Below are 542605 nucleotides of genomic sequence, written 5' to 3'. Positions count from 1 at the left end.
CGTGGCTTTGCCAGCTAGATCCAGTCCATTCCTTAACTTTCCAGCCTCATGGCCTTTCAAGGTCCCTGCCAGCCAGCGAGCTACAACAGACAACACTCAAGTCCTCTCTTGGTAGCCGGCCCTCCTGTCTCAAACAGTCAGAGTTTGCCATGGCAGGAAAGCCCAGAAAGCCGGCATTTTTAAACGGCACAGCTTTTTTCCTGCTACGGCTGAAAACCGAAAAGCATGTGTTCAGCTTTTCATCAACACTGTTTAAGTGTTTTGTGGCAGGACCTCTTAATGAGCCGCAGGGTTTTGCAGCTAAAGCTGAGTCAGGAAGCCTCTTGGGGCTACCAGGTAGGAGCGGCACTCAGCACTTTAATTCTGAGACTGAGCGTGTAGCACAGAAATTCTTTTCATCCAAGTTACATCCAAATCTGACACGCAGAGCACTGTGCAGTCTGAAAACACGTCTCTGTATGGCGGCAGGAATCCGCCATGCTCTTCCGCCTGCCTAAGCCTGATTCTGCCTTCTTCCCAGGAGCAGGCGGGGAGCTCTGAGTCATCGCAAGGTCTCAGAGCACTCTCCTTCCGATCCCAAGCGGGAACACAAACATAAAGCAAGAGTTTGCACTGGCGGAACAGCCCCAGGAAGCCATGCTTTGAAATGACACAGCGTTTTTTCTGCTGCTGTTGCCGAATCAGGAAATCTCTCTACAGCACGCCACCAACAAACAGCAAAAATCTGTGTTAAACTCTCTCTCCCTTATTTTTAAGCCTTCTCAGGTTTTTTAAGTGGGTTTAGTCCATCACGTGGGCGCCATTTGTAGTAATAAGGAGAGCGGCGGGGCTGCGTCCCCAAACACCCCAGCCGCCTGCCTGGCTCGGCTTATGCCCCGAAATAATTACACGGACACTGTATTCTTTTAAACACTGCTCTGGCCCATTTCTAATAATCTATGTAGCGCCCCTAGGTGCGCTTACCGGGAAGATTCTAGCCTAAGTCCATCCTGGGTCGGAGCTGGGGCATGGTGTGCGTCTTCCCTGGAGCAGGTAGCATGGCGTCTCTCCTGCATCTGCTCTGGAGAGGAGAGCTGCGGAGTCTGACCTCACTTCCTCTTCCTCCCTGCATTCTGTTCTGTTTACTCCACCCACCTAAGGGTGGGCCTATCCAATGGGCCTAGCAGTTTCTTTATTGCTTAGCTAATGAAATCAACAGATTGATATATGACACTCCCACATCAGTATTCTATAAACTGAGTAAAACAATTAATTCTTCATAACTTTAATGGCAAGAGTTACAAGAGATATGGCAGAGATTATTCTAAACCTCTTCTAAAATTAATAAAACAATAGTCTGAGAGAAATGGTGTAGGAAGTCCTTCTGTATTTGTGTTCCTTTCATTGGTTAATAAAGAAACTGCTTTGGACCTGGTGATAAGGCAGAACTTAGGTAGGCAGAGAAGACAGAACTGAATGCTGGAAGGAAAAAAACAGAGAGAGAGAGAGGGCCGCCATGGAGATGCCAGGTCAGACATGCTAAATCTTTCCCGGTAAGCCATGACTTCATGGTGAACACAGATTAATAGAAATGGGTTAAATCAAGATGTGAGAGTTTGCCAATAGGAGGCTAGAGCTAATGGCCAAGCAGTGTTTTAATTAATACAGTTTCTGTGTGGTTATTTTGGGTGTAAGCTAGCCGGGCAGTCTGGATGACAAGCAGCCCGCTTCTCCTGTTACAGAGAAATAAAATAAACAGCAACTAAATGTTTCGCTTTGTGGTATTATGTACTTCTTTGTTTAAAAAGAATTCTGCTTTTTTTTTTATTGATTTTTATTGATCTCTACATTTTTCTCTGCTCTCCTCCCTCCTTATCCCCTCCCCTTCAACCCTCTCCCAAGGTCCCCATGCTCCCAATTTACTCAGGAGATCTTGTCTTTTTCTACTTCCCATATAGATTAGATCCACATATTTCTCTCTTAGAGTCCTCGTTGTTATCTAGGTTCTCTGGGATTGTGATTTGTGGGCTGGTTTTCTTTGCTTTATGTTTAAAAACCACTTATGAGTGAGTACATGTGATAATTGTCTTTCTGGGTCTGGGTTACCTCACTCAAAATGATGTTTTCTAGCTCCATCCATTTGTCTGCAAACTTCAAGATGTCATTTTTTGCCGGGCGATGGTGGCGCACGCCTTTAATCCCAGCACTCGGGAGGCAGAGGCAGGCGGATCTCTGTGAGTTCGAGACCAGCCTGGTCTACAGAGCGAGTTCCAGGACAGGCTCCAAAGCCACAGAGAAACCCTGTCTCGAAAAACCAAAAAAAAAAAAAAGATGTCATTTTTTTCTGCGGTGTAGTACTCCATTGTGTAAATGTACCACATTTTCCTTATCCATTCTCCAGTTGAGGGGCATTTAGGTTGTTTCCAGGTTCTGGCTATGACAAACAAAGCTGCTATGAACATAGTTGAGCACATGTCTTTGTGGTACAATTGAGCATCCTTTGGATATATACCCAAAAGTGGTATTATTGGGTCTTGAGGAAGGTTGTTTCCTAATTTTCTAAGAAATCACCACACTGACATCCAAAGGGGCTGCACCAGCTTGCATTCCCACCAGCAATGCAGCAGTGTTCCCTTTACCCCACAACCTCTCCAGCATAAGTTGTCATCAGTGTTTTTGATTGTTTTTGATCTTGGCCATTCTTACAGGTGTAAGATGGAATCTCAGAGTTGTTTTTATTTGCCTTTCTCTGATGACTAGGATATTGAGCATTTCCTTAAGTGTCTTTCAGAACTCTGCTTCTTAACCTTTGATATAATTAGCTTGTGAAAGGGTCCACCTGAATGCTCAACTTCTGTGTGAGCATAGAGTCATACCATGTGGTCCAGGCTGGCCTTCAGGCCACAGCAGTCCTGCTTCATCTCCCTGAGCTTGGGACTACGGGTATACAAAACCATGCTCAGCGATTTTTTTTTTACAATATACTTATTGTTATTGATTGAAAAGTGAGCGTGTGGAAAAACAAATACTGAACTGGGTGTGGGGGCTCACACAGCTAATCTCACTTAGGAGGCTTAAGTAGGGGAGGGGGATCGCTGAGTCTGTTTGAAACCAGTCTAGGCTATACATTAAGTTCTAGGGCAACTTGGATACAGACTTGAGTGAGACCTTGTCTCAAAAACCAAAATCAGGCCAGGTGGTGGTGGAGCACGCCTTTAATCCCAGCACTTGGAAGGCAGAGAGACAAGTGGATCTCTGTGAGTTCAAGGCCAGTCTGGATCTACAAAGTGAGTTCCAGGACAGGCTCCAAAGCTACAGAGAAACCCTGTCTCAAGAAGCCAAAAAAAAAAAAAAAAAACCAAAAACAAAAAACCCCACCAAAATCAGAAACAAAATAACAAAAAGAAGCTACTGACCCTGCCACCTGGGGATCTATCTATATACCGCCTACCCATATTTTATTGATTAGGCATATCAAATGGTCATGTCTATCTACAAGTGGGCAGGCAATCACACTTCGTGTAAAGTGAGGGGCAGCTATAGCATATGTGACACATCCTAATACTGCTACACCTTCTGCTGTCTTTCTGATTATAGAGAAAAGGTCTTTGTGGAGGAAACGAAAGAAACCCTCTGCTTTTTAACCACAGAAACAGCCAATGTTCCAGATGGTAGCTCTGAAGACCAGGAGCCTGGCCCGAGAAGATTCTGACAGTCGTTGGGGGTGAGAAAAACTTCTTTTCTTAAACTATGCAACTTTTAGCTGCTTGCTTCTTGGGTATCCAAAGTGCTGCCACTGAAGCTCAGCCACAGTGGCCAGCCAGCACTGTGCCTTGTGCCCAAAGTCACTTCACTAACTCATGTGAGTTAACAGTTCTAGTGACTTGGTATAGAGTTCCACAATGCTGGCTTAAGGAATACTGCATAACGCCTTTCTGGATAAAGATTTGCTTTTAATCGTGCTTTTCAGGATAATGAAGTATGCTTGCAAAAATACTGTGTTGGGTCAGTAAGATGGCTGGGTGCATGAGAGTATTTCTGACTCGCTATACAGTGCTGAGCAAATTGATGACCAAGTATGGTACCTGGAATGCACGGCGGAAGTAGACAATTGACCCCTAAAAGTTGTTCTCTGGTTTCTATGCCTTCACTTACAAAAATAACAACATATACTGGGTTAAGGCAGAAAATTTCAAAACATACTAATACATAATTTTCCCTCTACGCTCCTGCTAAATATACTTTGAGAGGCCTCAAGACTACTTACCTTTAACTGTGTGCAAGTTCTAGCAATTCATTTGAATAAAACAGTCTTGCTTTAAGTTTTAATGCCACTTTTAAAATACCTACTCATTTATGTAAAATGCTAAAGTGTCATTACACCATAGCAAATATTAACAAAAATGTTCACAAAGTGGTCATTTTGAGTCTTTATTTCTAGTTCCATTTTGATTTATGCATAATTATCATCAAATAACATGAAATTAAATTAGAATGTTCTGCTTCATAGCCTAGCATCTTTTTGGGGAAAATTCTATGATAAAATAACTTTCTGACATCATATCATATTGCTATAAAAATAGAACATCAAAATATTGTCCATGTCAACTTACTCATTCAGTAGCTAAGAATAAATTTAAAGAAAAAGAGGCTGCATTTCAATGCTCACTTCTCAGGAATCGACTTGGCATCTTTCATTACTGAAATACCTAATCAAATTGGAAATCTGAGATTTTATAACACTCGGAAATGTGTTCACTGAATCTGCTGCCATGTATTTAATGTTCTTGTCAGCAATGTGGCTTGTCTTGTCTTGTCTTGTTTCAGGTTGAATTGCTGAGTCCCTGGTTAACTGATGTGTGAAACCTGACTTTCTAACCAGGTCTCAAATCTAGAATCTGAGGAGCTACAATCTGAGTAGTTAAAAGAAATACAAATCTTTTTTAAGTTTTCTTTTTTAAAATTAATGAACTGATTGACTGATTGATTGATGCATGCTTTCATTGCATGCATGCATACCAGAAAAGGGCATCAGATCCCATTATACATGGCTGTGATCCACCATATGGTTACTGGGAATTGAACTAAGGACCTCTAGAAAAGCAGCCAGGGCTCTTAACTGCTGAGACGGTTCTCCAGCCCAAGTATACAATTCTTAACATTCTTTATTCTTGTATTTAGTCGTTTTCCGAGTTTCATTTTTCCAATGTTTACAGGAACTTTAAAAATGACATTAGATTATTTCTTGTAGTAATAAGAGCGGCGGGGCTGCGTCCCCAGCACCCTGGCCACCTGCTAGCTTATGCCCAAAATAACAACACACAAACTGTATTCATTTAAACACTGCTTGGCCCATTTCTATCTAGCCTCTTCTCTGCTAACTCTCGCATCTGGACTAGCCCATTTCTTATAATCTGTGTAGCCCACAAGGTGGCTTACCAGGGAGATTCTAGTCTACGTCCATCCTGGGTCGGAGCTTCATTGCATACGTCTGGCCGGGCGAGGGGAGCATTGCGTCTCTCTGAGCTCACTTCCTCTTCCTCCCAGCATTCTGTTCTGTTTACTCCTCCCACCTATGTTTTAACCATTCAGGGCCAAGCAGTTTCTTTATTGCTTAACCAATGAAATCAACAGATTGATATATGACACTCCCATATCACTTTCCCTTTTTCTGTTTAAACAAAAAAGAGGAAGGCTTTAACTTTAACATAGCAAAATTACATATAACAAAACAGTTATCAAGTAAAAGTTATAATATTTACATCTATTTTATCTTTTTTCATAACTAAGGAAAACTGTAACTATCTAACCATTCTTCAAGTTTATCAAAGACTCCAGAAGAATATAATATTACCTAAGTAAACAAGAAATCCAAAACTCTAGAAATGACAGAGACATCTTGCTGCCTGGACAGTCACCCAAAGTTCCTCTGTACCGTTGAGGCATCCATCTTCGGCCTACAGGCCCATAGTTTCCAGCGGACATTTCCACAAAGCAGGAAATTTCAAAGGCAGTCACTATCTGCTTGTCCTGAAGAATGTCTTGCAGACTCTTTCATGAATCAGGAACCCCGAAAGATTATCTCACCTTTAGGCCAGTTTAGCAGTCCTCTCTCTGCGGGTTCTCTGTGTCCAGTTTATGCAATAGTCCAGGCAAGAACAGTTTCTTGCCCAAATGGCTATCAAATTCCATAAGGATCCTCTTCAATGCCCATCTTCTTCTTGAAGTAGATTGGTGCTGCCAGGAGCAGAGTGTCTCATTGTCATGAAAAGTCCTAAGTTATTAAAACATTAAATGCCATATTCTGCAGTCTTTGAAAGATATGAAGAATGTCTATCTAACTGAAATGTATCTCTATATATCTAGAAAATCTAATTAACATGACTACAAGCTTGACTATTACTGATGATTATCCATTAACCTATACTTCTTAATTATACATTACATTTTTAATGAACACACAATCATAATATCTTAATCAATAGCAGAAATATGCATATACATATAACAAAATTGACCTTAAATCTCTATCAATAAAGCAAAATCTGTACTAATACAAATTATTCATATCTAGGGGCTGGAGAGATGGCTCAGAGGTTAAGAGCATTGCCTGCTCTTCCAAAGGTCCTGAGTTCAATTCCCAGCAACCACATAGTGGCTCACAACCATCTGTAATGGGGTCTGGTGGCCTCTTCTGGCCTGCAGGCATATACACAGACAGAATATTGTATACATAATAAATAAATAAATAAATAAATAAATAAATAAATAAATAAAATTATTCATATCTATATCATATCCTCCTTTAAATGTTAAAGAACGTTTATAAACCATATTTGGGAACATGGGCGCAGTTTTTTCTCTCCAAACTGCTTCTTGCTGAATGGGGGCGTCGTTAATTAGGTCTTTCACGGTATAACCTGTGTGCTAGTTTCATCACAGTTGGCAGTTGAGCGAAGCAATTTTCTGAAGATATTCACAGCAACCCTTCAGGAGGGCGTGGTCCATCATACCATATCGGAATAGAAGAAATGAACAGGGTCTCATCCTCTGTGAAAACAAAATTTCCTTTCCAAAGCATCATGTCCTTAGATCCAAATTTCAAAGTCAAGGCATTTTCAAAATATCTATGTTGGATTAGTTCAGCAGCATTTATAAACAAATATCTTTTAGCAGCTGTTGCTCTTTCCTCAGCATTCAAATAATTCAAAGAGAGCATAATAGCATACAGTATCAAAATTCTCTGTGTATTTTCCATCTTTGTATGCTTTATTTTTAACCTCTATTTTGTTTATTTTTATTTTTTGCTTTTTGAGACAGGTTCTCTGTATCTTTGACCTGGAATAACTCTGTAGACCAGGCTGTCCTTGAACCCTCAGAGATCCACCTGTCTCTGCCTCACAGGCATTGGGATTAAATGTGTATGCCACTACACCTTGAACTCACAGAGATCTGTTTGTCTCTGCCTTCTAGGCACTGGGATTAAAGGCATGTGCTACCACACCTTGAAGACACAGAGGTCAATCTCCCTCAGCCTCCCAAGTGATGGGATTAAAGGTGTGTACTACCACACCCAACTACTCTCTTCTTTTTTTTTGTTTTTTACTTTAAGAACTTCAACTTTTAGTCTGCATATATTTTTAACACACAGTAAACCATTTAGAAATTTTCTTTGTCTTTGAATCTCTCTTTACTGTATATCTCTCTTTTTCTGACCACATGAGTCTTTAATTTACTAAGCAATCTCAGTAGGACTAAACCTGTGGCTTTGCCAGCTAGATGTAGCCCATTCCTTAGCTTTCCAGCCTCATGGCTGAGGTACTAGCTGTAGCCATGTTTACTGCCACAACTCTATGGCATTTCAAGGTCCCTGCCAGCAAGCGAGCTTCAGCAGCCTGTGCTTGCAAACCGCATGAACCACCTGCGTAAAAGAGTCAGAGTTGCCCTGGCAGGACAGCCCAGAAAGCTGGCATTTTTAAACGGCATAGCTTTTTTCCTGCTACGGCTGAAAACCGGAAAGCATGTGGTCAGCTTTTCGTCAACACCATTTAAGTGTTTTGTGGCAGGACCTCTTAATGAGCTGCAGGGTTTTGCAGCTAAAGCTGAGTCAGGAAAGCCTCTCTTAGATGAGAGCGCTTGCTTGCCTCTAGCAAGCAGAGCAGACCCAAGAAATTGCCACAAGAAACATGCTTTACTCTATTCTTTTCCAAGCTTTCTCGGGCTTTCTGTGGACTCAGTTAGCCACACGTCTGGGCGCCAATTTCTTGGACATGAGATAGCAGATAAAGGTGCTTGCCACCAAGACTAAAAACCTTAGTTCCATCCCCAGAACCCACATGGTAGGAAAATTGGAGAGAAACAATTCCCTCAAGCTTCCCTCTGACCTCCACACATGTACCATGGTACACAAATAAATGAATGAAAAAGTTTTCAAATGAAAGAAAAATTTATGTTTTTGCTGGGCAATGGTGGTGCATGCCTTTAATCCCAGCACTCAGGAGGCAGAGGCAGATGGAACTTTGTAAGTTTAAGGCCAGCCTGGTCTACAGAGCATGTTCCAGGACAGTCAGGGCTACACAAAAGTAACATGTCTCGAAAAAATAAACAAGAAAAAAAAGTGAGGATCAGGGGCCTTTTAGTCACCCATATTCTGTTAAGTGACTCTGATAATTCCTTTGACTCATTAGGCTTGACCTGTGGTGGAATTGTGTCTTTGATCTCTTGCTCGTTTGTTTCCTGGCTGCCCAGACCCAAATAATCACACAGAAAATATATTAATTACAACACTGTTTGGTCAATGGCTCAAGCATATGTCTAGCTAGTATATCTTTTTTATATTTATTTATTTATTATGTATACAATATTCTGTCTGTGTGTATGCCTGCAGGCCAGAAGAGGGCACCAGACCCCATTACAGATGGTTGTGAGCCACCATGTGGTTGCTGGGAATTGAACTCAGGACCTTTGGAAGAGCAGGCAATGCTCTTAACCTCTGAGCCACCTCTCCAGCCCTAGCTAGTATATCTTAAATTAACCCATTTCGATTATTCTGTGTATTGCTATTAGGCTGTGGCTTACCAGGTAAGTGTCTGGGCGTCTTTCTCTTTTGGCAGCTACATGGTGTCTCCCTGACTCTACCTACTCTCTCTATATTTCTGTTTGGATTTTCCACCTAGCTTTACTCTGCTAAGCCACTGGCCAAAATAACTTTCTTATTAACCAATGGTAATAAAACATATTCACAGCATACAGAGGGAAATCCCACATTAATTGGTGCCCTAGTGCCCTGTCTGGGGCGAAGAGGTAGGTGTGTGTGTGTGTGTGTGTGTGTGTGTGTGTGTGTGTGTGTGTATAACTCCCTAGGAAGTCACATACCACCACTCATGAGCTTTTCCTTACTGCCCCTTTAGAATTGCTCACTTTTCTTAGCACCTGGAATAAAATTCAGTAGAATATCATTGCAATAGGGCTGCATTTGGCACCTATCTCTCCCTGGGTATATATAATACATTTCTTCACTAGTGACCTCAGGTGTAACTTTATGACTTGACCAGACACGATATATCAATTCAGGAAAGAACCTTTACCTTCAGCATTCATAGGAGTCACTGCGATGATGACCAAAGTACCAGTCCCAAGGTCACTACAGCCGATGTGGTCCAGCACACTGCTACAGGATGAGCAGAGCAAGAAGCACATTTGTTACCTAGTTTGCATCTCTGCATTGCTCTTCAACATTAGTTCTTGTGTGTTTCTCAAAATGCCAGAGCACACAATCCTGGGTTAACATCTCATTCTCTACTATTAGCTTGTGGTTAATTTTCTCTGGGTTTATGTGAATAGAAAAATGTCATAAAATTTTGACTTAGTGTTTGGAAAACAATGGTAACTTCTGGAATATAGAGTATTTGTATGGATCAACTACCACAATCAAAAGTGGCCTCCCCTAAGTCCCTCAGGCCTGCAGTGCTTGCTTTCTTGATGTGAGCATAAGTCCTATTTTTAAAGGTGTCAGGAAAAAAAACTATACCAAATATATAAGTGAGCACATCTCTGGCACTATTTCTGGTTTTCTTAATTAGATATAACTGTTTTAAAAGTTCTTTTTCCGTTTCTTTATTATACAGTGCCCTAAATCTTAGAAATACGCAAATCACCAAAATGTCATATGACCGACAGAGTTGTCTCGGACTTTGTGTGCTTTCCTGATTAGAATACATATTATGCCACTGTCCTAAAAGATAGCTATCATATATTTTGAGAATTTTTTAAAAATATTCTGTTGTACAATAGAAAAGATAAAGGAAAGCACTGTGACTTTCCTAAAGCTGCTGCGTGTCTTTGAATCTAGACCAGAACACATTCTTGTTTTAATACTACTTCCTTTCCTTTCCTCCTTGTTACTTACAAGTAAACAAAAATTAGACCACACAACAAACACTGCAGTACTGTCATAGATTCGCACTACACTTTCGGTGAAAATCATCAACTATCACATTACTAGAGGTTTCTGTATTGTTCATGAGCAGACACAATGCCCCCCATGAGTGACTGAGACGAGAGCTGACTTTGACAACAGAGGTATAGTGGTGGCAGTAGACACGCCCAGTGAAGGCAATGATGAAGTGGATGGGTACAAATGCTTCATACATTTATCCTTCCAGACTGTCAGCTCCATGAATGCAGAAACTTTGTTTACCGTTTTTGTTTAGTCTGGGCAAGTCTCACTATGTGCGTGCTACTACATATGCCTTTTGTCTACCGTCTATAGTCTCAAATCTGGCCTAGTCGTCAAATGTTAGTTAATAACAGATTGGTTCAATGAATACTACACATAAAATCCAACATCTTCATCTCTTTTTTCCCCCCAGAGAATCCTGTGGATACAAGCAGGTCTCTACGGATGATCACTGCACTCAGCTCAATGCTTATGTTCAGGTGTGTCTTATGTCATTCCACATAGTCCAAGGACTATTATCACTTGCTCTGTGTGGACTAATTTCCTGCTCTGCATTCTGACCCAGTACACAACGATGAACAAACAATAGGAAACAATTATTAATCCTATTTAGAAAAGAATGGGAGATGCTGGTCCTGGTAGCGTTGCTGGCATGTTGCAAAACAGGCTTGTGGAGCTCTTCATCCTCTGATATACCTTCTAGAAGGATATTCTTTGAACTCTGCCTCTTAGTTACCTGTCTTTAAGCTTTATTCCCTTCTGTTTTCTGAGGAAAGACTGTCACAGCCTTTGAAGCAAACTTATTGAAGAAATAAACTTGGCTCTTTCTAATAGTTTTTATGTGCCACTGATTGTTATATTTGGTTCTGTCTTATAATTTTCATATAAATCTCCTGAGATAAACAGGATATTTATAAATATACACATCAATAAATTTTAACAAGTACACACACCATCACCTCAACCAACACATGTCTATTAATCAAAACTTGTTTTCTGAACACTTCTGTTACAGAATCTGCATCATTCAACTTGTAGGTTTGATAGCTAGACTTTGTTTTCAGCAGGACGAACTGAAACTAGGGTGTCACAGATGCGAAGAAGTGACCTGTCCTAGAGCCACAGTCCCCACCTTTTGACTTTTTATTTTCAGAGTCTCACTGGGCTCCTCAGATTGACTTTGAACTGGCAATCCTCATACCTCAGTTACCAGACTCTGGCACCCGCCTAGCTTAACTCTTCAGATTCTGTGTATTTAAAATATCCTTTTTGGGCCAGAGAGATGGCTCAGAAAATAAAAGTAATTGTGGCCAAGGCTGAAAACCTGAGTTCGACCCTCAAGAGCCACACCATGGAGGGAAAGAACGAACCCCCGAAAATTGTTCTCTGCCCTCCACATACCTCAACTTTGGCACACAAATGCCCCCCCCCCACATAATAAATACACTTTTAAAAACTATTTTTCAGTCCTCTACTTTCTGTAGATAGTTGTTTGTAGAGCTTAGCTTTTGTAATTTTTATATAGAAACAACGCTTTATGCATCGTTTGTAGAGTTAAAGTTTACAGGCTTGAACATTATTTTCATTGTTATAAAATTTAAACACTGAAATGTCCTGGCTCACAAAACTGTGAATTCCAGGGCATATTATGTATTTGGGACTCATTACAAGTTCCGTTTTTTAGTATTTCTCCTTGATTCTGACCTGATTTGGGTACTACGTGTCACAGAACCACGGGGATATAAAAAAAAAAACAAAACTTAGTCTTCTGTCACAGTCGAGTTACAGACATGAATTTATTTCACTAAGAATGTTCTAGAAGTTAATCTTTACATAGCATAACCCTTCTTACAAACAGTATTTTCATTTAGAATTTACGTGATTGCAGTATCTTGGGGGCAACCCATTAAAACCGTTCCCTGAAACGGTTTTAGTAAGTCAGTTTTCCAAAACTCTTGTTCAAGAGGCGAATTCTCAAAAGTAAAACATGGAGGCGTTGCTTCGACTCTGGAGGACGAGGACGAAAAGTGTGAGTCCGGGGCGTGGGAAGCTGAAGTCAGGCCCACCGTGAACACTGAGGGGCTGGAGACGCTGCGCGTCAGGAGCGGGCTCGCTCGCGCGTGCTTCTTCACCAGATTCCTTCGCCCGAGCGCTCACGACTTTACAGATGATTTCCCGCTGGGCAGCCGCCCGAGAAACTCAGGGCAACCCAGTTCCACCTGCAGAAAATCCTGCAAACCCGGAGAAAAGCGCAGTCCCACACCACAGGAGCCCGCCCTGCGCCGCCCCGCCCCGCGAGCTCCTTGCTACGTCACGTCCGGTCCACGGTCATCCGCTTCCGGGTCAGACTGAGCCGCCTGCTCTTCCAGACTGCCGGAGGTGCCGCGCTGTCGGCGTTGCCTGCCCCTGGAGCGCCCGAGCCGCGGTACCGCCGGGCGAAGCGCTGCGCTGTGCCGGGCGGGCCCCAAGGAGGAGACCCAGGCCCGGGCCGCCGCGGGGTCGCGCCTCGGGCCTCCGCTGCGGTCCCTGGCAGGCGGGAGCCGGAGCTGCGGCGGAGCGCGACCCCCCTCCCCGGCCGCCCTGTCCACCTTGCCGGGGAAGGCGGAAGATGCCAGTGAAGAAGAAAAGAAAAGCCCCCGGAGTGGCAGCGGCGGTCGCGGAAGACGCGGGCCTCAAAAAGTGTAAAATCTCCAGGTACCGCGTGCCCCACCCCGCAGGATCTCCTTCCTCCGGTGCGGGACGGGCGGCCGGGCGCCTGCTGTGGCGAGGGGGCGAGACCTCTCCTCGGCGGGACGGTGGGTGCGGAGCCCCGAGTCTCCGCTCCGCGCGGGATCAAACCTCGTGTTGGCCTGTGCGTGTGCTCTGGCGTACTTGGATGAGCTCAGGGGTTTGCCCCACATTGTTGTCTGCGTGCCCAGAGGGTAGGAAACAGACAACCACACGTCAACCGTGCTTCCCCCTCCCCCCCCTCCTGCCTTCTACCTTCGTCCTGTCCACCAAACGCGGAGTGCAGATCTGCTGAGATTCACAGTGTCCCTAGGGTTCACTGTATCAAGAAGAATTGGTTTGGCCCACACATTGTTAATGTCAGAGTGTGAAAAAAAGAGCAGAGCATGAAGAATTTTGACAGCTGCCTTGAGTATGGTAGAAAGGAAGCCTGTGCTATAATTGGTCTGCTGACTTAGCATTTCAATTGGCCTAACCTGGACCACCTCAGCAGGAGGAGGCCTTTGAAATCCCTAGAGCCTCAGCTTCTGAAGGCAGCAGGCCTCCACCCCACCCGTACACCCCTTACACAGGGTTGGAAAGGCTTGGCGTGCTTTTTCTTTTTTAGCCTTCAGACGTAGTTAGCTCGTCAGTCGGTTTTAGTCATTTGTAAGCTACTGTGCTCTGTGTTCTCTTAGGGAAAAAGAAAACAAAGCAGAACTGTAATCAGAGCCTTTGCTCCCCTTGTGGCATACACATTATTCAGTCATGGCAGAAGCATTCCTGCTGTGGAAAGTCATTGCAGTTCATCTCCCAACTTATTCTTTGGACTGTCTTTGTGTTAATGGTTGCCACTTAAAATGACAACTTAAAATGCCAACATTAAAACGAGAGCCAGCACTAAATAAAACAAATACCTCTTTAAGGAGAGATGCAGTGAGAAACACACTGCTTAAAATAGGAGAGAGGTGGTTTGTTTAATCCGCATGTTTTGTAATCATTTGTTTTTTGTTTTTTTCTTTGTGTGTTTTAGCGAAAGAACCTAAGTAATAGTTGGGTGATTAATGTGATACAGTTTTCTTTGATAGTTATCATTCTGCTTGACCTTTATTAGCTGCTTTTGGGAATCAAACCTAAGATATTTAAGCCAGTTAAAATAGCTGAAGGGCAATGTCATTAGATTTGAGGTGTTTCAGCCTAAACTATAATGCAGGGTTTCCATACAAATCAGTAGTAGATTCCCAGTAAGAATTTTTGGCATTCAATCAGGTATATAGCTTAGTGGTGAAGAGCAAACCCAGCAATGTGAGTAAAGCCCTCAGTACAGGGACAGAAAGAGAGATATTTATACTTTCTTTCTAGTCTTGGGCTGAGACTTAGCTGCACTTCTTTATAATCTTGAAATAGGGAAATAATTTTAATTACTGCTCTTGGAATTTGGTAGCAAGCAAAGTAGCTTTGGGGTTTTCATTGACCAGCGACTCTTATGCATAGAATACAGGTCCATATTGCTAATGCCTAACTTCTTCCCCCGTCATGTTAACTTAAAAACTACTTTGTTTTGCATGGAAGCAATTGTTGAACTTAGTTTTTTCACAAACATTTCAGTCTTAGTAGGTTCTAGACATCTTTGTGTTTTTTAAGCTATTGCAGATCCCAGCCTCCTGCTAGAATAATCAGTGGAGAGGAAGATTTTTCAAGAAAGAAGTGCCTGGCTTGGTTTTATGAGTATGCAGGTAATGAAATCCATGGATCAAGATACCAGTCATATGCATTTAAAAATCTGTGTTTTATTCTTTAAACATTATTTAGTGCAGGCCTGTTAGATTTTAGTACTGTGTGCTGGGATTAGGGTCAAACCTAAAGGGTTATAAATTGAAGAATTTGATGCCATTCCAAGACTAGTATTTCTTTACATCTGTATTCTGTAAGAACTTATTTGCTGTTTGTGTATAAATAGAAACAATTTATGAATGCATTCATAAAATAATTCAGGGGAAGAAGCAGGCAAAACATTTTAATTTGTTTGATTTTTGAGACAGAGTTTCCTGTAGTCCTGACTATCTGGAACTGACTCAGTTGTCCAGGCTGCCTTCAAACTCAGAGATCCCCTTGCTGTGTTGGGATGAAAGGCATGCACCACCTCACCCAGTTTCCAAAAGCATTTCTATTCGCTTTCTAGGAAACAATATGCAAAATATTTCTCTGTTCACCATTCTCTATTTTTTCTGAACTAGAAACATTTTTCTGAAGCTTTTGGGGTGGTGTGACAAGTAATTTAAACGTCTGAGATAATGTATAACACATTTACTCTTTAATTTTAATTTTACAGCAAATACAATAATAAGAAAACAGAATGATAGTACTACAGTATGTTAAGTAGTAGATTGTGAAGATACATGATAATTGACAAGATACAAAACCCAACCTTGAGAGCATCAGGAGAACCTATTTGGAGGAGCAGACTAACCTGACCTGGGTTTGACAAGTGGTTGATGGGAAGATCTAGGTTGACAGTGAGGCAAACCCATGAACAAGAATACTTGCTTCCCTTGCTGGGTGTGGTAGCACAAGCCTTTTATCTCAGCACTCAAAGGCAGGTGGATCTCTGTGAGTTGGAGGCCAGCCTGGTCTACAAAGAGAGTTCCAGGACAGTCAAGGCTATCACACAGAAAAACCCTGCTTTGAAAACAAAGAAAAACAAAAAAACTTGTTTCCTACTTGTTGTTAATTTCTTCAGAGCATATATGACAGTTTTTCCCTGATATTAATGTTATTTTTTCTCATTCCTGTCTGTTAGCTGCTTTTCTGCTTTTATTTCTTTTTCTGTCATTATTCTCAAAAGTATTTGCTTAAAGTCAAGATGCTTACTAGTTATTGCCTTCTATTTGTACTAGCCATGTTAAAGTATAGCTGCTGATTTACAGAGTTACCGTATGGAAAGCTAGACTAGTCTGAAAAGGGGGCAGCATCTTTGCTATTGAGATCAGCAAAGTGATCCTAATTGTATAATTTAAAATTGTTTGATAGCAGGATAGAATCTTTCTAGATCAGGGGAAATAAATGCTATTACTGATATCCCAAGACAACCACTAACCCAATTTAAATGTAGAGAATTCATTTTTTTTTAACTGACCTCTATTTAAAATGTTGACCCATTATTTAAAATGCCAGTTTCACATATACATTATATAGAATTAAAAGGTTCTCTTCGTCTTACTTCACTTACAAGGTTACTAGATACCATAAAGATTAATTAGTGTGTATGTATCTTTTTTCTTTTTGAATGCCAGCTTTTAGCTCTTATTGAAACTTAACCTCGGTATTCTAAGATTTTAATCAAGTATTTGTTTCCTACTCTGACATATTTATTAGCCAACATATAATTGCTATCATTGTTCTAGGGATTGTGATAAATATATTATTTTCATTATAACCATCTGTCAAGTAAGAAATTTTATCCTTATTTTATAAATGAAAACTGAGGCTTAGATTGACTTACTTGCCAGTGACGATATCAGTCCAAGAGCCAGGATTCAAACTATAGTTGACTGACCCTCAAGACGAAGTTATACAAATGGCAACTAATTTTTACTTCTAGTGAAAAAAAGTGAATAAAGTATACTTGAGGTATCTTCTGTCATTCCACAAGTCATCCGATGAATATTTATTCAACATTTTTTGTGAGTTCAACACTGTGATAGTACTTGTGTTCTTGTGATATAATAATGAAAAAATCAGGACGTGATCTCTGCCATCAAATGTAGCTTCTCATGAGGAAGACCATAGTAAACAGTAAGTTTATAGGCAAGGAAATTACAACTTGTAAAGACTCGTACAAGTATTATGTGGAAGTACTAGAATTTCAGATAGTGTCCACAGAAACTATTTTGGCAGATGCTTCCTTGATAAGGGATCAGTCATTTGCTGGTGAACAGTACCTGTTCTTTCTTACCAAATGGGGATATCCTTCATGGTAGAGACAAAAGCTAGGCCCACTCAAGAGTGGATGACATGCAGAGTCTTAGCACAGTACCTGATACATGTCAGAACTCAGTATGTTAGGTAGTATTACTGCTAACAGCTTTAGAGTATCTTCAGATTCATGTGTTAACTAATTTCTTGTATAGTTCATTGTGAAGGTACTGTCATTAAGCATGTTGTTTGTTTTGGTTTTGGTTTCCTGAGTATTTATTATGGCATTGTATTAAACCCTGAACGTGTAGCTGAGAACATTTATATTTTTACACAAAATGAGACGGTGTTTTCATGTACCCTCCTCTTAGAGACGTGATCATGTGTAGGTTACTTACATTCTCTATTGATGCTATGTAGAATTTGAGTAGTGAGTAGAGGAGAAAAGCCCTGTGTGTGTTCAGTACAGGGGGATTCTTTATCTTCTTACCTTTCAGACAGGGCTCACTGGCCTGGAACCTGCTATGTAGACCACACTGCCTTTTTGTTGCTGGTGGTTTTGCAAGACAGTGATTCTCTGTGCATCCCCGGCTGTAATGAAACTCACTCTGTAGACCAGGCTGGCTTCAGACCCGCAGAGATCTACCTGTCTCTGCCTCCCTAGTGTTGGGACTAATGCCTGACTGTCTCTAGATCTTTTTACTCAGCAATTTGTTGAGTTCATGGATATGCCATTTAGTAAATAGAAAGCTGATTGTGGGGAAAAAAAGAGCATTTTTAATCTGTCACAAAGAATTAAAAAATAAGATAGAATTATATAGTTTAAATGCAATATACAGTGAGCTAAATCATTTGCATTACTGCTTGAATTGAGTGGAAATCAAAGAATCTGAAAGAATTAATTGAATTCACTTACACACATCTTACCCAGTTGTAGTTTTATTAGAAGGCTATAGTTTAAAAGTATTATTGACATTCAGTCAGGCGGTGAACTTTGGTATAGGCTTTGCTTTACACTTAGGTCTGTTATTTCCATTGCTTTGGGAAGTCACATAATACTTAACACATACAGATCTTGTCTACCTAAGATCATATGTATGTTTCATATAGAAACTACTTTGATTTCTAATTGTGTGTTAACATAACCTTTTTTTTTAAGATTTATTTATTTATTATGTATACTTTGTTCTGCCTGCATGTTATGCCTACAAGCCAGAAGAGGGCACCATATCTCTTTATGGATGGTTGTGAGCCACCATGTGGTTGCTGGGAATTGAACTCAGGACCTCTGGAAGAGCAACCAGTGCTCTTACTTGCTGAGCCATCCATCTCTCTAACCCACCATAACCTTATTGATCACATAGTAGAAGGCTATATTTTTTTTATTAAGAAAAATCATAAGGCACTGGCTTTTGTGTTGTATCTGTAACCTAATTATAGTACTATGAAACGTACCTTCTAAAATTCATTCAGTCTTTGGCTTATGTTTGTAGGGTTTTGTTTTGATCCAGGGTCCTATGTAGCCTAGACTAGCCTTGAACACTTAATCTTCATGCTTCTACTTTCTAAGTGCTGTGATTATAAACTCATGTCACCTTGACTAGCTAAAGCTGGAGTATTTTCTGGTTGTTGAAGAAAGGAAAGTTAAAATGTACAAGGAGGACACAGTCTCAAGAAGAAACCTGCATGAGCTCTCTCATTTTCAGAATCTAGAAAATATGTATATTTGTAAACAAATGTACACGAAGAGATAGAGACATGTAGAAAAGAGTGAGAAAGGCTGAACTTAGAGGATAAGGAAGAATGAGTTACTGATAGAGGATATAAACAAAACTAATTGTTTTTCTAGTTCTAACTCATGTCATGGATTTTCATTTTATCCATGCATAAAAATCCATCCACCCAATATTGAAAGTATAAAATCCAGTGTGCGTCTTTCAGTGGCTTTCCAACCAAGTTCATTCAGGTGTGTAGACGTCAGCGGGCTCATGCTAGTGTCGGTGTTTTTATTTACAAGGGTCTTTGTTATGTATATAATAAGGAAAATAAAAGCTTTTGGATAATATAACGTTGATTCAAGACATTTTTGTAGTGAAAATTTATGTCATATTTCAAATCACAACATCTGTTTTAGGTCATTTCTAGGCGCAGAAGAATTAACAGTGGTACAGTTCCTCTTTTGGGAATCTTATAATAAAAAAATTCAAGAATTGTATTGATTTTTTTTTTAGTGCTCTATTTTAAAATGAGAAAGAAACAAAAAAGATAATTCAAACTCCATATGCTTTATAGCCTTACATTGTCAAAAATTTTATTCAGAATAAATTCTTAGATTTTTTTTAAATGAGTGAGATCATGTTGGCTTGGTTTGTTCTTTCTGTGAACTACTGATTTATACTAGTGGAATTTTTCTTTACTACTCCTTTAAATAATGTCCTTAACTCATTGGGCCTGATAGCTCACACCTTTAATCCCATCATTCAGAGGGAGAAGAAGATGAATTTCTGTGAATGTCAGACCAGTCTGGGCTACACAATGAGACCTAAAATAAGAGAAGGAAAAAAGTCCTTAATTCATATTGTACTATATTTAAGGAATAAAATTTCTAAGTATGCTTTTCAGAGCTACAGTATAATTTAAATTCAGTTATTTATATAAAAAGTATTAAGATGTTTTCACAGATGTCTTTAGTGTAATAGTTTAAGTCATGTACATAATAAAGTGTAATAAAGTGTATGAATTATTTTTGTCTTTGAAGGTCCTGATGAAGTTGTAGGGCCAGAAGGAATGGAAAAATTTTGTGAAGACATTGGTGTTGAACCTGAAAATGTATGTTTTATTTCTAAGTAAAATGAAATATAAATGGGTTATAATGTTTTCATAAAATTCTAAAAATTGAAGCTTTAATATATGGAAGATATTTTTTCTTCATGATTACTACTGTAAATTCACACTAGGGTTTTTTTAAATCACGCTAAATTGAAAGAGAGTGAACATTCCTCAACACTGCCTCAATACTGGCACTTTTCAGCTGCTTGGTAGTTGACGATCAGAAGCTGTAGTGTCTTGTAGTGGACGACTGGAAATGTTTGTTTAAGAATGTTCTCCATGAGGAGTGCGGCCATGATCATCTCTGACTTCTCCCTGTCCTTTATGTTCTCTTCTTTACAGATTATTATGTTAGTTTTAGCGTGGAAGTTGGAGGCTGAAAGCATGGGATTTTTTACCAAGGAAGAATGGTTAAAGGGAATGACCTCATTACAGTAAGAATATTTTCTGAAAAGCAAATTTGGTGGCCTATTTAAAGATCTCTTTGATATTTTGTGCTTCATCTTTTTCAGGAATAAGATTTTGCTTTAAAGTAGTCAAATTGGTTTGATTTGTAAAAATCAGGTTGGGGACTAGCAAAATTATATTGTTCTGACCCATGAGTAATTTTCATACACTTTAAGAAAACACTCAGGCTAATTGAGACATGTTGAGTTTATTAGAAACAGTCAGTGAGTTAGGTGCTCATAGGGTTATTTGAGTAACAAAAGTTTTCCCCGCTCTATACACACTCCACTCTAAGAATTTTATCACTGGACAATCCTAAACCCTAGGGCCTCCTCACTACCTTTTGTATAAGTTTAGAAAGTCACACGGTGCTTTGGTGCACTGCTTCCTCCTATTCCCTCCCACAGGATCAAAGTAGAAATGGTTTTTGGCTCCTGTGTAGTCTTGAGACATTTGTAGTTATGTATGTTCGGATGGATATGTGATGCTGAAATAGTTTCATAAATTTCAGAATTACTTCATTATTCAGATAACTCACTCTGCCTTTCCAGAGTAGAGTGTTTAATTTCAATTCATTTAGGGATTTTGTCTTAATTTATATCTTAATCATAATGTTCCATCAGAATGTTATTCAACATTCTAAAATATTTTCATATTTTAAAGTGTTACTTTATTGTTTATTTGTTTTCCATCACTTGGGATTGAACCTCGGACTTTATACATGCTAACCCAGTGCTCTACCACAGAGCCACATCCCTAACCACACTTAAAATTTCCAGGCAGACACTGCGTTATTAGGCCTAGAGTTTTCTTTGTTGTCTATGGTTTTCTTAGTCTATGTAAACTATTCTTAATTCTTATTTAGCTGTCCCTCAGTTCTTTTTTTTTTTCCCCCTCAAGACAGGGTTTCTCTGTAGCTTTGGAGTCTCTCCTGGAACTAGCTCTTAGACCAGGTTGCAGGTTGGCCTCGAACTCACAAAGATCTGCCTGCCTCTGCCTCCCTAGTGCTGGGATTAAAGGCGTGCACCACCTCCACCTGGCTTGTCCCTCAGTTCTTAAGAAAGGATGTCTCTTTGCTTACAAGGCAGTCACAATTATGGATTTGATTTTCAATATCTTGTTATCTTCTGTTTTTAACCATTTTTTAAAATGTCTTTTTCATGTATGTTTTAAACATAACGTTAACGTGTGTGTGTGTCAGTGTGTGTCCATGGACATGTGTACTCAGGAATATGTTCTATCTTTGTGTAACTGTAATAGATTTGTTGGAAAGAGGAGGGTAGGTGGGAGTGTGACTGTTCAGTATGTACTATGTAGGAAGATAGATACATAGAACATAGATGTATATACACACACATATTCATTCCTTGGGTAAAAACCTCTTTTCAGTTGCTAGATGAAGATTCTATGGTGGTATTTAAGATCGAGCTCCCTCTTGTCTGTTGCTTAGGGTCTTAGCTGGGGTCATCCTTGTGGATTTTTGAAAATTTATCTAGAGCCAGGTTTCTTACTAGCCCCATAATGGCTCCCTCAATCAAGATATCTTTCCTTGCTCTCATCTCTGTCCTTCCTCCATCTTGACTATCCCATTCCCTCAAGTTCTCCTCCCTCCTCCCCTTCTCCCCCCTTTTTCCTCTTCTACCCTCCCTTCTCCCTGCACCACCATGATCCCAATTTTGTCAGGTGATCTTGTCTATTTTGACTTCCAGGTGGATCTATGTATGTTTTTCTTAGGGTTCACCTTACTACTTAGCTTTTCTAGGCTCATTATTCTTTGTTTATAGCTAGTATCCACTTATGAGTGAGTACGTACCATATTCATCTTTTTGGATCTTGGTTACCTCACTCAGGATGGTATTGTCTAGTTTCATCCATTTGCATGCAAATTTCAAGATGTCACTGTGTTTTTACTGCTGAGTCTAATGTGTAAATGTACCACATTTTCTTTATCCATTCTTTGGTCAAGGGGCATTTAGGTTGTTTCCAGGTTCTGACTATGACAAACAAAGCTGCTATGAACATAGTTGAGCACATGTCCTTGTGGCACGATTGAACATCCTTTGGATATATACCCAAAAGTGGTATTACTGGGTCTTTTATTTTATTTATTTATTTATTTATTTTTTTGTTTTTCGAGACAGGGTTTCTCTGTGGTTTTGGAGCCTGTCCTGGAACTAGCTCTGTAGACCAGGCTGGTCTTGAACTCACAGAGATCCGCCTGCCTCTGCCTCCCTAGCGCTGGGATTAAAGGCATGCGCCACCACCGCCCGGCTGGTATTACTGGGTCTTGAGGAAGGTTGTTTCCTAATTTTCTGAGAAATCGCCACACTGACATCCAAAGGGGCTGCACCAGCTTGCATTCCCACCAGCATTGCAGAATTGTTTCCTTTTCCCCACAACCTCTCCAGCATAAGTTGTCATCAGTGTTTTTGATTTTGGCCATTCTTACAAGTGTAAGATGGAATCTCAGAGTTGTTTTGATTTGCATTTCTCTGATGACTAATGATGATGAACACTTTTTTAAGTGTCTTTCAGCCATTTTAGATTCCTCTGTTGAGAGTTCTCTGTTTAGGTCTGTACTCATTTTTTTTATTGGATTATGTGATCTTTTGGTGTCCAATTTCTTGAGTTCTTTGTATATTTTGAAGATCAGACCTCGGTCTGATGTGCCACACTTTCTTTATTCATTCTTTGGTTGAGGGGCATTTAGGTTGTTTCCAGGTTCTGGCTATTAACAAATAACGCTGCCATGAATGTTGTAGTATGATTTAGCAGCTTTTGGTTATATGCCCAAGAGTGGTATTGCTGGATCCTGAAGTGGTTTGATTCCCAATTTTCAGAGAAACCACCATACTGATTTCCAAAGTGGTTTTATAAGTTTGCATTCTTCCCAGCAATGGATGAATGTTCACCTTACTCCATATCCTCTCCAGCATAAACTATCACTGTCTTTTGATTTTAGCAATTCTGACAGGTGTAAGACGGTATCTCAGAATTGATTTAATGTGCATTCCCTGATGGCCAAGGATGTTAACATTTTTTAAGTGTCTTTTTGCCATTTGAGATTCTTCTGTTGAGAATTCTCTGTTTAGTTCTGTACCCCATTTATTTATTTATTTATTTATTTATTTATTTTTGGTTTTTCGAGACAGGGTTTCTCTGTGGTTTTGGAGCCTGTCCTGGAACTAGCTCTTGTAGACCAGGCTGGTCTCAAACTCACAGAGATCCGCCTGTCTCTGCCTCCTAAGTGCTGGGATTAAAGGTGTGCGCCACCACCGCCCAGCCTGTACCCCATTTTTTAAATTGGGTTATTTGGAATTTTGATATCTAATTTCTTGAGTTCTTTATATATTTTGGAGATCAGTCCTTTGTCTGATGTGGGATTGGTGTAGATCTTTTCTCATTCAGTAGGCTGCCTTTTTGTCTTACTGTGTGCTTTGCTTTATAGAAGCTTCTCAGTTTTAAGAGTCTCGTTTATTGATTGTTTCTCTCAGTGTCTGTGCTACTGGGGTTATATTTAGGAAGTGGTCTCCTGGGCCCATGCACTGAAGACTGCTTCCCACTTTCTCTTCTATCAGGTTCATTGTGGTCGGGTTTATAGTGGGATCTTTAATCCATCTGGACTTGAGTTTTGTGCATGGTGATAGAAATGGATCTCTTTTCATTCTTCTACATGTCGACATCCAGTTATGCCAGCACCATTTGTTGAAGATGCTTTCTTTTTTCCATTGTATAATTTTGGCTTCTTTGTCAAAATCAGGTGTTCATAGGTGTGTGTGGATTAATATCAGGTTCTTTGATTCAATTCTATTGGTCAACCTGTCTGTTTTTATGCCAATACCCAGCTGTTTCCATTACTGTAGCTCTAATAGAGCTTGATGTCAGAGATGGTGTTGTCTCTGGAAGTTCCTTTATTGTACAGGATTGTTTTCGCTATCCTGGGTTGTGTTTCTATATGAAGTTGATGATTGTGAAGAATTGTGTTGGGATTTTGATGGGGATTGCATTGAATCTATAGATTGCTTTTGGTAGGATTGCCATTTTTATTATGTTGATCCTGCCTATCCAACAACATGGGAGATCTTTCCATTTTCTGGTATCTTCTTCAATTTCTTTCTTCAAAGACTTATGATATATATGTTTATTTAATGTGCATTGGTATGAAGGTATCAGATCCCCTGCAACTGGATCTTCAGACAGTTGTGAGCTGCCATGTGGGTGCTGGGAATTGAACTCATATCCTTTGGAAGAGCAGTCAGTGCTCTTAACCACTGAGCTATCTCTCCAGCCCCATATGTGATTGTCTAATAGGTCTTTCACTTCTTTGGTTAGTGTTACCCCAAGATACTTTATGCTATTTGTGGCTATTGTGAAAGGTGATGTTTCTCTGATTTCTTTCTCAGCTTCTTTATCATTTGTGTAAAGGAAGGCTACTGATTTTTTTTTTAGTTGATCTTGTATCCTGCCACATTACTGAAAGTATTTGTCAACTGTAGGATTTCCCTAGTAGAGTTTTTGGGGTCACTTATATATACTATTATATCATCTGCAAATAGTGAAAGTTTGACTTCTTCCTTTCCAATTTGAAGACCCTTGATCTCCTTTTATTGTCTTATTGCTCTAGTCAGTACTTCAAGAACTATGTTGAATAGATATGGAGAGAGTGGACAGCCTTATCTTGTTACTGATTTTAGTGGAATCGGTGTGAGTTTCTCTCCATTTAATTTTATGTTGGCTGTCAGGTTGTATATTGCTTTTGTTATGTTTAGATATGTTCCTTATATCCCTTGTATGTTGTCAGTTTTAGAGAAGCTCCCATGAGGTGTTGAGAAGAAGGTATATTCTTTTGTGTTTGGGTGGAATGTTCTATAGATGTCTGTTAAATCATTTGAGTCATAACATCTGTTACTTCTCTTATTTCTCTGTTAAGTTTCTGTCTGGTTGACCTGTCCATTGGCGAGAGTGGAGTGTTGAAATCTACTAGTAGTGTGTGGGGTTTGAAGTGAACTTTAAGTCATGCTTCTTTTACATATGTGGGTGCTCTTGTATTAGGGGCATAGATGTTCAGGATTGAGACTTCATCTTGATTGGTTGTTCCTGTTATGAGTATAAAGTGTCCTCCATCTCTTCTGACTTATTTTAAGTTTGAAATTTATTTTGTTAAATATTAGGATAGCTACACCCACTTGTTTCTTAGGTCCGTTTAACTGGAAAACCTTTTCCCAACCCTTTACTCTGAGGTAGTGTCTGTCTTTGAGGTTGAGGTGTGTTTCTTGTATACAGCAGAAGGCTGGACCCTGTTTTGTATCCATTCTCTTAACTTGTGCCTTTTAATTGAGTCCATTGATATTAAGTGATATTAATGACTAGTGGTTGTTAACTCTGGTTATTTTCCTGTGGTAGTGGTTTCGTGGTTCCCTTCTTTGGATTTTGTTGGTCGAGGGTTTTTTTGTTTGGTTTTGTTTTTTTTGTTTTGTTTTTTTGGGGGGGGGGGTTTCGAGACAGGGTTTCTCTGTAGCTTTTGGAGCCTGTCCTGGAACTAGTTCTTGTAGACCAGGCTGGCCTTGAACCCACAGAGATCCGCCTGCCTCTGCCTCCTGAGTGCCTGGGATTAAAAACGTGCACCACCACCGCCCAGCGGTCAAGGTTATCTTTTGCCTATGTTTTTGTGAGTATAGTTAGCTTCCTTGGGTTGGGGTTTCTTTCTAGTACTTCGGTAGGGCTGGGTTTATGGATATGTATTGTTTAAATCTGGTCTTGTCACGTAATATCTTGTTTTCTCCATCGATGGTGATTGAAAGCTTTGCTGGGTATAGTAGTCTGGGTTTGCATTCATGGTCTCTTAGTGTCTGCAGCACATCTGCCCAGGACTTTCTGGCTTTCATGATTTCCATGGAGAAGTCGGATGTAATTCTGATAGGTCTACCTTTATATATTACTTGACCTTTTTCCTTTGCAGCTCTTAATATTCTTTCTTTATTCTGTATGTTTTGTGTTTTGATTGTTATATGGGAAGGGGAAGGGTGTTTTTGTTTTGTTTTGTGGGTTTTTTTTTCCTTTGATCCAGTCTATTTGGTGTTCTGTAAGCTTCTTGTACCTTCAGAGGGATATCCTTCTTTAGGTGGAAAGCTTTCTTCTGTGGTTTTATTGAATATATTTTCTGTGTCTTTGAGCTGGAGTTGTTGTTCTTCTATCCCTATTTTTCTTAGTCTTTTCTTGGTGTCCCAGATTTCCTGGATGTTTTGTGTTAAGAATTTGTTGGATTTAATGTTTTCTTTGACCAGTGAATGGATTTCCTCTATAGTATCTTTAACACCTGAGATTCTCTCTTGCATCTCTTGTGTTTTGTTGGTTATGCTTGCTCTGTAGTTTCCATTTGTTTACCCAGATTTCCCATATCCAGAACTCCCTTTGTGTTTTCTTTATCACCTCTATTTCATTCTTCAAGTCTTGAATTGTTTGCTTCACCTGTTTGATTGTTTTTTTCTTGGTTTTCTTTGAGGGAATTATTAATTTCTTCCAATTTTTTTGTTTGTCTTTTCCTCCACTTTTTAAGGGAATATTTCATTTCCTTTTTAAAGGTCTCCATAATCTTCATGAAGTTATGTTTAAAATAGTTTTCTTTCGGGTTAGATGATCGAGTTTTCCTTTTGCAAGACCTCTGGGTTCTGGTGTTACTGTGTTGCTTTTTACTTTGTTGGATGAATTCTTACATGGAGGCCTACCCATCTCTTCCTTCAATTGAAGCCAATAGTGTCTTTGCAGTGGCTATCTGAGTCTTTGGGAATTGTTCTTGGTCTGCTCTGTACTGTCAGTGTCTGTGTTTCAAGGAGCCACTGAGGTCTGTCTTAGCCTGCTGTCTTGGTTAGCTCTCTTGGTCCACTCTGTAGTCACAGCTTGTGCATTAGAGTTCCTCTGTTGGTCCTCTCTGCCAAAATCTCCCCTGCTAACTGGCTAGATAAGCTGAGGCAGGTGGGGGAGAGACCCTGGGTTCTGCCCCACTGTGGAGGGCCTAGAAAGTGGGATGTCCTGCCCGGTGGCTGGTCACTCACTGCTTGGTCCTTTCTGTATTGTAGCAAGCTGTGTTTCAAAGTTCCCTTGAGTTTGCAAGATAGTTGAGTTTGGGGGTGGGATGGGACTTGTAGCTTGCGGGGTCTAGTGAATCAGGGTGGGTATTGTCGCTTCTTTAATCTTATGATAAACTTTCAGTGAGGAGATAGTTTGTGACTTGACATTTAAGATAGGAGATGCAAACTGACCTGCCTTAGTATAAAAATGGATAGGTATTAATTATTTGATTTAACCTAATAAATATAAAACTCTTTAGTCTCTATTTCTGTTGAAGGAGAGCAGCTTGTTCATCCCTGCTTCCCAGAACCAAAATAACCACACAGAAACTATATTAATTAAAACACTGCTTGGCCCATTAGCTCTAGCTTCTTACTGGCCAACTCTTATATTAATTTAACCTATTTCTGTTAATCTGTATATCACCACATGGCAGTGGCTTACTGGCAAAGATTTGGCATATCTGACTCTGGTGGCTCCATGGCGTCTCTCTGACTCCGCCCTTCTTTCTCCCAGCATTCAGTCCAGTCCTCTCTGCCTACCTAAGTTCTGCCCTATCAACAGGCCAAGGCAATTTCTTTATTCATTAATGGTAATTACAGCACACAGAGGGGACTCCCACATCATATTTCTTGTGAGGAGATGATATTGTCTTAGAATTTTACTTAAGATTTTCGTGGTCGTCAGATCAAGATAATTGTCAATTGAATTGTGTCAACTTACTTTTGAATTCATAGGAATCTTGAGTAGAATGCCACTAAAGAACAATCCGGTAGTTACAACATATATGCAGGTCAAGAATATTGAACTGAAATATCACAATCAATTATCTATATTGTGTAATGATTCTTGGATCATTTTTGTTCTAAACATTTGGCTTGATACTGTCCTTATAGATGTTCTATAGATGACTTTCCATTTAAATGAAATAATTTATCAAGCACAGACATACAAATAGTTGAATGTAGGCTTTAATATTTCGTGGAGTTTGAAAAAAGTAATCTGATTTTTAGAATCATAAGGGTGAGTTTAAAATTTCAGCTATGTGAAATAATAGTATTACATTATTTGATACTTTATCTAACATGAGAGAATCTAAAGATATTGGAAAACAATCAGATTTTGAGCTCAGGAATCACACAAGAGTTTTGCAGTTGTGTTTAAGTGAGTATTCATGGTGTTTTAGGGTCTTGAGAATTGATGGAAGCTGAACCTTGTCCTTTTTAAGATGTACTATACTTTACCCACACAGTTTCTCATATTGTTGGGATGTGGGTGGCCTTTTATTTTTTTCTCAATCTAAAGATCATAGTTCTAAGGATACTTTACAATTTTTCTTTTAGCATGTTAAACTGGGTGGAGAACTTTTCCCACATCTGCTAGCTAAAAGTTTGATGTTGACGTACAGGTTAGATATCACTGGTGGAGAAAACTGATTACAAACTTTCAAAGGGATTGTACTTGATCATTATAATGAAGAGCAGTGGTGGTAACCATAAAGATAACGGTGGTAATGATGGTGACAGTAACAATTGTAGCAGTATGCTGGTAAATTTCCTTCCAGAAAGGGCCACATTACACATTTTTCTGGGCTTCATTTTGAGACTTGGACTTTGAAGATTAAAAGGGAAAGGGCTCATTTGACTTATCTTTTGTTGTTGTTGTTTCTGTTTTTCAAGACAGGGTTTCTCTGTATAAAAGCCCTGGCCATCCTGGAACGTGCTTGGTATACTAGGCTGGCCTTGAGTTCACATAGATCTGCCTGCCTCTGCCTCTCAAATTACTGGTGTGTGTGCCACTGTGCCCGGCTGATTTAAGCTTAAGAAAGGGAGGAATAGGGAACATTTTCTTGTTTTTTGTAGGCTGAGCATGGTGTAGATGCAGTGATGTGTTAAGTGTGGTGTGTGACTCCCATTCATTTGCAGTTGAGGACTACTACTGGCTGGCTGCCTTTAACATTCTTCTTTGCTCTTCCAATGCCTTCCTCTGCATTCCAATACCTTGAGAAGTAGACAGTATTTATCTAGTTGGTAAATGTATTGTAGAGAAGGTCTGTTGTATGTTACATGCCACAACATACTCACTGGGATTTACACATGAGGAAGAGAGCTTCACTTAGATCTGCTGCATGAATGAACATTCCTCTTGTTTAAAAGACTTTCTTGCAGTCTATTTTGCCCAAATCCTTCTGTTGAATTGAAGCCCATTGTGTATTCATTCAAAACATTATGTTCTCTGGGAATCTTACATTGTACTGTGAACTCAAAACTTTATAAGATTTTACTTTGATGTTACTTGAAACATAATCTCTTGCTATTCGTGATGGACTGTTAAACTGAATATAAAGTTCTGAGATGACTGACATTCTGAACTACTGAGTTTATGTGGGAATTGTCATATTGATAATTGCTGGATATAGTTACTGCTTTTGCTAATTCTTTGCATAAGCTTATAATATTGATAACAAATATGGAGCTTTTGGCTTCATCCTCATCTTAATAAAGATAAATAGGGTCTGGAAAAGTGAATCAACAGTTAAGAGCTGGCTGTTCTTTCAGAAGACCTGGATTCAGCTGTCAATACCCACATGGTGGTTCACAACAGTCTGTAACTCTGACCTCTACAAATACTTGGCACACATGTGCACAGGCCTACTGGAACATGAAACACCCAAATACATAAAAATGAATAAGGGGAAACCCATTTGGTGATTTTAATTTCTTCCTCTGCTCAAGATCTTCATTAGACCATTATGGATGCTAGTACTTGTTTGGACATAACTGTGTAGTGTGGGTGAGGTGAGTGAATTGACTTCTGTGTGCCTCAGAACTGTGCACAGTTCAAGAATTTAACATACATATTCTCATGTGATAGTTACTATTCTCTGAAATTGTTCTTGTTTGAAAGTTAAGAAACTGGGGCTTGGGAGATGGTTGGGTATATAAAGGACTTGCAATACAAGCATGACCAGAGCTTGTGTTCCAGTGCCCAGATCAAATGCGTGGGGAGGAATCATAATGTAACCCACAGAACTGGAGTAGCAGAGACAGGGCATCCCTGAAGTAAGCTGCTAGCTAGACTAGCCAAATCAGTGAGCTCTGGGTTAGTGAGAGACAGCCTTGCCTCAGTAAATAAGATGGAGAGTGGTCAGAGAAGACATTGGACATTGCCTTCCACCTATACTCATGTGCACATAACCGGTACCTAAGTGCGCTGCACATACATGCGACATACACATGAAGAAGGAATAAGGAAACCAAGGTGAAAAGTTTATCTTGTGTCTGTCCTGTGAAGCTATTCCTATGTTTTAGGAAGTTTTAATTGTGTGTGTGAGAGTGCAAGTGGATGTGGAAACCAGAGGTAGTCACCCCAAGATGTTGTATAGTTATATAAAGTGGATGTGGAAACCAGAGGTAGAGTCATCCCAAGATGTTGTATAGTTACATAAAGTAGGCATACAAATCAAACATGCTGGCAATAAATTAATGAATTTATTTTAAAACATAGTTTATCACTTATGCAAGACAGAAGGAAATTTACATATTAATAAGAGCTATGTGCTTATTTATCTTGACATAAAAAATTAAGTCAGGAGCTGAAGAAATGACTCAGTGGGTAACATCAGTTGATGCCCTAGCAGAGAACCTGGGATTCCATTCCCAGCACTTATCTCCGCTCCCAACTCCACTCCTCGTGGTGGCTAACAACCCTGTATGACTCCAGCTCCAAAGAATCCAATACCCACCTCTGGCCCACAGGCACTACATGCATGTGGTGCACAGACATACATGTAAGCAGAATACCCATACACAATCTTTTTGAAAATATATAGCTGAGTATTAGTTGCTCATTGCCATTGAAGTCCATCTTTGTGACTTTTCAGAATCAGAATTGAACAATATTTATAGTTGTCAGTGTTGAGAGTAGAAAAGATGCATACCATGGCACAAAATGATTATTTAGGGCTATTTTGGAAAATATTAGAAATTATGTCCTAATTCCAAATCAAAATTTAAGTCAGTAACTCAAACAGCAGTTTTTAAAACAAAACATTATGTAGCGCTATAAAATATAAAGATATCCTAATTTTTTTCATGGTGGCGCATATTCTTATTCCCAGCACTTGAGAGGCAGGCAGATCTCTAAGAATTTGAGTTCCAGGACAGCTAGGGCTACACAGAAAAATTCTGTCTCAAAAAACCAGACCAAATCAAATCAAACAACAACAACAAGAGAACAGGTTTTTGTTTTCTTTTTTTAAAATTTTTTATTACTTAATAAATAATACCAATCAAAATTTTCACTTCTTCCCCTTTTCCCACTTCCCTCCCACACGCTCCCCCCTTCCCCTCCACTCCTGAGAGAGGGCAAGGTATCCTGCCCCGTGGGAAGTCCAAAGCCCTCCCCCCTACTACATTTAGGCTTAGAAAGGTGAGCATCCAAATAGAATAGGATCCCAAAATGCCAGTACATGCAGTAGAGCCAAATCTCAGTGCCATTATCATTGACTTCTCAGTCTGTCCCAATTGTCAGCCACATTCAGAGGGTCCAGTTTGATCCCATGCTCGTTCAGTCCCAGTCCAGCTAGCCTTGGTGAGCTGCCTTTAGATCAGCCCCACCGTCTCAGTGGGTGGACCAACCCCTCTTGGTCCTGACTTCCTTGCTCATATTCTCCCTCCTTCTGCTCTTTAACTGGACCTTGGGAGCTTAGTCCAGTGCTCTGATATGGGTCTCTATCTCTCTCTCCATCTGTCGCCGGATGAAGGTTCTAAGATATCCTAATTTTATACATGCTGAAAAGTGATGGCAGGAAAATATTAAATTGCTTCTCTATAATTTAATTATATAATTAATACAATTCTCTATAATATAATTCAAGTTTCTAGAAGGGAGAAAACTTTGCATGTACAATGAAGAAGCTGTTGTTTGTAACAGAGTATTCTTGGAACCTAAATCAAGGTATTTGAGGCAGCATTTGCTGGCTTTTGTATGACTAATTCATACAGTGCAATGTGTGTGGGTTGTGTATTCACAACCAAGGCTACAGTAAAGTCAACATGAGTTTCAACATGGGCAGACACCACCAGAAAAACCTCATTACCTAATCTTTTAACTAAGTTTTGATGATGGTGTGCTTAGAAAATTTTGACTGTTGCCAAATTTTTATGATTTGCCTCATACAGACGTTATATGCTTGTCCTATATGGAGCTGTGACCCATATAGAATGTTTGAAAGCACTGTAAGTAATGTTGGTGTGTTCCTATGGGTTCTTGCCTCCAAAGTTACTGCTTGGTCATTGTGTGTTCTATGATTGTGTTTGATGTGTTCTTTTGTACTAAATTCCCTTCAGATAGAAACTTTAATAAGTTTTTTATAATTAAATACATCACCTGTCTTGTGATTTAGATTTAGTGGTCATGCTTTACATAACATACTTTTAGAGTCTCCTATGATACTATCCAGGAAAGTAGGACTCCCCTCCTGTCACAGGCCCTATGTTATGCTATTAAATTAAGCTTTGTTAAGGAAATGAATAACTTTGAATATTGGGAATCCTTGTTTAATTTTAATTTTTTGCCGTATTGAATAACAAGTCTTACTTAAGAATTTGCATTTTTGGGTGAGAAAATAGGTTGTATTCTAAAGATGTGGAAAGCATTTTGAAGTTACAAGCCTGTAAAAGATAAGGCCCTGATTTAAGTCATGACAGAGAAGGGAGAAAATATAAGTAACTATGGAGTACCCGGTGAACACTTTAGCTGTTATTGTGGAGATCCTAAAGGCTCCCAAGTTTCCAAACATCATTATAGTAATATGTGATATGAGACATGTTTCTTTTACATGTTCCCATGGTAGAGGTTGAATGTATTTTTAACTTCTACTACTGCTTACTGTTTCACTTAGTAATTTTGTACTGTTTGACATTAGCTACTGAGAGATTAATTTCTAATGAGTAGTCAGAATAGGTTTTTCTTATTTTTACATGAAACATATTTTAAGGAAGTAGACTTGGCCAAGTTAGACTTAAAAAAAAATGATCCCATTTATGGTGGTATGACAGACTAGGTGCAAAGAAGTAATTTCCTCGGAAAATGGTTAAGAACTCTATAAAATTTAAGGGTTTGTTTTGAAAAGGCATATTCATTTATAAATTACAGAAATAACCCAAGGCCAGAAATGATGAGAGGGATCACTGTGTCAGGATTTATACATCTGGCATCTCTTTGGCTTCTGTTGTGAATCACCTGTATCATATTCCTGGTCCCCTGAGAGCTACCTATCATGCATGTTAATAACAAGACCTGCTTTAAGACCTGGGTAGATTAGGTACCACATTAGATAGGAACTGATGACAGACTCAGTGATTGGTTACTCCATTGCCTGGGCCTTTAGGTACTGTACGGCTAACACACACTTCAAAGCCCTGTCATTTGTCTTCGTGTATTTTACAGCTTTGTTTGATGTATATTGGATGTCTTGATGGGTTGATCTTTTGCCATTATACAATTATCCTCTCTGTTCTGATCTTTTTTTTTTTTATTGATAAAAGGAGAATAAAAAAAAACAAATTTCCGGGCTAGAGAGATGGCTCAGTGGTTAAGAGCATTGCCTGCTCTTCCAAAGGTCCTGAGTTCAATTCCCAGCAACCACATGGTGGCTCACAACCATCTGTAAAGAGGTCTGGCGCCCTCTTCTGGCCTTCAGGCATACAGACAGAATATTGTATACATAATAAATAAATAAATATTTAAAAAAAAAATGCCGGGCGGTGGTGGCGCACGCCTTTAATCCCAGCACTCGGGAGGCAGAGGCAGGCGGATCTCTGTGAGTTCGAGACCAGCCTGGTCTACAAGAGCTAGTTCCAGGACAGGCTCCAAAACCACAGAGAAACCCTGTCTCGAAAAACAAAAACAAAAAAAACAAACAAAAAAAAAAAACAAATTTCCACCTCCTCCCAGCCTCCCATTTCCCTCCCCCTCCTCCCACTCTTCTCCCCCTCCTCCCACCCCTCTCCCCTTCCCCCCACTCCTCTCCTCCTCCCTCTCCAGTCCAAAGAGCAGTCAGGGTTCCCTGCCCTGTGGTAAGTCCTAGATCCTCCCCACTCCGTCCATAACTAGGAAGGTGAACATCCAGACTGGCTAGGCTCCCACCAAGACAGCACATTGCGTAGGATCAAAAACCAGTGCCATTGTCCTTGGCTTCTCATCAGCCCTCATTGTTCGCCATGTTCAGAGAGTCCAGTTTTATCCCATGCTTTTTCGGTAACAGTCCAGCTGGCCTTGGTGAGCTCCCAGTAGATCAGCTCCACTGTCTCAGTGGGTGGGTGCACCCCTCGTGGTCCCGACTTCTTTGCTCATGTTCTCCCTCCTTCTGCTCCTCATTGGGACCTTGGGAGCTCAGTCCAGTGCTCCAGTGTGAGTCTCTGTCTCTATCTCCATCCATCACCAGATGAAGGTTCTAGGATGATATGCAAGATATTCGTCAGTATTGCTCAAGGATAGGGTCATTTCAGGTTCCCAATTGTTCTGATCATTTTTTTGCTCTGAGGTCCCATTAGTTGATACAAATACAGTCACTAGTGCCTTCTTTTGACTGTTTCCTATGATAGGTTGTTTTCAAATCTGTTGTCATTCTTAAAATCAAATGTTTAAATTAATCATAAAATAATGAGTCTCATTATATTTTATAATATATATTGTGCTTTGCTCGCATTCATCCTCCCCCACCCCCAGTCTTTTGCTTTAAGCATACTTCTATTTTGAAGTTTCTTTGTTCATAAACAGTGTATCTAGTTGGATTATGGTTTTTGTTACTTTATGATCCCAGACTTTGTTTATCTTGTAATTGGTCTGTTTAGAACACATGTCATTGAAATGTGAGGACATAATTTGTAGTGCAAACATTTCCACTTTGTTCTTCATTGCACCTTTCTTTTGTAGATTTCTTCCCTTTTTTTTTGCAGTTTTCTGTTGCTTGTTTTAATAAGTTCATGATAATCTTTGAAGCATTTTTATGACAGCGGCTTTAAAATGCGAGATATGTCTAAACATTTTGTTTGAAATCTACCTTGTTGTGGTAAGTAATCTTTCTGTTGAAACTTGGACAACCTGGATATTATGCCAGAGACCCTAGATCTTAGTCCTTCTGTTTTTTAATTAGTGTACTGTGCCACCATTCCAGCAGTAAGGGTCTGCTGTTTACTGGTAGGTGCAGGGAGAAATTAAAGCTACCATTCTACACTCAACGGGGGATGTGTTGTATTATTCTTGAGCGGGAGTAAGAGTTTAGGCCCAACCCCGTATCCTGACACTTGGTCAGGAACTGGTAGGCGTGTGTTGTTATTATTCCACGCATTGTCACTGACCCCATTGGAGTTGTGTCCTTGTTACTACTGAGTGATGGTTAAGGCCTTAATTCGTCATCAAGGAAACTTGACAGCACCCCTAGACAGAGGAAGCTTGGCTGCTTGTTACTCCCGAGTGAGCACAAGTTGGCGCTCTTGTGTAGCTTCTGTGACACTGTAGGATTTGAGGGATCTGTCTTAACTGTGTTCTGCTGAACATAAATATGGCAGGACACTAATTCAGTCTCTGCTGCTGTTGTCAGAGTTGGAGCACTATATTTGGTGAGAGTTGATTGGAATAGTGTTCACAGTTAGAGCCTTCTGCCTTCTCAGGTTACTTCTTTCTAGTCTTCTTGAACCTGGGGCATTGCTGGGCAAGTACTGGATCAACTGAGCTATACCTCCAGCTCCCCCCCCCCCCAAGAAAATTGTTTTGCTGTTAACTAAAATAAGATAAAACAAAAACCATCATATTGAAGTTGGACACGCCAACAGGAGAGGGCATGGGGTTAGATCCACCCATTCAGACCTTCAGGAGCCCATGACAGTGCTGAACTGGAAGCTGTAGTGTACACGCAGAGGACCTGGTGCTGACCTGGGCAGGCCCTGCCCGTGCTGCTGCAGTCTCTGAGTTCGCGTGAGCTTTGTCGTTTTAGAGGGCCTCTTCTGTGTCCTCCATCCTTTCCTTGAGCTTGGAGGGGAGAGATCGGATGAAGACATCCCGTTTAGAGCTGTGTGTTCCAAGGTCTCTCTCTCTCTGTGGTACAAAATGTTTGACTGTGGGTCTCTATTCCCGTCTGCAGCAGGAGGAAGCTTATCTGATAATGGTTGAATAAGGCTATCTATGAGTATAGCAGAATGTCATTAGGAGTCATTGTTGGATTTTTTTAGACCAGTAGTATTTGGTTTTCTTCTGCTTTTCTCCTGTCTCTGTGTGTGTGGTATGTGGGCTCATGTGCATGTCAGTGTGGAGTCCAATGTGTCATCCTCAGTTACTCTGTATTCTACAGGCAGGGTCCCTCAGTTGAAAACAGAGCTCAGGCCAGGTGGTGGTGGCACACACTTTTAACCCCAGCACCCGGGAGGCAGAGGCAGGCTGATCTCAAGTTTGAGGACAGCCTGGTCTACGAGAGCTAGTTCCAGGACAGCTAAGGCACGGAGAAACCCTGTCTCAATAAAAAGGAGAGAGAGAGAGAGGGAGAGAGAGAGAGAGAAAGGGAAGAGGAGGGAGGGAGGGAGGGAGAGAGAACAAGAACAGAGCTTGATGTCTGCCTGTCACTCACTCTTTCCTCAAACTTCTATGACAAACACTTCATTCACTCCACTGTCATCTGTCTTCTCTAGCCCCAATGGTTGTATTTTTGCCTCTGCCTTCCCAGAGTTGGAATTAATAGGCATTTGCCACCACATTCAACTTTCTGTCATCTGCGGCAAGGATATCTGAGGCAAAAAGAACCTGAGTGGGCTTGCCACCGTATGTCAGTAAGTTTCAGGACCCACTGCTCTCTTACCTAGTTTTGGTTACTGCCCCTCCTGTAGCCACCGGAAGATTTTATTGGTATTCGTTTTCTCTGGGTCTTTTCCTCATTCTCTCTTAAACCTATTTTAAGAAGTTTATGCTTACTACTCCTGAAACACATCTTGCAAAAGTTATCACTCAGAATTGCACAATAGAAGCAGTAATTCCTTAACAAAATTTGTGGTCACATAGACGTAAATTGCACAAAAAAAGAAAAATATGCGATCTCTCATGCTATATTAAATGACTGAAATTCTGGCTATATTGGAAAAGAAAACAAGAATAAAAAACTAAATGATACTAGGCTAAAAATATCATACTTAATATTAATCAGCATCGGATTGTTTTATTACTTAAAATTATTCTTTGACAATGTCATACATGTATAGAATGCATACTCTCGTCTTCCATCCTTATAATTAATGTCTTCTTAAGTAAGATTTTATGTTAAGTGATAGAATGATCAGAAAAATTTAAATAGTAAAAATAAGTTAAAAAGAAACAGAAAATTTGAATGTTATAGTTACAAGTCTATCTTTTTTTTTGGACAGATGCTAATTGCAGTATTTAATAAGTTTTCGCAAAGTAGTTTTTAAATAATTCTTAGTTCATTTTCTGATGCTATAAGATTGCTATCAAAGCTAGCAAGGAATGTTTTTAAAAATATCTTATCAGGGGGGCTGGAGAGATGGCTCAGAGGTTAAGAGCATTGCCTACTCTTCCAAAGGTCCTGAGTTCAATTCCCAGCAACCACATGGTGGCTCACAACCATCTGTAACGGGGTCTGGTGCCCTCTTCTGGCCTGCAGGCATACACACAGACAGAGTATTGTATACATAATAAATAAATAAATATTTAAAAAAAATATCAGTGTATCAAACAGGTAACATGGCATCTTTATAGATACTGAAGGTTATGCTGGGTAGTGGTGGCACATGTCTTTAATCCCAGCACTCGGGAGGCAGAGTCAGGCAGATCTCTGTGAGTTCTAGGCCAGTCTGGGCTACAGAACTAGTTCCAGGACAGCCTGTACTGTTACACAGAAAAACTTTGTCTCAAAAAACAAACAAACAAACAAAAAGGTACTAAAGGTTTAATTAACAATAGTGATGTACCAGAATCTTTTCTGCTTAATAGAACTATGGCCCATCCCACATAATCCCTCACATTGCTGACTTAAGATACTGAAAATCTTGGTTAAATTTTAGAATACCAAGTGTCTGTGTTGCATCATGAATTCTGAAATTCACTTTGAATGGAATCCTGTAGTTGCACTAGCTATACCCTGTTCAATCAAAGGGAATCTGGTGGTTTCATACAGGTGGCAAGTTTGAGTTAGGCCTTGAGTTCTGCTTCTCATCCTTTCCAATAGAGAAAATAAGGTGTGCTAAAGCATAGCTGTGACTTTTGAGAATGGAAAATGAAAAGGCCTTGAGTGCAGTAAGGATATGGGAGGTGACCAGAGATCCTGGTAATCTTGCTTATCAGCATCAGAAAACCAGCAAGACTTTGGAGTATTTCATTGATTGAGGTGTTCTGCTTACTTCATCTTTAGAAATAATAAAGGCAACTTGTTTGTAGCTTTGTATTTGCACCTTAAGTTGAGTGCTTTGGTAATTGGTCTCAATTTTGTTGACCAAAACTCTGGGAATCTGGTTTTGGGATTAGGTCAGTTAATACATTAATTTCCTTTCTGGTATTCTGAACTTTTTGTTTGTTTGTTTGGTTGGTTGGTTTTTGGTTTAATTTTCGAGACAGGGTTTTTCTCTCTCTAACAACCCTAACTGTCCTGAAACTAGCTGTTGTAGACCAGGCTGGCTTTGAACTCACAGAGGCCTGACTCTGCCTCCCAAGTGCTGGGATTAAAGGCGTGCGCCACCACCGCCCTGCTGGTGTCCTAAACTTTTAACACTATTCGTGGCTTATCTTTTTCACCAAGCTGATGCCTAAAAACCTTCTAAAGAAGTGTGGTAATAACTTGATTATCACTGGCTCATCCCACAGTGGAGAAGAGCCACTGCTTGGATTTAAAATGGGATCTGGAGCCCACTAGGCAGGCATTCTGATCTTCACACCAAGACATGGTTGTGATTTTATTTGGAATTTTTGATTGAGATGATTATTTTTCTTGAAGTTATTACAGTATATTCTGATTGTCAAATTTCCTCTGCTTTACTATTGCATTGGTAATTTAAAATATGTCTGTTATTTTAAATTGTGAAAATGCTAGACTTAAACAATGTTTCTATATGCACTTGGTCTTAGAATACTTTTTCTGGCCTCTGTCTTTAAGGTGTGACTGCACAGAAAAGTTACAGAGCAGGTTTGATTTTCTGCGCTCACAGCTGAATGACATCTCATCATTTAAGAATATCTACCGATACGCCTTTGATTTTGCAAGGGTGAGTACAGCTTCCCCTTCAGATCCTAAGTGCTTTCATTTTATGGGCATACTTACGTTTTTTTGTTTTATTTCGTTTTGTTTTGTTTTTTCACTAATACTGTAGGATAAGGATCAGAGAAGTCTTGATATTGATACTGCTAAGTCTATGTTAGCGCTGCTGCTCGGGAGAACGTGGCCACTCTTTTCAGTATTTTACCAGTACCTGGAGGTATGTATGGATATTTTAAAATGTTTGAAAATTGTATTGAAAATACACTTTTAAGGAACAAATTTTGTGCTTTAAAAGATTCTACATAAGTAATTAAAGAAGTCTGCTAAAATATTTATATACTTATTGTCTGTTTTAGGTAAAAGTTTGTGTTATTTATATATTCTGTACCTGAGCTGTGTGGGACCGGGAGTGTGACTTGGTGACAGAATATATGCTTTTCATTTGTTCTCTTGTACCACATTAAAACAATTTTAAGGGATTTTCATTCTACCTTGGTGGAGTCCCTGTAAAAACATTTTAGCATAGACATTTCTTATAAACTTAATTTCTTGAGGTTTTGGTGAGAAAAAGTTGATGCTAGTACATAAATCTCAACCAATTCCTGTGTTATTCCCACTCTACATCCCCTAGCCTTAGGCAGAAACATATACAGTAGAGCTTACTTTAGTAATAAACTTTTATTCTCTAATCTGACTCTGCAGTGTTAATGTTTTGCACCCTCCAATGCCATGGCTGCAGCGGTCATCCACTACCCTGCGGTAGCGAGCTGTGCTGCCCCTGTGCGCCAGCTCTCAGGCACTTGCTTTCCCACTTGCTGCTTTGCCTTGTTTTGTTTTCTAAATCTTTAAACTTTAGTTTGGGGGCATATTTTAACTATTCCTTCTCTGTTAGAAATACCATCTCACCATGCTGTGTACTTGTCACAGTAACTTTTTCAGAGCAGTTCTGTTGCAAGCCTGGGTAGTGAGTTCTGTACGCTAGTCAGTTTTTGGCACTAGTAAAATTAATATTTTTGATTAATGATACATATCTTCTTCCTGCTGATCAAAAATACATTTAGCTAAATACAAAAAAATATTAACTTCTGTGGGGCTCTGAAAAGAACAAGATATGTTCAAGCAAGTTTTATAATTTAGCAGCTGAGGAGATGGGGAGGGGAGGGTTAGCTTAGTGTTGGGTTTTCATTTTTGTTGTTGTTGTTGTTGGTGGTGGTGGTGCTGGTGGTTGGGTTTTGTTTTACGAGGAGAGGCTGTGTTTTGAGGGGTGACACTGACAGTCTTGATGATCATCCTGCCTCTGCTTCCCAAGTCAGGATCACAGGTGTGTGTCACTGTAACTAGTGTACTGCTGGAGAAAGAACCCAGAGCGCCTGCCCACCAAGTTCTCTGCCACAGACGTAACTTTCCAGAGAGCACTTAGTTGAATGTCCACATTGCAGTATGGATCCAAGCTCTTATTGTTCCCACTACTACTGTAGATGCCCTCTTCAAAATGTATAGTGGAAACCACGCAGTCAGGCCAACCACATATAGGATAGGTTCTAGCTGAGAGCCACATGGGTGTACACATATGTAAGTCTCAGTGTTAGTCATATTGCCTTTCAGAAAAGAAAATACATGATAATATGAATGAATCTAGAACAGCAAGTAATTAAGAAAGGAAGAAATATTTTAGGAAAGGCCAAATAAATGGATAGAGTCACTAAAATCAAGCCCCAATAAGAATGTTGGTTCTGTAGTCCAAATTTTTATATCATATTTTCCACAGCAATCAAAGTATCGTGTTATGAACAAAGATCAGTGGTACAATGTATTAGAATTCAGCAGGACAGTTCATGCCGATCTTAGTAACTACGATGAAGATGGTGCTTGTAAGTATATCATGCATTCCTGTGAAAATAAAATTCCTAAAGATGTTAAACATGTTTATGCATTCTGAGGCATTGACAGACAGTTTGGACAGTGTAACAATAACTCATTATTTAATCAGAATGTGGGGAGGGAGTCTAGATTCAGCAATGTTATAAAATAAAACTATGCTAGAGAATAAAAACGTTGATTTTTCAGTGACTAGACGTTACAGCTAAATGATCATTTCTCAACCAAGAAGCCAAAATCCTACTTGTACCTGCCTTTTCAGCAGAAGAAAAGTTTCACTCATGAATTTAAAAGGACAAAGGCACAACAAATAAGCCAAATTAATTCTGTAGAACTCTTAAACTTTAAGTCTCTACCGTCATTTGGAGTGCTGTAGCGTTTCACTGTTCACAAGGAAAGGTGTCTTGCTTTATAATGAAAATGGAAATAACACACTGTGACACAAAGCAAGGTGCCAAAGGGACAGCCTGCCTCCCATTTGTAATGTTCTTTCCTTACAGGACCACAGAGTTTAATTCTTGTTTGAAGAAATAATCATTTTCTGCAGTAGGCTAATAGCCCAAGAGCTACATAGAGCTGCCAGATGTGGATATCTGTGTGTGTTGAGCCAACATTTAAAACTGAGAGGCTTGACATAAAGAAAAATTGTAAATTTTTTGAGCTATCAGAAAATCTGACACATTGCACCTGTATTCCTTTGTAGGTTTCAGAGGTTGGAACCAAGTAGTGGCTGTGTTGAGCTTGCTTTCCAGTTTGGCAGTCCACACAGTGTTCCAACACTGCCATTTACTGCTTTGCCTGCCCGGCTGTTTCTGTATGGTCTGCTAAAAAGCAAGAGAGAAAAGAACACCCAGAGGTTTTATGTTTTGAGAAAAACAAGACAAGCATATCTCTTCATGGTCATACTTTTCATACATTTTGAAATACTGAATTCCATACATCACAAATACTGAACTCGTTGAAATTGCCCACTTGGCTTTTGTTGGTAAACATTTGAAACCTCTACATTATAAAACTCATTTTTTAGAATAGTAGTCAGTCAGGTATTTGGCATTTGCTTTATGCTGTTCTTTTTACTGTGTCTTATCTTTAGAATAAAATCAGTCTTATGTGGCCACACCCCCTTAACAAGTGCTCTTGCTTCTTGATATAGCAGAAATATGTTTTCTGAGTTTTAAATGCTAGTGCTGTGGGGAAAAGGTTAGTTTTTTGTCTCAATCATAGGGTGTTCATGAAACACTCCTTGAGAAGGAGATAACCCTGGGGGGATAAACGAAACTGAAAGTGGTAAATGAAGGACAGGGTAGAGTAGGTGGGCTCTTGCCACCTCAGAGCTTGTTACAAGGATAACTTTACTGAATTATACAAAACTTATTTCTTTTGTCTAGGGCCTGTTCTTCTTGATGAATTTGTGGAGTGGCAAAAAATCCGTCAAACATCATAGCAAGAACTGTTGTGAAGAACATACAGATCTCGTGAAGAAAATGCAGGAAGAGGGAGGATATACAAGGGGCGTTTTCACTCACGAAAGACTCCTCATAGTACTTTTTCCTTTTTTTAAAGGAAGTTTTCTTGTTACATGTGATGGGCATTGAGCCACACGTCTTCTGAGACTGAATATTGACGTTTTTGTTTCAAGTTATGTTTTTAACATTTATTTCAGAACAATAAAGATTCAGATTTGTGACAAAGGCCTTAAAGTGAAGATGTCCATTGAGTGTCAGTGGTATTTATTTTGGTAAATTTTTATTTCTTTAACTTTTGAAGTTCTAAATCACCATGAGTTTGTAGAACTTTAAAGATTTTAAGCAGTATAAATATTTGGAAGTGTACCTGTCAATGGTGTGGCTACTGATACTCCTCTTGGCATAATTAGAAAGCATGGTAACTTTAGCTTGTGGGATACTGTTTTCTGATTGCAGCTACAAGTATGGGAAGGACTCCAATTTTAGGTTTCTATAAAAACTGTTTATGTACAAACCTATCTAAAGAATATAGGATTGGAAAGATTATGTTCAAGTTGTCTTATTTTCTAACCATAAGTGTTTTCAGGAAGCATTTTTCATGTGAATTGTAAGTTTTCTCTATTTCTATTAAGTTACAAAGCTCTTGTTTGCAAGAGCAAGGTCAGACATCCTTAAGAAAAGTTTTAGAACCATTATTGAAGTCGTGTTCTTTCTTGTGATTATTTAGTAACTAGCATGTTTTTAGCCATGAAGATAGATATATGGGGTTTTGCTGAGAGCACTTTGTCTGCCATAGAATACTTGAGCTTGATTATGATACACACTGGAGGGGAAGATAAACAGTAAGGAAGTACGAGAGATTTGGTGTAACTGTACAGCTCAGGAGGCCATATACTTTGGTCTCTTGTGAGGGCTACAGGACCTTGCTTATGTGAGCCTCTGCCCTGAGCTACACCCTATCCCCAGTGAGGCAGTTTACATTCACAGCCACACATTTGCTATTGCTTATCACAGAGTAGACTACTAGCAGAAAAGTGGGCATCCTTGTATAGTTTATGTGGAAAGCACATTTTAGATCAGCACCAAGCCTAGCTGTCCATTGCTTTTTAAGATTGACCCGTGTTCTAGGTATGTGGAACTGTTGATACTCAAAAGTTCACACACCCCAGCTTGAGTAGTACTTCTGGTTCCTGTATGAGTAGGAAGAAGTAGATACACCCCATAAGACAATTTCAATTGGGATTTACAGTAAAGGTTGATTTTTTTTATGGTGATTATTTTTAATGAATGACATTTAGTACTGATTTCTTAAGGGAGACTATCATTCTGAAAACTTTGTCTTTTGGTTGACGAGTAAGGAGATCACAATTGCTAATTCTCTACTTGCCTTCTTAGTAAGATTAATTTGCCTGGCTGTATAGAACATTGACAGGGCAGTGAGAAATAACAGGTTTGTTCTAAAGTCTTTCAGATTTGGGTCGTTTTCCTGGATTATTCGTTGTAGATCTGAGACGAGTTGAGGTAGTAGAACTTAGCATGCCAACAGTGTTATTTAACATCACAAATGATGTTTTAAAACAAAATTTATTATAAGGAAACATTTACCGTTTTATACTTTTTGTGGGGGCATGGTTACTTGGCATTGAACATGGTCATCTGACATATATACTAGGCAAGTGCTCTACCACTGAACTACTATGTATTTACCCAGTCTAGACCTTTTGATTTATAATATAAAATATTTAGATTAATTTATTTCATTTTATGTGCATGAGTGTTTTGCCTGCATGTATGTCTGCACCACATGCTTCTGGTGCCCGTGGAGTTCAGAAGAGGACATCGAAGCTCATGGAATTAGAATTGAGAATGATTGTGAGCAGCTCTGTAGGTGCTGGGAACAGAATCTGTCCTCTGCAAGAGCAGCCAATGCTTTTAATGCTGAGCCATCTCTCCAGCCTCTGAATTTGTAATTTTATTGTCTTTTCTCCAAGGTACAACTTCTAAATTTGGAGAATATTGTCCTGTTTTCTTTTTTAGCTTCCAAATCTATGTAAGTGAAATGTCACAAGTTTCCAGGCTGTAACCTGGACGAATGCTCTCTCCCGTCTAATTGTTCAAGTGAAAAATACTCAGATCTTGTTGATGGCCTTAGGAAGCAGCACAGCATATGAGAGCATATGTGTTTCATTTGTTATAAAGAATCTGGAAATTAAACTTAAATTCACTGATTTTTTTCCTTAAAATCATCACTCCAGTTATGTCGTCTTTACTCTTGCTCCATGTATATCTCATCCCTCAAATTTTTAACATTCACCTACTTGAAAGGCAAATTTACTCTGCCCAGATTTATTTGTCGGGGTGGGGACAGTGTCCCTTGGCATTCTGTATTTGTGAACAGTGTGTCATTGTGGTGGGGACAGCAGAAAGGAGCCTACAGTTTAAATGTGCCTCCCCCTTTAAGCCTGAAGTGCCTTTCCGGGGTCCTGTCTCAAGTGTTCAGATTTATTGTGTTATGGAGAATGAAATACCTATGGTGCTTTATAATGTGGGGATGGCGTTCTCATAAAATGTGCACACAGAAGTAGAGCCAGCTGTGGCATTTTAGCAGAATGGCTAGAGTTAGTCTCCATAGCCTTTTGGGGCCAGTCATTTTTAATAAAGTGTTGCCAGAGATTCAGGTCCAATGTGTAACACACTTATCTAACTGGTTAGGTACGGCTTGTTTAAGTGTTGACGGTGAAATTCTTTATGTTTTTATGGGTTCTCAAGACACAGCGTCTCATTCTGTATCGCAGGCTGATCTTGAACTCATTGTGTATGTAACTTAGGCCAGCCCTAACCAGAGGGATGGCTCGACAGCAGGTATTAACCACAACGCCTGGCCTGACTTAGTACTTTAATTTATAACGAATGTATAGGTTTTATTGGTGTGTTTTTACTCTGAACTAGTCTAGATTAGTTTTTAATGGAATGGAAAAGTTCCATGAGGGTGTTAGTGCTAGATGACCCTTGGGAGTCTCTTACGTGTAAATGTTTCTCACTTAGCAAACCAAAACTGTTTAAACAGTACCGAGTCCCTTCACTTTGGGTGAGTAGGTTGTGAGATGGGGTGAGATAACTGAACTTAAGGCATTTGACATTGCTCAGATTCAGGACACACAAAATAACTTGCTGATGGTCATTTCACTTTTTTCTGTTTGTTCAATAGAACATGATCTTTCTCATGATTTAGAAAGTGTGAACCGATAATGAAACTTCAGGAGCAAGTGTTAAGACTCCCTGAATAACGTGTTTATTTTCTGATTTTTGCTAATACTATCAGGATAGTAATTTATGACAAAGTAAAATCTTGTTCTGTCTTGTAAGGTCATATAGCCTAAAGTTTTGATGTATAGCTTCTACATTTTTCCCAGGTATCTAAGTAAGTGGAGGCTCTTTAATAACGTATTTTAAGTGTGTCTTAAAAAGCAACAATCCTATTGCTGAAGAAAAGTTTGTTTCTACTGGAGAGGAATTCTCTCAAGGTCTGTCATTTCTTGCAAAAACTGGAAAGCACCACAGGGAGCATCAGAGGCAAGATCCTTTTCGGTAAACCCAGAAGGAAAGGCTAGTCCAAATTCTCAAATACTCTGGATCTTAGAGCTCAATGAATACAGTTTTATTACTTAGTAACAACCACATAGATTATATAAGGTTCATTTTCTGTTCATGGATTTGAAGTGCCAAAAGCAAAGTAACTTTTCTGCCTCCCAGACAGGGTTTCTCTGTGTTGTCCTGGCTGTCCTGGAACTTACTCTGTATACCAGGCTGGCCTCAAACTCGAGAGATCTTGCCTCTGCCTCCCACATTCTGGGATTAAAGGTGTGCGTCACCACCACCTTGCAGCAATGTAATTTTTATGGTTAGCTTTTATAAACTAGAAAAATGAGTTTCTGTCATAAACTTTGTGCACATTGTTGACACTTTTACCTGTTAAGGCTGCACACAGTTCTCCTGGCTCCTGTCTTAAGGACTAGTCGCACGTTTGCTGTACCTGCCTTCAGCTCTCTCTGCTCTGTTAGTACACAACTCTCCCCATTGATTCTAACTGTAGATCTGGCTAGAAGCCTTTCAGTGCACTGGGCCAGCCTGCTGCCAGTCACATTTGAATCATACAAAGAGGGAAGAACAATACTTGTGATAACTTGTCATTTAAAACTTAGAATTACTAATTCACCAGTCTTAGAAATGAAGTTTTTGAGTATTATAAGTGGAGTACCTATACTGTTTTTGTAAGTTCCTAGAAGCAACAGCTAAGCACCTTGGAGTTTTTTTGTTTGTTTGTTTTGTTTTTTTGTCAAATACCATGCAACATTTAGACAAGTTACTTGACTCTGTCATCTTCAGTTTCTTTTGTAAAATACTATTGGTAGTATTTATCAGTACTGTAAAGAAGTTCAAATAGATACCACTTCACAGCATATGACGAATAGTAAGTCAGTATATCTTAGTATACGAACAAAAAATGATTCAATAGTTTATTTTCTTACTGAAGGAGGACATAGCTCAGTGGTAAAGTGCTTGAACAATGTGTGAAGTACTAGATTCAATCCCTGGTATTTGCCATATTTGCTCTTTAGTCCACCATGTGTTTGTTTATATTCTTAGACTAGATCATGAAGTCAATAATCTCAGCTCTCTGCTTTATATCAAGAATAGTCTCCTGAGTATACAGCAAAGCGTAGAACGCATAGTCTGATCTGTATGGTGTTTTTCATCTTAATTGCTATGTGAAATAGATGGATATGTATAATAACAAGACTGTTTTGGGAAATGAGCTGAGGAAAGGTTTGAAGAGTAAGTGTAGGTTGCTGTTTTAATTGTGCGCGCACGCGCGCGCGTGTGTGTGTGTGTGTGTGTGTGTGCTTGTGCACTCATGCCTATGAAACACATGGGAGTAAGAGCACAACTTGTGGGAGTTGGTTCTTCCCTTCCACTCTGGTTCTTAGGGCTCAAACTGGTCCTCAGGCTATCAGCAAGTATCTTTACTTGCTTGCTGAGCTATCCCTCTGGCCCAGGGTTGCTGTTTTAAATAGACCATATTTAGTGTTAAAACCAAATAGACCCGAGGAAGTTAATGAGGACAGTGTTTGGGAGTAGAGTATTCCAGGCAGAAAGAATATCGTGTACTGAGGCCATGAGCTGGTGGTGTAGTTGTCTTCAAGACGGGGATGAATGCAACGGTATTCGCAAACATTAAAAAGTGAGGCGAGAGATTGGGGTTAACAGTTGTGCCTGGTCATAGCTTATCATTACAGTCTTGTCTAAAGATGACTTTCATTGAGTGAGATAGCAGTTAGGGTTATCATCAAAGATAATATATAAGTATAATAAAAAAAAATGTGCTTGAAAGCCAAAGTCAATGGAAGTGGTCAGATTCCAGCCACCTGTAGCTGTGTTGATAGACTGTGGAGTGTGAAGAAAAATTATTGAAGGTTTGGGACTTTAGGAGCCCATAAAGAAAGCAGCCATTTGCCAAGGTGGAAAGACTCAGAAAAGCATTCATGAGAGGTAAAAGCTGTTTGGACATCACGTGTAAACTGTGTGTAGCCAGGTAGTAGAGCTGAAATGATAAGATTTATGGAATTTTAGAGTAGTTTTGTGGGATTTTTTTTTCCCAAGTAATGTAAACAGTCTGCCACAGCATAGACTTTCTCTAGTGTTATGAAGAACTGGGATTTCTAAAGCAAGATTGATAGCGGGGCTGTGATGACACACACCTTAATCCCAGCACTTGGGGGACAGAGGCAGGTGGATCTCTGAGTTCAAGGCCAGCCTGGTCTACAGAGTGAGTTCCAGGACAGCCAGGGATACACAAAGAAACCTTTTCTAGAAAACAAACAAACACAACAAACAAAAAGATTGGCAATAATTACTAAATATATAATCAAATAGTGAACTAAAAAGATATGTGTCATTTTTTTCTTTGAATGAAGCTTTTTGTCTTGAATAATAATACAGTTTTATATTTTAAGAATAGTCTGCTAATTTTCTTCTGGTAGTTGGAAATTGCCCTCTGATTCAATTTGATAGTTTTAGCACTAGAGGGCAGGCTTGCCCGCTTCTGGATTGTGAGAGGCTGATTGTGAATTGAATTAAGCATTTTGTAAACATTCAACCTCAGTGAATGAATGTGTTTGTTTCTTTAGTGTCAAGTTTTCCATCCCGTTTTTCCTGTTCTTCTGAAAGCACAGAATAAGACTGATCTTGTATAAAGTCCAAGGAAATACAAGTATCATTCACTATAGTTATATTCATATCTGATAAAAGATTGACCATAGATACATATGAATGGAACAGAATTGGGGGCTAATTAAACATTTATTCAGAAAACAGATCTAGTTCATAAAACTGTGCTTCGTGTGTAATAAGAGTAGAAGCTGCAGTAACATCCAGTGACTCCCTGTGCATTCACAGCCCTCTGAAGCTTGCACCAATGTACTGGGTATGTTTTCCCTTCAGCAGTAGACAGACATCTTAACCCATTTGTCTTTGGTGCTGGCAAGTAGCCGCCATGGAGTCTGGGATTTAGATTAGTCCACACTGCTTGAGTAACTAGATACAAAGCATCACAGCGGCACAAACCTGCTCTCCCACTTCTCTTATGGGGGTGCTGTCTGTCAGCAGGGCTGCAGATGGAGATAGCCATAGCTGTCTTTTTCTATCATTTCTTCTCATTTCTACTTACTATGACATTTAGTAGAAATAACCCACTGGCAACCGTGAAATGGACACTAGTCTTTTTACAGGATAGGTGAGCTAGAACTGCAGTAGAAGTGCCCTCTCCTTTCTTACAGTTTGTACCAGAAAGTTTTCCCACACTGCGGGCTGATATTCTGGCCCTTTTAGAATCCTTCCATGTGCTAGTTCTCAAATTTGAGCATTAGGATTTCTGTAACATCTTTATTTATCGGGACTATTGAAAGGGGAAACAGCATACAGAGTAGCTATTCTGCTGTCTGAACCAAACATCAGTTATACTTGTTGGACATGTGTTCAGTGAATTCTAGCAGTTTCATAGAATCATATGTGAAAAAGTTGATATACTAAGATATAGATGCAGTTGGTTATATAAAAGAAACCTAGTCTCTAATGCCAAAGATGTGAGCCAATTATTTGCTCTGTTAGGACAGGTGATTCTGGTTCAGTGTTTAAGAGGTGGTTAAATGTGAGTACGTAAGACTTAACAGTCCAGAGCAGTGGCTCTCAACCTGTGGATTGCGACTCCTTGGGGTCAGGTGGCTCTTTCACAGGGGTCACCTAAGACCATCAAAAAACACAGATATTTGTATTACAGTTGAGAATAGTAGCAAAATCACTGTTATAGCAAGAAAAATAACTTTATGGTTGGGGGTCACTACAACATGAGGAACTATATTAAATCTTTAGGAAGGCTGAGAACCACTGACCTAGGATGTGCTTGGAATGAAGTGTACAAGCTTTAACTGCTGTAGTCATTAAAAATGGATCAGTTTCACTGCACAAGGAAGGGTTTTATGGAACAAAGTACTATAATGTTTTATTGAATCTCTAAATAGATTGTGTTTAATAATAAAATCACCAGACTTTTTCAAGAAATTTTACCTAGGTACAGTTTTTTTAAATAGTTAAAAGTGTTCTGACTGGAGCAGGAAGCTCTGTGTCCTCCCTCCCTCCACTTTCAAAGGACTGCTGGCTTTCTAACTGCGCCTTGAACACCTCTGTGTGCTCATTTGTACCTCGGGGTGTCACCTGTGAACAAAGTAACAGAGTAAGGGAATTCTAGATTTCTATTTAGAAATTTCTATTCCATTTCTCTTTTTTTAAAGTCAGCAAGTACCTGGTATTGCTTTGGTCTGACTATGATGAGAAATGCCTCCAATCTCACTGAGGATATTGCAGAATGATAGAGTATGTTACCCCTGTTTTGTAAGAACCACCCAGCAGGTGTGGGACAGACGAAACAATGACTGTCAGCAGTTCAGAGCTAAGACTTTGCTGCATTCCTTCCTATCTAGGACAAAAGTGAACAGCTCCTAAACTCTGCTTTTGTGTTTGTTTTAGACAGAGTCTCCTAAAACTAAGATACCTGGAGCTCACTATGTAGTTCACACTGGCTTCAAACTGAAAACAGTCCTGCTTCTGCCTCTGCCTCTACGGGGCTGGAAGTAAGAAGGGAGCCACCATGCCTTTTCTGAACTCTTGTATAGCTGACAAAGCTCAGAAAGCAGGAACTGTGTTACTCACCTCGTCATGTAGTCCTGGAGTGCATGAGAATGTGCGTGACTGTCTTTCCATGCTGCGAATTCCTTGGAAGATCTGCTCATGCTCGTGGCTGGTAACTTAGAGGTTTGCTTAGTGACACGAGTGAACAAAGAACTCAAGTGTTTACATGTTTCCTGCACATCCCTAAGAATGAGAAGCATGCCTTCAGTTCTTAACATACTGTCTTGTGTCAAGAGTTTGCCAGAATGTTGGCAGAACCAAACAGATGCTAAGTATGCATATAACCAGAGCACAGGGCCTTCTTAATAGGCAATGAAATTATTCCATGACTGAAGGTAGACCACTCAGTATGTTCTGAGATCTTGCCAGTTCAGGGGTTGTGACTTCTGAGAGACTTAGGGAGGGGAAGTTTGGAGTTTTAAGAATATATTTTAGACAACAGGAGAGAAAATAGTCTGGGAAGGCCTGAAGGAAAGTATAACATGGTGAGAACCTTGGGCTTGAACTTCACAGGAGTTCCTGTTTTGCCTGTTCATGATCATAACTGAGGTTATTGGGTTCTCCCGTGATGGGGAGGAGGGGTAAGCCTCATGTACACATTGGTAACATATCTTGTTTGTAAAGGCCCCTCATGATGTCTCTACTGTTGTATTTTAAAGGCAGTAGGTTGGAAGATTTGTTAAATAAAATGAGTGGTGAAAAGAATCGAGCCACCGTACTCCCAGCTCCCGCCTCTTCCAGTAAAGCTCCAGGGAGTGGGAATAGTGACCCCGGAGCCATCGAGTCTCATGACTAGAAGGAAAACTAGGTCACTTGGTAACTCTTGGAACTCTAAAGTTATGTCAGAGCTGATAAGTCATAGTTTTTCATGGAGACATTTTTCTAATGATTCCACTTTGTTGAAAAAGACTAACCACAAAATAACCCAAGCAGAAAATCTGCGGAGGAACTCTTCCTTGGGGTGAATGCTTCATCCTTAATGGTAGACCACTTGACTATTAATGAGTCATTTTCTCTGTTTACTGATCATTTGTCTTAAGAAGTTTGGTCATAAGATAGTTATATTGACTTGTCTATGTTAGGAAATAACTGGGAAAAAGCTAATTGCTACCAGCTGAATGAAGGGAAATCCGATTATTCTTAATCTAGAATGCATAACTCGGGCTCTAACTTTTATGAAGAGTGGATTTATTAGCATTGTTCCAGAAGTCACAACACCATTCTGGGTCTCTGGTATCCTTGGTGTGTCTAATGCCTGTCATAACCACTGGGGTCTCCATCCCTGTTTTACAGTCCAGTTGTTTTTAAAAAACAAAAGCATCCTTTTCTTTTGCCCACCTAGAGCACCATGAGCCCTTTGTAAAATGCTGGCAATGCTGGGCTGGAGTAGCCTATCACACGCCTGTCTACCTTACTGTAGAGTGAGCTCAAGAGCAGGGCTGTGCCTTGTGCTCAGAGCTGTCTTCGGTGTGGAAAGTACCGATCAATGGGACGACTGAGGGGTGAGCATAGAGAAGATAACTGCTCGTGTGTGGCTTCACCACTGCTAGACATTGCAGTCCCATTCTTCATGTTGAACTGCTGGTAAATACAAATAAATACAAGAAATGCTTATTAACCGTTAAATTTTGATCCCTGGATGGCATAGATTTTATTGACTGTGTCCTTTGCCAGTGACACAGGGGTGGTTTTTATACTTTGCTGAGGGAACTTTGAGTTAGCATAGCATTTTCTATAAGGCGTGTAAAATCTATTCAAAAGCCTTAGCAGCTTTCAAACCTAATCATCCTCTGTTGACAAATGTATGCTGAAGAAAAAATATTTTAATTTGTGACAGATTTGTATCACCCACATAGTTTATGGAGAGAAAAAAGGGGCAGTTATCTAAATGTTGAAATGTAATTTCTAATATATCCCATGAAGTGCTACTGTATCATCTTTTAAAAATCCATGTTGTATTATTGAGTGAAAATAACATTTTAAATCAGCATAGACAATGTGATAATGTATTTTAAAGCACTGAGTGTACAAGGAAAAGACTGGAAGGGCTGTGCACCAAGTGTAAGAAATGATAACTTCTAGATAACAGAATTACCAGAAGTTTTCCCCATTTCTGTTTTTTTCTGTAATACAATCAGTCTGTAATACTTTTGTGATATAAAAAATCAATAAAGGTCTTAAAAGAAATATGCACTTTTCTCTTTGCTTGTTTTATATATCCATCCTTTAAATTAAAGAAGTAACCCCAACTGTGAAATGGTAATTGTTATCCAGACCCAGTGCTGGGAGCCTTTCCTTGCTCTATTCTGACACCACTGTCCGTGGTAGCCTCAGGATACAGTAGATGCTGCTGCCGGCCTGGCATTGATCTGATTCAGGAAATGCTTGTTGAGAGCCTATTATGGTCCAAGGACATGGGGTATAGGATACAGTAATAATCAAATTCTTTGCGTTCATTATATTTCGAAGATTTTTAAAAATGTTTATTTAGTGTGTGTCAGAGAGTCTGCGCCACACTGTCTGTGTGGGGGTCAGAGCCTCCCCTCCTGGTGCTACTGGCCCTTAGAGGTTGTCCCTCCTGTCCTCTCTTGTCTGCACTAAAATCTGCTTCCTTCTTTTTCTCCTTTCAGGGTCTAGCTGAAATGTTTTCCTTTTAATAACAGTTTCACTTTCAGTAAGACTGGAGGAAAAGTAATCACATAAAAGCCCTGCTGTGGTGGTTTAAAGAAATATGTTTCCTTAAAGCTATGGTCTAATGCAGTGTCCTGTGTAGATTAAATGGAATTGTATAAATCCTGTAGACTTTGCCCAGTATCACTGGGACTGTTGTTTCCTTCAAGCTATTCCAATACCTTTCTGGTCCTCTTCTACCTCCTGATGGGCAGAAGCACAGACAAAGGGAAAGGACAGCAAGTGTTGCTGTGAGTGCCAGCAGTTCTGTGGCCTGTGGCCTTGGGAAAAGTCACAAAGCTAGGGAGGGTAAGGGACTCCTCAGGTCTGTGTGTGGAGCAGAAAAACAGCCAAACAGGAAGTGCTTCCAAGTATAAGCAAATGCTGACTGTGTTAGCCTGCTGGGAAACTGCATCCTCCACAAGGGAGAGTCATTAAATGGAAAGAAGGACAGCTAGAAAGAGGAAGCCGCCGTCGTGGGCTGGGTTCTGGCCATGACACAGCCTTCCTCTGCTTAACGTTTGAATTTAAAGAACTATCCAGTTGCTTAGAAAGTTCAATACAGGATCATAAAAATGCTCAAGATAAATCCCAGTCATACCATGTAGTAAGTGAAACTTAGTAGAAGCAATATTTCAATCAGTCACTACTCTGTATATACATCAGTGCACACTCCAAGAGAATGTCATACCTAGGTTGTTCTGCTCATAGGAAACCTAAGGAGGGGACTTTGGGTGTCCATTGAGGGTTGGCATGGCTCTTCTGAACTCAAGCTGGCTCACAACAAGGCTCCTTGTGCTGTTTATCATCTCATGTTCCTCAGCAGCAGAAGACAGCTGGTTAGGAATGCCAGTCTGACTCCATGGTCCGTAGGTGGTTGTAGCTCCCAGTGAGGCAGGCAGGGAGAGCTCTGGAATCTAAAGGACTCTCCAGTGTTTTCCAGTGCTGTTGGCAGCATCAACACTAAAATGATGTGTCAAATACAGGTAACATAGGGACTCAGAGTTACATAACGGTCCAGTGAATATGTTAAAGTCTTCTACAGCTATGATTAACACATTATTGGTGGACATAGAATAAAGCCACACAAATTGACACATTTGATAAATGGTATAGATGGGGAAAACAACTTCCCCCAAAGCATCCATGCATAGATCTGAGAAAAACTTGTAGTTACTAAGCAATTGACAGGCTGCAAGGCTCAGCAGTGTGTCACAATCTTAAGTCTGTTCTCATCTGAAATCTGGATCCTTCGGATTTCCCAGGAGTCTCCCTTCCTGCACCACTGTGGGGCCCACTGATGTTGGCTTTCTGCCCATATTATCCATTTATTACTTCCTGAGTATAATGGATTGTATTTATATGTTTTTTGCATTTCTTTCTTGGCTATTTCTGAGTTGAGATTTTTGTTTAGGCTTTTAATATGCTAGAAGGAGAGTACCTGCTTCATACTAGTTAAATTTTAATTATGTAATTCCAGCTCTTTATATATTTTAATCTTATTTTTTAGTTAAAAAATTACTATGAATTGATCTGAAATGTTTCCAAAAGCTAGCATGTTGAAGTCTTTGCCCCACTGTAAAGTGTTCAGAGGCAGCACTTTTGAAAAGTGGCTGGATCCAGAGGGTTCTGGTTCACAATTTGATGGACATTTATGAGGTGGCAACTTAGAAACTAGAGCTTGGTGGTAAGAGGTGGAACCTCTGGGGCTCTATCTCTTGTCCCTAGCCTCTTTCTCTCTTGCCTCTTCTCTCTCTCTCTCTCTCTCTCTCTCTCTCTCTCTCTCTCTCTCTCTCTCTCTCTCTCTCTCTCTCTCTCTCTCCTTCCTGATCACTATGGTGTGAACTGCATAAGCCTCAGTGATGGCTTAAAAGAAATTAGATCAAGCCGCTTGGACTAACACCCCCTAAAACCAGGAACCAAAATAAACCCTCCTTTTAGGTTGATTTTATGTTTTGTGATAGGAACATAAAGTCAACACATATATAATACATTTGTAATTATTTGTGGGATTCAGTATTGTAATTCGATTCATGAATACAGGTGTGACTTGCTTGAATCAATAAGACAATTTTCCTTTTAGAACTGGGACTTCTTCCTGCCTTCCATGTACAAAGGTACACAATCTTCTAGAAGTGTGTGGTTGGAGCTCTGAGAGTCCATCTTTGATTGTATGGTTGTAACATGGTTTCCTCTGTTTAACACACTTTAGCACTACAAACCTGCTTCTTAGGATGTGTGTACATGGCAAACAGTGGTTAGGTACACAACACTGAATATATTGGACTAAGGAATGCACTGTGTATCCTTAGCAACGTAGAAAAATAAGCACAAATTGATCTTTTGTTTCTTTGCCATTTTTACTCTTCTAGGCACACAGATGAATGAATGAAGCTAGTCATAGGTGATTGAATAAAATGATTCCATATTCAGTAGGAATTTATATTTGAAATGAAGTATGAGCAATTATTCTGTTTGAAAGGAAAATAGGAAATAGCACGTCTTTATCAGCCTTATTTCTGGGGGGGGGGGGTGGGCTGAAGCCAGGCGGTGGTGGTGCATGCCTTTAATCCCAACACAGGAGGCAGAGGCAGGTAGATCTCTGTGAGTTCGAGATCAGCCTGGTCTACAAGTGCACCAAAGCTCAAAAAACTAAACTTTTATCTCAAAAAACTAAAACAAACAAACAAAAAAACAAAACAAAAAAAAGCTGAGTAGGATGTTGAGCAACTTTTGTTTACAGAAAGGTATTTTAGGCTCTACAGTTGGTGAGCTTACACACAAACATGCAGTCTTTCATAACCAGCTGAGCCATTGTTTCCTGGTGTTTTCTTGATTCTGATCAGATCACAGAGTTAGCAAATTATCCAAAACATCACATTCCAGATCATTCGGTTATAGCTGAGAAGTTCAACTTTGAAAACAGAAATGTCTGACTGAGTGGCAAGTCCTCCTTTTTGTTCCAGCGACTTATATTTCCTCTAACAGCATGTGCAAGTGGCTGTCTCTGGGCCCTAGGCCTGGGTCCTGTAGCATCTTATTTGTAAAAGACAAATATTCCCTTTTTCCTGTTTTGAGACTAAAAACCTGTATAATTTAAGGATGCTATAGAAATTTCAATGAAAACCAAGCTCACATTGAAAAATACAAACTTAATAAAGTCCCAGACATGCTTCACTAGACTTCTTATGCAATAAAGGGGGATTGTCAACCCTTCTATTTTCTTTATACCTGTGTCCTGTCCTGTTACATTTAATGTATACAAGTTGTTTTCTGGGACTGTTATAGCACCTCTCATATTTAAAAGGAAGAGGTGAGCTAACAATTATCAGGCTCCTGATACACGTTTTAGTACTTTTTTTTTTCGAGACAGAGTTTCTCCGTAGTTTTTTTTTTTTTTTTTTTTTTTTTTTTTTTTTTTTTTTTTTTTTTTTTTTGGTTCCTGTCCTGGAACTAGCTCTTGTAGACCAGGCTGGCCTCGAACTCACAGAGATCCACCTGCCTCTGCCTCCCGAGTGCTGGGATTAAAGGTGTGCGCCACCACCGCCCGGCTTTATGTTTTCTTTAATATAAAGAATCTAGATTTAAGTGTGTATGTGTGCCATGAAGGCATGAAAGGAGACAATTTGAAGATTTGAGGGAATAATGAGGACAGAAAAATGTAGGGAGTGGAGAGGAGGGACAGAGTGGAGTAAGGGGAGCAAGGAGAAGGGAGGAGGGTGAGTGGGGGAGTGGGAGGAGAATAGGAGGAGGGGAGGAAGTATAAATTTTTGAATGGAAAAAAAAAACTTCTCTTTCTGATTAATTCTGGTGTAAATTTGAAATATTCTGTAAAGAAGATAGGTACATTCTTCCCAGGTTTAAAATCACCAAGGTGTCTGTTCCCCTGTGTGCTTACTCTCACACCTACTAGATGATTGTCTGGTTCACATATGAACCTCCATTCACCAACAATTCAACACATTAATTCTCATTTTGGACCTGGATTGTTACTTTGTACAATTTGTGCAGTGACCTTAGTTTTAGCCCTCTAGACATTTGTAAGCCTTATTGAATTGTGGAAATGAACAGCCTGCTCTTTGTGTAGACTAATTCCTTACTGCACATATTCATGATTTTTTCTTATTATTTGACTACTCTGCAAGACAAAATGGTCTATTCAGATAGTACTAATAACTAAAAGTTTTTCATTTGATCTTAGTCTTTATTACTCCAAATCAGAAAGCATCATCTTTAATATATTACACTTCACTTTTTGCAGTATTTGTTATACCATAAGTACAAGTACATTCAAACTTGTAGTCATCTTTTCTTCATGTCCTTTGCTCAAGTTTTCTAACTCCTTTGTATCCTAATTCATTTTGATGGTAACTTATTTAGCTTACAAAATAATTGGTTTCACTATATAATATATATGTATATCATGGTATCTTGAACAGACTTCTTTATCCTTAGTTTCTTCTTTTCTTTCCTACCTGTCTGCTTCCCTTCTCTGAGTAAAATTGAATAAAGTGTAACTATAAATGTGTCTGAAAGCATTTTGTGCTCCAGTGAGTTACCTCTCAAAACTCTGAAAGAGATTGGGCAGTGGTGACATACACCTTTATTCTGAGCACTTGAGAGGCAGAGTGATCTCAGTGAGTTCATGGTGCAGGAGAATTGTCTGTATTCTGTCAATCATGTTTTAAATAAATGCTGACTGGCCAGTAGCCAGGCAGGGAGTATAGGCAGGACAACCAGACAGGAAGTAGAGGTGGGGCAATGAGAACAGGAGTAGTCTGGGAAGAAGGAAGCTCTTTGGGCAGTCCTGCTCAGACCACAGAAGAAGCAAGATATGACCTGCCCCACCGGTAAAGGTACTGGGCCATGTGGCTAACATAGATAAGAATAATGGGTTAATGTAAATTATAAGAGCTAATACGAAGCCCGAGCTAATGGGCCAATCAGTTTGTGTCTAATGTAGACTCTCTGTGTGATTTTCTTTGGGGGCTTACTGGCTGTGAGAACTGGGCAGGACAGAAACCCCAAGTTCAAGACCAGCCTGGTCTACAAAGTGAGTTCCAGGAAGCCTGGTGTGCTAATTCAGGAACCCCTAGGGTGCAGAAAGAGAACTGACTCTCACAAATTATCCTCTGACCCCCCACACATATACTTTGTCATTTATAACCCTTCCCTAACCCCTACATCACATGAAACAAATGTAAAAAGAATCTAAAGTCTAAAGAATTCAACCATAAAGATAAACTCATATATACATGGTCAGTTTTGAGAAATGTGCCAAATGTGTTTAACAGAAAATACTGGCCTCTTCAGCAGATGGCGCTGGGATAACTGGATTTCTTCTTCTTCTTTTAAAAATTTATTTTATTGGAGTGGAAAGATGGCTCAGTGGTTAAGAGCACTGAGTGCTCTTCTAGAGGATCTGGGTTCAATTCCCAGCACCCACATGATAGCTTGCAACTGTCTGTAATTCCAGTTTCAGGGAAGTCAACACCAACGCACATAAAATAAAAATAAATGAAGAAAAATTTTTACAAATTTATTTTATTATTATTTTTTTTACATCCATACCCCAATTTCACCTTTCCCCTCCCTCCCTCCTCTCTTCTCACTCCCTTTCTGCCCCACCCCACCCACTCCTCCTTCCTTTCTATTCAGAAAGGGGCCATCTTTCATGGGTATCAACTAAACATGGCATAGCAAGACTAGGCACCTTTCCTTGTATTAAGGGTAAGTAAGCCAACCCAGTATGAGAAATAGGGTCCCAAAAGTCACCAAAAGAGTCAGAAAAAGATGGTGCTCCCACAGTTAGGAGTCCTACAGAAATACCAAATTATACAACTGTCACATATATGCAGAGTCCATAGGTCAGTCCTATTCAGGCTCCCTGATTGTCAGTTCAGTCTCTGTGAGCCCCTATGAGCCCAGCTTAGGTGAGTCTGTGGGTTTTCTTGTGGTGTCCTTGACCCCTCTGGCTCCTACAATTGTTCTTCCCCCTCTTCTGCAGGATTCCCTGAGCTCCGCCTAAGATTTGGCTGTGAGTCTCTGCATCTGTTTCTATAAGTAGCTGGAGGAAGAAGCCTCTCTGATTATTCTTTGGTTAGGAACTAATCTATGAGTATAGCAAAGTTTCCTTAGGCATCATTACATTGACAGTTGTTTATTTACTTAGCCAGTGGTATGTGGTTCTATCCTAGGTCTCTGGGCTATCCAGCTTCTGTGTCGTTTATGGCCTTCTATTTTCCTTTCCCAGAGAGATCCAAGTCTCTCTCATTAAGCCCTCCTTGTTACTTAGGTTCTCTGGGTCTGTGGATTGTAAAGGATTGTTATCCTTTACAGCTAATATCCCCTTATAAGTGAGTACATGCCATCTTCGTCTTTCTGTGTCTGGGATACCTAAGGATAACATTTTTCTAGTTCCATCTGTTTGTCAGCAAATTTCATGATACCATCATTTTTAACAGCTAAGTAATACTCCATTTTGTAAGTGTACCATATTTTCTTTTCCCATTCTTGGTTGAGGAACATCTAGGTTGTTTCCAGTTTCTGGTTATTACAAACAAAGCTGATATGAACATATTTGAGCAAATGTCCTTGTGGTATTATGGAACAGCCTTTGTGTATATGCCCAAGAGTGATATAGCTGGGTCTAGAGGTAGATCAATTCCCAATTGTCTGAGAGACGGTACAAGTTTGTACTCCTGCCAGCAATGGAGGAGTGTTCCACGCTCCACATCCTCTCCAGCATGAACTGTCACTTGAGTTTTTGATCTTAGTCATTCTGACAGGTATAAGATAGAATCTCAGAGTCATATTGATTTGCATTTCCCTGATGGCTAAGTCTTAGTTAGGGTTTCTTTTCCTATGAAGAGACAGTATAACTATGGCAACTCTTATAAAGGAAAACATTTAAATGGGGTGGCTCACTTACAGTTCAGAGGTTCAGCCTATCATCATAATGGTGGACCACGGCAGCATGCAGGCAGACGTGGTGGTGGAGAAGTAGCAGAGAGTTCTACATCTTACAAGCAACAGGAAGTGGGCTGTCTCACTTGGCATGGCTTAAATGTATATGAGACCTCAAAGCCTGCTTCCACAGTGACACTCTTACTCCAACAAGGTCTCATCTCCTAATAATACCACTCCCTTTGGAGGCCATTTTCTTTCAAACTACTACAACTAAAAATGTTAAACATTTCTTTAAGTGTTTTTGTCATTTGAGATTCCTCTATTGAGAATTCTCTGTATAGATCTGTGTCCCATTTTTGTACCCCATTTTTAATTGAATTATTTTGTTTGTTGATGTTTGGTTTCTTGAGTTCTTTAGAAATCATCAACCCTCTGTCAGAAGTGGGGTTGGTGAAGATGTTTTCCCATTCTGTAGGCTGCTGTTTTGTCCTATTGATGGTGTCCTTTAACTTTGTGCTGGGATTTTGGTGGGGAATGCATTGAATCTATAGATTGTTTTTGGTAAGATTGTCATTTTTACTTTGTTAATTCTACTAATCCATGAGCATGGAAAATATTTTCATCTTCTGATATTTTCTTCAATTTTCTTTTTTAAAGACTTAAAGTTTTTATTATACAGGTCTTTCACTTGATATCACATATTATTTGTGGTGATTGTGAAAGGTGTTGTTTCTTTGATTTCTTTCTCGGCCAGTTTATCATTTGTATATAGGAGGGCTACTGATTCCTTTTGAGTTAACCTTGTATCCAGGCACTTCACTGAAGGTGTTTATTACCTGTAAGACTTCTCTGGTAGAATTTTTGGGACTGGTTATATATACTATCATATCATCTGCAAATAGTGATACTTTGATTTCTTCCTTTCCAATTTATAACTCCCTAATCTCCTTATGTTGTCTTATTGGTCTAACTAAGACTTCAAATACTATATTGAATCGATATTGAGAGAGTGGACAACCTTGTCTTATTCCTGATTGTAGTGAAATTGCTTTGAGTTTCTCTCCATTTAATTTGATGTTGGCTAAAGGCTTGTTGTATATTGCCTTTATTATGTTTAAGTATACTCCTTGTATTCCTGATCTCTACAAGACTTTTATCATGAATGGATGCTGGATTTTGTCGAAGACCTTTTTCAGCATCTAAGAAGATGATCATTCTGGTTTTTTGCTTTCAGTTTGTTTATAGGAAAGGTTACATTGAAAGATTTTCATATGGTGAACAAATCCTGCATCTCTGGAATGAAGCCCACTTGATCATGGTGGATGATCTTTTTGATGCATTCTTGGATTTGGTTTGTGAGTATTTGAGTATTTTTGCATCAATGTTCTTGAGAGATAGTGGTCTGTAATTCTTTTTTTTGTTTGGTCTTTGTGTGGTTTTGTATCAGAATAACTGTGGACTCATAGAATAAATTTGGCAATTCTCCTTCTGTTTCTATTTTATGGACTAAGCTGGGGAGTGTTGGTATTAGGTCTTCTTTTAAAGTCTGGTAGAATTCTGCACCTGGTCCTGGCCTTTTTTGGTTTGGAGGCTTTTAATGAATGCTTCTATTTCTGTGGGGATTGTAGGTCTTTTCAAATTGTTTTTCTGATCTGATTTCACTTTGGTAAGTGGCATCTATCAAGAAATTTGTCCTTTTTTTTTAAGTTTTCCCATTTTGTGGAGTATGGGATTTTGAAGTCTCTCTGTCTCTGTCTCTTTCTCAGTCCATGGTTACCACAACAACAGATGACAAAGCTAGGACACCCTTCCAGCTATTGCCAAGATTCCTTGAAAAGACTCTGCGTAGCTGTTGTCCCTATGTCATGCCTGGGTTCTTTGATAAAGCCACTTGCCTAGGCTGTTGCTGGAGCCACTCCTAGTTTCTAGGTAACTTAGTAAGAAATATCCTTAGTTTCAGTGGCCAATAGCCGCACATTGGCAAATCCACATGTTCACTCTCTGTCCAGGATTTATTGGCCTATGAATTACACTTAACATCATTAATTAGTTCCTATTGGTTTTAAAACTATCTATCCTTTAATAGTTTCAATGATATCCCCCATGATCCTCCTGTCACCTCCATCCCACCAAACCCCTCTTCCCAGCACCCTCCCTTCCTACTCCAGTGTCTTTTCCTTGTGGCGAGGCCCATAGCCTTTCATTTCAGTTCCCTGCAGGAGTGTGGGTGGGGAGTTAGTCCTTGAGTAAGGACAACCTACCAGTGGTCTCAGCGCTGAGGAATGTCACCTCCTGTTGAAATAGGAGCTGCTGGCTGCGTCCCCGGCACCCGGCCGCCCGCACGGCTAGCTTTTCCTGAAATAATTACACGGAAACTGTTTTTAAACATTGCCTGGCCCATTAGTTTTAGCCTCTTAACCCATTTTTAATAATCTATGTAGTACCATGAGGTGCGCTTACCAGGAATGATCTTAACCTGCGTCTGCCTGGAGTGGGAGAATCATGGCGACTCCTTGACTCAGCTTCTTTCTCCCAGCATTCTGTTCTGTTTACTCTGCCTACCTAAGGGTTGGCCTATCAAGTGGGTCTAGGCAGTTTCTTTATTAATAAGAAATCACTCCCACATCAACCTCCCTTCTCCTATGAACAGTTTGTCTTTGAAAGCCTTTTTTGGGAAGTAGAAAAAGACAAGATTTCCTGAATAAATTGGGAGCATGGGGACCATGGGGGAGGATTGAATGGGAGAGGGGAGCAGAGAAAAATGTAGAGCTAAATAAAAATCAATTTAAAAAAACCTTTTTTTTTCAACTTAATTTCCAGAATAGTGTGTGCTCTTGTTTTTTATCCTCCCTGGCTTGCCACTGTCACTCAGACTCCTTGACTGGAGTTCTTCTTTTATTATTATTTAAAATGAAGTTATTTTCCATAGAATATATTCTGATCACATTTCCCCCTCCTTCATCTCCTCATTTCCTTCCCACCTCCCCATCCTTCCAACTCCACACCTTCTTCCCTCTCCCTTAAGAAAACAGGCAAATAAAAAAGACAGATAAGCAAGAATAAAAAAAGAAACAAACAATAAAAGAAGAAAGAAGCAAAGAACACAAGAAATACAAACAGACACATAAACACAAAGCCCATAAAAACACAAAGCCAGAAATAATACATAAGCAAGACCAGTAAACTAAAAAACAAAAATTCAGAAAGCCCAAATGAAACAATATGAGAAAAAAGTTTCCAAAAAAGTCTTTGAGTTTGTTACGTGTTAGCTCTCCTGCCAGGCATGGGGCCTGCCCCTCAGTGTGGTTGGTATCCTCAGCAGACTCTCTTGGGGGAACCAACTTTTCCTTAGAAGTGGTTGTTAATTTGAGATAGATTCGTGATTAGGGATTAGATATCATGTGCACTCTCTTGTCACAGTGCGGGGACCCTGTCTGTCTTCAACCATGCAGGCCCTGTGCTTGCTGCCACAGTCTCTGTGACTTTGTATGTGTTAGCCCTGCTGTATCTGGAAGGCACTGTTTCTTTGGTGTCCTCCATTCCCAGTGGCTCTTGAAATCTTTCTGCCTCCTCTTCCCACATAGTTCCCCAGGAATAGTTCTTTATGTTGCTGAGTGCTGGTTCTAGCCCCAGGACTCTCTTTCATCATAGTGATTGTGCCCAACTCCATGACTTTAAATTCCAGCTCAACACTGAAGACTCCCAGGTTTGTTTCAAGTCCCAGCATCCCCTTTTCTGAGCACCAGGATCTCCAGCTGCTTTTTTCATGTTCCTATTTCTGTGTCTGATATCTCAGACTTGAAACCTTAATCTTCTCCTATATCTTTCTTCTTTCTTTCTCACTTTAATAAATACCAATGCTACCCTCCCAGTTATCCTGCTAATGATCACTAACCTCCTTCTTGGCTCCTCTATTCATCATCATGAGAGGATACCGGACAGAACCAGTTTTAAGAAGAAATGATTTATTTTCTCCTGATATGAGGGTCAGTCCATCATGGAAGACAGAACTTGTGAGAGTCGGAGATACAGCCAGAGGCCCTCATCTCTGATATACCAGTAGATAAGAATCCCGAATTCTGGAACTCTTCTGGCTTCCTATGTCCAGCCCATCAGATGGTGTTACCCATATTCAGGCCTTCTTTCTCAGTTAAGCTTCTCTAGAAATGCCTGGTCTGAAGATGGACGCTTAAAAGAAATCCCACACTAGCTCAGAATTGAGGATAATAGAGGGTTATTTATGTAGGGATAGCCTCACGTAGTCACAATCCTCTGCTAAAACAGAGAACAGCAACCGAATCCCACAGCAGGAAAAGAAAAGAGGCCAGACATGCACTGTACATCAGCATAAATAATATTTGAGGCCACGCCCAAGGGGGCGGGTAACTTAACGGCTACTGGTGGTAGGAATTCCTACAGCATTGGTCAAATTGACAATGAAAGCTGGCCATTACAACATCTACTCCACTGGGTCTAAAGAATTGAGTTTGAGCATCCTCCTATCCCAAACCAATGGCTTCCATCTTGCTTTACTGCGTAGCCTCTTAAGTGAGCTGAGATGTTCTCTTCTCCCTGTGGTCGATCTCAATATTGCACTAGATTATGTTTTCGGAAAGCTTTTTTTTTTTTTTTTTACTGTTCCTTCACTTAAAACTCTCCAGATTTATCTGTTGGCAGTGGTAAAGGCATGAAGACCTGGAAAAGTCAGCAGACGTGTATATATAGTCTTTTCAGGCTCCTGATAACAGCAGAAAAAGAACAGGTTGAGGCAAAGTAAGGAACTGGGAGGAAGTTTTCTTCCCGAGCGAATGTACACAGCCATGGGGTTAATGTGGGTTTCTCAAGAGTCAGACTTAGGAGGCTTTCCTGGGACTCTCTGGTGTGACTGCGGATGTGGTCTATATATGTTGTCTTGATTTGGGTGTCTGACAACTTTTCATTTCTTTGCCGTGTCAGCGTGCTGTTTAGAAGGGTAAACACATTGCCTAGTTGTTTCTCTTGTGACACAAAGCCTAATTTGAAAGTTAATTAGCTCATATCTAGACGCAATGCTATATACAGGTTATAAATCTTTGCTGGTTAAATTCCTTTTTTGATTTTCTTTCACTTCCCTTTGACCCATTCATGCTTACTAGTCCCTTTAGCTATTACTCTGAGTAAATACAAACTCCTGCAAGGGTCTCACAATATGTCCTCTGTCAGACCTTCAATGGCCTTTATTATCTCTGTCTAACCTTGCACAGGCCAAGCCTTATTGGCACTGGCTGTTCCCTTGGTTGGAAGGCTTTCCTTCTGACAGTCCTTTCCTTTGGGTTTTGCAAGCTCCTGCTCCACTTCTACCGCCATCTGGAGCACTCATCACCATAGGACCGGCTTTAGTTGTTCATTTGACACTTTAGGCTCCAAGAAAGCAAGGGTATATTCTTGTTTTTCTTGTTTCTTTCTATTCCCATATCCTTAGCACATAGAATTGTATCTAACACAGCATATCTTGTTTAATAAGTTACACCCAGATGACATTATTCATAGTATGTGTCCACATTTCTTTCTCTCTCTCTCTCTCTCTCTCTCTCTCCCTCTGTGTGTGTTCACTGGGGCATGTGCTATAGTGTGGCTATCGAAGCCAGAGGACAGCTTATAGTAGTCAGTTCTTTCCTGCCATCTGTGTCTGGGGATTGAACTCAAGTCATAAGGATTGGCAGCAAGTAACTTTACCCGCTGAGCCACCTCTCTGGCCCTTTATAGTACTCTTTTAATAAGCATTTCTGTCCCCTGCTCGCCATCTAATTTATAAACAGATTCATCCATTGCTCACCTCATTTGCTGTACAATTGAAAAAAATGTGGCCCTTGCAGGTTCTGGGAACTTCCTAGGGTTATGTGCGCATCCTGGAAAACCCTGGAGGATTGTTCACGCCCATCTTCCGGGGGATCTAGGGAAGCTGTCAGAAAAAACTGATGGAGGGCTGCGGTCTCAGACTGAAAGACCTCCAGAGCGGGGAGACTCTCACTCAAGTCTCATGATAACACGACCCCCCAGACTTTTTTGTGTGTTATCAACTGAGCACGAAAGCACTCAGGCTCTGCTAGTTCCCAGGAACACTTAGGTATCGACAGCAGGACTGTTTACTCCATGGTCACTTGAGATCATAGACTGTGAAACCGAAGGAAGCAAGGAGCTCACCCAAGCCAACGTCAGGTTGGAGCTGTGGGGGCCAGCCATGATAATCTAAGTCTGGGCAGGTCACCCAAGGGAAGGAAGTTCTTTACTTCCAACCATTATGACCTGGGATTCTGGCCATCGATAAATTTAAATAAGAGGCCTGAGTTTTAGTAGTTTCCCCTGAAGCAATACCTGGTAGCAGGAAAACACCACAAGCTGATTACCTGACCCCCACTCAAGAGCAGAATATGCCTGACATTCCAACTGCTGTAGATGGAGGATCACTTGTCAGCGCACCTCACCAGGACACCCCTAGACAAATGTCAGCCAATCAGGGGTCCCGAACCTCAGAGACCCCTCACTCCCACCTTTACTACTATAAAAACCCTATTCCAATTGAGCTCGGGGCTCTCCGGTTATTCCAATATGTTGGACATGTGGAGAGACGGAGTTTGCAAACTTGATTAAAATAAAGGCTCTTTGCTTTTACATATCGGGACTCAGTCTCCTTTGTTTGCTTTTGTGGGGACTCCGCGGATTTGGGCATAACAGAGCCACGGATCTTGAAGTTGGTGGAAGGGCAGGGAGGCAAGGCATTTAGGTTTCTAAACTGTATGGGCAGTTACTGCTGGCCTGACTTCCTGCCCAGAAGCATGTTTTATTCTTTTTTGTTCTTTTGTAATGGTTGTACTTCTTCTCACACTGTAAACATAATTTTGTTACCCAGAACAATAGGTTTTGCTTATGATTAGGTCTTTTTTTTTTCTTTTGGTTATAGGGTTTTCTGTGTAACAGTCCCCGCTGTCCTACAGTCAGGCTTTAATCAACCAGAATGAAAACTCAGGGCTAGGGAGCTTGCTATGCCATTCTCCTTAGGTTCTCATGCAGAAAGGTTGTCTGTGTTGGTTAAGAGAATGCAAATGAGCCCCCTGCCAAGAGAAGTCATTCTAAGACCAATTAACAATTCCAGGACTTAACTCTGTGGCTCACTTGAGAGTTTGCACAACCATCCACAGAAGAAATTATTTTACTGTCTTGGGAGCTGTGAAATAGGCAGGGGTGATATTGTTAATGTTATGGTTTTGGTCCCTTTAAGAGACAAGCCACACCCATTCCCCTCCCCATCCGCTAAGGCAGGCTGATCTTCAGCTTCCGGCCTGAGCTCGTCCTCTTTTCCATCTTCCTCTTGGAGAGGCAGCTTTGCTTCTGCCTCTCTCCCCACTTCTTTGCTTCCCCCCCGCCCCCCCCCCTGCTTCTCTGTCTCTTTCTCCTCTTCTCTTTCTCTCTCCCTCCCTCTCTCTCTGTCCCCCCCTTCATCCCTCCTCCTCCATAACTCCCTGAATAAACATTCAACCTCACCCTGCATGTCGTGTCTATCCATGTTTCTGTCTTCTGCCCGCCCGCCTTGTGTCTCCCTGCCTGGGACCAGCCATTGCTCAGGGACCAGCAGCCGTCTCTGCCTGGGGCCCACTGCCTGCTGCCACATGGCCCACCACCACTGCTCTGAGACCAGCCGCTGTCTGCCGCCACATGGCCCACCACCACCCCTCGGGCTGCCGCTCTGGGACCGGCAGCCATTTCTGCCTGGGACTGGCTGCTCCCAGAGCCCGCTGCCTGCCACCATATGGCCCGCCACCACCATTTGGGACCTACAGCATTTCTGCTGCCTACTGCCACGGGGATCTTGCAGCATTTTTAAAAAAGAACAACAGTTAGTTTTATACAAATGGTAAGAAAACTAAGATTTAGAATGTTACAAATCTTCCGAGGGCGACTTAAATGTTTACTGGAAGGATTTTAACTGCACAGACCATACTTTTCTTTCAAATTTTCATACTCTTTATAGATGTTGGAAAAGACCATAGACCGTCATTAACACCACAGCACCTCAGTTTCCATTTGGCAGACTATAGCAATAACATTCCGCCAGGCCCTGGTTTATAGACTTTTTGTTTCACAGCCAAGGATGTGAAACTGTTGCTGAGAAATGGTAACCAAAAATAATTATTTCAAGACAATAATTTCCAAAGGAATTACTAAAGAAACTATCCAAGCCAACTCTAACTTGGTGAGCCAGCAAATTTACTGTGGCCAGTTACAGGAGCATTGTTGACTCAAACATGGCTTGCTCTTAACCACTGAGCTGACTCTCCAAACTCCTGAACTTTTAAACTTTGTTTCTTGCAATGCTACCATGTGGTACATAGTGCCCCTTGGCTTTGCAGTTCTGTACTTCCTATGTCTGTAAGTACTGATTCCCTGCAATTTTATTATTTGACAGATGAATCTGAACTCAGAGAACACTTAAAATAACTTCCCAAAGCTCAGGATCACACTGGACATGTCTAGTTCGAATCATGAACACCTGGCATCAGGTCTGATCTTCTGTATCAGAGACAGATGAAGCAACTGGTGAACAGTTCACTTGAACCCAGTTCATATTTGTGGGGAGGAAATGACTTAGTCAAGAGAAAAACTACTCACCTCAAATGATTAACTCTCAATATAGCCTGAGGGGACTAGGGCTGTGGCTCAGTGGTAGAGCTTGGGGTTTTTCCAGCACCACACCCACCCCCACACCCCCCACACACCCCACACACGCATTAATATGATGAAGAGGAATGTATAGTATATTTATGCTCTGAATAATTTCATGGAAACATCATGGATTACTTTTGAAATCTTGAAACATACTTTATTGACTTGCCAGATTTCCTTAGTTTCAAGTTTCTCTTCTGAGGGTCATGACAATAAGGTAACTGCTGGAACTGTAAGGTGAACCACTGAGCTCCTGACACCCAGAAAGTTATCCCAAAGGTAAAAAGAAAAAATATTTATTTTTGAGTCTTCAGATACTGCTTTACATTTTTGTTCTTCTTTCTTTTTTTTCTTTTTTCCAAGATAGGTTTTCACTATGTAGCTGTGGCTGCCCTAGTACTCACTCTGTAGACCAGGCTGGCCCTAGAGATCCACCTGCCTCTGCCTCCCAAACTCTGGTATTAAAGGTGTGCATCAGAGCTGTCTGGTTGCTTTAGAAGTTCTTGAGGAAAAAAAGCTAGAAGATAGAGGGACTGGACAGACGGCTGCGCGGGTAGCATGTACTGATACCACAAGGAAGTTTAGCTCCCAGAACCGGAATCAGGCAGCTCACAAAGGCTGCATCTCCAGCTTCAGGAGATCCAATGCTCTCTTCCGGGACTCCTCTGGTACTTTCACACAACATGCACATAAACCCATACACAGGCAAATAATAAAAAAAAAAAGCCAGAAGAGAGATCGTAGAATGTTAACTAGTTTATGTGGAAATTTAGAGGAAATGGATAATAATTTAGGAATGTTCTAATGCTGCCAGAGTTCTCTGGAGAGCTGGGCTATTTCAGGTTCACCAAGAGGAAAACATAAACAGGAACAAGCGCCCAGCTTCTCTTGTGTATGTGTATTCTTGTCATTGTGCTGCAATGACAGAATTCAGACATTACTAGAAAAACAAGCTTTCTCCTGACTGAGCAAAAATGGAAGCCGAAGAAAGCTTCTGAAAGTAAACATATTAGGACTTTTCCCAGCTTTTCCAACCTTGGGACTTAAGGGAAATGCTCTTGTGGTCTCTGGTCTCTGTTTACAAAGTATGGCATATCCACAATGGTCAATGAGTAGGGCTTGGCCTTCCAACACTACAAAATACATAGGTCAGAAACAATAAACAAACCACCCCTGCTCATTACCTTAGAGGGGACTTCCAACTGTCAAGAACACCAGTCCTCCCATTTACAAAGTTCACACCAAAGACCAAATAGGACTTAGTATTCAATCTGGGGGCAACTCAATGTTGATGCTTGAATGGAGTATAAGAAGTGCTCCCAAGTTAATCTAGGGCTAAGGAAAGCTTCTAAGCCCAGGAAGAAACCTCCTGCAGACTTAGAAAATTGTTACAGTAGGAATCTGGAAATGCTGTGGATCTGACCTTAGGTGGCAGAGATCGGTGGAGTGGAGGTGAAAGTCTAGGTTTCTACCTAGAGAGGAGGGTTAGTGGACACAGAGTGAATGGTTCTCTGCAAGCTACAGGGATTGGTAGAGCTGCGGTTGTAAGCAAGATTCTACACCTAGAAAGGATGAGCAAATACCAGGGAAATCTTGGAAGCCACAAAGGACTGCCAAAAATTTTACGGTTTGTATTAAGAAAAGCAGGGACTTCCACAGATGTTAAGTGTGTGTGTTACTATAAGTTGGCATTATAAAAACACTACAGTTGAAGTCTAAATAATAATGTCAATATGTCAAGGGTGGAGACACAGAAACCAGAAATTATAGCAATAGTTCTCAGGACAGATAATGATGGTGAGAGACAGGACCAGAGTGAGAGATACAGACAGATCTTGACAGAATGGATTTAGGAAGTACATAGAAGATTCGGACAGAAATTTGGTGAGATGAAACAGTCAAGGGGACCACTGAGAAAAGCCAAAGGTCAGATCATAAGAGGCCCAACATATCAAACCACTTATGGAACACTTAGATATCTCATAAATATCTGCATTCGTATCTGGAGCCATAGCTGCAACCTTGCAATCTAAACAATCCTAAGCCCCAAAGAAAAAGAAAACGTAAGTGTAACTAATAATTGTTGTTTCTGAGCTCATTTTCTCCCCATCAGCACTCACTACTTTACACCTGCTCAAAGGCCATCTCTTCCTCACCTCAGAAATAAGATTTAGGAGTTTGGCATGAATTGAAGAGAATAAACTGTAATAAGAAAACTGGATGAAGCCAATTTGGGGAGATGTCAGAAAAGCAAACAAGCTATGTTCAAAACTTTATTTTATTTTTTTGTTTTGTTTTGTTTTTCAAGACAGGGTTTCTCTGTAGTTTTGGAGTCTGTCTTGGGACTAGCTCTTGTAGACCAGGCTGGCCTGAACTCACAGAGAGCCACCTGCCTCTGTCTCCTGAGTGTTGGGGTTAAAGGTATGCGCCACCACCACCCTGAGTCAAGAGCAGGCCCTGGAGTCCTTATATGAAGAACCTATACAGAGTTCTTTCTTCTTTGAAATGAACTGGTCTCAGTGAACGCAGAGGCATTGCCTTTGTACCTTCCTGCAGCAATGTGCCACTCCCCCGTCTCTATTGGCTCTGATGATGATGAGCCAGCCATTGCTGCCCTTGCTGTTTATTTCTTCCTTTTTTATGCTATCTGCTCCATCCAAGTCACTTCCTCTATGAAATCCGAAGCATCTGTCAAGACTCCCAACAGATAGCTTCTGGCTGTGCTCTTCCACTTGTCCACAAGAAACTGTCTCCTCCACCACTCCTAAAAGCAGTCATGTCCTTTCCTTTCCTTTATAATTCTTTTTTCATTCATCTGGTGCCAAAACCTTGGGAGTGGCTTAAATGACTCCCCCCAAAACTCTGACACTCTGAACCAAGCTGCCCATCTGACTCTAAGGTATGTACGGATCATTTGATTCTGCTGGCTTTTGCCACCCACCCAATATGATTATAGACTCCACCTCTTCTTCCCTCCACCTTGTCTAACCTTAGATCCCTCGTACCTGCTCAGTAAGTGTCCATCTCCCAGATAGCCCTTTGGGTGCCCACCTCATGGGTGTATAATACTCCCTGCAATGTCCTTCAGGGTCCCATCATTTGGTTGGAATCTCCAGCTTGCCCCTGCACAGTCTCTCCAAACTCTGCCCACTCAGAACTGCCTGAACAAAGGGAAGGAACCAAAAGGCCCAGTTCCACACTTTTGGCAGCTGTAGCAGCTCCTCCCTTGAAGTTGCCAGCAACCCAAGTCCCCGCGTCAAGCATTCGTCTTTTGATCACACTTGGGCATAAACCCAGCTTGTGGGGGGCAGGCCATCACCCCTCACCTACAAGCTTTAGTTTGGGCATGTGGCTTCTTCAACCGTGATCTCTGGCACTGGACAACCCACCCAGGATTTGCTTTGCTCAAATAAACCCATTCTTCTACATTTTCAGCTTTGCTTAATCTGGCTTATTACACTATCAAAGAACCTCATTATTGGGGTACAGAAGACATATTACCCCTCCCCCCCCATGTGGGGTAATATACTAAGATATTGCAGCTCTCCAACTGTTTTCTTCTACCTGCTCCAACCATTGGTTTCTCCCGCACTACTGGTGTCACTTTGGAGCTCTCCGCTTTGTCAAAGCCACATTGACGAGCCAGAAGGCATTCATTCTGTCGCCCTACCACACCCCCGTCACTGGGAAGGGACGTGATTTGGGACATTTCTCTCTGATGACTCTCTTAGTCAACTTGGGAATGCCCCACAATGGAATTCTCTTAACTTAATACTTACCCTCCTCTGCTTCCTCTTGGCTCCTCTCAGGGCTTCCCAGGAACTTCCTCACCTACCCCTAGTAGCCGCCGAGGGCCTCCAGGTTCTGAGACCTTTCCTTTCCCTTCCCCTCTGCCCCTCCTGGGCCCACACCCTGCAAATTTCCTTGCCTGTCACTAGGAGCTGCCTGCTAGGTTTTATAGCTTCTCCACACCCTCCTGGCTTCTGTGATATTGGAGCCCTCCCTTGGGTGGAGTTTCTGCTGGTTCCTTCTTTTTCCCTGTGGCTATACCTTTCTGTCTCTTAGCTGCCTAACCTTCCCTGTGGTGGAGTTTCTTCTGGGTGGTGTGGCCCTTCCTCCTTTTCTCCTTGGACTCAATTCCCTTCTTAGACTCAGATTTTCATAAAGCCTGATGTCTTACTGAAGACGCTTGGTCTCATAATAGCTAGCTCGGAGGCCAAAGACAGCACACTCCAGCTCTGAATTCTTGAAATTCTAATGACTTCTGAACAAATGACCCCAAATCATTCTATCTCTAAAGTTTTACAACCTCCTACTCTTAAATCTTTTATCTTTGATTTCTCACAAGAAATCCTTTAACAGCCGGGCGGTGGTGGCACACGCCTTTAATCCCAGCACTCGGGAGGCAGAGGCAGGCGGATCTCTGTGAGTTCTAAAACTATTGTGTAAACAGTCTTTATCTCAGGATGGATTTGTAAACAGTCTTTCTCTCAGGATAGATTTGTAAACTCATTGGATGTGGCTAAAGAATCTGTAACACAAAATTTGGCTTAAAACTTACAGCAAAAAGGTTATAAGTAAAACCTACACATAGGAGTTTTAATTTTGCTACCACATACTATATATGTTATTCAATTTTTGTTTAGGAAAACATTTTGTAAACACTTCTTTTTTAATATTTATTTATTTATCATGCATACAATATTCTGTCTGTGTGTATGTCTGCAGGACAGAAGAGGGCACCAGACCTCACTACAGATGGCTGTGAGCCACCATGTGGTTGCCAGGAATTGAACTCAGGACCTTTGGAAGGGCAGGCAATGCCCTTAACCACTGAGTCATCTTTCCAGCCCAGGAAAACATGTTTTAAATAGTAACGGATTTAACAGACAGAGAGACAGACAGACAGAAAGCTGCCTCCTCAGAGATAATGAATGGAAGAACTGAAGAGAGAAGGGACAGCAAGAGAAAACAGTGAAGCAGCAAAGTACTGCCGACCCCTTCTGAGGAACAGTGGGAAAAAGAGACTGGGGGTGGGTGGACCTTTGCATCTACCTACAAAGTAGAACTGGCCAGGGTACTGCCTGGGTACATCCTGCCAGTTGACAGGCAGACCAGCATGATGCCTGAATAAGTATACCACAAAGGCAGGCCTGTACAGATGCCTGAATACCAACAAAGGAAGCAGCAAGGCTCAGATATTTTGGATTAATATGCATTTTTGTATGATGATAAAAATGTAGAGATATATTTATTTCAACATAGTGTATATGTGATTCAACTCTGGTTTAGAATATACTGTATATGATGATAAATTTTTAAGATTATAAAGGACTAGCCGGGTGGTGGTGGCGCACGCCTTTAATCCCAGCACTCGGGAGCCAGAGGCAGGCAGATCTCTGTGAGTTCAAGGCCAGCCTGGACTACAAGAGCTAGTTCCAGGACAGGAACCAAAAAAGCTACTGAGAAACCCTGTCTCGAAAAATCAAAAAAAAAAAAAAGATTATAAAGGACTATTCAGATTATCAAAAGCTGATTTAAGAGATATATCTAACTATTTATGTCTTTGTTAAATGTTTTATACCAAGCTGCTAGGAAATTTAGATAAAAAACCACATGTTTGAAACTAGGGTATATTGATAAATACGGAATATTTGATAAGCAAAATTTATACATTTCTAAAGTCTACTCAGGTTGTCTTTGCTCACTTTTTTAAAAATTTTATTATTATTTATTTATTTATTAAAGATTTCTGTCTCCTCCCCGCCACCACTTCCCATTTCCCTCCCCCTCCCCCAATCAAGTCCCCCTCCCTCATCTGCTCGAAGAGCAATCAGGGTTCCCTGACCTGTGGGAAGTCCAAGGACTGCCCACCTCTAACCAGGTCTAGTAAGGTGAGCATCCAAACTGCCTAGGCTCCCCCAAAGCCAGTACGTGCAGTAGGATCAAAAACCCATTGCCATTGTTCTTGAGTTCTCAGTAGTCCTCATTGTCTGCTATGTTCAGCGAGTCCGGTTTTATCCCATGATTTTTCAGACCCAGTCCAGCTGGCCTTGGTGAGTTCCCGATAGGACATCCCCATTGTCTCAGTGTGTGGGTGCACCCCTGGCGGTCCTGAGTTCCTTGCTCGTGCTCTCTCTCCATCTGCTCCTGATTTGGACCTTGGGATTTCAGTCCGGTGCTCCAATGTGGAACTCTGTCTCTGTCTCCTTTCATCGCCTGATGAAGGTTAATATTCAGGAGGATGACTATATGTTTTTCTTTGGGTTCACCTTCTTATTTAGCTTCTCTAAGATCACGAATTATAGGCTTAATGTCCTTTATATATGGCTAGAAACCAATTATGAGTGAGTACATTCAGTGTTCCTCTTTTTGGGTCTGGCTTACCTCACTCATGTCTTTGCTCACTTTAAGTTCTAGCTATTCGGATAAACTAAGCCATACAAAAAACTCTGCAACGTTCTACAATGATGTGTCTGGTCCCCCAAGAAAACCCTTTTCCTAAGGTCAGGTGTTTAGACAAAAGCCTTCATTCCCTCAGGGGCTTGAAGAAAGCTTCTGCTTTCCAAAAAATGGAGTCATTCTCTTTATCTCTAGAGAGAGGAGTGTGTGGCCCTTCGTTACTTCTGGCTGTGGAGCCTAGTAACTTGTCAAGCCAATGCTAGCCCCTAGGCTCCCTCAGTCCCTGCTCACAAGCCTACTATTTCTGGTTCCCAGTTAGCCCTGAAAATCTTTCCTCTGTGGCATATCTAAAACTTTTACCTCTTTTTAGCAATTAAAAATAAAGTTCTTGTAAGCTTCAGGGAGTCAACTTGGACACACCTCTCACTGGAAAATGGACTGAAGATAAGTACCGTCAGTCAACACGTGTTCCTGAGGGAGGGCTCTTCCTCTTTCCCTGGTCTTGGGACTCCACTCCCCTAGTTACCAGTACATGGGCCTAAAAGTTGCACATGTACATCTAAAAACAAAATTTCCCCCTAAACTCCTTAACATTATCTTCTGCTCCAGTACATCCCATCAAATAAAGGCTGCAAACTGCTCCAACTGCCCCGTGCGGGTCCCTAGTTCCTACAGAGCCTGCGCAGCAAGTGAAACAGCCAGACTTGGTCAATTCCAGCCTTATGGGTCCTCAGTGATGGTGCAGCATCAAGAGAAAGGAATCACAGAGCATTGTGTCGCTCTTTGTCATTTATTATCAACAAAGGACTGGGATATTTCAAACCTAGGACACAACAATCTTCTGAAGTACCTATTTAACATATCAAAACTGGACCTGACAGCCAGATTCTCCCAGCATTCCTGAGTCCCTGCCCGGAACTCTCCAGCCCAGGTTCTGGGCTGCCCTTCCCCCCAGATATTTTGGTTACCCACCACTTTTGGACCTTTGGCCTCTTGGCTGCTGCACCTGGTTCCCCTCCTCCTTCTCTCGTCCCATTTCCTTCTCCTCACACAGCGCCAGCTCAGTCTGGCTATGTCCACTCTGGACTCTCCCTAATATCCTTGCCTCTGACTATGGTCTCCCACAAATTCACAATAACCTTTCTCCTCCACCATTTAAAAAAAGTTTTATTAAAACCAGACTGAGTGAGGTAATCCAGGCCCAGAAAGACAAATATAATATGTACACACTCAAAAGTGGCTTTTAGACATAAAGCAAAGAGAAACCAGACATCAAACCACAACCTCAGAGAATCTAAACATCAAACAGGACCTTAGGAGAGACATACATGGATCTACAGAGGAAGGGGAAAATAAGATCTGAGTAAATCGGGAGCATGGGAGTCACAGGAGACGGTAAAGGGGGAGAGGGGAGGAAGGAGGGGAACAGACAAAAATGTATGACTTAATAAAAACAGTAAAAAAAAAAATCCAGCAACTCATTTCTTTGTACCTGTTGAATTCCAGGAATATTAGAACCCCACAGATAGATCTGTCCTTATTGGGAACACCTCTGCACAGTAGGAGCAAGCGTGGGCACAGATAGATCTGTCCTTATTGGGAGCACCTCTGCACAGCAGGAGCAAGCGTGGGGCACAGATAGATCTGTCCTTATTGGGAGCACCTCTGCACAGCAGGAGCAAGCGTGGGGACTAGATCATTCCCTCAAATAATGACTTCTGTAGGGACACCTTGCAGAACCAGAATTGAGAAAAGGAGCAGCCAGATACTGTTGGACTAGAACTGCTTGATTATGAAGATGTCACCTCCTGTCGCTAGTACTTCCTCTGTTTAAACCTAAAATTCGTGCGAGTTCCCTAAATATGGACTTCAATGCTTAGTTTCTGCCTTCTCAAATGACCACTCTGATTAAAATCTTTTCTTTAATTTCCACTTTTCTTTTTCATGGTTCTTTGGGATGAGAAGCAGAAACGGCCATGTCAATGATGTCTCTAGAGTTACGGCCATTTGTAAAGCACCCTGCTGAATCTGGCCTCTGCACCTGGGTCCTCTGTAAGAGCAAGTGATTTTAATCATTGAGCCATCTCTTCACCTCCTTTCCCCCCAGGAACTTATTCATGTTTTAGCTGTTATAGTGTCAAACCTAGAGCTGTCTCTTTCTTTCTCTCCCCACTCCAGGCTTTTCCAGGAGCCCCTGCCACAGCCAGCTGGAACTCTTGCTGCAGCTGCGCTATTGCTGGGATTGCCACTCAAGGTCCAGAAGCTAAAATTCGTGGCACTAAATTTCAGGCATGATAGAGTCTAGCCTCTTCCCTTACGTGGCCAAAGACTTCTCCAGCTCTTGTTTGATGAGCACAGCCAAGTTTTCCACATTGCTGTTTTCTCTTAGCTGTGCCTTGGGCTTTGGCCTCCTTGACATGGATTCATGCAAGTCCTTCTGTAGCTTCTGCTATTTTTCCACTTCTCCCTGCAGTGTCTTTTGGATCAGTTCAGCCATGGATAAGGTGAAGGCCTACCAGGAGGAAACGAACCCTGGGTCTCAAACACTAGAAGGCTCCCGAGCTCTCCTTTCAGGGCTTAAGTTCTCCCTTCTATTTAACCAGAACAAAAATCTTTAAGAGTAAAATAAAAGCAAAACTTGAAAATTGCAACAACAACAACAACAAAAGAGATAGTAAAAAAATAGAAAAATACAGGGTCCAGAATACTGCCTGACACACAGTAACACACATGCCTTTAGTTGCCTTCTCCACCCCTTCCCCATGTAGACTTACACACACACACACACACACACACACACACACACACACACACACACACTGTTACACATATGCCCTTAGTTGCCTTCTCCACCCCTTCCCCATGTAGACACACATACACAGTCTCTCTCTCTCTCTCTCTCTCTCTCTCTCTCTCTCTCTCTCTCTCTCTCTCTCTCACACACACACACACACACACACACACACTGTTACACATATGTCCTTAGTTGCCTTCTCCACCCCTTCCCCATGTAGTCACCCAGCTCTGCTTGTGGATTGCTTTCTCATAAACACAACAGAAATTGAAATACTATGCTTAGCTTTTCTCATTTCTATAATCACATAAATTGCATTTTAGAAAGAAGAGAAAGGAAAGATTTTCTCAATTTTCTTTCCCAGAAAAAAAGTTTGAGTTTGGCGAGAACTGCTTGGTATAAGTTGTTGTCAAAGTTAGTGATTTGATTAAGAATTTTGAACAAAAATGGACCTGATGCGTTCTTTAAAGACCCAGAAGAGTCCAAGGGTCTCACTAAGAATATTCTTTTTAGATAAAGATCTTTTCTTTTAACACTAGAATTTCATAAATAAAGGAACGAAGTGGAAGGGATTTGTGGCACATTGGAAAGCATTTGTATCCTGGGGTGAAAAAGGTTAAGGAACAATTCCAGTCTTAGCTTTAGAAACACAGCCATGTACCCACAGACCTCAGCAATTTCCTCTTCATGCCACACGGAGATGTTTGGTTTCTCAGCAAGCCCAGTGGGAGCAGAGTATTCCCAAGCATTTTAATCTGCTTCTAGTGACTTTAGTATGATACGCCAGAACAACTTCTTGTTTTGTACTTTTTCTTTTCAAAGCTTTCCGCTCAGCCGTTCAACGCACATACACAAGACCCGAGTTGAGTTGCCGGCACGCACAGTGGGCAGCTCACAGCAGTCTGGAACTCTGGCGCCCTCTTGTGGCCGCATTTGCAAATGTGTGCATACACTTTAAAAAAAATCATTTGTTAAGTTGCTGTGAGATACTCTCCCCAGGTAACAGTGAGTGGGAAATTCATCTCTTTGCTGGTCTGCACAAATGAAGAAATATTTGAATAGGGGGTTTGCTCCAGTTACTAATTTTTAGATATCTCTGCACTGCAGGCAACAGTTCCCCAGCTGGTCCTCTATTGACTAGTTGGACTACGTAGCCACTTCCTGTTGCAAAGACACGGCCTGCCATAGCTGGGAGAGCCGACTAATTATCCTGCGTGCATGACTCACCCACCCTTCCTTTTACTCATTCTCCTCATACCCTCTCTTGAATTTCCTCCTCAGGGTTCTTCGTTCTGCTGTTTCCTTCTTGTTCCAAAGACTGCTCACAGACTCCCCAGTCACGCCTGCCTCTAATGTCTCCCATGACCAGTTGGAATGCGCATCGTCTTTAAACACGAGTCCCTCTAGATTCTGACCTAGCCCAGAATTTGAGCCTGGAATACAGCTTAGGAACTGTTTAGGGTGGTTCCTTCATTTTTACCAGAAGAAAACAGATCTAGAGATCCTCCCCCAGATTGAGAACTCCAGTCTCCTAACTCCCCATTCAGTGTCCTTCCCACACGCCCTGATTTCGCTAGGTCTCCTCTGCTGCCCAGGTATTTTAGTGTGGCCGCACCAGCACAGTTCAACCAGCTGTGTGCTGTGACAGTTTCTGTCTTCCGTCATCTAGTCGGTGTTGATACCGGGAAGTTAATTCCTCCTTTTCAGCGCCAGTTTCTCCAGTTTGGGGTATAGTGAGAGTAGCCACCAAGGGCGTCTCTGTACCTGGCCTGGACTGTGGTCATAATATGAATTAATGTTGGTGATGATGAGTGTGGAAGGAGGCATTGTGTTGTCTGTGTGTCTTCTTTGGCAGCCTCCTGCTCTTCTCTTACCTTCCTCACCTTTGGCTCTTCCGATGCCTTTACAAACATCGGTTTGCTTTCTGACTTTGTCTTAAGGTCGGGAGGTCTAAATTTTATAGTATTAGAATTAGTCTCAGAGGAGAAGAGTAACTATGGCCTGCCTAGTTGAGATGGTATTATGAAACAGAAATGGACGATCCTTCCTTTAAGAGACAAAGTCGTTTTATGGTTAGATCTAAACTGTAGGAGTAAAGTTTGATTAAATTCGTAGCTATTAGGTGCCTTGAAGTACAGCTGGTTGGAGAAGGGAGAGCTAAGCTTGGGCTTAATGGCCTGGGAAGATGCTTGGTGACAGACCGAGGGAAGACCTGAGGTCTCATGTGGTGCGGATAGGATATACTTAGACAATAGCTATTTCATGGCTGAAAGTCTAATGTTGTCATTGGCTTTGTGTTTTGTTTGGTTTGAAACAGGGTTTCGTTCTGTAACATGAGTTGAAAAAGGCAGTCCTGAAATTGAATTGGAAACTTAGCTAGAAGGGTTGCTCTCAACCTGTGGGTTGTGACCCCTTTGGAGTTGAACAATCCTTTCATGGGGGTTGCCTAAGACCATCATGCATATCTGATATTTGCATTATGATTTATAACAGTAGCAAGATTACAGTTATGAAGTAGCAACAAAAATACTTTCATGGTTGGGGTCCCCACAACATGAGGAGCTGTGTTAAAGAGTCACAGCACAGGGAAGGTTGAGAACCACTGCTCTAGAGTTATCCAGATATAAACACTACAGGAAGTACATCCAAGGTGGGGAGACCAGCACAGAGAAAGGCAGGAAGGGGAGAAGGTGTGTGTTGGAAGAGATGATTCACCATATAGAGATATGAGTAGAGACTGTGGAATGTATCAGGGCTTGGAGGGCAGTGGTTGCCGTGCTAATGGGCTTGGATAATAGTCTAATGGCGATGAGGACTGTAAAGCATTTGAGCCAGGGAATGGTATGCTTAGATTTGTTATTAAGGTGGAACAGATCTGGTCAGGCCCCTAACGTGGATAAAGAGGTCTGGAGGCTAATGTTCAATCAAAAGTTTCAGCTTGCCTTGCACGATCTGATCCAGACCACCCCGCCCCCGGCCTCTCTCCCACTTAGTGAGTCTCTGAAAAAAGGAAAGGTGCCAAAAACCCAGTTGTGCCTTCTTGGAGACTATTGCAGCTTCCTCCCCGGTTGCTGCCAGGTGCCAAAGTCCCTGCCTGAGTGCTCAGCTTTTGACTGTACTTGGGCACAACACGTCATTACTGCTTGCCTACAACCTATACAGCCTTGCTGCTTTAGTTCCGAGGTGTGGCTTCTCTAGCCTCCATCTCTGGGTCTGGAGAATTCACCTGGGAGCTGCTTTGCTTAATATACCTGTTGTTCCAGCCCTGATGAAAACAGGGTCATGACGTGGGGGACCATCTCAGGAGCATGGTGATGAAGATGATGGCTGTATCTCGAACAAACTGAATATAAGATGCCCTGAAATACTATCGTATTAATATTGCAGGTGGAGAGACAGTAATCTCTTAATTTTGCTTTCCTCATGCCTTTACTGCAGCAGGTTCTCCGTGAGCTTTCTGATCTCACTCACCACAGTACCGCTCCCCTCCTCTGTCTGTGCTTTACTGTGCGGCCTTGATTATCATCTAGCATATTCTTTGTTTTTGTCGTCGACTACTCATATTGCCCTCTTTATTGTTACGGTTTGAATATAAAATGTCCCCCACAGGCCCTGAACATTGAACATTTGGTCCCCAGCTGGTGTAACTGTTTTGAGAAGTTGGGCTTTTGGAGGTAGATGCAGGTGGCTGAAGGTTTAGAGCCCGTTTGCTGTTTTGCTCCCTGGTGTGCTGTGAGGTAAGCAGTAAATATGCCTTTACCTTCTCACTGTGACGGACTTTATCTTTCCAAACTGTAAGCCCAAATAAATCCTTCCTTCCTTCCTTAAGTTGCTTCTTGTCTTGTCTTTGGCAGAGAAAATTGCCTAATAAGCACATTAAAATATAACCTGCATAAGGATAAGACATTTTATGTTTTCTCCTGTGTCTCAGTAAACATTTGAGGAGGGAGAGACAGAAAGAGGAGAGAACATTGAAGAACATAGGTAGCTGATTGTATGGCCCATTGGGAGGGAAGTGAGACGCTAGCTCCCTGCAGATAACCACGTCTAAGCAAGTTCCCAGTCCTGTCCACTCTAGCTCCCTCTGGCACGCCTCATCCCTCTTTCCTTTCCTCTAAGGAAGGCTTCTCTTTTCCTTTCCGGTCTGTTCAGTTTCACAATTTTATAATGACTGTGGTTCTGATTCCTGACAAAACAAACCTTCTGGGAATCTAACCTATAGTTTTAGAGGACACAAACAGACACGCTGGTCAACTCCTGGTTATTTTGTTTATATATGGAACTTTTTAAACAGCTGGGCAAATTGGAGTTAAGTAAACAAAAAAGTACACCTTTTCTTCAGAATCTGAGTAGCTGGTCTTCAGATTTCCCACCATAGTTGGTAGAAGAGAAGAATGTGTAAACTTAGAATATAAAAACGAATTTTAAACAAGTAATTTTGACAGATAATGCTATTTCTTTTATTGTGTTTCTTTCTCTCATGTTTCAGGAAAAAAACGAACTTACTTTTCCAAATGAGTATTTTACATGTACCTTTGATTCCACCCCTGAAGCCCCAACTACTACAATGTTAGCTCATGGTTCCGGGATTCACTATTGGAATGGGGCCCTTGCCATTCTGCTCCTGCCCTAGTCTTTCTACTTTCTGACACACGGCACTGATTATAACTATTCTGTCTTCACTTACACAGAAGTCCTCTGCAGACTGTGATCTGCCAGAAGATGAACCCACAGCATAGCAGTTAGTAGGACTTCATGCCAGTGATTAATATACTACTTATCACATTACACCATTCAAAAATCTCTCTTCTTTCCTTCAGCCCGTGGAATACAACACCAACCCATTTTGATGTTATTTCAAGTACTCTATAATTTCATGCAACATGCTTTTGTCAAACTCACTACCTCATCCTTTATGCTTTTTTAAAATAAAGATTCTGGCATATAAAAGTTTATAAAGAACAGTCATGCCAGGATCTTGTTTACCTGGACAGAGGATATCTCTTCCTATGTGTGGCATTCACATCCCTCATTGAATGAACCCAGGCCATGAACTTCAGCACAACTGAAATTGATCATGTTAAAAAGCCTAAAATCAGGTACCATCTGGCTCAGTCAACAGAGCATGGATCCTTTAAAAAGTTGAAAAGTGCTTATACTTTAAGCCAAGTCACAAATTCTTCAAATCATATTGGTATCCTCATCCATACTGATACTTCTTGTCCTCTGAGCTCACTGTGGACACTTACACTGACATCTTGAGTCATATTTTCTTTGTCTAATATTTCAGGTCCACCTTGCTATTTAATTCTGTTTTAAAAATTATGTATTTAATTTATGTACATCAGTGTTTAACTTTCTTATATGCCTGTGTCAGATTCCCTGGAACTGGAGTTACAGAGAGTTTTAAGCTTCATGTGGGTGCACCAGTTCTCTGGAAGAGCATCCAATGCTTTGAACCACTGGACCATCTCTCCAGCCCACACTATTCCATTTTTAATTTAACCAGTGTAGCTCCTATGCATATTATCAACACAATTAGACAGACCGTCTGTATACATGTTGCTGCTCTGTCCAGTTACTCCTTTGCCTTTTTTGCTTACAAAGGACACTGCCTACACTCTGAGAGCAGGCAACACAGTCACACTTGGGGGCAGAGAACTGTGTGTTTCTGTTGTTGGGGAAGGGAGTTCTCTTTTCCACCCCGCTTTTAACAAGGGAGAATTTCCCCCTTAACTCTACAAGCCCCTTAATATCCAGCTTTCTTTTCTTAAAGCAACGACCTACTTCGTGAGCGACAGCTTTGGGTCCTTGTTTTTTATTTATTTGTTTATTTATTTATTTTTGGTTTTTCGAGACAGGGTTTCTCTGTGTTGCTTTGGAGCCAGTCCTGGAACTAGCTCTTGTTAGATCAGGCTGGCCTGAAATTCACAGAGATCTGCCTGCCTCTGCCTCCCAAGTGCTGGGATTAAAGGTGTGTGACCACAAAAAGGGAGTAGCCCCAAAATATGAAGGGCTGCTTTCCCAGACAAGACCTACACCACTCTGAGAGAACACCAGTATGGTCTGACATTCTTCTGACCTCTGCTCTCCGCTCTACACTAGTCTACTGACAACATGTCACTTTCTTTGGGGGTCACTTTCTTCCAAACCCCCATAGCTAGTCTCTCAGTAGAGATGTGTAAATGTCACACAATTACACCATTTAAAACTGTAAAATTTACTGAATGTGAATTGCATCTCAAGTTTTTTTCTTTTTTTTTTCCTTTTTCTTTTTTCTTTTTTTGGTTTTTCGAGACAGGATTTCACTGTAGTTTAAAGCCTATGTAAGGAAGGAACGTTTGTTTTTTGCTCACAGTTTGGAGGTGCACAGTTCATCATTTCGGGAAGGTATGGTGCAGGATGGAGGGGCAGCTGGCCCCACTGACCCATAGTCGGAAACCAGGGAGATGCTGGTGCTCGGCTGCGTCCCTCCTTTTGTATTCATTCTGGCACCCCAAGCCATGAACAGGGCTGGCTATATTTGCCGTGGGACTTTCCTCATCAATTAAACCTGGAAACATCACCATAACCCAGCCAGAGACATGTTTCCCTGGAAACATCACCATAACCCAGCCAGAGACATGTTTCCCTGGCGACATCACCATAACCCACCCAGAGACATGTTTCCCTGGCGATTGTAAATCCTGTCATGCTGACACCAGGCATCCAGCCTCCTCCTTCTGTTTGGCATAATTCGCTATCACGGGTGCTCCTGGATAGATCCTGTTTGTCGTTTGACGTGGCTGTCTCCAAGGTGCCTGTGTCATGTTTTCTGCTGCTGCTGCCTTACATGGAAATGCATGCACCGTGTTGCAGATACCGACTGCCAGTGTTCTGTCACTAATCCTCAAATTGCCAGAGCAGGGCTTTGTCTTCCAGTGCGTGTTGTCAGTAGACTAGTGTAGAGCGGAGAGCTGAGGTCCAAAGAATGTCAGACCATACTGGTGTTCTCTCAGAGTGGTGTAGGTCTTGTTTGGGAAAGCAGCCCTTCATATTTTGGGGCAACTCCCTTTTTGGGGGTCACTTTCTTTCAAACCCCATAATGAGTCTCTCAGTACAGATGTGTAAATGTCACACAATTATACATTTAAAACTGTAAAATTTACTGTATGTGAATTGCATTTCAATTCTCTCTCTCTCTCTCTTTGGTTTTTCGAGATAGGGTTTCACTGTAGTTTAAAGCCTGTCCTGGAACTAGCTCTTGTAGACCAGGCTGGCCTCGAACTCACAGAGATCTACGTGCCTCTGCCTCCTGAGTGCTGGGATTAATGGCGTGCGCCACTACTGTCCAGCTGTATCTTAATTTTTGAAAGCAGTATAAAATGGTACAGTTCTTAAGCTTGCGAAACCAAATTTGTGTATGTTTCAATAGTGAGCTCCAAAGGGTGTTAGCCATGAACTCTGGCGCCAGCATGGCACATACATTGGGCATTTACCATATGCCAGCAATACTACGGTAGTCTCAGTCACGAATAGTTCTTGGATTATTTCCTTCTTGTTTCTTCTTCTCCCTTCTCTTGGTCTCTGTGTTAAGAAGTCTGTGGTGCTTCTTAGACTCTGCAAAGGGAGAGACCTTATGGAAACAAACCCAGAGGGTGTCATGGGAGGTTAGAATTGAGCTGCCACAAACCTAGGAACCTCAGGATCTAAGTGAGAAACCTAGAAATGCTTCCCAGTTTCAAAGGGGCCACAGTATTGCTGATACTTTAAAATCTTTCAGCCATCAGACATTTGAGACAGGTGTATGGATATGCACCACATACATGCCTGGTACCCACGGAAATGAGAAAGGCCTTCAGATCCCCTGAAATTGGAGTTACAGATGTTAGGGAGCCATTGTGTGGGCGGAGGAAATCAAACCAGTGTTGTTTTTTTCTTTTTTTTTTTTTTTTTTTTTTTTTTGGTTTTTCGAGACAGGGTTTCTCTGTGGTTTTGGAGCCTGTCCTGGAACTAGCTCTTGTAGACCAGGCTGGTCTCGAACTCACAGAGATCCGCCTGCCTCTGCCTCCCGAGTGCTGGGATTAAAGGCGTGCGCCACCACCGCCCGGCTACCAGTGTTGTTTTAAAAACAAATCACAATCTTACGACTTCACAATAAGACTGGGTTAACAGCCTACTAGCTTGGAAAGGCTGAGGAGCAGCCGGATGTCCTTTCTCCTTATTCAGTGCCACAGAAAGAGATCATCTTTTCCACCATCCCAAACCAAAACAGCCCTGCTTCCTGTGTCTTGTGCGTTTCTCTATCTGTTCTGTTGATTCCCCCTTACTCTCTATGGCTACTTCCTGTCAACAAGTTGCTGGCTCTGCCTCCTCACCTAAGGTTGACTTTATTTAATTAACCCAATTTTGGGGTTCATAGTGTGGTCAAACCAGGGTTCTCTGCAATAGCGACAAGTACTCCTAACCACTAAACCATCTCTCCAGGCCCAGGAATACATTTCTTTATGGCATCCAGCTTATGATACTTTGTTACAGTGACTCCACAAAACTAATATTATTATCTATTCGTGTACAAAATATTGCTTATTCTATCCAATAAACTTGCTGTTCTTTATACTATCAAGGCAAAGCACATTACAGGACACACACATTCAACACTCTAAATCTAAACTTGAGGTGAATGATGCTAAGGGAACAAGACAATTACCCCAGCCTGGCTGCAGCTGGGTCCCAGCTCCCACTGTGAATGTGCTCCTGAATGTGCTCACAAGTGTGTGGGTTCCACACACTTCTACCCTGTCTCTACAGCAGAGAATTCATACAATGGTTTTGACATTGCTTAGCTTTTGCTTGGCATAGTTGGTTCTCCTCTATGCTCAGTAATTCTTACACACAGCAGCCAGTGTGGGCCCTGATTCATGACCTAGTTCTTGCTTATAAGGGGAGGATCCAAATGAACGAGAATAAATTGATGCTGGTTGCTTTCAGATACTTATTAATTAAAATGAAACACACACACACACACACACACACACACACACACACACACTTCTCTAGGGAAATTCAGATCCCCGAGAGTACAGGAAAACCCTCCCAAGGATTCTCACGCTTTCCCTGAGAACTATGCTCCTTCCTTTCTGATGAACCCACGGAACAGAGCTGTGCTCCCGTGGTCCCCATCCTGCTTTGCTTTTCTGGGATACGGTTCATTCCTCCAGCCCAATTTCCCTTCTCAGAGAGGCTGCAGGATGCTGGGATTGCTTTCTCCACGGCAGCTGAGTGCTTCTGGGACACTAAAAATATGACTTATGGAAAAGATCTTAATCCGGTGTTCTCATGACCTAGTGCAAAGTCGTTACAAAAACAACTCCCGTTAACGGAGCCTGTGAGTTGAGAACAGGATAGTAAGAGGCCAACAGGAAAGGCTGATTTGCATAAATCGTTACAGGGGAGAAAAATCCAGCAATGTAAATCTAGATGGCTGTGGTCTTACTTCCCAAAATGCTGGAGTAGGAACTGGAAAACCAGAAAACCACTTCTCATGATCTGTAATTTGGGGGAGGGAGAACAGACACACAGTGTTTGGACACCTTTCCTCAATTATGCTATAAGCACATTTTGTTCTCAGATTTCTGGGAAAACTAGCAATTCTCCAAAACAAATTCAAGATGGATTTATGCCCAGAGGTGAGTGGATTATAACAAAGAACCTTTATCTAAAGTTTATCACATAAACAAATATCACAGTTGATGAAGCATAATAAATTTATTCCACCAGAGCTTGGGACAAGCAGACTTGGAACACAGTGACCTACCCCTTACGCTAGGACAGGACGACAGAGGCAATATCTCCTCACTTAGCTGCTTCTCCCAGGCAACTTTAAACAGTTTGTTTGCTTGTTCTGATTTTTTTTTTTTTTTGAGGCAAAGTCTTAGTAGCCTAGGCTGGCCTCAGATTCACTATGTTGCTGAGGATGGTCTTGGATTCCAAGTTCTCCTGCCTTTACTTTGAAAGTGTTGGGAGACGCTAGCACATCTGGCTTATCCCAAAGCAGCCTTTTAGAATGTTCTAGGAAAGTATTGTCTCCCAGTTCTAATGGCAGTGAGCATATGTGTGTGCCGGATTATATCCATGCTATGTTTGTGTACCTCGTGAATCCAGGTGCCTGTGGAGCCAGAAGAGAGGCTTGGATCCTCTGGAACAGGAGCCTCCTGACGTGGGCTCTCAGAACCAAACTTAGGTCCTCTGCAAGAGCAACCATCTCTCTAGGTCCCCAAAGTAACCTCTGAACTCCAGATAATCCACCCACTCTCAGAGTCTGGTTCTCTCTCCTGCACAGACTAAAGAGTTTGTGGTATTGGGGAAGAAAAGAACATTTGAATCTTGGAAGGCCTATGAGAAACAAGCTATTATATTTTCTTCACTCTATTTTTTTTTTTAATGTGAGAAACTTGAAAAACTGTTTTGGTTTCTTGGATACCTAAAACTATTTGAAATTGACAGTATTGATCATATCTGATATACTTACAAATGGTAGTCTCGTACAACAGCATGCACATCACAAAGTACAGGCACACAACAGCTTCTCTCTGCGTTAAAGGAAGCCCACGGGGCTCTTGGAGTACACAGTTCCTTGGTGGAGTTCTCTAGGAATGTGCAATAGGACAGAGAGCAAAAACAGAGCCATGCCGTGGGCGTGGTCCAGGGTGTATTTAGGTCGGGTACTTGTGGCCGTGGGCGTGGTCCAGGGGGTATTTAGGTCGGGTACTTGTGGCCATGGGCCTGGTCCAGGGTGTATTTAGGTCAGGTACTTGTGGCCGTGGGCCTGGTCCAGGGTGTATTTAGGACGGGTACTTGTGGCCTTGGGCCTGGTCCAGGGTGTATTTAGGTTGGGTACTTGTGGCCTTGGGCGTGGTCCAGGGTGTATTTAGGTCGAGTACTTGTGGCCGTGGGCGTGGTCCAGGGTGAATTTAGGACGGGTACTTGTGACCGTGGGCCTGGTCCAGGGGGTATTTAGGACGGGTACTTGTGGCTGTGGGCATGGTCCAGGGTGTATTTAGGACGGGTACTTGTGGCCATGGGCCTGGTCCAGGGGGTATTTAGGACGGGTACTTGTGGCCATGGGCCTGGTCCAGGGGGTATTTAGGACGGGTACTTGTGGCCGTGGGCGTGGTCCAGGGGGTATTTAGGACGGGTACTTGTGGCCGTGGGCCTGGTCCAGGGGGTATTTAGGACGGGTACTTGTGGCCGTGGGCCTGGTCCAGGGCGTGTTTAGGACAGGGTACTCGTGGTAGCTTTAGTGTGCAGATGCTTTGCTAACACTAATTCTGCATAACAAAACTGTGAAAAACTGGAAAGCAATAGGCCCGACTGCCTGAAACAAATTAGAAATATATCTGGGTGTCCTTGACTCTTCTGTTTTCACTCAACCCTGAGGTGTTGTCTACTGTGGATGCACACCGTCGCAGGACGTGGGGACTCTCTTGTTTGCTATCATGATGGAATGCGCTAGCCCAAGACAGCAAGATTACGTTTGTTTCTCAGACTTGTAGTGAGCAGCATCTACCAATATGTTGCTCCTGCATGCAGCCTCCTGTAAACGATCTGTCACTGATAAGGACTCTCTCTAAGTGTGGCTTTTCAAATTGGTGACTTTCCTATCTGGGAGCTGGCTGGATCCCTGTGGCTTTGTCTAGAGAGACCAGCCAATCATTGACAGTAACTGGGTCACGATGCTGCAACTTCAGTTCAGGAGTGGTTTATTTACGACACCAGAGCTGGACTACAATAGAAGCAAATAGATTTAGTAGTTGTACTGGGTTGTTATTCCTTGGCCTTCACATCTAACAGGTCAGGGGCTGAAATAGTTAGGAGAACCAGTACAACTCTTCCAGAGACCCAGAGTTCAGTTCCCATCACCTACAACAAACGGCTCACAACCACCCAAAACCCCAGCCTCCAAGAAACCTGTACTCACGTGCGATGAAAAATAAATCTTAAAAAATAAAATCAAAGAAATCATCTGAGTGTGGTTTCTCATCCCTGCCACTCAGCCCTCAGGAGGCTGAGGAAGGAAGATCAAGGTAAGCTACAGGTCAGCTTGGGTTCAAGAGAGAAAAACACCATCCCAGCCTGGCGGTGGTGGTGCACGCCTTTAATCCCAGCACTTGGGAGGCAGAGGCAGGTGGATCTCTGTGAGTTTGAGACCAGCCTGGTCTACAAGAGCTAGTTCCAGGACAGGCTCCAAAACCACAGAGAAACCCTGTCTCGAAAAACAAAAACAAAAACAAAACAAACAAACAAACAAAAAAGAAAAACACCATCCCAGACACAGCCCAGCTCAACAACAGTAACAGACCTCGGCCTCAGTGGCTGGGGTGAGATATGGGTTCCGGGGAGGAGGGCTCAAGACTGGCTTGTAGCTTTGTATTTTGTGCAGGAGTTTTTCTGCAGAGAATGGAGTTTAGGGAAACTTTTTCAAAGTTTAACAAATAAAGCAAATCTCACCAGACTTTCTACCAAGCAAGTGTAGACCCACTGAATTGCTCAATGTTTATGTGGTAAAAGTACATCCTGGGGCAGATGTCAAAAAGGAAAAGCCACAAAGTGGAGGGCATTTCATCCAGCAGTAACGGCGCTATTCCAGTTGGTAGCCTCACAGTGGCTTCCAGGAACATAAAGAAAAATGTTATTTTAAACTACTTTTCTAATGTGACTCAATACTGGCATTCTTAGGTCTTTCAATGGGATTTTGAGAGAGAATGGAGGGGGAAATGCTTGTATCAGTGGGACAGGGCCCTCATAATTTAAAATTCCCCAAGATCCTACAGTGGAGGTGGAAAGAAGTTGAAGCAGGCTTAGCCCTAAAACCAAAGAAGGGGCTTACTGAAAAGGCTGCGGTCTCCTCAAGTCACTCCCTCACTCACCCCAGTCAATCCATAGGTATATCCTCACCCCATGATCAACCTATAGAAATATCCTCCCCTCCCTCACCCCACGGTTAACACATAACACATAGAAATATCCTCCCCTCCCTCACCCCACGGTTAACACATAGAAATATCCTATCCTCCATCACCCTACGGTTAACACATAGAAATATCCTATCCTCCATCACCCTACGGTTAACACATAGAAATATCCTATCCTCCATCACCCTACGGTTAACACATAGAAATATCCTATCCTCCATCACCCTACGGTTAACACATAGAAATATCCTATCCTCCATCACCCTACGGTTAACACATAGAAATATCCTATCCTCCCTCACCCCACGGTTAACACATAGAAATATCCTATCCTCCATCACCCTACGGTTAACACATAGAAATATCCTATCCTCCATCACCCTACGGTTAACACATAGAAATATCCTATCCTCCATCACCCTACGGTTAACACATAGAAATATCCTATCCTCCGTCACCCCATGGTTAACACATAGAAATATCCTCCCCTCCCTCACCCCACGGTTAGCACATAGAAATATCCTCCCCTCCCTCACCCCACGGTTAGCACATAGAAATATCCTCCCCTCCCTCACCCCACGGTTAACACATAGAAATATCCTCCCCTCCCTCACCCCACGGTTAACACATAGAAATATCCTCCCCTCCCTCACCCCACGGTTAACACATAGAAATATCCTATCCTCCGTCACCCCATGGTTAACCCATAGATAGATCCTCCCCTCCCTCACCCCACAGTTAACCCATAGATATATCCTCCCCTCCCTCACCCTATGGTTAACCCATAGGTATATTCCACCCCCTCAGTGAAACCCCAGATCCCAAGGAGAGACCCTGCCTCAGCAAAACAAACAACAAAAGCCAAGGTTGACTGCTAGCCTCCCCAGAGCACTACCATCACACAAAAATAAAAGGAACAGGAAAAGTCATTTTGCTGTTATCTATAGATTAGGATTTGAATTTCCTTTGTCATTGTGGAAAACCCAGGGGTGAGTCATACACACGAAATCACTTCACATTTTTTTTAAAGGTGTGAAGCACCCTCCTCCCTGCCCACGGCACAGCCCCAGGCTTCTCATGCCTTTTATTTTTATTGTCTGAAGTTGAAGCCAGAGAGAATGATTCACATCCCGACGTGATGCCTTGTGCCTTAGAAACTCACCAATTCATAAAGAATGTAAATAGTTTTAAAAATATCTTCGTATTCTAAAGCAAATTACCAAAATAGAGGATTAAAATGATTTTGGCAAGACAGCTCAATTGGTGAAGGTGACTCCCACTAGACGTGATGACCTGAGTGTGACCCCAGGACCCAGGGATGAGAAAATACGCTCCAGCAAGTTGTCCTCCTGATTCTCTCTGCATGTGCTCCTTTCCGCAGATAAACAAATAGGATTGTAGAATCTTTAAAAAGGGTGTTATTAAAATAAGATATCAAACTATATGATAATGAAGAAAATATAAAATAAATTATGAAAAACTAAAATTAAAATAATATTGGCATTTTTTTTGGCAAGATCAAACCCAGGGATTTGCAAATATCAGCCAAGAACTTAACCATTTATACATGTCTAGCTTTTAGAACATTTTTCGCAGACAGAGTGTTACTCTGTAGCCCTGACTGGCTTAGAACTTGCCTTGTAGACTAGGCTGGATTTGAACTCACAGAGTTCTGTCTGTTCTTCCACCTGAGCACTGGGATTAAAGGTGTGTACCACTATGCTTGGCTAGATCATTTTAAAAGACTCCATTTAAAAACAAATTGTTTTAGGAGCTTCAACCCTGAGCAAAATCAAATTGGTTTTTTGGTGCAGAAGAAGTTAGTGTTCCTGCTATTCCTTCATGCTGCGCTAAAACACCAACATGGACGCAATAAGTTTCAATTAACCTACTCTAACCGAGGCCGTCTGCTTCTCCCTGTAGTTTGTGTTTAGGAGAGAATATTTTATGTTCAAACTTCATAAATTTTAGCTCATGAATAGATGAAGATTTCCTATGCAAGGTTTCTAATTTTGTTTCTAATATCATCACATTCCTAGCCTATACTATTGTAAAAATTATTTGCTTTAACTTCATACATTCCAAAATATATCTCTCTGAGTTATACCTATGTCATAGGTAATATTAATTAAGTGTTGAATCCTTTCCTTTAATATTTTCACTTGCTATTTTCCAATTTCTTATTTTTACACAGAATATTTTAATCATATCTATCCAGCATTATTCTCCCCATCTCCTCCTAATGCCTCCACTGTATCAACTTCACGTCATGCTTTGTTTTTAATTGTCATTAATAACCCTGAGTCCAGTTAGTGCTGTTGATGTGTGTGGATTTGGGATCATCCACTAGGCGTGGACAACCTACCAGCAGTCATGTCTTCACAGGTGAGTGGTCCTCTCTCCCTCAGCAGCCATCAGTTGGCAATAGCTCCCCTGCTAAGGGTGGCCTGGAGCCCCTCCTAACCATGCTGGAATTGTGACAGGTTTGAACTTGTGCAGGCCACCTGTGTGTAGCTGTACTGCCATGAGTTGGTGTGTGCAGTCTCCATGCCCTACCCAGAAGCCAGCATTTCACAATACTCCACTGGTCTACCGACCCCTACATTCTCTCTGGCTCCTCCTCCATCATGTTTCCTGAGCCTTGGATGTGGGGAGGTCAGTATAGGTGATTTGTCCAGACTTAGCTCTCACACATTCTTTTTTTTAAATTGATTTTATTGAGCTCAACATTTTTCTCTGCTTCCCTCCTTGCCTCTCCTCTCCCCTTCAACCCTCTCTCATGGTCCCCATGCTCCCAATTTACTCAGGAGATCTTGTCTTTTTCTACTTCCCAAGTAGCTTAGATCCATGTGCATCTCTCTTAGGGTCCTATTGTTGTCTAGGTTCTCTGGGATTGCTCTCACACATTCTTATGTTGACTGAATTTGCATTTTAATATTTACCATTTCAGATGTCTTGTTAACTGCTATAATGATGTCACTCTTTTTGCTTTCTAGATTATTTCTTAATTTGGTAGAGAGTTAGAATGAGAAGATGTGTCCTGTGAAGCTCCACGATGCTCCCATGAGTGTTTCTCATCACTTAGGGGAACAGGGCACAGATTGAACATGGATGGGCTCAGCGGACTGAGCCAGGGAGTTGTCTTTGGCTTTTGACTACTGATTTTTGAGAATGTCCCTTGACCTCATGCCTAAATTTGAGAAACTTCAATGTCTTTCTTGGCATTGTGACAGCCCCTGCCCCAAATCAACTGACTAGTTCCTCTAAGAAGAAAATGAGTAACACTGGAGCCAACTGGTTCAGAAGAGTTGATTTATTCTGGATGAGACAAAGTACCCTGGGGCCAATGAGACACGCTGATAGATGTCTGAGTTTTTATCCATTATGCAATGTGCTAAAAGCTGAAGTCACAGGCTGTCAGGTGCAGGACTTTCCAAAACTGTGGAGAGCATCCGTGATGGAGGAAGCTTGGTCAAAAGCTACTCCTGGCTTGACCTGTTTCATCAGTCCGGATGCTTGTATGGAAAGGGATGGATATGCCTAATCATTTATGTTTGCCAACATTTGGAAATTTTGGAAAGAATTTTTGGTTTTGGAAAAAATTAACACATTTGCTAAATGATGTTTTTACAAGGCAAATGGCTCATTTCCTACATATGGCTTTTATTATCCCATGTAGGGTTGAACTCATGATTGAAAGCATCCTAGTCTCAAGCTGAGTGGAATCACATTGGTAGAAACCAATAATAAAGCTCCTTTGCTCAAAATTTTCTGGGAGAATCCTTCCCAGATCTGTACCGCTCTGTGTTTTGTACATAGATTTATGAATATCTGGGAGGGACTTGCCCAGATTGTTGGCGGCTCTCGGGAGGACAGTGGCTGGTCCTCCTCTCAATGCAGAAGAAATGATACTCCCTTCTTAACTACCTGGCATCCTCCCATTTTTTCCCTTTTAAAGGTTTTGCTTCTCTTCGGCCTCTTTCTACCATTTGGTTTCTCGGGATAGAACTCTCAGGATGGGTCGTTCTTTCCTATCTTCCATCAGTATGCAAACCAGGAGCTCCCTGCTACCTAGTCAGTCTGAGGGACAAATCCTCAGAAAACCAAAGCTTACATTCCACTGTGAAGGTCAGTGAGCAGGAGATGGGTCTTTGCTTTTTACCCATAAGTACTTACTTGGCACAAATGAACATGTTTTGTCTTTGAACAGAAAATAATGGAAGCAAAGCAGGGGCAAGGAATGACTCATGCGTCAACATGTTGACTCTAAGAACGCGTGAAAGGGAAGTTTCCTCCAGGGATGTGTTGGTGGCAACAGGGTTGGTTCCAGAGGGAGTCAGACAGACGAGTGGGCAGTAGATATGATCAGTAGACACAGTACACATGCATGACATTCTCAACGAATAAATACAAAAATACATATTTCAAAATAAATTATCTACCTCAACCCCCCAACTTCCAATGAAAGTCTGGTAGATGCCACCACCCCCAAGTCAGCAATGGAAACCAAATGTATGTGCCGATGATCTTTCTGTTCTGGAACCTCATTATCTAATGGCTGCTACCTGTCTACTCATGAATGTACAGAGGATAAGAGTCAGTGACTAATACAGAATTGTTTGTTGCAGACAGAATAGGCCTCTTCATTGTCATAGTCCTATTTTAGCATATGACCATTAAACGCTGAAACTTGAGACCCGATGAAACAGCCAAATGCGAGATCCATGCATGGTACCGCAGAGTCTAATAAATTTTCAAGAAAACAAAATAGCTAAGTGACAATTGGACATACAAGGACAAAGTGGGCTGTCATGTGTAATGTTTCTCTAGCCAGCAGGGTCAGCCAAAACAAAGTGTGTCTTGAGGTGTGGAGCAGTTTCAAGTATGCACAGTGTCATGGGCCACCCCAAACAGCAGTCAAAGGGCCGGTTCCAGAGGCAGCTTCACTTCTCATCTTCTTTGTTTGCCAGTGTAGCTTGCAGGGGTTTGGCTAGAAGATTTCTGCAAGTGTGTTATCTAGAGCACATCCTGTATACATCCAACCAGGATACCTTTGTTATGAGCGTTCCGACAGAGTAAATCTTCTCCGAGTGGATCTATCTATCCGCTTATGCATGAATAATCTATGTATGTTATCTTTAAAATTAAAATCTGCTAGTAAGTTAATGATTTATTTTTCTGCACAGTAACTTCTGTGAAAATCAATTTTATTTTGTGTGTATGAGCTTTTTCCTGAACACACACACACACACACACACACACACACACACACACACACACGTATATATTTGTACATCACATGCCTGCTTCACCTGCAGAGACCAGGAGAGAGCATTAGAAGTTCTGGAATTGGAGTCCGAGTTTTATGAGCCATCCGAGGGTTGCTGGAAGCAGACCTGCTTTTTACCAGTGAGCCATCTCTCCAGCCTGGAGAACTGAATTTCAAAGATGGGCTAAAATCAGTTGTGTCTCCATCTGGAAAACAATTTCCTTGCAAATTTAACCTTGCTCGGAAACAGTGAGTACTGAGTTGACAGAGCTGGCACCAGTAGACTTTCCGGTGCCATCCAGAACAATCTCGGCCAGCCTGCCCTTTGCTTATCCACTCATTTAACACTTTCAGTGCTGTGCTTATACGTGACAGGGATGTTCTGTGCTAAGGAGAAAGATGAGAACCTCTTTGCACTTACCCTAAAATGTGTTCCAAAAATTCCTGGCAGAGAGTGAACATGCTTTAAAGAAATGGAAGCAGTTGCTTTATATAGTGCACATGGAATTTATTTACAAAGTGTGGCAGGAGAAATGCTTCAATGACTGTTATGTTCATGTTTCATTTTTTATTAGGCGAATTAAATAGCTAGTATATGAACTCAGTCATTATTTTTAGTAATGAAACTTACAACGCTGTGTTTCAGAACTCTGCAATTTCTAGAAATAATTTTTTACTGTAAGATTTATTTATTTTTTTGGTGTGCGCATGCGCGCACGTGTGTGTGTGTGTGTGTGTGTGTGTGTGTGTGTGTGTGTGGACACTGGTGCACCTTAGCACTCAGGACAAGGTCAGATGACAACTTGGGGAAGTTGGTTCTCTCCTACCATGTAGGTCCCTGAGTTCCAACTCAGGTTGTCAGGCTTCGTCTTACTAAGCCCAGGTCGAATCTTTGAGTTTCTTGTTGGGTTAACATGAAGTATTGGGTAAGCATTAATGTATTAATTATTGTTAATTATATCATGCTTTGAACTTGAGTGTAGATAAAGTGGTATTCTAAAATTTTATGTTAAATTTTAGAATTTACAACCTTATTTAAAATTATTAGTGCTCTATAATTGTTCTTAGTGTTTGCTTGATTAGAGTATAGTTTAGATATCTTTGCATTTATTATTTATGTGTGTGTGTGCATGCATGAACACTCAGTGCCACAGCATGTGAAGTTACAGGACAGCTGTGGATTTGGTGCTCTTCTTCCACTATGTGGATTCCAGTTGACTGAGTTTTCTGTCTTGCCTGGTTCCCACAGTCGTTAAATCCCAAAGAAATCACACAGAGGCATACATTAACTATAAACTGATTGGCCCATTAGTTCAGGCTTCTTATTAACTCTTATAACTTATATTAGCCCATTATTCTTGTCTATGCTAGCCATGTGGCTTGGTACCTTTTTCAGCGAGGCAGTTACATCTTGCTTGCTCTGTGGCCGGATCAGGACTGCAGACCAAATTTTCCTCTTTCCAGAATTCTCTTGTTCTCATTTCCCCACCACTACTTCCTGTCTGGTTGTCCCACCTATACTACCTGCCTGGCTACTGGCCAATCAGCGTTTTACTAAAATAGAATTGACAGGTGACAAACCATTGTCCCACAGCAGATTCCAAGGATTAAACTCACTTCCTCCTGCTTGGTAGTTTTATTTACCCACTGAGACATTTTTCTGGCTCAAGTTCAGATATATTTAAATTAAGAACATTTAGAAAATTACAAAAATGAAGTATCTTCAAAAAATCCTAAGTTGTCATGGTATAGCTTAGATTTCTGATCCTCTGAGTAAATAACAAGAATAACCCAGATGATATATGTTGAAAGTATAACAATATCTTCAATGCTGTGTTTATTGGCTTACCAGAATGCATCTGTGGTGGAGTGTGTGGGACAGAGCAGAGAACTGTGGCCAGATCTCCTGCCTGGCACAGACCCACGCCATGTTAGTCAGACTTGTGGCAAACCCTCCAGACAAACAGTTCAAGGAGGAAATACTTAGGGCCTCATTTCAGGGCTCATAGTCCATGCCGAGCTGGTTTTGTTGTTTCTGAGCCTGTGGTGCCGTAGATCATGATGGCAGAAGGGGGAAGTGAAACACAAGTGTTTGTGGGGACCAGGAAGTAGAGAGCAATACATGAAAGGGTAGAAGTCCTTTGAAAAGCACACTCTTTTTTTTTTAATTTATTTATTTATTAAAGATTTCTGTCTCTTCCCCGCCACCGCCTCCCACTTCCCTCCCCCTCCCCCAATTAAGTCTCCCCCCCAGCCCGAAAAGCAATCAGGGTTCCCTGTCCTGTGGGAAGTCCAAGGAACCCCCACCTCCATCCAGGTCTAGTAGGTTGAGCATCCAAACTGCCTAGGCTCCCACAAAGCCAGTGCGTGCAGTAGGATCAGAAACCCATTGCCATTGTTCTTGAGTTCTCAGTAGTCCTCATTGTCCGCTATGTTCAGAGAGTCCGGTTTTATCCCAGGCTTTTCCAGACCCAGGCCAGCTGGCCTTGGTGAGTTCCCAATAGAACATCCCCATTGTCTCAATGTGTGGGTGCACCCCTCGCGGTCCTGAGTTCCATGCTCGTGCTCTCTCTCTTTCTGCTCCTGATTTGGACCTTGAGATTTCAGTCCTGTGCTCCAATTTAGGTCTCTGTCTCTGTCTCCTTTCATCGCTTGCTGAAGGTTAATATTCAGGAGGATGCCTATATGTTTTTCTTTGGGTTCTCCTTATTTAGCTTCTCTAGGATCACTAATTATAAGCTCAATGTCCTTGGTTTATGGCTAGAAACCAAATATGAGTGAGTACATCCCATGTTCCTCTTTTTGGGTCTGGCTTACCTCACTCAGGATAGTGTTTTCTATTTCCATCCATTTGTATGCAAAATTCATGAAGTCCTTGTTTTTTATTGCTGAGTAGTACTCTAATATGTATAAATTCCATACTTTCTTCATCCATTCTTCCATTGAAGGGCATCTAGGTTGTTTCCAGGTTCTGGCTATCACAAACAATGCTGCTATGAACATTGTAGAGCATATACTTTTGTTGTATGATAAGGCCTCTCTTGGGTATATTCCCAAGAGTGGTATTGCTGGGTCCAGGGGTAAGTTGATCCCGAATTTCCTGAGAAACCGCCATACTGCCTTCCAAAGTGGTTGCACAAGTTTGCATTCCCACCAGCAATGGATGAGTGTACCCCTTTCTCCACAACCTCTCCAACAAAGGCTATCATTGGTGTTTATTATTTTAGCCATTCTGACAGGTGTAAGATGGTATCTTAAAGTTGTCTTGATTTGCATTTCCCTTATCGCTAAGGAAGTTGAGCATGACCTTAAGTGTCTTTTGGCCATTTGAAGTTCTTCTTTTGAGAATTCTCTGTTCAGCTCAATGCCCCATTTTATAATTGGGTTGATTAGCCTTTTACGGTCTAGTTTCCTGAGTTCTTTATATATTTTGGAGATCAGACCTTTGTCAGTTGCGGGGTTGGTGAAGATCTTCTCCCAGTTGGTGGGTTGCCTTTGTGTCTTAGTGACAGTGTCCTTTGCTTTACAGAAGCTTCTCAATCTCAGGAGGTCCCATTTATTCAATGAGGTCCTTAATGTCTGAAAAGCACACTCTTGATGACCCTTTCCTCCTTCCAAGTTAAGGTCCACCTCTCCAACAATAGCAGATCATGACTCTATCAATGGACTGATCCACTGCTGAGGTTAGAACTCTCCAATGATCCAGTCATCTTTCAGTGATTTGATCTACTATCAGGGGACTGAATCTTCAATATATGAGCCTTCAATTTATGAGAAGACATTTCACACCTGTTACAGTTAATCTTCATTGCCAATTTAACTGGGTTAAAAATTTACACAGTGGAAACACACGTGTGGGTGTGTCTAATAGGGTGATTCTAGAAAAGCGTAACTGAGAAGGGAAAATCTGCTCTGAATGTGGATGGCACAATCCCATGGGCTAGGGTCTGACACAAATAAAGAAGAAAGTGACCTGAGCTCCGGAGTCATCACCCCGCTCCCTGGCTGTGCACACAGCGTGGCCATCCACCTTATGCTCCTGCTGCTCCTTCCCCACTGTGAAGGACCCGAGTACACCGCTGCTTTCTCTAGCTGCCTGTGCAAGGTAATTTGTCACAGCAATGAAAAAAGAAGTTAATACTCTCCCCCCCCCTCCAGAACACATTATCCAATTAGAAGTCCAGCTTTGGTGCAACAAGGCTCAAACTGTAAGACTTTAAGACAATCCTGAAGCCATTTTTGACAATTCTGAATCCTCTCAGCCTCTGTGCCATAGTGCTTCCCCTCCTCCCCTGGGAACCAAGGACCTAACAGCTACACTCGCACGTACTCAGTTCCTGAACAATTACCCATATACGTATGCTTTGGTTCGGTCCCCTGGGAAATGGGGTCAAAATGACCTCTTACCTCATCTGATCTGGCAACAGCTCTCCAGTCAATTATTGGTAATAGCCCTTTCAAATAAGCCAATCAGAATAGTCAAAGAACAACCCCCCTTGCTTCTGTGGCCCCTTTAAAAGTAGACTGTACCCGCTATTCGAGGTCCCTCGGCTTCCCGAATGCTGGGGGACCCTGTCATGACAGAATTAATAAAATCCTCATGTTTTTGCATCAGCTGTGGTGTGTGAGATGGTCTCTGGGGGTGACTCCTTCTCGGTGTTTGGACGCTAGAGTCCAACAAAACAACTAGAGTTTTCCATCATGAGTTTTGGAAATAGAAGTGACAATTAAGAAATTTTTTTTTTTGTTTTTTGTTGTTTTTTTTTTTTAACCAATGACTTCCCAACTAGTAATACTCCTACTTCATTGAATAGACTTGGTTATTGTCTGAAAACTTTCTGTTATTTTTTGAGTCGTTTATTTATTATAATGGAACATGGCATTTGATGGGTCCTTTAGATCCTGCCTCATGCCAGTAGGTAAAGATCACTGTTCATTCTGATGTTGATAAAGTCTTGAAAGATAATTCCTACCATAACAGTAAGTCTTCAGTTAAGATTTGTATAAACCATTGAACTGGAAAATGACCAAAGCTACAGAGAAAACTACTTGGTCCGTTTTTCGTTACATAAATCCTTAAAACATTGGACTTCCTACCTTCTGTTTCAAAACAGCAATTAAGGCAACAAAATGGAGCCATCCAGTATGGTTTTGAGGTTTTGGAGGCTTACGCTAATACCCACAGATTGTGTAGTGACACTGTAAATAAGATTTGCCCCGACCCAATTCTTTCCCCATGTCCATGTAGAAAGTGTATCAGTTTACCAACTGATCATTAAGCCACAGTGGGTGCCCATATTTACAGTGGTTCAGAAATAGAACATATAGCCATATATTCACACACATGGTTCATTTCATCTTATAGTCTTATTCTTTGTTAATACTTTCACCAAATATTACCCTAGAAGGCAACAGTGCCAGTGTTAAATATCTATTTATAATCTCTCTATTTTTATTGGAAAAAACGTATCATTATGACTCTGTTCCGGCATAGAAAATCCACTTCTCACAACATTTAAAAAATCTTGCTGTACAACTGGGCAGTGGTGGCACATGCCTTTAATCCCAGCAGGCAGAGGCAGGTGAATCTCTGTGAGTTCAAGGCCAGCCTGGTCCACAAGAGCTAGTACCAGGACAGGCTCCAAAACTATAGAAAAACCAAACCTACCAAGCAAAGAAAAAACAAACAAACAAACAAAAAACTTGCTGTACATTTTTTCCCCTAAGTTGGTAGCACGAAGAACCAGAAAGTGTGTGTGTGAGCATTGCATATGATACTTACGTTTGTCAAGTGCTTTCTTCTAATGACTTTGCTAACTTAGTGATTATAATTGGTCTATCTAGCATTCTTATGTAAAATTACTAAAGGCTGTGAAACAGCTTAAAGCCTTGGATGAGATCTTCCCTCGGTGTCCGTTACTGCTGGGGACTCAGCAGTGGTTCTTTTTTTCTTTTTTTGAGGCAGAGTCCATATACCCTACTGTCTTCACTGCCTGAATCCCAGGGACTTAACCCTTCTGCTTTATTGAGTGCTGGAGATGGGCTCTGGAGCTTTTTGCAAACTCTGTCAATTGCACCGCAGCCCTGCCATCAGCAATTGTTTTCATAGGGCTAAAAAAATAGCACTGTCTTGGCTACTGAATATGAACCAGAAGGCCAGCGTGCACCTGGTCTCTCCCCTCAATCCTCATCTACTTTACATGTTATTTTTCTTATAACGGTTTATCATTCCCTGCTAGTGCATTAGTATCACAAAACCAAGATTAAAATGAGTTTGTTCATTATTGTGCATCCCCTGTGCCTAAAACAATTCCAGCTATATGGTTAGCTCCTGATACTTAGCCATTAGATCAATGAATAAGCAAGAAATTATTCAGGGGTTGGTTAAAATGCCAAGAAGCTTGATTTTTTTAAATTTCTGGGATCCACATGGTAGAATGAGAGAGCTGACTTCCAAAAGTTGTTCTCTGACCTTCATATGTGCTAAGTGGCAGGCACACATCCCAAAAGAAGTGGGATTAAAAATCGCTTAGCCTGCTAAATTACAGAGCCTGAAATTGAACCTGGTCTTCATGCTCCCGCATGTTCATTCACTGAGTTAAAAATAGACATATTGATGCTAATTCAGATTTAGTGCTGTTTGCCTCTTAGACTGCAATAGGCTCTCAGGACTCTTCATGATATAACTTCCGTCATGGCTTTGGGATGAACTCTAGTTCCCAGATGAGTCCTGTAAATACTAGTCTGTTTTTCTGGTATAACGATCATCCACCATGGCTTGACCTTCCCCACCGGACTGCCTCCATTCATGAAGAACTCGGTTCGTAGCTTATCTTCAGTGTAGGGCTTTATGTCAGAAGGAGGAGGGCTCTGGAGCAGATGGTGCAGGTGTCCTCCCTCACACTGCGTTGTTTTCTCTGGTCTCCATTTGCTATCTGCATGGAAGGTCTTCCGCCCAGTGTCCCCAGTACAGCAAAGGTACTTTCAGTTGGATTTAAAATTCCATCATTCAATACTCCATTTGCTTGTTTCAGTTCTGGGAACAGATCCTTTTGGGTCTTGAAGACTGTGATCTTTTTGGTAATCACAAACATTCTCAGGAAGATCAAGGAAAGCTTTGGAATGTCCACAAATGGGCCTCTCTAGCGAGCTTAAGACAATTGAGGTTAAGAAAGGTTCTTAAGGTGAAGGCTGTGGGGAGTGGTTGGTAGATTACGAAAGCCTGGGAACTAGGGTTGGAGGACAGCTTGGGGAATAACAAAGAAAGAACGTTACTCTAGGCTAAGGGCATTGGAGCAAGAACTTTGTCTGCTTCGTTACAGATAGTCCTTCAAAAACAATGTCTGGAACCAAGAACAGAGGATACATAAATAATCATGATTTATCACTCCTGTAGCACTTATTATAACTCAGTGAATAGCATCATTATTAGTAACAACCGTAGCCATAGAGGGAGTTTAGCTCTCTATATGTTTCTATTGTTAGAGCCTTTCTATTCTTCTAGTCCACAGAGAAGTTGTTAAGGATGTTAAATAAGCTGTGAAAAGTTAGAGAACTTATAGATAGCAGAGCTGGGGATTTGAACTGTGTGTTAGGAGTTTATTGCTGTAAATAAATGAACATGGCAGCTCTTATAAAGAAAGTATTTCATCGGGCTGGTTCACTTGCAGTTTCAGAGGTTCCGTCTACTACTATCATGGCGGGGAACATGAGCGGCTGAAAGTCCTACATCTTGCAGGTAGCAGGAAGTTGACTGAGACATTGGGTGGAATCCGGAGCATGGGAAACCTCAAAGTCCACCCCCACAGTGACACACTTCCTCCAGCAAGGCCAAACTCACTCCAACAAAGCCACACTTTCTAATAGTGCCCCTTTTTTTGAGACTGTGAGGGCCAATTACATTCAAACTACCACAAGCTGCTGTACCTAATCACGAAACTTGTGCTTTTATGTTTGTAGTTCCACTGGTTTTTAAGGATTAAGCCACTAGACAAACAAAATAAAGGAATTGCTAACCCTCAGTTTATAGCTGTGAAGGACTTCTTGACAGTCCAGTTGTTAATTGTTATGCTTCTGTTTGTTGTCTTAGATGTGCTCTAGTGCCTCAGTCTTAACTTTTCTGCCAAGACTTCTTGTTTTTGACATGAAGCAAATGGGGAGCTCTGCATGGCTCTGTGTCAACAGATGTCTGAGGGAATGAGTAAGCTTGAGTTCTGAGAAGCTGCCCCTATGTATGGCCCTAGCCCTAGGATGAGCATCTCCTCACAATGGGCAAGAACTGGAGGAGTGACACCATCTTAGGACCAGACTGAGGTAGATATCGTCTTTGGCAGTTCATGGTCACCTCAAAATCTGGACTATAATTTTATGAAATTAACTAACTACAACAATTTATGGAAAAAGCAAATAATAAGCTTTTGAGCACAACATTATTATGTTTTGTAAAGATTTTAAGATCATTCTCAAGTTTCTGGGCTTGAAAAGGAAAAATAAATTATGGATCCTGACAACCAAATCAACTGAAGACATTTGCTGTGGGATAATGCTTTTGTACACTGTAAAGATTTGTCACTCATTTTTGGTTTAATAAAATGCTAATTGGCCAGTAGCCAGGCTGGGCAACCAGACTAAGAGAATTTTGGGAGAGGAAAGAGAGAAAAGCAGTCACCAGTCAGACACAGAGGAAGCAAGATGAGAATGCCCCACTGAGAAAAGGTACCAAGCCACATGGTTAAATATAGACAAGAATTGTGGGTTAATTTAAGTTGTAGTAATTAGTTAATAATAAGCTAAACTAATAGGCCAAACAGTTTATAATTAATATGAGCCTTTGTGTGTTTATTTGGGGCTGAATGGCTGTGGGAAGAGGAGAGAAGAGGCAGGGAGGGAAAGGAAGGCAAGGAAGCAGACGGAAGGGGATGGGAGGGAAGGGAAGAGATGGGAAGGGAAGACAGATGAATGAACTACTTTAAAGGTTTCCAGGGTCGAGATGTTGCTCAGTGGTAGAGAGTTTGTCTAGCCTGCACAGTGCCTTGGCTTCGACCTCAGCACTGCAAGACACACAAACAAAACAAAAACTTCAAGATTCACTATAGATGAAATAATGAACATTAAACATTAAAAACTGTCATTTATGGTATGCATGTGTGCGTGTGTGTGTGCATGTGTGTGTGCGTGTGTATGAATGTGGGCACAAGTGCTATGGCACGTGTATGGAGGTCAGAGGGCAACTCTGTGGAGTTGATTCTCTTCTTTTTCTGTGGGTTCCAGGGATTGAACTCAAGTTATTAGGTCTGCAGTGCGAGTGTTGCTGAGCCAGCTTGCTGGCCTGGCTAACCCTTTACATTAGAATTTGTTTAAAGTTGTAGTGAATTAAGGTTGAATGGTGAGACAAGGTTATTATAAAAGTATAATCTTACTTCATTGCTTAATACTAGGGTTTTTAAAAACTATTCTAACATGACTTGTTGTTAAAACCATTGAGGCACTTTTTTATTTTTCTAATTTTTTAAAAAATTTCCTCTCTCCACTTCCAGAGGACCTAGATTTTATCTTTTCAATGAAACTGAGTGGGTTGAGCAAGAGTGTCTGTCCGGTTCACCCTGCGTTTTCATGGACACTGGCTAAGGTCAGCATTCAGGGAAAAATTCTCTTTAGTGAGACACAGTAGAAATAAAAATGAGTTGTGGGGTGAGTCCAGGAAACCAAGTGTTTTCTTTGAGATGTTTGTCTCAGTAGACGCTAAAAAAGAATTTCCTTTATTTAGTATTGATTCTCCTAATTTTTCGCTGCAGCATCTGTGAGGAACATGGGCGTCAGATGTTACAGAGAATGACCCCTAACCCTGGAAACTGCATCATCTCAGATGAGTCCTGTGTTTTCCTGCATATCCCAAGGATCATCCCATGATTGACTCTGCCCAAGGAGGCTAGGTAGGGTATTCTTACATCTCATTCTATGGCAAGAACACAGTTGTTTCAGTTCAAATTTAGTTTTTCTCTCTTTAGAGCATGTCAAGAGCAGGGGTGTAGCTCAGTTTGTAGAGTGCTTGCCTAGCACACAGGAAGTCCTGAGTTCCATCCCCACCACTGTGGCACAAGCTGCAATTCTAGCATTCAGGAGATGGAAGCAGGACAATCAGAAGTCCATTCTCAGATACACAGTGAGTTTAAGGACAACCTGGACTACATGAGACTAGTCTCAAAAACAAAAAGGCAATCGAACTAGTCAACTATCTGAAAAACTGATCTTATAATCCCATTTTACAGGGTTATATGAAAAAGAAAATAAAGCAAGAGCAAAGAAATTCTCATCGAGTGTTCACAAGGGCCAGGGGAAGTCACACATTTGTAGTCAAGTCACGTGCTTGCCATAGAACTAAAGCTCCTATTGACATTTTCAAAAAAGCCAGCACATAATTCTAAGCACATAAATCCAACCCTTCATATAAAGAATTCTTGGGTTTTTATAATTTTAATCTAACTCAAATGACTCTTTGTCCTAATTGGGAATTCTGCTCTTTGCTAAACTGTCTATCAGCTTGTTTTTCTCTGTTTTGGGCCTAGGATCTGCTGATGACATGATTGAGAAATTCCCATATCGCCTCTGTCTGAATCAGCAGGTGGTACTTGTTCCTAATTTCGTGTACACTCAGTTCTGTTTTCTCATTCTAAGGGTTTTTAAATTTCCCAGTGATTTCAGCAGGCCTTGTCAGAACCATTTTGAATGCCAGCTCAGCTCCCTGTTTTAAAGGGGGTGGTTTGATGAGCAAAGGCCTGGGCTTTCAAGTGTAGAGTTAGCAGCTGGAGATAAGGACTTGTGTTGACAAGAGTGAGCTAACACATCATGGTGATGACATATCCTGTCAGCTGTTTGCAGGCACTACTCCAGAACAGTATCCTGTCGACTGGTGGGTGGTCTCTTAAGGAATGGTTATTTTAATCTTCTGATGAGTTTTTTCTATTTCCATTTAAAATGACAGAATATTTAATAACATTTCGTGTGGTTATGTTTTATGATCTTTATTCCCCTTAAATAAAAGAATAAATCACTAAAACATGAAGCTATTTGAAAACAAGCATTGAAGTTGAGAAATAGTAGCCGGGCGGTGGTGGCACAGGCCTTTAATCCTAGCACTCAGGAGGCAAGAAGCAGGCGGATCTCTGTGAGTTGGAGTCCAGTTTGGACCACAAGAGCTACTTCCAGTACAGGCTTCAAAGCTACACAGAAAACCTATCTCAAAAAACAAAACAAACAAACAAACAAAAAGTGACATTTATTTTTGTTTTTCATTGAAGGATTTCTTCTGGAGAGAGGTTATGTTATAATGATCCAACACAATTCTTCACACCTGTAATTACAGTACTAAGGAAACTGAGGCAGGAGGATTGTCTACACGATCCACTGCAGATTAAATAAACTAATCCAAAAGATATGTGGCACAGTGGGCTGGGGTAAGCTCAAGGAACTCCTGGCATACACAGTGAATTCTAAGCTTGCTAGGCTACTGTGTAAGACCCTGCACATTCTCACAATATCTACTTGGGTTATTATAGGGATTAAATGAGATAATGCCTTCTAAATATGGTTGGGAATAATCCCTCACAGCATAATACTAATTATGCCCATAATTCATAGTCCTAACCATTAGAGCAGCTATGTTCCAACAGAGCCTTGGTACAGGTGCCTGGACATGTACGGAATTCACACAGGTCCCCAGAGCTGCTGAAAGGTTTTGCCAGGATATTAAAACCCTGGCTTAGGAATGGTAACTGGCTACAGTGCCTCAGAGACTCCAGCTTTGTTCTGCTGCATTTCTGAGACCCAAGAATGCAGCAAAGATTCTCATTGTTATTGCTAAAGACAGAATGTAGTTGAGAACTCACTAGCCTATAAACACTTTGCAAACGGGACTTTGTCTCTTTTTACGGGCATAAACGTATCATATGGCATTCTTACTACCTGAAAAACTTAGAGTAACTGTTTTTCCTACAAAAGGAAGAAGACGCTTTTGCCCAGTGAAGTAAAAAATACTAACCTCTGCTCCTCCCCACCAGATCCATAAATATGCTGAGGCTGTTTATTTTGTCAGATGGGTTTTGGTATCCCCCACTGTTCTCATTTTCCATTGCCCTTGAATTCTGCCACAAACCACACTTAGGAAAAAAAAAGACCATGTAAGCATGTTTACCTTAGACTGACTAGGAAGTTAACACACATCCCCAAGTGGTGACTCATGGTTTGGGTCTATAAAATAGAAGGTGCATGCCCTAAGAAGGCATGACTCCAGGCACTGCTGGTCACCATGCATTCAGCTGTCCTGGCCACGCTCTTCTTGTTGAACTGGATTCACTGCTGGTCCCTGCCACTTTTCAATGGCGATGATGATGATGATGATGTGTCTGAGGAAGACCTTGAGTTTGCAGAGGTACAGTATTCTGCCAATCCCAGCACTGCAGTGTTTCTTAAATCTCCTTTCTTTGAAAAACCATGTTGTTTTGGTCTCTTCAGCACTACCTGAAGTCATACTATCATACTGCGCCTCTTGCGGGAATCCTGAAAAAGTCTGCAGCAACCTCCACAGTTGACAGGCTCCGAGAAATGCAATCTTTCTTTGGCCTAGAAGTTACTGGAAAACTTGATGATCCCACCTTAGACATCATGAGGAAACCAAGATGTGGAGTCCCTGATGTGGGTGAATACAGTGTGTTCCCTCGAACGCTCAAATGGTCCCAAACGAACTTAACTTACAGGTAAGCAGAGGCTCCATCTCCCCCACGTGTGTTAGTCTTTTCATCCAAGAGTCTGAAGCAGGCCTTCAGTATTTAATGGGAAGTTAAGTTCAGGATCAGCTTTACTACAAAGCTAAGAAGCATAGAAGTAAGTTATATTTAGTATTCGACCATGTTTTTCTACAAAATTAAAAGTTTGTATTACACTTAGTATTTATAAAAGAGGTCTACAAGTCAATGCTAAACATGAAAAATGAACAAATTCGGTTAATAAACCTTATTGTCTTAACGCTAACCCCAACACTATTCTTCAGTGGATGTCTCTAAATATTTGTTTTAGAAATGAAACCACAATTCAGGAGGGAATCTAGAAAGTTCAAAGTGTACGACATCAGCCACATTTACAATGATTTTCTTAAATACAGTGGCTTCCCCTCTTCTGGTGAACGCAGCAGCACTATCTTGTTTAGCTCTAAATTTTAGCACGTAAACTGAGATATTTGAATATTTTAAGTTTAAGACACCAAGTACTCTGTTATTTGACCATGCTTAAATATTTGATTGGATTCTTGAATTTCATTCTTGTACAGCATCCATTATACCCCAGTAGAACTTTCAAAGCAGCATTTCGTTTTGAGTTGAAAAGGAATAGTCAAAGTAAATATATTTTGAAAAACAGTTCTAATCTTTCAAAGTTTAACTGACACTTTCTATGTTGAATAGAATTGTGAACTATACCCCCGATATGCCCCATTCTGAAGTGGAGAAGGCCTTCAAAAAGGCCCTCAAAGTCTGGTCTGATGTGACACCTCTGAATTTCACCAGAATCCACGATGGCACTGCTGATATTATGATATCGTTTGGAACTAAAGGTAAGGATGTGCAATCATTTGAAACATGTTAATATATTAGTTCTTTCTCAGTTTTATTTTTTTTATTCCTTTCACCAGTCATCCATCCCTTTCAAAGCATTTGACAAAACTCTACCAAGCCCCTGAACAAGGCACTAGCTATATGTATACGTATTTGTATAATGTATATGTATAATGGAATTCTACCTCTTGCTTCTGTACATAGAACATGGTGACTTCTACCCATTTGATGGACCTTCTGGTCTTCTGGCACATGCCTTTCCTCCTGGACCAAATTATGGAGGAGATGCCCATTTTGATGATGATGAAACCTGGACAAGCAGTTCCAAAGGTAATCTTCCTTTTAAGGCTTAGCTCACGTTTTACTGGACATGGATGCACTGCCACACAGTCAGAAAGCTTACAAGCAAATTGTATTTAGCATTGGATTACATTTTCTAAAATAACAAAAGCTATATTTTGCACTAATTAGTTCTCTCATAGATATTTTACAAATCATTAAATATAAAAAATTGAATAAAATCTATGACATTTGTTATTGTGGCTTCAGAGGTACACTTTGTGAAGTGGAGTCAAATATTTTCTTAGTTAGGCATGGATCTGAGGCCCATAACTATGTTGGATGTTAACTGAAACAGATTTTTTCTTGACTGAAGTATTATTGGCACAGGTTCAGTCACATTTCTCTTCCTCATCAGGCACATTAGCTGTTTAGGCCTTTCCTGCAGCAGCATTCACGTGTAAATGCTGCTTCAGGAAAGCAATAGAACGTCTCAATCCAAATAGCTAGGGGGCAGAAGAGCTTGGATTATGAGAGTAAAATGAAACCTAGTGTTAAACAAATTCATTCAAGTATTAAACCTGTACTGTGCTGACTGGGTGGCTGCCACTGTTGGCCACCTCTTGCCTTTAAAAGCTCAAATTAATTGGGATGTTGATTTAGCAAGAAAGAGTCAGATTATTCCAAGTAGGGTTTAACTTCAGAGCAAAAGAGATGCCTAGTTAGGGCAATGAAAATCAATCTTTCCAGAAGTTGATTTTTATTTTCTACTTTAAAATGGAAGCCACGGTGATGTACACCTTTATTACCAGTGCTCAGGAGACTGAAGTTAGATTGTGAATTCTAGCCCAGCCTGAGTTCTATAGGCTCAAAAAATTAAGTGAGTAAATTAATAATGAGTGAATGAATAGGATCCCTGCCCCTGTGAGAGTAAAATCGGCTTGTTTGTAATGAACATGTCCTCTCCAGTGCTTTTAATTTGTCTCTGGAGGGGGAAGGGAGGATTTATACTCTTGCTCTGAGTATCTGCTGCGGAGGGCGGCTTATAAGAAGAGCATCTAGTGCTGTTCAGGAAAGGTCACAGGAAGTCTCAGATGCAGACACATGTAGGTCACAGGATGAAAATGTTCATCTGAAGGTAAAAAACAGGGACAAATACTAGTCACGGCAACAAGTGTTGGTCATTTTGACCATGTGACCTTTGATTTTCCTATGACAGGCGAGTAAGTTCATTTTCTGTATATCTTGGCTCTGATAACAAAATATATTTAAGGAACAACCCCCAAACTGGCTTGCCCTCTCCCATAGTTCTTGAGGTGTCCTTTCTTGTGGTGCTGGAGATTGAGCCCAGGGCCTACCTTGCTCCTCTCTCTCTCTCTCTCTCTCTCTCTCTCTCTCTCTCTCTCTCTCTCTCTCTCTCTCTCTCACACACACACACACACACACACTCTAAAATTACCCTCTAAAAGTTGGTGGAAATAATTATTAGAAGAAAGACGAAAATATACTTGCATGTTCGTTATTCCTCTGAAGGATGTTCTAAGCAAGGGCTAGAGCTATGCGTGACCTTGCATGACCTTCATGTGGCTAATTCTAGGTCATTTTTGTCCACCCTCTTAACCTGGTCAGAGAAGACAGAGAGAAAAGTCAGGATTTCTGTTGTCTTTGTGACTACCTTTACTGACTACCGCTCTGAGTGCAATCTATTGACATTGCTGTAGAATTGCTTCTTCGTGTATGGACTGGATGAATTGTTCTTCATGCAGGGAGCTATAGTCCTTACAGCTGCCAGGATTATTACTTTGAATCAACATGTTGAATCTTCCTTTAAGCTACCGAGGACTAATTTTAAAGACTGGGTAAGATGATGAACTAGGAAAAGATAGATGGATAGATTAGAATTTCCTTCGTTGCCTCCTCATTGTTTCTTGTTTCTCTTACAGGTTACAACTTGTTTATTGTTGCTGCCCATGAGCTTGGCCACTCCTTAGGTCTAGACCACTCCAAGGACCCAGGAGCCCTGATGTTTCCCATCTATACCTACACGGGCAACAGTCACTTCATGCTTCCTGATGACGATGTTCAAGGAATCCAGTCTCTCTACGGTACCTCTTAGTTACTAGTCACAAACCTGACTAATACAGCTACCTTAGCACAATAGATGTGCATTTTATTTTGGAACTAATAACCCATTTATTGTGTTTTCAAACATGAGAAAAATAACCCAGCTTTCTGAATCAAACTACTTGCTCAGGTTTGAACTACAGTTCATTTCTAAATGATTTTCAGGTCATACTTCCTTGTATTTGTACTCTTATTCTTCATGTAACTTATGAAGCCACTAAATTCTGATGAGTTTACAATGTGCACACACAGCAACAGAGGTGATTATGAAGATGAGACATAAGACAGCTCCTAGAAATTTTGACATTCTTCAGCCACTGCAGTTTGCTGCCGTAGGAATCTCTCACAGGGCCTTTGGTGGTTTTCAACCAACATCCGTGAGAAATTTCCTTTTATTTCCTTCCACTTTTCCAATAATAATTATGAAACTTATAAATTTCAACCCAAACATTTATTTCTGGGTTCTATGCCATTAAAAGAAGCACAAGCGCTGCTCACAGTCATCAGCACAAATGCTCTTCGAGAATTAGTTCAGGAAACTTGTTCAAGCCACTACTGCGCCTCTGGATTTAAAGACTTTGGGAGTTTGTGTGGTTGAAGGCATAAACTTGAAGGTGACGAGAGGGGCTTTTCAAATTTATTTTGTGGTTCTTGGTTCTACCATGATGAAGGAATTCTTGACAGAATTATGTAGGGGGAAAAGAAGCGAGACATTACTGCTCAGTACATGTGAGCTATCAAAAGTTATAAACACGTCGCAGATCACAGCAGAACTTCCTGGAGGTTAGTTTGTCCCTGAGATGAGCTGTAGTGAGTGTGGCAAACTGGTGAAGCAAAACCAACCGACATCTACAGTTGTTGAAATAGTTGAAATAAGGAGCCAAGATGAGGGATCCACGTGGGCAAGACACCGGGAGAGCTGGGCAATAGAGCAGTGTGCTTCACTGCGTGGCAGAAATGCTCTCAGGGTTTGGGTCACCTCGCATTTCCATCATCACTTTCAAGAAATGTAAATCAATGGGTCAGAAGAATTTGTAAAGAAGCTCAGAGCAGGGAAAGCAGGCGGGACTTGGCCAGCCTGTGGTACCCGCAGGAAGAGCAGGTAAAGCAGGCTGGACCCTGCCAGCCTGAGGACCCTGCAGGAAGGAAGGAAGGAAGACTGCTGGGTACTGGAGTATGAGTTCCCCGAAGGGGCCCTTTCCTACTCCTCTCAGAAACCAGCCCTCCCTCCCATGATTCAGAACACTTGGAAACCTCTCACATTTGCTTTGCCCCTGCAGGTCCAGGAGATGAAGACCCCAATCCCAAACATCCCAAAACACCAGACAAGTGTGACCCAGCCTTATCCCTTGATGCCATTACCAGTCTCCGAGGAGAAACCATGATCTTTAAAGACAGGTACTATTAAGATTCCCCAATTAAGACCCTTAGCAATAGAGTAGAAGGTGCCTCAACTGGCCTTCCCCTGTAATCATGTTGATGACTACCTTAATTGTCATCATAAAACCTTCATCCAGCAACTGTTGGAAGCATATGCAGAGATCTCCAGCTAAGCACTGGGCCTAGCTCCTGGAGTCCAGTCGAAGAGAGGAAGGCGTGATAATATGAACAAAGGGCTAAAGACCATGGATGGGGATACCCATAAAAACAGCTAACTTGAGCTACTGACTCTGAACTGACATTGGAGGAACCTGCATAGGACCAAACTAGGCCCTCTGAATGTGGGTGGCAGATGTGTGGTTGTTGTTTTCTTTGTGGCCACTGGCAGTGGGACCAGGATTTGTCCCTAGTGCTTGAACTGGCTTTTGGAACCCATTCTTTTTAGAGGAATACCTTGCTCAGTCTAGATATAGGGGACAGGGCCTTGGTTGTGCCTCAAAGTGATCAAAGTGTCAGACTTTGTTGACTTCCCATGGGAAGCCTTACCCTCTCCAAGGAGTGGATGGGGGGTGAAATGGGGGGATGGTGGAGGGAGCACGATGAGGGGGGAAGGAGTGGGACAGCAATAGGTATGTAAAATGATAAAAGATGGTTTTAAAGAATTAATTAATTTAAAATAATAAAAAATATTTCTTATCAAATTTGCATGTGATGAACTCTGGTAAAGTTAAGTCTGTAAATTGCCAAAGCATCCTGTCAGACTTCCTAAAGGCAACACAGAAACAGCAGACCAAGTGTGGTTTACTTACATGCTTTGGATCAAATAAATGGTGGATAAATCTTAATAAGATAAAGGAAAAATAGAAACCCAACTTATTTAAAAAGCACAAAGAATATTGAAAGTAATTGCTACATTAGTAAGTTTACTGATAGCCACACTGCTTTCCTGTAAAATGAAAAGAATGATTCCCAATGCCTTTCAAAGAGGGAGTGATTTACAAATAAAATCTATAGGTAACAAAAATAAGAAATATTCACCTTTAATTTGTAGATGGTTGTATCTTGCTTATGTGCTAATCTCTTCACTGATTCAAGTCGCCATGTGTGGTCACGTAGCATGACCACTATTTCAGTTATGACTTTAATTATATGGTCTCTAGGGTGTTTCCTCTTGTATTGGTTTGCAAGGTCTTGAGATCATGGGAAATACATTCCTAGAGCCCAACAGTGCATGGTAAATGTGTTCGCCACTCTGAATACGCAAAGTTGAATAAAGCATGCTGTCAACCTGTAGGGAACTTTGAGACTTTACTAAGGTCCTGTGACAATCCAGAAGACTAGAACTTGGAAGGCTCCAACTTATAACTTAAAAAGAAATGGCATTTCTTTTACAGTTATGGATACCAGGCATGGTTATAGTACCCAACAGGCATTGATGTGGACAGTGGTCATTAGCAGGGTGGAATTATTGCACTTAATGTGATAATCCATGTTTTCCCTTTTGCATTAGATTCTTCTGGCGTCTGCACCCTCAGCAGGTTGAGGCAGAGCTGTTTTTGACAAAATCATTTTGGCCAGAACTTCCCAACCATGTGGATGCTGCATATGAACATCCATCCCATGACCTTATGTTCATCTTTAGAGGTAAGGCTGCCACTGAGGAGGCTTTCCAAATGGCCAGCATAGATGAGCGATGAACTCAATATTGCCATACACTTAGCAGCATGACCACTACCAAAGCAACAGCTACGTTAAGAACACAGCACATGAGAACTTGAAAGCACCTAGCCTGTTCCACCAAAGGTCCTTAATTTGGTATGTAAAATAACTATGGAATGCAAACATGGCTCGGCGCTTAGCTCGTCTGAGAGCCTGGGCTGGTCCCCAGACATGCAGAGGGAAAGACACGCATGCTCATCATGTCCATTCTTCATTTTGTCCTGCTCACGTCAGGTTTTCCTTCTAGTTTCTCTTAGAAATTACTTGCTAAAGAAACACAGTGTACATTTTAAAATGTGAAAAACAACTTAAGCAGGATTCTCCTTTCTACTAGTAGTTCATTTCCTGATCCATTTTTCTAGTCCTTCACTGTATTGATACCTACTTGAGGCAGAGTATGGACATAATTGTATGTTCTGTTTCCTTTATCCCCCAGCTAAGATCCTCCTGGGAGCCCTTAGCTTCCTTCTGTTTGCACTCCCACCCCAAGTGCTAGAGCGCTAGGTGCCTGGCTTTTTACATGGGTGCTCTGAATCTGAGCCCAGGTCCTCATGTTCCCACAGCAAGCACCCTACACACCAGCCGTCTCTCTGACCCCTGCTTACCCCTAATATATAAGTGTGGGGGTGGGGTGGATATGGGAGATGAAAATGCTACTGCCTTAATGACCGTAATTTATTTCCATAACAGTCTACTAATGTCATTTCTATTGTTTGACTCTTATACTTGATAAAGTTGCTTTCTAGAGAAAAAAGTAACTTTTTTTAGATGATAAATAAACTCGAATTTTGAGTCTAAATCACTGATCCTGGTTGCTCTTTATTTGGAAATTTTAATAAATTTTTCATTTATCTCCAAGCTTAATGTTCAAAGGCAATGAACTGACAAACTGGTTGAGCTGTTGGGCTGGCTGTATTAATAAACAGGAATCCCCAGCCTTGACTCCTGTCTCTTTCGGAAGGGTGCTTCTGTGTCTTTGATTCAGACATGTGGAGATGGCAAACACTGACTTCACGGTGTCTTAGGTAGTTTTCCTTTCCAGTACATGCTCGCGTGCCTAAGCCCTGGCACACGCTTTTTGTAATCAAAACTGTTCTTTCACTTCTAGGTCGAAAATTCTGGGCTCTCAACGGCTATGACATTCTAAGTGGTTATCCCAGAAAAATATCTGACCTGGGATTTCCAAAAGAAGTGAAGAGGCTGAGTGCTGCGGTGCACCTAGAGGACATGGGCAAGACTCTCTTCTTCTCTGGGAGGCAGGTGTGGAGGTGAGGCTGCATGTGTGTGTGCGCGCACACACAGATACACACAGACACACACAGACACACAGACACACACACAGACACACACACAGACACACACACACACACACACAGACACACACACACATACACACAGACACACACAGACACACACACAGACACACACAGACACACACACAGACACACACACAGACACACACACACATACACACAGACATATACACAGACACACACACACAGACACACACACAGAGACACACACAGACACACACACAGACACACACAGACACAAACACACACATAGACACACACAGACACACAGAGACAGACACACAAACACACACACAGACACACAGACACACACAGACACACACACAGACACACACAGACACACACACAGACACACACACACACCCTCAGCCCGCTCCAGTCCTGGGGCAGAGTCCACACCTGCAGCCCCTGCTGTTCTCATACTTGTTTTTAATTACAAGGGTGGTTTTATTGAAATGTCTATATTTTTAAGTTAGCCCTGGGTTTCACTCATTATGTGTGTGACTCTGTACTCTGTTCGTCCACTCCCTCCTGCCCACTTCCCTCTCCCATTCCCTATCACATTTTGACTGTACACCAGTGCAACACTCCTGCTTCATGTCAGCTCCCCCAGCGAGACCCGCAGTGTTGTCCTGCACACATCACACACATGCGCACCTACACCATCCACAGCGTTCATTTCTCCCAACCATCCATTCTTCATCCAGCAAAACCATTTATAAATGTGGGCAACTTTGCTTCTTTTAATCTTTCACCCGGATTCTCTTTCTTTTCATCCTTTCCTATGTTTTTGATAAATACAGCTTTCTTTTTTCTGATTAAGCAGATATGATGATACTAACCAGACTATGGACAAAGACTATCCCCGATTCATAGAAGATGAATTCCCTGGAATTGGTGACAAAGTAGATGCTGTCTATGAGAAAAATGGTAAGTAGTTACATTGCTCTGAAGGGCTTCTCAGCCCCCAGAAAATTTTCACATACAACAGATTTTAATACAGAATTCAGATGAGTTTATATATATGCATGGCCACTGAGGTATTGATTGTTTCCGTGTGACTCTTTAAACAGCAAACAAAATAACCTTCTTAGAGTCAATGATAATTTTACTTAATTACTACTAAGTCTAAGAATAAGAGATGTTGAATCTAAAGATGAACTTAAGTTACTTGTAGAGATGCCAAGAGGCAGGAGGTTATGTCAGAATTCAAATTAGGGCTAGCGTATGGAGTAGTCATAAATATTCATCATTATCATAACTATACAATTATTTTTTGCTTTAACTATTAAAATAGCTATTACCCCTAACTTATAACAGCTGATGAATACCAATATTTCTAAAATCAAAATTAGAATTTGTAGCAAGACAATTCATTCTAGGGCATAATTTGTATACTCTTTGAATACTTATGTGTTTTAATAATACCTTTAATTAAAGTATAATTGCAACACTTTCCCTGATTCCTTTTTCTCCTCCAGCCCCTCCCATGGTCCTTTCTCTCTCTCCTCTCTCTCAAATTGCTGTCCTCATTTCATTTCATAGTTGTTGTCATATATCCTTTAAACTATAAGCAATTCATTGAAGTGGTAGCTTTTTCAGAAATAAACATTATAAAACTTAACGAAGAGACCCTAGCACAGGTGAGGCCCTGGTGGATCTCCAGGACTGCAGTAAGCAACCATACAATTAGAGAAGGACTATCACACATTGGATCTTTAATCTTAACTGTAGAAAATCCTAATATTCTTAAAGTCAGAGTTTTTCTTGTGTTCTCTTTCTTCTAGGCTACCTCTACTTTTTCAACGGGCCAATACAGTTCGAATACAGTATCTGGAGTAATCGCATTGTGCGAGTCATGCCAACAAATTCCTTACTGTGGTGCTAATCATCTTTTCAAAATTGTTATTTAACTCCTGGAGAGCATTTTGAATAATCATTTCAGATGTGGGGGTGGGGGTGGGGGTGGGGGACACTAGAAAGCTTTGTTCTGGAAACGGGCTTCAGGAAGACACCTTGGAGTGTGCAGTATCTGCGTGACTACTCGTGGCTGGAACCACACTGAAGAACTTCAAAGTAATGAAACTGAGAATCCCAAGGCTCGCCTGGTTCTTGTGTGCTGTGAAGAAGCAAGACGGATATTTTCCCGGCAAACACGGGATCCATCTGCTGATGAGAGTGAACATAATTACTAATATATTTTATAAAATATCCTAAAAGGCATAAATAAGTCATATTTATATAACTATAAATTGTTTTTACAAAAAGTATAAACTTACAGAAGCATGGAAATTTTGGGGAAGTGTATGGCAGTTACAGATGAACACAGAAGAGGGAAATACCTGAAAACACATGTTAGCAGGCATTTTTCCAGTGGAGTGATTTGCTCTTTGCAATGTGACTATTCAGACTTAAACCTATTTTCATACAAACACTGAGAAAATATCAAAGTCACTAAAGGAAAGGGATAATGGCCACTATGAGGACAGTATAAGCGGCTTTGCGTTAGGCTTAATTTTCATTTTGTTCATCATTCAAGGGTTGTGCATATTAACGGAAGATAAACAGGGAATCTGTTTTTATTTAAGTATTTCAGGTTTTTAGAAGGCCATAGAGTAAAAAATTAAAATTGTTATAAAATGTCTAAGCAATAGTATAGCTTTCATAAATTATTTGGTTACTTGAGAATGGAACTAATGTTTCAATCCTATTTATCTATGTAATTTTTTACTTAGCCAGTTTTTATACCCAGACTCTTTCTCATGGCTTCCACGACAGCAACTAAAGCAGACCTAGTAAGTAGGAGTAGATGTGCTGAGTCATCCCGCTGGATGGTCATCCTTAGGAGACTCAGTCTGCGCTCTGCCTTTGTTAATTCCTCATTGCTTATCTTAGCGTCTAGCACTTGGCACTTACTGATATGTGATGACCACCAAGAAACCATTGTGCCGAGAGATGGTGTTTATCACCCTGGGCAGCAGGGAAGAAGTGTGTATTTTCACAATGTGCTTATGCCTTTTCTAATAAAAAAGTGTTTTCAGCAGATATTGCTGTCTGGTGTATTTGATCTTTGGCCATAACTTCAAATTTTCTTAAAGCAAAAGATTACCTAAATTTCTTATAAAATATAGTTTCTTCCCTCCTTCTCCACCCCTTCTTCCATCCAGATTTAAATACCAGAATTAATGGCACCTAGCAATGTTGCTACACAGTCTCCCCGCGTGTGATGAGCCTTCCTTTGGCTACCCAGATGGCACCTGTACGCTCCTCAGAATCCTCCCTGCCGAGGATGCTTGCTAGGAAAGAAAAGGCTGGAGACAAGGCAATCAATGTCCACTTCTGCTCTGCCTTGAGTTTTGTGCGCGATGTTGTGACATTAAATCTGTGCGAATCTTACTTTACTCATCTGTAAAGGAAAGATTTGGCAGCTTGAGTAAACTGGGGGAATGTGGAAGAGGCAGGAAACAGGAAGAGGAAGGCAAAGGTGCCTGGGATTGATAGGTTATTGAAATCATCTTAGCGCTGTGTATGCGCACGTGTGCTTGTGTGTGTGTTGTGTGTGAGTGTGTGCATATGTTCACACTCAGGTACCTGTGTGGTAGTCAGGGTATAACTTTTGGAAGCCAATTTTCTCCTTCCACTGTCGGTTTCAGGGACTGAACTCAGGCCATTGAACTGTCACAGAAAGCTCTTTACTCACGAAGACATCCCCCAAATCCAAGAATTCCACAGGTTTGGGAAGTTTAGGCCCCTTTCACTTTCCAAAGTTTTGCCCATGCCTAAGTATTTACTAAGTGTCTGTTAAACACCTAATCAGTAATAAAAGGAACTTGGCCCTTCCTGCTGTAGTGTTCCTCCGACAGGACTGTGAGGTACCATGGAGCTCAGCAGCCGGGTGCTCTCTAGGACAGCAGCAATGACTGGAGTGGAAGGCACTGCTCCTCCCTTGCCCAGGAATTCTGCAGGAATCTTCAGCTTTACTTCTGACAACTCAATTAATGCCCTATCCCTAAGGTTTACCATTAGAATAAGCATAGCCTGTCCACCCTAAATTTAGCTGGGTGTCTGTCATGTTCCGGAAGCTAAGGTAGAGTTGAGGGAAAAGGAAGGGTAAACTCTCATTAGAGTTCCTTCTCTTTGGAGAGGCAGAGCACTCTGCAACAGATTAGCTTCAGGCTAATGGTGCTCAGAGGAGCATTGAGAGATCCAGAAAGATGGATAAAAAAGGCAAACATGGTCAAGGGACCTGAGCCAATGCCTAGATGGGCAGATACCATGGAAGTCCGTGAAGTTAGCAGATTGGAATCATGTGGGGGATGGATCTCTGGGAGCCCAAAAGTGCCTTAAAGAGGTGTTTTTTTTTTTTTTTATGATGATTTGGGCTGAGAGCAAATTGTTTCTCCTATCCTTGAAGTAAGTCACAATGCCAAATGTAGATCTCTCTCTCTCCCTCCAGCCCTCCCTGCACCAAAACAAAAAGAAAGCCAACAATAGGCCATTCAACACAGCAGCATGTGCTGTCTGGCTCTTGATAGCGGAGTGAGTTAATGAACACACTGATTTGGGGGCGGGAGCAGGGGAAGGGGTGGTGAGTAGCCATCAGCCATTCCTTTGAAACGTGGAGCACACCTACGTCAGAACACTGAGGAAGTCCTCAAGTGAAGTTGTTTCTCTAATCTGAAGCTCAAAATATTGTCCTGACATGGCAGGAGGCCACTCCCTGCCTTTGGTTCTGGTCTCAGGAGGATTCTGGAAGGTGGTTTCTGGCTGCCCTCTGAGAAGGAACAGCTACCTCAGAGTCCCACTTCTCAAAGAGTGCTCTGTAGACCTGCACATCCATGCTCCCTGGACCCTTGTCAGCAACACCCATCCCATACTGCCCAAGGCGCTGGGGGAGGAACTTTAGTGAGCCCTGTAAGTCCCTCAGGTCCATGGTTCCTCAGGAAGGGTCATTGTAGCACCACCACCCTCAAGAAGATTGAGTGTGGGTGCGCACACGAGCACCCCTTCCTTTCACCTTTGCTGCCCCCAGGCCTGCAGCTTATCCCATGGTGATACTCCTCTTCAGGACAGATCTTCCCATTCAATTCTCTTGACATTTTTGCCCACTGTTCCAGAAACAACCTCAAAGATATCCTCAGAAGTATGCTTTACTGACTCATTAGTTATCTCTCAGTCCAGTCAAGTTGAAAACCAAGATTAATCTTGGGAAATTTTCATATTAAATTAGAAATACTGTCACTATACCAAGGAGATTGCTCACGGGACAATGCCTGCCATGCCAGTGGAGACCAAAGTCTGGCTCCTCAGGGCCCATGCAGCCTCCTGTGATTCTAACTCGGAAAGCGAAGCTAGGGATCCCTACGGCAAGCTGGCTAACTAGCCTAACTGAAGCAAAGATCTCACATATCTTTGAGAGATCCTGCCTCAGTGGATAATGCGGAAGGTGATAGGGAAGACCCCCACATCAGTCTGGGGCTTCCACACATACAAGGCACCCACCCCCCAACAAACACACATGCACACCAGGCACATACACACACGAGAAAAAAATTATTCTAGATTTCATCATTCTTGTTCCAGAATAAAAACACTAAACAAACAACAGACATTATCAAATATTGTAATCACCAAAGCCCTGGTCACAGGATCCATCACATGGCTGTTCATGCACAGAACACTAGGTGGCACCACATCCATTAAGTGACACCAGCAAGGCCTTTGAGAAATACTGAATTGTTAATTAGAGTAAGTCAAACCAGTGCTTTGTTGTTTGATGTAAAGATGATGAATTTGGCTCAAGGACGACTGTGTTATTCCCAACTTTATGTCATAGACTTTCCATGAGGTTCTTTAGCTCTTATGAGTTGAACAACAGTTTGCTCAGGGTTTCTTAGGACTGAACATGTCTCTGTCACTTATGTAAGACTCAGGATGGTATGTCATAAAAAGCCACTAAAACCCTTAGAGCTGAGGCTTGTGAGTCACCACAGGCTCGTAGTTGACACATTCTGATGTGATCTTAAAACAGGAAAGGCACAAACATAAATCTAGCACAACAAACTGGGAGCAGGCTAGACCACTCCAGAAGCAGGCAGAGGATAAGCAAGGGCCAGGGGCGATGCTAAATCTTGTTTCCAAAGAAAGAAAATGAGTAACTGGTGACAGGAAGAGGAATTCTTGTTTCTTTCTCCTGTGGGTTAGGTTTTCTGATCTGGGATCTGGTGTTCTAAACTGTATACTTCTGATTTAGAAATACTTACTTGGTTAGAAATCACATCTATCAATGACCTCTGAAAAATTAGTTTCCTGAGTTTACAAGTAGCTATTTTGGAAGTTTTCTTATAATATCTTCCTTGACCTGAATCATTAATTTTATTCTTAAAATTAGAATATTTTGCTCACTTGTTTGATTTGGACATGTTTTCATTACGTAGACCAGGCTACTCTCTATGTAGACCAAGCTACTCTCAATGTAGACCAGGTTACTTTGTATGTAGACCAGGCTGGCTCTGCATCTCAAGTGCTGGGATTAAAGGTATGCACAACTATGTCTGGCCAAAATAGATTCTTTAGGAAGTGAAATTTGTTTTCTATATAGGAGCCTGAAAATTCCATTGCTCAAGTGCTATTTTGAGTATACATGTACATGCTCAAAAAGTAATTAATTATAGCCCAGTCTAGATTTAATCATTCAATAATGTTGCCACTGGGCAAGGAGATCTACAGTGCTTTACATATGGAGAGTTAGCATCATTTAACTTTTGCCTGTGATGGAATTACCCTCACAGGACATGAATCTTACAGCTCCTTACACATAAGTGTGTTCATGCTCACTCATAAAGAGGCTGGAGGGAGATGCCGAATGGCCTTTTAATGAGGATGTTATGACGGCAGCCTTTCTCAACAGCTAATTTCCTCTTTGGCAGAATGGACGCTAAAGCATGGCCTGGCACAGGCTGGAACAAAGCCGTTCACCTGACCCATCCAATTACACCTGAAAGATTTGGTTTCTCTTGCAAAAGGTTTGTCAGGTTCATCCCTGACCAAATTCGGGTCAGTAGGTGCCCATTGCTGCAGTTTGTGCTTCTAAGACAAAGCAAAGAAATTGGAACTTGGACAGCTCAGGTTTCGCCATGTGTGTGGGATCGACAGTGCCAGCCGGAGTTGGATCCGTTTCTGGCAAATTTTGGGTTGGATCATTTTGATGGGAGAAAGTGGTTGAGATACAGCACCAATTCTAGCTATAGACAAGTTGGCCTTTACAAACCCATGTACCAGCCTCTGCTCCTTAATAAACAGAATCTCTCCTGAAGAGCTGCATCTCCTGTCTCATGGGAAACAGCTAAATCACTTTGTGGTTTGAATTACAGAAATTGGGACAAATGCTAAGTAATGAGACACAGCAATAAGGAAGTGGAATAGTAGTAAATATTTCCAGTGGGGGTAATGACATCACTGGGAAACCATGTGGGTTAGACTGGTGTTGGAGCAAAGACACAGCTCTCCCCTTACAGGAGTAAGTAATCATTTGCTCTGGACCCCCTTTGAGTAACACTGGCCTGGGTACACAGATATAGGTTACCCTAAAGTCCATGTCCCAACATAGAGGCAGCTTCAGGAAGCTTTGCGGTTTACAGAACAAAGACGGGTTTAAAAGTCGTGGGTGCGAACACCAGCCATATATATTCATATTGTGTGTCCGTGACCTTACTAGTGTGGGGAGAGTGCGGTGGGCAGAGGATGACCTGCAGAAACCCGTTCTCTCCTTCTTCCAAGTGACCACTGAAAATTGGTACTCAGGTTCTCATTCTTGGTGGTGAGTCCCATCACCTGCTGAGTCAACTTGCTGACCCACTCTGAGCTCTTAATTCATATTCCAGTGTGAACAAAATTCCTGGAAAGGAGCTCTCTGCAGAGCCTGAGTGGCTGCCTAGATCTGCAATAATACTTTATATACTATAATATAAAGTATTTACTAGAATTACATTATGCACTTTACATTTAAGTTCAATGTTTTTCTTGATATTTTATTGTTGCTGTTACTGTGAAGACATGACAGCATTGCATGCTCTCTAGGTATGCTATATTTAAAAATGAAGGTGCAAATTGTATCAACTTATTTAAATTACAAATATACAAATAAGAAATATAAGAAATATACAAATAAGAAAAATAAAGCCACAACCGGGGAAGTGGCATAAGCCCATAATTCTGACACTTAGGAGTTGGGGGCCAGCGGCCTGTGATCAAGGCCACCTTGTAAACACTGCGTGATTCAGGCCAGCCTGGACTACATGACAATTGGTCTCCAAAAGCAAGCGAAGGGGTGGGCAGGTAAGCACATACCTTTAATCCTAGCACACTTGGGGAGGGGGCAGATGCAGGTGGATCTCTACGAGCTGGAGGCCAGCCTTGTCTGCATAATGAGTTCTAAGCCAGTCAGGGCTACATACTGAAACCATGTCTCAGAAAAAAAGAAAGAGAGAGAGGAACCAAGGCTAAGAGAGAGGAGGTGTTCTTCCTAAGATTACTCAATAATAACGGGAACTTTATGATTAAAAATCATCTTACTCTTTCTCTTTCCAGATCGCTTATTACCCACTGTTTCCCACAGGATAGGACACTATACTTACATAACTGTTTTTTTTTTTTAGAGGGCATGACGCAATTTTAATTCTACCCATATAAAGTTACCACACATGAGCCAGGGTCAAGAGAACTAAGTTAGTGAGTCTGTGTTATTTGGGATAAAGGTCAGGTCCCCCCAAATGCTCAGCCCTGGCCAAGCATCTCCCATCTGGATTCCCTTGATCAGACAGGCAGGACCCTCCACCTCAAGGCATGGCATTCTCTCCTAGTTACAGACTACTTTTGTCTCTTTCATTCCAGAATCTGACCTAGATTTCCTGACTTTATTCCTTTCTTCTTTTTATTACTCTCCTGCCAGTGTGGGCATGACCCCTAAATGCCATGTACTGGACACTTACTCCCCAGATTCTGTGTAGCTAATGTTTGAGAGGTGAGGCCTTGGGAGGGGACTGTGTCTGCCCTTGAGAAAGGACTAACCCATCAATGGATCAGTCAGTTATACGAGGAATGCTCCCTGTTTTGATTGCTCCGTGGTTCACTTGCTCTACCTGTGATACCTGTCACCTTGTCACGACACAGCAAGCAAGAAGGTCCTCTTCAGAAGCCTAGTAAATGCTGGCTCTACACTCTTGGACCTCCCAGCCTCCAGAACTGTAAGCTGAGCAAACCTCTGCTTTTGTAAACTATCTGGTCTTGGGTGTTTTGTTTGAACAGTGGAAATTTGACCGCAGTACCAGCCTATTGAAGGTTTTCTGTTTTGTTTTTTTTTCTCCAAAGGTGGAGTGTTATGGGGCCATCAGAGGGAAATTCAAAGCCCTTGGCCTTCAGGAAGCTTGGTTTTGCTTGTTTGATTTCATTTGTTTTGAGGGGACTGGGGACTGAGGACAGGGCCTCATGCATGCTGAGCCCTGCCTCGAGAGAGCTGAACTGATGCTGCAGAGGTCCCAGCTGGCTTCAGAGAAGAAGCCCAACCTGAACTATAGCACAGACAAGGAGACAGATATAAAATGTAATCAACTAATGTTTTCGTGCAAGACTGATGTAAAAACACCGAGGTTATAGAAACTTGCTGAACACTGCTGAAAAATACAGGTGACAAAGACTTCCATTTTTCTGCATAGTAGAGCTGCCTGAATTCAGCACACACTGGTTTCCCGCCACAACAGTTCTACATTGGTTGCTATGTTATGTATGAGGAAGGAAATGTAGACAGTTTAAGAAACTTGCCCAAGGCCATGCAGTAGTGTGCTGAGGAACTGGGATTTGAACCTGGCCCTTCTGTCTCTAAAGCTGTGTGAAATAACAGAGGTGACACCCCTTAGTGGAGCCCTAGACAGAGAGTAGCTGTGACTTAATAGTCCTGAGGGTGGCAGTCATCATCTGGGGTGATGACTGTAACTGAGAGACACAATGCTCATCCTCACAAGCAGCTGCACGTCTGTAGCTGCAGCAATTAAATTCTCCATCTGTTCATACAACCAAGGACCACTTCTCTACAACTCAGCCAAGTCCCCATGTTTCTGAGTATGTGGGATTCTATTTTAACACACGTAAGAAGAAACCTTCTGGAATGAAGGATAAAAACATGATCATCTGTGTCTTCATTCTTCTCCAGGTCTTGGTTGTGGAAAAGAAGACTGATCCCTCTATGGGTCTTGGCATCTAAAGACCCTCTGCTCTTTGTGAAGACCATCTGTCCAACCGTGGAGCTCTTGGTACATACCAATAATATTGGTATTGAGCATGACAGTTTATCTAATACATGGAAAAATGAGCAAGGAGGGATATATTGCTGTTTGTCCATGGACACAGATGAAGGTTGGTTTGGGCAAATAGTTTTTCTTTAGGAGATGTCTTATTTAGAATAATTTCAAAGAATGTATTTTCTAATATACACATAGCTAAGGAGAAAGATCCAAGAGCTTTTAAGCTGTAGGGAAGAGTAGCTCTAGGGAAGGGATAGAGGCGCTGTGTGAGGTATGCAAGGCATGGGGAGACTAAATAAAATCTTGCTGATGCACATACGGGCATGACGCAGCCCTTTTCAGAACCCATCTCTCTCCGTGCTTACACAACTTGACTGTTCTTGTAATGTATGCTGAAGAAGCATAAACTCTTCATTTTTTCCAATTCTTTGCCTGACTTCATTTTCACATCAGCAACTGAATCAACTCAATTTTTAGTAAAAAAAAATACTAAACTCTCCAGATTTCCGCCTGTTTTTGTTTAGAAGTCACAGGAAGCTGGCATAGTTATTCCACAGGTGGGGTGTGGCCATAGCTACACCCTTAAGAGCATTACTGTATTACAGGTATGTCTCCTGGTTCCCACAAGACAGTCTAACTTCTGCCCAATTCCAACCTTGTATGTTATGGTGTCTACTCTCAGCTCCCAAGCCCTTACCTTGGGAAAGGAAGAAGATGCTTCAAGATGTTCCCTTTGAAGCCACGGTCATTGATGCTGATTACTTGGTAAAGAATCCAGACATTTGTCCCAGGGGCTAAAAACACACCCTGTGGAAGCAGAGTTTAAACCAGCTGAAATCCTGTTATTGAGCATGAAGTCATAGTCATCAAAGCTGAGTCAAGCTTGAGAAGGCACTGGGTACATGCCCTTGAGGAGTTTTCCAGCATGGGTGCTCTCACGATGCCACCATTGGTAAGACTGCCGTCCAAGTTTCTTAGAACAACATTTAATTGTATTGAGGTTTTCATTCACAGCATTCTCATAGCAGAGTAGGTGTTTACTGAGGTTGTGGGGCCAGACTTCAGAGTGGAATCAAGATTTTGGTTTTGGTTAAAACTGGGTCAATCAAACCACCCAAGCCAGAAATGAAAAATACCAAGTTGGTTTGTTCTAATCACATGATTGATTGCAGGTTAGATTTACAAGATAAAAACATCTTTGGTCTAGGTAATTCTACAAATGAGGACTAAACGATCCACAACAGACAAGGAAAATACAATTACAAATCTCGGGGATATAATTGGTGGCTGAACATAGAGAGGTTTAAAGAGTAGCAGGCTCCTAAGTTGGCAGGACCACTCTTGGCACTCCTAGAGGTTCACAATGTCTTGATGACACCCCATACAGTCTTTCTCTGGGTCGTGTAATTTCAGTGGAACCCTTGTGGGAAAGCAGGACCTCATGTGGCTTTTGTGGCACTGAATAGCTTCAAACTTTGCCTACAGTTTGTAATGAAGACCAATGAGGTCAAGATGCCCTCCAGGGTGCTTATGTCATGAGCTGCAGGCCCTGTGACCCTGGAAATAGAAAGAAAGCAACTGTGATGATCGCTGGCAGGTTAGAGCAAGCTGCATGGCCTTAAATGAATCCAACTCTATCTTCCTGGAGAGCAAATACTGCTGACGTCTTGCGTTTTTAGTCTCTCTGACTCAGAAACACCGCTGCATTTGAGATACCACTGACAGGACTAGAGGAGGCCTACAAAGCAGAGGCTAGGAATTGTATGGGATAAGGAGAAGAAAAGGAAAAGCGGGGGCTGTGGACTGGAGTAAGGTAGCAGAAAGATATGCCCCTGCTACAAAAGACACTTGGTGAAGCATAATTAATAAAAACTCAGAGACAGAAATTGAGGCTCAAACTGAAGATCCAAAAAGCAAAACAGCCAGCCACTGGTTCTCATGTCAACCTTAGTCTAAATGGTGGTACTGCCTCCAGGATCTCAGAATGAGACTGAGACTGAGAGTTGTCTCCTCCTGTTTTAATATCCTCTCCAGTTCTAGGATTAAAAGTGTGCACTGTCTGGTTTCTATGGCAACTGAAATTAAAGTGTGGCTACTGGAATTAAAGGTATGTGTTACCACTGCCTGGTCTGTAAGACTAACCAGTGGGGCTGTTTTACTCTCTGAACTTCAGGCAAGCTTTATTTATTAAAATACAAATGAAACACCACTACATTTCCCCTTTTTGTCTAAAATAAAAAAGAAGGCTATAATTAATATAAGAAAAACTATAGACAATAGGTACAATGACTATATACAATGTATACAAGCAATAAATATATCAATAATATGTAGTCTATTTGCATTTGACAAATTCAGAGAAAATATTCCATATCTATCCTATCTTGGTGAGTCCAACCTAATTTACTTTCTATTGTAACTTGCTTTCTGGGTCAGGTAAACAAGGAAAACTATAATTCTAACTGTCTAGTCTTCTACTCCCTCAGAGATCCAAGAAGGAAATAATATTAACTGAATAAGTAGGAAGTGCAAACAAGTGACTGCCAAAAATATGAATAATGATAGAAACAGCTGACTGCCTGGGCAGTCACCCAAAGTTCCTCTGCAATATTGGGGCAGCCATCTTCAGCCTACAGGTCTAGCATATCCTACAGACTTTTCTGTGAAGTGGGATATTCTGAAGGGCTGTACCTCCTTGTCTTGACAATGTTTGGTCATCACCTTCTTTTGTGTGCCGTTGTCTAACTAGGATAGTACAATGTCAGCAGTCAAGGCAGAGACATTTTCTTGCCCAGTGGCTTACTTTTGCCACAAAGAAGGTAACCTTTATGTAGAGTTTCTTTGATGCCCATTATCTTCTCTGAAGTAGATTGGTGTGGCCAGAAACAGACATGTCTCATTGCCATAAAAAACAGCCTGTATTATTAAAACAACTTAAATGCCATACTCTGGATATCTGTGAAGTGTTTGAAGATGACCTATCTATCTAAAACAAATCTTTGCTTGATGTTGAAAATATACGTAATGTGACTACAAGTTTGATTATAATAGGCGACTAGTTACTAACCTGTATTTCCTTATTATCCTAAATGGTTGGTAATAATAACTTTCAAAGACTAGAAATTTGCATTACACTGTTAAATGAACTTTATAAGTACAATACCTTGAACAAGATTAGAAATGTATATACACTACATTTTAACCAAATTAATCTCAAATTTAAATCAATATACAAAATTTGTATATAATATACAAAAATCCAACCCAATCTAAAACTAGTAGTTGCTTTTTAAAAAGCAGATTCCATAATTTATCTTTTTACCTTACCATACCTATATCCTCCCTTTTTATTTTCAGAGTAGATCAATTATCTAACCTATTATCCTATCATATCTTTATCCCTTTTTTCTTTTCAAAATAAGAACCTTGAATTTAATTTCCTTTGTTTAGCTTTTATCCTGATCATTATCTAATGCAACTTATAACCAACAGTCTAAACAAAGACAGACATCCATAATCCAACTTTTGAGAATGTGAGCATAGTTTTCTAGGCTACTTTCTGCTGACTGGGGGTGGTGTGTAGTGAGGGCTCGCTTGTTTGTCTTAGCTGCCCAGAATGGAAATAATCACACAGAAACTGTACTAATTAAATCACTGCTTGGCCCATTAGCTCTAGCTTCTTATTGGCTAATCTCTTACACATTAATTTAACCCATTTCTGTTAATCTGTATATCATGATGAGGTTGTGGCCTACCAGCAAAGTTTCAGCATGTCTCTCTCTGGTGGCAGGTCCATAGCACATCTCTGACTGCCTTCTTCCTCCCAGCATTCTGTTTAGTTTTTCTCACCTAGCTCTGTTCCTCTATAGCTCTGTGATAGGCCCAAAGCAGTTCCTTTATTCATTAACCAATAAAAGCAACATATAGACAGAAGGACCTCCCACACCAGTGGTGACCCAAAGAAAATTTAAGATTATGGTCAAGTCTTGACTGGAGTATTCTGTGAGACTGGATCATCCCAGTCAGCAGCCTTTTGTTTTCTGTCTCTCATTCTTTCTTTCTTTCTTTTTAAAGTGTTTTGAACTCTGTGTAATAGTTCTGGCTGTTCTGGAACTCGCTCTGCAGACCATGCTGAACTCATAGAGATCCACCTGCCTCTGCTTCCAGAGTGCTGGGATTAAAGGGGCGAGCTACCTTGCCCATCAGCCAGCAATCTTGAAGCTGTTCTGGATGTAGAACTCAGAGGAAACTATAACAGAGATGCTCTAAAATGTTGGATAATCTGAGCTGTTTACTCCTAATTGAGATTTTTCTGGGGGCGGGGGTCCTTCCTTGATCAAACCTTATTTTTCTTAACCCAGAATGAGTCCACAGCTGATCAAACCTTATTTCTCTCTCTCTTCTCTCTCTCTCTCTCTCTCTCTCTCTCTCTCTCTCTCTCTCTCTCTCTCTCTCTTAGTTTTTTGACACAGGGTTTCTCTGTAGCTTTGGAGCCTATCCTGAAACTATTGTAGACCAGGCTGGCCTCGAACTCACAAAGATCTGCCTGCCTCTGCCCTCCCAAATGCTGGGATTAAAGGCGTGCATCACCAATGCCTGGCCAAACCTTTTTCTTAACCAAGAATGAGTCCACAGACTCTCATTTCTTGTGAAAACAAAAACAACACTTCTCCTCCAAAGTAACATATCTTTTGACTTAAATTTTGAAGTCAAGGCATTTTCAAAATATATAGGTTGGATTAATCCAGCAGCATTTATAAACAAATGTCTTTCAGCAGCTGTTGCTCCTTCCTCAGCAGTCAAACAATTCAAAGACAACACAATAACATACAGTATCCAGATCTCTGTGTATTTTCTTTCTTTACAAGGGAGTTAAGCTAAGGCATATGGGAGCTGGAAGCGTTAGTTTTTCTACTGAACCCAGGTGGTAGGTTTGGGTCAGGTCTGGCCTGTGCTGGTGGCTAAAAAGCCCCAGGCAAGTGACTTTTTCATATATTTGTACCCCAAAAGTTGGGTGCCAAATGAAGCATGATTAATAAAAATTCAGAGATAGAAATTGGGGTTCAACCTGGAGATCCAAAAAGCAAAGAAGCAAGCCACTGGCTATTACCTCTACCTCAGTCTGAAATGGCGATCCTGCCTTCAGGAATCTCAGAATGAGATTGTGACCGAGGGCTGTCTCCTCCAGTTTTATAATCCTATCTAGGGCTAAGATTAAAGGTGTGCACCACTGGGATTAAAGGCATGCACTACCTGGTTTCTATGGCAACTAGTGTGGCTACTGGGATTAAAGGTGTGTGTTACCACTGCCTGTAAGGCTGACCAGTGGGGCTGTTTTACTCTCTGATCTTCAAGTAAGTTTTATTTATCAAAATACAAATGAAATGCCACTACAACTTGGAAAACACAGCTATCTAAAAGTGCAGGGTGGGTGAAATATGTTGTCTGGTGTTTGTGTGTGTGCATGTGTCCATAGGTGTACATTTCTATGTGTGCCTATGTGAATCTCTGAGACTCTCTCTGTGTCTGTGTGTGTCCCCACTACAATAGCACAGTGCACATGATTGGCTCTGAAGCAATAATTGAACCAGACCTGAGACGGTAGCAAAGCCTCTGAAGACTCTAAAATATACTTGAAATTCTTCCGTGGAGACATATAGAATCTGTTTGGATATTTTGACCTTGGCAGCTCAACAATAGATTGCAAGGGTATCATCTTTAGAAACCCGAGTTTTTGAGGTCCAGCACTTACAGGATTGACCCTCTACTCTGGTGTGCTTTGTTTACCTTTCTCTGTACTGAGATGAGGAAAGGAATTTCCTTGTTCAGTTCAAGCAGTGTAGTCAATGTTCATAAATGGTAAAGCAATATTGCAAATGAATATTGTTAGGTGTTTGCAGATCTCAGGACACTCTCTTTCTTGCATTACTTCCTTCCTTCTTCTTTCTTGAAAATCACCCTACAATCATCACACACCTCTAAGGGCTTAGCCCTGTGCAAAGATGACTTTGGCTTCCATCATTAAAATGATTATTTAATAGATCATCTCTCTCTCTCTCTCTCTCTCTCTCTCTCTCTCTCTCTCTCTCTCTCTCTCTCTGTGTGTGTGTGTGTGTCTGTATGTATGCATGTACATGTGTGTGCATATGTGCATGTTTGTATGTGTGTGTGTAGATCAGAGATTAATGCAGAACATCTCTTTTTTTGTCAACACTGGGTGTCTGGGTGTCTTTCTCAGTTTCTCTCCACCTTATTTTGTGAGACAGGATCTCTTGCTGAAGTTGGAGTTCACTTAGGCGTCTAGACTGGCTGGCCAGCAGTTCCCAGGGATGTTCCTGTTCTCACCACTTCCTCCTGAGTGCTGGATGCAGGAGTGCATCACCACACCTGGTTTATTTGGTGCTGGGGACTGAACCTAGGTTTAATGCAAGCTAGGCAAGCACACTATGAACTGAGTCGAATCCCAGCTCTGTTGAAATCATCATACAGTGAGGAATTTAGCCTGTGTCCCATCATATTTAACACAAGACACAGCAGTGAAGGGTAGAAGCACAGCACAAACACTGACTGGAGCTAGAGTTGGTCTGCCCACTTCATCGTTCAGGAACGCTTTGAGTCTTCAGAGTGACAGAAGTGTTATCCTTCCCTTTAGTTTTTAGTGAGTTCTTTAAACCCTACGGCTTTAAAATCTGCTCGTTTTGAACTGGGTTGTTTTAATTGTTGTACCAAAAGATCTGGGGAAAGCATTCTGTCTTGATTACGTCACAGAAAAGTCAGCACCAGCTTGTCAGAAAACAACTGGAACTGAGCTGATCTCGTGCTTCTTTTGTGGCTTTTCGGTGACTAATTTGTGAGAAAAGAAAAAGCCTAAATTATAAACACATTACAAAGAACTACAAACAGAGATGTGCTTAATTAATATCCCAGAGTTGCTTCACTCTGACAAGAAATTCATGGAACTCATGGAATTTCTTTTCATATGATGGTCTGTGTAGTTTCTTCACTACCCTGGAAGGTTCCTTTGACCACAAAATCCAGTTACAAGAAATAAAATAATTCAGAAGAAGGTGATAGGAGATTTATGCCCTAAGTCTAATGTCCCTCCTATTTCATTTCATTGAGTGCCCCCCAGTTGATTCTGAAGCATAACTGAATGAAGAAGGGAGGTGGTAGGTCCTCTACCTTGTTAGTGACTGTGAAGTTGAACTCCATTGTGCTTCTTCTTTTCAAGAAGTAGGCTAAGGAGAAAGAGCTTCACTTCACCCTCTGCCCCTCTAAATCCACACCCCCAGTCTCATCCCAGCTCTGCAGCAAACCTTCCTCCACCTTCAGTGTACCCCACAGATCCTTCCCCTTCTAACCTCCTTCCCCCATGCATTGCTTTATCCCAGCCCCCAACTCCAGCAGGCAGTTCCTAGGAACCCACAGGCCACTCTGACCCGGGAAACAGGCAGGCCAGCTGTAGATCTTCACCTATCCTGTGCCTCCAAATCAAGTCCCCAGCCTCATTCCAGCTCTCTACAGAACTGCTGTGATCTCCACACTCTCTGCCCCCACTCAGAGGGGACTAAACAGATTCTGGTAGAATAGCTTCTTTCCTCCATCCTATGGAGTCCCTCAATACCCCCTTTGAGGGATTCCTAAAGTGTTGGTTCCCAAAACCTAGAACCACATTTTACCTGGAACCCTTAGGTAAACCTATCAGGATAAAAGAAAAATTTCCTACTGGGCAACACAGAACCAGAGAGGGCAACAGAAGTCAAGGGACAAAATGCCCACCCACCAAAAACAAGACCAGACATTAGCACCTAGAATTAAAATCTTTCCAAACCCAGGTGCCTAGACACCAGTAACATATAACCAATAACCAATAACCATAACCAACAACAGTCAAAATAATATGTCTCTCCTACAGGCTAGCTTTCACAGCAGGCTCTGAATAACTGCAACATAGCTGAAGCACAAGAAATAAGCCTTAAAATAGCCTTCATAAATAAGTTAGAGATCCTTAAAGAGGAAAAAGAAAACTCAAACTAAGGGAAATCTGGAAATGAAAAATTTAGGAACTCAAAGAAGAGCCTCAGAGGCAAGCTTCACTAACAGAACACAAGAGAAGGGAGAGAGGATCTCAGCCACTGAAAATGTCATAGAAGAAAATGTTAAATCTAAAAACTCCTGGCACAAAACACTCAGGAAATCTAGGAAACTATAAAGACCAAATCCAGAACTAATGAGAGAATAAGAGAAGAAGCACAAATCAAAGATGCAGAAAATATTTTCAACAAAATCATATAAAATTTCCCCAACCTAAGTAAGGGAATGCCTATAAAAAGACAAGAAGCATATAGAACACCAAATAGAGTGGACCAGAAAAGGAAGTATCCTCAGTATATAATAATCAAAACAGTAAATGTACAGAACCAAAAAAGAATATTAAAAGTTGCAAGGGAAAAAGACAAAGTATCATAAAAAGTAGGCTTATTACAATAACACCTGACTTCTCAGTGGAAACTCTAAAACCCAGAAGGGCCTAGAAGATGTGCAACAGACTCTAAGAGACCAAAGATGCCAGCCCAGACTACTATACCCAGCAAAGTTTTCAATCACAATAGTGAAGGAAATAAAATATTACATGATAAATGTCGGGGTCCAGTCCCAACATAAATTATTTTTTGAGCAAGAGTGGAGGTGTGGGAATAAAGACACAACTTATATGACTTTATTGTGAGGGAGTTTTTAGGGAATTTTATGAAGTCTTGAATTTGCATTTTGAAAATTACCCACATTTATTGTTTAAACAGCTTTTATATTAAAAGGCAAACTGAGGGGGAAGTTTATTAGTATTTTAGTTTTTGGGTAGTGAGATTTAGGTTAGTTAGCAACTATGACCGCATGGCCGCTCTGTTACATAGGCTGAATTAACACCTCTTTTTTAGGCAATTTTTAAAATTACAATAGAAGGAGCAGAGCAACATTAGCATATCTTCATCCTTTGTTTAGGATGGGGTCAGTTTGTTTTAAAAAGGTAGGTGATCGTCTTTTGTGTGACAGGTGTAAATTATGTCCTGAAAATCTGGCTGCCATATAATGTAGAAATATGGGCCTGTGTACTATGACCACTATAGTTTACTTTTTTTAAAACTAAATTTTAATAAAACCTGTGCATTTTTAATAGGGCAGATCATTATGTCTGTCTTAGGCCAAGACTTTTTTATATACCCAAATTTATTTGTCTTTGGAAACAGGCATCTTTTATGGGAGCTCCTGTCTTAGGCGTTTGGGGAGAAGAAACTTTAAATCCATCTCTGACCGGTGAGCTTATGAACAAAAGAGATTAAGAGAGAGAAATAACTTTGGACTTTGTGTCTTGGAGCCATAATTTTTAGCTAGGAGAGATTATAGTGTTTTAAGAATAATTATGTTTTTGAAGACTATAGTCTCCTATTTAAAGGAGAGAAGGGATGTTTGAGTTGAAAATGGTTTTTTTAGTTGGTTTAGCGTGTTAGGTTGGGAACTTAGGCTCCAGCCCCTTGCATCTATCCTAGCCCCCTGACCCTGAGAGTTAGCACTCTGGACTCTAAATCCCAGCAGGCCAGATGCTGACCCTTCCCTGTGGGGGAGGTCAGGACCACTCACACAGAATATTTAAGTGAACTCCCAAAAGAGGAACACGTGGTCTCTTTTCCTTCCTCCAGTGGCCGTGTTCGCAGCTCCTCGGGGGCCACCCGAGAGTACAGAACTCCCATTAAACCTGGATATCTCTTAATTTGGCTTGTTTTGATTTGGCTAGATTGGGATTTTGTGTCAGTGGAGAGTTCGCATTAGAAAAATATTCCTAACAGAGTACCTCTTAAATGTTTTATATTTTATTAAAATTAAAAAAATTTAACATATGTATTAAACCCAAATATTTACAGGGCATGTTAAACTTTTTTTTTTAACATTTTATAAGCAGTTACAAACATTATCAGGTCAATATCATAACTTTAGAATGTGAACTAAAAATAATTTATAATTAAATTTAAATAATTATAGGGCACGTTAAACTTCTTTTAATATTTTATAAGTAGTTATAAACATTATTAGATTAATATCACAATTTTAGAATGGGAATTAACAATAAATTTACAAGTTAACATATTATAATTTTTTAACTTTATATTAATCAAAAAACAAGAAGGCTTTTTTGATGGGTGAGAGTCCAATGACATTGTTGCTATTAAATACCAGTTTTAGTCTCTGAGCAGCAGTTAAATTCTTAGGCTGTCTCCACTCTTAAGTAAAGAGAGGCTTTGGTTAGTTTTTATTTTGAGTATTTTTTTCTCTGAGGGGAAAGCTTAGGTCTTACTTTTTAGGTTTAATATTTTAATGAAAATGAGTTTTGTGTCCCAAAGATTAAAACAGTCAAATGCTTAGTCTGTATTTTAGCTCCAAGGCAAACAGGATTTAGACTGCAATTAAGTTGCAATTAAGTTGTAGTTATTACAAGGCCTCTGTGACAGTGTGTGTGTGTGTTTCGAGTGTCTGGAAGCAGCTCAGTGTCTGTCCTTCAGTGTAGCATGGCACTCTGCCGTGCAGAGTACTACATGATAAAACCAAATTTAAGCACTATCTATCTATGTATCAAGCACTATAGAAGGCACTAGGAGGAAAACTCCAATCTAAAGAGGTTGACTACAACCAAGAGAACACAGGAAATAACTAGTCCAGTGACTCATTGCAATGAACATTTGCAAATAAAGCTGTTTGGACAAAAGGGTAGACTGGGTCACACCACAGCTTCCATGGCGAGGTATTCTTTGTTGTTATTTTGTTTTATTGTTGTTATCGTTTTCTTTTTGGGAGCGGGAGGTTGCAAGGACAGAGGGTGAATATGGAGGAACAAGGAGATGAGAGGGATTTGAGTGCGTAATGTAAAATTCACAAAGAATCAATGAAAAGTATAAAAAAAGCCTCCATAAGATTAAGTTATAGGCAAAGCTGTAAGGCATTTTGTTAATTAGTGATTGCTGAGAAAGGGTCCAGTTAACTGTAGGACCATCCCTGAGCTGGTGATCATGGTTTATGTAAGAAAGCAAGCTGAGCAAGCCTTGAGGGGTAGGCCAGTAAGCCTTGCATGGCCTCTGCATCAGCTTCTGCAACCATGTTCCAACCCTGTCTGAATTACTGTCCTGACTTCTTTTGATGATGAACATGTGAGTATAAACCATTTATATACCATTCCCTTCCCAATTTTCTTCTTGGTCATGGTGTTTTACTAATAAAAACTCTAACTAAAACATGTGGATATTAGCTGTTAAATCATTGATAACCAAGCTATAACCCAAAGAACTACAGAGGTTAGATATAGAATAAGACTATGGGGTACAGATAGGTTTCCCTATGAAAGGGAAATAGAATAGATAGTTATGGATGAGGGGGCTAAAATGGGAGGACAAAGTTAGGATGGAGAGGGAGAGGAGAATGAGTCAGGAAATATGGGGAGAAATGCTAAAATTAAGGATCAATTGAGGGGTATCTAAGAACAAATTATTTATTTATTTTTGACTTTAAGACAGGGTTTCTCTATGAAGCCATTCTGTCTGCGCTTGAACTCTGTAGACCAGGCTGGCCTCAAACGCAGAGAGATATGCCTACCTCTGCCTCCCAAGTGCTGGAATTAAAGGCATGTGCCATCACTGCCTGGCATACATGAAGGACTTCTAAATAAAACCACCAAATAATGGGGAAGACAGGCCCAAGTGGTCATCTCTTGTCACCAAATGAAGCTTTCAGTACTAGTACTGGGTTTTATCCAATTGACTTGAGGCTAAAGGATAGGAACCCTCAAAAAACCCAGGCTGTTGCGGTTGTTCTCCACAAACTGATGACAAGGCCCCATTGCTGAAGACAATACCTACACATCTCATTAAACATGAAGAAATCTAGCTAGTGCCTACATGGAGCCTTCACCTTTGTGTTCTAGAGTCTTTTATATAGGAAGGTACTCTGCATGCTACCAAAAAATATATAAACACAAAACCAGCTACAATGGTGTCCTGGATGCAAAAAATTCTAGGTCAATAAGGGCACAAAGCTTATGGGAGTAAGCAATCAATATCTGATTTGACTTAAGGCTCACTTCACCAGATGTAACCCATACTTGACATAGCCCAGGAATCTAGGATAAAACCCAAAGTACTTGTAACAGACCCCAGACCTTAGCACAACTGACTCCATGATGGAAGTGCAATTTAGGCTATAAAACTCAGCATGTAGACTGCACCACCAGTCAAAAATCTATGGTTATGAGAAAGTCTCTAAATGTATTAACCTTGCTTTTTGACTTCTGTAGTTTCACTTCTGGCTAGCTGTTCTTGTTAACTTAAATGTGTCAACCCAGAATAAAATTTTTATTCCTAAAAGCTCATCCTGGAAAGACTTGGTGCTACACGGGGATTCCAAGCACCCAGTGCAATTGAAGACTCTCTATTGGCCTAAATCCATATCTGAGAAGTCTTTGATGAACACCCCACACAATACTGTTAAAACAAAAATGTCTAGAGATGAATGACTCCTAATAACATTTCGCTGTTCTCATAGATCAGGGCTTTCTTGTTTAGACATCATCAGAGAAGCTTCCTTCTGTAGCAGATGGAAACAAATATAAATATCCACAGTCAGACATTACAGAGAGAGAGAGAGAGAGAGAGAGAGAGAGAGAGAGAGAGAGAGAGTCAGTCCTTGGAGCATACAACTGTAAATGGGATGTTTATATCAAATCCCTTTCCTCAGAGTTCAGAGAACCCTGTTAAGAGGAGAGAGAAAGATTGTAAGAGCCGGAGGAGATGGAGGACACCAGGAGAACAAGACCCTCTAAATCAACATGAGCAAAACACAAATGAACTCACAGAAACTGAGGCAGAATTCACTGTGCTTTGCATGGATCTGTACATATGTACTATGGTTTCCAGTTTAGTGTTTTTATGGGACTCTTGAGTATGCCTATGAATGAGTCTCTGATTCTTGTGCCTTCTTTTGGGCTCTTGCCTCTGTTTTTTTTTTCTTCCAGAAAACCTCAACAACAATCAGGACCCTAAAAGAGACATACATGGATCTATTCTACATGGGAAGTAGGAAAAGACTAGATCTCCTGAGTAAATTGGGAGCATGGGTAACATGAGAGAGGATAGAAGGGGAGAGGAGAGAAAGGGAGGGGAGCAAAAAATATATATATATAGCTCAATAAAATCAATTAAAAATATTTTTTTAAAAAAGGTCATAAGTCTTTGAGATCAAAACATGAATCATTTCTATCTTCTATACTCCATGAAGGTAGATCTCACATGTTCACGACACTTACCTAAAGTAGACCAAAACTCTTCCTTCATTTCCACCCAGTCTTTTGACTGGGAATTAATTCCTTCCAGGCAGAAATAACTAGCCAGATAATAAACATTTAAGATTTACTCATCTTTAATCCCAGTACTGAGGAAGGAGAAAGAGGAAAATAGCTTTAAATTCCAGGACATCTTGGTCTACATAGCAAGTTGCAAACAGCCTAGTCTATGGAACAAGACTGTCTCAAAAACTTATGTACATAAAAATGTGTGCTGTTTTCTAGTTTGAAACTAGTAGGTACCCAAATCACACTGGAAATAAAAACAATGTATAATCTTAAAAGACTTGTTTACTTATTTGTTTACTAATCAATTGATTGATCTGGGGTCTTATGTAGCTCAGGCTGATGACCTTGAATTCTTGTTCTTCCTGAGTACTGAGGTTACAGGCATTCACCATCATACTACAAGGCATCATGCATCTGTGCCAAGTACTCTACCAGCTGATCGACCTCCTAGCCCTATGAAAGCCATCTCTAATCACATCGTTTTACTTAGAACATTATGAAATGTTAAAATAATGCTTCATTTTATCTGTATATAAGACAAATCTATGGTTCTCTTATAGTTTACTAAAAAATTCCAATTAGTCATGAGTGCCTACAAACATACAGAGGAGAGTAAAGACAGCCAGCAAGCAGCCTAGGTACTGTTCAGAAGCAGTTGGGAGACTTGAAACTCCCTACTTAGTTAACAGTTATGTCATTGCCTTGCTCAAAACCTCTCAAAAGGTCCAGTTGGCTTGTGGGATGTGATTCATACTCAGTGAGGATTAGAAACTTCCACCCAGCCTGAACCCTAACCCTTGCATACACTTTCAGTGTGGCCAGCTACATCATTTCCCTATAATGCTACCCTAATATTCAGTCACCCCCTTTCAGTGCCCCCAACAGTCAAACTCTGTTGTTTCTGCAGTTTGTGTAGATCATCATGACCACCTCTGACAACTCTTCAAATGTAGTTTCATCTCAGAAGCCTTCCTGAGCTTCCAGGTTTATATGAGATGCATGACTTCCTACTTATATTTTAACTGCTTATGTTCACCAGTACTGTAAATTTAGTGTATAGTAGTGTGTGTGAGAGAAAGAGAGAGAGTTTACATATGCACACATACACATATGTACACACCAAGCACCTTATTCGTGTGTGTGTGAGAGTTTACACATGCACACATACATATATGTACAAACCAAGCACCTTATTCATGTGTGTGTGTGTGTATGAGAGAGAGAGTTTTTATATATACATGCATGCACACTTATACACACCAAGTAAGAGAAGACTGCAAAGACTTGTCTTCCTTTTCGTGTGCTGCTGTCCTGAACTTTGATGCTCTTAAGTATTAGGCCCAGAAAAAAAAAAAAAACCCAGGTTACCAGCAGTGAAACTCACGTTGAGGAATCTTCAGTCACAATGTACAAGAAGCACTTCCAAATTGTCCCTTTCATTCTAGTGAATGGTATGATGAAACCACTGGGCTGTAAAAACTTTTCAATTTCATACATTTTCTGATACACGCTACCTAGCAGAGAGAATGACACTTTTGGAGAAGAATGCACAAGCTCAGTAGGCCCCTCAGCACCACTGAGGCAGAGTACGGCAGTGTCTGTGGGGTTGGTGGGAGGTTAGATGACAAAGGGGTTGCCTTTGGATTAACGTTTCTCCTTAAACACAGTGAGGAAGCTTATGTAGATGTCTCCCCACAGGTCTTTACTCCCTTTCTCTCTTGGGATCATATGATCTGAGAGGGCCCTAGATCTACCTCAGACTATTTGGGTTTTGTTTTGTTATATCTTTTCTGGATTGGTAGTAGATTTCCTGGGGGCCTTGCATATGGAACCTCAGCCACTAGAAATCTTCCATCAGAGATGTGAGACACCTACTGGAGAGGCCTACTTCAAAGTGCTTGAACTTAAAAGTGCCCCTTCAAGGAATGGATACATTTCATCAAGGTGCTTGAACTTAAAAGTGCCCCTTCAAGGAATGGATACATTTCATCATGCCATGTCCTGGCCAGAGCCCAGGCCCCTGGCTGCCCAAACAAATTTGGCAAGTCCACACGAAAACTCAGTGTTACAGCCTCCAGGCCTGATGGGTGGGGCTGAAGGAAGGTGTTACCTCCAGCCCTCTGAGGGCCACATCTAAGCAATAAGCTTCATGTTGTTGGGCAGGACTGGGTGTGTAACTTCTAAAGGCTTAAATATACGCATGTGACCCCTGGGACCCTCATCTCTTACACTGAAGTTTATATTCGTGTAGTTCAGTACCTAGCTTGGCTTCAAAGGCTCTTGTCCTAACTGGCTTGTAATGGGCATCACCAATGTCTACTTTAACTTTTTCTTCAAAGACTGATAACAATTTTTCCATAATCAAGTATATTAAACAAACAAGGATTATTTATATTTAAGATATACAACTTGATTTGACTGATTGATTGCCTGATTGATTGATATAGGAGACTGAGCCCAGAATCATAAGCATGCCATATCCACACTCTACCCCTACATATTCAGCCCCTTGATACTTTGGTATATGTGTATATTGAGAAATGATCAATGCAAATAAGTTAATTAGTGTATTTTTCTTTCTTTTTTCCTCCCTTCCTTCCTTTCTTCCGTCCTTCCTTTCTTCCTTCCTACATATATATTATGAGACAGGGCTTCTCTGTGTAACAGTCCTGGCTGTCCTGGAACTTCCTTTGTAGACCAGGCTGGCCTCAAACTCACAGAGACCTACCAGCCTCTGCCTCCCAAGTACTGGGATTAAAGGCATGTGCCAGTACCTCCCAGCCTTCCTTTCTTTCTTAATGAGAACTTGTAAGACCTCTTAGCAAAATTTAAATGGACTATTAAGTACAGTCACCATGCTCTAATCAGATTTCCAGAACTCATTTCTCTTGCAAACTGATGCTCCTTGCTCCTCGACCAGCAAGTACTCATTTCCCATCTTGTTCCCAGTCCTAGCAGCTACCATTCTTCCCTCTGCTTCTATGAACTCGACACTCCTAGAATCCATATATCATTTCTTTGGAAGGTATATCAAAGCTTTGGCTTCTCAGGCCACTTCTGGTTGTCTGCCTTTATTGGCTTACCTCTGCACATTCCAATCTACTCTGGTAGAGGACACAGCTGCTGAGTCAGCATGGGGCCCCTGTGGTGGGTTTTTTCCACTTCCTTGTTCCAGGGACTGTTTGCTAACCCATAAGTGCCTTGGATGAGGCTTCACTCTCAGAAATGAACATCTATGGTCATGATGGCAAGTCACCTGTCCATATTAGTCTGGTGACTTCTGCTATGGAAGCCACTTTGGGTGCTGAAGACTGAGCAGAAGAGACAACGCCCACTTAGTGGCTCTTTGGCTTCTCTTACTTAACCCTCCAGGCTGCGGATGCTGTCTCTGGGTTGGTTTTTAAGAGACCACTTAAGCAGCTGTTCTCACTCCCACCTGAAATACAACTAAGAAAATCTGTGAGAATGTAAATGAAATCATTCTGAGTCTTCTGCAAAAGAGGAAGAGAAAATAAGAAGTCCAATAACCTCAGAGCATGACTTAGACCTTTTCAGATCATTTGGGAAGGTGTGGGCAGCTTATTCTCTGTAAATTTACTATGGTTTCAGCAATATCTACTATGTCTGGGAATGGTTTCATTTCCTTTTTGATGGTCAGTAATAGTCACATTAAAGACAATACAGTGAAAAAAGTAATCTATCCGCAGATAACAAATCAACTCTTAATTGCACACTAGCATGGGACTAATTTAATGTCTAGCTTTGTTTAACTAACACAAAGATTGTATTTTTCCATTGTCCTCAAAGGTCTCTGTCTCTCTTCTCACAGTGGTAGTATCATACCATTCTATTATCTGCCAATCAGGTGCTTTAGATACAGTCCATTTGTAGGATACTTGCTAAGATTTGTGAGGCCCAAGTTCTATGCACAATTGGCCACCAAAAGCGAAGGAAAGAAAATTGGTAAAGTCGACTCCACTGATTTCTAAGACTGGATGTGGCAGCATTGCATCATGGGCTATCCCATAATCCTTTGAGATATGGGTCCCAATTCCCTGCATTTCATCTGATAAAATGTGACCTGAGTTTCTTCTGGCCTTAAAGAAAAAAGACAGCTGATCTAGAAAGAAGTGTAGAAAACCTCTACTTATTCAATGGCTGGTGCTAAGATGGGGTCAGATGAGATGGGCAAAATTTCTTTCTGATGAAAAATAGGAATTGGGCTCTTTCTTAAGAATACCTCTTTAACTGAGACCCAGAAAGACAGACACAGTATGTACTCACCCATAAGTGGATATTAGATATAAATCAAAGAATAACCAGCCTACTGTCCACAACTCCAGCAAAGCTGGGTAACAAAGAGGACCCTAAGAGAGATATGCATGGATCCCCCTGGGAAGGGGAAATAGACAAGATCTCCCGAGTAAATTGGGAACGGCAGGGGATGGGGGATGGAAGGGAAAGGGGAAGTGGAAAAGAGAAGGGGGAGGAGAACATGAGGGGTCATGATGGCTGCACTTTGGGAAGGACAGAGAGGAAGAGAAAGGAAAGATATATCTTGATGGTGGGAGTCATTATGAGGTTAGTGAGAAACTTGGCACTTGGGAAATTCCCAGGAATTCACAAGGATGACTGATGGAGGAGTTACTTTCATTGGTTAATAAAGAAACTGCCTTGGCCCATTTGATAGGCCAGCCCTTGGGTGGGTGGAGTAGACAGAACAGAATGCTGGGAGAAAGAAGCCAAGTCAAGCAGTCACCATGATTCTTCCACTCCAGACAGACGTAGGCTAAAATCTTTCCGTGGTGTTACACAGAATATTAGAAATGGGTTAGATCAATATGTAAGAGCTAGCCAATAAGAGGTTAAAACTAATGGGCCAAGCAGTGTTTAAAATAATACAGTTTCCGTGTAATTATTTCGGGTATAAAGCTAGCCGGGTGGCAGGAAGCTGCCCCACCACTTCATACTACAGATGACCCCAGCTAAGACCCTAAGCAATAGAGGAGAAGATGCCTGAATTGGCCTTTCCCTGTGATAAGACTGGTGACTACCTTAATTGTGATCATAAAACCAGTAAATGTTGAAAGCAGATGCAGAGATCCACAGCTAAGCGTTGGGTCTAGCTCTTGGAGTCTAGTCGAAGAGAGTGAGGAGTGATAATATGAGCAAAGGGGTCAGGACACTGACAGAAACAGCTGACCTGAGCTAGTGGGAGCTCACTGACCCTGGACTGACAGCTGGGGAACCTGCTTAGGACCAAACAGACCTTCTGAATGTGGGTGACAGTTGTGTGACTTAGGCAATTTGTGGCACCACTGGCAGTGGGACCAGTATTTATCCCTAGTGTGTGAACTGGTCTTTTAGAGTCCATTCCCTATGGGGGAGGGCCTCTGCTTTAATGGTCCTGTCTCAGTGAGATGTGACAGACTTTGTTGACTTCCCATGGGAGACCTCACCTTCTCTGAGAAGAGGATGGGGAGTGAGGTGAGGGGAAGGTGGGGGAGTGGAAGAAAGGGAGGGAGAGTGAACAGGGATTGGTATGTAAAATTAAAAAAAGATTGTTTCAAAGAACAAATAAAGAAACACCTCTTAATTTTAAAATCTCATTAATAACCTATTGGAGGAAACCACTTGTTGGTCCTGGCCACCCAGAATCAAATATAGAAACTGTATTAATTAAATCACTTTTTGGCCCAATTAGTTCTAGCTTCTTGTTGGCTAACTCTTACATCTTAATTTAACCCATTTCTATTAATCTGTATGTCACCATGAGGTTGTGGTCTACCAGCACGTCTATCTCTGACATTGGATCTGTGGTGTCTCTCTGACTCTGCCCGTCTTTCTCCCAGCATTCAGTTCAGTCCTTTCCACCTACCTAAGTTCTGCCCTATCAATAGGCCAAGGTAGTTTCTTTATTCATTAATGGTAATCACAGCACACAGAGGGGACTCCCACATGACCTCCCCTTTTCTGTTTAAATAAAAAGGAAGGTTTTAACTTTAACATAATAAAATTATATATAACAGGTATCAAACAAGAATTACAGTTACAGTATTTATATATACTTTATCTTTTATCATAACTAAGGAAAACTATAACTATAAATTCTTCGACTCCATCAAAGACTCCAGAAGAATCTAATATTACCTAAGTAAACAGGAAGTGCATTGTAAGCAACTTCCAAAACTCTAGAATTGACAGAGCTATCTTGCTGCCTGGATAGTCACCCAAAGTTCTTCTGTACCATTGGGACATCCATCTTCAGCCTACAGGCCCATAGTATCCAGCAGACTTTTCCATAAATCAGGAAATTTCAAAGACAGTTTTGCCTATATTGGCAGTTTGTCAGTCATTTTCTTCTATGTTCCGCAGAATGTCTGACAAGACTCTTTCATGAAACAGGAACCCTGAAGGATGATCTCACCTTTAGCCAAGTTTGGCAATCATTTCTCTGCGGGTCCTCACGTCCAGTTCAGCAGTTCAGGCAGGAGCAGTTTCTTGTCCAAATGGCTAACAAACTCCATAAAGAGCCTCTTTGATGCCCATCTTCCTCTCGAAGAAGATTGGTGCTGCCAAGAGCAGATGTGTCTCATTGTCATGAAAAGTCCTAAGTTATTAAAACATTTAAATTCCATATTCTGAAGGTCTCTGAAATAGTTGAAGAATACTTATCTAACTGAATTATATTTCTGTACATCTAGAAAATCTAACTAACATGACTACAAGCTTGACTATTATAAATGATTATCTATTAACTTATATTTCTTAATTATACAATACATTTTAAAAATAAACTATACAATCACAATACCTTAATCAAGAGCAGAAATATTCATATAACAAAATTGACCTTAAATTTGTATCAATAAACCAAGATTCATACCAATGCAAATCTCTATAGCATACCCCCTTTAAATATAAACAAACAATTATAAACGATATTTAGGAATATGGGTATAGTTCTGTCCATACTACTTCTTGCTATTTGGGGGCACTGTTAATCAGGTCTTTCATGGTGTATCTTGTGTGCTAGGTTCATCTCAGTCAGCAGTTGGGTGAAGTAATTTTTGGGGGGTGTTCTTGGCAACCTTTCAGGAAGTCTTGGTCTATCAAACCACATTGGTCTGGAAGGATCCCACAGGTTCACATCCTCTGTGGAAACAAAAGAGAAACCTCTTTTCCAAAGCAATGTATCCTTAGACCCAAATTCTGAAATCAAGATACCTTTATAATATACATGCTGGTTTAGCTTAGCAGCTCATACAATGAAATATCTCTCTGTACTTAGCTCCTTTACAGTCAAAAAATTCAAAGATAACACAATAATATACATAATCCGGACTCTCTGTGTATAGTCCATCTTTACATGGCTTTTTTTACTCTACTGCTTTTTAATATTTATTTTATTATCTTTACTCCTTTAATCGATGAGTGTCTGTACTCTGTCTCTTTAAAGACTTTACTTTTAGTTTATGACTGTACACTCTTTTTCTTCTCTCTTCCAAGCCTACATGCATTTATCCAGCACTATGATTCACCTGGATTTGTCTTTATTTTATACCTGTAATTATTCTCTGACCAGAAGCATTTCTTAAAATGCTAAGCACTAAGAATCTAAGCTGTGACATTACTAGGTCAAATATGGTACTTCCTACTTGCCCTGCCCAGTCCAGCATGGCAGAGCTGCTTGCCCCTCAGAGCTGTGCACCCCACCCCACTTTTAGGCACATAGCTTGTCCAAGTTGCCACCAAACAAGTTGCAGCAATCTGTACACAAAGCCAATCCAAATACTTGGTCTCCAGAAGGAGCAAGAGGTCATGCTGGCTCAGAAAGCCTGCATTTCAAATTGGCATGGCTTTTTTTCTGCAGCTGCTGCTGAGTCAGGAAAACCTTTCTTAATGAGGCTACAAAACGCTGCCAGCAAACATGAAGAAGCTGTATTAAACTCTGTATTTTTGTGTCTAGAATTCCTTTTCAAACTCTCTCAAGTTTTAAATGGATTTAGTTGGCCATGTGGGCACCAATTTGTTGGAGGAAGCTGTTTGTTCATCCCAGCTGCCCAGAATCAAAATAATCATACAGACACTGTATTAATTAAATCACTGTTTGGCCCATTAGCTCTAGCTTCTTATTGGCTAACTCTTATGTCTTAATTTAATTCATTTCTATTAATCTGTATATCACCATGAGGTTGTAACCTCATGAAACCAGCAAAGTTTCAGTACATCTATCTCTGGCATTGGATCCATGGTGTCTCTCTGACTCTGCCCGTCTTTCTCCCAACATTCAGTCCAGTCTTCTCCATCTACCTAAGTTCCGCCCTCTCAACAGGCCAAGGCAGTTTCTTCATTTATTAATGGTAATCACAGCACATAGAGGGTACTCTCACATCAATAACTAATGGTTAGGAAAGCACAGAAACTTTTAAATGTTTCTCAGTAGAATCACTAATTAAATAAGATGGATTGTTTGTGGTTACATGGGCACATTCACTTTTGAGACTCCATTGAGATGAGTACCGTGATTGGCACGTTTTTCAGTCTGTATATGATATATCATTTTTTTTAACCTAGAAGCAGTTTAGTTCCTTTATCAGCTGGTTGGCTCACAAAGTTCTGAGTATTCTCTGAGCTTCAAGTTCTTCTTGTGAAACAGAGAGATATTCTCAACACTTTAGCGTCATTAAGATGAAACAAAATGTGTCCAGAAGTGTCCATCCCATTGCTTTCCTCTCGGGAGGCTTCTGTGCGGTCACCTCTCTGTCTTTGTTTCACATCTCTATGGCCTTCGCTATGCTTGAGTCTCCCAGAGTCAAGGAATGAAAAGTCATTTGTGCCATCGCAAGGAGCCAAATCCAGTCAGGCCCTGGTGATTTTGGGGAACAGCGAGAATATGAAGAATCCCTGTCATAACTGAAAGCAGCCAAGTATGCACCTGGGGTGCCAATGATAATAAAAGGGCTTGCAGCTGAAGTCACAGACTTTGTTCACCATGGAGGTTCTTCCCATAGGAAAACAGAGCCAAGTCAAACCACCAGTAATATGAAATATCAAACCAGTGGGATTCCCCGTGGATGGTCAGAGCAGGGAATTCCAGCTGCCTTTTCAGTACCAGTCCTTACAGGAATGTTTGCTTGACTCATTAAAACCCAATCAATGATTCTTTTCACTTGTTACATTTCCCAGTTTTGGAAAATGGACATGTTCCGAGGTGAGCAGCAAGAAGCACTGGATTGCCCTTCCCAAATTTCTTTCCCTGGAGTTTCCCTTTCTCTGCTGCTGGGCAGTTAAGGAAATCTGGCCAGAGTTTAGGAAAGAATATTTGCATCATCAATAGGTCTGAAGCTGTACCAAGTTTTCCTCTCTTGATGGTCTTGGTCATCCTTGCTTTTCAGCGCCATCTTCACTCTCAATCGGCCCTGGCAGGAGGCTGCACTTTGTGTTGCTTACTTGACTACCAATCCTTTGGTATTACATACAGTCAGTTCATGGTTCCCCCGAGTACTGAACAACACTGGGAAGAATGTGGTTCCATTGGATTGCACCATCTTAAGCCTCTGAGAACTGTATTCTATTCTTTGGGGGATTTTAAACATGCAAAGTAACAATCCCATCAACCTTTCCCTTGAAGAAGAGAGCATTTATCATTTAAAAGGATGTATTGTTTCACCTCAAAAGATTCTTGTCTCAAATGTGAAACTCTCATATGAGGTTAAGGTCCCAGGATGGTTCAGTAGGGAATCTGCCTTGGGGTCTGGAACCAGCGTCTAGCTTCCAGGGGTAGAGTAGAAAGAGAAGTAGATGCAGAAGAGACTGCCCTCCTGCCTCAGTAGCTTGAGTTTGTTTGTTTAGAGTTGCTACAAAGCAGTGATTGTTTTCAGCTGTCAGAGTGGTGATCTAGTATGTTTATGCTTGTCTGCTTATTTTGAGACAGGATTTCTTGCAGCTTGTTCTTGCCTTGTACTTCTTATCTTCCCACCTTCATTGTCTGAGTGATGGAGTTAGAGGCATATGCTACCAAAATCCTGTAGAATGTTCTTTCTACCCCGTGGAAGTGGGGTCAGGAGCATGGATGCTTCTCTCAGCTGCACTCTGGACTTGATTTCTGCCTTTCCATCTATAATTGGCCTAGCAAACAAGTGTTGCAAGGAGAGAGAGCCCGCTTGTTTTTCCCAGCTGCCCAGCTAGCTTATACCCAAAATAATCACACAGAAACTGTATTCATTTAAATACTGCCTGTCCCATTAGCTCTAACTTCTTATTGGCTAATTTTTACATCTTAATTTAACCCATTTCTATTAATCTGTGTATCACCATGTGACTGTGGCTTACCGGCAAGATTTTAACCAGCGTCTGTCTCAGGCAGGAGATCCATGGCGTCTCTCACTCTGCCCTTCTTTCTCCGAGAATTCATTTCTGTCTCCTCTGCCTACCTAAGTTCCACCCTATCAACTAGGCCAAGGCAGTTTCTTTATTCATTATCCAATGAAAGCAACACACAAACAGAAGGAACTCCTACACCAAACAAGTATAAAATTTGTAGAGAAGAAAACAGAGAAATTTATGTAAAATAATTTTGTTCTACAGAAAAAAGCACAAGATGTATTTGCTTTGCATTATATGTGTGTGTGTGTGTGTGTGTGTGTGTGCGTATAATTGCATGACTATATGTGTAAACACAGGATAAGCAAGAAGGGAAATTCTGAGGAGCCAGAGAGTAGAAGATAATGGATTATTCAATGAAAGGACAGAAGGAGAAAGGGGATGTATACGGAACTGTGCAAACAGAGAAGCACCTACTCCATTGAAAAATGGGTGTTTTTTGTAAGAATCACAAATGATGTGAATTGTGCCCCTGAAAGAACAGCGTGTGCACATGTGCGTAACGGAAGTCATAGGAGACAATGAGCGCAAGGGTGGTGGTCTCGTGCTTCAAGAGCAACTGCGTTTGGTTCTTCTCCTTTATGTAGCACAAGTATTTTACGGCTGGCATATATTATTTAAGTAATCACAGAAAATATTTAAAATCTTATAATGAGAAAAAGACCTATAGTGAGATATAAAAAACATTCATTTTCAATTTCAAATTCTCCATACATAATTCTAATTTCCTCAGAAAAGAGGCATGGGAAACATATCTGCTGAAGCTTTGGTCATCTGTCTTAGATGGACGTGATATCTCCAGGTAGGAGCTGAGAGGAGCGACTCCATGGAGTTGTGTGAACAAAAGTCAGAAAGCCAGCTTGCTGCTTACGTCACAGGTGCTAATGAGACTGCCAGCTGCTCTGATGGGCCTTGAAGACAAGAAGGAGGTCATGAGTCGGGGTCACACAGGATGAGCACTGGAACTGGAGCACAGGCTGGACTTGGGAGGAAGGAAGGAAGATAGAATCACTCTTTCCAGAAGCAGAGAAAAGTGTGACTAGGGTCACATTTCCCGTGAATTTCCTTGAATTATGCATAGGATAATATGTAGGATTTTCTCTAGGATTTTTCTAGAACACCTAGATAAATCTCAGACTTGCCACCCTCCTTAGAGAGTTTACAGTTATAGATTGACTCAGTGCCCTCTGAAGAGCTTGTTAATCACCTCACTGGCTCGCTGTTAAGAAGGAAGTTCCTGACTCTCAGAGTCTTCTAGAGCTGACTTGGATTGGAAAATCCCAAAAGATTTGTTGTTCCTCATGAAACTAAGATACGAAACCTGAGCTCATGAAAAGGCTTGTGCTAAGTAAGGAAGAGCCTTTCTCTTTGTTTTATCTGAAGTGAGTAGGTAACCAATGGGGCAGAGAGAACTCCCTTCTGTGGTAGCTTAGTACCAGAGCTTTCATTATCATTCCCCGCTTGTGTTTCCTTTCTTTATTTCTTCCCTGCTTGTTGAATCCATGCTCCCCCTTCCTCAGCACAGCCTGTGTGTTTCCTCTTCTGTGGGACCTGAATGGTCAGTCTAGTCAGGACAGTAGCAAAGACAGGCAGGCTGAGACAACAGACAGCTTCCAGTGAAGAACACTCATTCAAAAGCTGCTTCCTCCTCAGCTATCCACAGCGTGCCTAGATATTCCACTAGAGTCTGAGAGTCTCCAGTTTTCAGTGGAAGGCGGAAGCTCTGCCTGTGACTGTGCTCACAGCCCACACAACTCAGGGAACCATTGGATAATACCTCGAAGGAAGATGTGTTCAAGGTCAGCTGAGGGCAGCAGAAGTCCCTGAAAGTCCAGGTTTGCTCAAGGTTTGGGCTGAACAGTGAACGTTTTATAGCTTTACGTTAAGTCTCTCATGTACACAGTTTGAATATGTGCATGGAAAAAAAGACTCCATGGTCCAGATGTCTGTGCCACTTCATTGATGTCACATCTATGGGTTTTTTGCTGTTTCTTTTCCAGTTCATTTAAAGTCAAGCATGCATTTATTAGCTATCTAGTGGTACTATTCGTTTGTGTCTTTGAAGGCTACAATCACATACACTGAAGAAAATATACTTTCTAAGAAATATGAGACTCAGTCACTGGGGAGTTTTGCCTCTTCCTGTTGCTCCATCCATCTATATGGCTTTTCTGTTTCCATTATTGCTCCTTCCTGGGCGTGCTCTTCTTTAAGAATGTTGGCCGCAATGGAAGCCAGAACCTCACTGTCTTGCTGCCTCCTGTGCCATGGGGAGGAGCTTCCTCAGTTCTTCAGGTGCCAGAACTCACCGTCTCTCCCACCGCCTTCAGTATTGCTTAGTTTAGGAGGAATCCCTGTCCCTCTCCCTCTTTCTTGTTTTTCCTTCTCTCCCTCCCTTCTTGTGTGTCTGCCTCTCTCCCTTTTGCCTCATTTTCTTCTTTCATAATTTCTTCTTTGCCACACTGGTAGTTGAACACAGGGCCTTGTCCTCTGCCACTGAGTCACATCCCCAGTTCCTAAAAGTCACCTTTTCTCTTATAATGTAGTTTGAACACCATTAAATTTAGACTCCTGGAAAGAAATCAGATTGTGTTTGCAGTCACAATGCTAAAGTAAGACATAAAGAGCCTACTAACTGCTTGTGCTGGGGCTTGAAAGAAAAGAGAAATACTTGGAAAAATGATTTATTAATTTAAACCTACTTTGACTCATTGTTACAGAGAACTGTGCAGACTACTTCTGACTTGCTCTCTTCTCTCTAGTCATTGGCTTGTTATCTTCTGAGGCCAACTGACTGCTGGCTACAGTCAATTAGTCCCTCCTAAGAAGAGTGATATTCTTTATGGCATAATCCAGATCACCCAGCATCATAAATGTTGTCTCAAAACTTTTTATTATCCCCTAGAGATATTCCACTTAAAACACAGTAGTGTAGAATACAGGCATTCTCAAGAGGACAATGTCATCTCCAATGAGGTAAAGCTTGGTTATTGGAGGCAAAACAATTTAGCTCACTCTTCATAAAGGAGAGATATATACAAGCAGCAAACAAAAGCACAGAACATCTCTGGTTCTAAATGATATGAAATAATAACTAAAATGTTTAAAGTGCCACTTATGAGAAGTCTTAATAATGTTGAGAAACACTTGTCCAGGTGTGACGGGAGGAAGAAACAGGTTAGACACAGTGCTGACTAGTGTCTTGTATTCTCTTGTCTAATCCTCACAGTAGTCACGCATAGACAGGGAACCTGACCTTAAATAACCCGAGAGAACCACACAATTTGTAGGTGACATAGCTGGGCTTTGAGGCCAGGTCTGTCTCCATTAACCCTGGCTTCAGAGTCAAAGTCAGGCCACACATTGGAGTCACAACTCATGTCCTCATGTACACACACACACACACACACACACACACACACACACACACAGAGAGAGAGAGAGAGAGAGAGAGAGAGAGAGAGAGAGAGAGAGAGAGAGAGAGAGGCAGTCACACTTATCTTTATGATTCTAGGATTAATGTGGTTCAATGTGGGCATAACGAGCACCCTCCTACCGAGTTACATCCACAGTCCTAGAACAGGAAGAAAGCTCTCCAAAAACAGACACACAAGAACCACATCTCTGTTCTTATGATCACTACGGAAGTCGTATTTTGTCTCTTAGCTTGCATTTGTTTGCAAGGGAGCCTTTGTTAGAGCAAAGACACATGGTGTTCTCTGCGTCTTTCTGCTTCTGTTAACTGCTTCCTTTCTCTGGGCTACAGCATTGTGACAGCCATTCCTCAGCTCCACACGTTCCGGATTTTGCCAGCACTGTCACTGCCTACTTGGGAGGACTGTCTTTGTGTTAGAGAGCTCTCTGGCACAGCCCTGGGAGGAGCTCTGGTGCAGAAGGCAGCTGACTGTGCCTTTGAAGTCCCAGTTGCTCTCATGGTCTCTGACTGACAGAGGCAGATTGAGTAGCAGGTCAATGTTCGGTCCATTTTGTCAGGAGTTGCACCCAGCACCCCCAGCCAGTGTCTCCAGTGCCGTTTCTTGTCACTGGTAATTGTGCTGATAAAACAGAGGCCAACAGAGGAACTCAGCAAAAGTTTAATTTTCTTTCTGTAAAAGATTTTAAGGAATGCTTAGAATCTTATTTAGAATTGTATTTAACTTGTTATTTTGATGAACCTCTCTCCATTGAAGGAAAATAAAAATGGATAAAAAAGGATGGAGTAGCAAGAAGCAGGACACAGTGAGACCTCAGAATGCCTCCAGGAGCAACTCACTTCCTTTCCAAGGCTCCTATCTTCTCATCCATTAAAGCAGGAAATTTTCTTCCTGCATGAACAAGCCATCAGCATGTGAAAGGTCAGGGAAGTCTGTGTGTTTTGGGAGCATAGTTCCTTCCTGCTCCTTTCCGGAAACCACGCTTCAATTTGCCTCTGGATTCCTGGGGAGGGACATTACAAAAGGCTGTCCTGATGCCTGACTAAGGGTGAAGCAATGACTAGAGCCATATACTTCTGGAAACTTTTATGTTATAAAATATGCCTTCTACTTCAGGACGTTCTGTCACACACCCATCATTCTCTGCATAGAGAACTTGGGCAGTAGTTGCTGTCTGCATTTTCATCAACAGGCTCTTCGTGTTTTCTCAATCCCCATCTCTCCCGGGATCCTCAGCTTTGAATCTGGATTTGGGTCAGGATCATATTGTAGCCCCTTCTGGAAAGGGAGGTGAGCATCAGACAGTCTTCCTCTTTGTCCTCATTACCAACTTTAAAAGAAAATCTCGTAATGAGAGTGCAGTAAGAAAGCATGAGGAGACATTGCAGTCACAGAATTGTGTGTGTGTGTGCGTGTGTGTGCACGTGTGCATGTGTGCGCGTACGTGTGTGTGTGTGTGTGGAGAGAGCGAGCAAGTGAGTGAGTGAGTGAGTGAGAGAGAGAGAGAGAGAGAGAGAGAGAGAGAGAGAAATCTTACTGAGTCCATTTAGAATTCAGTTGTGCTTCTATGTGTTTGGTTTTGAGGTTGGTCATCTGGGGTTGGATAACATATCAAGGAGGTTCATCCCCAGAGAAAACTGATTCTTTTTCTCTCAACAACCGTTAGTTGCATGGAGCTTTTCATTTAGAAACCTTGTGATAGTTCCCGCATCCGTACTGACATGTTACTGGTGTTGTAATTATATAGGTCGCAGCTTCACTGTTGTATACAGAAGTCACTAACTCACAGCAGGGTCCTGGGCTTCTCCTCTCAGAATATTTTTACCCCTCTTTTGTGCTGTTCTCTGAGCCTTAGGTATAGGGTTGCATTGTAGGTAATCTTTAAGGTGTGCCAGGCCGTTGGCTCACTACTTTTTTCTATTATTTAATGCAATATTTATAGTCATTCTTGATGTAGAAGCAATCTTTACTCCAACTTCACAAATGGAAAACTCATCCATTTGTTACCAAGTTAAAGTGGTAGCTTGAGGTCATTAAACAACAGACCGAGATGCGTAAGCTGGTCTGTCTGAGTCTAGGAATTAAGTTGGCACCCTCTTCTGGGTCCTGTAGCTGCCCATGTGGCCTTTATCTCCTTACCCTGAACCAATTTGGAGCAGCTGGTGAGTTGAGACAAAGGGGAACCAAAATGTAGGCATTCTTTCACTTCTTAGTATCTTTGTTATCCTCCTGCATCTTGCATTGTAATGCATGAGACATTTCCTGCAAACCTTCCAAGAACTCAATTTTGTCTTGCTGGGGATGAGACCAGTTCTTTCTTTCAGTGAAACAGGAACACCCTCCTGTAGGTGATTGCTCCCACCCCGGGCTTCATTTCCTTTAATGTTCTACATCCAGATACAAGTGATAGGGACTTGCTCAGGGTCTGTTACCCTCAAGGCAGTTTTCATCACCAGGAATACAGAACAAGCAACAGACAAAACCCCTGTGTTTCCTCACTTTCTAGCCCAACACAGTTGTGGTCCGCTTATGATTCTTGAGCTAAATTCAATATTTGAAAGGATTTCTTTACAATGTTCACCACATTATCACTCTCTTAGTGAATTCTTGAACTTCACCTGCTTACAAATTCAATGTCTGATAGTCCCCATGAAGGTCAAAGGGAAGGGACTGGATAATCGCGAGCTGCTGTCCTGCTACCAGAGTGCTTAGCCCCCTGTCACAATAACACAGGAGGTTAAAGAGTATCGTCTCCATTTCAAATGGATCACCTAGAAATCAAGCCACAGAATAGGAGAGAGGCAGGGGTATTTGGCAAGGATACAGGGATAGTGTGGTGTGGCGGGTGGGGCCCCTTCTCTTTCGATCTGAGGAGAGGAGAGTCTAAACCTCTAACGTCTTTAGGAAAGGGAAACAAAGGAGAGCAGACATAGGACATGTGTATACGGAGAAGCCATACTGGATCTGCTGTTTTGCATGATAACCTAAAAGTCAATATTTGTTTATTATATATGTCTCTGTGAGTGCATGCATGCCATAGTAGGCGTGTGAAGTTCAGAGGACAACTTTCACCGTGTGGGTTCCTGAGATCAAACTCAGGTCATCAGGTTTTGGAGCAAGTTTTTTTGCCTGCCAAATCATCTCACAGGCCCCTAAAAATGAACAAAATTTAATATTAGGAAATAGCCATCATGTCCCCGTCCAGCAGATTGGAAGGAGTAGTGTCTACATTACAACCTGTTTGTTCACCCCTGTGCTAGACTCTTCATCTAGAAGCTGCTTGGTGGGATAAAAGGGGATTGAACATCAGAACCCTGTCCACACAACTCACATTCCAAAATTCTACTCCGGGAATTTCACTTCTTGTTTGGCAAATGTTTTCTTTTTTTAAATACTTCATCGACTGAGAGGTGGAACTGAGCAGATGAGATGGTTGGGTCGGGGTTAGGAGAAGGAGACGGCGAGGCTGCAGAGGGAAGTCTTCCCTACACACTCTGCCAGAGCCGCGCTCGGGCTGCCCACTCTTGCCCACCCCAGGCAGCATGGGTGAGGAGGAAGTGAGCTCCAGAATCTTTGCAGACATCCAGCTGGGGTTGGGTTTCTGCTCTAGTGTCTGAAAATCTCAGTCCATATAAGAACCTAAGCGTGCACACAGAGCAAGTATCAAAGCACACTGCTGTCCCAAACTTTCTCTTGTGTTTGAACAAAGGTTTAAAGTTTTAAACAAATAGAGTATTCGTATATTCTAGCAATTTTTTTCTTCACACATTCTTTTAAAATTTCTTTGAAGGCACTTTATCTATAATTGGTATAAGGAAAGCATCAAAAGGGAGAATTGACAACATCAAGCTTTCCAAAACTTTACTAGCGGAGTTGTCGTGTGTGTTTGGTAGATTTGCTGTTCTTGGGTCTTATCTGTGCTTGTGAATGAGTAGCTCAGGCTCACTGGTCCTTTTGAAGAAGTACTAGACACGCTTAGGTGAGTGATTAGTTAGATGACACTCTGACCCCCTGTTCACATGATCCTGGAGGAAAGCGAGGGATGGTAACAGCTGTGAGTCACTCCGAGGATTTCAGGTTCGCAGATCCGGTCTAGAGCGCTATAAAAAGTAAACTTTGAGGGAACTTGCAGCGGGGGAGCAGAGTGAAGACGGCTCTGCTGAAAGGAGCTGGTCATGATGAAGGTCCTCATGCTCTTTGCGCTCTTACAGGTTTCTGCCTCTGCAGCCGCTCCCAGGAATGAACTAGAATTTGCTGAAGTAAGTACTAACAAGATTGCACTGGTCAAATCTTTTCTGATGTTGCAAGTTTTGCAATATTTACTGAATTTGCAAGTTTGTTTTGAAAAGTATGATTTGATTTGAAAAGCAGCATAGATAGCTGTTTTTTTAAGCATTGTTTTTTTTCACAGAGGAATATCAAAACAAATGATTGTTTTGAAAGAATATTATCAAATTTGTGAATAATTGTGCTGTCTACAAAAAGCTTTGGGTAAATAATTTTAGCTCAATATAATAGGATCACATTTCTGACGGAGTGTTGTGTTTTCTCTCCTACCACATTTTGTCTTTCATTTGTAATTTAATGTCCATTACTGATGTGGGATTTGGACATGGCTTAATCTATATAGCCACTTTAAATTCTCATAATAGTTGCAGCAAGCTGCCTCTGTGCTCACGTATCTCACATGTTTATTCATAAGTGTTTTAAAATAAGATTTGAAAAATCTTACTTTTATAATTAAGAATATTGAGCTCTTATTTTCTAAAACTGCATACATTCCTTTTTGAGACAGGGTCTGCTGTGTTGTCCAGTCTGGTCTTGAACTCCTGGCCTCAGGTGCCCTTTTGTATTGGCTCAGCAGTTGGCTCTATTTTCTAACATTATTTTTACTTTGAATTTTCCAAGTCTTCCACTGTGTCAAGATTTTCCCCCATACCAGAGACAAACCCAAACCTTCAAGCATGCAAGACAGTGCTTTGCCACTAAGCTACATCTCCCAGCTAAGTCAACTTTCAATGCCAAACAAAATGGTTTAAGTACTCTAACAACAAAGATTTTGCCACTTACAATGTACCCTTATACACTAGATGTCAAAATGGCTTCTAAAACCCCAGACACAAGTCTGAAGAAGCAGAATAATAAATAGCATTTCCACAGGGCTCTTGGGAATCAGACTAATTATTTGTGACATGCTTAAATATCTTAGGAAGTTAAATTTCTTTCTTATAATTGATTGTCTACATACTAATAATGTAGGTTGTAACTAAAATATGTGGTTCAGGAGCACCAGTGTACTGCTGACCATGTTTGCAGGGTCCCAACAGAAACCTGGCTGTGTACAGTGTACAGTGTAATTGTGTTCATTACTTGTGTTTTGTTCAGAGGTACTTGAAAAAATATTATGATTTTGATGAGGAAAGAATTTCAATGCTAAAATCAAAAGTCAAGAGTAACGTCCTAGAAGAAAAACTCCAGGAAATGCAGAAGTTTTTTGGGCTCGAAGCAACTGGGCAGCTGGACAAGCCTACTCTGAAGATAATGCACACCCCTCGCTGTGGAGTATCTGACGTGCAGCATCGTGGCGCAGTGCCATTGAGGTCAATATGGAGCAAGCATCACCTCACCTACAGGTAATGGCAGCATCTGACCCAGTGAAGTTTTCTTTCCCATGCGTGTGGCTTCGAGAAACCTGAAACATTTAGCTACAGCAAAGTTTTAAGGCTGAGGGTAGCCTCTGTGCGGTGGTAACACGAAGGCATTCATTGTTTCCAGGCCCGTGTGATGACTGGGGGAGAAAGTGCTTGTCATACAACCATGATGATCTGAGTTCAGATCCCTAAAAACTACGGAAAAGCTGTACAGGCGCAGGAGACAGGGATAGGGGAGGCCCAGGACAGGCTAGACTAGTAGAATCAGGGTCTCCAGTTTTGGTTGAGAGACTCTGCCTCAACAAATAAAGTAGAGTGTGATTGAGGAGGACACCTGAGTCAGCTTCTGGCCTCTGCATGCACTTACACACCACACTCACACCTACACACATATGAACATGCATATACACACAGGCTCCCCCACATAATTCATTATCTCTATAAGGAGACTTGCCATCATTTGCTAGTCAATCAGTTCAGAGCAGAGCAGAAAAGCTGCAAACAAAGAATGGATCTGAATTAAATACAAATAAGACAGGAGAAGTAGGTAGAATATTAAAGATGGATAAATATGGAATTTGGGCACAATGGGTATTTGTGTTTATGAAACTAAATCCTTCACGATAGTTACCAGTAATTTATTTGGTAAACTAAAATATATTTGGATTGATATAATAGTTTTCCGGAGAAAAAAAATGTTTTGAACTTCAAAAGAGTATTTTTTACCTGGACTGTCAGTATGTGAAGACATTCTTCCTTCAGGTGTGGGTGCAGAACGGAGAGACTAGAAAAGACAAAATTAGCCACTGGTGTCATGCTTGTCTTTCTTTCTCTAACACAGAATCATTAATTACACTCCTAACATGAAGCGTGAGGATGTTGACTACGCATTTAAGAAAGCTTTTCAAGTCTGGAGTGATGTGAGTCTTCTGAGATTCAGGAGGATTTATGAAGGCGAGGCTGACATCATGATCCTTTTTGCATTTGGAGGTACACAACCTCCAAATTTACCACACCATGTGATGCCCCCAAGTGCAGCTCTCTTGCTTTTTGACCGATGTAGTTAACTATTGACTTTCTTTTGTTTTCAAAAGCGCATGGAGACCGTAATGCTTTCGATGGAAAAGGTGGTGTACTGGCCCATGCTTTCTACCCTGGACCTGGCATTCAAGGAGATGCACATTTTGATGTGGCAGAAACCTGGAGTAAAAGTTCCTCTCAAGGTAGGAGAAAAAAAGGAAAACTAACCATAACTAGATTTAAGAAAGGTCCTGATCTTGAAAGAATGCATTCTTACAAATTTTTATATTCTTAAATAATTATTATAGTCTTAAATAATATAATAGAATTGCTCATCTCTAAATCACATATAAGACTTTATACATTTAGTCCAATTTTTCCTCATTGCAGATCAGAGTTACTGGGTCTGATTATGTTAGAGACCAGCTCTAAGAACCACCGAGATCATATGAGCAAGTTCCGTACTATTAACTCCTGGAAAGACAAAAGCTTCTGGTTGGGCTTTGACCAGTAAAATCTCTAAACTTAATGGCAAACAATTCTGTGATTGACTATATACTAACAATTTCTTAGATTTGTGATGACCTGGAAAGATATTTATAGAAAATTTACAGATCCTGATGGAGAAGTACAGGCTCATTTGTAGTCTTGGAGCCTTGCATCATCATGTGATACCATTTTCAGAATGTCCAGACTGTAACTCACTATCCCGTTCAGATAATGGGGAATGAGGTTAACTTCTTCTTCTTCTTCTTCTTCTTCTTCTTCTTCTTCTTCTTCTTCTTCTTCTTATTATTATTATTATTATTATTATTATTATTATTATTGGCAATCCACAGTATAAGAAAATTTAAGTCATCATCTGAATAGCTTTTCTAATATCTTTTGGAAATTCTCAATTATACAATTTATTCTTGTGGAAAATATAGGGAGAAATTCAAGAATATAGTCACTCTGCCCTGAATACCTTCTCTCACTGAATTTTCATGTGATGTATAGCTATATTTTCATATATACCATATCTACCTGGAAGGTAGACACACAACCTACAGCTTTGACTCTGATACACAGCCTAAAACTTATCAAGTTTTTGATAAGGGCATTTTGGAGACCGCAGAGGTACATGATGCATGATTCAGTACTTGTTGAACTATAAATTCTAAACCAGACAGGTTCCATATGTCTCAGTTTTTTCTGGGGTCATATAGGGGCTGTTTGTAAACTATTCATCAAGTAAGAATGTTTTGGAATCCCAATGGACCCTAGAAACGTAAGTTGCTCTTGCCTGAAGAGACCAAGTAAAAGCAAGTTTGTGCAAAAATGGGGACAAAAACATGTACTATTGGCTCCTGGCCTTATTCTTAAAATTGATTTGAGTCTATAATTTTAAGAAGGTGTTTTTGAAAATTCTATCTTTGTGGCCCAGGCTGGCCTTGAACTCAGAGTCCTCTTACATCATCTTTCTGAGTTGGGATATAGACACGGAGCACCACATCCAGTATTGACATATTGTTTTAAACCAGTGTTGAAGAGTTTGATCAGTGCTTGTTTAGTTTCTGTTACAGTGTTGAGTGATATTTTTGATTAAGAAACAAAAAGGACATACAACCTAACAGAAGCACCAGACCGACAGAAAGTCCTGTTTGAAGACCAAGACTAATGGAGCTAATTGTACAAAACATTATGATCTGAATTCCTAGGCTTAGCCAATCCCACTGTCTCAGCCTCCTGAGTGGTTAGAACAACAGACCAAACTTTAATTAAGATTTAGAAGCAAGGTGAGCTACCAAATATACCTATGATTTGTGTTATGAAGATTCATGCCAGAATATGTTCCATTTGTCTGGCAATAAATTGATCCATACCTGTAGACAATTTTGGCTCCAAAGGAACATTTTCAGACATTTTTAGTTGAATGCAGAAGTTGTGATTCAAACTTCCACAGAGTGGTAAAATATCTGTGACAGAGAACTGCTCTGACAATACTTACCTAGCCTATAATGACATCATTGAGACTGAGAAAGGATATTTAAAAATGCAGGGAAATCAGTAAAGGATTCCTAAATGTGACCTCTACTGTGTTTTATGTATTGTTTCCTTTCAAATGACAAGGCTCAGAAGTTAAGAGAGCACCCTGGGCTCTATTCCCAGGACCCAGGTCAGACATCTCACAGCGGCCTGTGACACTAACCCCAGGCAGATAGCAACATCTGCCCTCTGTAGGTACCTGCACTCACGTGACACAGCACATTCACAATGGGATGACATTCAGCCACTTAAGGCTGGACTCCTCTCGTGGGGATGGGACCTGGCCACGTGTAAAAGGTCAAGCATAGGAAGATGAGTACCCCATTATCTTGTTCATCTTGAGACACGAGAAAAGTTAATCTCATAAATGTTGAGAGCAGAATTGTGGGTACCTGATGAAGAAGAGCAAGGGGAGTTGGGTGGGTAATGGTTGATGCACTAGTAACAAGTCACAGTTAGGAGCATGGAGTCCTAGTCTTGAAACTGCTGCACAGCAATACAACTGTAGACAATAGTAGTGTACTATTTACTTCAAAAGGCTGGAAGAAAGGATTTTGAGTATTTTTACCACAGATACACGGTGCATACCCTATCTTAAACATTATGCAATAAGTGTAGGCATCAAAACATCACATGGCACCTTATAAACATGTACAGTTTCTTGTGTGAGTTAAATGAAAGTGATAAAGCCCACAGCTTTATTCTTTCACCTTCTTGCTTCTTAGGTACCAATCTGTTCCTTGTTGCTGTTCATGAGCTTGGCCATTCCTTGGGGCTGCATCATTCCAACAATCCAAACTCAGTCATGTATCCCAGCTACGGTTTCCTTGACCCCAACACATTCCGCCTCTCTGATGATGACATAAGTAGCATTCAGTCTTTCTATGGTAAGTTGAACCTCATAATTTGCCATACATTGCCATGCATTTTTATGAATAATCTCTCATATCTATATTTGGAAATTTTACTCTTTTGCTGCACACCCTGTGAGATAAGCTACACAGACCCTGTCTTCATTTGCCCTCACATCTGGGACATTTCCTAACAGTGCCACCACTGCTCTGTTGGCAGGGCTTCCAGAGGAAGTAAATTCAAGTATTCTCTTCTGTGATGCTGGAACTAAGAGAGACAAAGTCCTCGGGGCATACTTCTCATGAAGTTCATAGGAAACATGACTGCTTTGTATTTTCCTTTAAGGAACAGAATATTTAAAAAGAATAGCTATTCCTTCCACAGAATTCCCAGAGTTGAACATCAAAATGTCTTTTTAGGAGCCCCAGTAAGAAGCCCACCCACGATGCGTCCTGAGCGTCGCCTGCCAATGATCTGCCGGCAGCGCCCGAGCTTTGATGCGGTCACCACAGTGGGAGATAAAATCTTCTTCTTTAAAGACTGGTATGGTCATTTTCCTATCTAATCAATGCTATAGGCTGTGGGGTTAGATTTGGTAGCTTTTGTTTTTGTTTGTTTGTTGCCGGAAGGTATTTGGAAGAATGCAGATCAAATTTGTGTGGCAGGAACTTGGACTGGTTCTCAAGTTTTGGAAAGATCTTAGATTTTTTGAAGTAGAGAATTATGTGATACTGTTTGTGTGACTAGGAAGCTAATGTGTGAAAAAATTATATTTGTAGTGGGATCTGGCTGGGGAATTAAAAGACAGGAAGTTGAGAAGCCCAGGTTGAAAAGGATGCGGTATCAGGTATTGGGGAGATGGTTCTGCTGGCAAAGTACAAGATGTTCAAACAAGAGGACCTAAGATCAATCCCCACCCCCACATATAGATGCATTCAGGGGCAGCTGCATGGACTGTGAAATCCCAGTGTGCAGCAGAGGAAAGCAGACTCTGTGGGGCTCGTGGAGTCTCAAGCAGTCTAACAGAACCCAAAAGCTCCAGGCTTAATGAAAACAAACAGAAGAAAAAAAAAAGAAAACACACTTAGCAGCCAAAATGAATAATAAGCAGTGTGTTCCTCAGACTGGATTCTGTAATACTGGCTGTAAGTCAAGTTTTCTCACTTGTTTATGTTATCAACTTCTGAACTGGAATGGCATAGGTGTTTTTAGAAATTCATAAGGGAAATATTTTAGTTATCAATTTAAATTCTAACCTTTTTTATACTGTATTTGGACTTTATTTAAATGTATTATTATAGTTCTATAAATTTAAGATCCCCTTAGTCTGTGTTTTATGACAGTTAAGGATTTTATCTAGAGTTTTTCTTTCCTGTACAACGTTTTTATACAAAAGATCTTTAAAACATAGACTTTTTATTTAAAAAAAAAAAGATAAGGGGGAATGGATGAGGAAGACACCTCAAGTGCACACATGTACACAAACATATCCACATACATAAACATCTACACACACACATACATAAACACATACATACACACATATATATCACACAAATATGCACATACATATACACACTTAAATATATACACACAATACACATAAACATAAGCACATATATACACATACATATAAATATACACACATGCATATATACATATGTACATAATACACACATGTATCCACACATACACAGAAATTAAGACCCTAAAAACTTCCTATGTAGACCTCTTTTTGTACATGGAGAACTCCAGAATGGTTCCCACTTTCCGTGTTGGAGCAGAGATGGAGACAGAGGCTGGGTTGGGGGAGGTCAATGGAGAAGCTAATGTGTGGGAGGGAGGATGGATGCTCCTGAGATTGTAAAACAGCAACTTCTTCCATTTACAAAACCAGTTAACCAGTTGGGAGACTATACTAGAATCTTAGATCCCTCGAGTCCAGACTCTGAATTTATTTATTTATTTTGGTTTCCTGTTTAATCAGCGTCACTACCAGAATTGATTAAGGCTCTCTTTCAGGGTGCTCTCATACAGATACTTATGGAATAAAGTGTGAGAATCAATACTGAATCATTTCACAAGTTCCCATTTGTATTTTGAAGGAGTCTACAGCAATTTTCACATATATTAAATGCATTTCATGTCAGGTTCTTCTGGTGGACACGACCTGGGAGTCTAGCCTCCAATATCACTTCAATTTCTTCCATGTGGCCAACTGTCCCGTCTGGTATCCAAGCTGCTTATGAAATTGAAAGCAGAAATCAACTATTTCTTTTTAAAGGTAACGCCAATGCTTGGTTCTGCCACTGAGAACATGGTAGAAAAAGGTACCTCTTTTTATAATTAGATACTAAAAACAGACTGTAGCTTCGGTAATCATGTCTCTAGATGATAAGTTAATATAAAAGCTCAAGTATACAAGAAATATACGCAGCCCTTGGGATAGATGTGTGGAATATAAGATAATGGCACTTAAACGTATCCAAACCACAGAGCCACAGGAGGTAAAAAATGAGTGAGGACAAAAACAGGGTGGGTTGATATTACTCAGTGACAGAGAACCTGCTTACCATGGATGAAGTCTCAGATTCATCCCCACCCCCACCCCAGCCAGCACAAAAATTAGAACACTGCACAAGAGAGATGCTTTACAGTAAGTCAGTGCTTTTAAGTTTTAGTTTTTGGTGCAATTCTGTTGTGCCCTTTGTCTTCGTCTTTGTAGATGACAAGTACTGGTTAATAAGCAACTTAGCACCAGAGCCAAGCTATCCCAGAAGCATATACACTCTGGGATTGCCCACGTCAGTGAAGAGAATAGATGCAGCCACCTTCGACCCATATCGCCAGAAGGTTTTCTTCTTTGCGGATAAGCAGTATTGGAGGTGAGTTACAATGGCATCTTCTCTATGAAAGCCTCAAATGCCTTTGTCTTTCTTGGGAGAGAGAGCAGAGAATATGGGTGTAAAATAGTCACTACCCACCTGGTTCTTTTCTCCAGGTTTCAGATATAATTTAATTTTGGAGTGTGTCTGGGCTCCAGGACTCCTTCTCATAACTGGTGGACCCAGAAGACAAAATGAGGAAGCGGCCCTTTGAGTGGCAGGGTGCCAGCAGGCCAGATGCACTCCACCGCTAGTCTGGTTGTCTCACTCCCCTAACCCTGAAGAAGGGGGATCATCCCTGCCCTCTGCTGAGGAAAACAGTCAGGAGCCACATCGTTTGCATGTTTGACATAAGACATAACAGAATATACTAAGAGAGTAAACCTCTATGTTTTCTTGAATATTTAAAATTCAACATCTAATTTCAACTGAATGCCATACATTTGTGACAACAATTGTTCTGCCAACTTTAGCTTCGTTTGATTTGGTTTTTTTTTTTTTTCGAGACAGGGTTTGAAAAATAGGACTTGTAATTTCACCAAATTAAACTCCCTGGAGGGGTGACAAATAGGACTAATTTGTTGTAATTTGACATTCTTTTTTTTTTTTTTTTTTTTTTTTTGGTTTTTCGAGACAGGGTTTCTCTGTGGTTTTGAAACCTGTCCTGGAACTAGCTCTTGTAGACCAGGCTGGTCTCGAACTCACAGATCCGCCTGCCTCTGCCTCCCAAGTGCTGGGATTAAAGGCGTGTGCCACCACCGCCCAGCATAATTTGACATTCTTAAAAATTTGTCTAACTACTGGCTCCCTTTTACCCTTCCAACTGACCAAAGTATTTCCTTTTCCTAAATACCAGAGGGCCGGGGTGAGCCAGTAACGGCTGGAGAGCTAAACTGAGTGAAAAATAAGACAGAAGCAAGTTCAGTTGTCACATGGAAGTCTAGAGAAAGTTGACTCTTTCTTTTCTCTCAGGAGGAGAGGATACTTTATGGAAATCTAGGACCTCGCTCTCCAGTGTGGATGTGATGTGTTTGACTATTTGTTTATCTTTAACATGGATGTTCAAAACCCGTTGATGCCATGGCCCTTAAGACCCCTTCTTTTCACCATGGGAGAAAATAATTGATATGCATCTTGCTGCAGGCAACTAAGATATTGGGCCAGCGAGGGCTGTTACATTTCAAGCCCTTATCAATGCCGGGTGGCATGGGAAGGGACTGAGGAGCCGGGAGAGCTCTGACTAGAGTCATGGTCCAAGTTTTGAGTCCTGTGATAACCTAGGGAAAATCATCGAACTTTAGGTCTTTGCAGTTTTCATTGGTACATTGAGAACACTTTCAGGAAAGATGAGTGTGTGCTTCGCGTTATGACATTCATCTCCTCACTGTGGTCCTTCCACAGGTATGATGTGGCGCAACAGGCCATGGACCCGACTTATCCCAGACTCATTTCCACACACTTCTCAGGAGTTGGTCCTAAAGTTAGTGCAGTCTTCTATTTCAAACGTAAGTAGACTGGGAAAATATCGGAAATCACATTTTCAAGTACGAAAATGCAGCCTGGGATCCAGCATGGGTACAGCGCGCTCCAGCCTGTGGTGTGAATATGTTCAACTTCAGCCTGAGCAAACTGGCCTGTCGGCGTCACAGAGCAGTGGTCCAGCCCACATGGTGTGGGATGAGCTGTATGACGCATTTAACAAGAATAAAACCCCTCGTTTTGTTCATTATCCTCTCCTACTGAGTGGACGAAGATTTATAAACAAATCCGAGTTCACCCTGGCCTTTTTCTCCTTAAAGATCCATGTGTGCCTGCCCTAGACCCTGTGTCCTCTCCTAAGACCTCCACCCAGAGACTGGCTTGCTGGAGGGGAACATCAGAGCAGGGTGCACTGCCAAGAATCCCCAACACTGACATCACAAACCACACCTTTTGTAGTCTAGATTACCTTTAAAAAACAGCTCTAGGTTTTAAAGGAATACAAGGTAAGAGTTAAAGAATTGAATTTGTTTCCATTTTAGGATACTATTACATCTTCCAAGGAGCCACGCAACTGGAATATGACCCCCGGTGGCATCGAGTCACAAAAAGGATGAAGAGTACCAGCTGGTTTGGGTGTTAGGAAGGATGCAGTCAAGGGTGCTTGTCAGTGCAATAAGTACTTACCACATATTCGCCATGTACTACATGCCAGCAATGTAACAGGAAACGACCACAGATAACTGTTTACACAGAAAAATGCTTTTACAAAAGTTATCCTCTTTTGATTATTTTTCAGTTGATCCTCTTCTTAATTTTGAGCAAATATCTTCAAAGGCCTCCAGGTTCCCCACTCATAGGTTGTTTTTTTTAACAACGATCAAGTGGGAAAATTAGAATGACTTCTCTGTCTTCACTGAAATTTATTTATTAAAAATAATTTTTAAAAAAGTATTTGGATTTTGATTTTTTTCTTTAAAAATATTGTGTGTATGTGTGTGTATTTGACTTCATGTATGTATATGTACCGCATGTGTGCAGTGCTGGTAGAGGCCAGAAGAGGGCATCAGATCCCTAGAAACTGGGGTTACAGATAGTTATGGGGACTCTTGTGGGTGCTGGGATTGAACCCATATCCTTGGGGGAAATTAGCCTGTGCTCTTAACCTCTGTGTCATCTTTTGGTCCTCGTTTTTAATATCTTTCTTGAAAAACAGAACGAATTTTGAAAATAATCCTGGCTTCTGCTGTGAAATAATACTTTTGTACCCTGAAAAGATTTGCCACTTGCATTGGTTTAATAAAACGCAGATTGGCCAGGTAGGAAGTATAGGCAGGGTGACCAGACTAAAAGAATTCTGGGAAAAGAAAAGGCAGAGACACAGTCACCATCCAGACACAGAGGAAGCAGGATGAAAGTACCTCACTGATAAAAGGTACCAAGCCATGTGACTAAACATACACAAGAATTATGGGTTAATTTAAGTTGTAAGAGCTAGCTAATAATAAGCCTGAGTTAATAGACCAAACAGTTTATAATTAATATAAGCGTCTGTATGTTCCTTTGGGACTGAATGGCTGTGGGACTGTGCGGGACAGAAACGTCTATCTACAAATGGTGCCCAAATGTTTGGTAAGAATTTCCACACAAAGTTTGAAGAAATCTTAAAAGAAAGGATTCTAGCTAGACAGGAACAGAGTCAAGCACAGCTTCTTGGTAACCATTTTTTTCCAAGTAGGCTCTGTTTGCTGTCAGTGACTCAGCATTAGGAGCAAAAACTACATGCTGGCTCTTTTAAGAGGCACTGTCACCAAACACTTAAATATTGTCTATGAGCAGTCAGTGACATGCTTCTTGGTGGTGGGATAGACCTAGAAACTCCACAGAGTTGTGGCAGTAAACGTGGCTCACAGCAATGCTTCTACCATGAAGCTAGACCCTCAGGAAGCCAAGGAATGGACCAAGCCAGTCACCAAAGCCCACAGCTTTTTTTCTAGCCTTACTGCTTAGCAGACTAAAGACTCATGTGCTAAGAAAAGAGAGATGTACAGTAAAGATAAAGTCAGATGAAAAAAGCCTCTAAATGGTTTACAGTGTGCTTAAAAATATATGTAGACTTGGGAAAAAAAATAAAAGGACAGAAAAAATCTTTAAAAACAAATAAAAAGAAAGAAATAGAGCAGCTGGGTATGGTGGCACATACCTTTAATTCCAGCACTTTGGAGGCAGAGGCAGGTGGATCTCTGATGTGGGAGTGTCATATATCAATCTGTTGATTTCATTGGTTAAGTAATAAAGAAACTGCTTGGCCCCATAGGTTAAAACATAGGTGGGAGGAGTAAACAGAACAGAAGGCTGGGAGAAAGAAGCTGAGTCAAGTGAGTCGCCATGATTCTCCCACTCCAGGCAGACGCAGGTTAAGATCATTCCTGGTAAGCCAGCTCGTGGGCTACACAGATTATAAGAAATGGCTAGTCCAGATGCGAGAGTTAGCCGAGAAAAGGCTAGATATAATGGGCCACATGGTGTTTAAAAGATTACAGTTTTCTGTGTAATTATTTCTGGGCATAAGCTAGAGCTAGCCATGTGGGCGGCCGGGTGCCAGGAATGTAGCCCCGCTGCTCCTATTTCAACAGATCTCTGTGAGTTTAAGGACAGTCTGATCTACAGAGTGAGTTCCAGGGATACACAGAGAAACCCTGTGTCAAAAATTAAAAAATAAAAGAGTAAAAAGTCAGCCACATAAAGATAGAAAATGCACAGAAAATCTGGATCTTGTATCTTATTGTGTTGTATTTGAATAGTTTGACTTCTAAGAAAGAAACAACAGCTGACAAAAGACATTTGATTATAAATGCTGCTGGATTAATCTAATTTACATATTTTGAAAATACCTTGACTTAAGTCAAAAGATATGTTACCTCAGAGAAGAGGTTTTGCTTTTGTTTCAACAGGAAATGAGAGGCTGTGGATTTATTCTGGGTTAAGAAAAATAAGGATTGATTGAGGAAGACCCCCTGAAAAATCTTCAATAGGAATGGGTGGCCCAGATTATCCAATGTGTCAGAGCACCTCTATTGCAGTTTCCTCTAAGTTCTACATCCAGAAAAACCTTAAGAATGTTGACTGAGATGATTCAAAATCATACAATACAACAGTCAGGACTATACCATAATCCTAAACTTTCTTTGGGTCCCCATAAGATGATCAGTGCCCCCTGTCATCAGGAAGTAGCCTACAAAACTATACCCACATTCTCAAAAAATTGGATTATGGATGTTTGTCTTTGTTTAGAGTGTTGGTAATAAGTTGTTATGGCAAATGGTCAGGGAAAAAGTTTAAAAAAAGGAGAATAGATTCAGGGGTCTTGTTTTGAAAAGAAAAAAGGGGAGCTACATTGGTTTAATAAAATGCTGATTGGCCAGCAGCCAGGCAGGAAGTATAGGCAGGGAGACTAGACTAAAAGAATTCTGGGAAGAGGAAAGGCAAAGACACAGTCACCAGCCAGTTACAGAGAAAGCAAGATGAGAATCCTTCACTGATAAAAGGTACCAAGCCACATGGTTAAACATAGACAAGAATTATTGGTGAATTAAAGTTGTAAGAGCTGATTTGTGTGAGTACACCCGTTTAATCCTAAGATAAGAAAACATCCTCTAGCCTGCACATAACCCCAAGAATAATTGTAGCATATAACCAGAGGACTAAGAGAAGAAAGGATGAAGTGGATTTCCTTTCTTGTTAGATTCTTGCACATCGGAGAATAGGCTGAGCCACTGCTGAGCGATCTTACAGGGTGTTAAATCTAAGCCTTCTTAACAACAGGAGGAAATGTGTGTGACTAGCACACACCTCAAAGTTTGTTGTGGGAAAGAGCCCCTCACGCCTGTGTCCTGGCCTTCTAACAGTTTCCCATATTGCCTTGATATTTAAACTCCCTATCTGATGCACTGTGCATACTGTAGAACTTTCCATTAAAGCTTATGGGTTTGTGAAATATGTTCAATTCTAAAACTGACTGGTGTCACTACCCAGATACAGAAACATCTCCACAGCAATGCTTATCTGATCATATTTGAAGAGTGAAGTTGAAGGGATGTGGGGAAGCCACTCCTAGCCTTCATGTCTCAGACATTGTGAGCAAAGATATTCATCATCAACTTGATGGGGTCTGGGATCATATAAGAGATGTATGAGGTCTGTCCAGAGCAGTATGGTGGGTTGGTGCATTAGAACTCACCCATAATGGGCAGGGCAGCACTTTGCCCTTGTGAGGATAGATGCCTAAACTCTGGTTGCGAGTTTGCTTTTCATGTTCATAATGCCTCTGTCCAAACTATTACCCAGGGACTTTAACAGAATTCCTTAGCCACCATCATGGTACTCTGCACAGTATTGTCCCTGAACAGGGAGCTCATTTCACAGTCGAAGTAGAGTAGCCGTAGGCTTATGCTCACGTTCATGGAATTCGCTGGTCTGATCGTGTTCCACACAGTCCTGACCCAGTTGGCTTGAAGAATACTTTTTCTGTTCAGTGTTAGAGGGCCCTGTGTGTGCTAACAAAGCACTCTCCCTTTAAGCTATATCCTAGCTGTTAAGATTCTGAAAGAGTTGATATTGTCAGTTTGGTGTTAGTGTTTCTTTAAACTCTAAACATCTAAGGGTGTCAGTTGCTGCTTTTTTGAAAAAGGATATTTTGATTGTCCTTATTCTGCCACCCTAGGCAATATGGCTCTTAAGTTACTAATTTTAGTCTTGATAGCAAAAGATATTTAAAACCCTAAATTGGTACTACTATTTGCCCATTAACATTGTCAAAATAGTTATCTCAAAAAACATATTATTTATATTAAAATGTGATTTAACAGGCTCAATAGCTAAAATATTTTCTTAACTCCTTCTAGGACAAACGTTTTCTGAGGTAACCTGACAAATGAAAGCTCTTTAAAGTCTTGATGACTTTAAAGAATAGAACTGGCCATGGACCAATTGTGAGAACTTCCTATTAATAGGTGGATTTTGGTTTTATTAATTTAAAAATTCTAACATGATCTTTATTTAAAGGCACCTTTGCCACTTTCTAAGACCATCTCTGCTGGTAAGCATGACTATCCTTGTTTTGTTTGGTTTGGTTTTGGTTTTTCGAGGCAGAGTTTCTTTTTTTCTATTAAGAATTTTTAAAATAAAATCTTTTCTCATTTTACATAGCTATCCCACCCCTAGTCCCTCCCCTCCTCCTGCTTCCTCCACCTTCTTCCACCCCACTTCATCATCCACTCCTCAGAGAGGGTAAGGCTTCCCATGGGAAGTCAACAAAATCTGACACTTCATTTCGAGGCAAGACCAAGGCCTTCCCTGTGTATCTAGACTGAGCAAGGTGTCCCTCCAAAAAGACTGTGCTCCTACATGCCACTTCAAGCACTAAGGATAAAGCCTGGTGCCACTGCCAGTGGCCCCACAGACTATTCAAGCCTCACAACTGTCCCCCACACTCAGTGGGCCAATTTTGTTCTATGCAGGTTTGCCCAGCTATCAGTCCAGAGTCAGTGAGTTCTCACTAGCTCAGGTCAGCTGTTTCTGTAGGTATCACCATCATGGCCTTGACCCCTTTGCTCATATTATCACCCCCCCTTTGGGCTGGACTCAGGTAGCTCGGCCCAGGGTTCGCTGTAGATCTCTGTTTCTGCTTCCATTAGTTGCTGGTTGAAGGTTCTATGATGACAATTAGTTAATTAATCAGTCTGATTATAGGAGTTGAGACAGGGCTTCTCTGTGTAGCTTTGGAGCCTGTCCTAGAACTAGCTCTGTAGACCAGGTTGGCCTCGAACTCACAGAGATCCTCCTGCCTCTGCCTCCAGAATGCTGGGATTAAAGGCGTGCGCCACCACCGCCCGGCTCAAGCTCTACTTTTTACTTTTACAAAGTCTAAAATGTTTTCAAATGAGCTCTCTTTGTGATGCATTTTTTAATAATTTGATAATCTCCTTCTGAGACTCTAATAAAAAACAATCCTTCTTCATTATAGCCGTTATTCTTTCAAGTGCTCTTCTGGGTCTTGGTTTTATAGTACTCTGGTGTTCCGTGGACCAGTTCTCAGGTCTGTCTTCACCTGCTTGAATTTATGCGACCGTGTATATGTAGTACCTGAAGAGGTCAGAAGAGGGCATCAGATCCCCTGGAACCTGTGAAGTGCTGGGAACCGAACTCCAGCCTTCCCTTAACTTTGAGCCGTCTTTGCAGCTCTGTGATCAACTGTTTAGCCCATTCATTCTGGCTTTACATTTGAGCCAAGAAGTGATAATTCCAAACTTCCCACTTGATTTGTTTTCAAAATGGACTGGTCATGACTTACTTTCTTGTTGCCTGATCATTTTTGTGATTTTTCTCTCTTACCTTTATATATTTTAAATTCCCCATTATCTGGTAAGGATTTGATGATTTTAACATTAAGAGACCTTGTATATTGAAGCTCAATGTTCGCTTTCCAAGGGCTTTTACTGGTAGAGTCTCACCCCATTGTGCCTTAGGGAAGCTGTGTGAGCTCATTTTAAACAGTGTTTTCTGAGACAGGAGTGCTAGGATTACAGCTATGCGCCTTTGTGCCCCGCTGTGCTTTTCTTTATCCTTAACACTGTTTCCCATAAGAATCAGGGTTTTTTTTTTGTTTTGTTTTTTCACTAGAGACTATCTGGCCTCTTTTAAAAATCGGTGGTAAAAAGCTTAACCACAGTATCTTTCCCTAACTTTCAAGTTGTCCAAGTTCAGTATCCCCAAAGTCCTCTGCTACAAGCTTCACCCTGGGGGGATTTCCCTTTCTCCCTGGCTGGCTACTCACTAATGCTTAATCCAACTTCAGTTCACTTGGTGTGCGGATATGTGTGCCTGCAGGTGTAAGCGTGCCTGTGTAGAGGAACCAGAAAAGCCCCCGAGACTTCCACAATCGCCATCAAGCCCAGCATGCGCTGAGGAGGTTTGTCAGGACTGGTTTTCTGTAGCAGGGCCGTTCGTTCAGAGTGCACCATCTGCTATGCTGCACGGAAGTGTGGCTTATCTTTTGATACTGCAAAGAGGTTGAGAGGTAAAGAGAACGCTTTATCTTTACAGCGACTGATGGCACAGAGGCCCACAGCAATAATAAATTAGAAGATCCCTTTCGTGGCTCACCGTGAAGCGGTAGGAAAGTTAGTGGACCTCACGTAATAATTATGGTCTGAGAACTGCCACAATGAAGTCCCTGAAACCTGGTAGGGACTCAACCGGGGTTTGTCTCTCCCCATTTAAACTGCTCCTTGATCCACAGTGTTTTCTTCTCCCCTCCTTCCGTAGTGGCATCAGCTGTCAACTCGACACAGCTTAGAACTAAACTGGGGGTGGAAGGGTCTCTATTGAATAACTTTTTACCAGCTGAGTTCACACACATATCTTCACTGTTAACTTACTGTGGTGGGCAGCACCATTCCCTGGACGACATAAGGATAATATCTGAGTGTGAGCCCAAGCAATCCCAAGAACAAGCTGGCGAGCACTGTCCTTCATGGTCTCTACAGTAGATTCCTGCCTGCGTCCCTCAGGGATGGAATGTAATCTGAAAATGGAAGCCAAAGAGACCCTTCCCTCCCCAAGATGCTTTTAGTTAAAGTGTTTTGTTATAGCAAGAGAACGAAACCAGAACATCTCTGCTGGTACATTTATCACCTTAGAAATGGCTTTCATTTGTGGGGAAGGCAGCCAGGTGTTCCCTCCATCATTTCCCTCATGACAGGCTACTCCAGATCACCCAAAATTTAGGAATTGTTACCATGATTTTTATTTTTCCAGATACTGATTTAAATAATGGTTATTATTTTCTAGGGATGTATATATAACTTCCATTATACACATCAAATTCATAGGATTAGTATTTTATGACCACGTTAAGAATGAAGAAAAAGACAGAAGAAATAAGCAATTCATTTAATTACTTCATTTAATTTACTTAATTCATTTACAGCTACAAAGTCTAAAAACTGGAATTCAGGCTGAAGCCTTTAATCCCTAAACCCATGTTCTTTTTTATTCCTCTTTAGCTGTTTCAACTGACAGTCATTTAGGTAACAAGGAGCACGCTCCATTTGTTAGGCACACAATAAAATAACTCCTGAGCGACCCACCTCCAAAGTCCTGGTCCTTCTCCATCTTTTGGGAGCAGTTACAGTCCCTTAAACATCCTCAGAGTACTGTGTATGCAAGCGAGGGCTGTGAAAACACTCTGAGACGTCTACTTTTGTTTTGTTTTGTTTTGTTTTGGGGTTTCTCTGTGTACCCTGGCAGTCCTGGAACTGGCTTTGTAGACAAGGCTGGCCTCAAACTCACTGATTTCCTTTGGCCTCTGCCCCCCAAGTACTGGGCAAGTAATAGGCATGTTTCACCACCGCCCTGCGAGACTTCTGCAAATCTTAGTGTGGACAGATTTTGCTTTGAGCTGCCAGCTCACAAAAAAATGACACATATACTAATTATTAAATATGAAAGCTTGGCCTTAGCTTAGGTTTGTTCTTAACTAGTTCTTATAACTTAAATTAATCCATAATTTTTAATCTACATTCTTTTATGTGACTCGGTTACCTTGACTCTCTTCCCCATCCTGCTTCCTCCACATCTGGCTGGTGACTCCACCTTTTTTTCCCCAGAGCTCTTTCTCTGTCCCCAGAAGTTCTGCCTAACCTCTTCTTGCCTAGCTAAAGGCCTTCCAACTCTTTATTAAGCCAATCACAATGGCATGTCTTCTTATAGTGTAAAGGAACATTCTACAACATGTATGTGAGGCCGAGGGAAAATTCCACATACATTTTCAGTTTATGACTTTGAACATGTTCCCATATCTGTATTTGAGCAAGCTATGACTTTCAAAAATGTAAAACAAGCAACAACAGCAAAGCAGCAACAACAAAAACCTCCGCCACCCTGTGAAGCATGTGCTAGATTACAAAGGTGTGGAGTTGATTCTGTGTAAGCAAAGCAGCAACAACAAAAACCTCCGCCACCCTGTGAAGCATGTGCTAGATTACAAAGGTGTGGAGTTGATTCTGTGTAAGCAACAACGGCAAAACAGCAACAACAAAAACCTCCGACACCCTGTGAAGCATGTGCTAGATTACAAAGGTGTGGAGCTGATTCTGTGTGCGAGTCCGATGCTCAATGTGAATTTTGTTCAAAAGCATCAGGGAGTTCATGCACAGCAAAACTTTAAAGACTTGTCTCGGATTTGGAACTCCGGCTGATCTTTGAGAGGCCAGAGTCTTGGTGTGCTTGTGAATCTTTGCTAGCATATGTTCTAGCCGGGTCACTCTGGGCACCAAGGGAGGAAGATGCTGGGCAGAACAACTGGGCTTGGAAATGGGATAGGAGACTCTGAAACGCAGAAAGGTCATGGGAGGCACCCCCCAAGTTGAGGACTATCAGGTATCGAGCCTAGAGACAGAGCTGAGGTCAGGCTTTTCTTTTGAATCGCCCCTCTGCATACATGTTCCATGGAACCTGCCGGAGTTTGGCCCTGGCCTTTCACCGTGTTTCTGGCAGGGCCTCTACTCTGCCAACCCAGCTGGACTGCAAGCTCTGGGGGATTCTCTTGTTTCTGCCTCCCACCTCGACACGAGACTTCTGGGATTACAGACATACATATTATCACACTTGCCTTCTGTGTGAGTTCTGCAGATCCACACTTAGGTCCTCACACCCGCTTGACAAGCACTTATCCATGAAACCATCTCACCAATCCCTGCATTCAGTTTCTCAGAATGTGAACATCTAGACAATAAAATGTAGCTTATATCTGGGTTAAACACTATTAACAGAGCGCATGAAGGATTTGGATTAATTTTAAAAAAATGCAGCAATCTCTATTTTTGTTTGTTTTGGGTTTGACTGTAAAATATTGTGATAATAGATTAGAATAAACACTTTAATACTTTCTGATCTTCGGTGTCTCGATCTGTAAAATGGGCATACTAGTGTTACCTTGCAATGTAGGTTACAAGATTGCACATAATCTGTGCAGTGTGTCAGACACATACTAAGTGATTGGAACCTGCCTTCGTTTCTTCCATTCTTTCCTTCCTTTATATTTTGAAACAGGGTCTCATGTATATCCAAAACTGACTTTAAGCCAGCTTTGTATCTTAAATGTGTGATTCTTCTGCTTCCATCTACCAAGTGGTGGGATTATAAGCATACATCCATCACCATGCCTGACCTATGCAGTGCTGGAGATCAAAACCAGGGATTCACGGAGCTGGGCAGGCACCCCACCAGCTGAGCAGTACCTGGGCATTCCCGGAGCCAGGCAGGCACCCCACCAGCTGAGCAGTACCTGGGCATTCCCGGAGCCAGGCAGGCACCCCACCAGCTGAGCAGCACCTGGGCATCATGTAGCTAGGCAGGCACCCCACCAGCTGAGCAGCACCTGGGCATCATGTAGCTAGGCAGGCACCCCGCCAGCTGAGCAGCACCTGGGCATCATGTAGCTAGGCAGGCACCCCGCCAGCTGAGCAGCACCTGGGCATCATGTAGCTAGGCAGGCACCCATCAGCTGAGCAGCAGCTGCAGCACTTTTTTCTTTTTTCTCAAAGACTAATTGTCCTGTCTGTATTTTATGAACATATTACATTCTTAGAAAAGACCTCGAGTCTTCTGTCACTGGAAACGTTACTGAATGACGAATGTTCTGGCCCTGGTCTCCTCCTTTCCACAGTGTGGTTTAATGAGGAACATGCTGACACACATCAGCACACTGGCATTTTGAGAGCAAGCTTTGCCTCGGGAAACATCCAAGCCTAATTTTGGACGATCCCACAACTCAAACTTCCATCTGTCATTCTTACATAACGTGATCTATCCAAAGGATGTGTCACTATTAACAAAGTCATGACTCAAAAGAAGACAAGATTTTCTCAGAACAGTGACAAGGAACATAACTCACAGTCACAGATTTTTCATGCAATGAACAGTACTAATAAAGGTGTTTGAGAAAGAAAATAAAAACGTAAAAACTAATCCCTATACTAAGACAATTATGAATTACATTTAAAGTTTTAATGTGGTCACTCAGTCAAGGGAGTGTCCTGGGCTTCTATGGAGGTCGGGGGAGAAAACTGTGGAGTTGGTAGACAGTGTTTCCAGGGAGAGACTGGTGCACGTAGACAATGTCAAGGGTGTAGTAGAAGTTTGATCTCCAGTCTATAGCAACATTCCAAGTAAACCAATCTCTTTATGTAGAATAAAAGCTACCACATATGGCCAGGCTCTCCAGAAGGCGGACTGTTAACGACACAGCACTTTGGGATTGGTAAATGATAATCACTTCCATCAGTTGCCTCCAGGTGGTCAGGACTTTTTGTTCCACCTTCCGACTTAGGAACAACAAATAAAAGCACTAAATATGAACACCAAGCCACTAATAAAGGGTTCTACATGTCCAAGTGACCTGCCTACAACTCTTCCTGCTACCCCCTAGTCAGGACGGTCTGATGCCCCCTTTTCTCTCTGTCAGGAGGGTCTGAAGCCCCCATTTTCCTACTATGAAGTTCCTGTCTGGAGCATTTATCATGAGCTACTGTGGACCATGATGCAATAACAGCTTATAGCAATGGATAATTCTGAGGAAAACCCCTCTGAGAAATTATTCTCAGATGGAGGAGCCCTGCCTGGCAGAGCTGGCAGGCCACTGACTCTGAAAACTGCAGCTTTCATCTGGAATTCGCTTGTGCAGTAACAGCTGTGATAGCTCCTATCACCACGCAGGCTCACGTAATGCGTACATGTAGTCTCATGATTACCTCTCAGTCTTATGGGCACACACATTGGTGGGTGGTCAAAAGGATAACTTCTCTCTACACTGTGTTCTCCACGTTACAGTGAGAAACTAAGAAGCCTGGTCTCTATCATTAGCCTTACTGACAGTGCAAGCTGGCCAGACGTGCGTCCTTCTGGACAGAACAATGAACGTAACTTATGTAACTTTCACAGATTTTATTTATGAAATTGCAGGTGTCCAGCCTTGTAGGATCTAAGCCCTTCAGAGGATTTATGATGAATTAGGGCAGTATTGCAGGTTGTTCTGTCTTAGTCCTTTAAGAGACTAAGCACCTACCTGACTAACCACATCTAAATATTATTAATCACACTTTAGAAATGTAAGATAATGCATGTATTATTTGCCTTTTCCTTAGGACTTTCAATGGTTTAGTTTTCTCCCTTTGACACCTTTAGTGGCCCCTTTAAAAGACAGCTGGGCCCTCCTCACAGCTGCAGCTGTGGTTAGGTGGTTAAGCCTCTGAAGGGCTTAGATCCTACAAGGCTGTACACCTGCAATTTTATAACTAGCTGATAAATTTTCTGCTTATCTTCAAAGAATGCCTGTGTCCTAAGGATTTTCCATATAGCTTTTAAAAATCGCTATCTAGTTACAAATGAATGGGGAGATACGCACACACACACACACACACACACACACACACACTTTATATCACTCCTTTTCTCTATTAATTCTTTTAATTTATATTTCCATTCTCCAGATTGTGTGTATATGTATAATGTATATGTCTATACCTGCAAATTGTACACACACAAGAAATACATACTTTTTGAAAAGACATCTTGTTATGTAGCCTGGATCGGTCTTGAACTCACAATCTTCCCTCCCCAGCCGCCTGCTGCACGACCATCACTACCTGAGGTTATCTGTGCTGCATACCAGTTCAACAACCCCTAAACGAGTCACCTTGACTGTCTTTTCATTTCGAGTCACTTCAATCCCCACGTCCAGATAGTTCTCACACAGGCACAGCTGGGATGCCACCTATCTGACCAGGAAACTGGAAACAGGAAACGTTAGTCTGAAAGGTAACTGATTAGCAATCAGAATTGGAAACAAGGCTGCTTGCTTTTGGAATGAACTCCCCCATTAGCTAAAGGAACAATGAAGTTGTATCAGCTAGAAGACCAGGGGCCTGCTCCTGATTGTCTTAGACAAAAGCTCAGCAACCGTTAGTTTCAGAAGCAGACGGACACCTCAATCCTTATAGGAGGTGAGAGCCACTGTTCACCATCAACTAGAAAGCAACAAATCGGTGTCTCCCCTGAGTGACTATCACTTGAGAAAAGAAATATGGTGGCTCTTGATTTTCTTGCTCAGGATATCTGTCTCACATAGGAGTGGCCCACAAAATCCAAGATAAAACGCAACATGTGAGTGCCAACTAAAGCCAACTGAGATAGATCACATCGGTCAGGATACAGGAAGTTTCCTAGAGTCTCCTTTGCTCTGTTTGTTTGACAGAGTCAATTTTCTGCCTGGAAGACCCCTGGTCTCTCTCATGGTCATTCCCGCCCCTTCCATACAGATCCAAGAAGAAAAAAAAGATGTTTCTTAAGCAGCATTCTCTCACTGCACAGTCAGATGAGATACACCACTTCTTGAAAGTACCAATATGCTGATTGGAATATTTGTACTAAGAATGTTACCAAATGTCCTTCTTTCTCTCATAGAGTCAGTCAGCTGTCTGAAACCATGCATTAGTCATTCTGGTGCCAAGGACATTGAAAGACTGGCTTCAACACCATTTACCAGTCTCAGGAGTGATCAGAATCATTACACATTTTTAAATTAATTTTTTAAAAATTTATTTTTATTTAACGTGCATTGGTGTTTTGTCTGCATATATGTCTGTGTGAGGGTGTCAGATCCCCTGGAACTTGAGCCACAGACAGTTGTGAGCTGCCCTGTGAGTGCTGGGAATTGAGCCCAGGTCCTCTGGGAGAGCAGCCAATGCTCCAAACCTCTGAGCCATCTCTCCGATTTTGTTATACATTTTTAAATCAGGATAATGACATGCTTTAATCTTGCTTTGCCCTGAAAAAAATTACTAAAACATAACTCAGGATTCTGTTTCTGTAGCTCCCCTTCACACTTCCTCATGAAGTGTGGCAGCAGAGAGAGCTATCATTCTACCCACCCTGCTCCATTCCTCAGGCTCGATATGTCTATACCCTCCATGTTTTCCCGTGATCTCAAGCGAATACTGAAATTACCTGGCGCAAGTGAGGAGACACAGAACACGCAACAAACGCGCTTAGGAGTTTATTAAAGGGGGTGCATACAGGCCTGGGAATCGGTGTGGAGAGAGAGAGAGAGAGAGGGAGATAGCCGTCCAGCTTTTAAAAGCTGCCTAGCGCATGCGCACAGGGTTGGCGTGACTACATTATACATTGATGACGCAGGTGGGCGACTCACACATGCGTGCAAGGGTTTTAGCTGAGTCATACGTGGATGTAACCACGTATGCACGCACTTGGGTCACGTAGAGCCCTTTGCACCCGAGGGCCTGTCCGCACAAGCCTGCCTTTAGGACCCGGAAGTACAGCCTTATCTGTGGCTGAATAATTACAAATACTATCCCCCACATATATAGTGCAATACCAAAAGGAAAAGGATGGATCCCACCTCCTTCTCTTAAGTCATTTCAGAAACTAAAAGATGACTTGCCTTTCCATCACAGACATCAGCAAATACAGCTGATTTATGCAATGCTTGTGGGTTTGTGTCCACTGTCATGATGAGAACCTCCTCCTGGGCTGAACTGCAGTGTCCACTGTCATGGATGTCAACCTCCTCCTGGGCTGCAGTGTCCACTGTCATGGATGAGAACCTCCTCCTGGGCTGAACTGCAGTGTCCACTGTCATGATGAGAACCTCCTCCTGGGCTGCAGTGTCCACTGTCATGGATGAGAACCTCCTCCTGGGCTGAACTGCAGTGTCCACTGTCATGGATGTCAACCTCTTCCTGGGCTGGGCTGCAGTGTCCACTGTCATGATGAGAACCTCCTCCTGGGTTGCAGTGTCCACTGTCATGATGAGAACCTCCTCCTGGGCTGCAGTGTTCACTGTCATGGATGAGAACCTCCTCCTTGGTTGCAGTGTCCACTGTCAGGATGAGAACCTCCTCCTGGGCTGCAGTGTCCACTGTCATGATGAGAACCTCCTCCTGGGCTGGGCTGCAGTGTCCACTGTCATGATGAGAACCTCCTCCTGGGCTGAACTGCAGTGTCCACTGTCATGATGAGAACCTCCTCCTGGGCTGGGCTGCAGTGTCCACTGTCATGATGAGAACCTCCTCCTGGGCTGCAGTGTCCACTATCATGATGAGAACCTCCTCCTGAACTGCAGTGTTCACTGTCATGATGAGAACCTCCTCCTGGGCTGAACTGCAGTGTCCACTGTCATGATGAGAAGCTCCTCCTGGGCTGGGCTGCAGTGTCCACTGTCATGATGAGAACCTCCTCCTGGGCTGGGCTGCAGTGTCCACTGTCATGGTGAGAACCTCCTCCTGGGCTGGGCTGCAGTGTCCACTGTCAGGATGAGAACCTCCTCCTGGGCTGCAGTGTCCACTGTCATGATGAGAACCTCCTCCTGGGCTGGGCTGCAGTGTCCACTGTCATGATGAGAACCTCCTCCTGGGCTGGGCTGCAGTGTCCACTGTCATGATGAGAACCTCCTCCTGGGCTGGGCTGCAGTGTCCACTGTCATGATGAGAACCTCCTCCTGAACTGCAGTGTCCACTGTCATGATGAGAAGCTCCTCCTGGGCTGGGCTGCAGTGTCCACTGTCATGATGAGAACCTCCTCCTGGGCTGAGCTGCAGTGTCCACTGTCATGATGAGAACCTCCTCCTGGGCTGGGCTGCAGTGTCCACTGTCATGATGAGAACCTCCTCCTGAACTGCAGTGTCCACTGTCATGGATGAGAACCTCCTCCTGGGCTGGGCTGCAGTGTCCACTGTCATGGATGAGAACCTCCTCCTGGGCTGCAGTGTCCACTGTCATGATGAGAACCTCCTCCTGGGCTGCAGTGTCCACTATCATGATGAGAACCTCCTCCTGGGCTGCAGTGTCCACTGTCATGGATGAGAACCTCCTCCTGGGCTGCAGTGTCCACTATCATGATGAGAACCTCCTCCTGGGCTGCAGTGTCCACTATCATGATGAGAACCTCCTCCTGGGCTGCAGTGTCCACTATCATGATGAGAACCTCCTCCTGGGCTGCAGTGTCCACTGTCATGATGAGAACCTCTTCCTGGGCTGGGCTGCAGTGTCCACTGTCATGATGAGAACCTCCTCCTGGGTTGCAGTGTCCACTGTCATGATGAGAACCTCCTCCTGGGCTGCAGTGTCCACTGTCATGATGAGAACCTCCTCCTGGGCTGCAGTGTCCACTGTCATGATGAGAACCTCCTCCTGGGCTGCAGTGTCCACTGTCATGGATGAGAACCTCCTCCTGGGCTGGGCTGCAGTGTCCACTGTCATGATGAGAACCTCCTCCTGGGCTGCAGTGTTCACTGTCATGATGAGAACCTCCTCCTAGGTTGCAGTGTCCACTGTCATGATGAGAACCTCCTCCTGGGCTGGGCTGCAGTGTCCACTGTCATGGATGAGAACCTCCTCCTGGGCTGGGCTGCAGTGTCCACTGTCATGATGAGAACCTCCTCCTGGGCTGCAGTGTCCACTGTCATGATGAGAACCTCCTCCTGGGCTGGGCTGCAGTGTTCACTGTCATGATGAGAACGGCCTCCTGGGCTGGGCTGTAGTATTCCAGTTTTCTTCTTCCCACTTTGGTAGTCCATTGCCAACAGAAAGTAGCCAGACTTGAACCAGTGTCCATATATACCCAAAAAGGTAGGGATTTGGGGTATCTCCCCTGGAGCTGCCCTCTGCATTCCCCACCCACAGCACACCAAGTGGCGGCCCCTCTCCTGGAGCTACCCTTTTCAGACCCTGCCCAAAGAAAGTCCTCCAAACAGGGGCTCCACCCACCTCTAGGGTATTTAAGGTCTGGTCCACAGACTTCCCCTCGTGGTTCCCCCTCTTCCCCTGGGACCCCCCAGTAATGCTTTGCTCAGATTAAAACCCGGACTTAAATTCAGTCTGACCTGATTTATTGCACTGGAGAAGGGACAATAGAGGGGCACTAAAATCTGTCTGACGGGGCACTATGGATGGCTCACCTGGGACAAAGGTCCACTTGAGGACACCTGCATGGAAAATGGCATCACAGGGGGAGAGGAGACGAGAGGGGAAGATCATGTGACAAAACACGAAGCCCGAGAGCTGCCTGTGTGAGTGTGTGCTCACATATGTGTTTAGGTACACATGCATGTGTGTGTATTCCCACATGGAGCTAGAAGCAAGTGTCAGGTATCTTTCACAACTGATCCCCATTTTATTTCCTGAGACAGGGTCTCTCCTGAACATTCTGCTCACTGACTCGATGGGACTAGACTGGCTGGCCAGAGGGTGAACATGATCAAAATACACTGAATGAAATTGCCAAAAAACTATGATATTTAAACTTCCATATGACTTGCAGAACCAAGGCCTTCTATCTACCACAGAATAAACTTCAAACACCTTAGCTGGAGACTTAAAATGATGAAACTCAAGCTTTCCTTCACATATTTTTATTTTCAGATTTCAGTATTGCTCTTTAAATTCCAAAGAAAAGTAGCTGGTCTGCGGTTTTCCAAGGAGGACTAGCTTCTCTTCTCTGGTGTTGGGAATCACCCCCAAAGCCTTCACATGCTCAACAAGTTCTCTGCCACTATTATTTCTCTAGGTAATGTTTGGACTCCTGAATTTTCTCCATGTCTACATCACTGTATAAACTTACTTTGATAACAGTTTTGCTGTTTTATCTACTTTTAAGCCCTTTCTGTTGAGCCCCTATTTCTTGCTACGGTGTAAGGAACACCTCTTCTGGGCTGTAGCCTTTCCCATCATTCTCCCACTTCTTTCTTCCTCCGTTCTTTATTTCCCATATTTAAAAATTAATCTAAATTAGTATCTTTAATTAATTTTGTTACTGCCCATCCCCTAAATTTCTTTTAGATTTTTATCAAGCAATGTGAACTCTTAGTCTGCGTATTTTGAAGCACTTCAGACCCAGATACTTGATAATTAGTGTAGAGCTAAGCGATTTTATCTGCTCACCGGAGCAAGGACTGCACACTGTTATGACCTGTTAGTCAGGAAGGAGTGTGACCAACAGGAAGAGGAAGTAAAGGTTTATCAGATGTCACTTGAACCAGCTGCAACCTGTGAAGTTTGGATCAGACTGACTTTAGCTTCAGGTTTCTAGTCACTCAGAGGCCAGGTTCATAAAACTAGCTGCTATTAGATCCTTGCATCTATTAGACCATGCAATAAATGATTGTTCTGTGGGACTGTCTTTCCCATTTCTGTGTTGGAAATACACATTTTCCCAGTGTTCACATATTTTTCTTCATTCAAAATAAATATTGTTTCCCTCCTCCTTTCTCCTTCCTGTCTCCCTTTGTTCCTCCCTTTATTTTTCCTCTCCCCTCCCTTTCACTGCCTTTTGTTCCCCTTCTTTTCTTCCTTACATCCCTCTCTCCCTCCTTCTTTACCTCCTTCCTTCCCTCCCTTCTTCCTTCCATCCCTCATTCTTTCCCTCCCTTTTCTTTCCTTCTTCCCTCCCTCCCGCCTTCCCTTCTTTCCTTTTTTCCTTCCTTCCTCCTTCCCTCCCTCCTTTCCTTCCTTCCTTCCTTCCTTCCTTCCTTCCTTCCTTCCTTCCTTCCTTCTCTCCTTCCTTCCTTCCTTCCTTCCTTCCTTCTTTCCTTCCTTCCTTCCTTCCCTCCTTTCTTCTTTTCTTCCTTCTTGACTTCCTTTTTGCCTCCCTCCTCTCCTTTCACTTAGTTTATTTTATCTATTCCTTTTCAGTAATGAAATACTTTTATATTCAAACAGCAGAGTACAATCTGACTGTCTCTTTCACTATGAAAAAAAAAAAGGTTGGTCCTACGACCTTAGTTTGAATAGCCAGAAGACATACATATGTATTCAATTTGATCCTTTAACAAAAAAAAGTTAAGGGGATAGCTTGAACTTTTTCTGTATAAATAAAGCTTTCAAAAACTCAGTTACTGGAAGGTCAGTGAAATGGCTTACAGCGTAAAGATGCTCACAGCTGAGTGCATAGCTTGACTTTGATCCCTGGCATTCATACTGTAAAAGGGAAGAATCGGTTCCTGTAAGTTGTTCTCTGACCTCTGCACAAATGCCATGTTGCAAAACCCCAGAAGTACCTGTGAGAACACAAGGAAACACACATAATAAATAAATTAACTAATATTTAGAAAAAAACTAAAAAAATCGGTTGTTAGAGTATTTATAGGATCCAAAAATTCAAAATTATCTGTATGAATTATAAACTTTGTTTTTCTTTGTGCCTTTCATTCAAGATTAATATATTAATCTACTGTCTAAGCATTATTTTAGGTGTATACTATATTCCAGAAACTATGCTAAAGCCAGGAATACAGATTGAAATGTGTCAAGAAACTCAGAGTAACTTGTGGAAGATGGATACATAAGCCATCGCACCATAGTCGGGTTGAAAAATGCACTGACAGAAGGGCACCTTTGGAAAATGAGGAATGATCGCTGGCACTGGAAAGGATTTTCCAGGGAAGTCTCAAGTCATAAAGGCATCTTTCTGTTACATAGCACAGGTTTGTTCCGTTTCAAGAACAGCATGACCATTTTGTCAATCACCTCTGTATAACTGGGAATATAAGCTCATATCTTTCAGACCCTCCTTCTAAACTTTAAATACACAAACATGTATGTTAGTGATAATTTCAGCTAAACAGTACGAAGAAAAACCATTCATCTAGGAGGAATTGCGGTCACCATGACTCTCCTGCCTTTTGTATCTTACTTTCTCTGCTTGTCTCTGCCCTTCCTGGATCTTGTATCCTCTAAAGGTTCGCCACTAACTAACCCTTGGTCTTCATATCAGCATCAACAGACTTTTCCCTCTTCTTTCAGCCAAACAAAAATACAGATCCTGCCTCATCTAAAGAATAGAGAATTATAGAACTCTGGTTTTGACAGACTTTTAAAGAAAACCCAGAGTGGAAATGGATGTCTTGTGCGGTGTGCTGTGTAGCCTCCGGGCAGCTGGCTGTCAGGCGTCTGGTTTGCATCTCCAGTGTGGTGATCTCATTCTCAGAAGAGTGACCCTGTTTTTACACATCTTCACAACTGGAAAAACAAACTGAACAAAAAGGAAATGTGAAAGACGTGCAAAGGGAAGGAGGCAGCAAAGGGGATGCCTCTGTGAGCACAGTGACCCAGTTCTCACCTCCAGCACAGGGTGCTCCTCAGTGAGAAAATGACCTACAGACCAGCAGTCTACAGTGATGGGGAAGACTGGGGAGGTGGGCAAGAAAGGGGGAGAGGGTCCTGAGCTTAACACAACTTCTATACGAGTGTCTGAAGTCTTCGCTGTAATCTCATGCCACACACCAACAATATAAGAGGGTTCTGATTGATAGGAAAAGGAGGGGAGGGGAGAAGAAAGAAGGGGAAGAGAGGAGAGGATGGGAGGGGAGAGGAAAAGAGGAGAGGATGGAAGGAGAGAGGAAACGGGGAGAGAATAGAGGAGAGAGGATGGGAGGGGAAGGGACAAGAGAGGAGACAAATGGAGGGGAGAGAGACTGGAAGAAGGGAGACAAGAAGAGAAACAAGTTAAAGAAAGGCATAAGCAAAGAACCTTGGGTATCTTTTTCAGCTTCAGAGCATCTACTAGTTTTATTCTAAAGACAAGAGAAAAATACTGATAAAAAGTATATAAGATAAAACTAAAACATTTCAGTCCAGTAAATAACTTTAATTCTATGAGTCTTAAGGAAAAAAAAAACTTTTGTGGCTTCATTTTCTTTTAATAAATGGCCTACAGAATTAAGACTAAACCCCCAGATGGTTAGCATCTTTCTCATAATCCGCTTTCTTCTCTTCATCAAATTCTTGACTGGGCATGCTTGGCACTCACCTTTAATTCCATTACTTTGGAGGCAAAGGTGGTGAATCTCTGTGAGTTCAAGGCCAGCTTCGTCTCCACAGTGAGTTTCAGATCGGGGCTACACAGTGAGATTTTGTCTTAACTAATCAATCAATAAATAAGCAGATGAAAAATCAGTAGTGGGTTAAAAATTTTTTAAAAAGGTGAGTTTTCCCCCTTCCAGTTCCCTTCTGGATACTTCATCCTGTGCTTACAGTGTGTGGTGACATATAGTATGTGCTGTAGTGACGTCATATAGTATAGGCACTGGTGACGACGTACTGTAAGAGCTGTGGTGACATATAGTATGTGCTGTAGTGACGTCATGTGGTATAGGCACTGGTGACGACGTACTGTAAGAGCTGTGGTGACATATAGTATGTGCTGTAGTGAGGTCATATAGTATGTGCTGTATGACGTCATGTAGTATAGGCACTGGTGACGACGTACTGTAAGAGCTGTGGTGACATATAGTGTAGGCTGTGGTGACAGACAGTATGGCCTCTAGTTATATAGGTACATATTTCCCTTAGCCACATCTCTCTGTATTCAGCTTTGTCTTCTAGAAGTTCTTCATAACTTGGGCTTTTTACTAAGTTAGTCCACTTCTATCCAAGTCACAAACATTACTGTGTCTGAACTATAGTTAAGTTTTCCAAATTAAAAAAAAAGTCCCAGTTTTCTCTCCTGTAAGGCAGGAAGCATTTCCGGGAGATTAATCACTGTTTTGCCTTGCAAAATTCAGAAGGTTCAGAGAACTTGGTAAAGAAGGTTGTATCACCCGACTTTGATTTTTGGTTTTTGGAAGCAGTCCCACTTGGGTGGAAGCAACGATGAGTCAGGTTGCGGGTGATCACCACAAACAGTGTCACTCTATAAAGTCGGGCTCAGGAGGGTGCACATAGAAGGTAGAACACAGCGAAGGCAGCTCAGAGCCCAGGGAAGCCGTGGAAATGAAGAGTCTCCTGGTCCTGTTGTGGCTGTGTGTGGCAGTTGGCTGGTCCTATCCGCTGCACAGTAGTGCTGACTCCGACATGGAGTTTCTTCAGGTAAGAAGTGGAAATGGCCTCTGGGCTCTTTGGCAGGGCACAGTTTTGCAGTCCACAGACTGGTTCTGACTGCCTGTGTAGGGCTGGTTCTGCAATGGAGGAGTGTTAGAAGGTCTCAAGATCACATGATCCTTCCTTTGGTACAGAAGAAGCAAAGGCTGTCAGTGTTGGGTAGTACTTTGAAGGTCACACATGCTGGCAGTGGTAGCAGCGCTAACACTGGAGGCTCAGGGTGACGAGGGACGAGAGCGCCAACTGCGCCTTGCTTTGGACCATCCTTCAGGGCTTGAGTCCAGTGTAGCTCAGAAAAATATTTATAGTGTTAGTTCATGAGAGGCTTGCCTAACCTTTTCCTAGTAAGCCACTAGGAAAAGTGGAAAATTGAGTGAATTAAATAAAATTACCCCAAACAGACAAATATTCTCACGAAGGCTTATTTGTTCCTTTTGACTTTCTCTGCACTAAATCCTTCTGAATTTCTTCTCACTTCCATTGCTTTAACAGCAAAAAAGACACTGTTGCAAAAATAAAGCCAGGAAGGGGCCATCCCTGACAAATTAAATGAAGTATTATGCTTACAATTTCAGAGAACTAGAAAAGTAGGTCAAAGGGATTAAGAAAAGTAAAGCCATTGCTGGGCTTGGTGGTCCAAGCCTGTAATCCCAGGGCTCGGAAGGCAGATGCGGGTATCATGAGTTAAAGCTGTCTGAGCACGAATTCAAGGAGTTCCTCGATTACATATTGAGATCCTGTCATGATGAATGAAATAAAAAAGGTGTATGACATTTACTACAAATAGCAATATCAAAGAAATCAGAATTGAAACTTAGAAGCTGTATTTATCCCGTTAGAAATACTTAGAAAACTACTACGGCCTTGCAAAAGATGCAAGGCTGTTCATGAAGAAAAAGGACAGCAGTCCTGTGGTCAAAAAAATCCAAGAAATGCAGAAGTTCCTCGGGCTGGAGATGACAGGGAAGCTGGACTCCAACACAATGGATGTGCTGCTCAAGCCCAGATGTGGCGTCCCCGACGTTGGTGGCTTCACTACCTTTCCAGGTTCGCCAAAGTGGAGGAAAAACCACCTCACCTACAGGTAGGTAATTGGGTCCAAAGTTTTCACACAATGCTAGCACTGCCAGAGGCCTCGCAGCAACACACATTTCCTTCTTCCACTTCTCTCATCCAGGGTTGAAAATTATACACCGGATTTACCAAGAGAGAGTGTGGATTCTGCCATCGAGAAAGCGTTGAAAGTCTGGGAGGCGGTGACCCCGCTCAGGTTCTCCAGGCTCTCTGAAGGAGAGGCGGACATCATGATCTCCTTCGCAGCTGGAGGTAAAAGCCCAAGAACTGAAACACACATTGCCCAGTGGCATCTTACTGAAAATGTCACAAGGAGGTCCTAACCAGCAATTGTCAGTTCTAAGTATGTACCTTTTCCCTTCAGAACATGGAGACTTCATTCCTTTTGACGGGCCTGGAGCAGTCTTGGCTCATGCGTATGCCCCTGGGCTGGGGATTAACGGGGATGCTCACTTTGATGATGATGAACAATGGACAGAGGACACCACAGGTTAGTGCTCCGCCTCACAGCTGGACTCAGTGTTGGAAAATTTTCGTTACTAATGCTAGAATGTGTTCTGGATTCCAGTGGAACACAGTTTATTTGTTGTTGTTTTAATAATTGCTTAGTGTAGTTTCTGGTGCCTAAAAAACATTTATTTTCCTAATAAGCACAACATAAAATATATCACTAAGTGTTTGACCTGTCCAACTTTGATGTGATGGGTTTGTTTATCTTATTATATTTTGTTTTGTTGGTATCCCTTAGAAGCTTCTTCTTTTCCAATGAGAGACAGAAAGGGAGTGGGTCTGGGGGGAAGGAAGGTGAGGAGGAGCTAGGAGGGGCAGAGGGAGGCGAATCTCTAATCAGGATATAATGCATGAGGAAAAACTATTTCCAATAAAGAGGAAAAATCATGAAATTTTTAGCAGTTGTGGATCTTGTTGATCTACAGGCTACTCTTACTAAAGGTTCCTAATGGTATCCATCTGTAGACAGCCAAGCAATACAACAGGGGAATGCATCGATTCCCGTCATTTGCCCTCTTTACTTTCAAACCAGAAGCCAAAATTAAACTTCGGAAATCTAAGCGGTTTTTGTTTGGTTAGCTGGTTTTGTTGGTCTTAATAAGCTTACAATTTTGTGAGTTCTAGTAAGGATGATTTTTTTATCAGTCTCTGAAAGAAAAGAACCATCCCTGAAGGACAATGGCAGAACTGTCTAAGCAGGTTTCTTTTCGTAACTTCGGGGATTGACTAAACTTTAAAAAACTTGACTGAAATAAATTGTATTACTTTCGAGATTAACCGGGATTCATAATAAAAATATAAACTGGTATATGTAGAAAGTACAAATATAAGTTTTGCACTGAATAAAATTCTTGTGTTATGGAATTAGCATTTCCCAGACCCGCCCCCACAGAGGACCCTCTTTTAAAAGGAGAACTTCCTCGATCCACATCATCCACAGGGAACATCTGTTAGAGTTCTGCCAATCTCATCACCTCGCAGCTTCAGCCTGAGGGGCTTGTCTCCCACTGTTACAGTGAGAAGAAAGTGAACACAGTTAGAATCCAAGAGTTCATTTACGGCAAACATTGAGGCATGCTATGTTTAAACCAGTTTTACAAACCCTATGCCGTCTCTCTCCTCAGCCGTCGTCTGGGACTTGGTATGAGAAAGGATGTAGGCAGAATCCAATGGGAAGTGCAGGGTTAGGGTTAGTGAAGGGTTTTAGAGATGAATACCACCTGAGATGAGCTGACCGATCCCGAAATTGTCAAGTGCTAACCACAGGGAGCAGTTTTAGTTTTTCGTGTGCGAGGGAAAAGAGAGCTCTGATATGCTAGACAATAAGTGATCTCCATCCCGACTGCAATGAGTGAGGATTGCTGCTCAGACCGTTTGAAGCCAGAGAGAGGACTGCTGGGTGAGTCGAGGTCCTTCAGACTGAGCTCAGGCACGAGTTTTCAAAGACACGTGTTTTGTTCAATGAGACAGCAAACAAAGTGAGTACAAGCCTGTGTGTTTTCAGGAAGGAAATAAATGCTGTGTACTCTCACCTATATGATGTACATGCTGTTAAGGATAAGCAACTATTATTTATGATTTCTTCCATAGGTACCAACTTATTCCTGGTTGCTGCTCATGAACTTGGCCACTCCCTGGGTCTCTTTCACTCAGACAAAACTGAAGCGTTGATGTACCCAGTCTACAAGTCCTCCACAGACCTGGCCCGCTTTCGCCTCTCTCAAGATGATGTGGATGGCATTCAGTCCCTCTACGGTGAGTGATACCGCATACTTGTCTGTAATCCAAGTCAGAGTTCTGGAAGGTTTGAGGGAAGCACACAACTGACAGGGGCCACATTTCTCCTAACTTTGCCTCCTTTAATCTGTTCCCTTTAGGACCTCCCCCAGCATCCCCTGATGTTCCCGTGGTACCCTCCAAACCTAATTCTCCGGAACCTGAGTTATCACTGATGTGCAGCCCTGATTTGTCCTTTGATGCAGTCAGCACCCTTCGGGGAGAATTCTTGTTTTTTAAAGACAGGTCAGACAAAAGAATTCTAAATCCCTGTCTACTTTTGATGAAAATGCTTAGAAAGGATAGTAACATGTTTATATATAGAGATATATTACACACATTCCATACACAAATTACACACACACACTCCACATACACACACTCCACACACACACAGACACACACACACACACACACATTCCACACACACACATTCCACATACACACACTCCACACACACACACACACACACACACACACACACACACCCCTCACTCACTATGGGAAGTGTGGGTGATACTTTAATTACTAATTACATGCTGCTTCCTGTGTCTTGCATGTGGTTAAAGCTTATGCTGAGCCCATTAGCTGACACTGACAAGATGGAGAGCTTTGCTTTCCAGATGCTGTCTGGAAATCTGTGGCAGGAGGACCGCTGTGGTCTCCTTTGTGGAGTGGGGAGGGAGCGAGACAGAGACAGAGAGACCCAGAGAGAGCTATTTTCCCAGTAATGACAGTCCTACATTTTAGTGGCCCAACCCAGAGGATGAAAGAACGTTGAGGGGTAACACACTAAAGATGAAAGCTTGCTTTTGTCACCTGTCTTTCTCTTCTACTTTTAGGCATTTTTGGCGAAGATCTTTGAGGACCCCTGAACCTGGTTTTCATTTGATCTCTTCGTTTTGGCCGTCCCTTCCTTCCAGCATGGATGCTGCCTATGAGGTTACTAGCAGAGACACTGTCTTCGTTTTTAAAGGTGACCTTTCCACAGCATTGCTTTACCTTAGTGGAACAAGCCTTTGGGCGGGAAAAGTGAATAGGGCTTTTCTTCACTATGTCCAATTCTGTGTAATTAAAAAATAGGCAAAGATAATAAAGAATCACATAAAACCAACATTTTATTTACAGTTTAAAAATGAACTCAGGGAGATACATTGCCCAGGTTGAAAATTCCCTCATTTGACCCCTGTTGGTTCTTTCCAGCTGGGCATTTTTCTTGAATGCCCATCACACAGCTAAGGCCTAAATTTATTCACCATGAAAAGACATGGTGTAAAGAATGTATTTCCAAAATTGCAAGGCATGATTCCTGGACTTTTAACGCTACTGATGTTTCTGTCATTCTTTTGTTTTTGTACAGGAACTCAGTTCTGGGCAGTCCAAGGGCACGAGGAGCAAGCAGGTTACCCTAAAAGCATCCACGCTCTTGGCTTCCCTCTCACTGTCAGGAAGATTGATGCCGCTGTGAGTGCTAAGGAGACGAAGAAGACCTACTTCTTTGTGGGCGACCAATACTGGAGGTGAGATGCTGGGGCATGGCTTTGCGAAGAGACCGCCTGAGAATTGCTTCTGCCCTAGAGAAAATGCTTCAGCCTCACACTTATCCTCACCCTCCCTCTCTGGGTGAGAAGAGGGGCATTGAAAACTGTGGGGGTCAGAAACCCACACAGGGGCATTGACAACTGGGGGCTGGGGACCTAGAACCATGGGCGCATCTTCCAACAGGCATTTCTTAAGTTAGAGCGTGCATCTCCTCCCCTCCCCCACTCTGTGTAGCCCCTCTTCTCTACCTGCTCAATCCTGCACATACTTCAAGCTCAAGCTTAATTCCCTCCACCCTCATGAAGTCTTTGTTTCTGAACTTCATAATGAGCCCATGCCCCCATTCATCGCTCCTCTGCCAGTGCCCCAGAGTTATTGTTCCTACGTGTGGGTTGTCATCCTCTCAAGGGCTCCAGCTGAGCTCACACACTGATGACCTCTGCCTGCTTACAGATGAGACACAACAGCAGACCAGTTTCGTGGTTTCCACTCAGGCCTCCTCACAGACTCCCTGAGTCCTAGGCCACCAGTCCAGGTGTTGAGACATCAAGGCAGACGGTCCAGTGTGCAGCTCATTGGCCAAAACCACACTTACTGCCCTTTCTGTCTCAATCAGTCCCCTTTGCTAGGGAGCTTCCATAGAGAACTTCAGTGTACAGTCTAGGGAAAGAATAGACAGCCTATTTATGGTGGTGAGCTGGAAAGTATAGTTTCTTGTTTTTAATATCCAACTCTAAAAATTTTTCATTTTATGAGCATTTTGTGTCTGTGTGTGTGTGTGCTTACACACGCACCACATTCATGCGGTGCCCTTTAGGCAGAAGTGCACATAGAGTTCCTCTGGAATTGGAGGTACAGATGGTTGTAAGCCACTATGTGAGTCCTAGGGACCTAACCTGTGGCCTTCGTGAAAGCAGACATTGCTCTTAACAGCTGGCCATCACTCCAGCCTCAAATATTCCATTTCGATTTCTGAGGCCATATCTGTGTAAAAGTGTGTACATGGCATGCAGGTGTCCACAGAGGCCAGAGGAGGGGACCCCCTGATGCTCTGAGGCTGGAAGCATAGGCAGCTGTAAGTCATCTGACTGTGGACGGTGACATGAACTGCAGTCATGGGAAAGAACAGCAAAAGTGTTCTTAACCACTAAGGCATCCCTCTAGCCATGGAAATCGTATTTCTGACCAGTAACTTAGTCCACAATACATGTGTGTGTTCACTTATATGCAGACATATGTACACACGGTTGTGTATTCACACGACCATACAAACAAGTAGCTGTATCTATGTAGATGATTTGTGATTGAAAGAAGATCTGAAGATTCTCTTGTCCAGGCTTAAGAAAGACAGTAACAAACAGTATTGCTGGAGTAGGCTGTTGTCCTGTTCCCAAAGTAGCTGTGATTTAAGAGCTAAATTTTTACCTTATGAAAAACACATGGTACTAAAGAAGCTTGACGTTTATGTGCAGAACTTGGAAAGCTTGCTGGAATTCCACAGGCTCACGAGCGTGGGGAGCACACCCTCCATGCACTGCTGAACTGCACTCTTGCTTCTTCTGCAGATTTGATGAGAAGAAGCGATCCATGGAGCCTGGATTTCCCAGGAAGATAGCCGAGGACTTCCCAGGCGTTGACTCAAAGGTGGATGCTGTCTTTGAAGCATTCGGTAAGAGGACCTCTACTCGGTTGGCAATAGGGCTCTTGAAATGCTATGAGAGATACAGAGGAGGATTAAATCATTTTTAATAACAGATTTTAAAGAATCAGTACTCTCCTCTCTCCCAAGAACTTCAACTCATTTGCTTTGGTGGCATTTACCGTTCTCCTTCGGGTGAGCTGTTTTGACTCATGAAGGTGATGAACACAGACTCTTCTGCTGCACACATGTGTGAAGACACAGTGCTGGCATGAGCTGCTGCCGTTCTTGATCCATGCTATTCCAAGGCTGCCGGCAGTGGTGGAGCTGCTTTAAGGCTGGCTGGCCTTCTCAAATGCATGTTCCACTATTCAACTGTAAACTTTCTCTGTCTTTCCAGACTCAGTTAGTGACTAACAGCATTGCTTCTTGTAAATATTCATCTTTCCATGCACCGAAACTTAAGGAACTTTTCCTATGCAAGAGTAAGCTGGCGATTTTTACTGACACTGAGAGCCACATCTGCAGGGAGGAGAAGGGGTAGAGCTTCAGTCACCGGCTCATTAGGGCCAGAAACAGCCCTTGGGCTGGAAGATGATGACGTGAGAAGAAGGACTTGGAGCAAAGGAAATAAAGCTTAGTTTCAAACAAGCAGGGATGTTTTTATTTTTTATTTTTTCTGATTGTAACACAGACTCAGTGCTGTCTCCTTCCCTCCCTGGCAAGTACACCGAAGCAAATATTAACATCTGCCTAAACTTCAATGGTTTATCAGAAAGATGGAATTAGAGATGCTTATGTCATAGAGCTCTTGCCCAATCAAGTTTTTAAAAATAGTAGCTTTATTAATGCTTGACATTTTCCCTGACGCAGACTAAAACTACAGAGATACTCTTGTGTTGTTTTGTTGCTGTTTTCTCTGATGAGCAAGGGTTTAAACCCGGGACTTAGAATGCTCTAGGCATGGTTTGAATGTATGATTTGGACATTCTAGGCAAGGGTTTGAACACATGACTTAAAACACTCTAAACAAGTGTTTGAACATATGATTTTGGACACTATACGCAAGGATTTGGACATACAACTTTGGACACTCTAGGCAAGGATTTGAACACACAACTTTGGACACTCTAGGCAAGGATTTGAACACAGAACTTTGGACACTCTAGGCAAGGATTTGAACACACAACTTTGGACACTCTAGGCAAGGATTTGAACACAGAACTTTGGACACTCTAGGCAAGGATTTGAACACACAACTTTGGACACTCTAGGCAAGTGTCATACCACTGAGTCACATCCTGATTCTTTCTGTTTTTCACTTACCTCTTACTGAGCTTTTTATCTTTCCAGGTTTCTATGTAGAAAAAAGTAGCTCACTTTTTCTCTTGTCTTTACTTGTAGGGTTTTTCTATTTCTTCAGTGGATCTTCACAGTTGGAGTTTGACCCAAATGCAAAGAAAGTGACCCATGTGTTGAAGAGTAACAGTTGGTTCAATTGTTAGAAGAGATTCGAGGATATTTTATCTGGCATATTTTATCTGAAGTTGACAGTTTTTCATCCAAGTCTTTGTGAACTGAAGAAGTTTGTTTCTCCCAGTATGTGCTATGACAGAACCAGATGGAAACTGTGGATCTCCCTAGCCAGACTCACGTGGTCACAGGACATCCAGAAGCACCCCTTAGCTTGTCTGTTGTTACCTGGAGAGGATGGGGTCACTCCTGGGCAACAAATAAGCGACTATATTTATGTAGATTATTTGTTTTATCTAATAAAAATTGATGTATCATTTATTTAATCAAGGAATTTTGCACGTTAATTTTCAGAACAATTACTCAGCATCTTGGGTGCTGAGGAACTGAGCAACACAAAGCTTGAGATACTAGGTCATTATAGGTAAACACTTGCTGTCTCTACTGGTGAACTTATTCATAAAAAACAGTACCACTCACCCCCTAAAGCACTCCAGAAACATAAAAATACAGACAAGTATTTTCCCCACCTAGACTTCATATGTCTTTGTCATACCTAATGGAAAAAACTAGGGGTGAATCTCGTGTTCTAGGACTGGATTTTAATAACTGCAATGAATCCTACACTTACAGCAAATAATCTAGTTTGAAAGCCTCATTTTGCAGGTGAAGGGATCAAGTCTATCCCTTTAGCTTATGTATGTCCTCAGTACTGTCCCTCCCTGTCTCAGCCATCAACTGCCCTCAAATCTACACTGTACACACATGAAAACATCATCTTGAGCTCATTTTGTGTCTGTGTGTGCCTCAAGGTGGACATCCGTCTGCAATGGCAATTCTAAAGCAGGTTTCTCATCCCTGAGCAGCACTTACGTTCAATGCCTAAGCATGTAGTGGGTGCTCACTCACCTTTAGGCTATCCATTCATTCTGAAATAATTTATTAATCACATTCCATGTGCCAGGCATTGTGCTAGACTGGAGACATGGAATCCTGAAAATATGCACACAGTTCCTGACTTCACTGGGATTATTATAATTATCATTCACATCCAGGAAAGACACACAAGACATCACAGATCTGAAGAAGCGCTTACAAGGCTAAGGAGTCAAAAAAGAAAGCACACTTTTGTGTCGACTTCTAGGAGACTCTTCTTAGAACTGTGTCCTTTCAGGGGACCATTTGAGGCTGGTGGAACCACAGAACAGGGCCTGACTGTGGTAGCAGGTTTGGTAAATGAGGAGAAGATCTTAATCATAAACAGAAGAAAATTCTAAGAGCATTCTACAGATGACAGGCAGCATCAAGGAAGGCTTTAGAACTCCTGTGACCTGACTTCTGGCTCCTTCGCTCACTATCTTGATTCTGTTCTGTAGATTTTCTATGCAGGCTGGCCCTGAAGGCTCCAGAATGGCTTAGTCCCATTGCCCTGGGAAGTTTTGGTCCTGGAAAGGCCCAATACTCTGTATTTACAGGAAAGAGGAGTGTCTGACCTGAGGCAAAGAGGAAGGAAAGCAGATGCTGAGGATCTGCTGAGGAATTAGGGATAAACCAACAGAAAAGGAGCTATGACCTAGGTGAGGAGATGAGGGCCAGCACCTTACCAGTCAGAGAAATATAATATATATATAAACATATAATTTTTATATAGTATTGATTAGTCATGATCCTTGGTCTATAGTCTGCTGTCCTGAGTACTGTGTTTTTCATTTCACAGTGTTTAAAAAGTATATGAGAACTGACTTAAAAATTTAATTTTTGATTAATTAGATTTATTAAAGTTGTTTAAGTATTTAGAAATATTATTGACTTTTAAGTCTGCTCAAAAGAATTGCACTATTTGAAAACTTATCCATGTTAAAAATACTGATTAAATTTTATTTTTAGTGTAATTCAGATAGACATTTTAATGCAATTCAAGTAATTAAGAATACTAATAATTTATACTTAACTGTCTTAGGCAATTGAATATTAAAAATCAGTGTGAGGGGTGGTATTTATTTTTATGCAAGTATGCTATGCAGAATGACATGACTAGAAACGAACAAAGACCTTTTGATTTTTGAGACAAGGCCTCACCAAGTAGCCCTTGCTGGCCTGCAATTCACTGTGTGGACCAGACTGACCATGCTCTTGAGACAGTCTGCTTGCTTTTGTCTTCTAAAGAGTGCTAAGAGGGCGGAAGAGCACATTATACCTGATTGATTAGTTTTGAGATGCTTCAGCATCGACTTTCAGAAAATTATGATAACAAAGAACTCTATCAATAAGTATGCAAAAAGAAAGCCCCCAACGGACATGAGAAAATCCAAACACAACACTGGCATACCGTACTATTTCTATTTCAACACAGAAAGGAAGCAGATATATACATCGTGTGTGTGTGTGTGTGTGTGTGTGTGTGTGTGTGTGTGTGTGTGTGTGTGTGTGGAATGTCATAGAACATGCACCCATGAAGAGGCACTGTTAGAGCTGTCTTCGGGTACAGACAACCATCCCTCAGACAGGCTGCGCAGCATCCTCAGAGTGTGTGGATGGAAGGGATATTTGTCTGATTCTGGATTGCTGCATCTACTCTGATGCCTGCCCATTTTTTTTGTTATTTTTTATTATTATTTTGTTATTTATTTATTTATTTAAGATTTCCGTCTCTTCCCCGCCACCGCCTCCCATTTCCCCCCCTCCCCCAATCAAGTCCCCCTCCCTCGTTATCCCAAAGAGCAATCAGGGTTCCCTGACCTGTGGAAAGTCCAAAGACCACCCACCTCCATCCAGGTCTAGTAAGGTGAGCATCCAAACTGCCTAGGCTCCCACAAAGCCAGTACGTGCAGTAGGATCAAAAACCCATTGCCATTGTTCTTGAGTTCTCAGTAGTCCTCATTGTCCGCTATGTTCAGCGAGTCCGGTTTTATCCCATGCTTTTTCAGACCCAGGCCAGCTGGCCTTGGTGAGTTCCCAATAGAACATCCCCATTCTCTCAGTGTGTGGGTGCACCTCTGGGGTCCTGAGTTCCTTGCTTGTGTTCTCTCTCCTTCTGCTCCTCATTTGGACCTTGAGATTTCTGTCTGGTGCTCCAATGTGGGTCTCTGTCTCTGTCTCCTTTCATAGCCAGATGAAGGTTAATATTCAGGAGGATGCCTATATGTTTTTCTTTGGGTTCACCTTCTTATTTAGCTTCTCTAAGATCACGAATTATAGGCTCAATGTCCTTTATTTATGGCTAGAAACCAAATATGAGTGAGTACATCCCATGTTCCTCTTTTTGGGTGTGGCTTACCTCACTCAGGATAGTGTTTTCTGTTTCCATCCATTTGTATGCAAAATTCAAGAAGTCATTGTTTTTTGCTGCTGAGTAGTACTCTAATATGTATATATTCCATACTTTCTTCATCCATTCTTCCATTGAAGGGCAAACTAGGTTGTTTCCAGGTTCTGGCTATTACAAACAATGCTGCTATGAACATAGTTAAGCATATACTTTTGTTATGAGAAGTGGTTAATAGCAAAGCTGGTAGAATAAGGAGAGACTGACAGAGGGGAGCCCGGGCTGGAGAAAAGGATAGAGGAGGTGGTTGCATCTCCAAAGCAGGTTGAGTTAAGAGGTAGATGGAGCAACAACCCTGATGGTGTTCAAACCACGACACTGAGGGTTATACCTCAGATTCAAACCACAAGAATGAAAGGTTGATCTGACTAAGACTAGAGGCCCCAAAGCTGTGGAGTGACCATAATGTCACCCCTGGCTCTGTAGCCTGTTTTTTTTAATATATATATATATATATATATATATTAGGACACGGGACTTCAGGCAGTGGAAATTCGGAGAATTTGATATAGGTCCAGTGTTTGGGTTAATATTCCAGCAATCAGTCTCCTAATAACTTAAGAAAACACTTACTATAGACAAAGAACACAGATTTGTGACTGGGAGTTCCTCTGTGCACCTTCTGTTGACTAGTATCTCATCGTGGGGAATATCTTAAAGGTTAGGAGACTTACCGTGCTGTCTCTATGACCACATCACGAATAAGGTAGCTAAGGTGGCGTTGTCTCCACGTGGGCAGCGCTGAAGGCTGCGGAGTGTCTAGTGAGTGGGCAAACCCGCACTCCTCTTATGATCATTTCAGGCATTTGGTCTTAGGAGAGTAAAACAAACAACCACAAGCTTAAGGCCCTTTTCAGACAATCAAGACCAGTAGGAAATAATACCTTTTATTTAAAAATCACTTAAGTATTTACTCATTCCTTATTCATACATTAATTTATTCAATGATTATTTGTAAAAATGTAGGAAGTTGATGCAAAAAGCCCATGTTGCAATTTGAGAACCTTTTGTAATGGAATAAGGGAGATTAGGTCATAGCTTGGAAAAAAGTAGGAAAGATTTTTCAGGTCAGAGGGACAAGGTGGTGACATGGGGGCCTGAGAAAGTTAATGGGACTTCCTACTGTGATCAGACACTATTTCTCCATTTGAGAATCTAGTTTCTTTTTCTTTCTTTCCTTCTTTCCTTCCTTCCTTCCCTCTTTCTTTTTTCTTTCTTTGTTTTTTTTTTTTTTTGGTTTTTCAAGACAGGGTTTCTCTGTAGCTTTGGAACTTGTCCTGGAACTAGCTCTGTAGATCAGGCTGGCCTTGAACGCACAGAGATCTGCCTGCCTCTGCCTCCCAAGTGTTGGAATTAAAAGCATGCACCACCACCACTGAGAATCGAGTTTCTATGCCCAGAGTGGACACATGCTTGCACTGCAGTCACGTATGATCAAATGATTCCTCTCCTTACCTTCTGTGACCTAGGATTAAGGATCAGTGGGTCATTTACACCTAAAAGGAAACCTTGAAGGCCCAAGTAACCATGTGTGGCCAGTGTCTTTCACAGTGTTTAGCAATAGAGTTGCTATATGGCCATATATGGGGATGGATGGATAGACAGATAGACAGATAGACAGATAGACAGATGGACGGATGGACGGATGGACGGATGGACGGATAGATAGATAGATAGATAGATAGATAGATAGATAGATAGATGAGTAGAATCTTTTCCTAGATGCCACTACCTAACAAAACTGTATTAAATCATCAATATTTGAAGCTTCTGGTGAAAGACCACTTCAACACGTGCAGTAGAAAAAAAGAGTAGCAGTAGGAGAAGCAGCAGCTCAACTGAACTAATAATATTCAAAAGATTGGCACCCTAAGTATAAAAAATCAGACACAAGTTGAAACACAAACACTTTGGAGGCTTCTCACAAAACATCCAGTACAAAACAACCAAGAAAATCACACTCGTTGGCCTGTGTAGAAAGAGCTAGGAGTCAGTTGGTACAGTTGCTCTGGTAGGGGGGATCCTTTTAGGCATGTCATTCTCTTATGTGACAAAAGGCAGAGGGAGTAATGTCCATAAACTTATATCTAAAGTAGGGGTAGGAGAGGGAGGTTCTCCTAGAAGGAAGAAACATACTCATGCTGATGTAAAGAGCAAACACGGTTTTAACTTATTTTTATCTTCCTGTAAACCTTGCCAATTCTAAGCATTGCTAAATTTTATTTTATTGAATTCCAGGATGTATTACTTATTATTCTCAAGGAATCACACACCAGCCCATAACTTACCTGTGGATATTAAAGTTCTGCCATGTATAACTAGCTGAAAATCTCAAGATTCAAGACTTTGTAATTCTATGACATTGGCTACCTTAGCAAAACTTAATTCACAAATTCTTTGTGGTTTTTGGAAGACATTGAATAAAACTTTAAGGTCCCCATTTCCAATCCCTGCCTGCATTTAGACAGATCATGGAATATCTTCAGGTTGATGCTGTTGGTTCTGGGAGTGAAGCAGGGGACAATGGGTGACTTTGCTAAAGAAGGTGTGTTATACAGGCATGGGCAAGGCCCAGCAGAGAGCTTCAGTTTCTGTAGGGACGGGAGATGGCTTGGTGGGCAAAGACACTTGCTGTGTGAGACTTGTGACCTTAATTTGATCCCCAGAAACCATGAAAAGGTAAAAGGAGAGAATCTGCTCCCCAGGGTGTCTTCTGATTGCACGTGTGACCGACCCATGCTTCACACACGTGTGACCGACCCACACTTCACACATTAACAGTAAGAAGCACATTTCCATTTCCTTTCCTTTTCCCCCTTTCTTTCTTTTTTTGTTTTTGTTTTTGAAGACAGGGTTTTCTCTGTGTAATAGCCCTGGATGTCCTAGAACTCACTTTGTAGACCAGGCTGGCCTCCAGCTCACAGAGACCTGCCTACTTCTGCCTCAGAGTGATGATGTTAAAGGCATGTGTCCCACATCTGGCCCAAATAAGTACATTTTCTAAAATTTGCTTTCAGGGTTTTGTTCAATTAAAGATCATAGTTTATAAAAGTCTGAAAGCTTCTAGACTACAGAATATGTAGATTTCTGCAAGGTCTTCTTTGATGATCACACTGTGCAATTGTTTCCTCCCTAGTCCCTGATGGTCACATTATCCTCTCTCAAGTGAGTGTAGTAACCCATATTTTCTAGGTTCCAGGGAAACAGGAAAAGGCAATTCTCTAAAACTTTATATTCTAACTCAAAATCCAGCTTTTAGGCATGTCCTAAAGGACTCTCCATTCTAGCCCAGAGACACTCACTCACCCATGCTCATGTTCTTTTCATAATAACCAGAGACTGGAAATAGCTTAGATCCCCACCAACAGATGAAATGAACAGGAAAATTATTCTTTTTTTTTTTTTAAAAAAAGGTGGAGTTTTTAAAGATACAGAGTACACACAGTCATAGATTAAAAAAAGTAAGAAAAAATGAGCCAAAAAAGATGGAATATTCACAGAGAGTCTGGATTATATATATTATTGTCTTTTATTTGAATTTTTTTATTGTGAAGGAGCTAAGTACAGAGAGACATTTCATTGTATAGGCTACTAAGCTAAACCAGTATGTATATTATAAAGGTATCTTGATTTCAGAATTTGGGCCCAAGAATATGCTGGTTTAGAAAAGAGGTTCTTCTTTTGTTTCCACAGAGAATGAGAACCTGTGGATTCGTTCCAGGCTAATGAAGTTTGATGCACCAAGACCCCCCAAAAGGTGGTCATGAACACCCCTCAAAAATTACTTCACCCAATTGCTGAATGAGATAAACCTAGCACACAGGATATACCATGAAAGACTTGATTAACAGCACCCCCATTCAGCAGGAAGTAGTCTAGAGAACTCACAAATTCCCAAATATTGTTTATAAATGTTTGTTTACATTTAAAGGGGGATATACTATAGAGATTTGCATTGGTATGGATCTTGGTTTATTGATACAAATTTAAGGTCAATTTTGTTATACTATATATATATATATATGCATATATATACATATATATTTCTGTTCTTGATTATGGTATTGTGTTTGTGCAGCTCATTAAAAAATGTAATGTATAATTAAGAAATATAGGCTAATAGATAATCATCTATAATAGTCAAGCTTGTTTTCTAGAGATATATTTCAGTTAGGTATTCTTCAAATCTTTCAGAGACCTTCAGAATATGGCATTTAAAATGTTTTAAGAACTTAGAACTTTTCATGATAATGTGACACATCTGTTCCTGGCAGTATCAATTACTTCAAGAGGAAGATAGACATCAAAGAGGCTCCTTATGGAGTTGGTTAGCCATTTGGGCAAGAAACTGTTCTTGCCTGTACTGATTGTTGCTATGCTTGATGAACTGGACATGCAGGACCCAGAGAAATGACTGCTAAACTTGCCTAAAGGTGAGAAAGGGCCTTTGGGTTCCTGCTTCATGAAAGAGTCTGCCAGACACATTCAGGTCATAGAAGAAAGTAACTGACAAACTGCCAATATAGGCAGAACTGTCTTTGAAATTTCCTGCTTCGTGGAAAAGTCTGCTGGATACTATGGGCCTGTAGGCTGAAGATGGATGCCCCAGTGGTACAGAAGAACTCTGGGTGACTGTCCAGGCAGTGAAAAGGCTCTGTCAATTCTAGAGGTTTGGAAGTTGTTTATAATGCACTTCCTGTTTACTTAGGTAATATTATATCCTTCTGAAGTCTTTAATGGAGTTGAAGAATTTATAGTTATAGTTTTCTTTAGTTATGATAAAATATAAAGTAGATTTATATGTAACTTTACTATGTTTAAGTTAAAACCTTCCTTTTTATTTAACAGGAAAAAGGAGATGATGTGGGATTCCCTTCTGTATGCTTTGAATGCCATTGGTGAATAAAGAAACTGTCTTGGCCTGTTGATAGGGTAGAACTTAAGTAGGCAGGGAAAAACTAAACTGAATGCTGGGAGAAAGGAGACAGAGTCAGAGATAAGCCATGTAGCCCCACCAGACGCAGATGCTAGAACTTTACCCAGTAAGCCACAGCTGCATGGTGATACATAGATTACTAGAAATAGGTTAAATTAAGATATAAGTGTTAGTCAATAAGAAGCTAGAGCTAATGGGCCAAGCAGTGTTTTAAATAATATAGTTTCTGTGTGATTAGAACAAGCAGCCTCTCACAACAAATTGGTGCCCAATGTGGGGCCATTTATACAAGGAATATTATTCAACTGTTAAAAAATATGAAATTCAAAGGTAAATGGATAGAACAAAAAAATTCATCCTGAGTCAGATAACCCAGACCCAGAAACACAAATATGGCAGGTATCCACTTATATGTGGACACTATCTTTTAAACCTTTGCTACTATTTGAATACTCATAGAGGTTAGGTATAGAATAAGGAACTATTGGGGAGGGAAGGCTCTCCCAATGTAGGGTAAATAGAAAACAGAGGGATACTGAGATAAACAGGATAAACAGGAGGGATACTGGAATGGGAGAAATAAACTTGGAGGGTAAGGGAAGGGGAGGATAAGGGAGGAAATATAGGGGAGAACTGCAAACAATAAGGGACATTTGAGAGTCATACAAAAACCTACTACATTAGAAGTCTCTTAAAATTTATATGTGCATATGAAAGAAATCTAATAGAATCATCAAATAATGAAGAAGTCAAAGCCCCAACTAGACTTCACTTGCAACCAAGTGAAACCTCCAATAAGTGTCAGGAGTCGGTTGTCTCATTGAGTCATTGTCAAAGGGACCCAATAACACCCCCCCCCCCAAAAAAAACCCTTAGTATATTACCAAGGCTGTCATTTGCTCTCCACAAACTGATGCCTAGGACTCATTACTGAACACAACCCAGCTTCAAACCCTTTGATCGATGGTGGTGATCTGTCTGCATCATATGCTGGTATAATAGTGGCACAAACATTCTGTCTGATTGGATTTAATGCCCTCTCCATGAGATGGAACCCATGCTTGACAGCGCTGTGTGGATAAGAACCTGAGACTAGAAAGGCCAAGGACTTAGGGGAAAATCAAATACTATCATTCTGCTAAAGGAATATAGCAATAAAAGGATCCTAATGACATTCTGCTACACCCATAGGTAAGTGTCTCACTCCATCATCAGTCGAGAAACTTCTTCAGTAGAGGGGCACTAATAGTTAAGAGACCCATAGCCAGAAATTGTGCAGAGAATGAGAGACTTTGAAACACCCAGTTCTAACTGGGATGTCTCCATCAAACTTCCCCCCCCCAGGGCTCAGGGAGCTATGCGGAAGAATAGGCAAAAAGACTGTGAAAGCCAGAGGGAATGGATGACAGCAGGAAACAATGCCTCCCAGACTCAAGAGGAGAGACTGTCGGCATGCACAGGGCCGTCACGGGTCCAACACAGGTGGGATCCCAATGCTACAATGGAGAAGGGGACACTAACTCCCATCCCAACCAAGATACTACCTCCAACTGATAAGTGCTCTCAAAGGAAAAGTTAGTTTCTCCAAGGAAGTCTCACACATGCCCAGCAGTAGATAACAAACACAAGATGAACTCAATGGTCCCTTACTGCTCTCTTGCTTATATATATTATGATTTTCAATTTTATATTTCTTTGGGTTTTGTGTGTGTGTGTAGTATCTTATGCTATTTGTTTCTTTTTTTCTTTCTTTTTTTCTGTTATTTTGTTCATTTTGTTTTATCCTAACTTATCTTTTTTATTTTTATATTTTTATATCTTTTTTTTTTGAGAGAGAGAGAGACAGAGTGGAGGAGAGGAGTTGGAAGGCTGGGGTGGAGGGGAGGATATGAGGGACAAGAACCTGTGTTCAGGATATATTGTATAAAAATAACTATTTTAAGTAGAATATAAAAAGAGCACTCGAGGCGTGTGGGCTTCCTGTGTACTTCTGCAGCCTCGTTTGCCCCTCTCTCCCGATGACTCTCTTCTCCCTGCTTTTCTTTCTGTGCTGCACTTGCTCCCCTGACGTCTCTGTTATGCCCCCTGCCCTCCATCTGATGTGAAGAGGACTGCTGCCTGTGTGAGGCCTTCCTCCCGTTTCCTCCTATGCTATTTGACTTACATATTACTCCTCTTAAATGAGGAAGCTGTGGTTAGATGTCTAGAGAGGAAATGAGTGCTTTCAAATTAATCCAAGGTCTATTAAAGCATTATTGACTAAGTTATTGGTTATGCAGTGAGATCAGACATCCACAAGGTGATTTGGAGTGATGGGGAAGGTGGGGGACACCGTGAAGAGCTCACGCGTGGGGGTGGAAGCCAGTTCTTCTCAGTGTTGTATGTTACTGAGCTTCCTTCAAGATGGGACAGGACAGATGGCTTTGTCTCTGATGGAGATATGGATACCATGAGCCAGCACCCACTTCAACTTTATATGTGCACAGCTTTCAGCACACAGCGATATATGCATTTTATTATTCAAAAGAAGCTCCGTGAGACCCTCTGAATGGATGAACATATCAATATAAGCATGAATGTGAGTGTGTGTGTGTACAGTATAAACACATGTCACCTAACGGAACAAGGATAATTAAAATGCAAGAGCCCAGAATCACACTTGGTCTCTTGGCAGCCCATTTTACCTGCTGTGTTTAAACAGGTTTCAAAAATGGGTCTTGTTTGTCCTATGAGGCTCATGAACAAGGTCTATGTAGCTCTTCATACATTGTCCCCCAGCCTGGAGGAGAGTTCTTCTTGGGCAAAGTTCTTATAGCCTACGCCTGGATAAAGATAAAGAGAAGCCATGGCGCTGTTGCAGTCTCATAGCAGAGAGTTTATCAAAGGCAGCAGGGAGCCGCAGGAACCCAGGAGAGCCAGTGAATATTGGAGGGCCTTGAGTTCAAACGGCATGGGTGCTGAACATCATCCGTCACCCGCGGTCAGTAATCCCAGCCTCTTTCTTGGGAGCAAGGTGTGTGCAGACATCAGGAGAACTGAGTACCAAACTCTACTCTTCATAAAGGTCACTAAGGGCTGTGGGGTTGGCTCAGGGAAAGCGCTTGCTGTACAAGAGAAGAGGGGTTGATTTTGATCCCAGAAACTCACGTGGAAAAAGTGAGATGTGATGATGTGTGTCTGTAATCCTAGCAATGGGAGTGCGTGACCTTCTAGGTGAACTCAGAACAATGGGAGACCTTTTCCAAAAACACACACACCACACACACCATGTACATACGTACACACATGCCACACACACATATATAATGAACATATATACCATACACAGATATACACACATACCCCAAACTACACATACACTACACACATACATACACACAAGCACAAACACACACCACACACACATACACATACCACACACACAACACATACATATACACACATACTACATAGACACATATATACACATACCACACATACAACACATGTATCACATATACCACATATACAAAGCACACACATACACACACATACCATATACAACACACACACACAGCCTTGGGGTTATGCTTTGCCTATGTTTTTAATAGGCCTGACCCTTTCTCAAATAGTATAAACATGAATTGGAGAAAACAACGTTTAATTGGTGAAGATCATCTCTTTCATAAATGTCCTGTTTGATATAATTCTGGGATTATCACACCAAACCAGCCCAAACAATCTGCTAGGTGTCACAGTTTTTGATTTCCCAGGCTCTTCGCTGCCGATGAAGAGGATGTTGTGAATCATGAGTCACATAGCCTCTGGCTTTCTAGAAGTGCGAGAAGTCCCTATATAAAGATGGAGCTTCCTCGGTAGGATATGGAGCAGGCAGGCAGGGGACCGCTGCTGATCTTGCCCAGAAAAGAGGGACATCATGCCTCGCCTCCCTTTGCTGTTGCTTCTCTGGGGCACCAGCTCTTATGCCTTCCCCGTGTTCCAAGAAGGACATCGGCAAGATGTGGAGACTGTCTGGGTAAATGGATGCAACATTACTCATGGCGGGAATGCGAGTCTTGACTTTGTGTCCTTCTAGTATAGCGTGGTGGCTATACTAGAAGATGGATTTCCTTCTGAGAGAAATGCCATTTGCCAGAAATGGAACCTTCTAAAAATGTATCTACCAAGTCTAGCTGGACACCTCCTTTCTGGCTGGAGGGGAGGGAACCCAAGGAAGGGAAGGCAGCTCCCTCTACAAAGGTGGATTTGCAAGAGTGCAAACCTCACCTACAAATCTTGTTCTAACAGTAAAGCTGAATCAAAAGTTTGAAAGTAATTCTCTAGTTTGTCTAAAACTTCAGGCTTTCATTGTTTTAAAAAAGGGAGAACCACTTTCCATTTAGTATTTCAATAACTTTAAATATTTCTGTGTTTCTAACTATGTGTATGACTGAATGTATGGTCTGTCTGCCCATCTCAGTAGTAGAAGCCAGTATCTCCTGAGCCTGGGTTCCCTGCAAGCAGGAAGTGCTCTTAACTGCTGAGACTTTTCTCCAGACCTACTGGTTCATTAATTTTATATTTTATCAGAAATACCTGGAAAACTACTACAACTTGGGCAATGACACAGAAGTTAAAAACCTGAGTGGCAAGGAGTTGATGGCTGAAAAGCTGAAGGAAATGCAGCAAATATTTGGGTTGAAAGTGACTGGAAAGTCAGATCCTGAAACCCTGAGAGTGATGAGTAAGCCCAGGTGTGGGGTGTCCGACGTGACGCCAGAAGCCATTAATTCCAACAATCCGCGCTGGACAAAAACACATCTGACATACAGGTAACTAGACCGCATATCAGAATCAAAATCGGGCCACTACTCCCCCATTAGAATAGAAGGAAACAAAACCCAATGTGTCACCATTTTATTTTTTTTTTTCTTAGTATTTTAAACTACACACCACTTTTGCCAAGAGCAGTTGTGGACCAGTCCATTGAGAAAGCCTTCAGAGTCTGGAGTGATGTGACCCCACTAACATTCTCCAGGGTCTTTGATGAGGAAGGAGACATTGTGCTTGCCTTCTATCGTGGAGGTAAGTTCTTCAACCTTGGCTTGCCCTTCGATAATCTCTGCTCTGCATGGCAGTTGCTTGTTAAGAGCATTGTTGATTTTATGGGGTTGAGGAGTAAAATAACATCACACTTTCTGGAAGTCTGCTGGCAGCTCAGCAAAGCACTGAGCTAACCAATATGAGAATCAATGAGCCTTTTGTTGAATTTTGTTTCTTGCAGACCATGGTGACAACAACCCTTTCGATGGGCCTTTCTATCGCCTTGCTCACGCTTTTCAGCCAGGCCCAGGGATTGGGGGCGACGTTCACTTTGATCTCGATGAGAGCTGGACTGACAGCAGTGAAAGTAAGTCTGCTGGAGCCGCTGCCCTCAGTTCATTCGGCCTCTCCTAGTGCACCGCAATGCTGGTTGATGTAATGCATTCATGGAAGTAGGCAATCTGTCACCACTCTTCGAATTAGTATCACGTTGAGAAGCATGAGGCAAGAGTGACTTCTGATCACATATCATCTCCCTGGTGACAAATAGGTCACTCTAAAACTTCTCTTAAGAAATTCTGAGGGCTGGTGAGATGCGACTCCTGAAAACCTGTTTGATTCTTGAAACCCCTTTGGTAGGTAGGGGAAAGCCAAACCTTCTACATCATTCTCTGCCCTCCACACGGCCATCCTCTGCACACTCTGTGCTTGAACCCATGTGCAGGCACAACAAACAAGCAAACAACCTTCTTTTAAAAAGAAAGAAAGTTAAAAGCTTTAATGTTTTACTTATGGTCCTGGAATGTTCTTACAAGAAAGATGCAATACACTTGACAAATTTGCTACTAAACTTGGAAAACAGAATGAGAAAATAGTTATTTTGTGTTTTCCAATTTTCCCAGCCCTAAGCATTTATCAGCCCTAAGAAAAGTAGAAACTGTCAGAGCTTCATTGCTCCTCTGCAAAGGAACTTGGCCCAGCTCATTGTTAACATGGACTTACCGATCTCATCCTGAGTGTAGACTCTACTGTGCCTTCTTATAGTTAAAATGGGCACGCTCCCACCACCAGAAAAGGGCAGTATAAACATATGTGGGTTTTAAAAAGGGACTAAGAAGATACGGATAGTCATCCTGAAAGATTATTTCCTTACTAAATGCCTCAAAACAGTATAATTTTTAGTAATTAGAAACGGATCTTTGTCCTTCCAGATTTCAACTTGTTCTATGTTACGGCTCATGAATTGGGCCACTCCCTTGGACTCACTCATTCCAATGATATAGGGGCACTAATGTTCCCCAGCTATACATGGTACGTTGACGACTTTGTGCTAAACCAGGAAGATATTAATCGCATTCAGGCTTTGTACGGTAAGTGAAGCAGCCATTAGCTGTTAAAGGCACTTCATTCTTCACATGGGCTCTGGAACCATGGAAAGTAACTCCAGGTCTCTCATATTCTTTAGGACCTTCTCCAAATCCCATCCAGCCAACAGGTGCTACAACCCCCAGACTGTGTGATGGTGCTCTAAGCTTTGATGCGATAACTACATTTCGGGGAGAAGTGATATTCTTTAAGGGCAGGTAAGGTCTTTGCTTTGCACTGGGTTCTATATTCACCATTGCAAGCCACCAATATGCCTCATATGGTAACCTAACAGTGTTTGTAATTGCATGGCCACAATTGATTGTGCTTCTCTTATTTTCTTTATACAACTAATAATGGCTGGTTCCATATGATTAGGTCAGTTGGTTCTGAAAAATCACACTCCTTCACCTTTGGAAATTTGTGTGGCACTTTCTGGTATCATAATAGGTAGTCCTCATGGAAGAGTTCTTCAGGTGAGTTTGAGCTCAGAGCCTTTAGGCTCTCTGTGTGAAGCTCATGGTGTCTTAAGCAATAGGGACTTATCTTCCATTTCTGGGGGCAACCTGTTTAGAGATTCTCTTGGACAACCTTGACCAAGAACTCAAAAGAGGGATTCTCATGTCTGGTGTTTTTTTTAGTAGGTGGTCTTTGACTCTTGGATGGAGCATTGTCAGCTCATGTGGAAAAATCCTATTTAAATAGTGTATGTTTATTTATGTAAAGACAAGCATGTTGTGGGGGGGTTCTTAGCAAGATAGTTAATAGTATGATTCCTTATTCTTTTTCAGATGGAATACTGTTATTTTATCTTTCTCCCTTCTTTCTCTGTATTTATCTCCTTTCCCCCTTCCCGAATACACCTGCCCCCTTTCCATTTTTCTGATCAAAACACTTATAACCCTACTATTTTCTCTCTATTGCTCCCCAACCCTTCTACCCTGGTAATGGCTCCTCTTTTACTTTCCTGGTTTCTACAGTTACTCCAGGGTGTTTATTACATCTGAAGATTTGGAGTTAGGGACCTCTGATGAGAGAGAGCATGTGCTGTTGGTTCTGGGTCGGGATTACCTCACTCAGGATGGTCTTTTCTAGTTCCATCCACTGATCTCCAAGGTTCATAGTTACATTTTTTCTTTATAATAATAATATTCCATATTGTATATATACTATATTTTTATTACCTACCCATCGGTTGAAGGACATTTAGGTTGCTACCATTTCCTAGCCATTGTGAACAAAACAGCAAGGAGCATGGTGAACAAGTATTTAGGGCCTATGCCCAAGAGTAACACAACTGGGTCATGTGGTAGATTTATTTTTGTTCATTTTATAATTCTTCACACTGATTTCCACAGTGGCTGCACCAGTTAGCTTGTCCCTACCAACAGCAAATGAAGGTTCTCTCTTCCCCAGCCCCCATGCAATATTTGTATATTGTTTGGTTAATCTTTGCCATTCTGACTGGGTTAGGATGAAATCATAAAGGTATTTTTATTTCTATTTTCCTTATTGCTAGAAGAAATAAACTTTTTTGAGGTAGTTCTTAGCCATCTTTTGTTTTCTTTTGCTTTGTAGACTCATTTTAGAAGTGTTTTATCCATCCTTTTATTCAAAGAAGATGTTTATCTCTAAAGCTAAGAAGCTTATCTTGCAGAAGTCAGATGGATTTTTGTTCTTTGATCCACTTAATCAACCCATGTCATTTGATTGGGAAATTGGAATCACTGATATTTAAAGTTATTATTGAAATGGTTATATCAATTGTGGGCATGCTGCTGAATTTTTGTTGTTGTTGTTATGTTTTAATAATTATGGCTTCAGATTTGTCCACAGTCTCTCCAACCCTAGATATTGTTTCCTGTATTTTCTTTAAATTTTGCTTGTTGGATAAAAAAGTTAAGTTTTTAATATTGTAGAAAGTTTTTCTTTCTCCTTCAATTATGGTGGATAGTTTTGCTATGTATATTAATCTAGTCTAGCTGCCATAATTTTTTGGAATTTGGAACGCATTGCTTCAGGCTCTTCTGGCTTTCAAAGCTTCCATTAAGAAATCTGTTATCTAAGGCTTTCCTCTATTTGTAACTTGTGCCTTTTCTCTTGCAACTTTCATGTTGTAACATAAAACAACTCAGTGATATGTGTACTTAGCTTTTAATTAAGATACACTGTGGGGATTTTCTTTTTCTGGTCTTGCCTATTTGGTGGTCTGTGTGCTACTTGAATCTGCACAGGCATGCTTTTCCTTGGTTTGAGAAAGTTTTCTTCTATGATCTTGTTAGAGATCTGGTTTATCCTGCTAACTCAAAGTTCTTCTCTCTGTCTATGCTATAATGAAAAGGGTTGGTTTTCATGGTATCCCACATCTCTTGTGTGCTTCTTTCTTGTGTGTATTTTTGTAATGTGTCGTAGTCCTTGCTTATTTGTTCTAGATCCTCTCCTCTATCTTGGAGATATATTCTGCTTGTTTCACGCTAATTGTAAGGCTTTATTTACATTTTCTAGTTGAGTTACTGTGTTTTTCAATTTCATTTTCATTTCAGCTTGAGTTTTTTTCAGTGTTTTTGTCACCTTATTTAATTTCATTCTTGAGTTTTGGATTGTCTTTGTCATTTCCATCAACTTTATGTTTGTGTTTTATTCTCTGTAAGCTCTTTATCTTTGATTTAATTGAGCTTTTTCATATCTTCTTTAAACTTCCTTTATTTTTTGATGAAGTTTATGATTGTTCTTTTAAATTCTGTACCTTTGGGTTTATCTAGAAAACTCACTGGCAGACATTTCTACAGGACTGATAGGTTTTAAAGAGAAGATAATGGTTTGAGCTTTCATTTTCTATTGTTGGTGTGTTTTCAATAAGACCTGGGCATGTAGACATCTATTGATAGGTCTAGATCAATATAGACAGAGCAGGTTGGGGCAGAGGAGAAGTTATGTGGGAGGCTTGGGCCTAGAATTGGGAAATGGTTTGGGAGGAATGTTCAGAAGACACAGGGCTGATGTTCAGGATGTTCCTCCTGTTCCAGACCTGGAGTATGGGGTAGATCTGGCTGGGTGGAAAGGTTGAATGCAGTGCTGGGGGACTTGTAGGTTAGGGGATAGGTAGACAGGATCATGACAAAAACCTAGAAGTTTGTGTTTCAGGCAGGGGTGGCCAGACTAGGCTGGGAGGCTGGGCATGGGTCCCAGACTAGATCTGGCAGGTTGGGGCTGTGGTGGGGATAGGGGAAGCAGGTCAGTGAGACTCACTGAGCTAGAGCCTAGAATGTGGGAAATCTGGCTCGGTGAAGAGATTGGATGTGGCATAGAAGGGGCCTGTAGGTGTGGCTTCATATTTTAAAATGTTACCCTATATAAAGGATTTAATCTTCCACAGATTTAGGTGTTCATAGGAGTACCCATGTACCCTCAGATATTCAGGAATGACAACCGTCACTAAGTACAGGATACTGTGTTGCAATAGGTCACCTGCTGCAGCCAGCTCCTCATGGCTCACCAAAACTGACTATTACATTTTAAGGCTTATACAAATTGGCTGTGAATCACAGTTATTATAAAAATTAAACTATACTAAAACCAACAATAAAAGTAATAAAAAAAACATTGTTTTATCATCATCTTCCCTGAAATTTGTTGATAGTACTGAGGCTCAAACCCAGGGCTTCAAAACACTGGGCCAGATGTATACTGATCCAGATCCCCAGTCCTATTTTCCTGACCTTTTATTCCTTATATTGAGCTTGTTTATGCCATTTGTGTCTTCACATGATAGGGTCCCAGATGAAACACTACTGTCACTTTTAAGATTTGCCGCAGCATGGGTGTTTCTGTGAAGAAAGAAGCACATCAAACAGAAACCGTCTTCCTGGCCTCTCCTTGGAAAGACAGTAGACACTTGCTGGCAGCGGCTCTCCAGCAAGAAGGGGGTGGAGACTACCTGGAGACTCACTGACAACTGTGCTCTCTCTGTCTTTTGAATCAGGTTCTACATCCGTGTAAGTAGAGCCATGCCAGAACCGGAGCTCAATTTGATCGGTATACTCTGGCCAAATCTGCCAGGTAAACTTGATGCTGTTTACGAAGTTAGCATGGAAGATAAAGCCTACTTTTTCAAAGGTAATGTTTCTGATTGTTTCTGTTTTATAAATTAAACTTTTATTTAGCTTTAGAGTGAGATAAAAGGGTCCTGGCTACACTCACTGCATGTCCTTCTGAAAGTCTAAGCTCCATGATGTAAGCTAACGGAGCCTGTCAATCAGCACAGTTAAAGCTATATTGTATTTTAGCATCATTTTGATTGAAAAGTAAATGATTAGAGATATAACATTTTTGGATTGTTAAAGAATTTGCAAACAATCACTGTGTTTTAAACTTCTTTATATTGCTATGAGTTTTCTGAAATAAAATTAAGAGGCACTAGTCGATTCTACCAAGGATGACACAGAACAATTTTGTGTATGCAGTTTCCTAGATGCCATTTTAATGTGAACCATTCCCTTGAGAGAACGAAAGTTATCACCAGGTAGGCAGATGGGACACTGCTGACTTGATTTCTCCAGTAAAGTGGCAGCATGTTCCTTGACCTTTCATCCAAGGCTCTCTTCTTGATGTCAGTCTATGAACTAGGAGAAATCAGGCATGTCCCAGTACCCTTGTCCTGATGACAACCCACCTTGAAGAACGAAATAGAGTCTCAGGTCTCACTGTGAAACTTCCTTGAGAGAATCTAAATTATACTAAGTTTCCCAGGCAATTCATTCATGGATTAATGTATGAGAAAATCAGAGTCATTGCTGGTGGACCTCAACAAGTCTGTGTGATTCACTGAGAGCAAAGGATCCAGCAACTCTAACACTAAGGACCATGTCAGACACACATGTTTTCACCAACGTGTTTGCTGTAGTACAATCATCGAGATACTTGATACAATTACACACTTCAACAGAGAAGGGACCGCAGTTCAGACAGGCACAATACTTTGCAATGGCCTCTCTAGCCTTTGTTGTGTAAAACTCAATAGAAGTTTACATACACAACATTTCAAAGCAGCTTTTCGTGCGAGCTAAAATAAGCATGTTTGTCAACAAGAGTGATCTTGCTTTCCAAATAGATCAGTTTCCAAAACACATAGCTTAGGTACTGTAAGCGGACCCTGGAATCAGCATAAATTTACATATCTACCTCCTAGGATGCCAAAGAATTTAGTCAGCACTGAGGTAGCCCAGAACTTCTAGTTGTCTGAGCTTTGGAAAGGAGCTTTATCTGCAATAGGGGGGAAAAGATAATTCTCAAAGCTTTTTACAGAATACAATGGCCTAGAAAGACAAAAAAAAAAAAGAAAAGAAAAGAAAAGAAAAAGAAAAAGCTCATATAAACTAGGCTTGGTGGCTCCTGTCTTTAATTCCAGCATTTAAAAGGTTAAGGCAGGGGGATTGCTACAAATTGGAGGCCAAACCTGGTTACATAGTGAATTCTAGACCAGAATAGGTTACAAGGTGAGACTCTGTCTCAAAAACACAGCAATTAATCAATCAATCAAACAAAAGGCAAACACATTTAATTGGTCTGAAACTGGATCCCAGTATCAGCATTTATAGCAGAACAAGCCACCCCCACTTTCCCTGAAGCACTACAGTCTGTGGCTAGTGATATGTGTTTTTACAAAGTGAAGCAGAGCTTTTTCATTAGGATGAAAAAGCTGATGTAGGTAGGACAAGATCTGTTGAGTGTTAGGAGATGTCTGCGGGGTTGTGGGCTGTGCTGTGAGGACTCCCTGAGGTAACTGAGGCAGGTCTGAGCTAAGTGCTGCTGTCTTAGCTGCTCTGTCAGCCCGGTTATTTCCCTTGGAAACAATCGAACTGTCAGACTGATGAGACCGACAGTGAATAATTCCTATAGCTTTAGGAAGATAGGAGGCCCTCAGCAAGTTCATAATATGCTCTGAGTTGGTAATAGACCCTCCCTTCGCTGTGAGAAGCCCGCGTTCCTTCCAGATGGCCGCGTGAGACAACAGGATATGAAAAGCATATTTAGAATCTGTGTAAACATTTAAAGATTGTCCCGCGGCTAACTGAAAGGCACGGGTGAGGGCTATTAGCTCAGCCTGCTGGTTGGTAGTATGAGCAGGCAGTGCCTTTGCCTCGACTATCTCTGTGTCTGACACTATGGCATAACCTGCTCTGCGGGTCCCGTCACATAGAAAGGAGCTGCCGTCCGTGTACCAGGTGTGAGTAGCCTGGGGCAGACTGCCCTCCTGTATATGTGAGGGGTGGGGCAGCAGGTCCTCCAGGACCTCAATGCAGGAATGGGATGGGGAATCATTAGCAGTAGGTTGAGGTAGGAGATTTGAAATATTGAGAGGTGGGCAGCACTGGAATGTGAGACTCGTGTCTTCCACCAGCGCCACCTGAAGTGAAAGAACCCGAGAAGGAGGTAGGGTCTGTAGGCCTTTGTAAGTTAAGAGGTTAGACAGGTTATGATGAGAGAAAACCGTGGTAGCTGCTCCGAAGGTTAGCTTTTTTGACTCACGAATAAGGAGTTCCGCAGCTGACAAGGCCCGTATGCAGGGTGCCCAGCCCCGAGTGGTGAGGTCCATCTTCTTTGACAGGTAGGCTACTGGTGCGAAGGAAGGTCCCAGTTGATGACCTAGAACTCCCAGGGCATAGCCCTCTCTTTCTGTTACATAAAGGGAAAAAGGGCGGGTTAAATCCGGAAGATGGAGGGCTGGGGCCTGGGTGAGGGCCTGTTGGAGTCTCCGGAAAGGTTTGGTGATGGGGTGAAGCAGGGGCTCGTGCATAGAGCCGAGAGCTGCTTCGTATAGGGGGCGGGCGAGGAGGGAGAATGAGGGAATCCAGGATCGCAGGAAACCGGCCACTCCCAGGAATGACAAAACCTCTTCTTTGGTTGAAGGAACTGCAAGAGATTGAATTAGTCTTTTTCTGTCCAGGGTGATAGCTTTTTGTGTTGGGGTTATGGTTAACCCCAGATACGTTACCTGAGTGGTGGACAATTGAGCCTTAGAAGGCGAGACTCTGTAGCCCTTTTTGGATAAAAAATTTAATAAGGTGGCGGTGTCAGTCCTGCTAGTCTCCAAAGATGGGCTACATAGCAGGATGTCATCGACATAGAGTACCAGTTTTGATTTAGGGAGGGACAGTGAGAGCAGATCAGAGGCCAGAGCCTGGCCAAAGAGATGTGGGCTGTCCCGGAATCCCTGTGGGAGAACGGTCCAGGTTAGTTGAGTGGAGAAATTAGTATCAGGATCTGTCCAGGTGAAGGCAAAGATGTTCTGAGACTGAGGGCTGAGAGGAATAGAGAAAAATGCGTCCTTTAGGTCTAAGACTGAGAAGTGGGAGGTCCCTGAAGGAATGTTAGACAGAAGTGTGAGGGGATTAGGTACCACTGGGTGTAAGGGGACAACAGCAGAATTTATGAGCCGGAGGTCCTGAACCAAACGATAAGTCCCGTTAGATTTTTTGACAGCCAGTATAGGAGTGTTAAAGGGAGATGAGGTGGGGCGAAGCAGCCCCTTTCTCAAGAGATCAGAAATTATAGGTTTTAGTCCTTTGAGGCTTTGGGAAGGAAGTGGGTACTGGGCTTGAGTGATATACCCAGTAGGGTTTTTTAACTGAACAACGACGGGGGGGTGATGTTTAGCAACAGCTGGGTTTTGGATGTCCCACACGAGAGGGTCCACCTGAGAAGCCGGGAGTGGAAAAGGCATGTTAGTATCAGGGGGTCGCGGAGCCAGGAGAAGCAGCAGCTGTGTCACCGACGAATCTGAAATGAAACGGGTGGGGGTCGCAAAAGAAATGGAAGCTCCCAGCTTGGTCAGAAGATCCCTTCCCAAGAGTGGGACTGGACAAGTTGGCAGAACTAGGAATGAATGAGTGAGAAAGATACCTCTAAATATGCAATTGAGAGGTGGAGTTTGGAGAGGTAGATAAGGCTGTCCCCCTACCCCGACAATAGGGGAACTTGAGGGGGAGGTTGGCCCCCAAAATTCCCTTAGAACCGAATATGTTGCTCCGGTGTCTAAGAGGAAGGAGATGAGGCGTCCCGACACTGTAAGAAGTACCCGCGGCTCCTGGTTGCAGATGGGCGTAGCAGTCGGGTTGTCGGTAGAGGAGCCCGGGAACCTTCAGTCTTCCAGAGCCAAGCCCAATAGGTCAGCCTGGGGGTCCTCTGGGGCGGCTGCCCCCGCGTCATTGAGCAAACGCGGGCAGTCTGTGGACCAGTGACCGTCCCTGTGACACCTTGGGCAGGGGCCCCTTGGGTTGCGATGGGGATTGGGGCATGCCTTTGACCAGTGACCCGTCTTACCACACTTGAAGCATGGGCCGGGGGGCGGGGGGGCCGCGCGCGAGGGGCGGGCAGTGGAGTCCATCGTCTCGGCTGGCCTGGCGGGTGCCGCGATCACATGGCAATGATTTCTGGCCTTGTCGTTCCTTGCGTGGTAGATCTTGAAGGCCGTCTCCAGGACCTGTGCCTGTGGGGTTAGGGGACCCTTCTCCAAACGCCTGAGCTTTGCCCTGATGTCTGAGTAGGACTGGTTCACGAAGTGGGTCATCAGGAGCTGTCTGCCCTCCGTGGATTCTGGATCCATGTTGGTGAACTGTAACATAGCTTTAGTAAGGCGGTCAAGAAATGCAGAAGGATTTTCCTTAGTGTCTTGGAAAATTTCTGCGAGTTTAGAATAATTTACTGGTTTAAGAGCGGCCTTTCTTAATCCCACCAGGAGGCAGGTTAGGAACCGGTCTCTGGCCAGGATGTCCCCGGGGGAGTTGTAATCCCAGTGGGGTTCCTTGTCAGGTACAGCCTCTGCACCAGGTGGGTGGGAAGGCTGGGTTTGGTGCACTTCGTCCGCGTACAACCTGGCCTGCTCCCAGACACGCCTGCGTTCCTCGGGAAGTAAGTTGTTACAGAGAATCATGAAGATATCATGGTAAGTTAGATTATAAGATTGGGTTAAATACTGAAACTCTTTTGTAAAATTAGTGGGGTCAGCTGTGTACGACCCCAGTAGCTTAGAAATATGTGAAAGTTCCGATAACGCGAAGGGTACGTGAACCCGAAGCAATCCCTCAGCGCCGGCCACCTCCCTCAAGGGTAGGACGGAAGCTGGTTTAAGTTGAACAGAGTTTGTTGTCGCCGCCGCGGCGGCAGCGGCAGCAGCGGGAGCGGCAGCGGCGGCGGCGGGGGCGGCGGCAGCGGCTCGCGAGCGCGTGAGGGGAGGGGTGAAATTAGGCGCAAGGCGGTGGGTGGGGTTAGGGCCTGAGGGGGTTTTGGAAGACCGAGGTGGGGGGCTGGGGCGGGAAGGTGAATCGGATGATTCCGAAGTTGACTTTGATGGGCTACGCCTCCTGTGACGGGAAGAAATTGTTAGCTGTCTTCGTACCCGATTCCGGCTGCGGGAGACGTTGGGTGAAGCTGGATCAGAAAGGCTGGGATACATGAGACAGGGGGAATGAGATTTTTTGGGAGATTTAGGGGAATGGGAAGGTGACCCAGAAGGATATTTACGCCGAGCTCCTGGAGACCTAGGAATGAAGCGTTTAGAGGCATGGGGGGAAGGTGTAAGCGAATCCTTTCTGTACCTAAAAGAAACCTTTGAAGGGGGGAGGGTAGGAGAGGTAGCCCCCGATTGGGCAGGGCGGGAAGGAGTGGCCCCACGAGGTCGGGGGGGAGGGGGATCGTCAGCGGGGTCCATGGTCGGAGCGGAAGGTTGCGACATGGCGGGAGCTGAGGGTTCCTGGAGGGAGGGTAAAGCCAGAAACATGTGAGCCGGTGAGCAGTGAGACGAGGTGGATGGGTCAGTCTTAAGAGCCATATAGAAAAAAGCCATTATGTACATGAGCTCTTTCCATTTAGCTGATCGGTGACAGAAATTGGCCAGCTCCCGTAGAATATCGGGGTCAAATGACTCTTGGGAAGGCCAGCGGATAGAACCTTGTAAATTGTATTTAGGCCAAGTTTTGGAACAAAGTCGTATTAACTTGGACAGTTTTATGGAGGGAATGAGGGCATGAGGCTCCAGAGCCTCCAGAAGCTGCCCGAGCGGGGAGGATGGAGGGATTGGCTTTGACTGCTTGGAACCCATGGCTAAAGCGAAGGTCACCCACGAAAAGGTACCCAAAAGGTACCGCGAACACGGCAAGCCAAAAACACAGGCGTCCGAGTGTTCTTGGGGCGTGCTAAGGCTTAATTGGCCCGAACCCAACAACCGTACGGGGTAGAAAAGCCCCGGTTGGGAGGAGACAATTAAGCTGTTTGGGGCGTGTTGCCCGAGAAGCACCGCAACGTAGCGGGGCCGGAGACAGAAAAGTTTAGAAAAAAGGAGAAAAAAGCCGGAAGCACCGAACTCCCGGTTGTGGGTGACGCAGGCCTAGGCCAAGGGCAAGAAGCAAGGGGGGAGTGGGAAGAGGTTGGCGACCCAGTCCGGGACACAGCAGAGAAAGCCGGCCGGACAGTCTCTGAGCGCCCCGGGGGAAGGGTAGCCAATTGAGGTTAACTCACGGTTGAAGAGGAAGCCGTGGCAAACAGGTGAAGTTGGCCGCAGGTAATCGGTCGAGGTGAGTCGAACGGCACCAAATTGTTGTTAAATAATAAAATCCTGGGTTGGCTGTAATGAAAGCGGAGGCGGTTACGCGAGGAAAAGACACAAACACGCGGCGGTCCCACGTGGGTGCACTTTAATGGGGGGAGGGGCAACGGGCAGGTACAGGTGTGCAAAACACTAGGAGAAAAAGGGGGGGAAGGAAAAAGAGAACGAACTCGTAAAGACCTTCGCTTTTAACGGGGAATGCAAAGGCTTCTGGGAAATGTCCGTATCCAGGAGAATGCTGGGAACTGTAGTTTGGCAAAGGAATAACAGCTAGGATGATGCTCTTGCCTGTGAAGCTTCACTGGAAATGTAGACAAAGAGATTCATCCGTGGCTCTTGATTGGCAGGCAATAGAGTGTGGGCTGTTCGTGAGCAGAGTGTACAGCAAGGATTCCCCACGGACATCCACAGCTACTTTGGCTTCCCTAGCAGCGTGACACACATTGATGCTGCTGTCTGTGAGGAAGAGACTGGAAAAACATACTTCTTTGTTGATGACAAGTACTGGAGGTAAAGACTAAAATCCAAATAATTTTAGGGTGCCAGTTGACTGTACATAGAAAGATCTTAAAATGAGTTTCATATGGACTTGGTTAACTGCCTTTTTGTGGATGACGTAACCACTGAATAACCATAGCCTGGTATCACATGGTGCTGCTTATACAGGGAATCCAGTGAGCCTGTGGTGCTCTTATATGCTGGGAAAGATAGGACAGTAAGGACATCCAACTTCTCAAGCTACTTTGACCTAAACTTAACCATTCACATAGCATTTTACCTTGGGGAGAGTATCTGTGTAGTTCATTGGATTTCAGAAGACCTTATGCATATTTTGACACACCCAACATTCAACTTTTCCTCCCTCACCCAATTCACTCTTTTCTAATCTCAAGAATTAAAAATTTGTATGCAATTCATGCTGGTGTGTTTTCCACAAATATTTCAAGCAATCTGCATGTATTTTCAAAGGTCCTAATACTTCTAACCACTTTCTCATCAGGTATGATGAATATAGTAAGACCATGGATTCAGGTTATCCCAAATTAATAGCAGATGACTTCCCTAGAGTTGGCAATAAAGTTGATGCTGTTTTCCCGAATAACGGTAAGAGTATAGACATATTTTCTCTATTTGTTATAATACCAAAAGTAACAGCATTGCTATTTAATGTAGATATAAAAACGTAAATGAAAATTAAAATACAAATGTAAAAACTATATATACTGAAGTCATGCAAAATTGAGTCAAAAGCTGGAAACTCCATGTATAATATAATGAATATATTTCATTTTATTTTTAGGATATTTTTATTTCTTTCACCAGTCAACTCAATACAGATTTAACCTCCAAACGAGAATGGTTGATGCTATCCGTCATTCTAACACCTGGTTCAACTGCTAAGAGTATAGCAACCTGTTCTGTCACCAAGTTAATGAAAACACATACCGCATAATTTTAAAGGAGATAGTTTTCTGAAGAGCCAAGTATTTTTATATTTTATTTACCTTCTAGAATTGTTGATACACAGAGCTACTAAGTAAAAATTTATTTATATTTCATCTTGTATATTTTTATAATTTCTAGTATAATAATTTATGAATTGAAACAGTTTGGTGCCACAACTGACAACCCAAGAAGGCCAAGTTCATGGTGGATAAGTCACTGAAGGAGGCCATTTGTGCTCTCTGACGTTGATCCTCGGTCTCTTCTTTCAAGAGTGGAGGGTGGGCAGACAAGCTCTCCCCAGAGAAAAAATGCCTTTTGAACACACAAGAAAAATCAACTGGTGCTTCGGGTTTGGTTTTTAAAACAGTGCTGACAGCCCATGCTGGTGTTGGACCTCTTCTACTGCTGGCTCCCAAATGCTGGGATACAGGCACGCCCAACATGCCCAGCCAAGAGATGGTCCATTGCAAAATAAAGATTTGATACTTAGACTGAAGCCACTTCTGTATCTAACACTTTATCATTTCTTTACGATGCTTTCTATTTCATTATGTTCCTATGAGCTGACAGCAAAGCCTCACTTAGAAATGTTATTTCTTTCAAATTTGAAATGGAAAACAAACTGTTAGGAGTATCTCTTAAGACCAGCCTCTCCATTGATGCAAATAATTCCAATCAGCCCAAATTAAACCGAATAAAAGATGCCCACGTTTAATACAGCACTCCCAGGTGGTCCGGGAAAGCATGGTGAGGGAAAGAGATCAGGGGAGAACACGGAAAACCTGGAGACCACATGTTTCTTTTCTGGGGAGAGGCCGCTGCTTGACAGACTTTCCCGCACGCCGAGTCCGGACCAAGGGGTTTGACACGGAGCTTCCTGCTCCATTCCTGCTCCACTGGTGCTCCAAGGATGGGTGCCAGGGGCTTGGGTGATGCTTCCACCCAAACATCCCAGACTTGGATATAGGGGTGTCAGGGGACTGGGGTCTTACTTTTGACCAAACACAAACAATACAAAAAATATTCATGAGAAGTTAGTCTATCCAAAATTTTCAAATTTCTCCATTCGTTTGGAGAATGAATCTCTAGCAGGATACACTTCATAATCATGTCCTAGTCCGTATTATTTATCATCAAGCACGAAGGCAGAGGGCTCAGCACGGGTCTTAAACACTGGGCTATGATGTGTGTGGCAAGGCTACAAGGCTGGACAAGAAAGAAGATACTGAAATGGGTACCTATAACTTGGGACTTGGTATTCCAGAAAGGAACCCAGGAACTTTTCCAGGGTGCTGCTTGCCTGGCACCCCACATTGTGCACACAATGGTACATGATAGAAAGATCAAAACTTACGTCTCACAGTGTGGAGTCAGCCGCCACAGGGAGACTGGGACAGCCGCGGGACTGATTGCATGTCAGACTCTGGACCTTAGGAAGGCCCACTGGGCCCTTTTCCCTAAGACTATAAGGTATATATGAGTGTGGGTGCAGACAGTGTCCTCGTCAGTGTTCTGTTGCTGAGAAGAGACACCATGTCCACTTCAGCTCTTATAAAGGCTATCAAGGCTTACTCAGGGTCCAGAAAGATTCACTATGGCAGACGAAAACTGGCTCATTGGATCTAAGGGTAAAATGAAATAAATCAACTCATTTACATTACCGCTACATGTGCTTTATTCCTTGAAGCATGGGGCATAAGGTATAAAATTTAGGGCAAAGCATAAGGGTAAGAAAGGGGGTGATCTTCACAAAGCTTTCAGTCTGTATAGGCACACAGGCAAGCTAGCAGTCCCAAAGGCGGTAACAATGGTACCAAGCATGCATTTTCAGAGTCACAGTGTGGATCTGCTACCTTGTGTCTCAGACAGGGTGTGACTGAAGTTCCCCTGTGGCTGGGAACACAGCCTTGGCAGCTGTGCTAACCTATGGGCTTGATTTGTATTAGCATCTAGGTAGTTGAGTTAAAAGGAATCTCTTTTGGGGTTTTTGCTTTTGACTTCAGCAGTCTGCGCAAGTGAGAATTTTTCTCTTTGAAGCTAGTTTTAGTGACTCAGGCCTCTTTCCCGTATAAACAACTAATTTCCTGGGCTATGATACTATGTTAGTTGAAACCAAGGTGAAGGATAATACAGAATATTAGAAGTCTGCTAAATCAAAGCAGAAGACCAGTAGATTACACCTTTCTGGGTCTGCTGTTAGATCAGACAACCACCTCCTGTTCGGGGCTCCTTTCTTATCAGTGAGTACTGTCAATAAAGTTGTGGGGGTGTAGATTTTGGCTGTGAGAACAGAGATTTGACTGAGTGGATGCAAGGCTTCATGGTATGGGGAAGTACCCGGTTGCTGAACAGTAAAAGTCAGGTTTATACACTGCTGGAATACTGTAGAAGAGAAAAATGCCATGATTTCAAGATTTTTACAGAACTGACAGTGACTTATCCAAAGGACGGATGTTTTTCCCTTAGCTCTGTGAAAACATGTTCCTCCATGTGGACGTGGACATAGACACTCCCTATGAATTAGCCCAATAGCTCGGCCAGCTGCCCATTTCCTGCATAATACTGTGGGGTCACCAAAAAAGGAAAACCTTTAATTGGGGCTGGCTTCCACTTTCTGAAATTTAGTCCATTATTATCCTGGTGGGACATGGCAGCGTGCAGGCAGATGGTGAAGGAGCTGAGAGTCCTCCACCTTAATCTGCAGGCAGCAGAAGGAAACTGTGTCACATTGGCCAGTCTTGAGCTTATAAGACCTCAGAGCCTCGCTCCACAGTGAGACACTTCCTCCAACAAAGCCAGGCTCCTAAAAGTGCCGCTCCCTATGGGTCAAGCACTCACACACTGGGCTATGTATGGGGGCCATCCCTATTCAAACCACCACAGAGAGAAACCTCAGCTTTTATTCCTCATGTGGCATCCACCTTTCTTTTTTCTTTCTTTCTTTCCTCCCCACCCCTTTCTTTCTTGAGACAGCATCTCTCAATGGCCTGGAACTCACTGGACTGCCTGAGCAGGCTGGCGGTTGACGCCCCGAGATTCCCTACCTCTCCCTGTGCTGGAAGTCCAACCACACCGCCTTCTATTTTTCCATTGCAACTGAAGTTTGCAACCCCCAGTTACTCTTTTGATCAACATGTAAACTGGGGTTAGCTAGCCGTTCTCTAGTTCATTCCTCCATTTTTATGATTCTAATCTCAATCTTCTTCGGTTGTTATGCCAATTAAAAATAGCACATACTTAAAATCTCATATATAGAAGCTCTGTTCTAGGAATTGAACCTTTCCTTAATTAACGGCATATGCCTGCTTGCTTTACTGTAAAAAATATTCCGTAAATTTGATAGATAATAGTGTACTTAATAACAAAGAGGACTCCATAGCCCCAAGCCATTAATCTCCTCCAGGTGTGTGGCTTAGAGTAAGTTTATCCATCCAAATCAGTCCTAGAAGTCATGTCCTTGCACGGTTAGTCAACTAGTCACAGCCATAGCTCTTGGGCACACAGGAACCATAGCAGGGTGTGCCAACTCTAACAAAGGCATGACTCAAAGGAGCACAGGGCATCTCAGAACTTGTGAAGTCAGGCATCTGCCCAGCCAACAAGCTCTTTCTGTGAAAGACACAAGAACAAAATGTAATAGGGCTTCTCCAGCACTGAGTTCACATAAAAACTCATCCCCTGAGTGATGCTATCCATTTCACAGGAACAGGGATCCTGTGGTATGTTATGTACTTGCTGGAGTGTAGCTGACTTTGTCTCGTCTGCTAGTAGCCAGCTTCTCTGCTCCTGATTTTCAGATTGGTATATTCTCTGTGCAGTACCTATGCTAAATCACAATTGACAAGTTGGCCCAGGGCAAGCACCCCTCCCTCAAGATGTGCTTCAGTCTCCGTTGCCATGGTGCCCTCTGGTAGGGAGGTAGATGGTACTAAAAAAAGTCACTCCTATATTTACTTGCTTCTTCCACTAATTTGAAATTCATACTACAGATACGGCAGCATTATTTTCCTTTCACTGGCAGAAAAATGTACTTTAGACATTTGGCACCCTCGGACCTCTGTATTAAGACCTGTGGGGCTGGAGAGACGACCCTGCAGGTGAGAGGACTTGCTGCTCCTCCTGAGAACCTGCTCAAGTCCCTAGACAGCAGCCCACACCACCTCTAACTCCACTCCAGGGAATCTGACTTCCACTTCCAGCTTCTGAGGGCACCTGAACACATGTGGTGTATACGTATAAATAAAAGTAAATATTTCTTTTAAAAGAGCTAATTTGGTCTTAACAGCTACTACAGACTTTCTCTGTTTGAAGAGCCCTCAGGTTGGCCAAAGGAGGAAATGAAAATACTTTTAATGGGTAATGTTATGTGAAGAGAAAGGACTGGAAATTCCATTGTCAACCTTAATCATTTGTGCTTTAGAAGAAGGGAAAGGATAAAAACGGAAAAGCAAAGCTAAGGGAGGAGGTAGGGGGAGCATCTTCATCCAATATGCAATTCGCTGACTTCCATTTGACAAGCCTTCATGGAGCCAGTGCATGGTGACATCATCATGAAACAACCGAGACTGATGACATCACCGTGAAACAGACGCTGGGTGGGCACCTGGGCTTCACTTCTGGACCTTGTCCCCTCCATGTTGGCTGCCTTCTCACAGTGCACCCCACTCCCTCCCAAAGGCCAGTAAATCCATCTGGAAATCGGTAACACTTGTACACCCAAGGACTCAAAAAATGGAATTTCTGTCATTATATCTTCCTAGATAGCCATCATCATTGCTGCATTTGGAATCTTCTCCCGTTGATCTATTTATTTCTTGCCAGCATGTATTTGAGCCTAATGCGTGTTGCTAAAAACAAAAACAAAAAAAACCCACTGCTTTCAAAATATCTAAATATTGTATAAACATTAACTCTCTAGTCAGTTCCTTTTCCTCTTCACAAACACAGAAGCCACTTCCTGGAGAGTAAGCATTCTTTCCAGTGTAGTAGGGCGAGGGATTCACTGATGTAAGCCATTCCGTCTTCGTGCTGAGCTTCTATGAAAGAGCGTGCAGTCATTGAGATTAAAAATAACACACACGTGAGTCATGCTGTTAGTGACCTAAACACTGACTCCCTATAAAAGAGTGGCCAAGAAGACGGAGATGTAGAAGTCAGAAACTAGAGAAGGATTGTTGTTAAAGCAAAGGCAGTCTGTCTGGATGGCGCGACTGGCTGTCCAGGTGCTGTTGTTGTGCCTGCCCATATGTTCGGCATATCCTCTGCAGGGTGCAGCGAGGCAAGAGCCCCCAAACATGGATTTTGCTCAGGTAAGTAATCAGCTCAAGTGAAGGACAACGGTACCTCTTTGGTCTTCCAACAGGAGTAGATGACCTGATTAGAAGTTGTGTTGGAACATATCAAAGTGTAAGAGGTAGAAATTCCATCTTTACAGAGAAGAAAAGAGAGGCAAGGAAGTGTGTGTAATTCCTCAAGGATGGCCGACGGCAGGAGCCCAGATTGAGAAAAGATGAGGGGGAATGGAGGAAAACTCTTCTTTCAGAATTATTTATCTTCTACAACTTCACGAAATAATGCATATTCTAATTTTTCATTTGGGAAAAAAAGAATTTATCTAACACCATTCAGTGTTAGCAGGTCTATGTTAATAATGGAAATGGGAAGACTTAGATACAGTCATTTATGCAGTAATACACTTCTGCCAGGTTCCTTACTCTGGTAGCTTATTAAATTACAAAAAAAAATAATAAAATGGGGGCATCTTTGTGAAAAAATCAAATTAGATATGACATCCTACTTTTCTTTCCCTAAACTGTGAAAAATTAAAATGAATTTTGAGGATTTTATAAATGGTTTAAAATTCATAGCCATAATTTAAAACTGTACCTGTCATTCCACTAGCGATATCTAGAAAAGTACTACAACTTAGACAAAAATGAGAAACAAATGTTTAAAAGAAAGGACAATAGTCCTGTGGTCAAAAAAATCCAAGAAATGCAGAAGTTCCTCGGGCTGGAGATGACAGGGAAGCTGGACTCCAACACAATGGATGTGATACTCAAGCCCAGATGTGGCGTTCCCGACGTTGGTGGCTTCACTACCTTTCCAGGTTCGCCGAAGTGGAGGAAAAACCACCTCACCTACAGGTAGGTAATTGGGTCCAAAGTTTTCACACAATGCTAGCACTGCCAGAGGCCTCGCAGCAACACACATTTCCTTCTTCCACTTCTCTCATCCAGGATTGAAAATTATACACCGGATTTACCGAGAGAGAGTGTGGATTCTGCCATTGAGAAAGCGTTGAAAGTCTGGGAGGCAGTGACCCCGCTCAGGTTCTCCAGGCTCTCTGAAGGAGAGGCGGACATCATGATCTCCTTTGCAGCTGGAGGTAATGAAGTTCTGCTCATGTTACTCATCTGGTGTTTGAGTTGTTCAGGCTTTTAAAACAAAATGCCTCACACTGGAAAATTTGTAAACATCAGAAAGATATTGCTTAGAGTCCCTGAAAATAAGAAATTCAAAATAAAGGAAGGGCTGCAGACTCAGTTTAGTGAGAGTCTGTTCTTAGGGAGCACCTGTGTAGCAGAAGTGCCCAAAAGGTTCCCTCAGTGCCTACCACCTGGGCACTCACTGTCACGGACCACCCACTCCCTGAGCATCTCCTAATGGAGCTGCCTTGTGACCCCATCACATTGGAGATTACATGTCAACATGAGAACTTTGAGAGGCAGCAGCGTTCAGCCCACACAGCCCTGTGCTGTCTTACTGAAAGGGGTTAGAAGAAATTCTTACTAGTATTTCCATGAACTCGTTTTCCATCAGAACATGGAGACTTTTACCCTTTTGACGGACCGGGACAGAGTCTGGCTCATGCCTACCCACCTGGGCCTGGATTTTATGGAGATGTTCACTTCGATGAGGATGAGAAATGGACACTGGGATCCTCAGGTAGGATGAGTTGTCGAAGAATAACTTGTCTAGAGCAAGTCTCAAATGGATGACTTGTTGGCTTCAATTTCTGACTGTCCATGTGGCAATCAGAAGCTCTGGTGCTCTAATCATTACTAACAAGCTGTGTAAATTGCTTCTTTCTTTGTGCACCAAGTATAATACAGTAAACGCTGCTAGGTGTCCTTTCCACAGTCAGGGCCTTGTGAAGGGCTTCAGTGTCTTAGGACTGATACTGCTCGCCACTGCAGTAACAAAGGAGCAGTACTGGAAGGGCACCCCACAAGATGACACCCCAGGAGTTGCCCTTGACCTTGAATTCTCATTTGCCTCTCTTTCTTTTAAATGCAATGATTGGGAGAAAATATCAAAAACTGAAGGGAGATGCTCTGTTTAAATAAACGTGCCACCTTTACTAGCTCGGAAGCCTTTCTCCTCCTCAAACTTTTTCTGGGAAACCTTATTGACTACTGGTAACTGCACTCTACTTAAATTTCTTAACTGGCATTTGAAGTTTGGAAACATGCCGTTGAAACACCACAATTTCTGCATTTCTGAGTGTGGGTCAGACGATTAACACGATTATCTGACTGTGCAGGTCTGTAGTGCTAAGTACCACGGGATAGGAACGACAGTTCTTCTCTCTAAGAGTCTGAACCTCTGCTTTAATGATGAGCACCAACAGAGCCATTCATAATGTGAGGCCGCTCTGAGTCCAGCCGTGTTCATGGCGTGAACAGGCAATGGACATGTTTCTGTTTATTCTGGGACTTGTGCTCTTTGTATGACACCTATTACTAGGGGGTGAAATTTCTCTAAAATTTAACTTTTGATGGCTTCATAAACATATATGATGCATTGTGAATATATTTATTTCCATTAACTTCTTTTAAGAAGGTCTTTATAACAATCAGAAGTTGATGGTGATGAAACTCCCCATAGGTTTGGTTTTTTTTTTCAATTTATTTATTTATTAAAGATTTCTGCCTCCTCCCCGCCACCACCTCCCATTTCCCTCCACCTCCCCCAATCAAGTCTCCCTCCCTCATCTGCTCGAAGAGCAATCAGGGTTCCCTGACCTGTGGGAAGTCCAAGGACCGCCCACCTCTATCCAGGTCTAGTAAGGTGAGCATCCAAACTGCCTAGGCTCCCCCAAAGCCAGTACATGCAGTAGGATCAAAAACCCTTTGCCATTGTTCTTGAGTTCTCAGTAGTCCTCATTGTCTGCTATGTCCAGCTAGTCCGGTTTTATCCCATGCTTTTTCAGACCCAGGCCAGCTGGCCTTAGTTCCCCATAGGTTTGTTACTTACAGAGTGGAAGACTATATAAATAGCTTGTGCTTGATTCAAACTGCGGTGAAAACCAGTTTGTTACTAAATCCTAACAATTGTTATTGTCATGCAATTCATCTTCATCCTGTCAATAAAACAGGACTTACCACTGTTGATACAGGAGAGCAACTAGTAAACTGTCTCAGACCCTGACTTCAAGTCAACCATGACAGACAGGTGATGAGTCTGGAGTATGCCAGTTAGTGAGCAGCAAAATAAGGAAAGGCAGTGTGTGATCCAGACGGAGCCCTGAGCAGGAGTGTGTGCGTGTTTGTGGGATAGTAACTGCCGGACTCTGAGGATCTGTGCTTTCTCAAACAGGCATCAACTTTTTCCTGGTTGCTGCTCATGAGCTTGGCCATACCTTGGGTCTCTTTCACTCAGACAAAAAAGAATCTCTGATGTACCCAGTCTACAACTTCTCCAAAAGCCCAGCCCACTTCCGGCTCTCTCAGGATGATATAGATGGCATTCAGTCCCTCTACGGTGAGCACGAAGAAAAAGGCCAGGATGCTTTTGTTTGCTTGCTTGCTCTTGTCATTTCTCTCTAAGAATGCAGTATGTGTCACTAATAGCAGTAAATTCATCTTTACCTCAGCCCTGATGACCCAGACAAATAAAAGATTGATAGCATCAGAAATAACTTAGACTTGGTACTTAAAGAACTTTCTGAGCCCAGATCTTCACAAATGAGGAAGGAGTCCAACAAATGATCAGGAGAAAAACTGACGATACAAGTGTTTAAAAAGTGGCTGACCACTGGACCAAGGCCACAGACTTGAGTTTATCTCGAATGTAGTAAAAAGGTAGCAACAGGTGCCCATAAGGATACATGTTAGGTGTATCCCTGCTGGAGTTTATACCTCCTGTAAGGAAAGAAAAGGAACTTGCAGGCACGAAGGCTGAATTGTTGGAATGGGATGATATTCTGCTTCCCTGAGCCTGTACAACACCCAATTAGGAGCCTGGAGCAATGGTGACACCAGGTGACACCCAGGCTGTCAGGAGGTTCTGAGCCTCAGCAGTCACTCTAAGTCCGGGATAACCAGGCATTTACAAAGAGCTGTGGAGTATGAAGGAACTGTTAGGGAGAGAGATTGGGTGGAAGCCAGAGGATCCAGTGACCAGAGAAGAGTGTGTGGGGTGGGCCTGAGGACAAACTGGAGCCTGCTGTGCTCTGTATCCGCTGAGCTGCAGAGGATCAGCCCCTCCAGCTCGTCCACTCACTCTCGTGACAATACCTAGAATTCCCCGACCCTACTGGCAGTCCCCAACCTTGTCACCCCTGGAACCCCCTGCCTGGAAGGAATAAGGATATCCTAAAGAGGCATTTCTATCTTTTCTTTTGTTAATGTCCAATGAAAGTGTGGACCCCATGAAATTCTAGTTTCCCCAGGAATTTCACTGTGGGCAAAGACTGAGCCCTGCAGGTGGGAATGTCTCTACTGAAAAAACATTTATTCCTTATCTGACCACCTTGCAGCTGAGAATGGGGGAAGGTTTACGGATAGGAAAAAATCATTATCTGGCTTGGTTGGGTTGTTTAGTTGTGCATATCCTTCTACCTAAACCAGTTAGGGTCCCAAGGATGGATTAGTTGCCTTATGTCTTCATCACTGTTCCAAATCGCTCACACTGAATAAATAACGTGTTTACAATTCTTGTTTTTAAAAAAGATTGCTGTGTAGTGAGTCCTCAGGAAAGGTCTGTTTTTATTACATGCTATTTGTGTATGGGGGAGTGCACGCCCACGTGTGGGCATGTGCACTTGAGCATACATTTGAAGGTCAGAGGCCAACCTGTGGGAGTGAGTTCTCTCCTTCCACCATGTGGGTCTTGGGAACCCATTCAAGTCATCAGGCTTGGCAACACCAGGTCCCTTTACCAGTTGAGCCGCCTCCCTCGCCCCAGGAGTGAAGGGCCTCATATTGTTACATCTTAAAACACCGTGAAAAAGTTTGGACAGTGTGTAAATTGTTAGATGCATCTGATCTTCTAACATTTGCCTCCCCTAACCTGTTCTCTTCAGGACCACATCCCTACTCTGGTGTCACAGTGGTGCCCACATCCTCTGTCTCTCCAAGAACTGAGATCCCAACCAAGTGTGATCCTTCTCTGTCCTTTGATGCGGTCAGCCCCCTGAGAGGGGAGCTCCTGTTCTTTAAAGACAGGTGAGAACACAGCATTGTATTTCCCTCCCTATTTTTGGTGTTCAGTGCTCAGAAAGGAAAATAAGCCTGGGATTATGTATAATGTATTTATATAATACATATAATGCAATATGATTATAACATATTTTGGGCACATTTTAAAATCGTTCAGGTCTGATTTATATTGCATTTTAAGGATCTCCTTGGAATTGTTCAGAATATTTCTTTCCAGACTCCCAGATGATTTTTGCTCAGTAGAATATAAGATCCATTAAATCAGGGAACTTTATCTCTTCTTTTTATTTTTCACTCTTTAAATATCATAACTCACGGAATTTCTAAAGGTGCCATCCATCTTTAGAGATAAACAAGTATCTTTAGCTTTGCTAGAAAGTGCTATTATTTAACTCATTTTAGAAAAGGTGATCTATACTCGTGCACAACACTCAAACAGTACCAAAAGAACAAAGAAAAAGCCCTCCCATTCCTGCTGCCCCAGACCCCTGCCGTGTGTACCGACTGCTCTCGGCTTCCTTTGCCCTGCTGTACCAAGATTCTCACATTTAAAAAAATACACAACATTTTAAACGTGTCAGCCGAGTCATAAAATACTTTTGCACAGCATCAAGCTGGGTAATCTTATTGGAACAGGGTGAACAGCCCTGTCACCCCGGGTTGTGGGACAATGCGGTGCCTGTCACCATCACCTGAAATCACACGTGAGACAATGCAGTGCGCACTACTGTGAGCAGGTGAATCATTGCCGACAGAAGCCTGTGCCCTTCTGCGCTTACTGTTGTAAGGAGAAAGACTGTTGCAGCTTTGTATATTACAGGTACCTTTGGCGCCTATCCCACTGGAACCCCGAGCCTGAAGTTCACTTGATTTCAGCATTTTGGCCCTCTCTTCCTTCACACTTAGATGCTGCCTATGAAGCAAATAGCAAGGATAGTGTTTTCATTTTTAAAGGTAAGAACTGTATCAATTTTTTTTTGCTTTGCTGAAATAAAGCTTACTGTAAGACGTTGGAAGTATGAGTTTTCTCCATTGTGTTAAATTTTAGAGGTTTTCTGGGAAGAACAGATCAGAATTGGTGATTGTAAATAAGCATTTTACGCATCTGACCTACCAAGGACAGACAGCCTCAGGAGGGAAGTCTGGGGAGTGGAGACCAAGAGGCTGTTAGAAGAGATGACCAGAGCTGGCTACTATGACCCAGAGGATAAATAAAGATATAACTATGAATAAATCCCAAGGAATGAATACAGAAAGGGCAGCGAGTCTGCTCATCTGTTTGTTCATTTGCATTTTCTCCTCTCCAGAAAGGATTATTTTTGAGACAAGATTTCACTATATAGCTCTGACTCCTCTGACTCACTGTGTAGACCAAACTGGCCTCGAACTCACAGAGAATCCCCTGCTTCTGCCTCTCCAGTGCTAGGACTAAAGGTGCGTGCCACCGCACCCACCCAGGAAACATTTTAAAATACCAGTTGTGAACTAAGCGTGGAGTTAAGAGTTGGAATGAAAGCCAAGACTTCATCTTTCATCTTTATCAAACAAGCCACTGTTCTCATTTCTAAAACCAACTAGTTTTGCTCAAACAACATTTCTTGGGAAATTTTTCAACAGGAACTCTGTTCTGGGCAGTCCGAGGAAGTGAGGTCCAAGCAGGTTACCCTAAAAGCATCCACACTCTCGGCTTCCCTCTCGCTGTCAGGAAGATTGATGCCGCTGTGAGTGACAAGGAGACGAAGAAGACCTACTTCTTTGTGGGCGACCAATACTGGAGGTGAGATCTAGGGAGAAAGTTTGCTTGAAGCCTAATTACAGAAAGTTTTCTTTCTTTCAGCATACCTGCCTACCCTCTAATGTTTCCAAACCTCAAATGTTCAGATTAAGCAAAAGATAGCATGGTGGTTCAATTTTGCAAATACAAAGGGCTTTCCCAGAGTGCACCACTGGCCATGTATCTAGTCAGCAAAGGATGTGAGGGTGAACACAAGACCACAGGCACACAGCCTTCTCAGACACGAGGGATGGTGACCCCAGGCGACAGGCACACTGCCTTCTCAGACACGAGGGATGGTGACCCCAGGCCACAGGCACACTGCCTTCTCACTCCGTTTCCTTCCAGCACTTGGCTGCCATGCAAAGCCAGGTGCAGCCGGTGCAGAGCATACCAGGTCCCAGTATGGTAGACAGCGCAACTATTTTTGGCCAACTGTTTTAACTTAGCTTCCATCTTTTGTTTATATAGATTTTATTATATATTTATGACTAGTAGATTCTTGGGTTTTATATGTCCAGGCTTAGAAAATTGACCTAAGGTACACAACAGAATTTCTATAGACTATAGCAGGATGTGTCTGTTTCAGGGGATCATTACTCTATGAGAGCTTACAAGCCCAGGAAGTCCACGTGTTACCATACCCTCCTCCCAAACAAAAACATTTAGCACTGCACAGCTTGAAAAGCTGTCCTGTACCCCGCACTGTGAGCATGCCTCATACCATGTGTGTGACAGGACTTACGGTGTGGCTCTGAATTCCTTTTCCATGCTGTAGATTTGATGAGAAGAGATGGCTTATGGATAAAGGCTTCCCCAGGCTGATAAAAGATGACTTTCCAGGAATCGAGCCACAGGTTGATGCCGTGTTGCAGGCATTTGGTAAGAACTTCATGTCATCAACAGTAGGGGCATTGGGCGTTTTAGGGTATCACAGTGAAGTGTATGTGGGCTGTTTCAACTTGACGCTTACTATAAGAAATGTCACAACAAACATTTGCCTACAAGCTTTTAAATAACATCCACTAAAACTTGGCAAAGTTGGTTGGTTTTCTGTGATGTCAAACTTGATAAGGGTGTTAAAACAGCAATAATGAAGTGAAAATCAAAGAGCTTTCAAATCCTTGTGTCTTTTTACTTAAATCCTGAAATGTTAACTTGTAATTGATGCAAATTTGGTCTAAAATTTGTTTTTCTTTAATAATTTTCAAGATTCTCTTTCATAACACTGGAACAATGAACAGTGGTCTTTCACACCGCTACTGCGTCATATAAGATACAGCCAATGTGAGCCAGGCTGGCTGGAAGCCTTTGTCTCCTATGCCAACTTCTGTGCCTGGGCTCCTGTTGCAGTCTGAAATTATGGCTGTTGTTCACTAGAAAATGGAGAGTGCTGAAGTTTGTTCAAAAGACAAACTTTGATTGTTGGTGATGACTTCTGGGGAAACAAAGCAGTCGTTTGTCCCCTTGAAGGCATGTCTGGGGCATCTGCCAGGGCTTCAGTCATGGTGCTCATGAGACCATGGACATTGCTTTTAAAACACCTTGCCCATAATATACACAAAAAGAAAACGAGCCTCTGATTTGTTTGCTCATTTGTCTCATTCTCTTGGGTTCATTGCCTCCCATACCATGCTGGTTGGGGCAAGGGAAGTTGGAAAGAAAGGGAGGACGCCTTAAATACTAAAATCTTTTAGAATTTTTTTTTTAGTAGTATATTCTGGTGTTTTCGCATGCTAGCTTCAGAGCCAGAGAAATGAGATGGAACCCCTACTCTGCTGCTCACTGGGGCTATTGCCTTGGGAAATGTTAACCCTTTCCAGTTTTCAGTTTGCCCTCTTTCAGTTTTGGCAGACATTTTTGGTAAGGATTCACCAGTGAGTTGAAATCACACAGATCATTCAGCTTGGTGCCAGGTAGACACCACCTACCGCACACCCTCCTGTACCAGCTCCCTGCTCTTTCCTAGATATTCATACCATAAACTTGCTATCATTTTTCTCATCTGTGTTCGCAGGGTTTTTTTATTTCTTCCATGGATCATCACAGTTTGAGTTTGACCCCAATGCCAAGATGGTGACACACACTCTGAAGAGTAACAGCTGGCTCCTGTGCTGACTGCCACAAGAAGATATGCAAACACTGTAAAAGGAATCCTGTCATTGCTCACCTAATTTATTATATATCAGAATGGTTATTTATTCCTGTATGTCTGTGGCTCAAGAAGATGAGCCCAGAAGATGTCCTTCTTAATGAGCATCCCTGGAACGCTTGCTCTTGAGTTGCATTATACATCTCATTGCAGGCAATGAGATGATGTATCTTCATGGGTATTTTATTGCTTAATAAAGAGCTTTATTTTTGAACAATTCCTTGCTTCCTGGAGTAATTCCTGCTCAGAACATTAATCATGCTGTGTGCTGAACATTGGACAGACAATATGCATGCAGTAGATATGAGGAAGTCATATACCCCACGAATGGGGACAATGGCCATCACATATCCTCTTCTATCCTCTGCACCAACAAGATCTTTACTCTTGCCTCATGCACATTGTCCTGTAAGACTGGGAAGGAGCCTTCTAGAATACTGAAGCCTGCAAAATGAGGTCGACTTAGTCCATTTCATGCCTTTACATATAGGGAAATAAAATAATTTGCAGGCTTAGTCATCTCTTCATTTCTTTGGGTTTTGTTTGTTTGTTTGTTTTTTGAGACAGGGTTTTTTTTTTTTGTAGTTTTGGAGCCTGTCCTGGAACTAGTTCTTGTAGACCAGGCTGGCCTCGAACTCAGATGTCTCTTCATTTCTTCACTGGTACTCCTTCCTGTCACAGAAACTGGATTTCTCACAACTTCTCTCCTTTATCAAGACATTCTCATTAGAATTTTGTTTTAGAAGTTTCTGGGTCACATTGACTTGCATGCATTTTTATTATCTACAGTGGCTGCCCCTTAAGCAATGGTGGTTTCAGCCACAAGGGCAATAGCCTGAGGAGATTCTGTTGCCTTGGGTACTGGTTCTTTAAAAGATACTAAGGGAAACATCTAAATCTAAAAAACTCAAAACTCAAGGTTTTAGGTGGAATTCTGTTTGCTCAGAGAGACTGAATGGCAAGTAGCTAAACCTTTCTCTTCTCTGGGGTCTTCCAAACCACCCAGCACCCTTCTCTCTGCCCTCAATTCAAACCCCTTGCTACACATGGTTTCTCCTTACAACTTTTTGTCAGTTGCTTGCTGAATCAGCCTCCTGCATGCAGGTTAATTTTATTTAATCAAAGTCATCTTTGAATTGTTAACAAAAGCAATAAGGAAAAAATGCAATACTCCTTAAAATAATATTCCCCAACATTTCTCCCTTTTTCCTTAGCAAAAATGAAAAGTTTTAACTTTAACACAGTAAGACTGTATACAGTTAATATATTTTTCAAGTAAAAAATATATTAACGATCTACTGAATTACAATTCATTTGTGCCTAGTAAACTTAAAGAAAATAATCCATAATCTGTCCTATCTTAGTAAATCCAACATTTGATACCTAACTTACTTTCTATCATGGCTAAGGAAAACTGCAACTGTAACTATCTGGTCTGCAACTCCATTAGAGGCACCAGAAGGATATAATATTATTTAAGTAAACAAAAGTGCCATTGCAAACAACTTCCAAAATGACAGAGACATGTGGCTGTCTGGACAGTCACCCAAAGTTCCTCTGCAATGCTGGGGTATTCATCTTCAGCCTACAGGCCCATAGTATCTGACAGGCATTTCAATGGAGCAGGAAAATAGAAAGACTGTCCTAACTACATTGGGAAAACTTTTTCATTCACTTCCCTCTGTGTCCTGCAGAATGTCTGGCAGTTTCTTCTGTGAAGTACAAACCCTGAAGGACCATCCCACCTTGTTTTAGCAAAGTTCAGCAGTCACTATCCTGTGGGTCCTGCATGTCCAGTTTATATAACATACTGTCAAGCAGTCCAGGCAAGAGCAGCTGCTTGACCAAATGGCTAGCCTTGCCATATTGAAAGCAAACTCCATAAAGAGTTCCTTCAATGCCCATAATCTCTGATGTAAATTGGTGCTATCAGGAGCAAATGTGTCTCATTATCATGAAAAGCCCTAAGTTTAGCAAATGTTTTAAACATCATATTCGGTAGGTCTTTAAAAGTTTGGAAGACCATCTAAAATATATCTCTATATGATCTGGAAAGCATACCTAACATATTTACAATATAACAGATTGTTATAAATGACTAGCCATTAACCTATACTTCCTGATTATTTTATATAGTTTTTAATAATAGCTTAACAAAACTTGAACTTTGCTTCACTAAAGCAGACCCGAGCCAGCAACCTCTGTGGGACCAGGCCCAAGCCAGCGACCTCTGCTAGAGCATGCCCAAACCAGTGACCTTCGTAGGATCAAGCACAAGAGAACGCCCTCTGAGGGAGCAGGCTTGAGCCAGGGCTACCTCTGTGGGACCAGCCAGAGCCAGCAACCTCCAGAGAGCAGGCCCAAGCGAGCAACCTTCATGCAAGTAGGGCCAGTCCAACAGCCTCCACAGGTCCAGGCCCAGACCAGTGACCTCTGCCAGAGTGACCTTCATGGGCCCAGGTCTAAGCTGGTGACCTCCTCTGGAGCAGGCCAGAGCCAGAGTAGGCCAAAGCCTACCACATAAGCAGGCTCAAGTCAGGGACAGCTGTGTGAGTAGGCCTGAGTCAGCGACCTCCACCAGAGCAGACCCAAGACAGAGACCTCTGTGGGGCCCAGCCATGTTAAGCAAGGTATAGGCAGGCCACCCAAAGGAAGTTCTTTACTTCCAACCATTATCACCTGCCAGAGTAGAACTCAAGAGGTCTGAGTTTTACCCTGAAGCAATACCTGGTAGCAGGAAAGAACCACAAGCTGAGATAACCCGACCACCGCCCAAGGACAAACCATTTAAAGGAAATTACTAACATTCCAACCACTGTAAATAGGATCACCTGCCAGCACACCTCACCAGGACAGCCCTAGACAAATGTCAGCCAATCAGGGGTCCTGAACCTCAGAGACCCCCTCACCCCTACCTTTACTACTATAAAAACCCAATTCTAATTGAGCTCAGGGCTCTCTGGCTATTCTGATACATTGGACATGTGGAGAGACCAAGTTTGCAAACTTGATTAAAATAAAGGCTCTTTGCTTTTACATATGGGACTTGGTTTCCTTGTTGGCTTACGGGGATTGCCCAGATTTGGGCACAACAACCTCCACAGGTGACCTACGTAGGACCAGGCCTGAGCAATCAACCTCTGCTGGAGCAGGCCCAAGATAGTAACTTCCACAGGAACAGTCACAAGCCAGTGACCTTTGTGGAACCAGGCCTGAGGCAGCAACTTCTGTGGGAGCAGGTCCAGGCCAGTGACATCCATGGGAAATCGCAAAGCTACCTTAAGGAAAGAATATTTAAGAGCTGCAAGGGAAAAAGACCATGTAACATATAAAGCAGACCTACATATCTGTGGGGGCTGAGAAATGCAGACCCATTTCCTTTCTACCATATCTGATGGTCAGAGAGTTTGGGGAATAACAAGGCTTAATCACACCTAGATGAGAAGGTGGTTGTTGCCTGGCCCCTTTTTGAAGTTAATATAGCTTAATGCCATCCTGACAGGTGGTCAGGAAATGCCAAGGTACTTCTGATCCTTCCATTGTACCTATGAGGTCACCCGGGGAGGGGCTGTTTTCTGCCTACGTGACCAAGTGTACGTGAGTATACGTGACTTGGGTCTTCTTGCTACCTAGGCAACAGAATGACTGCATGAGTTCACCTCTTGTACAGTGTTAATGAAACCTCTTGTTATTTTCTCCTATAGTTTATGTTAGGTGTAAAAGTTGTGGAAAAATAAACGCGGTGATTTTCAGGATCTGAATAATCCCCGAATCTCCCTCCCAATACTGTCTTGTGGTTTTCTGTCTTTATTTTCCCATGCCTTTATACTGGTAAGAAGTATTTTTGTTGAGGCCAGTCCTCAACATATGGTGGAACAATGTTGAACCCCAAAAAACCACAGAAAAGTGACCAGGCATACAAGGGAGATCGTGAAGAACCCCATGAGAAAATTGTACCATAGGTGGAGAGGTGAGTAAATAAATAGGAAATAAATAGGAAAAGGAAAGAGAAAAGTGGGGAAGCAATCGGGAGTAAAAAGGTAAATATTGTAGATATGAGACAAGGAAATAGTATTCAACTATCTGTACTGTTGCTGGGATGTATTTTGATAGCTAGAGGAGCTAAAGAGACGCAGAAACAAAGAAATTTAGAGTTAGTAAATAGTGTATTCCCGCCCCTGGGCTGGCAGCTATTCTCTGCCTTCCTGCTGCTCCAGGTCTCCCGAGGCCAGGGTAAGGCCCCGCCTTCCCCTGAAAGCTGAGGTGCTTAGCTCACCAAGCCGCTGCCTCTGTGGCTGCAGAAAGGGTAGGAAGAGAGAAGGAAATGTTGCCTTTGGCCTAGCGAGGACCTAGGTGACCACTGAGATTGGGCAGTCCACGCACATATGCTGTAACCAGCCGAGGCTGACCCACGCTGTGCGGTGGAGCCAGGAAGGGCAGGAGAGGAGGAGGTTTAAAGGGCTATACCTCCCACAGCCAGCACCCAGAGCAGGTGAGAGGCTAAGGAGCCTATATGAATAATTCTAGAGCTTTTAAGAGAGCAGAGAACTCAGGAATTCTCCTGATTTTGTGATTACAAGATTTAAAATAAAAAGGCAAAAATAGTTTTAAAAAACCAGCATACTATACCTGCCTGAGCTTGTGATCTCATGCTGCAGTCTAAAAGCTGTTACAATGGCAGACACTCTAACACTGGCTTCCGTTGAGATTGTTAGACGTAGAAAACATGGCCTGTACTCTTCCCAGAGCAGGAAATGAGGGATGGACCATCTTGTCCCAGGCAGGATGACCAGGCTAGTCAAGGTCTCTGAGAGTGTAAACAAGCAGGTTAAATATGCTTTCTTTTTTCCAGTTTCCATTTTTTGCTTCTTTGTCAAAAATCTGGTGTTCGTAGGTGTGTGGGTTGATATTAGTTCGATTGGTCCTCATATCTGTTTTTATACCAATATCAGGCTGTTTTCAGTACTGATGTAGGTTGTTGACTAAATCTCTAAGAAATTGCCAAACTGGTATCCAAATGGCTATGCCAGTTTGCACTTCCACCAGCAATGCAGGGGTGTTCCCTTCACCCCCCAACCTCTCCAGCATAAGTTGTCACCAGTGTTTTTGATATTGGCCATTCTTACAGGTGTAAGATGGAATCTCAGAGTTGTTTTGATTTGCATTTCTGCTACCTAAAAATGTTGAGCATTTCTTAAGTGTTTTTCAGTCATTTTAGGTTCACCTGTTGAAAGTTCTTTGTTTAGGTCTGTACTACGTTTTTTTATTAGATTATTTGTTCTTTTGATGACAATTTCTTAAGTTCTTTACATATTTTGGAGATCAGCCTTCTGTTCAGTATGGAGTAGGGGAAGAACTTTTCCCATTCTGTCTTGCTGACTGTGTCTTTTGCTTTACAGTTTCTCAGTTTCAGGAGGTCCCATTTATTAATTATTTCTCTCAGTGTCTGTGCCACTGGGGTTATATTTAGGAAGTGGCCTACTGTGTCAATGCGTTTTAGTGCACTTCCAACCTTCTCTTCTATGAGGTTCTGCTGGGGGACAATGGTCCTTTATCCTGTCACTTACGTCATTTTTAATAAAATGCTGATTGGCCAGTAGCCAGGCAGAAAGTATAGGATGGGCGACGAGAACAGGAGAATTCTGGGAAGAGGAAAGAGTCAGTCTGCAGCTGTCACACAGACACAGAGGAAGCAAGGTTTAACTGCCTTGCCCAAAAGGGTACCAAACCACGTAGCTAACACAGACAAGAATTATGGGCTAATATAAGTTAATAAGAAGCCTCAGCTAATAGGCCAATCAGTTTATAATTAATGTAGACCTCTGTGTGTTTCTTTGGGACTAAACAGCTGTGGGCCCAGGAAAGACAGAAATGTCAGTCAATCAGGTTCAGTGTGGTTGGTTTTATGTTGATGTCTTTGATCCACTTGTACATGACAATAGTTATGGATCTATTTTCATTCTTCTACATCATTTTTTAAATATGCTTTCTTTTTTTCTATTTTCCTGTCAGCTAAGCAGACTTGCAATTTGGATTACAAAGATAGCTTACAAAATTTTAATAAAATGTCCAATGTGGGCTGGAGAGATGGCTCAGAGGTTAAGAGCCCAGGTTGCTCTTCTAGAGGTCCTGAGTTCAATTCCCAGCAATCACATGATGGCTCACAATTATCCATAGTGAGATCTGGCGCCCTCTTATTTCATGTATATATCTCCAGCCAGAATACTGCATACATAATAAATAAAATAAAATGTGCAATGCTAAGTTAAAGGATGTTATGCTAAATTTCCCGATAGAAAGATATGCATATGAAGAAAGTGGGAAGTAGCCTTGAACATGTTGGCACAGGAGACCACTTCCTAAATGCAACACCAGTAGCACAGACACTGTGAGTAACAATAAACAGAACCTCCTGAAACAGAGAGGCTTCTGTAAGGCAAAGGACGCAGTAAACAAGACTAAATGATAGCTTACAGAACGGGAAAGATCTTCACCAACATCACATCTGACAAAGGACTGATCTCCTTGGTCAGAATGGCTGTTATGAAGAAAACAGATGAGAAAGAATGCTGGCCAGGATGTGGAGAAAGGAGAACTCAAAACATAAGCTGTGCAGAGGTTCCCAAAATGAACAAACTGAAAATAGAATTGCCATGTGACCCAGCTGTACCAATACCAGGGATCTATCCAGAACCATATGACAGAGAAACATCCACCTCTGCTAACAACTGCACTGTTCACAATGGCTTGGAAAGAGCCTGTCTGGATGGCCATCAGGAGATAATGGGGAAAGAAAAAACAGCCCATGTGCATAGCAAGATTTTATGCAGCCTTAAGAAATGGACTCTTGATGTCCCCAGGAAAATGGATGCCCCTGAAAGTCATTATGCTAAATAAGCCATGCTCAGGAAAACAAATACAGCGTGTTTTCTCTTATATAGGAGAGCATAGGGTTAATTTGTGTGCATATGTGTCTGTATGTGTGCGTGCATGTATATATGAGCATGCGTGTGTCTCTGTGTATAGATGTGTGTATTGTGTGTGTTTATGAGTGTGCTATGTATGTATGCATTTGTGTGATGTGGGAGTGTCATATATCAATCTGTTGATTTCATTGGCTAAGTAATAAACAAACTGCTTGGGCTCATAGCTTAGAACATAGGTGGGTGGAGTAAACAGAACAGAATGCTGGGAGGAAGAGGAAGTGAGGTAAGACGCCTCAGACAGAGACGCCATCCTCTCCTCTCCCGGGCAGACACATGCAATGAAGCTCCAACCCAGGGTGGCCGTAGGATAGAATCTTCCCGGTAAGACCGGTGCCCACAGATTATTAGAGATGGGTTGATTGGGATATCAGAATTAGCCAGTAAGGGCTAGAGCTAAAGGGCCAAGCAGTGTTTAAAAGAATACAGTTTCCGTGTAATTATTTCAGGTAAAGCTAGCCGTGGGGGCCGCCGGGTGCTGGGAACGCAGCCCTGCCGCTCCTATTACAACATTTGTGGTGTATGTCTGTATGATGTATACATATATGTGTCTGTGGTATTTGTGTGTGGTGTATATATGTGTGTGAGTCTGTGGTGCATGTGTATCTGTGATATGTTTGTGTGTCTGCTGTGTTTTTGTCTGGCATGTATATATGTGTGGTGTATGTGTGTATCTGTGATATATTTGTCTCTGTGTGTAGTATATGTGATGTGTGTATGTTTGTAGGCCACAGAGCTAGAAAGGAGGTGCAGTGAGGTGAAGGTGTAACACTGGAGGGCAGTGAGGTGCAGGTGTAACACTGGAGTACAGTGAGGAGGAGGTGTAACACTGGAGTACAGTGAGGAGGAGGTGTAACACTGGAGGGCAGTGAGGTGCAGGTGTAACACTGGAGGGCAGTGAGGTGCAGGTGTAACACTGGAGGGCAGTGAGGTGCAGGTGTAACACTGGAGGGCAGTGAGGAGGAGGTGTAACACGAGAGCAGTGAGGTGCAGGTGTAACACTGGAGGGCAGTGAGGAGGAGGTGTAACACTGGAGGGCAGTGAGGAGGAGGTGTAACACGAGAGCAGTGAGGTGCAGGTGTAACACTGGAGGGCAGTGAGGTGCAGGTGTAACACTGGAGGGCAGTGAGGTGCAGGTGTAACACTGGAGGGCAGTGAGGTGCAGGTGTAACACTGGAGGGCAGTGAGGAGGAGGTGTAACACGAGAGCAGTGAGGTGCAGGTGTAACACTGGAGTACAGTGAGGTGCAGGTGTAACACTGGAGGGCAGTGAGGTGCAGGTGTAACACTGGAGGGCAGTGAGGTGCAGGTGTAACACTGGAGGGCAGTGAGGAGGAGGTGTAACACTGGAGGGCAGTGAGGTGCAGGTGTAACACTGGAGTACAGTGAGGAGGAGGTGTAACACTGGAGTACAGTGAGGTGCAGGTGTAACACTGGAGGGCAGTGAGGTGCAGGTGTAACACTGGAGGGCAGTGAGGTGCAGGTGTAACACTGGAGTACAGTGAGGTGGAGGTGTAACACTGGAGTACAGTGAGGAGGAGGTGTAACACGAGAGCAGTGAGGTGCAGGTGTAACACTGGAGGGCAGTGAGGTGCAGGTGTAACACAGGAGGGCAGTGAGGTGCAGGTGTAACTGGAGGGCAGTGAGGTGCAGGTGTAACTGGAGGGCAGTGAGGAGGAGGTATAACACTGGAGGGCAGTGAGGAGGAGGTGTAACACTGGAGGACAGTGAGGAGGAGGTGTAACACTGGAGTACAGTGAGGAGGAGGTGTAACACTGGAGGGCAGTGAGGTGCAGGTGTAACACTGGAGGGCAGTGAGGTGCAGGTGTAACACAGGAGGGCAGTGAGGTGCAGGTGTAACACTGGAGGGCAGTGAGGTGCAGGTGTAACACTGGAGGGCAGTGAGGTGCAGGTGTAACACTGGAGGGCAGTGAGGTGCAGGTGTAACACTGGAGGGCAGTGAGGTGCAGGTGTAACACTGGAGGGCAGTGAGGTGCAGGTGTAACACTGGAGTACAGTGAGGTGGAGGTGTAACACTGGAGTACAGTGAGGAGGAGGTGTAACAGGAGAGCAGTGAGGTGCAGGTGTAACACTGGAGGGCAGTGAGGAGGAGGTGTAACACTGGAGGGCAGTGAGGAGGAGGTGTAACACGAGAGCAGTGAGGTGCAGGTGTAACACTGGAGGGCAGTGAGGAGGAGGTGTAACACTGGAGGGCAGTGAGGTGCAGGTGTAACACTGGAGGGCAGTGAGGAGGAGGTGTAACACGAGAGCAGTGAGGTGCAGGTGTAACACTGGAGGGCAGTGAGGTGCAGGTGTAACAGGAGAGCAGTGAGGTGCAGGTGTAACACTGGAGGGCAGTGAGGAGGAGGTGTAACACTGGAGGGCAGTGAGGTGCAGGTGTAACACTGGAGTACAGTGAGGAGGAGGTGTAACACTGAAGTACAGTGAGGAGGAGGTGTAACACTGGAGGGCAGTGAGGTGCAGGTGTAACACTGGAGTACAGTGAGGAGGAGGTGTAACACTGGATGGCAGTGAGGTGCAGGTGTAACACAGGAGGGCAGTGAGGTGCAGGTGTAACACTAGAGGGCAGTGAGGAGGAGGTGTAACACTGGAGTACAGTGAGGTGGAGGTGTAACACTGGAGTACAGTGAGGAGGAGGTGTAACACGAGAGCAGTGAGGTGCAGGTGTAACACTGGAGGGCAGTGAGGAGGAGGTGTAACACTGGAGGGCAGTGAGGAGGAGGTGTAACACTGGAGGGCAGTGAGGAGGAGGTGTAACACGAGAGCAGTGAGGTGCAGGTGTAACACTGGAGGGCAGTGAGGTGCAGGTGTAACACAGGAGGGCAGTGAGGTGCAGGTGTAACACTGGAGGGCAGTGAGGTGCAGGTGTAACACTGGAGTACAGTGAGGAGGAGGTGTAACACTGGAGTACAGTGAGGAGGAGGTGTAAAACGAGAGCAGTGAGGAGGAGGTGTAACACTGGAGGGCAGTGAGGTGCAGGTGTAACACTGGAGGGCAGTGAGGTGCAGGTGTAACACTGGAGTACAGTGAGGTGGAGGTGTAACACTGGAGTACAGTGAGGAGGAGGTGTAACAGGAGAGCAGTGAGGTGCAGGTGTAACACTGGAGGGCAGTGAGGAGGAGGTGTAACACTGGAGGGCAGTGAGGAGGAGGTGTAACACGAGAGCAGTGAGGTGCAGGTGTAACACTGGAGGGCAGTGAGGAGGAGGTGTAACACTGGAGGGCAGTGAGGTGCAGGTGTAACACTGGAGTACAGTGAGGAGGAGGTGTAACACTGGAGTACAGTGAGGAGGAGGTGTAACACTGGAGGGAAGTGAGGTGCAGGTGTAACACTGGATGGCAGTGAGGTGCAGGTGTAACACAGGAGGGCAGTGAGGTGCAGGTGTAACACTGGAGGGCAGTGAGGTGCAGGTGTAACACTGGAGGGCAGTGAGGTGCAGGTGTAACACTGGAGTGCAGTGAGGTGCAGGTGTAACACTGGAGGGCAGTGAGGTGGAGGTGTAACACTGGAGTACAGTGAGGTGGAGGTGTAACACTGGAGTACAGTGAGGAGGAGGTGTAACACGAGAGCAGAGAGGTGCAGGTGTAACACTGGAGGGCAGTGAGGAGGAGGTGTAACACTGGAGGGCAGTGAGGTGCAGGTTTAACACTGGAGGGCAGTGAGGAGGAGGTGTAACACTGGAGGGCAGTGAGGAGGAGGTGTAACACGAGAGCAGTGAGGTGCAGGTGTAACACTGGAGGGCAGTGAGGAGGAGGTGTAACACTGGAGGGCAGTGAGGTGCAGGTGTAACACTGGAGGGCAGTGAGGTGGAGGTGTAACACTGGAGTACAGTGAGGAGGAGGTGTAACACGAGAGCAGTGAGGTGCAGGTGTAACACTGGAGAGCAGTGAGGTGCAGGTGTAACACTGGAGTGCAGTGAGGTGCAGGTATAACACTGGAGGGCAGTGAGGAGGAGGTGTAACACTGGAGTGCTGTGAGGTGCAGGTGTAACACTGGAGGGCATTGAGGAGGAGGTGTAACACTGGAGGGCAGTGAGGTGCAGGTGTAACACTGGAGGGCAGTGAGGTGCAGGTGTAACACTGGAGGGCAGTGAGGAGGAGGTGTAACACTGGAGTGCAGTGAGGTGCAGGTGTAACACTGGAGGGCAGTGAGGAGGAGGTGTAACACTGGAGTGCAGTGAGGTGCAGGTGTAACACTGGAGGGCAGTGAGGAGGAGGTGTAACACTGGAGGACAGTGAGGAGGACGTGTAACACTGGAGTACAGTGAGGTGCAGGTGTAACACGAGAGCTGTGAGGTGCAGGTGTAACACTGGAGTAGAGTGAGGAGGAGGTGTAACACTGGAGGGCAGTGAAGTGGAGGTGTAAACTGGAGGGCAGTGAGGAGGAGGTGTAACACTGGAGTACAGTGAGGTGCAGGTGTAACACTGGAGTACAGTGAGGTGCAGGTGTAACACGAGAGCAGTGAGGTGCAGGTGTAACACTAGAGGGCAGTGAGGTGCAGGTGTAACACTGGAGGGCAGTGAGGTGCAGGTGTAACACTGGAGTGCAGTGAGGTGCAGGTGTAACACTGGAGGGCAGTGAGGAGGAGGTGTAACACTGGAGGACAGTGAGGAGGAGGTGTAACACTGGAGTACAGTGAGGTGCAGGTGTAACACGAGAGCAGTGAGGTGCAGGTGTAACACTGGAGTACAGTGAGGAGGAGGTGTAACACTGGAGGACAGTGAGGAGGAGGTGTAACACTGGAGTACAGTGAGGTGCAGGTGTAACACGAGAGCAGTGAGGTGCAGGTGTAACACTGGAGGGCAGTGAGGTGCAGGTGTAACACTGGAGGGCAGTGAGGTGGAGGTGTAAACTGGAGGGCAATGAGCAGGAGGTGTAACACTGGAGTACAGTGAGGTGCAGGTGTAACACTGGAGTACAGTGAGGTGCAGGTGTAACACGAGAGCAGTGAGGTGCAGGTGTAACACTAGAGGGCAGTGAGGTGCAGGTGTAACACTGGAGGGCAGTGAGGTGCAGGTGTAACACTGAAGTACAGAGAGGTGCAGGTGTAACACTGGAGGGCAGTGAGATGCAGGTGTAACACTGGAGTACAGTGAGTTGCAGGTGTAACACTGGAGGGCAGTGAGGAGGAGGTGTAACACTGGAGTGCAGTGAGGAGGAGGTGTAACACTGGAGGGCAGTGAGGTGCAGGTGTAACACTGGAGTACAGTGAGGTGCAGGTGTAACTGGAGGGCAGTGAGGAGGAGGTGTAACTGGAGGGCAGTGAGGAGGAGGTGTAACACTGGAGGGCAGTGAGGTGCAGGTGTAACACTGGAGGGCAGTGAGGAGGAGGTGTAACACTGGAGGGCAGTGAGGTGCAGGTGTAACACTGGAGGGCACTGAGGAGGAGGTGTAACACTGGAGGGCAGTGAGGTGCAGGTGTAACACTGGAGGGCAGTGAGGTGCAGGTGTAACACTGGAGTACAGTGAGGTGCAGGTGTAACACTGGAGGGCAGTGAGGAGGAGGTGTAACACTGGAGGGCAGTGAGGTGCAAGTGTAACACTAGAGGGCAGTGAGGTGCAGGTGTAACACTGGAGGACAGTGAGGTGCAGGTGTAACACTGGAGGGCAGTGAGGTGCAGGTGTAACACTGGAGTGCAGTGAGGTGCAGGTGTAACACTGGAGGGCAGTGAGGTGCAGGTGTAACACTGGAGGGCAGTGAGGTGCAGGTGTAACACTGGAGGGCAGTGAGGTGCAGGTGTAACACTGGAGGGCAGTGAGGTGCAGGTGTAACACAGGAGGGCAGTGAGGTGCAGGTGTAACACTGGAGGGCAGTGAGGAGGAGGTGTAACACTGGAGGGCAGTGAGGTGCAGGTGTAACACTGGAGGGCAGTGAGGTGCAGGTGTAACACAGGAGGGCAGTGAGGTGCAGGTGTAACACTGGAGGGCAGTGAGGTGCAGGTGTAACACTGGAGGGCAGTGAGGTGCAGGTGTAACACTGGAGGGCAGTGAGGTGCAGGTGTAACACTGGAGGGCAGTGAGGTGCAGGTGTAACACTGGAGGGCAGTGAGGTGCAGGTGTAACACTGGAGTACAGTGAGGTGGAGGTGTAACACTGGAGTACAGTGAGGAGGAGGTGTAACAGGAGAGCAGTGAGGTGCAGGTGTAACACTGGAGGGCAGTGAGGAGGAGGTGTAACACTGGAGGGCAGTGAGGAGGAGGTGTAACACGAGAGCAGTGAGGTGCAGGTGTAACACTGGAGGGCAGTGAGGAGGAGGTGTAACACTGGAGGGCAGTGAGGTGCAGGTGTAACACTGGAGGGCAGTGAGGAGGAGGTGTAACACGAGAGCAGTGAGGTGCAGGTGTAACACTGGAGGGCAGTGAGGTGCAGGTGTAACAGGAGAGCAGTGAGGTGCAGGTGTAACACTGGAGGGCAGTGAGGAGGAGGTGTAACACTGGAGGGCAGTGAGGTGCAGGTGTAACACTGGAGTACAGTGAGGAGGAGGTGTAACACTGAAGTACAGTGAGGAGGAGGTGTAACACTGGAGGGCAGTGAGGTGCAGGTGTAACACTGGAGTACAGTGAGGAGGAGGTGTAACACTGGATGGCAGTGAGGTGCAGGTGTAACACAGGAGGGCAGTGAGGTGCAGGTGTAACACTAGAGGGCAGTGAGGAGGAGGTGTAACACTGGAGTACAGTGAGGTGGAGGTGTAACACTGGAACAGTGAGGAGGAGGTGTAACACGAGAGCAGTGAGGTGCAGGTGTAACACTGGAGGGCAGTGAGGAGGAGGTGTAACACTGGAGGGCAGTGAGGAGGAGGTGTAACACTGGAGGGCAGTGAGGAGGAGGTGTAACACGAGAGCAGTGAGGTGCAGGTGTAACACTGGAGGGCAGTGAGGTGCAGGTGTAACACAGGAGGGCAGTGAGGTGCAGGTGTAACACTGGAGGGCAGTGAGGTGCAGGTGTAACACTGGAGTACAGTGAGGAGGAGGTGTAACACTGGAGTACAGTGAGGTGCAGGTGTAACACTGGAGGGCAGTGAGGTGCAGGTGTAACACTGGAGGGCAGTGAGGTGCAGGTGTAACACTGGAGTACAGTGAGGTGGAGGTGTAACACTGGAGTACAGTGAGGAGGAGGTGTAACACGAGAGCAGTGAGGAGGAGGTGTAACACTGGAGGGCAGTGAGGTGCAGGTGTAACACTGGAGGGCAGTGAGGTGCAGGTGTAACACTGGAGTACAGTGAGGTGGAGGTGTAACACTGGAGTACAGTGAGGAGGAGGTGTAACAGGAGAGCAGTGAGGTGCAGGTGTAACACTGGAGGGCAGTGAGGAGGAGGTGTAACACTGGAGGGCAGTGAGGAGGAGGTGTAACACGAGAGCAGTGAGGTGCAGGTGTAACACTGGAGGGCAGTGAGGAGGAGGTGTAACACTGGAGGGCAGTGAGGTGCAGGTGTAACACTGGAGTACAGTGAGGAGGAGGTGTAACACTGGAGTACAGTGAGGAGGAGGTGTAACACTGGAGGGAAGTGAGGTGCAGGTGTAACACTGGATGGCAGTGAGGTGCAGGTGTAACACAGGAGGGCAGTGAGGTGCAGGTGTAACACTGGAGGGCAGTGAGGTGCAGGTGTAACACTGGAGGGCAGTGAGGTGCAGGTGTAACACTGGAGTGCAGTGAGTTGCAGGTGTAACACTGGAGGGCAGTGAGGTGGAGGTGTAACACTGGAGTACAGTGAGGTGGAGGTGTAACACTGGAGTACAGTGAGGAGGAGGTGTAACACGAGAGCAGTTAAGTGCAGGTGTAACACTGGAGGGCAGTGAGGAGGAGGTGTAACACTGGAGGGCAGTGAGGTGCAGGTTTAACACTGGAGGGCAGTGAGGAGGAGGTGTAACACTGGAGGGCAGTGAGGAGGAGGTTGAACACGAGAGCAGTGAGGTGCAGGTGTAACACTGGAGGGCAGTGAGGAGGAGGTGTAACACTGGAGGGCAGTGAGGTGCAGGTGTAACACTGGAGGGCAGTGAGGTGGAGGTGTAACACTGGAGTACAGTGAGGAGGAGGTGTAACACGAGAGCAGTGAGGTGCAGGTGTAACACTGGAGAGCAGTGAGGTGCAGGTGTAACACTGGAGTGCAGTGAGGTGCAGGTATAACACTGGAGGGCAGTGAGGAGGAGGTGTAACACTGGAGTGCTGTGAGGTGCAGGTGTAACACTGGAGGGCATTGAGGAGGAGGTGTAACACTGGAGGGCAGTGAGGTGCAGGTGTAACACTGGAGGGCAGTGAGGTGCAGGTGTAACACTGGAGGGCAGTGAGGAGGAGGTGTAACACTGGAGTGCAGTGAGGTGCAGGTGTAACACTGGAGGGCAGTGAGGAGGAGGTGTAACACTGGAGTGCAGTGAGGTGCAGGTGTAACACTGGAGGGCAGTGAGGAGGAGGTGTAACACTGGAGGACAGTGAGGAGGACGTGTAACACTGGAGTACAGTGAGGTGCAGGTGTAACACGAGAGCTGTGAGATGCAGGTGTAACACTGGAGTAGAGTGAGGAGGAGGTGTAACACTGGAGGGCAGTGAGGTGGAGGTGTAAACTGGAGGGCAGTGAGGAGGAGGTGTAACACTGGAGTACAGTGAGGTGCAGGTGTAACACTGGAGTACAGTGAGGTGCAGGTGTAACACGAGAGCAGTGAGGTGCAGGTGTAACACTAGAGGGCAGTGAGGTGCAGGTGTAACACTGGAGGGCAGTGAGGTGCAGGTGTAACACTGGAGTGCAGTGAGGTGCAGGTGTAACACTGGAGGGCAGTGAGGAGGAGGTGTAACAATGGAGGACAGTGAGGAGGAGGTGTAACACTGGAGTACAGTGAGGTGCAGGTGTAACACGAGAGCAGTGAGGTGCAGGTGTAACACTGGAGTACAGTGAGGAGGAGGTGTAACACTGGAGGACAGTGAGGAGGAGGTGTAACACTGGAGTACAGTGAGGTGCAGGTGTAACACGAGAGCAGTGAGGTGCAGGTGTAACACTGGAGGGCAGTGAGGTGCAGGTGTAACACTGGAGGGCAGTGAGGTGGAGGTGTAAACTGGAGGGCAATGAGCAGGAGGTGTAACACTGGAGTACAGTGAGGTGCAGGTGTAACACTGGAGTACAGTGAGGTGCAGGTGTAACACGAGAGCAGTGAGGTGCAGGTGTAACACTAGAGGGCAGTGAGGTGCAGGTGTAACACTGGAGGGCAGTGAGGTGCAGGTGTAACACTGAAGTACAGAGAGGTGCAGGTGTAACACTGGAGGGCAGTGAGATGCAGGTGTAACACTGGAGTACAGTGAGTTGCAGGTGTAACACTGGAGGGCAGTGAGGAGGAGGTGTAACACTGGAGTGCAGTGAGGAGGAGGTGTAACACTGGAGGGCAGTGAGGTGCAGGTGTAACACTGGAGTACAGTGAGGTGCAGGTGTAACTGGAGGGCAGTGAGGAGGAGGTGTAACTGGAGGGCAGTGAGGAGGAGGTGTAACACTGGAGGGCTGTGAGGTGCAGGTGTAACACTGGAGGGCAGTGAGGAGGAGGTGTAACACTGGAGGGCAGTGAGGTGCAGGTGTAACACTGGAGGGCACTGAGGAGGAGGTGTAACACTGGAGGGCAGTGAGGTGCAGGTGTAACACTGGAGGGCAGTGAGGTGCAGGTGTAACACTGGAGTACAGTGAGGTGCAGGTGTAACACTGGAGGGCAGTGAGGAGGAGGTGTAACACTGGAGGGCAGTGAGGTGCAAGTGTAACACTAGAGGGCAGTGAGGTGCAGGTGTAACACTGGAGGACAGTGAGGTGCAGGTGTAACACTGGAGGGCAGTGAGGTGCAGGTGTAACACTGGAGGGCAGTGAGGTGCAGGTGTAACACTGGAGTACAGTGAGGTGCAGGTGTAACACTGGAGGGCAGTGAGGTGCAGGTGTAACACTGGAGTACAGTGAGGTGCAGGTGTAACTGGAAGGCAGTGAGGAGGAGGTGTAACACTGGAGTACAGTGAGGTGCAGGTGTAACACAGGAGAGCAGTGGGTGCAGGTGTATCACTGGAGGGCATTGAGGTGCAGGTGTAACACTGGAGTACAGTGAGGTGGAGGTGTAACACTGGAGTACAGTGAGGAGGAGGTGTAACACGAGAGTAGTGAGGTGCAGGTGTAACACTGGAGGGCAGTGAGGAGGAGGTGTAACACTGGAGGGCAGTGAGGTGCAGGTGTAACACTGGAGGGCAGTGAGGAGGAGGTGTAACACTGGAGGGCAGTGAGGAGGAGGTGTAACACGAGAGCAGTGAGGTGCAGGTGTAACACTGGAGGGCAGTGAGGAGGAGGTGTAACACTGGAGGGCAGTGAGGTGCAGGTGTAACACTGGAGGGCAGTGAGGTGGAGGTGTAACACTGGAGTACAGTGAGGTGCAGGTGTAACACGAGAGCTTTGAGGTGCAGGTGTAACACTGGAGGGCAGTGAGGTGCAGGTGTAACACTGGAGTGCAGTGAGGTGCAGGTATAACACTGGAGGGCAGTGAGGAGGAGGTGTAACACTGGAGTGCAGTGAGGTGCAGGTGTAACACTGGAGGGCAGTGAGGAGGAGGTGTAACACTGGAGTACAGTGAGGTGCAGGTGTAACACGAGAGGAGTGAGGTGCAGGTGTAACACTGGAGTACAGTGAGGAGGAGGTGTAACACTGGAGGGCAGTGAGGTGGAGGTGTAAACTGGAGGGCAGTGAGGAGGAGGTGTAACACTGGAGGACAGTGAGGTGCAGGTGTAACACTGGAGGGCAGTGAGGTACAGGTGTAACACTGGAGGGCAGTGAGGTGCAGGTGTAACACTGGAGGGCAGTGAGGTGCAGGTGTAACACGAGAGCAGTGAGGTGCAGGTGTAACACTGGAGGGCAGTGAGGTGCAGGTGTAACACGAGAGCAGTGAGGTGCAGGTGTAACACTAGAGGGCAGTGAGGTGCAGGTGTAACACTGGAGGGCAGTGAGGTGCAGGTGTAACACTGAAGTACAGAGAGGTGCAGGTGTAACACTGGAGGGCAGTGAGATGCAGGTGTAACACTGGAGTACAGTGAGTTGCAGGTGTAACACTGGAGGGCAGTGAGGAGGAGGTGTAACACTGGAGTGCAGTGAGGAGGAGGTGTAACACTGGAGGGCAGTGAGGTGCAGGTGTAACACTGGAGTACAGTGAGGTGCAGGTGTAACTGGAGGGCAGTGAGGAGGAGGTGTAACTGGAGGGCAGTGAGGAGGAGGTGTAACACTGGAGGGCAGTGAGGTGCAGGTGTAACATTGGAGGGCAGTGAGGAGGAGGTGTAACACTGGAGGGCAGTGAGGTGCAGGTGTAACACTGGAGGGCACTGAGGAGGAGGTGTAACACTGGAGGGCAGTGAGGTGCAGGTGTAACACTGGAGGGCAGTGAGGTGCAGGTGTAACACTGGAGTACAGTGAGGTGCAGGTGTAACACTGGAGGGCAGTGAGGAGGAGGTGTAACACTGGAGGGCAGTGAGGTGCAGGTGTAACACTAGAGGGCAGTGAGGTGCAGGTGTAACACTGGAGGACAGTGAGGTGCAGGTGTAACACTGGAGGGCAGTGAGGTGCAGGTGTAACACTGGAGGGCAGTGAGGTGCAGGTGTAACACTGGAGTACAGTGAGGTGCAGGTGTAACACTGGAGGGCAGTGAGGTGCAGGTGTAACACTGGAGTACAGTGAGGTGCAGGTGTAACTGGAAGGCAGTGAGGAGGAGGTGTAACACTGGAGTACAGTGAGGTGCAGGTGTAACACAGGAGAGCAGTGGGTGCAGGTGTATCACTGGAGGGCAGTGAGGTGCAGGTGTAACACTGGAGTACAGTGAGGTGGAGGTGTAACACTGGAGTACAGTGAGGAGGAGGGGTAACACGAGAGTAGTGAGGTGCAGGTGTAACACTGGAGGGCAGTGAGGAGGAGGTGTAACACTGGAGGGCAGTGAGGTGCAGGTGTAACACTGGAGGGCAGTGAGGAGGAGGTGTAACACTGGAGGGCAGTGAGGAGGAGGTGTAACACGAGAGCAGTGAGGTGCAGGTGTAACACTGGAGGGCAGTGAGGAGGAGGTGTAACACTGGAGGGCAGTGAGGTGCAGGTGTAACACTGGAGGGCAGTGAGGTGGAGGTGTAACACTGGAGTACAGTGAGGTGCAGGTGTAACACGAGAGCAGTGAGGTGCAGGTGTAACACTGGAGGGCAGTGAGGTGCAGGTGTAACACTGGAGTGCAGTGAGGTGCAGGTATAACACTGGAGGGCAGTGAGGAGGAGGTGTAACACTGGAGTGCAGTGAGGTGCAGGTGTAACACTGGAGGGCAGTGAGGAGGAGGTGTAACACTGGAGTACAGTGAGGTGCAGGTGTAACACGAGAGCAGTGAGGTGCAGGTGTAACACTGGAGTACAGTGAGGAGGAGGTGTAACACTGGAGGGCAGTGAGGTGGAGGTGTAAACTGGAGGGCAGTGAGGAGGAGGTGTAACACTGGAGGACAGTGAGGTGCAGGTGTAACACTGGAGGGCAGTGAGGTGCAGGTGTAACACTGGAGGGCAGTGAGGTGGAGGTGTAACACTGGAGTACAGTGAGGTGCAGGTGTAACACTGGAGGGCAGTGAGGTGCAGGTGTAACACTGGAGTACAGTGAGGTGCAGGTGTAACACTGGAGGGCAGTGAGGTGCAGGTGTAACACGAGAGCAGTGAGGTGCAGGTGTAACACTAGAGGGCAGTGAGGTGCAGGTGTAACACTGGAGGGCAGTGAGGTGCAGGTGTAACACTGAAGTACAGAGAGGTGCATGTGTAACACTGGAGGGCAGTGAGATGCAGGTGTAACACTGGAGTACAGTGAGTTGCAGGTGTAACACTGGAGGGCAGTGAGGAGGAGGTGTAACACTGGAGGGCAGTGAGGTGCAGGTGTAACACTGGAGTACAGTGAGGTGCAGGTGTAACTGGAGGGCAGTGAGGAGGAGGTGTAACACTGGAGGGCAGTGAGGAGGAGGTGTAACTGGAGGGCAGTGAGGAGGAGGTGTAACACGAGAGCAGTGAGGTGCAGGTGTAACACTGGAGGGCAGTGAGGAGGAGGTGTAACACTGGAGGGCAGTGAGGTGCAGGTGTAACACTGGAGGGCACTGAGGAGGAGGTGTAACACTGGAGGGCAGTGAGGTGCAGGTGTAACACTGGAGGGCAGTGAGGTGCAGGTGTAACACTGGAGTACAGTGAGGAGGAGGTGTAACACTGGAGGGCAGTGAGTTGCAGGTGTAACACTGGAGGGCAGTGAGGAGGAGGTGTAACACTGGAGGGCAGTGAGGTGCAGGTGTAACACTAGAGGGCAGTGAGGTGCAGGTGTAACACTGGAGGACAGTGAGGTGCAGGTGTAACACTGGAGGGCAGTGAGGTGCAGGTGTAACACTGGAGGGCAGTGAGGTGCAGGTGTAACACTGGAGGGCAGTGAGGTGCAGGTGTAACACTGAAGGGCAGTGAGGTGCAGGTGTAACACTGGAGTACAGTGAGGTGTAGGTGTAACACTGGAGGGCAGTGAGGTGCAGGTGTAACACTGGAGTACAGTGAGGTGCAGGTGTAACACTGGAGGGCAGTGAGGTGCAGGTGTAACACTGGAGGGCAGTGAGGTGCAGGTGTAACACTGGAGTACAGTGAGGTGCAGGTGTAACTGGAAGGCAGTGAGGAGGAGGTGTAACACTGGAGTACAGTGAGGTGCAGGTGTAACACAGGAGAGCAGTGGGTGCAGGTGTATCACTGGAGGGCAGTGAGGTGCAGGTGTAACACTGGAGTACAGTGAGGTGGAGGTGTAACACTGGAGTACAGTGAGGAGGAGGTGTAACACGAGAGTAGTGAGGTGCAGGTGTAACACTGGAGGGCAGTGAGGAGGAGGTGTAACAGGAGGGCAGTGAGGAGGAGGTGTAACACTGGAGGGCAGTGAGGTGCAGGTGTAACACTGGAGGGCAGTGAGGAGGAGGTGTAACACTGGAGGGCAGTGAGGAGGAGGTGTAACACGAGAGCAGTGAGGTGCAGGTGTAACACTGGAGGGCAGTGAGGAGGAGGTGTAACACTGGAGGGCAGTGAGGTGCAGGTGTAACACTGGAGGGCAGTGAGGTGCAGGTGTAACACGAGAGCAGTTAGGTGCAGGTGTAACACTGGAGGGCAGTGACGTGCAGGTGTAACACTGGAGTGCAGTGAGGTGCAGGTGTAACACTGGAGGGCAGTGAGGAGGAGGTGTAACTGGAGGGCAGTGAGGAGGAGGTGTAACTGGAGGGCAGTGAGGAGGAGGTGTAACACTGGAGGGCAGTGAGGAGGAGGTGTAACTGGAGGGCTTTGAGGAGGAGGTGTAACTGGAGGGCAGTGAGGTGCAGGTGTAACACTGGAGGGCAGTGAGGAGGAGGTGTAACACTGGAGGGCAGTGAGGAGGAGGTGTAACACTGGAGGGCAGTGAGGTGCAGGTGTAACACTGGAGGGCAGTGAGGAGGAGGTGTAACACTGGAGGGCAGTGAGGTGCAGGTGTAACACTGGAGGGCAGTGAGGTGCAGGTGTAACACTGGAGTACAGTGAGGAGGAGGTGTAACACTGGAGGGCAGTGAGGAGGAGGTGTAACTGGAGGGCAGTGAGGTGCAGGTGTAACACTGGAGGGCAGTGAGGAGGAGGTGTAACACTGGAGGGCAGTGAGGAGGAGGTGTAACACTGGAGGGCAGTGAGGAGGAGGTGTAACACTGGAGGGCAGTGAGGTGCAGGTGTAACACTGGAGGGCAGTGAGGTGCAGGTGTAACACTGGAGTACAGTGAGGTGGAGGTGTAACACTGGAGTACAGTGAGGAGGAGGTGTAACACTGGAGGGCAGTGAGGAGGAGGTGTAACACTGGAGGGCAGTGAGGAGGAGGTGTAACACTGGAGGGCAGTGAGGTGCAGGTGTAACACGAGAGCAGTGTGGTGCAGGTGTAACACTGGAGGGCAGTGACGTGCAGGTGTAACACTGGAGTGCAGTGAGGTGCAGGTGTAACACTGGAGGGCAGTGAGGTGCAGGTGTAACTGGAGGGCAGTGAGGAGGAGGTGTAACTGGAGGGCAGTGAGGAGGAGGTGTAACACTGGAGGGCAGTGAGGAGGAGGTGTAACTGGAGGGCAGTGAGGAGGAGGTGTAACACTGGAGGGCAGTGAGGAGGAGGTGTAACACTGGAGGGCAGTGAGGAGGAGGTGTAACACTGGAGGGCAGTGAGGTGCAGGTGTAACACTGGAGGGCAGTGAGGAGGAGGTGTAACACTGGAGTACAGTGAGGAGGAGGTGTAACACTGGAGGGCAGTGAGGAGGAGGTGTAACTGGAGGGCAGTGAGGTGCAGGTGTAACACTGGAGGGCAGTGAGGAGGAGGTGTAACACTGGAGGGCAGTGAGGAGGAGGTGTAACACTGGAGGGCAGTGAGGAGGAGGTGTAACACTGGAGGGCAGTGAGGTGCAGGTGTAACACTGGAGGGCAGTGAGGTGCAGGTGTAACACTGGAGGGCAGTGAGGAGGAGGTGTAACTGGAGGGCAGTGAGGTGCAGGTGTAACACTGGAGGGCAGTGAGGTGCAGGTGTAACACTGGAGTACAGTGAGGTGCAGGTGTAACACTGGAGGGCAGTGAGGAGGAGGTGTAACACTGGAGGGCAGTGAGGAGGAGGTGTAACACTGGAGGGCAGTGAGGTGCAGGTGTAACACTGGAGGGCAGTGAGGTGCAGGTGTAACACTGGAGTACAGTGAGGTGCAGGTGTAACACTGGAGGGCAGTGAGGAGGAGGTGTAACACTGGAGGGCAGTGAGGTGCAGGTGTAACACTAGAGGGCAGTGAGGTGCAGGTGTAACACTGGAGGACAGTGAGGTGCAGGTGTAACACTGGAGGGCAGTGAGGTGCAGGTGTAACACTGGAGGGCAGTGAGGTGCAGGTGTAACACTGGAGGGCAGTGAGGAGGAGGTGTAACACTGGAGGGCAGTGAGGAGGAGGTGTAACTGGAGGGCAGTGAGGTGCAGGTGTAACACTGGAGGGCAGTGAGGAGGAGGTGTAACACTGGAGGGCAGTGAGGAGGAGGTGTAACACTGGAGGGCAGTGAGGAGGAGGTGTAACACTGGAGGGCAGTGAGGTGCAGGTGTAACACTGGAGGGCAGTGAGGTGCAGGTGTAACACTGGAGTACAGTGAGGTGCAGGTGTAACACTGGAGGGCAGTGAGGAGGAGGTGTAACACTGGAGGGCAGTGAGGTGCAGGTGTAACACTGGAGGGCAGTGAGGTGCAGGTGTAACACTGGAGTACAGTGAGGTGCAGGTGTAACACTGGAGGGCAGTGAGGAGGAGGTGTAACACTGGAGGGCAGTGAGGTGCAGGTGTAACACTAGAGGGCAGTGAGGTGCAGGTGTAACACTGGAGGGCAGTGAGGTGCAGGTGTAACACTGGAGTACAGTGAGGTGCAGGTGTAACACTGGAGGGCAGTGAGTTGCAGGTGTAACACTGGAGGACAGTGAGGTGCAGGTGTAACACTGGAGGGCAGTGAGGTGCAGGTGTAACACAGGAGGGCAGTGAGGTGCAGGTGTAACACAGGAGGGCAGTGAGGTGCAGGTGTAACTGGAGGGCAGTGAGGAGGAGGTGTAACACTGGAGGGCAGTGAGGAGGAGGTGTAACACTGGAGGGCAGTGAGGAGGAGGTGTAACACTGGAGTACAGTGAGGAGGAGGTGTAACACTGGAGGGCAGTGAGGTGCAGGTGTAACTGGAGGGCAGTGAGGTGCAGGTGTAACACTGGAGTGCAGTGAGGTGCAGGTGTAACACTGGAGGGCAGTGAGGTGCAGGTGTAACACTAAAGTGCAGTGAGGAGGAGGTGTAACACTGGAGGGCAGTGAGGAGGAGGTGTAACACTGGAGGGCAGTGAGGTGGAGGTGTAACACTGGAGGGCAGTGAGGTACAGGTGTAACACTGGAGGACAGTGAGGTGGAGGTCTAAACTGGAGGGCAGTGAGGTGCAGGTATAACACTGGAGGGCAGTTAGGTGGAAGTGTCACACTGGAGGGCAGTGAGGTGGAGGTGTCACACATTAGCATACATTTTTAGTTTTTCTTCACTATTTTTCTTTAAAAATATAATATTTTGGGTGTGCTGGGTATATCTATAATCTTAAATCTGAACTGACTATAACTGAGGATTACAAGTTCAAGTTCTGTCTAGGCTGTAACAAGGCCCCAACCCAAGGCTAAACAAACAAACAAACAAACCTATCCTTCCCAAGGTGTGGGTATGTGTGTTTGAAAATGCAGCTTAGGGACAGAGTTAGAAACACATCACTGATCTGCTAATACAAGCCCCACAGATGCAGCCAATGAGAGCAGCGCAAATGGTATGGGGCAGAGCTTGCCCCGCATGATTCTGGTGCACAGATTTCACACAGGGACTCCTCTGCGTCACCAGCTGTCAAGGAGAGTGGTGGGAAAGTTTTGGGTGGTAAATATGGAGTTACTTCTGTTGTTCTTGTGGCTCTGCCCTGAAGGCAGGGCTGTGCTTAATGTCACCCAGTGGCATTGCACTTCCCAGTGGGTTAGGGAAGATCTGCGGTGCAGCAAGCACCAAGGAGGGCTTTTCTGCTTCCAGGCTGGGCTAAGGTTTCAATCAATGCCTTATTTGGTTTGCTGTGGTAATGGTGAATTAAAAGAAAGATAAATTTATTGGCTTTTTTGAAAATGTGATTCATTTGGCCCGTGTGGTGACTGTGGAAATGCCTTTTTATGGAAGAGCTCCAGACCTCAGTCAGCTCCCCTGGAGCAATATTCATCTCCAGAACTCTGCCTTCCGAGGGCTGCCCATTCTCCAGCCGTGAGAGCTGTGAGAGCTGAGATGAGCTGTGCTGTCCGCACTCTCTAGCCAGTGTCTTTATGGGCTTCCTGCCTCTGGGGTTGCTGAGCCTCCTCCTTCAGTGTGCCTCCGATTTTACAGCCTTCGATGCCCCCAAAGTGCCTCATCCTCTCTGAGGAGTGGATGGGGGTGGGATGGGAGCAAGGTGGAGGGAATGGGAAGAGAGGAGGGAGTGGGAACTAGGAATCTATTCTTTTTTAAAAAAATAAAATTAAATTAAAAAACAGAAAGAAAAACCAGTGACACTCGGTCCTGCCTCAGTTTAATGTGCCAAGCTTTGCTGACTCCCCATAGGAGGCCTTATTCCTTTAGGAGGAATGGATGGCAGGAGGTTGACGGGGAGGTGGGGGAAGTGGAAGGAGGGGTGGGATGGGGAACTGTGGTTAGTATGTAAAATGAACAAAACTTAAAAAACAAAAACAAAACAAAAAACCACGAGGCCCCTTTGCACTAAGATGTTTGGATCACGATGGCACTCAGAACCCCCCTCAGGGCACTGGTGGGGGGCTGCATTTGTGCCCCTTCTTGTGTGCTTGCTGACTTAGGCACAGCGCTAGCAGATGGCATCCTTCACGCATCTATCGCTGAAAAGCTCCGAGTGCTCTTCCAGCCACTCTGAGCGGCTGCTTCCTCAGAGTTCCCAGGCTCTGTCTGGAAACATCAGTCTTCTTTTTTCCCCCCTATATTTTATTGCTTTATAAACAATACCATTCAAAATTTCCACTTCCTCCCCTCCTCCATTTCCCTCCTGCTCCCTACTCCCTCCCTCCCTCCTTCTCCAGTCCTAAGAGAGGGCAGAGTACCCTGCCCTGTGGGAAGTCCAAGGCCCTCCCCCTTCCATCAGTCTTCTTTACCTTGCTCACAGACCATACTCTATGGTTTACCACCAATGCAGTCCGCCTCTGTCCTGATGGGACGGGGAGCGCCTTAAGGGATAACCTGTAAAAATGGCAGAGTGGTCAAGAACCTACAGGACTACTATGTAACCCTAGTAACCGTCTACCTCTAAGTCAAATTTCTCTTTCACTTGCAGAAAGCTCACCCTCCTTCAAATCCAGCTCCTTTCCCACTTGGTCAGATGGATTTAAAACTCTGAGGTATCCACCAAGTCTTGAAATCAATTTTGGCATGACGAATTTCTAAGAACATATGATAAATCTGTTCAGAACAGAGAATGCAGTTCATCCTGCACTGAAAACTGCCCAGGGTGGTGCTGACGTGAAGACACAGACCCATGGGCAAACACACAGAGAGAAAGGCCAGGCATGTGGTGCGTAATCCCAAAAGTCATTTAAGTCAAGGCAACTAGGTGGCAACTTTGGGGCCAGCCTGGGCTACACAATGAAACACCATCAGAGAAAAAAGTGAGGTGAAATCCAGAGTTCAATCTCAATTTAGTGGAAAGGGCGAGGTTTGAAGAGGAAGTGAAGATCAAGAAGAGGAAGGAACTAGCGAAGTTCTGTAGGGAGACCAGAAACCACTGGCTAAGGAGGTTGCTAAAGGAGCAAGGTGCAGCTCACACATCTGAGGACTTACGCGACAAGCCATAGCTAACCTAGTACAAAGCAAGAATCTGTGAACAGGAGGCAATGCGAAGACCAGTAGCAGTCTTCTGGCACTTCCGGATTCTGTCAGGGACTTACGAACAGACTTGGATCTGTCAGGGAAACCAAACTGATTTCCCCTCCGTATTCACCACACTCTGCCAGTGGATAGGTGGGGCTTCTACCACACTAACCAGTTTTCTGGGTGTCCCAATGTCACCTGGCTTTTCTACAGTTTTAGTACGGCACTGCCTAGCTAGCGTTAGTGAAGACCCCACAGAGCAAGCGCTTAATCACATAACCCTGTTCTTCACTTCAGATGCCAAATACATAGCTGAGCCTTGTGAGCTCTGGAGACCGGCCCATTACCAGGACTTCCCATCACCTCTCTTTATGTGGAATACTGCTACAATGCTCACAGAGCCCGGGGGAAGCTCACAGAGGGTAGAGAGAGAGAAGCATAGGGCCCAGCACTCTCCCCAAACACCATCCTCTCTGCAGGCCAGCACACTCTGCTCACTATCCAGGACTCTCTCCAGTCTCCACTGGGGGAGATGTCACCAAGGCCTCCCCACACAGGCATGATCAATAGTACAATCTTCTGCAGAAGATAGTGCTGCAAGCTTCCAACCACACAACTTCATCTTTCAGGTGACCAGTCCTGCCCAGGATCCCACAAAAACTCACCTCATGAAACAAATGAAGCTCCCATCATGCAGAAAATCCCAAGGGTGTGTGTCAGGAATCACAACCAAAGAGCAGATACCAGAATAAAACATTCGCTTAGTACTGGTGTTTCATGAGTGTTCAGATCTTATCTCAGGAAATAGGCAGAAGCTAAAAATTAGAGCAAAAGATTCTCCTAGCACCCAGGACATCCCAAATCAAGTCAGTACACTGAAGACTAATTTTTCCCAATTCAAAATTTTGTGTTAGTGGCCACGTTGGACACAATCATCTACCAAGAATGTTGTCGCCAGACGGCAAGGTCCAAAACTGATGGAATCGTTCTGCCTCAAGATCTGAAACCAAACCTGGATGGGAGCTTGAATTATATTGGTAGCTGCTCTGTACCTGTGACTCCATGTAAGGAGTCATGGCCTTAAGTGTCCATTGCTGAGTAAAACCAACCACAGAATCCACAGCTGAAAACATCGCTTCTGTGCTCAGGGCTGGTCCGCTGCGTCCTCGGCAGAGGGTCTGTCTTGGGGCTTCTTCTAGCTTGGCATCCTCATTTGGAAGTTTTACCTGGGAAAGCTAGCTTCCAAACTCACTCGGGATGGCCATATGTTTGCTTTCTTTTCATTGTCATTGTCTGTAGCTATTGGTTGGCAAACCCTATGCTGTTCTTAGGGTCCTCCATCTCCTAAAGCTTAAGCCACCGACCCCCTCCTGCAACTGCAGGCATGTTCCCAAATCCTTGAGCTGGGACCCAGCAGAGACAGAAGCACAGAAAGAGTCACCTTACTTCTCTCTAAGAATTCTCATCACTTTGTCATGTATCCTGGCCTAGTCCTGATGTGGGGTCTATAAGCAAACAATTTGTGGGCATCAGCGACCACATTTTGAATAATGTTGGTCTATAATCCATAAACAGAGATGGCTTTACAGACAGGAAAAGCACTGGAGCGCTCGCTCTTCTGCCAGAAACAACTTGTGCACGCATCCGCTACTTAGGCTGCTGAGGACCAGGTCTAGACGCCTGGGTGACTGGTACAGCAGACTCTACAGCACCCTTGTTACTAGAAAAGAAGAAATTCTGTTAGGGATTCCAGCAGCTGGAGCCAGGAGAGCTAGGAGTGCTTGGAACTGGGGTCATTACTGCAAGTCTTCAAGTCAGTCACACAATCCCACATTCGCTGAGAGAGCCTCATCTTTGTCCTCCTGGCTTTGTGGAATCACCTGCCCAACTGCTCCCCAAATATTCACCATGCTCCACGGTAGCCATTGCCTGGATATTTAACATGAAGAATGGGTGTGGGTTGTCAGGTCACAGCTGGAGAGGAAGAATGTCCCAAGAAACTCTATGAGCCATGGCTGGAGGTATTAAATGACACGCTGTATTGGGGAAATTCCAAGGATATGTTTAGTAGAGTCTAGAAGGAGGAGGATTCTTACGGTATGCTTTCGAGAAAAAAAAATGAAGCACTCAGCTTTTCAATTGATAGCTGAGAGTATGAAACTTTAATCTGCAAAACAATTGCAATGAAAGTCTCCACTTTACTGCTTAACGATTTATTCAGTCACTAATCTTTAGACCTCGGCACCAAATCTGCTTTGAAGCTACCCGGTTGTAAGTTAAAAATAAAGGCCGAGGTCTACTAGAGCCTGCTTGTAATCCTAGCACTCAGCTGAGGCAGGGGGATTGAGAGTTCAAGGTCAGCTTGAAGTATGGAGCAAGAACCACACACAAAGCAGCAAACACTGGCTGGGGAAGTTGCTTGGGGACAGACTGCTTGCTGCCGGCCAGTGAGGACCTGAGTGTCCATCTCAAGAATCCACAGAAAACTGGATACAATAGTGTGGGTTCAGACCCAGTGCTGAGGCAAATTGTGAGGCACACCAGCAAATCTTTGGTGCTTGGGGACCAGCAGGCCTGATGTACACAGTGGTGACAACAAGAGACCTTGTCCCAGAGAAGACGGAAATGGGGCCAACGAAGGCGTCAAGTTGTCCTCTGACCTCCGTGTGCATGCCATGGCAAGTACCGTCCCTTTCCTACCCCGTGCATGCCTGTGCACGCGCACACACACACACCCTCATCATACACTCACATACCCAAAAAATTTAGAAACAAAAAAAGTTAAAATAAAGAATTCACCAGCTAGCAAATGCCCCAAAGCAGCTCTGCTATGAGCTCACAGGATCCCTGCACAGCTCACTAGGTAAACAGGACTGAGCTAAGCGGGCAGCGGAAGGAACAACCTAGTTTCCAAATGCTTAAGCCGGGGAAATTTTCTGGCTCTTACTACACAGCAAAATAATAACAACAAAATGCCCCTCCAAACCTCCCAGCTGAGAAGTGTTTGTGCGGTTGGTGGTATCCAGCTGCCATGCAGTCGTTCATATTCATGCAGTCAGAGTCAGATGGCAAGTGGGAATGAGCTCATCTCTGGCTTCTTCACTCCTATGTCTGGCCCCTCGCTGGAAAGGCTGCAGCTGCCTCGCTCCTTACAGCTTCATTTGCTCATGGTGTGACTTCTGCCTCCTCCATGAATACAAAGCACTCTGAAGCAATCTGTATGAGGTTACCAGCCTCTTAGGAACTGCCTTGCTTGTACTTGTCCCTGTAGTCAAAGTATTTACAGATTCCACCCAAATTTAAGAAGAAAGAAGAAAGACATAGACCTAATCTCCCAAATGAGGGGAATAGAATTTGAGTGCATTCTAAATCATTTTTGCTTTAACTATTTGAGGATTCATGCAAACTTGACCCCTGAGCAGTCAGTAGGAAGCTGATCTGTATGGAGCATCCTCCCTCAGCTGCAGACACGATTGAGTACACAGAAGCTCATCTTCAGAAGATGGAATTGCTAGAGCTTTCACAATAAGATTGATGGGGCGGTACAGAATTGTTACAAGCTCAGCCGAAGCTCAGCTGTATATGTTTGGGGTTGGGGGTGGGGAAGTGTTTGCCTTGGAACCATGACATTCTTAGACTCAATACTCAGCTCGTGGCAATGACTACACTGTGGGAATTTCTGGTCATGTGGCTCTCTCCCGGAGTAAGGCTCCAAATTTACACAGGCAATAGTGTATTGTGTGCTTCATAATGTTGATTCAGATAAAAAATACTCCCATTTAAACTTATGCAACCATCAAGAAACTGTTACCTCAGGAAGTTTACTTAAAGAGGTTGGAACCCACTTCAAATGACCTCGTGGTTTCTCAAATAATTTTCTTCTATATACTTTTCTAAGAAATGAAACAACGTAACATTCTGAATTTCATTTTTACCATATAACACATGAGAGACTTTTTGGTTGATTGTTTTTTAAAGGTATCTTCTGGTGGGAAAATATGTTTGTCCACTCTAAGATGAACCAGCCTTCAAGGACTGCCCTTAAGTGTGGCAATATAGTTCACCCTACTTCATCTGCCCCCCCCCACCATCTTGAAAGTTGTCATTGTGTTCTCTAGAAAAGAAAACCAAGCTTATGTAGGTTGGTAGAGATAACTCTTGTGTGAAATAGAAAATTGGAGTTCTCAGTTCTTTCTGTCTCCCTTGGAGCAGAGATCACTTTAGAGTGCCGGTTTCTACTGATAGCCATTAGCCTGTGGCTATGCCGTTACCTAGCAATTGTGTCCACTTCGTTGAGCTTGTAAGCAGCGAAGCTGGGCTCAGATATCATTCTGAGAGTTATTGTGGCCATCAGTATGGTGGATGCTGGAACTGGGGACAGAGAGATGAAAAGCAAAACAGGATATGTCATTAATAGTCACATAGACAGCCAGAGAGAACGGGAATAAATTATGTGCTCCAGCTCCGTTCTATTGCTGAGAAGAATGCTATGACCAAAGACAGCTTAGGGGAGGGAAGGGTTTCTTGACTTGTATTCCCAGGTTGCAGTCCATCACTGAGGAGTGTCAGGACAGAAACTCGAGGCAGGAACCATGGAGATATGCTGCTTTCTGGTTCTCTCTTGCTTGTTTAGACTCCCTTTCAGGTCATTCTAAGCTGTGTTGTGTTGATAGTTAATGCTAACAAAGACAGCCTAATTTCAAGTAAATAATGTCACCCAGAAAATGGACATGAAGGCAGAAAACCTATCAAACAAACTTATTGCATCGTTTAATTTGATCTCTTTTTAATCGTTTCATCTATTATGCAAGAAAAGACGTATTATTGGGTATGCAAACAGAATAGAACAAAGTTAAGGTGAAATGATTCTAGCAGGTTAACCTAATCCCTAGTTATAGATGTTTCACTCAGAACTTCTGCTCACCTTTTACCCGCATTCTCAACTATCATAATCTAATTAATCCCTCACTCAGCAAGAGAATAGATGATCATACCGCATTAGAGCAAACAGCTGGACCGCAGACACTTGTCCCTTCATCCCTTCACTCTATCAGCAGCTATAGTTTTCTCAGAATGCCACGTGGGAAAATAGTATGAATTCTTCCTAAAACACACGAGGATGCAAAGTATCAAGCTAGAACTTGGAGGACTGTGTTCCAGTACAGCGCTGGTTCTCAACCTTCCTAACATGCAACCCTTTAATTCACTTCCTCATGTTGAGGTGATCCCAATCATAAAACTTTTTATTGCTACTTTATAGCTGTAATTCTACTACTGTTATGAATTGCAGTGTAATATTTTTAGAGATAGAAGTTTGCCAAAGGGGTTTGAAATCCCCTGCAGTGAAGTGTCTTTCAGGATTAAAGAGGACGGAGAGCACCAGGGGTGGTTAGTGCTGGCTGTCACGTGATGTGGTTTAGCATCACTACCAGGTGTGGTGGTTAGTGCTGGCTGTCACGTGATGTGGTTTAGCATCACTACCAGGTTGGTGGTTAGTGCTGGCTGTCACGTGATGTGGTTTAGCATCATTACCAGGTTGGTGGTTAGTGCTGGCTGTCACGTGATGTGGTTTAGCATCACTTCAGAAACAATGCTCTGTGGAGGCATTAGATTGGCTTAAGTGAGGTTGGAAAACCCACCTTGATAGAGATAATGCTGATCTACCAGCTGGGATCTTGGGCTGAATAAAAAAGAGGAAGTGAACACAAGCGTTGATCCATAGCTCCTCTTCCTGGCTGTGGAGGTAATGTGACCAGCCTCCTCCAGCTCCTGCTGCGTGTATTGCTGGAGCTGTCAGTCAAAACAACACTTCCTTCCCTCGCGGTTTGGTCCAGTACTTCATCACAACTCAGTAAGGAATGTACAGACAGAGGACAGCGACAGTGCGAGCGAAGCACGGACAGAGGACAGCGCCAGAGCGGGCAGAGCATGGAAGGAGGACAGCACCAGAGAGAGAGGAGCACAGACGGAGGACAGCGCCAGAGCTAGTGGAGCACGGATGGAGGACAGCGCCAGAGAGAGCGGAGCACGGATGGAGGACAGCGCCGGAGAGAGCCGAGCACGGATGGAGGACAGCGCCGGAGAGAGCCGAGCACGGATGGAGGACAGCGCCGGAGAGAGCGGAGCACGGATGGAGGACAGCGCCAGAGAGAGTGGAGCACGGATGGAGGACAGCACCAGAGAGAGAGGAGCACAGACGGAGGACAGCGCCAGAGCTAGTGGAGCACGGATGGAGGACAGCGCCAGAGAGAGTGGAGCACGGATGGAGGACAGCGCCAGAGAGAGTGGAGCACGGATGGAGGACAGCGCCAGAGAGAGCGGAGCACGGATGGAGGACAGCACCAGAGAGAGAGGAGCACAGACGGAGGACAGCGCCAGAGCTAGTGGAGCACGGATGGAGGACAGCGCCAGAGAGAGTGGAGCACGGATGGAGGACAGCGCCAGAGAGAGTGGAGCACGGATGGAGGACAGCGCCAGAGAGAGCGGAGCACGGATGGAGGACAGCGCCAGAGAGAGTGGAGCACGGATGGAGGACAGCGCCGGAGAGAGTGGAGCATGGATGGAGGACAGCGCCAGAGAGAGTGGAGCACGGATGGAGGACAGCGCCAGAGAGAGCGGAGCACGGATGGAGGACAGCGCCAGAGAGAGTGGAGCACGGATGGAGGACAGCGCCGGAGAGAGTGGAGCATGGATGGAGGACAGCGCCAGAGAGAGTGGAGCACGGACGGAGGACAGCGCCAGAGAGAGTGGAGCATGGATGGAGGACAGCGCCAGAGCGGGCGGAGCAGCAGCAACATAACTGTCTGCACTGCTGCCTCTTTTATCCGAGTGCTGAGAATCTGACCTGGGTATCACGTGGGCACCCTAAGTGAGAACTGGATCATAAATGTGAAGTACAAAATCGCCTTCTAGATGAATTTGTGAGAGAAATCTCAACAGTAAAAAGAGAGAGCAGTATGGGTTCAACTATAGCTGAAAGGTAGCGGACCCAGAAAGGCAGTCCCTTGGTGTCTAGGCTGGGCTGTGACAGTTGACGCCCGTGGGAACTCACTGGCACCAACAGTAGCAGGATTCTGGAATCCCAGACGCCAGCAGCCCAACCATCTCCAACCCCCTGTGGATTATGGGCATTGGCAGAAGCCACCGCCCGTTTGTTAAAGAGAACCAGCAGAGGGTGGTGAGGAGCAGAGGATGAGAGCATCTCAGTGAGACCCAACATTGTGTATCAACCAAAAACACGAGGGGCGGGCAGGGACCAGAGTCGGACAGTAGTTAGTAAAAAACAATCTTTATTGAGGAAGTATTTCAACAGAAAAAAAGAAGAAATGTAACTGTACCCCTGGCTTGAACTTCACTGTGAACACCAAATGCTGGGATAGGAGAGTTACAACCAAGAAGCCCTGTGGGTGTCACTGTGTGGGAAACCAGGTTTCTGGCCAAATTTCATACTGTGCTTCTGAAGAAACTCGGTAGGATTTCTGCTGGAGGAGGATGGGGTGACTAGGCAACGGGGATGGGGGTTTGCACCTGCCAAACCCTCCCACAGAGAGATGTTAGAGTCCCCAGTTAGCAGCTAATAACCTCAAGGACAGTCGCACATAAGGGTGGGGAGAGTCACAGAATGGGAATGGGATCTTAGATGATTTCATAAAATAGCCAGTGAGTGTTCCGTGATGGAACTTAACATATAGCAACATCTTAGGGACTGAATTTAGAGCGAATGCAAGGTGGGTAGGCTGTGACCCAAGCTTAGCTGAGCATGCTGATGTAAGCATTGTTCTGAAGGCATCAAAGATGCAATTTTTTTTAAAAATTAGACTAAGAGCAGAAAGGCAAAATTGGTTAAATGGTGTAGACCTGTTACGGTTCCCACCATGTGAGAGATACCTCCTGTTTCTCCATGCGTGTATGTAGTTTGTAAAGCAAGATGTGTGTGCTTTTCCTCATGATTGTCCTATAGACCATGAAAAGCCATGTTTTCCACTGAGAAATAGGAAATACAATCAGCAATGTATGTCTGCTCATCACTGTGCCAAATGACAGCTCCAAAAGCAAGCAAACAACCTTGAGAAGTCTCTCTCTAAATGTCTGTGTATACCGAAGCTAGTACTGAAAGAAAAACACAATGTGTCTCTATACTTTCTACCAGAACTACAGAAATAGTCTTCTAATTCTATACTAAATTGGGGCCTCTGGAAGACAATCATTGTTTCCAAGGCTGGCAAAAAACAAGGCCTTTTTTTTTCATTCAGAGGCATGCTTGAAACTGAGAGAGAGAGAGAGAGAGAGAGAGAGAGAGAGAGAGAGAGAGAGAGAGAGAGAGAAGGTCACATTTCCTGGCTCATTTCTGCCCAGGAAAGTTTATGGAAACTAGAATATCTTTTTCCCAAGATAAGTCATAGAAACTCCACTCTTTTTCTACCTTTCATCTTGGAGCTTGCTGTACAGAAATTCTCTGTAAAGACTTTCTCATTCCTGAGAAGTCCTGCACCCTAATCCAAAGGCATGTGCTACACAAACAACAGCACGGAGCCTCCTTATTAATTAGTTAGGCTGTTTTCTACCAGCTCTTATAACTTAATTAACCCTTATTTTTTAAATCTAAATTTTGCCATATGACTTTTTTTTAAACCTCTCCATCATTCTTTATGTCCAAATTGGTCCACGTCTCTCTGGTGTCTCCCTGCCTCTCTTCTTCCCAGAGTTCTCTCTTTCCCTGAGAATCCCACCTATTCTATCCTGTCTAGCTACTAGCCATTCCGCTCTTTATTAAACCAATCACAGTGAAACATCTTCTCACAGTTGTAAATACATACTCTGCAATAACGCATTGGGGACAAGAGGAGTCTAGATAGACAAGGTTTGCTGAGTTTCCTCACACAATCTGTTAGCATTTCTGTCTATGTGTCTAAGTCTATATTAAAAAGAAGATGGCCAGGCAGTGGTGGTGTGCACCTTTAATTCCTGCACTTGGGAGGCAGAGGCAGGTAGATCATTGTGAGTTTGAGGGAGGGAGGGAGGGAACAAGGGAGGAAGGACAGAGAAGGAGGAGGAGGAGGAGGAGGAGGAGGAGGAGGAGGAGGAGGAGAAGGAGGAGGAGGAGCCGGGAGCCTGAGCGAGCCATGTGCCTTCTCCTCCTCCTCTCTCCATGTGTCCCTTTGTCTACATCTTCATGACAAGTCGATAAAGAAGAGAAAGGGAGAGAGAAGATCACACAAACAGAAAGAGAAAGAGGGGTTATAAGAGAAGAGGACACAAGAGAAAGGAGGGGGATGAAGGGGAGAAGGTAAGGGTAATGATATTCCCTGTGGCCAGTAGGGGTCACCAACAGTCAAAACATAAAATACTTGCAAGGACACAGGACAGCAGGGGAAGAGAGGATGGAGGAGGAGCAGAGAGGAGATGTCGGGGACTGGGAGGGGAGGAAGGAGGGGAAACAGAGATGAGGTTGCAAAAATCCAATAAAATATATGTTAAGAAAGAAAAAGAAATAAAGGCATTCCCCTGGGTGCCCTGTGGAGATACTCAGGTAATAAACCCTTACCTGAGTCCCAGCTCTGGAACTGTGTCGTGTAGACGAACAAAGAAACAATGGCGTCCATTTGTAATGGAACAGAAGGCCAGATGCTTTCCTTGAGCTCAGACTTCCAAATGGAGCCTCTGGTTCTCCTTTGCTATGTTCAACACAGACTGAAAATGTTACGCAGCACTTATGATCTAAACATCTCTGTAAACCATTCTTAAAGTTCAGTTTAGGGGATGAGAAGATAACACAGTCTGTGAAGTACTTCCTGTCTGCAAAGATGAAGACATGTATTAGACCCCTAGGACCCATGTGTAGATAGCCAGGTGGGCGGAGAGGGCAGGGCAGATGGTGTCCTATGTAGACACACTGTTTGGAAGTCACCACTGACCCTCCTATCACTCTGGGAATATGTAAAACATCTATCTCATTCTCTCCCCTGTCTCATCCATGAATCTAGGCCAGTTTTCTACTTGCTGTGAGCTCACAGGTACTGGTGCTCCAGCCTGGGATTCAGATGGGGGTTTGATGAACTGGAGTCTGGTATAGGATGGGAACTAGAGCAATGTCTCTCACTGTACCCTTGGAACTGAGTCCTCCACAAACTGAGCTGGTGCCTCCTCTATGTCTGCCAACCTTTGTTTCTACTACAATAATAGCATGTCGCACTGAAGGCTGTGTGAGAATAGACAGGGAATTCAGGGGGCATGAACATGTCTGGAACACTGCAAATATTCCACAAATGTTAGTTTGTACGGTAGTATTCCAATCCTTGTCCTTTCTATAATGAAAACCCCTCCTTATAGACAGTGAGGGCTTTTGCACCTCTCTGGCAAAGCTATGTCCTACAGAAGCAGCTCTTTATGTAGGTACATGCATGTGTGCATTTACGTGTGCATGCCCATGCTTTGTGTGTGTGTGTCTGTGCACATGTGTGTGGAGGCAGAAGACTACCTTGAGCACCATTCTTCAAATTCTGTCATGTGAGTTTTGTTTGTTTTGTGACAGGGTTTCTCATTAGCCTGGGACTTACCAAGTAGACTAGGCCAGCTGGCCAACAAGCCACAGAAATTCCACTCCCTTCCCCCATACACACACGTGGCCAAGTACTGGAATCACACTTACATACTGCTACACCCAACAATGCTGCCTGTGTGCTGAGTGAAATGCAGGTCCTCAAGCTTGTATGGCAAACACTGTACTGAGCCATTTCCAGGAGCTGCTGTGGTCTTTGTGACAGGCCACTCTCGCACTTACACAAGTGACAGTGGCGGATTAGAAACAGGGCTCACAGGTGCAGTTTGTTCTGAAGATGATCTATGAATATTCTTAAAGGTTTTCCCGATGAAACTAGTACGGCATCATCACACACATCAGGAAAACGGAAGCCTGGCAACTCCACACCAGCCGCTGCCTCCTCTTCCTCCTGGCGGTGGGCAGCCCCTGTTTTCTTCTGCTGAAGGACCACCCCGCTCTTACGCTCCAATCACATTCTAGCATTGAAGAGCCGTTCTCTTCCGGTTGACTGTGTTGCTTCACTCTGCGGAGGCAGCAGTTGCTCAAGATGTGGCTTTATAAGGGACCAGACCTGAGCAGTGATTGGCAGGGGTGGCTGCGAACTTCAGGGCACCTGCCAGACGGGCAGAGGAAAGCAGTCGAGGTGGTCTCGGAAGAAAGGGCCATGCTTGGCTTGAAGACACTTCCGTTTCTGTTCTTACTCCACACGCAGCTTGCCAAGGCCCTTCCAGTACCACCTGAAGTCCTGGAAGAGAAAAATGCAAAAATTGTTGAGGTAAATGAACTCTCATTTATGGGTGATTTGCTGAAAGCTACAGAATTCAGACGGTGGCTTTCCCTTCTGGGTCTAAATGACTAGGAAGAAATTTTTTGGATGACTTTGCTGAGGCTCAGCATCACCTTCTGGGACTCGGAAGGCCAGGCCTGGAAAATCTAGACATGAAAGCAAGCAAGTCCATTACTGAGGGGCTGGCTACAGAAATATTTGTATTTATAAAATGAACTGAAATTCTTCCCTAATGTGTAACTCTGTAACCCAGTTGTCCTGTGCTATGTCAGTGCCAGACTGGTAGGATGCTTGCTAGAGTCCCCACATGAAAAACAATGGGGAATATCCAATTTTGATCTGCCTACTGTTCCTGTATGGAAAACAGTCAAAAATACTAGCATGTGTAGAAGATAGGACAGAGATGGGGTGGGTTATAAGGAACTAAAGTAGCACACAGTATAGTGAGGCCAGTCACTTTTTCTGTTTGTTTGACTGCTTCTGTTTTTGTACACGGGAACATGAGCACTGACTTCTTATGTATAATCTTCTAGTATTTAAGTTTCTGGAAAGCATCTTTCCTGCTCTTTCTCTTCTTGGTAATTTTTGTGACTGGCACAGTAACCCCTAAGTTCATGTTCAAAGTGAGCTAAGTTTGTTCTGCAGAAGTTGCCCTCTAAGCTTGGCATGATAACCCATAATGAAAAACTTATTTTTTTTTCCCTGTCAGAGACAAAAAACAGTGCTTGGATTACCTCAAATCCATGAGCGCTGCCTTCTGCTGCCTCCACAGTACAAGGTGGTCACATGTACACGAGGCACATAGCGTGCCACATGGGCTACATGCAACAAGCTGAACAACCTTCCCATTAACGCCATGTCACATCCTCACAAACATCACCTCCGGGTGAGAGTTAGCCCCTTCCAGCACAAAATCTTGGCAAATGAAATGCTGCTGAATGATAAGCTAGGACCTGACATGTCGTTTGCTTCTTGCTTCTTGGTACCTCCGTTTCTCTGTGAGGATAATTAAACCCTCTTTCCATCAGTGAAACGGGGGTTTTAAACAGAAGAATCCTCATTGTTGCAACTAACACCTCAACAGAGGTAAAAACAAAAAGCCAGTACTAATTTTTTATATAAAAATAAGACAAGCTTTTTGTGTGTGATTCAGATTTATTCCTCCTCTGTTGTAAGCCTTTAATTTTTATGCTAAAATGTAGGTAGAGCCTCACCAGGTGGTGGTGGCGGCACGTGCCTTTAATCCCAGCACTAAGGAGGCAGAGGCAGGCGGATCTCTGTGATTTCAAGGCCAGCCTGGTCTACAGAGTGAGTTCCAGGACAGCTAGAGATACAAAAAGATACCCTGTCTCAAAACAAAACAAAACAAATAAACAATAAAGAGTAGTTAGATCAATGAATGGAGGGGATATTCTACAGGCATTGTTCTTTCAAAGTCAGTCTACAGATTTCTTTATTTTAATTAAATGTATTTATTTTTAAGTGGAGTGTATTGCATGCCACAACACATACGTGGCAGTCAAAGCCCAGCTTGTAAGGACCAGCTCTCCCCTTTTGCCGCGTGGGAGTCGAGGATGGAGCTTGGTTTGCCAGGCTTGGCAGTTGGCACTTTTACCCACTGAGCCATCATGCTGGCCTGATCTACAATTTCTGCTACTGTCCTTTTGTCTGTCAGGTCCTGTTTTGCACTATATGGTGACTTAGAAAGAATTGCAAAATGTTCAGAGCACTAGAGGGAATTTCACAGCAAAGACTTGTGTTTATTTTGATCAGAATTACCTACAAAAATTCTACCACTTACCAAGCAACCAATATCGGTCTCCATGGAGTAACAGTGCAATGGTTGCGGAGAAGCTTAAGGAAATGCAGCGCTTCTTTGGCTTGACCGAGACAGGGGAGGCAGATGCAGCTACTCTGGAGATGATGGGCAAGCCTCGCTGTGGAGTGCCTGACTCTGGGGATTTCATGCTAACCCCAGGAAGCCCAAAGTGGGCACACACTAACCTGACCTACAGGTAACATTCCTAGAGTCCAAGGACTCATCCACCCAGCTAGTGATGGGAGTCTATGAAGCCTCAGACATCGCTGCATAACTTGGGAGCCACTGGAGATGAATGGACAAACACTCTGCTCTTGCCGAGTATGAATGAGCGTGGATAGTGAATGAGGAGAATATGAACCGGGGAGTGAGCATGAGGATGCGAAAGCAAGGACCCTGGGTGTTGTTGGAGACCACTTGTTTGTTCTCGGCTGCTCATCCCCAAAATAACCACACAGAAACTGTATTAATTAAATCACTGCTTGGCCCATTAGCTCTAGCTTTTTATTGGCTAGCTCTTACATCTTAATTTAACCCATTTCTATTCATCTGTGTATCCCCACATGGCTGTGGCTTACCGGTATCTGTCTCTGGCGGGGCTGCATTGCTTCTCCTCACTCTGCCTTCTTTCTCGCAGCATTTGGTATAGTTTTCCCTACCTAGTTCTACTCTGCCCTATCAACAGGCCAAGGCAGATTCTTTATTCATTAACCGATAACAGCAACACATAGACAGAAGAACTTCCCACACCACCTGGGTCTCTCATTGTAAAGCTTACCATGTTGTCTTTCTTCGGGGACCTGAAAATTCTATGGTAGCATAGAATCTCTCTTGCCACTCACTTTTAAGTAGAAAAGAAGCTTATTGATTGCTGGAGAGACTTGGGCTCTTTTATGTATGTCTTGGGAACAGCAATAAGAATAGTATTTGTGGAATAATATTTGTCAAGCTAACAGCTAAGTGCTTCCTGTGCATTTAAACCCCTCAGCTGCCTAGGTGAGGGATCTTGATGATCATATTCATCTTATGAATGGGGACACTGATGTTGTGTCCAGTTGGGTGCACTTTGACAAAGCGACTCACTCCAGAATGGATGACAGCTGTGTGTTTGGAAGGTGTTGCTCGTATCGACAAAGCATGCTTGCTCTTTCTTACTTTCAGGATTAAAAACCAAACCCCACAGTTGTCAGAGGCTGCAGTGAAAACAGCAATCAAGAGAGCCTTTCAGTTGTGGAGTGTGGCATCTCCCCTGACCTTCACCGAGATCTCAGAGGGAGAAGCAGACATCAACATTGCTTTTGTCGCAAGAGGTAAGCGGAAAGGAATCTGCTTTCTCTAGCTAACCTGAGACTACAGGCAAAGGCTTAAGCACAAGCCGTCTCATTTCAGAGCATGGTGACAATTCTCCATTTGATGGACCCAATGGGATCCTCGCCCACGCCTTTCAGCCAGGTCAGGATATTGGAGGAGATGCTCATTTTGACTCAGAAGAAACATGGACTCAGGACTCCAGAAGTAAGTGGTCCTGGCGAGGTTCACATGCAACCTCTGAACAAACGTCTTTCCCCTGAAAATCAAGGTGTGTGTTCACAAATACACATCTGCTCACATTACTGTAACATTTCAAACACACAAATAAATCATTTACATTCTTTTTACATAAAGATAAATCAACTTTGAGTTTTGAAAAGAAGTAAGCTGGGCTGTGCGGCAGTGCACACCTTTAATCCCAGCACGCAGGAGACAAAGGCAGGTAGATCTGTAGCCTACAGAACAAGTTCTAGGACAGCCAGAGCTACACAGAAAAACCAACCAAAAATCAAAAGCTAATTATTGACCTTATTTCCCACACAGTGCCTAAGTCCATATGTGTTATTGTTGTAAGATAAATGGAACTAACAAGCTGATGAATGAGAGAACCTTAACTCCCCACTGTTGAAGGGCCTGGAGAGAGTATGGCCATGGTTCTTCCTCACGCATCTTCACGTGGTCGAAGGATAAGCAAATGAAGCTGAAGTCACTAGCCCTTCTCCCAGGAGCACTAGCCCAGAGTGATCCCATCAGGATCACTTCCTAAGACATGATTTCTGAAAGAAGCATTCACACATCAGTGGGTAGGGAACCTAACATTGCAAACCACCGCTGAGGCCTGTCTGGGCCCTGGCTGTACACACAATGTTGCACTGAGAGGGGCCACACCTAGTTACACATCTTCGGGAGCCTTTACTCTGATGGCCAAGCTGAGTAGTTGAGACAGGGGCTACTTAGCTCCCAAGACATGAAAAGTTTGTTGACCACTGACCACTATAGTTTCTCTCTCCCTCTCTCTCTCTCCCTCCTTCTCTCTCTCTCTCTCTTCCCCTCTCTCTCTCCCTCCCTCCCTCTCTCTCTCTTCCTCCCTCCTTTCCTCTCCCTCTTGTTCTCTAATATTCTGAGTTTAATATTTGAAAAGGCCTAGTCTTTACATCTTTGGCAATGTTGAAATACAGAGTTCATTTGAAAAGTTAGCCTGTTCAAAGAGCAGCCCCAGTCTTGCTTCTAGTAGCTTCGCTCACATGCCCTGACCTCCTTCCACAGTGATATTCCTTCCGGGAGACTCCTTAGAAGAAGGGCGGGGCTGTACTGCATCCAGATCCTGTGGTCAAGTCGGCCTTGCCTCCCAGCCACGGCCCTGAGAGGCAGGCTCTTTCTCCTGTCTCTTTGGAAGCTCGACTCAATGAGCCTGGGGACAGAGGATGCTGAGCACAAGAGAAACAGAATTCTTACTATCCTGAGACCCACGGCCCTGCCACCATTTCACCAATCTTCCACATCCATGAAATGTGGGAGCTGGAAGAAAGGCAGATGTGTCAGCTCTGAGATTTAATAAAAATTCATGGTGCCTACCCTGCTGTGTCCTAATTGCCACTCTTTAGTTGCCTTGAAGAGAGGAAAAAGATGAACACATGAAAGTTTCCTTCCTGGACAGCTCTGGTGGCGAGGTCATATTCTTTGAGATTATACTTTCACGACGTGTGGAGCATTCACCGTATTTTCTTGCATTTCAGATTACAACCTGTTTCTCGTGGCTGCTCATGAATTTGGCCATTCCCTAGGACTCTCTCACTCCACTGATCCTGGTGCCTTGATGTACCCAAACTATGCCTACAGTGAACCCAGCACCTACTCTCTGCCTCAGGATGATATCAATGGCATTCAGACTCTCTACGGTAAGGTCATGTGGACAACATGGCAGGACACAGAAGGATTTGGGAATTGTTCTTAACAGGTCTAACTTCCAAGCATTTTGCCTTTGGAATCTCAGGGTTCTTTGCACAAGGGAAACTCAAACTGATCTCTGAAAGTCACCAGTAATGGTGTTGGCAAGGGTCCTGTGGGGCTGAACCTCTGATATGACTTCCATGCAGCTTGGATTTTCGTTATTAGATGTCTATTACTGCCTTGAAGGAAAGCTTGGAGGACAGGTGTGCTGGCCCATGTCAGTCATATTAGCACTCAGGAATCTGAGGCCACCTTAAACTACATGGTGAAGAAGGGAGGGAGGGAAGGAAGGAAAGAGTGAGGAGGAGGGATGGACGGAGGGAGGCCTTGGGGAGATACAGAAGTGCTTTCCCATCATTATCTCTTGATGGTAGGAATGTTTTCTTCCTCTGCTTTTATGCTTTCCAATTTTATACATTCTGAAAAGATATGATTACCCCTTTTCAAGTAGCATCTCTCCTCCAGAATCATCTGTTAACAAAATCCTCACATAGACCCCTAAGTGGACATGTATAAGGCCTGTCAAGAATGTCCAGTGAAGGGTGATTTGTGGTGGAGGAAGGTGGAGGACCAGAGAAAGATCCATCCCCTCCCTCTCGCCCTCTTGCTCCCTGAAAGTACGGAAGGCAGTGGGATGGTGAGGAATGCTCTCGCCTCTTGGGATGGAGTTGCCGTATAAATCAAGAGTGTGGGTATCATGTCAAGGAGTTTGCTCATCATGGCAGAATTTCTAAGGACAAGGAACTTCACTCAAATCCCAACTCCCCTGACACATGGCAGCCGTCACTTCCTTGGCAATGCAGTCAGCTCTTTTGACACTCTAGTGTTTCTTAGTGATGTGCACAGCACTTAGTTCTACAGTGAAAAGACTCAGTAAGATGGAAATTATTGTGTATTTATTTATTATTTTGAGACATTGTCTCACTACAGAGTGATTAGTCTCAGATTAGTCTCCAGATTAGTCTCAAACCTACAATCCTCCTGCCTCAGTATCCACAATGCTAGGATTACAAAGCCTGTGCTACCGTTTTAGGGTTTCTGTTGCTGTGAAGAGACACCATGACCATGGCAACTCTTATAAGGGAAGAATATTTAACTGTGGTGGCTCAGTCACCGTTCAAAGGGTTAGTCCATTATCGTCAGGGCACAGCATGGTAGCACGCAGGCAGACATGGCGCTGGAGAAGCAGTCCAGTGTCCTATATCTTGATTTGCAGGCATCAGGAAGTGGTCTGTCTCACTTGGCACAGCTTGAGCATATGAGACCTCAGAGCCTGCCTGGAATGACACACTTCCTCCAATAAGACAGTACCTACTTCAACAAGGCCACACCTCCTAACAGCGCCACTCCCTTTGGAGGCTATATTTTTTTCAAACCACCACAGCTACCATGTCCAGTCAAGATGTAAATTTTTATACCAAAAAAATGAGTTATGTTTATCCTATAGGGTAAAACACTAATATGAGATCTATCCTTGTGTTTGAATTTTGGTGAGGAACAAGGAAGTGGATTCTCAATGACAAAAAAGACAGAAAGAGGAAACAGGAGGGAGAAGGGTGGTTCAGAATCTGGAAGGAAGCATAGAACTCCAACGACTTTTCAGCCTAAATAGAAGCCATGTTACTCTTGAGAACAGATCAAGTCTTTGAAAGGGTCACATGTACAGTCTGCTGTGTCTTGTAGAATCAGCTAGTGGCTTTTCTCCTCTACCTTCCTAAGTATTTAAAACACACCAAAAGTAGCATGGTTTCACATGTATTAAATGTCTTTCTTTCCCAGGACTTTCCAACAGCCCTATCCAACCTACTGGGCCCAGCACCCCCACTGCCTGCGACCCCCGCCTGAGATTTGATGCTGTCACCACCCTCCGTGGGGAGATTTACTTCTTCAAAGACAAGTACAAATTGAGCTGTTCTTTGCACACGTCCCTTTCTCAGACCTTAAAACTGAGTTCTAGTGAAACATGCCACTCAGTTTTCCTCTGACCCAATACACAGGCATCTCCTTAAAATTCTTAGTGTCTTCTGGGCATCACAAAACATCCAGAGGGTGAGGGCGCGAAACCATCCAGCATCCACAAGCGTTTCTGCTGTGGTTAGGCTCTTTCAGTATTGGACCTTTTAAACACTGAGAGGCCCTAACCATGTTAGGCTTGTCATGGTAGGAAGAGAAAAATCTGTCAAGGGCCCACCAGATGAACATCACCATCATGAAGGAGCCATATGTTATACATTCACACACCGCGGAAACCATGCGAGGGTCACTGTAGCCAGGTATCAGAAAGCAATGCTCTCTCCCTCCTCCCTCCCCCCCCCCCCCCCGCCTTATGTTACTTTAGGTACTTCTGGAGGCGGCATCCTCAGTTGCGAGAAGTCGACCTCAGTTTCATCTCTCTGTTCTGGCCATTCCTGCCCAGTGGCATTCAGGCTGCTTATGAGGACTTTGACAGAGACCTGGTTTTCCTATTTAAAGGTAATATCTGACTGTCTCCTCCTCCTTCTGACCGTCATAACTGGTAGAGCAAGACTTCTCTTTGCCCCACCACAGTGTTTTCAGACAGGATAATTCAGGAAGAGCATCCTTCTAGCCAGACCCTTGCAGGAGTCCAGGCATAGCCCCATATGGTCACAAATGACTGAGAGAATTTGCACAGGCTAGACCCTCATTAGGTCTTAGTAATGTCCTCAACAAACAGTACTCATGAGACCATCTTCAGTATTTCCCTGCCTTCATCCTAGATACAAATTTTTAAGATGAATAAAGGCAGTGGTTTAGTTTCTATACATAAGTCATACCAGGCAAGACTTCTAGTTTGGGGGTCTTGAAGGGCAGATTGAAATGTTTGGTGTTTACAGCTTCAGTGAGGAACCATCAGGGCTGTGCGCACACTCCAGAGCTCCTCTCCAACACTCTTGGTGTCCACAGGCTCTCTGTCCCATTTTCATTGCTGTGGGGATCACTAAGTGGTATTTGTATTATACTGTAGAAAGAGTTTTGTTAATTATGTCTCCTGAACTGTTGGCAGGCAGACAGTACTGGGCCATAAGTGGCTATGACATTCAGCGAGGTTACCCCAGGGATATATCCAACTATGGATTTCCAAGCAGTGTCCGAGCCATTGATGCAGCTGTTTCCTATGAAGGGAAGACATACTTCTTCATAAACAACCAATGCTGGAGGTGAGATGAATGAGTTTTTCCACTAAAGTTGAAATCTGCGTTTCTCTGCCCTGCGTACAAACCATCAGCGCGGACATCTGGAGACGCTTTCATCTACACGGTCTTTGACAAACTTAGTGGGGATATGGTTAAGCACAAGATGATGTTACCACAGGTTTTGAATGTTTCTTTTTCATCACATTAAGATGAGGGTTCTGTGACATGAAAACTTCACACCCTTGTAAAGCTCTAGGGTGGGGTGTAGAGAAAGGAGAGGCTTGATTCTCCTTGTGCGTTGAGTTCTGATGTTCTCACATGAACGTTTTCCCATCACTGGCACAATGTGGAGCACAAGAGGGAGCTATTTAAATAAGAAAACAGAAGAGGGATGCTTTGTAGGGAGGAAGAGGACAGGCAGGGGTTAAAGGGAGGGTAGTGGAGACATGAATATGAATGAACAGTGGTGTGTATATGTAAAAGGGTTGTTATCAGGCCCATTATTTTGCATGCTTAGAAAATATTACTAAAATAATGCATTTATTTACATTATATACACATGTGCACACACATGATTATGCTTAATTTACTAATTAAGTAAAATATTTAGAAAATATAGACTCTAGTTTTGAGAAATAACCCCCAATCAGCGATCAGAATGCTGTTCTGGAGTCAGTGGCTCCCATGTGTTCTCTACCCTTAGGTAGAGAAGTCAGGTACTCTTAGTCTCACTGAGTGGGACACAGCGAAGACTCGGTGTGAGAATGGGAGTGAGTGCATTGCAGCATACACAGAATGAAAGAAAGCTGCCGCAATGTGCGTACTTCTCAATACTGTGATGCTTTGTTCTCATTAGGTATGACAACAGAAGAGGAGCCATGGACCCAGGTTATCCCAGAAGCATAGCAAGTGTTTTCCCAGGAATAAACTGTAGAGTTGATGCAGTTTTCTTGCAGAATTGTAAGTAGGAAAAAAGTTACCAACATTGTTCGAGTTTGTAAAGTAGCACGGCTGTACTTGTGTGTTGTTTGGTCTATTTGGCAGGATGCTCACTCAGATGTCTGAGATCTCTTAGCTTACTTGGTATTTGTCTCTTTCTTGCAGCCTTCTTCCTCTTCTTCAGTGGACCAAAATATTTTGCATTTAATCTTGTCACTCACAGAGTCATTAGACATGCAAGAAGCAATTCATGGCTTAACTGTCCCCAGCGTTGACGCAAAGTCAGATGTCCTTGCTGCTAATCTATAAATACAAAAGGGAGCCCAGCCTGCATATTCATCCCGCGTGTCCTGCTCATAGTCTCCTCAACCACGACTAACGCTGCAGCCATCCTGGAAGAACAGGTGTTTGCAATCTTCCGTTCTCAGCAGAAGCTTCTGCACATCCCATGCACACCCTTCAGCACAGCCTGTGCCTAGCTAGTGAACACACAACAAAGAGACAGCAAGCCACCCGTCAGTGTGATCCAGGCTTTTCCTCCTGAGCCTCGTGTTTTACTGCTTTCTTACCTGACTCCCAGTATTCCTCAATCTCTTCAAACATAGAATCTAGTGATGAATTTTGATCTTACATAGGATTATAAACAACATAGAGATCATTCCTTTTCTTTATAGAAAACGAGTTATTATTTCCTTCCTTGTGAGATTATATCTTGCAGATAGAATCATGCCCTTCTTTCTGCCAAAAAAAAAGAAATCTTCACCGCAGACGTTTATCTGAAACTGGAGTCTTTGCAGATAGAATTAATGGTACGTAAGAGACAAGACGGCTTTATCGAGGATTAGGCTGAGCCCTAAGTCCATAAGTGTCCTTACAGAAAAGGGAGGGGTGCGCGTATAACTCAGAGATAAAGCATTTGCCTACCATGTTTGATTCTGAGGGATTTGGGGGAGAATAACCCGAGGTGGAGACACTTATCAGAAGAGACTGGGCAGAGATGCATCTGAAGGCTGTTTCCCAGCACTGCCCCGGTCAGTGGCAGGCAGGAGGGACCAAGAAGGGACCATTTTCTTCAGCAAGCAGATCCTGGTACCGAGGCATTTGACAATTTGGGGTTTCTGGATTTTGTGAAAAAAAATAAATTTGTTTTTCCACTCTACATAATATGTATTCCTTTGTTAGAGAAGCCCTAGGAAGCCAGCAGTGCATCAGCAGTTAAAACCACTGGGCATGTTGCTGAGTGATAGAGAACTTGGCTAGCAGACGTGAGGTCCTAGGTCCAATTCCTAGTAGCAGGCTTAAAAACAAAAACAAACACAACAATAACAAAAAAAAGTGCCACCATCAAGGTTCAGGTGTGTTGACATCTGCGCTTAAGAAAAGAATCCAGCACAGAGGGTCCTCTCAGCATCCCGCTGAGGACTCCGAGGTGCTTCCTGGTCACTTCCTCTCCCCCTTCTTTCCTTTGAGAAGCCAAACCAGTAAGTGCAGAAAACACATAAGCTGCCTCTTCTGCTGTCAATCACAGTCAATGTCAGGTGCCCATAGCTGCCTCTTCTGCTGTCAATCACAATCAATGTCAAGTGCCCATAGCTGCCTCTTCTGCTGTCAATCACAGTCAATGTCAGGTGTCCATAGCTGCCTCTTCTGCTGTCAATCACAGTCAATGTCAGGTGCCCATAGCTGCCTCTTCTGTTGTCAATCACAATCGATGTCAGGTGCCCATAGCTGCCTCTTCTGCTGTCAATCACAATCAATGTCAGGTGCCCATAGCTGCCTCTTCTGCTGTCAATCACAATCAATGTCAGGTGCCCATAGCTGCCTCTTCTGCTGTCAATCACAATCGATGTCAGGTGCCCATAGCTGCCTCTTCTGCTGTCAATCACAATCAATGTCAGGTGCCCATAGCTGCCTCTTCTGCTGTCAATCACATCAATGTCAGGTGCCCATAGCTGCCTCTTCTGCTGTCAATCACATCAATGTCAGGTGCCCATAGCTGCCTCTTTCACTATCAATCACAGTCAATGTCAGGTGCCCATAGCTGCCTCTTCTGCTGTCAATCACAACCAATGTCAGGTGCCCATAGCTGCCTCTTCGGCTGTCAATCACAGTCAATGTCAGGTGTCCTATTTCTAAAACTTTCTGATATGACAATTTTTAAAGATATAAAAGCAGAAGATTCATTTTTGCCTGACATCTACTACTTCTGTGAACTAGTCTTGACAGATTGCTGACCCAAACATCATATTTACATTTTGAAATGGAAACTCAGTTTCTGCTTGTTTTTAGCCATATTTCAGAGTCACAGGCCTTTTCTAGCTGTCACATTTGAGTGAGCACAAGAGACTCGAGGAGCTAAGCTTAGATTTTACATTATGAGTTTCTTCTGCATTTATGTTGAGTTCATTCAAAAGCAACCCCTAAGGGAAGACCTTGGTGCAATTACTTTGGGAAGGTGCATCTTTCCAGAAGGAAGCAGGGGAGGTAGCCCATGCAGTAAGTGGGAAAGGAGGGGAAGCCAATATGGTACAGCGTGTGTCAGTGTGTCATGAAGATTTCTGCTGCAGGCATCTGTCCTTGGTTCCACCAGGACCTGCTGAGAATTCCACACACTACTTTATACTAGAGGTGGGAGAAACCTTTATCATTCGCAGCCGCTATTTACAGAGGATTATTTCCGGGGGTGTTTAATTTCTACACTTGTAAGCTGTATTTCAAACTGATCTGGCCACTCCGTGTCATCCCAAGGGCAGAAAGACTTGGTTAGCCACAAGAAGGTGAGTTGCACAAATCAGAGGTGTGCTGAAGGGAAGTGATGCAGAGAGGGCATCGAAGTTGCCTTCTACAGATTCGCTGCTAGGCGACGGCGATGGTGGGAAATTGGGGAAGTCTATTCTGGAGAAAAGTAGGTCTACAGATGGAAGCCCTGTCATGGCCGCCCCCACAGTCTCTTTCTTTCGCAGCCCACTTCAGTGTTGCCTATGACCAAGACTTGCCAACCTTCCCTACTGATAGGTGGTGTGAACCTGATTCCTACCCAGAATACGTAAACTAAATATTGTGTGGTGTTTCTCAAAGGACATTAGAATTGCCTTCCTTCCTTCCTCATGTTACGCTGCCTGCAATGCAGGTACAGTGGCTGGATCTTAAGAAACCACACAGACCCTGGTAACGTGGAGTCATCCGAGAAACCACAGACTATCAAATCTAGGATGTTCTTACACAAGGAAAATGTAAATTTTAGAATTATTAACCATCTGCTATTTTAAATTTTTCTGTTGTGTTCAGCTAAATCTCACTCAGATTAATACATGGAAGGCCTGAGACACAACCACCTCCCGCAAAGAAGGTTTCCAATTCCCCAGTCCGTTCTTGAATATAGGAATTTCCAGGAAAGTCCTAACCGGTTGCACATCACAGACTCACCAAACATTTGAAGAAAGTTTGCAGTGTGAAAAACAGAGGCCAAATAAGTAAGTCTGAGAAATCAGAGACAATCCTGGTCAAAAAAAGAAAAATCAAAATAAAGAATGTTTAATATATCAACTTCAAAAAGACATATTATAAAAGCATTCAAATACAAAACTATAATACATAATAATAAATGAACAGTTACCAAGATAGCTAGATAGTGCTCCTTACAACTGAAGACAAGGGCGGGAGGAACATTTGCTGTGCAAGAGGCAGATCTTGGTTAGGCTCCCCAGAACTCATGCAGAAGCCGGCTCCATACCACATGATGCTGTGTTTTACTTAAACTAATTCCTGACTCAATTGTCTGTTGGGCCAAAATTATCTCAGGGCCTGTACCTCAAGACCTGTAGAACAGAAAAAACCCTGGCTTGAGTTTGAAGGATAGTCTCAAAGCTACCATGTGGGGATGAGACAGCAAAATCTAGGCAGATGCCCCTCCAGCCATAGGGAGGGGTTGACTGTCTCTCGTTGGCTGGAGGTACCCCCACATCACATGTCACTTAACCTATATAAGCTGACGCTCACAGTAATAAACTGAGTTCCTGCTTTGACTCGACTCCCTATCGCATCTGATTGTCCTGTGCGGTGTGGCTGCAGAAAGGGCGGATAGCAAACTCACCTTTCCCTGCAGAATAGGCTAAGGAGGCCTGGCAACTATCTTTTTGCATCATATATCAAAAGATATGCTAATGTTTCCAGGCAGAAAAATTATTTCAAAATCAATCCTGAAATCTATCAATTTTGAGAAGAGAAAGCCAACTTGGCACCGTGCTATGTAATATATTCATTTCAAAAGTGAGAAATCTGCCAGATAAACAATCACAGACTCTGATTGCAACATCCCAGTCTATCGAGGGTGGAGGGAGTCACGGGACACTTCGTGGCAAGTGCCCTTTGCTGTTATTAATTAAATGAATAGTTCATGCCACGTCTCACTGTGAGCTTTCTATATCCCATGCAAACAGGAAGAAGCTTTAACTGGAGAGGCAGGAATGAAGGGCCTTCTGCTATTGAATTTTATAGCACTTTCTTCTGCATTTCCTCCAGACCGCAAGGACACAAATGGCAGACTCGATCAACTGGCCCAGGTAGGAGCTCAACGCATGCTATTAGCAACTGACAATAAAATGTTCCATGTATGGCTTCTCTCAGGACCTTCCAAGATAGCAAATTCCTGCAGTCCCAGAGGGTCTCAGAAGAATGTGGTCCCTTCCATGTATCTAACTCTAAAGACATGAACTGGTCTGAGGTGAAGGGAAGGGGCAGTGGGAAGGAGATTGAATTCGCTCCACCTTCAAGCTGTGGTCACTAAGGGGCCAACAGGAGAGGAGGAAGGATAGAAATTTGTATAAAAACATTTCAGGACAACTAACTGCAGAAATGTATAATGTAAGACCCTTTATGCACATAAACTATATGTGCTTGTGTATGTATATGGCCAAAGAGAGATACACAAATGTGTGTATGCACGTATAGATGTGTGTATATGAATGTATATATGTGGAAAAGCATGTGGCTTTAGCAATTCCTTCTGAAAGCCAGTCAATTTATCATATTTTGGTTAAATCATGTAAGTTTGCGGAATAGATAATCACCCCTGATATCTCCTGAAGTTTACAAAATAAAAGGAATAGCAAAAATGCATAAGCTGCATTGGCACCGAAGAAGCCGTGTGGCTGCATGTTAGTGGAGGATGCATGCTGCTTGGACTGTATGGTTTGGCTAACTCTACTCCCCTGTAAATCAATGATTGCTGGCCTCCCTTCCCCTTTGCAGCCTGCCCTACTCTACCCTTGCTACTTTTTCCTTTTTATCCTCCCTGCTGCCAGAGGAGACTCAGGTCACTTAGTTTCATTTGAGAATATTTGCTTTTCTGTCCTCTTTTTGTCTATTTTTTTTTATTTTTATGTCCTCTTTTTGTCTATTTTTTTTTATTTTGACCAGGCATATCTCAACCAGTTCTACTCTCTTGAAATAGAAGGGAGTCATCTTGTCCAAAGTAAGAACGGGAGTCTTTTAGACAGCAAACTTCGGGAAATGCAGGCATTTTTTGGATTGACAGTGACCGGAGAGCTGGACTCAGACACCCTTGAGATCATGAAGACGCCCAGGTGTGGGGTTCCTGATGTGGGACAATATGGTTACACCCTGCCTGGGTGGAGAAAACACAACCTCACATACAGGTAATGTCTCCACCAACTTATGTAAACTAACCCAAACAATTAATCTCCAAGAAGCAACCATCACAATGGCTTTCTAACTCATCTCACGATGCATGCCACTTTATGGGTTCCCTGTATGCTGTCTCCACATTAGACCTAAGCTGTGGGATGTATTGATACTGCTGCCTTAACCTCAGAGAAACTAAATCCAAAGGTTGTTGCAGAGGACACAGGCTTAGGGAAAGAGACTCTAATCTCTAGGTTCTTTTCTCCAGCGTAAGCTCAGGACAGGAAGCATTGCTGTTTGCTACAATATGTTGGAGGCAAGATGAGGTATACAGAAAGATGGATGGCTGCTTGTGTGTGCATGTGTGTGTGTGTGCGTGTGTGTGCATGTATGTGTTATATCTGTGTATGATGTGTATATGTGGTGTATAGGTGTACATGGTGCATCTGTGTGTGTGCATGTTTGTGATGTGTGTGTGGTATGTATCTGTGTGTATATGTTTGTAGTATATGTGGTGTGTGTGTGTGGTGTATCTCTAAGTATATGTTTGTGGTGTGTGTGTGTAAGATATGTATGTGGTGTGTGTGTGTATGTGTGTGTGTATGTATGTATGTGTGTGTGTGTTTTAAAGCTGCCAAATCTCAAATCTTGGGTGGGTCCTAGTATAAAGAGGCATTTCTTTTCAGCTATCTAAGGATAAGGGGCTACAAGAGATTGACTAAAAAATAAATAAAAAAGAAAGCTAGCTAAGGGGCTAGAGGAATAACTAATTAGTTAAGAGCTTTTATGCTCTAACTGAGGACCCAGGTTCAATTCCCAATGTCTACAAGACCACGCACTGCTGTCGACTGTGTGTGACCCCAGTTCAAATAGATGCAATGACCTCTTCTGACTTCTGCATGCCTTTGCACACATGTAGTACACATACAAATCCTCAGGCACACCCACACAAATAATAGGTAGATAGATAGATAGATAGATAGATAGATAGATAGATAGATAGATAGATAGATAATAGATAGATAGAAGATAGATAGCTGATAGATAAGTAGAAGAGAAATGCTCTCTAAGCATGAGCCCGGAAGTGAGCCAACAAACTTTGTCTTCCATGGTGCTTCAGGTTCCTGACTGAGTCCCTCAGTGATGAACTGTAACCTGGAAGTGTAAGCCAAACAAACCCCTTTCTGCTGTAAGTTGCATTTGGTCAAAGTGTTTTATTAAAGAAAGAGAAATGAAACTCTGTTAGGTTTTATAAAACTACATTGTTTAAATAAAGTGGCAGCAAATGTTAGATAACAGAACAACAATATAAGTCACTACAGCCTGTGACTGGTAAACTACAAGTGAGATAGAAAAAAAGAAAGATAGATAGATAATAGGTAGGTAGATCGATAGATGATTGATAGATAGATAGATAGATAGATAGACAGACAGATAGATAGACAGATAGACAGATCACTACTTGATATATAGATGATAGATAGATCATTTGAGAATGTATGTATCTGTAATTGCTGTAATTTTGCCTATTTTTCAGAATAATGAACTACACTCCAGATATGACACGAGCTGATGTGGATGAGGCAATTCAGAAAGCACTAGAAGTTTGGAGCAAGGTCACTCCACTGATGTTCACCAAGATTTCCAAGGGAGTTGCAGACATCATGATAGCCTTTAGGACTGGAGGTAAGTCTTGCAATGGGAGGGGATGTGGCAGTTTCTAAGATCTCAGGATGCTAACTCTTCTCCCCATCAACTATCTCAGTCCATGGCTGGTGTCCTCGTCATTTTGATGGTCCCTTGGGAGTCCTTGGCCATGCCTTTCCTCCTGGTTTGGGTCTAGGTGGTGATACTCACTTTGATGAAGATGAAAACTGGACAGCCAAGGATGGGGAAGGTGAGTCTAATTTTCACTATGAGAAAATTACATTAATAATCTGTATGGTTAGCTGCCTCTTGGATCCAAATCTAATTTCTCTCATAATTTTCTATATTCTCAGATCACATTAGTGAAGTGATTAAGCACTATTAATAATAACTGTGCTCGTGTAGTCTGGTCCGAACAGAGCACTCACGGTGTTACCAGTCCTGTTGTGAGAACAGTGCTTGCTGTCTAGCCGTGCACCCGTTAACATAGCACTGTGAATGGCCACAGAGCCTGCTGCTCCCCTGTGTAGCAAAGCTATGCCGGGTGTGCTATATGAACCCCAGAGGTATGCTCAAAATTTCCAGCCTTGCAGCTATTCGTGCTCCTTAACACCCATACGCACCCCAGGCTGCACGCTAAACCAATGGCTGCAGTCACCAGTAGCTTGAAGACAGCCACAAAACTTAAGAGGGCTGGTGCTTTCAATCCCAAGGTTAAAGAATACTGTGTGGGTATATGGCCCATAAATAACCAATTTGAAAGTGTATTCCTGTAGTAGGAGACTGCTCGTTCGTTTCCTGGTCACCCAGAACCAAATAATTACACAGAAAATTTATTAGTTACAACACTGTTTGGCCAATGACTCTATGTATTCCTAGCTCTTACGTCTTAAATTAACCCATTTCTATCAATCTGTGTATATTGCCATGAGGGTATGGCCTACCGGTAAGGTTCCTAAGGTTCTGTCATGTCCTTCTCCTTCAGCAGCTACATGGCATCCCCTTGGCTCCGCCTATTCTTTCTCTATATTATCTCTCTGTTCAGATTTCCCACCTGGTTTTGCTCTGCTAAGCCATTGGCCCAAACAGCTTTATTTATCAACCATTAAAAACAATACAGAAGGACATCCCATATCATAGCCCTTCTCTATTAGCTACTCTCCCCCAACTGCAAAAGGATTAGACCCAGTTCTTATGTTTGATCTAGTCCCTTAAAGAGAGAATGTTAGTTTTATTTATTTATTTTTTGATGGGCCTGACTACACTGGACAGTTTTTGTGTTGTTTTCAGCGTATGAGTATTTTTCCTACACATGTTTATATAACACACGTGTGCATGATTCCTTCAGAGGACATCAGATCGCCTGGAACGGGAGCTGTGGGTCGCAGGAATTGAATCCAGATTCTCCGGAGAGCAGCCAGTGCTCTTAACTCCTGACCAATCCCTTCAGCCTCAGTGTACTGTTAAATTTTTAAACAAAGCACCCGACTCCACTGTGCTGACACTGTGTCTATTAAGCAAAGGAGTAGGCTGCAGTAGAGCTTCTGGCTGTTTCCATTCTTTTATCCCTGTCAGTACCTCCACAGTTGGGGCTCAGGGTCTGACTTCCAAGGTCCCATGGAAGTAAGAGTCATGGCCTTCTTGGTGGACAGCAGGCAAAGCTGCAGATCACACCAGACTCTGAGCTCCCAATACCCTGCTTGTGTCAGTTTAATTTCTACAAAGCCTGACCACTCCCTCCACTGGGCACATGAAGCTATTTCCTCCAGTGCTGTGAGACAGGTCAAGAAGTCAGCACTAGCTTCGCTTCAGGCAACAGGAGGAGTCTGGGGTGAGTTCATGACCTGCCACATGAGTTAGCATCACAGACAAGGGACAGAGGAGGATTGTTGCACTCAGAACTGAGAGGAGGAGGGAACGTGTGTCTGCTGTCTGTCTTCTACTGAGGAACAGCCACTATTTGTCTGGTTTTCATCTTGGTTCAAAGCCAGTGTACACGTGCTCAGCCAGTTATAAGAAGCAGCCTAAGCATTTATCAAACTCGGGATTGGCAACCTTTCTCCAGCAAGCTTCACTTTCACATCCAGAGCCAGAGGTGGAAGGTTTCACCATCTGACTATCCTTAACCAATAATTAGTGTTAATTGCCATATTACACATTGCTTCAAGCTAGCTGCAGAAGAGAACGTGCGAGGTGAACTATTAAAAAGACCAGAGTTGTGGTCCAAGTTTAGAAAGGTTGATTTTCCCCAAAAAGAGGATAAATATAACTCAACTTAGCTCTGCATGAGCTGGAAGCTCCAGAGGACTTGTCACCTGCCCGCTGTATTACAGTCCTCTGGAGTAGAGAGAAGGCGCCAGCATACTCTGGCCGAGCAGGAGGAACGAATGCAGGACTGGGCAGGAGAGCTCAGTTGGAAAAGGTTTTCCCAGCTGTGCATATGGCTCTGAGTTCAACCCCCAGGACTGAATAAACTGGGTGTGGTAGTGCATGGCTGTGATCCTACACCTGGAAGGAGAGGCTGGGGGGTGAGGGGGTTAGGAGTTGAAGATCATCCTCAGCTACAACCAGGTGTACATGAGACTCCATCTCATAAAATAAAATAAAATAAAATAAAATAAAATAAAATTGAACTTAGTATAGGTGAGAAATCAAAGTGAGACTGGAAATGAGGCCAAAGGGCTGTGCAAAGGAGTCTGTGGTTGGAAAAGGGTAAGGGTTGGATTGTTAGGCTAAAGGAAGAAACTAGAACTTTCGCAGTCAGTTGGTGGAGGACCACAGAAGAACGTAAGATGATCGTATAAAGTCAAGCAGTCCCAAAACTGGCTGGTCCATTTCTTAAAATAATACCATCAACTTGTTTTTGATTTGTTTTGCTTTGTACTTGAGACAGGATCTCACCATGTAAACTTGGCTAGCCTGGAATACATGTAGACCAAGTTAACCTTGAACATAAAGAGACCTGCCTGCCTCTGCCTCCTGGTTCCAGGAAATAAAAGTGTGTCCTACCCTGCCAGCTAAGCAATACTACTCATCTCTGAGTGAGTGCTCTCCAGTCTCTGCCCGCTGAGTGTAGTAATAAGGGGAGCGGCGGCAGGGTTGCGTCCCCAAATCCCCAGCCGCCTGGCTCGGCTAGCTTATGCCCCGAAATAATTACACAGATACTGTATTCTTTTAAACACTGCTCTGGCCCATTTCTAATCATCTGTGTAGCGCCCCTAGGTGCGCTTACCGGGAAGATTCTAGCCTAAGTCCATCCTGGGTCGGAGCTGGGGCATGGTGTGCGTCTTCCCTGGAGCAGGTAGCATGGCGTCTCTCTGAAGGCGTCTGCTCTGGAGAGGAGAGCTGTCGAGTCTGACCTCTCTTCCTCTTCCTCCCGGCATTCTGTTCTGTTTACTCCACCCACCTAAGGGTGGGCCTATCCAATGGGCCTAGCAGTTTCTTTATTGCTTAGCTAATGAAATCAACAGATTGATATGACACTCCCACATCACTTCCCCTTTTTCTGTTTAAACAAAAAAAAAACGAAGGCTTTAACCTTAACATAGCAAAATTACATATAACAGTTATCAAGTAAAAGTTACATCAGAAACATTTATACATATAACAAAATTGACCTTAAAATCCATACCAATGCAAATTATTCATACCTATATCATTTCCCCCTTTAAATGTAAAAGAACATTTATAAACTATATTTGGGAACATGGGCGCAGTTTTTTCTCTCCAAACTGCTTCCTGCTGAATGGGGGCGTCGTTAATCAGATTATTTAGGGTGTAACCTGTGTGCCAGGTTTATCTCAGTTGGCAGTTGAGCAAAGCAATTTTCTGAAGATGTTCACAGCAACCCTTCAGGAGGACGTGGTCCATCATACCAAATCGGAATAGAAGAAATCCATAGAGTCTCATCCTCTGTGAAAACAAAAGAAGACTCTCTCCAAAGCATCATATCCTTAGACCCAAATTCTGAAATCGTAATACCCTTATATCCATTCTGGTTTAGCTTGGCAGCCCATGTAATGAAATGTCTCTCTGTACTTAGCTCCTTCACAGTCAAAAATTTTAAAGAAAACACAATAATACAAAGAATCCAGACTCTCTGTGAATTTTTCATCTTTACGCGGCTTATTTTTACTCTATCACTTTACTTTATTCTGTCTCTTTAAAGACTTTACCTTTTTTTTTTTAAACCATTAACTTTATTCTCTATATTCTTTTTCTTCTCTCTCCCAAGCCTACGTACATTCATCCAACAGTGTGACTCATTCAGTGGTCTGAATCTGTCCTATTGTGAATCTGCAATTTTTTACTATCCAGGAGCACTTTTGATTTGCACCTTTAAATCATTAGGCGCTTAAGAATCTAAGCTGAGACATTCCTAAGTTAACTTTTTGCTTTTTGAGCGTATATCTGTGGACCAGGCTGTCTTTGAACTCTCAGAGATCCGCCTGTCTCTGCCTCCCAGGCATTGGGATTAAAGGTGTTTGCTACTACACCTTGAACTCACAGAGATCTGTTCGTCTCTGCCTTCTAGGCACTGGGATTAAAGGCGTGTGCTACCACACCTTCAAGTCACAGAGGTCTATCTCCCTCTGCCTCCCAAGTGTTGGGATTAAAGGTGTGTACTAAGACACACAACAACTCTCTTCCTTTTTTTTGATTTTTGCTTTAAGAACTTCAACTTTTAGCTTGCATATATTTTTAACACACTTTAAACCATTTAGAAATTTTCTTTGTCTCTGAATCTCTCTTTACTGTATATCTCTCTGTTTTTTGACCACATGAGCCTTTAATTTATTGAGCAATCTCAGTAGGACTAAAGGCGTGGCTTTGCCAGCTAGATCCAGTCCACTCCTTAACTTTCCAGCCTCATGGCAGATATCATGTTTATAGCATTTCAAGGTCCCTGCCAGCCAGCAAGGTACAACAGACGACACTCAAGTCCTCTCTCGGTAGCCAGCTCTCCTGCCTCAAACAGTCAGAGTTTGCCCTTGCAGGATGGCCCAGAAAACCAGCATTTTTAAACGGCGCAGCTTTTTTCCTGCTACGGCTGAAAACCGAAAAGCATGTGTTCAGCTTTTCATCAACACTGTTTAAGTGTTTCGTGGCAGGACCTCTTAATGAGCTGCAGGGTTTTGCAGCTGAAGCTGAGTCAGGAAGCCTCTTGGGGCTACCAGGTAGGAGCGGCACTTAGCACTTTAATTCTGAGACTGAGCGTGCAGCACAGAAATTCTTTTCATCCAAGTTACATCCAAATCTGACATGCAGAGCATTGCGCAGTCTGAAAACACGTCCCTGAATGGCGGCAGGAATCCGCCATGCTCTTCCGCCTGCCTAAGCCTGATTCGGCCATCTGCCCAGGTGCAGGCGGGGAGCTCTGAGTCATCGTCAAGGTCTCAGAGCACTCTCCTTCCGATCCCAAGCGGGAACACAACATAAAGCCAGAGTTTGCACTGGCAGCACAGCCCCAGGAAGCCACGCTTTGAAATGACACAGCGTTTTTTTTCTGCTGCTGTTGCCGAATCAGGAAATCTCTCTACAGCACGCCACCAACAAACAGCAAAAATCTGTGTTAAACTCTCTCTCCCTTATTTTTAAGCCTTCTCAGGTTTTTTAAGTGGATTTAGTTAGCCACACGTCTGGGCGTCATTTGTAGTAATATGGGCGAGCGGCGGCAGGGTTGCGTCCCCAAATCCCCAGCCGCCTGGCTCGGCTAGCTTATGCCCCGAAATAATTACACAGATACTGTATTCTTTTAAACACTGCTCTGGCCCATTTCTAATCATCTGTGTAGCGCCCCTAGGTGCGCTTACCGGGAAGATTCTAGCCTAAGTCCATCCTGGGTCGGAGCTGGGGCATGGTGTGCGTCTTCCCTGGAGCAGGTAGCATGGCGTCTCTCTGAAGGCGTCTGCTCTGGAGAGGAGAGCTGTCGAGTCTGACCTCTCTTCCTCTTCCTCCCGGCATTCTGTTCTGTTTACTCCACCCACCTAAGGGTGGGCCTATCCAATGGGCCTAGCAGTTTCTTTATTGCTTAGCTAATGAAATCAACAGATTGATATGACACTCCCACATCAGCTGAGGTCAATTTCTTGGTCAATTCCAACAGACATGTTTTCTGTTTTTATCAAGGGTTCAACTTGTTTCTTGTGGCTGCTCATGAATTTGGTCACTCTCTGGGGCTCTCTCACTCCAATGATCAAACAGCCTTGATGTTTCCCAATTACGTCTCCCTGGACCCTAGCAAACACCCACTTTCTCAGGATGATATTGACGGGATCCAGTCCATCTATGGTGAGCAGCATCGGGCAACTAAATGTGTATGTAACTAAACAGAAAGCTTTTCAGAGAGGAGGAAATGCAGATGGTTGCTTCCTGAAACATTATCATGAAGTAAACCTGGGCTTGGGTAAGAGCCTGGTGTGGACACAGTTCCTGTGACTTCTGAACCCACCATAGTCTTTCTTTTCTTCCTGAAGGAAGTCCACCCAAGACACCCACCAAGCCAAAGAAAGCCACTGAGCCCCGTGCCTGTACAGACCCTGGCCTAGCTATGGATGCTATCACTACCTTCCGCAGAGAAGTCATGTTCTTTAAAGGCAGGTAAACCTATCCCCTTGACACCTCACCTTCTTATAAAGACCCCTCTTTTCAAAGGAACCTGGAGGTAAACCGGAAGTCCTGGTCTCTGTAAGATCCCACGTGCTTCACATTTGACAATGCACATACTATTCAAATGTTTTATTATATGCATACATCTCACACTTATTTGGAAAATTAATTTGAAGTGTTTTAAGCAAATTTAACTTGCTAGAGCTTCTTGGCTAAAATGAACATTGATCTGAAGATTGTCTCAAAGTCAATGTACAGCTGATTTTAGGAAGCTGCTGTTAAACGTTGGGGACCTTTACACATCAGTTCATAGCTGCGGGAGTACTTATACCCTGGGAATCTGCATCTATTAATATCCATGTCTCCCACCCGCCTGGAGAGCCTGCTGCTAAGCATGTCAGCACACCACAGCAAGAGACTCTTCCTCAATAAGTGAAGTGGAAAACAATTAAAGAAGATACCCAGAGGCAACCTGCAGCCTCTGCACCCAGGCATAAAACACCAGTCACATGTGTGCCCCACATACGTAAGAGGCGTACACACATGCATGCATACCGCACCTACACACAAGTGCCACAGAAAACACAAACAGCAGACTGCCACCTGCTGATGCACTCAGACACTGGGACAACATGTGTGAAGTGTTTTGCATTTCCCCAGGCACTTCTGGAGGACCTACTCTGATATTGCTGATGTGGAATTTGAGTCAATTGCTTCCTTCTGGCCGTCTCTGCCAGCTGACCTTCAAGCTGCCTATGAAAGCCCCAGAGATCAGATTCTTGTGTTCAAAGGTAAACTTGCCTGGCTCTTCCTCCTCTTTCCTAAATAGGACAATGGGTATTTCGGTCAACTACAATCCTCATCATAAGCTGAATGACAGAGCTTTTCCCCTAATTTACATTCCTGTCATAAGTAATGATAAACTAGGCTCTCTCTACGGCTACGACAATTCACTGAAAGAAATACATATGATAAAAACTATGACAGTCCAGAGCTGGTCAGCAGTTAAGAGAGCTGGCTGCTCTTCCACAGGTCCCGGGTTCGATGTCCCACATCCATACCACATTTTACAATAGTCCTAAGGGATCCAATGACCTCTTCTGGCCTCCATGGGTGCAGTGGTTTGAAAGGAAATGGCCCCCAAAGGAAGTGGCACTATTAAGAAGTGTGGTTTTGTTTGAGTAGGTGTGGTTTTGTTGGAGGAAGTGTGCCACCGTGGCAGTGGGCTTTGAGGTCTCTTTTGCTCAAGCTACTCTCAGTGTGGCAGAGAGTTCATGTCCTGTTGCCCATGGAACAACATATCTAGCTCTCAGCCGATTCTCCAGGACCATGCCTGCTTGCATGCCACCATGTCTACCGTGATGACAATGGACTGAATCTCTGAAACTGTAAGCCAACCAATGAAATGTTTTCCTTATCAGCGTTACTGTGGTCATGGTGTCTCTTCACAGCAGTAGATGCTGTAACTAAGACCACGGGGACCAGGCTCACACACTGCAGACAAAGCACCCATACACAAAAATAGTACTGGTTTAAAAAAAAGTATAGAAGTCCATTCTTTTTCTTCCAAATAAAGTAGACAGTCTATCTCACTTCTATGTTCCCCTTTATACGACTGTCATATTTAGCAAATAAAAATAAATAGAACAAGAAAAAAGATCAGTGGAAGCATGAGATAACCAGGCTTGGAGCTGAGGAAATAGATATCCAGTTATTTCCAAACTTCCCAAGTCATCTCGTCTCTTTTTCCTTGTAAGACACAGAGCAGAAGACATCTGAAGATACCCCCTTTCTCTCTCTAGATGAGAACTTCTGGGTGATCAGGGGGTATGCTGTCTTGCCTGATTACCCCAAATCCATCCACACACTCGGGTTCCCAAGACGTGTGAAGAAAATTGATGCAGCTGTCTGTGACCACGACACAAAAAAAACCTTCTTTTTTGTGGGCATCTGGTGCTGGAGGTAACTCTGACAATTAACCCTTTTATGTGACTCGGAGGAAGTCATCAGCCACAGTATCACCCTACATAGACAAAACCAAAATCAATCTGCAGTCTCATGGTGGATCACATTGAGGACAATCTCTGGTGTGTGGCACTTACCAAACTAAGATGTTTGGATGATAATCTCCCTCCAGTTTACATAAAAATAAGAAAAATAATGATCTATCAATGCGAACCAAATTTTCAATGACAGAAGTATAGCCAATAAGCATCTAGAAGAGATACAAAGTGAGCCTGCATTTGCTCTAAGAATTCTTCAGGAAGAACTACTCTAAGAGATGGTGGCCCTTTTCCTCGATGGTTTTGTCAGTGGTGGTGGTGGTGGTTTACAGTTCTTGTCCACAAAACTATATCTTAGCCCCCTAGCATTGTTCTTACTGTTTCTAAGAGATGGTAAGTGGGGGATGGGGAGATGGCTCAGTCAACAAAGCACTTACTTTACAAACGTGAGAACCTAAGTTCAATTCCCAGGACTTAGATCAAAACTTGGGTATAGCAGCGTATGTGCATGCACGTTTGCAATTCTGGGTATGCACCCGCGTGCACACACAAACACACACACGCACATACACACACAAACACACACACACACACACAATTCTGGGTATGCACCCACGCGCGCACATACATACACACACACACACACTCACACACACGATTATTCAGTCAACAATCTTTGCCATGTTTTTATCATTGGTCCTATTAGATGATTTCTTCTGCCAGTCCTCATAACCTGCTTGACACTAAACTGAGCAGTAGAAAGATTAAGTTCACCAAACAGACATCAAGCCTTTGGAATCTTCTCATGCAGGTATGATGAGATGGCGCAAGCCATGGACAGAGGGTTCCCACAGAGGATAGTGAAGCGCTTCCCAGGAATTGGCATCCGTGTGGACGCTGTTTTCCAGCATAAAGGTGGGTGTCGATGCTTCCACTGTGTAAAAGAAGAAAGCAACACACATTTAGAATAATTTTACCATTCTCAAGAACATACACCGGTTGATAAACATTACCCCTGTCCACACTACCAAACTGAGACAGGAGGTGCTGAACTGGACTCTGAGATGCTGCTTCATATCTATGTAAAGAGATCCAAAATTAACTTTAGTCCCCATTGATCTAAGACACTACCTAAAAGAGCCCCTGATGTGTGAAAGATAACTGAACTCACAAGATGGCAGTGATTCTCAAACACACATACAGATGTACACATGTATATATATGTACATAGACATAATACATACATATATAGCTTGAGATGCATAACTTGGAATCCATGTCTGAAAAAACTATGTTTCAAGTATCTGAAGCAGTAGGATTTTGGGTGAGACCCAGGAGATTTTAAAAGACTCTTTAGCAATTGGGTTTCTTGGTTGCCGGATTGGTTGGTTGAGGCTTTGTTGAGCTTGCAATTCTTCACTGTACTGAGGATTGAACCAAGAGCCCCACTAGTAGCAGACAAATGCTCTGCCACTCAGCTACATCCTCAACCCAGAACCTTAGGTAAGTTAATGCACGAAGTCCACATTCTGGGTCTTCAAAGACAATCTCTTGGACCATGAAATAACCGACGATCTAAAAAATTGTTTGAGAGCCAGTAAAATGGTTCAGTGGGCACAGACGCTAGCAGTCATGTGTTATAATCCAAATTTAATCACTGGATCTCATGTAAAGGAGGGTGGAGAGAATCAAATCCACAAAGATGTCCCCTAAGCTCCATGCATATACTATGGCAGGCACATGTACTCTCATACACAGTTATAAGGAGAATAATAATATTTTTAAAACATTTGATGCCACAATTGACTGTCTCCATGATATCTAACCAGAACCTCAAACCCTGAAATAGATAAAAAGTGTTGCAGATCTATAGAAATGAGGGTAGGGAGTCCAAGGACAAACTCAGAGGGGCCTTCTTTCCAGTGACATGCCTTGGGGAAAGCTAGTTGACAGCGGGGGTCTGGCTACCACACTCAGAAACCCTTCTGAAACTTGTTAGGCTTCCTTCTCAGTGATTTGCCTGGGGTGGGGTGGAAGCAAAGTCCATCTCTGTAATTCCACAGTGGCTCCTTTCTTTACAATGTTGTTGGATTCTGCATTCATAGAAATGATGCAGAGGAGCAGTGAGCGCTATGCAAGAAAACTAACCAGGCCTCTTTCTTCTAGGCTTCTTCTATTTCTTCCGTGGATCAAGGCAATTTGAGTATGACATCAAGGCCAAGAATGTCACCCGCGTGATGAGAACCAACTCTTGGTTCCGGTGTAAAGAACCGTTCAGCTCATCATTCAGTGCTGACATCAAAGAAGCGGCACATTCCATTGCAACAGTGATACCGCATCAGACAAGTGTGAACTTGTTCATTTTCAGTACTGTTCACGTGCTGACAAAAACATACAGTTAACAATAAATGCCACAAAGAAATCTTTTAACCTGGACTCTGCCTGCCTCGAAAAGACTCAAGAGTGGGAGAAATGACTCTGTGGTTCAGAGCACTGCTGCTCTTTCAGAGGATCCAGTTTTGATTCTCACCGTCCACATGGCAGTCTACAGCTTTCTGTAACTCCAGGCCTGGACTCTGATGTCCTCTCTGGCCTCTAATGGCACTGCACACACACACGGTGCACAGACATACATGCAGACAAAACACCTATACACATACAATACAATGAAAAAAGTAAGAAAATTGAACCACTTCTTTAATAGCAAGGTGTTATTCTACTAAACAGCTGGGTGAGCTTCTGGTTCTTCTAACAGTGAGATTTTAAATAGGAACAAAATCTTTGACTTATTTTAAGCCTACTTCAAGCTTTGTAGACTTGGAAAAGTAAAAGATGTCTTAAAACTAAATACCAAAGACAATTCTTAATCTGATCTTTAGCATTCCATTTTGTTTGGTCCTCAGGGTACCAGTTCAAAAGCCCAGTCAATTGCATTCTTCATCCCTATGAGAGCTCTGAACTCACCCATCAAATGCATTTTACCTCCCAGAAGTAGGATGAATGCATGGGTAAAAGGAAGAGTATGTTACACTCCAAGCCAGTCCTTAACAATTAAGGAACTAGCTAGAGCAGGAAAGAAATGTCCCCCCAGTCTTCCACATGTTGCCCAATGTATTAACCATTCCTTACCTAATATGAAGTCAAGTTTTGTGTACATTAATCTCATATGCAAAAAATGTAGGTCATCCCTGTGCCCCATGTGTGGGCCTCACCAGAGCCTGCAGACAAAAAGTTCATTTCCTATTGCCTCCACCAGCATTTGCTGAGTTAGTAAACTCTTACAATTGGGCTTTATCTTTCTATCCTTGATGTACCATATTTAACAAAGCTCTTAATAAATCTTCTCACCCGGAAGTTGGAAGATTATCAGCTGAAGTTGATTCTGATAGGCTGCTATATTGAGAATGTATCTGTGAGAGTCAAAGTTACATTTTAAGTGTTAATTACTATGCCTTAGAGATCCAGTAAACAAAACTGCCTCTGACCTGCAAGCCCCTTGCCCAAGGACAGACAGTTACTGGAATGCCACGTGTTTTCACTCTGACCTGCAAGCCCCTTGCCCAAGGACAGACAGTTGCTGGAATGCCGCGTGTTTTCACTCTAGCAAGTTTGTTTGCCCCATATACACTGGATGAACTTGATCACATGTGGGCAGTAGGCAGGAAATACGTCAGGATGTACGCTTGCCCCGGATTGGACCTGATGGGAAATACGGTGAATTGTGGGTTTTCCTTCTTAAGCCTTGGCCATACTTGATTCTGGGTCATTTCCTAGGAACCTGGGTATGGACCTGGTCAGAACCCATCTACCTGGCTTAATTAAAGCTTGCTTCAAACTGTGGCAGTGGCCTTATTCTTGATTTGGTGAGATTAACAGTATCAGATGAGAAAAAATAAGTATAGAGACACTTTCACTTTCTTTGTCCTGTCTGGTTTCCTCAAGGGCCTGTGATCAGATATGGAAAGAAACAGCTTTTGAAACTACATGGAGAAGACTGTGTTGGCAGTTTTCTCTACAGATCTGAGCAAGTGAAGCAACAGAAACACATTCATAAAGATAGATGTTTGGATTTCCTCTTGTTTGAGAAGAAGAGAAACGTATTACCATAGGCTTTGCCCTGTTCACGAACAGACTCTTCAGCAGACACTGGCTGTGGAAATACTAAAATCTATCTTTTTTTTTTTTTTTTTTTGGTTTTTCGAGACAGGGTTTCTCTGTGGCTTTGGAGCCTGTCCTGGAACTAGCTCTGTAGACCAGGCGGGCCTCAAACTCACAGAGATCCGCCTGCCTCTGCCTCCCGAGTGCTGGGATTAAAGGCGTGCGCCACCATCGCCCGGCTTCTAAAATCTATCTTTAACATGTTGGTCAAAACATTTTAAATTTTAACTCTTTATTTACTTATTAAGTAGTAATCTATCCAGAATCTGTGTCAACCACCAATTGTAATGCCTACGTTACTCTAGGTACAGTTCGCAGGCCACTGTACAATTGGCGAGGCGGGTAAGGGCCTGGAGATGGAAAGAACACCCAAGAGACCTGGGTCATTCAAGTTTAGGAAAATCCTTAGACACCTAACTGCTGCACAATGGAATTCCCTCCACGCCCAAGGTGAAGTCAACAATGCCCTATCGCTAACCAGCAGGAGGGCAGAGGGAGCACAGGAACAAGCAGGATGTTTAGCTGGCTGGCCGGAAACTGTCCTCAAGATGAACCTTGGGAACAGGGGTAGACCCACGGGCCCTAGAGCCAATAGTTAGAAAAACTCTCTACCTCTTCGGGTGGGTGACCTCCACTGTCGTGTCCCCCCCCCCCCCCCCCCCCCCCCCCCCCCCCCCCCCCCCCCCCCGTCCTCCAGCACAGCCTATTTGGTCTCATCCCCTACTCTGCAGCAGGCCACCTGCAGGGCTCTGTCCTCCCACCCTACCTCCAATTCCTGGGGACTCATTCCTGAAAATCTTCTCAGTCCCCTCTTCTAGTCCATCCCCACGCCCTCCTGTCAACTCCAATAACTAGAAATGCTCTCTACCCAGGACCTCCAGTGGCCACACCTAGCAGTAACTCAGAGGTATTCTCTACCAGACAGCCCATAGCCACCACACTTCTAACATCCAGAGAGGGCAACAGAAACCCAGAAACAGCCAACCAACAAAGTATCAACACCTAGAATCACTATCACCCTAAACCCAGATGCCTAGACACCAGTGCAAAAACGCAATCATCAATGCCCGGGGCAATATATCTCTGCCACAACCCAGTCAACCTACTACAGTAGGCCCCAAGAAACACAATATAGTAGAAACACAAGACAAAGACTTCAAAATAGCTCATATGGGTATGGTCAAGGATCTTACAGAGGATATGAATGAATAAATAAATAAATGTAAATAAATGAAGTCTGTGAAAACCCAAGCAAGTAGTGGAATGAAATAATAAAAACAATTAATGACATGAATAGGTGACTTAAGAAAACCCGAACTGAGAGAAAATGGAAATGAAAAATTTGAATTTGGGGAGTCCAGTAAAAACCTAGCAAGTCTCAGCAACAGAATGTAAGACATTTAAGAGAGAGTCCCAGGCACGCAGGCAAGGTAGAAGAAATGGACACCTCAGTCAAAGAAAATGTTAAATCTAAAACTCAAAACCCAGGCACAAAACATCCTGGATATCTAGAATACTGTGAAAAGACGAAATCTATGAATAGGAATAGAGGAGGGAGAAGAAACTCGGGCCAAAGGCACAGAAGATGTTTTCAACAACATCATAGAAGAAATTTTCCCTAACCTGAAGAAGAGACACCTATCAAGATACAAGAAGTTACAGAACATCAAATAAACTGAACCAGAAAGAAACCACTCTTGGCACATAATAATTAAGACACTAAATGTGTGTAACCAAGAAGAAATATTAAAAGCTACAAGAGACAAAGACCAGGTAACATATAAAGGCAGACATATTAGAATAACTGACTTCTCGCTAGAAAATCAAAAGCCGCAAGGGCCTGGGTAGATGTGCAGCAGACTCTGAGAGACTGCAGATGCCAGCCCAGGATGTGATACCCAGCAACATTTTGAATCATAATAGATGAAGAAAGAAAAATACTTCAGAATAATATCAATTTAATCGGCATCTATCCCCAAATCCAGCTCTACAGAAGGAGCTAGGAGAAAATTTTCAGTCTGTTTAGGGCAATCACATCCTAGGAACCAAAAGGACTAAGTCATTCTAGATCAGCAAATCAAAAGAGGGGAAAACTCACACCATTACAGTAAAATAAAAAGTATCAACAAACACCGCACACTGAAAGCTTTCAACATCAATGATCTAAATGCCCCAATAAAAAGACACAAATTAACAGACTGGATTACAAAACAGAATCCATCTTCCTGCAGCATCTAAGAAACATACCTTAACTTTGAGGATAGGCTTCACCTCATGGAAAAGGATGAAAACACTACCCAAGAAGCAAGCTGCTGTAGTCAATTTAATACCTGAGAAAACAGACTTAAAACCAAACTAATAAGAAGAGATAATGAATACTTCATACTCATCAAAGGAAAAGTCCAAGAGGACATCGCAATTCTTAGTATCTGTGCATGAAACACAAGGCACCCACGTTCCTCCAGCATAAATCACATTTGCTCCTCACACACTGATAATGGCAGACATCAGTACCCCACCCTCACCAATAGACAGGTCATCTAGGCAAAAACTAAACAGGAAAATGCTGGAGTTAACTGGCATTATAAACCAAGGACCTAATAGATATTTACAGAATATATCATCCAAACCAAAAGAATAAACATTCTTCTCAGCAGCTCATGGAGCTTTTCCCAAGCTTTACTACATATTTGGAAACAAAGTCAGTCTCTACAGATACAAGAAATAGCATCCTGTATCAGGTCTGATCACCATAATTAAAGCTGGATATCACCAACAATAGAGAGCCTACAAACTCGTGGAAACTGGACAACTCTCTACTGAATGGATTAATTCAGAAAATAAGAAAGAAATTTAAAACTTTTTAGACTGGAACAAAATTGAAAATACATTATACCCAAACCTATGGCACACAATGAAGACAGTTCTAAGAGAAAACTCATACCACAAGGGCTTACACACACACAAAGAGAGAGATTTCACACTAGTAATTTAATAGCAAATCTGAAAGGTCTAGAACAAAAAGAACAAATCATACCCAGAAGGAATGTATGACAAGAAATAATCAAACTCAGGACTGAAATCAATCAAATAGATCCAGACAAAGAAAAGGCAATACAAAGAGACAATGAAATAGAGTGCATTCCTGGGGGGAAACAATAAGACTGACAAACCCTTACCTGAATTAACTAAAAGATAGAGCTAGAAGATCCAAATTGACAAAATTAGAGATGAAGAAGGGGGGGATAACAACAGACACCAAAGGAATCTGGAGATCACAAGGACATACTTTGAAAATGTGTGCTCTACCAAACTGGAAAACCTAAAATAAATGAATAAATTCTTTGATTTACTCTACCTACCAAACTTAAATCAAGATAAGATAAGCAATTTAAACAGACTAATAACCCCTAGTGGAAGCAGTCATTAAATGTCTCCCAATCAGAGACAGATGGATTCAGCACTGATGAAAGAAGAGGTCAAAGTATCAATGCCAGTATTCCTCAAAACATTCTGCAGCAGGAACAGAAGGAACACGGCCTTTTAAGAGTCCATGGTTATCCTGACACCTAAACCACAACGAGCTCAATAATACTTCTGGAGATTTTTCTTTTGTCTCATATTGCTTTGTCTGGGCTTTTTGTTTTTTAACCTATGAGCCTTTTACTTATATATTATAGTTTGCAGGTTTGTATTTGTGGGATTCTTGTGAGTGTATCTCTTTGCCTGCACGTATTTTTTAGGCTTTTTCTTTCATTTTTTTCTGTGTGTTTGCTTGTTTTGTCCTGTTCCTGTTTATTTTTATTTTATCTTATTTTATTTATTTTTAGTTGCCTGTTTGTTTTTTAATGAAAGAGAGAAAAGAAGGTTGTGGATTTGGATAAGTGGAGAGTTGGGGAGGGTCTTGAAAGAAGCCTGGGGGGGGACCATGATCAGACTATATTGTATGGAAAAGAATCTATTTTCAATACAAATAAAAATTATAAATTGAATAAATTAGAGGCAGGGGACTGGAAAAGATGGCTAAGTGGTTAAGAGCGCTTGTTACTCTTGCTGGTCTCTCACTGGTCTAGATCCCTGGAAACTGCCCAAGATCCACCTGTCTTTATTCCCCAACTCTAGAACCACACCCTAGAACCACACCCTAGAACCACACCCTAGAACCACACCCTAGAACCACACTCTAGAACCACACTCTAGAACTACACCCTAGACCTACACTCGTGTACCAACGCAGGATGTGTGCCCCCACACCTGGCTCTGCGGGGCTCAAACTCAAGCCCTCTGCTGATGCCGCCTCCCTAGGATGTGAGCTGCTGTTTTGAAGCCAAGAGATGATGCGCGGGGAGGCAATTTTTCTCACTAAAAGTCAAATGTCGTGTTATAATCCAAGTCTTGTGTTATGTCGTATACAGTCTTTTGCAGCGTCATAGCCTACAGGCACCACCACCACGTGCAGAACAGGAACCTCCACTCACCCATCGGCTTGCTATGAGAAGCTGACTTTCCTGTTCACACTTGAATTTGCAGCAAAACCCAGCAGGCTCCATTGCGATAAATTTCCCGGTTCTCCTGCAATGTGTTTCACCAGTGTTTGGATTTCATTATTGCTGTGGGTTTTTTTTTTTCTCAATATGTGTAAAGTAAAAAGAAGCATGCTATGTTTTCTGTTAAGCAACACGGAAGAGGATGCCTGGGGATAAACCGCATTATGCTGACCCCCAACTCCTAAGTCCATCAGTAGAGACATCCCTGCAGCATACATTCAGCCAAGGGGCTCTGGAGGAGCCGGGCGGACTCCCCTCTCCAGCCATGACGAAGTCTACAGTCATACAGCCTCACAAGATCCAGCCCATAGTTAGCATTCCCCTGTGGAAGTAGGTGGGGAGCGTCACTCAACCCTCCCATTATTCCCGTCTCTCAGTCCCTCCGATGCCAGCTCCTTCAGTAGCTGCGCACAGTCCTGTCCTAGATGTACATGGTTTCTGGAAATCCTGGAGTATATAGAAGATGGAAAGCTAAGTGGGCAGCAGTGGGCTCCATAGCACACCACTCAAGAGATCTTCATTCCTGCTCTGGCAGAACTTTCAGTGACACCCCTGTTTTGGGTCATCCATATTCCTATAAGTAGTGCCTCCCCAACGCTCCTGTAGGGAACCCTCCCCCATGCTCCTGTAGGGAACCCTCCCCCATGCTCCTGTAGGGAACCCTCCCCCATGCTCCTGTAGGGAACCCTCCCCTATGCTCCTGTAGGGAACCCTCCCCCACGTTCCTGTAGGGAACCCTCCCCCATGCTCCTGTAGGGAACCCTCCCCCACGCTCCTGTAGGGAACCCTCCCCTATGCTCCTGTAGGGAACCCTCCCCCACGCTCCTGTAGGGAATCCTCCCCCACGCTCCTCTAGGGAACCCTCCCCCATGCTCCTCTAGGGAACCCTCAGCCATGCTCCTGTAGGGAACCCTCCCCCATGCTCCTGTAGGGAACCCTCCCCTATGCTCCTGTAGGGAACCCTCCCCCATGCTCCTGTAGGGAACCCTCCCCCACGCTCCTGTAGGGAACCCTCCCCCATGCTCCTGTAGGGAACCCTCCCCCACGCTCCTGTAGGGAACCCTCCCCCATGCTCCTGTAGGGAACCCTCCCCTATGCTCCTGTAGGGAACCCTCCCCCATGCTTCTGTAGGGAACCCTCCCCCATGCTTCTGTAGGGAACCCTCCCCCATGCTCCTGTAGGGAACCCTCCCCCATGCTCCTGTAGGGAACCCTCCCCTATGCTCCTGTAGGGAACCCTCCCCTAAGCTCCTGTAGGGAACCCTCCCCCACGCTTCTGTAGGGAACCCTCCCCCATGCTCCTGTAGGGAACCCTCCCCCACGCTCCTCTGAGTAAGTCCTACCCACTGCTTTGATAAGCTAGTCATGGATGAAATTGTTTTCTTAATCCAACAGTTCTCTTCCTGTGGGTCACAAACCCTTTAGGGACTGCATATCAGATATTCACATTACAGTTCATAACTAGTAAAATTACAGTTACAAAGTAGCAATGAATTAATGTTATGGCTGGGGGTCCTCACAACATGGGGCACTGTATTAAAAGGTTGCAGCATTAGGACGGCTGAGAAGACGGCCTATGTCCAGCACTGGTGCTACCTGCAGTGGACAGAAGTTTATTCACGTCTCAGAAAAAGCGATCCAACGCTACAGAAGCCCCACCTACACTCACAAGCAAGTGGCCAGGAACGCGGCTTCGCAGGTTCTGCGCAGAACTGGAGAGTAGGGATACCTCAAGTTTGTAGTTCACTAATTTTCTTGTATGTCTGTGATCTGGTTTGGTTCTCAAGCTTTCAGAGAAAGGAAGAAAACACAGGGGGTGAACCCTCCACCCAGTGGCAGAGGCTTCAGCAATGCAAAGAGATCTGCATTTGTATGCCCTGGCTGGTGGCCGCCTTCTTTTCTAAACAACAGTGTCTGCCTTCCGGTTTGCACTTTTATTGCCGTGAATTGTTTGTTCTGCCTCTATGCCATGCCCCCCAAGCTTGAATGTAGGGGTGCGCCTGTGACTCTGTATTCAGCACAGCGTTTGTAAAGCTCTCATTGTCAACTTGACACAGCTCCGAGTCAGCCGGGAGGAAAGCCTCCACTGAGAATTCTGTGGATCAGGTAGGCCTGTGAGCACGTCTATGAGACACCGCCTTGATTATTCATTAAAGCAGGAGAACCCAGCACTGCAGTGGCACCATCCTTGGGCAGGCCCTGTAAAAGTTAGCTCAGCATGAGGGTGTGCCAACCACAGAGGGAGCCAGCACAGCAGGGTTCCTACATGGTTTTGGCTTCCATCTCCTGCTTGAATTCCCCCACCCCTGAATTCCCTCAATGACAGTCCCTGACCTGTAAGCGTAAGCCAAATAAAGCCTTTCCTCCCCGAGTGCTTCCGGTCAGAATGCTTGTCACAGCAACAGAGAGGAGACCACGACACTGGCCAAGACCAAGGCATCAGGAGTGTGAACTAAGATGAGCGTGTGCTGGAGAGAAAGCAGGCATTCCACGGCCCTGTAAATATTATTCCAATTATTATTCCGGTAAGTAAGAGCCTACAGTATCAATGATGATCGGGAATTTTAAAATAACAAATGACTGCTTATGCAGCCCTAAAAGGAAGATTCTCCGTGAGCGTAAACGTTAATATCTAAAGCCATAACTGCTTTGCGAAGTATTTCAAGTATTGTGAAACTCAGGAAGCACAGACAGAGCTGGCACCGGACTGCAGAGCCTGGCTGGCTGTGAGGCTTCGCATGATTGCTGTGGAAGCTGGAACTCAGTGCTGCCACCCAGTGGTCATGATCAGAACCAAGCGTCTCCCGCCCAGACAGGAGCTGATTCTTGTACCTCAAGTGGAACCTAGCCAGGATCCAACACCTTTAAGCTGAGGTAAACACAGTCTCCCCTCACTGAAGCTGTTGACCCTAGGCTAAGCAGGAGTTGACCTGGGCTACCTGGCCCACCTCTTAAACTACAGCTCAGCTGTTCCTGGCTTTTGCCTCACAAAGGTGGTAACTTGACCTTGACGCTTTGCTTCATTTCTCTGAATGAGAGAAGCAGAAAGTGTGTTTGCCTAATGCTGCACTTACAACATCTGGTTTGATTTCCCCTAATTTTCAGTTGCTGACACTGAGCCATTCCTTCTGTACAAAAGAGTGTGTTGACCAAGCTATTCCAGCTAAACCACAACAACCCTACCGAGGAAAATCCTTCGTGCCTGTGCTCTGTGAAGAGGGCACGTCTTTTCTTTTGCCTTTAACTGTTTTAAAGCAGAGGTTCTTAATCCCTGGTGCAGTGAACCATCAGAAGGAAATGACCAATTATTGAGCAATGGAGTCAGAATCTCGAGAGGGTGGGGCCTGAGAAGTTTCTAGCAAGTTTTCAAAAGTGCGGTTTGCCCTCTCGATGTCTTTCAGTGGCCCTCGCTTCTGAAAGGGCCATTTGCAAGTATTGGTGCATGTCAAAACCACCTAGAGGGCTCATTTAAGACAAGCGTGGCTGATGCCCATGACTAGATTTTCTGTCAGTCTCGAGTGAATTCCAGAATCTGCGTCTTTAACAGGTTCCCAGATACAATTATTAGAATTCTGAATTTTCCCCAAAGCTCCCAGGAGGTTAAAGTCCCAAGTCTTATGTGTCTGTTAGCCCAGTACATAGCTTCTCTCTCTCCATATATGCACATATATATTCCTTTATGACATATATGGGATATATATGTGTATATGTGTGTGCATATATGTGTGTGTATCCTATATATGACCTATATATCCTTTAAGAGATGGTTTCTAGCAGAAGCAACTCTCATCACTGGGAACATGGCCTGGGAGACCGGACTTTGTGGATACTGCGGTTGGTGCCATCCTAACCCATCAATACTGTCCCCTTTTGTCCCTGTGGCTCCACCGTGGTTACAGCGATACAGTTCTGAGAAGATGAGGAGCAAGGGAATAAGTGGGTAGCCCCCGACCTCTGGCTGTTCTCGGTGCTGACTGGGTGGGGAGCCCCCAGACTCTGGCTGTTCCTGGGGCTAAGTGGGGAGCCCCAGAACTCTGGCTGTTCTTGGGGATGACTGGGTGGGGAGACCCCGACCTCTGGCTGTTCTTGGGGCAGACTGGGTGGGGAGCCCCAGACTCTGGCTGTTCCTGGGGCTGACTGAGTGGGGAGTCCCAGACTCTGGCTGTTCTTGGGGCTGAGTGGGGAGCCCCCAGACCTCTGGCTGTTCTTGGGACTGATTTTAAGTGAGGAGCCCCCAGACCCCTGATTGTTCTTGGATCTCACAACCAATTTCACTTCAGGATCTAGATGAAGGCAGCTAGCTTCCACCCAGACAGTCTCCCATCCAAAATTTCCTGCTTAAACATTTGTAAAGTTGAAGACAGCATTACATTCAGCTCCTTCACAAACAGCCACTCAGTCCCTACAGACGGTGGGCAGTTGTTAGGGTTGGAATCTCAGCTGCTGCAAGCATGAGAGATTACAGACAGTTGTAAAACATCTTTTCCAGAAAGGGCCAGTGCCCACCTGTACCCCAAGAGCTCGAGATCTGGTTGAAGTTTGTAGACCATCATTAAATCAATTTGACAAACAATTGGAATGAGAGTTTATTATGACAGCCTAAGGGTGGGCAGCATCCTTCCACAGTGACGCTGAGGGTTGGCTAGCCAGGATGCGAACAGGGTGCTCCTATTGGTGAGACAATTCCTGGTTTATACTTCTTACACAAGAGAGGCTGCCCTTGATCAATTTCTCTGTTTCAGGTAACAAGGAAGACATTGTTAGTGTCTTGTTGCTGTGACGAACCCCTGACAAGAGGCAGCCTACAGAGATTGGGACCAGGACAAACAGGGATGGGGACAGGACGAGAACAGTTTTCTCCAGGGTTGGGGCGAGGCCGGGGGCTGTGCAATTATGTTCACCCTTAGACAATCCAGAGGATACATAGAGTAAAAAGATCTGAACTGGGATTGGAGTTACCATACTAAAATGATAAAATAAAACACAGGAGGAATTCTTAAACTTTTTTTTCTTTTCTGCCTGAGTCACAAACCTGTAAACTATCATGGAAAAGCTGAAGAATATGACCAAATAAAACTGAAAAGTTTTTTTTGTTGTTGTTGTTTGGTTGGTTGGTTTTTTGTTTTTGTTTTTTTTGTTTTTGTTTTTTGAGACAGTGTTTCTCTGTAGCTTTGGAGCTTATCCTGGAACTCGCTCTTGTAGACCAGGCTGGCCTCAAACTCACAGAGATCCACCTGCCTCTGCCTCCCAAGTGCTGGGATTAAAGGCATGTGCCACCACTAGGCAAAAAATAAAACACCTATAAAGACAAAAATATTAAAGAAATTTCTTACGGTAAAGGATAGTTTTCCTTTTGAATGTTGAAAGATCTTTTAATATCAGCAAGTAAACAGCCATCAAGTCAATAAACTCCAAGGTCACATGACAGGGACCAGTCAGTCAAGAGCAGAGGAAAGGGTCAGCTTCATTCAGAGATCAAGAAACAAGATAGAAAACCTTAAGCTTCTTTTCCTTTTCTTCTCACATGGAAGATTTATGGGGTTAGAGGTTTTAAATTTTGGTTTTTAGTGATGGGCAATTAAAACCAGGGCATTGGGTATACGAAGTGTGCACTCTGCAACTACAGCCCAACAACTCGTTTCTTTAATGGAGATGAGAATATAAGAAAAATTAAAGACACTCCCTGCCCTGCTAATATGGACATGAAGTGTGGTAATGTAGTTGGTGGACAATTAAAAGAAACACACCTTTTGATTCAGTTCTCGGAGGTTATACTAATGATACTGACGATATACTTGAATACATACACACAATTGACTACCACAGATAATTATCAGGCTTGGTGGCCATCTCATCGGCTGTGATAAAGACTTTTATTTAAAACTTGAGGGCAATTGTGTTGGAGTTTAAAAGAAAACCTGCAGGGAGGCAAGCTGTAGCCTTCAGCAGCTTTCTGAGGAAAGAGAAGAGAAATCTGTCCTGGAGGTCCAGCAGGCAGGCACTCAGAGAGGGGGGGCAAGAAGCCACACTGTGAGGAGGTGTGTTAGGGAGCGTGTGCCCAGGCTTAGGCCAGTATTGGGGATGAGGGGCAGAGGAATAGAAGGAGGAAGGGGAAGGGGGAAAGGGAAGCGGAGAAGGGGGAGAAAAAATTAAGCCGGAGGCTTTGTGGTATTTTTACACAACACATGACAGAAAGAACTGAAGGAAGAGAGGGTTTGGTTAGATTCCACCTAAAATGGCAACAGGAACTTGAGGCAGCCAAGAAATTACATTACAGCTGTAGCCAGAAAACTGAAAGAGGTGCATGTTGGTCCTGCATAACAGATGTTTCCCTGCTCTGCCCATGCAAGGGCACTGCACACTCATAGGTTGTGTCCTCCCATCTTAACTAACCCAATCTAGAAACTCGTCCCGCAGATGTGCCACACACACACACACGCATACACACACACATACATACATACACACACATGCGTACACACACATAACACACGCATATACACACATACACACATATACACACACATACACACACGCATACACATGCATACACACACATAAACACACACATACATACACATACACACATGCGCATACACACATGCGCATACACACATACACACACGCATACACACAAATACACATGCACACACACATGTATACACACACATACACACATGCATACACATATACACATGCATACACACACATACACACGCATACACACAGACATACACACATGCGTACACACACGCATACACACACACATAACACACGCATATACACACATACACACACATATACACACACATACACACACATACATACATACACACACATGCGTACACACATGCATACACACGCATACACACACATAAACACATGCATACACACATACACATACACACATGCGCATACACACATACACACATGCATACACACATAACACATGCATATACACACATATACACACACATTCACACACGCACACACATGCATACACAAGCATACACACATACATACATGCGCATACACACATACACACATGCATACACACATACACACATGCATACACACATACACACGCATACACACACATACACACGCATACACACGCATACACACAGACACACACACACACACATGGCTTAACCAATGCCCTGTCAAGTTGACAGCCATTGCTAACTCACATTAGCCTCATAGATCTATAGAGATTCTCAAGGAACAAAGTTGTCTCTGGAGAACAGACTGGGGGAACCGAGAGCAGAGGGCATTTCTAAAGATTCAAGAGGTCAGAACTTAATAATGGCAGAGAGAAAAGACAGGAACAAAGTCACCAAATGGAACAACCTACAGTTTATGTCACTGATAACCTATAGATAACCTATAGATAATCTATAGATGTCAGCTACTGTCACTGCCCTTCTCTCCTTCAGATCTTTATCTCCTTGTGCAGAGAAAGGGCTGTGGTAATAGTGGGCTGATATTTACATTATCCTTCTACTGAAAACTTACAAAATATAAACACATTACCAGCTCGCCAAATTTGTGGAGAAACACGTGGCAGAGCATTAGAAAGGTCCTGTGACTCACTGTGTGATGGAGGACAATGCCAGCCCTTCCAGTTTAGGAAGGTGAGGGGCATCAGGCCGGGGGTACAGAGGAGGGGAAGGCGAGAACACTAGAAAGAACCAGGAAAGCATCAAAATGCAAATATTTACAAGACATGGCCTGGGAAAACTCAGATATGTGTCTCCTGGCTAAAGCGTTGTGTCCCGCTCTGGGGAGATCTAATTAGGAGAAACTCCTGAGCAGATAGATGGCCAGTGCAGCAGCCAAGTGGTCCCTGGGCCCTGCTGTGCTCGGAGAGCTCAGTCAACACCTGAGACAGACGCCTTTCTGCCTGATCATCAAAGGACATAAAGTTCCACCACTAGCCAGCGAGGAGAGGAAGAGAGGGACAGGAGAAAAGGGAAAAGGAAGGAGAGGGGGCAGGGAGAGAGAAACCTCTCCTTAGTGTGTTATGGTGGGGTAATCGTTAGGGTATCATTTCTTGTGTCCTCTTGGCTCTGTGTCTTCATGAGGAAATAGCCCAGAAGTAAATTTGCAGAGAATACAAACACCATGGAGCACTGTTTTGCATGTTTGTTTTTAACATAGGGACTTAAATACTAGGAGAAATATATGAAGTTATCAAATACTAAAAATAGAAATTATTAAGGAAGAAAAATATTCACTTAAACTTAAAACTTGATAGAAAATACCAACAATGGGATAAGCTGAACAGAAGAAAGTATTGGTGAAGTCAGAGACAGGTACAGTGCGCAAGCCGAGAACCTCAGCACCAGGCAGGTTCAGGAACAAGCATTTTAGCAACTTTGGAACAGTGTGAAAACAACAAATGTTCAGAGAAAGGGAGATGTTCAGAGTTAAACAATGTACCACTCCTGCACAGGACTTGAGCTCAGTTCCCAGTGTCCACGTGGGGATCTCAAACTGTCTGTCACAACAGCTCTAGGGGGATCTGATGCTTCTTCCGGCCTCCAGAGGCACTGGCACTGTGTGCACAGACCAACACACAGTTACACATGCACACATAATTAAAAATAAAGTACACGTTTGAAAAGGAACAAATATCCAGGTTATCAGGGTCCAAGATGAAGAAGCCGAAGAGGTTGAAAGATAATTCCAACAGCAGAAAACGTCCTGAGCATCAAGGAAGATGCTGGGGACGTTTATGTTTATGTGGGGAGCTCACCAGGCAAGTCTAATTTAGCCAAGTTTATCCAAAACATTTATAATCAATCTCTTAGTGGTTAGACACAAGATTACCAAGCCACCAAAATACAAACAATACAGAGAGATTTCTCAGTTTCTCTTACTGTAGCCAAAACCTCCCAGGCCAGAGAGAATGCTGTTGAAATGGGAGGTTGAGTTGAGACCATGTGCAATCAGTTTCCCCTCAAGTTACAAAGTGTGCTCCCTCACTTCGCCAGTAGATGACGTTCACACCCTGATATTTGAGCTAAAGGCAGGAACTAAAATCTCCAGGCCAGCACTCCCCAAGAATTGTGGGGTCCTGCAAAGGTTCGTTACTTAAGTCAGAAATTCGGGTGTTCCTTGGGCAGTTCAAGGGCGTGGGGGAAAGTAATTGTTCAAAAAACATCAGTGATGACTTCCTCCACAATGGCTGCTGCTCACTTAACGAAGTTTGCAGCTGTCATAAAACCTTTGTACTTAACATGGTTGCATCTTCCAGGACCTTTTCCCTTTGAGTGAGTGCATAGCTACCTGCCTCAGGATATAGCTGCAGGAAAGCTGGGTCTACAGTCCCTACTCGCCCTGCCCTACCTCAGGAACTACACATGCCTGCTGGTTACCAATGGAACGTTGTATGGATGCACGAGGTTCATAAACGTTGCAGGTTGGATCTTAAAAGTGTAAGCATCGAAGGTTCCAGACACCTGCACCCCATCTCCCTTACACTGCTTACCATGTGCTTACACAATTGTCTTCTTTTCTGTGTCTTACCTTCCTCACTGGAGAAAGATGCTGGTATTAGTTTTCACAGAGTTCCCTGGAGGGTCTCACACTTAAAGCCAGAGCTATCAGTAAGACCCCTCAAAAACTGACAGACCGTGTGCAGGACCAGGGCATCCAGGTGAGGAGGCGGGAAACAGCAGCTTGTTGAGAGAGCCAGACACACTAAGATCCTGGCGAGAGCACGCTGCCTGGTGTGATAGCCGTGCATTAAGCCTGCGGTCAGCACTTAGGCGGGTTAGCAGCCGCAGGATCCTCTAAGTGTGGGCCCATCCCTGCATGAGCATATTTTCCTGTTCCAACATGCAGTCAAGACAGATGGAGGGTTGTGGTGACGGACTTTTTATGCATGTCAAGTTGTGGTGCCCCTGTGGGCAAGATTCTCATTTGACCCATTTGAAGAATTGCTTCTAATTTATTTCAACTATGGATTCTTCCTCTGCGGCTCTTCTGGTTCTTCCAGGCTTAGAAGGAATGGATTTCTAGGACAGTTAGGCTCTCTCCAAAAGGAGCAAAATGAGCAGTGGGTACCTTTCGTCCACGGGCTAAACTAGCCCCTTTACAACAGACATCTAGAGGACCACATACAGAGAAGACGTGGCAAGCAGACGTGAAGGGCTGTCTTAGAATGGCTTACTTACAGAGTCTGGAGAGTTCAGTTCTTAGGACCCATGTTAGGAAGCTCACAACCACCTGTAGTTCCAGTTTATATTGTAGACTCTGTGGGCATCTGTATGCTCACATGCACGACCACCTCCACACACACACTCACACAATTTAAAATAAAAACCAATCTTCGTTAGAATAAAGAACTTCCTGCTCATAAAATGGGACTTCAGCTGGACTCCAGATCACTCAGAGTTCAGGTGCTTGTCACCACTACCTGCTAAGAATGACTCACTGTGTCTGAACTGTCTGTGCAAATAACACAGTTTACTCTGAACTCTTGCTTTCTCTCTGCAACCCTGGCACTTGGGCATACCCCAGACAGAGGCAGGCACCCAGAGAACCTCCCCAGACTCTAGAAAAAAGAAAAGAACAAATCCTGGATAGTGAGTCTCTAATGAGTTTCCTCGATCATCATAGGTCCGCATGTGCCATTTGAACCCATGGTTGGTTGACAGACATCTTGTGTTACCACAGCAGGGTAACACAAGGAACTCTGGATGCTTGGATCTTGCTTCAAGAGGGCTGTCCCAGTGTGCCTTCCCCTTGCTGCAACAACAGCTATGCGTTCAGTTTTGAGTGAACGAGTTTATTAAGTGCAGAAAGGCAGCAGGTAAAAGGATAAATAGTGACCAGCAGACAGCAGACATCATCTAGCCAGCAGACATGAAAAGAGCACCCCAGTGAGAGAGCAAACAAAACATAATGACATCGAATCCAGAGCTGGCAAGTATCCTCCAAAAGACAGCTGCAGATCCTACCCCAGAGCTGATGCAGAGTGGCGTCCTCCAGGGTGAGATGTCCAGTTAAAAACAAGAGGCAGACAAATAACAAGCCCAACATCAGACTCAAAATACCCACAGAAGCCCGCTGGGAAGTAGGAACACTTTGAGTTTCTGATTGAGCTTCCTATTCCCACTGCAGGCGTTTTCATATCACGGGATAGCGAGTAGCAACTGCTGCTGGAAGTGACCCACCATGTAGCTGTCTTCTCTTAGATCGCCTCACATTCATCTATGTGTGTGTGATGTGCATGCGCACACCAATATCTGGTCCCTGGGATGGCACCCAGTTCACCAGACTTTGCAGCAACATTTTAACGCTGCTCCATCTCACCAGCCCTGAACACGCTTGCTTTGTCTTCAACTTTGTATTTTGTTTTACATATGTTTGAATAATGTAATAGTAAAGATTGACATGTAACTCGGCACGTACTCCATTTCATCCATCTCCATCTCAAAAAGCCTGTCATCAGAAAGATCATTATAATTACAAAAGACGGAAAAGCACAAAGAAAAAAATTACAGTGCTCACAAAGAAGCCTTACACCCCACTCAAATTCGCTGCTTCTAATATTCAGGTACTTTGAGAAAAATAAGACAACTGCACTATATTGTAATAGGTTCTATTTGCAGAAAAATAAGAAAGGGAAAAAAGAATTGGAATTTACAATTTCAATAGAAGTAAGTACCTGAACCCTTGCTTTAACTAGAGGGCCTGAAGTGAGAGAGAGACAGAAAATGAGATATAATAATCATGTTTCCATTTTAAAATATACCTTACAAGCAAAGATTCAAGCACCTTAGAGATAACATGGCAAAGATGCCATCTAGAAGACTGAAGAAAGGCTGTCTGCATGTTCATTCACCTTGATATAATATAAGGTTAGGACTCTATATACCCTTCACTTATATTTCAAGGGTATCAGCAAAATAGGTGGTGGGAATTTATCTTCCAGTTACACATACACGCGGGTTTTTCTAAGAGGCACAGAACAGTTTCATAAGAAAAATAATTGTGTTTCCATCACTATTGGACTCCACACACGCAAAAGAGTTACATGGATCTCATGGACTAAAAAGAACTAAATATTGCTCACGCTGAGAGAGAGAGAGACATACACACAAATATATACATACTTGCATGCAGACAAACACATGTGCACACAGACACACAGAGAACAGAGAAGCCCAGATGCATACACATGCATGTGCACACGCACACACACACACAGACACACACACAAACACACCATGAACAGAGTTAGAACTATGGAGATCAGAAATTCCTGATGAAGGCTACCAAAAATATACACAAACACCAATACAACCACAAAACCTTTGATCTCCAAGAGTCTTCTGCCTACATGTATGCTAGGGCAATAGTGGCACAAACCTCGTGAGAGTAACCAACCTGTGTCTAATTTAACTTAGGACTACTCCATGAAACAGCCCATACCTGACCCTGCTTCAAGTCAGAGACTAGACAGCCCAGGGTCCTAGGGTAAAATCAAACACCACTGGTTTTAAAAGAAAAAAAAAATGACCCCTAATGACATTCTGCTATACACACAGATCGCCTTATTCCACCATTATCAGATAAGCTTCCTCCTGCAGCAGACAAGAATAGAGACCCACAGTCAAACATTTTGTACCACAGAGAGAGAGAGACCTTGGAACACACAGCTCTAAACGGGATGTCTCCATCAGATCTCTCCCCTCCAAGCTCAAGGAAAGGATGGAGGACACAGAATAGGCCCTCTAAAACGACAAAGCTCACGCGAACTCAGAGACTGCAGCAGCGCGGGCAGGGCCTGCCCAGGTCGGCACCAGGTCCTCTGCGTGTACACTACAGCTTCCAGTTCAGCACTGTCATGGGCTCCTGAAGGTCTGAATGGGTGGATCTAACCCCATGCCCTCTCCTGTTGGCGTGTCCAACTTCAATATGATGGGTTTTGTTTTATCTTATATTTTATTTTGTAATGTTTGATTGTTAATGAGAGACTGAAAAGGAATGGATCTGGGAGGATAGGAGATGGGAAGGAACTGGAATGGAGGAGAAGGGGGAAAGTTTATTCCGATTATATTGTATAAAAAAAAGAATTGATGTTTAATAAAAGAGAAATAACTACACAAAGAGTAACAATTAAAAAAGCACATTCTACCAAATGGACTGAAAGCTCACTGGTGGTTAGAAACACTGAGGTGTCCACAGTAGTTGAACAACAGCAGTAAATTGAGAGTGTGTCCTCTAAGAAATAAAAAATTCAATTTGAGTCCTGCGACTCGGCAGCTGGGGGCAGCAGGCCATGCCGTTTCTCCAAGCGTATTGCCTGCCAGCCAAGCGGTTAGTGATGCCCAGCTTAAAAGATTGAACTTTAGGGTTTTTTTAGCGCCCGGTATACTTAATAAATGATAGGTCAGAGCTGTGCTATGCTGTCAAAAAGATTGTGAGCGTGCAAGGCAATGTGGGCTTTCCGTCAGAGCTGTGCTATGCTGTCAAAAAGATTGTGAGCGTGCAAGGCAATGTGGGCTTTCCTGAATGGGAACGGACTGTGCCTCGTGCTCGCGGCAATGAGGCCTTCCCTGAGTGGGAACAGACCGTGCCTCGTGCTCGCGGCAGTGTGGGCTTCCCTGAGTGGGAACAGACCGTGCCTCGCGCTCGCGGCAGTGTGGGCTTCCCTGAGTGGGAACGGACTGTGCTTGCAGCTCAGCTGCCGAGTCTGCCTCTGGAAACATCTGTCCCAGCAGATACCGAGTCTGAGGAACCTACTGTGTGCTCCAACTCAAGTCCTCTCACCCTTAAAAGTCTCCTTCCCTAAATTGTGTCTTATATAATGTGTTTTCAATGCCTCTCTTTACTGTTTCTGCATTGTTTTGTTTGATTAGCTGCTTGGCTGCAAGTTGGCTTATTAGTTGATTCATTTTAGTTTTCATTTTGTTTTGTGTTAGGTTTTCTTTTTGTTGTGCTTTGGACAGGGTTCCACTATGTAATCCAGGCCAGTCTCACACTGCGTCCTCAGACTCTGGTTCTCCTGCATACAGACACAAGTTATCAACCATACAAAGCAGGCACTGATCACCTGTGTGTCACATGGGCCACATGTGGGTCACGTGGGTGGCATGCGGGTCACATGCAGGTCACATGTGAATTCATACAAGGCACATGCGGGTCACATGTGCGTCACATGCAGGTCACATGCAGGTCCCGTGCAAATACATACAGGGCACATGTGGATCACATGGGTCACATGCGGGTCACATGCTGGTCACATGTGAATACATATAGGGCACATGTAGATCACATGGGTCACATGCGGGTCACATGTGAATACATACAGGGCACATGTAGATCACATGGGTCACATGCAGGTCACATGCAAAAACATACAGGGCACATGTGGATCACATGGGTCACATGCGGGTCACATGTGAATACATACAGGGCACATGTAGATCACATGGGTCACATGCTGGTCACATGTGAATACATATAGGGCACATGTAGATCACATGGGTCACATGCTGGTCACATGTGAATACATACAGTGCACATGTGGATCACATGCGGGTCACATGCAGGTCCCATTTGGGTCACAAGAGAGCGTGTCTGGTCTGTGCTGAGACTGAGGAATCCCCTGCTCGCCTACAGAAAAGCTGGTGGATGCCAGAACACACATGGCAACACCAACAAACCCTGGAAAGGCAGTCTTCTAGCCGGTCCTTTTCTGCAACAGCCTGTGAGTTGGAAAGCCTACGGCCCATGCACTCCATTGCTTCCATCCCTTGCTCTACTCTGACGGTGAGCCGAGGGTATCCCATCTAACGTGTTCATCCCACCTTACTGATATGTTCATGTTCACCCATTCTCCCCTGCTTTAGGTCAGGCCCCATCATCTCTATTGGCTTATTGCTACAGCCAGCCACTGGAATCCCAGGTCCTCTCACTTCCACATGGTGCTAAAGTAAACACTAGCAATAGTGTCAAACACTTTCCTAAAACACTTGGGTTCCCATTATCCAGGGAAGAGAGGAAGAGAGAGCCAGGTGTTGGGTGGAACCAGAATATATTATATATTGTATGAAATTGTCACAGAATCAATTTAATTTTAAAAAACTAAGTAAACAAAGCAACTTTTTAAATATTATAGGCTGTGAGGTCACTCTTGATTTGACTGGACTTGGAGTCACCTAGGAGATTCGCCTGTGGCCCGGCTGTGCCGAGCATCCATCCGAGAGGTGTGACCGGGAGGAAGGCCTGTGACTATGCAGCTCTGTGTGCAGCACCACCGTGGACTGTGGTTCTAGGCTGAAAGCCAGCTGAACACAAGCTGCTGGGCTAGAGTGGTGTGGCCAGCTACCTCACATCCTGCTGCCAGTCCCTCCTCAACACACAGACTGTATCCTCAAACCCAGAGGCAAGAGAAATCTTTCTTCCCTTCAGTTGTGTTTCTCGGGTGCTTTGTTACAACACTAACAAACAAAATCTCTACCTGCTTCCTCCTCCTCCACCCACCTAGCCCAGTGCTAAGCCAAACACAAGCACAGCCTCCCCTCCTCCAGGCTTTGCACATGCTCCTTTGTCCTGGAGACCTTTCTCTCCCTCAGCATCCTCGTTTTCTGCTCTGGCTTTGGGATGCTGATAAAGGCTGCCCCTTCTGAAAAGCCGCCCCGCTGAGTCATCTATGAAGCCTCCCGTGCTGCTCTGAGCCCTCACAGGGTTCTTCTGTCACAATCATCAAAAGTCCTTAAGGTGACGGAAGGCAGAAACCCTCCCCAAATGATCAAAATTGGCAAACTGACCAGCGAGAAGCAGTGAGAAGCCACCACAGACATATACTATTCTAAGGTCCAGAATCTTTCAGCCCTAAAGAATCTGGAACAAAAGAACAGCCACAAGCAGAACAAAATGGCTGAAGTAGAAATCTAAAAATATGAAGGAAGACAAGGATTTGAAAACAACCCTGATGGCAATGCTCATAACAGTGACAAAACACAGGTTGCCTAGCAAACGGTGGCACCTGGCCGCCTTGGGCACTGAGTCACAAACAACCCATCAATGTTGCAATCTGGACTGGCCTTACTTTTTTTAGAACCCTATAATCAGTTCTTGGTCTATCCTTAGATGATGGTGCTGGCCTGAACAGAGGACGAAAGGGAAGGAAAACAAAGTGCTGGGTGTTTCTGGAAAACACTCACTCTGACGAAAGAAGTGCGAACTGGGGTCAGAAAATGGAGTGATGAGAAGCCCACCCTCGGACAGCGGGCTGGGGACAGAAGCGCTACACCCTCGGACAGCGGGCTGGGGACAGAAGCGCTACACCCTCGGACAGCGGGCTGGGGACAGAAGCGCTACACTTGTGGACACTCTGGACAAGAACAAGCCCCGCCCACAGCCTGCACGTTTGCGCTTGGCTGAAGAGATAAGCAAGCACAGTGTGTCCAAGCACAGTGCGTGGGTTCGATGCCTGCACCCAGTAAAAGCCAGGCACGAAGACATAAACTTGCAATCCCAGCAGTGGAGAGAGGTGAGGACAGGAGGACCCCGGGGCTCAGTAGATAGACAGACAACCTAGTCCAACTGGGAGTCCCAGAAAACTCATGTTTCACACACACACACACACACACACACACACACACACACACACACACACACACAAATCCAGGTGGACCAGCAGAATGTGGTGGCACACTCCTTTAACCCCAGCACCCTAAAAACAGAGGCTGACAACCAATTCTGAACTTGAGGTTAGCCTGGTCTACACAGCAAGTTCCTGGCCAGCCAAAACTGCACAGTGGGTGAGTACCTGTCACAAAAAAAAGAAACGTAAGGTGGTCTACAAACATTACTCTAATGGACCCAGACTGCTGTTGCACTAAACTTAATAAGCTGTTTTCTTAAACAAACAAACAAAAAATATCCAGATGAATGGTTCCTGGGAAAAAATGCCTGAAGTAGTAACCTCCACACAAAATATTCACACCCACACACGCGCACACACATAAACATACTTATATATACACACACACTACACACTCAGACACTAACAGACACCACACACACGTGCACACACAAACATACTTACACACATTGCACACTCGCACACTAACAGACACCACATCCACACGTGTGCACACACAAACATACTTACACACACATTGCACACTCACACACTAACAGACACCACATCCACACATGTGCACACACAAACATACTTACACACACATTGCACACTCACACACTAACAGACACCACATCCACACGTGTACACACACAAACATACTTACACACATTGCACACTCACACACTAACAGACACCACACACACATGTGCACATACAAACATACTTATATATACACACACATTGCACACTCACACACTAACAGACACCACACACACATGTGCACACACAAACATACTTACACACACATACACCACACACTCACACACTAACAGACACCACACACACATGTGCACACACAAACATACTTACACACACATACACCACACACTCACACACTAACAGACACCACACACACACACACAGAGATGTCTATGAGTGCGTCTGCCTAATACAGAGGAAAACAGTCAAAAGAGCTGTTTTTAAATGAGATTGGAGAGAAAAAAATCCAAAAAGGAAAGAAAAGGAAAAGAGACAGACACACTAGATTGTTGAGCCATAGCCACAAATAGGCTTATATGTGTTTTGATTTAAAAAAAAAAAAAAAGACTGCATGTGTCCTTCCTTTCTTGGGTCTATTGAAAGAAAACTTCAGGTTTAACACGGGTTTCTCCCTCCTCAGCCACCATGACTGAAAGACATCTGAGCCCTTTTCAGTCCTGATTCTATGACATTTTGTGGGATAGAGAGCATGATTAAACCTGCAGAGCTATAATAAAAGGAGCCTCATGTATAATTATCCTCTCTAAAAGTGCCTGCTTCATCTCTTTTGCTGATGTTGCTTGTATTTTTCACCTTAACAGCTTGAAGCTGCAAACTAGTATTTTCCAAAAAAATCCTAGGGTTTTCAGTGGGGGGAGGTGGGGCAGCAAATACTTACTATCACAAAATAAGACTTTGCTTCCTGGTCAGTATTTTTACTACTGCTATCATTTCTTTGCTAGAATGAGTATCTGTTAACTGCTGCCTGCAGTTTATATTGTCTTGTGGGTGCTAGGAGTCTGAAATGAGTGAAACATGGGATTGCGTGGGCATGGTGTCTGTTTCTCTTGTGGATGCAAGTAACCCAAGAAGAAGGGAAGAAGAAGGACAGATGGGCCCAAAGAAGAAAGACAGGGAAGAAGGAAGGAGACCCAGTAGGCCCTTTTGATGAGAATGTTGCTGGGCAGAGGAGAGTTTAGAATGATAAAGATGGGAAAGGAAAAGCCTGGGGGAAACGGCAGCGCACACTGTTAGGAAGAGCTGCGAACTTCTACTAGATCTCAACCTAGATGGTCAAGAGGGAGAGGTAGGGAAAGGCTTCATAGATGATGTATACTTTGTGGTTGTAATAATTAATATGATGCTATCCTATAATTTTATGTTATATGATCACAATTTTATGCAATAATCAGAATAATCCCTTCATTTCTTTCTGTGCTCCAGACTCAATGCTAGGCATTTTCACACACATTCTCACACAGTTCACATGGCTCAGTGGAGTAGATTTTAGCATCCTCATTTCATAAAGGAAGAAACTAAGGTTTAAAAGGGCCAAACAACTTACCTGAGACCGCATGGCTATGGTGTCTGTTTCCCTGTGAATATAAGTAATCCAAGAGATTGGTATCTAGATCTACTTAAATCATGATACACACACTCTAGAAAGTGGTTGCTCAGACCACTGCTATAAAAACAGTACTTACACCTCAAGGACCAATAATTTCTATCCCAAATGGAACATTACCCTCGTTGAGATTCTAGTGAATACATTTCTTTAAATTTGTTCTAAATTATTAGGAAAAAAAACAGGTGGTAATGCAAAAGTGAAGTTTTAGTTGAGATTTATTGATATGTTTGCTTTCTGATTATATAATTGGGATATATAATGTTCTATTTTCATAAAAATTTAAATTGTGTAAGAATCTCAATGAATAGCAAGCACATATTTGTTTTGCATGGAATAATGGGTAAGAATTTCCATGGCTTTCTCATGGTATGTTCATGAATGGCTATGATTACATGGTATGAGACAACTAAGTTTTGGTTAAGTACACTACTTTTAAACCGTTATACCTACATGTACCCTATTCATCATCAGAATATACTCACCTAGAAATGCAAATATTTATGTTGCCTGACTTTCTGTTTGTTTGAAATGTGGTCTCGTGTAGGCCAGAATGTCCTTGAACTCTTGGTCTTCCAGCCTCCATCTCCCAAGTGCTGGAATTAAAAGTGGAAGCCACTATACTTGGCTGACTTCTCAATTCTATTGAAATCCAGTATTTGAATTTTAAGATTTTGAAATATTGCTTTCCCAGATTTCAAGGTCAAAAATGATGTGGGGTTCCCTCTGTATGCTGTGGATATGTTTTATTACCATTTGTTAATTTTAAAAAAGCTGCTTCAGCCAATGACTTAGAAGAATAAATCCAGGTGGGAAATCTAAACAGAGATAATAGAGAGAGTAGGTGGAGTCAGGGAGACGCCAAGCAGCTGCTGAAGGCGAAGGAAGCCAGAACTTTACCCCCAGTAAGCCAGAGCCTTGCAGTGACATACAGATAAGTAGAAATGAGTTAATTTAAGATATAAGAATTAGCTAAAGCCAGGCGGTGGTGGCGCACACCTTTAATCCCAGCACTTGGGAGGCAGAGGCAGGCGGATCTCTGTGAGTTCGAGACCAGCCTGGTCTACAAGAGCTAGTTCCAGGACAGGCTCCAAAACCACAGAGAAACCCTGTCTCAAAAAACCAAAAAAAAAAAAAAAAAAAAAGAATTAGCTAAAAATATGCTTAAGATATTGGCCAAGCAGTGTTGTAATTAATACAGCTTCTGTGTGATTATTTGGGTCTGAGCAGCTGGTAAATGAATGAGCAGTCTCTGCTTACAAATGGTGCCAATGAGGAGCAACTACATCTACATAAAACCTGAGAGAACTTGAGAAGAGATTCTAGACATAAAAGAACCCGTTAAGCATGACTTCTTGGGAGCCATATATTTTTTTTTTTTAGATTTGTTCTGTTTGTTGGTGGTGAGCAGAAGCACAGCTTCTTTAAGAGAGGGCTTCCTGGTTCGTGCTGGCAGCATGAAATCTGGCTCTTTCAGTAGGTCCTGCACTTAAGTAGGGCTTATGAGCAACATGTTGCAAATTGCTTAATGGTGACATAAACTCACTGTGTCCCTGGAGTTGGGATGGTGAGCATGGTTCACAGAGGCACTGGCCATGTCTCTACCATGTTGGACTGGGAGGAGCAAGCAGGAAGGACCATGAAGTTGATCCTAGTCATACCTGTTTAGCATTAAAAAATAATGCACTCCTGGTCAGAAAATGATTACAGACATGCAATAAAGACAGATTCAGGCAAAAACAAACCTGTGAAGGGGTCATGGTGTGCTTAAAAATGTATGTATGCTTGGGAGAGAGAAGGAAAAGAGTATATATAGACAGTTATGAAAAGAAATAAATAGTTTTAAAAAGCAAAGCAATCTTTAAAGACACAGTACAAGTAATATAAAAGAGTATAGTCATAGATTAAAGGAGTAAAGAAAAATAGGCCATGTAAAGGTGGAATATACACAGAGTGTTGGCAGAAGACTGCTTGCTTTCTCAGCTGCCCAGACCATGAAATAATCACACAGAAACTATATTATTTGAATCACTGCTTGACCAATCACTTAAGCATATTGCTAGCTAGCTCTTAAATCTTTGGTTAACTCATTTCTATTAATCTGTGTATCGCCGCGTGCCAATGGCTTCCCAGCAAGGTTCCGGTGCCTCTACCCCCAGCAGAGGCTGCATGGCATCTCTCTGACTCAGCCTTCTTTTACCCAGTATTCAGTTTAATTTCCCCCGCCTAGCTCTATTCTGCCCATCGCAAGTCAAGGCAGTTTCTTTTTTTTATTAGAAATTATTTTATTGCTGTTTCTTTTTTTAATTTTTTCAATTCATTATCTTAACCATTTTTTTGCTTTATTAATAATGCCATTCAAAATTTCCACCTCCTCCCCTCCTGCCATTTCCCTCCCATGCCCCCACTCACCCTTCCCACACCCCCTCCAGTCCTAAGAGAGGGCAGGGTACCCTGCGCTATGGGAAGTCCAAGGCCCTCCCCCCTCCATCCAGGCCTAGGAAGGTGTACATCCAAACAGACTAGGATCCCAAAAAGTCAGTACATGCAGTAGAATCAAATCCCAGTGCCATTATCATTGGCTTCTCAGGCAGCCACCATTGTCAGCCACATTCAGAGAGTCCAGTTTGATTACATGCTCATTCAGTCCCAGTCCAGCTGGCCTTGGTGAGCTCCCCTTAGATCAGTTATACCATCTCAGTGGGTGGACAAACCCCTCGCAGTCCTGATTTCCTTCGTTTTTCTATTCATTAACCAATAAAAGCAGCACATATGTAGAAGGACTTTCACAGCAACAGAGAGTCTGGATTATGTATATTATTGTGTTTTCTTTGAATTTTTTGACTGCAGAAAGATATTTGATTCTGGGTGTTGCTAAGATAAACCAACATAATGGTATCTTGACTTCAAAATTTGGATCTAAGGATATGTTGCTTTGGAAAAGATATGCTTTTGTTTCCATAGAGCATGGGAACCTGTGGATTCCTTCCCGGCTAATGTGGTTTAATGGGATAAGACCTCCCAAAAGGTCTCTGTGAAGCCTAAAAATACTTTACCCAATAAACATCAGGAAGTAGTTTGGAGAAAACAACACCCAAATTCCCAAAACGATTGTTTATAATTGTTTATTTTTATATTAAAATGGTTGGTTATAATAATGGTCACAGTCAATTTCTAAAAAAAATAAATAAATAAAGGGAATATAATATAGAGATGAATACTTTGTATTGATACAGATTTAAGGTTAATTTTGTTACACTATGTATATATATATTGCTCTTGTTTAAGGTATTATGTTTATGCAGCTCATTTAAAATCATTAGGAATATGGATTAATAGATAATCATCTATAATAATCAAACTTGTTAGTTAGGTTTTCTATATGTACAGAGCTATATTTCAGATGGACAGGTATTCTTCAAATCTTTCTAAGAGCTAAAGAATATGCCATTTAAAATGTTTTAAGAAATTAGACTTTTCTTGACAGTGAGACATGTCTGCTTCTGGCAGCACCAATTTCTTTGGAGAGGTTGATGGGCATTGAAAAAAACTTGTTATGGAATTTGCCTTCAATGTGACAAGACTAGTCATTTGGACAAGAAACTGCTCTTGCCTGGACTGCTTAATGGTATGATGCATAAACTGGACATGCAGGACCTACAGAAAAATGACTGCTGAACTTGCCTAAAGAAGGTGAAACAATCCTTTAGGTTTCCTGCTTCACAGAAAACTACCAGACATTCTGCAGGACACAGAAGAAGGCAATTGATGAACTTTGTCATTATAAGGCAGAATGGATCTTCAAATTTCCTGCTTCCTGGAAAAGTCTGCTGGATACTCTGGGCCTGTAGGCTGAAGATGGATGACCCAAAGTTACAGAAGAATTTTGGGTGACTATCTAGGCAGCAAGATATCTCTGTCAATTCTAGATCTTTGGAAGTTGCTGACAATGCACTTCCTGTTTACTTAGGTAATATATCCTTCTGGGGTCTTTGAAGAGTTGAATACTAGATAGTTATAGTTTTCCTTAGTTGTGATAAAAGATAAATTAGATAAATATATTGTAACTGTAATTCTCACTTAATACCTTTGTTGTACATAATGTTACTGTGTTAAAAATAAAACCTTCCTTTTTATTTAGATAGAAAAGAGGAGACAATGTGGAATTCCCCTCTGTATGCTGTGAATATGTTTTATTACTATTGGTTAATAAAGAAGCTGTTTCAGCCAATGGCTTATCAGAATAAAGGCAGGTGGGAAATTTGAACAGAGATATATAGAGAGAGTAGGCAGTGTCAGAGAGAGACCATGTAGTTCTGAAGGAGAAGGACGCCAGAACCTTGCCACCAGTAAAGCACAGCCTTGTGGCAACACACAGATTAATAGAAGTGGGTTAAGATGTAAGAATTAGCTAGGAATACACCTAAGCTATTGACCAAGCAGCGTTGCAATTAATGTAGCTTCTGTGTGATTATTTGGGTCTGGGCAGCCAGGAAACGAACAAGCAGCCTCCGCTTACATGAAAATCTGTTTTTTTACTTTTCTGAGCAGAAACAGTAAATTCAATCAAAGGCATTAATGAATAATAATTGAAACTAAAAGGTGAGTCTCAAATTATGTCCAGAATTCATATTTTTGTTTGTTGGTTGTTTAATTGATTGGTTGGTTGAGATAGAGGCTCATGGAGCCCAGGCTAGCCTTGCTGTAAAGGAGAGAGTGACCCTGAACTTCTGCTCCTCCTGCCTCTACTTCCTAAATGCTGGGAGAACAGATGCTCCACCGTGCCTCTGTTCCTCAGTGCTATGAATTGATAGCGTGGTTTCAAGGGTGCTACATAAGCGCTCTACCAATGGGAGACATCTCACCCCTTGTGCTTTAATTCAGCCCGGTTCACAGTGCAAAATGCATGGGGTTCTGGTGTCCCCCACAGAAACCATCTTTTGGCCCAGCTCCCTTCTCTCCCACTCACAGTGTTCTTGCCCCACTAGGTTTTATTTTAAGTCCATGGGTAGCTCCTGGTACTCTGTCCTCAGAGTGCCCTCAAGGAAAAGATGAGAACTCTACCCAGCTAGCTGCTGATGGAAGGATTTTGCTATTAGTGTTGTGTTTCCTGGAGCTCGGTGGAAGGGCTGCATGTGTATCCTTGGCTTCCTTCTAACCTTCAGGAACCTAGAAGTCTTGAGAAGTGAGCCTTTACTCTTACCCAGTGTTAGTAGAGTCCCAGCACCTAGATCATGGACTCTGTATATGGAGTCAACACTGTTGTATAATGTCTAGATGCTGCCACCTTACACTAGAGCATTTATCCCAACATACACATACGTATGCACACACATACATATACACACATATGCATATGTCTACACACAAACATGCACCCACACACTAAATTTTTAAACATACTCATCCCTTGCTTATTTTTATTACCTAATGCTAACACGTTTTAGATATTCATAAATCCACATAGCAGCTGATCCATTAGTTCACATCCCAGACCTGGATGACATCTGCAAAAATGTTGTATTTCTGACCCATTAAAATTTCTCCTGAGGATTTGCAGACTCATACAACTCTCCATTCTCCATTCTTGATCATTTTTAAACCACAGCCCAGTTACTCTGTCGAATGTTCCTTGATTTGGAGTTATGCGCCATAATCTCAGGATTAAGCATGGCTTTTGCATTTTAGTACAGGAAATGACCAAAAAAAAAGCTTTGTTTTTTTTTTCTTTTTCCAATGCATTGGGTGCCTCACGGTCTATTTATTCCTTAGTAATTCATGCATCTGTGATATTATGCTTTGTAACTATGTAAATCCCTTTTCTCCCACTTTTACCTGCTGTTTTTAGCATTTCTCTGACTCAACTATTACTAAGATGGTTTCATAATTCTTATTTTCTGAAACCACCATTTTCTACAGACTCACTGAATTTCTGCTGTCTTCGAGGCTGTCTGTCCTCTCCGTTTGCCTGTCTGTAACTGCATGTTCATAAGTTAATATTTTTTTCAGTGAACTGCAACCCTATATTATTATATATGTTGATGCTCCAAGTATCCCAGATTGGGCGGGGGAGCTCTGATGAGTTGGTGTGAGTCCCTTATGTGTGCTTAAACACCCCCTTCCTACTTGGCACCATGAGTCCATTCATTCTGTCTATTCAGTATGCTATAACAAAATACCATAATCTGAGTGATTTATCAACAACAAAAACCACTTCTTACAGTCCGGACCCAGTAAGTCTAAGATCAAGAGGCCTTTCTTGATTCATAGACTGCAGCTTTCCAATATATCCTCACCTGTTAGAGGAGGAAAGGCTTCTCTCTGGGCCTTTTATAAGGTTTCTAATGCCACTCACAATGGCTCTGCCCTCATGACCAAAGTCCCTGTGTCCTGACAGTGTCACCTGAAAGTTTCAACATGAGAATTATGGAGGGACACACTCACCACCACAGTGAGGGAATATCAGATTCAGATGCTTCACAATGTTTAGGTCAGGAGCCAGGGGACACTTTCCAAAGAAGCTGGAGAGCAAACCACCAACTTCCAGAAATTGCTGATTCTCATACTGAAATAGGTCTATAATTTGAGTCGACTCGCTAAATGTTTGGGCAACTGGGAAGTGCACTCTAATCAGACTTCCGACATGGTGAGCTCTTCACAGGCAGCTATCAGAGGGTTCCTACCCAGCACTAAGCGCTCACATAGGTGATTGCTGCATCACACAAGGCTTCCATCAGAACAAACAAAATGCTAACTGTACTGACCGCTTGGGTCCCTCCGTTCATGAACTAAGAAAAATATCACTGTTAGCCATCCGACATCTCCTCTTTCCCAACCACTCAGTAGCCCTGGTCTTCATCCTGCTCTCTTCCAATTCAGGCTGCGGGCTCTGCCTAGTACCCTTTCTGTAAATACAGACTCCATCCACCACGTCAATCCCAGAACTCCCAGGTTGCAGGCTCCGCCCAGTACCCTTTCTGTAAATACAGACTCCATCCATCATGCCATTTCCAGAACTCCCAGGTTTCCCAACACGCGCTGTTTGTTTCTGGAAACACAGAGCTGCTATGATGTTGCTCAGTCCATCCTCCCTACGTTCTTTAACTGGACCCTTGCTGCTACCATGGCTGCCCCAGGCTTGCTCCCTGCTATGCTGCCTTCTTTGCCTGCCCGCTGTATCCCAGCCCTGTGCCACGGAGCCAAACCGGATCTGCAGCCAGAACTAGAGTTTCCCCTCCTGACTTCCGCCTTTGGCCAGAGCTCACTCAGCAAACGACTCCAGTAGCAGTCACTGGATCTGTGGGTGAGCAATGCCCCAACAGGTCTCTTTCCTCCTTCCTGCTGCCGCCACACCCCCATAACCTCAAGTGTAGAAACAGGCTCAGCTTCTGAAGGACAGGCAACTTTGGACATTGCCTTCGTTCATAATCCCTCATCTTGAAACTCCTCCTTCCTCACTTCCTGCAGCCACCGCCCACTGTCCTGTCCATCTTTGAGACAGCCTATCCCCAACTCTTCCTTTGCCTCTCCCATTCCCACCATCAGCTGCCTGGGTAGAGACGGCTTTCCCTCTTCTGCCTTCTTTTAGACATTGCAATAACCACACTTAGTCCACCCCGTGTTCATATCCCAGTGCCTCTCCCTGGACAATCTAGGCCATGGGAGGGACAGATTTAATTACCTTCACTGTGTGCCCCGACCCTGAACCTGGTACCAGCAGTTAGAATACAAGAAAGAGTCTCAGACTGAGTCAATGGATCAGGCATAGGCGAACAAGCAATGGCTCAATTATGCCACTGAGTCCATTTTAAATTTATTCTTTTCTTTTTCAGATACAGGTGTGCCGCATTCACTCCTATGATCTTTCAGAAATTCGCTCACTTCAGTCAGGTGGTGGTGGTGGCACACCTTTAATCCCAATGCCTGAGATCAGAGGCAGGCAGATCTCTGTGAGTTCGAGGCCAGCCTGGTCTACAGGGAGTTCCAGGACACTCAAGGCTACAGTGAGAAACCCTGTCTGGAAAAACAAACAAAAAACAATTCACTTACTTTCCTTTAAAAATATGTAGATTATACTAAAGGAAAATACAGAAGTGTTAGGTGTGGGGCCCTAGCACCCTCACCCAGTATCGTCACTGCTCTGTTTCTTTCAAATGCTCTCTGCCTGCCCTTTTTTAGCTGATCTCGAATCACCTCACATCCTTTTCCAAGCTTCAGTTAGAAACCGTTCTTTACTGCAAGACAGACTGCTGATCATGACTCAGCTGCGATTGATCACCGCGTACCCTCCCTGTGCCCGTGACCAGGATCTCACTCTAACTATGAAGCAAACATCTCCATTTTTTAACTGTTAACTTAGCAAAAATTCCTAAGAGTAGAATGTAGTGTACAAATCGAGTTTTACTGCGGTTCTTGGCATGCTTGATTGGAAGAACACAAAAACTCTGTTTTGTCACAAAGATCCCAATGTTAGCTAAGGTCTTCTCCACAGCTGGCATCTAACATCCTAAGTACTGAGCTTCTGGGATACAAAAACAGGTCTCATATTTATGTCCAGAAAAAACTGACACTCAATAAATATTTTGAATACATGAACAAGAAGAGATATTTTCTCAGGTGTGTGCACATCTCTATCCCAGTACTCGAGAGGCAGAGGCTCTTGAATCTCTTTGAGGATAAGGCCAGACAGAGCTACATAGTGAGATCTCTCAAAAACCAAACGAACATTTTCATTATCATATTATTCCTAGAGAAGAAGACCTCAGTGGCTTCCCTTCTCAAAATTATAAGTAAAATAAATAAATTATAACTATTACGAATAAGTGATATGAATCGTATAAATCAATTATCAATTACATGTATGAATAAAGTTTAGGCTCCATATGTGTCTGTCCACACAGCCACACCTGAGCAGAAAGGCAGAACGGGAGTTGGGCACTGTGCTGACAGCTGGTGACCACTTAGTCCCGTCCTTGGGGCCTCCTCTCTCTGAAGAGTCTGCTTCTGCTGTTTCCACTTCCCTTCCCTTCTGAGCTCCGGGCAATCACATGTGCAGCCTCATGCATACTAGGCACGCACATTACTCCTGAGCTGCCCCTGGTCCAGAGATGTTCTTCTGCTTGCTGTCCTGCCCTCTTCTTCCTCGTGATGGTAAAGAAACTGCCTCCTAGACACCTTGCCAGGCTGCCTCTGAGCTTCTCATCCTCACAGGACAGGGAAGGTCATTTGCTGACTTTCCATGTTGATTTTGATGTTGGTTGTGGGTCTTGAATACAGTTTAGAACTTTGATTTCTAATCTATCTAATTCTACAACATGTGTTTACCTAGAAACTCAGGTTATTGGGTGATATTATTCTTCATTTTAAAGACAGAGTCTTATGTATCCTACACTGGCTTTGAACTCACTAGGTGGCTTTGAGGATGACCTTGAACTTCAGATCTTCCTTCCCCCACCTCCAAAGTACTGGTGTGTGCCGCCATACCTGGTTTATTCCACTCTGATCAGAGCCAGCACTTTGTGTATGCTCGGCAAGCACTCTGTCGTTCTAAGCCCCATTCCCACTGTTTCTTCTCTCTGTCTCTGTCTTGTTCCCTCCTCGACAGTGTGTGAGTGTGTGTGGTATGCATGAATATGTGCATGGGGAATGTATACACCTGTGTGTTGCATGTGGATGCCAGAGGAGGACATGGGGTGTCTTCCCGTATCACTCTGCACCTCATTTTCCCACCTTTTCTGACAAAGACTCTCTCGCTGACCCTAACGGCATGTTCCCATGTCAGTTAGGCTGGCCAGCTAGGGAGCCCCTGGAACTCCCTTGTCTCAGCTTTCTGTAGGTGCTGAGAGTCAAAAACACTTCTCTTGCTTGCTTAACAAGTGCTCTTACCCCAACCCATCTTTCCTCCCCCTCCCCAGCCTTATTATTCTATGTTCTTAACCAAAACATTTAAACCTCCCTCTTTTTTCAGAATTTTACATTTATTTGCTTGTTTGTTTAGTGTGTGTGTGTGTATGTGTGTGTGTATGTTCATGCGTGTTGCATGCCAGTTTTCTCCTACTATGTGGTCTCCAGGAATGGAACACAGCTCATCAGGCTCCAGGTCACAAGCCCTTATCCTCTGAGCCACGTCACTTGCCCGCTAAGCCTTCCTTGAGGCTGGTATTCAGTGTAGTGTTTATTTACCAAAGGATCTGGAAGAGGTTGTGAGGGCTGGCTGGCTAGAGAGAGCTGCTGATACAAACAATGTGCACAGCCCAATGTCTGTAGAGTTTATACCGCAGCACTGAAATAAGGACGAAGAATGCTCAGCCCGTCCACTGCCCTGGAAGTGTCAATATGACCTAGGACAGCTGGCCTTGGGTTTGGAAATAGTGGGCCTATTAAGTGTGGAGCAAGCAAAAGTCAAAGAGGGAATAACAAGTAGCTGAAGGCAAAGCACAAAACATGAAACCACCGCGTCCAGCAGTGGTGACTAGCCCACGGGAGAGCCCACAGGGAAGAGCAGTCAGGAGTGGCCAGCTGAGCTGTCCCTGAGGATCAACATCTGGCTTCCTCCCATTACAGTGAAAGTAAAAGCTTTCTCTTCTGGAATCAGTTTCTCAAGGATGTGGCATGTCTAACCCATGGTGTTCTCCTTTCCCCCGCTATGGAGCCAAGCCAATGAGCCAGCCTGACCCTGCATAGAGGGGAGGAAGAAGACTCTGGGCCTTTTTGCCCCCAAAGTCTACTTTCAGCAAGCTTAAATAGCACATAAAATTTACCAGTGTGATTTACATCAACTTAAACAATTAGTGATGTGCCATTTCCTCTTTCCCCCACCGCTGTCATTTAATCAACGGTTGGGTCAATGGCCAGTGGCGTCTTAGAAGGAAATATCTTGTGCTCATTTTTATCAATCCATCCCAATATTTCTCAGAAATGTTTTCAAATCATGACAAAAAGCAATTCTGAAATATAAACAATCACCAGCATTAGCATCCGTTGGTTGTATTAATACTCTCATAATCCTTGTGTGCAAGGAGAACTTGGAGACAGACAGACTGGGAAAGTCACAGAATGTTTCCTAGGATTGGTGTTGTTCATTATGATTTGCTTTTCCTTGTGATGGACAGTCATTTGCCCTTTTAAAACCCTTAAGGGGCAGACTCCATGGTAAGTGTCCTTCCTTCAAGGTAGAAGCCAAACTGTCCTCCTCTCAGCCTCTGGCTCAGGGACGCAGCATTCAAACCAGGGCCAATCAACAACCGTCACACATGGGACTTTAGAAGTCAAGAGGCTGAAATGGTGATAAACAAGAGATCAGCTGCCACCTGTTTGTGGATCTTGGGCTGTCCACCATAGAAGACAAGATTTCCACCAGATCACACTGTGTGTCTGGGACACTGTCCACCACAGAAGACGAGGGTCCCACCAGTTCACACTGTACTGGGACACTGTCCACCACAGAAGACGAGGGTCCCACCAGTTCACACTGTACTGGGACACTGTCCACCACAGAAGACGAGGGTCCCACCAGTTCACACTGTACTGGGATACTGTCTACCATAGAAGACAAGGGTTCCACAGTTCACACTTTAGTTCTGGTCTGTCATTGTTCTTGCTGGTTCTCCCAAATTGGGGCTCCAACTCATTGGCAATTCTCTGATCCCCAAAGGCACAGTTTCTCTTACATGAGCCAAAGTTCGTTTACACAGCATGGTATTTCAGAATACTCACTGATAGCAGATCTGGAAAGTGGTTGATAATTGCTGAGTTTCTAGGGTTATCTCAATAACAAACCTGTGCCTTTCACTTAAGGAAGACAATCATAACCCCCACGCCTTTCCATGAACCTAACACACACACATGGCAGGCACATGCTCAGACACCTGAATGTTGATGGACACATGCGTCATACACATGCACGAATCCCACATACCAAGAGATAGAATAACAGATATCAGAACCTCCTAACAGTATCGAGATCACTTTATATATGTCACTTTCCTTCCATTTTCACATGCTAGCGATGAGAATTTTTGTTTCTCTCTCTTGTCCCTATTAGTTCAGAACACCACCCCTCCATCGCAGCCCGGGTGTGCTGGTCAACTTTTGTCATCCTGACACAGACTAGAGTCACTTGGGATGACAGTGCTCCACCAGACTGGCCTGTGGGCATGACTATGGAGCATTTTCTTCTTGATGAATGATTGATGTGAGTTGGTCCACTGCCTGGGCTATAAGAGGGGTAACTGAGAAGCCGTGAAGAGCCAGCCCCTTAGTGCGACCCTCTGTCGTCTGTTTCGTCCCCTGCCTTGAGTCCCAGCTTTGAGCTCAAGTCCTAGCCCCACAACGGGGCTCTAAGCTGTAAGCCCAACAAAGCCTTTCCTCCCCTAAACTGGTCTGCGGTTCTCGTGGCAGAAAACAGCAAACTAAAACACCTGGCCTTTCTGAGTTCCTTCCTGTTGGGGCTGTCAGGAGAAAATAAGAGGAAGGACACATGAAAAACAGTAAGGAAGTGTCAAAGACTGACTGGGTTTTCATTTCAGCAGCAGCTGTGAAGCAACATCGGGAGGGCTGTGGAAGGCACAGGGCTTACCAGTTTTTGAAACGATTGTTGCAATGTCGTTTACTTTCCTGAAGGCAAAAGATGACAATTACTCTGCGTGTTCATTCATTCATTAAACAAATGTAAGTGGTTTGGTTTTGCTATGAAACAGTCAAGAAACTTATAATTTAGTTAACTGAACGAGGCAAATCAATATGTTTCCTTTTTTCTGTTGAGATGTGTCTTATTCATCCCAAGACAATCGATACAATGCGAGAACCTAACAAACAGGTTGTTACCTAGACGCTGCAGGCCTGGCATAGTCCCAATACTCTTAGAGACCCAGGCCCTAACGGATCCACAGCCCTAGCACTACCCTTGAGAAGCCTGGCTCTGAACACAGAACCAAAGATACACTGTATCCGTGGACACAGAACCAGAGATAACACTGTATCCCTGAACGTAGAGCCAGAGAAAAACACTCTGACTCGAAGCCAGAGCCAAAGGAACAGAGTTTGACCCTAGAGCCAGAGCCTGTTAAAGAAATTCACCTTGACCCTAAAATCCAAGCCATCTCTGCCTCTGAGGCGAAACCAACCAATCCTTGAACAGGAAAAACTGACCAGTCCCTGAGTAGGAAAATAGTAACCTCTAGTTTAGAGGCATGACCTTTCCTGACCTCGGCCCAGGGAGGTAGTCACCTCTACTCTAGGGAAATGACCTCTCCATGATCCTTGACATCAAGGGCTCCTTCTTCCTTAGTAGGGGGAGCTAATCAGAAGTGGGAAGCCCCCTCACCCTTAGGAGGCAACCAGTTCCAAGCCAGTAGACTTAGAGTTCCACAAGCCTTCCCCACTGTAAAAACCAGTGTCCCCACATGGCTCAGGGTGCCTCCTGCTCTGCTCCTGCTGCTGCTGCTGCTGCTGCTGCTGCTGCTGCTGCTGCTGCTGCTGCTGCTGCTGCTGCTGCTGCTGCTGCTGCTGCTGCTCAGGTCAGACAGGGAGGTCCAAGTTAACTCACAATAAATAAAGACTCTTTGCTTTTGCGTTGGATTCCACCTCGTGGTGATATTTCAGGGATCCAGACTTTGGGCATAACTCTCTCTCTTCCATTCAGGAAAGGACAGCAGAATGAACAAGGAGAGGAAGATCACTGTAAGTGGAATTTGTCAAAACATGAAAGTAAGACTTTTACATACCCTTGTGGTCGCAGCGGTAGTGGTATTAGTTATTTGCAAAAGACTTCCCAGACGATTTTGAAATAAGCAAGGCCCCAGAGGCAACGGCAGCACTGAAAACTTCTTGTGGCTGACGGGTTCTTGATCATCTTCACACTTTATTATTATGTTACCTCACAGCTCCTGGCTATAGCACTCAGCCAGTTCAGTGGGTCTCCAGTGTTACCATGCATCAGAACTGCTTGAAGAGCTCGTAAGGACTTACAGTGAAGTTGGCCAAGCTAAGCCTGATGACCTCAGTTGAACCCTGGAAGCCACATGGTGGAAGGAGAGAACAGTGGTTCCTACATGTCCTTCTCTGGCCACCACACGTGCACAAAACATATCACACACACGCGCGCGTGCGCACATACACACTCACACACAAACTTAAACATCATGTCCACAGGCACACAGGCAGCTCCTATTACACTCAGTGCATTATAAAACAAAAGAATGTAGAAGTTGGGAGGAAACGTGGTGGGGAACTGGGAGGTGTTGAATTGGAAAAGGGTGGATTTGATCTAAGTACACTATATTCGTGCGTGAAGTTAACACAAAAATATATAGTAAAGGTTTGATAGTTCTCGGTGATGGTGGTGCTGTGGGTCCAGGAACCACACCTTGAGAACCAGAGACCTAGGGTTCCAGGCATTCCCTTGCCAATACACTTATTAAAAGCAAACCAGGTTCCAGGTAGCCAAAGGAAAAGCAGCAGAGCCGACATCATATGTACTAACCTTTCCCTGTATTGTGCTACAATCTCTACAATGACAAGACTTTCCTTTGTCAGTTGGCATCATCCTCCTATTTTAGATGTGAACATATCACAGCCAAAGGAGATGAATCAACCTCATAGATCATGTGCACACAAGTCAGAATTGTGAACTGAACAAGAAAAGCTTAAAAAATAAAAAACATAAACAAAAAATAAAAATAGCTTTGGGTGAAAAGTATCTACAAGTGAACAGAATTCCTGCAGAGTTAAGAAAAGGGATTCAGTTCAGGGTACATGCCAGGGCAAGTCACAGGACGATGAAGGAGGGGTGAGAACATTTGTTAGGCAAAGAAAGAGAAACATGCATGAGCTACTTGCCTGCAAAATGTATTGGTTTGAGAGACCTGAATCCAGAGCTGATGTTACAGTACAGATAGAGTGTGGAGGACATGCTGGGGAGGAGTCAGGGCAGGTAGACAATATGGAAGGCATGCTGGGGAGGAGTCAGGGCAGGTAGACAATATGGAAGGCATGCTGGGGAGGAGTCAGGGCAGGTAGACAATATGGAGGGCGTGCTGACAGGGTTTACGTTCGACTCCTTTATGTTTGAGCTGTCCACTGTCCCATGTCAATTCTGATCACAAGTAAAATGTGAGTTTCTCTCCCTCATATTTTCTGACTTTTAATTTTTTTCATCAAGATCGTTTACATAACAGTGAGAAGCTTTGTTTAAAAAAAAAAGAAAAGGTTATCTTCTAGGCCCCGCACACATGGACAACTGTAACTGCACACATGAAGACACACACAAATGTGACTCAAAACTAACCATGATACACTGAAAATGGCAGGTTTTGTCTTATATTTTGGTTAACAGACATAACTCAGGTGTAGCTTTTATTCTTTCAGCTCTTTAGCGCCTTGGGAGCCCACCACCCACCTCCCAAATAAATACATGGAGTCTTATTCTTTCTTATGAGAACCCAGCCTTAGCTTAGCTTATTTCTAGACAGCTTTTCTGAACTTCAATTATCTCATCTACCCTTTAACTCCAGGCTTTTATCTTTCTCTATCGTGTATACCTTTCTTTACTTCTTACTCTGTGGCTTGCTATGTAGCTCGGTTGCTGGCCCTTGAAGTCCTCTCTCTTTCTTTTATTGTTCCTTGATCTTTCTTTCCCAGATTTCTCCTCCTATTTATTCCCTCTGCTGGCAAGCCCCGCCTATTTTCTTCTCCTGCCTAGTTATTGGCCATTCAGTTCTCTATTAGACCAATCAGGTGTTTTAGGCAGGCAAACTAACACAGCTTCACAAAGTTAAACAAATGCAACACACCTATGCATCATTAAACCAATGTTCCACAGCATAAACAAATGCAACACATCTTAAAATCGTATTTGACAACACTCTGGTGTTATCTCATTGCAAAGTCTTCTGTTAGTTATGGTATCATGGTATAATGCATAGTTGCCTTGATGACTCGAGACCTTGTGTGTCTTAGAACCACCAGCAGCACTCTGAAAAACATTGTGGGAAATGCAGATACAGGATGCTGGAGGTTGGCTTCAGTGTGTAGACAACTCTATTGTATCATAATCCAACTACATTTTAAACATTTAACTTTTTCATTTTCAAAGTTGCATTTATTTATTTTATGTATGTATTCATGGGAGGGGGCATGCAGATGGTGCTGTGACATGCATATAGAATTCAGAGGATCACTTGGAAGAACCAATTCTCTGCTTCTGCCATGCGGGTCCCTGGGACCCAGGTCATTAGGCCTGCCAGCAGACACAAGTAAAGGCTCAGTAGAGAGCCACAGGCCCCTATCTTTTCTGTAATCAGAATGGAAAGGGGATCCGAAGGCAGGGCTAACCAAATGGTTCCATTGGGTGGGATTCAGATCAATCAAGCTCACCCCAATTTGTGCACATAGCTAACAAGCTTCATTAAATGTGACCATTTCTCTCCTTTGTGACTGGGTCAGTCACAAAGAAGAAAGCTTTCCCTGGCCCTGTGCAGGGCTGTTACCCCATCATCAGAGAGAGACACCATCTGTGTAATTACCATTTGAGACATGAATCATCATTTGCAAAGCCCAGACCTGTGCAACTCTATAAAAGGAGCGCAGGTCCAGGGGCAGGGGTGCACTGTCTGCCACCCCCTGGGCTGACATATTTACCACGAGACAGAGAGGAAATGAAGGTGCTACCCGCCTCTGGCCTTGCTGTCCTTGTCACAGCTCTAAAGTTTGCCACCGCAGTCCCCACCCTATTTGCAGCCACTCCTAGGACCTTCAGGAGCAGCTACCACCTCGCACAGGTTTGTGACTCTCCACCCCATCCCTCATCCTACTCCTAACCCAGAACACCCAACAGGGCATATGAGAAAGTCAACAAAAATCTATTAATGTCCACAGAAGTCTGATGAACCACACCATCTAAGATCCGTTCCTGGTGCTCTTAAGTGTGTGTGTTCCGTGGATGAATTCATGGCTGAGTAGATGTATCTGTGTAGATGTATCACATTATACAGAATATGAGTGGAGTTGTACAACATACAAAATTCAAAAACAAGGCTGTGAATTTAATGTTGAGTGCTCAGCATCCACATGGGAAAATTTTCTTAGGTTTGCATTTTGAAAAATGACTTTTGTGCTCCAGGTAGCATTACTCAGAATTTAAGACAGACCAAGCTTTCTTCTCACCAGGGGTCTTTTCTCCCTCCTGTGCTTCTCCACAACCCTTACCTCAACTTCCCTTTCCCCCTTGTGGTCTCTTGCACCTGAATGGACTATGAAGGAACTGACTGTGGTGGAAAGGATAAACAATTATATTAGAATTTTGTAAAGATTTCATGGCTGGAAATCACCCCAAATACAGAGAAGTCAGTTAATGGAGAAGAGTGATCCTTAACCTGTAGGACCAGATCTCTGATGACAGAATTGCTAGCTACAGTGAAAGGTGTTTGTAGTTGTGTGCCTGGTTCTCTCTGGGAGTCTGATGAAAGTATAGCATGCACATGTACATCTCTGCCTGGGGGCTGCTATCTGGTCCGGCTAAGAGCTAGGCATCTGTCACCTATGCACCCTTGACTGTCCCTACCAATTGTTTTGACACTCAACCATTCGGGTTGATCAGTTTCTTTTACAACATGGGAGAATTCAGGGAACATTTGCAATAACAGCCCTGCATATGAATAAGCGAGTCCAGCTCGACAGTAGACACCCCTTCCCTAGAAGATAGGACACCCCCTCCCCAGAAGATGGCAACATCAAGAGTAGACGCCCACTTGAGCCAAACTTTCTTTCTCTAGAGCCCATGTGTGATGAACTCAATTCAAAGTAGCTCCAGGCACTAAAATTTTAAATTGTGTTTTCCTGGTCCTTTTTCTCCATATGTAATTTCCCCTCCAGAAACTACAAAGCTTTTGTGGTACCCACTTCCTGACACATACAGAGCAGGTGGTGCTCTACCAGAATAGATCTGAGCCAGTGGGGGTTCTGACATTAGTCCTGGGCTTGGGCAAATGTCACTCTCCCAGCCAACCCTGGCCAGACCATTAGATTACAGGCTGTTGTCCGATAATGGTTGACTATGGTCTGCAGAACCAAAAGGCAGCTCTTTACAGAGGAATTAAGGTGGTCCCACCTGAAATAGGACTAAGGTCAGAAAGTTTTGGTCAAGTCATCTTGGCTAGTCTGGTCATCTGTGGGGTGGGGACGCATTTCAAAAGAACGGTGTGACTGAGGTGTTGAGGTCTGTTAGGACACTTTTATTTCATTCTCTATGTAAGTCTCTGTTGTACCTGCTGCAGCAGGCCCAGGCACCCGCTCTGGAACGAGCATTTTCTTTGAGAGTACACAAAGATGAGGGCAGATCTCTCATGCTAAACCCAAAAACTAGAAACAATTTATATATGATCATGTAGCTTACAGAAATATCCATCAGCCTTGGGAGCTCACAGAATCCCAATGCAAACAAGCAGTGTCTATTGTTACTGATGGCCTCTGGGCAGTATGAGCGCCAAAGCGCGGCTGAGAAGATAAGTCTGTCTCTTCTTTCACGGTGCTGATGGGAGAATGGCGGGACCGGAGGGAGGGTAAAGCGAGAAAGCAAACGTGTCTCTCAAGTGCGCAAGCTTATTTCAGAAAGTAGGAAGAGACACCGGAAAGAGACTGGCTGACTGGGACTGTGTCCCATCCGAGGAACCTCTCAGATAGTCACATCTGGGATGAGCCTCAGCTGTAGAATGAGCTTGTCCTGGAAAATCCTGGAGACAGGGCAAGCTGGCAAAAGCATCCTTAAGTGCAGGAGTCCAGTGTAGAGGAGTGTGGGGTGTAATCACTGTGTGGCGGAGCTCAGAGACCATGAAAAACATGGGTAACTAGAAGGTATCTTCCACTCTGCTCTTTTCCTCAGAAACCGCTAGCTACGAAATAACAACCCAGACATCTGTGTCCCCAAACCCACAGACAAACATCTGCACTTGAGAACTTAAACAGTCCTTACTTCATTTATTTATAAATCCTTAAGTTCTGGTTTGTTGATCTGCATTAGGGCTTTGAAATGATAGGATGGGGTAGTAGATGTAATATGGGTGGGCAGAGCTAGGAATACAGCTCAGTAGTTGAGCATTTGCCTACCGTGCCCGAGGTCCTTCGTCCACTCCCCAGGATACACACAGTGAGGGTGGAAGAGGGGGAGAGTGACTACTTCATGGCTTGCTTTTTCAAACAGTGTAGATGTTTCTTGGCTTAGAGTGGTGCTGTGTCTTGATAACCTCACCGTAGGTCCCACAGCTTACCCAAAGCTCTTGTGCGGCGCACAGCACACTGTGGTTAGCCGGCTTTGGCCTGGCTACTGTGTGGCTGTTAGCTGTGGTCATGGCTGAGGCTCGGGATCCAGAGAGAGCCGGAGAGAGCCGCACCCCACACTTCCAGTCTAGGGAAAGACCGAGAGGGAAACTTTGTAGTGTGGTTTGTATTGAGAGGGCATAAAGTCAAAACCCACTAGCCCAGCCTATCAGAACGTGGGAACCACCTGGTGCTGTTGACATGACATCTAAAACAGCTTCTGGAGGGTCTCTAAACACAGTACTTACCACATGCTTATGAAAAATTAAACCATCCAAAAGAGGATCCTAGATTCTGGAGCCATTTGTACCACTTTCTTTTCTGTGACAAAGATTTTTCTAATTGCTATTATCTTTAAATTTTGGCTTCTATTTTTCTTGCTGAATATTATACCATAAAAACATTTTAGCTTTTAAACCATTTTCATAACTTTAAAGAGTTACAAATAGGGACTAAAGAGAAGGCGGAGCTCCGCTCTCAACATCCACATGGTAAAGAAACACATTGGTACCGTCTCAGTAGGTAAGACAGGAAGGCTGAAGCTGGCCAGAAAGCTAAAGTGGGAGGAATTCAAAGAATTGCTCTGGCCTGTTCTGTACAGCCTGCATTCAGATAGCGTCAAAGTCCTTACAAACCTCTTTTGATGACTCTGAGAGATAGGGGAAGAAAGCATACTCTGGCCGCTCCTCAAACCAGTGACTTGAGTCCTAATTTGTTGGCAGGGAGCCAGCAGAAACAGACCCTCTTAGCCTCGGCTACTTTTATTTGTCAAACACTACACAAGAAGCAGGCAGAGGACAGTTGGAGTGAAGGCTGAAACTTAGTGATTTGAACCGTGTGGGCGGTGCAGGTGGGAGGACACCAGTAAGTCTGGAAACCTGTGACCCAAGGACAGCATCAAAGTGGTGGCCTATAAAACGGGACATTCCAAGTGTACCTCTAAGTGCAAAATGGAACATCTTGACTGCAGAAAGAATGCCAAAGCCTTGTCAACAGCTCTGGCAAGAAAGTGCCCACAGCACAAGCCTCACCCTAACTCAGAACGAACGAGAGTCCTCCACAGTGGCATTCCTAACGCATTGCCTCAGGAATCACTGAGTCACCATCTCCTTAATGTCATTGCAGTGACTTGGCTTTGTTCTTTTATTAAGTAGGAATAACTTCTGAGTTTATTTCATTAAAACTGACTGCTCTGATCCCTTCTATTAAGTTCAGCCTTAAATTTTTAAAACTGTAGGTTTGACAACTTGCGGAAAATTTAAAGGAAAAGAAAAACATTACAAGCATTGTGTAGCCTCATAGGAGAAAACATAAAAACCACAACCGAAAAAAGAGATTCCCCTAGTTCCATCAGTAGCTTGTAGACACTGATAATCCTTTTGTCTGTAGCTTTAAAATTAACTCGTTCTTACTGAGGGTGAGGCTGTGGCCAAGGCAAGCATGGGCCTGCTTTTGGTTTTGAGGGTTTGGGGTTTTTAACTTTCTATTTATTCTTTGAGAATTTCATACATGCAAACAATATATTTCAACCACCTTCATCCCACCCTCCAAATCCACCCAGATCCTGTCAACATTCCCCACCCCAACCTCATACTTTCTCTTTTTAAAAAAATATGTCCCTCTGAATCACTGCTCATACCTGTTGAAGGGGGGGGGGGGTCACTTGTTTGTTCCTGACGGCTCGGCAGCTCAGACCCAAAATAATTACACAGAGACTGTATTAATTAAATCACTGTTTGGCCCATTTCAAGTATTCTGTGTATTGCCACGTGGCTGTGGCTTACCGGGTAAGGTTCCGTCCAGCTCCAGCAGGGCTACATTGCTTATTTCTATTCTGTCTTCCTTCTCCCAGCATTCAGTTTAGTTTTCCCTGCCTAGCTAAGTTCTGCTCTATCAACAGGCCACGGCAGTTTCTTTATTCACCTATGGTATTAGCAGCATACAGAGGGGAATCCCACATCACATACCTTTCCAGGTATGGGGCTGTGCCAGGAGGCAACAGGCCAGGGACCACACCTCTAAGAATGCTGGCCCCTCCTATGCTGGGGTGGGAGTCCCAGGGCACCCTTTACCCCTGCCCCAGATGATCCTGCTAGCATGTAAAATTTTCAGGGGTTTTAAGGGTCTTCTGGCATTGGTTTTAGGGGGTTGCCCAGTGTTTGTACAGATTTATTATTTCTCTTGACTGTTGAGTCTTTAGTAACCTCTCCCTGGTCCCTGTGTCCTTGTTTGTGACAATGGCACTTTGACAACAGTAAATGCCGGGTTTGCCGAATTTACCATAAATACCCCCCTTCTAAGATTACATCTCATAAAGCAGACATCAGAAGGTCGAGTCTAGCACATTCTCAAACAATGGGGGGAAGGGGGAAATCCTTGAAACTGAAACCATCGCAGAAATACTGAGCATCAGGAATTAGACGCAGTTCCCTGTTCTCCGCGGAGCATAACTGAGACATCACCTCAAGCTGCCATAAACTAGAAGTCCTCAATGCAGCTTCAGCCTCAGAAAGAAAGAGGAAATGAAAAGAAAAGAAAAACATAAAAGCCCTGAGCACAGATGGAGCCCGAAACATAATCCCCCTGAATGTCAGTGTTCCTTATCCGAGTTGAAAGGCCTAAAATTTTAAAAAAATGTTTCAGATCTATTTTTATTTGTGTGTGTTTGGATGCATGTGTGCCACACACATGTGCTCACAAAGACCCAAAGAGAAAGTCAGATCCCCTGGAGCTGGCGGTACAGACAGTTGGGAACCACCCAAACTGGGTGCCGGGAACCAAACTCTGGTCTCTGGAAGAGCAACAGCAGCAGCACTCTTAGCTCCTTAGCCAAACTTCCCAAGGGCTGTTCCCCGGCAAAGTCACCTCCTCTGGGGACGGGAGAGAGGAAATGGAACATGAACTGTAACGCCGACGTCACCACAGAAAACGTGTGGAGCACGAAAGGGAAAGGCAGAGTCGCCTGCCGTTGCCCCGTGCACAGACGACGGCACTGGCGCTCAGGCCTCGCCGCCTCCCTTCATTGCTCACTGTATACACGTTCTTTACTTCCGAAACTGCCGGACTCCGACACAGATTTCTCTTCCCTTTTATTCTCTGTGTTGTTGTTCCATTGAGAACATTCTCTATGCCAGTAAATATTTTTTAAAGATATGATCTTAGTATAGACTTAGCTTTGGTTCGCATGGATATATGATAATCTTTCTAACAAATCGCCCGTTGTAGGTGGGATGTGGCCCAGCAGTAGGGCACTTGCACAGCACGCCAGTGTCTCCAGGTTCACACCCTAAAAACAAACGTATCCCGCTTGCTTGCAACATTTAAATATATCTAGTATATTTTAGTATACTAGGCATAATTTATAAATAATTAAATCTATGGTTAATGTAGAGATAAATGTTTTTATTTATTTATAGAATTTTTATGAAGTTATAGAATATAAAAATTTGCACACAATAAATAATCAACTAAACTTAAATGTAGGATTCTAACTCTCTGGCCACAGTGGGCAGGGAAAATTCCTGAACCAAACATGGGCCTCCACTATGCGTTTGTGCGGTCCTGTGCAGTTCAGGTGGCCCTGCTCCCAGGGGAATATCCACACAGCAGGGTGATCAAGGTATCCTGTGTGGGTGAAACCTGGTCGTGCAGGGAGGAGCTAATGTTTTTTGTTACTCTTTGAGGATTTCATACACGTGTGTGATGTATTTTGATCATATTCATTACTGCTCCTCCCCAACTCCTGGATTCTTCCCAATCTCCCTCCCAACTTCATGCCCTGTATTTTTTTCCTCTGTCTCCTTTTTGTTGCCCTCTGAGTCCAGCTGGTACTGCTCACGTGCACAGAGGCGTGGGCCACCACTGGAACACGTCAGCCTACAAGGAGGCTTGCCTCTAAGGAAAGTGATCCCCTTCTCTCAGCAGCCGTCCCGGGACTCACGTGCTTTTCCTGCATCCCTGCTGCAGTGTTGACTGGCTTGGTTCTGTGTTACAGGCAGGGGTCCCATCATGTCCAAAGGACTCTGTTGCACCTTACTCCTCCTGGGACTCTGTCTCCTCCAGTCTTCTGACCCCCTGCTCCATAATGTTCCCTGAGTCTCATATGCAAGAAGCCTAATAATTTATGGCTCATTTTCTTGCCTCAGAGGGTAGTGAGCCTGTTTCAGGAAACCACCCTATAAAAAGAAAGCTCACCCACAACCCACCAAAACTAGTTAAGATCTCCAGTCCATACAGTGGCTTCTTTGTGTCTCTTGGGGAAAAAAAAACCTACTTATTTCACATTACACATTATGTGTTCTATATTACATGATTAAGAATGACATACCAACATCAACCTGTGGTTTTCACATGAGCCCATACAAGCAAGTATGTTCACACACACATGTGTATACCACACACACACGCAAAAACTGTAGGGGAGGAGAACGGTCTACAAAAGCAATCACTAATAAGTTTTGGCAAACATGTTTCATCTATGCAAATACGTCAAAGTTTTTAAAATAAGAATACATACCCTATTTATATGAGGACTATTGCGCCCTGCCCCAGCTGAGTAGGGGTGCGTAGGGGTGCTCACCAACCACACCACCAGCTGAGTAGGGGTGCGCAGGGGCGCTCACCAACCACACCACCAGCTGAGTAGGGGTGCGTAGGGCGCTCACCAACCACACCACCGATGTGTCAGCCTGCTCTCCCTTTCAGGACTACCTTGACAAGTATTACACACACAAAGGAGGCCCCCAGGCCGGTGAGATGGTGGCGAGACAAGGCAACCCCATGGTCAGGAAAATTAAGGAGCTGCAATCTTTCTTTGGCCTCCAAGTCACTGGGAAGTTGGACCCGAGTACCATGAATGTGATCAAGAGGCCTCGCTGTGGCGTCCCTGATGTGGCCAACTACCGCCTCTTCCCAGGTGAACCCAAATGGAAAAAAAATATTTTGACATACAGGTAATGAGATTGAGTCTTTCCCAATTCAAAGAGAAAGACGCGCCTCACCCTCTCCTTTTCTTCCCAAACTCTCTTGCTCTTGATCTGTGAGGAAGGCAGAACCCACAACAGCCATGAGAAAGAGTAGAATCTCTCCAGCTGTCTTCTCGAAAATCTAATCTCAGGATAGCTGTCCATCTCTCCATTACAGACCTGACCAACTAAGATTAAAGTAGCCCTTGGGTAGGACTGATAACCTCTTAATCTGGCCAGCTGGGCTCGACTACTCAATCAAATGAGAGACTAGAAGCCAAGTGAGACACCACCTCAGAAAAAGCATGGATGTCCTGTGAGAAACAACACTGGAGTTTGGCCTCCACCCTCACCCCACCCTTTCCCACACATACACTGCCAAAGACTCATTAATAAAATTCATCCACCGATTCCACAAATCATTTGCTGATGATTTTGGCTAATATAGGCACTCAGTTTGTGTAATATAAATGTGCACGGATCATCCTTCTCCTTTCTGGTCTTTAGGGGAAGACAGACATGAACAGGGAGAAAGAGTTGTCCTCACAGGCCCTCAGTGGGCTCTGGGGCAGCAGAGGGGGAGCTATCTGGCTGGCCAGTCGTACAGAAGTGGCTCCTGACCCTGATTTGAAGCCAGTTGCACCTTCAAGTCCTGTTTACCCATGGTGCCTGCCTGGTACTGCCCCCATCATCTGGTATCTTCCTGTTTAGACAGAGGAGGCCACCCAACAGGAGCTTTGGTTCTTCCTTCCTGGGCTCTAAGTAGAGAGAGCAAATTTCCTGCTCTAGACTCCCTGATCCACTCCAAGGCTCATTTAGAGGATAGCCCAACCTAAAGAGCATCACCCAGGGTGCCCACTCCTCAGCCTGAGTGACCCTGAAGGAGGTGGGTGGCACTGTCAGGCTTGGGCCTCACATAGGCCTAGTGGGTATATCGTTGGGTGGGTCTATGCCAGATTTTTGTACCTACCAACCAAGCTGAGTGAGATGGACCCTCGTGTTGCCAGTCCCAGTGCCCAAGCACACTACTGAAGTGCAGGAGAGGGCACAGCAAGGGAGTGGTGGAACTGAGGCTGGGGAGGCAGCTGAACAGTAAGCTAGCTTTGGGGAAGGCCGGGATCTGGATTCTGTGGGCTCCAGGATCTGGATCCCGTTACATTGCCAGGACCAGCACACTTGGATGAGACCTGGAGATGAGCAGAGTTGTGTTGCTGCAAACTTCAGCAGGTTGGAAGAAAACAGTTTCCTTGCTACAGCAGGAGCCAGCTGCAATGGCAGGGATTCTGGGGTTTATCGTTATGTTCCCAAGAGCTTCCTGGGCTTCTTGATACACCATGATGTAACTTTACAAGCAGAGTGTATTTTAAAACAGAGCTAACCAGAATATATTACTTCCTACTTTTCTGTTTTCCCCCCACCTAGATTCACAAGCTTATCCGTGTCTATTTTACCTGACTAATCGGCCTCTTGACTGTTGCCAATGTGGTATCCCTGACGGTTGGGCACTATTTACAATACAGAAACCAGCAAGCCGTGCTGGCCAGAGTCATGTGTTCCCTGGTGAAGGAGTTGTTAAACCCTTCTGACAAACCTGGTGATCCCACACAAGACAAGAAGTTGGTGGGGCCTTTTGTTACCTGCTATTAGAGGCCCCGTCCACAAGGTGCCACTCAGGACAAAGAAATCAAAGCAATGGGGTAGCCTAAGAAAAGTTCACCACAGTCTGAGAAACAACTACAGTTTAAGCTCTTAGAGGGAAAAAAAAAGATAAATTCATGACATCTTTTCATAATTCTTTCAACTGTGTCCTAGAATTTTAGGATGTTGCTATGCACAAGTTAACAGCAGGGTCGTGAATGTCTGAATAACTCCCGTAACTAACATAGCTGATGCACATGGAAGGCAGGAAGCACACAGAGTGCTCCTGGGTACAGCCTGGAAAGCAGACAGAACAGGACTGGGCTCCCCCTAACCACAAAGTGCAGGCCTTGATCATCATCATTACTGACTGCCTGGGCCTGAGAGGAAGAGCTAACACACCGCGTTAAAAAGTGCTGAGAGCCCAGTCTGGCACGGAGCTCGTCTCCAAAGAACACTGCCTTCACGCCATCAGCTCATGGTTTTCAATCCGTAGACCCCAGGTCAAAATTTTCTCCACTTCCCTTTCTCTCATGTTATTCTTTTCCCCATCCTTCTCTTGGCTGTCTCAGCTACACCATCAACTCAAGGACACAGTTGCTCCACCTGTATCGAGAGGGAATGACGAGGTATTGTCTAGCCTGGACCTAAATCGTAGGACTGTATGACAGAGGGGTGTGAGTATTTTTAAATCATTAAATGGTCCAGAACTGAGCAATTTTCCGTCTCCTCTCTTGGTCTTTATTTTGAGTACCCTAGGATTTTGGTCTTGTGTGCTAGCTCAGATCATATCACCTGTATGAGAATGATCTAAGAAACTTGCTAAAGTACAGATGTCAAAACTAAGCCAGTACATTCAACAAGCTTGCTAGACTGTTGTCACGGACCCTAAAGTTTGAGAGTCCTAGGATATCCTAAACAGCTAGCCTTTGTTCTTCCATTTGCCAAGTACCTGCATATGGCAAATGTGTCTGTCTGTGTTAGACACGAGTCAAAGCTAGAGAAAAGGCTGTGGCCTCAGATCTACCTCCAAAGTCGGCTGCTGATCATCTGCCTCCTTGTTTTGTAGCCATTATTCCAGCCCAGTCCAGAGTCCCAGGTGAAATTCTCTCCCCCCTTTCACTGCTGGCAGAACTCCAATCTCTGGGCTTCAGCGCAGAGGGAACCCTGGGATCCAGCAACTCTGCACTTGTCTCCAGAAAAACCTCTATGCTCTCCTAGGTTGTCCCCTGGACTCTCCCCAGAGAGCTCAGGCCTCTTCTCACCCCAGTGAGCATTCTGTTCTAGGCTAACAAATCCTTTCAAGGAAAGCACACAAAGGGCTGGAGAGATGATTCAGCAGTTGATGAGGTCCAATTCTCAGTACCCACAAGGCGACTCACAGCCCTCTGTAACTCCAGTTCCCTAGGGATCGATGCCCTCTGCTGGCTATCATGAGCATTGCACACATTATGCACAGACAATACATGCAAGCAAAACACCAATACACATACAATAAAAACAAACCTTTTAAAAAGCAAATTTTAAAAATTTTAAAAGAAACTGTGCCTCTCTGTCTCTCCTGTGTCTGTCTGTTTGTCTCTGTCTCTCTCTTTCTCTCTGTCTCTGTCTCTCTCTCTCACACACACATACACACACACACACACACACACACACACACAAACACACACACTTACAGGCCACTCTCCAACCCTGGGGAGATTCCATTGACCTTTGATAAAGAATTGAAGTAGCAAACCCTCCAACAACGAGAACTAACCGTTCAAAAGTCCAGGGCTGGATGTCTCTGCCTTCTAGGTCTCTCTGTAGTGTCCTGTTGGACAAGAGACAATCCGGGATGTTACAAAGCAGGGCAAGAACTACTGATTCAGGAAAAAGAAAACAAAAAACAAATTGTGCCATGGAGACCCAGGCCTGTGGTCTGTGCCATGGAGACCCGGGCCTGTGCTCTGTGAGCAGTCTATGCTATGGAGACCCGGGCCTGTGGCCTGTGAGCAGCCCGGGCAGTTCCTCTGCCTGTCTGTTTGGGAGCAGTCACTGAAGCACATCTGCTTTTCCTTTGTCCAGAGTCTCTAAGTACACACCTTCCATGAGTCCTGCTGAGGTGGACAAGGCTGTGGAGATGGCCCTGCGTGCCTGGAGCACCGCCGTCCCTCTGAACTTCGTTAGGATAAACTCTGGGGAAGCAGATATCATGATATCTTTTGAAACTGGAGGTACTGTACTGTTTCTTGGGTTCTTTGCCCCGAACTTGCTCCTTTGACAGACTTAAGGCTTGATCAGCGCAGGGCTTCATCCCATAGCACTGGGACGGGTAAAGGCAGGGGCAAGGATGAGCATCCCGTCAGAAGGCAGGATAGAGCACTCTCAGCTCTGTCTGAGCTACTCTTTCACTGTGGCTCCACCCCAGGAGAGGACAGTTCTATCAGCTTTGATTTCTTACTGACTAGGGGGCCAGACGACTCCAGTGTTTCCCATAACAATGTTTATCACTATTACCTGGTTTCATAGTGCCCAATATTCTTCTAGCTGGAGTCCCCTCTAAGGAAGTCAATTCCCCAGGGACCCTGTGGTCGCCACCCCTGTGCAATAGTTACAGAGGTAGCCTTCAGGGCCCACCCTGTTTAAACACTACTCTTGGGAAGTGCATGTGCGTTTTCCTCTACCTGCCTGCTACTCCATTTTCTCCCCTGCAGAGAAACCCTTGCAGGAAACAGAAGAAACAGGGAGCCCCTAAAACACTCCCCTCCTCCACTTACAGTGGTGAAGATGAATGTCACTCCCTCTTCACCTGCCCAGATAATGCTGTTAAGTGCCCAAGACAGTCTGAGCCCCGAGCTTATTCCAGTCTGGTGTTGCTACAGGGAATGTGCTTAGGAGGGAGAGGAGGGGAGGCCAAGGGAGCCATGAAATGGCCTTGAGTGGAATGTAGCCTTTGGCAGGTCCTGTTCCTGCCAGGCATCAAGGGCACTTGGTGAAATGGCAGGACATTGTGAGTCAGGGTAAGTTCAGGGTACATGGAATTGATTTGCGATTCTCTGTCTTTCAAGCTGGTCTTCTGTCTCCTAGCACAAAGGCTGCTTAGAAACCAGCCAATCTTCCTTCCACTTCTCAGAACACACAGACCTGATGGAACTGCATCAAATGAGACCTGAGAAATAGCATACTGAATCCGGGGGTGGGGCTTTAAAAACGATAAACAGGGCCAGTGAGGTGACTGGGCCAGCAAAGCCCTTGCTGTCAAGCCTGGTAGCCCAGGTTGATCCCAGAAACCTGCCTGGTGGGAGGAGAGGACCTGCTCCCTGTGTTGTCCTCTGATCTCCACATAACAGTGAGTACAGCCACTCTCTCACAAACACAAAGTAAATACATTTAAAACTAACAAATTAATAAAATGAAATACAAATAACAATTTTTAAGTAAACGAAAAATCGAGCACTGTCACCAAAATTCTGAGAATCCAAGAGCAGTAGCTTCTGTCCATCCTTCAGATGGTTTCTGTCGAGTCATGATGCTGCTAACTACAGACGGCAGAACAAAGCGCCAAAGGCCCCGGGTGCCGGGATTTCCTCGACCACCTTTTCTTTCATAGACTTTACATGTGCAGCTATCAAAATTACAAAGACATTTTCTTTTGATTTTTTGCACTTAAATTATGTTATGCCATGCAAACAGAAAGCACACTTTCAGAGGAATTGGACTTTGCTGACAGGTTTATATTGTAATCAGTCAGTGGGCCTGGTTGCTACCAAATGTCCCTCAGTTCTTTCTCCTTCTGTAATCTGTGTTGTGTGACTATCTACCATATGCTGTGTGTTGTGATGAAAACCATTAGCACAAAGATTGCCTGTTTGCAATGCGTCTTTGAAGTACAAAATAATCTTTCTATTTTTCAATTCCATGACCCTTGACCTTTTCTATACTTAAGAATGAGTATTAATGCCAAGGAAATGACGTGGCAGTTTAGAGCACTTGTGCTGCAACTACGCCCTCTTCTGGCCTCCTCGAGCACTGCATGCATGAGCACATACTCCCACAGGGAGTACACACATAATTTAAAAAGGTCTTTCAAAGATAAATATTGAAAAGCTCATTTAAGGGCCAACACTGTTGAGAATGTTGATTGCCTTCTGCCCAGAATTACTATGCCTTGATATGATTGATGTTTCCCACTTAGATCACGGGGATTCCTACCCATTTGATGGGCCTCGAGGGACTCTGGCCCATGCATTTGCACCTGGAGAAGGCTTGGGAGGAGACACGCACTTCGACAATGCTGAGAAGTGGACTATGGGGATGAACGGTATATATGCACAATTCACCATAACCTGGAAACTATTGTACCTTCTTCTGGGCTCCATCATGAAACCTTGAGGTTCAACGTCCCAAGCTACCCTTTAACTAGGGGGCTGGGTAGGAAAAACAAGTAAGCCAAAAATCCAGAAGGGAACCTACAGGGGAAGACCCTCCTACTATGATGCTATAGATTTGCCTGCTCTCTGTTTCTTGGCATTTAATCCACAGAGCCAATCCCATCCCAGTGCACAGCTTACTTCTTGTTCAGATGTATAAAACTATAGTTTTTTACCTGCATGTGGAAATGACCCCAGGAAATGAATTAGTACTCTCCTGAGGAGTGTGATGGGGGAGGGGGTGTAAAGTTCCCAGCATGCCATGCAGGTCATCGGAGTGTGAAACACAATGAAAGAAGAAGCTGGTACACCCCACACACTTAGGATAGTCATTAGAAATCCTGCTTTGATGCCAAGTAAATTAAAATCTCAATTCCTGGTTCCACCGATTGTTGACTGTAACCATGGGTAAATTAGTTTGACTCTGTGAATCTAGTTTCCTCAAGCACTGACTGAAATGTTAACTGTGTATGCCACTGAGCTGTGTGAAAACAGACCCATTTTAGAGCTGGAAGCTAACCTTCCTATAACTGAATTCAGCTTGGTGTGTGAGCCCAATTTCCCTCTAGCAGAAGATAATTTGATTGCATTGGACTACATTCCATTTCTATCCAGTGATTTTTTTCATATAACCAATTTATAGTATAAAAGGGGGTAGGTTGTAGCAGAAGGTGACTCTAGGACTTGAAATCCAACGCTGGACACTATTGCAAATTTCATCACCGCTCCTAGCTGCCAGACCCTTGGTTATCCACTATCACACATCGCTGGCAATGGGAGAATGGATTGTTTTACATTTCCCTCTGCCCCCTTCCCCCAAAGGGTGAAGGAACCAAAAGAGACTAAAGCCAAGTGCTAGACTAGTCTCCCAACCTTTGAGTCCCGTTATGAAAGGAGAGCTAGCTGTGATGTGGCACAAGTTCTCCTGGGACAATCTGAGGAAACACAACTGTGTTGACGCCCTCGCTCTCTCTCTCTCTCTCTTGCTGTTTAGGGTTCAATTTATTCACCGTCGCTGCTCACGAATTTGGCCATGCTCTAGGCCTGGGCCACTCCACAGACCCATCAGCACTTATGTACCCAACTTACAAGTACCAGAACCCCTATAGGTTCCATCTCCCCAAGGATGACGTGAAAGGAATTCAAGCACTATACGGTATGATTTCTTCACTACCTCTCACCCCTGGTTAGAGAGTGCAATTTCCCAGGACTTAGCTGCATCAACAGAGATGAAGCTAGAGCCACATCTGCCTATAAAGAGTGTGTGCACCAGAGAAAGCACTGTTGTCTTGTCTTTCCTCCAGAGTATCCTGGCTCTAAAAAGCCAAGGAAAATGGTCCATTTCCTATTTTCCAAAGCAAAAAATTATGCATTGGAAGATGGAAGGTGGTGATTATAGTTTGTAGTTTATACAAACACACATACACATTGACAGATAAGGGGTCTTAGCTCCCTAAAAATAGTGATAATGATGCTAATAACTATCACTCAACCATATAGATAATCTGTGGAGTATGATACCTGCTTACACTTGTCATTTATGTCCTTTTCATGGCAAGTTTGTATAAACTCTAATTTCATTGAAGGTAAAAGGTAGCAGGGATCTTAAGGCATCTTTAGCTACCATTTGGTTGTGCATAACAGTAAAAAATAGCAACATCTTCTTATGAACTATTTTCGTTAATTCTCTGAGAATTTCACATAAGTGTACAATGTTTTTTGATCCTAGTCACTTCCCATACCGCCCCAACTCCTCCCATACACACACGGGCTTCCAAACCCTGCTACCAACTCCGTGCCATCTTTGGTTTTTATAATGCACTAAGTCCAAATTGTACCGCCTGCGTACCGGAGCAAAGACACCCAAGTCCACGCCCATGGCAAACTGGCTTTGCAGAGTCCTCAGCTGCTGGTATTTTCAGGATTACTTAAGTTTTACACAATATTCACAGGTAGGTTCTGCTGGTATCACTCCCAATTTACAACTGATGTAACCAAGGCTGAAGGAAGTTAAATTGTTTTATGTCACACAACTAACAGGTAGAGATGCTGAGACTCAAACCCAGGTCTGCCTGCCATTGGCAGCCATTTCCTTATGGTATTCTAGAATTCTCAAGAGTAGAAGTGGACATACTCTGAGTTGCTGGCGTCGTTTTACACTTTGAATCCTAGGACCCCGGAAGACATTCCCAGGAAAGCCCACCATGCCCCATATCCCGCCTCACAAGCCATCCCTCCCTGACCTCTGTGACTCCAGCTCATCCTTTGACGCTGTGACGATGCTGGGAAAGGAGCTTCTGCTCTTCAAGGACAGGTGAGTCCAAGACGTCCCCGGCCTCAGCCACGCCAACCAATGTTGTTATCTCACTGACTGAAGACCGCGCAGACATGCTACATTGATGGGAAGTAGGCCAGGCAGTGGGGTCTGGGATGCACAGCCGCTGTGAATGGAGACTGGCTGAGGTCTGGATGCTTTGCTGAGTGTGTTCCTAATAGTGCCGTCTTTGTTCTAACTGCTTTCATGATAAAGATTAAAATCCCCAAGGGCAGCAGCTTGTCTCCCAGGCAACAGTCCAGGTGTAGTGGGCTACTGTTTGTTGGTATGTGTCTAGTGAGAGGAACAGTAAAAGGTTCCTTATCTGTGAATGACAATTAGCTAGTTGGACAGATGAGCAGACTGGTAAATGCATAGATGGTAGGTGGGTGGATGCATGCATGCATGGGTGATCAAATGCTACACACACAGGTGGGTATTTCTAATGAAAAGCTCTTCCTAAATGCCCCATTCCCAAGGCCTCCAGGGTTTTCGGTGTCAGTCAGCTGTCTTCTGTCCCCTTACTCTGACTACTGAGAGAGTTTCACAATTGCCCTCATGAGGTTTCCATGACTCCATGAAGGAAAATAGAAACATAGCAACATTCACCCATATTCTTTCCTTTACTGAAGAGGAAATTTAATAGTAATAAAATATAGAGAGGACCCCAGGAACATGTATGTAACTTTGTCTTCATTGGGAAAGGTGTCCAATTGAGTACTTGGGTATGAAGTACTATCATACTGTCAAACATTGCAGAAGTAGGTCTGCCTTGGCACACCTCATGAGAAAAAACATTCAAAAAGCATTGCAAGGGCAGGGACATAGCTCAGGGTGTAGAGTGTTTTCATACCATACACAGGGCCCTGGATTTAATCCCTGGTACCTTGTAAACTAGGCAGGATGGTAAACACCTGTAACTCCAGCCCAGGAGGTAGAGACAGGAAGATCAAAAATTCAAGGTTATCCTTGGCTATATATAATGGATTTTGAGACCAATCTAGAATACTGAAAACTGTCCCAATTTATTTTTTCATCATTACAAGACAGCTCAGAAGGCAGAGCCGTGTGCAGGAGTGAGGACATGATCAGGAGGAGAGCTATGAGCAGGATTGGGGATGTGTACAGCAGGAGAGCTGTGTGCGGAAGTGAGGATGTGTGCAGGGGTGAGGATGTATACATGAGGAGAGTCGTGTGCAGGAATGGGGATGTGTACAGGAGGAGAGTCGTGTGCAGGGGTGAGGGCGTGTGCACGAGTGTGTAAGGACGAGGATGTGTACAAGAGGAGAGCCATGTGCAGAAGTGAGGGTGTGTGCAGGGGTGAGGGCGTGTGCATGAGTGTGCAGGGGTGAGGATATGTACAGGAGGAGAGCCATGTGCAGGGGTGAGGGTGTGTGCAGGGGTGAGGGCATGTGCACGAGTGTGCAGGGGTGAGGATATGTACAGGAGGAGAGCCATGTGCAGGGGTGAGGATATGTACAGGAAGAAAGCCATTTGCAGGAGTGAGGATGTGTACAGGAGGAGAGCCATGTGCAGGGGTGAGGGTGTGTGCAGGGGTGAGGGCGTGTGCACGAGTGTGCAGGGGTGAGGATATGTACAGGAAGAAAGCCACAGGAGGAGAGCCATGTGCAGGGGTGAGGGTGTGTGCAGGGGTTAGGGCGTGTGCACGAGTGTGCAGGGGTGAGGATATGTACAGGAAGAAAGCCATTTGCAGGAGTGAGGATGTGTACAGGAGGAGAGCCACGGGCAGGGGTGAGGGTGTGTGCAGACATAAGGGTGTGTTCAGGAGGAGAGCCATGTGCAGGCGTAAGGGTTTGTGCAGGACTGAGGAGGTGTACAGGAGAGCTATGGGTAGGGGTGAGGGATGGAGGAAAGCAGGTGGTGAGGAGCTAGCTTAGACTAGTTTTGATGTCTTAAGAATCCAGACAAAAAGACAGTTGGTGAGCCAAGACCACTGACTGCTGAGCTCTCTCTCCTGTCTGAAGATGGGCCCTGCCTTCTCTTCATGAGTCATGGCTTATGAGGCTGCATGCCCTGCTCCTCTCATGGGTGTAGACTGTTAGACCTCCGAAGCAAACTCCTGACTTCCTAACCCACGCCACTCCCACGCCTGCAGTTATAAGTCCACTCACAGCTTCCGTGAAGTAAACAATGAATGCATGGTTGACTGGGGGGCCTCTGAAGCAAATGACTAATAAACCCCAAAATGAACGCCTTCTCGCCCACAGATGTTCTGGTACGTAACTCAAAGCTTTCAGGAACAAGGAAACTACTGGTAAACATTGTGCTGAAAACTTCCATAGTAATACCCTTCTCTTCAGACCATGTAAACCTTTCAAATTTTGTATAGTGTCAATTAATAATTAAAACGTTGTAGAATAAAACATGTCTTTAAAAATTTTATATAAATAATCATAAGTGCCTTCAGGTTCATAGAGCACTTTCTTTTTTAAGACCCCCTTATTCTTTTTTTTTTTTTAATTTTTTTATTGAGAAAAAGAAAAAAAAAGTTTCCCCCTCCTCCACCCTTCTCCTCCTCCTCCCACTCCTTTCCCCCTCCCTCTTCAGTCCAAAGAGCAGTCAGGGTTCCCTGCCCTGTGGAAAGTCCAAGGTCCTCTCTCCTCCATCCATGTCTAGGAAGGAGAACATCCAAACTGGCTAGGCTCCCACAAAGCCAGAACATGTAGTAGGATCAAAACCCCGTGCCATTGTCCTTGGCTTTTCATCAGCCCTCATTGTCCGCCATATTCAGAGAGTCCGGTTTTATCCCATGCTTTTTCAGTCACAGTCCAGCTGGCCTTGGTGAGCTCCCAATAGATCAGCCCCACTGTCTCAGTGGGTGGGTGCACCCCTCATGGTCCCGACTTCCTTGCTCATGTTCTCCCTCCTTCTGCTCCTCATTTGGACCTTGGGAGCTCAGTCCAGTGTTCCAGTGTGGGTCTCTGTCTCTATCTCCATCCATCACCAGATGAAGGTTCTATGGTGATATGCAAGATATTCGTCAGTATTGCTATAGGATAGGGTCATTTCAGGTTCCCTATCCTCAGCTGCCCAAGGAACTAATTGGGGACATCGCCTTGGGTTCCTGGGAGCCACTCTAGGTTCAAGTTTCTTGCCAACCCTAAGGTGGCTCCCTTAACTAAGAATTGTGCTTTCCTGCTTCCCTATCCAACCTTCCTTTATCCCAATTGTCCTGTTTCCCCAAGTTCCCCCCATCCTCCCCTTCTCATTTTTCTCTCCCCATCTCCCCTTACTCCCATCCCACCCCACCCCCAAGATCCCAAGACCCCCTTATTCTTTTAGGGGACATGTTTGCAATGTTTAAGAGGGGCTCATTGTAACAGGGGTGAAGCTATCACTTTTCTCTCCTAGACGGGGTGTCAGCTTAGTGTCTAGACCTTCCGCCCATACACTTTGCACATCAGGCTCAATCCCAGGACTGCTCTGGGGTGAGCTGCTGTCTGCAGAACAATCATCATCAAAAGGTAACCTGACTTTGAAAGTGCAGTAAAGGTCAATTAAGATGCAGCTGCTCCTTCAACGCCAGTCGTTTCAGGAAGCAAAGGAGCACTAATAATACTGTGTGGACCAAGAAACCAATTAGAGAGTAGCTAGGAAAAAAGCAGGGTGGGGCCGGCGGTAGAGAAGAGACCGAAGGAGAACTAGAAGGCAAGGTCTAGGAAGATGAGGCAGCCCTGTCTAGAGGTGGAAAGAAAAGGAAATGAGGTACAGAAATACAATGGGATACTCTAAAAACCATCCCAGCTCTTGGGTTCCCCAGGTCTGATGGCAGATGCTGTTCATGCTTCTGGACAGCCTTCCGCAGGTCTGAGAATTCTGGTCCCATCCCTGGGCACTCCTTCCCACGATGGGCTGAGTACTGGTCACATCTCAGCTCTGACCAGACTGGATGTCATTTGCTCTCGCTAAAACTGTCTTCCTGGTTGTCTAGAGGTATCCAGCAGGCCAGGGTTCTCATACACTCCAGTGGCAAGTGCTCTACAGCCCAAGGATGTGTGCTTCCAGGAGTGGCTAGACCACCATTTTAAAATGGCATCATTCAACCACTCTTGTTGAATGCCGAGAAGAGTGTTTCCCTAGCGCCTCCCTTTCCTCTGCCGGTCCACAACTTTTAACTCCCTTCTCCTTGGATTTTGTTCTTTCGGGTGTCTTTTATTAGGCCATGGCTCCAGTCTAGCAAAGAGTAGAAATGAGCTCCCCAAAGCTTACCACGCCTCCAGGATGGAGTCTTCACTTTATTCCCCTCCTGCTCAGCTAAGTCCCCCACTGCACTTTGTTATTGCGACTAGAGATTTTCAGCCATCACCTACCTCTTCGGAGGTTACTTAGTTACCTTACTTTTCCTGATTTGTTCCCAAGGATGCTGGCAGGCCATGTCTGCATGTCTTCTGTGTACTGTTCCTCTATTTGTACCACACCGCCTGACCACAAAAGAGGGGAAAGGCACCTCTTCCTCCTCTTCCCAGATAAGGATACCAGAGAAGCAGACTCAGGAGGGTGTGGGGCTAATGTGGGTGAGAGACAAGAGATGGGTGCAGCTGTGCTGGGCTCCATGACTTCTGAAAGGGAAGAACATGGGTCTGTCTAGGCAGGTTTGACAAAGATGGTCACAGTGTTCCAACTCCATGAGGGGGGCAACAGTACAGACTTCCTGAACAATGACCAAAAATTTAGAAAAAATGAAATGTGTGGGCTGGAGAGATGGCTCAGTGGTTAAGAGTATTGCCTGCTCTTCCAAAGGTCCTGAGTTCAATTCCCGGCAACCACATGGTGGCTCACAACCATCTGTAATTAGGTCTGGTGCCCTCTTCTGGCCTGTAGACATACACACAGACAGAATACTGTATACATAATAAATAAATAAATATTAAAAAAAGAAAAAATGAAGTGTCTAATGAATCCCAGGTGTGTCCAGCAGCCCTCATCCATATTACATTGTGTAATCACCCAGCCTTGGTTCTGTACCCACAATATGCATAGTTTACACTGGGCGTGGTATCTCAGCATGCGATGCCGATGGACACAGCACAGTACCTCACTCCGGTTTCAGACTGTTGAAATTATGTGTTATTGTGATACATACAACATTTTCTGCTTTTATAATACTGTATGGAAAGCAATGATTTTTATCATGTTCCTAAAGTCATCCCTTCTATGGAAGGAAAGATCAAGCCAATGTATCTTTGGGATGTTCTATGTTAGGCAAGCAAGCATTTCAATTGGAAGCAAATCTGTCTTAATCATTAATTAGTGATAAAACAAAAATTTATGTGTATGCCAAAAATTAAGATAAATTCTTTATGATTTATCATCAGTAAATGATTAGTTTGTATAGCTATTTTATATGCCTCTATACCTGGGTTGCTTATATCTTTCTCGGAAATAAAATGGGTCATACATGGCAGAAATTTTAAGAAAGAAACATTCAGCCTGGAAGGTAGTTCTGTGACTTAGCAAGATCCAGAATACAATTCCCAGGGAGGAAAAAAAGGGTAAGCCAACAAGGATGAGATGCCCCAGGACAAAAATATGAGTGAGACGTGATCCTGCCTGCCCCAGTATTCCAGAACAGGCACAGAGAAAAGGCCAGGGAGGAGGCCAGCAGTACATTAATACCATATTTAATGAATTAGAGTTCTAGTAACAGGAAATGTACGTTTCATAAGCTATAAAATTCATTGATCAATTATATTCTGCTCAACCCTCTGGCATCAACTGACAAATGTTCATTGGATCTTGATTATGGCAACCACCAGGTACACAAAGACAAATAGTGCGGTAATAACTATCAGCTGGTTGGTGATATCACGTTCTACTATTGTAGACAAATAGTGCGGTAATAACTATCAGCTGGTTGGTGATATCACGTTCTACTATTGTCCCTTCCTTATCAAAGATTAGATTACGGATGTTGACATCTGTCTGCTGCATTACATAGTTCCTGTGTGTCCTAACCTGTCTTTTGCCAACAAGTCTCTAGATTGAAGAAAGTTCCATTTTAAATTCCTTATTCAATTTTAATTCATCTTTTGCTTTAATATGCTGAATTGATGTTCTATTGCTTTCTTATCTACCAAACATAAGTTTTCTTCATCCACCGGTTAATGAAGAGCGTTTGTGATAATTTACATTTAATAGATAGCACTATATAGACTATAGCACCGCGCGGAATGTGCACATTGTAACGGAACTATTGAAATAGCATTTCCTGTCTTTGGAGCCACTGATACTGTGAGCCATGCTGTCTCTTCCGTTAGCTACTCCAAATTCTGAGAGCACTCCCCAGCCTTGGCTGTGATAACCAACATTGTCAGCAGACATTCGAGTCCTGTGTCGCCGAGGGCACAGATATTAGAATCAGAGTGGCTACTGTGCTCCAGGTTAGTCCTCACAGTATCTGCATAGCCAGTTCTGACACCCGGGAGAGCCCTGAGCCACACTTAGCTGCCTGCCCTTAGCACTGCTCTCTGTGCACGGCAGTTGCTGTCTGAGTCCCATTGCTTCCGATGAAAAGTAGTCTTTTAGGTTTTCCCAGTCATTTGTTCATTTTCCAGTTTATTTTGGAGATTTTAGTTCTGGAAACACCAGAATGGAATACGAAAGAGAAACTGGTGTGTAATGATCTTTGGGGGTAAAGGGTATGTGTTCCATGAATACCCATGCTCTACCATCTATGTTCTGAACACCCTCACATAAGTGAAGTCAAGTCTCAGAGGTCCTAATACAATCAGAAAGAAGAAGAAATTGTTTAAAAGGTTAAAAGATGAAAACCAGACATGACAGCAAACCCCAGGAACACAGCACACAGGAGGTGGAAACCCAAGCTCCAGAAATTCCAAGTCATCCTTGATGAGTTTGAGACCAGCCTGGGTGGGATTCATGAGACCCTGTTTCAAAAATAATAATAGTGATAGTAGCAGTAGTAGAAGTAATATAATGTGTTATACTCGAAATCACGGCAAAGGGCAATGGGGATTTCACAATGTTCTCTACCAATGGCTTTAGTACCATTTCAGTCTCCGCAATCTAAGATCTCAACCAATCCTTGATGTTGATTTCTTCTGGCCCACCCAATAGGATTTTCTGGAGAAGACAGGTGCACTTGGCAGCAGGAATTCGGCCCAACACCATCACCAGCTCCTTCCCCCAGCTCATGTCCAACGTGGATGCAGCTTATGAAGTGCCTGAGCGAGGCCTTGCTTTCTTCTTCAAAGGTATCTGCAGAGAAATGCCAAGGCCTTGGTGCCATGCCTGTGTGACTCGGTGCTCTTGGGCAGGTTTCAGTTGCTCCTTCTCAGGCCGGGCACTAAATGTCACTCACACTGTTGTAGCCATGGCAGGAATGGCAGTGACTATCAGCAGACCCCAGTGTGGGAGGGCCTTCTATCTATGTGTTGCTTTTATTGGTTAATCAATAAAGAAACTGCATGGGAGGAGGAAGGTGGAGTTAGAGAGAAGCCATGGAGCAGCTGGAGACTGACTGCTGAAACTTTGCTGGTAGGCCACGACCTTGTGGTGATGCACAGATTAATAGCAACGGGTTAAATTAATATGTAAGAGTTAGCCAATAAGATATTAAAGCTAATGGGCTAAGCAGTGATTTAATTAACATGGTTTCTGTGTGATTGTTTTGGGTTACACCAATCTGTTGCAGCAGGCCACTTGTTTGTCCCAGTTACCTAGAACCGAAATGACCACTCAGAAAACCATATTATTTGCAATACTGTTTGGCCAATAGCTTAAGTGTACTTTTAGCTAAACTCATATCCTAAACTAACCCATCTGTATTAATCTGTGCATCCCCACAAGGTCATGGCCTACCAGCAAAGTTTTAGCGCTTCTGTCTCCGGTGGCAGTGGCTCCATCCATGACCGACCACTCTCTCTCTCTCTCTCTCTCTCTCTCTCTCTCTCTCTCTCTCTCTCTCTCTCTCTCTCTCTGCCTTCCTTCTCCCAGCATTCAGTTGTTTTCCCCGCCTACCAAGTTCTGCCCTATCAACAGGCCAAGGCAGTTTCTTTATTCATTAAACAAAAAACCCCACATAGACAGAAGGACCTCCCACACCACCTCAGCACCAGTCCTTGGGCTTAGTCAGCACCATGCTACATGATCAGAACTAGGGGCTTACAACCAGGCCCTGGCCTCCTGGTTTAGAACAACATGGCACACTCTAGTGAGATCCTTTAACATTCCTTGAAATCCTTGCTACAAAGTCATGCATAGAGCAGCTGGTGGGACACGAACTCCTGTGACTTAGGGAGACAAACCCACAGGCATCCAATCTCTGGCTTCAACGCTTCATTATTTGAATAACGTTGAGACATTATCCAGCTTTCATGAGATTTTATTTCTCATCTGCAAAGTGATTGGAAAAAGACCAATCTTGAACATATGTCTCAGCAGTAGATGGTCAAGCAAAGTCACCTGGAACACACTGACTGTGGCTTTGTTGACACAGAAGACTGTTGTCAACTTAAGTGAAAAACTTCATTGGATGTCACTTCTCTCCTGTTCTTCGTGGGTACATGAAGGTGAGGGAAGTTTATTTTAAAAAAAATGTACTGAAAACACAAAGGTGCTAAGTGTAAGAAGACACAGATTTCTCAAGATATAAATGTAGCCGTGCCTTGGGGAAGTCTGAAGTCTAGAGTAAGGAGATATCTATATCCACGTGTACCCCGCCCACTTATGATCCAGAACACAGTGTCTTCACCGGTGAAATGGCTTGATGAGTGCAGCAGAATCTCTGCAGACTCCACCCTTTGCTTCCAGGTCCGCACTATTGGATCACACGAGGATTCCAGATGCAAGGTCCTCCCCGGACAATTTATGACTTCGGGCTGCCAAGGCGTGTGCAGCGAATAGATGCTGCGGTCTACCTCAGGAAGCCCCAGAAGACCCTCTTCTTTGTGGGAGATGAATACTACAGGTATGGTTTTACCCCTTCATTTCTTCAGATGTTACTGATGGGAAGGGATAAAAATATCTTTTGCAAAACCTCGGACAGGCAACTTGACAGCATGCTGTTTGACTTCTTGGCTGAGGGCCGTCTTTAAGATACAGAGCAATAGGCAACCATCTGATTGTCTTTAGGACCAGCGTTGTAATATTTTAGTGAATTCATTAACTTGGCCCCAGTGAGCTGAAAGAGTGGATCTGGTGTCTCCAGGTTCATCACTACCATGTAGAAATGCCTGATTCCACCATTACATAAGATCATAGAAACCTTTATGATTTGAAGCAGAGATGGAGGTGGTCACAACAGAGGTGGTCACAGTGTAGTGCTCTTTGGAAGAGAGCTTTTCTTAAAGGAAAGGCTTCAGAGAAGTCTTCTACCCAAATTAGAACATAAAAACTTCTCACATGAAGGAAGCCGTGTATAAACTTCATGGCTGTCCTTCAAAGGTCACAGTGAGCAGATCTGCCTGAGGTCAGACCCAGCATCCAGTCAATGCACATGGGACCACACCACAGCTACTGGCTAAGGTTCTGGGAACTGATTAAGGCTCTCTGCCAAGCACCCACAAAGACCACCTCAGCACCCCCACTACCATCCCTGCTTCCGTTCCCACCTTGCTGTTGCTCATTTCCATGAACATCAAACAAGAAGTGAAAACAGGTTCTAAGCAGGTAACTGTGACAAACACCATGTGTCCATGGTGGGGCTCTAAAGGAAATCAGGAAAGGGGAGCACCCAGCTTGGTAGAGAGAACTTTTGTCTCATTCTATGTTCTTTATCTATCATCTATTCATATCCATCTATCCATCTGTCATCTATCCATATCCATCCATTCATCCATCCATCTATCATCTATCCATATCCATCCGTCCATCCATCCGTCCAACTATCATCTATCCCTATCTATCTATCTATCTATCTATCTATCTATCTATCTATCTATCATTTTAGTTTGCTTTCTTTCTCGAGACAGGGTTTCTGTGTGCAGCTCTGGCTGTCCTGGAACTCACTCTATAAACCAAGCTGGCCTCCAATTCAGTGATCCTCTGGCCCCTGACTCCCAAGTGCTGGGATTAAAGGTGTATGCCTCTGTGTCTGGCATGATTTTATGTTATCTCACTTAAACAACCATTTTCAAAAGAAATTGACAGAAAGTAACCTCTTTCTTATCTTTTCCCACCTGACTGACACTTTCCTTCTTAATCTGGATAAAAGAAAGTAGTGCAATTAGTGAACACATATCTCAGGAGGATTTTATTATTATTATTTTATGAAAACCCAAACAGTAGAGGACCCTACTGACTCCTCTCGTCAACAGGGAGCCCTGGAAGTGTTGCTCAAATCACTGTATACTTCCTGAGAGAACTGTGGCTGCAGGGCCAGCGTACACCGCTATGCCAGCTCCTGTTTTCTCAGAACCTCCCAGCTGAAACATACTCCTGAAATCCATCAAAGGACACATCAGTGTCTTCATGTTAGAGTGTGTTCCACAAGCTTTCTCTACCACCAGCTCTGTGCTGACAAGGCCAGCGAGTAGATGGATAGATGCCTGTATGAGCGGGGATGGGGAGTACACGTGAAGACTGTTCAGTCTGTTCCTCAGTGCTCAGGGCCTGATCTCACTGAAGGGCTCACCTGCACTAACGCAGTCTATCTTCATGTTTGTGGCCCACCACAATACTCGGTGAAGGACGCTGAATGGAGGGTGTTGAGGGCAGAAGTCTCAGATTCTCTGAGGTAGGGATTGGGGGGGGGGCGGGGGAGGCATCTCTGGTTTCATGATCTCCAATGCCATCAGCGGAAACAGCAGCGCACCTTCGAGCTGGATTTTCATGACTGTCTATGAAGGAAGTGTCTTCATGTATTATTCTCTATTTATGTTTCTCAGGAGGTGCACATGCTATGGCACTGTGTACAGATCAGAGAACAGCTCTCCAGTTCACATCTCCCCTTCCCCCATGGGAGTCTCAGGGATTTAACTCTAGTGTCAGGCATGGCAGCAGGTGCTTCTATCTGCTGAGCTGTCCAGCAAGCCAAGAGTGTTCAGTAATCTAGATTAGGAGAACCCCTTACCAAGTTGATCTGGGACACTAACTTAAATGTTAATGAGCACATTTTGCCTCTTAGGGAAGGAAGGCACCTTCCACGGAGTTAGGTGGCATGACGTTGCCATGTGTTCAGACACTGGGACAGGATCTGGAGAGCAGGGAGTGAAAATCTTAGCGATAGTAAACCCCCATTATAACTTATAGGCAGTCACTTTTACATCTGTGGTCATTAACAAATGATTAATTTAACCTTGGTATTCCTCTGAGCAGCAAGGAAGTCAACGAGGAGATCAAAGGAAGGTCCTGTTAAACTGTGGCAGGCCTGGTGTTAGACTGTAATTACTGCCGTTGCCAAAGCACAGACTCATGTATGCACAGCAGGAATCCGCATATTTATGTTCTTCTGTGTGCACTAAGTCCAGAATGAAAAAAACTACTGGCAGCCCTGTTGGTAAAGCCTTGCAAAGCCTCATGCCCACAGCACAGTTGTCACGCCAGCCCTTCCGTTGCTTAGAAAGTGAGGTCAGCTGCAGGTGACAAGGATGCCCCCACCCCCAAATGACTGGGATTCTGATACCTAAGGCTTTTTTAATATACATCAAACAGCTTGAGCAGAACCCCAGCTGGAACTCTGTGGTCACCAGGACCCAAGTATCTTCAGATATTCTGTCCCCATATGTTTTATCTTGTTACATTTTTATTTATTTTCTACAGGGGGTAGGGCACATGTCACGGTGCACATGTGGAGGTCAGTTCTTTCCTTCCGCCATGGGGTCCTGGGGACTGGGCTCAGGTTACCAGGCTCAGCAGGAAGTGACTTCACACACTGAGCTAACCAAATTCTAAACACGTGGCTTCCATTCCTGTGGTTGCCTCAGGATTTGAGATGGCTTGTAGGTAGGAGCATATTCAATACTTCTTGTAAAAAGAAAAATTTGAAAAAGAAGGCAAAAGAAACAAATGAAGTTTCAGGCCAAGCATGGGGCCACACTAAAATACCCAGAAGGCCACGTGTTTTAAGGCATGGAGCAAGATCTCTCGAATCCCCACAGACCATGGGTAAGAGCTTACTTGCCTTAGTTACTTGCCAGGCTCCGTCTCAGTCACCATGTTAAAGCAGGCTGTGATACACACAAAATTAAAATTTAATTAAGCCTCTTAGTGGGGAAAAGACTCCATGAGCTCTCAGGATTTGGGTTTGATTTAGTGAACGAAGTGCACAAGAAAATGGTTGAAGAATTTCCACCATAGGGGACTGAGGGTTAGCTGGGGCTGCTCAGTTCAGGCCTTGGCTTATCACACAGCAGTGACTTACAGGAAGTGGCACACACAGAATTCAGGGGAAATCTCAAAGAGCGCTTGACTAAGTTGGCATCCTGACATCACCAGATCACATCTCAAGAATGTGTGTGCCAATAATAGAACATATTAGATTAATAACTTAGTAAGCTTGGCTACGCAGGGCTGTTTCTCACACGCCGTGTCACCTTTACTCCTTCCCTTCCTCTTTCTAACAGCCCCTGCGGGCCAGACAGATGTTTCTCTTTCTTCCGTTGTCGACGGCTGACTTCTCCCTTCAGTCTTCTCCTTTATCCACCAATGGCAACAGGATGGCGGTGTCTAGGGTCCTCACGGGGTGCAAGTGCCCTTGTCTCCATAATTCTTTGTTATAATCAATGATTTCTCAGTTTATGTGGGGTGATTTGCACATGCACAGATCCCGCCCTCTTTCCCTTCACACTGGCAGTGCAGACACAGGCTGGCAATACGGTAAACTGGTTCCTCGCTGCCGTAAAGGACACGTTTCCCACATCTCCTTTCTAGATGCCCCTCTAATCCCAGAAATGTTTTCATTTAAAGGTTTCCTGTTTAGTTACCATAGAGAAATAAATAGTAAGTGGGAAAAGTGAGAGCAGTTAAGTAAAATTAGTTACTTATGAATGTCTTAAAACAACTCATCATGACCACACTTCATTAAGCCTAGCTATGAGGTATGAGTACGTCCTAGACTCACTACTGGAATCTTGATACTCCAAGGAAGGCACAGTTTCCAGCTACGCGGGTTAAACTCAGGACTGAGGACAGAACTCAGCAGTGACGCACTAGCACTACCGAGCCAACTTTGAGCCTTGAGTTCTAGCAGTGCCCTGCACTCTCCTAGCAAGTGTGAGGCCCTAATCTCAATCTGCAACACTGTCCCAGCAACGCTGAGGTCCTGAGTTTAACCCGCAGGGTAGCAAACCCGAGGTATTTATAAACAAGGGAGCTAACCAGCAATGATCAGGCTAGCTCTCCATCTCTTTGTTTACAGAACAGAGCCAGAAACTGTACTCACTTCGGAGTTCCTGAGAAAGATTAAAAAAAAAAGTGTGATGCCTGTCACTTGATACATGCTTATAAATCATCCTGCAGATCTATCTATAGATAAATAATTAACAGAAGTTCAAGTGCAAAAGCACTCTCATGGGAGGCGGCGTGGCTTTCAGAGAGCCAGATCAAAGAGGAAGCAGGTGGTCTAGCAAAGGTATCAGGAAAGAGTCCCTGGAGGAAGTGATAGCTGCACCCTCTGTGAGAGCTGCGTGGGAGTTTCCCAGGCAGGAGTGGGGGGAGCCGGTGGCTTCCAGGCAGAGAGCAGCTGATATCAGGCACTGAGACAAGAACAGGCTGCGAGGGGGGAACCACAGGTGACTCATTCCACACGGTAGGAGGGACACCGTCCAAGACAAGCGGGGAGAACAGTTGGGGAGGAACCTTGACTTTCCACAATGATCCTTGTCAACTCTATAGAAGGGTGGGGCATAGTCAAATACCTTAAATAAGAGGTTATCTGGATGCGTTTTGTGACATAGAAATATCACTCTATCAGCACTGTGAATGCCTGGAAGTCAAAGGAGCGAGACCACAAACCACAGAAAGCCTATTCAAAGTGTTCAGAGAAATAACTCATGCCTCAAAGCTATCATTTAAACACAAAGAGAGGCTGGGCAAGCTGGTGCACGCCTTTAGTCCCAGTGTGTGGAGGCAAAGGCAGAAGGATCTCTGTGAGTTCAAGGTCAGCCAGAGCTGCTTAGTGAGAGCCTCTTTAAAAGAGATTTGGGATGGAAAATAGATCCATACAAAGAAACAGAATATTCTCAAGGAAACAAAGTCTGAGAGAATTTGTGACTTGCTGACTTGCCTTACAAGAAATAATTGAAGTTATTTATGCTGAAGGCAAGCGATCCTAAATAATACACACACACTCACACAAGTACACTTCACACAGCACAGAAAATGTAATTATGAATCAACAGAATAATATTAATGTGCTTCCTCTTCTGTCTTCTCTTAACTGACCTGGAAATCAGTTTAATTAACATATACACATGCTAGCACACATAGAATTATCACTGCTTGTGTGGAAGAAAGCTGTTTTGAGCAATGGGACTGACACCAAGTGATAACACACACTCACAGAGAGTGTTGATGAGACAGGAAGGCTAGTGTAACAAAAAATGCAGATAAATACTTGCATTCTTATCCCTGAGCATCATTGCAAATTATGCAAGTATACAAAATTGTGGTTATAAAAATTAGTTACAGCCTGCAATATGTGTTGTAAAATCACAGGAAGAAAATAAAGCGATTTAGAGTAAATCTCTGTCTTACTGGAGCTAAGATACTTTGAGCCTTGAGTGCGTATATATACATGTGTGTGCATTTGTTCCAGCACAGGGACATGGTGTGCATGTGGACACTGGAGGACAGCCTGGGGTCTTGTTCATACTAGCTACCTTTTTATTTTCTTAAGTCTTACTGGGCTGGGACTTGCTAAGTAGGCCAGGTTTGCTGGCCACTGAGCCCAGGGACGCTCTGTCTCTACCTTCCCAGCACTGGGATAATTACCTCGTGCCTCCATGCCCAGCTTTTTGAATGAGTACTGTACAGTGAACTTGAATGCCCAGGCTTGCATAGCAAACATTTTGCCAAGTGAGCCACCTCTGCGGCCGCAGAAGCTGAGCTTTTGACATGAACACACATATGGAACAAGGTATCATGCGGTGTGCCTGCAATCCCAGCTCTTGGAAAGTGGGAGCAAAAGGACCAGTGTGTAAGGTCACCCACAGCTGTGTAATAAATTTGAAACCAGCCTGGCCCACATGAAACTGTCAAAAAAAAAAAAAACTCAGAAACTCAATGGCAAAAAGATATACATGGCAAACCCAGGAGTAACCACTAATGAAATAATTTAAGAAAATAGTAAGTTAAAATGCTGCTTTAGAAAATTCTCACTAATACAAAGAAAACAGCAAGGAGGGATATGTGATGTATAGAAAATGGAAGATGAGAGAGCACGTGTAAATCTAACTTCTTCAATATCATCAATAATACATAGCATAGCAGTGATTATCAGATTAGATTTAAAAATAAATAAGATCTAACTACATGGTGTCTACCAGCGACAGATTTATTTGTTTGTTTGTTTTTCATCTATTTAATTGTTGGCGGGAAGGCTTGCATGCCATTGCGTGCTTGTTCAAATCAGAGGACAGCTTGCAGGAGCAGCTTTCTCCTCCTCACATACGGGTCCTACTGATGGAGCTCAGCATGCCACTGAGGGGCAAGTGCCGAGTCTGGACACTGCAGGTGTTGCTGCCATTCCCAGCCACTTCCTTCTTTTTCTCTTTTTGAGATTTATTTATTTATATTTTTATATATGGTTGTTTTGCCTGCTTATATGTCTGTGTACCACATGCATGCAGTGTCTGTGAAAGCCAGAAGAGGATCTCCTCAGACTGGAGTTACAGGTGGTTGTGGGCCCCTATGTGGGTACTGGGAATGGAACCCAGGTCCTCTAGATGGGAAGCCAGAGCTCTTAACTACTGAGCTTAACTACTGAGCCATCTCTCTAGCCCCTGGTTCCTTTGTAATAGCTAAAGACTACCACAGTATCTGTCAACTGTTAGTCTAACTAAAAAGTTATATAAACTTTTGTTTCATTTTTAGTTTTGACTAATGTGTTGTTCAACCCAGAGACAGTTAGCTTTCTGTTGAGTTCATCTGTTGGGATTAGGTCCTGCCAGATGCCAGTATTGTGTCCAGTGGATTGTCAAAGGAAATTTGCTTCGTTTATTAAGAAAATTTAATTATGATGGTTATTTGTAAGTTATTTGAGCATATCTCTAAATATAGAGAATTTTGTCTGATCTTATCTAAGAGGAGACTTTGTAACTTTTCAATCATTGGATATCGATTCAAACTTGCCTTGTGACTCAAGCATAGCAAATAATTTCCTATATGAAATGGCATTTTGAGCTGGGGTGTAGCTCAGTGGGAGCCCATTTGCCTATCATGTGAGTTCAACCCTCACACTTTAAGGGAAACACCAGAGAGGACATTCTATGATTGGAGTTTTCAGACAGTCTCCATTCGGGTGTGCTGTCCTCTGGAGTTAGACAGTCCCCATTCGGGTGTGCTGTCCTCTGGAGTTAGACAGTCCCCATTCGGGTGTGCTGTCCTCGGGAGTGAGACATCAGACAGTCCCCATTCGGGTGTGCTGTCCTCGGGAGTGAGACATCAGACAGTCCCCATTCGGGTGTGCTGTCCTCTGGAGACATCAGACAGTCCCCATTCGGGTGTGCTGTCCTCTGGAGACATCAGACAGTCCCCATTCGGGTGTGCTGTCCTCTGGAGACATCAGACAGTCCCCATTCGGGTGTGCTGTCCTCTGGAGTGAGACATCAGACAGTCCCCATTCGGGTGTGCTGTCCTCTGGAGTTAGACATCAGACAGTCCTCATTCGGGTGTGCTGTCCTCTGGAGTTAGACAGTCCCCATTCGGGTGTGCTGTCCTCTGGAGACATCAGACAGTCCTCATTCGGGTGTGCTGTCCTCTGGAGTTAGACAGTCCCCATTCGGGTGTGCTGTCCTCTGGAGTTAGACAGTCCTCATTCGGGTGTGCTGTCCTCTGGAGTTAGTCAGTCCCCATTCGGGTGTGCTGTCCTCTGGAGTTAGTCAGTCCCCATTCGGGTGTGCTGTCCTCTGGAGTTAGACATCAGACAGTCCCCATTCGGGTGTGCTGTCCTCTGGAGTTAGACATCAGACAGTCCCCATTCGGGTGTGCTGTCCTCTGGAGTGAGACATCAGACAGTCCCCATTCGGGTGTGCTGTCCTCTGGAGTGAGACATCAGACAGTCCTCATTCGGGTGTGCTGTCCTCTGGAGTTAGACATCAGACAGTCCCCATTCGGGTGTGCTGTCCTCTGGAGACATCAGACAGTCCCCATTCGGGTGTGCTGTCCTCTGGAGTTAGACAGTCCTCATTCGGGTGTGCTGTCCTCTGGAGTTAGTCAGTCCCCATTCGGGTGTGCTGTCCTCTGGAGTTAGACATCAGACAGTCCCCATTCGGGTGTGCTGTCCTCTGGAGTGAGACATCAGACAGTCCTCATTCGGGTGTGCTGTCCTCTGGAGTTAGACAGTCCTCATTCGGGTGTGCTGTCCTCTGGAGTTAGTCAGTCCCCATTCGGGTGTGCTGTCCTCTGGAGTTAGACATCAGACAGTCCCCATTCGGGTGTGCTGTCCTCTGGAGTGAGACATCAGACAGTCCCCATTCGGGTGCGCTGTCCTCTGGAGTTAGACATCAGACAGTCCCCATTCGGGTGTGCTGTCCTCTGGAGACATCAGACAGTCCCCATTCGGGTGTGCTGTCCTCGGGAGTGAGACATCAGACAGTCCCCATTCGGGTGTGCTGTCCTCTGGAGTGAGACATCAGACAGTCCTCATTCGGGTGTGTTGTCCTCTGGAGACATCAGACAGTCCCCATTCGGGTGTGCTGTCCTCTGGAGTTAGTCAGTCCCCATTCGGGTGTGCTGTCCTCTGGAGTTAGACATCAGACAGTCCCCATTCGGGTGTGCTGTCCTCTGGAGACATCAGACAGTCCCCATTCGGGTGTGCTGTCCTCTGGAGACATCAGACAGTCCCCATTCGGGTGCGCTGTCCTCTGGAGACATCAGACAGTCCCCATTCGGGTGTGCTGTCCTCTGGAGTGAGACATCAGTCAGTCCCCATTCGGGTGCGCTGTCCTCTGGAGACATCAGTCAGTCCCCATTCGGGTGTGCTGTCCTCTGGAGTGAGACATCAGTCAGTCCCCATTCGGGTGCGCTGTCCTCTGGAGACATCAGACAGTCCCCATTCGGGTGTGCTGTCCTCTGGAGTGAGACATCAGACAGTCCCCATTCGGGTGCGCTGTCCTCTGGAGACATCAGACAGTCCCCATTCGGGTGTGCTGTCCTCTGGAGTGAGACATCAGACAGTCCCCATTCGGGTGCGCTGTCCTCTGGAGACATCAGACAGTCCCCATTCGGGTGCGCTGTCCTCTGGAGACATCAGACAGTCCCCATTCGGGTGTGCTGTCCTCTGGAGTTAGTCAGTCCTCATTCGGGTGTGCTGTCCTCGGGAGACATCAGACAGTCCCCATTCGGGTGTGCTGTCCTCTGGAGACATCAGACAGTCCCCATTCCGGTGTGCTGTCCTCTGGAGTGAGACATCAGACAGTCCCCATTCGGGTGCGCTGTCCTCTGGAGACATCAGACAGTCCCCATTCGGGTGTGCTGTCCTCTGGAGACATCAGACAGTCCCCATTCCGGTGTGCTGTCCTCTGCTTTCCCCCCTCCCTACTGAACACAGAGAAGTTACAATCCATTCTCTCTTTTCATGCTATCAACCGTTGCTTTTTACTACCGAGGCAGTGTTACGACTACAGACACAAATCCTCATATCCCACTGATGGAGTGAATCTTGAACCCTATAATTTGTTCCTCCTTCGGGGGTAAATGGCTTTTGTCCTTACAATTGTTCTGTTAATACACAGCTATCGTTTTTATACTTATTGATTTCAATGTTTTTGTAACTTTAGTTTCTGATAAGTGGTTTATGGACATGGTGGGTTTTTTTCTGTTTATAGGAGGTCGTGTTTTTTAGACAGTATCTCTCTATGCAGATCACATTAGCCTCAAACCCTCAGCAATCCTTCTGCCTCAGCCTCCTGACTGCTAGGACTACAAGCATGTGCCGCCACGCCCAACTAGTATGTTATTAAGTAAGAAAGCATTTAGTTCAAAGCAACTATAGCAAAACTTTCCATATTTTTGAATTACTGAAAATTTTGTATCTCCTGTTCTGCTCACCACGTACACCCTGTTCATTTTGCTCACACTTGCCTCTGCATGTTAACAGGTCACTAGCCAGGCCTGGTGCTTGCTGTCACAGAAGAGCTACATATATCGTGTGAATTTGGACATACTGCCATGTGCGTGTGCTTGACCAAGTTTCTTTAACTTTATAAAAATAGCTGACAGTTTTTGTGGTGATCAACTGTTCCTTAAAAATGTTCTTTGGTATCTATAATGCACACACCTGCATGCAAACGCATACATATGCACACACCTGCATGCACACATATGCATACACACACATGCATGCAAACGCATACATATGCACACACAATGCTAGATTAAATTTAAATAAATTTTTAAAATAGTTACAAATTCTTATAAAAAATTTACCCTACATATTTAAAATTGAAATAATACTGACAATAATTTTCTAACATTAGAAATTCTCTGGAAGGGTTTATTCACCAGTGATTTTCTCCAAAATATTTAAAGAAAAATCAATACCAAATTTTGACAAGCTTCTCCAAAACATAGAAGAGAGCACCACACCAGTTGGCTGTATAAGCCATCAAGTCTTGACACAGAAACTGGGCAAAGGTGTCATGACGAAATAAAGAAATAATTTTATTTGCATATATGAATCCAAAGGTGCTCCAAAAAATACTGCCTAGAAACCCAGAAAGTGCTTAAAAATATTTACACACAAAGATGAAGAGGGGATTTTAATAGGAATGTAAGAATATGTTAATATCCAGAAATCAAATAGCACTATGTTTTATGCGGCTTAGTATACAAAAAAGCATGTGATTGTCTCACTAGATGCAGAAAGGGTGCTTGGTGAAATCAAGCATCATTTTATGATGAAAAGGAAGCATGACAGTAATAGAAACAGAAGAGAGAGAAACTTCCTCACAGTTAGAATGAGACTCAGCAATGACGACTGACGGCTGCCCCCACTAAGATCAGGGGCAAAATGAAATCCCCACTTTCCCGCTCCGTCAGTGTTTTCAGGAAGTGCCATCAGGGCAATGAGGCAAGAGCAAATGAAAAAAAGCCAGAGGAGAAAGTCAAACTATTTTTCTCTGTGCAGGATACTATCTTTTAATAGAAAAACATAGTTAAGACTCAAAACAAAATCATTAGAACTAACAAATGCATTCAACAAGTTTGCAAGGATGAAAAGGACATAAAATAACTACATAATATAGCATCGAAGACACAAAATATTTTTTAAAAATAAACTAAGGAGATATTGAAAAATCATGCAGTCTAAATGCTGAGCTATCCGTGAAAGCAATCACACACAAGCTCCGAATGGAAAAGTGTTCAAGTGTTCCTGCCCGTGAGCCGCAAGCCCTCGTGATCTTCAGCTTGAGCACAGTATCAGAGTGTCGCTCGCTTCTTTGTAGAAAGTGACAAGCTGAACTTCACCGGGAATTTCACAGGCCCCCGAATAGCTAAGCCATTGGAGGAAGAAGAAGAACGAGAAGAATTTGCATACGGCCCATTCTTGCTGATTTCAAAACCCACCACAAAGAAGCCTCAGACAGAGAAGTGTGAGTCATAAGGACAGACGTATACATCGACGGGATAAAATTTGGAGCCTAGAATTTGACCATATGGCTATGGTAAGTCAGCTCATAAGCTGCTAAGGACGTTCAGTTGGGTGGCAATACTTCTCAACGAATTCTTTGGTCCAAGTAAAGAGCCACATGCAGAAGCATGGGAATGGACTCTTTGCAGCATGAATAAAATTAAGTCAAAAGTGGCTAAATACCTTACATATAAATGCTAAAATGAGAAAAAACTTTTAGAGAAAAAATAGAAGCTCCATTACTTTGGATTTGACATTGGCTGCTTAGATACAAACACACACAAAAAGAAATCAGACAAACTGGACCTCATTAAGTTTCTGCTCAAAGGACACTAAAAGAAAGTATGAAAAATCATAAGGAGTGTAAATGTAAGTCACAGGTCTGGTAAATGACTCGTGTCATCTAGTTCAATTACTAGAAAGGTATACAATCCAGTTAAAATATGACAAGAGAGTCTACTAGACATTTCTCAAAAAAGTATGCTCAAATGTCCAAATAACACATGGACAGATGGCTGCCACCCATCATTGGATAAAGGCGAACCAAAGATGTCACTTCATACATACTAGAAGCTCTAATCTAAAAGCCAAATCCTATCAAGCATTGTGGGAATGCAGTAAGACAGGACCTTCATACAGCTGCTGATAGGACGGGGAGTGAATGGGGCCGCAGTGGAAGACTGTCTGCCGTACCAGAGAAACATCAATAGAACTAATCAGACCCAATGTGTACTCACAGACACGTTCCTAAAAGAAATAGAATCTATAACAAGTAATCATGGCAACATCTCATAATAATCAAGTGATAGAACAACCCAAATTACCTTCAAGTGCTGAACTGGTAGATAAAATATGATAAATTCCTTCAATTGAACATTATGTGGTACATGTGGTTCTTGGGAGAGTATATTAAAGCATAGAGAAACTGGCTGTAGACATACCAGAAATAGTGGAATGTCGTGACACAGGCCTCAGTACTGGGGAGGTGAAGGCAGGAAGTGGCCAGTTCAAGGTGAGCCTGGGGAGTCCTATCTCAGAAGAACAAAGCCACCAACAGGAGCGCTCCACAGGCCTATGTTGTAAGTACGGCGTTATGTCCTGGCTCTTTGCCAACATTTGTCTTCAGTTACAAATGTGGAGATGAAGGTCCATCTGAGAATACACATTTGATATCTCTGCACTGTGATATCACTAAGTCATTGGCAATGATCCATAGCTATGCCCTTTGATCCACATTAAATGATGGGCAAATGTTCATGATTGAAATAATCATACTTGCAGAGAATTATTTATAATTTGGTATCCGGGTTTCATAGACAAGACTTTAGTCATGGGAAAATAGAGCAGTAGTTTTAACATATCATAGCACATAGCAGATTATCAATAGAAATGTTTACTATAAATATTCAAATTTAGCTAATAGTCATTTTGTTGGCTTATCATATGGCAGGAGATATGGAGTATCTCAGGTTTTCCTCCTTCTATCTCTTCTATCTCTTCCATGTGCTTTCTCAACAGTCTTGAGAAGAACGTGCTATTGTCTTTGTTTACAGTTTAAAAACTTGCATCTCTGTTAGAGTTTAAATGAGAGTTTCAACCTATCACAACTAGTGGTCAGCAAAATGGCAGAGCAGTTAAGGCATGTGCCTGACGACCCTCATTCACTCCCAGAGACCTACATGGTAGAGGGAGAAAACAGAGCCCCTCAAGGTGGCCTCTAATCTACATATACTCATGCACATACACACCCATGCACACACACGCACATACACACCCATGCACACACACGCACATACACACCCATGCACACACACGCACATACACACCCATGCACACACACGCACATACACACCCATGCACACACACGCACATACACACCCATGCACACACACGCACACACGCACATACACACCCATGCACACACACGCACATACACACCCATGCACACACATGCACATACGCATGCACACACACTAAAAATAAATAAAATGTAAAGGTAAATGTTAAGCTAACACAGCTAGGAAGCGGTGTGTCAAAAGCTGTATCACATATCCTTTGAGTCCAGATATACTCTTTCTTCAGTTTATCTCACCATAATTTACTGAGTCAGAAAGCCTGTGCGTCTTGTGCTGCACCTAAGTTCTTCTTCTGTAATCCTGGCTCTCAGGAGCAACTCCACCACCTCCCACCCTCCGTCCACCCCACTTGACCCTTTCCTAGTACAAAATGTAATCTGCTGACATAGGTTTAAAGATTGAAAGCTAAACATGAAACAAAAAAATAGGAAAGACAAAAGAAAGAGAAATTAAGACTTAAATTCATTGAAGACGTAGGATCCCTGATCACATTACAGAGTCTGCTAGACCTCGTGGAAGAAGTCAGAGTCTTGGGATCAAAATAAACCACAGTGACTGCGGCTAGAGCTTGTCGTGGCTCCCATCTGAGGAAGGGAGAGTGGCAGACAGGACTGAGTTCATGCATGTGAACTGTCTTATCCTTATGGTGACTCTTTTCCAGCCAAAGGCTTACAGCTCAAAGCATAGTCTTGTATTCCCTCAGTTACAGCTTGTATAGATGATAAGGGTCAAAAATCCAAACCCAAAGCCATCTACCTAGGCACAATGCTCTCTACTCTGTCACTGGAATCCCCAAACATCTGTCCACAAAGGGCAAGACCATCACCACATTTTCACAACAATTTAAGAACATCACCATGCCATAAAGGGGGAGCCTGTCAACACTGGGAAGGTGGTTGGCCGGAGGCGTCTTCTATTCCCACCTTATACTCTTTCCGCCTTTCTAAGTGATGGCTTCCTTCTTTGTGAACAATGATGGAAATCAACAGCAACCAGTCACTTGATGATAACGTTCGTCATTACTCTGTGTCAGTGATGCAGAACCTTGTCCTACGTCTACATCAACTGTCTCAGCGGCATACTAGTACATCATAGTCTGTTGATACGCTGGGAGTGTTAGCCTCTCCCCCTGCCCAAAGCACTCCAGAGAGCAGCACAGCTCAGTCTCACTGCCGTGAACATTTCCTTGTGAAGGCTTAGTTTCTCCTCAGATCTTGGCAGCTGTTTTCCCCTGTCCCATGAAGGCAGAGGTACATTTCACGGGATAGTGGGCATAACCTACCATAGGAAACTACCCAGTAGCCCAAGGAAAAACTTTATCTGGTGAGGTATGTACATGGGAATGCCCCAGCTCGGGCTCTGTGCTCGTAAAGAAGGGACTTTCTCCTGCTTGCAATGGAGTCTCACGGAGCAGCCTTCCTCACCTGTGCTGAGCTCATACAGTGCGGCTGACTCACAGCCATGGCCTTTACAGCTTAGGTCTCAAAGAGACCTGCTAACCGTTTCAGAGCTAGAATCCTACTCTCTTTCCTGGAAAGGGCAATGAGATTCAAGTGACGTGATGCGAACGAGAAGAGAGTCACATGTGTGGCAATCGTGTGGAGCTGTCTTAGAGCCTGGTGGGCTCTTCAGTGGGTATACAACTAAATACAATGGCTGCCTGTCCCTCAGAATCAGTGGCCACTAGTTCTCCAGGGTGGGGTAACGTGGAAGCATGGGAAGGGGTGAGCGAAGTGCAGGCTCCAGGATCCAGATGGAAAATGTGCATATTTGAAATCCTCAAAGAACAAACTCAACAGAAGCCACACATTCATTTGTTCATCCAAAAGAGACAGAGAGAGATCTCAAACACATTCAAAATCAGAGCTGGCTGATAATGTTCCTGGCCACCTTAATGTCACCTGTAACCAACAGTAACTTATTTGTGAAATAATATCTCCTCCAGCTATGATGAAAGAAAAAAGAAAATGGAAAAAGACTATCCAAAGAACACCGAAGAGGAGTTTTCGGGAGTGAGCGGCCATGTAGACGCTGCTGTAGAGTTAAATGGTAAGTGTCCCCATATCAGTGGTCCCTGGGAAACTACAACAAATAATCTGGGTTCTGCTTTAACTTATAGCAAATAGATTCCAATGGGAGTCACTGGTTCTTACTTGGGTCCTAAGTCATTTCATGAATTCAAATAAGCAAATTATATACCAAGAGGGGGATTTTCTTAAAGTCCTCTATTAAAAAATAAATAAACAGCCGGGCGGTGGTGGCGCACGCCTTTAATCCCAGCACTTGGGAGGCAGAGGCAGGCAGATCTCTGTGAGTTCGAGACCAGCCTGGTCTACAAAAGCTAGTTCCAGGACAGGCTCCAAAGCCACAGAGAAACCTTGTCTCAAAAAACCAAAAAAATAATAATAAAAAATAAATAAATAAACAAACAAAAATAAAATAAAATGATGGTTCTCCCTTTACTAATAGCTATGTTTAAAAGTGTAGTGTTAAGTTGGGAAATGTAGCTGACCCTGCCCCTGACCCTGTGCACAGCCCTGGGTTCAGTTTCCAGCTGACATAAACTAGGCATGTGACTTGTAATCCCAGCACTTGGGGAAGGGAAGTTCCAAGTCTTCCACTACATAGCAAGTCCAAAGAAAGCCTGGGATATGTGAGACCCTTTCTCATATGGAAACAAAAGAAGTGCAGCTCTGGCCTGTAATCCCAGCATTCGGGAGGCTGAAGCAGGTAGATGAAGAGTTTGAGGTCAGCTACATGGTGAGACCCTTTCTCCAAAGCCAACAGCACCACAGTGTAGCTTGAGTCCAGTAGTTAGTCTCTGCCTTCCTGATATTACCTTTCCACTACCCAACTCCTGAAATCTCACACATAGCTAAGGAAGTCAGATGAATTTTATATACAAATCAAATCAATCTAGTTACTTCCTTTCCATCATGTTCTTCCTGAGTATGTGGCACAGAAACAGACAATGTTCAGAAATTGTAAGAAGACTGCAAATGTGGTCTTTATTCTCATGGAATGTTGAGCCTCCTTGGAAAATGCCTATCCATGTAACGCAGATGGAATTACTGGGAGACAAGACAGTCTGTGCTGTAGTATTGACTGGTGTTCCTAGACTTCACAATGACGTTCAAAAGTGACCTAAGACAGCGGGGACAAATGTGGCAGTTGGCTATATCATGATGAGCCTTTTGCTGGTCCTGAAGGCCAGTTAGACATTTGACAGGCTACACAAAGGCAAAATGACTAAGCAAAATCATAAAACATATGACGGTGATTTATCTCATACCCTAAGTGAAGACCTTACCCTGATGGAGCACAGGACATAATGAGGAATGGCCTGAGAGGTTGGGGTGTCAGGTTGCTGGAGCTGTACAAGAGACAAGCTCTGCCGTGTGACGGAGCCCAGCTCCCCACTGGTACCCCCTCAGAGCCGCAGTTGTAATCCTCCCCCCAGAGACCCACAAGCCATCTCCAGTAACCATGATTTCAACCTTATCTCTTCTAGGCTACATTTACTTCTTTTCAGGACCCAAAACGTTCAAGTATGACACGGAGAAGGAAGACGTGGTTAGTGTGGTAAAATCCAGCTCCTGGATTGGTTGCTAAATCCGCAGGGTTAGTCTCCTCACAGGAACGGAGATCACTGTGAGCAACTGATGACCGGACATTATGGACTAAGCAGAGAGCCTGGACACTCTTGCCCGGCATTCAGCCCTAAGGGTGATTTAAAGTTCCTTGAAAACAATAACAATTCTATTGCTTTTCCTAATTATTCATTTCCAATTTAAATCCTGATGAGAAATTAAGCCACCTTTACTCAGAATCAAATAATACACTTTTTGGTTAAACATTCTTTTTTTTTTTAACCTACTGTGTTAAAGCAAATTGATCAGTTTGGTTTCTATTTATAGGAAAAAGACTGCATACGCACAGAGTCACACAATTCTTTCATTAAGAAAGGTCATTACCACACAAAATAGAATTATCCTTTAAAAAGGGCCATTGTCCACTATGATGAGTATAAATGTGCCTATTTACGTGTTGAAGATGTCACTACCAAAACGCAGCATCAGGTCTGTTTCTTGGTTTGGGTTGTTCGCTGGTCCCCTCACTGGTCTCTGGAGTGGGGTTGGTACACAAACATTCAAATTAATTCTCATGTTTACCAACAGCTGGACACTCGGCAACAGGGAACCTTTTAAACAAAACCCAATAAAAAAATATTGTATTAGAACAGTTCCTCATTTCTCTTTTCTGTTAACATTTACTTGCCCTTATCATGCTTTTTTTGGCAACAGATTCTGTGTACCTGTAGAAAATGTAAACAATAATATCATAAGCACGCGGAGCCAGGAAAACAGCATAATCTGACCGATTTCCTTCTTCCTGGTAGCACCTCTGCCCCCAGGGGGAGACGTCTTTGATCCTCCTGTTTCTTCTGAACAGTTTTCTACATAGGAAGTTTCTGTCCTTCTACTTAGAGAGTTTGTTTGTTTGTTTGTTTTGTTTTTATTATCTTTTTTATCCAAACTAAACCTTCTTAACTCTACCCGATTCACAACTGATTATGATTATCAGTCTTATAGTTTTTAAAACTTTAGCCTCTAGAATTCTAGATCTGGTCTAGAGAAAATCTACATTTTAGGAGTTGTAAAAGTGAGTGATATTTTACTTTATAGGTTGCTTAGAAGACCTACAGTTATAACAGCTATAAGCTGTTGTTAGCATCATTTATTAAACTTGATTCATATATCCATTAAAAGATTTAATGACAGTTACAGCAAGCATTCCATTAGGTTTCTATTATTGAAAGTCATAGTGCATAGCCAGCCAGATGTTGACTATCGAGTACAACATCTGGTGTCTTTGCTAAGTCCAAGGTGCTCCTATTAAGAAGCAGAACTGTTTCGTTTTTATTGCAAACATCTTACTATCAATAAGCAAAAAACTGGAGGCTAGAGGGGTGGCTCAGAGGTTAAAAATGCTTGCTGTTCTTGCAGAGGACCTGAATTCAACTTCCAGAACCCATCTGGACAACTTACTACCATCTGTTAGCTCTAGTTTAGGGCTCTGATCCTCTCTGTAGCCTCCTTGGGTACGTGAACATATGTGTGCATATTGACACACATACATATAAATAAAAATAAAATAAATTGTTTAAAAAACAAGCAAACAGCAAAGTAGTGTGTCAGGTCCTCACAGTGTTAAATAGAAGCCCAGCAACTACACAACTGTGTATATAACTATGAGAAATTAAAACACAAAATCTTGAACACAGATGTTCATGGCAGCATTATTCACAACAGTCTAAAGTGGAAATATGTCCATCACATGGTGCAGGTATGAATAATGGAATGTTTAGAAAACCATAAAAGGAATGGAGTGCTGAGACACCCTGTAATATGTATGAATTTGAAAACATCATGCTAAGTAAGAAGGTAGACACAAAAGATCACATATTGCACGATTTGTTTATGTGAAATGTTGATGATAGAAAAATTCATAGAGGCAGCAGAACGCCAAGCTGCAGGGGACAGGTGTCACTGGGAATGTCCTAGTTGGTGGTGATAGTTGTACAATTCTGTGATGATGCAAAAGCTGCCGAATTGTACATTTTAAATGAGTGAATTGCGTGTTTATAAATTCTGTCTTGATAAAGTTGGTATATTATAAAAACGCAAATAAGCAAGGGGATCAAAGCGATGCGGTGATCCATGAAATTCCTGCAACTTGGGAGCTGTGGCGAGAAGCACAGAGCAATGAAACGTGGCACTGAAGAGAGCTGGTGCTGAGCAGGAGACGGACACTTTCCTTCTGCACAGCAGTACCCAGGAGAGGAAGCCTGCAGATGCTGCCCTGTGAACAGGGATGCTCCTGGAAGCAAGGACGCATGTGCTCTGGGGACAGGCTGGCTGCACCCAAAAATCAAGGACTTGTTTTCTGCTGTGTGATGTTGTCCAAGTTCTCTGATCCCTTCTTGATTTCCTCCCTTGCAAGATAAGTAAGAATAGCTCTTGACTGCCTGGGGACATTTAGAGACTTAAACTATGACTCAGCTTATACAAAGTTCTGAGAGCAGTTCCTCATATTCTGAAAGGTTTACTTGTTGTCATTCATAAGATAATTAGCTAATTTTGTTCTGAGATACTGTGGAGAATTTGGATTTCCCTTGAGATCTCACAAGATCTGGTGACATGTAACAGCAGTACATGAATTGGTAACCTAGAATTTTTCTTCTTTAAATTTCAGATTAAATCAAAAACTAAAAAATATACTGACTGTGGCCAGCCCCTAAAAATTTCTATCAAATTGTCATTGTTCCTTTGTTGGATCTGAGGTGTCCTGGCTCTCAGCTATAACTCTAAAGATTGAGAGTCTCTGTTTCATTACTTATGGCCCTTACCCTATTAGAGGCAAGAAGTGACTTACAACACATACAGTGATATTCCCGTATCTGAAGGCTTCTTACCCGCAGACTTGCCAAACAGGGATAAAATACAGTGAGAAACAGTTGCCTCTATATTGAGTATACGTGTCTTATCCTCTGAAGTTGTACCATTCTGCTACCTACACATCATCTTCATCGCATTCTATATTTTAAGTACATACAGACGACTACACTATATGTGAGCATCCATATATTTTCAAGGAGGAACCTGTACCTTCCTAGATTGTATCCATGGAATCAGGATCCAAGCTCGGGAAACTAAGTGGAAAACTGCCATCCAGTAACAAACATCCTGTCTCGGGTGACCTCCGTGAAGACTGGCAAAGCCCTCAAAGTGCCAGAAAGGAAAGATGCCTAGATTCTCCTGGGGGTGCTTCCCTAGTGGCTCCCTTGAAATGTTCTGTGGTTGGCACAGGTGAGCTTCCACTTAACCTTATCCAAAATGGCAGTCCCGCGTTAGCTGGGGAAGCATCAAGGACAGGGTAGCCCTCTATGTCACGAAGTGGATGCTAAACCAAATATTCAGAGTTTTATTTACCATTCTGAATACATGTTTATGAGCTCTTAGATGGTCTCCAGGGTGTTTTCATTTAGACACGTCCATGTTTTGTCCTTATTTCTGTTTCCATCATTTTCTATAATGGTATCAAAGGGTCTATGTGAATATTCGCAGCTGAAATACCCAGTGAAGTATTATTAGAGAGAAACTTACAGTACTGCCCAGTGAGGCATAGTTTCTAAGTACCAGTCCAAGAACGAGGAGAGGCTAAGGGAAAGGACACTGCACTTCCCCCAACAGGCCTGAACAAAGGAAGATTCAGCACCCTCAGGCTGTTTCACGCCTGCCAAGCACATCTTTAGCATAACTAAACATTCAATGTGACTTGATCAATGTGGTCCGATCAAAGGATCTTTTTGTCCCCCAAATTGCATAATCCCAGCTCTGTTCTCATTACCTAGACTCTCAGAATTGAAATGGGAGCAGAACTGGAAATCTTGTGGGAAATAAATTCTAGTTTAAAACTAGCAAATGACTTTTAGGGACAAATTAGCTGCTTTTCAAGTGCACACGTCTTCGTTGTAATCTGATCTCAATCTACCATTCCTTCCTTTAATCCAATTGTCATCTAACGTGTTTGAGGATAAATTAAACTTCTCCTGTACAATGCCATTGTTTCGGCAAGAGTTGAAGGAGAAATCAAAAGACAGAAGAACAGGAGTCAATGAGAAATTCTCAAGAGAACACAGACCATGGAAATCCCTCTCATTTTGTTCATAGTCGGGAACATCATATGTTCATATGACATAGCAACTTGCCTATTCTTGGAATATCTCAAGGCACTAATGCAGTGATAAATAACATTAGCCTGAGCTTAGCTTTTGGACACATTTCTATGTATGAGTTTGCTGTTCATTCACTTATGCATCTGAAAGAATATTTATCTGGGAACATACCTAAGAATGGAATTCTTGGGTTATAATCTATGCATGGGTTGAGTTTTCTTATGTACCACCAAACCACTCTCAAAGTGATTGTAATTATACTATTGTACATTTCTACCCGCAGCGTGTGATAATTGTCATTGAGTTTTATTAAATGGTCCTTTTTATAGAGCATTCATTGTGTGGCAGACACTGTTGAGCAGGCTGTGAGATGAGTGTTACTCTTTCTCCATTTTCAAGCTAAGTAAACTTAAGCTATCATAGCTAAAAAGAGACAGGTGGCAGTGGGACCTAGGTCCAACACTTTAGGAACCCCCGAGATCATGTGAGTTCCTTTATGCTCAGAACAGACGCACGTGGCAGATGCCTTCACAGGACGCTAAAGGAAGGGCAGTGTTTTGCTCTGTGCACTCCTTGGCTCTCGGCTCTGCACTGGAACCTGCTGTTTCTGGTGAACAGAAAGGGAGCTCCCAGATGGACGCAGTGTGGGAAGAAGCATGGGAGGCGTGGGGTTCGGCGACGAGCAAGGCAAAACTAAGCAGTGAGGAACACACAGTGGGGCCAAGAGCCTGCTCCCGCTCTGCCCTCAGCGTTGGCACCATACACAGGTAACGTCTTTGCCCATGAGTCATTTGGTTCTTCGAGAACTGCCTGAGAAACATGTGAAAGACCCTCAGAGAGGACCTTTCCTCTCTGATTGTTGATTGCCTTGGCGGGCTACTTAGTCTAGGGTTAGTAGCCCGCCTGGCAGTTCAGTTATTCCAGGGTCACGGAGAGGCACTACCTGGAAGATAATGGGCTAAGAAAGAGGAAGAAGGCTATGCAAAGTTTGTCAAAGCCTCCGTTTATTAGGGACGAGATACAACCTTTTATAGGGTAAGGAGTTGGGGGATGGGCACAGGGTTCTGGGCTCTTGCCGCGTGGTTCACGTTGGTCACATGGTCCTCGTTGGTCACGTAGGCAGGAGGTTATCTTCGGTCAAGTCACAGTAGGCCTGGAAGTTGACACACCTAGTTCTCTAGATAGTTTAGAATGCGGGGTGGGTTCCGCTAACAGATAGCTCTCATTAAAAGCCAATTTGGGTGTGGGGTAGGCTCTGTCAATAGATCCATTCTTAACACAATTAGGGGTGTGGGGTTCTCTGCAGACTCCCCAGGGTGATAGTTCCTGCAATGATTTTAGGAGGAAATTGGCTCCTGACATCTGATGAAGACCCCAGAACCAGGACACTCCGAGACCAGGCCACAGGATGCAATTAGCAAGAGGTTTATTGAGTAAACACAGGTACCTGCGGGCAGCAAGTCTTTCGGAGGACTTGCGCGCCTGCAGACTGAGGGGAGGTCTTTTTATAGGGAAGAGCAAAAAGCAAGTTTACAGAAGCAAAAGCATGGTTATCGGTTGACCGGAATGAGGCTGGGGCATGAATGGTTTCCTCTCTCAGCATGGATGCCTGGCAACAGTCATCCTGTTCCTATCTTATAGCTAACCTGCTTTGTTGATATCCTATCTTATTGACATCTTGCCTTGCAGTCTTTCTATCTCTATCTCCTGCTCTCTCAGGCACATGGGATGTTCTTACGGGAGCAGGCTGGCTGCTGATCCGGAGAGGTTTTTTTTAAAGCAAACAGGACATTCCCCCTGGAGCATGCTAGCTGCGGGTTTTGAGGAGGGGGTCTGTAGGGTCTTTCACATGCGGCCATACCGCAGTACCTGATACCCTATCCTTTCCCTGGGCTCTGCTCCTCAGTTATTTACTCTGACACTCCAGCCTTTATTCTTTGGTGCTGATTTTCTGCCTCTTTTCCTCCTTCCGCTCATGCTGAGGTCACCACACTGCTGGGAATTTCTCTTAAAATACCCAGTCTCTTTAATGAGCCTTGCCTGAAACCTTAAGGTATACCTTGGCTGAGCGCCCTGAGTGTCCGAGGCAACTTCCCAGCTTTCTACAAAGCACATTAGAATGTGCCAGGGCATGGTTTATTCACATTTTCCCTCTGCATGGACTCTGACCCCCTTGAGAGAGGAACGGGAGACACAGTCGGGTGCTTTTTACTGCTGATTTAGATCAAGGCATATCCCCGCCTTGCACATTAGATGGACACTTCTCTAGCTACGGTTTGTAAGACCCGGTCTCACCCCCTCTGCTTCCTGACTCATGATGCCAGCGGTTTTCTCTCCCATGCGTTCCTGCCATGATGGGACAGCTTCACTGCAGGCCCACACCAAGTGCTACCAAGCATATGGACGAATTACACCACAGTATAAATCCCCTATATTTTAAAAACTACATTTATGAATTGCAGAACAGAAATTTACAGCTTGGACAAATGGGATGGGTATCTAATTTCCTGTCCACTGCACCTATGACCATCTTGTAATTTATAGAAATCCATGAGACAAAGGCTGGAATGTGTAACTTTAACTTTGAGACAACTAAATGCTGGATCCAGGAGCCTGAGATGGAGAAGTCCAAGCCCTTCCGTGTTAACCTGTTTCTAGTGGCCCAAAGCAGGTCCCAGGCTGAACACTGGATCGTGGCTACAGTCCTTCAGATAGCGTGAATCTTGGCAGAGCTGGGTTAACAGCACAAACGAGGGTTAGACCTGGGCACTCCCTCAAGGGACTTGGGTCTGTCTTCTCCCGAGTTGTCACCAAACTCCAGCACTAAAGAAAAGTCCTGTACCTACACAATTAGCCTTGCTAGTGTACAGATCCATGACGTCACTTCAGGCATTGTGGACGAGGGCGGAACATGGAGGTGGGGAAGTCCAGGCAGCAACGTGCTTCTCGGGAAAGAAGAAGCAGGGCAGTTTCACAGTCACCAGAGGGAACCCCTCTGTGCAAAGCCCCGTGGAAAATCCTCTGACCAGAATGACTGGAAGGAGACAGTTCTGTGACTCCCCTGAAGGAGTGGGATAAACAGGGGAGTGTTCTTGCTCTACCACCAAATGCGGCTTCTTCAAATCAAAGAAAAAACATAAAGAAGCCAGGTATGGTGGTACAACCCTGTAACACCCGCAGTTAGGAGGCTGAAGGACGAGGGGTCAGCACACATGGACTGCACAGCCAAACCCTGTCAGAGGGAGACCACGGAGGGGCAGGAGGAAGAGGAAGAAGAATAAAGAGGAGGGGGAAGAGAAGCAGAAAAGGGGAAGAGAAAATCCTAGTAGTCAAAGGATTCAGTCTATTATTTAACAGACACACACATGCAACCATGAAGTGGCGCTAACTAACCTAGCCATGATTTACACCAGGAAAGGGGAAAACCAAGAGCATAGAGCTGGAGAGGTAGCTCAGTGAGGAGTGCTGATTGCTCTTCAAGATCACATCAGGTAGCTCACAACCCCTACCTATAACTCCAGTTCCTGGGGATCCTTCTGGCCTCCCTGGGCACTGATACTCAGGTGGCATATCCACACAGAAACATACACACATACACATAAAATTTTAAAGGCCAAAAGTAACCTGTAAATGGAGACTATGCATTTATTCCCGCTACCCAGACCTTAATAATTACACAGAAACTATATTACTTACAACAGTGTTTGGTATATTCACTTGGACTTCTTATTAAACAACTCTTACAACTTAAATTAACCTGTATATTGCCATGAGGCTGTGGCTTACCAGTAAGGTTCTGGCGTCTTTCTCCTGTGGCAGCTACGTGATATCTCCTTGATTCTGCCTACTCTCTCTCTCTCTCTCTCTCTCTCTCTCTCTCTCTATATATATATATATATATATATATATATATATATATATATATATATGTTCAGATTTCCTGCCTGACTTTATTCTGCCCTGCCATAGGCCAAAGAGTTTCTTTATTAACCAATTGTAGTAAAATATATTCACAGCATATAAAGGGGAATCCCACATCATCTCCCCTTTTCTGTCTAAATTAAAAGGAATGTTTTAACTTTAACAGAGTAAAATTATATATAACAGCTATCAAGCAAGAATTAAAGCTACAATATTTAGTCCATTTGTATTAGGCAAAAATTAAGGAAAATATACTGCATCTATCTTAATTTTTGTGAGTCTAAAGTTTTGTGTGTAATTTATCTTTTATTATAACTAAGAAAAACTGTAGCTATAACTATCTGTCTTCAACTCCATCAAAGACCCCAAAAGGATGTAATATTACCTAAGTAAATAGGAAGTGCACTGTAAGCAACTTCCAAAACTCTAGAATTAAAAGAGACATCTCACTGCCTGGACAGTCACTTAAAATTCTTTTATAACATTGGAGCATCCATCTTCAGCTTACAGGCTCATAATATCTGGCAGACTTTTCCATGAAGCAGGAAATTTGAGAGACTGTTTTAAATATATTGGCAGTTTGTCAGTCACTTTCTTCTTTGTCCTGTAGAATGCCTGGCAGACTCGTAAATGAAGCAGGAACCCTAAAGGACCATCCTATCTTTTGGAAAGCTCAGCAATCATTTTTATATGGATCCTGCATGTTCAAGTTTATACAGCATATCATCAAGTAGTCCAGGCAAGAGCAATTTCTTACCCGAATGGCTAGCCTTGTCACATTGAAGGCAAAATCCAAAATGAGTTTCTTTAATGTCCATCAACCTTTCTGACTCACTCTAGAGAAAATTCTAAGTTCTTGAAGCCTTTTAAATGCCATATTCTGTAGGTCTTTAAAAGGTTTGAAGAATACCTATCCATCTGAAATATATCTCTGTACATCTGGAAAGCTTAACTAATGTAACTACATTATAGATGACTATCTATTAATCTGTATTTCTTATTTATACATTACAGTTTCAAATGAACTGCACAAATACAATACCTTAAACAAGAGCAGAGATATATATACACATTGTAACAAATCAACCTTAAATTAGTATCAATAGATCAAGATCCATACCAATACAAAGTATTCATTTTTATACCATATCTCCCCCAGCCTTTTTAAGAAAGAGATAAACTGTGACCATTTAACAACTTATAATGAACCCCTTTTAAATGAAAACAAATATTTATAAACAATCATTTTGGGAATTTGAGCATAGTTTTCTCCAAACTGCTTCCTGTTGTTTGTTGGGCAAAGTATTTTTAGGTTCATATAGACCTTTCGGGGGTCTTGTTTCATCAAACCACATTAGCCTGGAAGGAATGCACAGGTTCTCATCTTCTGTGGAAACAAAAGTAGAACATCTTTTCCAAAGTAACATAACCTTATACTCAAATTTTAAAGTCAAGATACTGTTAAAATATATGTTTGTTTATCATTACAATGAAATGTCTCTCTGTACGTAGCTCTTTCACAGTCAAAAGTTTCAAAGAAAACACAATAATATGCATAATCCAGTCTCTTTGTGTATTTTTATTTTTACCTGGCTTTTTTTACTCTGTTACTTTTAGTTTTTATTATCTTTACTTCTTTAATCTATGACTATCTGTACTCTTTCTTCTCTCTCTTAAGCCCATGCACATTTATACAAAACACTGTGACCCATTTAGAGGTCTTTTTATCTGAATCTGTCTTTATTGCATATTTGTAATCATTTCTGGGCCAGGAGCACCTTTTTTTAATGCTAAGCAAACATAGCTAGGACCAACACTGTAGCTTTGCTGGTTGTCTCTGCCCATTCCAACATGGCAGAGATGTGTTTACTGCCTCTGGGAGCCATGCTTACCACCCCAGCTCCAGGAATGCAGTGGGTATATGTTACCATTAAGCAACTTGTAGCACTCTGCTAACAAATCCCATTTAAGTGCTCCATTGCTGGACTCCCACAAAGAGCCAGAGCCATTCATATCACCAGTATGAACCAGGAAGCTGCCTCTTAAAGGCCACACCTCCACTTGCAACCAGCAAACAGAGCCTATCTGGAATAAAAATGTGGTTACTAAGAAGCTGCACTTGACTCCCATTTTGTGGGCGTCTTTCTCCTGTGGCAGTTATGTGGCTTCTCCTTGACTCTGCCTACTCCATATATATATATATATGTGTGTGTGTGTGTGTGTGTGTGTGTGTGTGTGTGTGTGTGTGTGTTCAGATTTCCTGCCTGGCTTTATTCTGCCCTGCCATAGGCCAAAGTAGCTTCTTTATTAACCAATGGTAATAAAATATATCCACAGCATAGAGAGGGGAATTTCCACATCAGTAATCCATTGGAAATAACCCAAACCCACCAGCTATTACACTCAAGGGTAGCAGGGGGCTTCTTGCACACCTAGCTCTACTGTCTCAAAGCCTTCTCCTCTAAAAGGGATTTAAAACTTATAGGTGAATTTAACTGAACCAAACAATTCGACACAAGAGTAAATCTGAAGATTTTTATGTGTTAAAAAGCCAAACTCTAAACTTTTTTTTAATTAGCTCAGCCAAGGGAAGTAGCTCATTGGTAGAACACTTTTTGAGCAAGTATGAGCCTCTGAGTCAAATAAATAAGCATACATACACATTTATACTGTGTGTGTGTGTGTGTGTGTGTGTGTGTGTGTGTGTGTGTGTGTGTGTGTGTAAAATAAGCCAAATAGAGATCTGCCTCCTGAGTGCTGGAATTTAAAGGTATGCACAAACACACAGAAATAGGAAAATCAAGGCAAAAGGCAGGACACAAATCTCATCATTGAAATGTTTTGATCGTGAAGTTTTAAATTGGTTCCCATATGGGACCATCATTTATGTTCCACTGCTCATAATTTTCCAATAAAATCCATCCTGTCCCACAGGGCTACTTCTTCTGAGTCCATGTGGAAGGGGCCAGACATACCAAGTTGTGTCCCACTTCAGAGTTTGGGCTGGGACAAGGGAAGTCCCCTTCTTCCTGGAGGAACCTGCAAACCCTGAACTGACAGGAAAAGGGTTACAACCACTCCAAGGTTGTTCTGTCCCGCCCCCCTCCCCCCGGATTGGAGCTGTGCTTGGTTATGAAAGGTCTGAATCCTTGGCAGGTTAGGGTCGGGTGGGAAGGGGAAGTGGAATGGTCAGCAGCCTTGTTCTGCCTTCTTCCTCTGGAGAAAGCAGCACGGCAGAGGAATTCTGAGCTGGGGCTGTGGTCATGCAAACCATCCTTTCTCTCAGTTTCCTCACTTCCCCTTCCTGTTCCTTTCTCCTGCAGTTTCCCATTCTGGAATTCACCATCTGTATGAGCCTCAGAGCAGGGCTGGCTGCCTGAGAGGCAAGGTGTTAGAACAGCTCACACCTCTTTCTCCAGGAGCTTCTGCGTAGCCACTTAGCCCGGTGTCTCTCACCCGAACACAGTGGAAGAGTCACTGACTCCAGAGGAAGCCTTCTGCCTCTCTGTCCTTTCTTGAGGCTTCTGATGTGGGACTTTTCTGGGCATTTAGAACTTGGCTTGTGTCACTTGTCCTAACATCTGGCTTACCTGGTTTCAGTCTTTCTTGTTTCCCTCTGTGTTCTGTTGTCCACGCTGTGCAGCCAGACAGTTTCCTGATAAGGATTGTGCTCTCCTTGCTTGCAGAGTGAATAGCCAAGAGACTCCTGTACTGGCATTTCATTTGTATTTTAATAAATAATAAAGCTTGCCTGAAGATCAGAAAAGTAAAACAGCCACACTGGCCAGTCTTACAGACCAGGCCGCAATGGCACACACCCTTAATCCCAGTAGGCACACTAGATTGCCATAGAAACCAGGTGGTAGTGGGGCACACCCTTAATCCCAGCACTAGAGAGGAATCTAAAACAGGAGGAGACAGCTCTCAGGCTCAGGCTCATTCTGAGGTTTCCTGGAGGCAGGCTGGCTGCTTCTATTTTCTGGTCTTCAGGTTGAACCCACTATCTGTCTCTGAGTTTTTATGAATTGTGCTTCAGACCCCTCTGCTAACTCTCATTACACATGGAACTCTAGTATTTAGAGCGGTTACTTCCTGATGTCACGGGACATTAACATTAACAGTTTCCATAAAGATTATTGTGACACAGTCATTTCAACCTTTTATTTTTCTTCTATATTTGTCATATTTCCACACTAGATTCAAAGATGTGAAAGAAACAGAACATTACAACACATAACTCCCAGAATAGTGGAGATGGCTCACAGTTAAGAGTACTGGCTACCCTTCTCAAAGGCCTGGGTTTGATTCGTGGCACCTACATAGTAACTAAGCTGCATCTCCAGTCCCAGGGGCCGAGCACCCTTTCTTCTTGAGGTACTACATGTATGTGGTGTATATGCTGGGAAGCACGCACACACACACACACACACACACGGCTCCCAGAATCCCATGGCTAGCCTTTACTAAATTCTTACTAGGTTCCCAGAACATGGCTCAGTTTTTAATAAACTTAGTCTCCTTATTAGCCCTAAGAAAAGAAGATCTGCCTTTGTTTTTCAGGTAAGGAATCTACATTTCCGAGAGATTATGAGTGACTGCCTTGTAATGTAATAACCAGGGAAATCTGACTGATTAACAAAACAGAAGCTTACACTATGACAAAGGACAACAGACATGGAAGAGACGATGACTGAGAAATTGGGAAGTGCTTACTTACTACATAAACTTGAAGATCTACATTCACACGCCCCAATTATGTAAACACGCACACGCACGCGCGCGCACACACACACACACACACACACACACACACACTTGAGCTCCCAGCCTGAAGAAGCAGGTCCTTGGAGCTCACTAGCCAGAGGAAAAGCCAAAGTTACGTATTTAAGTTTTAATTACTATGCCTTAGAGATTCATAAAACAAAACAAAACAAAACAACAAAAATACCTCTAACCTGCAAGCCCCTTGCCCAAGGGCAAATAGTCCTGGAATGCTGGAGGCTGTTGCTATGAGATTACAAGCCGTGTTTTCACCCCCCTAAACAAGATTGTTTGCCCCATCTGCACCAGAGGCGCTTGATCACAGGTGGCCATGAGGTTCAAGGGCAGGAAATAAGTCAGGATGTACACTTGCCCCAGATTGGACCTGCTGGGAAATACAGTGAATTGTGGATTTTGCCTTTTTAAGCCACTGCAAACTGTGAGCCATTTCCTGGGAACCCAGGTGTGGACCTGGCCAGACCCCACCCACCTGGGCAGTATTTAATTACAGCTTGCTTTAGATTTGGCTTTAAGCTGTGGTAGTGGTCTTACTTCCTACTGGTGGGATCAACACCAGTCAGCCTAGCCTAGCCTGTGAATTCCAGGCTTTGTAAGAGACCCTGTCTAGGAGAAAGAGAATAGAAAATAGTGACTTTTTTTTGTAATAAGAGTTTGGCAGTTCCTCAAAAACGAATCAAATGTAAACTTACTGTTAAGACCCATAAAAGTCATTCTTGATTGTATACACAAAGTAATCGGAACCAGAGGTTTTTATTTTTTAATTCATTTTACATTCCAACCAAGGTTCTTCCTCCCCCCTACCCCCCATTTCCCCATCCACTCCTCCCATTAAGGTAAGGCTCCTACGAGAGTCGACACAGTTTGGCATATTATTCGGGGCAGGACTTAGCCACCCCCTCTGCATGAAGTCTGAGTACGGCATCCCCTCATAGTGAGTGGGCTCTAACCAGTTGGCTCCTGCACCAGGGATAGATCCTGGTCCTACTGCAAGGGCCCCTCAGAGAGCCCAAGCTTTTCAACTGACTCCTACATATGGAGGGCCTAGTTCAGACCCGTGGAGGCTCCTCAACTGTCCATCCAGAGCTCGTGAGTTCCCACGAGCTTTGTTCAGTGGTCTCTGTAGATTTCTCCTTTGTGATCTTGATCTCCCTTGTTAGTGTTTTCCCTCCTCCTTCTCTTTGACTGCATACCTGGTACTTGGTTGGGATACACCAGTGATCATTGCACAAGTTGCCCAAATGTCTGTTTTGGAATTAATGGATAAACAAAATTTGTTATATCCAAATGCTAGAGTATTATTTATCTATTGTCAAGAGAGTGGTGGGCTAATACAGGCTACAACAGTAAATCAGTAAATATTGAAAGTGTCAGGGAAGGGACATAATGTTTTAATGGCAGGATTTAGATGGAGCTCCTGCAATAGAATCATAGAGACAGGAAGCAGAATGGAGATTACTAAGAGAATAGGAGAGAAGACAGCAATCTGAGGTGATGGAAAGTTCTAGAAGCAAATCCCCTGACAGCTGGAGAATATGATAATGTGTTAGTGCCATTGAACTGGACATTCAGAAATGGTAAACACAGGGCAGGCGAGATGGCTCAGTGGGTAAGGATGTTTACTGCCAACCTGACCACCTGAGTTCAGTCCCCAGGGCCTACCTACATGGGAGAAGCAACTACCACATTAAAAATAAGTCATATTTAAAGGTGAAAATTGAACTAGAGAGGTGGCTCAGTGTTTAAGAGCACTAGCTGCTCTTGCAGTGGATCAGGTTCAGGTCACTGCTCCCACACAATGACTCACAACCATCTGCAACTCCAGTTCCAGGAGATCCAACACACACAGTGTTCAGACACACAAGCAGGCAAATCATTCATACATATAGAATAAAAATAAAAGTTTAACAAAATTATGGTTGAAATGGCAAATTTTACATTATATCTATTCTATACACCCCAACACACATGAGCACACATGCACACACACGCACACAGGCGTCTAGTTTCCTCCTTTAACAGTGAGTCACTTACAGCCTGTGACTGCACACTGCGTCACTCTCATGAGTTCTAGACATGTTTTCCTAGCTGAACCCTCAAGTTCAATATCCAATATTGATCCCAATGTCTTAGCCACAGCGGACTCTCTTTCCCTGGCAATGGCCGTTCCTTGTCTTAACAGTGGCACCCTTCACTAAGCTCAGACCTCCTCCGATTCTTTCATCTTCAGTCCTGCACTGACCAGCTCCCAAGCTGTTGTTCTATTTGCTTTGCTCTAAATTCTGGTTTATTTATTTACTTATTTTTTCTTTCTTTTTAAACAACAGTTCTTTATTCCATGGTTTGAAACACATAGCAGAATAACCACGCTCCCTGAATATTAGCAGAGGCATTCAGTGCAAATCCACACTGCAGTTCTCATGGGTCTCCATAAGTCCCACTTCAGAAAGCCTTGCTCAAAGAGTTCTAAGCACTAGGAGACATTACCAGCAGTGGTTTGATGTCTTCATTGTTAGAGTCAAATATGCAGGTTCTTCTCACTATGTGCCCGTCCTAGAAAGTGGGAGCTACAGAGTTTATAACTTACCAATGCAACGTTGAAGCCATTAAAAAGAACTTAATAACTGCTGCCGGGGGGCAACTCAATGTGAAGGATGAGATTTGAACACACAGACACACATCACAGTAAATGTCTACTCCAGAAGAGGTGCAAGTGAACTCCTCACGCACTACAGGAGTCCCTCAGCTGCGGCAAGCCTGCTTTCTTCCTGGTGTCAGCTTTAGTACTGCAGAGCTCTGTGGGCAGTCACTCTGTGCACTGACACAGGAGACACCTGAGCCATGACATGGAATTTGGACTAGTGGACAGTTCTGCAGGACAGACTCTGCCCAATGGCACTCAGCTCCTCTGTCTCCAAATATATTCTGTTAAAACCTTGCTCCTTGGCAATCTTATTAAACAGCTCGAAGTAATTTGTGTTCAGGAGACCGAGAAGCACATTTGTTAGAGAAATGTGCTTCTCTGGAGAAATATCACTAAATTTGGCATGAAATTTTTCAGCAGCAAATCACAATCCCAGAAAACCTAGACAACAATGAGGACACTAAGAGAGACATACATGGATCTACATGAGAAGTAGGAAAAGAGGAGATCTCCTGAGTAAATTGGGAGCATGGGGACCTTGGGAGAGGGTTGATGTGGAGGGGAGAGGCAGGGAGGGGAGCAGAGAAAAATGTAGAACTCAATAAAAATTAAATGAAAAAACCCTCTGAGCTCAGTCTTTCACCCATCAGTCAGTCACCCTCCCCTCCCCATCCCTGTAAGCACTGATCTGCCTGCTGCCGCCTTTTATTGAATGACATCTGTTGGAATCATAGACGAAACCCTTTTCTGTTGGCTTCCTTCACTTAGTAGCACTATTTAAGCCTCTGTCATGTCTTTTCATCCTTGGTAGATCTTTTATTTTTGGTGCTGAATAATATTCGTTTGTGTGGCTTACCACAGTCTATCCAGCCGTTCCTCCACTGAAAAAAGACATCTTGAGTGTTCCCAAGTTTTGAACAGTATGGATAAAAGTGCTGTAAGCATGTATTTGCAGTTTTATAAGGGCATAGATTTTCATTTCCTCTTTGACTAGGAAAAAGTACACTTGCTGGATCATGTGGTAAGAGGTGGTTTAGTTTTGGATGTGCCAAACTATATTCCTAAGTGGCTGGACACTTTGTATTCCCAGCATGTCTTGCCTTAGTGTTGCCCGTGTTCTGGATTTCAATCATTTTAATGGGTTTTAATTGGCTTGTTCTTATTTTAACTCACATTTCCCTGGTAGCTGCAATGGGGAGCATCTTTTCATATTTACTTAGCATCTGTGATTCTCTTTTGGTGAATTATCTGTTTGGGTCCTTGGTACATTTTTAAAAATCAGTTGTGTTCTCGCTGTTAGGTTTTAAGAGTTCTTTATATAATTTAGATAGTAGCCTTTTGTTAGATTTTCTTTTTGCAGTCTTATTCTTTGAGATAAGAAAAGATCCACGATTTTACTCCAAAACAAGGGTCAATGACCATCTCACAGCATTATAGTTACCTGATACAGTTCACACCTCTAAATACTCATGTGTTATACAGACAGAAGCTATACATGGCTCTCCCTGGAGACTTTAAGGGGGTGTTTAACTGAAAGAAATTAGAAATAGCATTAAGAAAAGAGGCCACTGATTAAAGGAGCACTTACAAGGGCTTCTCACGGAGTGACTGAGATGCCTGACTGTTAGAGAAAAGGCTAAATGCTAACACCACAGCAGCCGTTGACACAGAACCTGCCTCGCTCCTTCACAAAGAATTATGGGATACCAGCAAAGCCCACTTCCCCTTCCATCCTCCCTTGTTTCCCTCTTTCATTCTTTCCTTCCCTCCTTCCATTCTCCCTTCCTTCCCCTCCTTCCTTCCTTCTGTTCTCTCTCCCTTCCCTCCTTCTGTTTTTCCTTCTTTCTTTCTTAGTTTAATCATTGTCTCACTATGTAGCCAATGGTCTCGCTATATAACCACTATGTGGCCTCAAACCTGCAATCCTCCTGTTGAAGCAGCCTCCTGAATTCTGGACAGGCATGTTTCATGGTGGTTGGTGGTATTCTTTCTTGACATTGATTTTATCACAGTACGTGTTCAGTAAAGTTATTTGTAATTTACATGCTGCTCCGCACATTACAAATTTTTAGAAGAATCCTTGTGAGATGCAGAATACAATGATGAACCCAGAACTGCTTTGTCGATGAGAAGACTTGGGAAAGTAGTCATTTGATTCCAACAAATAAAACACGGTTTTGGGGGCTTCCGTACACAGCGGCAGGGCTGGGAGGTCCTCTAAGAGATAAATGCCATGTGTTCCTCCTGCCAATGTAAGGACACAATCCTTCACCATTGTTGCTAGGGAAAATGACACATCCATTCTAAAAAGAAAGAACGGATGCAGATGAGTCACCTGTTTAAACACTCAGGGTTAAGAAGTCGTATAAATTTCTCCGGCCTCTGTCAGAAAACATCAAAGCGACTGGGAGATCGGAGAACAATTGCCTTTTGATGCCAGTTATGCAGCTCGCCCTGTTCTGGACTGTGTGCCTGCTGCCAGGCCACCTGGCCCTGCCCCTGTCCCGGGAGGCTGGGGATGTGAGCACACTGCAGTGGGAACAGGCCCAGGTATCTGTCCTCTCTCCCGGGTTCTCTGGCCTCGCTGTCAGCATGCAAGCGTGTTTCTGAATGATCTGTCCTTTGGTGTTAGTGTGACTGTGAATGTTCCTGTGTAGTGTGTGACGCTCCTGGTTGGTGTTAGAGTGACCGTGGATATTCCTGTGTAGTGTGTGACGCTCCTGGTTGGTGTTAGAGTGACCGTGGATATTCCTGTGTACTGTGTGACGCTCCTGGTAGGTGTTAGAGTGACCGTGGATATTCCTGTGTAGTGTGTGACGCTCCTGGTAGGTGTTAGTGTGACCGTGGATATTCCTGTGTAGTGTGTGACGCTCCTGGTAGGTGTTAGTGTGACCGTGGATATTCCTGTGTAGTGTGTGACGCTCCTGGTTGGTGTTAGAGTGACCGTGGATATTCCTGTGTACTGTGTGACGCTCCTGGTTGGTGTTAGAGTGACCGTGGATATTCCTGTGTAGTGTGTGATGCTCCTGGTTGGTGTTAGTGTGACCGTGGATATTCGTGTGTACGGTGACGCTCCTGGTAGGTGTTAGTGTGACCGTGGATATTCGTGTGTACTGTGACGCTCCTGGTTGGCATTAGTGTGACCGTGGATATTCCTGTGTACTCTGTAATGTTCCTGGTTGGTGTTAGTGTGACCGTGGATATTCGTGTGTAGCGTTCCTAGCTAGAAAACAGAGTAGTTTTCTGTGAGGAGTCATGCAAGCTGGCTTCCAGGGCCTCCCAGAACTCTGATTGGGTGCCAGCTTCTTAATCTGCAATCTAGGTGGACTTCAGAATGTCATTTCATTTCTCACCTTAAATTTTCCAATTCAGAAACTGGAGGAGTATAACAACACTGTCAGCAAGATGAGCTGGATAAGCTTCTTAATACAGTACTTGAAATATAATTCATGCTCAGGAAATGGACGTATTAGTATTATTATTTATTGCGACTTGAAATTATTTTCATAAACTATACTGGCCTCACAGTGAAGAGACCGACAGTCAGAAAGCACCCGTAGAAGGTGTGCCTTTCTTGCATGTGCAATAGACGTTATAAAACCATCTGTGTTGTGCCCACAGGATTAGTCTACCAGACAAATGACATGACCATAGGAACTCCCATGTGTGTAGTGGGGCAGACCATAAGGAACTCTGGATCCAGCACGTCGTTTGATCACCAGCGCTATACTGAGAACTCAAAGTCACCTGATGCATATTCTTCTGCTAATTGTGGCAGGCACCAGGATAAGCTTTGCTAGCTCAGAAATTGTGTTTCTTCAAATATATTACCGATAAGTACAGTAATTAGTAAGAATAAAATGTCATTTGGTAAAATCAGATAATGATTGGTAAGCTTTAAATGTAAGAAAATAGAATTATATTTCACGTTCAGTTTGGCCTAATTGATATACTAGACTCAACCACATGAAATCACCAATATTTAACTGGGTTTTCCCTTACTGTTATGCTCAAATCCGTGGGTCCCCACAAAAGCTAACAAAGAAGACCGAGTCCCATATATAAAAGCAAAGAGCCTTTATTTTAATCAAGTTTGCAAACTCGGTCTCTCTGCAAGTCCAATGTATTAGAATATCCGGAGAGCCCCGAGCTCGATTAGAATTGGGTTTTTATAGTAGTAAAGGTGGGGGTGAGGGGTCCTTGAGGTTCAGAACCCTTGATTGGCTGGGGTGTCCTGGTGAAGTGCTGGCAGGTGTTTCTATCTACAGGGCTTGGAATGCCAGGAATTTCCTTTGAATGGTCTGCTCTTGGGTGAGGATCGGATAATTTTGGATAATCTCGGATAATCTCAGCCTGTCAGGCGTTGTCTCAGGATAAACTATTGAGACTCCAGAGTTCGTTTAAACTCACTGATGGCCAGAGTCCCAGGTGATAAAGGTTGGAGGAAATAAAGAACTTCCTGTCTGCCCGGACTTAGATTATCATGGCTGCTCTCACATTACCAAATAGCATTTTAGGGGTTTTGATCCAGTTTTTTCCAGGTTGCCCTTACAGGCATGTTTAGGCCTGTTGCTTAGCACACAGATTGTCCAATAGAAGGGAGATGGTTATGAATTTGAGGCCAGCCTGAGCTACACAGTGAGTTCCACAATAGCCTGTACTACAGAACAAGATTCTATCTCAAATCAATAACCAAAGTAGAAAAAAGAGTGCAGACCTGTCCTCCAGAGAGTGTTGTCATGAAGTCCACCGCTCCTGAAGGGACTCATGTCTGTTATTTTTCTTAAAGAACATGTTCATGCTCATTACAAGTGCATGATAAGAATGTGTTGTATTGAATGAGACACTGTCACTGGCAGCAAGTAGGAGGGCACAATGTTGACCAGTTTACTTCAGTAAAATGCATAGTTGTGGGAGGTTTCTAAACGGATATCCACTGCTCTGATACTAACAGCAAGTCACTGGCAGGCACCCTCCCTGAGCCTCCAGCTGCACCTTCCCTGAGCCTCCAGCTGCACCTTCCCTGAGCCTCCAGCTGCACCCTCCCTGAGCCTCCTGCTGCACCCTCCCTGAGCCTCCAGCTGCACCCTCCCTGAGCCTCCTGCTGCACCCTCCCTGAGCCTCCTGCTGCACCCTCCCTGAGCCTCCAGCTGCACCCTCCCTGAGCCTCCTGCTGCACCCTCCCTGAGCCTCCTGCTGCACCCTCCCTGAGCCTCCTGCTGCACCCTCCCTGAGCCTCCTGCTGCACCCTCCCTGAGCCTCCTGCTGCACCCTCCCTGATCCTCCCGCTGCACCCTCCCTGATCCTCCCGCTGCACCCTCCCTGAGCCCGTAGCTTTTCCTAAAGAAGTTTCTCTCGAAGTGGATGGCAAACACCTGGTTGGTCACTGCCAGCTGTTTCTCCTCTCTAAGCATGTGTCTTTATATAAATCAGAGGTGAACGTTCCAGCTCTGCTTTACAGGGTGGTTATGAGGTTTTGTTGAAATAAATGTGGAGCAAATGTGCACCTGCCCCTGGGAAGGGTCTTCAGTGCCTTTGTGAGCTGCTGTCAGCTCTTGCCTCTTCACGTTTGGCTGAAGGTCTGCCACTGCATCGCAGGACACCTGGAGACTTTCAGATGTTGTTATGCACAGGAAGGTATGGGAGGGGGTCTGGTTTATCCCACCACCTCCCAGTGGGTGTGCTAACCTAGTGGGTATGCTAACAGCAAAAGAGTCCAAAGGGAGGAAGAGGAAAGGGGAAAAGGGACTGCAGATAAAGAGATTCTAAACAGATCTGCCACCAACTCAGTTTGTGGACCTGAACAAAGACTTGGATGCTGTTAACTGTGCTTTCTTCCCGAATGACTAACTCAAACTAGTTAAACAACAATCATGTGATTTCTTCTTCCCTACTGAAATGTAAATAGCCAAATGGCAGCAGCCCTTACTAGAATAAGGAAACTTAGATCTCCCCATACAGTCTATGATACCTAATAGTCTTACTTTGTGCTCCAGTGCTCCCTTGCTCTCTGTATGCATATGTGTATGTGTGTGTATGTATGTGTGTGCATATTTGTGTGTATATATGTGTGTGTGCATGCATGTGTGTGAGAGAGACAGTGCAAGAGTGTATGTGTGTATATTTGTGTGTATGTGTATATATTTGTGTGTGTATATATTTGTGTGTATATATATGTGTGTGTGCATGCATGTGCGTGTGAGAGACAGTGCAAGAGTGTGTGTGTATGTGTGTGTATAGGCTAGAAGTTGATAGTGGGAGTCTTTAATCATCTTCCTACCTCTTCCTCCCTGGCACTGGAGTTAAAGAAGCACCCAGTTTTTCACAAGGCCTAGGGATCAAACTCGGGCCCTCAAGTTTTTGAGGCAAGCTCTTCTCTAACTGAGCCTTTGGTGTGTTCACCAAAGACATGCTGATACTTCCAGATCCTCTATAGAAAGTGGGTGGTGTGTATTGAGAATACACTGACCCTAAGGATTCCTCTCTTCATCTTATGCAACAGCAGGCAGTGTTTTCTTGTCAATATTCCATTTCCCTCACTGGGAAACACTCACTTTATTCCATAACTCTACAACGACTCTGTCTTCAAAGAACTATTCAAATCCGCAACAACAGCAGGTAAAAGAGATGCATATTTTCAAATAAAAGATCCTTTACTCTCTATCTATCAGAATTATCTTAGGAAATTCTACCTTCATGACTCGAAAAGAAAAGAAGGCAACAGCCTAGAGGTCAAACTCAAGGAAATGCAGAAATTCTTTGGCCTGCCCATGACTGGAAAGCTGTCCCCCCGTACCGTGGAAATAATGCAGAAACCCAGGTGTGGCCTGCCAGATGTTGCAAAATACTCACTAATGCCAGGAAGTCCAAAATGGCAGTCCAGAAAAGTCACCTTCAGGTGAGGCTTGCTTCGGCTCATTCTGATGGAGGCAACAAAACCTTTCCCCTGAGAACTCAAACTCTGTCTTCTTGTGTGCTGCCAGAATCATGTCCTATCCTTCAGACCTACCACAGCTCACGGTGGATCAAATCGTGGCAAAGGCCCTCAGAATGTGGAGTAAGCAGATCCCACTGAACTTCAGGAGAGTGAGGTGGGGGACTGCGGACATCATGATTGGCTTCGCAACGGGAGGTAAGGATGGCTCTGCAGGCTTAGTCTGTGTGCTGTTCTACCTTTTGCTATTTATGTCAGTGTTCTCTTTTCAAGATTTAAACCCTTCCAAGAGCACTATAGAGGGCTGTCATTGGTGAAACATGTTTAACGTATGAGAGGCCTTGGTTTCAGTTCTCAGCATCACACACACACACACACACACACACACACACACACTCACACTGTTTTAAGATCTTGACTCCAATGAGCCTTCCACAGATGTTGGTCACCAGTACTGAGCAGTGGATCTAATAACAGACACCTGGACCAGATTCACAGCTCATTCTATGTGTGTGTGGAAATGGCTCTTGGTGCCAGGAGCTTAACTCACTGGACCGGCTTCTCTCTCCAACCTTCATAACCATATGATCTGAAGAGATGAGACGACCAGAGAAAACCTGAGCTGTTAACAGAAGTCATGGCATTATCTTGCAGATCACGGAGACAGCTTCCCATTTGATGGGCCCGGAAACACTCTAGGTCATGCCTTTGCGCCTGGGCCAGGCCTGGGAGGAGATGCCCACTTTGACGGGGATGAACAGTGGACGGACGGTGATGGTGCAGGTAGAGTGGGCTATGTCTCCTCTACTGCATATCCTTTCTAGAAAGCCCAGACCTACACCCAATTTTACTTTGATCACTGCTTTAATTATAACAATTAGAGATACCTTAAGTGCCAACTCCTGTAGTGCGTGCTTTAAATGTTTTATCTCATTTAATATCTTCTTTTTTAATTTGTGTGTGTGATGTATGTGGAAACCCATAGTGGGAGAGAACGGACTCTCACAAATTGTCCTCTGGCCTCCATATGTGTGCTGTGGCAGCACACGCACACACACGCATGCACACACACAAACATTAAATAAAAATAAATACGATAAGATAATAAAAAAGTTAACCAGAAGAGGACTTGGGCACTAAACTGGTCATAAACCTAAAGGGTAAGCTGGGCGGTGGTGGTACACTCCTTTAATCCCAGCACTTGGGAGGCAGAGGCACGTGGATCTCTGTGAGTTCGAGGCCAGCCTAGTCTACAAGAGCTAGTTCCAGGACAGGCTCCAAAGTTACAGAGAAACCCTGCCTCGAAAATAAATAAATAAATCTAAAGGGTAAACTAAGGGCAGCCAGAGCAGCTAACTGCACTCTCCTGGCCAAAGCTATAGAGAGCTAACGGGCTGGTGACAAGAGTGAGTTAGCTCTCTCACCACTGGGGATCACACAGAACAACTTCTAATGACAAAATTAAAACCAACAGTAATAATATGCAGTGGATTAACTAATTCATCCTCGATAACCTGAGGCTCCCAAGAACACATTTGTTCTGCCTTCTCCAGAAAAGCCTCAACACACAAAGATTTTGTTTTTTTTTTAAAATATCTATGTTTTATTAAGGGCTGAGGAGGCCCCTGTGAAAGGGTCATGATCGTGTGACCCCCCCAAAGGAGCCTTGACCCACTGGTCTAGAACCACTGACAGAGAAAAGAACATCACATAGGAATTTCAACCCAACTCCATGTAATCCCAGGACTGCTTTCAGCCATCCTGAGAGTGTCTTTATAAATTTAGAACCAGCTTATAATCCTTTGCTGCCTCACAGAAGTTCTAGAACTAATTGTGTATATGTCACAAGTCCATTAGAAACTGTACAGTAACCACAGCCAACCAGGTGGTTCAGTGAGTAAAAAGGCTTCCTGAGCAAACCTGAAGACCTGGGTTTGGTTCTCAGACACAATGCAGAAGGGGAAACCATTGCCTGATCACATGTACACTGTAGTACACATGGGCCTACACTCACACACACCATACAACAACAATGAATAAAACAAACTAAAACAGAAATTACCTACTGATTATTTTATAAAAGCAAATTAAAATTCCAGAAAAACCTATCTCTTAAAAAGTCTTTTAAAATTTCTATTTTAAACACACAAAGATTTGAAGGGACTGCATCTTTGACCTTTTCCCAGTTCCCCCTTCTTGCCTTCTGGCAAAGTATATTATTCTTCCCTTGAATTCTGATTTCCTTATAAATTGCCGTAGCCTTTCTTCTGCTCTCCCATTGGCTCCTTGTCTGGGAGGCTGGTTTAGGTTCCTAACCTTAGGTCACTTCTCTAAAGGACTCCTTCAGGCTCTCACTATTGTTCTGGTGTAAACGTGAAATGTCCCTGAGAGCGCCAGTATTTGAACACTTGCTGTCCAGTAGGTGGTGCTGTTTGGGAACATTCTAGGGAAGTACGCCACTGAAGGCGGGCTTTGATTGGGCCCCCTCACCTTGTGATTGCTCTCTCTGTCTCTCTGTCTTTCTCTCCTTCCCTCTCTGACCCTTTCTCCCTCTCTGTCCGTGTGTGTGTGTGTGTGTGTGTGTGTGTGTGTGTGTGTGTGTGTGTCCTTCCTATGTGTAGATGAAATCTGACCTGCGGATTCCTTTTTCTGTCACCTGCAGTTTCTATCCCTGACTTTGTGGATTCTATCCTTCTGGACTCTTTCTTCCTTAAGTTGCTTTCGGGCACAGGAAGTCAGCGGTGTCAGAGTAGAAGCCAGTAGCTAAGGAATGCTGAGGTGGGGTGGCTCCTGCTTCCATTACGATGTGACAATTACAGGCCTTTATACGGTTATTTTAATATTTACTATGTACACTCTCTGGCTGCAGGAGTGAACTTCCTGTATGCTGCCACCCACGAATTCGGCCACTCTCTGGGTCTGAGTCACTCTTCTGTTCCTGGGTCTGTGATGTACCCTACCTATGAAAACGGCCACACAGAAGACTTCGGACTTACAGAAGATGACATTGAAGGCATCCAGAAGTTATATGGTAAGAGTTAATGGCTCTCGAGAAGAAAATGTCAGACTTGAAAGAAAGATGTCAAGAAATGGGGACCTGGAGAGTCACAGTGGGACTTAAACCTGGAAACCTGTTCAGTAGACCAGGGTGGTGGGAGGCTAGCCTGTCTGAGGCCCTCATCACTCAGACAGATACCAATAAACACCTTCCTAGGTGAAGCAACAGCCTTTCTACATCCCTGAAGAGGATGTTCTACGCTGTACATGCTACCCATCAGACTAAGCTTCTAGCCACTCAGCCACCCCACCACAGCCCACATTTCACACTCTAAGCTTCAGAAGGAAGTCCACTACGGGACAGAAATGTCACCATCCTTCTTTGTTCAGCTCAAATGCAACAAGAAAGCCCCCATCCCAAGCATCATCCATAACTGCCCACTCCCAAGGAGTTGCCCTCCCTGGTTAACAGTGACCCACGCTTCCCTGTTGTTATAAACATGTAGGGAAAGTGGTCACCCACAGACCTAACAGCTATGGGAGCCCCGACCATGAAATCTCTCAATGTTTGTATCCCAGTTTCTCCTTCTTTGTTTTGAACAAATTCTAAAATCAACTTTATCGAAAGTAAAAGTCGGTCAGTTTTTGCTTGATGAAGCTCATTGGAAATAGAGTTTGGGAGACAGGTGAGGAGCATAGTAAAAATCCATGTCCCCAGAAAACTGTGAGAAAAGAACGTTCAAGGGGAAGTGACCTGTGAAGAGCCTATGGCTTCCTTGGCCAAGTCAGGTCCCTGACTTCAGGTATGGTGACATGTTTCTGCATGTTCCCCTTCTTAAAGCTAGACAGACACGAGAATCTGGAATTACATACTCACCAAAGCCTACCTCACACATAAATGAAGATGAAAATATGCTGTGGAAAGATCTGAGTCTTTTAATGACTAAAAAAGAGGCCTGTACTCAGGGGAAATTGTTTCTACGGGAGGAGAAATGAATGCAAGCATTTGCCAAACTTGGGTTCACTGTGGGTCAACATTTCCCAAGATGTACTCCTAATGACAAGAGTTGCAGAGGAGGCTATCCCAGCAGCACGGTACCACCTGCTGTGTGGAGTCCTAAACAAGTTCTGTCTGTGTTGTTCTTACTGTCCTGCACCCGCCATGTAGACCAGGCTGGGCTTGCATATGCAGCGATCCCGCCCTGTCTGCTTCCCTGTTGCTGGAATTAGAAGCCTGTGCCCCACACACCTCATCCAGCTGATACAGATGACTTTTTCTTTTTGGGTTTGTTTTGTTTTGTTGGATGCTTGGAATTGAACCTGGGACAATGCTGTTTTTGTACATAAGTATAGTTTTCCTATGTGATTTATGACATCTTAATGTTCATATTTTCTTTCTTAACAGGAAAGAGGAATGATTCGTAGAAGATGTAGACACTTCAGAGAGACTGTCTGTACAATCATTGGGATGTCTGTTGCATTCCTCAATCAGAATGAGCAAACGCCCTTCCTGGACTCATGTGCTTCATTGTTTTCTAGTACTGGGGTGGGCTCTGCACCTCTGAGGCTCATCTTTACTGGATGATTCTGACTAGTCTCAGGTGACATGCAGTTGATAGACATAAATAAATATGTGCACAAGTAATCCCATTGCTATTCCATGGAGAAATTACTCATGTTTGAGAGAACTTTTTTAGTGACAAAGGAAGATGAATCAAAGACAAGGTCAGAATGAATCCAGCTATATTATTTGAGGTTCTTCTGGTACATCTTCCCCAAATGGAGAAGGTGGGCATGCCGCCTCTGGTATAGCCCCAAGCTATAACACTTCCCTATCCTTTGGGCTCAAGCCATCTCTGAATCCTCTGTGAAGCCAAGTTCTTCCCACAGAACGCCTGAGCTCCGGAGGACTTCCGGCTTCACAGTTACAACCAGCTCTAAGTTCCTGTCCCAATGCCTCTCCCGATGCAGTTGTATCCTGGGTTCCCTCTCCCTGCCCTCTACCAATCCAATGTCAGTATCGCCTTCTTTTTCAGCTACAACACATGAAAAGAACAGTGGTGGTAGGGAAGCAGAGTGGAGACAGAAGCTTGTTGATTGCCACCCTAGCTCTAGACTCAGTGAAAGACTCGGTCGTAAGACGTAAGCTGAAGAGTGACAGTGGGGACCCCGACATCCTCTGGTCTCTGTGAATGCACACCAATGCTTACACAACCACACTCACGGGGAGGGGTGGATAACCGTAATGTGGATACCTACTGCCCTGGAACTGTGCACTTAACCAAATCAGTCGTTTCTCCCTGAGTTCTGCCTGCAACCGTCTGCTTCTCTCCAGGCCTGGCCTTCAGACCCTTGTAAAGCCAGGCTTCCGCTGAAACGCAGTTTCCTGCGTCCTGTGTTTCATTTCATGCCCCCCCCATTCATTAACAAGCTTCTCTGGGAGGCAATCTCTGGGGCATCAGGACACAGCCTCCAATGGCTTGGCCATTCCCTCTTTCCTCTTCCTCATGCGTGCAGAGATCTCCCTGCAAATCAGAAATATATTGTTTTGTTGATGTAGCTTATGCCCCATCATACACTCTAAAGAGGTGCATCCTTCGTCTTTTCCATTTCACTTGAGACGTCTTTCAATGCTCTAAAACTGGGAAATACCAGCATAGCCACTAGAGATGCATCAGAGCAGTGAAGCCATAATCCACACTCCAGTGTGCACAGACCAGAGATCAAAGACACTTCAACAGAACAAAAGACATCTGTAATGGCAAACGGAAAGTTGTAAGTTCGTGAACTCAAGCTCCTGATTCTGTAGACAACAAAGCAACCCATAAGGTTCACCATAAGCAAATGCAGTCATGCACCAAGCATCCTTTTGTTGGGTTAATACTTACATTCTGTGTTGAGCAAGAGAATGTCGTATCTCTCTTGCCGCTGGCATGGCTTTCCCTTCCTTATCCAGTCTTCCCTCTATGCCCGAATGCCAGGATGCTAAGTTATCCCAGCTGGGAAGGGGATGCAGGACTGGAGTGATCTATACGATGCTGCAGGGATGAAACCTGGCTCTGGGGCTCTGAAGACACCACCTCCTGAGTCCTGCTCAGCCAGGATGGTGTCCGTGTCCTGACCTCCCCATCGTGTAGGTGAGGGCTTCTCTTCAAAGTTTTCATGCCTGGCTCATGCCCTCCAAACAGTTGGTCTCTTGCTCTTATCTTTGGTTTAAAGTCTCCTGCACAGTGATTGGACTGGGTCTCCTGGGGCTTGTAGCATGTCTTATTCCTTGTATCAGTCTTAACAATGAAGCCCCCTTGACTGAGCATAGAAGATCCTTCTTCAATGAAATGGCATAAAGATGACTTGTAAATTGAATATTCCTTAGTAAATAAAGACCTGGGCTCTGTTTTAATTGCGATTAAATGCTGGAGATGGGAAAGCATAGCCGCCTCCAAGTGCGGCTCCTGAGAAGCAGGAAGCAATTTCCTGCAGGCAATCCAGTAGCAGCTAAAGGAACGTGTTACTTGAGGGCTATGGAGAAAACACGTACATGTCCCGAGGGCATGTACTTTTATGGTGTCTGCACACACATTTGGCAATGTTACAGGTAATTCGGGTTATAGCAATTCTGGTGCACTCTTTCTTCATGTTCTTTTTCTCCTTCCACACCAGTGGCTTCTGAAAATACGGATGTGCTGTATGATAATATGAGTCTTCCTCATCTGATAGAGCGGGCAGGCATTGAAGCTGTAAAGAAGGTCATGGGGGGAAAACCTGACTAATGAAAGAATTGGGGACATTTGGGGAAAATGCAGAAATTGTTATATACCTGGTTATAAAACTTGGCAAAAGAACTATACTGAAATGGAAAGGAACTTGGCTATGATGAATAAAGTTTCTGAGGAACCTAGGGCTTTTAGGGCTGACTGCCTATGGCCTTATAAATCAAAATTGGAATTGTGAGGACAAACAATAGGAAAGGTACGACAATGGAGTAAAACCCACTCAGCTATGCTTCTGTAATTGCAAGTAGTTAGCCTCTGAGGTGAAAGCCTCAGAAGTTGTTTTATGATTAACTCAGCTAAGAATTAAGAATGTAGTGGCTGGCACGGGGCTTGGGAACTGAGGATGTCATGATGAATGATGATGCTCTGATTTCAGGAATCTTTATACGTCCTGTGAACTGCTCTGCCCAGGTAATGATTAACCTGTGGCAAGGAGAAAGAATCATTTTCCTTGTGTAAAATTTACAATACAAGACCGAGGTCTGCAGCTCGGGGTAGAAGAAGAAGCTGCCCTGCAGCTGATAGCCTGTCAGCGTGCATCAGAACCCTGTGTTCAGGTACTCACTTCAACTTCCTGACATCCCAGATGCGAGACCCTCTTCTCTGCTGAGGCTGGTCCCCAGCAATGAAAGGCACATCAAGTGATAGCTTCCACCTTAACTCTAAATGCATAGCTTAGTACTACTAGGCATATATACATTGTTAATTAAAAAATATTTTTGAGACAGGATTTCTGCATCTTGGGCTAGCCTAGAACTCTCCATGTAGCCAAGAATGACTTTTAATTTCTGCTCCTCCTGTGCCCACCTTCCCAGTGATATACAGGTGTGTGCCACCAAACCTGATCATATAAAGCTGATGCTAGAACCGGGGGGGCTTTTGTAAACTAGGCAAACATCCTGCTAACTGAACCACATCCCCAGCAGAAGCAAGCTTTCCAGCCTGAGCACTCTGGGAATTTCCCTAAAGATTTAAATATCTTTATTTCATGTGTATGAGTGTCTTGTCTGCAGGAATGTAAGTGCACACAGTGTCTGCAGAGGTCAGAAGAGGACATCAGATCCCAATAAACTGAAGTGAAGTTGTAAACAGTTGTGAGCCACCACGTGGGTGCTAAGAACTGAACCCCAGTCTTCTGTGAGAGCAGCAGCTTAACCTCTGAGCCATCTCTCCAGCCCCTGTGTGGGCATCTTTGATTGTGTGCTGTGGTTTGTTTGGCAGTAATCTCCGGCCTCTCATGCATGCCCCTAGAGCACCCTGAGCTGTGGCTGCAGAAAGGCTCTGACACTGACCAGGGTCTCCTAAAGGGAGAAGTAGCCCCCTATTTAAAAACCACTGATTCTTAAATCACTAAAAGAAGCCACCAAAAACCACTAAAGAAAACTGATTCTTATTGCCTTACATGTTGGGTCCCTTGCACCTTTCCATTCAGAGCTGCGCGGGCTACTTTTATAACTTGACACAGGCTAGAGTCATCTGAAAAAACGGAATCTCAATTGAGAAAATACCTCCTTAAAATTGGGCTGCAGGCCAGTCTGTAGCCCACCAGCCCATTGTTAGCAGGGCCATCCCGGGCTGGTGGTCCTGGGTTCCTTAAGAAACAGGCTGAACAAGCCATGATGATCAAGCCAGCAAACAGCACTTCTCCATGGCCTCTGCCTCAGCTCCTGCCTCCAGGTTCCTGCCGTTTGAGCTCCTGTCCCAACACCTTTCAGTGATGGACAGAAATGTTGACGCATAAGCCCAATAAACCTTTTCCTCTCCAGGTTGCTTTGGCCGTGATGCTTCATCATAACAATAGTGTCCCTAAGACAAGGTCCTTACAAGTCTCTAATCCTATACCATCCCATGGGAATGGAAAACCAGTATACAATTAATGTAAAATTGGCCATTTTTGAAACTCACTTGAAAAATATATCACATTTTATGGAATAAAATAACTTCTATTCCAATGAGAAGATACTGTGTTTGTACTAATTTCACAAGACTTGTTTTTGTAACTGTGTGAGTGCATCTGTGCATGCGTCTGTGCGCGCGTGTGCATGTGTGTGTGTGTGCGCATGCGTGCATGTGCGTGCATGTGTTTTCCTCTTTCTTCTCATCCTCTGCTGCTGCCGCTATTTTTCCAAGTCAATAAATGCAATTTAAGAGGAGTTCTGAGAACCTGGTACTATAAAGCATACCCCAAAGCACATGTTTCTGGAACACTGGGAAAGCAGTAGGATCACTTGACCCATGGAAGGGTGGAAAAAGAGAGAAAGAGAAAGAAGAGGAAGCTGGGAGCTGAGAAGATAAAAGCTCTAAGCACATACTTTGATCCCCACTTCAGACATTTCATCTTCATAGTATGAAGGAAGAAACTAGAAAGGGAAAAGGCCTGTGATAGACAGGGTATCAAAGGAATTTTTGGAAGACCTAAGACAGCCAGTGACTGAAGTTCATGACAGGATATCAAAGGAATTTTTGGAAGACCTAAGACAGCCAGTGACTGAAGTTCATCAGCCGAGGCTGGAGCACGAAGATAGAGTGGCTGCTAAAATGTGCAAGTTCACAGGAGCTTTGTGATCCAGGTGAGGCTTCAGGGCAGATGGAAACACTGAAAGCGGGGACTGAATTCTAAGTCTCTGACAACAACTGACCTCAGCTCCTATTTCCAGGAATAGAGTCAAGTATCCACCATCATGCCTGATAGTCTCAGTCCAGTCCCTAAAACACACATAGTAGAGGAGAGAAGAAACCCATGCAAGATTCCTGCTCACAATCACCAGCAACTCCAGGGGACCTGATGCCCTCTCTGGTCTCCACAGGAACTGCACACATGTACACATACCCCAACACAGAGACACACACATGAGGTAATTACAGATAAACTGCATCTTTTTAAGAAGGAAAAAAAACAGGTTGCTGAGGAATCTCATCAGGACGGGTGAGTGTGTGCTATCCAGGGGCGGACTGTCCCGGAAGAGAGCACAAACCCCCTCCCCCAGCTCCTCCTGCAGGGCTGTCTCTCTTTCCCACGATCCAGCCCCCCCTGCACCCCTCCCCAACCCTGCCCTGCTGTATGCTAGGACCAGTGCTCAAGTACAGTTTTAAGCTCCTAAACTAAGGCGACCCACCCAGAGCGGTGAGTGCCTGCCTACCGGGCAGACCTCAGGGTCCCCTGTAAGGGAGCCGGGCACCTTCAGCTCTGGCGCCAGGCTTCCTGCGCGCTCCTGGATACCATCCCCCCCTTGCTCCATTCATCCTGTTGGCCCTGGATCATTGGGCTACTGGCGGCCCTGCTTAGTTGCTGAGGAATCTCATCAGGACGGGTGAGTGTGTGCTATCCAGGGGCGGACTGTCCTGGAAGAGAGCACAAACCCCCTCCCCCAGCTCCTTCTGCAGGGCTGTCTCTCTTTCCCACGATCCAGCCCCCCCTGCACCCCTCCCCAACCCTGCCCTGCTGTATGCTAGGACCAGTGCTCAAGTACAGTTTTAAGCTCCTAAACTAAGGCGACCCACCCAGAGCGGTGAGTGCCTGCCTACCGGGCAGACCTCAGGGTCCCCTGTAAGGGAGCCGGGCACCTTCAGCTCTGGCGCCAGGCTTCCTGCGCGCTCCTGGATACCATCCCCCCTTGCTCCATTCATCCTGTTGGCCCTGGATCATTGGGCTACTGGCGGCCCTGCTTAGTTGCTGAGGAATCTCATCAGGACGGGTGAGTGTGTGCTATCCAGGGGCGGACTGTCCCGGAAGAGAGCACAAACCCCCTCCCCCAGCTCCTTCTGCAGGGCTGTCTCTCTTTCCCACGATCCAGCCCCCCCTGCACCCCTCCCCAACCCTGCCCTGCTGTATGCTAGGACCAGTGCTCAAGTACAGTTTTAAGCTCCTAAACTAAGGCGACCCACCCAGAGCGGTGAGTGCCTGCCTACCGGGCAGACCTCAGGGTCCCCTGTAAGGGAGCCGGGCACCTTCAGCTCTGGCGCCAGGCTTCCTGCGCGCTCCTGGATACCATCCCCCCTTGCTCCATTCATCCTGTTGGCCCTGGATCATTGGGCTACTGGCGGCCCTGTTTAGTTGCTGAGGAACCCCATCAGGACAGGTGAGTGTGTGCTATCCAGGGGCAGGAACGGTTCCTACTTCTACACTGAAGAGATATACCCAGAGAGTCAATCACAGCAAAGACTGGACCAAGAGACCAGGCCTCTCCTGGCTCCATTTGAAGGAAGAGATGGGAAGGCGCCAATACAAGAATTCCTCCAACAACCTGAAAGGCAACATGACACCACCAGAAACCAGGGATCCCGAAATAAGAAGAATTGTACACCCTACTCCTGAAGAAATAGAAGAAATCGACTCAAAAGTTAACTATATGAAAATAATAGAGGACCTTAAACAGGAGGTGAAAAACTGCCATAAACAATTAGAGATTACAAACAAAAAGGTAGAGGAAATGAATAAATCGCTCAAAGACACACAAGAAAACCAAGAGAAACAAGAAAAAGCAATCAAACAGGTTAGGGAAGCGGTTCAAGACATGAAGAATGAAATGGAAGCATTGAAGAAAGCACAAACCGAGGGAAGAATGGAGATGGAAAATCTGGGTAAACGAACAGGAACGACAGAGACAGGTACTAACAACAGATTACAAGAGATAGAAGAGAGAATATCAGACACTGAAGATACCATAGAGAAAATAAACACACTGATCAAAGAAAACAGCAAAACCAACAAATTCTCATCACAAAACATTCAGGAAATTTGGGACACAATAAAAAGACCAAACCTAAGAATAATTGGAGTAGAAGAAGGAGAAGAAGTACAGCTCAACGGTACAGAAAATATACTTAATAAAATTATAGAAGAAAACTTTCCCAACCTGAAGAAAGAGGTACCTATGAAGGTTCAAGAAGCATACAGAACACCAATTAGGCTGGATCAAAAGAAAACATCCCCTCGCCATATAATAATCAAAACACAAAATATACAGAATAAAGAAAGAATATTAAGAGCCGCAAAGGAAAAAGGCCAAGTTACTTATAAAGGTAAACCTATCAGACTTACACCTGACTTCTCTATGGAAACCATGAAAGCCAGAAGGTCCTGGATAGATGTACTGCAAAAACTAAGAGACCATGGATGCAAGCCCAGACTACTATATCCAGCCAAGCTTTCGTTCACTATAAATGGAGAAAACAAAATTTTCCAGGATAAAAACAAATTTAAACAATACGTAGCCACAAATCCAGCCTTACAGAAAATTATAGAAGTAAAATCACTAACCAAGGAGTCCAACAATGCCCACAATAACTCAGTCATCTAGAGACCTTTCACCAGCGCATCTCAAGAAGGGAAACACACAAACCCTACTACTAAAAAAGTGACCGGAGTTAACAACCACTGGTCATTAATATCACTTAATGTCAATGGGCTCAACTCACCTATAAAAAGGCACAGACTAAGGGATTGGATTCGAAAACAGGATCCAACATTCTGCTGTCTACAAGAAACACACCTCAACCACAAAGACAGGCACCTACTCAGAGTAAAGGGCTGGGAAAAGGCCTATCAAGCAAATGGACCTAAGAAACAAGCAGGTGTGGCCATACTAATTTCTAACAAAGTGGACTTCAAACTTAAATCAATCAGAAGAGATGGAGAGGGACATTTTATACTCATAACAGGAACAATTCATCAGGATGAAGTCTCAATTCTGAATATCTACGCCCCTAATATAAAAGCACCCACGTATGTAAAAGAAACATTACTAAAACTCAAGGCAGCCATCAAACCACACACACTAATAGTAGGAGACTTCAACACTCCTCTCTCACCAATGGACAGGTCAATCAAACAGAAACCTAACAGAGAAATTAGAGAATTAATGGAGGTAATGAAGCAAATGGACTTAACAGACATCTATAGATTATTCCACCCGAACAGGAAAGAATATACCTTCTTCTCTGCAGCTCATGGAACCTTCTCGAAAATTGACCACATACTCGGTAGCAAAGCTAACTTACACAGTTACAAAAAAATATTAGTAACCACCTGTGTCTTATCAGATCACCATGGATTAAAGTTAGAATTCAACAACAATGCTACCCCCAGAAAGCCTACAAACTCATGGAAACTGAACAGTCAACTACTGAACCATACCTGGATTAAGGAAGAAATAAAGAAAGAAATTAAAGTCTTCCTTGAATTCAATGAAAATAAAGAAACAACATACTCAAACTTATGGGACACTATGAAAGCAGTGCTAAGAGGAAAGTTCATCGCACTAAGTGCCCACTTAAAGAAAACAGAGAAAGCACATATTGAAGACTTAACAGCCCACCTAAAAGCTCTAGAAAAAAAAGAAGCAGACTCACCTAGGAGGAGTAGAAGATTGGAAATAATCAAACTGAGGGCTGAAATCAACAAAATAGAAACACAGAAAACAGTCCAAAGAATCAATGAAACAAAAAGCTGGTTCTTGGAGAAAATCAACAAGATTGATAAACCCCTATCCAAACTAATCAAACGGCAGAGAGAGAACACGCAAATTAATAAGATCAGGAATGAAAAGGGGGACATAACCACAAACACAGAGGAAATTCAGAGAGTCATTAGATCTTACTACAAAAGCCTGTATGCCACTAAACTGGAAAATGTAAAAGAAATGGACACTTTTTTAGATAAATACCATTTACCAAAATTAAACCAGGACCAGGTGAACAATCTAAACAGACCTGTAAGTCGCGAAGAATTAGAAGCTGTTATCAAAAACCTGCCTACCAAAAAAAGCCCAGGGCCAGATGGGTTCAATGCGGAATTCTACCAGAACTTCCAAGAAGACCTAATTCCTATTCTCCTCAATGTATTCCACAATATAGAAACAGAAGGGTCACTACCAAATTCCTTTTATGAAGCTACAGTTACTCTGATACCAAAACCACACAAAGACTCAACCAGGAAAGAGAATTACAGGCCGATCTCACTCATGAATATCGACGCAAAAATCCTCAACAAAATACTGGCAAACCGAATCCAAGAACACATCCGAAAAATTATACATTATGATCAAGTAGGCTTCATTCCTGAGATGCAGGGCTGGTTCAACATACGAAAATCTATCAATGTAATCCAGCATATAAACAAACTGAAAGAAAAAAACCATATGATCATTTCATTAGATGCTGAAAAAGCATTTGACAAAATTCAACATCCATTTATGTTAAAAGTCTTGGAGAGATTAGGGATACAAGGGTCATACCTAAATATAATAAAAGCTATATACAGCAAACCGACAGCTAACATCAAATTAAACGGAGAGAAACTCAAAGCCATCCCGCTTAACTCAGGAACACGACAAGGCTGTCCACTTTCACCATACCTCTTCAATATAGTGCTGGAAGTTCTAGCAATAGCAACAAGACAACATAATGGGATCAAGGGGATTCGAATTGGAAAGGAAGAAGTTAAACTTTCGTTATTTGCAGATGATATGATAGTGTACATAAGCGACCCCCAAAACTCCACCAAAGAACTTTTACAGCTGATAAACAGCTTTAGTAATGTGGCAGGATACAAGATCAACTCCAAAAAATCAGTCGCCCTCTTATACACAAAGGATATGGAAGCAGAGAGGGAAATCAGAGAAGCTTCTCCATTCACGATAGCCACAAACAGCATAAAATATCTTGGGGTAAATCTAACCAAGGAAGTGAAAGATCTATTTGATAAGAACTTTAAGGCATTGAAGAAAGAAATTGAGGAGGATACCAAAAAATGGATGGACATCCCTTGCTCTTGGATTGGGAGGATCAACATAGTAAAAATGGCAATTCTACCAAAGGCAATTTATAGATTCAATGCAATCCCCATCAAGATCCCATCAAAATTCTTCACAGATATGGAGAGGACAATAATCAACTTTATATGGAAAAACAAAAAACCCAGGATAGCCAAAACAATCCTATACAATAAAGGATTGTCTGGAGGCATTACCATCCTGACTTCAAACTCTATTACAGAGCTACAGTAATGAAAACAGGGTGGTACTGGCATAAAAACAGAGAAGTCGACCAATGGAATCGTATAGAAGACCCGGATTTAATCCCACAAACCTATGAACACCTCATATTCGATAAAGGAGCTAAAAGTATACAATGGAAGAAAGAAAGCATCTTCAACAAATGGTGCTGGCAGAACTGGTTGTCAACCTGTAGAAGAATGAAAATAGACCCATATCTATCACCGTGCACAAAACTCAAGTACAAATGGATTAAAGACCTCAATATCAGCCCGATAACACTGAACCTGATAGAAGAGAAAGTGGGAAATACCCTACAACAGATGGGCACAGGTGATCACTTCTTAGGTATAACCCCAGAAGCACAGACATTAAGGGCAACATTGAATAAATGGGACCTACTAAAACTGAGAAGCTTCTGTAAAGCAAAGGACACTGTCACTAAGACACAAAGGCAACCTACTGACTGGGAGAAGATCTTCACCAACCCCGCAACAGACAAAGGTCTGATCTCCAAAATATATAGAGAACTCAAGAAACTAGACTTTAAAAGGCTAATTAACCCAATTAAAAAATGGGGCACCGAACTGAACAGAGAATTCTCAACAGAAGAAGTTCAAATGGCCAAAAGACACTTAAGGTCATGTTCAACCTCCTTAGCGATCAGGGAAATGCAAATCAAAACAACTTTGAGATATCATCTTACACCTGTCAGAATGGCTAAAGTCAAAAACACCAAGGATAGCCTTTGCTGGAGAGGCTGTGGAGGAAGGGGTACCCTCATCCATTGCTGGTGGGAATGCAATCTTGTGCAACCACTGTGGAAGTCAGTGTTTCGGTTTCTCAGGAAATTCGGGATCAACCTACCCCTCGACCCAGCAATACCACTCTTGGGAATTTACCCAAGAGATGCTCTATCATATGTCAAAAGCATTTGTTCAACTATGTTCATAGCAGTATTATTTGTAATAGCCAGAACCTGGAAACAACCTAGATGCCCTTCAATGGAAGAATGGATGAAGAAAGTATGGAATATATACACATTAGAGTACTACGCTGCGGTAAAAAACAATGACTTCTCGAATTTTGCATGCAAATGGATGGAAATAGAAAACACTATCCTGAGTGAGGTATCCCAGACCCAAAAAGATGAACATGGGATGTACTCACTCATAATTGGTTTCTAGCCATAAATAGGGACCACGGAGTCTACAATAGGCGAATCTAAAGAAGCTAAGTAAGAAGGTGAACCCAAGGAAAAACATATAGTTATCCTCTTGGATAAGGGAAGTATACAAAATTGCCGGGGAGAAAAGTGGGATGTTGGGGGTGGGGTGGGATGGGGGTAAGGGGAGATGAGGAGAGAAAAGGTAGAAGGAAAGGAGGGGGGACTTGGGGAAACAGGAGTATCGGGATAAAGGAAGGTTGGATAGGGGAGCACGGAACCCCATTTCTTAGTTAAAGGACCCACTTTAGGATGAGCAGGAGACTTGACCCTAGAGGGGATCCCAGGTGCCCAAGCTGAGGCCCCCAGTTAGTTCCTTGGGCAGCTGAGGATAGGGAACCTGAAATGTCCCTCTCCTAGAGCAATACTGACGAATATCATGCATATCATCCTAGAACTTTCATCTGGCGACGGATGGAGATAGAGACAGAGACCCACACTGGAACACTGGATAGAGCTCCCAAGGTCCCAAGGAGGAGCAGAAGGAGGGAGAACATGAGCAAAGAAGTCGGGACCACGAGGGGTGCACCCACCCACTGAGACAGTGGAGCTGATCTACTGGGAGCTCACCAAGGCCAGCTGGACTGTTACCAAAAAAAGCATGGGATAAAACTGGACTCTCTGAACATGACGAACAATGAGGGCTGATGAGACGCCAAGGACAATGGCACGCGGTTTTGATCCAACGCAATGTGCTGGCTTGGTGGGAGCCTAGCCAGTTTGGATGTTCACCTTCCTAGATATGGACGGAGGGGGGAGGACCTAGGACTTACCACAGGGCAGGGAACCCTGACTGCTCTTTGGACTGGAGAGGGAGGGGGAGAAAAGTGGGGGGAAGGGGAGAGGGGTGGGAGGAGGGGGAGAAGAATGGGAGGAGGGGGAGGGAAATGGGAGGCTGGGAGGAGGTGGAAATTTGTTTTTTTTTTCTTTCTTTTCTTTATTCTCCTTTTATCAATAAAAAAAATACATAAAAAAAAGTGATGGTGAGAAGACAAAAAAAAAAAAGAAGGAAAAAAACAGGAGATGCCATGTAACTGCCAAAGGAGAAAGATGCAAGCTAGAACCTTACCCAGTAAGTCACAGCTTGTGTCAATACACAGATTAAGAACAATGGGTTAATTCAAGATGTAAGAGCTAGCTGGAAATATGCCTAGCCGTTGGCTGAACAGTGTTGTAATCAATACAGTTTCTGGGTGATTATTTGGGTCTGAGTACCTGGGAAACTAACGAGCAGCCTCTGCATACAAAATGGCACCCAACATGGCACTGACTACATTCACAAAAAAACTAAGAGAGCTTGAGAAGGAATTCTAGACACAGAGTTAAGCACAGCTTCTTGGTAGCCACATTTTTTTCAGATAGATTCTGTTTGCTGGCAGCAAGCAGAGGCACAGATCCTTCCAGAAGTCTTCCTGACTCGGTGTTAGTGGCAAAAAATATTGCATAGTTTCTTTAAGATCCAACTTCCTGGTTTGTACTGGCAGAACAAACTCTGGCTCTTTCCAGAGGTCCTGTACTTAAATGGGGTCTGTGAACAGCGAGTTACAAATTGCTTAGTGGTGACATAGACCTGCTGTGTCCCTAAAGCTGGGGTAGTGTGCATGGCTCACAGGGACAGTGAATATATCTCTGTTGGACTGGCCAGAACAAGCATGCAGGGCTGCAGAGTTGGTCCTAACCACACCCACTTAGCATTAAAAAAAAAGGACTCCTGGTCTGAAAATGATTATAGATATGCAATAAAGACAAAATCAGATGAAAAAGATCTCTGAATGGGTCATAGTGTTGGATAAATGTATGTAGGCTTAGGAGAGAGAAGATAAAGAGTATAGACAGTTATAAAAAATAAAACAAAGTCTTTAAAGAAACAGTAAATGTAATATAAAAGCACAGAATGACATAGATTAAAGGAGTAAATAGAGTTAAAAATAAGACACATAAAGATGGGCTATACACTGAGAGTCTGGATTATATATATTATTATGTTTTCTTTGAATTTTTTGACTACAGAGAGACATTTGATCCTAGGGGCTGCTAAGCTAAACTAACATATATACCTTAAAGATATCTTGACTTCAAAATTTGGGTCTAAGGATACGTTGTTTTGGAAAAGAGGTTCTGCTTCTGTTTCCACAGATGAGAACCTGTGGATTCCTTTCAGGCTAATATGGTTTGATGGAACAAGATCCCCCAAAAGGTCCCCATGAATCCCTAAAAATACTTCACTCAACAAACAATAAGGAGCAGTTTGGAGAGAACCATGCCTAAATTCCCAATATAACTATTTATAAATGTTTATTTTCATTTAAAGGGGATTGGTTAATGGTCAGAGTCAATTTCCTTTTATAAAGGGGGGAGATATGATATAGAGACAAATACTTTGCATTGGTATGAATTTTTGGTCTATTGATACAAATTTAAGGTTGCTTTTGTTACACTGTGTATATGTATTTCTGCTTTTGCTTAAGGTGTTATATTTGTACAGCTCATTTTAAAATGTAATGTATAATTAAGGAATACAGATTAATAGATAGAAATCTATAATAATCAAACTTTTAATTACATTAGTTAGGTTTTCTAGATATATGAAGATATATTTCAGTTAGGTAGATAATCTTCAACACTCCAAAGGCCTACAGAATATGGCATTTAAAATGTTTTAAGAATTTAGGGGTGCTCTACTGGACCCCGCCCTGCCTGCCATGTTCTTCCTTTTGTCCCCGGCTCATAGGGCTACCAGCCATCCCTGTTTAGGTGCTGAGGAGCTCCATCTGGATGGGAACAGTTCCTGCTTCTACACTGAGGAGATACACCCAGAGAGTCAGTCACAGCAAAGTCTGGACCAAGACACCAGGCCTCTCCTGGCTCCATTTGAAGGAAGAGATGGGAAGGCGCCAAGGCAAGAATTCCTCTAACAACCTGAAAGGCAACATGACATCACCAGAATCCAGGGATCCCGAAATAAGAAGAATTGTACACCCTACCCGAGAAGAATTAGAAGAAATCGACTCAAAAGTGAATTATATGAAAATAATAGAGGACCTTAAACAGGAGGTGAAAAACTGCCATAAACAATTAAAGATTACAAACAAAAAGGTAGAAGAAATGAATAAATCGCTCAAAGATAGCCAAGAAAACCAAGAGAAACAAGAAAAAGCAATCAAACAAGTAAGGGAAGCGGTTCAAGACTTGAAGAATGAAATGGAAGTAATGAAGAAAACACAAACTGAGGGAAGAATGGAGATGGAAAATCTGGGTAAACGAACAGGAACTGCAGAGACAAGTACTACCAACAGATTACAAGAGATAGAAGAAAGAATGTCAGACACTGAAGATACCATAGAGAAAATAAACACACTGATCAAAGAAAACAGCAAAACCAACATATTCTCATCACAAAACATACAGGAAATCTGGGATACAATAAAAAGACCAAACCTAAGAATTACAGGGGTAGAAGAAGAAGAAGAAGTACAGCTCAACAGTCCAGAAAGTATATTTAATAAAATTATAGAAGAAAACTTTCCCAACCTAAAGAAAGATATTCCTTTGAAGGTTCAAGAAGCATACAGAACACCGAATAGACTGGACCAAAAAAAAAAATCTCCTCGCCATATAATAATCACAACACAAAACATACAGAATAAAGAAAGAATATTAAGAGCTGCAAAGGAAAAAGGCCAAGTTACGTATAAAGGTAAACCTTTCAGACTTACACCTGACTTCTCTATGGAAACCATGAAAGCCAGAAGGTCCTGGATAGATGTACTGCAGAAACTAAGAGACCATGGGTGCAAGCCCAGACTACTATACACAGCCAAGCTTTCGTTCACTATAAATGGAGAAAACAAAATTTTCCAGGATAAAAACAAATTTAAACAATACGTAGCCACAAATCCAGCCTTACAGAAAGTAATAGAAGGAAAATCACAACCCAAGGAGTCCAACAATGCCCACAATAACTCAGACATCTAATGACCCTTCACCAGCACAACTCGAAGAAGGGAAACACACAAACTCTACTACCAAAAAAAAAGAAAAGAAAAGAAAGACAAAAAGAAAAAATGACTGGAGTTAACAACCACTGATCATTAATATCACTTAATATCAATGGACTCAACTCACCTGTAAAGAAGCACAGGCTAAGAGATTGGATACGAAAACAGGATCCAACATTCTGCTGTTTATAAGAAATACACCTCAACCACAAAGACAGACATTTACTCAGAATAAAGGGCTGGGAAAAGATTTATCAATGGACCTAAGAAACAAGCAGGTGTGGCCATACTAATTTCTAACAAAGTTGACTTCAAACTAAAATCAATCAGAAGAGATGGAGAGGGACGTTTTTTACTCATAACAGGAACAATTCATCAGGACAAAGTCTCAAATCTATGCCCCTAATATAAAAGCACCCACTTACGTAACAGAAACATTACTAAAACTCAAGGCGGTCATCAAACCACACACACTAATAGTGGGAGATTTCAACACTCCTCTCTCACCAATGGGCAGGTCACTCAGACAGAAACCTAACAGAGAAATAAGAGGATTAAGGGAGGTAATGAATCAAATGGACTTAACAGACATCTATAGATCATTCCACCCAAATAGGAAAGAATATACCTTCTTCTCTGCAGCTCATGGAACCTTCTCGAAAATTGACTCGGTAACAAAGATAACTTACAGTTACAAAAAAATATTAGTAACCACCTGTGTCTTATTGGATCACCATGGATTAAAGTTAGAATTCAACAACAATGCTACCCCTAGAAAGCCTACAAACTCATGGAAACTGGACAGTCAACTACTGAACCACACCCGGATCAAGGAAGAAATAAAGAAAGAAATTAAAGTCTTTCTTGAATTCAATGAAAATAAAGACTCAACATACTCAAACCTATGGGACACTATGAAAGCAGTGCTAAGAGGAAAGTTCATAGCACTAAGTGCCCACTTAAAGAAAACGGAGAAAGCTCACATTGAAGACTTAACTGCCCACCTGAAAGCTCTAGAAAAAAAAGAAGCAGACTCACCTAGGAGGAATAGAAGACTGAAAATAATCAAACTAAGGGCTGAAATCAACAAAATAGAAACACAGAAAACAGTCCAAAGAATCAATGAAACAAAAAGCTGGTTCTTGGAGAAAATCAACAAGATTGATAAACCCCTATCCAAACTAATCAAACGGCGGAGAGAGAATACACAAATTAACAAGATCAGAAATGAAAAGGGAGACATAACCACAGACACAGAGGAAATTCAGAAAATCATTAGATCTTACTACAAAAGCCTAGATGCCACAAAATTGGAAAATGTTAAAGAAATGGACACTTTTTTAGATAAGTACCATATACCAAAGTTAGACCAGGACCAGGTGAACAATCTAAATAGATCTGTTAGTCGTGAAGAATTAGAAGTTGTTATAAAAAAACCTCCCTACCAAAAAAAGCCCAGGTCCAAACGGTTTCAATGCAGAATTCTACCAGAACTTCCAAGAAGACCAAATACCTATACTCCTTAATGTATTTCACAATATAGAAACAGAAAAGTCATTGCCAAATTCCTTTTATGAAGCTACAGTTACCCTGATACCAAAACCACACAAAGACTCAACCAAGAAAGAGAATTACAGGCCAATCTCACTCATGAACATTGATGCGAAAATCCTCAATAAAATATTGGCAAACCGAATCCAAGAACACATTAGAAAAATTATCCATTATGATCAAGTAGGCTTCATCCCAGGGATGCAGGGCTGGTTCAACATACGAAAATCTATCAATGTAATTCATCATATAAATAAACTGAAAGAAAAAAACCATATGATCATTTCATTAGATGCTGAAAAAGCATTTGACAAAATTCAACATCCCTTTATGATAAAGGTCTTAGAGAGACTAGGGATACAAGGGTCATACCTAACTATAATAAAAGCTATTTATAGCAAGCCGACAGCTAACATCAAATTAAATGGAGAGAAACTCAAAGCCATCCCACTAAAATCAGGAACACGACAGGGCTGTCCACTCTCTCCATACCTTTTCAATATAGTGCTTGAAGTTCTAGCAATAGCAATAAGACAACATAAGGGGATCAAAGGGATTCAAATTGGAAAGGAAGAAGTTAAACTTTCATTATTTGCAGATGATATGGTAGTGTATATGAGCGACCCCAAAAACTCCAGCAAAGAACTCCTACAGCTGATAAATACCTTTAGTAGCGTGGCAAGATACAAGATCAATTCCAAAAAATCAGTTGCCCTCCTAAACACAAAGGATAAGGAAGCAGAGAGGGAAATCAGAGAAGCATCACCTTTCACGATAGCCACAAATAGTATAAAATATCTTGGGGTAACTCTAACCAAGGATGTGAAGGATCTATTTGAAAAGAACTTTAAGTCCTTGAAGAAAGAAATTGAGGAGGATACCAAAAAATCGAAGGATCTCCCTTGCTCTTGGATTGGGAGGATCAACATAGTAAAAATGGCAATTCTACCAAGGGCAATTTATAGATTCAATGCAATCCCCATTAAAATCCCATCGAAATTCTTCACAGATCTTGAGAGGACATTAATCAAATTCATATGTAAAAACAAAAAACCCAGGATAGCCAAAACAATCTCATACAATAAAGGAACTTCTGGAGGCATTACCATCCTGACTTCAAACTCTATTACAGAGCTTCAGTATTGAAAACAGCTTGGTATTGGCATAAAAACAGAGAAGTCGATCAACGGAATAGAGTAGAAGACCCAGATTTTATTCCACAAACTTATGAACACCTGATTTTTTATAAAGGAGCTAAAAGTATTCATTGGAAGAAAGAAAGCATCTTCAACAAATGGTGCTGGCAGAACTGGTTGTCAACCTGTAGAAGAATGAAAATAGATCCATATCTATCGCCATGCACAAAACTCAAGTCCAAATGGATTAAAGACCTCAATATCAGTCTGAACACACTGAACCTGATAGAAGAGAAAGTGGGAAGTACTCTACAACACATGGGCACAGGAGACCACTTCCTACATATAACCCCAGCAGCACAAACATTAAGGGCCTCATTGAATAAATGGGACCTCCTGAAACTAAGAAGCTTCTGTAAAGCAAAGGACACTGTCACTAAGACAAAAAGGCAACCCACTGACTGAGAGAAGATCTTCACCAACCCTGCAACAGATAAAGGTCTGATCTCCAAAATATATAAAGAAGTCAAGAAACTAGTCTTTAAAATGCTAATTAACCCAATTAAAAAATGGGGCACTGAACTGAACAGAGAATTCTCAACAGAAGAAATTCAAATGGCCAAAAGACACTTAAGGTCATGCTCATCCTACTTGGTGATCAGGGAAATGCAAATTAAAACAACTTTGAGATACCATCTTACACCTGTCAGAATGGCTAAAATCAAAAACACCAATGATAGGCTTTGCTGGAGAGGTTGTGGAGTAAGGGGCACACTCATTCATTGCTGGTGGGAATGCAAACTTGTGCAACCACTTTGGAAATCAGTGTGGCGATTTCTCAGGAAATTCGGGATCAACCTACCCCAAGATCCAGTAATACCACTTTTGGGTATATGCCCAAGAGATGCCCTATCATATGTCAAAAGCATTTGTTCAACTATGTTCATAGCAGCATTATTTGTAATAGCCAGAACCTGAAAACAACCTAGATGCCCTTCAATGGAAGAATGGATGAAGAAAGTGTGGAATATATACATATTAGAGTACTACTCAGAGGTAAAAAACAATGACTTTGTGAATTTTGCATGGAAATGGATGGAAATAGAAAACACTATCCTGAGTGAGGTATCCCAGACCCAAAAAGATGAACATGAGATGTACTCACTCATAATTGGTTTCTAGCCATAAATAAAGGACATTGAGCATACAATTTGTGATCCTAGAAAAGCTAAATAAGAAGGTGAACCCAAAGAAAAACATATAGTCATCCGTCTGGATATGGGAAGTAGACAAGATTGCAGGGCAAAACCTGGGATCTTGGAGGTGAGGTGGCATGGGGCTAAGGGGAAATGGGGTGAGAAACATGAGAAGGGAAGAATGGGGGAGAGCTTGGGGGAATGGGATGGTTGGGATAAAGGAAGCGTGGACACGGGAGCAGAGAAATATATATCCTAATTAAGGGAGCCATCTTAGGGTTGGCAAGAGACTTGACTCTAGAGGGGCTCTCAGGTGTCCAGGGAGATGTCCCCAGCTAGTACCTTGAGCAACTGAGGAGAGGGAACCTGAAATGACCCTATCCTATAGCCATACTGATGAATATCTTGCATATCACCTTAGAACCTTCATCTGGCGATGGATCGAGATAGAGACAGAGACCCAAATTGGAGCACAGAACTGAGCTCTTAAGATTCAAATGAGGAGCAGAAGGAGGGAGAACATGAGCAAGGAAGTCAGGACGCGAGGGGTGCACCCACCCACTGTGACAGTGGAACTAATCTATTGGGAGCTCACCAAGGCCAGCTGGACTGGGACTGAATAAGCATGGGATGAAACCAGACTTTCTGAACGTGGCGGACAATGAAGGCTGATGAGAAGCCAAGGACAATGGCACTAGGTTTCGATCCTAATACATGAACTGGCTTTGTGGGAGCCTAGCCTGTTTGGATGCTCACCTTCCTGGTCCTGGATAGAAGTGGGAGGACCTTGGACTTCCCACAGGGCAGGGAATCTGGACTGCTCTTCATTCTCGAGAGGGAGGGGAAATGGAGTGGGGGGGAGGGGGAGGGGGAGGGAGGGGGGAGAGGCAATATGCGAGGAGGGGGAGGGTAATGGGAAACGGGGAGAAGGCGGAATTTTTTTTTTTGCAGCAACTAAAAAAAATAAAATAAACAAAAAAAAGAAAAAGAATTTAGGCTTATCTTAATAGTGAGTGCTGTTTCTGGCAGCACCAATCTACTTCAAGAGGATTGTGGGCATTGAAGAGGCTCTTTATGGAGTTTGCTAGCCATTTGAGCAAGAAACTGCTCTTGCATGGACTGCTTTATGGTATGTTGTATGAAATGTACATGCAGGACCCACAGAAAAATGACTGCTGAACTTTCCAAAAAATGGAATGGTCCTTCAGGATTCCTGCTTCACAGAAGAAACTGCCAGACATTCTGCAGGACACAGAAGAAAGAAACTGATGAACTTTGCCATTACAAGGCAGAACGGATCTTCAAATTTCCTGTTTCGTGGAAAAGTCTGCTGAATTCTATGGGCCTGTAGGCTGAAGATGATGCCTCAATGTTACATAAAAACTTTGGATGACTGTCCAGGCAGTGAAATGTCTCTGTCATTTCTAGAACTTTGGAGTTGCTTACAATGTGCTTCCTGTTTACTTAGGCAATATTATATCCTTCTGGGGTCTTTGAAGAGTTGAAGACAGTTATAGTTTTCCTTACTTTTAATAAAAGATAAATTAAATATAAATATTGTAACTGTAATTCTTGCTTGATACCTGTTTTGTTATATGTAATTTTACTATGTTGAAATTAAAACCTTCCTTTTTATTTAGACAGAAAAAAGGAGATGATGTGGGATTCCCCTCTGTATGCTGTGAATATGTTTTAATTAATTACCATTAATTTTTTAAAAAGCTGTTTCAGCCAATAGCTTAGCAGAGCAAAGCCAGGTGGGAAATTCGAACAGAAATTTATAGAGAAAGTAGGCAGAGTCAGAGAGACACCATGTAGCAGTCAAAGGAGAAAGATGCCAGTCAGAACCTTACCTGGTAAGTCACAGCCTCGTGGCAATACACATATTAATAACAATGGGTTAATTCAAGATATAAGAGCTAGCTAGAAATATGCCTGAGTCATTGGCCAGTGTTGAGAGAGAGAGAGAGAGAGAGAGAGAGAGAGAGAGAGAGAGAGAGAATTCTTTCTTCAGTAGATGGCATCTTAACTCACTCAGGTATGCTGATCAGAACACTAGACATAGCACAGACAAGAATGAACTTGACACAGTGAACTCAAATTGTTTTAAATGTAAGTCTTCCAGAAAAGTCAATTGCCTGCCAGTTTTTTTTAAGGGCAAATATAAATATTTTGGGATCACTGACCCTTTCTTCTCACATCTTTCTTCTCTAAGAAGTACACTTGACCTTCAGCAGATCTTGTTGGCCAAGGTCTGCTGTCCTACCTGTCCTACTTCTTGCTGCAGTCACTTGCAAAAGCAACAGACACTTGCCCCAGACACAGGCCGCCAGGCGCCTTCTTCAGAATACAGACTTGCACTCATGTTTTCAGTGTGTATTGTTTTCCACGCTCCAGGCACTGTTTTAACCTTGAGGGTGTGATCCCAAACCAAGACTCTCATGTGCTCATGGACCAGCAAAACTCACCACAGTGAAGTAACAGCCCTAGAGAGAAGAAATGGACTGAATCCCTACACATCACTTCAGTGGGTATGGGAATGGGAACTCAGAGCTGAGGATTTTTTTTTTAATGTTTGTTTTGTTTTGTTTTTTGGTACTGAGGTATGGCTGCTGAGGACTCCAGAAGTACTGTGGGACTTTCTCTCCCCAAAGTCATCTTGCTCAGTCCCATTTGGGCTTCCTAAGAGATGATGTTTCTGTTCAATAATTCCCTTTTGGCTACTCTAGGACAGGACTTCTGTAAAAGAAAAGGCCGTATTGGGCCGGGTTGTCTGGAGCCACAGAACCAGTAAAGGCGGGTAGGTAGTTCAACAGGGGCCATCTGCACACTTGGGGACCTCTAAAGCTGGTTGCCTCCGCTGTCCCAGTCTAATGCGGGAGGCTTGCTGGATTCCTGGAGAGTCATTGTGTGAAGTCTAAGATGGACGGCGGAAGAAACTGGAGTGTGTAGTCAGAGGTAGCAGTGTCTGAAGAGATGGACACACTCACTCAGGGAGCGGCTGTGAGGGTGGGTAGGCACAGTCAGCTCCTCCCTTGGAACTCATTGTATGTGAGCTGCCTCTTGGACGATAACACCACCTTGAGAGTGGGTCTTCTCACTCAGAGCTCTTTAGAAATGGCCATAGGTGTGTCTCTTAGGTGATCACTTGAGGTTTCTCACTGACATCTTCATCTCATTAGGTTCATTTACCATCCTTGTCTTGAAACATTCCAGAAAAATAGACGTCAAAAATACAGAACAAGAGCCAGACCAAGTGAGTGACATAAGGAGTCCATTGCTCTCTGTGCCCAGTGTGGCGCTAGCCACAGCTGCCCTTGTGGTGCTGTTCCTAATGCAAAATAACACATGGAACAGAAGGAAAACAAAAGGGCCTTAACTTCTGTTTGAAAACTGCTCGTGCTCTTCCCTCCAAGACAGACCTGGAATTCCCCAGTTTTCTCTTTGATTTGGACCACCCTTTTTTGTTTTACTTTGTTACTTGTTTTATGTTATTATTTGAGACAAGGTCTTGTTTTGTATTCTAGAGTAACCTCAAACTCATTAGGTATCCCATGCTGACTTCAAACTCATAATCCTCCTGCCTCCATGCTGAAGTTTCAGGCTTGCACCATCATGCCTTGTTTCCCCTTTCCCCAGTGCTAGGGGTTGAAGCCGGGGCCTGAAGCTTATTAGCTTCATTACCACCAAGCTATAGCCCCAGTACCCATCCTTTGTTATAATTCCTTCATTTTATAAATGATCCTTCCACTTCCAAAATTTGATGATCAATAATTAATCATAAAATGTTGTCCAGTAGGTATAAGAACCTGCCACCAAGTCCTGCAACCTAAATGTGACCCCTAGAGACTTTTTGGTGGAAGGCGAGAACTGACTGAAAGTTGTTCTTTGACCGCCAAGGGTATACCATGGTGCGCACGCGCGCACGCGCACACACACACACACACACACACACACACACACACACACACACACACACAGTAATACAAATTGTGGAGAGATTTGGGGACAAACACCTCAAAACAGAGAAAAACAGAGTGAGCAGAGAAAGTTCTGGGGATCAAACTCAGACTGTCAGGCTTGACAGCAAAAGTCTTCAGCACCATCTTGCCAGCCCTCCCCTAAATCTCTGGCATGTCTAATTCTATCTTTGTGTCCATGTTAGAAGATAAGAGTTGACAACAGAAGTGTCTAGTTTCTATTATTGTATCAAAACAACCCTCACAAGTAGCTCCTGAGAACAACCATGCATTATGTCCCAGGATTCTGAGGCTTGGGAGCTCAGGCCATGGGTGGTCCTGCTGTTCAGTAAGGCAGATGGCTTGGTTTGGAAGAATGTGAGCCTCACTCACAGATCTGCTGTGCCAGTGAGGAGATCTCAAAGCTGGGCTCAGTGGGGACAGTCAACCATAGTACCTACGTGTGGTATCTCTGATGAGCAAGCATCTTTAAAGAAATGGCAGATCTCTGTGAGTTCCAGGACAGGCTCCAAAGCTACAGAGAAACCCTGTGTTGAAAAAACAAACAAAAATCTATGTATTTTATCTGTATGAATGCTTAGTCTGCAAGTACGTTTATATACCACCTGTGTTCCTGGTGTCCATGGAAGTAGAGGGCATCAGATCACATAGAGACAGTTGTGAGGCAGCATGTGAGTGCTAGGGATTGAACCTAGATTCTCTACAAGAGCAACTGGCGCTCTAACCAGTAAACCAACTCTCCAGCCCCAGCATCCAGGACTTAATTTTAATATCTCTTTGGACATGTCTTCAACTTCATACACCACCACTCCTGCCATACTCTGATGCTAGAAGCAACAAGGGACATGGCCAGAATTAAGCCGTGGTGGGAGAAAGCAAGCTCTATGGAAGCAGGAGAGGCTCCAGACCAGGGACATTAGTAGACCAGGACTGAACCAGCAACCTGGGCGAGAGCAGACTGGAGACAGCGAACTCCACAGAAACAGGTACAGGGGAGCAACTGCCGAGCAAGTGAGCCAGAGCCAGAGACATTAGCAAATCCCTTAAAGAAAACCAAGAGAAAAAAAACATATAAAAGAAAAGATTCACGACTTAAAAACTGAAAGAGACAATAAAGAAAACACAAGCAGAGGGAATTATAGAAACAGAAATCATGATAAAATGATCAGGAACCACAAACACAAGCATGAACAGCAGAATACAAAAGATGGAAGAGAGAATCTCAAGCGTTGAAGATACAATAGAGGAAACAGACTCATCAGTCAAAGAAAACATTAAATCTAACAAAAGCTTAACTCAAAATATCCTGGAAATATGGGATACCATGAAAAGGCCAAACCCAAGGATAAAAGGTGTAGAAGCAGGAGAAGTTCAACTCAAAAGCACAGAAGATATATTTAACAAAATCACTGAAAAAAAAACAAACATTCCCAACATAAAGAAAGATATGCCTATGAAGATACAAGAAGCTTACAGAACACCAAACAGACAATAATCAAAACACTAAACATACAGAGTAAAGAAAGAATACTAAGAGCTGCAAAGAAAAAAGGCCAAGTAACATATAAAGGCAGATCTATCAGAATTATACCTGAATTTTCATTGGAGACAATGAAAGCCATAAGGTCATATTCAAGCATTGTGCAGACATTAAGAGACCATGGATGCTAACCCAGACTACCATACCCAGTAAAACTTTCAATTACCATAGAAGGACAAAACAAGATATTCCTTGACAAAACCAAATTTAACCAATACCTAGCCACAATTCCAGCACTACACAAAATACTAGAAGGAAAACTCCAACCCAAGGAAACACAGACAATTGATGGTTTCACAGCATTAAATCCCAAAGAAGGATAAAATGCACAAATTAACATCACCAACAATGACAACTAAATAAACAGGAGATAGCAATCACTGGCCATTAATATCCCTTAATATAAATGGACTCAACTCACCTATAAAAAGACACAGGCTAACAGATTGGAATACAAAAACAGAATCCATCCTTCTTCTGCATACAAGAAACACATCTCAACCTCAAAGACAGACATTGTCTCAGAGTAAAGGTTGGGGAAAAATATTCCAATCAAATGAACCTAAGAAACAAGTGGGTGTAGCTATCCTAATATCTAACAACAGAGACTTCAAACTAAAATCAATCAAAAGAGACAAAGAAGGACATTTCATGTTAGTCACAGGAAATATCCATCAAGAAGAAATCTCAATACTGAACATCTATGCCCCAAATACAAGGGCACCCTCATCTGTAAAAGACACACTTCTAAAGCTTAAATCATACATTAAACCCCACACACTAATAGTGGGAGACTTCAATACTCCTCTCTCACCACTGGACAGGTCAACCAGACAAAAATAAACAGAGAAATAAGAGAACTAATAGATGTTATGACTCAAAAGGACTTAACAGACATATATAGAATATTCCATCCAAACAGAAAAGAAAATACCTTCTTCTCAGCACCTCATGTGGGAATGCAAGATGGTACAACCCCTTTGGATGTCAGTATGGCAATTTCTCAGAAAATTAAGAAACAACCTTCCTCAAGACCCAGTAACACAACTTTTGGGTATATTTTTCAAAGGATGCTCAATCATGCCACAAGGACATGTGTTCAACTATGTTCACAGCAACATTGTTTGTCATAGCCAGAACCTGGAAACAACCTAAATGCCCCTCGACCAAAGAATGAATAAGAAAAATGTAGTACATTTACACAATGGAGTACTACACAGCAGAAAAAAACAATGACATCTTGAAATTTGCCAACAAATGGATGAAGCTAGAAAACATCATTTTGAGTGCGGTAAACCAGACCCAGAAAGACAATTATTACATGTACTCACTCATAAGTGGGTTTTAAACATAAAGCAAAGAAAACCAGCCTACAAATCACAATCCTAGAGAACTTAGACAACAATGAGGACCCTAAGAGAGACATACATGGATCTAATCTACATGGGAAGTAGAAAAAGACAAGATCTCCTGAATAAATTGAGAGCATGGGGACCTTGGGAGAGGGTTGAAGGGGATGGGAGAGGTAGGGAGGGGAGCAGAGAAAAATGTAGAGCTCAGTAAAAATCAAGAAGAAGAAGAAGAAGAAGGCTGGGCGGTGGTGGCGCCTGCCTTTAATCCCAGCACTTGGGAAGCAGAGGCAGGCGGATCTCTGGGAGTTTGAGGCCAGCCTGGTCTACAAGAGCTAGTTCCGGGACAGGCACCAAAGCTACAGAGAAACCCTGTCTCGAAAAACCAAAAAGCGAAGAAGAAGGAGGAGGAGGACGAGGAGAAGGAGGAGAAGGAGGAGGAGGAGGAAGATTTTTAAAAAAAGAAGTAAGCCTAGATGGTCCACACCCAGTTTGAAGAGGGAAAGCCCAAGGAATTGACAGTGGTGGATGCTCAGAACAGCCACATGGGGTCACCCTTCCACTTATGAAAACTCCCTTTAAATCAGAGGCATCCTCTAAACCAAGAGATTGATTCTAGCCCAAAGCATACCGGCTAGCTAGGCAGTTTGGATGCTCACCTTACTAGACCTGGATAGAGGTGGGTGGTCCTTGGACTTCCCACTGGGCAGGGAACCCTGATAGCTCTATTGGCTGACAAGGGAGGGGAACTTGATTGGGGGAGGGGGAGGGAAATGGGAGGAGGTGGCGGGGAAGAGACAGAAATCTTTAATAAATAAATAAACGGAAAAAATTTTTTAAAAAATTAAAAAAAAGAAAAGCATACCGGCAACAACAATCCTGCCTGGCAGGCCCCACCTAGGACATCATTTGTCATCGTGGCCCAGCCGTCAATGCCAGAAAAGGATAAGCAAGCATCTGGTGCTGATGTGAACGTCCCGTTACATCCCTAGACCATAACCCTCATGAAGGGAGGTAGCATGGTTTTGTTGGTGGTGCATTTTTACAAGAGCAGAAGGCTGTCATGAGATATGACCCTTGGCCACAGATTCGTTGATCATTCGGAGTGTATGAAATAGCATCTCTTCCTGGTGCTGGCACGCATAGGAGGAAGGAAAATGGCGCTCTGGCCTGACCTCCATCAAAGGGTGCTGGTGCCTTCTGAAACTTCCGTTGGTGAGGAAGAGACACGGAGTTATGGGCTGGGGTTGTGTAGGACTGTTCTCCCAGACAAACTTCCACCATTGTCAGCGGTTCAGGTGTGCCTCCTCTAAAGCAACCATCACAGCCGGTTTGACTGTTAACAATTCCCTTCTAGGAGGAGGAGACAAAAGGGATCGTGGGACCCTTACCTCAGCATCCAGCCACCTCTCCCAACCAGCGGCGTGCAGTTCTGCTCTGATTGCTCAGGGTCTCGGGGAAGAGCTAATGTATACAGGAGAGGAAGCAGGCACTATGTCAATGTCCATGTTCCATGCTGCGTGCAGACCTTCCGCCAGAGTTGCCCTCCTGCCTGTACTCTGCTTGTTGCTCAGTAAGTTTCCCCAGGGGGATCGTGGCAGAATCCCACTTAGCTTGCTGGCCCTCAGGAGGAGAGGTAGACATTTTAGCAACAGCTGGGAATGTAGCTTGATGGTAAAGTATCTGTCTATAGTAGGAGGCCATGGTTTGATTCCCAGCACAAAAAATGTTAATAAATTATTAGCTAATATGTTAAGTGCTAAAGGAACAGCTCAGCTAGGCATGCAGTTTGGTAACAGAATGCCTGCCATACTCACCTTGCCAAGCTTATTCCTCACACCAGAGAATAATGGTCTTGCTTGTTTGAGACAAGACCGTGCTGTACAGCCTTGGCTGGCCTTGAACTGACTCTGTAGATCAGGTTAGTCTCAGACTCACAAAGATCCGCGTACCTCTGCCTCCGAAGTGCTGGATTAAAGGTGCACGCCACCATACTTGGTTTACAATAGTCTTTCAAATCTGTTGTCCTTCGCCAAGTCATCTTCACAAAGATTCGTCAGTTTAGACTTGGTGAAGAAGGACGTTTCACCATCCCAGGCATTGATGGTGGTGAGGGCCAAGTTTGGGGTGTGGTGTGTTTCTGCTGGGTACTGAAGCAGTGTCTCGGTAGACCAGGCTGGCCTCAAACTCATTATGAAATCATGGCCCTCTTTCTCCCATAGCAGGTTACTGGTGATTGCATGCACCTGGTTTAGGAGGCGCTGGAGATGGGACCCAGGTTGCCATGCTAGACAAACATTCCACCATGGAGATGGGACCCAGGTTCCATACGTGCTAGACAAACATTTCACCATGGAGATGGGACCCGGGTTCCATTGTGCTAGACAAACATTCCACCAACTGAGCTACATCCCCTATTCTTCCAGTTTCAATTTCCTGATTGCAAGACACAGTAACAGATTCTGGCCTAATGAAGAAGTGAAATTTCTTAGAAAATGGCCAGAGAATTCACAGAATCAGAGAGAAGACAAGCAGGCTCAGAATACGAGGTCCCAGGGGGACCTGGTGACAGAGCCACAGCTGGGCTGCAGTGCGGAGAGCCAGCTTGCGGTTCTGCGTGGGTGACGCTGCCCTGGAGGGAATTCTGCTGAACTAGCCCCACATACCACATGCTACACCTCGGCCCAGGAGCACACGCCTCATAACCCTGACAACCCGAGTCCCAGCCCTGGAGCCCACATAAGTACGGACTAGTGGTGCATGTCTGTAATCCCAACCCTTCTATGGCAAGACTAGAGGGTAAATGGGAAGAATGTTAGTCAAGTATAAAAAGGCGACCTCTGACCTCCACGTGCACATTCATTCCCACATATACATAACACACACGATACAATAAACACACACAAAATAAATAATAAATGATTTTTTAAAAGAGATCACATTATTTCCTTTTTATCCTCTGGAGACAGCCGAGGCTGTACATAGCACTAAACCCTAACATACACTGTGTTTTTACACACACACACTCAGAGACGTGTATAATCTCTTTCAAAATAACAGTAAGTTTTAGGGTAGAATGACTGTAACAACACTGTGTAATAAAAATCATTTAACGTAAACATTCTTTCTTTCCAGATTTTTTCATTTAATATTTTTAGAACACATTTATCCACAAGAGTGTAAAACCACTGAGAGTAGGCTTTGTCCGTCATCTTCCCTTTCAGAGGGTCAGGAGCATGTCTTCCCTCCTCTGTGAAGACTTAGCCCTCCCTTCCCTGGGGCAAAGAGGAACACGTTTTTCTGGTTATGCCCCTCTCCCGCATCCACGGAGGAAGGCAAGGCACTCTCTTCTACCAAACTCACTCAAGGTAGGATCCATTCAGACCTTCCCAGTTCTGTAATTAGAGCTGCCTTGGCTTTGGAGGGAGGTCCAGACAGGAAACTCGGCAAGGAGAGGTGCTTACCACCTAGCCTGACTATCTACGTTCAGTCCCTGGAGCCAACATGGTGGAGAAGGAGAAAGCCAAGCTCTGAGGACCTCCAACTCCAGTGGTCTCTGCCCTTGGAAGCTCTGAGGACCTCCAACTCCAGTGGTCTCTGAGGACCTCCAACCCCAGTGGTCTCTGTCCTTGGAAGCTCTGAGGACCTCCAACTCCAGTGGTCTCTGCCCTTGGAAGCTCTGAGGACCTCCAACTCCAGTGGTCTCTGTCCTTGGAAGCTCTGAGGACCTCCAACTCCAGTGGTCTCTGCCCTTGGAAGCTCTGAGGACCCCCAACTCCAGTGGTCTCTGAGGACCTCCAACCCCAGTGGTCTCTGCCCTTGGAAGGGCTCCTTCTCAGGTCCCAGGCTGAGAAACCAAACACAGGGATCTAAAGACGAGTGAGGGCCTGGATAGTAAATATGGGCTCGTGACCACCCCTAGCCACACCCAACCTCAGGACTTCCAAGACTCCAGAGCACATGTCCCCTGGGGATGGCTCCCAGGTACCTCTATCTTGACTGGAGAACCCCAGTTTCCCTCACCTCAACTGGAACAGTATGAGGGATATAACAGAGACCAAAGTCTAAGAGCCCAGTCCCCAGCCCCCCTCACCCCTCAGTCTCTACTGTCTGCAAGGCACCAGGAAGTATTCTGAACTTCATGCTCTGCACAGAAAAACTGAGAAGCCCAAGCCCAGTGACACCACCTTCAGCCGCTGCCCATCCCCACTGCATGCCCCACTACTGGTTCTTGGGTCTCCCACCCTCTCGCCAGTCTTCCTCTCAGGACTGTGTAGCAGGACACAAGTGTTCACCCCACTTCAGTAGGTAAGGGAAGCTTTCCATTTCACCTCCTCTCCTTGATGAGGTGGGAAGTGAAGTGCCAACATCTTCCCTCCTCTGTGAAGACTTAGCCCTCCCTTCCCTGGGGCAAAGAGGAACACGTTTTTCTAGTTGTGGATCTAAGGAATGCCAGAAAACACTGGGTGAATGAGCAAGAGGGAGAAAGGCTTGCCCAGACTAGATCGCTCTGCAGGAGTTGGGGACAAGATCTGAGAGTCTAGAAAGGGGAGGGTGCCAGGCTCTGCTCCCCACATTTACCTAGCAATCGCTAAGACTTCAGATAGAGGTACTTGGGTCAGCTAAGCTGCAATGCCCGGGGCACTGGGTTTTTGGCTTTACCAAATACTTCAGTGTTTTTGGTATGTTGAATGTGTGTACTGAATGTGCATGGAAACTGCCAGGAGCTGTCAAACCTGGCAGAATGGTGCAGATTCAGACACTGGGCAGACTGGCAGTCACTGGGTGGAGAGATGACTCGGAGCACGATAAGGGCAGAACCTTGGTGCAGGCAGAGCGTATGACTGGGGTGGTGTTTCAGAGCTGTCAAAACATTTACAGCAGTTATATGTGTTCCAGCCCAGGAGATTGGCAACTGGGAGTGACAATGGGGTGGATCATGACAAAGAAAAGTGATGTCTCTGGCAAGCTTGAGCTTGGAGCTTGAGAAATGGTTCCGCCAATAAAGAACTTGACAGGAGAGCATGAAGACATGAGTTTGGTCTTCAGAATCCTAGTAAACAAAGCTGAGTTTGTGGCTCCTGCTTGTAATCCCAGAGAAGATGGATCCTGGGGACCCTGGCCAGCCAGGCTGGCCTAATAGAAGAGCTACAGGCCAATGAGAGACCCTGTCTCAAACAGCAAGGAGGGTAGATCCTTGGGAACATGCATGATTCCTCTATATGTATAAACACATATGTGCACACATTCTTAACAAATACAGAGACACCAAAAGCAAAAAACAAGAAAACCAAACCTGATACAACAAGTAGATTGCTGGCCTCGTGTGCTGGTTGGTATTGTGTAAACTTGACACACAAGTTCGAGATACTAAAAGGAAGGAAACTTACTTTAGAAGATGCCTCCATAAGATCCTAATGTAAGGCATTTTCTTAATTAGTGATTGATGGGGGAGGGTCCAGTCCATAGTGGGTAGTGCCGTCCCTGGCCTTATCGTCCTGGATTCTATAAGAAAGCAGGCTAAGCAAGTCATAGGAACAAAACAGTAAGCAGCACCGGTAAGAACCAGTAAGAAGCACTGGTAAGAAGCTGGCCTCTGCATCAGCTCCTGTCTCCAGGTTCCTGCCCTGTTAGAATTCCTGTCCTGACTTCCTTCAATATTGTACCACCATGTGGAAGTGTAAGCCAGGTGAACTCTTTCCTCCACAAGTTGCTTTTGGTCCTGGTGTTTCACCACAGCAATGAAAACCCTGACTAAGACACATGGGCTTTAGATACAGATGAAGGTAAGTGCTGGAGAAAAGACCTGGCCAGGTTCCCAGGGCTAGACTCTAGAGCCATCTTTCCTGCCCTTCCTTGATGTAGTGATCTCAGAAAAAGCTGCAAGGAGTAAGCAAAGACTTTCTCCTCTTTGATTTGCCCTTCAAATGACTCAGTGTGGTGGTCAATTTTATTTGTCAGTTTGACACAATCTAGAATCGCCTGGGAGACAATCTTAGTGAGAGACCATCTGCATCAGGTTGGTCTGTGGGGGATCATCTTGATTCTGCTCATTGATGTGGCCTAAAAGCAGGCAGCATCTTTCCCCTAGTTTGGGTCCTGGACTATACAAAGGAGAATGTGGGCGGAGAGCAAGCATGTGGGCATTCACTCTCTTTGCTCCTGACTGTGGATGTGACAAGCTGCTTCATGTCCCTGCCTTGCCTTCTCTGCAATTATGGACGGTAACCTAGAGCTCTGGGCCAACTAAGTCCCTCCTCCCTTACAGTTGCCTTGGTCAGGGTCCTTTATCAGAGGAACGGGAAACAAAGCTAACTCTCACAGAGAAGACATCGACTGTTTGCTTAGGATCCATGGGCCATGCTCTCAGGACACAGAACAGCATTTTTGCACAACCTATGCACAAGTGCCAGGTGCAAAAATCACAAGCCAACTCCCGTGCTACCCTGACTTCCAATGACTCGGTGCCAAAGGTCACAATTCCTTTAAAATATTTTTCTCAACCTCCAGTCCCCTTGCTTCCGATTCAGCTTGGGCTTCCTCAGACAGCCCCTGAACTTGTCCCATTCCAATCCACTCCCCTGGACCATGGTGATCTTTATAATCACAGAGTGACTGTCAGTCCCCTGGTGTACTCTTCAGTGACAGTCTCTACTTTTCTCAGTATATAAAGATCTGTAAGCCAGCCCCTCCCCTGTCTGACCTGTAGACTAACTTCTATCACCCTGGAACCAATAGACTTGACTTGAATTTTTAAAGGGTATAAGAAAAACAAAGAAGACTAGCTATATATCACCTTCAGAGTTTAAATTATTTACTTATTTAATAGAAAAAAATGTTGCTACAGTTTAAAGGGCCCAATAATGTCCCCTTCCTGTTTCAGGGCCAGGAGTCCTCATTAGTCAATTGCCTGCCCAAAGCCTGTGATACTATGCCACACTTCTAGATACCTTTCCAGGAATACCGAACGCAAAGGGCCCAAATCTCCCAGACCACAGTGTTGGAAGCCAGATTTTCTAATTTTGCTTTCTGGTATTTCCTAACTGTGTCTTACAAATGATTTGATTACCCAAGAAGGAAGAGAGGAAAGCAAGACAGAAGAGGGAGGGGAAGGAGAAGGAAAGAGGGAAGGAGGGAAGAAGGAAGAAGAATGGGGTTTAATAGTTTGAGAACTCTGTCTTTTTTCAAAGATTCATTTAATGTGTATGAAATGTTTGGCTGCATGTATGTCTGTGCTCATGCTAGTGACTGAGAATCAAGCTGTGATCTTTTTAGTAAGTACTGGTACAAGAACATTGCACTGAACATTATTAACGTTTGCCCGCTGGGTAATATTTACCACCATGAAAGATGTTGGCACCTCTCACATCCCCTTCTGGGACCACACTGGAATTCCCTTTCTGTCCTATGCAAACCAAAGGCTGATCTAAAAACTGACTAAGCATTGTAGAGTGGTCCAGCAAGGGCTGAAGACTGAAACAGAGATTTTCCACCTAGGACTGGTCTGACTGGTAGTTACCCGGCCTCTCTCAGCATCACTGACTTGTTTGGAAATGGGATAGAAACCATCAAGTGTCAGGAGGGCAGGCAATGTCTCCCCATTATTTCCCCAGCATTCTTCCAGAGAACCTGGGTTCCCATCACTGATAACTAACTGCCTATAGCTCCAGCTCTATGGGATCTGATACCCTCTTCTGGCCTTCAAGGGCAGGCCATGCCAGCCCAGAAGAACAGTAAGATAGGCCACCGCCTGCAGAGCTTTCTCACTCCCTTAGCTCCCATGGCTCCCATTGACAAGATCATCCACCATCCCTCCACCCTTAAACCCCCTCCGCCTTATCCCACTCAGGTGGACATCACTTGTTCAAGTGCAGGCCATACCAGCTAGAACAACAGGGGATGAATGCAGGCAGAGACTCCCTGCTAAACCAGACACCATGTCTGCCACCAGAAGTGCAGGCCCCAACTTGAGTAGAGAACCCTTGCTTGACCACAGACCACACAAATCCAAAGACCAGAGAGAAAAGAGAAACCAAGAAATAAAACACCCATCCAACAAAGGCAAACTCAGAAATCAGCACCCAGACCTATAATCATCTCAAACCCAGATGCCTAGATGTCAGAGAAAGAATGCAGTCAACAATAGCAAAGACAAATATGATACCCCAGAGCCCAGCTATCCTACCACAGCAATAACTGAATGTTCCAACACAGCTGAAGCACAAGAAAAAGACCTTTAATATCTACTTTTGGGGTGGTAGTAGCACATGCCTTTAATCCCAGCACTTGGGAGGCAGAGAAAGGCAGATCTCAGTGAGTTCAAGGCCAGCTTGGTATAGAGTGAGTTCCAGGACACTATTTCATGGAGAAACACTGTCTTAAAAAAAGGAGGGGGTTGATCCCGAATTTCCTGAGAAACCGAAACACTGACTTCCACAGTGGTTGCACAAGATTGCATTCCCACCAGCAATGGATGAGGGTACCCCTTCCTCCACAGCCTCTCCAGCAAAGGCTATCCTTGTTGTTTTTGACTTTAGCCATTCTGACAGGTGTAAGATGGTATCTCAAAGTTGTTTTGATTTGCATTTCCCTGATTGCTAAGGAAATTGAGCACGACCTTAAGTATCTTTTGGCCATTTGAAGTTCTTCTGTTGAGAATTCTCTGTTCAGTTCAGTGCCCCATTTTTTAATTGGGTTAATTAGCATTTTAAAGTCTAGTTTCTTGAGTTCTCTATATATTTTGGAGATCAGACCTTTGTCTGTTGCGGGGTTGGTGAAGATCTCAAAAGCATTTGTTCAACTATGTTCATAGCAGTATTATTTGTAATAGCCAGAACCTGGAAACAACCTAGATGCCCTTCAATGGAAGAATGGATGAAGAAAGTATGGAATATATACACACTAGAATACTACGCTGCGGTAAAAAACAATGACTTCTCGAATTTTGCATGCAAATGGATAGAAATAGAAAACACTATCCTGAGTGAGGTATCCCAGACCCAAAAAGAAGAACATGGGATGTACTCACTCATAATTGGTTTCTAGCCATAAATAGGGGTCACAGAACCTACAATTGGCGAACCTAAAGAAGCTAAGTAAGAAGGTGAACACAAGGAAAAACATATCGTTATCCTCTTGGATAAGGGAAGTAGACAAAATTGCCGGGGAGAAAAGTGGGATCTTGGGGGTGGGGTGGGAAGGGGGTAAGGGGAGATGGGGAGAGAAAAGGTAGAAGGGAAGGAGGGGGGACTTGGGGAAATAGGAGGATCAGGATAAAGGAAGGTTGGATAGGGGAGCACGGAACCACAATCCTTAGTTAAGGGACCCACTTTAGGGTGGGCAGGAGAATTGACCCTAGCGGGGCTCCCAGGAGCCCAAGCTGAGGTCCCCAGTTAGTTCCTTGGGCAGCTGAGGATAGGGAACCTGAAATGACCCCATCCTAGCGCAATACTGACGAATATCTTGCATATCATCTTAGAACTTTCATCTGGCGAGGGATGGAGATAGAGACAGAGACCCACACTGGAGCACTGGACTGAGCTCCCAAGGTCCCAATGAGGAGCAGAAGGAGGGAGAACATGAGCAAAGAAGTCGGGACCACGAGGGGTGCACCCACCCACTGAGACAGTGGAGCTGATCTACTGGGAGCTCACCAAGGCCAGCTGGACTATTACCAAAAAAAGCATGGGATAAAACTGAACTCTCTGATCATGACGAACAATGAGGGCTGATGAGACGCCAAGGACAATGGCAAGCAGTTTTGATCCTACGCAATCTGCTGGCTTGGTGGGAGCCTAGCCAGTCTGGATGTTCACCTTCCTAGATATGGACGGAGGGGGGAGGACCTAGGACTTACCACAGGGCAGGGAACCCTGACTGCTCTTTGGACTGGAGAGAGAGGGGGAGAGGAGTGGGGGGAAGGGGAGAGGGGTGGGAGGAGGGGGAGAAGAGTGGGAGGAGAGGGAGAAGAGTGGGAGGAGGGGGAGGGAAAGGGGAGGCTGGGAGGAGGTGGAAATTTGTTTTTTTTTCTTTATTCTTCTTTTATCAATAAAAAAAATGTTAAAAAAAAAGGAGGGGGGAGAATGTAGTATGGAAAAATGACTAGGTATTTTTGGTATGGTACAACCAAATCAGATGGTAGAAGAGGGGTTAGTTTGCACATAGTGTTTAAACTATTTTCAACAACGATACAGGTCAGAGAAGTACTACTCTGTAAGTATAATTGTGTCTTATTTTATATTTTTTTGAGAATTGTATACATGAGTGCTGTATTTTTATAAGTTCCATACTATACTCTCCAACCTCAAACTCCTTCTGTGTCCCTTCCACTCCCTCTTGAATTCATTATTTCTTTTTCTTTGTTATTGTGACTTACATATATGTGTGTGTGTATATATATATATATATGTATATATATATAATTAAAATCTTCTGAGTTCATAAAAATCTACTTTTGAATATGATAGAGGTCTTTAAAGAAAAAGTAAGTAAATCCCTTTTAGAAAGTGAGAAAAAGATAAACAAAAAATTGGGGAAAAATAATAAATCCCTTCAAGAAAGCCACAGAAAAAAAATAAACAGTTGAAGGAAACCAATAAAACTGTTCAAGATCTGAAAATGAAAATGGAATCAATAAAGACAACACAAACTAAGGGAATCCTGGAAATGGAAAATCTAGGTAAGTGAACAGGAACTGCAAACACAAGCATCATCAACAGAATACAACAGATAGGAGAAAGAATCTCAGACATGTAAGATATGATAGAAGAAATATATACATTGGTCAAAGAAAATGTTAAATCTAAAAAATTCCTGACTCTAAATATTCAGGAAATCTGGGATACTATTAATAGACCAAACCTAAGAACAATAGATTTATATGAAGAAGAATTCCAGCTCAAAGGCCCAGAAAATATTTTCAACAAAATCATAAAAATTTTTGTAACCAAAAGAAGAATATGCGTATAACAGTATAAGAAGTATACAGAATAACAAATAGATAGGACCAGAAAAGAAAAACCCTTCACCACATAATAATTAAAACACTAAAGACACAGAACAAAGGGAGAATATTAAAAAGCTGCAAAGAGAAAAAGGCCAAGTAACATAAAAAGGTAGACCTATTAGAATTATACCCAACTTCTCAATGGAAACTCTAAAAGGTAGAAGAGCCTGGACAGATGCCCTGCAGACTCTTAGAGAACAAAGATGCTGACCCAGATTACTATAACCCCCCAAAATTTCAACTGCTGTACATGGAAAAAACAAGATATTCCATGATAAAGTCAAATTCAAACAATATCTATCCATAAATCCAGGCCTACATAGATACTAGAAAGAAAACTCTAACCCAGGGAGGTGAACTACACCCATGAAAATATAAATAATCTCATTCCAGCAAAACCAAAAGAAGGGAAGTACACACACATACATACACCATTACCACCACCACCAACAAAACAGCAAAAGATATAATAGAAATTAACTGTCATTGGTCATTGATAACTCTTAATATCACTGGACTCAATTCTCCAATAAAAAGATACAGACTAATAGAATGGATTCTAAAACAGATGCATCCTTTGCTGCATACAAGAAACACACCTCAACATCAAAGACAGATATTTCCTCAGAGTAAAGGATTGGAAAAAGATTTTCCAAGCAAATGGACCTAAAAAAGCAAGCTGGTGTAGCCATTCTAATATCTAACAAAATAGACTTCAAACCACAATTAATCAAAGGAGACAAGAAAGAACATGTCATACTCATCAAATGAAAAAGCTACCATGATGACATTCAATTCTTAACACATATGCTCCAAATTCAAGGGCACCCATATTTATAAAAAAATATTAATAAAGCTTAAATCACATAATATCCTCACACATTGATATTGGGAGACTTCAATACAATACTCTCACCAACAGAGAAATAATGGAGCTAGCAAACATTATAAACCAAATGGACCTAATAGGTATTTGGTAAATAGAACATCTCACTCAAGCACAAAGAATATTCCTTCTTCTCAGCACCTCTGGGAACTTTCTCCAAAACTTGCCACATACTCAGTCACTAAGCAAATCTCAACAGATAAAAGAAAAATAAAATAATCCCAGAATCCTATCTGACCATCATGGATTAATGTTGGATTTCAACAACAGCAGAAACAACACAAAGCCTACAAACTCATGGAACTGAACAACTCTCTATGAGTCACTGCTGAATCAAGAAAAAAAATAGAAAAAAATTTAAAGACTTCCTAAAATTCAATGAAAATGAATACACAACATAACCAAATTCATGGGACACAATGAAAGCAGTGCTATCAGGAAAGTTAATGGCACTAAGTGCTTCATAAAGCATTTAGAGAAATTTCATAATAGCAACTTAACAGGACATCTGAAAGCTCTAGAACAAAAAGAAGAAAGCTCACCCAAAAGGAGTAGATAGGAGGAAATAAACTGAAAGCTGAAATCAATCAACCAGAAACAAAGAGAATATACAAAGAATCAATGAATGAATCAAAGAGCTGATTATTTGAGAAAATCAGCAAGACAGACGAACCCTTATTCAAACTACCTAAAACACTGAAAGAGCATATCCAAATGAACAAAATCAGAAATAAAAATGGGGATATAACAACAGACACAGAAGAAATCCAAAGAATAATAAGGTCATACTTTAAAAACCCATACTCCACAAAATTGGAAAATCTAAAAGAAATGAATACTTTTCTTGCTAGATACCACTTATCAAAGTTAAATCAAAATCAGACAACTTAAATAGACCTATAACCCCTAAGAAAATAGAAGTCATTAAAAGTCTCCCAACCAGAAAAAAGAAAAAGCTCCAAGCCAAATGGTTTTGGTGCAGAATTCAGCAAGACATTCAAAAAAGAAATCTGCCTCAAATCATTCTACAAAACAGAAACAGAAGGAACATGGCCAAATTCATTTTATGAGACCACAGTCACCATGACACCCAAAGCTACACAAATATTCAACAAACAAAGAGAATTACGGACCAGTTTCCCTCATGAACATAGATGCAAAAATAATCATATATTCTCAAACCGAATTTAAGAACACATGAAAAGATTATCCACCATGATCAAGTAGGCTTCATTCCAGAGATGTGAGGATGGTTCAACATAAAAAAAAAAAAGAAATCAGACAATGTAATCCACCATCACATAAACAAACTGAAAGAAAAATGATGATCGTCTCACTAAATGCTGAAAAGACCTTTGACAGAATCCAATGCCCCTTCCTAATAAGTGTCTTGAACAGATTAGGGATGAAAGAGGCGTAACTTAAACATTATAAAGGCAATTTACAGCAATCCAGTAGCCAACATCAAATTAAATAGAAGAAACTCAAAGCAATTCCACTAAAATCAGGAACAAGACAAGGCTGTCCAGGCTCTCTGTATCTATTCAATTATCCTGGCCAGTGGGATGTGAACAGTAGTCCCTGATAAACCTAGGGGAGAGGAATGGAAGAGCAAGAGACACGAGAAATGATAGCAAGACAGTATTTCTCATCAAACCGCCGTTTATTATTTCCTCAGAAGCTCTTATATAGCAAATGGGCAAGGGGGAAAGAGGAGGGGAGATGTGTCAGGTCTGCTAGAATTCAGGCCTGGAGACATCCCTAGATGACAGGTAAATATTGAGGGTCTGTGATTGTTGACTAACAAAGGAAAATGCTAATGTTTTCTAAAAGCCTTGTGCCTGCATGTTCCACTGGGCTAATGTCCTAGGTCCGGAACTTGCCTGCAAAGGTGAATATCTTACTTGTGAATTTAAGATGGCTGCAAACAAAATGCAGATCTCAAAATACAGGTCTTTGCTTCTGGCATTCAATATACTTGAGGTTCTAGCTAGAGCAATAAGACAATTAAAGGAGATCAAGGGGATATAAATTGAGAGGAAGAAATCAAAGGATCACTTTTTGCAGATGATATGTGTACATAAGTGTACATAAGTGTACATAAGTGACCCCAAAAATTCTACCAGGGAACTCCTACGGCTGATAAACACTTTCAGTGAAGTGGCAGGATACAAGATTAACTAAAAAATAATCAGTATAACTCAGACTCAGAGAGACAAACATAATATGTACTCACTCATAAGTGGCTTTTAGACACAAAACAAAGAAAAATCAGCCTACAGTTCACAGCTCCAGAGAATCTAGGCAACAAAAAGGACCCTAAGATAGACATATATGGATCTAATCTACATGGGAAGTAGAAAAAGGCAAGAGCTCCTGAGTATATTGGGAGCATGGGGACCTTGGGGGAGGGGAGCAGAGAAAAATACATAGCTCAATAAAAACAATTTTTAAAAAATCAGTAACCCTTCTATATACAAATGACAAATGGGCTGAGAAAGAAATGGGAAAACAACACCCTTCACGATAGCCACAAATAATACAAAATATCTTGCAGTAACTCTAACCAAACAAGTGAAAGACTCATATAACAAAACTTCAAGTCTTTGAAGAAAGAAATTGAAGAAGATATCAGAAGATGGAAACATTCTCCATACTCTTAGAGACATAGGCCATCACCAAAATTGGCCATCACCAAAAGCAATCTACAGATTCAATGCAATCCCTATCAAAATTCCAACATAATTCTTTACAGACCTTGAAAAGGCAATCCTCAATTTCATACAAAAAAGCAAAAAAAAAAAAAAAAAAAAAAAAACAGGGTAACTAAACAATCCTGTATGTTAAAGGAACTTCCAGAGGTGTCACCATCCCTGATTTCAAGCTCTACTACAGAACTATAGCAATAAAAAACCCATGGTATTGGCATAAAAACAAACAGGTTAGTCAATGAAACTGAATCAAAGACTCAGACATAAATCCACTCACCTATAGACATCTGATTTTTTTATAAAGAAGCCAAAATAATACAATGAAAGAAAGCCTCTTCAACAAATGGTGCTGGTATAACTGGATGTCAACATGTAAAAGAATGCAAATAGATCTATTCCCATGCATAAAACTCAAGGCTAAGTGGATCAAAAGTCTCAACATAAAGCCACATACACTGAACCCGATGGAAGAGACAGTGGGGAATAGCCTTGAATACATTGGCACAAGAGACAGCTTCCTGAACACAACACCAGTACAGCACAAACATTAAGATTAACAACTATTAAATAAGACCTTCTGAAACTGAGAAGTTTCTGTAAGGCAAAGGACACTGTCAATAGAACAAAAGCAGAATAAGAAAAGATCTTTTCACCAACTCCACACCTGACAGGGGGAAAATATCCAAAATATATAAAGACCTCAAGAAAGTAGACATGAACAAACCAAATAATTCAATTTTAAAATGGGGGTACAAATCTAAACAAAGAATTCTCAAAAGAGAACTGAGAAACACTTAAAGAAATGTCCAACATCCTTAGCCATCAGGGAAATGTAAATCAAAACTACTTTGAGATTCCATCTTACACCTGTCAAAATGGCTAAGATCAAAAACATGAGTGACAGCTCATGCTGCAGAGATGTGGAGCAAGGGGAATTCTCCTCCTCTGCTGGTGGGAGTGAAAACTTGTACAGCTACTTTGGAAATCAATTCTCAGAAAATTGAGACTCAATCTACCTCAAGAACCCACTACACCACTCTTGGGGCATATCATAAACACAAAGAACACTCCATCCTACCACAGGACACTTGTTCAACTATGTTCGTAGCAGCTTTATTCTTAGTAGCCAGAAACTTGGAACAACCTAAATGTCTCTCAAAACTGAAGAATGGATAAAGAAAATGTGGTACATTTACACAATGGAGTATTACTTGGGTGTTAAAAATGATATCATGAAATTTGCAGGCAAATGGATAGTACTAGAAAAAAAATCATCCTGAGTGATGTAACCCAGATCCAGAAACACAAAGTGTGCACTCACTTATAAGTGAATATTAAATAGCTGTAAGGTAACAGATAATCATGCTACAAGCCACAGACCCAGAGAGGCTAAGTAATAAGGAAGCTTCAAGGTGGAATGCTTGAATCTTCCTAGAAGGGAAAATAGAGGAGATTTCAAGGGTGGACTGGGGACATGAGAGCATGGAAACAGGAGAAATCAAGTGGGTTTGGAGTGATGGAGGGAGTGAGAACTGAGAGAGACTGGGACTTGGGGGAATTTGGAGGGCGATGTGGAAACCTAGTGCAGTGGAAACTCCCTGGAATGTATGAGGTTGACCCTAGCAGGACTCCTAGTAATGGGGGCTGTGAAGCCTGAACCAGCCATCTTCTACAACCAGCAAGGCTTTCAATGACGGGACTGAAATACCAACCCAGACACAAAACTTTCAACCTACAGTTTGTCCTGCTTGCAAGATATATTAGGGAAATGGTGGCTCAGAGCTTGTGAGAGTGGTTCACTAATGATTGGTCTAACCTGAGGCTCCTGCCATGACAGGGAGCCCATGCCAGACTCTGCTTGGATGACCAAAAACTGGAAGCTAGAACCAAATATGACTGGGGAAGAAGAGGAAGAGGAAAAGGAGGAGGAGGAGGAGGAGGAGGAGGAGGAGGAGGAGGAGGAGGAGGAGGAGGAGGAGGAGGAGGAGGAGGAGGAAAAAGTCAATGAAATGATTCGTATTGATGCTCTGCTACACTCATGGACCAGAGCCTAGTCCAGTCATCATCGGGAGGCTTTATCTGGCAACAGATGGGAGCAGATGCAGAGACCCACAGCCAAACATTAAACAGAGCTTGTGGGGCCATGGCAAAAGAATGGGAGGAAGGATTGCAGGAGCCAGGGGGTCAAGGACACCACAAAAACACAGTCCACAGAATCAACAGGACTCATAGGGGCTCACAAAGGCTGAAACAACAATCACCAAACCTGCATGGGTGTGACCTAGGTCCTCTACATATATGTTATGGATGTGTAGCTTGCTGTTCTTGTGGTGCTCCTGTTAATAGGAGTGGGGTTGCCTCTGACTCTTTCACCTAGTCTTTTCTTCCTACTGGGTTGCCTTGTCCAGTCTTGATATGAGGGTTTGTGCATAGTCATACTGTAATTTGCTATTCCATGTTCAGCTGATATCTCTGGGAGGCCTGCTCTTTTCTAAGGTGAATGGAGGAGGAGTAGATTGGGGGAGGTGGGGAGGTGGGAGCAGGGGTTGGGAAAGTAAGTGGAAGGAGTGGAAATTCTGATCAGGATGTAATGTATGAGAGAAGAATAAATAAAAATATTTTAATTTTCAAAATGAAATATTTTATTTTTATAAAAAGAATGCTAATTTAAAAATAAATAAAATGTCTTTGATTAGGATCTAAAAAAAGTAAGTCATTTCAAGAATATTTTTTAAATGACAAATAATCTTAGAAATTTAAAGTCATCCTTGGTTTCATATCAAGTTTAAGGCCAGCCTGGGCCACCCAAAACTCTCAGAAAAGCAAACATGATAAAAAACCAAGACTAGGAATGCCAAGGCTGGTTTGTCATCAAATATCCCCACAGTGAAGGTCAACTTTACTGACACTTTTGTATTTCTGCTTTCACTTAGCTTTTTCCCTCTGACAAATCCCAACTTCCTCACCAATTTTACTGACATCTTAACCACTGAATGACCTTCTCTCCCGCCAGCATTGCTGAGTTTTCCGTGTCCACAGTCCCTGCTCACCAAGGCTGAGGCTGCCAGGAGCGCATCAGTGGCTGGCTGCTCAACTGTCCCTTTTCAACGTGATCTTTAAACTGTTTCCTTTATTTAGTGTTTTTTCTCTATTCTTACCTGTGTGGATTCGGGTGGAAGACTACTGGGAATTAAACCTAGGACCTCATGCATGCTAAGCAAATGCTCTACCACAGCATTTGGTAAAATATTTAAATGTATTTGTTTGTCTGGGTTTTCTTAGGTCCTATGGTTACTTTTCTAAAGTTTCCAAAATATTTAAGTGCTCAGAACTCTGGCTGAGTTCATACTCAGAAATACACACAAGTCTTCTAAGTACTCAGGAAGGGCAAGGAACAGGCAGGGGCTAAATTGCCTGCTCCAGAAACATGAGGAACTGAGTTAGGATTCCCAGAATCCAAGAAAAAGACTGGAACTCCAGCTCTGAGGAATAAGGCAGGGATAGAGAGAGCAGGGTCCCTCAAGCAGATTGGCAGCCACCTAGTCCAATGGATAAGCTTCAGGTAAGCTAAGGGTGAAGCAGTCAAGGGAAGCCACCAAATGTGGCCTTTCAAATCCATATGTGGATGCACACATCTGCACTCACACCCTTACAAACGTTCACACCACAACCCACACCCACATCCACAAACAAAACAAAAAGCTGATTAATAAGGCAGAATAGTTAGAAGCAAAAATTTGGGGTCCATGCTTCCTGGGCTCAACACTAATGACCAATTACCAGCTATATGCCCTATACTTGACTTCCCTCACCTATAAAATGGGGGTGATAATAACAATACTTCTTAGCAATAAATATTACATAATACTCTTAAAATATACCTCTCCCATGGTAAGAGTGATATAGAATTCATATAATTAAAATTGTAATGATAATGAAGTTATTAAAATCTTGGTTTCTTCTTACAAACCATCACAGAGGTTTGATCCTTTATATCTGGGGAAACTCTGTGAAAGTCATGGACCCGAGTGAAACTAAACCTAGAGAATTCGCATTAAACTGTTTGGTGGCTCATACCTGTAATCCATTCCTAACACTTTGGAGGCTGAGGCAGGAGAATGGCTGTGCTTTCAGGAATAGCCTTAGCTAAGTGAGACCTTATCTCAACAACAAAACCCAAACATGGCCTGCTGATTGCTGGATGATTGTTGTGCCAGATAGGAATCCCCGTAACCTAGGAACCATTATTGCCTCCATCTTCCAGGTGATGCAATGGAATTTCCAAGAAGTTAAAAGGCTTTCTCGGACTTAAAGATGCAGTAAGCCTGTGCAGCAGCAGAGGGAGCATCATAGGAAGGGAGGGAGGGAAGGAGAAAGGAAACATCTCTGGGGTACACACTGTGTCTCCTGAGTTGGCTCTGGGATTGCTGTTACTATTTGGGGTAGTTACCTGGGACATGAATCACTCCTGTTTTGAATGAAGGCTCCATGCTGTTCAGAGAACACTGGAGTTGTGTGGCTTGTGCTTCACAAATAAACAGAAGAAATGTGACTAGAATCCCTTCCTTTAAATCCTTACCAACAGCATTTAACCACCGGGACTTCCAGGGTCCTTCATTCTGTAGTCAGGTGGCTTTTGGTTTGGAGACTTTCAGTGTTTTCTTTATTATTGGTCTTTGTGTGAATCGTGCATATGTGTGCATGATGTGTATGTGCGCGTGATGTGGGGGGGAGGGTATGGGCATGTGTGCCGCTGCATGCATGTGGCAGTCAGAGGAGAACTCAGTACAGTTGGTTCTTGCCTTCCACCTTAATGTGGTTCCTGGGATGGATCACTTCGGGAGTTATCTTGCTCAATCTTTGTTTGGGGTTTTGATTTGGTTTGACTTCTGGGGATTGAACCCTGGACCTGAAAAATGCTGCCTACAGATGCACACACTCCCACTGTTACTCCCAGCCCTAAAGCCAGATGTTTTGTCTGTACTTTTTTATAAGAGAAAATTTTATTTCATTTCTAAAACTTAAAAATTATAAAATACATCATTTGACATGTAAGATGACTGGTAATAAAGCCATTTTACATTGCCTTGTTAAATATAATGAATACTAAATTTTTTAAACCTACATTATATCAAATTGTCATTTAACTGGTTGTGTCTGATGCAATTTTCATGCCTAATTCTCAGAAACCTGGTTTGGACACCAAATGACCAAAAATCCATTATCTAGCCTTAGGCAAACTTTGTTTAAGCAAGCATACTGTGTACATTTTTGTAAACAAAGATTTTAAGGATCTTCTTCTAAATTAGTGGGGACATCTCTAGTTTTCTTGTCACTGTGTTGATCACGTGAGTAGAGTAACTTAAAGAAAAAAGGGTTTATTTTAGCTCACAACCTGCGGGATAGCGTCCATCATGGCAAGAACGATGTGGTGCAGAGTAATTTGACACACAGTATCTGCAGTTAGGAAGTAGAGAGAGAGATGCTGGTGCCTAGCCTGCTTTCTCTTTTTATACAGATTAGGACCCTAGCCCACAGAATGTTACTGCCAGAATTTAGAGTGGATCTCCAGTCTTCAATTAACCTAGTCTAGAAACTCTTGCAGACAACCTGGGCCACCAGCTTTCCTTCCTGTCCTTTTACACTGGGCAATACTAGAACCAACAAGGCCTCTACATCGAGGCTCGGAGGCAGCCAGAGCCTTCCTGAGGTGTTTGTTCTGTTGGCACCACTGGCAGATCCAGTCACCATGCCAGCCTCTCACTATGACTCTGCTGTCTTCCCAGCTAGAAGGCCTGATGGGTAGTTTCCAGAAACTTTTTTTTTAAAGACCTCTTATATGTTTACTTTTTTCCTTTTTTTATTACTTAAAAAAATACCAATCCAAATTCCCCCTTCCTCCCCTCATCCCTGTCCGCTCCCTATCCCTCCACAGACCCTCCCCCCCACACCCCTTCAACCCTAAGGAAGTTCCATGTATTCTTTCCTGTGGAAAGTCCAAGGCCCTCCCCACTACGTTTAGGTTGAGCAAAGTTTACATCCAAAGAGAATAGGATCCCATGAAGCAGGTATATGCAAGTAGAGACACATCCCAGTGTCACTATCAGTGGTCCCTCAGTCTGCCCCAGCTGTCAACCCCCTTCAGAGAGACTTGGTTGTTCCCGTGCTTGTTCACTCCCAGTCAAGTTGAGTAGGTGAGCTCCCATTAGCTCAAGCAAACTGTCTCAGTGGATGACCCCCTCATGGTCTTGAATTCCTTGCTCATACTCTCACTCCTTCCACTCTTCAACTGGATCTTGGGAGCTCAGTCCAGTGCTCCGATGTGGGTCATTGCTTCTGTTCCCATCTGTTGTTGGATGAAGGTTCTATGGTGATATTTAAGATAATTATCAGTCTGACTACAGGATAAGGTCAGTTCAGACACCCTCTCCTCTATTGCTTAGGGTCTCAGCTGGGTTTATCCCTGCAGGTTCTTGGGCATTTTTCTAGAGCCAGGTTTCTTGCTAACTCCATAATGGCTCCCTCAATCAGGATATCTCTTTCCTTGCTCTCATAGCTGCCCTTCCTCCATCTCGACCATCCCATTCCCTTAAGTTCACCTCAACCCCCATTTCTCCCCTCTACTCCCCACCCCCCTGCTCCCAAATTTTTGTCTGATTTCAATTTCCAGGTGGGTCTATATGTGTTTTTCTTTGGGTTCACCTTATTACTTAGTTTCTCTAGGATCCTGAACTATAGGCTTGTTGTCCTTTGTTTATGACTAGTATCCACTGATGAGTGAGTTCATACCATATTCGGGTTTTTTGATGGGTCTGGGTTACCTCACTCAGGATAATGTTTTCTAATTCCATCCATTTTCATGCAAAATACAAGATGTCATTATTTTTTACTGCTGAGTAGTACTCTAATGTGTAGATGTGCCACACTTTCTTTATCCATCTAGGTTGTTTCCAGGTTCTGGCTATTACAAATAATGCTGCTATGAACATAGTTGAACAAATGCTCTTGTAGTATTATTGAGCATCTTTTGGATATATTCCCAAGAGTGGTATTGCTGGATCCTGAGGTAGGTTGATCCTGAATTTCCTGAGAAATAGCCACACTGATTTACAAAGTGGTTGCACATGTTTGCATTCCCACCAGCAATGGATGAGTGTTTCCCTTGCTCCACAACCTCTCCAGCATAAGCTGTCATTAGTGTTCTTGATCTTAGCCATTCTGACAGGTGTAAGATGGTATCTCAAAGTTGTTTTGATTTGCATTTTCCTGATAGCTAAGGATGAAGAACATGTTCTTAAGTATCTTTTGGACATTTAAAATTCTTCTAATGAGACTTCTCTGTTTAGTTCAGTACACCACTTTTTAATTGGGTTATTTAGAATTTTAATGTCTAATTCCTTGAGTTCTTTATATATTTTGGAGATCAGTCCTTTGTCTGATGTGGGGTTGGTGAAGATTTTTTCCCTTTCAGTAGGCTTTTTGTCTTATTGACTGTGTCCTTTGCTTTACAGAAGCTTCTCAGTTTCAGGAGGTCCCATTTATTTACTGTTGCTCTTATTGTCTGTGCTACTGGGGTTATACTTAGAAAGTGATCTCCTGTGCTCATGCATTGAAGGTTACTTCCCACTTTCTCCTCTATCAGGTTCAGTGTGGTCAGATTTATATTGAGGTCTTTAATCCATTTGGACTTGAGTTTTGTGCATGGCAACAGCTATGGATCTATTTTCATTCTTCTACAGGTTGACATCCAGTTATGTAGCATTTGTTAAAGATGCTTTCTCTTTTCCATTGTATCATTTTTGCTTTTTGTCAAAGATCAGGTGTTCATAGGTGTGTGAATTAATATCCTGGTCTTCAATTCAATTCCATTGGTCAGCGTCTCTGTTTTTATGCCAATACCAAGCTATTTTCATTACTGTTGCTCTGTAATAGAGCTTGAAGTCAGGGATGGTAATGCCTCAGGCAGTTCCTTTATTGTACAGGATTGTTTTGGCTGTCCTGGGTTTCTTGTTTTTCCATATGAAGTTGAGTATCATTCTTTCAAGGTCTGTGAAGTATTGTGTTGGGATTTTGATGGGGATTGCATTGAATCGATAGATTGCCTTTGGTAAGATTACCATTTTTACTATGTTGATCCTTCCTATCCAAGAGCATGGGAGATCTTTCCATTTCTTTTTTCAAAGACATAAAGTTCTTGTCAAATAGGTCTTTCACGTCCTTTGTTAGTATTACTCCAAGATATTTTATGTGATTTGTGGCTATTGTGAAAGGTGATGTTTCTCTGATTTCCCTCTCAGCTTCTTTATCCTTTGTGTATAGGAGGGCTACTGATTTTTTTGAGTTGATCTTGTACCCTGCCACATCACTGCAGGTATTTATCAGCTATAGAAATTCTCTGGTAGAGTTTTTGGAGTCACTTATATACACTATTATATCATCTGCAAATAACAAAAGTTTAACTTCTTCCTTTACAATTTGAATTCCCTTAAACTCCTTATGTTGTCTTATTGTTATTGCTAAAACTTCAAGAACTATGTTGAAGAGATATGGAGAGAAAGGACAGCCTTGTCTTGTTCCTGATTTTAGTGGAATCGCTTTGAGTTTCTCTCCATTTAATTTGATGTTAGCTGTCGACTTGTTGTATATTGCTTTTATTATATTTAGATATGATTCTTGTATCACTAATCTCTCCAAGACCTTTTTCATGAAGGGATGTTGAATTTTGTCAAATGCTTTTTCTGCATCCAATAAAATGATCATATGGTTTTTTTTTCTTTCAGTTTATTTATATGGTGGATTACATTGATTTTCGTATGTTGAACCAGCCCTGCATCTCTGGGATGAAGCCTACTTGATCATGATGGATGATTTTTTTAATTTGTTCTTGGATTCAGTTTGCCAGAATTTTATTGAGAATTTTTGTATCCATGTTCATGAGTGAGATTGGTCTGTAATTCTCTTTCTTGGTTGAGTCTTTGTGCGGTTTTGGTATCAGGGTAACTGTAGCTTCATAAAAAGAGGTTGGCAGTGAGCCTTCTGTTTCTATTATGTGGAACACTTTGAGGAGTATAGGTATTAGCTCTTCTTGAAAGTTCTGGTAGAATTCAGCACTAAAACCATCCGGCCCTGGGCTTTTTTTGGTTGGGAGGTTTTTGATGACAGGTTCTATCTCCTCACGGCTTATAGGTCTATTTAAATTAATCCCCTGGTCTTGATTTAATTTTGGTAGGTGGTATCTATCTAAAAAGTTGTCCATTTCTTTTACATTTTCCAGTTTTGTGGAGTATATATTTTTGTAGTAGGACCTAATGATTCTCTGAATTTCCTCAGTGTCCATTGTTATGTCCCCCCTTTTCATTTCTGATTTTGTTAATTTGGATGTTCTCTCTCTGCCTTTTGATTAGTTTGGATAAAGGTTTGTCAATCTTATTGATTTTCTCAAAGAACCAGCTCTTTGTTTCATTGATTCTTTGTATGGTTTTCTGTGTTTCTATTTTGTTGATTTCAGCCCTCAACTTGATTATTTCCTGTCTTCTTCTTTTGGGTGAGTCTGCTTCTTTTTTTTTCTAGAGCTTTCAGGCATGCTGATAGGTCATTGGTGTGAGCTTTCTCCATTTTCCTTATGTGGCCCCTTAGTGCTATGAACTTTCCTCTTAGCACTGCTTTCTTTCATAGTGTCCCATAGGTTTGGATATGTTGTGCCTTCATTTTCATTGAATTTAAGGAAAATTTTAATTTCTTTCTTTATTTCTTCCTTGACCCAGAAATGGTTCAGTAGTTGACTGTTCAAGAAAACTCAGTTTATTGACATGAGTGAACTTTCGTTTTATCAATAAATTCCAGCAAGTTGAAAAGTATTCTCTCTAACATCAATTTAGTATTGTTATAGTCTATAAGAAACAGGAAAACAGCAGGGTAGGGTGGCACATGCCCTTAACCCAGCACTTGGAAGGCAGAGGCAGGCAGATCTCTGTGAGTTTGAAGCCAGTCTGGTCTACAGAGTGCATTCTAGGACAGGCTCCAAAGTTACACAGTGAAATCCTGTCTCAAAAAACAAAAGAGAGAGAGAGAGAGAGAGAGAGAGAGAGAGAGAGAGAGAAAGAGAGAGAGAGAGAGGAAAACAAGTGTGTTTTTTGATTGCTGTGAAGAGACACCATGACCACGGCAACTCTTACAAAGAAAACCTTTCATTGAGCTGGCTCACTTACAGTTTCAGATGTCATGGCAGGGAGCATGGCGGCATGCAGGCAGGCATGGTGCAGGAGCTGAGAGTGCTATATCTTACAGGCAACAGGAAGTCCATTAATAAACTGGGCAGCATCCTGAGTATATAAAACATCAAAACCCACAGTGACACACTTCCTCCAATAAGGCTATACCCACTCCAACAAAGCCACACCTCCTAATAGCACCACTCCCTATGAGATTATTGAGTTATGGGGGACAATTACATTCAAACTAACACAACAAGATAATACAAAAGAAAGCTGTGGTTGCTGGTTTTATGTCAACTTGACACAAGCTAGAGTCATCTGAGAGGAAGGACCTCAATTGAGGAAATCCATCCATAAGAGCCAGCTATAAGGCATTCTCTCAATTAGTTATTTCAGGATGTTTGATCAAAGTGATAGTAACCCTAAGACAAAAGCCAGTTAAATAACATGTTCCATTAGATCTCAGAGGAATGCCACCACCAGAGAGCCACACCACCTTTCTAGGTGGCCTGCAAAGCACCAAGCCCTGGGTTCAAACCCAGCACCACAGAACCTGGTCATGGTAGCATGTGCTCATATTCCCAGGCCCGGGAGGTGATACAGAAGCAAACCAATCAGAAGTTCACAATCATCCTCAGCTATACTGCAAGGTGAGGACTAGCGTGGACTATGTAAGAGCCTTTCTCCCAGCTGGCAACCAGCCTACTTAGCACACTGTGCTTCTCAGTCAGAAGCGTGGCATATGATGCTCCTGAGCATGCCCGAAGTCAGACCCTGAAGACTGAAGTAGCCTGCGTAGCTGGCCAGTGTGCACTCTCTGTGCCTCTTTTAATGTACTTCTTCCGCATAGAGACCTTGGTGGTGTGAGCGCTCTCTGTCCAATGGGGGTAATGCTAATCATTCGCAGTGACATGTTTCGACTATAGAGATAGTTGTTCAGAAGGGAGCCATCTTAGGGTTGGCAAGAGACTTGACTCTAGAGGGGCTCTCAGGTGTCCAGGGAGATGTCCCCAGCTAGTTCCTTGAGCAACTGAGGAAAGGGAACCTGAAATGACCCTATCCTATAGCCATACTGATGAATATCTTGCATATCACCTTAGAACCTTCATCTGGCGATGGATCCAGACAGAGACAGAGACCCAAATTGGAGCACCGGACTGAGCTCTTAAGATCCAAATGAGGAGCAGAAGGGGGGAGAACATGAGCAAGGAAGTCAGGACGCGAGGGGTGCACCCACCCACTGTGACAGTGGAACTGATCTATTGGGAGCTCACCAAGGCCAGCTGGACTGGGACTGAATAAGCATGGGATGAAACCGGACTCTCTGAACGTCGCAGACAATGAAGGCTGATGAGAAGCCAAGGACAATGGCACTAGGTTTCGATCCTAATACATGAACTGGCTTTGTGGGAGCCTAGCCTGTTTGGATGCTCACCTTCCTGGACCTGGATAGAAGTGGGAAGACCTTGGACGACCCGCAGGGCAGGGAATCTGGACTGCTCTTCAGTCTGGAGAGGGAGGGAGAATGGAGTGGGGGAAGGGGGCCATGTGTGGGAGGAGGGGGAGGGAAATGGGAAACGGGGAGGAGGCTGAAATTTGTTTCAACAACTAAAATAAAAATAAACAACAACAACAACAAAAAAAGAGATAGTTGTTCAGGCACAATAAAGCTCTTCCTGAAACCTTCTCCGGAGAGGTTCATCTCTGCGCCCTTTATCGACCCACCCATGCGGCATTGCTGTATTGTTGGGGGATGAGGGATAACAAGCTCACCGAGATCTCGGCCTTTAAAGATAAGTGCTTGTTAATAAGAAAATGGCACAGCCATACACTTTTTCTAACCCAAAGCCTTGATTTTAGCGACTTTCTAAGAGTAAGCTGACTCCAAAAGCCCCATACCATTTACAGAGCTCTGCTGAGGCTCTTGGGCAGAGCCCTCTCTTGGTTTGGGTTTTTGATGCTGTTTGGAGAGAGTCCCTGGATGGTTATTCCTTGCTATACTACTCTGGCTGGCCTTGAACTTACATCAACCTCTGTGACAACCTTCTGAACACTGGGACCCTAGGCAGGTGCCAAAGACTGTATGAATTCTCTCTCTCTCTCTCTCTCTCTCTCTCTCTCTCTCTCTCTCTCTCTCTCTCTCTCTCTCTCTCTCTCTTCATTTGTTAATTTATATTTTTAAATTGTTTTTATTGAGCTATACATTTTTCTCCACTCCCCTCCCCTTCTACCTGCTCCCATGATCCCCATGCTCCCAATTTACTCAGGAGATCATGTCTTTTTCTACTTCCTGCGTGGATTAGATTCATGTATGTCTCTCTTAGTGTCCTCATTGTTGTGTAGGTTCTCTAGGATTGTGAATTGTAGGCTGCTTTTTCTTTGATTTATGTCTAAAAGCCACTTATGAGTGAGTATATATGATATATGTCTTTCTGGGTCTGGGTTACTCACTCAATATGATGTTATCAAGAACTATCTATTTGCCTACAAATTTTAAGATGTCATTATTTTGTTCCACTGTGTAGTACTCCATTGTATAAATGTACCACATTTTCTTTATCCATTCTTCAGTCAAGGAGCGTTTAGGTTGTTTGGCTATGCCAAATAATGCTGCTATGAACATAGTTGAGCCCATGTCCTTGTGGCACAATTGAGTATCCTTTGGGAATATACCCAAAGTGATATTACTGGATCTTGAGGAAGGTTGTTCCCTAATTTTCTGGGAAATCACCATATTAATATCCAAAGGGGCTGTACCAGCTTGCACTCCCACCAGTAATGCAGAAGTGTTCTCTTTTACCCACAACCTCTCCAGCATAAGTCGCCATCAGTGTTTTTGATCTTGGAATCTCAGAGTTGTTTTGATTTGCTTTTCTCTGATGACTAAGGATGTTGAACATTTCCTTAAGTGTCTTTCAGTCATTTTAGATTCCTTTGTTGAGAGTTCTCTGTTTAGGTCTGTACCCCATTTTTTGTTGGACTATTTGTTCTTTTGAGGATCAGTTTCTTGAGTTCTTTATATATTTGGAGATCAGCCCTCTGTCCAATTTGAGGTTGGTGAAGCTTTTTTCCCCATTCTGTAGGCTATCGTTTTGTCTTGCTGACCGTGTCCTTTGCTTTACAGAAGCTTCTCAGTTTCAGGAGGTTCAATTTATTAATTGTTTCTCTCAGTGTCTGCGCTACTGGGGTTATATTTAGGAAGTGGTCTCCAGTGCCAGTGCATTCAAGTGTACTTCCTGCTTTCTCTTCTATGAGGTTCAGTGTGGCTGGCTTTATGTTGAAGTCTTTGATCCATTTGGACTTGAGTTTTGTGCATGGTGATAGATATGGGTCTATTTTCATTCTCCTACATGTTGATATCCAGTTATGCCAGCACCATTTGTTAAATATGCTTTCCTTTTCCATTTCATATTCTTTGCTTTTTTGTCAAAAATCAGGTGTTCGTAGGTGTGTGGATTGATACCTGGGTCTTTGATTCAGTTCCATTTGGCCCTCCTGTCTGTTTTTATGCCCGATATCAAGCTGTTTTCAGTACTGTAGCTCTGTAGTAAAGTTTGAAGTCAGAGATTGTGATGCTTCCAGAAGTTTCTTTATTGTGGAGGATTGTTTTGGTTATTCTGGGTTTATTGCTTTTCCATTTGAAGTTGAGTACCATTTCAAGGTCTGTGAAGACTTGTGCTGGGATTTTGATGGACATTGCAGTGAATCTGTAGATTGCTTTTGGTAAGATTGCTATTTTTACTATGCTAATTATACCTACCCAAGAGCATGGGAGATCTTTCCATTTTCTGGTGTCTTCTTCAATTTCTTTCTTCAAAGATTTCAAGTTCTTGTTATACAGGTCTTCCACTTGTTTCGTTGGAGTTACTCCAATATTTTATGCTATTTGTGGCTATTGTTAAGGGTAATGTTTTTCTGATTTTTCTCAGTTTCTTTATTATTTATATTTAGGAGGGCTACTGATTTTTTTTTAGTTAATCTTGTATCCTGCCTACATTACTGAAGGTATTTATCAGCTTATTTGGTCTTGATTTAATTTTGGTAAGTGATATAAGAGTTCCCTGGTAGAATTTTTGGGGTCATGTATGTATACTATAATAGCATCTACAAATAGTGAAACTTTGACTTATTCCTTTCCAATTTAATCTCCTTTTGTTGTCTTATTGCTCTAGCTAGAACTTCAAGAACTATGTTGAATAGATATGGAGAGGGTACACAGTCTTGTCTTGGTCTTGATTTTAGTGGAATCATTTTGAGTTTCTCTCCATTTAATTTGATGTTGGCTGTTGGCTTGCTGTATATTGCTTTTATTAGCTTTAGGTATGTTCCTTGTATCCCTGATCTCTCCATGACCTTTATCATGAAGGGGTGTTAGATATTGTTGAATGCTTTTTCAGCATCTAATGAGATGATCATGTAATTTTTTTCTTTCAGCTTATTTATATGGTGGATTATATTGACAGATTTTCAATTGTTGAACCATTCCTGCATTTCTGAGATGAAGCCGACTTGATCATGGTGGAAGTTTTTTTTCAATGTGTTCTTTGATTCAATTTGCCAGTATTTTATTATTTTTGCATCAATGTGCATGAGTGAGATTGATCTGTAACTCTCTTAGTAATGTCTTTGTGTGGTTTTGTTTTCAGGGTAACTGTAGCCTCATAAAATAGTTTGGCAATGTTCTTTCTGTTTCTATATGTGGAACAATTTGAGGAGTATTGGTATTAGTTCTTCTTTGAAAATCTTGTAGAATTCTACACTGAAACCATCTGATCCAGGGCTTTTTGGTTGGGATACTATAAAAAACTGTTTCTATTTCTGTTATATTTCTATTCTGTTATATAAAATATTATATATATTTAAAAATATGCTTATTTGGTCTTGATTTAATTTTGATAAGAGATATTATCCAGAAAATTGTCCAGTTCCTTTGTTTTTTTAATTTTGTGGAGTACAGGTTTTTGAAGTATGGCCTGCTGATTCTCTGGATTTCCTCCATGTCTGTTGTTATGCCCCCCTTTTCATTTCTGATTTGTTAATTTGGGTATTCTTCCTCTGCATTTTTATTAGTTTGGATAAAGATTTGACTATTTTGTTGATTTTTCTCAAAGAACCAACTCTTTGTCTCCTTGAATCTTTGTATTGTTTACTTTGTTTCTATTTTGCTGATTTCAGCTATCAATTTGATTATTCCTGCCATCTAGTCCTCCTGGGTGAGTTTGCTTCTTCTTGGTCTAGAGTTTTCAGGTGTTCTGTTAACTCTCTAGTATGGGATTTTTCAGGCTTCTTATATAAGCATTTAGTGCTCTGAAATTTCCTCTTAATGCTGCTTTCATTGTGTCCCATAAATTAGGGTATGTTGTGCGCTCATTTTCTTTGAATTTTAGGAAGTCTTTAATTTCTTCCTTTATTTCTTCCATGACTCATTGATGAGTCGGGTGAGCATTGCTTAATTTCCATGTGCTTGTGGGCTTTTTGGACTTAGTGTTGCTGCTGAATTCTAATTTTAAGCCATGGTGATCTGATAAAATACACGGGGTTATTCCAATGTTTTTGTATCTGTTGAGGTTTGCTTTGTTACCTAGTATGTGGTCAATTTTGAAGAGGTTCCATGAGGTCCTGAAAAGAACGTATATTCCTTTATGTTTGAATGGAATGTTCTATAGATGTCTCTTAAGTCCATTTGAGTCATAACATCTGTTAGCTCCCTTATTTCTCTGTTCATTTCTGTCTGACTGACATGTCCAGTAGTGAGAGGGGGATGTTAAAATCTCCCACTATTAGTGTGTAGGTTTTAATGTGTGATTTATGCTTTAGTAGTGTTTCTTTTACATATGAGAGTGTCCCTGTATTTGGGGCATAAACATTCAGTATTGAGATTTCCTCTTGATGGATTTTTCCTGTACCTAATACAAAATGTCTTTCTTTGTCTCTTTTGATTGATTTTAGTTTAAAGCAAATTTTGTTAGATATTAGAATAGCTACACAAGCTTGTTTCTTAGGTCTATTTGATTAGAAATTTTTTCCCAACCCTTTATTCTGAGGTGATGTCTGTCTTTGAGATTAAGATGTGTTTCTTGTATACAGCAGAGGGATGGATTCTGTTTTCCTATACAATCCGTTAGCCTGTGTCTTTTATAGATGTGTTGAGTCCATTTATATTAAGGAATATTAATGACCAGTGATTGCTAGTTCCTGTCATTTTAGTTTCTGTTGGTGGTTGATGTTATTATTGTATGTGTTTTTCCATTCTTTGGGATTTGCTGTCTTGAGATTATCTGTTGACCGTGTTTTTGTGGATGTAGCTAACTTCATTGGTTGGAGTTTTCCTTCTAGTACTTTGTGTATGGCTACGTTTGTGTCTAGGAATTGATTAAATCTGGCTCTGTCACGGAATATCTTATTTTGCCCATCTATGGTGATTGAAAGTTTTGCTGGGTATAGTAGTCTGGGCTGATATCTATGGTCTCTTAATGTCTGCATAATGCTTGACCAGTACCTTCTGACTTTCATTGTTTCCATTGAGAAGTCAGGTGTAATTCTGGTAGGTCTGTCTTTATATGTTAGTTGGCCTTTTTCCTTTGCAGCTCTTAATATTCTTTCCTTACTCTGTACATTTAGTGTTTGATTATTATGTGGTGAGGGGACTTTTTTGATCCAGTCTATTTGGTGTTCCGTGAGCTTCTTGTATCTTCATGTACATATCTTTCTTTAGGTTAGAAAAGTTTCCTTCTATGATTTCATTGAATATATTTTCTGTGTTTTTGAGTTGGACTCCTTCTCCTTCTATTCCTATTATTCTTTGGTTTGGTCTCTTCATGTTATCCTATATTTCCTGAATATTTTGTATTAAGATAATGTATCTTCAGGTTACCTGTCCAAGGTCAAGTCAGCGAAATACATTAGGATTCTAACACGCAACACTAACTAGATTCAGCAGGTTATTGACCCAAAAGGGAGAGTATGTGATTGGAGAGGATTAGGAGAGACTGGGAACATTGAAAGGGGGCTGGGGTTCCTGGCGAGTTGTAGTACATATGATCAAGATGCACAGTGTACGTGCGTGAAATTGTCCAAGAATAAGTAAAAGATACTCTTATTTTTGAATATTTTATCTGTAGAGGTATTTTTCTCCATATATATCTGTGCACATGTGTATAGTGCCCACAGAGGCCAGAAGAGGGCATTGGGTCCCCTGGAACTCGAGTTACAGATGCTTGTAAGCTACTTTGTGTGTGCTGAGGATAGATCCTAGGTCCTTTGGAAGAGAATCCAGTGCTCTTAGCCACTGAGCCATTTCTCCAGCCCAAGATATTCTGTTTTTAGAGTTTGCCAGGCAATAAGGGCAGATAATTTCTATTTTGGGAAAGAAGATATGTGTCCTATGATTCCGTATTCACAATCATTTAGAGGGTAGTTCTAGGGTTGACCTGGGGCCTTGTGTGACAAGCATGTGTAGGTTCTAGTACCTATAAGACTGAGCACACAGGAACATAGAGCAGAAAGGTAGGCAAAGAAAACCACTTAAATGTTGTAAGGAGGCCACTTGTTTGTTTCCTATCTGCCCAAACTCCAGAAATAACCACACAGAAACCATTAATGAAATCACTGTTTGGCCAATTACTTAAGTGTATTGCTAGCTAGCTCTTACATCTAGAATTAACCCATTTCCATTATTTAATATTTTACTGTTGTAATAGGAGCAGCGGGCTGTGTTCTGCCACCCGGCTAGCTTTACACCCGAAATAATTACATGGAAACTGTATTCTTTTAAACACTGTTTGGCCCATTAGTTTTAACCTCTTATTGGCTAGCTCTCACATATTGATCTAACCCATTTCTAATATTCTGTGTAGCACCACGAGCTGGATTACCAGGAAAGATCTTAACCTGCGTCTGTCTGGAGTGGGAGAATCATGGCGACTGCCCGACTTGGCTTCTTTCTCCCAGCATTCTGTTCTGTTTACTCCGCCTACCTAATTTTCTGTCCTATTAAAGGGCCAAGGCAGTCTCTTTATTTAACCAATGAAATTAACACAAAACAAAAGACTCTCCCCCATCATTTTACCATAAGGCTCATGGCAAGGTTTCAACGAGTCTGTCTCTGGCGGCAGCTCCATGGCTTCTCTTCTGACTCCATCTTCTTTCTCCCAGAATTCAGTTTAGTTCTCCCCACCTACCTCTGTTCTACCAAGCCACTGACGGAAACGGATTCTTTATTAACCAATGGTGTTCACAGCATATAGATAAAATCCCACATCACCTAAATGCTAACCCTGATGAGGAAAAACAAAGCATTTTTTACATTTTAATTTTGCATATTTCTATATCATACTTAAAATTTTAACACTCATTTAATAGTTTTTGGAATGAAAAAATTAAAGTAGCTATAAATGTTTACAGGGTGCAGAAGATGGCAGAGGTCTTCAGGAACTGCACACATGAAAGATCTCTGAGTGTCCCTTAGGACATCAGGCTCACAGGATTATACACACGTGTCCACACCAGTTACACAGAACTCTCAGAACCCTGGTGCCAGTTATTTTCATGTTACAGATGAGGTAAGAAAGGAACTGAGGGGGTGGGGTGGTTAGCTCATTAAAATGATTGAGAAGCCAGGAGTAGGGCTTTCAGAAACAAGTTACCTGATCATGGTTCTGAACAGGGCTCACAAATTCAGACACAACTTCCAGAAATTAATGAGAAAGCAGAGAGGAAGTCAATCAACATCTGGTAAGGGCGGGGGAATCAGTTTACCTTAGAGGTGTGGTCCGTGAGAGTTGCCCGTGCTCCACCGAATGCATATATGGGCAGCATTAATTGGACTCAGTGGGTTATTTTAAAAAATGAAGAAGTTAGGAGGAAAACATGAGGGGAATTTAGGAGGAGTTGGAGGGTAGAGAATGGATATGATTGAGAGACCTTGTGCATATGTATAAAATTCTCAAAGAATAAACATATAATACTAAATTTTCAAAAGGTAAAAAGATTCTGGGTATGCATACTTTTAATCCCAGCTCAGAAGGCAGAGGCAGAAGGGTCTCTGTGAGTCTGAGGCTACCAGGTCTGCAGAGTGAGTTCCAGGACAGCCAAGCTACACAGTAACAGTCTGTCTCCTGGGGAAAACCTGAAAAGATCATTGGGGTAAGATTTGGCTTGGTGGTCGAACAACAACATGGCGGTATGAGGCTCAGACTTCCATCCCTAATACTGCATAAGGAAAAGAAAAAACACAAAACCTTGTGCCAAAGTCCCATTAACATTTAATCTTTCAATATTTTAAAACATTTGGATTCCTGAGTTAACATTCTAACTAGTTTTTTAATATCCTAACTGCTCTCTTAGTGAGCACTGCAAAGCCACATGTAGCTACCATTGGATCTTCACAGAGTTTGACTAGGAATCCTACCACATCCTTCAAGACCTAGACCAGTTTCCATGGATCCCATTAGGCCTCCTGTCAACAGGACACTGGGCCCCTTCCACACTCTTAGTCTCCTAAACAAAATTTTTGTTTTGTTTTGTTTTGTTTAGACAGGACCTCATGAAGCCCAGACTGGCCTCAGACTTTCTAAGTAGCTCACACTGGTCTTGATCTACTGATCCCTCTATCTCGGCCTTCCATGTGCTAAGGAATATAGGTATACGATATCACAGAAAACACTATAGTTAAAACCATGTCAAAACAGACACTGGTCTGGGGATGTATACAACACCCACCTGAAAATGCACACAAAAGGGAATTGAAGCCAGGAATGGCTCCAGCACTTGGGATGGAGGTGGGAGGATTTCCTCAGCTATGTAGGCAGTTCTGAGACCTACCGCAGAAGGCTGAATAAAGAATGAATGAATGAATGAGTACAGAGGGGCTCAGCTGTGAAGGGAAGGTGTCGGGAGTCCAAGTGTGTGTGAGTGCATGTCTCCTGAGGGGCAGCTGTTCCTTCCACTTCCTTATTCTGTGCTCAGGTGTGTCCCACTTATTTTTCACTGTGGGCACTATGCTTATTCAGTTGTGAAGCACGGCTTCCTCTCTAACGAAGGAGGCCCTCTCACAGGAGATCCTGAGTCTGGCCCCATGTAGAACCCTGCTTCTTTATCCTTAAAGATGCTCCTGGCGACTGACTGTAGCCCGGAAAGGATGTGACGATCCCAGCCCATGCTGTCTACATGGAATACTGCTGGCTCTCACACTGGACGTGGGCAACATGGTGGTGTTATAGCCCAGATGTGTTTGGGAAACAAATGCTTGTACAGTGTCTTTCTGCCCACTTTCTTCCTCAAATGTTCAGTCCCCCTTCGTCCATGGTATTTGAGAATATTTCAGTACCCAACTAAGCCTGTTCATATTTATTGTTTTTAAATATTTTGGAAATTATATTTTGACATTTTAGTCAATTTTAAGTTTAATTCAATGGAATTAATTATAGTCACAAAGTGTTTGACCATCATCAATAGCTCTATTCCCAAAAACTTTCATGGCTCTTAACCTGTTATGGTTTAACACCCCAAGCTCTTGAAACATTGTCCTGTACAGTCTAAAAGGATCTACCATAGCTAAACACCCAGCTGATTATGTAGCAAGCAAAAGCAAAAAACAAATAGCAGGTAGCAGATAGAAGTGACAGAGAGAGAGCAAAACCTCATTACATCAGGTGCTTAGCACAAGCAGAGGCTAGGGTAGCCTTACAAAGAGAGAGAACACAAGCAGAGGCTGGGGTAGCCTTACACAGAGAGAGAACACAAGCAGAGGCTGGGGTAGCCTTACACAGAGAGAACACAGGAATTATTGGGCGACATGATAATTATGTTCTTAACAACCAAACCAATTCCCATAACAATCATGTCATTTCACATCCACATCAGCAATGTGTGTAAACAAGTCTTTTTTATATTTGTTTTTTTAACAGTTGTTTTCTTGAGACAGGGCCTCATGTTGTTAAACCTGCCAGTCAAGAATAAGAACACTACCACAATTTAAAGCAAGCTTTAATTAAATATTTGCCAGGTTAATGTATTCTGGTCAGATTCCCAGGGAAATGACCCTGAGTTGCAGGCTTGCAGAGGCTTAAAAAGACAAAACCCACAGTTCACCGTATTTCCTGTCCAACCAGCAGCAAGCATGCATCCTGACTTATTCCCTGCCTACACACCTCCTGCTCCCTGTGATCAAGTACAGCAGGTGTACCTGGGTCAAACAAAGTCATTTAGGGAAATAAAAACGTCTGGCTTGTTATCTCCCATAAACAGTAGCCTCCAGCATTTCAGGGACTGTCTGTCCTTGGACAAGGAGCTTGTGGAACAGAGGCAATTTTGTTTCATGGATCTCTAAGATGTAGTAATTAAAATTTAAAATGTGACTTTGTCTCTCTTTTAGCTAGGCTGGATTTAAACTTCTGATTCTCCTGCCCTGAAGGCGTAAGTCACAAACAATGCCACACCAATGTGGGATTATGATTAATAGGGTGATATTTATTTAAGGGGGAAAAACTTACAGATCACTGTCCCAGGCAACAGCCCTCTACGCGACCAGGAGTCTAGACGCCGGCGGAGCAGGAAGTGAAGAGAGAGAGGAGAGGGAAGTGGCCGCTTTTTTAAAGGGAGAGAGACCACGCCCCAAGGGGCTGGTATCTCAGCAGTGATAGGCTGGAGGAGTGGGAGGACCTCCCGCAACACCTCCCCCTTCTGTTTAAATAAGAGAGTTCTAAACCTACTATGAAATTATATACAATAAGTATAAATATCCTATTCTAACTAGCTTAGGTCTTGTATAATAAATAACTTGGCCAAGTCATGAGAGAAAGTAACTACATTTATATAGTCTTCAACCCCATCAAAGATCTGAGAAGGGAAATAATGTTACCTGGGTAATTAGGAAGTTCAGTAAAACAACTTCCAAAACATGCAACAAATCACAGAGACAACTAGCTACCTAGGCAATCACCCAAAGTCACATTAGCAGCGTTGAAGCAACCAACTTTGGCTAAGGCCTAACATAACTGACACACCATTTTCAAAGGCAAGCAACTTTTCAAAACTATCTTACCCTGTCTTGGCAGGATAAGACAGCCCTGTTTTATCCATTGATGCACGCTCTGTATCTTTGTCAGTGGTTGAGGTATGGGCATTTCTTTGCCCCAAGGCCAGTTCTGCCAAAAGGAAAGGCTCCAGGTGGAGTGTCTTTGGTGCTCAACATTCTCTTGGGAATAGAGTGGTGTTGCCAGGAGCAATTGTGTCTCACTACCACAAAACTCTGAGTTAGATTAAAGGCCATTTTCTACAGCTCTTTGAAGAAGTTGAAGATTATCTGTCTATACTGAGTATAATCTCTATATATCTAAAGAACCTGATTAGTCTAATTATAAATGACAAACTTAGATGACTATTAGTCTATATAATTCTCAATATCTATCTAACTTAAAGACTAAGACAATAAACGACTGTGAAACAAATGAGGACAATGACCTCCAAATATAAACAATGTACAAATATACATTGCAGTAGGTAAATATATATCAATACACAAACATTATATAAGTATCTTAATCAGAGGTAGAAATGTACACTGCAATATGGTAAATATATACAATATATATATATCAATACAATATATGTCAATACATAAAAAATGTTTTAAACAGAGGTAGAAACATGAATGCATACAATAGTCAATACAATTTAACTTTGTATCAATATACAAGAATCTATATCAATATATTTGTCTAACAACAGTAACTCACAATTACAAATCTATTATCCCATCATCCCTCTTTTTTTTTTTTTTTTTTTCAAAATGATCCCTGAGCTTATAAAATTCCTCCCCCAACCCTCAATCGTATACTAATTATAATCAACCCCTAAATGATGTCCCTAAACCCAAGGGCAAACTTTACTGGGAGAGGGGATGTCGTCCTCTAAAATTACTTCCAGCTGTCATAGGGGCGACGTTCTTTCTGGGGGATCCTGTGAAAGTAAAATGATGGTTAAATTTCAAGATCAATGTCTTTTAAAATTGCCAATAGTCTCTGAGTATTTTGTGCAGGTCTGGCCAAAATGTTGTATAAGATGTGCACCATTTCAGCTAACCAAGTTGGAACTGTCTTGTGCAGCTGGTATCCAAAGCAGGTCTTGTTGTAGCGCTATCAGTATCATGACGTCATATCAACCAGGTGGAGTTGTTGTTATGGGGCCCCATCTTCTTCCTGGAAACTTCAAATGTCACTTCAGGAAAAACTCATTGTTCATTATGAAAAACTTAAGCATTAATCATATAGACATATATATATATATATGTATTCAATGAAAGACATGATAGATATATTCAATGAAAAGTATGATAGATATGAAGAAAAGCAAAGATGTTTTCTAAACTCATATTTCTTTCTGTCCCATATCATGGCTCTTGACATGAGACAGAAACTCCAGAAACTCTGGGTTTTTCTCTTACTAACAGGCTTGGAATTGGAGAAGGACTGAGCCAGAGTCCAACTTCAAAACCAGCTTTATAAATTTAGAAATATGGTTTAATATTACTTACACAACCCTTTCAGTTTTCTTGATATTTCCTATTGGGCAGGTATTTTTCCATCTGTCAGTATCCAAATATCCAGGGTCCCTTGAATTTTTCAAAGATGAGTGTTTTCCTGTGGAGATAAGAACAGAACCCTGCCCCCATTCTATATGTTTTTCTTACCACCTGTATGAATATCATCATTGTGGATGAGTTGTCATTTCTCCTTTCCAAGAGGTTTCTCCTCTTCAAATCGAAACTTTATTAATTTTGATGGTATCCACAATTTTTCTTCTCCTGTGGAAATAAGAGCAAAACCCCTTCCCCAACGTAGCACATCTCCTGGCTTCCACTGAGAGGTCAGCACATCTTTGAAATAAATTGGTTGATTTAGTTCAGCAGACTTTTCCATTATCCAATGTCTTTCTGCTGCTGTCGTTCCTTTCTCATTAGCGTTGAGAAAATTCAAGGTTAATAAAGCATTATGTAATCTATTTCTGGGGGTATTTTCAGTCCCTTTCTGTTTGTTCAGCATATCCTTTATAGTACGATTTGATCTTTCTATAACTGCCTGACCTGTAGGATTGTTTGGTATACCTGTAATGTGTTTTATATTATAATAATCAAAAAAGCATTTCATTTTCTTAGATACATATGCTGGACCATTATCTGTCTTTATTTGTGCAGGTATACCCATGATGGCCATAACTTCCAATAAATGTGTGATTACTGAATCAGCCTTTTCTGAGCTCAGGGCAGTAGCCCATTGAAAACCTGAATACGTGTCTATGGTGTGGTGTACATATTTTAATTTACCAAATTCCATAAAGTGGAACACATCCATCTGCCAGATTTCATTTCTCTTAGTGCCCTTTGGGTTACTCCCTGCAGGCAACGGTGTTTGATTATAGAAAGAACAAGTAGGACATCTCTTTATAATGTCCTTAGCTTGTTGCCAAGTAATGGAAAATTCTTTCTTTAGGCCTTTACTATTGACATGATGCTTCTTATGAAATTCTGAGGCCTGCAACACACTTCCAATCAATAATTGATCAATCTCAGCATTGCCTTGGGCTAGAGGACCAGGCAGACCTGTATGGGATCGGATGTGTGTTATGTACATCGGACAAAGCCTGTTCCTGATTATGTCTTGTACCTGGATAAACAATGAAGTCAACTCTGTGTCATCTGGTATAAATTCAGCTGTCTCAATATGCAAGATAACTCTTTCTGCATATTGTGAATCTGTAACTATATTAAGAGGTTCTTTAAAATCCCTTAGCACCATAAGAATGGCATATAATTCTGCCTTCTGGACAGAATTATAAGGGCTTTGTTCCACCTTACTCAATTCATCTGATTTGTAACCTGCTTTCCCTGATTTATTTGCATCAGTATAGAAAGTACGGGCTCCAGTTATTGGAGCATCACGTACAATTCTAGGAAGAATCCAAGAAGTTCTTTTTATGAGGTTAAGTCTACCACTTTTGGGATAGTTGCTATTAATTTCTCCCAAAAAATTAGCACAAGCTCTTTGCCACGGTTCATTGTCTTCCCATAACTTTTTTATTTCTTCAGTAGTAAAAGGCACTATAATTTCTGCTGGGTCTATACCTGCTAGTTGACGAAGTCTCAGCTTACCTTTTATAATTAATTCAGAGACTTTTTCCACATAAGTTTTTAATTTTTTACTTGGTTTATTAGGTATAAATATCCACTCTAAAATAATATCTTCCCTCTGCATTAGAATCCCTGTAGGAGAAATTCTGGAAGGCAATATGACTAGGATGCAGCTAAGATTTGGGTTCACCCTATCCACATGTGCCTCCTGTAATTTTTCCTCAATCATTGTCAGTTCCTTTTCTGCTTCAGCTGTCAGTTCTCTTGGACTATTCAAATCTTTATCACCATCTAAGGTTTTGTTTAAATGAACTATTAGATCAGGTGTTATCCCAACAGCTGGTCGTAGACTGGAAATGTCTCCTAACAATCTTTGGAAGTCATTAAGAGTCTTTAAGCGGTCTCTCCTAATTTGTGCCTTTTGCGTTTTAATTTTCTCTAACCCTATTCTGTAACCTAGGTAATTAATAGAATTTCCTCTTTGAATCTTTTCAGGGGCAATTTGTAATCCCCACCTAGGCAAGACTTTCTTTACTTCTTCAAACATCCTTTCTAAAGTATCTTTATTTGAATCAGATAACAAGATGTCATCCATGTAATGATAAATGATGGACTTGGGGAATTGTTTACGAATTATTTCCAATGGCTTACTTACAAAATATTGGCACAGTGTAGGACTATTGAGCATACCCTGTGGGAGGACAGTCCACTGATATCTCTTATTAGGCTGAGAATTATTATAAGTAGGCACTGTGAAGGCAAATTTTTCTCTATCCTTTTCTTGTAACGGTATAGTGAAAAAACAATCTTTCAAATCAATAACTATAAGAGGCCATCCTTTTGGTAACAGAGAAGGCAAAGGAATTCCAGACTGTAGTGGGCCCATAGGTTGAATTACTTTGTTGACAGCTCTTAGATCTGTCACCATTCTCCATTTACCAGATTTCTTTTTTACAACAAACACAGGAGAATTCCAAGGGCTGGTTGATTCTTCAATATGGTGAGCATCTAGTTGCTCTTGCACCAGCTGTTCCAATGCCTGTAGTTTATCTTCAGCTAGAGGCCACTGTTTGATCCATATTGGCTTCTCAGTTAGCCATTTTAAAGGTAGGGCTGTTGGTACCTCTAAAGGTTTGGTATTTGCTGTATGTTCTTGTACAGCCTGAATGGCTGGTGACCTTTTTCCATAATACCTCATCATATCCTTCCCCGAATTATGAATTCCTGGAAATACAGGAATGTTAATCTGGGTATTCCATTGCTGTAGCAGGTCACGGCCCCATAAATTTATGGCAATATTGGCTATATATGGCCTTAGTCTTCCTATTTGCCCTTCGGGCCCTATGCATTCAACCCATCTTGTGCTTTGTTTTACACGAGATAGGGTTCCAATTCCTAGGAACTGAACATCTACCTCTTGAAGAGGCCAATTCGGATGCCAAGATTCTGGGGTAATGATACTTACATCCGCACCTGTGTCTAATAAGCCTTCAATAAAAGTGCCATTTATACAGACTCTTAGCTTTGGTCTTTGATCATTAATAGAAGTCTGCCAAAATATACGTTTACTCTGTCCTACTGGGTTTTTTGACTCATCCTCCACACGTAATTCATCATTTAGACCAGTATTACTTTTTACAGCAGAAATTGGAGCTTTTAATTTTCTTGGTGAGGCACGTTCTCCACTGTGACTGGGAATGACTGGGCCACTGTTGGCTTGGGGGCCTGCGAGAGGCCCCCCATGGAGTTTCCCGATGATATCGGATTGCCCCGTCTATCTGTTGTTGACCTACATTCGTTGGACCAATGCCTGCCTTTACCACATCTCCTACATATACCTGAAGGCCGAGGTCTCCTATTTTTGTCATTCCCAGAAGAGATATTATTCCTAGAAATTCTTTGCCTGCAATCCCTTTGTAAATGTCCTAATTTACCACAATTAAAACACCTGGCAGTTTGATGTCTCCTCATTGCTTTGGAAATCACTTCTCCTACCCAAGATTCATCATTATAGCTAAACGTCTCAACATTCATCGTATGCTGAATCCATTCATCCATAGGTGCTGATCTAGACTTTAAAGGCCCAATTATCTTTTTGCATTCTATGTTTGCATTCTCAAAAGCTAGAGATTCAAGAAGTATTCGTCTAGATTCTGGGTCTGTTACCCCTATGTCCAGAGCCTTAATCAATCTTTGCAAAAAGTCAATAAAGGGTTCTCTCTGTCCCTGCCTAATTCTGGTATATGATTCAACCCTTTTTGCTGGATCTTGTATCCTATTCAAAGCATTTAAAGCTGCTTGGTGACATAGACACAGTACTTCATCATCATAAAGAGCTTGGACCTGTGGATCAGCATATTCTCCTGCACCAAGAATTTGATCTTGGGAAACCTCAATACCTTTTGCTCTTCCTTGCTGTTCCATATGTTTGGATTCTTCTCTGAAATAAATTCCAAACATCAAGGAAGGTCCCTTATCTAAAACTGCAGACACTAACTGATGGAAATCATGGGGGATAGCTCTAGCATTAGAAGCCCAAGTCTTTATCATTTCCTTTACATATGCATTGTGCAAGCCAAAATTAACAACAGCTTGCTTAATTTCTTTCAGATCATTCATTGCTATTGGTGTCCATCTAGCTTCTCTGACTCCCTTTGAGCCTTTAGAAGTTGACGCTTTGTCAGAATCAAGTATAGGGTATGTCGCTAGAACCCTGGGTAAGCCAGTTCTAATAGCTGGTGGAGGCATTGTATCCTGTCCTTGTGCCTCCTTACTCTGTTCACCAGCTGCAATAATTTCTCCAATCTTTTCAAATCTTTTTATCATTGTCTCTCTTAAATCCTGAATCTCTTGACCTGTATATATTTCCAGTGATTTCACTGAGGTATCAATTTTTTGGTCCCCATTCTGCACCTGTGATTCCAAAGCTTTAATTTTTTCCTTCAAAGATAACATGTCCTCCTTAAACTTTTCTTGTATATCATGTAGATTCCCATCTTGGAGGTACATTCTGTCTGTTACCTTATCAAAACTTTGTGATAAACTCTGAAGGTCAAATTCAATAGCCTGAACCCTTTCAGGTAACTTTCTAATACCCTTGGATATGGAATCAATTTTGTCTGTCATAGTATCCACTTGTTCAGATAACCTCTGATTTTCAATAATTTTAATCCTGTCAATTAGTTGTTCATTATTAGTTCGTAAAGATTCTATCATTCTTAGGAGTGCCATATTCTTCCTTAATGATAGAATATGGAAAAGAAAACTGAAGCCTAGTAACAAGCAAATTAAGGTAATCCCATAATCATATAGACCTTGTATGATGTAATTCATTGTATTAGTAAATACAAAATTACTAATCCATTGTATTAGTGAAAACAAAGCAGTAAAATTTGCGTTAGAAACGAAAATTGCCATATTACCTATTGTCCAGCAGGTGGCGCTGTTGCAGAATCGCGATGAAAACATGGTCCTGTTTCAGTGCCTTAGTAGATGTTAAAAACTGGAAAACGCAAGTTTCTCAACAAAGTAAATGTAATTAAATCAATTCCAGAGATGGAACCAGAAACTCAGAATCCAGGGGCAGAGAAGAGCAATCTGGAAGCCGCTTATGTCTCCACGTGACAGAGTCACCCTGAGGGGTTGCAGCTTTCAGCAACCGCTTGCTCTGGTTCGCGCCACTTAAGAGTTGTGCTTGCGAGGGAGATTTAAAAACGACTCAGAAAAGAGCAAACCATGCGGGCAGAGACTACGCGGGCCTGTGGAGTTTAAATCCACGTGAAGAGGCCAAGGCCGCTGCTGCAAGTCACAGGCAGTGGCTGAGGAAGGGACGGCTCCCGCCAAGCCGAACTAGCGCCCGCCAAGCTTAACTCGCGGCCGCCAAGCTGAACTTCCGGCCGCCAAGCCGAACTCGCGGCTGCGAGCCGGGAGAGGTTCTAAAACCAAACGTTGGGTGCCAAATTGAAGGCGTAAGTCACAAACAATGCCACACCAATGTGGGATTATGATTAATAGGGTGATATTTATTTAAGGGGGAAAAACTTACAGATCACTGTCCCAGGCAACAGCCCTCTACGCGACCAGGAGTCTAGACGCCGGCGGAGCAGGAAGTGAAGAGAGAGAGGAGAGGGAAGTGGCCGCTTTTTTAAAGGGAGAGAGACCACGCCCCAAGGGGCTGGTATCTCAGCAGTGATAGGCTGGAGGAGTGGGAGGACCTCCCGCAACACTGCCCTACCCCCAAGTGCTGAGATTATAGGCATGAGTCACCACACCCAGCTATTCCTCATTTTTTAAAATAAATAAACCAAGAGGGAATCTAGTTAGATAGTTTGACCTTATCCTCAGATGGTTCAGGATGCAGCAGATAGCAGATACCAAGCACCTTTGTCAAATGGCTAACTGTGGTGCCTATTAGCATACTAAAGAGAGAGAGAGAGAGAAGAGAGAGAGAGAGAGAGAGAGAGAGAGAGAGAGAGAGAGAGAGAGAGAGAGAACACTAGCTACCAGGCTCACACAGTACCTATAGTTTTCCTCAGTTCTTCCCACCCACCCCCTACCCTAAACGTCTCCAGTCCAGGGGCTTCTCTTCCCTATATAAACTGCCAGTTACTCTTTCTGCTCCCTTGCTTGTTCTCAGCCCCCTCTCTCTTGGCCCTCTCCTTTCATTGCTCTTTCCTCTCCCACTCTCCTCTGTTCTGCTCTCTCCTCTTGGGGACTGGTTCAGTCTGGACTCTCCCAGATGCTTCTGACTGTACTCTCCCCCTTATCTACAATAAACCCTTCTTCTCAACCTGAGGGTACCCAAGGCCTCCTCGCTTCATTCACCTTGATGCTGGAGACAAGTCCTAGAAAAGAACACAGAGACGTCTAGCTCTTCTGCCTGTCTTGGGAAGATCCGCTGTGATGCTGTGCTTTGACTCCCTGTCTGTCTGGACATGAGAGCTTCAAGGGCAGGCTGCTTATGCTTCTGTCCTGTTTCTTCTTCCACGCTTCTTGTGGAGTCCTAGTTTGCTTTCTGTTGATGACAGAAAGTGACTTGGGAGGACAGTGTTACAGCCTGAAAGAAGAACCCAGAGAAGAACCCTGGGCAGGAACCTGGAGGCAGGAGCTGAAGCAGAGACTGCTTTCTTCTTGGTTATGAGCCTCTTCCTTAACAGCTGAGCCATCTCTCCATCCTCAGTCTACTTCCTTGTCCAGGCCAGGCCCACCTGCCTAGGTGCCACCCATAGTGGGTTAGGTCCTACCAGGCAGTCAATTGCTAATCAAGAAAATGCCCCTCCCCCCAGGATGTGGCTAGAGGTCAATTCAATGGAAACCTTGCTTCTGTTCTAGAGTCCTCTTCCTGGCGAATCTAGTTATTGTCAAGTTGACAAACAGGAGCAAGCACAGGCATTCCTAACTTGTCATAATCTGGGGACTAGGTCTCAGGTCTGCTTTGGTTTACAAGACACTTGATTGAGGGTCAGACAGACAGCTTAAGTGATTCAAAACACTAGCTGTGCAAGTCTGCCCTCCTGGGCTCCACCCCCAGAACCCACACACATTTGTAACCCTTGCACCTATGGTGAGGGGGGCAAAGTAATCTTCTGACCTTCACACCCGTGCATTCATATGTGTGCACATACACACACACACACACAATACTCTGAATAAATAATTTATTTTAAAAAAGAAAGTAAAGAAACTTTGTCCAGAAATCAAAAACAACTTAAAAGTCATTTGGGAGACTCAAGAGAAGGCTTGGCAGTTAAGAACACTTATGGCTCTTCCAGAGGCCTCAAGTTTAGTTCCCAGCTCCCACATCAGTGGCTCACAACTGCCTGTAACCCCACCCCAGGATATCTGGCATCCTCTTCTGGCTCTACAGACATCTGCACACACCTGACGTACACACACACATAAGTAAAAACAAATCTTTAAAGGTCATTTGAGGTCTGGGAGGCAGCTCAGAGGGTAAAGACACTTGGCACCAAGCTGAGTTCAATACCCCAGGATGCAGGCGGGTGTCCTGGGGCACACTGACCGAGGCCAGAAGCCCCACCCACTCTGTGGTGCTGTGCTGTGCTGTAGCTGCAGCCCTGGACTGCTACAGAAACAGAGACCACTAACAAAGCCGCAGCCTGCATTCTTCTCTCTGCTTCCTGGTTGTGAGTGTCCATTAACGACTGCTTCAAGTTACTGACCTTGACTTCACCTTCACGGTGGATTTTACTTTTGAACGTGGGCCATAATAAACCCTCTCTCCCTTAAGTGACTCTTGTCAGGGTATCTTATAGCAAAATGGAAAAGAAACTAAGATTATATGTAATAAACACACTCTGCGGTATATAATGTGTGATCTGAGAGCTGGTATTAGTAATTAAGATTGGAATAAACAAAAAGCCTATATTTGCCCTTACAACTGTCTTAGCCACTATTCTGTTCCTGTGAAGGGACACCATGAGCAAGGCAACTCTTAAAAAAGAAAGCATTTAATCAGAGACCAACTTACTGCTTCAGCGGCTTAGTCCGTCATCTTCATGGTGGCGAGCACAGCAGCAAGAAAACAGGATTGGATTGGTATCTGAGATCTTTACATCCTGGTTCACAGGCAGAGGACAGGGCAGTAAGGTGAGGGTGGGGGGAGGGAGAGGGGGGACTGGGTCTAGAATGGGCTTTTGAAACCTCAGTGAGTGACACGCCTCCTCCTCCAAGGTCACAACTACTCCAATAAGGCCACAGCTCCTAATTCTTCTCTGACAGCTCATCAACTGGGGATTGAGCATGCAGATATATGGGGCCTCTGGGGCCAGGCCTTTTCAAACCACCACACAGCTCTCAACAGAAGGCAGGACTACTTGGCAATTTGCATAATTACACAATAAACACACAAACAACAAGGGGCTGGAAAGAGGGCCAGTGGTTAAGAGCACTGGCTGCTCTTCCAGAGGACCTGGGTTCAATTCCCAGCACCCACACGGCAGCTCATACCTGCCTGTAACTCCAGTTCCAGGAGACCTGACACCTCACACAGACAAACATGCAGGCAAAACACCAATGCACATTAAAAAAAATGAATAAATCATTTATTTAAAAAAAGAAAAAACACAAGCATGTCTACTTTTCTGACTTGTTTGTGACACTGTTAAGGGAAAAGTTTGGGTTCCAGGAATCTCAACAGGCTAGATTCTGCCACTCATATAGTGAAGAGTGGAGAGAACCTGTGATCAGTGTGGCCACACTGGGAAGAACAGAGAAACAGTGGCCCCAAGTCTGTCCTCAGCATACTGACATGAGCTGTGGGTTTAAACAGAGGAAGAAAGGTTTGAATATTAAGCTCCCTACTGAAGATATGGTTCCATCGGTCATCAGCTCATCCATCTGCTAAGGAATCCAATAAACTGTCAATTTGTTAACCACTGTTACTATCCAAGGGGATATTCTGACCCCTTAGAAGACTGAGACCTCGATCTTGTGATTATTGTCCTCACCTGAGAAAGGATCTGTTCTTTGCTCTCCCTGGAATCCAAGGGTCTGCAGATTCAGGACAATGGCTTTGTGTTTGTGCTTTCAGCCTCGAACAGGAAAGGGTAGAAGTACTTGAGTGGTTCATATACCTGTGCAGAGTCAGCAGGCCTATGAACAAGGTCAAAAAGACAGGTCCAGAGTCAAAGCGGAGGTGCCAGACATTCATCCTGCTTAATACCTTTGTGGGCCTGAGAGCCAGCGCTTTTCAGCAAAAGTGGCCTCTAAAGCCTGGTTCACTTTACAACCCTCCAAACCCAGCCTGCTTTTTCTCACTGCTCCTTATTTTTCTCTTCTCTCAGTTCAAGCAATATCCACATTGCATTGCTTGCTGATGGTGGACTGGGGAACAGCTGCATCTCCCTCCCTTGATGCATGAAGATGTGAATAAGGATTGCATCTCAGCAGGTGCTGCTGTTGCATTAGCTCTGGAGAAAGCACTTCAGGAGGGATATCAGGGACCTGCTGATTCGCATTCAGGGAACACTATTTCCTGGCCAAATAAGTGGAAGCTAGGCTGGGCAGTGGTGGCGCATGCCTTTAATCTCAGCACTGGGAGGCAGAGGCTCTAAAAGCTACAGAGAAACCCTGTCTCAAAAAACAAAACAAACAAAAAAAAGTGGAAGCTACCTCTGGCCTTGGATGGAGACATCACGCATGATCTGCTCCAAGATGAGAATATTACATATTATTTTTTGCTCCATTAAGAGTGGATCTAATCACATGGGCAGTAGAAAAAGACAAGATCTCCTGAGTAAATTGGGAGCCTGGGGACCATGGGAGAGGATAGAAGGGGAGACAACAGGAAGTGCTGAGAGTAGAGAAAAATACATCAATAAAACAGTTTTTAAAAATGAATAAACGCAAAACAGAAAAAAAAGAGTTAATCTATCTAAACTCGGCCAATCCCTTGGCCAGAAGAATATTCCTCAGGAAGAGTGATTCAAATAAAACCATGCTAAGGGGACGGGGAGGAATAATTACCCCCCCCCCCAATGAGATAGTGTTCACAGCCTTCCTATGTAACACTGGCACACAACACCACGGCTCCTGTCACACAGCGCCCGGGCTTTCGTCACACAGGCCATGGCTTCCATCACACAGTGCTGTGGTCTGTCTACTTTTGAGGGTTACTCAGAAAAGTGTGACTTTTCCCTATTTCTGCCTCCTTTTGTTTCAGATCCCGACAAAGTATTGGCATACTTTCCAGAGACTCTCGGCTTTCTCACGTTTCTTTGAAGCCTCCTTCCCCTCTGCCATGCAGATACTTTTCCTCCACCATGAACCTGCCTTTCTTATTTTTTATGGGTTTTAATTACGTGTGTGTGCACACGGATGCTGGTCCCTGTGGAGGCTAGAAGCGTCTGGAGTTGGTGTTACAGGCAAGTGTAGGCTGCTCTATGGGCCCTCTCTGCAAAAACAGTACATGCTCTTAACCAGAGCCCTCTCCAACCCCTGCCTGCTTGCCTGCTTTCTTAACGGTGAGGCTCTCCCTCTTGGTCCCCATCACCCCTGAAAACTGCTGAGCTTCACAGCTTGCCCACCCTGTAGTTTTTCTCTCAGACTCTAAGAAAATTTTTCTTAAAGCTTTCTCCTGAGTCCAGTTCTAAGTTAATTTATTGATAAGTCTAGGCACGCAACCTCGATGTCCCCCCAGGACAATACTGCGCATCTCTGTAGGCACTCTTAATGGGGGCTTTATAACAGATCCAGAGATGCCAGAAAAACTGTAAGACAAGATTCCGGAAGTGTGTCCACATGCACTCACTGGGGCTTTATAACAGATCCAGAAATATCAAAAGGACTGTAAGGATTTCAAAAGTGTGGCTATTTTAGGATATGGGGTCTGAAGTTAACATTGGGATGCCAAGCACAAAGAGGCCTACCTCAGATACCTCAGACACCATATCCAAAATTGAATTTACTTTTAATACATACCCTAAACACATTTCTGCCATTTTTCTCTACTTCTGTTCTAGTTCAAACCCCCACACATCCTCCTGTGAAGATTCGTTTTCACCATCCAATTGACTGGACTTGGAAGCAAGTGCAACCACTTCTCTCGGCGTGTGTGTGAGGGTGTTTCCAGAGAGGGAAGGCCCACTCTGAATATGGGTTTCACCGTTCCACGAGCTTGGGTACCAGACTGAATTGCTGTATGCCCACATTCCTCTGCCTCTGCTTTCTGACGTGATGCCGTGTGACCAACTTCCCAGCTGTGGTGATGGCATGCTCAAACTCTGAGCCATGAATCCTTCCTTCATGAAGTTGCTTCAAGGGTTGCATGGGTCTGAGGCCAGCTTGAGCCACACAGAGAATACCAAACCACCTAGCTATTGAGCCAGACCCTGTAGTTTTTGTTTTGTTTTAAGAAGAATAGAATGAAATAAAACTAAATAATAACAAGCCATAGCTTCACTTACCAACTCTTGAATCACTTGCCATACATTTTTTTGTTTGCTGTCTGATACAAGGTTTCTCTGTGTACCTTGGCTGTCCTGAAACTTGCTCTGTGGACCAGGCCGGCCTTGAATTTATAGAGCTCTGCCTGCCTCGGTCTCCTGTGTGTGCCAGCATTGCCCGGTAGCTTCCCCAATGCTGACTAGGCACCAACCACTGAGCCACTCTCCCAGCCCCCATATCGTTTTTCTAAATCTTTAAGTTCCTCATGTGAAAATTCCCAAGACCTACGAGTCTTGCTGTCCTTACTCAGACAAGCCCCAGACACGCAGGCTGCTGCTCCATGCCTCTCCACACAGCCCTCCTGTGGCAGAAGTCCCTAACCATTTCTTCTGAAGTGCCCAATACTTCTCCTACACATCGTGGCTGTTATTTTTAGCATGTGTGGGGGTTATTTGCAGCTGCTCAAACTTCTGTTGATGGAACAAACAGTGAGCTCTGCTCAGTGCTTGTGGCCCAGACAAGAACATGAGATACCGAGCAGGAATGAAGCCTCTGGCAGCTTCATTTCCTCTTTTACAGACTTCACAGTAGCTATTTCATCTCTTTCTGTCATCTGAAACATTTGTTTATGAAACCCTGCCTGTGAAAAGCATTCCTGTAATGAAGATTGGAGCAGGAAAAAAGAATACGGGACATGAGAAAGAAAACAGGCCCTGACCTAGGAAACAAAGTAAAGCTTCTTAGGGACAGAGAACTCCAGCACAGCTAACAAACGCCCGAGACCTTCTCCATCCTCTATCCACCTGCGGTGCCTAAGACCCTCTCACCAGAAACTCCTGCGCCAGGCCCCCTGACCTCACAACTGACTCCCTGCTCAAAGTGCCAATCAGGCTACAAAACTCAGCACGTAGACAGCACCAACAGCCAAAAATAAACAAAGGCCTAAGCCATCAAAGTCCACAGCTCTGGGAAAGTCTCTAAATGTACTAAGCTTGCTTTTTGGCTTCTGTAGTTCTACTTTGGCTAACTGTTCTTGTTAACTGATATGTCAACCCAGGACATGGTTTTTGTGCTTAAAAGCTCACCCTGAGAAGGCTCGGGGCTACAGTGGAATCCCAAACACCAAAGTAAAAAGAGTTCCTGTTGAATTAAACCTGTGTCCAAGTTCTCTGGTAGATATCCCACGACACTGCACTCATGGAGAAAGGACACCTTCTGAACATTTATGCAACACTAGTGGACGCTGGCTTCACCTTGTCAGATTGTAATTCCACCTCAGGCATCTCTGGAGCCACCTCATTTAGTTCACTTATCAAAAGAGATGTAAAAGGGGCCTGGCAATACAACTCAAAGAGCAAAGACTCTCGCTGCTAACCTGATCGTCTCCAGGACCCCCATGGTAGGGGGGAAGAAATGACTCCCTCAAGTTCTCTATCTCTGATCTCCACACTTGAGTTGTGGCATGCTCATTCTATGTGTCCACATAGAAATACATATACCACATATACACATAAGTAAACAAAGAATAATAAAATGTTTTAAAAGAGGCAAAATGGGGGAAAGGGTGTTGTAGTAGGCCACTTGTTCTTTTCTGGCCACCCAACCCCGAAATAATCACACAGAAACTATATTATTTAAATCACTGCTTGGTCTATCAGCTCTAGCTTCTTATTTGCTAACTCTTACATCTTAATTTAACCCATCTCCATTTATCTGTGTATCACCAAGAGGTCCTGGCCCACCAGCAAAGCTTCAGCACATCTGTCTCCAGCAGCAGCTCCATGGCGTCTCCCTGACTCCAGCTCCTTTCTCCCAACATTCTGTTTAGTTTTCCCCACCTACCTCTATTCTCCTATAGCTCTGCTAGAGGCCCAAAGCAGTTTCTTTATTAACCAATACTATTCACAGCATACAAAGGGGACTCCCACCTCTGGCTTGGGAGCCACTAAAATGGACATTGCGGAGACAATTCAGTCTGATTCTCCCTGAGGAGCCAGCACCCACGCTTGTGCACGTCTTGCTCTTTTTCTAAGTTCCCTTCCTTCTCCGAGCTTCCATGAAATCTCCGGCTTTCTTCGTCTCACTGACTAGATCTGAAATTCTTTTTATATCGAAGCTGCAAATCCTAGTTTGGCCTGGGATGAGGTAACAGGCCTCCAGGGAAAGTGCAGGCAGCATGAAGCCACCTCTCTGCCTGCCCCTCGCTGACACAATGGTTGACTCCACACGTGGAGCTGAAGAAACAAGAATCCCTAAGGACAAACTAGAGAGCAGATAGAGAACTGAGCTGGTCCCTTTTACTTCCTGCACAGAGGAGAAAGGTGGTGGCTAGGGACTTAACAGCAGAAAGTCCCTGGGGCTTTTCCCACAACCACCCAAATCTTGGAAGTCTCTTCCTCTGCTAAGACAACTTCATTTTGACTGGAACACACACTGAAAACACCCCACAGTGACCTTCCAGGCAGTGAATTCTAGGCATTCAGACAGATTCCCAACATTTTTTTTTCTGTTCTAGTGCCAGAGACCCAATCGAGCGTCTAAATACTGTGGTTAGTGTCCATGTTAACGTGGCAACCTAAAGACACTAGAGACTGACCTGTGGGCATTCCTGTGGGAGATGATAAATCGTGGTGAGAAGTCCCATTTATTTTAAATAGTTACTTTATGCATGTGGGTACTTTGTCTGCATGTATGTCTCTGCACCACCTGCAGGCCTGATGTTCCCTGAGGCATCAGATCCCCTGGGACCAGAGTTACAGACAGTTGTGTATCAGCATACAAGTGATAGAAAGTGAACCCAAGTCCTCCGGAGGGGCAGCCAGTGCCCTTAACCACCAAACAATCTCTCCAGCCCCAGGAAGGCCCATCTTAATTCTGGGTGGGACAGTTCCCTGGGCTTGGATCCTGGACTGTATAATCATGTAACACGGAGACAGTAACCCAACTGCAAACACTCACTACAGTTGCCTGTGCCTGCCAATGTCGGATCCAGGGTCCCAGCCATCTTCAGGGTCACACAGCAAGTGCGCATAACTGCTGAGCCCTACAGAGCCCTTCCATTTTCCTTCATCCCTTTGCTTTCTTGCTTCTTCTATGAAGTGGTGGGTTAGTGGAGCTAAGATCCCCTAAAACACCCCACAGTCCTCCCTTCTTAAGAAGTCATTCCTTAGCTGGGTGGTGGTGGCACACACCTTTAATCCCAGCACTCAGGAGGCAGAGGCAGGTGGATCTCTGTGAGTTTGAGGCCAGCCTGGTCTACAGAGTGAGTTCCAGGACAGCCAGGGCTACAAAGAAAGGAAGGAAGGAAAGAAGGAAGGAAGGAAGGAAGGAAGGAAGGAAGGAAGGAAGGAAGGAAGGAAGGAAGGAAAAAATCATCCCTGTAGAACTTCAATCTACTCAGACCTTTTTTTTTTTAACTTATCCATTTTTATGTTTTTGAAATAGAGTCTTGTTAAGTATCCCTGGCTGACCTGGGACTTAACTATATGATCAAACTGGCTTCAGAATTGCAGCCATATTCTTGCATCTGCCTTCTTTGCCCTGGAATTGTAATCAGCACCACTATGTGCAAATCCCAGAATCCTTTGCTGATCTCCGTATTAGAAGTGAGAAGTGCAACTGTGTAGGCTCTTATTATTTGCTTATTTTTTGTTTTGCCTTTGTTTTTATCTTGTTTTATTTCCCCTTTTATTCCTGTTCCTCTAGAAGCTTATACAATGTTGAGCACAAAAGATACGCAAATCGTTTTGACTAATTAACTATATCCACATTGGCTGCAATTTTGACTCTGAGGAAGACTAAACTGAAGATGAGGGGAGAGGGGTAAGGGAAGCAGGGATTCTAGAGTGCAGAGGGAAGAAATGGGGAACTGGGCCTTCATTGTAAGACTCAGAGTTTATCGTGGCTGTCAGTCTGCTAAAATGACAGGCATGTGGCAGAGGCATGGAAATAGGCACAGGTCAATTTAGAGTCTTTGCTAAATCTTTCCACAGCTTTGCATAATCTGTAGACATCACACTCTCAAAGCCAGATGGACTCTGATTCTTTCATCATGCAAATATTAATTTATCAAAAGGTCATATTGGCTCTTAGCTATGTGTAGCATAATTTCTAATTGGTCTTAATAATTAAAACCCAGAGTCAGATATTAGAGGGTGAAAGCTGAAAGATCAGAGAAGCAGAACATTCAATCACTAGTTCTTACCTCTATGAAGTCTTCAGACCGAATGGGGTACCCTGTCTCTATAAATCCTCAAACTGAATGCCCTGAGCTCCTGTCTCCTCCTGCCCTATATTTTTCCCTCTGCCCAGCTATATCTTTTCTTTTCTCCACCTCCCAAGTATTGGGATTAAAAGTGTGAGCCACCACTGCCTGACTCTGTTTCTCTTTGAGACTGGATCAATCTTGTGGAGCCCAGGGTAGCCTTGAACTCACAGAGATCCATCTGCCTTTGCCTCCCCGAGTGCTGGGATTAAAGTGTATGCCACCACTGCCTGGCCTCTATGGCTAACTAGTGGCTTGCTCCAAACTCTGATCCTCAGGCAAGCTTTTATTTGTGATAGCACAATAAAATATCACCACAGCTATGATGCAGATCAGATGGGCCCTTCTGTAGCATCTACTCCATTATCTATCTCTCACGTAGGTGGGTTAGCCCCAAACTACATAGCCAAGGGTAGCTTTTAACATCTACACTTCCTGAGTGCTGTGATCACAGGTATGCAGACCCCCAAACCCAGCATCTTTTTAAATAAAACTAACCATGGTGAATTTTTAGGCAAGTATGATGGCTAGTCTTCATTGCCAACTGGACTTAGGCCCCCTTAGGAGGTACACCTCTAGGCATGTCTTGTGTAGGTGTTTCCTGAGAGGTTTCAAGGAGGGCAGACCCATCCTGAAGGGTAGCACCATCCTTTGGGCTGAGATCCTGGACTGAATCAAAGTTAAACGGGACGAGAACATGGGCCCTACCAAACTTCGTCTCTCTACCTCCTGACTGAGGACATGCAACCTCCCTTCACAGTAGACCGTGCCCCTCAAACTGTGAACCAAAGTACAGCCTACTTTAAGTTGCTTTCATTCGGTGCTGAGACAGGCAACTAAGACAAGCTTTGCTGAGAAAACATGAAATTTTTGTGTCTTTTGTACAATCGTGGCAAGAGCAGCCTCTGCAGTTCCTATGTGGAAAACACTTCATGTCTGGTCTTTTAAGGATATTTTAGTATTTATTGTGAATTTAAAGTTTTTTATTTATGGCTAGGGGCATGCATATGTAGGTCAGAGGGCAACTTTGTAGACCTGGTTCTTTCCTTCCACGTTTTTATGGAGGGTGTTTTTAATCGTGATCATCTTGTAGACTTGTACAAAAATCCATCAGAATTAGGAATTTCAGAAAACAAAGATTGACACTACTAATCTAATATATAATTTGAGTATTAAAATAGCCTGTGTGTGTGTGTGTGTGTGTGTGTGTGTGTGTGTGTGTGTGTGTTTTGTTATTTCAAGACAGGGTTTTTCTGTGTAGCCCTGACTGTCCTGGAACTCACTCTGTAGACCAAGCTGGCCTCAAACTTGCAGAGATCTGCTTGCCTCTGTCTCCCCAATGCTGAGATTTAAGGCATATGCCACAACTGCTTGGACTCTCTTATACTTAAGTAGAACAAATGACACCCAGTAGCATGCTTATTGAAAACAATGAAATGTTTCACTAGTTAAAAACAAATGGAGAAAGTAAATCATATGGAATCATTATTTTTGAGACTCTCCTGTAGCTATAGCCTAAATGTCCACATTTATTCATGATTAATATACTCGACTTTTATGGTAAATAATAATGTAGGTGTGATAGAAATGAATTTACTAGGTTCCCTTTCCGCTTTGTGTGTATATCTAGTTGTATGTGTTTGTGTGCATATGAAAGTGTGTGCACATATATGTTGAGGCCAGATGTTGAGTATCTTCCTCTATCGGTCTCTACTATCTAGTTATTTAGTTCTTTTGAGACAGTGTCCTACTGAACCAGAGGTATACCAATTGTCTAGTCTGCAAGCGGGGGAGGGAGGAACCACTCGTCTCTGCCCCTGCTAACACTAGGATTAGAGGCATCTGTCATTATTCCCAGTTTTTACATGAGTGTTCAGCATTTGAATTCAGGTCCTCATGTTTGAATAGACCCTTCAGTGGCTGGACCATCTCCCTAACACAACTCACTTTTAACCTCCTCATTGGGGTCCATCAGCATCTCTCTTGCCACTAGACTATAAATACCATAAGGTTATAAATCATCATCTGCTAGTCATTCAATACGTAGTTTGTAAGCCATCTCATGAAGCCAAAGACTCACAGCATATGTAGTCAGCTGGGAGAAGGAAGAGCTTGTTCAGTGTTGGTGCTCGGGTAGCTCTTGAGATCCTAGAAGGGATGAGAAGAAGGATGGGGCACTGTGTGTTGCCCAGATGGTTGAAGATAGGATGTAAAGGGAATCTAGAGAGAGCAGAGAAAGCTGCATAGAGGAAAAGGTCAGCAGGCATCTTGTGCAAAAGAAATGCCAACCTCTGTTGAAAAGAAGCCATCAAGTCACCGAGGAATAATGATGAGAATAGCATTGCAATGGGAATGCACATGTCATAGCAAAGTGGGCATATTCAGCGAAGCTACAACAAGAGGTTTTATCTTTCTGTCTGGTTGGTTGATTGCTTGCTTTATTGAGTTAGAGTTTGATGTAGTACAGGCTGGCCTCAAACTTTCTCTAAAGCTAGAGATGACGCTGGATTCCCAATCCTCCTTCAGCCTCCCAAGTGATGGGACCACAGTACTGTGCCTCCGTTCCTGGCTGGTTTGACCGAGACAGGGTCTCACTATACATCCAGTTCAACGTGCCCTGGAACTCACTACGTAGCTCAGATTGGCCTTGAATTCGCAGCAATCCTCTCCTACTTCTGTCTTCTAAACGCTGGGATTCCAGGCATGTGCTACTGCACCAGCTAGGGGACTGCTTAAAGATGTAAAGATAGATGGCATCATTACTCTTGAAACATTCCTCCTCTGCCACGATAGTAAGAGTGGCATCAATCTGGGTGGAAAATCAGACAGACTTGCTTGCCGAAAGCACCTTCTGAATAAGATTCTTAGTGGCTTCTGTGTAAGCTTGTGATCCTGGTAATCTTTTGTGATGGTTTCTATCAAGCAATTCCTTAGTATACATCCTTTTCTTTGTAACTTCTCAGACTTATTTTTTGGTTACCACAACTCCATTTTGATTCTGACAATCTTCACATTTCTATTATAGGAATGTCGGGGGGCAGCCTAGACAAAAATACCCTCTTCCAGAGTGGAGGCGTGGGAATTTAGAAATATAGTAAAGAATACAAAGATGCAAATGAAAATAATAAAACGCAAAAACATGTAGAATAGTATTGAGAGGGAATTTTTCAATGAGTACTGAAAATCTGCGTGTGTTTAATTTCCAACTGGTTAATATACCCCAACATACATACAAACTGAAAGTCACGGGCTATATTCATTCAAGCCCTAGACTCACCTTAGACCAAATACTCTGTTGGCAAACCAATCAAGCCTAATCACAACAAGCCAAATTAAAAACTATCCAGGCTTAATGCTGTCTTGACACTCCTCCGGGGAAGGGTCAAGGCTTAGCGGGCACAGGGACAGGGCCTCCAAAGATGGAGTCCAGAGACAGGGACTTGGAACTTACACTACTGATTTGATGTCTGTTCAGCATCCTTGGTATCATAGACTGTTTTACTGTTTCTTCATAGTAGTGGGAATGGGGGTAGTGGGTGAGTGAGGGTGCATGGAAATTTCCCTCAGGCCACTTTCATGAGGCACTAATTTCACTGTTTTTTATTAATTCATTTATTTTCTAATGATCTTTTCTTATTTTATATACCTATCCCAGTTCCTATTCCCTCCTCTCCTCCCTCTCCCCCTACCTCCCCACTGTAGGACCCTCACCCCCTTATTCTCAAAGGGGCAAGAAGAAATTTTCTAGCAAAATGTTTTCCCAGGGAGATATGGTCTTCCCCTCTCCCACCCGGGAGATTCCGAGCACAAGGTCACTTAGCTCAGCTCAGCCAGCCACCTGGTACAGGCTGATAAAGATGGCCTAACTCAAGAACAGTGGTCTTGCTCTAAGAACAAGGAAAAAGCTGACTTCGCAAAATAGGAGGGAGCAAAGGTCCTTGCACCCATGCCAAAGCAGCTTCAAAGAATCTCTGTGTAGTTATGCCTTTAAAAGCTTACCCCACAGAGGAGATACAACTCCTCTCTACCTCACTACAACGGGGATGGAGATGAGTTCCAAACATGTTTGTATTATGCTGATTAAACCTTGCTTATTACAGTCTGGGCCTCTCTGGTGGTCGTAATCTGGGCGCAACGCCCAGCCCCCCCCCCCCATCCACTCCTCAGAAAGAGTAAGGCTCCCACAGGGAGTCAATAAAGTCTGACACATCAATCTGAGGTGGGACCAAGGCCCTCCCCTCTCTTTTTAGACTGAGCAAGGTATCCTTCCAAAAAGAATGAGTTCCAAAAACCAGTTCATGTACTAGGAATAAATCCTGGTTCCACTGCAAGTGGCCGCAAAGACTGCCCCAACCACACATCTGCCACCCACATTCAGAGGGCCTAGTTTGGTCCTATGCTGGTTCCCTCACTGTCAGTCCAGAGTCAGTGAGCTCCCACTAGCTCAGCTCGGTTGTTTCTATGGATTTCCCCATTACGATCTTGAACCCTTTGCTCATATTATCGCTCCTTACTCTCTTGAACTGGACTCCAGAAGCTCAGCCCAGTGCTTAGCTGTGGATCTCTGCATCTACTTCCATCAGTTGCTGGATGAAGGTTATATGATGAAAATTAAGGTACTCATCAATCTGATTACAGGGGAAGACCAGGTCAGGCACCTTCTCCACCATTGCTTAGGGTCTTAGCTGGGGTCATCCTTGAGGATTCCTGGGAATTTCCCTGGGGCCAGGTTTTACACACAAGCCCCATAATGGCTCCCACAATCAAGCTGTCTCTTTCCTTGCTCTCCCTCTCTGTCCTTCCCTCATCTCAACCATCCTGTTCTCTCATGTTCTCCTCCTTCTTCCCTCCCCTCCCCTTCTCTTCTCTCTCTCTCCCCTTCCACTCTCCCTTCTCCCCCTCCACAAACTCTGCTCTCCTGACCTCCCCAATACACCACCCCTGTATGTCACCACTCTGGACACTGAATTTCACCTTTTTGTGGTGGGTGTGGAGACGTTCCTTCCTAGTCTGGAAGCACTTGTTATTCCCAAGGTCAGATTCTTCAATAACAGAACCTCCAAATCCTAAACATACAACTGTATTGTTTGTTCAAGACAGGGTTTCTCTGTTACAGCTCTGGCTGTCCTGGAACTCACTTTGTAGACCAGGCTATTGTTTTTTAAGCCTGTGGTAGACGCCGGTATTTTCTGGTTGGCTGATTGCAACCTCGGGTATAAGTCTTGTAAATGAAGAGGAGATCAAGCTAGTTCATCCATGATCAAGACACATCTATTGTTGGGAGCAGTGAACCCCAAGATCCTGAATTTCTTGTAAAAAACTTGTTTTCCTCTGCTCTGAGACAGCCTGCAGCTGCTCTGAGAGCACTAGACCCTCGGGAGTTCCTGACGGCAGGGGAATGATTTCTGGTAGGTTTGGCTGGGGCGTGGCTATCCCTATATAAACTGCCCCTGAACACAATAAAGGGGGCATTCCTGTTTCAAGGATGACCCATGTCTGTCTGTGTGTCTTTGTGTGTTTCAATCTCCAACCCCTTGCCCAGCTCACGAACTGAATGGTATCGTATAGAGCGCAGACAGGCATGGTGCGCTACAATCTATAACTGATAAGCTTTGCTAATGGTCAAAAGTATCTCTCATAACAAGATTTTTTTAACTTATCTTCAAAGTGCCCTGGATCAGGCCAGGCATGAGACAGCTGCAATGCCCTCGTTGTCTTCGACATTAGTTGAGGAGTCTGCACCAGTTATATATGATTTTAGAGTTCTGGGAGGAATCAAAACACAGTCTTTGGGAGCATTGGCTTAAGAGAGATTTTTGCCGAAAAAGTAGATTACAACAAGCTGTCCTGAACCAGGTCGGCGGACTCCATGCAGAGAGGGGCAGGTTGTAGGTGCCAAGTTTCCAACAGTTCTGTGAGCCGCACCACCCACTCTATGAGTTGTTTCTGCACATACGTCGAAAAAAGGAGACGCAACTGAAGTCTGAAGATCGTGATGTTAACTTTTGAACTTCCTACGTAGAATCTGACCTTTCTACACTTCTCTAAGGGGCTTCCTCTGCAGCCATCCAGCCTGCGACTCGCCGCACGCGCTCCAATCCCCACCCGAAAACTATACAAAGCCTGTCTTCCGGACGTCGGGAAAGACCACTGGCGGCCAGTGTCTAAGAAGAGGGGCGCCGCGGTCCCAGCATCCAGTCCCGCCCACGCCCCGGCTGGCAGGCCACGCCCTCGCCCGCCTCCGAGCGCCCCGCCCCTTCTTAGCTCGGCCTCATTCGGTTCGAAGAGCCACGCCCCTTCTGGTTCGGCCGCTTTTCCCGGCCCCGCCCCCTATTGACCACGCCCAGGCCCCGCCCCAGCCGGCCCGCGCCGTATTTGGTCATTGGGGGGACCGGCGGCGGCAGCGGCTGCCGGGGAGCGGTACGCGGCGGAAGGGGACGCGGAGCGGTCGCGTGCGCGGAGGGCAGCTCTGGGCGCGGTGCGGTTGCGGATGCTGTGGGCGCTCAGGGGCCCTGGGAACAATGGCGCTGTGCGCGCGGGCCGCGCTGCTGCTGCTGCTGGGCGCGCTGCAGGTGCTGGCGCTGCCGGGGGCCGCGGCGGACCCTCAGGGTGAGTCCGCCGGCCGGGAGGAAGCGCGCTGGGGCGGCCTGCTTCTCCACGTCCGGCGTCCGTGTGGAAAGTTCCCGGCTCCGCGGGCGTAGGGGAACTGCGGCTGGGGCGGGTTTCCCCAGTTCCCCGGGGCCACCTGCCGATCGAGACTCTGGCTCTTCCGTGCTTAGGGGCGGCAGGCCCTCGCGGTGCGGGTAACCTGTTGAGTTTCCCTGGGATGGCCCCTCTGCCGAGGTTTCCCTGGAGTTCTGTGACTGGTAGAAAGACCTGTGGATTGAAATATGCCCACTGACTGCTGCAGAAACAAATCCGGCTTTCAAATACCCACACGGCTTCCCCAGACGCTACAAGTTGGCTTCCAGGGCCAGTGCGTCTAGGTGGGAGCCTCGTGTGTGCACCCCTTGTTCCCCCGCGCAGGTGAGGCTTATGCCGGACCGAGGCCTCTCTAGGGCTGCAAGCCACCTGCGCAGCAACCTCCAGGTCTCTGTTGTCTGGAGCCCAAATCATTAAAGCCATAACAAAATGATGTTGTCAGCCTTCGGTGTAGGGAATTTTGTTTCCCTTCGGGACCTTGACCTTTTAGACACTTTGAGAAGAACTCTGAGTTTGTGAGAATTCTGTTTTCCCTTATCACCTAGAGCCCAGTCGCTATGGTCTAGTCGCTAAGTTCGTAAGTGACCGACCACAGGCTTTGTGGTTTTCAGTTCTGTCCATCTGGTGTGTGTTTCTTAGTCTCATCTATGAAAAGATAACCAGTCAGTTTATTTAAGCAGGTGGTTTGAGCCCAACGCCTGCTTTTGCTGGAATAATCCGGGTGAATTAAGCAACCTTGTTTGTTTGTTGTGCTGAATTTCATTCTGTTTTGTTAAGGCAGGTCTAGTAACACCGTAGCCCTAGCTGGCTTTGAACTCTCTATTGTGGCCGAAGATAACCTTGAACTGCTGGCCTTCTAACTCAGCTTCCCAAATCCTGGCCTTAGAGGGTTTCACCACTCTTTTGATCTGTACCTATGAGAAACAGGAGATGCAGACCTAATTGTGAGATGGGTTAAGGAAAGAACGAATAGTAAAATTGGTCGGTGCTCTGTCTTACATCAAATATTATGCTAATGTCTATGGAAGGAGGCCTTCATTTTCTCTAACTGCCTGCTTTGTGTGTACAAATAAATCTGTTTCCTCTCATGTGGTACTGATTAGAGGAAAGTGAGTGCCCTTTTTCTAGCTTTTGCTCTCAGAACACATTTTTGTTGTTCGACTTTCTCACTACGCTCTGTTTATGAATGTCTCACTAGAGAGGTTAGTGCTATTTGGAAAACTTGAAATGCTCTAATGCCCTGGTGTCATGAACTAGTAGAAGCAGTGAGTTCAGTTCTAAGACTGTCACTGTAAATGCTGCTAAAAGTGTCGTCAACAGGACCAGGCCCTTGGTAGTTCCTGCACTTCAAAGGAATGAGCAAGGCAGGAAGGTTGAGTTTAAGGCCAGCCTGAGCTACAAAGAGAGACCTTATCTCTAAAATTTATAAACAACTCAAAAACAAAACCAAGTTCCTGTTCTAGTCTTTGCATGCCATGTGTGATTAGATAAGCAGCATTACAATACAATTTTTTGCAGCCTTTCTGAAACATGGCTGATATTTGCTAAGTACATTCTCTGTCATGTTCCCCACTGCCACCACTACGCTAAATTAAGATCTGTAAATCCCCTAAGGATCCTTATATACCATCTCCATTTTATAGCTGAGAAGTCTGAGACTTCAGGTAAGCTATCTTATTTACAGTAAAGCCAGTAATTAATGTATGTTTGCCTTCAGATCAGAACCCAGGCTCAGCCATTTCGTCACCAGGCCACATCAGCTGATGGTAGTTTTCATTCCACAGTGCTGTCCAGAATATTGTGGAAGACAGAAAACAATGTCATGGGACTTCTAGTTTTCAAGTATTATTCTGCCTTGCACGGTGGCACACATCTTTAATCCCAGCACTCCAGAAACAAAAACAGGTTGATTTCTGTGGAGTTCCAGGCTGTCTTGTTCTGCATAGTGAGTGCCAAGATGGCCAGGGCTATATAGAGCATCCGTGTCTAAAATAATAATAATTTATGGAGAGGGTGGTGGTGGGTGTGGTGGCACACCAACCCTAGCACTCAGTATGTTTTTATGGCAAGTAACAAATACACTTTCAACAACCTTAGGGGAATGAAATAACTTATTAACTTATAACCAAAAGGATGGAAATGTCTGTTCAAACAGTCCAGTATTTTGCCACGAAATGCTGTCTCGGGAGTGACAGTAACTGAGGCTTATGCAGCAGTCCAGAGGAGGTCGATCTTTGTTACGAAGTCTTGGGCAGTGGGACCGATCACTCACCAATAATTTGTACCATGAACCCAGAAAACGGAGGAACCAGGGGGGTGGCTTGGTTGAGGAAGGAGCAGCTGGTGATGTAATACCAGGAAGATAAAGGAGAGGAGAGACACAAATCTACACAGGCTTTGGAAGTAATCAGCCTGATCTACATCCAGACCCACTAAGGACCTGAGCAGCTTTTTCTGGGCCTCAGTCCCTGTCACACTGCAGAGCCGTGCTCCAGCCATCATAGAATTCCCAGGAGGCTGAGGTGACAGGAACCTACCCCCCCCCCCCCCAGCACTTACTGTTGTTGGCCACTGCCAGATACTTGCATTGTCTCTGAATTGATCAGGACCTGTCTGAGTTCCTCCTCTCTGGGTGATGGTTCCATCCAGAGGAAGATATTTGCATAAGAAATACATTTAACAGTTGGTTAATATTTCAAAGTTGTTGTTGCTGGTTTTTCTTTGTGTTTCTTTGGTTTGCTCTGGACGTCTGTTTTGAGGTAGTTTGTTGGGAGTGGGTTGTGTGAGAACCATAAATAACGCCTTTGTGTCTCTTTACTTTGTGAGTGCCCCCAGTAAGGCTGGTCTCTGTGCGACAGGAACAACAATGGCATCACCTGAGCTCTCTTCCCTCGTGGGTTGTAGGCTTTACGTGGATTCCAAAGTAAACCACTAAAATGCTGCTTCCCCCGCTCCCCAAATTAAAAGTCCTTCTGAGATCTTCCCTGAAAAATAAGAGACCCACAGATGTTATCTCTGCACCGAGTGGAAGGAGGGGTGCTGGTGGTGAGAAGACTGGAGGCACCCATAAACAAAGAGAGCCTTTCTGGGGTCCACACCACCAGGGCATAGCTGACATCACCAGAGGGTGGCACATGGTGAGCACTGTGTGAAGGTTTGTTATGGAGAAAGACCCAACAGTGCAGCCTCAAACCCAGCGTTTTTCATAGCAACAGTGTTACAAGCAGAACCTCCCCTCTGCCATGCCTCTGCCATCCTGAGGCCTTGCCCCTCCCCAGCTGTGAGTGCCCCGCCCCTTCATCTGCATACTGCACCCAGGCTTACAGACCCAGTATCTAGCTAGACATGGACTATATGTCTGATGAACACACATGTACTAAATGGCCTCTCATTTTCTTCAAGCTCACAGTTATTTCAAAATGCAAGACCCTCTCCCCTCCCACTGCAGCCTAGGAAGCAGAGAGAGCCGGACTGTATGTACAATGGACTGCTTATCAACCTGGTGGCATCTGTAAGGGACACATTCCACACTCCTCCTCAGGGCCCATGATGAAGCATCTCTGACCTCTCACACAAAGACAGTCAGGCAGCTGGCTTCAGTGTGCACCCTCCTTGGAGTCCTAAACCCTTCACTGAAAGGCAGAGGGCTTATGCTGTGTCCCAAGTTGGATGTTGAATATACTTTACTCTCTTTATTTACAGGCTCTCCAAGTGGAAATCACTCTGTGCCTCTGCTGCCCTCCCGTGTTAACGTCACAGGTAAGCTTTAAAGATTCAGGCATTTCGTCCATCTAGGCTGTAGCCTGCTAGCCAGGGAGTGTGTTCAAACTGCTGCAGGACCTGCCTTAACCACAAGCTCCTCTCAAGCGAATCCCTGGAGCCTGTGCAAAGGATTGCCCGTTATAGGGTTTAGCAGGTCATGGTTCACTTGATTGTTGCTGTTAGTCTAGCAAAGGTGTGGGTACTGAAAACATATGGGAAAACTGGGTGCCTGTAATCCTGGCCCTTGAGAGGTGTATGCAGGAAGACTAGGAGTTCGAGGTTATCCTCAGCCACATAGGGACTTCAGGGCAGCCTGGAATATGCGAGAACCCTCTTCTAGCTTGCTTCCAGTTGCTGTGATAAAAGTCCATGGCCAAAAATGACACGGTTTATTTCATTTCCAGCTCTCAGGTCATACCCCATCACTCAGGGCAGGGACTCGGGCTGAAGACCTGGAGCAGAGCCCATGGGGGATGCTCTTCAGTGGCTTGTTTCTCGTGGCTTGCTCAGCTTGCTTTCTGATATAGCCCAGGACCACCTGCCCAGGGAGGGCACTGCCAAGAGTGGGCTGTGCCCTCTACATCAGCCATTAATCAAGAAAGTTCTTCACAGGCCAGTCTGATTGAGACAACTTCTCAGCTGAGTTGTGTTGTTGCGTTGTTGTTGTTTATTACTTTATTTAACCATGTCATGCAACGTAGCTTGGGTTTCTCTCAAGTTCACTGTTCTGCCTCCGCCTTGTGGGACTGGGATTAGAGACGTACAGCACCCACACCGGACCTGGAGGGCGTCCTGTGGGTCAGCCTCACGCTTTTGTGCTTTGATCTCATTAGTGCTGCCTCTCCTGCTGATGTCTGGGCTAAGCTTCTGTTCTGATCGTAGTGATGACTGTGCTGAATTCCAGCATGTGTAGCAAAATCACAGAAAACTTTCCATGGGGGAGAAAAGGACTAGAAAGATGCCCCAAGTCTATTAGTGTTTATCAACTGGGCGATAAATTATCAACAACTGTAGTAGTCATTACCATGGGGAGCTGAGTGTTTTACAGATATGTTATTAGGCTGGTAGGTGGCTGTCTTTTCCTGTTGGCTTATTTTAGGGGGAAGGAAACGGTGTGTGTGTGTGTGTGTGTGTGTGTGTGTGTGTGTGTGTGTGTGTGTGTGTTTCTGCGTATGCGTGCACAGGTGTTTTCACCGTTCGCCGGTGTATAGTGTGAAGGCCAGTGGTTGACTTCTGTCTCTTCCTTTGTCACCCTCCATCTGGATTATTTTTGCTTAATATTTTGTTATGTTTATAGATGATGGCTTAGCAGTTAAGAGCTTTTGTTGCTCGTCTCAATGGAGATCCGGAGTTCATTTCCCAACACCCACATCAGGTGACTCACTCACCTGTACACCAAGTCCAGGGAATACAACGCCTTTGGCCTCAGCAGGCACCTGCACTTGTGTGCGCCTGTGCATATGCACACATACACACGTGCGCACACACACAATTATAACTAAAATGATTTTTTAAAAAAGCAAAACAGAGGAGCTGTTAGGGGAGGAAGGAATTATAGCAAGATTCTGTGTGGGAAGGAGTTTTCTAACTGGCGTGCAAAGCCAGTTCAGACTCAGCCTGCTCAACTCTTCACCCTGCTGATCACATTCATGTTGTGTGCTTGCATTTAAGATTGCAGTAATGTGTGAGTCCAAAGATTTTCCTCACAGATTGTGGAGTGCAATAATTGTACATTGTATGCCCACTTGCTGAGCCAGATGGATATTTGGGTTACCCACTCGGCTTGGTGCTGTTTCAGGCACAAGGCATTTAGTAAATGAAACAGATCTGAGTTTGCTGTCGTGAATGTTCCATCAAGGGAGGCGAGGGAATGTAAGGAAGTAATGAACTACAGATGGTTTTGGATGTTGATAAAAGAGGGTAAAATACATTAACAGACCCTGGCAGTGGTGGCACACGCCTTTAATCCCAGCACTCAGGAGGCAGAGGCAGGCGGAGCTCTGAGTTTGAGGCCAGCCTGGTCTACAGAGCTAGTTCCAGGACAGGCCCCAAAGCTACAGAGAAATTTTGTCCCAAAAAAACAGAAAGCAAAACAAAAATCATAAATAGGCAATATGGTGGAGACTGGCCACAAGGTCTGCTTCAGGTTCTTCGGTGCGCGTAGACCTGTACAGTGGACTGATTTAAGCTGAGATAAGAAGACAGGAGAGAGCTAGTCCTATCCACACCAGGGAAGAGAACCTTCTGGGCAGAAGCAACTAACTAACACAGGCTTTGTGTTGCAGGTATTCTGAGGCAGGAGTGAGCCTCTTCCTCCAAGGAGTATTGGTGGGACGTGGGGGGGGGAGGCATGGGAGGACGTGGGGGGGGATCTTGGAGGGGTGTCTGCGCTTCCATTGTGCCATTGTGCACAGAAACTGGGGAGAAAACGCTTCCATGTTAGCTGTCAGAAACTAGGAGGCCAGCAGCGGGTCCTGGCAACTCTGTTAACTTCTCAGGCTCTTTTTCTCACAAAGCGAGAGCTCGCTCTTCTGTGGCATCTGTCAGGGAGTCTAGCCCACTGCGCTCTCAGGCGCCGCAGCAAGAATGATACAACTGCCCGGCTTCCCTCTCCGTGGCTCTGTCTGTAATGCGCTGCAGCTGTAATTAGGGCCTGAATTGCACCTGGCATGTCTGAAGCCACCAGAAGTGCTATACACATCGACACTTTAAGCTTTTTTAAGTGGGTTACTTTTTTGTTGTAGCTGGGTTATCTGTGCCTCCCCTCACCCTTTTCCTTTTGTAATTCATGGCTCAGTGGAAATTTTATAAGTTATAGTAAATAGCTAACATCATTACTTGAGGTATTTTAGTTTGTGTGTGTGTGTGTCCACAGGTTGCAGAGGGCACCGTATAGGAGAGAGTTCTCTCTATCCATCATGAGGGTCCTGGGGATGGAACTCGGGGTGTCAGGCTTGGCGAGCAAGCACCTTTACCAGCTGAGCCATCTTGTCAGCCCAATAACAATGGTTCATACTTGAAAGTTGCTAAAATAATAGATTGTGAGGTCTCATTATAAAAAAAGTGTGTAAGTTGGGGCATAACTCAGTCAGTCCACGGTAGGTCAAAGCTGTAGCACACCATGAGTAGATACGCGATTTTAAAGGTGCTCTGTTTGGGGTTCAGTTCTTTTCCAGCCGCAGTTCGTGGGCATACTGTTTGAGGGACGGGAGCTTGGAGCCGCATGGCCCTGCACTCCTTCCACATTTGCTCACTCGTGGCCCACACAAAATAAACACCTCACGGAGCGGTGTTGGCTGTTTACTGCATCCTACAACATTTATCTTTATTTCATTTTTTTCTTTCTTTTTTGCGGGGGTGGGGTGTTTCTTTTTACAAAAGAAGCAAAATTACTTTATTCAGAGCAAAAAAAAAAAAAGTAGAGGCCAGAGTGGGCTACACAGTCAAAAACTGATGAGCAAGAGTACTTTAGAACCCGATTATTGTGAGGCTTCCTTCTCTGGAGCAGAAGCAGAGCTGCTCACTAAGGGGTAGTGTGGGCAGTTCTTTTTGTTGTGCCATTTTTCTCTTGTTGAAAAGTTTTTTCTTGGATATATTCAGATGACACATCCCCTCCTCAACTCTTATTAGTTTATGACCTTTGCTTTGAACAGAGTTTCCTTGCTATCCCCAAGAAAGGGGAGAGAAGGGAGGAAGAGAAGGGAGAAGAAGAATGAAAGGAAAAACCCAAACAAAACAGCTAATATGCTGTGTCGGGCGCCTGAGACCAGCCTGAGGATGCTGGGAAATGTTGGCTGTCCCCGCCGGGCTGAGGATGCTGGGAAATTGGTTGGCTGTCCCCGCTGGGCTGAGGATGCTGGGAAATTGGTTGGCTGTCCCCACTGGGCTGAGGACACTGGGAAATTGGTTGGCTGTCCCCACTGCGCTGAGGACACTGGGAAGTTGGTTGACTGTCCCCACTGCGCTGAGGACACTGGGAAATTGCTTTGGTTGCCTGCTGTCCCCATTAGTTTTAGTGTCTACGCACAGTATCTATTTCATATTGTCTTTCAGAGGAAATTTTTAAAAAGAGGAAAAGAGTCTCTTTGTTGTTGGTTGGACATTGGTGATGTGTAGTCTCTCTGAGGCTCTTTTCTCATGAGGCAGCACAGGCTCACAGGCTAGGCGAGGTGGCACTTAGCATGGACAAAGCAAGAACTCAGGTAGTTGTGTTCTTCCTCCTCCAGTCTCTCCCAGATCCCTTCCTGGGGCCTTTACACTGTCCCCTCCTGTCTCTGCCTTCATGTGCCTGTTGTTCACCCACCAGAATGCTGAACTCTGAATGCTCAGGCCTCACTCCCTGATATCACAGACTTCGGGGACCCAGTGGTGTACTATTCTGTGTTCATAGTGCTTTCCCCCTGTTACTTCAACTATAAGGTCAGTGCCTCAAGGGGCAGTGCAGATTTCAGCCACCACCATGTCCCAGGGCCCAGTGCAGGACCTGGCACGAATTTCCTTTAGGACAGTAAGCAACAACCAAGTGTTGTGCACGGAGGAAGTGTGCAGGCTGTCCGAGCCCTGGTGCCAGGAGTCCCGAAGGTGCAGACAGAGAGCACAGAACTCTTGGGTTCATGGGTTTGCCGTGGTTGGAGTCTGTGTAGGATCAGCCTTGTATCTTGCTTATCCCCAGGATCAGGCTATGACCCTACTGCGCAACATTCTGAGTAAGGCCTCCACAGGTGATGCTGGGCACCCAGAAGCTTCTTGGCAGGACAGTATCTCTGCTGTGCTGATCTGTAAGAAGGTAGGAAAGGCTGGTCCTGAGGCTGTCCCAGAGAGTTGCTACAGTCTCCCTGGAGTTTGAAATTGATTATAATGCAGCCAGAAGCCATGGGAAAGCTCATGTGGGCAATCACATATTTGATTGACATTTCAAGAAGCAGGGTTCATGGTTAGGAACCTGTTGGGCCAGGTCAGGTGGGGAGCCTGCACAGGTGTTCTGCTGATTGTCGGGTACAGAGGGTGGGAGCGGGGATGCAGGCTGGTGCTCTGAGCTCAGATGTCTTATTGTTTGGGTCAGTGGTCAGACGCTTCACTCCCTCATTTGCAGATCATGTCAAAGGGAGAACTTAAAGTTGAACACTGGGAGTTCACACAGACTAGAGAGGACAGAGACCCCTCTTACAGTACTCCACTATCTGGGAGAAGCAGAGGTGACTGGGCAGTGGCAGTTTCCCCTTCCCCAGTGAGCACTCACTAAAAAGGGTTCATGTGGATCTGTGGCCCTTTGACTCCTGGACAGTTAGATTACCCATCTGACAGTTATATTACCCAATCTGTCAGTTAGACTACCCATCACTCTCTAGCTTTAACATAAACTTCACAACTTGCTGCAGTCTTTACTTACTTACTTATGTGTCTATGTGACTGCACACATGACTGCAGTTATCCATGGAGGCCAGAAAGGGAGTCACATTCTCTGGATTTAGGAACTGAACTTAGGTCGTCTCAAAGAGCAGTAAGCTCTTGACTCAGTCACCACTTTATTGCTGTTCAGAGACACTGAGGCAGCTCGTGTAAAAGAAAGCATTTACTGGGGGCTTGCTTACAGTGTCAGAGGCTTAGTCCATTATGAGCATGGCAGAGAGCATAGCAGTAGGCAGGTGTGGTGTTGGAGAACTAGCTGAGAGCAGAGAGAGAGAGAGAGACATGCATGCAGAGCCAGGTGTGAGCTAGCTTCCAAAACCTCCAAGGCCACCCCCAATGACACACTTCTTCCATCAAGGCCACGCCTCCTAGTCCTTCTTAAATAGTGCCACTCCCTGATAACTAAGCATTCAAATATATGAGCCTTTGAGGGTCATTCTCTTTTTCTTTTTAAGTGCAATATCTTTTTTAATTTTTAAAATTTTTTAATTAAAATTTTTAATTGATTTTATTGAGCTATACATTTTTTCTCTGCTCCTTCCTACCTCTCCCATGGTCCCCATGCTCCCAATTTACTGAGGAGATCTTGTCTTTTTCTATCTACTTCCCATGTAGATTAGATCCATATATGTCTCTCTTAGGGTCTTCGTTGTCTAGGTTCTCTGGAATTGTGAATTGTAGGCTGGTTTTTCTTTGCTTTATGTCTAAAAGCCACTTATAAGTGAGTACATATGATATTTGTCTTTCTGGGTCTGGATTGACTCAATATGTTGTTTTCTAGATCCATCCATTTGCCTACAAATTTCAAGATGTCATTATTTTTTTTTCTGCTATGTAATACTCCATTGTGTAAATGTACCATGTTTTTCTTACCCATTCTTCGGTAGAGGGGCATTTAGGTTGTTTACAGGTTCTGGCTATGACAAATAATGCTATGAACATAGTTGAGCATATGTCCTTTGGCACAATTGAGCATCCTTTGGTGGTGCGGGAGAATTGTCTGTATTCTGTCAATTAAATTAACGCTGATTGGCCAGGCAGGAAGTATAGGCGAGAAAACCAGACAGGAAGTAGAAATGATGCAATGAGAACAGGAGAATTCTGGGAAGAAGGAAGTTGATTTCTCCCACTCCTACCCAGACCACTGAAGCAGCAGGATGTGATCTGCCCCCACTGAAAAAAGGTACTGAGCCACATGGCTAACATAGATCAGAAAAATGGGTTAATCAAGATGTGAGAGTTAGCCAGTGAGAGGTTAGAGCTAATGGACCAATCAGCTTATAATTTATGGATTTCTTTGGGGCTAAACAGTTGTGGAATATTGGGCAGGACAAAAACCCCAACAACAAGCAGGCCCCCCTCCATGTTACACTTTGGGTATATACCCAAAAGTGATATTGCTGGGTCTTGAGGAAAGTTGTTTCCTAATTTTTTGAGAAATTGCCATACTGATATCCAAGGGGGCTGTACCAATTTGCACTCCCACCAACAATGCCGGAGTGTTCCCTTTACCCCACAACCTCTGCAGCATAAGTTGTCATCAGTGTTTTTGATCCAGGTCATTCTTACAGGTGTAAGATGGAATCTTACATTTGATTTGCATTTCTCTAATGGCTAAGGATGTTGAGCATTTCCTTAAGTGTATTTCAACCATTTTAGATTCTTGAGGGTCATTCTATTGAAGTCTTGACAGCAGTCTTGACTCTTGAGCCTTCTCTCCAGCCCATATCGTGTTACCAGCTTCAGAGTAGGGGCTCTCAAGCTCGCTGAAAGTTGTTAGAAAGACTGATCCTGGTGCCAGTTAGGGCCCGTGAAATCTGAGCGGGAGAGAGCATAGTACTGAAACACTCCACTGTGGAGCTGAAGTGGAGAAGCACTGCCCCCAGCAGTGACTGAGGGGCCGCCTCCTTCTCATTGATCTCTGCATAGGTATATGCTCAGTGTGGCCATCATAACTGGAGGGTGAAGGAAGTATAGCTGACAGTATTTGGTAAGCAGGGATTTGTTTCCTTGCTGGGTTTTAGAGCATGTTGCCTGGTGGTGGCCACTGCATTGAAGCCTCTGAAACAGACCTGACACCCCACCCAAGAGGCATGAGAGCAGTAAGAGCAGCTGCACCAGTATTTTACATTACTGGCTATACGGGGAAAGTTGGTAGAAAGGTCAGGTGTCCCTGGAGTTTCAGAACTAAACTGGGAAGTTAGAGAGAATATAGAGAGGCTGGCTTCTGTTCAGGGCGAGAATACAGAGAGGCTGGCTCCTGTTCAGGGAGAGAATACAGAGAGGTTGGCTCCTGTTCAGGGAGAGAATACAGAGAGGCTGGCTCCTGTTCAGGGAGAGAATACAGAGAGGTTGGCTCCTGTTCAGGGAGAGAATACAGAGAGGCTGGCTCCTGTTCAGGGAGAGAATACAGAGAGGCTGGCTCCTGTTCAGGGAGAGAATACAGAGAGGCTGGCTCCTGTTCAGGGAGAGAATACAGAGAGGCTGGCTCCTGTTCAGGGAGAGAATACAGAGAGGCTGGCTCCTGTTCAGGGCGAGTCGTGAAATGTCAAGTCTAACCTTTGCAAAGCTAGCTCATCCCCATCATTTGTGACAGAATAAGGAGAGAGAGGGAGAAAACAAATACAACTTTGAATTATTTGGAACTTGTTCTAGGGTAAACATAATTAGCACCAGGATCAGTAATTCTAATAACTTCCGGCCAAGCTTAAGAGCCCCTGCTTTGAAGCTGGTAACATGATAGGGGCTGGAAAGAAGGCTCGTGAAGACTTTCAAAACTGTAACACTAATGCCATTTTCATACTTTAGGGAAAAAAAGCAATTTTAGATGACTGTTCAATGATTGCTTAAAGCACAATTAATAAAAAACTCTTGGTCAGAAATTGGGGTTTAACCTGAAGATCCAAAAAGCAAAACAGCCAGCCACTGGCTCTTACCTCCACCTCAATTTGAAATGGTGATCCTGTGTTCTGGAATCTCAGAAGGAGACTGCGTCTGAGAGCTGTGTCTGCCCTTCCCCCCACCCCCAGTCTTATCTTCCTTTCTAGGGCTGGGATTAAAGGTGTGCATCACTGGGATCAAAGGCACACACCACTCGATTTCTACGGCAACTAGTGTGGCTACTGGGGTTAAGATATATGTTACCATAATCTGGTCTGTAAGGCAACTAGAGAGGCTCTTTTACTCTCAGATCTTTAGGAAGTCTTTATTTATTAAAATATAATTTAAATGCCACTACAGTTGCTCTTTGAAAAAAATTATCATAAACATACTCTGCAAAAAAAGAAAGAAAAACTAGACAAGTCCTTTCTTTACCCACTGAGTCTCCCTGCTGACCAGTTCTCCTTTCCTTTCTCTCCATGGGCGAGCTCCAGTGAAACCAGCAAACTCTGGCTCCTTGCATGTGTCTTAGCGCCTCCACTTTCCAAGAACCCTTCCATCCTCATGTCAGGGACCACAGAATCAACATTTGAAAAAGTCACTTTATTTTTAGTTATGCGTTTACTGCAAGAGCAGGTGCCCATGGAGCCCGGAAGGGAGTGCCGGATCCCTTGAGCTGGAGTTGGTGGTTGTGGGCTACCCCAGTAGGTGCTCTGAAATGAAATCTAGTCCTTTTCAAGAGCAGTAACCTTTGTTTTGTTTTGCTTTTGTCTTTTTGTTCCGAAGTCTGCCTGTTTTTCCAGATTGTGGTCTCATGTGGCCTACCATACCATAGTCTCTAGAGTGGCTGGGACTTCTAGTGCTCATTACCACACCTGAACTTTAAGACCAAACTTCAGATTCCACGTACGTGTGCTTGTGTGCCTGCGTGCGTGCGTGCGTGGGCACGTGTTCAATGGTGATTCTCTCTCAGTTTCTGATTTATTTCACGAAACGTGCTCCTCGGTCCATCCGTGTCAGGATGGTCAGGATGTCGTATAATCGGTGGCCTTTTGTTTTGAGTACACAGCACATTGTCATGAGCAGCTGTGCAGCTGAGTGCTTCGCATTACTGAATAGCTACAGTAAAGACGGGCATGCAGCTACCTCTTTGACGTTCTTGCTTTTTTTCCCCTGGGTTGAGACCCAGACACTAGTGTCCTGTCTGTCGCTGACAGTGGAGTGCTAAAGGTGTCAACTAAGGTTGAAATTTTATCTCCACAGGGCCTCCTGATATATCCCTTTGGTGTCGGGAAGCTCCAGTATTGAGTGCATGTGTATTCAGTCTGTTAATTCCTCTTGCTGGACCGAACCGCCCATCCTTGTATAGTGGCCATATTTATTTGTACTGCTTTTGTTGTAGCTTATTCTGCCCACGACGCTACCCACTGCTTTAGATGCCGTTTTCATGGGATGCTGTATACTGTTGTTCTATATGTGCCCAAACAGTTGAAATTAGTTTTTTGTTAAAAAAAAAATGATAGAGATTTGGGGTTCTGCTCAAATTTAGTCATTGTCTTTTGATTCTAATTTAATTTAATGCTTTTACATGCAAGGTTACTATTGCTACGTAGGATCTGAGTCTAGCTGTTTTACAACCGGTTTTCTAGTGTTGTGTTTCCTGCTTTTCTTACAGTCGTTGTGGTAGTATGTTTTGGTGCCTTGTGTACTACTTTTTGGGTTTTACCTACTAGTCTTGATTTGTGATTTTTGGGTTTTTTTCCCCACAAAGCTTGAAAGAAATACGCCTTGATTATAATTAGCTGTTTCAAAACTAATGCCCCGATTTCCTTAGCACTAAGACACAGAGATAGCTGTTCACTGTGAGAGCGGTGAAGACAGACTCCCACTCAGCTGCCCTCTCCCTGGGAAGAACTTTTTTTAAACATTATGAAACAAGCTTTCTTTATTCTTCCTTTTCTATTGAAAAGGGGGAGGGGCTCTCAGTGTTGTTTAACAACAATAAGCACAGCACCAGCATTTGCACATGGTGATTATAAATTTTCCTTCTCATAAAGAATATAGCCAGACTGGAAGAGATATATAGAGTAGGTGGAGTCAGAAGGACACCATGTAGCTGTCGAAGGAAAAAGCCACCAGCCAAAATCTTACTGGTAGGCCACAATAACCATAGAAATGGGTTAATTTAAGATGTAAGGGTTAGCTACAAATATGTCTAAGCTATTGGTCAAACTGTGTTGTAATTAATACAGTTTCTGTGCTGTTATTCACATCTGGGTGGCTGGGAAACGAATGAGCAGTCTCTGATTACAAAATGTCCCGCCAATGTGCGCCAAGTACATCCAAAGTAGCTTCTTTATTAACCAACGGTAATAAAACACATTCGTGGCGTACAGAGGGAAGTCCCACACACAGATCTGCATGCACTGACTGCTTTTCTTAGGTGTGACCGATTAAGCTGGAGGTTTGTGATTAATCCCTGTGAAGAATGGCGGCAGTGCTGTTGTACTGTAATACAGAAGGGCAGCAGTGCTGTTGTAATACAGAAGGGCGGCAGTGCTGTTGTAATACAGAAGTGCAGCAGTGCTGTTGTAATACAGAAGGGCAGCAGTGCTGTTGTAATACAGAAGGGCAGCAGTGCTGTTGTAATACAGAAGGGCAGCAGTGCTGTTGTAATACAGAAGGGCGGCAGTGCTGTTGTAATACAGAAGGGCAGCAGTGCTGTTGTAATACAGAAGGGCAGCAGTGCTGTTGTAATACAGAAGGGCAGCAGTGCTGTTGTAATACAGAAGGGCAGCAGTGCTGTTGTAATACAGAAGGGCGGCAGTGCTGTTGTAATACAGAAGTGCGGCAGTGCTGTTGTAATACAGAAGTGCGGCAGTGCTGTTGTAATACAGAAGGGCAGCAGTGCTGTTGTAATACAGAAGGGCAGCAGTGCTGTTGTAATACAGAAGGGCAGCAGTGCTGTTGTAATACAGAAGGGCAGCAGTGCTGTTGTAATACAGAAGGGCGGCAGTGCTGTTGTAATACAGAAGGGCGGCAGTGCTGTTGTAATACAGAAGTGCAGCAGTGCTGTTGTAATACAGAAGTGCAGCAGTGCTGTTGTAATACAGAAGGGCAGCAGTGCTGTTGTAATACAGAAGTGCAGCAGTGCTGTTGTAATACAGAAGGGCAGCAGTGCTGTTGTAATACAGAAGGGCAGCAGTGCTGTTGTAATACAGAAGGGCAGCAGTGCTGTTGTAATACAGAAGGGCAGCAGTGCTGTTGTAATACAGAAGGGCAGCAGTGCTGTTGTAATACAGAAGGGCAGCAGTGCTGTTGTAATACAGAAGGGCAGCAGTGCTGTTGTAATACAGAAGGGCAGCAGTGCTGTTGTAATACAGAAGGGCAGCAGTGCTGTTGTACTGTAATACAGAAGTGCAGCAGTGCTGTTGTACTGTAATACAGAAGTGCAGCAGTGCTGTTGTACTGTAATACAGAAGTGCAGCAGTGCTGTTGTAATACAGAAGTGCAGCAGTGCTGTTGTAATACAGAAGTGCAGCAGTGCTGTTGTAATACAGAAGGGCAGCAGTGCTGTTGTAATACAGAAGGGCAGCAGTGCTGTTGTAATACAGAAGGGCAGCAGTGCTGTTGTAATACAGAAGGGCAGCAGTGCTGTTGTAATACAGAAGGGCAGCAGTGCTGTTGTAATACAGAAGTGCGGCAGTGCTGTTGTAATACAGAAGGGCAGCAGTGCTGTTGTAATACAGAAGGGCAGCAGTGCTGTTGTAATACAGAAGGGCGGCAGTGCTGTTGTAATACAGAACGGCAGCAGTGCTGTTGTACTGTTTGAGCACCACTTCTTTCTTGGAGGCTGGGAACATGGCGTTCTGGTAACCATAATAACTAGTGCAGGCAGTGGGAGGAAGGCAAAAGTGCTTGATTTGTATTGGGCTTCTTGCTGGTTGTATTAAAAGGAATTTTTGTAGCATGATTAATAATTTTAAAGTACAAATGAAATATCACTACAAATGTTTTGGAGACTTTGCTTCCAGCCCCAGTGGGGTGCCTGCTGGAAGAAATTTCTTTCTCTTTTTCTGTATCTCTGTGTAAAGGCATAAGCAGTTAATCTCCTGGGCTGTGATCTTGTTAATGGAAACGAGGTGAAGGGTAAGTACAGAACATACACTAAATAACCCTGTCTAAAAGTCTAAAGTCTCTTTGGAGACTCATGGCAATCTCTTGACTGTAAAATCAAAAAACACATCGCGTACTTCCAATATATAATGGCACACTATATGCATTACCATTCAAAAACAGGAAAATACTAACCAAAGCAAGACTAAAACTACTTGGGTAAACTCCAAACTCTGCATCTCCTTGTCTGATGTCAACTTTTTTCAGCTTTGTTGACTACAACTTCTCTCTCTTAGGTGGTTCCACTCCCAGTTAGCAGCTTTCCTCTGCAGGTATCCCGTGACTCTGGCATCTCTGATATCTTAGGTTCTCCAAGGCAATCCAGGCTTCACCTTCACGGCTTCACGCAATGGCCTCTCAGGGCCTCCACTCATGGACACCCTGACACATGCCTGGCCTCAGCTACTTTCCTTAGTCATGGAGGGAGATTCCATAGCCTGTTTCTTGTATCCTTGACTATAAACTCAGAACCACTTGGCCAAAGCTGCCAAGTTCTGCTGGGACTGGATCATGACTCCCTTGTTCAAATACATCTTCCTCTTTTCAATGGTTTCCTTCACTTAGTGTGGGAAATCCTTCTGTATATGTGTTCCTTTTATTGGTTAATAAAGAAGCTGTTTTCCACCAATGGCTTAACAGAATATAGCCAGGTTAGAAGATAGATAGATAGATAGATAGATAGATAGATAGATAGATAGATAGTAGGCGGAGCCACCATGGAGCTGCCAGAGGGAATGCCTACTGGTAGGCCACGCCTCGTAGTAAAATACAAGATAATAGAAATGGGTTAACCAAAGATATAAGAGCTAGCTTAATACGCATAGATGAGTGGCCAAGAAGTGATTTAAATAATACAGTTTCAGTGTGTTTGTTTTTGGGAGTCTGTGCGGCTGGGAGATGAATAACTTGCTCTATAACCAGCTGCTAATTCAGAGCCCTTCACTTTAGCAGGCAGACTCTTTGGCCAGGGCAGAAAGCAGCTATGTTCTTCCCCAAAATATACAAGAACAGTCTCTAGGCCACATACTAACATTCTTCTCTGAAATCTCTTGAGCCAGGCCCCCACATCAGCCTCAGAACCACTGTCCTCCATGATCCTACTAGTATTGCCTGTTAAGGCCCACTTAAAAGGATTCAGCTGCTTTTCTAATTAAGTCATAGAGTCCACATTCCACACGAACATGCTCTGACCTCTTCCAGCAATACCCCAGTTCCTGCACCAACGCTGTTTCCGTTAGGATTTCTGTTGCTTGAAGAGACACCACGACCACACAATTCTTTAAAAGGAAAACATTTAACTGGAGCTGGCTTACAGTTCAGAGGTTTAGTTTGTTATCATGGCAGGGAGCGTGGCAGCACACAGGCAGACGGTGCTGGAGAGGAGCTGAGAGCTCTGCATCTGGATCCACAGGCAGCAGGAAGAGACAGGGAGCCACTGGGCCTGACCTGAACTTCTGAAACCTCAAGGCCACCCCCAGTGATGCACTTCCTCCACCAAGGCCACACCTGCCACAGGTGCCTCCTAATGGACCTAATTGGCATTTTTATTCAAATTACCACAGGGGGTCAGGTGTCCAGTCCAGGTGCTCTGCCCCTGAGCTTTGTGCCCAGACATTTGTTTTTAAAATAGCTTATTACTTAGCTTTGGCAGCCCAGTACTTAGCTGAAGAGCCCTGGCCTCAGCCAGTGAGACAGTGGGCCCAGAGGCTTTTGCTGGTCTTGTTAGATAACTAAAACTTGACAGTCCGGGTAGTGAAGTTGCTCATAGAGTCTTTAGATCCTTTCCGTTGCTGTGAGGCAGTGCCCCAGCAAATGCAGCTAAAGGGAGAAAGGGCTTGTTCTGGCCCACAGTCCCAGAGCGGTGGAAACTGCAGCATCATGGAACTAGCCTGGCAGTCAGGAAACAGACCAGCCGCATTTTATCTGCACACAGTGGACCAGGCCGTACACCCTCAGAGCCTGACCTAGGGACAGACTTGCTTCCGTCTCCTCAAGTACAAAAGCCTGTGGGGACATTTCTCACTCAGGTCCCCACAGCTGTAGCTGGCAGAACCGTAAGAAGTGAGCATCCATGCGTGAGGTGGAGAGCAGACTATGAGCGGATTCTGACCTCAGGGCTTTTGTCAAGTTCACAGAGGAAGAACATCTGGATGGCTGTAAGCTGCAGGTAGCGTTTGAAGCATTAATCAATTCCCTTTGGTTCTTGTAGTTCCTAAGCTTTCCCACCCTCCACCCCCACCCCCGTGGAGAGGGTGGAAGCCAGGCTTCACACTGCTAAACAAGGCCTCCACCATGGAGTAGCACTTTTACTTGTGTTATTAGGAGGGAAGTTATTGCATGACTGTAGGGTCTCTGCCTCAGTTTCCTTCTAGTACTGCTTCATGAGATTACAGGGATTAGAGTCAGTATAGGCAGAATGCTTGGAGCAGCAGCTGGCATGTGCCGGCGCTCTGTGCCTGTGCCAGCACTGTGAGAACTGAGGCCAGCGTTCAGGAGTGAAGAAGCCAAGGTTCTAGCTAGGATACCAACGTCAAACTCCAGCTGCCTTCCTGATGTGTGCTAACAATTCTGCTGTTGTACTGGATAGTCCTTTGTCATCGGCTCTCAGCAGATGTTCATTTGTGTGCCCCAAATGATGTAGGACAATATGGCAGGTACCAGAAGGTATGGAGACTTAACCGGACTTCCATAGCACCTGTTAGGATGTTTCAGCTGAGTTGGAAGATTGTAAGAACAAGAAGTCATCATAACAAATATAAATGTAGTAAGAAAGATACAGGTAAGCAGATGAGCGCCCAAAAGAAGAGATGACTTTCAAGAAAGAAAATCTTGGAGCTAGAAAGATAGCTCAGCAGTTAAAGAGTACTTGTTTTTGCTGAGGCCCCAGGTTCAATTCCCAGCACCTACATGGTGGTTCCCAACCACTAGTCCCACACCTTCTCCGGCCGCCGAGTGCACCAGTCACGCACACAGTGCACTCGTGTACATCCCAGCAAAAAACGTAGTCCTAAAAATAAACACATCTTTACATTTTTAAAAGAGAAAACCAGAAGAAAACCTTAGAGGAACTCGTCCTTGAACAGGGCTGGAGGGAAGCTACACAGTCTTTGGAGGATAAGAGCCAATCAGGCTGTGCTTCCAGGGTCCAAGCTGTTCTTACCTGTGCGGTTCCTCTGCAGTGAGAAGGGGGGGGGGGGGAATGCAGCAAACCAGGCTGCCAGGCATGACACAAGTCTTTTTTCATTCAACAGAAAGCGCAAAGTTAATTAAGGATCATGTGCCTAACTTTAGATCCAAAGAAGACGTACACAGAAAATGTGCCAGGACTAAGGCTCAGTTCCTTCCTTCCTTCCTTCCTTCCTTCCTTCCTTCCTTCCTTCCTTCCTTCCTTCCTTCCTGTTCATCTATTTATTCTACATCTTGGCCACAGCACCCCCCTCCTCCCCTCCCAGTCCCTCTCCCTCACCCCCCTCACCCTACAATTTCCTCCTTTTCCATCTCGATTCAGGAATGGGCAGTTCTCTATGAGTATCAATAAACCACAGCATATCGAGTTGCAGTAAGATGGCTGGGTGAAGTGACCCAGCATGAGAAGTCAGGCCCCACAAGCCAGTAAAAGATCCAGAGACAGCCCTGTTCCCACTCTTAGGAGTCCTGCAAGAGGACCAAGCTACACAACTGTAACATCTGTGCAGAGGGCCTAGGTCAGTCCCATGCAGGCTTCCTGGTTGTCGGGTCAGTCTCTGTGAGCTCCTATGAGCCCAGGTTAGTTGATTATGTGAGCCTTCCTGTGCTGTCCTTGACCCCTCTGGCTCCTACACTCCTTTTTCCTCCTGCTCCACAGGATTCCCAAACTCTGCTAGTCTCTGCCTCTGCCTACATTGGTTATTGGATGTCACCTCTCTAATGACAGTGTGGTCACAGGAGATGGCCAGTTCAAGCTACTTATCCACTATTGCTAGGAGTCTAAACTGGGGTGTCCCCCCCCATAGATTCCTGGGAGCTTCCCCTGAACCAGGCTTCTGCCCAACCCCGAAATATCTCCCACCAGCAGGCCCCTTCTGCACCTCCCCCTCTGTACCCCTCCAACCTGTGCCCATCCCCACCCATCCTCAGTCCACTCACAAAATCTCTTCTATTTCCCCTTCCCAGGAAGATCTGGGTGTCCCCCATGAACTCTCCTTGCTCCCTAGTCTCTCCGGGTCTGGATTGTAGCATAGCTATCTTTTATTTTACAGCTAATATCCACTTATGAGTGAGTACATACCATGTTTGTCTTTATGATCTGGGTTACCTCACTTAGATGATTTTTCTAGTTCATCCATTTGAGGTTCAGTGTGTTTCTAACTGTCTGGCCTTGGAGACTTTCACTTGGCTGACTGGTACACAAAGACTCTATATCCTGCCATTCTTGAGCAAGAAAACGGATACAAACTAGCAACGTTCTTCATTTCCTCTTGACAGTTTTACAAAGATGGGCGTTCTCCTTCTCGGTATTTGTCAACACTGATGACAAACATGACCTTCTCCTTGAAAGACTGTTTCTGAAAAAGCTGCCTGGTGAGCATGAGGTTGATATTCAGGTAAACCTCGCTCTCCCTGGTATCTTGAGAACCCTCTTCAAACTTTACAAAGTCAGGGAACTAGTAATGTCTCCATAAATCAAGTTTGCGTCCTGCTCCACCCACTTCCCACGTTCACTTCAGTACAGTCTGCTCCAGGTTTACTATAGACAGAGTCGCGTGTGGGCTGCTTCCTAAGCAGTTATCTCCTCGCTGTTTGCAGGCACAGCCAGGCTTCCAGATTCTCAGGGCACTTTGTCCCCACATTCTAGAAGCTTCAGATAGCTTGGGTTAGGGTAGCTTTGTCTTCTTTCTCTGACAGACTGCTATCTGTCTGTCTTGTACCAGCATCACGCGTCCCTCTCATTGCCCTCCACCCTCAGTTTGCTCAGTCAGCTTCAGCCAGGGCCCTGTTCGCAGTGTGTCTGAAATTAAAGTAACTTTGTTCTTTCCTTTACAAGAGTGGAGATTCAGTTGTTTTAGGAATGCATGACCCCAGGGACAGACCTGTCTGGGATAGAGCAAAAGAAAGAGACAGAGGCCCCAAAGCTGGGGTTGGTGGTCTGGATCCCCAGTGGAGTGCGTGCAGCCCTGGAAGAGGGGCATTCATTGCAGAGTTGCATACCACTGGACAAGTAGGCGGGCTTAGCCAGTCTGGGTAGCAATAGTCTCCAGGGTTGGGGAGGCATCTTCAGGCTAGAGTGGACATTTGCAGACATTGTCAACACTTGGTCCCAAGAAAAGCTTGCCATCCTTCGGAGTCTGAGCTGTGAGGTCGTTGACATGGTTCACTTAGTACTTCGCTCACTCAGAGCGCCCTCTGCTCCCTGCGGGGTGTGTCTGGTTATAAATCTTCTCAGGCCTCTGGGCAGCTGCGGTCATTAGCGTGGATGCTTTAGTCTTTGAGGTGATGCTTTAGCATCTAAAGCCAAAGCTTGGAAGTGTCCTGGCCCCCACCCTCCTTCCAGGAACTCCTTCACAGTCACTGTTCACTGTGAGTAACAGAAAGACATGCCCGTGTTGTTGGTTTTGTCTCTTGTGGCAGCTGCAGGGTCAGAGCTCGGAGCTTAGCGGGGTTTTAAGGTATCCTCTTATGTGGAGTCCACGCCTGTAATAACTCAGTAGGGCTGATCTCATGCTGCGGTCATTACCGGTGTGAACAAGTAGAATGCAGCTCTCGGGTGGCTGGCATGGCCAGCTTATGGACAAGAGGGCTCCATTCTTCCCCACAAGGCAGGTAGCTTCCTGACAGCCTCTTCCTGAAGAGAGCTGTGGATGCTGATTCTCTTTCTCAGAAGAAAATCACAAGACAAGGGATGTAAAATCAGACCTCAACTTTTGGAAGGGAGCACAGCAAAGTATTTGTAGACAGACTTTGGGGTAAGGACATAGCACACACAGCATATGTGTGGATGCCAGAGAACAAGCTGCAGGACTCACTGCTCCCTTAGTTCCCTGTGAGTTTCAGGGATGGAGCCCAGGTCATCAGACTTGACAGCAAGCACCTGTACCCACTGAACTGTATTCTGGCTCTGTAAACACAATTTTAAATGCTCCTTATTTTGTGTACCATGGTAGAGGTTTGGGTAGTTTCCTTAGCCACACCCCATTAGTGTATATTTTATTCTCCTAAGTAGTTTGGCAGTGATCTTACATATACATCATTAGCAGCTTGAGCTGGGATCTAGATTCCTAGATGTAGGATTTGGGGGGTCAGTAGTGTTGTTAGATTCTAAGGACCTTAAGGAATAACAACAACAACAACAACAAAAACCTGAATATGTCCAGACCTCTGTGTGACAGTACAGCTCTTAGGAAAAGGGTTTGAATATTTTAAGAAACTGGTTACACTGAACGCAAAGAGCAAATGTCAGAAATGCAGTTACGTCAAATTGAAAGCACTGAGAGCAGCGTTATGTGGTGTAGAAACCCTGCCAAGTGAAATAGTGTAAAGAAGCGCTCAGTTTAGAGCAGAAGCAGGCAAGGGGCACTTGCGCCTTGGGGGCTCCTTTGCTGATAGACCTTCTTAGTTGGGGTTGCATCTGCTGTGATGAACCCCATGAGGAAACAGCTTGGGGAGGAAAGGGTTTGTGTGGTTTGTACACTGCAGCCCATCACTGAAGGAAGTCTGGACAGGAATTCAAACCCGAGGCAGTAGCTGATGCCATGGAGGGGGTGCTGGTTACTGGATTGCTCGTCATGGCTCGCTCAGCCTGCTTTCTTACAAACTAGAACCAAAACCAGCCCAGGAATGGCCCTACCCACAGTGGGCTGGGCCCTCCCCCGTCAATCACTGGTTAAGAAAATGCCCTACAGGCTTGCCTACAGCCCATCTTTTGAAAGCATAATTGATGTTCCCTCCTCTCAGATGACTAGCTTGTGTCATTGACATAGAACTATCTACTACATAGACTTATGAGAACACGTGTTTCTGTGTTTCTGTTGTTGGCACCTTTTTGTATGTTTCAATACTGGTAAGTGGGGAGGGAGATAAGTGTCCATGTGTGTCTGCCAATACTGCCTGCCTGTAGCGCTTTGGGGACTGTCAAGTGGTGTAGGAGGCTCTTCTGTTCATGTGTTGCTTTCATTCGCTAATGAATAAAGAAACTGCTTTGGGCCTGATAGGGCAGAACTTAGGCAGGCGGAGAGGACAGGACTGAATGCTGGGAAGAAGGGCAGAGTGAAAGAGAAACCATGGAGACGCCATGGACAGACAAGCCGAATCTTTCCTGGTAGGCCACGAACTTGTGGTGATATACAGATTGATAGAAATGGGTTAAGTCAAGATGTGAGAATTAGCCAATAAGAGGCTAGAGATAATGGGCCAAGCAGTGTTTTAATTTCTGTGTAGTTATTCCAGGTGTAAGCTAGCCGGGACAAACAAGGGGCCCCCTCCTGTAACTGTCCAGGGAAACCGATATCTGAGCAAGCATTTGGCATGGCAGAGTGGAATCAGGTGGCTCTCGCTGCCGAACTAGGCATTGAGATGGCAGCGCTGCAGTATGGGCCCTGTTGTTTGCCCTGCTCCGAGTCCCTGACAGAGACCACACCAGAAAGCCTGAGGACCACCTGGCATGGCGTCTGGCTCACACAGGCTGCTGCTGTCTGAAATCCAGTGTTTCTAGAAAACATTAAGCACAAGTGTATTTTAGTGCCTCTAGGTTTCATTTTTCCTTTGTCTTTCAGGGAAAATATTGGGCATTAAGTATTAAACTTTCTAATACCAGCATCAGCCTGGGTGGCTTATAACCCATACTTCACAAGGCTGAGGCAGAAGAATTGCCAAGAGTCCAAGGCTACCCTGGACATAGTTTTTCAGTTCAGTCTTGACTACAGAGTGAGGTTCCTATCTTTAAAACAGCAATTATTAACATCAGTATTGGGCATGGGAACCACAACTCAGCCTCGGCTACACAGCAAGTTCCGGGCCAACGTTAACTACATAGCAAGACCCTGTCACAAAAAAAAAAAAAAAAAAAACTTGGTACATTTCCATAGTGAACTGAAATCATTTGCCAGGATGCTCCAGTGTGCAGTTGTTGCCCCCAGGGGCTTTGCTGGCATTTGAACAGATGCTGTTTTGCTGACTGCCACTCTCTCTGTTGTGGTGCTCTGAGCTTGTTGATAGCCACATTCTTTCGTGGCAGCTGCGTATTGTGCACGCCTGTTCTGTGTTTAGGCCGTAACCGAGTGGCAGCACCATCTGCCCTAGGAAATTGCCAGTGCAGCTTGAATACTGTTGTCCTAGGCATAACTTCCTCCTCTTCAGAGATAGTGCAGACACACGGGTATGAGAGAGGTCACTGTCAGTGCCCTGTGTGGGCTCCCTGATGGAGACAAGTGTTTCTTAAATGTTTGGTGCCTACCTAGCTGAAATTGATACTTGAAGTAATTCTGAACATGTTTGTGCTGTAATTTTTTTCAACCTTTTTTCTTTTTATGTGAACTGGTCTTTTGCCTGCATGTATTTCTGTATGAGGGTGTTGGAACCCCTGAAACTGGAGTTACAGTTTTGAGCTACCATGTGGGTGCTGGGAATTAAACCCAGGTCCTCTGAAAGAACAGTCAGTGCTCTTAGCCACTCTACAGCCATCTCTACAGCCCCCTCAACCTAAATTTTATCATTCCAGCCAGTAGCATGTTAAAGGTTACCATGGGCAATGGGATACCTCCTCGCCCATTCTGGCCAAGGCTTTGTGACTGTGTGGCATTGCTGTGACTAACTTCATGTCATGGCTTCCATACTTGTGACCTCTGTGTGGCTTTGTTTAATCTGTAAATGGGGCTAACATCTGCCTCAGGAACTTAGGGGAATTACAGGTGTTTATAAATGTGGGACAGTCTTTGGCATAGAATGTGAGCTAGGTCTTCACCAGGGAACACTGGGCCAGAGCTTTGCCAGCTCAATGAAAGATACTGGCCTTTCAGGAAGGAGGGCTCCGTTGCGCCAGCAGCGAGACGCTCTCTGTGGTCAAACACAGGTTCCCCGAGAGCACACAGCAGTCCCAGTAGCACTTCTCAGGGCCAGAGCAACGGGAACAGGGTGGGTCTTGAGTCACACTTATATACAGTGTGCATATTTATGCCAGTTTCTATGGAAGACTCTTTCCCATTGCCTCAGAGTATGTTTTTTAATTTTGTACAGAAAGAAACTTGGATTCAGCTTGTAAAATGAAAAATAGAAACTCCTTAAAACATACTCCCAGCATTAGAATGAAATGCCTAAAAAAAAGGGAGACACCATATCCTGCCTAGCTGATCTAGAAAAGCCATTGCCAGCATGGTAGAAAAACATTATCTAGTTATATTTGTATGTGTGTGTGTGCGTGTGTGTTGGGTACATGCACCCTCATGCTGATGCCAAGAAACATTAATTTCTAAAGTAATAATAATAGAATACAATTAAGAACTATAAAGATTAAACCAGACATTTGATTTTTTTTTAAAAAAAAGAAAGGAGATAGAAGTGCCCAGGAAGGAGCGAAAGGCTAGCCTACCCTAGCCTGACTTGTTTCTTGTCTGTCAAGTCCAGAGCGAGCCCACTGCTGTAGGCGCCTCTGTACCAGTGGGGCCTCTAAGCATCATGTGTATAGTGTGAAGTGACAATTACACTCTCAGAGAGCAGCGGCTGAGGCCTGATCCGCTGTGTCAGGTGGTGTAAGAGATCAGAATGGGCCAGGTGTGGCGGGGGCACACCTTTAATCCCAGCTCTCAGCCGGGTGTGGTGGGCACACCTTTAATTGGGAGGCAGAGGCAGGCGGATCTCCCAGTTATTCCAGGACAGCCAGGGCTACACAGAGAAGGGAGGGGAGAGAGGCCTGGAGGACAGTAATGCCAGTCTCGCACCCTTCTTCTCACTGACTTCACCTTCTGTAACTACCTGACTCTCTAACTGTGGGTGTGGTGTGGTTGTGCAATGGAATGGGCAGTGTTGACAAAGGGACCTGGCTGAATGAGTCTTCTGGGCAGGGCAGCCAGACCACTGAATTTCCCATCCAGCCCTGTGGGAAGGAGTGGCTCTCCTGCAGACGGAATTCCTCAGCATACTAGAAAGGTTTAGATGAAACAAACACCCTGTTTATCCGAGTTGGATCCCTAAGACATTTGACATCCTTGTTATGGTGGGCCTCTTAAAAGGCCCAGTTTTCACCTACACCCATTTTTGGCACATATTTGTCTAGAGGGTTTTTTTTTTTTTGTCAGATTTTCAGTTTTCTGTTCTCACTGCCAAGTAATTTGAGTTTAGAAGGATTTCTAGAATGAGCCTGTAGACTCGCTGTAAGGAAAAAAAAACCTTTGGCTTGTGTCTGGGCTTGCCTGCAACTTCTTGGCAGGGTAAGGGCATGCTGAAGATTGGTTCTTTTTTTTTTAATTCTAAGAACTCAACATTTTAATTTTATTCAAGTTTTCAAACTACAAACAGTGCTTATAATCAGCTCCTCAAAATAACACTTGGGCACTGGACGTTCTGGTTGTGCTGGGAACAGCGCCATGTTTTTAGCTAGTGTGATAGATGGAAGACTACTACACATTAAAATAATTGAGTTTTGGATAGGCAGAATTAACATAGTAAAAATGGCAATCTTACCAAAACAATCTACAGATTCAACGCAATGCCCATCAAAATCCCAGCAAAATTCTTCAAAGACCTCGAAAGAATGGTATTCAACTTCATGTGGAAAAGCAAAAAACCCAGGATAGCCAAAACAATCCCGTACAATAAAAGAACTTCAGGAGGCATCACAATCCCTGACTTCAAACACTACTATAGAGCTACTATACTGAAAACAGCCTGGTACTGGCGTAGGAACAGATAGGAGGACCAATGGAACCGCATAGAAGACCTGGATAAAATCCACATCTTTGAACACCTGATTTTTTACAAAGAAGCAAAAAATATCAAATAGAAAAAGAAAGCATATTTCACAAATGGTGCTGGCATAACTGGATATCAATATGTAGAAAAATGAAAATAGACCCATATCTATCACCATGCACAAAACTCAAGTCCAAATGGATCAAAGACCTCCACATAAAGCCAGCCACACTGGACCTTATAGAAGAGAAAGTGGGAAGTACACTTGAACGCATTGGCACTGGAGACCACTTCCTAAATATAACCCGAGTAGCACAGACACTGAGAAAAACAATTAATAAATGGGACTTCCTGAAACTGAAAAGTTCTGTAAAGCAAAGGACAAGGTCAATAAGACAAAAAGACAGCCTATAGAATGGGAAAAGATCTTCACTAACCCCACATCAGACAGAGGTCTGATCTCCAAAATACACAAAAACCTCAAGAAATTGGTCATCATAATCCAATTTAAAAAATGGAGTACAGACCTAAACAGAGAACTCTCAACAGAGGAATCTAAAATGGCTGAGAGACACATCCTTAGTCATCAGAGAAATGCAAATAAAAATAACTCTGAGATTTCATCTTACACCTGTAAAAATGGCCAAGATCAAAAACACTGATGACAACTTATGCTGGAGAGGTTGTGGGGGGAAAGGGAATACTTCTGCATTGCTGGTGGGACTGCAAGCTGGGACAAACCCTTTGGATGTCAGTGTGGTGATTTCTCAGAAAATTTGGAAACAACCTTCCTCAAGACCCAGTAATACCACGTTGGGGTATATATCCAAAGGATGCTCAATCATACCACAAGGACGTGTGCTCAACTATGTTCAATAGCAGCTTTGTTTGTCATAGCCAGAACCTGGAAACAACCTAAATGCGCCTCCACCGAAGAATGGATAAGGAAAATGTGGTATATTTACACAATGGAGTACTACACAGCAGAAAAAAATAATGACATCTTGAATTTTGGAGCTAGAAAACATTATTTTGAGTGAGGTAACCCACACAGAAAGACAATTATCACATGTACTCACTCATAGGTAGTTTTTAAACATAAAGCAAAGAAAACCAGCCTACAAACCACAATCCCAGACAACAGTGAGGATACTAAGAGACACTTACATAGATTTAATCTACATGGGAAGTAGAAAGTAGAAAAAGACAAGATCTCCTGAGTAAATTGGGAGCATGGAGACCTTGGGGGAGGGCTGAAGGGGGCAGGGAGAGGCAGGGAGGGGAGCAGAGAAAAATGTAGAGCTCAATAAAAATCAGTTTTAAAAATAAAATAATTGAGTTTTTTAAAACTGCATGTGAATTTAAGTGGGCATTTGTTGCCCTGAGGAAAACAAATTGTTCCTCTTCAGTCTTCTGGGACTTGGTTTCTGGGCCCTCGCAGCAGCTACTCTGCATTGAGGCAGCTGGAGCTATCCAGGGTTAGCGTGGGGGGAGACTGCTTCACAGAACATCACTGGCTCTGTCAGACAGTGGCTATTTGCTTCTTCCATGGCTAGAACTTGTCATAGCAGCTAACGGCTACCTTTGGAAATAGGAGACTGGCCATTTGCTTCACGGAGGGAACTTTGCGGGTCAGTTGGTCAGTGTGGTCAGTTATAGGCTTGGTGAGCTAACATTACCTCAGCTAACGCTCCCAGCCCTGGGTTCAGCACTTCACAGGCACAGATGGTGGCTCTCAGAGACATTAATGAGTGTGTGCCCTTCCTCCTTTACACCGCCTCTGCTGAAGGTATATGGGGCCATCACTGGACCGCTTCCTTCCCTTTTCCTGTGATTATGTTCAGTGAAGGCAGAAGACCGTGGATCTCACGTTTTGACTCGGTTCATCTCCCTGTGACCATAGAGATCTGTAGAAGCAATGGGCTGAGAACAGCCACTGGTGCCAGTTGCACAGCTGCAGGGACAGTTTCACTGCCACCAGATGAGGCTCTGAAGCCAAGCACATAGCTCGCTAATACTGCCTAAAGCAGCATTGAGAATGGAGGGAAGATGAGCATGTCACAAGACCGAGATGACTTCCCTGGGCGCTCTGGTAGTCTGCTGGCAGCAGTCAGGAGTCTCTTGGCTATCAGAAGTGTAAGCAGTCTCAGGGCAAAAGTGCCTTCTCTGGGAGTCACAGAGACAAGGGGTGGTCGCCCATCCCACCATGTTTAAAGTGTTAGAAGTGTTAGAGGGAGACAGACCTGCTGGCTGCATCAGGAGGATGCATCAGACAAGGTCTGGTGACCCCAGCCTCATCTTTGGAGTACAGCCCGTGCTTCATGGCTCATTACAGAAGGAGCTGGGGTGGGAGAGAAGAACAGTCTTGGTCAAGATGAGGTCTGGTTGATCTTTGATGGGGGGCGGCGCTCAGAAAAGTTCCTGCTGTCACCCCTGAGAGAATGTCTGGTTCTCATGAGATGATCATGCCTGCTTGGGGTACAACCTTGCCAGGTAACAGCCTCTTTGGGCACAGTCCGCCCTTCTAGGCTCAGCGTTGCTTGTGGGTCCTTTGTCACAGCATTTACAGATGAACCCTTTTCCTGGCATCTGAGATGTCTGTGAACAGAGGCAAATGCAGAATCAGGGAGGAATGAGTTCATGGAGTGACGGGGCCAGTGGCTGGAGTCCTTCTGCAGCACCCTTGTGCTTGTGTGGCAGTCTTCCATCTGTGGAAGATACCACAGTGATTTGCAGCCCACATCAACAACTGAATTCGATAATCTCTGTAAAGACCCTGTATATCAAGGTTGCATCCTGACACTGAGTTTGGACCACGTATGAATTTCTGCCACAACTCAAGCCTTAACATTGAGTGTAGGCAACCCTTTCCTGATGCCACCCCGCCCCCACCCCAGCGCTAGCTCTGATGTCATAGGTGCATAGTGCAGATTACTGAGTAAAAATAGTGGGTGCGGTTTCTGTAGAGTATGATTTCCAAATGCAGAAACTCCACAGCGATTCCACACTGGACCTTAGACTTGCCGGCACAGGCCTGCTCCACGCTTAGACGTGTTCCTCCAGAAGCTGATCCTATTGGCCACCTCTCCTCCCTCTACTTGTTTCCCTTACAGGGTTAGGCCCTGCGGGGCTTACAGGAAAAAGCCAGTCAGCTGCATGATGTTTGTCACCCTCCGGAAGACCCTCCTGTTTCTCTGGGAGGTTCTGACAGATTGTCCTGCTGAGGCCTCCCCTCCTCTGTCAACCTCAGCACCCTGCAGGCTGCCTCATGCCAGGTCTCTTTTTAGGTTCTGTGATTGACTCGTGCAAACCACTGTGCTATCAGTAAAGGTAACATCCTAAATTTTGCTGATATATACATAAAGAAACAAACTAACAAACCATGTGTGGAGCGACCTCTCATCTTGGCCTGTCTCAGAGAGGAAAGTTGCCTGACTTTTCTGATAGTTTCTTTTGAGCCTCCCTGTCTCCCTGTCTTGATGAGGAGTGCCGTTCTCTTCCTTTCTCCCCATGGGTCAGGGTGGGAGCAGATACCTCTCCTAACCTGCCTTTTCAACCTCAGCTTACAGCAGCAGCTCTGGGCCTGTGAGGTCAGACAACCCTTTCACAAGGGTTGCAGATCAAATAGCTTGCATATCAGATATTTACATTACAATTATGAAATAGCAGTGAAATAATTTTTTGTTTGGAGGATCACAGCAACACGAGGAACTTCTTAAAGGGTTGCAGTATTAGGAAGGTTGAGAATCACTGCCTTAGAGACTAGAGGAGAGCAATGGCGCTAAGCTGGGTGGATGACAGAGTGTAAAAGGCCAAACAGTCCTGTAGCGCCCGTGCCACTACAAGACAATATGTGAGCCCGGAACTGAGCTGGAGACTTAAAAACATACAGACAGAGACACGGACATGGGTCATCCTTGATACAAGAATGCCAAACTTAATTGGGCAGCTTATATAGGGATTCTTGGCCATGCCCAGCTCTTGGGGTCTTTCAGCTGCAGACTCATCAGGCTTAGAGCAGCTGCAAGCACAGCTGTTTTGCTCAGTTCACCCCATCAGGCAAAGGGTCTGAAGCAAGCAAAGAAAGTCAAGTGTAACATGGGGGGAGGGGCTGCTCACTGGCTAACTCTCACATCTTGATTAACCCATTTTTCTGATCTGTGTTAGCCATGTGGCTCAGTACCTTTTTCAGTGGGGGCAGATCACATCCTGCTGCTTCAGTGGCCTGGGCAGGAGTGGGAGGAATCAACTTCCTCCTTCCCAGAATTCTCCTGTTCTCATTGTATTATTTCTATTTCCTGTCTGGTTTTCCCGCCTATACTTTCTGCCTGGCCAATCAGTGTTTATTTAAAACATGATTGACAGATTACAGACAATTCTCCCACACCACTTCCCCCCTTTTTAAAAAAAAAAAAGGAAAATATCCATAGTCCATTTTTTGGGAATGTGGGCGTAGTATTCCAGACTACTTCCAGCTGGTTGGGGGTGCTGATAATCTTATGGGTACCTAAAGAAAATTTATGATCAAGTCTTGACTGAAGTATCCTGTGAGTCTTGATCATATCAGGCAGCAGTCTTGAACTTGTTTTGGATGAAGAACTCAGACATCTGGGCCGTCTATTTCTGCCAGAGGTTTCTCAGATGGCCTTCTTGATCAAAGCTGATTTTTCTTAACTCTGAGTAAATCCACAGCCTCTCATTTTCTGTGGAAACAAAAGCAAAATCTCTTCTCCAACGTAACATACCTTTTGACTTCAATTTTGAAGCCAAGGTAATTTCAAAATACCTATCTTGGATTAATTCTGCAGCATTTATAAGCAAATATCTTTTAGCAGCTGTTGCTCCTTCCTCAGCATTCAAACAATTTAAAGAGAGCATAATAGCATACAGTATCAAGATTCTCTGTGTATTTTCCATCTTTACATGGCTTTATTTTAACCTCTGTTTCTTTTATTTTTACTTTTAACTTTTGGCTTTCTGAGACAGGTTCTCTGTATATCTTCGTCCTGGAATTCCCTCTGTAAACCAGGCTATCCTTGAACTCACAGAGATCCATCTGTCTCTGCCTCCCAGGCTACTCTATTTATTTCTTTTTTATTTTTTTTGAGAACTTTAATCTTTAGCCTGTATATATTTTAAACACACTATAAACCATTTAGAGGTTTTCTTCCTCGTTGAATCTCTCTTTACTGTATATCTCTCTTTTTCTGACCACATGGGTCTTTAATTTGCTAAGGAATATGGAGAAGTTTTTTGTCACAACTCTATGGAGGTTCAAGGTCCTTGCCAGGAAGCAAGCTGCAACAGTGTGTAAACAACACTGAAAAGCTCCTAAGGCATTTCAAGATCCTTTCCAGGAAGCAAGCTGTAACATTGTGTCCATAGCTCCATAGTCTGGACCTCCTGCTTGAAAGAGTCAGTTTTCCCTGGCAGGAAGGCCCAGAAAGCCTGCACTTTAAAACAGCACAGCTTTTTTCCTGCTATGGCTGAAAACCAAAATGCTTTACTCTAGTCTTTCCCAAGCTTTCTCAGGTTTTCTGTGGATGCAGTTATTCACTTGGGCGCCATTCTGTAACATGAGCAGGGGCCTGCTTGTTTGGGGGGGTTTTGTCCTGCCCGGTACCCCAAGCTGTTTAGGCCCAAAGAAAAAATCACACATAGGTCTCCATAAATTATAAGCTGATTGGCCCATTAGCTCTAGCCTCTTACTGGCTAACTCTCACATCTTGATAACCCATTTTTCTGATCTATGTTAGCCATGTGGCTCAGTACCTTTTTTCAGTGGGGCAGATCACATCCTGCTGCTTCAGTGGTCTGGGCAGGAGTGGGAGGAATCAACTTTCTTTTTTCCAGAATTCTCCTGTTCTCATTGTATCATTGCTACTTCCTGTCTGGTTTTCCCGCCTATACTTCCTGCCTGGCCAATCAGTGTTTATTTAAAACATGATTGACAGATTACAGACGATGCTCCCACACCAGTCAAGGGGCCAGGAGTCTACAGCTCCCAACAGCAAAGTTTCTCCCTAACAATACCAGCTGGCTGGCCAGCTTGTTGTCCTGACATTGCTGTACACATAATTACTTTGTGAACTGATTTAGGTACTCATCAGTCCCTGAATGTTGAAAAGAGGGAGAACATCAGGCTTTATGTAGTTATCATTTATATAAAATATTTTATTAAATTTATTCACTGTGAGTATACGAACACGCGCATATGCACATGTACACCATAGCACATGTGTGAAGGTGGGGAAAGTTTGAGAGTATTCTCCTCTTGTCATGAGGGTCCCAGGGATCAAACTGAGCTCCTTTACCCACTGAAGCCATCTCCCGAGCATAGTTACCTGTTGTTTTTGTTCTTTGAGACAGGATCTTGCCTTGCAACCCTGGCTGGCTCTAAGCTTGCGACTCCCTGCTTCAGCCTCCTGAGAACTGCTTACCAGGTGTGTCCTCCTTGCCCAGACTGACAGTCATTCACAAAGGAAATGCATAACCTTCAATTATATTTCAGGAGAGGGGAGCTGAGTCACCAGGCATGAACTCTGACCTTAAGGAGAGCATCCTTCCATCCCAGCTCTTATGTCTGAACCTTAATACCCTTTGGAGTATTTTACTAGTTTTAGAAACTTCCAGCCACTTAGTTTTTCCTCATGTTCCTAATGTGTTTCAGCACATTAGACTTTCCGAGCAGGGAACTAATGCTCTCCTGTCCTGTTTTTGCCCATGTGGCTTTACAGGTCTGAAGAGTGGCTGGGAAACAGCGTTGTTGGTTGTTTTATTCTTTAGACACCACTCTGTTAACACCAGGACAAGAAGACTGCCGTTCACTGTTTGGTCACAGTAGAATTCATGCAGCAGTTTAGAATGTGATTGGACAGTCTAGTGTTCAGGACTGAATGGTAAAGGTTGGTTCAAGTGCGGCACCTACAAGACAACAACAACAAAAATCATGAATAACCCTGGGAGAGAACACAGTAGAGGAGCAAGGTTGTGAGCGGCTAGATGCACCCAGGATTTAAGTGTCTGGGTGTGGAGAAGCAATGCTCGTAAAACCAGCCTGTACAGTTAAGCTTGAAATCCTCTAGTCTTCAGAATGGTTGTGGAGGACAGGAGGGTGGTGTGTGGAGTCGTGATGGCTACCACCAGCAGAAGGAATGGCGACCTTGGTGCTGCCAGGGCAAGAAGGTGGGCCCCATTATTAGCTTCTTCGTCTTTGCTGTTTGTGAGGGGAAATGGGCAGCAAGGGAAACCAGTAAGCTTTTCTATCTCCAAGAGATGGAAAGCCAACACAGAAACAAACACCACCATCTTCTGGAGTCAAGGGCTCTTTCCGGGCCCCCACCCCACACGTGTGAGGACTGTCAGCAGCTGCAGAACTGCAGAGTGCTACCCTGTGGACTGCCACTGTAGAAGGGCTTGTCTGCTCACACGGAGGGTTTATGCTCCCTCAAGGGAAATGCCTACTGAATAAGACTTAAAGGAGACATTTTGTGTTGGGAGTTTACCTTAAGGAGGCTGATGTCTCTGTCCCTTTTTCACGCACACAATATTTCATACCAAAAAATATGACCTGGCATGGGCTGAGGCATTGTAGCAAGACCCTGACTCCAAAAACCAAACAAAAAGTATGGTTTAAAAGTTGAAAATATGGGTGGGTGGGGGTGGCACACTCCTTTAATTCCAGCACTTAAGAGGCAGAGGCAGGCAGGTCTCTGAGTTCTAGGCCACCCTGGAGAAAAACAAAAAACCCTAAACTATGATAGAAAGCATGGTATAGCTCTGTGGACGTGGGCCTGGTTTGTTGACAGTTGGTGCTGTTGTTGGTGCAGCTCCCCTGTTGCTGCCCTTGTTAGACTCTGTGTGGGGCCATGGCAAGTGGCAGTGGGTGGGATCTTTTACTCTAGATCTTAGCAAGTTTTCTTCTTGGCTTTTTTTTTTCCAGAAAATACCACCGTGCATATGGCTTCCAACCAGACCAGTAAAGTTAACAACAGCACTTTGAAGCCATTAGTAACTTCAGAACTGCCAAGAAATGTCACAGCTGTTACTGTGAAACCTATTGCTAAAATATCAACACCAGGGGTCTCACCAAACATGACTTCCACTGCCTCAAAGTCTACACCCAAAGCAAGTGCTTCCCCAAAATCAACCCAGACGGCAGCATCCATGATGACCACAGGCCACAACAGTTTAAAGACATCTATAACAAGTACGTATTAAAATTACTTATATTCCTGTGCTTTAAATTAGTTGTTAAATGCCACATTAAAGCAGCATTCCATTCTGCAAAAATACAGAAACTTTTATGTGCCAAATTTTCTCCTGTTCCCACATCCATTTCTTCCTAGAGATCCAGGCTTCAGAACATGCAGTGTTTAAAGTGCGGGCATCTGTTGTGTTTCCTTCTAGTTACAGCGACTGTCCATTCTGACAAGAGCAAAGGATCGAAGTTCGACACCGGCAGCTTTGTTGGAGGAATAGTGTTAACTCTGGGAGTCCTGTCTGTTCTCTACATTGGATGCAAAGTGTATTATTCAAGGAGAGGCATTCGGTATCGAAGCATGTAAGTTTGGCTGTTCTACATAGCTTTCTCATGACCAGGAGCAGAGTCAGACCAGCATCCTCTTGAGAGACCTCTGCTATGCTCGTGTGCAAACATGTGCTCACAAAGGAAAACACATCTGTAAGCATACCAGCGTTTACCACACTCCTTTTGTTGACTTTCACCACGCATCATAAGAAATGGCATACCAGGTTTCACCAACTTAGTCTACATGCCTTGTATATGTCAGTGGTACCAAAGAGGATTTTTGGTTAAAAACATGGTTTTTGCTTTTTATGATAAAAGACATAGACACAGAGGAAATTCTTCTGCTTAATTTTCCTGGTGATAGTAGTTACTTAAGGTACTAACTCCGTAAACCAGGTATGGTGTCCATGGCTTATAATCCTAGCCTTTACAGTTAGCTGACTTCCGAATTTTGCCCTTCATGGGGTAAGTTTTCCCTCGTGTACATGACCAGGTAACGGCATGCCCCCCATGAAAAGTCTCAGGGATTTGACTTTGGGCCTGTTTGGCAATCTTAACCACTGCAATATTCTGGGTATGCACAAAACTTAGAGCTATGCTGAGCAACAATAATTAATTTTGATTGTAGAAATGGAGGTTATTCTAAAGTTAACTTCCTTATAAATAATAATTTTACAGTGATTTAAATTTTCTATATTTTACAGTGATGAACATGATGCCATCATTTAAATTACTCCACTGGCCAAGGAAAGAAGAGAGACTGCAGCCCTATCAAATAGTTTGGTTTAAATTAGCCTGAAATATTATTTTCTTGGAAATAGTATAAGCAAGTCATATATAAAATGAACAATGTGTTCCATGAATATCTGAAAATCCCTTATTATTAAAGGTAAAGGGTGTAGTCTGGGCAGTTCATTGAGTTTGGAGCTAACAGGTAATTTATCCAGTGATTAAGTTTACTTTAGAAAGTCATAGCAAGACAAGTCCTATCCTTCAGAGGATGCCATGACACTGGTTGTCACCGAGGGGCAGGATCCCACAGAATTGCAGAGCCTATTGCAGCGGTGTCTGGTTGGTCACATAACAAACCTAAGTGCCATTCAGTGCTGGGGTGTGTCCTGATTTACACCTTGGGTTCCACAGCTCAGCTAACCAGCAAACCTTAGGAAGCCCCCGCATTTTAGGGTTTCTAGTCAGGGTTGACCTAGCGAGAACTTGCGCTCCGATGCATCCCTCACAGCAGTGTGGAGCCTGGCCTTCACTAACCACCTCTTCTCAGCTCTCCGTCTCTGCTCCTTCCTTTCGGCATGAATTTCAGCATGCTGCCGCACTTGCCATGCTTCTCAACTGCAGCAGGCCTGGCAATCTAGGAGAACAAGTGGACTGCCGCTGTGGGCACCTGTCACACCGCTGGAAACCGCTGTGCATACGCGCTTGTCAATTAAGTTTTAGTGAATGTTTTTCAGGCAATGTAGGGCTGCTCTCCATATTCAGAAATTTTATATGATACCCAAATCAGTGTTTAGAAATCTATATTGGCAGCAAAATGCTGTTTGGTAAACCAGGGATCATGACCCCTACCCCGCCCCAGGTCAATAAACCTACAGGGTGGAGATGCTGTATTTTTTACACTATCAACTAACTCAGTTTTGAGAAAATTACTTTTTTATACTAAGCTGTATTTTGGAGTAAATTCCAACTTCCTTATCCCCAGGCCCATTCCTTGCCCTGGAAAGGGAGCTACATCTGGTTCCCCCAGCAGCTACATCTGGTCCCCCAGCAGCTACATCTGGTCCCCAGCAGCAGCATCTCTGCATTGAGTTCTATAGTTTATTCCAAGTCAAACTCAGGGTCAAGTTTAACAGAGGAGGTGTTTAGTGTCAAAATACTAATATAATATTTCTATTGCAGAGGGCCAGAATAAATTACAGGAATTTCTGAAAGTGTAGCAATAAGCCAAAAATGTCCTAATGAGTGCTCACCTGTTACAGCTAAAAATCTAAGCGTAACTTTTGTAATCTGCTGCTGGTTTTCAAAAAACTAAAACTACCAGGAAATTTTTATATAAATTAGAATCATTTCTACTTGCTGTATATAAGGGCCAACCAATGTGGTAAAACATTGACTCCTCAAATCTACATTAATCCAGAGAGAAAGGAGGAAATGTTAAGAAATGGGGCACGGGCTTAGGCTGGTCTCAAGTGTGGTCTGACGGGAAATTGGTGCTTTCCTTTCTTCAGGATGAGGTTGAAGATGCTGTAGAGGTGAGGGTCTTGTTTGTTTGCTGCGTCCCTGGTACTGCAGTCCCAGCTGATGAGCTCCTTGAAGATTTGTTTCTTTAGCACTTAGAAGACAGAACCACTTTCTTACAGTGCTGTCTTAGAAACTTTAGAAGCCTGCCCTACTTTCCTCTGATTTGGGGATTAAAAAGTAAAGTTACATTTTTTTTTTTAAATTTGTTACTTTCAAATACCAGGACTTTTATTGAAGGGATTTCTTTTTAATCTGCCAAAATGGAGCCCATTTCCTAGGCATAAGTCTGTCTTCCGAGACCGGCTTCAGCAAACGCTCACCCTTCCTGGCTTCCCTAGAGAGTATGTTAGGATAAAACAGTCCTAGATAGTCATTGTACACAAGGCAAGGCTACTCTGGCTTTAAATTTTACTTCGGAAATTCTATGAAAGGGATAATTCTAAGGTAGAGAAATTAGAGTTGGTAACATATTTTATGATGCCATAATTTTGTATCTTCTGGGGAACATTTGCAAACTCTTGTTACTGTTTGTCTATAATGACCAGTTTTGGTATCTCCTTGTTACTAAGATCTATTTTTAGAATAAAATCTGTTCTCCATTCAAAGTTTTTAGTGTTTGGTTGAATGTGTCCAGAAGCTCCTGTTTTATTTATCCAGTATAGAATCCTGTTGCATGCACAGCAAAGGCTGCTTTACATCGGAGCCGGGCCTTGGATGGTTTATCTCACAGCAGAAATGTCCTTTCCCTGACACAGGCTTTTAAAGTTTGCAGTGGGGTCTCTCATTTCTTCTGTCTTCTTGGGTTCGGTTTCTTTTGCACAGATTAGCAACCATCCATTTCCGCCAGAGGCTGCCACCCCACAAACACATCACTCACCACACGGCAGGCCCTTCCTTAGTCCTGAATCAGAGATGCCGTCTCTCCCGACCCTGCACAAACTCGGAACACTGCAGACTTAAGTTCTGAGGTTGCACCATACCTTCCTATGCGTCCATCGTGGGAGACATCCCAGATCAAGCTTGTTTGCACGTGGACCCTCAAGCCACGCCTACATTTAAATAACAGCTTGGCTCCAGGCCTGGACGTCCAACCAACATCAGTGCTTAAAAGGCCTTGTCTCTGGGCCCCCAGCACCACAGTGTAATGTACCTATTTATTAATACTGGCTCCTGCGGTCACCATAGAGAACGCAGACCTCACGTTCACCCTGCAGCCACTGTAGCCATGTGCATGCTACAAAACCCTGAGCTACTCAACAGCACAGAGCTCTGGGGACCCTGCGGTCTCTGCCAAATCTGCCTCAGCTGCCAGCTGTCCCTCAGTTGTGCCTTTTCATCCACAAGTGTGAGTGCTCTGTCCCAAAGCCATCCTAAAAGTGACAGTGCCTCTGACGGCACAGAAACCAACAAGAAATATGAAGTCAAGCAGACATGGATACCAGTCAGCCGCTTCCAGGAGCTCGGGATCTCCAAACTACTAATATGCAATAATTCAGGGTAATCATTTTAAGGGAGAGTAACCATCGGAAGATAACAAATACAGTTCAACATAATCACACACATGACAGTGGAGATTGAAGCACGGTGAGGTGTTAAGTCTACATACCTGTAAGGAAACAGCTTGATACTCGGCCTATAAAGAATGTTTCTTGCCTATGTGTGGTGGAGGGGTGTTTATCCATGATTGGTTGGCTACTTGCTTTTGCGTTCATCCATGGTGGGGCAGAGTATTATGGGAAGAGATATCAAGATAACAGAGGAAGCTGTTTCTGTGG

The 542605-nt window shown here is 43.6% G+C and overlaps 11 protein-coding genes and 1 pseudogene across 15 annotated transcripts; 11 read left to right on the top strand and 1 right to left on the bottom strand.

Moving 5' to 3' along the window:
- The first annotated feature begins 12772 nt into the window (after positions 1-12772).
- Dcun1d5 (defective in cullin neddylation 1 domain containing 5) lies at positions 12773-43245 on the top strand. Of its 2 annotated transcripts, XM_075966860.1 has the most exons (8): positions 12775-13132; positions 14789-14880; positions 19818-19888; positions 20231-20322; positions 39561-39669; positions 39775-39879; positions 41431-41533; positions 42929-43131. In XM_075966860.1, exons 1-8 carry the CDS (start codon positions 13047-13049, stop codon positions 42982-42984), a joined length of 714 nt encoding a protein of 237 aa, XP_075822975.1. In that variant the 5' UTR covers positions 12775-13046; the 3' UTR covers positions 42985-43131. The 2 variants fall into 2 exon arrangements, with proteins under 2 accessions (XP_075822974.1, XP_075822975.1); XM_075966859.1 differs by lacking the exon at positions 41431-41533 and having other exon boundaries at positions 12773-13132; positions 42929-43245.
- A 34815-nt stretch (positions 43246-78060) lies between these two features.
- Positions 78061-78428, bottom strand: LOC142846874 (prefoldin subunit 6 pseudogene; annotated as a pseudogene).
- Positions 78429-109235: 30807 nt separating this feature from the next.
- Mmp13 (matrix metallopeptidase 13) lies at positions 109236-319020 on the top strand. Of its 2 annotated transcripts, XR_012910065.1 has the most exons (11): positions 109236-109374; positions 109458-109699; positions 110402-110550; positions 110756-110881; positions 112774-112935; positions 114235-114352; positions 115845-115978; positions 117162-117321; positions 118193-118296; positions 119154-119331; positions 319009-319020. XR_012910065.1 is itself a non-coding variant. In XM_075966857.1 (10 exons), the coding sequence occupies exons 1-10, from the start codon at positions 109252-109254 to the stop codon at positions 119252-119254; spliced, it is 1419 nt and encodes a 472-aa protein (XP_075822972.1). In that variant the 5' UTR covers positions 109236-109251; the 3' UTR covers positions 119255-120411. The 2 variants fall into 2 exon arrangements, 1 of the variants encoding a protein (XP_075822972.1); XM_075966857.1 differs by lacking the exon at positions 319009-319020 and having other exon boundaries at positions 119154-120411.
- Positions 159016-169683, top strand: Mmp12 (matrix metallopeptidase 12). Of its 2 annotated transcripts, XM_075968021.1 has the most exons (10): positions 159016-159130; positions 160257-160504; positions 161364-161512; positions 161617-161745; positions 164296-164457; positions 164842-164965; positions 166573-166706; positions 167148-167307; positions 168709-168812; positions 169329-169683. In XM_075968021.1, the coding sequence occupies exons 1-10, from the start codon at positions 159047-159049 to the stop codon at positions 169427-169429; spliced, it is 1395 nt and encodes a 464-aa protein (XP_075824136.1). In that variant the 5' UTR covers positions 159016-159046; the 3' UTR covers positions 169430-169683. The 2 variants fall into 2 exon arrangements, with proteins under 2 accessions (XP_075824136.1, XP_075824137.1); XM_075968022.1 differs by lacking the exons at positions 168709-168812; positions 169329-169683 and adding an exon at positions 167424-167854.
- Positions 190572-199083, top strand: LOC142847304 (stromelysin-1-like). Its single transcript, XM_075968020.1, has 10 exons — positions 190572-190727; positions 191579-191823; positions 191917-192065; positions 192178-192303; positions 193914-194078; positions 194201-194345; positions 194942-195075; positions 195460-195619; positions 197207-197310; positions 198685-199083. The coding sequence occupies exons 1-10, from the start codon at positions 190632-190634 to the stop codon at positions 198783-198785; spliced, it is 1425 nt and encodes a 474-aa protein (XP_075824135.1). The 5' UTR covers positions 190572-190631; the 3' UTR covers positions 198786-199083.
- Positions 210931-225405, top strand: LOC142847303 (interstitial collagenase A-like). Its single transcript, XM_075968019.1, has 10 exons — positions 210931-211029; positions 211584-211825; positions 211930-212078; positions 212278-212403; positions 213248-213406; positions 213502-213619; positions 217384-217517; positions 224352-224514; positions 225005-225108; positions 225305-225405. Exons 1-10 carry the CDS (start codon positions 210931-210933, stop codon positions 225403-225405), a joined length of 1395 nt encoding a protein of 464 aa, XP_075824134.1.
- Positions 230623-239922, top strand: Mmp10 (matrix metallopeptidase 10). 2 transcript variants are annotated; one of them, XM_075968017.1, is made up of 10 exons: positions 230623-230759; positions 231352-231596; positions 231690-231838; positions 232273-232398; positions 234052-234216; positions 235760-235901; positions 236716-236849; positions 237513-237672; positions 238448-238551; positions 239687-239922. In XM_075968017.1, exons 1-10 carry the CDS (start codon positions 230652-230654, stop codon positions 239785-239787), a joined length of 1434 nt encoding a protein of 477 aa, XP_075824132.1. In that variant the 5' UTR covers positions 230623-230651; the 3' UTR covers positions 239788-239922. The 2 variants fall into 2 exon arrangements, with proteins under 2 accessions (XP_075824132.1, XP_075824133.1); XM_075968018.1 differs by lacking the exon at positions 239687-239922 and adding an exon at positions 238882-238997.
- Mmp8 (matrix metallopeptidase 8) lies at positions 277429-287481 on the top strand. The gene is made up of 10 exons (XM_075968016.1): positions 277429-277539; positions 279325-279566; positions 280532-280680; positions 280760-280885; positions 282418-282579; positions 284411-284528; positions 284970-285103; positions 285657-285810; positions 286643-286746; positions 286891-287481. Exons 1-10 carry the CDS (start codon positions 277429-277431, stop codon positions 286998-287000), a joined length of 1410 nt encoding a protein of 469 aa, XP_075824131.1. The 3' UTR covers positions 287001-287481.
- On the top strand, positions 291156-305029 carry Mmp27 (matrix metallopeptidase 27). The gene is made up of 10 exons (XM_075968015.1): positions 291156-291287; positions 292144-292382; positions 293906-294054; positions 294134-294265; positions 300145-300306; positions 300492-300615; positions 301285-301415; positions 302427-302586; positions 303439-303542; positions 304794-305029. Exons 1-10 carry the CDS (start codon positions 291192-291194, stop codon positions 305027-305029), a joined length of 1533 nt encoding a protein of 510 aa, XP_075824130.1. The 5' UTR covers positions 291156-291191.
- A 27739-nt stretch (positions 319021-346759) lies between the features above and the next one.
- Mmp20 (matrix metallopeptidase 20) lies at positions 346760-388984 on the top strand. The gene is made up of 10 exons (XM_075968013.1): positions 346760-346882; positions 354120-354367; positions 358085-358233; positions 360195-360320; positions 361424-361585; positions 362602-362743; positions 369842-369978; positions 371537-371693; positions 387318-387421; positions 388884-388984. The coding sequence occupies exons 1-10, from the start codon at positions 346760-346762 to the stop codon at positions 388982-388984; spliced, it is 1449 nt and encodes a 482-aa protein (XP_075824128.1).
- A 17882-nt stretch (positions 388985-406866) lies between these two features.
- On the top strand, positions 406867-416018 carry Mmp7 (matrix metallopeptidase 7). Its single transcript, XM_075968012.1, has 6 exons — positions 406867-407004; positions 411126-411352; positions 411438-411586; positions 412043-412171; positions 414258-414419; positions 415791-416018. Exons 1-6 carry the CDS (start codon positions 406888-406890, stop codon positions 415808-415810), a joined length of 804 nt encoding a protein of 267 aa, XP_075824127.1. The 5' UTR covers positions 406867-406887; the 3' UTR covers positions 415811-416018.
- Positions 416019-467510: 51492 nt separating this feature from the next.
- On the top strand, positions 467511-541435 carry Tmem123 (transmembrane protein 123). The gene is made up of 6 exons (XM_075967650.1): positions 467511-467593; positions 502305-502849; positions 506645-506701; positions 537990-538256; positions 538457-538610; positions 539282-541435. The coding sequence occupies exons 1-6, from the start codon at positions 467511-467513 to the stop codon at positions 539304-539306; spliced, it is 1131 nt and encodes a 376-aa protein (XP_075823765.1). The 3' UTR covers positions 539307-541435.
- The last annotated feature ends 1170 nt before the right edge of the window (positions 541436-542605 follow it).

The sequence above is a fragment of the Microtus pennsylvanicus genome, chromosome 3, assembly GCF_037038515.1.
Source record: "Microtus pennsylvanicus isolate mMicPen1 chromosome 3, mMicPen1.hap1, whole genome shotgun sequence".
Taxonomy (NCBI): Eukaryota; Metazoa; Chordata; class Mammalia; order Rodentia; family Cricetidae; genus Microtus; species Microtus pennsylvanicus.
Note: the sequence above shows the minus strand (reverse complement) of the source record. Positions and strands in the feature narration are given on the sequence as shown.

Coding starts and splice junctions, on each gene's coding strand:
- Dcun1d5 (XM_075966859.1), top strand. CDS start 13,047: ATGCCAGTGAAGAAGAAAAGAAAAGCCCCCGGAGTGGCAGCGGCGGTC. Junction 13,133..14,788: donor AAAAAGTGTAAAATCTCCAG/GTACCGCGTGCC, acceptor GTGTTTTTTAAG/CTATTGCAGATCCCAGCCTC. Junction 20,323..39,560: donor AAGGGAATGACCTCATTACA/GTAAGAATATTT, acceptor TCTGTCTTTAAG/GTGTGACTGCACAGAAAAGT.
- Mmp13 (XM_075966857.1), top strand. CDS start 109,252: ATGCATTCAGCTGTCCTGGCCACGCTCTTCTTGTTGAACTGGATTCAC. Junction 109,700..110,401: donor CAAACGAACTTAACTTACAG/GTAAGCAGAGGC, acceptor TATGTTGAATAG/AATTGTGAACTATACCCCCG. Junction 118,297..119,153: donor TGCTGTCTATGAGAAAAATG/GTAAGTAGTTAC, acceptor TCTTTCTTCTAG/GCTACCTCTACTTTTTCAAC.
- Mmp12 (XM_075968021.1), top strand. CDS start 159,047: ATGATGAAGGTCCTCATGCTCTTTGCGCTCTTACAGGTTTCTGCCTCT. Junction 164,966..166,572: donor ATCTTCTTCTTTAAAGACTG/GTATGGTCATTT, acceptor ATTTCATGTCAG/GTTCTTCTGGTGGACACGAC. Junction 168,813..169,328: donor TGCAGTCTTCTATTTCAAAC/GTAAGTAGACTG, acceptor TTTCCATTTTAG/GATACTATTACATCTTCCAA.
- LOC142847304 (XM_075968020.1), top strand. CDS start 190,632: ATGAAGAGTCTCCTGGTCCTGTTGTGGCTGTGTGTGGCAGTTGGCTGG. Junction 192,304..193,913: donor ATGGACAGAGGACACCACAG/GTTAGTGCTCCG, acceptor TTTCTTCCATAG/GTACCAACTTATTCCTGGTT. Junction 195,076..195,459: donor CACTGTCTTCGTTTTTAAAG/GTGACCTTTCCA, acceptor GTTTTTGTACAG/GAACTCAGTTCTGGGCAGTC.
- LOC142847303 (XM_075968019.1), top strand. CDS start 210,931: ATGCCTCGCCTCCCTTTGCTGTTGCTTCTCTGGGGCACCAGCTCTTAT. Junction 213,407..213,501: donor TCGCATTCAGGCTTTGTACG/GTAAGTGAAGCA, acceptor CATATTCTTTAG/GACCTTCTCCAAATCCCATC. Junction 213,620..217,383: donor GTGATATTCTTTAAGGGCAG/GTAAGGTCTTTG, acceptor CTTTTGAATCAG/GTTCTACATCCGTGTAAGTA.
- Mmp10 (XM_075968017.1), top strand. CDS start 230,652: ATGGCGCGACTGGCTGTCCAGGTGCTGTTGTTGTGCCTGCCCATATGT. Junction 231,597..231,689: donor AAAAACCACCTCACCTACAG/GTAGGTAATTGG, acceptor TCTCTCATCCAG/GATTGAAAATTATACACCGG. Junction 234,217..235,759: donor TGGCATTCAGTCCCTCTACG/GTGAGCACGAAG, acceptor TGTTCTCTTCAG/GACCACATCCCTACTCTGGT.
- Mmp8 (XM_075968016.1), top strand. CDS start 277,429: ATGCTTGGCTTGAAGACACTTCCGTTTCTGTTCTTACTCCACACGCAG. Junction 280,886..282,417: donor ATGGACTCAGGACTCCAGAA/GTAAGTGGTCCT, acceptor CTTGCATTTCAG/ATTACAACCTGTTTCTCGTG. Junction 285,811..286,642: donor ATAAACAACCAATGCTGGAG/GTGAGATGAATG, acceptor TGTTCTCATTAG/GTATGACAACAGAAGAGGAG.
- Mmp27 (XM_075968015.1), top strand. CDS start 291,192: ATGAAGGGCCTTCTGCTATTGAATTTTATAGCACTTTCTTCTGCATTT. Junction 301,416..302,426: donor TCAGATTCTTGTGTTCAAAG/GTAAACTTGCCT, acceptor TTCTCTCTCTAG/ATGAGAACTTCTGGGTGATC. Junction 303,543..304,793: donor CGCTGTTTTCCAGCATAAAG/GTGGGTGTCGAT, acceptor TCTTTCTTCTAG/GCTTCTTCTATTTCTTCCGT.
- Mmp20 (XM_075968013.1), top strand. CDS start 346,760: ATGAAGGTGCTACCCGCCTCTGGCCTTGCTGTCCTTGTCACAGCTCTA. Junction 346,883..354,119: donor GCAGCTACCACCTCGCACAG/GTTTGTGACTCT, acceptor TCTCCCTTTCAG/GACTACCTTGACAAGTATTA. Junction 360,321..361,423: donor GTGGACTATGGGGATGAACG/GTATATATGCAC, acceptor CTTGCTGTTTAG/GGTTCAATTTATTCACCGTC.
- Mmp7 (XM_075968012.1), top strand. CDS start 406,888: ATGCCAGTTATGCAGCTCGCCCTGTTCTGGACTGTGTGCCTGCTGCCA. Junction 407,005..411,125: donor TGCAGTGGGAACAGGCCCAG/GTATCTGTCCTC, acceptor TCTATCTATCAG/AATTATCTTAGGAAATTCTA. Junction 411,353..411,437: donor TCCAGAAAAGTCACCTTCAG/GTGAGGCTTGCT, acceptor GTGTGCTGCCAG/AATCATGTCCTATCCTTCAG.
- Tmem123 (XM_075967650.1), top strand. CDS start 467,511: ATGTGCTCATATTCCCAGGCCCGGGAGGTGATACAGAAGCAAACCAAT. Junction 467,594..502,304: donor ATCCTCAGCTATACTGCAAG/GTGAGGACTAGC, acceptor CTTCCTCTGCAG/CCATCCAGCCTGCGACTCGC. Junction 506,702..537,989: donor CTCCCGTGTTAACGTCACAG/GTAAGCTTTAAA, acceptor TTTTTTTTCCAG/AAAATACCACCGTGCATATG.